Source organism: Schistocerca gregaria, chromosome 6 (assembly GCF_023897955.1).
Source record: "Schistocerca gregaria isolate iqSchGreg1 chromosome 6, iqSchGreg1.2, whole genome shotgun sequence".
In the NCBI taxonomy this organism is placed as follows: Eukaryota; Metazoa; Arthropoda; class Insecta; order Orthoptera; family Acrididae; genus Schistocerca; species Schistocerca gregaria.
In genome coordinates, this window is record NC_064925.1 from 274,449,888 (window position 1) to 274,890,205 (window position 440,318).

Consider the following 440,318-nt stretch of genomic DNA (forward strand, 5'->3'; position numbering starts at 1 on the left):
TGGGCACCAACAAAATAAATAAAAAAATTAATATCATGTCTGAGTAGTAAAGTATAAGGAAAGTGCAACTATTTTTCTAGGTGTCTCCCAAGTAAAACTACAAAAGTTAAAAGACCCTGAGTTAAAAAGCAAATAGGCTGTGTGTCACAGAAAAGAAACAATTTTAGTAGCAAAGGGGGGCATGGGAACTAATGCTATTTGTTCCACTGTTAAACAACATAGCTAGTCATAATTCTGTCACTGAAGTGATTTATAAAAACAGCATGGCTATACTTAAAAAATAACATTAACTGATCAGGTGACCTTTAAGAAAATCCTTTGAAATAAAAAAAGTTGGCAATTGAATCAATATCTACATTCTACAAACAACTGTGAAACGTATGGCAGTGAGTAATTCCCACTGTACAACAGCTTAGGGTTTCTTCCCATTCCATACGTATCTGCTTAAATTTCTCTGCCCTGTTCATACTATAATTAATCTAACCTTGTCTTTGCAGTCCCTATGTCAGTGATACATGTAAGGACCTAATGTATTCCTTACTTAATACTGATTCTTGAAAATTTATAAGTGGACATTTATGGGATGGCTGGCATCTACCTTCAAGCATTTGGCAGTCCTGTTTTTTATATATTTCTGTCATTATCTGTGGATCACACAAGCCTGAGACCATTTGTGCTGCCATTAATCTCTCTGGTATCTCTAGTTAGTCCTATCTGGTATGGGTACCACACACACTTAACAATATTCTAGGATGCATCACAGAAGTGTTTTACAATCAATCTCTCTTGCGTGCTAACTGTGTTTTCCTAGGTGAATGGTAACACGTACCAATCCAGAGTTTATTAGCTACAGTCTTTGTATAACCTCAGAGGTTTTACACATGCAATCACAGTTTTAGATAATATAAAACATATTTATTACAATTAACTATACAGCTACAACTTTACTATCTCCTTAGAGTCGCAATGTATTCTTCTTTAACTTTTTCCCTTTCTTCTGCTGGTGGTAAATAAGGGACAATCCCTTTCACTCTTCTATCTGATCTAACAGCATCCTGAAACAATAATTAGATATGATACACTGTAGGCACTGTATGCACACCATAGCATAAGTAAGATGATAAAACATGTAGTGCGACTTACTGAGATCTGTACATAATTGCAAATGGCCCTTGCCTGCTTCATCTAAATTAACAGTAATGTATAGTATACACAAGGTGGGAGCAAAGTCATGAGCATTATTCAGTTAAAAATCCTGGTTTTCAGAAAACATTTCAAAAACAGTAACACAAAATAGTGTCCATCTGACTTAATGTTTGTTGTTTGATCTCTTCAAACAACGGCATTTTTACTGAGAAGCATCATGCTACTGTTTAGGCATTTGGAAACTGTAATGCTGGTTAACTATGGTGCCTTGGGAAACAAGTTCATGGTGGATTACCTTCTTCATAAAAAAATTAAAAAAAACTAAGCCGTATTGTCCTACTTATTGGAGGGAGGGAGGGTGGGTTTAATGTTCCATCAACATCGAGGTTTGACCTGCAAATCTTTAGGCTGAATGCACTGACATGAACCCTATATCCCTGCTGAAGGGGCACAATGGTTTCTGCTGTAGATTTCCTTGACAAAAACAGATGTTTCCCAGTCAGTTCATCCAACTGAATAACTATTCTGTAATACTTTGTTCTCATCTATTCGAAGGCTGAGGGACATTTGACATGTTTAATTTTCAACAGCCATCCAACCTCTTTTTCTTTCGTTCTTTCTTTTATTAAAAAACTAACAGCAACATTTGTGGACTGTGCCTGGATGAATACTTTCTCTCTGTATCCCAGCTGAAACAGTGCAATGGTTTCTGCTGCTGACATTCCCAATAAAAAACTGCTGAGTTTAACATCAAAATGCTTTACTAGGCATGATTTTATTGGAGCCAGTATGTAATTGCTTGCCTTCAATATGTGACTTGGCACAACCAAACAGATAATACAGAACTAAATGTTTAATATGATATCTGATCGACGATGCTAGATCTGATCGGTGATACTACTTTGAATCCTCTCTCTCTCTCTCTCTCTCTCTCTCTCTCTCTCTCTCTCTCTCTCTCTCTCTCTCTCTCTCTCTCTCTTTCTCTCTCTCTCTAACACACACACACACACAAGGCTCTCTACAACTCTCAGCAATTTTAAATAACAAATTTTATTAGAGAATATATGTACTGGTAGTAGTTAGCATTCCTAGTTAGCTAAACAGGCATCTGCAGGATGTTCTTCAGTTCACACCACAAAAAAAAAAATTATTAACTGTTTCGGACTCACAAAACTTTATCTTGGCTTGATGAGTTATCCCAAAAAATGATTCCATATGACATTATGAAATGAAAGAAGTAAGGAAAGTATGCTAGCTCTTTTTATTTTTATATCACCTGTGTTTGACAACACGTGCATTCAAATAGAGATTTGTTTAGATGTTTCAGTAATTATGTGGTATGGTCCTCCTATCTGAATTTATTATCGACTTGTAATCCCAAGAAATGCAATTTAAGAGCCACAGAACATGAAAGGTAAGCAGTAGTTAGGAATGGAAAGAGACAGGTCCTGTGCAAGCTACGAAGAAGACCTTGGGAAAGGATATCAAATTACTGTGCGATACATCAGTGACACTGCAATCTGTTAAAGATGGCAGAAGAACTGAAACATCAGTTGAGTGGAATGGATGGTATCTTGAAAATTTTGTATCAGATGAACATAAACAATATAAGCAAATAAAGAGAAATGGAATGTAGTTGTATTAAATTAAGGTAATGCTCAGTGAAATAGATTGCAAGTGAGACACTGTAAGTAGTAGAGGAGTACTGCTATTGGCACAGAAAAATAACTGATTACGGCCAAAGCAGAGAAGATATAAAATGCACACTGGCAATAGCAACAAAAATATTTGTGAAAACAAGAAATTTGTAAACAATTAACATAAATTTAATTGTTAACAGGTATTTCTTGTAGTATTTCTTTGGATATAGCCTTTTACAGAAAAACAAGCAGAAGAGAATAGAATCTTTTAAATGTGGTGCAATTAGCAGTGAGAGCTGTATCAAACCAGTCTCAGGACTGAAGATAACAACAACAACAACAACAACAACAACAGGAGAATTCTGGAGAGCTGATGGGTAGATTGCATTACTAACAAGAAGGCACTGGATCAGACTGGGTAGAATATAGATTTATGGCATTAATTAACTATAAGAGACGATAATTTCATAGTACACAAGCTGTCCTACCAATGAATTATCAAATTTGCAATTAAATCAGGACTCCATTCCACTGAGACTGAAACTTTATGTAATACTTTATTTAATACTGGCTGATTTCAACTTCATAGTCATTATCAAGTATTTGCAACCATGTGGTCATGAACCAACCATTTGTAGACTATACATAAAATAAGGTAGTTCATACTTATCTTAACACTGGTCATGACTGTGTTATAAGAAGGTTCAACAAAGTTAACTGGAAAATGCCTTGGCATTCTTTCCCATATTTTAGTTTTTGCATTCATGTGTGGTCTACAAACATTAGATGTGTGGCCATTTCGTTGCAGATGCTTGATAATATTTATGAGGTTGAAATTGGCCAATTGCAAATAAAAGTGTTGCATTAAGTTATAGCCTCAGTGGAGAAATGTGCTCATTTAACCAGTACTTGGTGGCTGTGGACCCAGTTATGTAAAGAACAATTTTGTAACTGATGGACATGTGGAAGGTAACAATAGTAGAGGGAGACTGAGTGTTGACTACAGTAAGTAGGTTCAAATGTATGTGAGTGCAAAAGTTATACAGAGATGAAGAGGCTTGTCAGGACAGACTAGTGTGAAGAACTGTATCATAATTGTATTTGGACTGAAAACCACAGTGTCAGTTCCTATCAAATGCACCATTCCTATCAAGTCAACCAGTTTTGCTAAATTTTTGGTTCTTGATATTACAGATTTCTCAGATTTTTCGAATATTTGACAGTTAACAACTACTGCGAAATCTAACAGTTCTTGGCTATGCTACTTTTATGTTTTTGGGATCAAAAATATTAAAAACTGTTGTTTTCTAAACATTGTGGGTAATCAATTTGATTGTAAGGCCAAAACAATTGAAGCTACAGATTTGCAGTGGTGCCATTTTAAAACTCCTGAACTGTGTTTTAATTTGATGTGCAACACAACACTACCATGAGATTAATTCAGTCTTGCAAAAATCCATAAAGTTTGGCTTTCAAAATCTCAAAAACAACCCTTTTATTTTATTTTCTGAAAAATGTGTTTTTTATGTGTATCTATTTTCCTTTGATGAAGTTTAAAGATAGCAATTCAGAAAAGCTGGTGTTGGTTGGAAGGGTTCATAATACACAGGCTGTGAAGCAGCCATTGAAATGAAGGATATCATGTTTGGCAGCATGTTCAGCAACATGGTGGTCCCCTTGTTTCTTGAACAAATTATCTATGTTAACAACTGAAATACGGAGTACTGATGTTTCACAATAATATTTATTCTGTAGTTTTTTGTGAACAAGCTTTCAGCTTTCTAGCCCATCTTCAGACAACTAAAGACTAAACAGACACTCCACACGTCAGCAAGAGTCTACAGCTGTACAATGATTATTTAATGAGGATATTATCTTAGGGCAGAGAAAAATATTAAAAAGCTGCTGTTACTTTAGCAAGGGTGAATAATTGAACTGTATTTTTTCCTTAGGAATCACATAAGGATTCTGTGATTGGTGTTTCCTTATAGTAAGAATTTCTAGTAAAGTTAGTTTTCAGCTTTATTTGCTCTACAGAGAACATAAAATTTGAGACGATCAGAGTATAAGTAGTGTAAATCCACAAAACTTGTTTTGAAAACAGAGGCATAGTACGCTCTGAATTATGGGATATTTTCCACAGACTAGTGAATAAAGTCCCTATTTGAGCTGTGTGGTGTCAGATTTCACCACTTTACTTGGCAACTGGAAGAGCTGTTTATTATTTCAGAGGACAAGTGAAGCAAGGCCATGCAGCATGCTGTGTTTCAAAGATTTGTAGTTCCATCACAACAATTTATTGTTGCTATGGGCAGAGATCACTATTCAGAAGAAACTGATGGTAAACTAAAGCAATTCAAAATGTGTTGCGAAAAATGGGCCACATTTTTATCACTTATACCATTTGTGTACATGGTTTGACAACAACATAATCTGTTTTGAAACACTGCAAACACACAACTGTATATTCTGACAGGTGCACAGGACACAATTGGAACATAAAAATGGCACTTGCTTTGAAGCAACTATTACAAGAACTTGGAATGGAAACAGAAATCATAAACCATAAATTTCTTGTGTCAGGGCATCCATACCTACGAAATGATGTCGACTTCAGCTTGATAGAAGCAAAGAGTAGAAAAGCAGTGCATGTTTATTTGTCAGATGACTGGATAACCACTGTGAAAGAGTTCAAGAAGAAATATCTGTTTAAAATAGTTCAAATGATGCCATACAGATTTTTTTATCCCCAATGTAATCGGAAGCAGCCATTGTAAAATGGAAGAAAACAACTGACGCTCACAGCGGGAACTGGTTAGACATTCAGTGGTTGAAGTATGAAAAGAGACATGCATATTAACTAAAACAGCCTTGGTGCTAGCATACAGTTCCACAAAATTAATTTGGCAAACAAAGGTAAAGGAAGACCAGCCCATCAGCTACCAGAAGAAGACAGTCTCAACAAGCAGCGAACAACAAGTACGGATTCAAAGAAGTATTAGTATATGTTGGATATGCACACTTCTATTCCTCCCGTTTAGCACCATTTCTTCGAACATAATCCTTGTATTGCAAACACACATCAAAAATAGTTTGGTGAGTCTGAAGACAATCATGAATTGTTCTGTGTGTGAATATGTAGGCAAATGTAGTCAGTACAAGAAGGGATATAGAAATATTAAACATGGAACTGTTATACTGTGTACTACTTTGTTTGCAATTATTTTCAGGAGTTTACTGAAGCAAGTCCATATTTTCAGTTTCAAACATTGCCGCAGGCTACAATGTTTCTTCTATGTACTCTAAATTGCATGGAACTAGTGAAGCACGATTGTCTGTCTTAAAATAAAAGTACATTTTTGCTTGCCTGAAGTTTATGCTGATTGTTTTATTCCCATATGTCTTTATCCTCTGATATCTCAGAAACACTTACTCTGGACTTGCACCACTTGTATTCTGAATGCCTCACTTAATTTCATAAGAATGACATTCATGCAGAGCATGTTTAAAAAGTTTGGAATCTTTCTTTTTCAGTTTCCAACTCCTTTCCTGTTCAGTCAGTCTAGTAGTTATAGCCCTACCAGACCTTGACCCAATTATAATTTGCCACACATATTGCAAGAAATCCTATAAATTCCACTCTCTTCTAAAAGTGGAATCTTGTCATTACTGTTGAAAAGAATGTGAATAAATATTGCTAGTACAAAAAGCTGGTGTATATTTCCTGGATATTATCACATTGTGAGGAAGATAGAGAAGCGCTGTTACCTTCTGTCTTTTCTTCCTACTGAGTGCATTATAAATCAGGGCAGGATTATAGCTATTACTGTATGCAATTTCTTTAATTATTTTTAATGCATTTTCAAAATCTAATTTGGTCTGTGGTATAGAAAGCTGGTGGTGTGCCATGGAGTGGAAAGCTGTATGTTTGTTTGTTACAGGATGGTGGGAGTTGGTAGGTATTACTGTCTCTGCAGAAAGCCACTTTGCTGTATATGTTAAATAAAGAATTTTTTTGCTAATGTCAGCAGTAAGGTTTAAAAAGTTGAGTCTCCTCCCAGCTCCATTGTAAAATTAATTTTATTACAGTCGAAAAATTTGTTTAATTGTTGCCTGGTGGTACCTGTCCACAAGCACAGTACATCTAGACCTACATTCTCTGCAAGCTGCCATATGGTGTATGGCAGAAGGTATTGAGATCCTTGACTGTATGGTGTTCCAAGGTAGTGGTTGCTATGCACACATTGCAGAACCAAAGTTTGTTAATTCACAACGAACTAACTCAGTACAGCTTTAGAGGATGAAGGTCCACACATGAGTGTAACTTGAATGCCTTTCTGTGACAATGCATAGAAAGTGCCCCCTATGAAGAGGGCCACGATTGTCAAAAAAAGGCTCTGAGCAGTATGGGACTTAACATCTGAGGTCATCAGTCCCCTAGAACTTAGAACTACTTAAACCAAACCAGCCTAACAGGATTCGAACCTGTGACTGTACCGGTCATGCGGTTCCAGACTGAAGGAGCCAAACCGACCGGCGCCATGATTATCAATAGCATGGTGGTGATGCAAATGAACAGTGACAAGGTCCCACGAGAACGTGAGCTCATGGGTAGTTGAGGTGCAGGTCCAGCGAAGCAGGGCCTTCCGGAGTGGCTGACAGAAGTCCAGCAGCTGTGATCCAGGCAAAGGCAAAGTGGGGCTTTCTGGAACTGCTGATTGGTCTGCCTGGGTGACCTAAGTACACTGCAGCAGAGGAATACAGGCACGTTGTCATGTGGACATGTGACTATGAAGACACAAATAGGAGCCTGCGACTGCAGCTCTGTGTGCTGCGACCTGTGCGCCATGTATCAACACAGCAGCACAAGGCTTTGAGGTGAACAGCTCAGCAACTCTTCTGTTGAAAAAAACCTCCCTAGGTAAGGCAGGAGCTCTACCTGGCTTGCAAAACATATCTGCAAATATGGACCCAGCCCTGCATATACTAGGGGCAGGTATCATGTACCACAACTAGTCATTTCCTTTCCTGTTCCAATTGCAAATGAAGTGTGGAAAATTACTGTATAAATGACTCTGAACGACCCCTAATTTCTTGTCTTCTTGATCTTTACATGAAATGTATGTTGGTGGCAGTAGACTGTTCTGTTGTCAGCTGAGAATACCTGTCCTTTAAATTTTCTCAGCGGTTTTTTGCGAGAAGAACATTCTCTTTCCTCCAGTAGCATGCCTCTGAATTGCTTCAAGGTATTCTTTTAATACATCTTGATGGGGATCTCAAACACCCGAGCAGTACTCAAGAATGTGTTGGACAACTGTTCAATACATTGTCTCTTTTTTGAGTGAGTTACACTTTCCTACAATTCTTGCAATAAACTGAAGTTGATTATTAGCCTTCCCTACTATCATCTTAATGGACTTGTTTGCTTTGCAAAGTTACACCTCAATATTTAATCAAAGTGACGTGACACTTAGTGCAACATTAGACTATATTCAAACATTTCTGCACATTTTTTTTCCCACTCACCTGCATTAACATACATTTTAAATATTTTCGTACAATTAGAATGAGTGCTATTCATCACAACAAACAGAAATACTATCTAAGTCGACCTGTATCCTTCTATAGTCAATCAATGACAATACTTTCCCCTATGATAAAGTGTCATCAGCAAGCAGTCGCAGATTGCTGCTCATACTATCCGTCAGATTATTTATGTACACAGAGAAGAAGAGTGGTCCTATCACATTTCTTTGGAGCACTCCTGCTTAATAAGTCTTCGAGCCACTCGCATACCTTTGAATCTACTCCAACCGCTTGGACCTTCATTAACAGTGTGCACTGGTGCACTGTCTCATATGCTTTCTGGAAAACTACAAATATTGAATCTGTCTGCTGCCTTTCATCCATACTTCACAATTTGTAATGTGACAAAAGGGCAAGCTGAGTTTCACATGACAGCAGTTTTCTAAAACCATGCTGATTTCTGGACAGAAGCTTTTCTATCTCAAAGAAATGTATTATACTTAAACTTAGAAAATGTTCAGTAATTCTACAGCATACCAAAGTTAAGTCAGTAGCAACCATCCACTGTGTCGTTCAATGGGGCATGGAGAAGGATATGGTCAACCTTCTGTTCTCCAGACTGTTATCAGCTTCCCGGACCTCATAGCTGCTAATTATCACTCTAGTAGCTCCTCAACTGGCATCACAAGGCTAAGTTCTGGTTCTCCCACCACAGAAAAACTGCTGGCAGTACTGGAAATTGAACCTTGGTCCTCCGCACAGCAGTCAGATATGCTGACCAATTAGCTACATAGGCAGACCACTGTAGTAGTTTAGAACACAGCATGTCTTTATCTAAAAACCTTTGTTCAAAATTATTTATAAACTTTTCAGCTAATAAGATGCTCAGAGAAGGCCCCATTGATAATACCTATGACTGACTGTGTAGTCTGCTGAATTGGAAATAATTTTACTTCAAACATATCTCGGTTACTTATTTATATCACACATTGTTATATATTTAATCTTAGAGTATAATGCAATACAAGATTTGTTCATACTTTCTTTGAGTATTTAATTATGTTTGTATATTTTGTACAGATATGTAGTCATGAAAAGTCATCTATCTTTGGAAAAAACAATCTTTGTACAATTATAAACAATAGCTAATTTTGAGTGGACTGTCTGTGGCCTAGAAAGCTGAAAGCCAGTTCACAATGAACTATAAAATAACTATTACTGTTGAACATCAGTTCTGTGTGTTCCAGTTTTTAATACCTCTACATCCCTCCAAATACTGGTAGAATATGTATCTATACTCTGAAGCCCACTTTACAATATGTGGTGGAAGTTACTTTGTGCAACTTGATACTTAGTGTACTACTTCACTTCTCCTTTTCCTGGTCTATCTGTGAATAGTACATGGGAAGAATGATTGCTGGTACCTTTCTGTGTGTATATATAGATGTAGGTGTGAGGTCGAATCTTTCTCTATTTTTTTCTCCATAGTATTTCAGCAGAAAGAAAGATCCCTTATCATTTAGGCCTAGCTACAATATAGCAGGTCAGCAACTGGAAGCACTTAATTCCATAAATTATCTGAGAGTACGCATTAGGAGTGATTTAAAATGGAATGATCATATAACGTTGATCGTCGGTAAAGCAGATGCCAGACTGAGATTCATTGGAAGAATCCTAAGGAAATGCAATCCGAAAATAAAGGAAGTAGGTTACAGTATGCTTGTTCACCCACTGCTTGAAAACTGCTCAGCAGTGTGGGATCTGTACCAGATAGGGTTGATAGAAGAGATAGAGAAGATCCAACGGAGAGCAGCGGGCTTTGTTACAGGATCATTTAGTAATTGCGAAAGCATTACGGAGATGACAGATAAACTCCAGTGAAAGACTCTGCAGGAGAGACGCTCAGTAGCTTGGTACGGGCTTTTGTTGAAGTTTCGAGAACATACCTTCACTGAGGAGTCAAGCAGTATATTGTTCCCTCCTACATATATCTCGTGAAGAGACCATGAGGATAAAATCAGAGAGATTAGAGCCCACACAGAGGCATACCGACAATCCTTTTTTTCACGAACAATACAAGACTGGAATAGAAGGGAGAACCGATAGAGGTACCCAAGTTACCCTCCGCCACACACCGTCAGGTGGCTTGCGGAGTATGGATGTAGATATCTGGTCAGTCTTAGGATTTTTATCTGTCACTTATCATTCCTTTGACCTCTAGCAATGTTTCTTGATGTGAAAAGTGCCGAGTTACGTTGTGGTTCAGGATCCACATTAAACTCTAGGTCTCTCAGTGACAGGCTGGCTATGTCAGTTCAAAGCTCGAAGGAAATCAATGGTATAACACCTAAAAGAGGCACAGTGATGTTCAAAACAACTTTTAGATTGATGACTGCTTTACTTTCTTTACCTAGGGGGAATCGATATATTGGTTAACTCTTCTAGAAATGAATGTTTAAGAACTTTGATAGTTAACCACACCCCCAAAATACCTCTCGAGCAGTGTCTGCCACTAGTGTTGGACGAGTATCTTCGCGATGTTTTCATGCTTGCTAAATGAATCTGTAATAAAACATGCTGCTCTTCTTTGGTTCTTCTTCATTTCTTGTAACAATATTATCTGGTATGGATCCCCGACTAACCAGCCGTATGGGGGTAATCAATCATAGAAGTGTGTTGTACAGAAGCAGATAGTAAGAGTAATAAGTAGTGTTCACTCTAGAACCTCTTGTACTAGAGAGCTCTTTAAACAGGTGACCTTACTGACTACAGTCTCACAGCATGTTTACTCCCTTATGAAGTTTGTTGTCAACTATTAATCACTGATTGTAAACATTCATACACACAATGTGATAAGAAGAAATGATTATCACTGCCTATCACCTAGCCTTAGTGTGTTACTGAAGATAGAAGCGGCAGTAAAATAAAAATGAGATGTATGCGGAAAAAAATTAAGTAGACTGTTTATTGTTTCAAAAGTAATCATCATACCTCTAAATACATTGGTCCCACTGTAAGACAAGACATGAATACCTTCATGGAAAAAGTTGGCTTGTGGAACTATGATTGTACACAGGCACGCACCTTCCAAAGCAAACCGAAGGGCACGAATGTCTCTTCAGGGCTATAAAAATTGCATGGAGAGATACTGGGGTGTATGGAGGATGTGGGCCCCACCCACACTTCACCCTGGTTGTTTTGAATACATTGCAGAAGTTTTTCTGGGGAACCCTTACATATCCTCCACACAGTCCCGATCTCTCCCCATATGGTGTCCATATTTATAGAGCTCCGATGAAAGATGTATGTGGCTGTCCATTTACTTCAGATGAAGATGTGAACACCTAAGTCCACTATGGCTCCTTAGGCAACTTCACACACATTTCCATTAGGTCACTGACCATCTTGTCTCACAGTGAGGATCAATGCATTAACAATTATGATTATTACTTTTGAAATAACAAACAGTTTCCTTACTCTTTTCTGTGTCATTTTCATTTGACTGATCCTCACAGTAATGTTTTCGGCCTTAAAAATCATTGAACATCTACCGAGTTGTGTAATGAGTCAACGGAACATGCAAATAACTAAATATTCTCGGAGACGACGACATTTTCACTAAGTCATATAGCACAACTGTATGGTCTTGGGAAAAATAACAGCTGTAGGTCCTCCTGCATTCTGCCATTTGCAGTACCAACATAGCAAGGCCAGTTTGGTTAAAATTACAAAGCTAAGTCGATCTACCATCCAGACCACTGCCACTGGCTGCTGCCCCTACATGAAGCACAGGTTTATCTTGACTGTCCACAGATACCTCTCTGTTGAGGTTACACCAACGGAACTCGATCGTTGAAGCACACAAGTCATCCCACCTTGGCACAGTAGCATTTCACAGAGGGGATGTGTACACACTAGATCAAAATCTGACACGGTGAGGTTGAAATGATATTGACTTACCTTCACAAAGGCGAAGTTACCTTAAAACTTACTGTTTCTATTAATTATAATTGCAAAGCCAAATATGTACTTTCGTGTTCACTCACTGCTATTTTGGAAAACAATTGCACAATCTTTAATTCACGAGTTGCTTCTTGTTTTTACCAACAGTTCGAAAGAAAAAATTGGTTTCAGCCGCTCGACACCATTAATTTTTACAATACTTCACTTTACATTATCATGCAAAACTACTACTATGTAGTGATTTTCAAGTGACTGATACATTTGTAATAGAAACGCGTTAGATATGTACGGTGGGTGTTTTTATAGCCAACATGAAGTCATCACTCTGACAATGATATAATGAGCTGACATTATCGTGGTAAGCATTTGGGGTTTGCAACGACCCTGGGTGGAACTGCTTTTTTTCACACCCAATTCATAATAATGCTTTAAATGATCATTTGTATTTAGTCAAAGGTAACTCAATGTAAGTAACAATTACAGTTGTAGGGTATGCATATCTGTTCTCTTCGTTGTTTGACGAAATAAAAAGAAAGTAAATCTCTGCTCACCCAGAATTTCTTGCACGCATTGTAGTTGTCAAAATGCTTACTGCATGCGTCTTTGTCATAATTGTTGGCACCTAAGCATTTGAGTGACATTTCCTGCTCCTGAAACAGGAATTCTTAAATTAAGAGGGTTGTTTTATTCGTAATTAAGACGTATAGCAGATATTTCAAATGGAAATTAACCTTCAGACAAGGATTATTATCATCATTATTTAATTGGTCTCTCTTCCTGTGCGCAGCACGGCTTTGTTTTGCTTCCATTTCTGTCATCTAAACCATGCATTGCATACTCTAACGTCACTCGTGTGGATTGACGGATTGTTCCAAATGTTACTTCTGCTCCATGTTTGTTTTGGAAGTAGGCCGCTATGATATCTCTGACCAGAGATAACTTTAGTACGTCAAAATCAGCGCCACTTAAACGTATACCAGCAATGCTGGCGTCAAATTTTTCCACATGACAGCGAGAATCGGTTTCTGATATTCATTTCATTTATTCATTAGCTCACAAAACAGATATCAAACTGCATAAGGCACCCTCCATTGTTACACTTGTATATATGTTATGCGTTTTGAAATGCAGCTTGCACTGTGCGGTATTCAATTCTACAACTTTATAACACTACCTACAGAAAGTTGTTCCACTCACAGTCTAAAGACAAATAAGTGGAAGCTGTTTGGAATTAAATTAACAGATTATAATAATTTGTAAGAATAGCAGCAGTTTGTTTATAATTGCTAGACAACTTTTACACCTCTATTTACAAATTCATCAGCAGTGTTAAGAGCTTTTTATTTCAGCACAGTTTCTACAACCTTTCGGTTTTCAATTTCCTGATGAAGCACAATACAACAAATAGTTTGCTGTATACATTGTCTGCATGTATGCTCCAGTTCAATTTTGTGCCGAGGTGGATACCCAGTTATTTGATAGAGTCTTTGTCATAGCAGTCATTTCCTTCTAGGGTGAATATTATACTCTCAGTTTTGCAAATGTTTTTTTAGTTTATTTGCCTTAAACCAGCAAGACGCCTTGTCCATCCTAAGTTTATTAATTCCCTCTTTAGTATTTTTTGTCTTTATGGGAAGTAATAAATGTGGTTTCATCTGCACAAATTACTATTTTGTAAGGTCTACACAGATCATTAACAGAAACAACGAAAAGAATTGGCCTGAGCACCGATCGCTGAGGTGCTCCTCTTATGATGTTCAGAAAGCCTGACTTTTTATTGGAATCAGTTAGGGCAGTTTTGTTTCGTATTGGAGTATTATGATTTCAACAATGTTATATTCTGTCTGTTATCCTATACTGTTTCAGTTTATTCATTCGAATATTATGCAATGTTGTGTCCAAGGCCTTTGTTAGATCAACCATTGTTGTACATGTACCATGTACATTGTTGATATTCAAATCCCTTTAAGACTGACAAAACAGTATCCTGTACTGTTTTAACTATGGACTGGTGTTCACAGAACCCACATTCGACCTGATATAAGAGGCGTTTTGTCTAAAAATATTCATGTAGTTGATTTTTCATTTCATGTCAATGATTCTGGATTATATTGGAACTATGGCAATAGATCTATAATTTTGTGCTGATTCCCTATCTCCCTTTTTATGCACAGATATAATTACAGATAACTTTAAACAGCCAGGAAAGGTACTTTTATCAAACATCCATTTATCTTTTACAAACTGTATTATGTGTCACCATGGAGAGAAACAGATTTCTATTGGTCTATTTCCACAATACCATCAAATAAATTTTTCTCCATGGTAAATATAATGGTGAAACATTAGATATGATTTGAAAAAAATACATTTAACACATGTACATTTGGTCAGAAATTAATAATATGGACGAAAACTTAAGACTGTATGTAGTAGGATAAAATAAGAGAGAAGACCATTGTATTCTTTATGTATGCATGTTCTATAAATGATAATCTGGGTCTGCTCTTCTTATTTCCTTCCTAATCCAATTAATGTGTAAATCCAACCTGACAACAGATGAAAATGAGTTAAATTAATAAAAGGAACGTTGGGAAGTTGATGGTTTGTGTTTTGCTTATTGCACTTTGACCAAGACGTCAGTCAGATATGGATAAAAGCCAGTTAACCCTTGCAATACCAAGGGGGGAGGGGGGGGGGGGGTACATCGTGCTCACCTTCTGAAAAATGTCGAAATCTAGTCTGGTACATCATATTTTCAAATTTTGAAAAAAACCTATTGTCCTTAATGATATATCAGATTACACAACTGTTTTATATCTTTCAGTAAAACGTAACCCAAAGTTTTAACCCTTGGCAGTGAATGTGAGTTTTCATGAAAAATGTCATATTTATTTCTTCAAAGTCAGTAACTTTCTTACACATCTACATAAATTTAATGAGTTTATTGCAACTGAAAATCGACAACAATTAACGATATTTGAATTATTTTTTAATTTCTTGTGATGAACGTAAATTACCCCTCCACTATGTGAACATTATGAGAAAGGTGTTAGTGTTGCTAAAATTGGACTAAAAGATATTCTCATGTTCTCTAACCTCCTTATACCAGTATATCAGGAGCTATTTAAAAAGTATGTTGTTAATAAAAGATAGAAACATTTAATTTAATGAAGATCTTGTTAATAAAAGATAGAAACATTTAATTTAATGAAGATCAGTTTGGACTCCGTAGAAATGTTGGAATACATGAGGCAATACTGACCCTACGACTTCTCTTAGAAGAAAGATTAAGGAAAGCCAAACCTACGATTCTAGCATTTGTAGACTTAGAGAAAGCTTTTGACAATGTTGACTGTAATACTCTCTTTCAAATTCTAAAGGTGATAGGGGAAAAATACAGGGAGCGAAAGGCTATTTACAATTTGTACAGAAACCAGAGGGCAGTTGTAGGAGTCGAGGGGAATGAAAGGGAAGCAGTGGTTGGCAAGGGAGTAAGACAGGGCTGTAGCCTCTCCCCGATGTTTTTCAATCTGTATATTGAGCAAGCACTAAAGGAAACTTTTAGGTTCGCTGATGACATTGTAATTCTGTCAGAGACAGCAAAGGACTTGGAAGAGCAGTTGAACGGAATGGACAGTCTTGAAAGCATGATATAAGATGAACATCAACAAAAGCAAAACAAGGATAATGGAATGTAGTCGAATTAAGTCGCATTATGCTGAGGGAATTAGATTAGGAAATGAGACACTTGAAGTAGTAAAGGAGTTTTGCTATTTGGGGAGCAAAATAACTGATGATGGTCGAAGTAGAGAAGATATAACATGTAGACTGGCAATGGCAAGGAAAGTGTTTCAGAAGAGGAGAAATTTGTTAACATCGAGTATAGATTTAAGTGTCAGGAAGTCGTTTCTGAAAGTATTTATTTGGAGTGTACCCATGTGTGGAAGTGAAACATGGATGATAAATAGTCTGGACAAAAAGAGAATAGAAGCTTTCGAAATGTGGTGCTACAGAAGAATGCTGAAGATTAGATGGATAGATCACATAACTAATGAAGTATTGAACAGAATTGGGGAGAAGAGAAGTTTGCTGCACAACTTGACAAGAAGAAGGGACTCGTTGGTAGGACATGTTCTGAGGTATCAAGGGATCACAAATTTAGCATTGGAGGGCAGCATGGAGGGTGGAAATCGTAGAGGGAGACCAAGAGATGAATACACTAAGCAGATTCAGAAGGATGTAGGTTGCAGTAAGTACTGGGAGATGAAGAAGCTTGCACAGGATAGAGTAGCATGGAGAGGTGCGTCAAACCAGTCTCAGGACTGAAGACCACAACAACAACAGCAACAACAACAACCACCACCTTTTAGTTTGTCTAGTGGTAGGCACAAAGTACGCCACCCCCCTTGGTATGACATGTTATGGAAAATGCATTGCTACTGCTATGTCTAAGACTGATTTCCAGCAGTAATTTCAGTGTGAACAGAGCAGAGTCAGTTGCAGCCATGCTCGTAGTTACCTCCTTTTAATAGAATCTACATCAACAGTTTGAAACTACTCTTTACAGATGAAGAAACAATGAAGTCGGATCTTACTGAAGTAATACTTTTTTTGGACTTACAGCATGCTGCAGGTGTTGACCTGGCCATAGCACCACTTGGATCACTGCAGGGCAGTTTTTGTACGTAGGCTATCGATGCATTTGTCACACTTGTACTATGTATTGTCTGAAAATCGACACAGGTGTTCGAAACTGCTCACCTTCAATAAATAAAAAAAAAGATACAGCTCAAGGTAACTTTTGACAAAGCTATAACCATTTATTTCAATAACTGTTTATTATTCATATGAGGCAATCTAGGGACAGTTGAGTTTTACACTGAATCACACGCCTCTTCTGGAAAGGTGGTCCATTGTGCATTGTGGATAACAGAGTGCTCAATGTGTGCAGCAGAGCCACTGCCCAGTAGCGGTTCGTCATGGTCCATCCTTGGGAGTATGCACCAGGGAAGACACGTCACTGGTTAACACTGGAGACATTCCTCTTGCAGACATGATAGCTCCATGCCAGGAAAGACAGCTAATAAATTGAGAATCGTTGAAGCCCCTAGGTGACATACTGGTTCCAGTAGAAAACTGACAGTCTGCTGATTAAGTAGGAATTACACCCTCAGCAGACATACCAACATAAAAGTGTTTACCAAAACCATGGAAAGAGTTAAGGTGCTTTCGAAAAATATTCGCAAATGAACTTTTTTCATGCACCACAGGCTAACACCAAATCTAGAGCTCTCATTGGCCACTGATACGTGGCATAGTTCTTTCGTAGATTCATAATATGAGAGGAAGGGAATTGTGTAGAAAATTTTCTTTCTTCTGATATGTGAAACAACCATGAGTCCTGGTTGACTGTCATAAGCTGCTAGAAGGAATTTTCTATTACAGAGATTAATGGTTAGCAGCCGCTTCCCAGTTCTGGAAGCAAAGGAAGGCAGTTGGTCTTCATTCGCGACCTGAGGCAGCAGCCAGAATGACGAGTATTTTCTCTGTTGTGTTAGGATTTAACTAAGATCAGCATTGTGTGAAGTTTAAGTACATTGCGACCAAATTAAGAGTCGTTTCACAGCCTTAGTCATTTCAGTACTTTCTTGATTTTGGATGCAACATTTGATACAGTGAATCTGTAGTTATCATGATTTTCTCATTAACTTGCTCATTAATTCTTGTGCATGACTAACCTTTCCTTAAGCCCATGGGTAACACAATTATTTCTGCCACATTGTCTAAATTAGGTTACTTTCCAAAAATGAACAGCAAAGAGACAGAAGTGATGACACGTTCTGCAGGACCTGACCATCATTTTCCAGGGCAATGCTCGTGCACATATAGTGCAAACTGTTACTTATTTGTTTGACTGATGGGGCTGCCAATTGCTTTACCACCTACTGCACTCCCCCTCGTAAGTTCAACTCAGTTTCTAAACAGAAGGAAACACTTCACAGCATTCGCTTCAGAACTGCTACAAATTCGTGGGGCAATAGACTGTGCTGCTCGAAGTGTCAACATAACTGGCACTGCTAAGAGTATCCTACGACTTCCACTGCTAAGAGTATCTGACGACTCCCACATCGCTGGCAACGGGTTATAGGCAAGTTTGATGACTACTTTGAAGGTCAGTAAAACTTTGAAACACGTATCTATTTTTTACAATCTTTAAATAAATAATTGCCATAATTAAAGATCCAATGCAAGTATATTCCTTTATTTTGGATTAATCATTGATGCTCAGGCATCTGGTGACATTTGTATTGTGTCATAGTAGAAACAAACAGCTACAGTTTGCTTACTTTCTCCCCAAAATTCTTGGTTCAAATAACTTTCATTTGGCGGCCCTGCAGGATTTTAATTGTTAATATTAGAGTTCTTTCTTTTGATGGACCCAGTCTCGGGATTTACAAACTAGTGTGAATCTTCTGATAAGTAGTCAGATTGCACTATAAGAATAAGTGCGTTACTTAGAACTACATTATGTGATCAAAAGTATCTGGACATCTGGCTGAAAACGACTTAAAAGTTCTTGGTGCCCTCCATTGGTAATGCTGGAATTAAGTATGGTGTTGGCCCATCCTTAGCCATGATGACAGCTTCCACTCTCGTAGGCATACTTTCAGTTAGGTACTGGAAGGTTTCTTGGGGAATGGCAGCCCTTTCTTCATGGAGTGCTGCACTGAGGAATGGTATCGATGTCAGCTGGTGAAGCCTGGCACGAAGTCGGCGTTCCAAAACATCCCAAACGTGTTCTATAGGATTGAGGTGAGGACTCTGTGCAGGCCAGTCCATTAAAGGGATGTTATTGTCATGTAACTACTCCGCCACAGGTGTTGCATTGTGAACAGTGCTCAATCATGTTGAAAGGTGCAGTCACCATCCTTGAATTGATCTTCAACAGTGGGAAGCAAGAAAGTGCTTAAAACATCAATGTAAACCTGTGCTGTGATGGTGCCATGGAAAACAACAAGGAGTGCAAGCCCCCTCCATGAAAAACACGACCACACCATAACTCCACCACCTCTGAATTTTGCTCTTGGCACTACACACACTGGCAGATGACATTCACCGGGCATTCGCTATACCCACACCCTGGCATCAGATCGCCACATTGTATACCCTGATTCGTCACTCCACGTTTTTCCACTGTCTAATCGTCCAACGTTTATGCTCCTTACACCAACCGAGGCGTCGTTTGGCATTTACCAGCGTGATATGTGGGTTATGAGCAGCCACTCGACCATGAAATCCAAGTTTTCTCACCTCCCGCCTAACTGTCACAGTACTTGCTGTGGGTCCTGATGCAGTTTAGAATTCCTATGCGATGGTGTGGATAGAGGTCTACTTATCCAGATGCAGCTTGGAATTCCTGTGATGGTCTGGATATATCTCTGCCTATTACACATTACGACTCTCTTCAACTGTCGGTGGTCTCTAGTCAACAGACAAGATCGGCCTATACGCTTTTGTGCTGTATGTGTCCCTTCACATTTCCACGTCACTGTCTCATAAGAAACAGTGGGTCTAGGGATGTGTGGAAGTCTCGGGTAAAGACGTATTACACAAGTGACACCAATACCTGAGCACACATTCAAAGTCCATGAGGTCCGCAGAGTGCCCCATTCTGCTCTCCCACGATGTCTAATGACTACTGAGGTCGGAGGTCGCTGATATTGAGTACCTGGCAAGAGGTGGCAGCACAATGGTCCTAATATGAAAAAAGGTATGTTTTTGGGGGTATCCAATACTTTTGATCACATAGTGTAGATGTATAAAGATTTAATATTTTTACAACTTCAGATGGTTTTTCGGTCTTTTAGTATTGTATGATACTACGTCATTTATACATTGTTATTTTATGTGTAATGTGAATTTCGAGGGACAGCTGTGGGGAAATCGGGAGGCGTGTGCCACTGATTCTTTTGTGGGTGTTAACTTTGTAATTTTAGGTATCATGAAGCAGAACAGAATGAGAGGAGATTAAAGGGCTTGTGGAGACACTGCAGCAATATATCAAAGCAGTACCAGTGCAACACATAAGAGAGCAGGTGCAGCCAACAGTACTTGCAAGCTGGGTGTGGAGGTAAGTCACAATCCTTAAACCTAAGTACCAGTGAGAGCAACTTAACTTTGGAAGGTGAGGTAGATAAGTTAGCCGAGAGTGCTAAGGCATTAGCAGTGTGGATAAAAGCAGTGATGGTACGGCACCTATTGCGGTGGCGGAAAATCCTGAAGTTAACTCATTGTTAAAGTTTAAACAAGGGCAATGATAAATTAATTGGTGATATTGTGGTTGGATGTGTGATCTACACAATTGCATGGTACATGTTGAAAGAAGATTAAGCCATAGCCACTAAAAAGAGGAGTGAGTGGTAATTGCCAAGTGTCATGCAGTAGTTTTCGATGACTTTGGACACAAGGATAAATGGGATTGAGGACCAGAAACATATGAATCCATACTTGGGATGAAGAGTAACAGAAATGTCTAAGATTATTTTGTAAATGGGAAGATATGCATGGTTAGACTATAAAGATTTCTTGTACATACAAAAGTTCAAAGTGTTCCATAGTTCCTCAAATGATATTCATCCAAGTACTTGGTTAGAACAATTCCGTTATTCACTGATTCCCACACATCGAAAAGGGATTTAAAATTATTGATTCTGTATTTCTAGCTTTCAAGGAGGCTTTTGGCACTGTACCTCACAAGCGGCTTGTAATCAAATTGTGTGGTTATAGAATATCGTCTCAGCGTCTCAGTTATGTTACTGGGTCCTTGATTTCCCGTCAGAGAGGTTACAGTCCGTAGTAACTGACAGAAAGTCATCGAGTAAAACAGAAGTGATTTTTGATGTTCCCCAAGGTAGTGTTATAGGCCCTGTGCTGTTCCCTAGCTTTATAAACGATTGAGGAGATAATCTGTGCAGAAATCTTAGATTGTTTGCGGATGATGCTGTCGTTTATCGTCTAGTGAAGTCATCAAGTGATCAAAACCAATTGCAAAGCGATTTATGTAATATATCCCTATGTTACGAAAATCGGGCAATTGACACTAAAGAATGAAAAGTGTGAGATCATCCACATTAATGCTAAATGGAATCCATTAAACTTCCGGTTCACGATAAATCAATCAAATCAAAGGGCCATAAATTCAACTAAACACCTAGAAATTACAATTATGAACAACTTAAATTCGAAAGAACACGTAAAATACGTTGTGTGGAGGGCGAACCAAAGACTGCATATTATTGGCAGAACACTTAGAAGATGCAACAGATCTTCTAAAGCGACTGCCTGCACTGCGCTTCTCTATCCTCTTTTGGAGTGCTTCTGCAGTGTTTGAGATCCTTACTACATATTATTAATGGAATATATCGAGAAAGTACAAAGAAGGGCAGCACATTTTGTATTATCGCAAAAATGGGGAGAGACTGTCACGGGACATGATACATGATTTGAGATGGACATCATTAAAACAAAGGCATTTCTCGTTATAACAGGAACTTCTCACAAACTGTCAATCACCAACTTTCTCCTCTGAATGCGAAAATATTTTGTTGACGCCGACCTACATAGGGAGAAACGATGGTCATAATAAAATATGGAAAATCACAGTTCGCACAGAGGGATGTAGGTGTTCGATATTTCCGCACACGCTGTTCAAGAGAGGAATAATAGAGAAGAATTATTGTGAAGGTGGTTTGAGAGCCTCCTGCTAGGCACTTAAGTATGATTTGCAGAGTAACCATGTAGGTGCACAGACTCGAATTCGTGTGCAGTTATTTAGAACAAGAATCGGCCTTATGAATGAGGCCAGTTGCGTGTCGAATGTTGTAGTTACTGAGTGTTTTGGCAAGCACTCTTATCACAATACTGATCGGAGGCTGCACAAGGTCGCACTAAAAATGGCATCATAATGTTAATGAATTGTCACCGGTAGGACTCAGGAGAGATTCTTTGAGCATATGGTTCAGAAGAATCAGTTTCTCTGCAGTCCTTACAGCCCTGCTGAGCTAATTGAGGTTTGCATCACCAAATTACTGGTACATCTGAGACATATCATTTTAGCTGGGAGATGCAAAGATGATGCTGAAGCTTTTGAAAGCCTACCCCAGGAACTGGAATACAATGCAGAAGAAAATGTGATATAAAATGACCAATGTGGTCTGAACTGTTATAAGGTCACGAATGCAGGCAACAACGCACCTAATTTGTTCTGATTTGATTTTGTAAATCAATAAATAAATCAGTGATATCAATGAAATCCTAAAACTACCAAACCACTCACACTTCTGCACTGAACACTGAACGCGAGCTGAAAAAGTGAACAGTTCAGTAAAAGCCAGAACACTTGGCAGTCCAAGACCCATCAGGTACAGATTAGGCGAAATTGGTGTTCAAGACATCAATCTGAGTTCAGTCTCAAGCTCCTCAAACCGCTGTAGCACGAGTCTAACCTTCTGATACAGATAGTTATCCTACTGAAAGATGCTATCGCCTTTGGGGAAGGCATCAAGCATGAAGGGGGCAGGCGGCCCACAACAATGTTCACATAATTCACAACTGTCATGATGTCTTAGATTACTGACGCAGGTCCCACGGAAACTCCGGTGAATGTCCCCCATAGCATAATATTGTTCCCACTGGCATGCATGCATGGCACTGAGTGTGTTTCGAACAGCCCTCGCCTGGATGACGGCATATCTGTACACGACAATCGAGGTAGTAAAAGAAGAGACGTGATTCATCTGAACAGACGACACGTTTTGGCGAAAGTCGATGAGTCTATATGGGAATACGTAGGGGAGTCTGCTGAAGAGTCCTGCATGCAACAATGGAGCTGAAGTGTGTGTTCCAAAATATTTGGGCGTCAGCATTGTGCTCCGTGTCTGATCCGTTACAGATCACCGACTATCCTGCTTTACAGTGCGGACTAACCTCCGCTGTTTCAGCTCATTAGCGTGTCAAGGATGTAGCCAGGATATTGTCAAAAGGGGGTCCTGTTTGTTGCAGAAGACCTTAAAATTAGTCATGTTTTTCGTTTCTTCTTAAAATTTCCATAAAGAACGATGGACCATTTTATTCGCTACTGATCTTGGAGCTTTCTTCTAGTAGAGATATAATCCCCCCACTTGGGAGTACTGTATTGTGGCAAACCAATAAGAAACAGTCATGCTCCAATCGCACTTCACCATCCCAGGTCATTTTGCGCTCTTCCTCTTTCAGCCTGTATTTGGGCTAAGGAAGTGATCAGGAATTTATGAGCGCAAATTTTTTTGGGACAGTGTGATTATTACCGACAGCGTTTTTGGAATAAAGAGAGCTATGTTCGACAGAGAAGCTACGAGGGACATTTGAAAAGTCCGTGCAAAGTCAGAGAGATAGAATCACCAGCATGTATAGAGGTCATGTTTAGTTAGTAGCATCTTTGAACAGAATGCACACCAAATTTCAACTATATTGATCTATTTCTTTGTGTTGGGCATTCGTTTGAATCAAGGAAGTCGAGTGACCGTCAAAAAATGGACGAAGAAGAATGTCGTGTGGTGATTAAACATTACTTTATGAGAGGCAAAACGCCTCAGGAGACTAAAGAGAAGCTTGATAAACATTACAGTGACTCTGCACCTTCGATCAGAACAGCTTATAAATGGTTTCAAAATTTTCGGAGTGGCCATATGGGCACAAGTGATGCTGAACGTTCAGGACGCCCTGTGGAGGTTAAGACTCCAGAAATCATTGATCAAATCCATGATATGGTGATGGATGACGGAAGAGTTAAGGTGCGTGAGAATGCTAGTGCTGTGGGCACCTTGAACGAATGGGTACATGATATTTTGCATAAACATTTGGACATGAGAAAGCTATCCGCAAGATGGGTTCCGCGATTGCTCATGCTTGACCAAAAACGGAATCATGTGGAGTGTTGCAAGGATGGTTTGCAGCTGTTCAGGAAGAATCCGCAGGACTTAAAGCGTCGTTTCGTCACTGTGGATGAAAGATGGGTACATTACTATACTCCTGAGACCAAACAACAATCTAAACAATGGGTTACCAAGGCTGAAACTGCACCAAAGAAGGCGAAGACTAGTCCTACGGCCGGAAAGGTTTTGTCGACTGTCTTTTGGGATTTCTAAGGGATAATCCTCATCGACTATCTGGAAAAGGGTAAAACTATTATAGGTGTATGTTATTAATCGTTATTGGACCGTTTGAAAACCGAGCTGCAAGAAAAACGCCGGCGATTGGACCGCAAAAAAGTCCTTTTCCATCACGACAATGCACCAGCACACACCTCAGCAGTTGTGGAAGGAAAATTAATGGAAATAGGATTACAACCCGTTTCACATCCCCCCTATTGTCTCCCTCACACTATTATTTGTTCCCCAATTTGAAAAAATGGCTGGCAGAACAAAAATTTTATTCAAATGAGGAGGTGATTGCAGTAACTAATAGCTATTTTGTAGACTTGAACAATTCCTATTATTCGGAAGGGATCAACAAATTAGAACAGCGTTGGACGAAGTGTATAAGTCTAAAAGGAGACTATGTCGAAAAATAAAAAAAGGTTTACCCCAAACACATAAGTAGTTTTTATTTTTGTATGGACTTTTCAAACGCCCCTTGTAGAACGGTTTTTGATATCGAAAATGCAAAGGAACCGATATTATTCAACCTTAAACTTTCCAAAATTGCCTCATTTAAGTGAACGTCCCACACTCCTTACAGTATAAGTAATACCATTTCCTGCATTAGAGAATCTCCCAGAAGACTACATGAGCATAAAAGGGGAGAATTTACAGTATTATGTATTGATCATAAGGTTTTTAGTGCTGTGAGTCTTCAAAGAGATGCTCAGCTCGCCTTCGATGCAGCTCTTTTCATTTAAACACATGGTCTGCATCTTTAACGGAATTGAAATCTCTCAGGAAAGAAAGATATTCGGAAGGTATTCAACGTGACCTATAATAAGTTATCAGCATTTACCTAAACTGAAAATGGGAAACTACAGAAAACCATTTTCAAGGTCGCCAGCGGATGGTTTCAAACCACCTCGCCTCCCAAATCCAGGGATTGCTAGCTTAGCAGCCCGACATGCAGAGCTATCCCACCTCGCTAAAGAATTTGGAAAAAGTTTTAAAATAAAATATGATGCATTACAACAAACAAAAAAGATTTCTGACATTGAATGTTTTTCCTTTAATTCTGCATGTTTAGTCATTTGATAGTGCCTCAAATATGAATATTTTAAGATTTAATTGTGCATGTAGTTGCTGGCTTCAGTTTTTATGGTATTACAACAGCGTACAAGGTTTTAGATGAAAGGGGAGGGAGGGATGCAGACGGCAACCGGCTCCGACGAATTCAAGCAATCCACTGAAAAAAGCTGTTAGACACGAATTGACTATAGAATGTCCTGTCATTCCATACTCCTTCCGCTCTCCACAAACCGCTCCCCATCGTTACGTATCAAACATGGTTTTCATAATTGAGGACCAGGTGACGAGATTGAGCGATATTTTGCCATTTGGGGTGCTAATAGAACACTGAGCAATTTTTTTAAAGAACTGCAACCCTCGCCGTTTGGGCAATATTTCTGCCCATAAACTCTATTTTTGGGTGACACAGACAAATCCAAGCGCATTTTTATGCACTGATTTTAATTTAATGTTATTTGTAAGGATACTTACCGCTCAGCTCCTTTGTGAAATACTGAAACATCGTAGCCCCATAGTTCCTCCACTCTCCAAATAACGAATTTCGTGCTAGCATTAAACTGTTACAGATAGGTAATTAGGCTATTACAGCAATGTGTAAATATTTTTAACTTATCATAACTCTAGCGGATGAATCAGAAGCGGTTTACCTCTTCTTTCTTGTTACGAACTCATCCATAATTGAAACTACCACAACAGCACACAGCACAAAAACAATAAACGGTTGTACTAACATTAAATTAAACTGCAAGTTAGAACAAAATTGACTAAGAAAATTACAGCTGAGCTCAAGCAAGACCAACAATTGATATTGACTAAAACAGATGGGCTACAGCTGACAGTACTATGTAAGTATAGATGGTTTAAATCTATTGTTGACCTTGCTGATTATCGATAGTGCGCATCTTTTTCATCGTATGATTAAAAATCGAAATATCTTTCAGTTTCACAACACGGCATGTAGATCGTGTGTAATTTCATTTAGGTGATAGTGGGTCCGGAACCCCTTGGATCCCTCCCCGCTTTGAGTGTGTGTGTGTGTTTATGAATTACATGGAAAATAGCTTCAGCTCCTGTGAAAAACGTCGCTGTCCACCTGCTACAACTTGTAGTGACAGACGTGTGTAACTGACAAGTGGATGATGCAGTAGGAGATGACTGCTGGTTGCACCATGGAATTATTACTATGACGAACCTTTTGTCCTTGTTATTCTTTGTTTTATCTTTGTTGTGCGTTGGTTGTTTATATGAATAAACTACGAATGTATTACATATCTCTTTCCTTCGTTCGCTACTATTATTCTCGCTAAAATCTTAGCTGCTGCTCCTGATTAATACTTCCATCAAATCATTTATGTAACAGTTCACAGAGCACTGTCAGCTATCTGTGTGTTGGAAGCATGGTTAAAATCTCTTCAATATAAACATTAGACCCATATGGAATATACAACCCTGAGTCCAAATCCATACTAATGTTATGAATGCGAAAGTAACTCTGCTTATTACGTTTCTACGACTAACCTGATGAGTGGATTTCGATGAAATTTGGTATAGAGATTGCTTGAACCTTGAGGAAGACCACAGGCTTCTTTAGGAAGTGTGTAGTGCAAGATACTTTTTGACCTGAAGAATATTACGCGAATTAGGAAAACATACTTACTCTTTGAAAAAGCTATTTACTCTTGTACTTCTGATATTCATCATATTTATGAAAAAGCTTTTATTGGTTGATATGTGTTACGATTCAAAGTAATGAATACAATGCTTAAACAATCTTCAATATGCTTAATCCATACTTCCACACTGTTTGTTGCATAAAGTACACATTTCATAAAGCATAACTACTAGCACGATGCATAGAACTGCACTCCGGCCCGTGCTCCTCTGTACGCATGCTGTGCATGCCAATGTCTTGTGCGTTGGAAGGGAGGAAAGAAGAGCGCACATCACGAGCTACAGTTATCCGAATAGGCAGACACGTGAGGGCAGCTGATGTTATTGCATGTACAGTAGTCAACTTACTCACCATCACCCATCACATGCGAACGCAGCTGCGAATAACAGCTAGTATTCTGATAAATTGTCAGTTTCCTGTCTGATTTACATCGTAACCTTATATAAATTTTTGCACCAGAATATAAAACTTCATTCCGAAACTTACAGAAGGCAGCTGAGTCTGTAAGGAAATTATTTTTAGTACCAACACTGTCACTGTAAATTGCATAGCTCCTGTTACATTCGCATTCATTTTATTAACAGTAACTATTATTAGGGAGCATTTGACTCGAACGGTACAGGAAAAACGAGCAATACTAAAATCAGGACAGGAACGTGAATTATCGCTGCTCCCCAGTGTGTCCAGTGTCATAGCAACTGCCCGTTACGTTCTTTGGCAGGAGATTGGTCGTATCGATAGTTGAAACACCTGTTTCTCGTCCTGTCCTCAAAGCAGCTAGTCTCAACAACATGAGTCTGCACTGAGGTTTTCTGTTGAGTCCAACAAGCGCTGGAGTAATTGTCCCATGTCAACTTACTGTAAGTCGAAGGGAACCGTGTAGTGTTTCTGTGAATCAATAGCATCTTTCGTGAAATCGACGACAATTAAAGCTTCCTTAAAGCAAAAACACACCGAAGAAGAAGTGACAAGTAAGAAAAATACAGTTAATACTTAAATTAAGGTAGCTCTTTCGTGAAATCGACGACATAGATTCTATACAATTCAAGAACGGATATATTGCGTTGTATCAACACCGACTCAAAGGAAGGCCTCGGCGCTTGTTGGTGTCGTCACGTCAGCTAGGCACGGCGAACGCCAGGTCTGTTGCAGGCAGAAACGCCTGGGCGTGCTTATCACTATAAATCTCTTATTTTTGTACAAAATGTTTGGTATTGTTTTGGATTCTGCAGTTTTATTTAGATAAAAGATTTTCTTACTATCGTAAAGCTACAAATGAAGATCATAGTTCTGTATTACTGAATCCTGTCGAAACAAACGTAAATCAATATGAGAAGATGCTTTGCCCATTGCAAGCTTCGGAAATATTACATTCAAGTAACTATATTTACTTGATCCATTTTGTTATCGAAACTTACCCCAACCCCCTTACAATTAACTCGTTTCTTTTAATCATTTTTAATTTCGACTGAAAACGTGAACTAATTTACATGTGTAAATGTCCTTTCAACGAAAGGAATTCTAAACAGGAAACAAAATAGCTTCATACATTTAAAATACTGCTGAGCTTAAACTCTTTGTAAACATGCACATTAGAAAAGATAAATATTCCCCTCTTGCAACTGAAATGAGAAACTTTATAAGACAAAAAATTTTATTTGATAAAACAAATATCTCTCTTTTGCCTCTTCTTCTGTCCCCCACCCCCTCCCCCAACGTGTACAATCGCAAGATATTTCATTAACATTCAGTGCTCCTCACCTCATAGTCAACCAAGATACCTAAAGAAGAGCACCAATATGTTCACAGCTTCTTGTAAGAGCAACCCAGTACAAACGTAACTTCCTCAGATTTACAAATAAGGTAAAGAAGCACGAATTCTGTTGCTGCTGGACCATGAAGTTGTTTTTGTATGTCAATCCTTAAAACAGGTGGAAATTAAAGTTCAGCAGTACACTATTTAAGAAGTGTAATGAATTGCACAATTAATTGATTGCAGAAATCTCTCAGATCAACGTGTGTTGCTCAACCACCGCCAATAGTTTCACATTTTCCTGTGTCAGAGAGGGAGACACTACCGTTATGTGTATGCCTGCAACAGATCTGGAGTTCGCCGTGCCCAGCTGACGTGACGTCACCAACAAGCGCCGAGGCCTTCCTTTGAGTCGGTGTTGGTTGTATGCGGTATGTGATGTAAGGCGTCATTGTTTCTCTGTTGAGGAGCAGTAGAGCAGCGGCATTCTATGAACGTGTATGGTACCCCCATGCATATAATACGAAAGTATATATGCAGGTCGTTGTGGAGCATACCTTTAACCGCAGCAAGTCTTTACCTTTCCTTTTTCAAACAGTGCATACAAATACAGGGGTTGGGCAGAAATATGAAAACATCAAGGGAAATGCGTGCTTGAACATAAAGGCAAGCGGTAGCCAAGCCTGCGGGTAGTACTGTTGTATTTGACCACGAACAGCACCTGTGCAATGTTCTTAATACGTTGCAATTATCAGTTGTGGTCGGAACAGTGTTCTGTGTAGTTGTGAATGCATTATGTCGGATGTAAGTCACTTCGAACCTGGACAAATTGTTGGTGTTCGTATGGTGGGTGCTTCTGTAACCACGGTAGTCGAGGTGTTTGGTGTTGGAAGGGACTCTGTATCGAAGATTTATGCAGCATACGAGGGAAAGGAAAACATCATCCGCAAAGTCACAATGCGGACGAAAGTGTGTGTTGCCTGGTCATCACAGCCTGCCACTGAAGAGGATTGTGATGAAAAATGAAGTGGACGATAACTGCAAAAGTCGTTGCTGAGCTTAGTGTCACACTCTCGGAGCCTATCAGCAGCAAAACAACATAGAGAACTCCATAAGCAGGGAATTGCAGGGAATACTGGAATTCCAAATCCATTCATCAGTGATGCAAAAACCTTTAGCAGTAAAACGTGGATCCGAAGCTATAAAACCTGGACAATGGGGCAATGAAGTACAATAGCGTCCCGTTTTTCCGAACTAATTGGGACCGGACCTAATTCGGATTCCCGATTGCCGAGCGGTTCTAGGCGCCTCAGTCCGGAACCGCGCGACTGCTACGATCGCAGGTTCGAATCCTGCCTCGGACATGGATGTGTGTGATGTTCTTGGGTTAGTTAGGTTTAAGTAGTTCTAAGTTCTAGGGGACTGATGACCTCAGGTGTTAAGACCCATAGTGCTCAGAGCCGATTGAACCATTTTTTGATTACCGATTTGTTCGAATTAGCCGGAATTACGGTGACGAGTTTCTAGTATGAAGTATACCAAGCAGATAAGTAGGTACACCATGGTAACAAATGGGAACAAGTGTGGGTACATTGGCTCACTCTCACTCCCTGCCCTTGTAGTTGTGAATTGAGACCTTCGTAGTGTCTGAGGTCAGTGCACTGCCAGTTGGCTCGCAAAGCGCTTGGTTATGTTAGTTATCAATCGCTGGCACGTGTAACAGTTGTATTGTATTCGTTCAGTTGCAGTGGTGTACTATTTTCGTCATGACTAAACGGAAACATGCAATGTTAACTGTCAAAGAAAAACTGAATGCTTTAAAGCGGATAGACAATAGTAAAAATGTATCTAAATTGGCAAAGGAATTGGCTGTTGGTAAAGCAACCATTTGTGACTCGAAGAAGAACAGAGTGAAGCTTGAACAGTCCTGTGCAACATCTTCGGGAAAAAACACTCGAAATTCGGCAGGCTTTGAAACAGTTCCAGTTCGATAAATTGAATGGAGCTCTTTTCCTTTGGTGTAGGCAGGAAAGAGAAAGGGGAACTCCTTTGAGTGGAGCACTTGTTCAGGAGAAGGCTATTTACCTGAACAAATTAATGACTGGTGATGAGTCTTTTAATGCGAGTACGGGTTGGTTGGACAGATTCAAAAAACGTCATGGAATACGTCAGCTAACAATTTCTGGAGAGAAGCTTTCTTCTAACCGTGATGCAGCGAAGGGATACTTGAGCGAGTTTGAAAAAATGGTAAGAGAGGGGAAGTATTTTCCCCAACAAATTTATGACGCTGACGAGACTGGCCTTAATTTTAGGGCATGCCAACAAAAAGCCTGGCATCAAAAGCAGAAGACCATGCTCCTGGTTTTAAAATGTGCAAAGATAGTGTGATTGTATTAGCGTGCAGTAGCGCTGCTTGTAACCACAAGCTGCCTTTAATGATGATCGGCAAATCTGCTAGGCCCAAAGCTTTTAAAAACTGCAACATGACGTCCCTGTCCATATATTATCGTAAGCAGAAAAAAGCATGGATGGATGGTAAGCTGTTCAAAGAATGTTTTCACCGCCAGTTGGTTCCCTCTGTTCGACGGTTTTCTAATGAAAAGCAATTGTCTCCCAGTGCAGTCCTTTTGATTGATAACGCGCTATCTCACCCCAGCACTGAGGATTTATGTGATGGAGAAAATATGGCGAAGTTTTTGCCTCCGAATTTTACACCTCTGCTACAGCCGATGGACCAGGAGTATTGCAAACATTAAAACTGATTTACAGAAAACAATTTTTAAGAATGCTGATCCAAGATGATAGAATTTCTATAGTGGACAAAATAAAAAAAGATCAATGTGAAGGATGTTGTTTACTGGGCCGCTGAGGAATGGCAGAATATTTCAGAAAATACTTTGAGAAAATCGTGGAGAAAACTGTGGACATATTTTGAATTTCCGGACAACTTAGTTGAAAATGAAGAGGAAAATCTACTACAAATGACAGACAATCCCTGGTTGTGAAGAAGCTAGTGAAAGAGACGTAGATGAGTGGATGGCAGCGGATGGGGCATGTGTGGGGAACCATACCGACGCTGATTTAGTTGCTGCTGTGACTCAAGAACAGGAAGAAGTGGACTTTCGTGAGGAAGTGACGATGAGCCTGAAAGCGACAAAGGAGAGCTGGTGTCACACAGTGACGCAGCAGAAGCCCTTCTTGACCTCGCGCTGCGTTATTTGGACCAACAGCCCACTGCAACACCTGCTGAATTGATGTTTATGAGACGATGGAGCAACTATGCGTCATATAACAGACATTTCGCCAAAAAACAGTGACTGACTTTTTTCATCTAAAAAGTAGGGGTAAAATGTGCGCTGTATTTTAGTAAGTTTGACAGCTTTTCTTTCACTGTTATGCATTGTTTAAACCTAAAGTTTTCTTGTCGGTTTTTCTAATACATGTTTACTATGCTGTGTAAATTAAAATAGTGTGTATGTACAGCAGTTTACCGCACAATTTTCCATACTTAGACTAACAATTTTCATGTTCGGATTAACCGAACGTTCGGATTACTTGGACTCTGCTGTAAGTCATTTGGTCGGGTGAGTCTTGTTTCAAGCTTTTACCACCTTCTGACCGAGTTTATGCCACAAGAATGAAGCATGGCGGTGGTTTTGTGGTGATTTGGGCATCCATATCGTGGTATTCCATGGATGCCAAGGGCACTCTGCAAGGTGGCATTACCGCTAAGGGATATGTGACTGTTTTGTCCGATCAGGCCCATACTATTGTGTAATGTTTGTACGCCGATGCTGATTCTGCGTTCTAAGACAACAGAGCCTCCGTTGGCATTGCTCGCATCGTCCGTGAATAATTTTGTGAGGACGAAGACGATTTGTCTCTTCACCCCTGGCCACGGCAATCACCAGATTTCAATGTTACTGAGCTTTTGTGGTCTACTTCGGAGAGAAGGGTGAGTGATTGCTATGCACCTCCATCATTCTTACCTGAATTAGCCACTATTTTAAAGGAAGAATTGTATGAGATTCTCCTGAAAACCATACAAGATCTGTATTTATCCATTTCGAAACAACTGGAAGCTTTTTAGCATGCAAACAGTCTTCCTACACCATATTAGGCACGGTAATGTATTGTTTTTGCTATTTTCATATTTTTGTTCACCCTGTGTACATTTTTGTATTTCTTCCATGTTTTCTATTTGCTTTTATCTCGTCTTTATGCTTCTTACGCGAAATATTCGATGGAAACAGAGTACTTGTGTTACAGTTTGTAGTAAATACTCGTTCTTCACTCTATAGAAATATGCTTAGTGAGAAGAACGTCTTCCATAGTTGCAAGACCCTCATTTAAGTAACTTGATGACTTGATGGCATGATTGGACAGGTTAAACAACAGACTGACAACCAGTGTTGAAAGCATTGCATTTCTGGGACCATAGTTTGCCAGCCACTTTGATTGATGACCTCTGGCACAGAGTTGGAGCATGACATCTGTCACTTAAGCTCAGTATGACTTGATGCTCAGCCCGATTAGAGCCATTGTTGGTGTCAGAGGTGGTTCTTCTGAGAATTGTAATTCGTATCCGATCTAGCCAAAATACTTACAAATTTAATCTTGTATTCTTCCTGATATACCTTAGAAGTATTATAAGTAAAATTTCGTTATTTGCTCGCTTTTCAGGGGAGGGGAATGGTATGCAGTTTTATGGAGAGCGGTTTTATTGGTTTAAGTTGTTACGTTTCTATTTATTTTAGATCACACTTAAATATTCCAATCACTCTGAGACGTAGCCTGTTCTTCTTTAAATGATAATATTACGCGAATTTATTGCAGTAAGTAGCTCGATAAAATAAAAACAGTTTGTGTGGGAGTTGTAAATCAGTGATGTGGAATACTTAACCTGAGATCTACTCGTTGTCCTAGAGATCTCGCCGAGATTTGCATTCACATTTTAGGTGTAATTAGCGTGTAATGTGAAATGAGGAACAGGTACTCCTTTATACTTCTCATTGCAGATTTATTGCACCCTGTGAAATACGAGGCATGTTCAATATGTAATGCAACACTTTTTTTATGAAAGCAGGTTGGTTGTATTTAGAATTCCAATACACCATATTATTCCGCAGTCTTTTGGCTAAGAAACACTATTTTTCAACATATTCATCATTCAATGCGAAGGCTTTATACCACCTATTAGGGGGAGCCTGTATGCCCGCATTGTACCACTTTGACGGTCGACGTTATGCCAACGTGTTGCTGCATCGACAACCTCTCCATCATCCACAGAGTGCGTCCGTCATTGGCTCAAACAGACGGGGGTTGGAAGGTGTGACATGCTGGCTGTAGGGTGGACGAGGAAGAACTGTTCAGTGAAGTTGTGTGAGCTCCTCTCGTTTATGTGGGAAATTTGATTTTTGTGGCGACGAACACGCTGAAGCTAGTATCAAATTTGAACTCTGCGGCGGAGTGTGCGCTGGTATGAAACTTCCTAGCAGGCTAAAACTGTGTGCAGGACCGAGACTCGAACTCGGGACCTTTGCCTTTCGCGGGCAAGTGCTCTACCATCTGAGCTACCCAAGCACGATCCACGATCCGTCCTCAAAGCTTCAATTCTGCCAGTACCTCGTCTCATATCTTCCAAACTTCACAGAAACTCTTCTGCGAATCTTGCAGGAGACGAGGAACTGGCAGAATTCAACCTGTGGGGACGGGTCGTGAGTTGGTGCTTGGGTAGCTCAGATGGTAGAGCACTTGCCCGCGAAAGGCAAAGGTCCCGAGTTCGGGTCGCGGTCCTGCACACAGTTTTAGTCTGTCAGGAAGTTTCACGACCCTGGGTAGCGTCGTTTTTGGTGTTCGCTCGTGTTGCCTCTCTAGTGTCTCGCATCAAGCGTCATGTCGTTTACATGCAAATAAACAGAAAGAAACCTGTGTTAGGTTCGTGCTATAATCTAGACTTACAGGTAAAGGTTTTATAGGATTCTGGACAGGATTGATAACCTTCCCTTCCAGTTAACGTTTCAGTGCTCAGTAATGCCTTGTCTTTATTTAATTATCTATCGCAAAATATCCGACGTGACTGATTAAATGGAAATTAATTTGAAGCTAAGACTTCTCTTTTTACAGAATAAATAAAGTTCATAATTAAGTTTCACTGTGATAGCTTTAGCAATGTCTCTTGCGTAGTTGTGAGACGGAAAACATTCTAAGGTCAATGACACGCCTCCACAGCGCTCGCGTCGGTTGTGTTTCAAATGTTAATTGTTGAGTCCAACTGCAAGCAGCTCCGCGCTGTTGCCGATTACTAGTCCAGTGCAACACGCGCTCGAGTATGTTCGTATGAAGTTTAACGTGTGTCACTCGCGCTCTGCTAAGATGAGAACACGCGGAAAACACACGTCTAGTGTCCTTTCTCCATCGTCGATCGGCGTATCGAAAACTTGGGTAGAAAATACCACCGTCTGTTTCGAGGATTTCACACGACAGTCCCTGCGACCTGCCATGCTGCTTACACACAGGTAAGTGAAGCCAACGTTTTACATATAGTTTGCAAAATGTTTTGCTGTGATCGCTGTCACTACCTGCACTTGCGTGTACACACGTCACTGCACACGTATTTTGTACACTTTATCACTCGCATTTTGTTTAGAACGTCTTAGGGTGTCTGCAAATTCACATCTCCCCTCTCACATTGCGATTTCAAAGTTCACAGTTAAAGTTGCTCACAGGTAAATACATGACAAGGTTAAACAATGTCCATAAGTTACATACATACATACATACATACATTTCTTAAGTTTGCTTACAGTCACAAAATTCTGTTAACCTTTTCAGTCACGCCACGCCGGATTAGCGTATTGAATACCACTAGTTGTGCATCAGGGCACGATTATTTCGGTTATTCTCTCTCCCTTTTACAAACGTAAAATTTTTCTTAAAACCAATCTTCTAAGCAGCTTGTTATTTCGTTTCTCTTCAAAATTTAGTGTCACTGTTTATGTAGAGCACAGATTGAACAAATTCTGTCTCTACTGGTCGAGCATACTCATGCATTTCTCTCCGGAAGATTCATGCTTCATAAAGTTACTGGCTGCAAGTACTACTCGCGGAATGTATTATAATCTCTCAACATTGCTACTCGCGATACGCGATTAGAACAAAACTTTCGCTAACGGATCTCTCCCACAAATTTCGTTTCCACTTCAACCGTCTAAAGAGCACTCAGATGAGCCTGTCAAATTCTAATCCTCCCTTTTTTTTAATGGGATAGGATGGGGAAGTGGAAGAGGAGAGGATCAAATATGAACATAAATACACTATATACATATACAAATTCTAGCACAACTACACTAGGATATTTTTGTGACCTTAGATGCATGACATGCGTCACGTGTGCCTTCAAGTGGCTATTCTTTAATCTAATATCAGATCTTAGTTTTATTATTATAATGTGAGTCATATCTGGTGACAGCTTTCTAGTTTCTCACGCTTCCTTCTGGGCGATTGTCGGGCTTGGCTGTGAAATAGCTAATTACTTTAGTGCATCTTACATGTTTAAAGAAAAAACGTTTACCATCAGGAATACTTCAGACTTGTCAGTACGACGTATGTTTTCATGTAGTGGCACTCTCGACTACATGACCTAACAGCTGTTGTAAAACAGAATAAAGGAAATGCTTTGTTGCTTAGCTATTAAATCTTTATGAGGCTTTCTGTTCGTAGATGATACTTTGAATCTGAGATTGAATCTCCTGAAAACTATCAAATACTACGTGATACTCTCTCTCTCTCTGTTATTTACTGCTTTTGACAGTTCAAACACTTGGCTACACAAATCTGTTTAATTCTGAAGATCGTGCTAACAAAAGGTATAGTTCATGGCGGTGTTACAATAACGCATAGTTTACACGCAATAGGCTGTACTCTGTACACTTAGACTAACATTCCATCTTGAGGGCTGAAAAAGAAATTGCTTAACCTAATATTTCACATACATATATATTCATTGGAGTTGGAAGGTTGCAATCTGCTACTTCCTTCCGTATCTCCTTTCACCAATAACGGCATTCCTCAATGCCAACAGCCAACTTGGACTGCTTACACCTATGACTAACTTAAAACTAACTGAGAATCTGTCCTCTCAAATGGAATGTGCTTTCTTTTTCGTACGCCATAATAAATCAATTCTTCAATTACCTCCATAGTTTTTCGCCAAAGTGTGAGTACTCGTATTGGTGTGTTTGAATACCGAAGTGTTTCATAGGTTAAACCTTAAGCTAATGTTCCTTTGCTTGTTACTTTGCCTCGTTATACTTCTTGAGATCCTGGTGGTGATACAATCCTTTAATTCTGCCAGATGCTGGATCCGCTATTAGATAACATCCTGTATGTGGTTTTCTAATTACTACAAATGGTCCGTCGTACAATAGCCTCCATTTCCGATTTCTTTTCAACAACTTCGATGGCTTAAAATGTGTCCGTAAAAGTACCTTTTCATTAATATCACATGTAAGAGCCTTAGATACCTTCTTGTCATAAGACTTCTTGCGTAGATTCGCCTGTACAGCTAAGGATACCAATGCTTGCCTAAGTTTTGCATCTAAATCTAATTCTAGTTCTACAATTTTAGGTATGGGATCTAACCATTCATTTCTTTCCCGATGACTCGTCATTAATTTTGCAGGTGTAAATCCAGTTGAGAAGTGTGGAAGATTGTTGACAATCTGCTCGAATGAAGATACAAAGTCAATCCAACGGGTTTGTCGATTAGGTATGTAGGTTCGAATGAATCTATTGAACTCTTTGAAGATACGTTCGGTGGGATTAGATTGCGGTCTGAAACGAGATATAAGTATTTGTTTGAGGCCATGTCTGGCAAGAAAATTGCGCCATTGTCTGCCAGTGAAATTCGATGCATTATCTGATAGAATGGCCTCCGGCTTGCCAAATCGAGGAAAATAATCTTGTTCGATTCGACGGATTATCGGAAGTGCGCTGGATGATTTCACTGCATAAAGTCTCACATGTTTTGTGAAAAGATCCAACAATGCGACTAGGTATTTCACCCCTCCCCTCCCTTGCGGCAGTGGGCCGGCGAGATCAAGGGCCAGAACTTGATTTGGTCTCTCAGTAATAATTGGATTCAGAGGAATTAGGTTCGAATGGTTGAAGGGTTTTGCCTTCTGGCAGATAAGACATGTACTTAACAACTTGTGGATTCGATGGTGCAAGTTTGGTACATAGCAATACGCAGAAATCTTTCGTTTGCATTTTTCAGGTCCATAATGACCCCAGGAAAGATGTGTGTACCAGATAAGGTGTTCAACGTATGCGTGTGGTATACACACACACCATCTACCAGAGAGGAGAGAAGTTCGATGGAATAAAACATCGTTGTGTAGTTTATAAAATTTGGACAAGTGGTGATCGGATTTTGTTAGAAGAAGTTGTTTGACCCCTACGCCATTTGGGATCTGTTTCTTGGAGTATACGCATCTGCTTGCAGAGCTGAAGGAAATACTTTCTATGTAGTGGGTCTTTCATTAGAAGAATTCGGTAGTTAGACATCTGCTCGATAAGTTCACTGGACTCGGGAAGTCGTTGCGGCATGCGTGACAAAGCATCCGCGATAATGTTGTTTTTACCCTTGCAAGAAGAGACTCCATCGTGTAAGACGAGGATGAAGAAGTTTACACGAGAGCAAGAAACTAAGAGCTTGGCGATCAGAAAAGATCAGAAAAAAATTTTCCGACCGTGGGTGTAGTAACGGCCAGAGCCTCCAACTCTGTCACAGAGTATAACCTCTCACATTCTGTAAGAACCCTACTTGCAAAGCTGATAACTCTTATCTCTTCTTTTCCATCAATTACTTCTATTTGAAACAAACAAGAACCAAGCCCCTGAAATAAAGTATCTGACGAAATACAGAATTCTTTGTCCATGTCTGGATGGAACAAAATATTGCTGTTAAGAAGTGCTTGTTTAATGCGATCAAAATCTGCCTGACACTCTGGCGTCCAATGCCAGTGAGTATTTTTCTTTAGAAGATCATGCAATGCTTGACTGTTCATCGACTGGTCCGAAATAAACTTTCTGAAAAAGGAAGTCATTCCGAGGAAGCCTTTCAACTGGCGTTTAGAAGAGGGCACAGGGAAGTTTTTAATAGCTGCTAGTTTGTCTGGATCTGGGGTAATTCCCTGTGATGATACAAGATGTCCTAAAAATTTAATCTCGCTTTTACCAAATTTAGACTTATGTAGATTAGCTGTGACTCCATAGTCAACAAACCTCTGGAAAACTTTGCTTATTATGTCTAAATGTTCTTCCCAAGATTTCGTAGCAATCAGTAAGTCATCAACATACACTGTTACTCGATCCAACAGTTAAGGTCCTAATACATGATCAAGTGCAGCCATGAATACGCCTGAACTCACATTCAAACCAAATGGAACTACTTTGAATTGGTACGATCTACCTGCAAATATAAACGCTGTATATTTTCGAGACTGTGATGTCATCTTGACCTGCCAGTAGCTCGATCTGAAGTCTACCGATGTGAGGAATTTTACTCCATGAAACCTTTGTAATTGTTCATCCATAGCCTCAGGTAGAGTTCTTACTGGAATAATTATTTTATTTGTGTTTCTTGCATCCAAAACTATACGTACACTACCATCCTGCTTCAAAACTGACAATAACGGACTACTGTAAGGTGAGTCTGACGGTTCAATGATCTCCCACTTAAGCATTTTACGTATTTCATTTTTCACAGCCTCGCGCCTAGCATACGGGACAGAGTACGTTGTCTTGCAAAAAGTAGAATGGGGAGCGACCTTCGTGTCATATTCGTAGTCACGTATTACTCTAGGTTTCGAAGAAAAGACATGAAGATACCTCATAAGTGCAGTAAATCTTGCCTTTGTATGTAATCAAGTTCACTTGATTCGCTTACTTTATTCAAAATCTCTTCCCTAGTCGGAAGTCCGTCAAAAAAAAAAAATGGCTCTGAGCACTATGGGACTCAACTGCTGTGGTCATTAGTCCCCTAGAACTTAGAACTACTTAAACCTATCTAACCTAAGGACATCACACACATCCATGCCCGAGGCAGGATTCGAACCTGCGACCGTAGCAGTCGCACGGTTCCGGACTGCGCGCCTAGAACCGCGAGACCACCGCGGCCGGCGGAAGTCCGTCATCAGTATCAAAATCCGTCCGACTGTTACCCTGTCTTGTCATGTGTGCTTGGTTCAAAAACATTCGCTGTAACAGTTTGCGTACCTTAACTTTGTGCTCAGTGTTGACTCTTTTGACCTTGCCGCGCAACGACTGCAGCGTTACCTCCTGTTCACCTACTCGGATTGTACAGATACCCTTTTCTATATCAATCACTGCCATATTCTTCCTCAGGAACTCCATTCCTAATAAGCATGACACTGACAAATTCTTAACTACTAGAAATACACACATGAAAGAAGTAGAATTAATCCTTATCGGTACCTGAGCTTGCAAATTGACTCGCTGTGATAAAGATCCTACCGCTCCTGTTACTGAACAACCTTGTACTGGTAACGTTAAAATTTTCATCCCTGCAGAAACTTTCAGAAACATACATAGTGATAAAGCATTTACGTTTGCACCAGTATCAATAATAGCATCTATTGGTGTATTGGCTATGTAAATTTTAGTCATTGCTTGTACTTCGTCTTCCCATACGTCATTCAAGTCTGTCTCAATATTTTCCTGCAACAAATCGTCTCTCAAGTCAGTGTCGCGATCATAACGTATTACGTTAAGTCGTTCAAGGTCGAGTTTGCCCCCATTATGTTCCGCAGCATCCCCAAGGAGGCGAAAAGGTGCTGCCTTTAGTTTTCCGCTTTCTTGTGATGCGACTGATTTGATTCTTCTGTCACATCACTTGACCATTCTCGCTGGTTTTTTACCCATTGTGTGTGTTGATTTGTATCAAACCCTTGTTGGTACTGCACTTGGTTACCAGGCTGAAAAATCGGTACATTACTTGCCTGCGTAAAATATACCGGTGGATTGTATTGTTTTCTTGGTTTATTGTGATTGTATCTAAAGTCCTGTTGTGGTGGCGTGTACTGTTGTTGTTGCATGAAGGGTTGTTGCTGAGGCGTGTATTGCTGTTGTTGCCGGTGTTGTGGCTGCCCATAGGGTTGTGGTGGAGGTAGCTGACCTCCGCGATTTTGATCGTTGCAGCGTTTACCCTTGTATTTGTTCCCATTCTGGTAGAAGTTACTACCGTTATTGTTTGATTGGTATGGGGTATTCCCGTAATACTGTTGTTGCGTGTTGTATATTGGATTGTACCGTTGGTTGCCGTAATGCTTGTTTTTGTGTTTACCATTACGGTAACCATTGTTTCGGCCTCTATTGCGGTTATTGTACTGTTTGTTTCCGTATTGTGTTTCGTGTGAACCATTTCCATTACTACCGTTTCCATTCGAATACGTGCCTGCTTTGTTGTTCTTACTGTTAGCATTCGCACGCGCGTTTTCTTGTATAAGATCGAGCGAATCTAGGACGGATAAAAATACGTCCTGATCTTCCTCTGACACGTTCACTAATTTTTCGCGCATGGAAATGGGTAATTTTGACTTAAGAATCATAACCTCTTTTGTTGTTATGGGAGTGTCCCAATATTGTATCTTTCTCAAGTACTTTTCAAAGTACCGGCGAAGTCCGCCACTGTTCGAATGGAATGGTTCGGCGTTGTAGACCTCTTTGCGTAGGCGTTGCTGAACACCTGCGTTCCAAAATTTGCTTAAAAAGTTCTTCTCAAACTCGCTAAATGTTTTGCACTTATCAACCATCTCGGTTCCCCATATAGCACTTTCTCACTGTATGTATCCGGTAATGAATTGTATTCTCTGTTTGTCATTCCAGGCAGCTGGAAAGACTCCTGAAAAGTTCTTTAGGAAAACGACTGGATAAATATTTCGCTTTTCCGGTTGGAATGGTTGAAAAACTCTGTGTTTCAATACACTCTCCTCTTTCATGAGGGTTGTAAGTGTCAACTGTTCAGTGTTGTTGTGTGAATCGTTAAATTCATTTTTCGGTCGCGGAATGTACTGTGGTGTGTTGTGTTGTCTGGTATTGATGTTCATCTGGCTCAGAAGGTAGTGAGTGTTTCCCGTCACTCTGGTTATCATACTGTAGTGTTTGAATTTGCTGTTTCAGGTCGGATATCTCATCTGTTACTTGCTTCCGCCATTCCGGCAAATCCCGGGTAAACACTCGTCTAATTTCGCCTAGTTCGGTACAAACAGTGTCTCCTGAACTGCCGGGTGCAGATAATATGTCTAAGCTTGCGGATTTAACAACATATTTCAAGTCACGTGTAACCTTCTCCTCAACAAGCTTCTCTTGTACATCAATCCATGCTTTGTAATGTTCGGTAAGTGCTTTAGTGTGCGAAGCAACACTACCGTCAACTCTTTCCTCAATAGTTCGGTCCGAAATGTCATTCGCCATTGCACTTACTTTTGATTCTACAGTGGCTACCGCTGTCGCTAACTCGTCTACCTGTCGTGCAACTGTTTTATACGCAAGTTTTACCGAATCGGTTTCTTTGCGACACGCTTCGATTTGAGTTGTGAGATTCTGACCAATGTTATCAATTTTGTTATTCAGAGTGCTTATCTGTGTTGTCAAAGTGGTTACTTGCGCCGTGACGTCACCCTTAACCGAATCTATCTGTGCTGTGAGAGAGCCTACTTTCGCATCAATGGTGGTATTTACGTCATTCCTAACTGAGTCAATCTGTGTTGTCATATCCGTTTTCAACTCTGATGAAAACTTGTCTCTGTCTTTCTCACGTTGTTCGCGATCACGTTCGCGCTGTTCCCTCTCCTGTCTGTCTAGTATCAATTCCTGTAACATTTTGACAATGTCAATTGATACCGTTATCGGGGAGGCGGGTGTTTCCTGCTGAGTGTCGTTCACGTTAGCTACCTCTTGTCTGTCCTCTGTCCTGGCCGTCGTTCCGCGTGAGCGGAGTCGGTAATGTTTGTTAAGAGTGCCGCCGCTTTCGTCTGCGCTAGATTGTCCGTCCGCCATAATGAAATTCAACTATTGCCAACTTAAAATGGATACCGCCAACTGAAATTCGGATTGTCAATTATTCTTACCGCGCAAATTAAAGTCGCGGCGCGTCCGTCAAATGTCTAATGTTACGTGGGTAATAACTGACACAAGTCTGTAGCAAAAAGAAAAGATGGAGTCAACGCCGTTGAAACAATTGATTGCCAACGCTGTTCCACAGAAAAGACTGAAATGGCATCCATCTTGAACTTACACGAGAATACTAACTACAGTATAAAACAAATAGTCCAAGCAAAAGGTTACAGAAAATGTTCAAATATTTAAATAGAAAAAAGTGTTTTTTTTTACGTTAAGCTACAGAAAGGTTGAAGGTCAAATAAGCTACTCTTTAGACAGAACTATGGCAAACGAAAATTTGGTACTCACTCGACGTTATCTTCAAAACTGCAAATCTGCGTCTTATTAAATCCCAAGATATTTGTGTAAATACCGCGTCCTTCAATATTGCGTATATTTATTGCTCATCCGTAATTTTATGCAGCATCGGGTTCCAAAGAGCGATACATGAAATAAGACAATCATATATTAGTACCGTGACACTTTCAATATTTTAGTCAGGTCCCCGTTCGGGGCGCCAGATCTGGTATGATTTTTTTTTTTAGTAATTTAATTGAAAGCTTTGTTGCTTTGATAAAAGTAAAATTGGTTCCTTTTGTCGTGACAGAATAAATTACTATTAATCACACCAGATTTGTCGGAGAACGGCAGCAACATGTGTAATTGATCCAGCTTTAAGAAATTCTATTACCTTTTAGCGGAAAATTCGTGCGGTACTCTCCGACGTTAGAAAAGTCTTGGTGTTCCGTTCGGAGCAGGAGGCGGCTTTTTCTCATTCGCGATATCGAAAATTACTAAAAAATGAACAGAAACTTTTTTTCGGAGGAAGATCGAGCGGAGAAAACAGACAGAAGTTACATGAAAGAAACCTAAGGGACCAACTAATTGGATTTGTACGAACATATAAACGGAACTGAAAGAACTTGGAATAAATACTGTAACGATGTCGTCACGACAGTCTCCTGTTCCGACAGAACACACGCTGGATCATAAGCTGCATAAATCTTTTAAACAGAAAAGATTATCACAAGTATAATTAATGAAAATAAGGTTGAGAGATTTTCTTTGAAATTAAATAAACTTCAAGGCTTCAAGTATTATATTATGAAACGGAAACTTACATTAATATAGCCACCCATTGTGGCGGTGGAGCGAATTTTCATGATACACATTCTCGCTTGTTTGTGGCTACATATATTTTTAATCACTTAAACTCTTAAATTTACAATAAAGTGATTATATCAGTATGGAGCACAATACTTTTGCGTCCGACTCGCAACACATTCACAGAAGAACATAGAGAGCGGCGCGGCTGCAGAAGTAAAAATTGGCAATTGTTATTTTGAAACATAGGTGCGTCGTTTTTTTACTGATCGATAGCACCGTATAACAGTTTATAGCTATCGTGATATTCTGCGCTTTTCAGAAGCGCGGCAAAGATATCTGGTTACAACATTCATTGGTATATGTTAAAAGTTCGCACATACTGACGCGAATACAGAAAAAAAAAACTTTTACATGTTAAAAATCGCAGTGATAAAGGCTGTAATGTCACATGCTTTACGGTCATATTTCGTAAAGGACTCACAATATGGAAAACGTGGCCGTAGGGCATTAAATTCCGCATTGAATGAGAGCAAGCGCATATTTTTTGGGCCACCTGTTCTCATACTAGTTCTCATCAATGATGGACAAATTTTATACATTTATGAAAAATTTTCATTTCAGCTTCTACTCTTTGGTAATATCGTCTAAATTAACCCATCGAAGTTGGACCATTCCTCCTCCTCCTCATCATCACCATCTGCAGTTCTTGAATAAATGTTATTTAGACTTCGCAATCATAGTACTATAACACTCAATTGTACTAGACTTGCATTTAGTAAATATAATAATACAATATCACCATTGTATAACATAAAAAGATAACATTAAAAAAATTGTTTCGTATAGAGTATGATGATATCCATTCAAGTGATATGAAGATGGAGGCAGGATAAAAACACAAATCTTGGAATAAATTAGTGATGATCATAATAACAAAAATTGTAGTTACTGGTGTGAAGACGAAAAGGGGAAAAAGGCTTGTACACAAATTTTACAAACATCGACGTTTGCCTGTCGCTGGGCCACTCGGTTCCTCAAAGTCTGCAGTTTTAGTCGTCCCATATATGCAGTCCAAGTCTTAGTCAACATCTGGTTCGTCAGTTACATGTGGTCGGAGGTATTTAGCACAACTTCCCCTTGCAGCTGGCACCAATAAACGAGCACTTGATCCCAGCCTTCCGACACCCACTTGCTGCATTTGCAGAAAACTGTGGGGAGAAGAGGTTGTGGAGCTCTTTCCTTGGATGTAGAAACTGGGTCAAGATCAAACTTCGAAGCCTGCCATCCCCAAAGGAACTGATCCATCTAGTGTTCTAACCCCATTTCTACTTGCAGGTAAGTTCTCAAGCAGTGTTGCAGGGCTGCTTTGGATGTTGGTGGTAGGTATGCCAGGTTAAATTTGGATTTCACGAGGGGTTTGGGAAACAGGTCGAATCGCAATTTATCTAATGTATCTCCTGCCCCCTACTTCTACATCTACATCTACATTTATACTCCGCAAGCCACCCAACGGTGTGTGGCGGGGGGCACTTTACGTGCCACTGTCATTACCTCACTTTTCTGTTCCAGTCGCGTATGGTTCGCGGGAAGAACGACTGTCTGAAAGCCTTCGTGCGCGCTCGAATCTCTCTAATTTTACATTTGTGATCTGCTCGGGAGGGGGAAGCAATATATTCGATACCTCATCCAGAAACGCACCCTCTTGAAACCTTGCGAGCAAGCTACACCGCGATGCAGAGCGCCTCTCTACTTCCGTAGAGGCTTCTTAAAAATTGTAGACCACCTTCATCAGTTGCTTCTGATTGAGTATTATGCTCGAAGAAAGGTTTCATTTCTTCCAGAAGACATTTATTTTTCGACCAACAGCTTGCTCACCTTTTTCTTGCCCTGCTTGAAGAGTGCTGAAATTGCGTCGCATCCATTTACAGCGTGGAGAAATGTGAGTAGCCTTCTGATGTAATCTTCCATTTTGAAGTTGTTGGGATCAAATACTTTTGATGAAGTTGTTCCTCTTCCAGGTTTTGAGAAATGTATGCGGGCCGCGGTGGTCTCGCGATTCTAGGCGCGCAGTACGGAACCGTGCGACTGCTACGGTCGCAGGTTCGAATCCTGACTCGGGCATGGATGTGTGTGATGTCCTTAGGTTAGTTAGGTTTAAGTAGTTCTAAGTTCTAGGGGATTGATGACCGCAGCAGTTGAGTTCCATAGTGCTCAGAGCCATTTGAACCTTTTTTTTTTTTTTTTTTTGAGAAATGTATGTTTGCTGGTGGTATGGCTAGGCAATGAGCATGGTCCTGACCAACTACCACAAGTCTCATGCTCCTGTGATACCCCAAGAGCCGTGGCAACAATCAGGTCATGTGCGTCTTCATTAGCTTGCTTTGCTGAGAAGCCTTCACCTTCAAGACTCTCAGTAAGTAAGCTAACGACGACAGAAATAAAGCGATCCGCTATATTTCTGTCGTTGGAAAGGAATTGCTCCCGAGTCTTGGTCACCACTGTTAACTCGGTAAAGATGACTTGAGGAGTAGTACTTTTTTGCTTTGACGGAAGCGCTCAGCATATTTGATGCTGTCGGTGGGCGGGTCTTCTGGGTAGCCATCAAACACCACACTCGTCGCACTTAAATTGTAGTGTCTTCTTAGACAGTGAACATACACTACTGGCCATGGTATTGTTTCACCAGTGGAGAAGAAAGGTTACGGTACTGACACTACCCTCCGATAGACCTCCAGTCTTAGCCGTTCGGAAATGAAATCTGCATAGGCATATGTGTTACAAAAAAGCATGCTGTTTTAAAACTGAACGCTGGCTGGCGTGATCGGACTCTACGTGCATTTCCACTTCCACTATCTGTCCCTGCGGCAGCCACATTTCTCTCCCTGGTTTAAGATTTACGACACAAGACACGAAGTTTTACGGTGGCACATGTCTTAGAAAGAGCACCCTTTCCATCATGTTACTTCTTACTGCACTCCAACAAAGTTCTCTCACTGCCTCATTCTCCTCTATTGTCTTTTCGCACACAGAGGACGGTTCCGTATTTTTACATCAGCTTGTCTCCAACATGTAGCAAAATTAACTGTCAATTTCAAGTTTTCGTAAATAACATATTAATACATTTACTAGGTACAAGACTAGTACTATGGTGTGCTGTAGTACTATGTTTTACGCTTAACCCAACTTCAGTACGAAACAGTCTGAAAAAAAGTTCCTACTCTTCCTCACAGCCTACCCAATCAACGTGAGTTGGTTCAAATTTAAGATGGACCTGTACGCAAACGGGTAGTCCAAAAAATTCACTTTCGGTCTGAACGAACGTAGGATTTACTCCTCTCCAACTTTTGTATGGACACTTTAGTTATAGACTTGTTAGCTTAAATGATATTATCAAAAAGTATAAGTAAAAACGAAAATTTTTGATAAATACGTAAAATTTGTCTATCTTTGATGAGTACTAGTATGGGAATGGATGGTCCAAAAAACATGCATCTGGTCTCGTTCAAAGCAGAATGTGATGCACTACAACTTTTAATAGGACCATGTTTTTGATCTTGTGAGCACTTTATGAGATATAATCGTAAAACCGCAAAAATACCCCATTTGGGGTACATTTTTACCCTCCATCAATTAAGCACTACTCTGCCGAGAAGGAAAACCTAGGATAGTCATATTGGGCCATAAATGAAGCCATTAAAACAATAATATCTTTCGTAACAATTATTTCCAATTTGGATTCTAATTCTGCTGGCCTATAAGGGCTATGGGACACCCTACTGAGACCTTAAATAAAAATGTCTGGGATATATACACGACGTTTTGCTGTTTGGAGCCGTAAATGACAACCAGGCAATTGATGTCCTCAGTTCATAAATACGAAGGGACGCGCGATTCTCCAGCAGCCATTGCCGTAGAGTAGTTGATGCTTGTCAAATGAGGTCTGCATTGTAACCGCTGGATACTACGCGCCGGTCTCATAACAGTGCTTTGAGCGCCAGCCACGCGTATCGTAGCTCATTATGCAGAATAGGCCGAAATGACTGCTTCCGCAAGGCGGGTGGACCCTGCTACCTGCACTGGAATTCAACTGCGTCGCCGCGCCCACATTCACCGCTCTGCAGTGAATGCTGCGGCGGTGTTGACGGCCAGTGGACTGTTTTTCATAGACCAAGGAGTTCGCCTCCGTAGCTGGGTGGTCAGCGCGCCTGACTGCAATTGGAAAGGCCCGAGATACACTGTTCATTTTTTTCTAAAAAAAGAAAGGAAGTTCGGTTCCTGGCGGTGTCGGAGATTTTGTCCACTCAGGGAATTGGGTGTTGTGTTGTCCTCAGCATCATTTCATCTTTGTAGACGCAAAAATCTGAGTGGCGTCAAGTAAAGAGAGCTGCACTAGCTGCCGGACAACCAGATGGGGTCTTCCGGCCAATAATGCCACACGAACATTTCATTTCATATACGGGGTGTTCAAAAAGTCTCTCCGCAGTGCCGTATGATTGTTAGCAGCGCGTGCCGTAGGCCGCAGTGAATATACCGAAATGAAACTCAGTGAAATACAAGTTATTAATTTATTGAATATTCATTTTTGCTTTTGCTTACAAATTTTCACATTAAATGTTGAAAGTGTCTCCCCTGTTGTTGAATACACAATTCAATTCATCTAATCACGTTTCCACGCACAAGCTGTAACATTTCTTCTGTAACAGAAGCGGTGAAAGTGAATATTGCAGTTCTCACTTCATCGATGGATTTTGGACGGTTTTTATAGACAGTTGCTTTCGCTGCACCCCAGAAGAGAAAGTCAGGTGGTGTTAGGTCAGGCGATCGTGGAGGCCAAAGTCCCTGTGAAATTATAAGATCACCAAAAATATCAGCAAGCAGTGACACTGAAACGCGAGTTGTATGCGCGGTTGCACCATCTTGTTGAAAATAATAGTTCAGTATTTCACTTAACACAAGTTCTCCTATGAATGGGTACCGAATATCACTGCAGTATCGTTTTGCGTTTATTGTTTCTTTGAAAAATATTGGACCCACAATCTGACATCTATAAATTGGAATCCAAACTCTTATTTTCACAGAATGAAGTGGTTCCTCATGAACACGCAATGGATTTGCAGTATTCCACATACGAGAATTTTGCGAGTTCATGTACCCGGATAAATGAAATCACGCCTAACCAGTGAAAAACGTTTCATTAAGAATATCCCTTCCATTTTGTTGAATGAAATGTTTTAACCATTGACAATGGAGTCTCTTGCCATGATCAGTATTTTTCAGTTCTTGCACGGCTGTCACTTTGTATGGGAAAAGATCTAATTATTTCGTTACAGCTGTTTGGGCCGTTCCGACACTAACATCGATTTTCTGGGCGAGTTTCCTCACTGACTTGTTCAAACTCATGAACATTTTATCGGAAATATCGAGTAGGTTATCCTCAGACAAAACGCTAGGACGACCACTTCTCGGTACATCTGTCACTGAACCAGTACTTAGAAATTTGTTAATCAAATCTCGCACAGTATCGCGATGTGGGAGTGTTGTCTCCGATAAAACTGAATTAAATGTTTGACGAACTCAAACTGTGTATTTACCGCCAGCTTTGAACACTTGTTCGATTAAAAACACAGGTTCTTCAATAGTTAGCATTTTAACAGTGACAAAAGCGAAACAAACGAACAAAGGAACTAAACTTAAACGTTCACTTCAACACGTAACGACACACATCAACGATACTGCTGACGCTGGCTGAGATAAACGAAACAGATGAATGTTGGGAGAGACCACTTAAAGGGAAGTAATCCAGGCAGGCGAACAATCATACGGCACTGCGGAGAGAGACTTTTTGAACACCCAATGACAGGGACTTACCTTTAAGGGCTTCTCCATTCTTCAGCAGTTGCCCTGATTCACATTCGCCAGTTTTCACGATCACGGCAGTCTTGCTCTTTCGGATCTCTCTTTCTCGTCATTCCAATTACTCCCACTCTTCATGTTAATCTTGGCTGTCCGCGCTTCCTTCTTCCTGGTGGCGACCATTTCAGTACTACTTTTGGCCATTGTCCTCACTCCATTCGTCATAATGGCCACTGAGGAGCTCTGTTCTCAATTCATTGCAGGACTGGTTATTCCATATCCATTATTTGCCGCGCGGTTTGAATCTCAGTGTCACGGATTGCGCGACCCCTTCCGCCGGAGGTTCGAGTCTTCCCTCGGGCACAGGTGTGTGTGTGTGTGTTGTTCTTAGCATTAGTTAGCTTAAGTAGTGTGTACGTCTAGGGACCGATGACCTCAGAAGTTTGATCCCTTATGAATTCGTACACACACATCCATTATCTCCTTAATTTCCTCATTTCTCTTCCTTTCTGTCTTGGATATCCTCGCTGCTCTCCTTACCCCATTCATTTCCATTGCATGCATTCTGCTTTTCTGCCGCTCCTCCAGGTCCATCTTTGTGCACCGTATGTTAGTATGCTTTCCACTGCCGATTGAAGAATCCTCTTCTTTGTTTTTGATATTGCCCAGCTCCACAGAACTACATTTAGCATTTTAATTGCTCCTCTTTCCTGTGATCCACATCTGCTTCACAGCTTCCTGTGGAATGGGTAATCGATCCTAAGTATTTAAACTGCTTTATAGCTTTAATAGTTCCTTGCGGCAGTACTATACACGTTCCATCTCCTCCCACTGCAAGATATTCGGTTTTCCTCGTGTTTATTCTAAGCCTGCGTTATTAAAATGCTTCCATTAAATCTTTATCATATTCTTGACACTTTCTACTTTGTGCTATAAGTACTTGATCATCAGCAAGTAATAATGAGTAGGCAGTACCATATTGGAAAGCAAATCCCATACCCCGACATGACTGATTCCACCGTTCCAACATGTTGTTGTTGTTGTTGTCTTCAGTCCTGAGACTGGTTTGATGCAGCTCTCCATGCTACCCTATCCTGTGCAAGCTTCTTCATCTCCCAGTACCTACTGCAACCTACATCCTTCTGAATCTGCTTAGTGTACTCATCTCTCGGTCTCCCTCTACGATTTTTACCCTCCACGCTGCCCTCCAATGCTAAATTTGTGATCCCTTGATGCCTCAAAACATGTCCTACCAACCGATCCCTTCTTCTAGTCAAGTTGTGCCACAAACTTCTCTTCTCCCCAATCCTATTCAATACCTCCTCATTAGTTACGTGATCTATCCACCTTATCTTCAGTATTCTTCTGTAGCACCACATTTCGAAAGCTTCTATTCTCTTCTTGTCCAAACTAGTTATCGCCCATGTTTCACTTCCATACATGGCTACACTCCAAACAAATACTTTCAGAAACGACTTCCTGTACATAAATCTATATTCGATGTTAACAAATTTCTCTTCTTCAGAAACGCTTTCCTTGCCATTGCCAGTCTACATTTTATATCCTCTCTACTTCGACCATCATCAGTTATTTTACTTCCTAAATAGCAAAACTCCTTTACTACTTTAAGTGTCTCATTTCCTAATCTAATTCCCTCAGCATCACCCGATTTAATTTGACTACATTCCATTATCCTCGTTTTGCTTTTGTTAATGTTCTGCTGCATATAATTGTTAAACGTGGTCGTCAACATACTCAGCCCTAAGTGCCGGCCGCTGTGGCCGAGAGGTTCTAGGTGCTTCAGTCCGGAACCACGCGGCTGCTACGGACGCAGGTTCGAATCCTACCTCGGGCATGGATGTGTGTGATGTTGAAACGTCCCCTTAGAACAATTTTACATGACTGTGCTTAAACTGACACACAATATTTTTAGCGCAACACAATCTGACTTTCAAAAATCCCTACAAAAGAATGGCCCTGACTAACATTAACCTATACTTTTCACATATCACTTACCTCACAAAAATCTTGGTTACTCGAACTACTGCAATGCAGCGAGCGCCACTACTGCCAGCTAAATAAGATTCAAACTACGGAAGGCACTAACTACTGATAGGCATAGTTAGCGAATGAAAGATTTTAATAGAGAACAAACAATGTATTTACCTTAATAGTCATAATATATATAGCAGTTCATGACATCCATTCTTACAAATTTCAAAACTCCGCCATCTCTCTCCCCACATCCACCACTGCTGGCGGCTCACCTCCAACTGCGCAACACTACGCGCTGTTAACATCCAGCTGCCCAACACTACAATGGCGAGTATTACAACAATGCCAACCAGCCACTGACTGCTCACAGCACAGCCAGTGATTTTCATCAGAGCGCTACGTGGCGTTACCAACATAAAAACCTAAACAGCCTACTTACAATGTCCTTAGGTTAGTTAGTTTTAAGTAGTTCAAAGTCTAGGGGACTGATGACCTCAGTGCTTAGAGCCATTTTAAACCTAAGTTCTTTTGACATTTGAAATGTATCACTCAACTTTCTCCCTAATTTAATTGCTGTGTACGATTGGTGATATATTCTTTTAATTAGGGATATCTGTTGCGCTTCTACATCTATATACTCCATCGCTTCCCATAGTCCGTTGATGGGTACAAAATCATACATTATTTCTAAAAGCAGAACAAAAATCTATGTTCCTGATGTGATGATAACCTCATCGAACAATATGTTAGCACCCGCCCCCTTAAAAAAATCAGTCTGGTTTCATTTGAGCGCTGAATATATTTTAAAACTGGTACCAGATCATTATCAGGGAACTGAAGTGGTGTGTGCGTGCGTGTGCGCCAGTAGGTTGTATCGAATCAGCAAAGGAAGAAGACTCGGCATGGAGAAGTGACACGATGGTAGAAAGTTGCTCTCGGTGTTTCGAGGTGGCCATGACAGCAGAGCGAATAAAGCTGCACGATTTGTTGGTACAAGGGCTGGAAAAAAAACTACATTGAAATACCGGGTGAAACTGATGCTTGATCACAAATGCTGTGTCTGATGATGAACGGCGCCTGTGCAGTGTCCTCAACATGTAGCAAGTTTCACTCGTGCTCACAACAGTACGTTACACTGAGGTACGTGAGCCACTTGACACCTTCTAATATCGTGTCGGACCTCTTTGCACCCAGTGTAGTGCAGCAGTTCGACGTGCCATGGACTCAAGCCGTTGGAAGCCCCATGCAGAAATACTGTGCCATGCTGCCTCTATACCCGACCGTAACTGCGGTACAGGATTTTGTGCACGAACTGACCTCTCGATTATGTTCCATAAAAGTACTTGGTATTCATATCGGGCGATGTGGATGGGTTGTCCAGAACGTCCTTCAAACCAGCCGCGAACAATTGTGGCCTAGCGACATGGCGCATTGTCTGCCAGAGAAATTCCATCGTTGTTTGGGAACCTGAAGTCGATGATAGCTGCAAATGGTACTAAGTAGACGAACATAACAATTTCCAGTCAATGATCAGTTCAGTTGGACCAGAGGGCCGTGCCATTCCATGTAAACACAGTCCACACCGTTATGCACCTGCCACAGCCTTGCACAGTGTGTTGTTGACAACTTGGGCCCATGGCTTAACGGGGGCTGCGCCACAATCGAACCCTACCGTCAGCTCTTACCAATTGGAATCGTGACTTATCTGACCAGGTCATGGTTTTCCAGTCGTCTACTGTCCAACCAATGTGGTCACTAGTCCAGGAGGGGCGCTGCAGGCCCATTAAATGCCAAATTTCGCCACATTGTCCTAGTGGATACGTTCGTCGTACGTTCCATATTGCTTTCTGCGGTTATTTCACGCAGTGTTGCTTGTGTTTTTGCACTGACAAGTCTCCGCAAACACCGCTGCTCTCGGTTGTTGAGTGAAGGCTATCAGTTACTTCGATGTCCATGGTGGGAGGTAACGCATGAAATTTGGTATTCTCGGCGCTCTACTCACACTGTGGATCTCGGAATATTGAATTCCCAAACGATTTCCGAATTAGACTGCCCCTGGGTCTAGCTCCAAATACTATTCCGCATTCAAAGTCTGTTAATTCCCGTCGTGCGGCAGTAATCACGTCGGAATCCTTTTCACAAGAATCACCTGAGTACAAATGACACCTCCGTCAATATTCTGCCCTTTTACACCTTGTGTACGCGATACAACGGCCATCTGTATATGCCCATATCGCTATCCCATGACTTGTCACCTTAGTGTACAGGGTGGTCCATTGATCACGACCGGGCCAAATATCTCACGAAATAAGTGTCAAGCGAAAATACTACAAAGAACGAAACTTGTCTAGGGTGAAGGGGGAAACCAGATGGCGCTATGGTTGGCCCGCTACATGGCGATGCCATAGGTCAAACGGATATCAACTGCGTTTTTTAAAATAGGAACCCCCATTTTCTATTACATATTCGTGTAGTATGTAAAGAAATACGAATGTTTCAGTTGCAGCATTTGTTTCGCTTTGTGATAGAGGGCGCTGTAATAGTCACAAGCGTATAAGTACGTGCTATCGCGTAACATTCCGCCTGTGTGGACGGTATTTGCTTCGTGATACATTACCCGTGTTCAAATGGACCGTCTACCAATTGCCGTAAAGGTCGATATCGTGTTGACGTATGGATATTGTGATCAAAATGGCCAACGGGCGTGTGCTATGTATGCTGCTCGGTATCCTGGACGACATCATCCAAGTGTCCGGATCGTTCGCCCGATAGTTACGTTATTCAAGGAAGCAGGAAGTGTTCAGCCACACGTGAAACGTCAACTATGACCTGCAACAAATGATGATGCCCAAGTAGGTGTTCTAGCTCTTGTAGCGGCTAATCCGCACATCAGTAGCAGACGAAATGCGCGAGAATCGGGAATCTCAAAAACATTGGTGTTGAGAATGCTACATCAACATCGATTGCACACGTACCATATTTCTATGCACCATGAATTGCATGGCGACGACTTTCAACATCGTGTACAGTTCTGCCACTGGGTACAAAAGAAATTACGGGACGATGATTTGATTTTTTGCAAGCGTTCTATTTAGCGACGAAGCGTCATTCACCAACAGCGGTAACGTAAACCGGCATAATGTGCACTACTGGGCAACGGAAAATCCACGATGGCTGCGACAAGTGGAACATCAGCGACCTTGGCGGGTTAATGTATGGTGCGGCATTATGGGAGGAAGGATAATTGGCCCCCATTTTATCGCTGGCAATCTAAATGATGCAATGTATGCTGATTTCCTAGGTAATGCTCTACCGATGTTACTACAAGATGTTTCACTGCATGACAGAATGGCGATGTACTTCCAACATCATGGATGTCCGGCACATAGCTCGCGTTTGATTGAAGCGGTATTGAATAGCATATTTCATGAGAGGTGCATTGATCGTCGAAGCACCATACCATGGCCCACACGTTCACCGGATCTGACGTCCCTGGATTTCTTTCTGTGTGGAAAGTTGAAGGATATTTGCCATCGTGATCCACCGACAACGCCTGCCAATATGCGTCAGCGCATTGTCAATGCATGTGCGAACATTACGGAAGGCGAACTACTCGCTGTTGAGAGGAATGTCGTTACACGTATTGCCAAATGCATTGAGGTTGACGGGCATCATTTTGAGCATTTATTGCAGTAATGTGGTATTTACAGGTAATCACGCTTAACAGCATACGTTCTCAGAAATGATAAGTTCATAAAGGTACATGTATCACAGTAGAACAACCGAAATAAAATGTTCAAAGGTATCTACGTTCTGTATTTTAATTTAAGAAACCTACCTGTTACCAACTGTTCGCCTAACATTGTGAGCCATATGTTTGTGACTATTACAGCCCCATCTATCACAAAGAGAAAAAATGGGTCCAACTAAAACATTCATATTTCTTTACGTACTACACGAATAGGTAATAGAAAATGGGGGTACCTATTTAAAAAAAAAAGTTCATGTCCGTTTGACGTATGGCAGCGCCATCTAGCCGGCCAGCCATAGCGCCATCTGGTGTCCCCCTTCAAGCTAAACAAGTTTTATTCTTTGTAGTTTTTTCGTTTGACGCTTATTTCGTGAGATATTTGGCCCGGTCACGATCAATGGGCCACCCTGTATATTGTAGTTCAGAGCATTCGAACATGCTCAAGTTGTTGGTGCCCTTATGGTGAGTGCTTCCGTAGCCAAAGCAGCCGAAGTATTCGGTGTTTCAAGACGCACCATATCGGCGATATGTGTATACAGGTGGTTGACTGTTTGGGGAAGGAGACCAGACAGCGTGGTCATCGGTCTCATCGGTGTACAGAAGGATGGGGAAGGAAGTCGGCCGTGCCCTTACAGAGGAACCATCCCGGCATTTGCCTGCAGTGATTTAGGGAAATCACGGAAAACCTAAATCAGGATGGCCGTACGCAGGATTGAACCGACGTCCTCCCGAATGTGAGCCCAGTGCCTTACCACTGCGCCACCTCGCTCGGTCTGTGTATACAGGTAAAGCGGAGAAACAACATCTGCAAAGTGATGACGCGGATGAAAGTGTGTGTTGAGTGATATTGACAGACAGTCAATGAAGAGGACTATAACAAAAAATAAAGAAACAACAGCTGCAAAAGTCACTGCACACAGCACGTCACACTTGTGAACCCTTCCAGCACCAAAACAACGCGAAGAGTGCTCCATAAGTTGGGAACTGCAAGATGAGATGGACTCCCAAAACCAATCATCGTTGACGCAAATGCCTGTAACAGGTTCTGGTCGCGTTTATGCCACAAGAGTGAAATATGGAGGAGTTCGGTGGTGATTTGGACAGCCGTATCGTGGTGTTGTGGGATGCTCTGCAAGGTCGGATTACTGCCAAGAATCATGTGACTATTTTAGCTGATCAGGTGCGTTTCGTGGTATAATGCAGTACGATTTTGCGACATATACTATGTTTAAACATTATGAACTTGCAGGGTGGCAACAGCCTTGCACCTTACATGAGTCCATTTAACGTGACACTTGAGGTTTTGTTAGAGTAATGCTCTAAATTATGGCGTAGGAGATCTACGTGGAAACGCTTCCTCACGCTGACTAGGCAATACAGCGAGAGTCCTGCGTTTTTGTAAGTAGAAGATTTTGCAGGAGGCAGTATGTGAGACAGAGCTCGGCCACGTCCCCGGCTAGCCGCCGAAGGCCACAGCCTGACGGTATGAATGGTGAACTGGGGGATTTCTGTAATCCGTTTAGAGAGGCCAGCGGCTGCAGGTGTTCAAGTGTTTACCAAAACAGAGCAGTGGATAGCTGGACGGGCTTTCCTGTGCGTGCTCTCGCCTATGTCCCACTAATTTTACGCATTTGAGTAACTCAAGTGGGGCAGGCCAGGTGTTCCGAATAACAAAACTTTCAATGCAGGAGTCTGTTCGCTACGACGGGGAATCTTGCTGGGAAAATCCGAGTGGTCTCTTGGGAGCAAAACTTCCAGTAAACGTGTTATTGCCCACAGCTGTGATTCTTCCCAGCCGGCGTCGGCGGACTTTACTCCTGAAATTTTGTAGCAAGGGAAGAATTGTGGAAAAGAGTTCTATTCCCAGGCCGTACATTGGTCAGGACTGGCAAACTGGGTCGTTTGACAGCTTCTAGTGATGCGATTCGCTCGGTAACATTTGAGGTGGGAAAACAGAAGTGAAGAGCGATCTTCCTCGACTCTCTGGAGTGGGCTTCCGTTCTGGGCTGAGGACGTTAGCCAAGTCGTCTCCTGTCTTGGTCTTCCGTTCTGAGAGGACGTTAGCCGCCCAAGCTCTTTGCTGCTGGGAAGATCGTTGCAAATAGAGAAGTTTACGGACAGCGGTCTGTTGTCCGAGTAGTGTAGGAGTGTACTTTCCGAGACGCCACACGCCAACCGCACAGCCGCGCCGTCGCCGTCGGAGACCGCCGCTGCAACAGGAATATTACGGTGAAATCGCTCCCGCTTCGGCCTGTGTTAGGAGTAACGTTAAATAGTTGGATCACGAGCAATTGCTGTTTCCACAGAGGTTTCGCGATACTTTGGGTTGTAGTGGTTCTTCGTATTTTACGTTTTGTGTCGATGTCAGTCGGTCAGCCAAGTTATAAGAGGTCGCGTTTTGGACCGATTTTAACACAGTTCACTGCCAATGACAGTTAGGAGGATAATTTGTAAATTATTCAGTGTGTTTTATTCAACGTTGAGCTGAAGGTTATAATAAAATTATTGTGAGTCAGTAGAATGTTTACTTTCAGTAGTTGATCCTGAATTCACCCTTATGCTTATTTTTTTTTAATTTTTGTGTATGTGTTCCAAGTCATTGAACACTCTAAGTGCTCGTGATGTTTGGAAGGAAAAATAGGTGTGATATATCTTCAACAATACCACCGCAGATTAATTAGGCGTGATACAGGACCACATTTAAATCTACCGTTATCCATTTTGCATACAGTTCCACTCACAGTTTCTCTGTAAGTTGTTTGTCACATGCAAAATCGGACAAACAACGGGTGGGACGTTACAAACTACATCAAAGAAAAGGATTTATTGACAAATAGCCCACACGGATTTAGAAAAATCATTCTTGTGAAACACAACTAGCTCTTTATTCTCACGAAGTAATGAGTGTTATTAACAGGGATGACAAATGATTCCATATTTTTAGGTTTCCAGAAGGCTTATGACACAATTTCTCATCGAGCGAGGTGGTGCAGTGTTTGGCACACTGGACTCGCATTCAGGAGGACGACGATTCAATCCCACGTCCAGTCATCCTGATTTAGATTTTCCATGATTTCCCTAAATCGCTCCAGGCAAATGCCGGGATGGTTCCTTCGAAAGAGTACGGCCGACTTCCTTCTCCATCCTTCCCCAATCCAGTGGCACCGATGACCTCGCTGTTTGGTCTCCTCCCCCAAACAATCCAAACCCACAATTCCTCACAAGTGGCAAGTAATCAAATTGCGTGCCTACGGAGTATCGTCTCAGTTGTGCGACTGGATTCGTGATTTTCTGTCAGAAAAGTCACACTTCATAGTAACTGATGGAAAGTCATCGAATAAAACAGAAGTAATATCTGGTGTTCCCCAAGGAAGTGTTATAGACCATCTGCAGTTCCTGATCTACGAGGTGCATTCAAGTTCTAAGGCCTCCGATTTTTTTTCTCCGGACTCGAAAGAGATAGAAACATGCGCATTGTTTTAAAATGAGGCCGCGTTCATGATCAATACGTTCCAGAGATGGCAGCACCGCACGTCAGATGGAATTTTACTGCCAGCGGCGAGAATGAGAACTGTTTTAAATACTTAAAATGGCGACGTTTTCCTTACTTGAACAGCATGCAATCATTCGTTTTCTGAATTTGCGTGGTGTGAAACCAATTGAAATTCATCGACAGTTGAAGGAGACATGTGGTGATGGAGTTATGGATGTGACGAAAGTGCGTTCGTGGGTGCGACAGTTTAATGAAGGCAGAACATCGTGTGACGACAAACCGAAACAACCTTGGGCTCGCACAAGCCGGTCTGACGACATGATCGAGAAAGTGGAGAGAATTGTTTTGGGGGATCGCCGAATGACTGTTGAACAGATCGCCTCCAGAGTTGGCATTTCTGTGGGTTCTGTGCACACAATCCTGCATGACGACCTGAAAATGCGATAAGTTTCAACCAGGTGGGTGCCACGAATGCTGACGGATGACCACATGGCTGCCTGTGTGGCATGTTGCCACGCAATGTTGACGCGCAACGACAGCATGAATGGAACTTTCTTTTCGTCGGTTGTGACAAAGGATGAGACGTGGATGCCATTTTTCAATCCAGAAACAAAGCGCCAGTCAGCTCAATGAAAGCACACAGATTCACCGCCACCAAACAAATTTTGGGTAACCGCCAATGCTGAAAAAATGGTGTCCATGTTCTGGGACAGCGAGGGAGTAATCCTTGTCCATTGCGTTCCAAAGGGCACTACGGTAACAGGTGCATCCTATGAAAATGTTTTGAAGAACAAATTCCAGCCTGCACTGCAACAAAAACGTCCGGGAAAGGCTGCTCGTGTGCTGTTTCACCAAGACAACGCACCCGCGCATCGAGCTAACGTTACGCAACAGTTTCTTCGTGATAACAACTTTGGAAGTGATTCCTCATGCTCCCTACTCACCTGACCTGGCTCCTAGTGACTTTTGACTTTTTCCAACAATGAAAGACACTCTCCGTGGCCGCACATTCACCAGCCGTGCTGCTATTGCCTCAGCGATTTTCCAGTGGTAAAACAGACTCCTAAAGAAGCCTTCGCCGCTGCCATGGAATCATGGCGTCAGCATTGTGAAAAATGTGTACGTATGCAGGGCGATTACGTCGAGAAGTAACGCCAGTTTCATCGATTTCGGGTGAGTAGTTAATTAGAAAATAAATCGGAGGCCTTAGAACTTGAATGCACCTCATATATAAACGATTTAGGAGGCAATATGAGCAACTCTCTAAAACTGTTTGCAGATGATGCTGTCACTTAGCGCCTTATGAAGTCATTAGGTGATCAATACCAACTGCAAAATGATTTAGTCAAGACATCTGTATGCTGCGAAAAGTGGCTATTTACTCTAAATGATGAAATGTGTGATGTCATCCACATGAGTACTAAATGGAATACGGTAAATTTCGGTTACATGATAACTCACACACATCTAAAGGCTGTGAATTAAACTAAGGTACTTAGGGATTACAAGCACGAATAACTTAGGTGGCAACGATCACATACAGGACAGAAAAAAATTGCAGCCAAGAAGGAGATGTCTCAGACAAACAAAAGTTGGCAGATTTGTTTCTACATTGGAAAGATGATATGTCTACTAATTTGCTGCCAGTCGGATTAGAGTGGTGCTAGTGGCGCCAGTAATGGGGCAAGACCGATTATGGCCCACTCTGCATTGATGCCAGATGTATTCAAGATGATAGCGATGATATCATCCAAGATGACAGTGTGTAGACTTGGCAACAGAGCATGACATCATCCAAGATGGAGGCCATGACGTCATCCAATATGGTGGCCATGATATCAGCTGATGATGCAAGTGCCATTAACCAAAATGGCAAGAAAGTGCCACGCCCCCCTTGCAACGAAACCCTGCCATGCCCCCCTGGAGGGAAGTCTAAATTCCATCAGGACAATGCAACCTCTACTAACCTGAGGAAATGGCGGGAAAGAAAGGTCACTTGGGTTACCTCCACTACCCTAAGTCATCCGACCGCCATCTCCTTGAAAGAATTGGACGAAATTTGAATTTTGGCGGTACAGAAAGGTCACTTTGGCTATCTCTACTAACCTAAGAAAATGCCAGGAAAAAAAGTGCGCTTGGGCTACCTCCACTAACTTAAGTCACTCGACCACCACCTCTTCCTAGTGATTGGTGGGAAAAGACTTGGCCTGTGCTGGACATATGACTTTATTATTTTGCATGCAACAGTCTTTATTTAAACAATTAGAGGCGGTACCACCATCCAATGTGTTTGCTATGACGTCCAGACTCCAACTGACCGAGTACACAGTACCAGCACCAGAGGGCGCTCTCATCCATAACATAATCCAAGATTGCAGTCATGACGTCAGCGGATTTTGCAAGTACCACTATGCAAGATGGCGCGAAACAATGTTTTCACCATGAGGTGTGGACCTAGTACACAGTACCACAACCAGAAAGCAGTGCCTTCTATTTCGTGATGTAATTCAAGATGGTGGGGGGAAATAGCAGGAAACAGTGTGTTCGTGATGGGGTTCAGAGTTCAATAGACCTAGTACACAGTACCACCACCAGAGAGTGCTGTCATCCGTTCCGTGACGTAATCCAAGGTGGTGGTGGGAAATGGTAGGAAACAGTGTGGTCGCCATGGGGTCCAGAGTCCAATTGACCTAGTACACAGTACTGCCACCGGAGGGTGCGGTTGTCCATTCTGTGACACAACCCAAGATGGTGGTCTAGCGTGGGGGAAACTGGCAGGAAAACGACTCTGCCTGTGCTGGACATAACTCTTTATTTTGCAGGCAGTGTCTCCACCATGAGATCTAGAGTCCAACTGACCAAGTACACAGTACCGCCACCAGAGGGTGCTCTGATCTGTCCTGTGACGTAATCCAACGTGGTAGTCTGGAGGGGGAAATGGCCCGAAAATGACAGCCTGTGCTGGGCTGCTGGAAAGAATAAGGAAGGATTGTACTTTATTTATTTTGGAACAATTTCTTTAGCGATGGATATTGAGAGGTAGTACAGTTATCGCACTGATACAAAACACATGCTCTGACGTGCTGGTGGTCTTGGCACACAGCCCACACACCTGTAGAATACTCCTAAATAACACTCTGCAGGCTTGCAAACAACTGCTAAATGACCAAAATAATTTCAGCACAGACATGCAAACTACTCCTAAATAATGCAGTACACTGATGTGCAGACACGAAATCAACTTGTACACTGTCCAAATAATGCATAGCACAGCCTGCAGATCTGCTAACAAAATAATGCAACAGTCATGCGATCAATGTGCTCAAGCACCGCCCGCCACCCCCCTGTTGACTAGACTACACAGGAGGCTACCGGCAGCCCCTGCGAAGCGACCCTGCCATCAGCTGTCAAACCATGCACAGGTGCCCTCAAGCATGAGGTGGCAAAATTCCTTTCTTACTTGACACATGAGAAATTCCTCTCGAAAATACGTGATCCCCATGCACTGTTGCTGACACGACCAGACAGGAGTGAAGACCTATTTGCAGAGCACAGATGCTCCAAGGGTGCACACACATCGAGACCACCGCTGGACCAAAGCCAGTGCAAGCCATCCCTCTCACGCCGCTGCTGCCTGCAGTAAGCAGGGAAAGTTGCTTCTATTTTTGGGTATACAGTTAGACTTCTACGAGTGTTATACTGACGTCACAGAACACCAATGCGTGCTCAGGCTGCTCCAATATGCATGACACATCTGGGCAACATGTGTGTTTTACCACTGCTGTCGCGATACCAGGGGATACTGTCGTCACCGAATAGCACGGGGTGCATTGTTCCTGGCGCAACATGGGAGACGCGTCCAGCCGTGCTTACCTGCACTAGTATGACTGACACCTCGCCGTGTTTTGTCCGTGTGGCGACTCACCATCTAAAAGGTTCTCAACGTTATACTGACGTCACATGGCTATGTAAAATAAGAACCGAGTCGGCCTCTCGGAAATTGTATAGTGTCCCAGAAATAGTTAATGCTCGATTTGCTGATGTCACAGCTTGTATGCCCGGAAATTCGTGTCCTAACAGAACCTGATTAAGAAAGTAGCTCAGAATAACCTCGAATGCATTCTTCCTTGCAGTCCTAATGTGGCACCATGTCCATCACGCATTACACTTCCTAATTTCAACATACACAAATGGTCTCACGCAACGTCGAGACTCCAGTATCCCAGCTCAAAGGATATTGTGTGAAAGAATGGGGGATAATGATTGGCTCTTATCGAATTTACATGCTGAATTACTGATTCAGCCAATGTTGAAGCACCATCAGCATTTTCGTTTTCTTTTTGCAGACAAAACTTTCAGCAGGAAAAAACCAATTTTACACTGATCACCATATTGACAATTAAATCCTGCTATATGCCCCTACATATTGTCAAATAAGGAAAGACTCTTACTCAATAACACTGCTCTCCCACTGAGGACAGTAGCTTTAATATTAGAGCACAAAACCTATATCCAACTCAGCAATATAGCACCACGTACCATGTCGATGTAGTAAACATACATTTCCTATCCTGCGCCATACAAAATCACCCCTTTTACATCATTCACCTCGGATACAGAGTGCATTTTATGTATTCCTCGCAGCACTAGATATTTCCATGCAAGGGTGGTGATCATCCACCCCCTCCACCCCGCCCCCTGATGGGTGACCAGAGCACCCTCAGCGAACCGAAGTCACTCTCAGAACTGTTCTACAAATTCGGGCTCGCTTCCCCTCGGCACAAACGAGTTACTGTTTCTGGTCTGGACCTGCTTGCTTGCTTGATTTTCTGTACCCATCTCCAGATTTGGGGATTACAAGAACACATGCATTTTTGCATTGTGCCATAATATTATACCATTTTCGAGGTACTTCTCTATTTCAAGCACACGACAGCATCCTACCGATCACTCGGGCAACATAATTCCCAAGATATAGACTGGAAATTAGTTCTCTAGGAACCCCAAACTATAGCGAGGTGGAGCGTGCTCTAAACCACTGAGTAACTAGAAACTTGTCCCGTCTGCGAAGACCTTTATGTGAGAACGCGAAACAAATAGATGAAAATAATACTTCCACTCGTGAATACCGATTCCAAATCATCCCTACAAATTTACAAAGTCAACTAAGGTGTCTTTCATGTCTAGAGATCTAGCAAACGTCTTTTTCACCTGCTTGATGCACACTCAACAATCAATATTCCCTCAACTAAATAAAGGCGCGAACGCGAATTTTTCACCTGCTAGATGCACACACCACATTCCATGTTCTCTCAACTAAATGAAAGTGCGAAATGTGCAGAAGCAATCAACTGAACAATTTACATCAGAGGGAAAAACGGTCTAGCGCAAACACACCTCCATACTCAATCTTCTCAAATTCCCACGCGATCATCAAAGCTTTCCAACACATACTAATGATTAGTATGCTATTCGGTTGTCTCATTTGAAATGGCCTCTGTCATTAGGTGGAAACGTGAATCATTCCCACCACACGCCATGCATAGACGGAATCATCCTACGAAATCACATATATATTTGATATCTGTACTTTGAATTACATCAACAAAAGCAAAACGAGGATAATGAAATGTAGTCAAATTAAATCGGGTGATGCTGAGGGAACTAGATTAGGAAATGAGACACTTAAAGTAGTAAAGGAGTTTGGCTATTTAGGAAGTAAAATAACTGATGATGGTCGAAGTAGAGAGGATATAAAATGTAGACTGGCAACGGCAAGGAAAGCGTTTCTGAAGAAGAGAAATTTGTTAACATCGAATATAGATTTATGTATGAGGAAGTCGTTTCTGAAAGTATTTGTTTGGAGTGTAGCCATCTATGGAAGTGAAACATGAATGATAACTAGTTTGGACAAGAAGAGAATAGAAGCTTTCGAAATGTGGTACTACAGAAGAATGCTGAAGATAAGGTGGATAGATCATGTAACTAATGAGGAGGTATTGAATAGGATTGGGGAGAAGAGAAGTTTGTGGCACAACTTGACTACAAGAAGGGATCGGTTGGTAGGACATGTTTTGAGGCATCAAGGGATCACAAATTTAGCATTGGAGGGCAGCGTGGAGGGTAAAAATCGTAGAGGGAGACCAAGAGATGAATACACTAAGCAGATTCAGAAGGATGTAGGTTGCAGTAGGTACTGGGAGATGAAGAAGCTTGCACAGGATAGAGTAACATGGAGAGCTGCATCAAACCAGTCTCAGGAGTGAAGACGACGACAACAACAACAACAACAACAACACTTTCAATTAAATGTTATGATTGCGGTTTTAGTTGAATGACATTTGATAATGAGCGAAATATCGGACATACATCCTGATGACGACTGTGGCAATGGAAATACAAATATCTGTACCATTCTTATGACTTGACATACTCTTCCCTCTGCTATCACAGTATTGCACTGTCATCTCCTTTGCACATGTCAGAAGACAAACACATATGTTATAAGCCTGATGCCCAAGGTGAACCTATCACACATCCCCTACTACTAAGTATAATACTTCATCAGTAACTGGTTGCCTACAATACGAAATAATACTGAGAGAAAATAAGCGATGGGTGGAAATGTCTCATAAGAATTTATTGTGATACCAATGTGTCTTAGAAAGATAGGCGTAGCTGTCTTATATGCTAATAAACCCGATCGCAACAACTACTGTATGTTACTGTCACAAGCGGTCTTGATTCTACAAGTACACACAAGTATCCTTGTTAAAAGCTATACTGGCTTTACAAATCGGGGCACGACATTACCTCTGAATCAGATGGTTCTTTTGCCTGGACAGATACCGAGATGGAGATCGTTGGAGTGTGTATTATCAGAAAAGCAGTCCGCTTACACGTAGCCCATGGTGCAACCTCATGATAAAATCGCAGAATTTTGAAAGTGATTTGGCTAAGGAACGTGGTATGTAAGCAGTATTTGTGACTCCTTCACGCCGCCCAATCTGGATATTTCTCCAGTATGTGTAACGTAGTCTGTCTCAATACCATGTCGGAGGTTCTGCCATATATCTACTGAGTTATAGGCGATGACTGATTCAGAAGGATCATGAACAGTAGTAGTAGATGGTGTGCTGATTGAGGTAAGAAAATGTACACTAGCTTTTCAGATCTCTAGTGTTATGCTATCCACTAGAAATGGTGTCTATGATTTGGAATCAGGTCTTTCCGTTCAAGAACATATCTGCATTGGATCCTATTGACAAGTCCTATAATGATTACAACCACTACTCAATCATATTTCTGGCAGTTTCGTATTTCGAAACAAGTCACTGTTCTTGAATCTATCTGCTACAGTAAAATTCCTGCCTCGTTGTAGTTAGCCACTATGCATCTTGCAACTGCCGCCCCCTCAGACACTACGCTACAATTCCTGCAGCTTTGCTAACGTGATAGTTCCAATGTAAATCGACACTGAGCAGAAGTCGGAGAGAGGTAGATCCAACACCTTCTGCAACCGGTGTAGAAACAGAACGATGTGAGTTAGTGCAACAGGACCGTGTTTTGACCATTCGGTGGAAATGCGCGCATTGTGATGCACTCCAAACTACATACAAGTACTACAGATCCACGTCCATTCACATCTATCTCCCCAGCACGCTACCTTCGTTACTCCGTACCATCTGTCAGAGAAAAATTACGAACTATAAAAGTTTAAGTAACTTCATCCAATAGATAATTAGATAAGATTTTTACCGCATCTCCCTCCTCCCATACATCGAAAACAAATACTGCATCCATGCAGACATCGAGCACATGTGACGATCCTACACTCCTGGAAATGGAAAAAAGAACACATTGACACCGGTGTGTCAGACCCACCATACTTGCTCCGGACACTGCGAGAGGGCTGTACAAACAATGATCACACGCACGGCACAGCGGACACACCAGGAACCGCGGTGTTGGCCGTCGAATGGCGCTAGCTGCGCAGCATTTTTGCACCGCCGCCGTCAGTGTCAGCCAGTTTGCCGTCGCATACGGAGCTCCATCGCAGTCTTTAACACTGGTAGCATGCTGCGACAGCGTGGACGTGAACCGTATGTGCAGTTGACGGACTTTGAGCGAGGGCGTATAGTGGGCATGCGGGAGGCCGGGTGGACGTACCGCCGAATTGCTCAACACATGGGGCGTGAGGTCTCCACAGTACATCGATGTTGTCGCCAGTGGTCGGCGGAAGGTGCACGTGCCCGTTGACCTGGGACCGGACCGCAGCGACGCTCGGCTGTACTCCAAGACCGTAGGATGCTACGCAGTGCCGTAGGGGACCGCACCGCCACTTCCCAGCAAATTAGGGACACTGTTGCTCCTGGGGTATCGGCGAGGACCATTCGCAACCGTCTCCATGAAGCTGGGCTACGGTCCCGCACACCGTTAGGCCGTCTTCCGCTCACGCCCCAACATCGTGCAGCCCCCTCCAGTGGTGTCGCGACAGGCGTGAATGGAGGGACGAATGGAGACGTGTCGTCTTCAGCGATGAGAGTCGCTTCTGCTTTGGTGCCAATGATGGTCGTATGCGTGTTTGGCGCCGTGCAGGTGAGCGCCACAATCAGGACTGCATACGACCGAGGCACACAGGGCCAACACCCGGCATCATGGTGTGGGGAGCGATCTCCTACACTGGCCGTACACCTCTGGTGATCGTCGAGGGGACACTGAATAGTGCACGGTACATCCAAACCGTCATCGAACCCATCGTTCTACCATTCCTAGACCGGCAAGGGAACTTGCTGTTCCAACAGGACACTGCACGTCCGCATGTATCCCGTGCCACCCAACGTGCTCTAGAAGGTGTAAGTCAACTTCCCTGGCCAGCAAGATCTCCGGATCTGTCCCCCATTGAGCATGTTTGGGACTGGATGAAGCGTCGTCTCACGCGGTCTGCACGTCCAGCACGAACGCTGGTCCAACTGAGGCGCCAGGTGGAAATGGCATGGCAAGCCGTTCCACAGGATTACATCCAGCATCTCTACGATCGTCTCCATGGGAGAATAGCAGCCTGCATTGCTGCGAAAGGTGGATATACACTGTACTAGTGCCGACATTGTGCATGCTCTGTTGCCTGTGTCTATGTGCCTGTGGTTCTGTCAGTGTGATCATGTGATGTATCTGACCCAAGGAATGCGTCAATAAAGTTTCCTCTTCCTGGGACAATGAATTCACGGTGTTCTTATTTCAATTTCCAGGAGTGTATAAAATATAGAGGTTTTTAACAACTGCACAGTCCAGTTTAAAGTTTCATCACCTGTACAGTAGGAGGATGATTGTAACCTGTGGACTATACTGTAAGTCGCAAGAGATGCCCCCTGTGGCCCTCTCTCGTTGTTTGAAAAATTATTTTTTTCTGCTCTAACACGCTTTATACACTGCCAAACACTTTGTTTTTCTGCCACGACTTTGAGGTATGTGTCAGGTTCTAAACTGACTTTAAGACGTTCTGATCCACTGCCTCTCACATACAACAAGGACATGACCCCAAAGTACCATTATCCAAGACGTCGCACTGTGACGCGATTGACGTTATTCAAGATGGCTGTCGTGACGTCAGCTGATGACGGGAGTACCCAAGGTGGCTGGAAAGTGCCACACAACGCTGCCAAGCCCCCCTGGCGGGAAGTTTGAATTTTGGAGGGAAGATAGGTCAATTGGGCTAACTCTAGATGTCGCACTGTGTATATCATATTCCTACTGCTGTTACCATAACACACCGCACACACTGGATGATTTTAAGTCATATACAACATAAGGAAATTGGAAGAGTTTTATGGCGTTGGCATGGGTTTACAAAATACATTTAAGCTCGTCTGTCACACTGGCCGAACAGCCAAACAATCACATGCACAAGGCTGCAGGGATTGTAGCATAGTGTCTGAGGGGGGCAGTTGCAGAATGCATAGGGGCTATCTAAAAGGAGGAGAGAATTTTACTGTAGCAGATAGGTTCAAGAAAGGTGACATGTTTCGAGAAATGAGAGTGCCAGAAATATGACTGAGTAGTGGTTGTAATCTTTAATGGACTTGTCAATGGAATCCAATGCAGGAATGTGGTTGAATGGAAAGACCTGATTCCAAATTATAGAGATCATTTCTAGTGGATAGCGTAGCACTAGAGATCTGGAAAGCTAGTGTACATTTTCTTATATGGCCTCAATCAACACGCCATCTACTACTACTGTTGGTGATTCAGTCATCACCTACAACTCAGTGGATATATCGCAGAACCTCTGACGTGGTATTGAGACAGACTACATTACACATACTGGAGAAATATCTAGATGGGGCGGTGTGAGGGAGTCGCAAATACCGCTTACATACCACGTTCCTTAGCCAAATCACTTTCAAAAGGACTCAACATGTGCACGCCCTTGAAGCGTCTGCACTCTGCAATTAGGTCATCATTACCATCTGGTTATGCCAGCAATGGTGCCTAGGTGATCACATATTTTCGAGAGGAATTTCTCATGTGTCAAGTATGAAAGGGATGTCGCCACCTCACACTTGAAGGCACCTGTGTGTGGTTTGACAGCTGCATCACTTTGTGGGGGCTGCAGGTAGCCTCTGTGTGGTCTTGTCGACAGGGGGTGGCGGGTGGTGATAGTGGACATTGATTGCATGACTGTTGCGTTATTTTGCTAGCAGGTGTGCAGACTGTACTATGCATTATTTGAACAGTGTACGAGCTGATTTCGCGTCTGCACATCAATGTACTGCATTATTTAGTAGTTTGCATGTATGTACTGAAATTATTTTGATCATTTAGGAGATGTTTGCGTGTCTGCTGAGTGTTATTTAAGAGTAGTTTACAGGTCTGTGGGCTGTGTGCCATGACCCCCAGCATGTTAGAGTGTGTGTTTTGTATCAGTGTGATAAATATACTATCTCTTAATATCCATCCCTAAATAAATTGTTCAAAAATAAATAAAGTACACTCCTTCCTTACTCTGTCCAGCAGTCCAGCGCAGGCTCAGTATTTATCGCTCCATTTTCCCTCTCCAGACCACCATCTTGGGTTATGTGACAGGAGGGATGACAGCACCCTCTGGTTGCAGTACTGTGTACTTGATCAGTTGGTCTCTAGATCTCATGGTGGAGACACTGCCTGCAAAACAAACACTTATGTTCAGCACAGGAAGAGTCGTTTTCCTGCCCTTTTGCACCACCCCAGACCGCCATCTCGATTTACATCATAGAATGAACGTCAGCGCCCTTTGGTGGCAGTACTGTGTAGTAGGTCAGTTGGACTCTGGACCCCATGGCAACCACACTGTTTCCCGCCATTTCCCCCCACCATCTTGGATTACATTACGGAATGGACGACAGCACTCTCTGGTGGCGGTACTGTCTACTAGGTCAGTTGCACTGGGGACCACATGCCGACTGCACTGTTTCCCGCCATCCCCCCTCCTCTCACCACCTTGGATTACGTCAGGGTACGGACGCCAATGCTCTCTCGTGGTGGTACTGTGTGCTAGGTCCAGACCTTGTGGTGAACACACTGTTCCCCGCTATCTTGGATAATGGTACTTGCATCATCAGGTGGTATCATGACCGCCATCTTGGATAACCCCACGGATGAGAGCATCAGTATGAGTCTGGACCTCATGGCGAACACACTGGATGGTGGTACTGCCTCTAATTGTTTAAATAAAGACTGATGCATGTAAAATATTAAAGACTTATGTCCAGCACCATGCTGAGACCTTTTCCTGCCAATCACTAGGAAGAGGTGGCGGTCGGGTGACTGAAGTTACTGGAGGTAGCCCAAGCGCCCTTTCTTTCCTGGCATTTTCTTAGGTTAGTAGAGATAGCCAAAGTGATCTTTCATTACTGTCAAAATTCAAGCTTCACACAATCCCTTGGAAGAGGTGGCGGTCAGATGACTTAGGTTAGTGGAGAAAACCCAAGTGACCTTTCTTTCGCGCCATTTTCTTAGGTTAGTAGAGGTTGCATTGTCCTCATGGAATTTGAACTTCCCGCCAAGGGGGTCGTGGCAGTGGGGTGTGGTGGGGGGGACATGGCACTTTCCTGCCATCTCTGATAATGGTGCTTTCACCATCAGCTGATATCACAGCTGCCATATTGGATGATATCATGGCCACCTTCTTGGATGTCGTCATTTGCTGTTGCCAAGTCTACAAGCCGCCATCTTGGATACATCTGGCAACAATGCAGAGTGGGCCAGAAGTGGCCTTGCCCAAATACTGACGCCACTATGAGTATGTAAGTCAGGTTGGCTTTAAATATGCTTTGAAATGGTCATGAGCATTTGTTACCTTTGAAATCGGACATAGTGAATTGATGTTAGTGAAGAATGTATTTAAGATAATGACGGTGTCCCTATCATCATACCACTGAGTCTGAATGAGGTCGGGTAACAGGTAACAACTGGATGTTCCTTCCGCGATACTTCAGGGAGTTTCAGCATACATGATTGCTAGCAACGGTGGTCATGGGAAGATGCAGTAGCAAATATACCGGTCTCTGGACAGTCACGTGGCACTGCCGAGAGGGAAGACAATAGTGAACGGTGCATGGCTGTTGTGCATCGTACTGGGTCTCCAGCAGCAATTTGAGGAGCAGTTTGCACCACAGTGACACTATGAAATGTTACAAATCCGTTACTTCAAGGACTGATCCGAGCCAGATATCCTCTAGCATGCATTCCAGTGATACAAAACCACCACCATTTGCTACTCCAGTGGTGACAACAGCTCTTGTTGGAGGGCAGGATGGAGGTCTGTCGTGTTTTTTAATAAAAGCCAGTTCTGCCTCGTTGCCACTGATGGCTTAGTATTAGTAAGGAAGAGGCCAGGTTAGGCCCTGTAACCAACCTATCTGTGACCTAGACACACTGGACCTAGATTTGGGGTTATAGTCTAGACAGCAGGAGCACTCTCATGGTTACCCCACGCACCCTGACTGAAAATCCGTATGTCAGTCTGGCAATTCGATCAGTTTTGCTGCCACTTACGAACAGCATTAAATGGGTGTTTTCTAACAGGATAACGATCGCCCACATACCGATATTGTAATAAAATATGTTCTACAAAGTGTCATTATGTTGCATTGGCCAGTTTGGTTACCAGATGTTTCCAATCAAGTACTCGTATGTATGCAACATAATTGGATCCACAACTAGCATTAACCCTTCCTGTACTGACCGACCAAGTGCAACATGCACAGAACTCTATCCCACGAACTGACATTTAGCACCTGTACGACACAATGCATGCACGTTTGCATTCAATATTTTGACAGTTGCACCAGTTATTAATGTACCTGTATTTGCAATGGCGTTTTTCACCCTTACATTAATCTTGACCTTGCAACGCTTATCACTTAAATATGTTACCCAGAGAAAATATTCACGAAATTTCATTACTCTACATTACTTGTTTCTAGATGTTGCGATTTCGTTTCCGTCACTGTACATGATGTTGTGTAAAGGCGAACCAAAGACTTTGTTTCATTGGCAGAACACTTTCGAAGATGCGACAAATCTGCTAAAGAGACTGCCTACATTAAGCTTGTCCGACCTCTGCGATCCTTACGAGATAGTACTGATGATCGACATCGCAAAAGCTCCGTTTTCCATTATCGCGAAACAGCTGATATGATACGCGAGTTGGGGCGGCAGTCATTAACAGAAAGGCGTTTTTCGTTGCCGCTAGAGCTTTTAAGGAAATTCCACTCACCAGCTTTCTCCTCCGAATGTGAAAATATTCTGTTGACATCCACCTACATAGCAGGAAATAGTGATCGTAATAAAATAAGTGGATCAGAGCTCGCACGGAAGATTTGATTTTCTGTTCTTCCAGAGTTTTGACCGAGAATGGAACGGTAGAGAAATAGCTTGATGGTGGTTCGATGAACCCTCAGCCAGGCTCTGAATTGTGAACTGCAGAGTAATCATGCAGAAGTAGATGCAGCATGTTTGCTCTCCAGTAATGATGCTGTGTTCCCACACGACTGGACCCCTGTTCACACAGCTCGCCTCGTCCAAGACCGGTTCTGCGAGCAGGAGGATGAATTGTCGCACCTCTCCTGAAAACCACAGTCACCAGACCTCAATATTATTATTTGGGGTGTACTTTGGAGAAAATGGCACATGGTCGCAGTCTGCCTCTATCATAGTTACCTGCACCTGCCACTCTTGTAGGAAGAGTGGTATGGGGTGCTCTTGAAAACCATACAGAAGCTGTATTAATCTATTCTGGGACGAATGGAAGCTGTTTTGAATGGCAGCTGTTTCCTATCCCGTATTAGGCATTGTAATATGTTGCGTTTTTGGTGTTTCCATATTTTTGTCCACCCTCTGTATCTCAGACTGTACAACGTCTCTACAAGGAATGGTGTGCCAGACGCAGCCGTAAAACTATTTTATAAAGATCACCGTATTGCACAGACAGCTAAACCCTGCAAAAGTGACCTACAGATCGTCAAATACAGAGAGACACTTGCCCATTTACGCTGCTCTGCCACTGAGAACGGAATCTTGAATACTTGAGCAAACACTTAGCAATGTCACTTGTATAGCAGTATCGCTGACACAACATAATTCCAAAGACATAGACTGGAAATTATTTCTGTAGAAACCCAGAAACTTTAGCGAGGTGGAGCGTGCTGTAAACCAGTAAGTGACTATAAACTTACCCCGTCTGCAAAGACCTTTACGTGAAAAATCGAAAAAAAATAGAGGAAACTGATATTTCCACTTATGAATACGAATGGTGGTGATGTAACATATTCCAAATCATCCCTATAATTTGCAAAGTCAACTAAGGTGTTTCTCATGTCTAGAGAACCATCAAACGTGTCTTCCACCTGTTTATCACCTGCTAGATGCACACACCACAATCGACGTTGCCTCGACTAAATTAAGAACCGAAATGTGCAGAAGCAGTCAACTGGACAATTTACATGGGAGGGAATAATGGTCCAGCGCAAACACACGTCCATATTGAATCTTCTCAAATTTCAACGCGATCGCGAAAGTTGTCCAACACGTTCTAAGTATTAGTTCACTATCGACCGTCTAGAGGTCGACACGGCTAAATAGGCTACATTCCTGCATCCTAAGAGCCATTCGGACGGCTCCTGCAGTTAGCGGGAATCGTAACTCATTCCCGCCACGCATCCCCAGATCGGATGTGAAGAGTGGACGCCATACATCTCTGGAAATCTCTATTGTGCATGCATCACACAGAGCCACTGTTTTAAGGAAGTAGTTCTTTCGTTATACAGTTTGTTACCATAGTTTATCGTAGAGAAGCATTCAAGAAGGATGTATGTTTTACATTCTACAATTCCATACAACTAACAGGTCGGAAACTGGAGCGATCTACATTATAGCCTGTTTTAAATGTAGAACCTTGTAGCCTTAGGAGTGCATGTATTTATGCTCTCTCTTATCAATACCTTCCAGGTACTGATCCTAGACTCTAGAACAATACTTTAGAGTTGATAGCGTGGTTGGTTTATGTAAAAATGCTTCGAACTCCATCCGTCTGGAGCTCCAACATGAAAAAAAACAGCTGTTTCTTGTTCTTCTTAACCATCTGATATTACATCACGCCAGTTTCACATATGCTACTATACACTGATAAGGGGTGCTAACTTCCTTGACATGGGTGCATCTGGATAAATCTTGTGTACTTGGATGGGCTAGGACTCGGCTAGCTCCATCCATTCACGAGAGGTCTACTTCTGGTCAGCTGCAGATTAAATTGGTAACAGTGCTGCGGGGTGGCTGGTCAAAGACAGTTCGAAGGGGTCTTTCAGTCTCTAATTTTATGCTAAGACAGCGAGAGTTCTCCGTGACTCCCATCCACACAGAGATAGATTGTAAATTATGCACTATGCTCGAGGTGCTACAAATATGCAGAGCACTGCCTGGTATACTTTGATGATGTATGTGTTCGAGAATTAACAATCAATGGTTATACTGCACAGTCATGTATCTACAGTCGCAATGATACTCGCAAAGTAGAGAAGGGGTGGTTTAGCTATGATACTGAAATTGGGAAACATGCTGTCGCATCACTGGTCATTGTTGAAATTACTGTAAAATTGATAAAATTGTTCGCACTGTCAACTATGATGCTTATTATTACAGCAAATCGACGGTGTCTTTTTCATCCTATCTGTCCACTGATATGCTGTTGGTTGCCACATAATGATTGACTGACATCACTTGTTTGAGTTGGAGAAAGAGTTTTGGTGGAGGGGCAAAACCTTATGGGCATGGCTAGCACCGAAACAGTGATCGCATACATGAGTGCAATATGAGGAATCAGTCGAAACGGAATGCAGAGCCATCAGCTATTCCGTCACTGTGACAGATGAGTTTAAATGTAGAGGTCGTCAGTCATCTTCAGACAGCAGTTTGGAAAATCTCCGCAACGCTGCCAAACTCTTCCAGTTTCCTTATGTATTAATTGTCTTTTATTTAAAATTATCCAGTGAATGTGGTGTGTTATGGTAGCAGCAGTAACAACAAGATTTATACCATGTGACGTCTAGTTTTCTGTGAGAACCAATAGATCAGATTGTGTTAATGTCAGTTTAGAACCTGACACAAACCTTGAAGTGGTGGAGGAAGAAACAAAATCTAAGGCAGTGTACAAAGCTTGTTACAGCAGAAAAAAACAGTGTTTCAAACAACGACACAGGGTCACAGGGGAGGTCACTTCAACTTATAGTATAGTTTGTGGGATACGGTCATCCTCCTACAGACAAGGCGACGCAACTGATAGCTGTATATTTAACAGGATCGTCACATGTGCTCGATGTCGGCATGCAAGCGGTATTTATTTTCGATATATGGGAGGAGAGAGATGCGGTAAAAATCTTATTGAGTTCTCTATCGGATGGGGCATGGGAGTGTGTGTTTGTCTTTAGGATAATTTAGGTTAAGTAGTGTGTAAGCTTAGGGACTGATGACCTTAGCTGTTAAGTCCCATAAGATTTCACACACATTTGAAGATTTCTCTATTGGATGAAGCTAGAGGAGCTTTTATAGTTCGTAATTTTTCTCTGTTGGATGGCATAGAATAACGAAGATAGCATGTTGCGGTGGTAGACGTGAATGGGTTCTGAGGGATGCAGATCTGCTTCAGACAGCAGTCCTTGTATATAGTTCGGGGATGCGCCACAATGCAGTAGCAAAATCCTCGACCTTCCCCCAGTTGCCATACTGTCTTTTATACCTCATGTTTCAGGAGCAAACTTCGTTTGGCGTTGACCTTACACATCTACACTCTTCGCAGAGCTATGACAACGTGTCTCCATTTCCATCGAATGTTCAAAACACGATCCTGTTGCAGTAACTCAGGTCACTCTGTTTCTACACGGGTTGCAGAAGGTGGTAGATACAGCTCTCTCCAACGTCTGCTCAGTTCCTATTTAAATTGATATGATCACATGTGTAGAAATGGAAGCAGTTGCAAGACGCATTGGGACTATCTAAAATGTTACTGTTGTTGATAGGTTCGAAAAAGGTGATTCGTTTCAGGATATGAGAGTGCCAGAAACATGATTCACTAGTGGCTGTAATCATTAAAGGACTTCTCCATAGGATCAAATGCAGGTATGTGGTTGAATGGAAAGACTTGATTCCAAATCCCAGACAGCATTTCTAGCGGATAGCGTAGCATTAGGATCTGAAAAGTCAGTCTACAGTTCTTATGCCCTCAATCAGCACACCATCTGCTACTGATTGTGATCCTTCTCAATCAACCTTCACCTATCACCCAGTGCATATATTGCAGAACGTTTGACATCGCATCGAGACAGAATGCATTACAAATACTGGAGAAATATTTAGTGGTGGCATGAAGGACTTACAAATACCAGTTTTAAACCATGTTCCTTAGATTAACCACTTTCAAAATTCAGTGATTTTATCATGAGATAGCATCATGGACTACGTGTAACCGCACTGCAGGTCTGATAATGTACACTCCTACGATCACCGTCTACATTCAGTGTCACAGTATTTGTCTGGAAAAACTAGTTCATTCGGAGGTAATGCGATACATCGATTTATAAAGCCAGAATAGCTTTTAACGTGAATAGTTGAGTGCACCTGTACAACCAAGACCGCTTGTGGTAATTATACGGTCGTGTTTTTTAACTTCTGATGGTTTGTAAGACGAATATGTCTCTGTTTCTAAGACACAGTGGTACCACTCACAAGAAAAACTTACGACATGTGTCCTACCATCGCTGATTTTTGGTCAATAAGAGCATGTCAAGTCATAAGAATGGTACAGATATTTCTATTTCCAGAGCCACAGCTGACAGCAGATTGTATTTCCGATACTTCGCTCATTGTCGAATGTCTTTCAGTTGAAACCGCGATCGTAATATTTAATTGTTAAGTACAGTGATAAAAAATATATGTGGCCAGTTTCGTAGGATGATTCTGCCTCTGTGTGCTTGGCGTGCAACACAGGTGACCTTAGCGGGAATGATTCATATTTCCGGATAGTGCTAGGAGCTGTCCGAATGGAGAGGCCTGTTGGGGTGCAGGAATGTAGTTGACTTAGCCATGTCGTCCTCTAGACGGCCGAATAGCAAACTAACACTTCATATGTGTTGGGCAGCTTTCGTGATCGCGTGGAAATTTGACGTCGACGTGTGTTTGCGCTGTACCATTATTCCCTCCCATGTACAGGTAAATTGTCCCGTTGACTGCTTCTGCACATTTCACCCCTTTATTTAGTTGAGGTAACATCGATTGTGGTGTGTGCATCTAGCAGGTGAAAGACAGGTGGAAGACACGTTTGCTGGCTCTATAGACATGAGAAACACCGTAGGTGACTTTGTAAATTATAGGGATGATTTGGAATCTGTTACATTACCAACATTAGTATTCATGAGTGGAAATATCAGTTTTCCCTTTTTTGGAGTTTTCATGTAAAGGTCTTTGTAGACAGGATAAGTTTCTAGTTACTCAGTGATTTACAGCATGCTCCACCATGCTAAAGTTTCTGGGTTTCTAGAGAAAAAATGTCCAGTCTATATCGTTGGAATTATGTTGCGCCAGCTATACTGCTATGCAGGAGATATTGCTATGTGCTTGATTACGAGAAATATCGCGTAAATGGTATAATATTCTGGCAAATCATGTGGAAATACATATGTTCTTGTAATCCCATAGTCTGGAGATTAGTGTAGAAGGCAAGTAAGGAGGTTTGGATCAGAAACGGTGACGCCTTTGTGCCGAGGGGTACAGCCCCAGTCTTTGTACAACAGGCTTCATGGTATATGTACGAGTGCCTCGCGAAAGTAGCATGATATTCTGGCAAACCATGTAAAATTACATATGTTCTTGTAATCCCAGAGTCTGGAGATGGGTGTAAAAAGCAAGCAAGCAGGTAGGCTGGGGCCAGAAACAGTAACGCCTTTGTGCCAAGTGGAGCTGAACCCGAATTTGTACAATAGTTCTGAGAGTGACTTTGGTCCATTGAGGGCGCTCTGGTCATGCACCGGGAGTGGAAATATCTAGTGCAGCGAGGAGTATACCTACAGTGCATGTGCTTATGCTGTCTGTGTTCATCGTATATGTACGAGTGTCTGGCGGTCGATAGCTATATGCATGATGCAAAAGGGGCGTTTTTGCATGACGCAGGATACGAATTGTATGTTTACTACATTAAAACAATACAAGGTGATATATTGCCAAGTTGGAGATCGGTTTCACACTCTAGTATTCTAGCTTTCGTTCTCAGTGGCAGAGCAGCGTAATTGAGCAAGTGTCTTTCTGTATTTGAAAATCGGTAGGTCACTTTTGGAGGACTTGGCTGTCTGTGCAATATGGTGATCTTTACAAAATAGTTCTACCGATGAAAGTTTTCCTGCAGAAAGAAAGAAAAAGGTGGACAGCGCTGCCTCACTGGGAGCACCAGTAATTTGGCGGGTAAATTCAATAAGATCCGATCAGAATGCTCCATTCATTCACAGTACATCCTTTGTGCTGGCATGTAGGAGCCTCTACACAGCAACGAGAACTTTTACTGTTTCTGAGATATATAGTGAAAGCAGGATTTCTCGATTTCCAGGAAGGGTAACATGTGACGGACTGGGTGCCTCATTAGGACAATCAGGAAAAATGCAGTCGGTGTTATTCTGGGCTATTTTCGTGATCAGCTCCTGTTAGGACAAGAATTTCCGTACAGGCAAGCTGAGACATCACAAAAGCTCCTACAAAAGCGAAAATGTTTTTACGTGCACTGAGTCCTTGTGCACTAAATTATTTTCAGCTGTTTAAGTGTTGTGAGTGTGTTGTCAGAGCATTATATATGCATTAATTCGGCCATTTACGAGTAGTTTGCAGGTCTGTAAGCTGTGTACTGCATTATTTCGGTAATTTAAGAGTTGTTTTCGATTCTGTACATCATTTTGGTAATTTACTAGTTGTTTGCGTGTCTGTACATCAGTGTACTGCATTATTTAGATAATTTACGAGTAGTTTGCACGTCAGTAGGCTGTGTGTTGTGACCCCAAGCACGTCAGAGCGAGTGTTTTGTATCAGTGTGATAAATAAACTATGTGAAATCCATCGCTAAATAAATTGTTGGAAAATTAATAAAGTACACTCCTTCCTCTTTCCAGCAGTTGGACACAGACTGATTACTTTTGTCGCCATTTTTCCCCAGACCGTGTGGCGGCAGTGCTGTGTAGTAGGTCAGTTGGACTTCAGACCTCATGGTGGACACACTATACGAAGCTACTTCCTCAGATTGTTCAAATAAAAACTGCGTGCAGAATAAAGACTTGGGTCCATTCTATCCAGCAGCCCAGAAGAGGATGAGTCCATTCCCTGCCAATTCCTAGGAAGAGGTGGCTGTAGGATGACTTATGTTAGTGGAGGTAGCACATGTGACCTATTTTCCCGCCATTTTCTTGGCTTACTGGAGGTAGCCACAGTGGGTTGCATTGTCCTGCTGGATCCAAAGAAGAGGGGCGCGTTTCGTCACAGGGTTATTTGGTAACCGTGATAGCGTTATGGAGATGTTTAGCAAACTCAAATGGCAGACTCTGCAAGAGAGGCGCTTTGCATCGCGGTGGAGCTTGCTGTCCAGGTATCAAGAGGGTGCGTCTCTGGATGACGTATCGAATATATTGCTTCCCCCTACTTATACCTCCTGAGGAGATCACGAATGTAAAATTAGAGAGATTCGAGCACGCATGGAGGTGTTCAGACAGTCGTTTTTCCCGCGAACCATACGTGACTGGAACAGAAAAGGGAGGTAATGACAGTGGCAAGTAAAGTGCCCTCCTCCACACACCGTTGAGTGGCTCGCGGAGTATAAATGTAGATGTAGAATTTGAGCTTCATACCATTTTGTGGGGGAGGGGAGGGGGTTCGGTTAGAGGAGATAGCCAATTGACCCATCTGCCACCACCATGAATCTGAGATCTTGAATAAATCTGGCAACATTGCAGAGTGGTGTGACGTCCTTGTTGCCTTACTACTGGCGTTTTCACATAAACAGGTTTCTGGATTGAGCAATCATCAGACGTCTTTCTAAATACTCACTCTCAGTAAACGAGTTGAGCCATCTGTGACCGAAATGTATTACTTCCTTATTTTTACTCAGTTTAGAAGAAGGTTATGCTGGACATGTTTCGCTCCAGATATTGTGGTGCTTGTTGCCTTTGGAGAATTGCAGTAAGTCTATGTTTTTAGGATGCTGACTGCTTTGAAGAAGTACGGTGCATGTTCAAAAAGCAAGTGTACTAGACATTTGTGTTTTTTTTTTAATGTAGAAAAGGTCTATTTGAGCTGTGCTCCAAACTTCTTTATGCCCTCCTCGATGAACTCACCTTCTATCCCCTTCCCCAACTTCAGAACCTCTTTTTGCACGTTCCCATCGGCAGAAAATATAATTCTACTCGTGTGTCTTCAGGGAGTTGGAAAGATGATAATCTGAATTCTCCAAGTTATGGAAACAGGGGGTGTGGCTAGGTTCTGGGGGGTGGCTCAAACATCCCAACCAAATGAGTCCAAGAGTGCCTTCGTGCCTAAGACTGTGTGTGGATGGATGTTGTCATTCAACAAGCACACTCCTCTCAAGAGCATACCCTTTCTATTGTTTGAAATGCTCTTTTTGATTCTTTTTTTGTACATTCATGGGCTCCCCTTAGGGAATTCGATCAAAATTATGCCTTTTTGGTCCAAAAACACTAAGTCTATAATTTTTTGCCTGAAATTGTGGTTTTGTTATTGGCAGATGTGGAATTGATTTGACGCTACTATGACGTCTGTTTTTTGCCTCTGTTGTGGGAAATCCTCACCTTCCATTTCAAGTAACTCACGAAAGTCGTGGGAGCTATTGCCTGCTTTTTGTTGAGCTGCTCTGTCAGCTGTTTGGGGGCCCATCTTGCACACAATTTCCGATAGTCCAGCATTTCCATGACTGTCTCGTATAAAAGTATTCTGGGGAATTGTGTGAACATTGCTGAAATTTCTCCACTGTCAGTCTGCACTCTTCACAGTGACTTTCCTCGATTTTTTGCACCAACTCATCCCTCAAAATGGGAGGCCTTCTACTCCTCTGTATTCGTCATGGACTTTTGTTCTGCCTACTCTTTGCTACCTATCCCACTTAAACACGCTCGTTCTGTTCGTAACACGTTCGCCAGTGTGTGATTGACAAAAATATTTCGGTAGGTGTTATTCCTTCTACAAGTAGTTAGCAGGTCACAGCCCGTGGCTCGCACTTGAAGGTATTTCTAACCAACATCTTTCATACAACTAGACACTAAAGCATGAGTTTACTGTATTCCTGTGATGCTCATACTGGTCAGGAGATCTCCCTCTAACACTCAGTGTAGCCAACCCTTGAAAAACAAAAAAAGCACTGCCGATTGTGGTTTCAGAACACTTACTTTCTGAACATTTCTCATAGAGGGGACCAACCACTTTATGCCTCCTGTCTCCTGGCTTGCTCCTTTCACATCTACAAACAGGCCGTAACATGAACCAGATAACTACGGTTCAGCCTGTCTAATTTTGGCAGGTACGGAATTGTGATGGGGAATGACATGCCTTCAAAGTTATAAAATTTGATGTGTGTATCCATAATATATGCATGATTGGAATAATTTCTATCCAAGCCAGCAGCGGCCATGCAAAGCAAAATTCATCCTTCTCATCTAGATTCTGGGCATTAATATGTGCCATTTTAGAGGCATTATCTAGAGAAAGAGGTATGAAATTGGTCCCCACCCCCATTAACTGGATCAAAAACATGTGAATACACATTGGGATGAAGTTCATGGCTGAGCCAATTCCTAGGAAGGGGTGGCAGTTGGATGACTTGGGTTAGCAGAGTTAGCCCAAGTGATGTATTTTCATACCATTTTCTTAGGTTAGTGGAGGTAGCCATAGTGTGTTGCATTGTCCTGCTGGAATTTGAACTTCCCGCCATTTTCTGGGGAGGTGAGGGGAGGGGAGCAGGTTAGGTTAGTGGGGGTAGCCCGATTGACCTATCTTCTTGCCAAAATTTGAACTTTCTGCTATGATGTCATTGAGATGTTGCCTCTTCTATCTCTGCCATCTTGGAGCCGCCATCTTGAATAAATTTGACAACAATGCAGAGTGGGGTGATGTTGTTGCCCTACTACTAATGCCCTCTGAGGATAAAAAGTTCTTAAAGTTTAAGAAAGCCATCTACTGGGAATGCTGTCCCTTTATTGTGTATGCTGATTTGGAGCACATATTAGTTCGCATGGCACTCAGTCAGCATATTATGATCCCACTGCACCTCACATCATTTTCACAAATTATGCATACCATATGCGACAGTGATCAAATTGTATGCTCATAAGGTTTGAGTCACAAGTTTGACTCACGTGCTGGAGATAATCCTGTAAAGTAGTTGCTCTCTGAGCACATAAAAATTGCGTGAGATGTTGATTTTTTTACAGCAAAAAAATTCGAATTATGAAATCACAGAAGAATGATTTATTATATAAAAAGGTGATTAAAGTCATATTTGTGGGCTGCCTATGTATAGAAAAATGAAAATTCGACATAGAGGCCACTGTCGTCGAATGGGGACGTTCTGCAGTGGAGCTCACAGTGCATGCAACTTGAAGTACAAACTGGCAAAACGCATAAGTGTCTTCTTCCATAATTTTAATAGGCATGATACTCCCTTCCTGTTGAGCTCTTAGAGGCTGTGGGTTGGACAATGCTAAAGTTAGGATCATACCTGACCATGTAGAAAACACATTTCATTTTCCTAGCAAATCATGGCAAAAATATTGCGCCACTTCCTGGATTCTTTACGGTTCATGCAGGCATCTCTTCATAAGTTTGCTGAGACAATATGACAGTAGGACATGTTTATCCCTCAAGTTGCATTTTCTGATTATGCAAAGTTTCAGCTTCCATCTAAGAAGGAGGTCTTACCGTCGAAGACCTAGGTCAGTGGAGAGACTGAACAAAATCATGTTGCCTAACATATCTACTTTTTAAAAATGAATATCCCTCCATTTGACTGTATTGTTGTTTATTTAATTACAAGCCAGGTTTCGGTTTTTTTATGCCATTTTCAAGTGATTGAGTTTATGCCATTAACACATATTGCAGGACATAAACTCAATTACTTGAAAATGGCATAAAAGGCCGAAAACATGTCGTAATTAAATAAACAACAATATAGTCAAATGGCGGTGCGTTCACTTAAAAATTATTGTATGACTGTTGCTCAGCAACATCAAAAACAGTTTAACCACGTTCCCTTGCAAACTCACTGGCAGTGCCATAATGGATGCGGAGTGAATGCTTGCCAGGAGTTCAATATCTCTGATTTAGATGGATGTGCTAAATTGTACATGGAGACGTAAAGAGAACCTGCCCACAGTCGTTACTGAGAAATTCTGGAGTGTACGACACGGAATATACACTCTGGATACAGCCTTCTATTAAATGTGGCAGAGCTTGTGTGGGATGCAGTGTTAGACATTTATCAACATCAAGCCGTTGACTGATGATGTGTTGCTTTCCTTTGGACGCCGGATTCCCAGAGGGGTTTGCCAGGGTGTCCACTGGTATGCCTAGGCATATAACCTGCGAATGTGTGTGATGTCCTTAGGTTAGTTAGATTTAAGTAGTTCTTAGTCTAGATGACTGATGACCTCAGATGTTAAGTCCCATGGTGCTTAGAGTCATTTTTTCTTTCATTGGCGATACCAAGAGGAGCATACTGTGCGGTAATTGAAAGTTGGTCTGTCGTGTTATGATGACAAATGCTTCATCTGTGCAGATGGGATCAGGGCCATCCATTCTCACACAATTCACTTGAGTGATTGTGTGTGTGTGTGTGTGTGTGTGTGTGTGTGTGTGTGTGTGTGTGCGCGCGTGCGTGTGATGCTGTAAATATAGTATAGATGATCAGCTGCTGTTATGCACATAACATAAATTGATCTACATTTATGCAATCTATTTTTGAAAACAAAAATAAAGTGTACTGTTTCTAATAATAAACCACAAGTTAATTCCCTCTATTTGTGTTACTATTGTTTGGTCCTTTCACCAATCAAGTTATTGTCAGATGATTGTAATTATGAGCACCATTTTGCAGAAACTTTTTATTTAAACATATATGCACCCAATCACTGTTTTATAGTAATGTCCAAATAATTGTTTTCTATATGCTTTGTAATTGGTGTGAACTGTATTCCGGCCAATAGGCGTAATTTCATACACAGGCAGTCCTCCATTATCTTCAGTCTGCACAGATTGTATAGTTATAGGCTCAAAACTTGTACACTTTGGTTCAGAGGGTACACTGTTGGAAACATTCATATTTTAATCTTTGATGTGTTATATGTATGGTAGTTTGTTTTCTCCTTCTCTTCGTTTATGTACCTCGCTGAATAAATGGTCTCTAAAAAATGGCAATATGGTGTATTGCGTATTTGATTAAAAGGTCAACTTTATAATCTCACAGAGGACTAATCAGAGTCAATATCTAATTGGTAATGGGCCCAGGAGACATTAGTGAACTTTCCATACCAAAGAACTAAACTGATAAATCAAGGTTACATAATTTTCGCGTGTGTTTAACGTGTTGCGATCGTATTTTTTCTTTTTGCACAGAGAAACTTTCAAGATTTATTTGTTTAACTATCTGAACGTATTCAAGATGGCTTTTGGGCGAACAATCACTGTTTAAGTTTGAAAAGTTGACTGGTATGACACTCTACAACGACTGTAAATTCACGATGGAAATGTACCTGAAACATGAGGGACTATGGGACAAAATCGCTGGCACTGATGAAGATGAGAAGAATGCACAGACAGCATTATCGAAATTGTTTATCTGTAAATTCATCTGTATATCCAAAACTTCACAATCTGCATTTGAAGATAAGAGTTTATCTAGTTATATTGGGCTGTTGCAATGGTTAATGAATGTACGATTGGCTTCTGAGAAAAATATGGAGGCGTATTTGTTGAAAATTATTTCACTTGCTCAACAAATTCGAAGCATTGCTAAGAACATGGACGATGATTTCTTAGCTGCAAATATGCTAAGTGGACTTCCAGCAGATTTCCAACCCCTGATTACGGCAATTAAGAATTCAGGTGTCAAGATTACTAGTGGTTTAGTAAGTCAGCGATTAAACCAAGAATCGACGAAACGTCAGTTTGCATCCACAAATGAGACCACAGATTCGTCAAGAGAAGCTAGTAAGCAGGACAGTAAACACCAGAAGACGAATATCCGACGTGATGTGCGAAATATCAAGCCTTTTAAATGTTATAAATGTCAGAAATCTGGTCACAAGGTAGAACAAAGAAGAAACCAAATAAATTTTCAAATTCTGCGAATGCAGAGAGAACTGAAAACGAAACTGTGTTGATGGCTCTAACTGCATCTTCGCATCATAGTGATGGCTGGTATGTGGATTCCGGGTGTTCACGACACATGACGAATCAAAGAGACTCGTTAAACACTTTCCAATCGACCACAGCTGCTAAAGTGACAGTGGCAGATAATAGCAATCTTCAGGCTATTGGAGAAGGCAATGTTCATCTTCGAGTTACTGCTAATGATGTTGACTGCTAACGATGTTGCGTATGTTCCAAGTCTTGCTAACAACCTACTGTCGGCTAGTCAGATGACAAGACATGGATTGTGTGTATTGTTTGACAATGTGCAGTGCGGTGTATACAATACAAATGATGTAATTGTTTTTGGAACACCAGTAGCAACTGCAACTCAAATAAATGATGTGTATCGATTAGATAAAGTGCATCATTAGGCAAATGTTGTAGAAATTGACAGTTATGAATTGTGGCATCAAAGATTGGGACATTTGAATCGTGTAAGCATGAATTTATTAAAAGAAAAAATGACTGATGGACTGAACTGGAAGAACGTCAATTTTGATCCTTGTATTCCCTGCATAAAAGGTAAAGAGTCTCGACAACCTTTTCCTAAGACATGAAGTAGAAGAGCAAAAGATCTACTTGACATTGTGCATTCTGATGTTTGTGGACCAATGAGCATGGCTTCATGGGGAGGATTACGATATCTTCTCACTTTTACGGATGATCTGTCAAGAAAATGTTTTGGTTATATGCTAAAATCAACAACAGAAGTCTGTGACACATTCATCGAATTCAAAGTACGATTAGAAAATGAAACTGGTCGAAAAATCAAAATACTTCGAACAGACAATGGAAAGGAGTTCGTCAATCGGCGCATGAAATTATTTTTAAAGACGAATGGAATTCAACATGAAACAACAACTTCTTACACGCTAGAACAGAATGGTGTTGCAGAACGCTTAAATCGGACAACCATTGAAAAAGCAAGATCAATGTTAACAGATGCAGGTCCAAGTAGAAAAGTTTGGGCTGAAGCTGTAAACACAGCAATTTACTTGAAGAATCGATCTCCAACAAAAGCTGTTAAGAACGTCACTCCTGAGGAATTATGGAGTGGTCGTCGGATAAATCTGAGTCATTTACGAATCTTTGGATGTCGAGTATTTGTACATACACCAAAAGAAAAAAGGACGAAATTAGAAGACAAATCTAAGGAACTTATCTTTGTTGGATATTGCGAAGAATCTAAAGCATATCATCTGATTGATCCAAATTCACCAAAGACAATTGTGAAAGCCCGTGATGTGCAATTCATCTAAAACTCAAAGTGCACTTGTGGAAACAGTATTCCAAACATTAACCCAACTGACGATAACCGGATAGACAGTCATCAACTAGCGCCAGCACCTAACATCATTCAAGAGGCAACTGAACTGACACAACCGGCTGAAGTTGACAGAAATCCAGTTTATCTTGAATTAGCATAAAGTGACACTGAGAAAACAGTAAATAGCAACGTACATAGTCACACGGAAGTTGCGCAGCCACAAATGCAACCGGAAACTAGAAAATCAACACGTGAAAGAAAACCAAATACTAAATATTTTAATGATGATTTTGTTTGTCTTGCTTGTATTTCTGAACCAAATTCGTATGAAGAAGCAATGAATTGTGATGACTGTGAAAAATGGAAGGAAGCCTTAGATAATGAATACAAATCTTTAATGAAAATGAAACATTGATTTTGACTGATTTACCACCAGGCAGGAAGGTAAATAGTTCGAAATGGGTGTTCAAGGTAAAAGAAGCGACAAATGGCGAAATTGAACGTTACAAGGCTCGTTTTTTAGCGAAAGGTTATTCCCAAACACCAGAAATAGACTTTGATGAAACGTTCTCGCCTGTTGTTCGTCATTCTTCACTTCGCATCCTGTTAGCTTTATCAGCTGAATTTGCTCTTGACATTGAACATATGGATGTTCAAACTGCATTCCTTTATGGTAGTCTCGATGAAGAAGTTTACATTCGTCAACCTCAAGGCTACTGGAAAAAGGGGGAGGAGATAAAGGTTTGCAAGCTGAAGAAGGCAATTTATGGTCAAAAACAGGCGTCACGCGTATGGAATATGAAATCAGATGTGACATTACATAAAATGAACCTAAAGAAGTCAGAATATGATTCTTGCATTTACTTCAGAATTGAGAAACAAAATATACTCATTATAACTGTTTATGTAGACGAATGATCATTTCCTCCAATAGAATTAATAGGTGGAAGAAAGAATTGAAGAAAGGATTAATGAATCAGTTTAAGATGAGAGATCTTGGTCAACTTAGTTGGTGTCTTGGTATGAGAATAAAACGAAACAGGAAACAAGGGACGATTAATATTGATCAAAGCAAATATGCAGCAAACATACTCAAGAAATTTGGTATGGAACATTGTAATCCGGTTGAAAATCCATTTGAACCTGGTTCAAAGCTGCAAAAATGCGAAAATAAATTGACAGACGAGGAAAACCTTGTGTTACATCGCATTCCTTATCAGCAAGCCGTAGGATCACTACTGCATTTAGCTCAAAGCACAAGACCGGACATTGCATATGCCGTGGGGGTTCTAAGCAGATTCAATTCTAATTATCGTAAAATCCACTGGGAAGCGGTCAAACGAATTATGCGATACATTAAAGGCACAGTCAATGTAGGACTAACAATCCGAAAAAGGGGAACAACTGAAATCGAAGGTTTCTGTGATGCTGACTATGCATCTTACCTTCATCAGCGGGTATCAACGACCGGCTATATCTTCAAGTTAGCTGGGACAGCAGTTTCCTGGACTTCAAAACGAAAACAAATCGTCGCTCTATCAGCTACAGAAGCTGAGTATATGGCTCTATAAACAGCAGCGCAAGGAGCGGTATACCTTCAAGGATTGCTTCGTGAATTGTGTGTTACGCATAGTGAAAAACCAGTAGTGTATTCTGTGATAAAACAGAGGTGCCATTGCACTGAGTCGCAATGCTGTGCATCACGCTCGAACAAAACACATTGACGTGGGTCACCATTAATTCGTGATCTAATTAAAAGAGGAAAATTCAGTGTGAAACCTGTAAATACCGATAAGCAGCAAGCTGATTTTTTGTCAAAGGCACTGCTTAAAGGTAAACATCAGTAGTGCTGTCAAGCTGTGGGACTTTCAGAGTTCGCGAATTGATATCTCGAGAACTTGTGGGAGTGTTGGGAACATTCCTATTTTACTCTTTGATGTGTTATATGTCTGGTAGTTTAGGTTTTCTCTTTGATCTTCGTTATGTACACCATTGGATAAATGGTCTCTAAAGATGTGTGTTCCTGGCAATATGGTGTATTACGTATTTGATTTAAAGGTCAACTTTATAATCTCACAGAGAACTAATTAGAATCAGTATCTAATGTATACAGGCATTGATGCATTGCTCCACTAGCTCTGTGTTTAAACTTTTGTTGCGCAAATGTTTAAAAAATTCATAGTATGCTCTTCTTACATATGTATGTCTATGGCACAGTCTATCTGTGACAACTGATAATGCCTGATACAGGTCTTTCAATTTAACAATACTTGAATATTTTAAAAATATATTCATGTCCCACAAGGTTAATTCTAGCAATGCCTCCCCAAACAAAATCGCCGGCCGGTGTGGCCGTGCGGTTCTAGGCGCTTCAGTCTGGAGTCACTTGACCGCTACGGTCGCAGGTCGAATCCTGCCTCGGGCATGGATGTCTGTGATGTCCTTAGGTTAGTTAGGTTAAAGTAGTTCTAAGTTCTAGGGGACTGATGACCACAGATGTTAAGTCACGTAGTGCTCAGAGCCATTTGAACCAAACATAATCTGGCCAAACAGATGTGAATGTCAATAGGAGTACAAGATACGCAATACTCATCTGTCATTTTCCTCTCATTATATTGCACTATATTGCATAAATAGTCCCAATCATGTCATGATACTGCACTTTAGCACTGACATGTTGTGCATTGTGATCTTCTATAACCACTTCAAAGTCATTGTCAGGTGCCAGGCCTACATTTACATGTTTAGAACCACTGGCAGTAACAGTTTCTGTTTTGGCAAATAATTGTACTCTTGCGGCAGTTGGCCGCTGTGGTTGTGCTGCAGCATGGTCAAATGACACCAGGATGGCTGGTCAAGAAGACAGCTTGTGCACTGGGTCTGTGGTTCAGGCAGGGACATTTGCATGCCTTACTCCACACTATCATTCACAACTGACAGTATTATCCAAATTATTCTTTTCTGGATTCCTTGGGTTCAGCTTGAATCGTATTCGTGCCTTCCTTCAGCAAATCCAGCCTCCTCAGATTTTATGCTTATAGGGTTTTTAAATGCATACCTTAGTGTTGTACGAACATAGTCATTCATCCATTGTTCTAATTGATTTACTTACATTGTGAATATGGAAACAGTCAATAAGGTCACAATATGCAGCCCTAATATGAGAAAGTCACCGACTAAGTCTGTCTGCTGCAATCAGTAATACTTTGTACAGGCTGTTTAAATTCACCACACTTACATGTTTAATGTATAATGACTGCACCTTCAGATTTCAGCTCAAGCACTGCATGTTCATATGTATTGATTATTAACGCCTTACCCTCTACTTTGCTAATATTAATAGGAGTATGTAATGGCTTGTACTCTGCGGTAGTCTTTCTCAATAAACTCCATACACTGCACAGATAATCCTATTCGCACCATGAGTACTGCACTCTAGTACCAAGACTTTCAACATTCTCTATCTCAACCATCACATCAAAGTCCCCGTGAGGTGCTGTGCCTACAGTCTCATTCGTAGATCCACTTGCAGTCAATTGTACATATTGGTGATTAGTAGATTTCTGCTTGTGCTTAGCTAAGACTCAAGTTCTGTTAGCTGTGAGTGTTCGACAGCATAATCGAATGACACTGGGCTCTGATAGTCAGGAAGATGTTCTATGGGCAGTGACTGTTTGCTGAAGGTGTGGTTTGTGTGGGAACATCTGCGTGACCTCAAATGTAACAATGACATAATAATAATAAAAATAATACTAATTATAAATGGATGAATACTTACTGACAGTCTTTTCTTTCCAGCTCATCACTGCAGCTGCTGGCAGCATTTCATACTGGATGGCAGTACAGACGATAAATGACACTGAGCAAGCAATTAAACTAAAAAAAATTAAAATTGCTCGAAGGAAGGGGGTCGAGTTTGCACACCGTTGGCCACTTCGCGTTGTCGCTGAAACGCGTAGTGCCATTGGTCTCAGGGGGAAGGGGAAAGGAGGAATTCTGGGAATAATGTAATTGTCTGAGCACCAGATGCCAGCTTCAGAGAATCCGGGATATGAGCTGATGATGATGTCATGAATTCCAGGAATGCTGACGCTGTTGTCATCAATTCCAGGAATGCTGATGCTCATTTCAGCGAAATTACTGCAAAAGTTTCACTGATCCTCTGCTATATACCCCCAGTACCTTTATGGTCATGATGGGAATGTCGCATGTGGCATGTAAAATAAACAAAATCAGCTGTATTAGTGCCGAGCCCATAGATTTTATGGCCGCTGGGATGATTGGTGACAGTTCTGATGATATATATCCCCTAGACGAGTAGGTGGTGGGAAGAGATGATGTGTAAAACATAACTCTTGACTGCCTGGATCCCTTTCGAATAAACTTAGTACACATACGACTTACTATATGGAAAAGAAAATGCTGTGGTGCTAGGCAAGTACAGGGATGCAAGAAGAGTTAGGGGAGGAAGGAGGTAGCATGAAAATGTAATTGTGGAACACCTAGGGAAATTCAATTTTAGTTGGTGATATATAGTTCTCCTACTTGAAAAATACACTCCTGGAAATGGAAAAAAGAACACATTGACACCGGTGTGTCAGACCCACCATACTTGCTCCGGACACTGCGAGAGGGCTGTAGAAGCAATGATCACACGCACGGCACAGCGGACACACCAGGAACCGCGGTGTTGGCCGTCGAATGGCGCTAGCTGCGCAGCATTTGTGCACCGCCGCCGTCAGTGTCAGCCAGTTTGCCGTGGCATACGGAGCTCCATCGCAGTCTTTAACACTGGTAGCATGCCGCGACAGCGTGGACGTGAACCGTAAGTGCAGTTGACGGACTTTGAGCGAGGGCGTATAGTGGGCATGCGGGAGGCCGGGTGGACGTACCGCCGAATCGCTCAACACGTGGGGCGTGAGGTGTCCACAGTACATCGATGTTGTCGCCAGTGGTCGGCGGAAGGTGCACGTGCCCGTCGACCTGGGACCGGACCGCAGCGACGCTCGGATGTACTCCAAGACCGTAGGATCCTACGCAGTGCCGTAGGGGACCGGACCGCACCGCCACTTCCCAGCAAATTAGGGACACTGTTGCTCCTGGGGTATCGGCGAGGACCATTCGCAACCGTCTCCATGAAGCTGGGCTACGGTCCCGTACACCGTTAAGCCGTCTTCCGCTCACTCCCCAACATCGTGCAGCCCGCCTCCAGTGGTGTCGCGACAGGCGTGAATGGAGGGACGAATGGAGACGTGTCGTCTTCAGCGATGAGAGTCGCTTCTGCATTGGTGCCAATGATGGTCGTATGCGTGTTTGGCGCCGTGCAGGTGAGCGCCACAATCAGGACTGCATACGACCGATGCACACAGGGCCAACACCCGGCATCATGGTGTGGGGAGCGATCTCCTACACTGTCCGTACACCTCTGGTGATCGTCGAGGGGACACTGAATAGTGCACGGTACATCCAAACCGTCATCGAACCCATCGCTCTACCATTCCTAGACCGGCAAGGGAACTTGCTGTTCCAACAGGACAATGCACGTCCGCATGTATCCCGTGCCACCCAACGTGCTCTAGAGGGTGTAAGTCAACTCCCCTGGCCAGCAAGATCTCCGGATCTGTCCCCCATTGAGCATGTTTGGGACTGGATGAAGCGTCGTCTCACGCGGTCTGCACGTCCAGCACGAACGCTGGTCCAACTGAGGCGCCAGGTGGAAATGGCATGGCAAGCCGTTCCACAGGACTACATCCAGCATCTCTACGATCGTCTCCATGGGAGAATAGCAGCCTGCATTGCTGCGAAAGGTGGATATACGCTGTACTAGTGCCGATATTGTGCATGCTCTGTTGCCTGTGTCTATGTGCCTGTGGTTCTGTCAGTGTGATCATGTGATGTATCTGACCCCAGGAATGTGTCAATAAAGTTTCCCCTTCCTGGGACAATGAATTCACGGTGTTCTTATTTCAATTTCCAGGAGTGTACACTACTGACCATTAAAATTGCTACACCACGAAGATGACGTGCTACAGACGCGAAATTTAACCGACAAGAAGAAGATTCTGTGATATGCAAATGATTAGCTTTTCAGAGCATTCACACAAGGTTGGCGCCGGTGGCGACACCTACAACGTGCTGACATGAGGAAAGTTTCCAACCGATTTCTCATACCCAAACAGCAGTTGACCGGCTTAGCCTGGTGAAACGTTGTTGTGATGCCTCGTGTAAGAAGAGGAAATGCGTACCATCACGTTTCCGACTCTGATAAAGATAGGATTGTAGCCTATCGCGATTGAGGTTTATCGTATCGCGATTTTGCTGCTCGCGTTGGTGTAAATCCAAGGACTGTTAGCAGAATATGGAATCAGTGAGTTCAGGAGGGTAATACGGAACGCCGTGCTGGATCCCGACGGCCTCGTATCACTAGCAGTCGAGATGACAGGCATCTTATCCGCATGGCTGTAACGGGTCGTGCAGCCACGTCTCGATCCCTGAGTCAACAGATGGGGACGTTTGCAAGACTACAATCATCTGCACGAACAGTTCGACGACGTTTGCAGCAGCACGGACTATCAGCTCGGAGACCATGGCTGCGGTTACTCTTGACGCTGCATCATAGACAGGAGCGCCTGCAATGGTGTACTCAACGACGAACCTGGGTGCACGAATGGCAAAACGCCATGTTTTCGGATGAATCCAGGTTCTGTTTACAGCATCATGATGGTAGCATCCGTGTTTGGCGACACAGCGGTGAACGCACATTGGAAGCGTATATTCGTCATCACCATACTAGCGTATCACCCAGAGTGATGGTATGAGGTGCCATTGGTTACACGTCTCGGTCTCCTCTTGTTCGTATTGACGGCACTTGGAACAGTGGACGTTATATTTCAGATGTGTTGTGATCCCTATCTCTACCCTTCATTCGATCCCTGCGAAACCCTACAGTTCAGCAGAATAATGCACGACCGAATGTTGCAGGTCCCGTACGGACCTTTCTGGATACAGAAAATGTTCGACTGCTGCCCTGACCAGCAGATTCTCCAGATCTCTCACCAATTGAAAACGTTTGGTCAATGGTGGCCGATCAACTGGCTCGTAACAGTATGCCAGTCACTACTCTTGATGAACTGTGTTATCGCGTTGAAGCTGCATGGGCAGCTGTACCTGTACACGCTATCCAAGCTCTGTTTGATTCAATGCCCAGGCGTATCAAGGCCGTTATTACGGCCAGAGGTGGTTGTTCCGGGTTGTGATTTCTCAGGATCTATGCACCCAAATTGCGTGAAAATGTAATCACATGTCAGTTCTAGTATAATGTATTTGTCCAATGAATACCCGTTTTAATCATCTGCATTTCTTCTTGGTGTAGCAATTTTAATTGCCAGTAGTGTATACTGTAGACATAACACATTCATAGCTCCCATGTCTTCACAATGGTGGATGCAGGAATTATGGGGATGACACACGTAAAAATGAATGAAAACGAATTGTATTAGAGTCGAATCCATAGTCTTCTGGTTTGCTTGGCTCATTGATGACAGTTTCAATGACATTTAACTCTTAGGGTTGGAGGTGGCGGTAAGGAGGACCGAAACGCAAGGAAAACTGAGAGTACTTACTGCTTATGGTACCCGTATGAATTACTGTCTGGAAAAGAATACTGTGGGACTAGGAGACTCCTAGTACTAGTGAGCGGGGTAGCGGTAGGGCAGGGAAATGGGTGGCATGTAATCATAACTCTGGAACAATTGGGGCAATTTCAACCAAACTTGGTACACAAATGAGTAACTATCTGAAAAAAAACTATGGAAGTAGCAAAATTTTTGATATTTTCTGTTTCACGATTTGAATACCGTAATCATACTTTTAAAATCATCTCAGTATACCTTATTTTTGCTCTACAGACAGTTTCCCGTCCTGTTCTTATCTAAAATAACACTGTGATAAATAAGTAACCAGGCCATGTCACCAGTCAGCTAGTTTTCAATAATGTATGATTTGAAACTCAACTGCATATAATATTTTGATGACGATTATAATGATGAGTTCTGCCAATTAGGTAGGGACATCACTGCAAATTTAGCATTCTACACTCCTCTCGGTTTTCCGCCAATTATTTCGTAGGTGCGTATGATGCATTTATCTTGATGTCGTTAACAAACTGATAAGCCTATTTGCTTCTTTCTTTGATCCTTATCGCAGCATCCATTTCTTCCGAGAATACAACAGTTCAGCGACTGCTAACAGTGCCTGTCAATTCAGTTCGGAAACGCAGGCACTCTGCCGGCCACTGTGGCCTAGCGGTTCTAGGCGCTTCAGTCCGGAACCTCGCTGCTGCTACGGTAGCAGGTTCGAATCCTGCCTCGGGAATGGGTGTGTGTGTGACGTCCTTAGGTTAGTTAGGTTTAAGTAGATCTAAGTCTAGGGGACTGATGACCTCATTTGTTAAGTTCCGTAGTGCTTAGAGCCATTTGAACCATTTTTTTAGGCACTCTAAGCACAATATCGTCCACATGGCGACTGAAGATCTCTGAAAGCCATAGCTGCGTAATACACACGAAGCATGGTAATGAAAATCGCACCAGGCGACTGGTGGCAGCATATGATCCAAGCAGCCGCCCCAGGCCCAACTTAACTTGCAGTGTTCGCCTCTGCAGTACGCTCTATAGCCACAGTTGCCAGCGACCAGAAAGCATACAGCACTGCCCGACGTCATTCGATTCTGGAACTTGTAACTTTTCTGAATAAAAATCTTTATTTGTTTTAAATTAAACCTAGATAAGTTTCTTATCTTAAACTTCGTTTGTGACTGCGTTATAATCTTGAACAATACAAATGGTGTAATTAAAAAAAAAACGCTGTCTGAAAAAAAATGAGTCGCCAAAAGTATCTGAAACTAATAACTGTATACCTCTATTGCAATTAGCTGATTGCAAATTAACTAGAAAACCAAAAGTGTAAACAGTTATTCCATATTATGTAGTTCAGTGAACAGTGCTACAATGAAATCAAACAAAGAAAAGTAGTAAATGGTTGAACACTCGAAAAAAATCAGCAATTTTTTCGTACTGATTCCAATGTTTTGAAGCTCTGCTAAAAATTATGTTGTAATCAGGGATTACGAATAGTCAGTGCTAAAGGGTAAAAACTGAAGCTGAAGAAATCTGTTTCCCGTGTTAATTTGTTTATAAGTGCTACAGGCAGATAAAGACATATTATGTAGACATCTGCAGCGAATCAGCTACTTTGTATTTTTATGGTGCAAAATGAATGAATAGTTTTCAACTTTTTTGTTTATTACTGTTACTATTATCTCCTTCCTCTTTTATTATTTCATAGAAATGGAAGACAAATATTTAACCTTTCAAAGCAAATGAAGCATTGCAACTCATTGTAACATCACTTTTCGAAAGTATTTCTAGACGAGCACTGTTGATATTTTTAAAAATATCGCTCATTCGATATATCGATACTTAAGAAAAATCATTATCAGCCCTCGACATATCGTACAAAAATTATGGATTCATTGATATATCGGCGGAAAAAAATATCGACTTACCAGCCACAGTAGAAATTACCGGTTGGACATTGTAAACATACTGCCAGTTTTAGAGCTGTTTATTTAAATATTGATTTATTGTTAGATATTCCGTACATGAACAAGATAGCAGCCTGTTTATCCCACTTAGAGCAAGAATTGAAAGGAAACCGATGCACGTTCACGCTTGGCGATAACCACTATGCTAAACAATGATAGATGCAGGTAAGTGGCACAATAAAAGGTATCAGATGGGTCCGTCGTTCAGTTTCGTCACATATCGGATGTGTGGAACACTTCACGTCGACTTCCCTGTTTTTTCACTTCTGCAAACTCCAGCGAGCTAGCAGCAGTAGTGTCAAAATTGCGTGGTGAAGTTAAACGTTGCGGTTTCTGTTAGTAGCGCCGAGCGCCGATTGCGTCAGCATTTCCCCTCACAGGTCTCCGCCCACCATAAAGACCAATCTTGTCATTTAGATTTTTGTTCATGAGTTTCAGCAACTGCTTCTGAAGAACGCCGATGTGAAGAAATAGCACACTAGTTGCGTTAAAAATTATTTTTAGCGCAATTGGTGTGTTATTTCTTCACATCAGATGTCTTGTACCATTCACACCGCTACCACGCCTCCAGTGGAATCGGACTTCTTCTTTGTATCATCTATACTTGCTTCACACAGTCAAAGTTCCAGACATGACGAAAGCTCAAAAAGTAGTAAGTTTCCGTCACACAGTGAAAGTAAAATTATGTTCTGCTGCAATTTCAGAACAACTTCAAATATTTAACGAAAATTGTGAAAAAATGTAATATAAAATAAAAGTATCTTCAATCGATGCTGCCATTTCAAAATCGATATATCAGCGAAATAAATATCGCCTACATATATCGATGTCTTTTGGATATAAGAAGATTTTTTATTTTATTTGAGACAATGTCGATGTATCGATATTTTAACCACAGCCCTGTTCCAGACTAGGATTGGTGCCTCTCGGCAATGCAACAGATGTTCGGGATGACAGTAAGCAACTACATATAGACCAGTTAGGGGCAAGTCTTGCACACACTGCACGTACATGCATAACTTAAGCAACGACACACGCCAAAGAGGGGGTTATTGTCTCAGCAATGCTGTAGAAATTTATAAGGCATATGTGTTTTGGTCGTTTCTGTCAGCATCGTTATTAAAATAACACTGCTCGGTTTTCTTGTTTTCTGTAATAACAGAATATTTCAAAATAATTCGAATTTCGTGTAAAAAATTAATTACGTTTTAAGAATAGTTTATTTAAGAACGAAAAATTGGAGCCCTGTTCTATGATTGACTGACGTTTCGGTGTTTTTAAACGGTTATTAGTAAAAAGTAAAATGGCTCTGAGCACTATGGGACTAAACTTCTGAGGTCATCAGTCCCCTAGAACTTAGAACTACTTAAACCTAACTAACCTAAGGACACCACACACATCCATGCCCGAGGCAGGATTCGAACCTGCGACATTAATCACTGGTTCCTAGCCAATTCTTTGTCACTAAACTTTGAAAAAGCACACTACATGCAGTTCAGAACTTGTAAGGGGTGATTTGTTAATACGCTTCAGCAATTCTGTGGTGTGCAACTGGGAGGAGCACACCACAGAATTGCTGAAGCGTCTTAACAAATCTCTGTTTGCAATGCGAATTTTGTCAGACATAGGGGATATAAAAATGAAAAAGCTGGCATACTATGCTTACTTTCATTCCATAATGTTTCATGGGATTATGTTTTGGGGCAATTCATCAAGCCAAGCTAAAGTTTTCCGGGCACAAAAACGTGCAGCAAGAGTTATATGTGGTGTGAACTCAAGAACATCCTGCAGAAGCCTGTTTAGGGAACTAGGGATACTAACTAATGCTTCCCAATATATTTATTCCATAATGAAATTTGTCATTAAAAATATATCACTTTTTCAAACCAACAGCTCAATTCATGGAATCAATACTAGAAATAAGAATAATTTTCACAAGGCTTCAAAGTCACTTAGTCTTGACCAAAAAGGTGTGCATTATTCAGGAACACACATTTTCAATAACTTGCCAGCAGCCATAAAAGATTAACAACCAGTGAAATTCAGTTTAAGAGAAGCCTAAAGGATTTATTGGTGGCCAACTCCTTCTACTCCATTGATGAATTTCTCAGTAAAACCAACTGATATATATATACGTCTGCAAAATTTCAGTGCAGTAAGGTGTCCATTGGAAATTTGTGTGTGTGTGTGTGTGTGTGTGTGTGTGTGTGTGTGTGTGTGTGTGTGTGTAAGTGTACAATCTAACTTCTGCAGCGTTTCAATGCAGTAATGTGTTCATTGTAAATAAGTACTATAGTAGTTGTATTGCATGTTTATTACCTTATAAATAAATAAAAAACTTTATTTTAAATTCAGTGCATTAGTATTTGTAAAATGCCTCTTTCATATAGTGTTCATTAAAAAAAATGACGATCATTCCATTTGGGATCTGTGGAATGGTATATTAGCTTATTTGTTTTAGTTGCAAATATTTGTCATGTATTGTTGTTTCTCTGACATGTTCCTCATCCTGGAGGACCTCCTCACTACGGATCAATTGGAATGAAAGTAAATCTGATCTAAAACCGCAGCGGTCTCGCGGTTCCAGAATGAAGCGCCTAGAAGCGCTCGGCCACACCGGCCAGCAGTAAACAGTAAAAAGTAAAAAAAATACTTGTTACAACCGTGGCCAAGCAAATATCAAACCATACCGGTTATTCGGACCGAAAATAGCGGTTCTAGATTTAATCGGTCGGTTTTTCCAATCCCTACTGTGGCCCTGGGTCGCGTGGCACAAATATTGATGCGGAGTGTTCAGCTGACGCACCGGCGCGGCGAAGGGAGCGTGATGCCTGGTGACGTCACTGGCAGTGTAAAACCGCGGAGCCCGCCGCGAGCGCGCCAGTCTGTTCCGCCAGCATGCCGCTGCTGCCGCCACCGCTGCTGGCGCTGGCGGTGTCAACTCTGCTGGCGGGTTGCTTCGCCGCTGCGCCGCCAGGCAACGACAGCGAAATCGACCCCCTGCTTTTGCTCACCACGGTTAGTGTGCTTCACCTCTGTACTAACCCTCCAATCTATATCACGCATTAACTTTTGATTTAGGATAGGGAAAACCAACCCTTAAAGCTGATACCGGTATTTCAGTTCTGAATAGTCCGCCCCCAGTAGCTGAGTGACAGCCGGCACGGTAACTCAGCGTGTTCGGTCAGAGGGTTAGCTGCCCTCTATAATAAAGAAACTGAGTTAATGGGTCAATGACAAACTAAAACGGGTGTATTGCGACGTCCGCCCCAAGCAGATACGACGAACAAAATGAGATTTTTTTTTAAAAAAAAGAAAGAAAAAATAAGTGGTCAGCGCGACAGACTATCAATCGTAAGGGCAAGGGTTCTATTCCTGGCTGGGTCGGAGATTTTCTCCGTTCAGGGACTGGGTGTTGTGTTGTTCTCATCATCATCATTTCATCCCCATCGACGCGCCCAGTGGCGTCAAATCGAAAGACTTGCACCAGGCGAGTGGTCTACCCGACGGGAGGCCCTCGTCACACGACAGTATTTGTTCTGAATAACCAATATTTATCGGCATTTGTTTAGTCTCGGCTACGTTATACACTCGGTTATAGGTAAAAAAAAAATTGTTGTGTGAGTTTGGCATATCAGTGGCCCGAAAATTGTTGGTTTTTAAACAAAACATTTTTAAAACGAGTAATGCAGATTCCTAAAATTTCCATTTCTTTGAAATATTGGGTTATTATAGCAAATGAGGAAAGCGATTAATAACAACGCCGACAGTTAGAAAGGAGCAACACGCATATATATATATATATATATATATATATATATATATATATATATATATATATATATATATATATAAAAGTGCAGTGCAATGGCGGAGCTGCCATTTGTACTCTGGTGACTCATATGAAAAGGTTTACTATGAGATAATGGCCACAAAACGGAAATTAACATGGCCATCGGCCTTCACTTAACGATACACAACCAGCACGCATTCAGAAAATATTGTTCCTGTGCAATGCAGCTATCTCTTTATTCCCATGAAGTAATGAGTGCTATCGACAAGAGATCTCAGATCGATTCCATATTCCTAGATTTCCAGAAGGTTTTCGATACCGTTCCTCACAAGCGACTATTAATCAAATTGCGCGCCTGTGGAGTATCGTTTCAGTTATGTGACTGGATTCGTGATTTCCTCTCAGAGAGGTGACAGTTCGTAGTGACAGACGGTAAATCATCGAGTAGAACAGAAGTGATATCTGGCGTTCCGCAAGGTAGTGTCATAGGCCCTCTGCTGTTCCTGATTTACATATGTGATCTAGGTGATAATCTGAGCAGCCCCGTTAGATTGTTTGCAGATGACGCTGTAATTTACCGTCTAGTAAAATCATCAGACGATCAATTCCAATTACAAAATGATCTAGAGAGAATTTCTGTATGGTGCGAAAAGTGGCAATTGGTACTAAACATAGAAATGTGCGAGGTCTTCTACATGGGTGCCCAAATAAATCCGATAAGTTTTGGGTATACGATAAATCCACAAATCTGAGGGCTGTCAATTCGACTAAATACCTAGGAATTACAATTACGAGCAACTTAAATTGAAAAGACCATATAGATAATATTGTCGGGAAGGCGAAACAAAGACTGCACTTTGTTGGCAGAACACTTAGAAGATGCAACAAACCCACTAAAGAGACAGTCTACATTACACTTGTCTGTCCTCTGCTCGAATATTGCTGCGCGGTGTGAGAACCTTACCAGGTAAGATTCACGGAGGACATCGAAAACGTACAAGGAAGGGCAGCTCGTTTCGTGTTATCGCGCAATCGGGGTGAGAGTGTCACTGATATGATCCACGAGTTAGGGTGGCAGTCACTGAAACAAAGGCGGTTTTCTTTGCGGCGAGATCTATTTATGAAATTTCAATCACTAACTTTCTCTTCCGAATGCGAAAGTATTTTGTTGACAACAACCTTCGTAGAGAGAAATGATCATCATAATAAAATAAGAGAAATCAGAGCTCGAACGGAAAGATTTAGGTGTTCCTTTATCCCACACGCCATTCGAAAGTGGAATGGAAGAGAAGTAGTATGAAAATGGTTCGATGAACCCTCTGCCAGCCACTTAAGTTTGAATTGCAGAGTAACCATGTAGATGATGATGTAGATGTAGACAGAAAGCAGCGGCGTTTCCGTAAAGGTGTTAGTGCTAACAGGCAAGCAGCACTGCGTGAAATAACAGCAGAAATCAATGTAGGACGTACGACGAATGTATCAGTGAGGACAGTGCAGTGAAATTTGGCGTTAATGGGCTATGGCAGCAGATAAGACGCGAGTGCCTTTGCTAACAGCACGACATCGCCTACAACGCCTCTTCTAGGCTCGTGGCCATATCGTTTGGATCATAGAAGACTGGAAGACCGTGGTCTTGTCAGATGAGTCCCGATTTCAGTTGGGTGGAGCTCATGATACGGTTCGAGTGTGACACAGACCTCATGAAACCCTGGATCCAAGTTGTCAACAAGGCACTGTGTAAGCTGCTGGTAGCTCCATAATGGTTTGGGTTGCGTTTACATGGAGTAGACTGGGTCCCCTGGTCCAATTGAAATTGTGATTGACTGAAAATGGTTATGTTTGGCTACATGGAGACAATTTGCAGCCAAACAACGATGCAGTTTCTACGGATGACAATACGCCATTGCATCGGGCCACAATTGTTTGCGGTTAGTTTGAAGGAGATTCTGTACAGTTCGAGCGAAGTTTTGGCCACCTAGATGAATCCCATTCAACATTTCTGAGACATAATCTAGAGCTCTATTCGTGTACAGATTCCTGCACCGGCAATACTTTCGCAACTATTCACAGCTCTCGAGGCAGCATAGCTCAATCTTTCTGCCGGGGACTTCTAACGACTCGCTGAGTCCATGCGACGTGTCGGGAAAAGGAGGTCCGACCCGACACTGATTTGGGAGGTATTCCCTGACTTTTGTTAACTCAGAGTATTAGAATCAATGCAGTATTCGCAAGACAATAATGCACCTGTTGTCCTTTAACACCCAGAAGCAGAGATTTTTTCGTTTATTGGGAGCAAAGTAAGAGTTATAAGCCAAGTTTGTCATTTATAATCCAAAAATATTTATTGTTGGTAGGAAATTCTGTGACTCCTGAAAGATTGATATCGTGGTGGTATTGTTTCTGATGAAAGGAGATGCCTTATATATCAACACGTAGTAGAAGGATTATTTATAAACAGATTGGACAATAAATATTGGCCTGTGGGTTAATAATTTACTGTATTTTTAACTACTGTTATGTAATTGCTGCCAATGGCCTTACCGCAGGGGTAACACCGGTTCCCGTCAGATCACCAAAGTTCTACATCTACAAATATACTCCGCTAGCCACCAGGCGGGGTGTGGCGGAGGGCACAATTCGTGCCAAAGTCATATCCCCCCTACCCACTCTTCCACTCGCGGATCGCACGAGGGAAAAACGACTGTGTGAACGCCTCAGTACGAGTTCTAATTTCCCTTATCTTTGAGTAGTGATCATTGCGCTATTCATAAGTTGGTGGTAATAATATATGCTCTACATCCTCGGCGAAGATCGGATTTCGGAATTTAGTGAGCAGCCTCTTCCGTTTAGCGCGTCGTCTATCCGTAAGTGTATCCCACTTCAAACTTTCTATGAGATTTGTAACGCTCTCGCGATAGCTAAATGTACCAGTCACGAATCTTGCTGCTCTTCTTTGAACCTTCTCAATCTCTTGAATCAGACCCAACAGGTAAGGGTCCCATACATACGAACAATACTGACTGGACGAACTAACGTGTTGTAAGTAATTTTCTTTGCTGAAGGACTGCATCGCTTCAGGATACTACCAATATAGTGCAATCTAGAGTTCGCCTCGCCTTGTGTAACCTGATCATTACATTTGAGATCATTTCGAGCAGTCACACCTAGATATTCGACGGGTGTTACCGCTTCCAAAGACTGGGTCTTTATTTTGTACTCGAACATTAATGGGAATTTTCTCCTTGTTATACGCAGTAGGTTACACTTATTAATATTGAGAGATAACTGCCAGTCATTACACCACACATTTATTTTCTGCAAATTCTCATTGATTTTTTCACCACTTTCGTGTGATACTACTTCCCTGTAGACTACAGCATCATCGACAAACCGTCTAATGCCGCTGCCAATACCATCAACCAGATCGTTTATGTAAAGCGTAAAAAGCAGCGGACCTATTACGCTGCCCTGGGGCACGCCTGAAGCTACGCTTGTTTCTGTTGAAGTCACCCCGTTCAGGACGACATATTGCACCCTGTCTGTTAGAAAACTTTCAATCCAACAGAATATGTCATCGGATAGACCGTAAGCGCGCACTTTTTGGAGCAAGCTGCAGTGCGGAACTGAGTCGAACGCCTTCCGAAAGTCAAGAACTATGGCAACAACCTGGGAGCTGGTATCTAGAGCCTGTTGGATATCATGCACAAAGAGGGCCAGCTGTGTCTCGCATGACCGCTGTTTACTAAAAACGTGCTGGTTTCTGCAGTTGTGCTTCTCAGAGTCTAGAAAGGTCATTATGTCTGAACACAAAATATGTTCCATGATTCTACAACAAATCGATATCAGTGAAATTGGCAGATAATCATGTGCATCCGATTTTCTACCCTTTTTATAGATTGCTATGATCTGGGACTTCTTCCAGTCCCGTGGAACTTTCCGCTGTTCCAATGATCTCTGATAGATGATGGATATGAGTGGTGATTTGTAGCATAGTCAAGATATAATCTTACGGAGGATATCTTTGGGGCCAGATGACTTCCTGGCGTTTGTTCTATAATTGAAAGGGGGAATGGTGCTGCAGTCCCCTACCGTAAACGAGTCTTTGAAAGCTAGGTTTAGAATTTCGGTCTTCTGTTTATCATCATCAGTTACATTACCCGTACTGTCAGCAAAATAAGGTATTGAATTATTTGTAGCGTTCATAGATTTTACGCACGACCAAAAATTTTTGGGGTTATTTTTAGAATCTGCAGATAAAATATTGCTTTCAAATTCATTAAAAGAATCTCTCATTGACCTTTTGAGAGCTGCTTTCATTTCGCATAATTTCTGTTTGTCAGCGGGGCAGTGACTACGTTTAAAACGACTGTGCAATATTCTCTGCTTTCTCAGCAACTTCCTAATATTTTTGCTAGGCACATACTTCTCTAGCGCGTGGTGGAAAATACCTTTAAATTCCAACCAAAGATGCTCAATATCTTTGTGTCCCTAGGTGAATGTTTGGAGCTGACTATGAAGATATCCATTAATGACTCTTCCACTTACAGAGAAGCCAAAACAACATTATGGTCGCTAATACCTCCTTCTAGATTAACTTCATCAAAAAGATCAGGTCTGTCACCAAGATATCTAATCTGTTTCCATCTCGAGTTGTTTTTCTAACCAATTGCTCAAGATTGTTGAGAGCGCTCCCTAAATAAGAGCTGTCGGGCTGGGCTAACCCTTGGATGGGATCATCCGGTCTGGCGAGGGCTGTTGGCAAGTGAGGTGCACTCAGCCCTTGTGGGACAAACTGAGGATCTACTTGATTGAGAAGTAGCGGCTCCGGTCTCGTGCACTGACATACGGCCGGGAGAGCGGTGAGCTAATCACAAAAAAAGAGCACTATGGGACTTAACTGCAGAGGTCATAAGTCCCCTAGAACTTAGAACCACTTAAACCTAACTAACCTACGGACATCACACACATCCATGCCCGAGGCAGGAATCGAACCTGCGACCGAAGCGGTCGCGCGGTTCCAGACTGTAGCGCCTAGAACCGCTCAGCCACCGCGGCCGGCCGTATTCAACCCCTCATTACTTTTCGAAGAAAGCAGCGAGCGGTAGATGTGCTCTAGTTTGCTTTTTTTAAAACTATTTTCTTTGATATCGTGTTTCCGCATATCTTGAAATGTATAATTTATCAAAAGTCTGAGAGACTCTTAGAATTTTACAGCCTTTGTCAACGTTTATTACTGGAAATAATAGCAGTAAAAATGGAAAAGCAGTTATTTCATAAACCGGTTATTTTGAGCGGTTTTAACAGTCAAGTTAAACTGGAGATGAAGAAAACGATATATCCGAAAACCAGTTGTTTCAGTGATAATCGCTATTCCTACTTATAATCTGTGAGCCTTTTCATGGTCATCCATATCAAGTATTGATCACTAGTAATTACGAGTATACTTTTGGGTTATGCCTAATGTGGCTCCACTTTGGGCGCTATGTGCTGATGGAGTCGTTATGTTAATCAGATTTATTAATTACTGCAACTCCATTTGACTGCAGTATTTGCAGTTAATAATGAATAATAAATTGCGTGCTTCAAGGGCACACTAAGAGTTTTTTTCACGAAATATATCTGATTTGGACCACAACCAGATTGATAGCGATTACCCCTAAAAAACCTGTTATGAAACAGTCAATATCTTTCCACCATTCTACCACAGGAAATGAAACAATAATATTCCTGTTGTGTTCACTAATGATTACCTTAAAGTCAGGGGATTTCAGGGTGTTACTAATTACTTTCGGACAAACAGAACGTCGTCAGGTGGAGTTATAAGTGAATGATTTAATGCAGTCATTACCAGACAAACATTTCCCAGGTTGTATGATAGTATATTGTGATACGTCATGCTGTATTGTGTTGACAGACACACTGCTCACTAGGTGTATATACACTACTGGCCAATAAAATTGCTACACCACGAAGATGACGTGCTACAGATGCGAAATTTAACCGACAGGAAGAAGATGCTGTAATATGCAAATGATTAGCTTTTCAGAGCATTCACACAAGGCTGGCGCCGGTGGCGACACCTACAACATGCTGACATGAGGAAAGCTCGCAACCTATTTCTCATACACAAACAGCAGTCGACCGGCGTTGCCTGGTGAAAAGTTGTTGTGATGCCTCGTGTAAGGAGGAGAAATGCGTACCATCACGTTTCAGACTTTGATAAAGGTCGGATTGTAGCCTATCGCGATTGCGGTTTATCGTATCGCGACATTGCTGCTCGCCTTGGTCGAGATCCAGTGACTGTTAGCAGAATATGGAATCGGTGGGTTCAGGAGGATAATACGGAATGCCGTGCTGGATCCCAACGACCTCGTATCACTAGCAGTCGAGATGACAGGCATCTTATCCGAATGGCTGTAACGGATCGTGCAGCCACGTCTCCATCCCTGAGTCAACAGATGTGGACGTTCGCTAGACAACAACCATCTACACGAACAGTTCTACGACGTTTGCAGCAACATGGACTATCAGCTCGGATACCATGACTGCGGTTACCCTTGACGCTGCAGCACGGACAGGAGCGCCTGCGATGGTGTACTCAACGACGAACCTGGGTGCACGAATGACAAAACGTCATTTTTTGGATACTCCAGGTTCTGTTTACAGCATCATGATGGTCGCATCCGTGTTTGGCGACATTGCGGGTAACGGACATTGGAAGCGTGTATTCGTCATCACCATACTGGTGTATCACCCAGCATGGTGGTATGGGGTGCCATTTGTTACACGTCTCGGTCACCTCCTGTTAGCATTGACGGCATTTTGAACAGTGGACGTTACATTTCAGATGTGTTACGACCCGTGGCTCTACCCTTCATTCGATCCCTGCGAAACCCTACATTTCAGCAGGATAATGCACGACCGCATGTACAGGTCCTTTCTGGATACAGAAAGTGTTCGAGTGCTGCCCTGGCCAGCACAATCTCCAGGTATCTCAGCAATTGAAAACGTCTGGTCAATGGCGGCCGAGCAACTGGCTCGTCACAATACGCCAGTCACTACTCTTGATGAACTGTTGTATCGTGTTGAAACTGCATGGGCAGTTGTACCTGTACACGCCATCCAAGCTCTGTTTGACTCAATGCCCAGGTGTCTCAAGACCGTTATTACGGCCAGAGGTGGTTGTTCTGGGTAGTGATTTCTCGGGATCTATGCACCGAAATTGTTTGAAAATGTAATCACATGTCACTTCTTGTATAATATATTTGTCCAATGAATACCCGTTTTAATCATCTGCATTTCTTCTTGGTGTAGCAATTTTAATGGCCAGTAGTGTATTTTTATATTGTAGATCTGAGGATGTTCATTACTGACTGAATCGTCAAAAGAATTGATATTGTGATCAAAGACTGGAATAAAAAACATTTGAGACAAAGATTAGTTTGTAGGCAACGTTGGCTAGTGAGTGCTGCGCAGTATTGTACCCCATAGAAAATCAGCGGGTACAGTGGTTCTGTGTGGCGCTCCATTCAAGGTGGACAGGGCCAGGTGTCCGCTGGCAATAAGTAAATGATGGTCATCACTTCGTGCACAGTCAGTCGTGCATGACCTCCCAACAGCTGATGAGGTGCTTAGTATTGAAATGTCGCACACTATAATGATCCATTTACTGATGTTCTATAAAATTTGTTCTGGGCATGTCCTTACATTTGACTGGCCGCACTGCGTGCTTTGTCTCGCCAATATTGTTATTTTTGAACAACTTTGGTTTCTGGTATCTAATACATTTTTTCTAGAGAAGAAATATTCTTGTCAAGGATGTTCCTTTCCAAAAACACTGTGCGTCTGCACTCACAATCTGCCAGTTCCACATGCACGGTGCAGCATGTACCACCACAATTTTCTCTCTCCCTCTCTTCTCCTCTTCTATTCCATTTGCTGTTCACGATAGCCTACATCGAAGTTTAAGTGGAAGGCGATGCCGTTTATTAAGCAAGATTACGCACACCATTTTTTCGAAGCGAGATGAGTTTTGTTCGCAAACGATAGTCATTCGATCATTTCTCGAACGAAACCAAGTAAGTCAGAGCGTTTCGAGTAGCGAAATTCGATAGCGGCTTCTACAGCAAGGCCGTTACTAGTCTCAGGGCCGGTTGAAGGCCCAAGCGACGCAAGCCACCACGTGGACGCTGAGCTGGGAGGGGTGCCAGAGGCACAACAACTGCAATAGTTCTTTTAATTCTTTACAGGACGTGTTACAATATTAGCAGCAGCCGCTTGGGCGACGTCTGCAGGACTTGTATACACGATGTCTGTTTCTACTGAAGACAACTAAGTGTCTTGAAAGCGACGCATCGCATGAAAAAATGTTCTAGTTGTAAAGGTAATATTAGTAAAGCGGACATCCTGTAAGTAGGCTGTTTAGGTTTTTTTTGTTGGTAACGCCACGTAGCGCTGTGTATGAAAATCACTGACTGTGCTGTGTGCAGTCTGTGGCTGGTTTGCATTGTTGGAATTTGTTATTGTAGTGTTTGGCAGTTGGCTGTTAACAGCGCGTAGCGTTGCGCAGTTGGAGGTAAGCCGCCAGCAGTGGTGGATGTAGGGAGAGAGATGGCGGAGTTTTGAGAGCGGATGATCTGGACGTGTGTCCATCAGAGACAGTAAATTTGTAAGACTGGATGTCATATTATGACTTTTGAACACTATTAAGGTAAATACATTGTTTGTTCTCTACCAAAATCTTTCATCTGCTAACTATGCCTATCAGTAGTTAGTGCCTTCAGTAGTTAGAATCTTTTATTCAGCTGGCACTATTTGTGCATGCTGTATTGCAGTAGTTGGAGTAACCAAGATTTTTGTGAGGTAAGTGATTCATGAAAGGTATAGATTATTGTTAGTCAGGGCCATTCTTTTATAGGAATTTTTGAACGTCAGATTGCGTTGCGCCAAAAATAATGTGTGTCAGTTTAAACACACTCATTAATGATTTTGCTAAGGGGACTTTTCAGTCCGTCTGTGCTGCAACTCGCCTCCTCCTAACCGCCTCTCTTGCGTCGGCGGAATCACCTTTCTGTTTACCCTCCCGCATATATATATTGCATTTTTGGATTCTACGCCCAAAATGCGTACGGTTTGCTTAAACCATTGATTTCCTTTTCTCTCACTCTCTCTCTCTCTCTCTCTCTCTCTCTCTCTCTCTCTCACACACACACACACACACACAAAAGAAAAAAAATCACAGAGACCTCTGAAAGATTTAGAACAACCGCCACGAACACCTTCAACTGTTCCACTGTCAGCCATCTCGTTTTTACACCTTCAATTGTTCCACTGCCCGCCATGTTTGTTTTCACACTTGGTAAAGCTGTGCGGGCCGCGGTGGTCTCGCGGTTCTAGGCGCGCAGTCCGGAACCGTGCGACTGCTACAGTCGCAGGTTCGAATCCTGCCTCGGGCATGGATGTGTGTGATGTCGTTACGTTTAAGTAGTTCTAAGTTATAGGGGACTAATGACCACAGCAGTTGAGTCCCATAGTGCTCAGAGCCATTTGAGCCATTTTTTTTTTTGGCAAAGCTGTGAAACAATTACAGTGACACGTGGCAACTAAATATATAGTGTTTGACAGTAATGAAGATGATTAAAAGGAAAATGTAAGTGAAACATTATGTAAACAGACTCACACAAAGAATTAAATAACTTCAGGCATAGAAATAACAAGTTTTCAAATCTTAATTCTGGCTAAAACAATTTGTCTGCTTTACGGTATAAATCATAAAAAACCTCATCATGTGGTAAAAAGGTATGAATTCGTAATTTATGTGTTTTTCAAATATCTGTAATTACGATTTAAAAACTAATAGCTACATGTACACAAACAGCAAAGAACACTCTTTATCTTTAACAGATGAGAAATAAAAGATCACTGAAGAATCTGCAACTGCACTGAAACATGTTTGGGTTTAAAAACAAAACTGCGTTGTGCTAAAGGCGGACCCCATCCAAAAACATTGACATATCTGGGAAATAAGCTACTTGCGTGGTAGTGTAGTTTTCTGTTCCCTGCGGGGTTGATTGTGGTGTGTCCCCAAACCATCGACATGCTTGATTTCGGTGGTTGCCCTCGAACCTCGCCGTGAGGGTGATTGATTTCGGTGTGTGTTTCCATCGAAGCGCCGTAACTCTAGCGCTGGTCCCTACGTAACTACCGGCGGAATAACAACCACAACCACCATAATAAGGTTAAATTTCCATCAGGTGACAGTGGCAGGCGACCTGCCATTGATACTCACTGAGATCAATCAAAATGTTCAAATGTGTGTGAAATCTTATGGGACTTAACTGCTAAGGTTATCAGTCCCTAAGCTTACACACTACGTAACCTAAATTATCTTAAGGACAAACACACACACCCATGCCCGAGGGAGGATTCTTACCTGCGCCGGGAGCAGACTCACAGTCCATGACTGCAGTGCCCTAGACCGCTCGGCTAACCACGCGCGGCCGAGATCAATCACCTCAATGGTAAGAAGCGAGGGGTCTCACCGACACCAATTACCCCGATAGGAACAGAAAACTATTACATCCACGTCGTTCTTCTTGGATTACGCTAAACGTAGTTTCAAAAATGGTTCAAATGGCTCTGAGCACTATGGGACTTAACATCTGAGGTCATCAGTCCCCTAGAACTTAGAACTACTTAAACCTAACTATCCTAAGGACGTCACACACATCCATGCCTGAGGCAGGATTCGAACCTGCGACCGTAGCGGTCGTGCGTTTCCAGACAAGCGCCTAGAACCGCTCCGCCACTCCGGCCGGCTAACGTAGTTTCTAACCACACACTGAAACGACTAATGTACAGTCAAATTTGCAACACTAAAGTAGATTTCGAACATAAATATCAACTGTTAGAACACAAAGCCTTACATCTACTAAGTAAATGAAATGTAGAATCAGATGAGTCGGTTGTTGATTGCAAGAACAGGTACACTTGACACTTGTCGATTATATCACCATCTACCACTAATAGTAAGCAATGATTTGAGTAAACTGTGCGTATTTTTTGGCGTAGTATCCAAACGCAGGTTAGGAGGTGGTCAGTGGTAGTGCACACAGATGTCCCCTTTGCTAATATTAAATTTTCAACTATAACATTTTTTCCTGCGATGCGGCGTTTCGAGGTAGGCCTATCTACATGCCTTAAGTTAAAACAACCACTCTGTGTAAGATTGTATCAGTTAGCAGCGAAAGGGACACAGATGAAAGTGTACAGAGAAAATGGGGGAGGATAGGAGATACCAAATCTTGCTTGTGCGGGAAAATGTTCTCGAATTGGCCCTAACTAAACAACTGGTTCGTTCTTGTTGTGTTGCTTTATTTCTGACCTCCAGTTGTGCCTAGGTGTGATCTCGATTTATCTATTGTGCCAAGAGAGCGGACTGTTAGAGTTCTGCTCCATCAAGAAGCCTAGTTCTTATGTGAACTGGCTTGCGGAATACTCGATGACATTTCAGGAATGCAGCCGTTTGTCAGTTACTGCCAAGAAAGATATTTCTTGTGGAAAGCTACCGAATATGACGGGAGCAGTCGAAGTCTGGGTTAGCTGATGTCACTCTTCGCCGTCTCGTCGGAAGATGTCTGGTAGGTGACCAGAAGGCATGTCGTGCATGGTAATAAACGACGAACGGCTGCACTCCCGAAACGTCATCGAGAACGCCTTTCTTTTCAGACAAATGCCTCGCGTGCAGGTAATGAGGCAGTCTCATACTGAGAAACCTTGATCAGAACCGAGGGACTGGAGCTAATTTTATTCCTGCGAAAATACAAGCTATCACAAAAATATGTAGATGTAGTGTGTGCTTGTGTACGTGTCTATGTGCGCAACGCTATCTCGAGGCATTTTATCGTCTGGGTGGGAATCTGACGTAGCTCTTCTCGAATCCGAGTCATGTATCGTAAACACCACTTCGTACATAATGGTACAACATTGTATTTAGAACAAGTGACAAAACACAGTTTAGTTTTGAAATATACATTGATAAAATAGAAGGCGAAAGAAGAAATAATAGATGTGGTACGCCCTCTGTGGAGCTAGAATATGCGACTGCTACTCTTAACGCGACTGTTTTTAGGCGTTACATCGTGTTACTCGTACAACGAGCACTAACAGTTCGATAGTCTAATGTTTGATAAATCAGTGCAGTTCTAAATCAACTGTCATGTTTCCTTAAACTGAAACACAACATAACATTTCAAGTTTCGAAGAACACCTGTAGCGCCAAAGAATTCTGAATGCGTTATTATCTACGTTACCGGCATGTGGAGAAAGTTATTCCAATGTTTACAATGTCTACAGATCGGAGATAATAATGATACTGCAGTGATATCTAGCTATGCTTAAACTGAATGTCCACCTGCAGTTGTCTAAGGGTGTCAAAGAAGATGTGGCCTCGATGCTCTAGTTAGAAAAGAAAAAGATGTGTCACTTGAAGGCAGTAGAAAATACTTTCCGACTTCGCGCACACACGAATACATTACACGGACGTGCCACATTTCTGGAGCAGAATGGAAAGAACTGTTTCAAAATTAATGTAAAAGAACCACGACTATAGATGAAGGTAGTATCTGTTCCTGAAAGAAGTATTATGGAATAATCCTATCAGCGTAATAGGATCTGGTTTTTAACGAATTATTGTACATGTGTTATTAACATGACCAAACCTAACGCGGACGACTATCGTACACCGTGTGAAAATGTGTGTGAAATCTTATGGGGCTTAACTGCTAAGGTCATCAGTCCCTAAGCTTACACACTACTTAACCTAAATTATCCTAAGGACAAACACACACACCCATGCCCGAGGGAGGACTCGAACCCGGGACCTCTTGCTTACATGGTAGACGGCTTATCCATCTTTTTTTTTTTTTTAATCTCATTTTGTTCGTTGCATCTGCTCGGGGCGGATGTCGCAAGACACCCGTTTCATTTCGTCGTTGATCCATTAACTCAGTTTTTTTTTTTTTTTATTTATTTCAGAGGGCAGCTACCTCTCCGACCGATCACGCTGAGCTACCGTGCAGGCAAAATGAGATGGAGCTAACAGCACCCGTCTGAGCCACCGAGGGCACAGAGGATAGTGCGCCTGCAGAGATTTATCCCTTGCATGCAACACTTGAGACCCACATTCCCAACATGTCCACAACACTAGATTCGTAGTGCGCCTATTAGATGTTTGCCCATCACACTCATTACTCGTGGCAGATTAATCTACCAAGTCCCGTACGAGTTGGAGCATTCTAGAGAAGCTGCACGGTTCTCAGTGGTATCTGTTCTTTCGGGAACAGATACTACCTTCATATGTAGTTAAAATATGGCTACCCGGCCATTGACCTTCTTGTGCGAACGCACACGCTATGCCCCAACTCGTACGAGACTTGGTAGATTAATCTGCCACGAGTAATGAGTGTGATGGGCAAACATCTATTAGGCGCACTACGAATCTAGTGGTGTGGACATGTTGGGAATGTGGGTCTCACGGGGAGCTTGCAAAGGATAAGTCTCTGCAGTCGTACTGTCCTCTGTGTTCTCGGTGGCTAAAGTGGATGCCGGCACGGTAGCTAAGCGTGTTCGGTCAGAGGGCTGCTGGCCCTCTGTGATAGTAAATGGATCAACGTGAATGGATGTCTTGTGACGTCCGCGCAGACCAAACGCAACGAACAATCCCGAACAAAGAAAAAAGAAAAAAAAAAGAGATGGATAGTGCGTCTGACATGTAAGCAGGAGATCCCGGATTCGAGTCCCGGTCGGGGCACACATTTTGAACATGTTCTCAATTATGTATATCAACGCCTGTTTGCAACTAGGGTGTCGATTTAATTATCAAAACCACGACTGTTCTGCTGTATCATTTCAAAACTGGAGTGTGATCTGGATATTGCCAGACTGACCAGTAAACAGGTACTGCTTTCATTTTCACTTACGCCTAAGTCATTGATTCCGCTCTCGTGTAAACATCAATGTCATAAAATGCAGTAGAAATCGATAAATTAAATATTACATTAGTGTAATAAGACCAGTAACATCCCGCCCCTTTTCCTTTAGCAGTTATATCGACAGTCTCAGTCAGACGGTGTACCTGCGCGGTATTAGTCGAGCGGTCTGGGGGCGCTGCAGTCATGGACTGTGCGGCTGGTCCCGGCGGAGGTTCGAGTCCTCCCTCGGGCATGGGTGTGTGTGTTTGTCCTTAGGATAATTTAGGTTAAGTAGTGTGTAAGCTTAGGGACTGATGACCTTAGCAGTTAAGTCCCATAAGAGTTCACACACATTTTCACACGGTGTACGATAGTTGTCCGTGTTAGGTTTGGTCATGTTAATAACATATGTACGATAATTCATTAAAAACCAGATCCTATTACGCTAATCGGATTATTCCATTCTACTTGTATCCAGCAGCTTTAGTAACCTCTCACGGTCGTTCTGTATTTATTACATCTGCGAGGAATAATAGTAAAACTTTCAGTCTTGTTAGATTATTTTACCATTCTACTCCTAGACGCAATATCTGTCGTCTTTCCGGAGATATTTGTAATGTTGCACTTCTGCTCTTCTACGGATCTGGGGCACAAACTGTTCTAAAATGAGAAATATTTAAGCCAAATCTAATTAGATTGGCGTAATCTAGATTCAGTATTCTTTCATTGTTATGATTCCCAGAGATCACACCCTCCATACCAGACAGCAAAGTGCGCAACTTCACAGCAATGTCTCTGCTTTTACGTAATGTCAAATAATTTCAAGAACATTCTCTCCTGATCTGATAATATTTTAAGCTATTATGATTTAATCTTTCATCATAATTCTCAGTCAAAATATTCTCGCTTCTGTCTAACACAAATTTTCATTCTCGTAAGTAGTACTTTTCAAAGATTTACGACGCGGTAGTTTCCTATAGTCAAAACAGCAGTCAATTCTTCAGTTTAAATCCTCTCTTTTCAGTGGGAAAGGTTAACACTTTCTTCAGAGTAAGTACTTTGGCAATAAAATTCACAGATCAGACATATATATTTCCAGTAACAAATCCGTCGCAATGTTTCATTTCACTACAGTTGTGTACTATTACGCACTACCCGCGTCGGGATCTCCACCGCTCTAGTCTGCTTCCTCGTGAGCACGAAACAAACAAACCAGGCAGTATCTGCGACAGAAGATATCCCATATATTGGTAGCATCGCTTACTATACCTCATAGTGCACTTGTGAGTCAGGGCGCACAAATCATCTGTATAAACATCAGCACAGACCCCGATTCTTTAAAGCATCGAGCTACCATGTGTAAAACTTCCTTCATTATTTTTTGGGGTTGTGAGAATGGAAAAGTTTAAAGAATGTTTGAAATTACCTTCACAGTCTGTTCAAAGTCGCTAAGTGTTCTCATCATCAAACACAAAGTTGATGTAGTATGTGTAAGTTTCGCTCCGTTTTACGAAAAGGTAGTTTTCCGTGCATCTCAATGTTTATGACTTCATATCTGTTGAACTATGTGTCATACGATGCTATAATTTTGCTGCTATGTTTATTGATATATGTGGATACCGTTCGCATTTTTTTCGTATGCTGTACATTTTCGAGATATTTATTTTTTCCAAGTTATAATACACACACACAAACACAAATTATGTATACAAAAGTGCGCTAAATTTTTCTAAATATTTGCATAGTGAGAATCTGAGGCGGAATATGGGTGTCAGCCCGATATTCACCTGATTGTAACTGGGAAACCACCTAAAAACCACATCCAGTCTGGGATGGCACACCAGCCTTCGCCTGAAACCGCGAGGCGGATTGCAGCCGGGGCTGGTTCGCGTCCCCGTATCCCGGAAGCACTTTTGGAAATCCGGGCTGGTAAATTCCTAGTTTACGCGAAGGGAGGAATTCTTCTTCTGCGAGGTTCAACTACTCAAGTATTGCAATCTTGAGCTGATATGGTGACTTCCTTCTTCATATACTGTGTTAAACACTTAATGATTATGATCATAAATATACACACAATCCTTCATCGCACACAGACGGATCGAAAATTTCTGCCTAATTTCAATACGACGGACGAAGCAGAGGACAGGAATCAGCTGACAATTGGGCGTCCAAGAGTTTTCTATCCAGTGAAGATACCACTAAGACATCATAGATCACGACTGAGTTGGTGATTCACTGTAAAGGAGTAAAACGGTATACATACGACTGACGTTCGGTTGCGGAGGAAGCAGAGGTGGTGTGTGTGTAATAACATTGTCTCAGTCTCCTACGCAGTAAAATTGTGTCCTTCGGCTGTGTGGCTGTGTGGCCTCTGAAAAAGGCCATTTATGCGATCGCCGTCCGAGCAATTGTGGCCACGTGGCTAAGTAAAGGCTGCGCGGGACGTGAAGGAAATGCTAACCCGTCCCATCAGTGTTCACGGTCACAGGGGCGTATCATGACCCACGCAGTTAACCACACCTCGGAGCTGACGAAGAAATACTACCACATGTATTAACCGCCATTACATGTAATGGTAATAATAATTAATAATAGCCTTAATTAATAATGACGGTATTAACTAGGTACGTTGTGGAACTCTACAAAATATGAGATGAAGTTGAAAACTGAACAAACGCGAGTAGAACTCGCATTTTGATGGTTCTGTACAAACTTAATTATGTATATAATAATAATAATAATAATAATTTCGTGTGGCTCAGTGGCCTGGTACAAGTCTTTCTATTGGACGCCACTTCATCGACTTGCACATTCCTAACCTGTCTCAGTTATTCAACCGTAGAAAGAGGACCAATAGCTTAACGTTGATTCCGAGCCACGTTTTGTTTCTGACCACTTATCATCGCTGAAAGGTGGAGGCTAGCTTAAAACGAACACTGAAAAAGTCTGCGGTCGGATCGAGATTTAATACCACGGCCTCTCCATTTTGAAGCACGCGATTTACCTGCAGACCACATTTACATAGTTCATCTGTAGGTTTTGATTAGTGAGTCACATTAATGTGAGCACCTGAAAAAGCTTTTGCAGCGGGGACTGCTGCGAGACGTGCAGAAAGAGAGACACTGAGGTTCTGGAAGGTGCCGACAGGAATGTGGTCCGGCCGCTGTGATCGAGCCGTTCCAGGCGCTTAAGACCGGAACCACGCGGCTGCTACGGTCGTAGGTTCGAATCCTGCCTCGTGCATGGTCGTGTGTGATGTCCTTAGGTTAGTTAGGTTTAAGTAGTTCTAAGTTCTAGGCGACTGATGACCTCAGAAGTTAAGTCGCATAGTGCTCAGAGCCATTTGAACCATTTTTTGCCATCCGCAGTATGCTTTAACCACGGTGGCACGCCAACTTAGCTGTTTTGGAAATGTTTCCCCTTAACCCTAAAGCCAAAAATCAGGCCCTTCTATATGTCAGATAAATCGCTCCCTTTCCGCATTACGACGACGACTGCAGTGTTTTCCGCGTCCCCCCGACACGTTTTCTGTACACTCCACTGCTACTGCTGCCACCGGCCGCCTGTGAGTGGTTATTGCACGTTGACGTCGAACACAGGCGGTGGTCAGAGACTGGACCTTGTATATGGCCGTATCTTTTGATTTCATTGACTTACACCGCCAAGAGAGCGTAGACCTTAGTGTTTAACATAAATTTCAACCTTGATACTACTCGTCTTACAGACGGCTGTATATTTTGGTTGTATTGACTAAGAAGCTTGAAGTTCGTACAGTGACAAAGGACCGTAGACCTTAGTACCTGACATGAATTTCATTTGATACATCTTTACCTGTTCGTGGGAAGAGGGTGTCCTAGCAGACGGACAGACAGGCTGACATACGGACAACGAAGTGCTCCTATGAAGGGTCCGTTTTTACTTGTTAAGATACGGAACCCTAAAAATGAAACAATAAAAAGGATAGATGCAGTAATAGAACAGTTGAAGGAAGCAGGAGTAAAACAAATTGATATACCAAACAGAAAAATTTTATTCAGAAAATTCACGACTGAACAGTTGGCCTACCAGAGAATCCCAAGAAGACTGGAACAATTTGATCTGACAACAGGGAAAGAGCCCATTCTTAAGAGAATGACAGATTTATGAGCACATAAAAATCGGAAAAAAGCTCTTAAAATTCCCTTTGTTGCACATCGCGTATCCGGTAAGGTCCGAACGTGAGTAATAATAATGATAATAATAATAAGACAAGAGAAGAGAGAATATGTAATCCAGCAACTAGAATCAAGAGAAACAATTTTAAAACTTATAATACACATGGATTCTACAAGACCTTCCCAAAGCAAATTAAAGGTCTCATCATCATCATCATCATTAGTAATCAAAACGTTCTCGGTCCCGGGTTTGAACTTCATCGCTGCTCAAATTTTGAATAAAAATCACCAACAATGTCGGCCGATGACTTAAGACCTAAGAAGCTAGGTCGTTCTGCCAACGGCCTTGACAAAGAGAACGTAGTAACGGATAGAGGTTCAGGCCACTCTCTTGCACTTGTATGCGAAACTTCCCCTTAAAGGCGAAAGTATGAGTAACGATCAACGACATGAGGATACAGAAGCCAAGTGCATTAAAGATCCATAAAGTGTATCCACAGGACATGTGTTCTGTAATTGAAAAAAAGTGTCGTGATGATCTCTCCATTGGCAAGGGATCCAAGACTAGACCCCAATCGGATCTCTATGAAAGGACTGCCAAGGGGGAAGTGATCGTGAGGCAGAGATTAAATAGCGAAAGAGTAACGTTCTAGGAATTGGGGCATAGAATCCAAGAACTTTCAGCGTGATAGGGAAGCTAGAAAATCTAGAAAGGGAAATTCTAAGGTCAATCTACATAGATCACTGAACTAACATCAGATACCCTCTCAATCCTTGGACTTTCATTTGGTTTCCTTCTCCTCGTATGGGTTCTTTGTTTTTCAGAAGGCGTCTGTTCGCTGCAATAAACCAAGCAGGAACTTGGTTAACTGATCGCAGGAGCTGGAGAAAACGAGTAGGTCAGTCCTCCAAATACTGAGCGCAAAAATGAAATTGTCCCGTGTACGGCACACCGTCTATTCAATACGCCGGGTGTTGTTTTGTTGTCGGTGGTAGTGATGTTAACGTTACATGTGGTAAGGACGATAAGTACAAATGGCTCTGAGCACTATAGGACTTAACTTCTGAGGACATCAGTCCCCTAGAACTTAGAACTACTTAAACCTAACTAACCTAAGGACATCACACACATCCATGCCTGAGGCAGGATTCGAACCTGCGACCGTAGCGGTCGCGCGGTTCCAGACTGTAGTGCCTAGAACCGCTCGTCTACTCCGGCCGACGACGATAAGTACAGAAATGACAGAAGTACAGTACGGTAAAATGCAGTTTTTTGATTTATATTGCATAAAGCTGAGATATTACGGAGTAAGCATTTCGATAGCTAGTAGCCAATGCATTGGTGACAAAATATGTTAAGAATTAAACGTTGAGAAAAAGTACTATAAAATGACAGACGCTTATCGTCCTGGTTAATGAATGACTTGAAAGAAAAAGTTCTTAAGTAAATCTTGAAAGACACAGAAGTTTTGCTATGCAGTTTTTCCTAAACATAGCGTTGTCGCTGGGGTATGTGCCGCAGCAATAGTTTACACGGAGAGTATCACGTTCATTTTTTCAGGTTCTTTAGGTAAACAACAATCACTAGAACCATTCTGGGCCATGGCTTGCGTACTCAGTGTAAGTTGTTGTACACCATCTGATCAAAAGTATCCAGACAGACATTAGTGGACATTAATACAGGACTGTCCATCCACTGCATTTATAACCGTTTGAACTCTGCTGAGGACACTTGCAATGGTGTCTAAATGTCTGTGAAGGAATGGCAGCCCAATCTACCTCAAGAGCAGAAGCCAGAGAAGGTAGTGATGATGGACGCTGTGGATCCGTAAAGAAATCGAAGTCTACTGGGTTCAGGGCAAGACGCTGGGTAAGCAGTCCATTTCAGAAATGTTATTGTCCCCAAACCATTGCCTCACGGACAGCGTGCATTGTCATGCTGATTCAGTCTGTCATCGCCTTCGAACTGTTCCTCTACTTACACAGCACACGATGGTGTAAAATGAATTCGTACCCTTCCGCACGAATAACATCCCACGCCGTAACACCATCTCCTCTGTACTTCACTATTGACACTCCGCATGATTGCAGGTCACGTTCTCCAGGCATTTCTCCAGGTATTTGACAAGCCCAAATCCTTTCACCGGGCTGTCACAGGGTATAGCGTGATTTATCACTCCAAATCTCTCGTTTCCAGGCATCCAATGTCTAGTGGTGTTGTTCTTTACACCACCTCTAGGGTCGCTTAGCACTGACCACTGAAATGAATTGCATATGAGAGGCTGCTCGCTCATTGAAACCCATTCTTTTTTAACTCCACACCCACAGTCATTGCGCTAGCAGGACTGCTCGTAGCACTTGGGAACTCATGAGTATTTCCGTTCACTGATTTAACTCTTTTTTTACAACCACCTTCAGCAATTATCGATGGTCCCTGCCCATGATGTCTGCCTGGTTTTGGTTCATCTGTGACTGTTCCTTCGAGTTTCCACTTCATAATCACGTAACTAACAGTCGCTTGGACAGCTTTACAAAGGTTGATATATGCCAGAATGATTTGTTACTCATGTGAAATCCAATGTATAGTCCGTGTTCGAAGTCACAGACCTCTCCCGACCTATAAATTCTGCCGCTATTTCTTCTGTACTGATAACACAACACTGTCTGCCTCCTTTTACACTTTTGGATCCGCCTCTCGTAACGTACAAGGTTTGGCTATAAATCGACGGGACTGATGCTGTCACAGAGTACGCCAGAGTACGAATGTGCCAATCAGAAACCATCGATAGCTGTGAAGCGTGAACTCTTCTCAGTCGAGTGTGACATCTGTAGTATCTGAAGACAAAACAGTGTGGCCGTGGTCTTCTTTTGTGTAAGAGCTATTATTTTGTGTGGACGGAAAAACGATAAGTGTACTTATAGGGCAAAGACTTGTCGTTATGTTTCGACTGAAACTTGAAAAAACTGCTATTCTAAAATGTAAATGTCGTGTGACTAGGGCCTTCCGTCGGGTAGACCGTTCGCTGGGTGCAATTCTTTCGATTTGACGCCACTTCGGCGACTTGCGCGTCAATGGGAATGAAATGATGATGAGCGGAAAAAAATCTCCAACCGAGCCGGGAATCGAACCATTTTTTTGTAACCATGTGTTGTTGTTGTGGTCTTCAGTCATGAGACTGGTTTGATGTAGCTCTCCATGCTACTCTGTCCTGTGCAAACTTCTTCATCTCCCAGTACCTACTGCAGCCTACATCTTTCTGAATCTGCTTAGTATATTCATCTCTTGGTCTCCCTCTAGGATTTTTACTCTCCACGCTGCCCTCCAATGCTAAAATGGTGATCCCTTGATGCCTCAGAACGTGTCCTACCAACCGATTCCTCCTTCTAGTCAAGTTGTGCCACAAACTCCTCTTCCCCCCCATTCTGTTCAATACCTCCTCATTAGTTATGTGATCCACCCATCTAATCTTCAGCATTCTTCTGTAGCACCACATTTCAAAAGGTTCTATTCTCTTCTTGTCTAAACTATTTATCGTCCTTGTTTCACTTCCATACATGGCTACACTCCATACAAATACTTTCGGAAACGACTTCCTGACAGTTAAATCAATATCCGATGTTAACAAATTTCTCTTCTTCAGAAATGCTTTCCTTGCCATTGCCAGTCTACATTTTATATCCTCTCTACTTCGACCATCATCAGTTATTTTGCTACCCCCAAATAGCAAAGCTCCTTCCTAATCTAATTCCCTCAGCATAACCGACTTAATTTGACTACATTCCATTATCCTCGTTTTGCTTTTGTTGATGTTCATCTTATATCCTCCTTTCAAGACACTGCTCTTCTAAGTCCTTTGCTGTATCTGACAGAATTACAATGTCATCGGCGAACCTCAAAGTTTTTATTTCTTCTCCATGGATATTAATACCTACTCTGAACTTTTCTTTTGTTTCCTTTACTGCTTGCTCAATATACAGATTGAATAACATCGGGGATAGGCTACAACCCTGTCTAACTCCCCAACCACTGCTTCTCTTTCATGCCCCTCGACTCTTATAACTGCCATCTGGTTTCTGTACAAATAGTAAATAGCTTTTCACTCCTTGTATTTTACCCCTGCCACCTTTAGAATTTGAAAGAGAGTATTCCAGTCAACATTGTCGAAAGCTTTCTGATAGTCTACACATGCTAGGAACGTAGGTTTGCCTTTCTTTAATCTATCTTCTAAGATAAGTCGTAGGATCAGTATTGCCTCACGTGTTCCGCTCTTTCTACGGAATCCAAACTGATGTTCCCCGAGGTCGGCTTCTACTAGTTTTTCCATTCGTCTGTAAAGAATTCACGTTAGTATTTTGCAGCTGTGACTTATTAAACTGATAGTTCGGTAATTTTCACATTTGTCAACACCTGCTTTCTTTGGGATTGGAATTATTATATTCTTCTTGAAGTCTGAGGGTATTTCGCCTGTCTCATACATCTTGCTCACCAGATGGTAGAGTTTTGTCAGGACTGGCTCTCCCAAGGCTGTCAGTAGTTCTAATGGAATGTTGTCTACTCCCGGAGCTTTGTTTCGACTCAGGTCTTTCAGTGCTCTGTCCAACTCTTCACGCAGTATCATATCTCCCATTTCATCTTCGTCTACATCCTCCTCCATTTCCATAACATTGTCCTCAAGTACATCGCCCTTGTATAGACCCGCTATATGCTCCTTCCACCTTTTCGGCTTTCCCTTCTTTCCTTAGAACTGCGTTTCCATCTGAGCTCTTGGTATTCATACTAGTGGTTCTCTTTTCTCCAAAGGTCTCTTTAATTTCCCTATAGGCAGTATCTATCTTACCCCTCGTGAGATAATCCTCTACATCCTTACATTTGTCCTCTAGCCATCCCTGCTTAGCCATTTTGCACTTCTGTCAATCTCATTTTTGAGAGGTTTGTAATCCTTTTAGCCTGCTTCACTTACTGCATTTTTGTATTTTCTCCTTTCGTCAATTAAATTCAGTATCTCTTCTGTTACCCAAGGATTTCTACTACCCCTATTCTATGTAACCATATATAATTATTCAACTATATTAACAACGATACACTTAATAAAACACATTTTATTCTATTAACCTTTTATATTCCTAGTGTTGGTTAACATTTCTGTCATTTTATCGGTTTTCGTTTTTATGTTCTTTCCTTTTTCGTTTTTCTCTTATTGTTGTTCCTTGAACCCTTTTGCATGGCCATTTGTCATCTTTTTTTTGGGTAAAACATTGCAGGACAGGCATAACAGTTTATATGTAGCATCGACACATTGATTTTGAGTTCAGGTTTCTGAATGTCATGCACTTGTGGTGCCACAGGCACATTGTGCATTCTGGTTTGATCTCTTCCTTTAGTTTGCACTGTTAGGTGGGACAGTATGAGGGAAATATGAGCATGATAGATGGAGCAGAAGTGGAAGAAGCTTTTTTACATCTACTACTGATTATACATAAATTGAAGAAGAGAGAAAATTTTGTCACATTATATAAGAGAAGCAGAAAGGAAAGTGTGAGTAAACAATATAAATTTTATGGGGCACATAGTAAAGGGAAGAACCCGGGCCCTTAGAATTGACATTCTGTCGCGCTGACCACTCAACTACCGGACGCGGACTATTCTAAAACATCTTTTACTCAAACAAATATATGACGAAAGCTGTTAATATTCGCGAAAATTTGAGTCGGCCAAGCGTTTCCAAGATGGCCGAGAAAAGGCTGAAGATGGCTCACGCCCGAGACGCCCTTCAGCATAAAAAAGCACGAAAGTGTCGAAAACGTAGGTAATCTAATTTGATCTGACCGTCTGTTAAGAATCCGATCGATTGCTGGAACTGTAGAAATTGACAAAAAAGTGGGATAAGGGTAATATTACATAAACAGTTTAACACGAGGAAAGCGTGAGCGGAACTGGTGCCGGAAACCCTCACGATAGAACAAAAATAAGCTCTTGAAAGAGTTTGTATTGACACTTACAATACCACTGTAGACGATCCTAATTTCTTGCAAAGAGTGATAACGTGTGACGAATCCTGATTTTTCTCTTGTGATATAGAAACTAAGCGCCAGTTCATGCATCGAAAGGATCAAATCTCACCAGGGCGAAAAATCTCGAACGAGCAAATCAAGATTCAAGCCGATGATGACTTGTTTTGATACTCATAAAATTGTGTGTCTTCACTGGGTTCCTGAAGATCAGACTGTTTATCAACACTAGAAACTTGAGATTCTTGTTTACTTCGTGAGAAAATAAAAAAAAACAACGAACTGGGTTGTAGAACAACAAGTGGTGCAATCTTCATCAAGACAACGCACCGACTAATACTGCCTTGTCTGTTAACAAGTTTCTAGCGAAATACAGCATCCCAGTGCTAGACCACCTATCTTTTTCGCATGACCTAGCTCCATGTGACTTTCATCTATTCCTCAAGGTCATATCTGCATTAAAATGAACAAGAGTTCAGTCCGTTGAAGCAATGAAAGAAAAGGCAACATGAGTTTTCAAGGAGCTCTCAGAGGAAGACTCTCAGCACTGTTTCGATCAATGGAAAATACACATAGAGCATTGCAGAGATAAGAGGGGGGAAGTATGAGGGTGTCAATACCTAAACATGTATGTTTCTATAGTAAAGTCTTTTACTGCAATAGTCCTATTTTTTTTTATAGCTACACACCGTATAGGGCTCAATTCCGGATTACCTGGGGATGTCCGGATACTTTCGATTACATAAGGTGTACGTATATCCGTGCACCCCTCTAACACGAACGGTACACCCAGTAGCTCCTAGGCCGGCTACGATGACCCCATGACGCTGGACCTGTTGCTCGTAGAACGTACAAGGTGACGTGTCAGTTTTAACCGATACCAAACTAGACGCGCCAGGAACAAAGCCTTGCAAAGTCGACGTCCGTACTACAATTATCCATTGTCACTGCTTCAGTAACAATATTATGAGGTGTTTTAATGAGACGAATTGTGGTGTTGGAGGAAACTTCTTAGAGTACCATGGACTGCAAAGAGAACCAACAGATCAATATTGGAGCAAATAAAACCAGACTGGAAGGTCTAATGTTAAACAAAAGCTGACCTACTTTGGACACACAATGCGAAGGCATGCCTCGCTGGAAAAAACCCTAATGCTGGGGAAGATTTAAGGAACTAGAAGAAGAGGACGTCAGAGGATGAGATGGGTCGATGGCATCACAGAAACAATGTGTTCCAGCCTGGAAGGTCTACGGGAGAAAGTGCAAGACAGGAAAAAGTGGCGTGATTTGGTTCATGGGGTCACGAAGAGTCGGAACCGACTAAACGAATACAGAGAGAGAGAGAGAGAGAGAGAGAGAGAGAGAATGAAACGAACCATCCAATCATTACACCCATTCGTAATACTGCCATGCACGCATTGGTGGTGCGAGCCCTTGGGTCTTGTGGCATTAAATAACTGTAGGTCTTTTCGTTAGTTGTTAGTTCTCAGAAAGCCGCAGTATATTGTCCACATACCCATCAGAAGCTATGGGTTCATGGAAAAAGATTGGTCGAAGAATTCGTGTTGCAACTAATTACACACCACACTTCAGTTTTCACATCATGGAGAGACTCTTGATGTAGCTGATGGGAATTTTCATAACTCCAACGTTGATTCTCCCACGAGTTGACGCACCCCGATATGTGCAGCCACGTTTCATTAGAAGATAATAACATCGGAGGATCAACCTATCCAACCTGCAAAGATTTCAATTGCCAGTTACAGTACTCACGACGAGGAACAGTATCTGAACTGGTTAGTCGATCCACTGCTGTTTCTCTGAAAGGTTTCAATTTCAGTTCATGTGCAGCCGTGTGACCAGATGCAACTCATAGTCCAGTCTGCACGACGATTCTGTCGGGTTTCTTTCTAATGTCACTCCTAGCTCGTATAGTTTATACTCAAATCTATAAGCCACCTGGCTTCTGTTTGGACGACGGGCCGGGAAGTCATTAAGGTCCCGCTCAACTCCAGAGACAGCTCTTGAGTCGTCCTTGAAGCATCCTGTACAACAATTTAGCGTCTAAAGTAAGAGCTAGGCGCTACGGAAGTTGGTGTCTTGAAAAGTGTCACTCAGTGATAAATTTGAAACTGCTTGTGATAAAGGGACGAAAACGTCCACAACATACGTTGTCTTACGACAAGAAACATGCAGGACAAATAATGAAAATTTCATTCAAATACTGTTATAATTTCTACGAAATGTCACATTTATAACCCACACCTACGCCCAAGATGGCAGCTGAATCCTCGACTTCGGTACTATAAATATAGTGTCGACTGACGTACGTTTCTCTCATCTCTGATTTTTATCTAATTAACGGAGAAAGATGTTTTTCTGTACCTGATTTGATAATGATACAAAAAAATGCAACAATATTTTGTACTTGAGCATACACCACGAAGGCGTAATAGGACTAATTCAAACCATGACACTGCTAAATTTCTTATCCTCACACGCTGTTACCAAGATACACTATTAATAAAATATTTCACGATATTATGCTGTGTCGGATGGATTTTCCAGTCAAACCCTACGTACGTATCGTCCCAATCTGTGGAGGAAATTTTCAAGGTCGATTGTAGCTTCTTTGAATGATCGATTCAAACGATTCAAAGATGCTACGATTACCCTCGGAAACGTCTTCCGCAGTTTGGGACGGAATGTTGGGTTTAAGTGAAAAATCCATCCGATCACGGCTTAATAATCCGGAATATTTTATTAATTGTGACATTTCTGGCCATGAAAGTGTACATTTTACAACAAGATACACTGCCTGACAAAAATGTTGAAGCGCACAAAACAGCAAAACAGACGTTATCGGATGTCAATGCAACTTTGTATACGTACGCTAGAGGAAGGTGTCGAAGATTAGTGACTGTAGGATGATACAAGATGACCAAGAAAAAAATTGTAATTCGACCGAAATTTTATGGAACAATCCGTACTTTGAGAAAGTTTTAAATATCAGGACAACGCCCATCCGCTGACGTCATGCGTCTCAATGAATTGTATGTGTAATATTGAAGTATTCCTGTGGCCAGAAAGATCCCCATTTCTGTCCCCGAAAGAACATGTATGGGGCCACCTTGGACGTGGACTCCGTCCCAGTGCTAGTATCCAGTATTTCATGGATTTGATTACTCAATTGTGGGCCAGCTTGACTCAGGAGAGGATATGACGGCCTTGACTCAGGAGAGGATATGACGGCCCAACCCAGTCAGTGCGTGAATCTTGGGTAAAAGGCGTGGGACGTCATCTTGATAAGTGGGCGTATACTGCTAAGTTCTTTGTAAATTTAAATCAATTTTGTAATCACTGTGATAGCATGATATATTTTGTCTACGTGTGGAAGTTCATTTCGTTTCCTCCTTCTCTCCTGGGTGCTTCACTTTCTTCAGACAGAGTATTTGTCTTATTATGAAAGCCAGTACTGATGCACAGATACTGTAGAAGAAGGCTACAAATTTTTTGGATTTACTTGTGAGCGCATGTTCTCAGTTTTCTACATTTAGCGCCGGTTACCTCTTCCTTCATTATGTGTTTCTCCTAACCGTTTTGAGTAGTTAATTTTAAGTATTCTTTGAATAATAGTTATTCTTTTGTTAATATCAACCATGTTACAGAACTTTGTGAATCTTTCTCGCTAGGGTAAGGTTCAAATATTTCTTAAGTCAGCGTAGATAACCAGATAAATTAACGATGACAAAATGATAGTTTTGTTACGCTTGTGAACCGCCATGACACACAACTACGAGCGAGACACAGATGTTCAGAGTTCAGACATTAGAGCGAGGAAGGAAAGGCAGTCAACGTTAGCACGTGCCTCTGGCAGGAAATATTACTGCAGTAGAAACAAAAAAGATTACAAGGTTCGTAAAGTTTGAGGGCGTAAAAAAGAGGTGAGATGACTAAGCAGTAATTATAAGCGTTTCTAGCTGGTCGTTATGCAACAAGTTAGCTGACGCACAACAATATGCTATACTCCTAAGTGCAAGGACATCGCTAAAGAACAGTATCTTACAGCAGTTTAAACTCAGAACAGCTTTTAAGTCATACTGCTTCATTTACACTTCGTTCTTCCTCTAAAACATGGACCATTTCCTATCTGATAGCCGGCCGCTCTGACCGAGACGTTCTAGGCGCTTCAGTCCGGAACTGCGCACCTGCTACGGTTCGAATCCTGTCTCCGGCATGGATGTGTGTGATATCCTTAGGTTAGTTAGGTTTAAGTAGTTTCTAAGTCTAGGGGACCGATGACCTCAGATGTTAAGTCAAATAGTTCTTAGAGCCATTTTGAACCTGTCTGACAGATTTGGAGTCTTATTAACTGTTTCATTCCCAGGGCAAATAAGAAACGACACTGATATTTTAAAATCTCACAGTCCTTTCGTGCTGGCTGTGGGAGTCGAGATATCTAAAGACGTCGCTTCATGGCGACACTACCTGAGAATAATATACTCGAGTGCTAGATATGGGGAAAATGTTATCGCCAGCAATATGTCACTACTAGAGGAAGAGGAGTGTCAACGGCTTCGCCGCAGCGGTCACCCTGGTTTCCATCAGATCAACAAAGTTAAGCACTTTCGGGCTTGGTTAGCACTTGCATACACTTAGACCTTGTGAGGCCGATTGAGGAGCTACTTGACTGAGAAGTAGCGGCTCCGGTCATGAAAACTGACGATGGCCGGGAGACTGCTGTGCTGCCCACATGCCCCTCCATCTCCGCATCCCCTGAAGCCTATGGGGTAAGGATGACACGGCGGTCGGTGAGCCTTCAAGGCCTATTCGGACAGAGGGGAAGAGCTTTGGTAAAGTATGACGCTCGACCACCACAATCTGAGTTCATAGCTACCCACGGTGCTCGCAATCATTCATTCATTGTCATACATCAGCTCATCGGACAAAACATTCGTCATCCTTCGGGGATACCACGCACACACTGAGTGACATTGCCTGGCGTTATAATGGCAAGGAAGATAGTCCACAATTTTCTTTCCATATGTCATATCTGGCTGAACCAACTCATTGCTGATTAGGCTCCATCGAACTGGCAAATTACGGGGATGTTGATTACTGCCTGTTCAAAATACACTGCTTAACAATTTGATAAGGAACAACCGGCACTTGCTAATGCACGACTCTCAATTGCTACGAAACAACCGACCAATGATAGTAAAATGAATGTAGATGCGGCACGCTCTGAATGCATTCGACAGTTCATGCAGTAGAGTTTCAACAAGGTGATTGTGGAATTGGTTAGTGCGAAATTTCATGTAGTACGGCAACATGTCTGCAACACATAATTTGAGTGGTAACGTTCATGGACTAGCAGCTGGACGGCTTGAAGCCGATTGAAGTGTCGCTACTGTAGCCACAGTAATGGGTGTGTCAAAAAGTGTCATCTCGCAATTAAAAAGGGTCACTGAAGGTCGAAATTCTATGCGAAAGCATGTCTGTGGTAATAGATTGACCACTACATTGCAAGAGGGTTGATACGTAGCCCTAGTGGCGAAAAGGGACTGACTTTTCATTCCTAGCTAGATCACTGCAGACCTCGCAACCAATACTTTTATAAGTATCTCTGCCAGAACCATTTCGCGGCTATTAGACCAGGCTCGTTCGTATGCTCGGAAGACTGTTAAAATGATCCCACTTCAACCACGTCATCATCGAGGAAGTGTTCGTTGGGGTAGGGAGCATGTTGATTGGGGTCAGCAAGAGTGGTCCAGAGTATGTTCTTCGACGAATCCCGCTTCACTGTGGTAAGTGATTCTCGACGCAGATTAATGAGGAGAGAGAGGAGAACATGTTAAACACCACAGAATGTTAATGAATGTCAATGGTGTGGCCTAAGTTTTATGGTGTGGGCAACCACTATGTACAATTGCCGAAAAGTGAAGGTATTGATTGTATAGAACGGCTTGTATATTCCCTGGATCTAAACTCTATAGGGCATGCTTGGGATGCTCTTGCCAGATGTTTTTCCCAACGAACACCTCACCTCCGAACCGTGCAAGAACGGAAAACCGCTTTGAAAGCGTAGTGGGACAATATCCCCCAAGACTTCTCTACAGTTTGGTAGCCGGCAAGAATAAGATGCACAAAATGTGCATTAGGCCCGAGGAGGACATACTCCTTATTACTGAGCGCCTATGTCGACCATTATTTTGGGTGACTGACCTGTGTCAAACCTGAACGCTATTTATGTCTGTTATCCTGCTTCCCCATACGGTGAAATCTGTACCATTTTACATTATAAATATACGACTCCACCCCTGTTATGTCTCTGTTGTGTTGCATGTCGTCCATCATTGTATGTGATTATTCCTGTGCAACAATGTCCCTGTTCCTTAGCAACTGTCACACACTGTAGTCGCAGACCTTTTTTTTCACTGGATTGTGATCGGATGATTTATCAGGCCAGTCGCGGTAGGATGTGGTGCCCCCAGGTTCGTCAAACCGAGAACGTGCGCGTGCCGCCCTGTGAACTCGGCTGTTGTCATCTTGGAAGATAGGAATGTCCACAACAAACTCATTATTAAGATGTAGAAAAGAAGGCAACATTTAAACAACAAGAGCTAGACACATTATATTCCGGGCAACCGAAAGTGTAAGAATGCATTATTGTTAAACAAAACCGCATCAGCTGTTGAATAAACCTTTACAAGTGTAACCAGTTTCGCAACACTAAAATTGCATCGTCAGGCACAGATGAACAGAAAAATAGAGTTTAGAGGAAAAATTTTAAAAAAATGACAAGACGTCCAGTGAAATCATTCTACATCTACATCTACATCCATACTCCGCAAGCCACCTGACGGTGTGTGGCGGAGGGTACCCTGAGTACCTCTATCGGTTCTCCCTTCTATTCCAGTCTCGTATTGTACGTGGAAAGAAGGATTGTCGGTATGCTTCTGTGTGGGCTCTAATCTCTCTGATTTGATCCTCATGGTCTCTTCGCGAGATATACGTAGGAGGGAGCAATATACTGCTTGACTCTTCGGTGAAGGTATGTTCTCGGAACTTTAACAAAAGCCCGTACCGAGCTACTGAGCGTCTCTCCTGCAGAGTCTTCCACTGGAGTTTATCTATCATCTCCGTAACGCTTTCGCGATTACTAAATGATCCTGTAACGAAGCGCGCTGCTCTCCGTTGGATCTTCTCTATCTCTTCTATCAACCCTACCTGGTGCGGATCCCACACTGCTGAGCAGTATTCAAGCATTGGGCGAACAAGCGTACTGTAACCTACTTCCTTTGTTGTCGGATTGCATTTCCTTAGGATTCTTCCAATGAATCTCAGTCTGGCATCTGCTTTACCGACGATCAACTTTATATGATCATTCCATTTTAAATCACTCCTAATGCGTACTCCCAGATAATTTATGGAATTAACTGCTTCCAGTTGCTGACCTGCTATTTTGTAGCTAAATGATAAGGGACCTATCTTTCTATGTATTCGCATCTCATTACACTTGTCTACATTGAGATTCAATTGCCATTCCGTGCACCATGCGTCAATTCGCTGCAGATCCTCCTGCATTTCAGTACAATTTTTCATTGTTGCAACCTCTCGATACACCACAGCATCATCTGCAAAAAGCCTCAGTGAACTTCCGATGTCATCCACCAGGTCATTTATGTATATACAATTGATCTGATAGTCCGTATGATCTTACTTTGTTCTTTAAACGACTGTGAGGAACTGTGTCAAATGTCTTGCGGAAGTCAAGAAACATGGTATCTACCTGTGAACCCGTGTCTAAGGCCCTCTGAGTCTCGTGGACGAATAGCGCGAGCTGGGTTTCACACGACCGTCTTTTTCGAAACCCATGCTGATTCCTACAGAGTAGATTTCTAGTCTCCAGAAAAGACATTATACTCGAACATAATACGTGTTCCAAAATTCTACAACTGATCGACGTTAGAGATATAGTTCTGCACATCTGTTTGACGTCCCTTCTTGGAAACGGGGATGACCTGTGCCCTTTTCCAATCCTTTGGAAAGCTTCGCTCTTCTAGAGACCTACGGTACACCACTGCAAGAAGGGGGGCAAGTTCCTTCGCGTACTCTGTGTAAAATCGAACTGGTATCCCATCAGGACCAGCGGCCTTTCCCCCATCAGGACCAGCGGCCTTTCCTCTTTTGAGCGATTTTAATTGTTTCTCTCTATCCCTCTGTCGTCTATTTCGATATCTACCATTTTGTCAACTGTGCGACAATATAGAGAAGGAAGCACAGTGCAGTCTTCCTCTGTGAAACAGCTTTGGCAGAAGACATTTAGTATTTCGGCCTTTAGTCTGTCATCCTCTGTTACAGTACCATTTTGGTCACAGCGTGTCTGGACATTTTGTTTTGATCCACCTACCACTTTGACATAGGACCAAAATTTCTTAGGATTTTCTGCCAAGTCAGTACATAGAACTTTACTTTCGAATTCATTGAAAGCCTCTCGCATAGCCCTCCTCACACTACATTTCGCTTCGCGTAATTTTTGTTTGTCTGCAAGGCTTTGGCAATGTTTATGTTTGCTGTGAAGTTCCCTTTGCTTCCGTAACAGTTTTCTAACTCGGGTGTTGTACCACGGTGGCTCTTTTCCATCTCTTACGATCTTGCTTGGCACATACTCATCTAACGCATATTATTCGATGGTTTTGAACTTTGTCCACTGATCCTCAACACTATCTGTACTTGAGACAAAACTTTTGTGTTGAGCCGTCACTCTGTAATCTGCTTTTTGTCACTGTTGCTAAACAGAAAAATCTTCCTACCTTTTTTAATATTTCTATTTACGGATGAAATCATCGATGCAGTAACCACTTTATGATCGCTGATTCCCTGTTCTGCATTAACTGATTCAAATAGTTCTGGTCTGTTTGTCACCAGAAGGTCTAATATGTTATCGCCACGAGTCGGTTCTCTGTTTAACTGCTCAAGGTAGTTTTCAGATAAAGCACTTAAAAATATTTCACTGGATTCTTTGTCCCTGCCACCCGTTATGAACGTTTGAGTCTACGATATGGACAAGAACACTTAAGAGAATCGGGAACTCAATAAGCAGAACCCCAGAAATTATTGGACACCCCCCACCACTCTGTCATGCTGTATTGAAACGCTCTTAAAGGGAACAGTAGTCATACTAAGAGTGCCGGAATGAAGGTCATAGCCTTGGTAAAATCCTCAAGTTCTCAGAAAACACATGGAGAATAATATAATCTTGGTCTCGCCGTGATACGTCGGGTGCATACGGTAAGACCCATGATTTTAATTCATCTACTTAATTTTCCCCCCCATGAACCATGGACCTTGCCGTTGGTGGGGAGGCTTGCGTGCCTCAGCGATACAGATGGCCGTACCGTAGGTGCAACCACAACGGAGGGGTATCTGTTGAGAGGCCAGACAAACATGTGGTTCCTGAAGAGGGGCAGCAGCCTTTTCAGTAGTTGCAGGGGCAACAGTCTGGATGATTGACTGATCTGGCCTTGCAACATTAACCAAAACGGCCTAGCTGTGCTGGTACTGCGAACGGCTGAAAGCAAGGGGAAACTACAGCCGTAATTTATCCCGAGGACATGCAGCTTTACTGTATGATTAAATGATGATGACGTCCTCTTGGGTAAAATATTCCGGAGGTAAAGTAGTCCCCCATTCGGATCTCCGGGCGGGGACTACTCAGGAGGACGTCGTTATCAGGAGAAAGAAAACTGGCATTCTACGGATCAGAGCGTGGAATGTCAGATCCCTTAATCGGGCAGGTAGGTCAGAAAATTTAAAAAGGGAAATGGATAGGTTAAAGTTAGATATAGTGGGAATTAGTGAAGTTCGGTGGCAGGAGGAACAAGACTTTTGGTCAGGTGAATTCAGGGTTATAAATACAAAATCAAATAGGGGTAATGCAGGAGTAGGTTTAATAATGAATAGGAAAATAGGAATGCGGGTAAGCTACTACAAACAGCATAGTGAACGCATTATTGTGGCCAAGATAGACACAAAGCCCATGCCTACGACAGTAGTACAAGTTTATATGCCAACTAGCTCTGCAGATGATGAAGAAATTGATGAAATGTATGATGAGATAAAAGAAATTATTCAGGTAGTGAAGGGAGACGAAAATTTAATAGTCATGGGTGACTAGAATTCGTCAGTAGGACAAGGGAGAGAAGGAAACATAGTAGGTGATTATGGATTGGGGCTAAGAAATGAAAAAGGAAGTCGTCTGGTAGAATTTTGCACGGAGCATAACTTAATCATAGCTAACAATTGGTTCAAGAATCATAAAAGAAGGTTGTATACATGGAAGAACCCTGGAGATACTAAAAGGTATCAGATAGATTATATAATGGTAAGACAGAGATTTAGGAATCAGGTTTTAAATTGTAGGACATTTCCAGGGGCAGATGTGGACTCTGACCACAATCTATTGGTTATGACCTGTAGGTTAAAACTGAAGAAACTGCAAAAAGGTGGGAATTTAAGGACATGGGATCTGGATAAGCTGAAAGAACCAGAGGTTGTACAGAGTTTCAAGGAGAGCATAAGGGAACAATTGGCAGCCATGGGGAAAAGAAACACAGTTGAAGAAGAATGGGTAGCTCTGAGGGATGAAGTAGTGAAGGCAGCAGAGGATAAAGTAGGTAAAAAGACGAGGGTTGCTAGAAATCCTTGGGTAACAGAAGAAATATTGAATTTAATTGATGAAAGGAGAAAATATAAAAATGCAGTAAATGAAGCAGGCAAAAAGGAATACAAACATCTCAAAAATGAGATCGACAGGAAGTGCAAAATGGCTAAGCAGGGATGGCTAGAGGACAAATGTAAGGATGTAGAAGCTTATCTCACTAGGGGTAAGATAGATACTGCCTACAGAAAATTAAAGAGACCTTTGGAGAGAAGAGAACCACGTGTATAAATATCAAGAGCTCAGATGGCAATCCAGTTCTAAGCAAAGAAGGGAAGGCAGAAAGGTGGAAGGAGTATATAGAAGGTTTATACAAGGGCGATATACTTGAGGACAATATTATGGAAATGGAAGAGGATGTAGATGAAGACGAAATGGGAGGTAAGATACTGCGTGAAGAGTTTGACAGAGCACTGAAAGACCTGAGTCGAAACAAGGCCCCCGGAGTAGACAACATTCCATTAGAACTACTGACGGCCTTGGGAGAGCCAGTCATGACAAAACTCTACCAGCTGTTGAGCAAGATGTATGAGACAGGTGAAATACCCTCAGACTTCAAGAAGAATATAATAATTCCAATCCCAAAGAAAGCAGGTGCTGACAGATGTGAAAATTACCGAACTATCAGTTTAATAAGTCACAGCTGCAAAATACTAACGCGAACTCTTTACAGACGAATGGAAAAACTAGTAGATGCGGACCTCGGGGAGGATCAGTTTGGATTCCGTCGAAATGTTGGGACACGTGAGGCAATACTGACCTTACGACTTATCTTAGAAGAAAGATTAAGAAAAGGCAAACCTACGTTTCTAGCATTTGTAGACTTAGAGAAAGCTTTTGACAATGTTGACTGGAATACTCTCTTTTAAATTCTGAAGGTGGCAGGGGTAAAATACAGGGAGCGAAAGGCTATTTACAATTTGTACAGAAACCAGATGGCAGTCGTAAGAGTCGAGGGGCATGAAAGGGAAGCAGTGGTTGGGAAAGGAATGAGACAGGGTTGTAGCCTCTCCCCGATGTTGTTCAATCTGTATATTGAGCAAGCAGTAAAGGAAACAAAAGAAAAATTTGGAGTAGGTATTAAAATTCATGGAGAAGAAATAAAAACTTTGAGGTTCGCCGATGATATTGTAATTCTGTCAGAGACGGCAAAGGACTTGGAAGAGCATTTGAACGGAATGGACAGTGTCTTGAAAGGAGGATATAAGATGAACATCAACAAAAGCAAAACGAGGATAATGGAATGTAGTCAAATTAAATCGGGTGATGCTGAGGGAATTAGATTAGGAAATGAGACACTTAAAGTAGTAAAGGAGTTTTGCTATTTAGGAAGTAAAATAACTGATGATGGTCGAAGTAGAGAGGATATAAAATGTAGGCTGGCAATGGCAAGGAAAGCGTTTCTGAAGAAGAGAAATTTGTTAACATCGAATATAGATTTATGTATCAGGAAGTCGTTTATGAAAGTATTTGTTTGGAGTGTAGCCATGTATGGAAGTGAAACATGGACGATAACTAGTTTGGACAAGAAGAGAATAGAAGCTTTCGAAATGTGGTGCTACAGAAGAATGCTGAAGATTAGATGGGTAGATCACGTAACTAATGAGGAGGTATTGAATAGGATTGGGGAGAAGAGAAGTTTGTGGCACAACTTGACTAGAAGAAGGGATCGGTTGGTAGGACATGTTTTGAGGCATCAAGGGATCACAAATTTAGCATTGGAGGGCAGCGTGGAGGGTAAAAATCGTAGAGGGAGACCAAGAGATGAATACACTAAGCAGATTCAGAAGGATGTAGGTTGCAGTAGGTACTGGGAGATGAAGCAGATTGCACAGGATAGAGTAGCATGGAGAGCTGCATCAAACCAGTCTCAGGACTGAAGACAACAACAACAACTTAATTTTCTTGCCATTCGTTTTATCTTAAGGGCGTCTTACTTTCGTTATGGGTTCCTGTGTTTCACTACAGTTTGTATGATTTTAGTGCTTTTATAGTACTGTACCTTTTGCGGCCCTACACGATAATATGGGTATCTTCCTCCAGGTGAGCATGATACATCAGACTGATACGGGTTTTGTCCGGCCCTTTATTCGGCTAATATATTTTTTATTATATTATTCTTCTCATCCCAACTGCTTATACCTAGCTATTACTGTAATTTTGTCTTCATGGTTCCAACAGAAGCGATTCGTAGGAAGCTGAACGATATCCCTACATGTTTAACATATGCTGGTTATTGAAATGTTGTAAGCAGGCTTCCTCTTTGTCATTTGCTTCTGTCTTCAACGTCTTTCAATTCAGGTTCATCGACATTTCCGTGACATTCTCCCGAGAGTCAAACGAACGTGTGACGATTCGTGTCGCCCTTATTTGTATACTTTCAATATCCTCTGTTAGTCCTGTCTGGTGTTGGTCCCTCATGCTTGAGCAATAGTCAAATGTGGGACGCGTAAGCGGCTTGTAGACTAAGTTAACTCCTTTGTAGGCTGCATTTTCCTAGTATCCTGGCAATGAAGCAAAGTCTGCCACCTGCCTCACCTATGACCGAGCGTATGCGACATTCTGATGTACATAAATCCTAAAAAACAAAAAAGAACAAGTAAATGATCACAATTTCAGAAAAAAATGAATGATTTATTCAAAAGAAACAGCTTCACTAACTGGGCCAGCCAATAACGCGTTGGTCCATCTCTTGGTCCTTACGCAAGCCGTTATTCGCCTTGGCATTGAGTGACAGAATTGTTGGATGTTCTGAGGAATATCGTGCCAAATTCTGTACATTTGACGCGTTGGATCGTCAGATTCCAGAGCTGGTTGGAGGGTCCTGCCAATAATGTTCGAAAAGTGCTTAACTGGGAAGAGATCCAACGCCCCTGCTGGCCAAGATAAGGTTTGACAAGCACGGAGACACGCAGTAAAAACTCTCGCCGTATGCGGGCGGGCATTATCTTGCTGAAATGTAAGCCCAGGATAGCTTGCCATGAAGGGCAACAAAACGGAGCGTACAACATCGTCGACGTACAACTGTGCTGTGCGTAAGAGTGCTGCAAATAACCACCAAAGTGGTCCTGCCTCGTAAAGAAAGGCACCCCAGACTATGACTCCTGGCTGTCGGACCGTATGCGGGCGAGAACCAGTTTGGTATGCCACTACTTTCGGGGGCATCTCCAGACAAGTTTTCGTCCTGGAATCTAAATGACTGGAGTAGAATTGTTTTCAGTGGTGAATTCTGCTTCGAACTGAGCCCCAATGACCAGCAGATAATTCTTTCGTGGTGCGTCGCTTTTTTTCGTCTTAGAGTGTGTGGTGTCCCAAGGCTTAGGCCTGTTCCACCCCTCATTAAATCGACCAAGACTTATACGAATAATTGTAAGAACAGTTATTATTATTATGTTCTTTAAGTTTGTTTTTGGGTTTTCAGAAATACTGTGGGAAGAAAGTTTATTTATGTTGCAGATAACGAAAGTTCGACGTAGCGGCAAGTGGGCAAGGAATAAAACGAATACTGCAAACTACCGCGACCCATGGAAGAGCCTGTACCGCGAGGGCGTCGAGCTTCCTAGGTCGCTGTTAGACAACGTCAAAGGAAGGGATATTCTGCTTTCTCTTTGTAAACAGATCGATCGAATCTTGAAAGGTTCGTGTAAAACGTATAGGCGGGTGACACATTAGGTGGGACCCGATGCCTGTAATACTTCCACAGTTATTAAATAGTTGTTAAACGGCAAAACCAATAGTTCATAATTTATATACATAAAAAGTAGTAAAGATATAGGAAAGCAAGAGTTGCGGCGTCAGAACGAAAAGTGATACATCGCTCAGCAACGAAGAAGGACGTAAACAGCGGGTGTTACGTGGTGAAAACTAATCAACTGATAAAATAGTGTCTGTAATTGAGCATAAAGCCACGTAAGACTGCAGTTAGTGTCTACACCTCCATCAATACATCACACTCCGCAAGCCACCTAACGGTGTGTGGCGGAGGGTACTTCTGGTACCATTAACTGGTCCCCCGTTCCCTGTTCCACACGCGATTGCCTCTAATTTCTCGAATTTTCCCTACTATTTGTTTTATGTGGTCATTCCACTTAAGGTCGCTCTGGATTGTCACTCCTAGTTACGGCAAGTGCTGTTTCCAGCAACTTGTCATAAGTTGTGCAGTTGTTGATTTCTTTTCCTGTGTTTGCGCAATATGTTACATTTTCTTACGTTCAGTCTCAACTGCCAGAGCCTGCACCATTCATCTATCTTCTTGCTGTCATTCTGCAAATCGATACTGTCTTCTGTCTTTCTGATAGCCAACCGCATCCTCTACGAACCTTCTTAAAGAGCTTTCGGCGCTTTTTACTAGATCATTTATATACATTGTAAACAGTAACGGTTCATCACACTTTCTTGAGGCACTTCGGAAATTACCTTCACATGTGTCGATTTTGTTCGATTAAGAGTGACGTGTTGAGTTCTGCCTGCAACGAAGTCTTGAATCCAGTCGCAAATCTGGTCCGAAGCTCTGTAAGCTCGTATTTTTTCCCACTAAACGACATGGCTTGTTCGAAAACAAAATGCGAAAGTACAAAATTCCTATTCTTTTTTAACACACCGCGTGTTGTTGTGGTTGTGTTGTTAAGGATGAGTATAGAATGAAAAAAATAATGTGAAACCCAGTGCCGGCAAGTAGTCTACTACTATACAACAGAACCAAGGCGGCAGACGAACATTCCATCCGGTAGATAGATCGCCATAAATAGTTTGTGAAACACCGCTGGAAAGTATTTAAAAGTAATTCAGGCCGCTGATGCACTTCACGAACTTAACATTACCTCCTCTCGTCCCCTCATCGGGTAAATGCTAGCGATGCGCCTTGCTTCGAAACGTAAACCTCTGCCTTGAGCGCAATAGCATAACGAGTGTTGTCGACCTCCATATGGAGGCCACTTTTCTTCACTATCACCTCCTGTATTCTTTTTATGTTGATGCTAGTACATCTCCATTTACAGAACTCCGCGTAGTTTACTTCGCATCAATGTTTTTCTTGTCTGGCTTTCATGACATGGCCTCGAACAGCGGAAACTAGTTATTTTCTTGGTTTTATGATGGGGATTATTACAGTCTATTGTCGAATTGTAAGTAGTGCGTGATCATTATTGTAGCTTACAGTGCTGTTCCACTTTTTTACTGTTATGTGAGTGCATTGCGAGACATTAAATTTGCCGAAGTCATTCCAGGTTGTGAACACGTCATTGCTAGTTCAATCCGGATTTCGGTATTACATAAAATGACCAGTCCTAATCACGCGATAATGGATTCAGGGAATCAGAAATTTGACAGATGTAGAAAGGAAAGAATGCTGCAAAATTTATCCGTTGTGAGGTTCCATATCAGGCGATCACGTCACAAACTTCCTCGGCATATTTAAACCATACATACGCAGTAAACATGAGATCGAGGTCTTCCTATTGACATAGCCATAGGAATAGTGTCAGTATTCGGTTGCAAGAGCTTTTTCTATGTTCAATTTCATCAATATTTACTACCATTGTCGACAACGTTCATATCAGTCAAAAAGTCACAGAAAGACAGCTTATAATCATAAGTGGAAATAGGGCAACATTGTTGGTAAATATTATCAATGAAACTGTTGTTGTTGTTTTTGTTGCTGTGGTCTTCAGTCCTGAGACTGGTTTGATGTAGCTCTCCATGCTACTCTATCCTGTGCAAGCTTCTTCATCTACCAGTACCTACTGCAACCTACATCCTTCTGAATCTGCTTAGTGTATTCATCTTTTGGCCTCCCTCTATAATTTTTACCCCCCACGCTGCCCTCCAATACTAAATTAATAATCCCTTGATGCCTCAGAACATGTCCTACCAACTGACTCCTTATTCTTGTCAAGTTGTGCCACAAACTCCTCTTTACTCCGATTCTATTCAACACCACCTCATTAGTTATGTGATCTACCCATCTAATCTTCAGCATTCTTCTGTAGCACCACATTTCGAAAGATTCTATTCTCTTCTCGTCCAAACTATTTATTGCCCATGTTTCACTTCCATACATGGCTAAACTCCATACGAATACTTCAGAAACGACATCCTGACACTTAAATCTATACTCGATGTTAACAAATTTCTCTTCTTCAGAAACTCTTTCCTTGCCATTGTGAGTGATTTGATCACTCGTCTTAATTCGACTATATTCCATTATCCTCGTTTTAATTTTGTTGATGTTCATCTTATATCCTCCTTCTTCACAACTGCCATTACATGCTTGTCCCACTTCATACCGCTCTGCAATGTTACGCCCAAATATTTAATTGACGTGGCTGTGTCAAGCGCTACATTACTTATGGAGTATTCAAACATTACGGGATTCTTCTTCCTATTCATCTGCATTAATTAACATTTATCTGTATGTAGAGTTAGCTGCCACTCTTTACACCAATCACAAATCCTGTCCAAGTCATATTGTATCTTCCACTCAACGATGACACCTTCCAGTACACCACAGCATCATCACCAAACAGCCGCACATTGCTATCCACCCTATCCAAAAGATGATTTATGTAGATAGAAAACAACAGCGGACCTACCACACTTTCCTGGGACACTCCAGATTATACCCTCACCTCCGATGAACACTCACCATCAAGGACAACGTACTGGGCTCTATTACGTAAGAAGTCAGTACGATGCGCCAGAGCCATACGCCGAGCACGGCTGTCTTCCGTCTCGATAGTGCCACATGGCTGTCTGGACCTGGTCTTCTTGCGACAACACGTTCTCGTGACCACCTCTGCGAACAGTCATGTGGAGAGGCTAGATTCCTGCCCAAACTTTCTGTAATATCGCAGAAGGAACATCCAGCCTCTCGTAGACCTATAACACAGTGGCCTTTCTCACTAACATCAACTTACCACGTCCAATCTGAAACGCGTGTTTTAAAGCAAACTTGATTTGCAATCTCGGGGTGGTGTAACTTCAAGTGGTTCAAATGTTTCTGAGCACTACGGGACTTAACATCTAAGGTCATCAGTCCCCTAGGACTTAGAACTACTTAAATCTAACTAACCTAAGGACATCACACACATCCATGCCCGAGGCAGGATTCGAACCTGCGACCGTAGATGTCGCGTGGTTCCAGACTGAAGCGCCTAGAACCGCGGCCACAACGGCCGGCACGTGGTGTTACAAGCACCGCTCTTATGCGACTGGCGCGAAATTGGAATAGAAACCATCTTTCAGATGTAGAAATACGCCTGCCAACTGTCGTTTATGTGGCACTCCTCCTTCTTGGTGTTCAGGTATTTTTCCGTAGGTGTACCTTTCATATACTTATCTACGAGATGACATCAGAGAAAAACTTTATTTTCCGTGGTTTGGCCACTTCATCCAGCTTTCCCTTTCGTAGTTATGTCGTGGGAGCAGAACGTTGAATACAGTAACACACCGAGCAATATTCATAAAAGAGCACAGTAGTTTTCAAAATCATCAGCAAATATTTGAAGTTCTAAATTGCAGATTTCTACATGTAGTCGCTACGTGAACTAAAATTTGTTATTGTCGATAACCCCAAAAATGTCCATCAGACGCATATTCCGCAGCAAATAATCAACGCTCAGCTGCCCCAAATTCCGCAAACGATTTTTTTGAGTTCGGACAGCCGCGCAAAAACAAAGAAATAAAATAAAAATAAAAAAAATCGCCGAAACACAGTCAAAATTTACTAAATCCCGAGAAATTTTAAAGTATTTAACTTACGAACTGGCAAGAATTTTTCGGAGTCCATACAGATGTTAATTTATAAGGGGCGATCAAACAGTTTACGTCTGAGAGCCAGGCTGCAACGTATATACAATACAGCACGACTCCGATGTGAGTTTATAAGCACCGACGTGTAGACAACGGATTAGGATAGCATTCCCGTCTTCCCGACGTGCGTACAGTAAACTTTTTGATTGCCCCTTATAAATAACTAGCGGCTGCTTGGCTGCACAACCTCTTTGACAAACCAACACTCCACAAAATATCGCGACTGGAGATCACTGCTGATAGGCCGCTCACGGAAGACCATTTGCTTGTTCTTCATTTTGTGGAATAACAACTGCTGAATCCAAGTTAAGTATTTAAAGAATGACCACCATTCAGTCTGAATAAATTATGTATTTACTGGTCGTCATAAAAGGAACCGCACCAATAAGAACAAGGCCGACTGTAATCATTCGCAGGCAGGTATATGGTTACACTTTCAACTGTGAAGCATCAACATTTACTGCGCTACACGGCTAGAGAATGAACGTGTTCAATATGACGATGGGCACCCATGGTTTTTAATACAAGGTCCTGACATTGTGCCTTGCAGTTGTACAGATCTCGGATGTAGTCCTGTGACACTCCACTTCCTGCCTATTGAACGAGAGTGCACAGTCCCCACAGATTGGCGGGTGTAGATGGAGTCCTGGTGACACGCTCCATGACACCCCATACATTCTCGATCGGGATGAGATCGGGTGAAGCGGCTGTTCATGACAGAATATCGATAGCTACAATGGAGGTGACAGCGGTATGAGGAAGAGTGTTGTCCCGTTAAAAAGGGGCATGGCAGTGAGCGTTCGGAAAGGGCAGAGTCACCTGCTGCAGGGCCTCCTCCACGTACAGTGAGGCTATCACAGAGCCCATTAGGAACACTGACGGTGAATGAGCACCATAGGTATCGCTCCCCACGCCATAGCACCAGACTGGAGGGATCTGTGATGGGAGACTACAAATTGCTTGTCCTGGCGCTCTTCACCGCCCCTCCAGACACAGAACCAGTGGTTGTCGTCTCCAAGGCACAAGCGGGACTCGTCATTAAAGATGCCCTGTCACCAGTCCGCAGGACCGTACCTACGTCCGCCGTTGCCGACACAAGGCAAGTCAGGCGCAACGCTGTAGGGGTGTGGGTGGAGGGTATAACGGTAGGTGTGCGGCGAGGCCTGCGTCATGCAACCACCGGCCAATGGTACTAGCACGTCCTGGAGGTTGCATAGAAGGCAGGACAGCTTGCCGAATGGCCCCTATCATCAGTTTGTGTATGGTGAGCAATCTGTCAGTCCTCCCTGTTTGTGTTATATGTCCCGAGTCCACATCCTACATGTCATGCATCCGTGCCTTCCTGTATCCGTTGCGGCCAAAAGCCAATGGTGGTGTCTCAGCATTTTTGGGCGTTTTGACTGTATGGCGTGTCACAGTTTCTGTGAACAGCATCATGAATTTGGCTGTGCACTGATTGTGGTTTCATGATCAAGGAAACTGACGAACAAAGGGCCTCTGCAGTCGAAGGAGAAGGTCATCATGACATTACCGGAACTTGCGCGAACAGTTCTGGATTTCTTTGGCGGTGAAGATTCTAGGTATGACCAATGTTGGCTTTGCCATTTGCCCTTGGGCTGTCGGATGGGATCATCCTATTGCGCGAGAATGCCCATCCCCACCCTGCCAATGGGCCGAAGGCTACACTACAGCAATTTGGTTGGAAAACACTGCAACATCCTCTGTACAGCCCAGCTCCTTCACGGAGTGATTGTCACATGTTTGGTACTGTGAAGAAACACGTGTATGGATTTCAGTTTCAGTGGTTCAAGGAAGTGCAAGAGTGGGTGCGGTTGTGGCTCCGTCAGTGGCCAGCTGCATTCTACAAAACAGAGTCTGATTGTCTCGTTCCTTATGGGATAAATGTCTTAATGTATGTGGCGATTGCTTTTGCATGGGACCATCCTATGATCCATTGGGACGGGTGTTCCGTATTCATTTGACTGCCCGTCATAGCTGATCATCATGTCGTTGAATGTCGTCTTGGAGTAGAACATCCTGAGGTGATGCTCCGGTGATACTGTTGTAATGGCCGGCATGTTCGTTTGGTGCCATCTTATATCAACCAAAGAGCACAACGTCACTGCTCTACCCATGCTTCGTGGCTTCCTGAGTGCTCAGCTGACCGTGTAAAAATAATCATTGGTATAGCTATGGTGCGCAAGTTACCCACATAGCTTGCAGTAGATTAGTTGGGTCCTTCTTGGAGCAGCTCTTTTTATGACAGTCAGTGTACAACACAGAGAACATCATCGACACTTGGCAACTTCTCATTAGAATATCGACATAGTGTTAACCAAGTTATTCATAAACTACGCGAATAGATGCCCACGTCTGGCCTTCCGCCACATTCAAACTTGACTTCAAATTACAAATACTTATCAAAGAACATACTGTAGCTCCTCACCCACTATGAATATGATGTAAGGATCTGGAACACCCATACTGTATTTGTATCATGTGTGTGAGTGGGGAATTTATGGCGTTGGAACAATTTGTATGTTAGTTTAATAAACTTGCCTGTAGTTGTTTACAAACATGTCTGATTTTAAAAGTAGCATGTTGTTGTGATTAATGACTTCAGTCCTTGTACATATGTACATACAGCTTCATGAGTTATTAACTTTATGAAATACAAAAGATTCAAAGAAATGGGAAATTTTGAAAATTAAATAATTTCATGAAAACAATTTTAAAAAAAAGTGGATTTATGTCATTTAATAGCTAACATGATGCTATTTTAGAATACATACTGTATAGTTTATTTAGATGGCATCTTGGAGGTAAGCTCTTTCTCTATGCAAACATTCCTGCAGTCTCTTCGTTACATTGTTCATTGTTTGACGTAAAATCTCAGCCGGAATTTCGGCAATTCTTCTTGGATCTTGGGTTTCAATTCCTCCGTTGTCGCAGGTGGACTAAGAAACGCCTTGCTCTTAAGATGACCCAACAAAAAGAAATCACAGGCTGACAGATCAGGGAATCTGGGAAGCCATCGAAAGACCCCATCTCTCGAAATTATATGTTCCCCAAACAACTGGCGTAGAGCAGCCACCGATATTCGTGCTGTGTTTAACGTTGATCCATCTTATTGAAAGTAGGCTGTGTGAATAACATGTGGAAATCTCGGCAGTTGTTGCACAACAACGACTTCAGGCATGGTAACATTTCCATTCTCATTCTCAAAAACATAAGGACATGTCACACAGTATGGTAACATAGCATCCCGCAATGCTACTTTGTTGCTGTGCAGTGGACGCTGGGGTAACTCCTTAGGATTGTCTTGTGCACAATATGTAAAATTTTGTTTGTTAACAAATCCACTGGGAGGAGATGGGCTTCGTGTGACATCCGCAGTTTGTTAGTAAATTTCTGGTCCACGTTTATCTCTTAAAGCATTATTTCACAGAATTGTCATTGCAAAACATGATGTTGGATTTCACTTCCTGCGCGATGTGCAACGTGTGTGGATGGCACTGAAAGTGCTGCACTAACATTCTTTGAACACTTGAACTGCGCAACAGTGAAGATACTGAGCGACTGTGGGTTGACTGATATGGACTTCTTATGACAGCATCCCAAACAGCTTGGATACTGTCTGGTGTACCAACGATTCGTATACGGACTGGAGGTTTCTTTTTCACTTACGAATCAGTTTACCCGAAGTTACGTATCTATGTCTTAATGGCATGTGCTCATGAAACACGATCGTGGCGTCCTAAATTAAAATGACGGCGGAATTCTCTACGAGCCCCCTCCACTTTGTCAATGTTCTTGTAGAACACTTCCATTGCAAATGAAGATTGCACACCACTACAAGCACCCATGACAAATAAATGGCAAGGTGTCCTTGACAGGCTGTCGCACGTTGTTCAGTGATACTAATCGCCCATGTCTGCCAACGCAACTTTCAAAATTTCTCGTTTCTTGGAATCACACTGTATATGGTCTAAAACTGATCTTAGAGTCGCAAATGAGCTCGTCTCATCGTCGCAATTTCTCTGGGTATTTAGTTTTTATGTAGCATGTTTGTATGGTAGTTTATGTATTTTTCGCAGTAGTATTACATTCCTCTTCGAATTTCAACCATCAGTAGTCTCCATACTGGCGCTAGGTGTAGTCACCTCGTGTGTACGCTGCAGCCCCGTGGAAACCCACCATCCTGTCGCTGAACGGTCAGCGTTACTTGAATTCCTAGCTGACCGTGATCACCCACGCCCGTTCTGCTTGCTAACCTCGGCCGCCTGTGCCATGTATCTAGTTTTTCATTTTTCTGTCATATTCGTTCTTCAATCACAAGTTGCTTCTCCAATCTCTACAACTGTAACATAATGTCCATGTACACTCAATACTGCTGCGTGAAAAGTTGATGCCTGATTATGTAGAAACATAAGAAGGACTTCACAAACCGGATTTTCAAAAAGTCTTTAATATTGTCAGGAATTTTTTTTCACTAAAAAAATATGATTTCACTGAACCACAGAGCTGCAAAATTTTCTCAGTGGCTGGCATCAAGGCCAAGCACATAGTATTGCAGCATCTACATGGTTACTCTGCAATTAACACTCAAGTGCTTGGCAGAGGGTTCATCGAATCATTTTTATACTGAATGAGATTTTCACTATGCAGCGGAGTGTGTGCTTACATGAAACTTCCTGGCAGATTAAAGCTGTGTGCCGGACCGAGACGCGCACTCGGCCATGTGCTTGGGTAGCTCAGATGGTAGAGCACTTGCCCGTGAAAGGCAAAGGTCACGAGTTCGAGTTTCGGTCCGGTACACAGTTTTAATCTGTCAGGAAGTTGCATTTCGTACTACTTCTCGACCATTCCACTCTCGAATGGCGCGCGGAGAAAAGGAACACCTAAATCTTTCCGTTCGAGTTCTGATTTCTCTTATTTTATTATGATGATCATTTTTCCCTGCGTAGGTGGGTGCCAACAAAATATTTTCGCATTTGGAAGAGAAAGTTGATGATTGGAATCTGGTAAATAGATGTCTCCGCAAAGAAAACAGTTTACGAGCAGCAGAACACGAACGCTATGTACGATTACAACAACATAATAAATCGGCGATAGCGGAACACCACTGTGACTGTGGACAACCTATCAGGTTCCAGGAAGCCCGAGTACTGGCAAAAGAATCGTCGATGCGAGAACGCAAAATACGGGAGGCGATCGAAATTGTTAAGCAACCTGACAACATCAACAGAGAAGATGGCTACAAACTCCCGGCGTCCTGGCTGCCGGCCATCCCAGTCCAACTTGGCAGAAGCTACACGGGACACGGGCGTATCTGCACAAACAGCTGTCAGTCCACTTCCGCGCACACCAGGAGGAAAACTTGCCGATCAGAAGCCGAACGCTGATTGGCGGACAGCTACCAATCGTTGACGACATGGACATCCACGAATAGCCTGTTTCCTTCCATCTTCCCTTACGTCATGACTAGCCAATCATATTAGAGGGCCAATCAAAGGTTTTACAACAGTGACGTCAGACATCGATAGTCTGTAATAAACGGAAGCACCTATCCCCATGCAAATCCAATCGTGGCCTGAGGAAGGCCGTTCCAATTCGGCCGAAACGTCGGTTTTAGTTTCTTATTGTTGTTAGTTTGTAGTAATGACGTGGATTAATACGCAGAAGAATTTCAATCACTATGACAACACAACTCGCGTATCATATCAGTGACACTCTCACCCCTATTGCGAGATAACACGAAACGAGCCGCCTTTCTTTGCACTTTTTCGACGTCTTCCGTCAATCCTACCTGGTAAGGCAGGTTCCAGCAGAGGACGGACGAGTGTAATTTAGGCTGTCTCTTTAGTGGGTTTGTCGTATCTTCTATGTGTTCTGCCAACAAACCTTCCCCACAATATTATCTATGTGGTCTTTTCAATTTAAGTCGCTCGTAATTGTAATTCCGAGGTATTTAGTCGAACTGACAACCCTTAGATTTGTGCGATTTGTCGTATATCCAAAATTTATCGGATTTCTTTTAGTACCCATGTTGACGACTACGCACTTTTCTTTGTTTAGTGCCAATTGCCACTTTTCGCATCATACAGAAATTCTCTCTAGATAATTTTGTAATTGGGATTGATCGTCTGATGATTTTACTAGACGGTAAATTACAGCGTCATCTGCAAACAACCTAAGACGGCTGCTCAGATTATCACCTAGATCACATATGTAAATCAGGAACAGCAGAGGGCCTATGACACTATCTTGCGGAACGTCAGATATCACTTATGTTCTGCTTGATGATTTGCCGTCTATCACTACGAACTGTGACCTCTCTGAGAGGAAATCACGAATGCAGTCACACAACTGAGACGATACTCCATATGCACGCAATTTGATTAATAATCGCTTGTGCGGAACGGTATCAAAAGCCTTCTGGAAATCGAAGAATATGGAATCGATCTGAGATTCCTTGTCGACAGCACTCATTACTTCATGAGAATAAAGAGCTAGCTAAGTTGCACAAGAACGATATTTTCTGAATCCGTGTTGGTTATGTATCAATAAGTCATTTTTTTCGAGGTGATTCATAATGTTCGAGTACAGTATATGCTCCAAAATCCTACTGCAAATAGAGGTCAGTGACATGGGTCTGTAATTCAATGGGTTGCTCCTAATTACTTTCTTGAGCAAGCAATTGTTTCTACTCTATTTCTAAAAGGGTACAGAATTCTTTTAGATTTTCCACACAGACAAAATACATGTTGAAGTATAATAAAGCTTCTGTATGATACTCTCTACGTCAACTGGTAAACAATCTGCAGCTCTCTTTATACCATTAGGCACTGGTTCGCTGCATATCCTGCACCAAAGATGTCATATCGACGTCAGCCCTTTAATTTGTGGGAAATATTGTTGTCCCTGTTCGAGACTGTTCTCCAAACTTTATGTTGGCATTGTCCCTCCAGAATTGTACATCCTTTCTGTGATGGTATCACACAGACAGTTTCCAAGAGTAAAATCAGGGTTATGTCACATTGTTTATGACACTGGATTACAAATACGTTACTTTCCTTTCCTGAAGTTCCAAAATGAAAATGCAGTGCCATTTGGGCATTGCTGAATTGGGTACACAATGAATAAAGAACTAGTGGAGCTCCGGTACACGGTGATAGTAAATGATAGACGACACAGAGGTATGGAGTACACAACACATTTTATTTCATAGACACTCAGTACATACAAGGATACACGACGTAACGCACTCAAGTCACAGAGCGAGCGGCACTGTCAGAGCTAAAACAGCAGACAGCAAGTCATTTTCTCTAGCATAGTATGGAGGCGATGACCGAAAGGGTGGTCTGGTGCAGGGTGTAGAGATGGTAGTCACAGAAATGGGCAGCTGAGAGGGTGGCGAAGCCCACACGGGTGAGCGTGGGAGGAGGAGATGGGGAAGATGTATTCCAGGCCATGGCCTGTTTCTCACAAAGATATTGGATATAAGCCAACAGGTTGAGAAGTCATGACTGTGACACAGGTGGCGGATGGGGTGCACTTCAGTGTAGTTGGCATCTGTTGAGAGAGAGGACTGATTGAAACCAACATATTGTATGCCACGACTTGGTCAAACAGCTGTTGCAGTCGTTCAGGGGGGAACGAGTTCGTGCAGACAGTTTGTTGTATGTACACTACTGGTCATTGAAATTGCTACACCACGAAGATGACGTGCTACAGACGCGGAATTTAACCGACAGGAAGAAGATACTGTGATATGCAAATGATTAGCTTTTCAGAGCATTCACAGAAGGTTGGCGACACCTACAACGTGCAGACATGAGGAAAGTTTCTAACCGGTTTCTCATACCCAAACAGCAGTTGACCGGCGTAGCCTGGTGAAACGTTGTGATGCCTCGTGTAAGAAGAAGAAATGCGTACCATCACGTTTCCGACTCTGATAAAGGTCGGATTGTAGCCTATCGCGATTGAGGTTTCCCGTATCGCGATTTAGCTGCTCGCGTTGGTGTAAACCCAAGGAATGCTAGCAGAATATGGAATCAGTGAGTTCAGGAGGGTAATACGGAACGCCGTGCTGGATCCCAACGGCCTCGTATCACTAGCAGTCGAGATGACAGGCATCTTATCTGCATGGCTGTATCGGATCGTGCAGCCACGTCTCGATCCCTGAGTCAACAGATGGGGACGTTTGCAAGACAACAACCATTTGCACGAACAGTTCGACATCGTTTGCAGCAGCATGGACTATCAGCTCGGAGACCATGGCTGTGGTTACCCTTGACGCTGCATCACAGTGCGATAGTATACTCAACGACGAACCTGGGTGCACGAATGACAAAACGTCATTTTTTCGGATGAATCCAGGTTCTGTTTACAGCATCATGATGGTCGCATCCGTGTTTGGCGACATCGCGGTGACCGCACATTGGAAGCGTGCATTCGTCATCGCCATACTGGTGTATCACCCGGCGTGATGGTATGGGGTGCCATTGGTTACACGTCTCGGTCACCACTTGTTTGCATTGACGGCACTTTGATCAGTGGACGTTACATTTCAGATGTGTTTCGACCCGTGGCTCTACCCTTCATTCAATCCCTGCGAAACCCTACATTTCAGCAGGATAATTCACGACCGCGTGTTGCATTTCCTGTACGGGCCTTTCTGGATAAGAAAATGTTCGACTGCTGCCCTAGCCAGCACATTCTCCAGGTCTCTCACCAATTGAAAACATCTGGTCAATGGTGGCTGAGCAACTGGTTCGTCACAATACGCCAGTCACTACTCTTGATGATTGTGGTATCGCGTTGAAGCTGCATGGGCAGCTGTACCTGTACACGCCATCCAAGCTCTGTTTGACTCAATGCCCAGGCGTATCAAGGCCGTTATTACGGCCAGAGGTGGTTGTTCTGGGTACTGTTTTCTCAGGATCTATGCACTGTAACGACACTTCGAAACTGAATTTAAGTCCCTTGGAGACTGTTGCGGGCACCAAACATGTCATTTATATATTCCATGTCCAAACGAGCCATCTCTTGCGCGCTGAACACCGTAGATGCTCTGGACAGTCGGTACACCACACAGCTGTGTCGATGTTTCAGGTTCGATCACAGTTTGATGGAGTGCACACAAATGTTCTATGTCTAACGTGGTACGTAAAACAACGATGCAGGAAAAGTACTGTCGGTTCGCACGAAATGCGTAGCGCCGGAGTGCAATAATGACTACATTATCGCTGCGCGGTAACCGGTTCGGTAGTAAATTGAGAAAATACGGCGTGGCGTGGTAGTCAGTAATATGGAAGCCCGGTACGTAGCGATAGCGAGTGATAGACGACACAGCGGTACGGAGTACACAACACACCTTACAAGGGTAGCCACTCGAGTCACAGAGCGAACTGCACTGCTACCGTCAATCATCAGGGATAAGACTGCGAACCGTTTTCTCTGGCCTGTGATGCTAACATTTCCACAAACGTATTAATTATGCTGTACGTCCTACAATATTCACGCAAAATAAATACACATGAAAGCAATAGTGTGACCGCTAAGCAGATCCAGCTCAGTAGTACCAACGTCTGCGCAGTTATTACTGAAGTCCTCGAACTTGAACGCGTCTAGTAGGCCGTATTAACGCCTTTGATAATACGACGCATCATGGTATGTTAGATTTGGGATACTGTACTGAAATAAACTGTAGATAGTCTTACAGTGCTAGAAATATAAAAAGTTATATGTCCAAACTTCTCACGACCGAGAATTTGACTTGATTTCTAACTATTGGAACATAGGCGTCCTGGCAGAACACGATGCGGACAAGGTATGCCCGCACACCCATCGTCGTCGACTGCAAGTATACCGTTTCGCCGCCCCCCCCCCCTCTCTCTCCCACTCTCCGGCAGCGGATCTGATCTCAAAAGTTTGTGTATATATTGCCCCGGCTAGTTAAGAACAGTTCCCTGCCGTGTGGGTCGGACATAAAACATCTCTGAATCACGTTGTAAATCTAATCGTGTGAACTAGCAGTAGAAAATTCATCGCGTTTTTCCAGAGAGATTCCATACACCTTCAACCACGACGGATCCAAAGACAGTGTTGTATTTTTTTTTTATACTCTGGAGTAAGAAATCAATTGAGTTCCAGTCTATTTTTACTAATTTGTTTCCCTGAGTAATTTGATTTAGTTAGTTCAGCAGTTTATATGCATTCGTTGAATCCTATTAAATCTGTTTGTAAAAAGGTTTATCAGCTTCCTTCAATAACCCTTGAATGTTCACAGATATTATTGTCTATGTACTAGCTGATTATGGAATTTAGTAAATACTGGGAATGTCTTGTATATTTCTGTTTTATTGACACAATTAAGTTCTTAAATTAATGAGAGATGGCACTGGGGGATTAATGAAACGACAGTTGATCCTAGTGTGTATTGTTTCAGTATGATAACAGTCAGTCAGTACCACAGTCCTTGCCGGCCGCGGTGGTCGAGCGGTTCTAGGCGCTTCAGTCTGGAACCGCGCGACTGCTACGGTCGCAGGTTCGAATCCTGCCTCGGGCATGGATGTGTGTGGTGTCCTTAGGTTAGTTAGGTTTAAGTAGTTCTAAGTTCTAGGGGACTGATGACCTTAGAAGTTAAGTCCCATAGTGCTCAGAGCCACTACAGTCCTTCGTGTACCTATCACCAAAGATATGCTTTCCGATGAAACTGTCCTTTGGCATAAATATCCGATAAATCATAAATATGTTCTGGGCCTTACAATTTCTAAGCTTCTCAGTTCTCACGACTCGATGTTAATTATCGGTTCGAATCCTTTCAATGTCTGTTCAACACAAGTTTAGTCTTTTAACGGGCACTATTTTTCACTTCTCGTTTATTAGAGGAATCACCTTGACAACGAGCGGCAAAGATACTAGTGTGATAAGGTCCAAACTATTTTCGGTCCCAATACTCTTTAATAATTCGCATACAGGGAATGAAGTCCTAATTCAACATAAAAATTTCCGTATTGTCAATAAATCTCTTCACAACCGTAAGTATACGATCGCAGCGTTTCGTTTAACACGTACAATCACCATTCACTTGAATATCAATGGTTGTCCACCCAATCACCTCTAATTGACTCCCTCTCTGAATTTATTCCAAAATAATATATTCTCCACCACTCCAATGTCTAATCCAGTTCCAAGAATGCAATTTAATTAGGCTCCTATTACGAAAATTGCGACTACCACGGGAGAACTGCGAACACACTCGCCACCACTGAAAACAAAATCGCAAGAGACCTAACAATGCTGCGCATTGTTTATATATTACATGCAAAACATAACGCATCTCCGGTACGTCTTCCTTGGATTCCCTTTTTACTACTTAGCGTTACTTTATTTCGAACATCTACTCTTCTTAAAAATTTAACTATTACCTCGAAATATTACTACCGTTTTTTGGCTCTTAGGCCATTTCGTATTACAGAATTTAATCTAATACTCGTTTCTGTAAAACCACTCTCTAAAGAGCGGTTACAAAGGGAATTGGACTCCAAAAATTCGGAACTGTCCCCGCCGTATCGGGACGTCAGATCACTTTACTTGACCCAGATACAACTAAGAATTAAAGTCTGCTGGAACTGCTCTGGATGACGATTGGCACGTTTGGTACATGTAAACTTCTCCACAGGTCCCCCAGTAGTTAAACATTGGTTTTATGTTGTGCAGAGACTGTGGCAACAATTTGCAGCACCAGATTCGACATCGATGTCGTTCCGCCAACAATAGCCACAGTCGATGGCGCACATTGTTGACCAGTATTTACCGTCATGCTCTCAAAGGATTTCTGCTGACAGTGAGGCTACAGCCCAGCTGCAGTATGCAACTGCTACAACTTCAATGGGGATGCTATAGACCGCCTGAACACAGTGTTCCGTAAAGGTGGCGTGTGTGTACAAGAACACCAGTTACGTGCATTTCCCTAACCACTCGTTACTGGCGACTGGGATTATAATGATCACACCAACCTTGCGAAAATTCCGTTCCATGGAAGGCATTATTTTTCACGAATGAGTCGCAGGCAGCTTGCAAAGTGATAGCTGATATGTTACTCTTTTGCGACGGACTGGAACCAGTTTTTATCCTTTCACCATCTGTGAACGGAATTTCTTCGGGAACGGCATTGACTGCTTGTGGGTAATACACACGTACAAGCAATTTAATTGGAGACTCTTACCTAAGACGAAACTATTTCCTCTGCTGTGCAAGACGTAATTATGAGACAAGAGAAATACTCTCAGCGTCCAACAAGAATGAAATAATGCCAATTAGAAACATGGCAAGTGCTGACAGATATGAATATCACAGAAATATCTTTTTAGTAAGACAGAGTTGCAATATACTAACACGAGTTATTTACCCGAAGAATGGGAAGACTGAAAGATGGCAATCTCGGGGAAGGACAGTTTAAGTTCTGGATAAATGCAAAAAGATGCAAATCATACTCACACTAGAATTATTTTAGAAGATAGGTGGGTGAGCCTCATCTCACGCCCTCTAGTTGTTAGGTTTACGTTTTCAGAAGACCTACGTAATTCTTTAAATCTCAGTTTCTCCTTCAAAGATCTACTGGAAAATGACCTCTTTAGTATATTACCTACAGAGATCACATTCATATGAAATTTCCTCATAAACTCGCTTTTTTACTACCATCCATAGTCTTTAGGCTAAATAAAAATGTCGCGTGACTAGGGCCTACCGTCGGGTAGACCGTTCGCTGGGTGCAAGTCTTTCGATTTGACGCCACGTCGGCGACTTGCGAGTCGATGTGGATGAAATGACGATGATGGTGATTAGGACAACACAACACCCAGTCCCTGAGCGGAGAAAATCTCTGGCCCAGCCAGAGATCGAACCCGGGCCTTCAGGATTGACATTCTGTCGCGCTGACCTCTTTTTATCCGTTTAAGTTCGTTGTTGATCGAATAACTCAGTTTTTTTTCATTACAGAGGGCAGCTAACCCTCTGACCGAACACGCTGAGCTACCGTGCCGGCCCACTCAGCTACCGGGGGCCGACAGTCTTTAGGCTTACAATGAGGGAATCGTAACTAAATTGAATATATTGATTTTACATACTTGTATGAACATCAAGAGCTCTGATGGAAACCCAGTTCTAAGCAAAGAGGGGAAAGCAGAAAGATGGAAGGAGTATATATAGGGTCTATACAAGGGCGATGTACTTGAGGACAATATTATGGAAATGGATGAGGATGAAATGGGAGATGCGATACTGCGTGAAGAGTTTGACAGAGCACTGAAAGACCTGAGTCGAAACAAGGCCCCCGGAGTAGACAACATTCCATTGGAACTACTGACGGCCTTGGGAGAGCCAGTCCTGACAAAACTCTACCATCTGGTGAGCAAGATGTATGAGACAGGCAAAATACCCTCAGACTTCAAGAAGAATATAATAATTCCAATCCCAAAGAATGCAGGTGTTGACAGATGTGAAAATTACCGAACTATCAGTTTAATAAGTCACAGCTGCAAAATACTAACGCGAATTCTCTACAGACGAATGGAAAAACTAGTAGAAGCCGACTTCGGGTAAGATCAGTTTGGATTCCGTAGAAATGTTGGAACACGTGAGGCAATACTGTCCCTACGACTTACCTTAGCAGCTAGATTAAGGAAGGGCAAACCTACGTTTCTAGCATTTATAGACATACAGAAAGCTTTTCACAATGTTGATTGGAATACTCTCTTTCAAATTCTGAAGGTAGCAGGGGTAAAATACAAGGAGCGAAAAGCTATTTACAATTTGTACAGAAACCAGATGGCAGTTATAAGAGTCGAGGGACATGAAAGGGAAGCAGTGGTTGGGAAGGGAGTAAGACAGGGTTGTAGCCTCTCCCCGATGTTATTCAATCTGTATATTGAGCAAACAGTAAAGGAAACAAAAGAAAAATTCGGATTAGTACCTGTCTGTCTGTTTTATTTACGTACCTACCTACCTATCTATTTATCTATCTATTGACGAACTCACAACCCTGTCGACAATGTGTACGAAAGGACAAGGCGACTCGTTAGTCTACGCAACTTCCTCCGTGTTTGTAGCGTCCATTTACTGTGTCCCCGTCTCTGTGTCGTTTGTCGTGCAGTGAACATAGTTATACTTGGGGGTTGGTGTTTTCCGTAGCACATAGTGAGGAGATGGTTTTGGTGTTAAGTGAAACCCTCAGTGCCTTCACGACTTCTGAAAAAGAGCATGCTTGGCGTATGGCATCAATCAGTTGGATGCAATCAAATGAGCTGCTATCACAAAGGGTGTGGCGTCCCTGTCGTGATGCGAGCCAATGTGCAGTCTACATCTACACTACATCTACATGGATATTCTGCAAATCACAGTTAAGTGCCTGGCAGAGGGTTCATCGAACCACCTTCACAATGCTCTATTATTCCAATCTCATTTAGCACCCGGAAAGAACGAACACCACAGTCCAGATCTATTCAAACACTAGGCAAAAAGGTTGTAGCTTAGAGAGAATTTTGACTATTTGGGATGGGACTTCTGCTTCCATTATTTGCCTTATAACTAAGTGAAACCTTCCCAAAAACTTGGACAGAACTGAGAGATGGAACTATCTTTGATTTATTTCTGTGACAAAATGCCTCAGGCAAAAATATGATGAGTGTTTTAATATTTATTACGGTACATCAGAGCTACAGCCGCCTATAGACACTGAAGTTAATCAGTGGTCAAGGTCGAAAATTTGGGCGGGACCGTGACTCTTAGCCGAGTGCCCCATTTCTCTAGAATGGGCGCCTTAATCGCCTCGGCCATTGAGATATGCTTCCTGTCCAACCCAATTCTCAGCCTATTTTATACAAATGGCTCCCCCCTTCCATTAGCCCCTCTGCTCGCAGCATTCACTAAGTCTTGCAGGAGTTCGAAGGATACCGTGCATCCGGACTGAAAATACCTACAGCCGACCTCGCTGATACATGGTGACAGTTACTGAACTATATCAAAATAAAATAGTCATAGCTTCTGAACGGTTTGCGTCAGGACTTAAGCTTCACAGTTGACCGCAGGACATGATCATAACTAGTATGGACATGTATGCTTTGGTCGATGAAGCCCACTTTCATTTGGATGGGTTCGTCAATAAGCAAAATTGGAGCATTGGGGATTGAAAATCCGCATTTTGCGGTCGAGAGGTCTCTTCAACCTCAATGGGTGACTATGTGGTGTGCAATGTCCAGTCACGGGATAGTAGGTGCGACAGTCCTTGATGATACGATGACTACCGAACGGTACGTGAAGGTTTTGTAAGATGATTTCATCCTTATTATCCAAAGTGGCACTTATTTCGCCAAGATGTGGTTCATGAAAGACGGAGCTCGACCCCATCGAGGCAGGAGAGTTTTCGATGTCGTGGAAGAGCATTTGAGCGACCGCGTTGTGACGCTGGGGTACCCAGAGGCACTGGCATTGGCCTCGATTGGTCGTCATATTCTCCGGATCTGAACACATGCGACTCGTTTTTGTAGAGCTATATTAAATGCAAGATGTACAGAAATAATCCTTAAATCATTGCTGAGCTGAAAACAGCCATTCAGGAGGTCATCGGCAGCGTCGATGGTCCGAGACTTTAGCGGATCATGCAGAATTTCGCTACTTGTCTACGTCACATCATCGCCAATGATGGCAGGCATATCGAAATAACCTAAATCCGAATATCTGTAGTGAGTTTTACACGCTGAATAAAGTGTATGCACGCTTTAGTTTGTAACAAATTTTTGTTTTTTTTTTCATATAGTCCAATAATGGTCACCTTGTATATACCCAAGTATGCAAAATAGATATGTGGAGTCCGTTCTGTCGGACATACTGCCACCCCCCCCCCCCCCTACCACTATTCGTCCTCTCCTTATGATGCATTATTGTTCACAATCGCCAATGGTTTTTTCTGAGAAGGTGCTGCAAAGGAATTCTACTTCTGGCGTGTGGAGCTCATAGGACTGCTGTCCACTACATCAAACATCATTATGGGAACCGTCCCGGCATTTGCCTAAAGTGATTTAGGCAGACAATGGTCCGAATGCGAATCTAGTGTCCTACCACAACACCACCTCATTCAGTTTGGAGTAATTTGTTATGTAGATTATTTATGCAGCAGTAACATGACACGTACACTGTTTTAATTTCTGACATAAAATTTTTGGTTTAGAGCTCTATTTTTTTCATTATTTATGCCGACATATGTTTTCTACACATCGCTACATTAGTTACATTTGACACAATTTTTTCTGACCGTCCTTCGATTAAGAACATTAGTGCAACATGGAGCGATTTAGGTCAATAACGCGTTGGTCCACATTTAAACCTTCCCGTCTCTTCTATACCTCTTTTGTTATTGATAATCTTCCCTTTTACAATAAACTATGAAACCTTTCCTTAGGACTTCTATCTCTTGCTTAATAATAACAAATGAAATCTTCCTTTTGAAATTTATTCTCTTAATCTTCGCATACAAATTTAATTGCTGCTTATTAAAAGTGATTTTCTGATTATTTCGACGAAACATAGAATGTGTCGTCGTCGTGGCCCTCAGTCGTTATCTGCAATAACCCAAAACTGTTCCTTACCTTTTTTACTGTTACTGGATCGCCATCTGACTGCTACATCGAACTGCGACATAAATATACTTACTCTAGTTTACTATACTCTATTAGCTGCTGGTGGACTTTCATAATAAGTGGCTGTATTTATTACCGAAGCTGATGTTATTCTTTAATAGAAAAGCTGACGTTATTCTTTAATTAATTTGACTGAATTTACGTGATTCATAGTTAAACTTTTTCTTGACAACAATAAAATTTTTGCAAAGTTTTATGTTGATGGTTTTTGGGATGGATTATAATCAGTAATGCAACATTGCTGGCAAAAATTAATTATATTCTGAAAACGCTTCAAATATTTACTGTTGGTATTGAAATGATTTCACAAACGTTCAAATGGGACTTACTTTTACAATAATCTTACAACTAGCAATGCGCAAACATACCTTCAGTAGTCTGGAGTTTCTCAAAAATTTAATTCACTAATATTAGTTCCTCTTATGATCATAGTTAGCTGATGTCTCTGTACATCCGTTTATAATCTGTTGTAAATCATAGCTAGTGGCTGGCAGGCACACCGCTCCTCTCAACCTCACTTCATACCTGCTACCGACTCGCTTCACTTCTCGCTTGCAACTGACTTCCTACGAACGCTTAAGTGCCGTTTCTCCTGCCAACAATGCTCTCTGGTGCAGGCAATCCCTGGTACCATTACAAAATGTATCAATGCGCGGTCCTTCCCGCTCTTTTCTTAAAATGTATCCGTAAGAGGTTTCTCCCGCCCTTTTCAAAATTATATCAACAATACTTTGGTGCAGACATTCCCTGCTACCACAATTATTTCCAACATGACAAATATTAATTATTCCTACTTAATCCTATTAATAAAATATAAACATCTTTCATAAATTGTGGTTTGAAAATAGACAACAGAAATATACACGTCTTACAACATCTGGCCCTCGTGCATACAGTTATTCGGTAAGCCATTGGTTCAAATGGCTCTGAGCACCATGGGACTTAACTGCTGTGGTCATCAGTCCCCTAGAACTTAGAACTACTTAAACTTAACTAACCTAAGGACAACACACCCATCCATGCCCGAGGCAGTATTCGAACCTGCGACCGTAGCGGTCGCGCGGCTCCAGACGTAAGCCATTGATTGATAGAGTTGTTGGATGTCTTCCTGGGGGATATCCCGCTAAATTCTGTCCTATAGCCGGCCGCTTCAGTCCGACACCGCGCTGCTGCTACGGTCGCAGGTTCGAATCATGCCTCGGGTATGGATGTGTGTGATGCCCTTAGGTTAGTTAGGTTTAAGTAGTTCCACGTCTATGGGACTGATGACCTCAGATGTTAAGTCCCACAGTGCTTAGAGCCATTTGAACCATTTTTCTGTCCTATAGGAACATTAGAGTGACAATATCCGAAGCTCGTTGAGAGCCCTGCCCATAACGCTCCAGACGTTCTTAAATGGGGAGTTGTCCGACGACCTTGCTGGTCAAAGTAGGGTTTGGTAAGCACGAAGAGGAGCAGTAGGAAGTCGCCATGTGTGGGCGGGCATTATCTTGTTGAATTGTTAGCTCAGGATGGCTTGCCATGAAGGGCACCAAAATATGACGTAGAATACCGCCGATGTACTGCTGTCCTTTAAGTGCGCCTCGGATGACAACCAAAGGAGTCCAGCTATGAAATGAAATAGCACCCCAACCCATCACTCCTGGTTGCAGGCCTATGGTAGGTGACAGTCAGGCTGGTATCCCACCATTGTCTGGGACATCTCCAGACACGTCCTCGCTGTTCAACAACACCTGGAATACCATTGATTGTAGTGGAATTTTCTTTAGTGATGAGTCCCACTTCGAAATGAGCTCCTATGACCGGCGAAGACGTCTGGAAACACCTCGGGCAGCGATGGTATACCAATCTGACTGTCATCCACCATACGGCCTGACAACCAGGAGTAATGGTCAGGGGTGCCATTTCATGTCATAGGAGGACCCCTTTGGTTGTCATCCACGGCACCCTTACAGCACAATAGTACGTCGACGATATTATTCGTCCTGCTCTGTCGCCCTTCATGGCAAGCCGCCTGGGCTTACATTTCAGGAGAACAATATTCCCTCGATCACGGCGAGGGTTTCTAACGGTTGTCTTTGTGCTCGCCAAAAGCCACCGTGGCCAAAAAAGTCGCCAGATCTCTTCCCATTTGAGAACGTCTGGTAAATTATGCGCTGGCTCCCCCAACCAGCTCGGGATTTTGGGGCTCTAACGCACCAACAGGATAGAATTTGGCACGATATCCCTCAGGAGGACATCAAAAAGTGCTCTGCTGAACAGCTGCTTCAATAAGGGCCAGAGGTGAGCCAGTTCCATTTGTGAAGCTCTTTCTTTTGAATAAATGTCGTCCATCATAGCTGACAATGAGTGGTAAAAATGGAAACGAGCGTTTGGCGTCAGTGGCCGGGAGGCCCCTTACGGGGCAGGTCCGGCCGCCTTGGTGCAGGTCTTATTACATTTGACGCCACATTGGGCGACCTGCGCGCCTGATGGGGATGAAATGATGATGAAGACAACACACCACACAGTCCCTGAGCGGGGAAAATCCCCGACCTAGCCGGGAATCGAACCCGGCCCCTTATGACAGCAGTCTGTCACGCTGACCATTCAGCTATCTTTTTTTTAATTCCACAAAAACAGTAACAAAATGGGTACAATTAAATGACACAAATAAGATGACAGACAATTGAAGTCATTAATTACAGCATTCAAAGAATGAGTCTTTAGCAATAGCACAATTTAGCACCTTCACTGTCACCTTCAACTGGTGACAGTTCAGCAGCACATTTTCTTCTTCTGCAGCCTGAGGTTCTTCATCCTCATTTCCCAGACCCAAATTAATCATCCAGTAAATCCCTGATGTGTGTTCCTTCCAGGGTAAATTACGTGGACAGAAGAGCAGTCCCGAACAGCGACATCGTAAAATCCTTCACTGCATTGTTATTTTTGTCAGTTCCAGCCTTCTAAACGCATTCATAGGGAGTTCAAGATCTTTCTTTATATCAGACACAAGATGTTTGTCGCCATACTCTTGTATCTGCTGTATTACCTTTTTTTTTTTTTTTTTTTTTTTTTTTTTTTTTTTTTTTTTTTTTTTTTTTGCATGGGTGACTTGCAGGTGAGGTTAGGGTCGGGAACGTGCGTGATCCAACCCATTCCCTCTCTACAAGAAATCCAGTTCCTGACCTATACCCATTCTGTTGAAGACAATTCGGAGCGTGTTACCATATTTCTTATTGTGATTATGATATTTAAGTATTTTCTCGAATTCATTTTCCGTATACATCTTGTATTCAATATGTTCATCGCTCCCAATATTGTTAAAAACGTAACTTGTATATTTGCCCATTAACCAAATCACTGCGTTACTTTTTTTTGCCTGGGGGTAGTAACTTTCCTCTGGTCTGAAGAAAATACTAGTTGGTACATTGTTTGCTGAAGTGCTTGTTATTTGAGCAATTTTCTCCCTGGTCCTCCAGTTAATAATCCGAACTACACATGTGTAACGATGAGGCACACTATCAACGAGGTTGCATTTGCTGCAGAGGTTAGTGTCACTTAAACCGATGGCAAAGAGACGCTCATTAGTGCTGATTATGTTACTGACTACCTTGTACCACGCTGTTCTCACGTCAGACGAAGGAGACGAAGGAATGTCACTACTGATGTTTTTCCAGACCGCATTCCATGCTATTCCAGCATATTTAGTATCAATGTTATTTTTCCTTTCATATTTCCGTCTTTCAGCTAAAATCGCCTTTGCTGTAACATTTTTGGAGTTTAAAAGTTTTTCCCTTGGATAACTTAGTTCAAGATATTACTCCCTAATGTGTTTTAGCTCAAAACTTATTTTTTGTATGTTTATCGGCTGCTCTACACTTTCTGGCCTGACGATATCGTACAGTTTAGCTGTAATGCTATCGGGGCGCAGACAATGAGTGGTGAACGCGTCTGACTGCCATGCAGTCGGGCCGAGGCTCGACTCCCGGTCAGGCCGGAGATTTCCTCCACACGATTATTTCATTTTTTTTCTTGAATAATCCATCCAATTTTTCTGAAACTGTAATCATTTGTTCTTCTGCACATGTGCGACTCACCTCCCGATTTCCGTCCCATTCGGATAATGCCCTCGAGGTGCGCCGTATGTGACAGTCTTGCAACCCGCCATAACCATCGCTTTTCCATTTGTTTTTAAGTCGTAGCAAGTACACCACTGTTACTACTTGCAGTATGGGCTGGATCCTCTAACCAGCTCGGGATTTTGACGATCTAACGCACCAACGAGACGGAATTTATCACAATATCCCTCAGGAGGACATCAATCAGTGCTCTGCTGAATAGCTGCTCGCTCCATTTGTGGAGCGCTTTCTCTTGAATAAATGTCGGCTTTCTTAGCTGACAATGAGTCAGCGTCTCTGAAGAAATCATCAGTACCAAGATCGCTTGTGAGCGAATGGAACATGGAAAGCTACTGTTGATGGAGAATCGTTGCCCTCAGCTCATCCCCGTAATACTTCCCGAGCAGTTAAACGATTCTTCATCAGAAGCAGCTGATCACGTCTCCAGGAAGAGTGCAGTAGGAAAGCCTAAGTGACTCTGCAAATACTCGACCCGTCGGCCTTGGCTTCAAGTTCGTACTTTGCGAAGGGCACTGATTCTGCTGAATCACGTGTTTGCGTCGGAGAAAGGCAATGACTATGAATTTCAACCAGTCTATAGCTACCACAAACGTCATTGAAAATAATTTTTCCACTGTAGACCTATAGTAAGATTGCAACGTGAAATGTTTACGGTCTGTGAGTGAAAGACTTTTGCTTTTAGTTCAAAATGCACTTACCTTTTGCGTAGTGCCTTTAAGGTTAATGCAGTTTGTCCACCGTTTTTATAGCGAGTAGATAATATCATTGACGGGCGATTCTGGAAGGAAGTACCTATCTATAGCTGTAATAACTTCTTCTTAAGCGGGAGTAGAAGGACGAAATATTTGATACATATCGTGCTTATCCCAACAAATCACATTTCAAATTCTTCTCTTTTCCCATCCCCAAATCACCTTTGCGGATAAACGCATTAACGTGATGGAGCATAGTTCTGTTTTTCCTTTTCCATCCAAGCACCTTCTTACGTAAAATGATTCAAATGGCTCTGAGCACTACGCTACTTAACTTCTGAGGTCATCAGTCGCCTAGAACTTAGAACTACTTAAACCTAACTAACCTGAGGACGTCACATACATCCATGCCCGAGGCAGGATTAGTAACTGCGACCGTAGCGGTCGCGCGGCTCCAGACTGTAGCGCCTAGAACCGCACGGCCACTCCGGCAGGCCTTTTTACGTATTTCTCCATCCTATTGATCCAGAAGACTTGCGTAAAATTAACCAATTATTGTTGCACTACATGCAAGATAAACAGTAAAAGGGATCCCATAAACATCCGCAGAACACTTGCGGGGATAAAACCAACTTGGTCTTTCCTGGTGTGTGGACAACAGCTTGTGTTCCTTGCTTTGATCACTGTTTCGTTTCAGGAGTGATTTGGTGGACCCGTGTCTTACCCACAGTATCAATCAGACGCACATGGCCAGCATTCTCATTGGTGAGATATTCCTTTTGCTTTCTGCTGGCGTTCAAAAAATGCGTCTCCAAACTCTCAGAAAGGTTTCTCACACAGTAACAGTCACCAGCTACAATGTCTTGGAAAACTGTCGGAATTTTAATGGCAAAATATTTTTCGAAGTGTAGTTTTCGGCTTCAGGCTACCATGTCTGAAACATTAAGCCGAGGTATAGTGTGATTTTTACAGTAGTATAAATTAGTTGTCGTGCGCTGTGGAATATCTGAGGAGAAAAAACAGTCACTCACTGTATTGTCCGCTATCATTGCAGGTGAGTACCTCTAGGCTCTGGCCTTTCTTCTATCCTTTCTGTCCTCTACGCCGCCGATATTCTTAAAGCAGCTCCTCCTCTTCACGTCCTTCTGTGTGCCCGATGACATCAGTGTCCTAGCCGTCCACACTGCACTCTACAAGACCTAACGATCCCTTCAGCTCTATCATAACAAGTTTATCTCCTGGTGTATCCAACGGCCCTTCCGGATGAGAAAATTTTTTGTTGGTGCCTACCTACGTAGTGATCATTGTAGTAAAATAAGAGAAATCAGAGCTCGCACGGAAAGATTTTAATATTCGTTTTCTCCACCCTGTTCGAGAGCGGAACGGTAGAGAGATAACTTGAACGTCGTTCGATGGACCCTCAGTTAGGTACTACATTGACGATTTATTTCGTCATAAAATACGCCTAGAGAAATTAAAGAATCACAGGTACTACACTGTAAATTGCAGAGTTGTCACGTAGATGTAGATGTAGAAAACAAACCCTTCCGAAGTCCAGGCAATAATTATAGGATGACCCACCTGTAACACCCAACCTCATGGCTTCCACCTAATTGCACTGGTACGCAAAACTTAAGGACGAAAGTAACTTTCGCGTGATGTGTCACTGCCAAATAACATAGCTCGATCGAACATGGACCGTGCACGGAAAGAACTGAACAGTGTAGTACAGAAGGTAACTGAAAGAAATGCGCAATGAGACGAGCAGAAATGACGCTTTTATTCAAAGACAATAATTCACTGAGGTTACTGTGATTTATGATGGCGGGACATGGTTCTTAATAGAGTGTGGGATCACCACGGACGGCAGTGCGTGCTCCCACGCTGGCCACAACACTGCTAAGGAGTTCTTGTTGTGGGGTGTCTCATTCCTCCACCACACGCTTGACAACCGACGGACAGTCGTTTGAGCATGTGGACGTGCTGGAATACGTCTCCCACCGCTCTCCACACGCGCTCCAGGGGATTTAATCATACTGTAGTACCATTGACGTTAATACGACACCAACTTTAACTGTTTGCGTCTTTCTTGAATGTAATATTTATGAAAACAGAATGATAACTGTTAAAGTGAATAGCCGTTATACACCTGGCCGCGCGGGGTAACCGCGCGGTCTTAGGCGCCTTGCCACGGAGCGCGCGGCTCCCCCCCCCCCCCCCCTCTCTCGGGGGTTCCACTCCTCTCTCGAGCACTGGTGTGTGTGTTGTCCTTAGCGTAAATTAGTTTAAGTTAGATTAAGTAGTATGTAAGCCTAGGGACCGATGACCTCAGCAGTTTGGTCCCATAGAAACTTACCACAAATTTCCAAAACACTTGCAACAATGAAAATATTCTCACAAGCTGCGACATTGTCGCGAAAAACCAGTGACCCGTATATGTAATAAGTTTCCTTTAACTTACGTCTATGATCGCAAACTTTTTGTTAACAGATTACCGGTTTCGGTCTATAATGACCATCATCAGATCTGCAGCAAAAAAGGGAAAAACATAAATACACTCGCAGATTGTCTACAGCTTAAAAATAATAAATAGACGATAATGAAAAGTACTACTGACATACATATGCGTTTGTGCGCTTTAAGTATGAAAAGGCATACCTGCTTTATAAATACAAAGTCCCAATGTACTGCAGCCATAGTGACATCGTCAAATGCAAAATGAGCACCAGAATCGTCAAATACATATAAATAACATCATATGCACGAGTCATGTTGTCAACAGCACTACTGTTCAAAAAAGCTGCCATACAGTAGTTTCAGCACTTTCATTGTGGCTTCTTTAGCGATTTGTTTTATAGTTTTTTAATATTATTCCGCGCACAATCAAAGGTGTTTATTACTTGTGTCATTATCTAGAATATTGGCACGTGAGCTTATGCCAACTACTGTCTCTTAACTCTACCTCTTTTTAACAATCTGACTTTTGTCGTATTCTATTTCACCGCTTTTTATTACTGTATTGCCTTTTATACGTTATAAACTCATTACAGATTTCAACTATTACATCCCCCTTTATTTTCGCTGTTTCAATTAATTATTGACAACTAGTGTATGCCAGCATTAGCGACATCTGGTGAACTTACAACACAAACATCTTGTGGCTACTGTACGGCAGCCTGTTTTAAACAGTGGTGCTACTGACAACAAGACTCGTGCATGTGATGTTATTTATATGTATTTGACGATGCTAGTGCTGATCCCGTATTTAACATTTGACGATGCCACTATGACTGCAGTACACTAGGACTTTGTTTTTATGAAACAGGTATGCCTCTTCATACTTGCTGTTGTGGTCTTCAGTCCTGAGACTGGTTTGATGCAGCTCTCCATGCTACTCTATCCTGCGCAAGCTTCTTCATCTCCCAGTACTTACTGCAGCCTACATCCTTCTGAATCTGCTTAGTGTATTCATCTCTTAGTCTCCCTCTACGGTTTTTACCCTCCACGCTGCCCTCCAATACTAAATTGGTGATCCCTTTATGCCTCAGAACATGTCCTACCAATCGATCCCTTCTTCTAGTAAAGTTGTGCCACAGACTTCTCTTCTCTCCAATCCTATTCAATACCTCCTCGTGAGTTATATGATCTACCCACCTAATCTTCAGCATTCTTCTGTAGCACCACATTTCGAAAGCTTCTATTCTCTTCTTGTCCAAACTATTTTGCGTCCACGTTTCACTTCCATACATGGCTACGCTCCCTTCTAATACATTCAGAAACGACTTCCTGACACTTAAATCTATACTCGATGTTAACAAATTTCTCTTCTTCAAAAACGCTTTCCTTGCCATTGCCAGTCTACATTTTATATCCTCTCTACTTCGACCATCATCAGTTATTTTGCTCTCCAAATAGCAAAACTCCTTTACAACTTAAAGTGTCTCATTACCTAATCTAATTCCCTCAGCATCACCCGACTTAATTCGACTACATTCCATTATCCTCGTTTTGCTTTTGATGATGTTCATCTTATATCCTCCTTTCAAGACACTACCCATTCCGTTCAACTGCTCTTCCAAGTCCTTTGCTGTCTCTGACAGAATTACAATGTCATCGGCGAACCTCAAAGTTTTTATTTCTTCTCCATGGATTCTAATACCTACTCCGAATTTATCTTCTGTTTCCTTCACTGCTTGCTCAATATACAGATTGAATAACATCGGGGAGAGGCTACAACCCCGTCTCACTCCCTTCCCAACCACTGCTTCCCTTTCATGTCCCTCGACTCTTATAACTGCCATCTGCAAATTGTAAAATAGCATTTTGCTCCCTGTATTTTACCCCTGCCACCTTTAGAATTTGAAAGAGAGTATTCCAGTCAACATTGTCAAAAGCTTTCTCTAAGTCTACAATGCTAGAAATGTAGGTTTGCCTTTCCTTAATCTTTCTTCTAAAATAAGTCAGAAGGTCAGTATTGCCTCACGTGTTCCAATATTTCTACGGAATCCAAACTGATCTTCTCCGAGCTCAGCTTCTACCCGTTTTTCCATTCGTCTGTAAAGAATTCGTGTTAGTATTTTGCATCCGTGACTTATTAAACTGATAGTTCTGTAATTTTTACACCTGTCAGCGCCTGCTTTCTTTGGGATTGGAGTTATTATATTCTTCTTGAAGTCTGAGGGTATTTCGCCTGTCTCATACATCTTGCTCACCAGATGGTAGAATTTGGCAGGACTGGCTCTCCCAAGGCCATCAGTAGTTCTAATGGGATGGTGTCTACTCCGGGGGCCTTGTTTCGACTCAGGTCTTTCAGTGCTCTGTCAAACTCTTCATACAGCATCGTATCTCCCATTTCATCTTCATCTACATCCTCTTCCATTTCCATAATTTTGTCCTCAAGTACATCGCCCTTTTGTAGACCCTCTAAATACTCCTTCCACCTTTCTGCTTTCCCTTCTTTGCTTTGAACTGGGTTTCCATCTGAGCTCTTGATGTTCATACAAGTGGTTCTCTTTTCTCCAAAAGTCTCTTTAATTTTCCTGTCGACAGTATCTATCTTACCCCTAATGAGATAAGCCTCTACATCCTTACATTTGTCCTCTAGCCATCCCTGCTTAGCCGTTTTGCACTTTCTGTCGATCTCATATTTGAGATGTTTGTATTCCATTTTGCCTGCTTCATTTACTGCATTTTTATATTTTCTTTCATCAATTAAATTCAATATTTCTTCTGTTAGCCAAGGATTTCTACTAGCCCTCGTCTTTTAACCTACTAGATCCTCTGCTTTCTTCACTACTTCATCTCTTAAAGCTACATATTCTTCTTCTACTGTATTTTTTTGTCTCAAATCGCTGGCTGAGCTGTTGAGTGGTGTTATTTAATTCTGTCATCTGTTTTGTCGTTCGTTCAAAATTTCCGGTCGTAGTATGATTTAATATGTCAATTTTGTGACTAACGTCTCGTTTCCTGCTGCAAATAACTCTAATAGTCGGTCCAATTTGTCAGTTTCCTGTGTCCGATTTGTATCACATTGTTGAATGTGTCTCATATTCGGTTGTGAATTGATGTTAACAAAGGCGCTGACGGTCTAATCTAACGTCCATTCCACATTTCATCATTTAAAGTCGTCATCTGTGTATTGTCACAAATGTTGCGAGTTTGAGGCAAAATCATTGCATTGACCTGTGAACTCGGCCATGGAGAGGGAAACGCGGACTTTCTTGTTGGTTGAAAGATGAATCTACTTCACCTAACTCATCTGCCGAAACTATCTCTACCTAACCGCGTTCCATTGTAATATGATGTATAATCGTAAGTCAAAAAGGGAATAATATAAGTCTGATTAATAAAGATTTGACTCAAATTTACGATGAAGTATTTTCTCGTCAATGTAAATGATTGCTCTATTGCAAACAATGGTTGAGAAAGATGCAGGAGGGCGGACAAAATTTTTCGTAACAAATGACTGTTTCGGTCAAATTCACGATCTTCATATGCTACAACAATACTATAATTACCACAAACTACAATAGAGATAGATAATTTTGGAAAATCTGGAAGAGAACTACAGGATGCGTGGAAAGAGAAAAATGGATTCTGCAGTTGGCTATTGAATGTTTGAATGAAACATACTTGTGTGACTCACCATTAAATTTTCTGTCCTGCAGCGGCTGGTCAAACTTCTGCGTAAATCGCATTCGTCAAAATATGGATTTTCTTAATACATCTCCATCGGGTAATCACCAAAAGGTCTCAAAATAACAGTTTTGCATCAATATATGCCATGAAAAGAAAACAAATTGAATTAGTTACAAAAATTCTTTACAATATTGTTGTATAATAATTTGCGTAGGTACAATAAAGTTGGTATTTTAGTTACCTTTTAAACTTCAGGATTTTTGGTTACTCTCTGTTGGGAAAAATACAAATTAAAGTTTCAAAGTTGCTCAGAAACGACACATCCGAAAATTGCGTCCTGTCGCGGGAGTCAGTTGTAGTGGTTAATTAAAAAGAAAAAGAGAGGAGAAAAGAAATGATTCAGAAAAGGTTGAAAATATGGGAAGAAAAGGTGAATAAAGAGGGGTTTTTAAAATCGTAAATGACCGTAAAAAAGGGAAAGAATGAAAAGCAAATCGGACTTCGTATTATAGAAAAGCTATCGGACTTCGTAATTCGGAAAAGCTATTGTTGGGGTGGTCCTTGTGGCGTTTTTGAGCAAAAGTTAAACCAATTTCCAATACAAAAAGTATTGAAAAAGAACAGAGAATAACAAAATGTAACTGACAGGGGGAAATGGCGTAGATAAGAGTTCATCCTTTACCAGGTTAACATATCTTCTTTCGCGCGGCGTCCAGGTCTTCAAAAATCTCCTACTTCATTTCTGGGTGAAAAGTCTGCTCCGAAATCTTGCAATCGTCCAGGAATCACCAATTTATACAAATTAAAATCATCTTGATACTGAATGCAATTTAATTTACTTTGCTACTTCCATCCTCCGAATTTCATAACTTCCACAATATGTCTACACATTAAAATCAGATCAAGACTAGCTAATAAGTTTTTTACCTCTTCATCAGATCACGTCTGCATTAAGCTTCCGCTCTCGAGAGACAAAAACGAAACGGATAGAAAACAAAAAAGAGTTACTTTCTGCCGTCGAGCGCTGCGACGGTATAATTTTTATCTGAGGGAACGAGTGTAGCGCGGCGAAATTCAAAGTCCCGCTACACTGTCGATCTCATATTTGAGACGTTTGTATTCCATTTTGCCTGCTTCATTTACTGCATTTTTATATTTTCTCCTTTCATCAGTTAAATTCAATATTTCTTCTGTTGCCCAAGGATTTCTAGTAGCCCTCGTCCTTCTACCTATTAGATCCTTTGCTTTCTTCACTACTTCATCTGTTAAAGCTACCCATTCTTCTTCTACTGTATTTCTTTCCCCCATTCCTGTCAATTGTTCCCTTATGCTCTCCCTGAAACTCTGTACAACATCTGCTTTAATCAGTTTATCCAGGTCCCATCTCCATAAATTCCCACCTTCTTCAGTTTTAAACTATACTTAAAGCAGACAAATGTATATATTGTCAGTACTACTTTTCATTACGGTCTATGTATTGTTTTTAAGCTGTAGACAATCTGAAAGTGTATTTATGTTTTTCCCATCTTTGCTACAGACCTGATGATGGTCATTAAAGACCGAAACCGATAATCAGTTAACAAAAAGTTTGTGACCATAGACGTAAATTAAAGAAAACTTAAATAAAATATTACTTCCCATTTTTCTACCCATTGTTAGGGTTTCTTGCCTCAGCTTTTGTTGTGCCTTTCCTAGCACCACTAGTATCAATTTGACACCATAAGCACATCGGAAATATATATCTCCCTTGTTTTCAAAGCTATTATTTTTTAAACATGTGACTGTCTCTCTAAGAGCCAGTTGTATCAAGTGACGTTCCGTTCAGTTTGAAATTTGCAAGACGTTATATTTTATTCATGGTTTTTTTGCACTGACTATTAGTACCACTGAAGTCAATATGATCCCAATTCTAGAATGTAACAGTTATGAAAAGAGAGTGATGACGCTTACTTTGAGCAGCTGTAATGTATGTTGTTTCTTTTGTTAGTTCATTAAAGTATTGCCAATATATCCATCGTAAATTACTTGACGTATTTATGACCCAAGTGGTACTCAGTGAAACAAAAATATCCTGCTAGTAACAGGGTTAAGTTGAGGGAACGGGTGGGGCACCCATTCGCCGAATATTCTCTCGTTCATAGGGCTCCTCCACGTGGGCTACTCCATGTGGTATCGCAAAGTCACCTATAAAAATGAAGTCAGCGGTGAATGCGCAAGAGGAAGGAGCACAGTAAGACAATGACCCAACTGATGAGTATTCCGTGTTCGAAGATTTAGAGGCTCGTACACCCGTGCAACATTATGTCACCCCACACCATAACACCTGGACCAGCAAAACGACCATGTTCGACAATGCTGGGCGTACCCTGATATAACGAGAGGTGGGAACACGTAACCCACCAAGGAACATTGTCGAATGTGATCGCATTGGTGGTCCAATAGTTATGGTGTGGGAGGCATAATGTTGCATTACCATACTGACCTCCAGATCTCTGAACACAGAACACTCACTGTACAACGTTATTGTGACACTGAACTTCATCCCCTCGTTAGTATTTTCAGGAGTGCACTCGGCTCTGATTTCATTTTCATGGATGACAATGAGTGACCACATTGAACAGCGAGGGTAGTGGAGCTCTTGGGACAAGAGGACATTCGGCTAGTGGACTGCCCTGTCCGTTCTCCTGACTTAGATCCTATCGAGCACATGTGGCTTGTGTTGGAGAGACGTACTGCAACACTCCTACATGCACCACAGACCATCTGGCAGTTGTCAGCTGTGAGGGTAAAGGAATGGAACGCCCTGCCACAAGAACTCCTTACCAACCTTGTGGCCAGCATGGAAACAATCTGCAGAGCATGCAATACCGTCCATGGTGAGTGCCCACAATAATAACAACCGTGTTCCACTTTTTGTAATGTAAAGGAGACGATCACAAATCCCTGTGACTTAAGTGTAATCGCTGTCTTTTAATAAAACTGCCATTTCTGTTCGTCTCATTGAGTATTTCTCTCAGTTATCTTCAGTACTATGCAGCAGCAGTTCTTTCTGTATATGGTCCAAGTTCCCTCGAGGTATTTTCCTTTTGCTGTGATACAATGTGGAAAATTACTTTCATCCTTACGTTCTGCACACAAGTGTATTTATGACTGCCTTAGTAGGGGGACAGCTATGTTCTGGAGAATTTTGTTAGTGTGGTTTGCCTACATCAAAGGGTGGTATGCACTCAGGGCAGACCTATTGTTCTCCTTTGATTGACAGGTCCTCAATCAATTGTTCTGCTAAGTGGTTTTCCATGTCACTGCACTTAACCTATTATCACCCTCACTCTACTCCCCCAACCACCCCTCCCTTCGCTGCTACAGGTACACTTTCAGGTCTGAGTTAACCTATTGTTCTGTTAAGTACTTTTCCATGTCACCCCCATTTACTTTTGATTGACAGGCACTTAACCCATTGTCCCTCACCCCACCCCCCTCTGCCCTCCCCCTCTCCCTTGCTGCTACAGATACACTTTCAGGTCGGAGTTATTGGAATAGGTCCCCCTCTCACTCTTATCAATTTGATTGACTACTTAATTAAACTGATAAATTAATCTACCTCTCTGGTGGGAAAGTGCCACACCCACTTGAACTTGGACTGAAATAGTTAGTCTCCACCACGACCCTCAACCGACTGCCACACCCACTTACCAACCCATGTTGGTGGGCTAACGTGTACTAACATGTACTAATGTGTACTATCATGTACTGATGTGCACAGCTCACGACCTAATCCAAGATGGCGGCCGTGACGTCAGTTGATGGCTCTCGCATCAATAGGTCAAGTGCCTGTCAATCAATAGGAAAAGTGGATGACATGGTAAAGCACTTAACAGAACAATATGTTAACTCAGACCTGAAAGTGTACCTGTAGCAGCGAAGGGGGGAGGGGGTTGGGGGAGGGGGTGTGGGGGTAGGAGCTAATAGGTTAAGTGCAGCAATATGAAAAACCACTTAGCAGAACAATAGGTTAAGTACCTGTCAATCAAACGAGAACAATAGGTCTACCCCTGAGTGCATACCTGCCCCTGATGTAGGCAAATCGCACTAACAAAATTAGCCAGAACATAGTTTGTCCCCTTACTTACCCTGTCAAATGAAACAACAATAATTACCTTGGACTGTGGTTGTAAACTAACATGGAAACTCGACCTATTAAACATCAAACAGATAGCTCACAATAGACAAAAAGGACTAAAACTACAAATTGACTGGACGTGGGGATTTCATCCTTTTACTATTCTCCACATCTACATGGTCTTGCTTTGATCCGTCCACTTCAACGCCGATGTGGTCTGGAGGTCTGCTCTACTCAGTTTCTGGCATTCCCTCAAAATCCTTGAATGCTATGCGCTTTATCATGCTTACTCGTCTATTTATCTAGCCTCTCTCGAATTCTTTAGCACTCGTCGAATTCTCGACGCTCTTCATCCACAATGAACGTATTTATACATGTGGACTGAGAAAGGGGAAGAGGGGCCAGAAGGAGATCGGGAGAGAACAGGGGAGGAGAAGATGGACAGAGAGATGGTGAGAAGGTGATGGTCAGAGAGAGGGGGCAAAGAGGAGGAGATGGACAAAGAAAGGGATCGAGGTAAATGGACAAAGACAGGGGAGGAAAGGACATGAGGACGTTTATCCAATTCCCATATGTATTAGAGATGTGTCCTTTCTCTTTCCCTTGTTTCCCATTTAAGCAGACTGACCCACAGCAAAGCGTGGCTGAGTATTGATATTTTCACGTTCAGGACTTTGCTTACACATTCATATCTCTTTAAAAAGTTTTTTGGAAGTAAACGCCATTAACAATTGTCGGAACTTAATTTTTTTGGGTGGTCATAAAGCACACATTACTGAAAATACTCTGATGTTGCTAAGAGTGTGCTGAAAGATATTTTAATGTTCTGGATCCTACTAACAATCATTACGTTTTAGAAAAGTGTTGTTAATATAAGTCATCAAAAATTAAAGAATTTAGTACTTGTTAATTTTTTTAGGGTGGGCACAAAGTCCCCCCGCTCCACCTTGGTAATACGCGTTATGAAAAATACGTTGGTCTCGTTAGGGTTAAAGTTGCGTTTGTGGTAATAAGATAGAACTAGTGAGAAGAAAATTTACAGGAAGGAGCTAAGATAGTCAAAACGAAAATCTAATGAATCCTTAGGCTTCAACCCACTGTGCCAAGTACTTTATTTGTTATTGAAACTCGAAGTGGACTTCAGTATTGGCTTTGTAACGTAAGATTATCAGCCTCGAAAGTTGTTGATCACACATTATGGGTTTTGCTCTCGTTTGTGCCTCCTCATTGTAACTTATTTATAGGAAGAAAGTCATGCGATGCATAACGATGCTGCCATGAACTAAGCTGTCAGATAGCTTTTAAAATAGCGAAAGTAGCGCGTCTTTTCAGTGACTCTCTCATCAATATCAAGTCCAGCGTAAATTCCTCTTTTTGAAACAATTGGTGTTTCAAGGAGAACGGTTTGCAGACATACTGAAGAAATGGCGAACGCCGTGAAAGCGCAGTCGTTTCTCTTCTAAAAATGGTTCCCAGCTTTACGAATGTGTACTGGAAGTCAAAATCAGCTCTTGTTGGGAGTGGCATAAAAGATTTTGTGCAGGATAGCTTCTATGAACGAAACGCACCTGTGGTGCTCATCTTAATTTTGACACTTTTTTTGACAAGCCTTTTGAGACAGCTGAGGAATTTCATTGGATATGCTAGGCCAGTATTAATTAAAACATCGATAAAGACACATCGATAATTCTTGTAATACTTTATTTGCATAAAATCAAGCTGCAGCTCCATGAACTTCTGTACATCACAATAACATTTTGTTTGACTTTTAATTTTTGTCATTTTTATAGAGATTTTAGTTTTTGCATATTTTGAACCCTTCTAGCCCCTTTTCAGCTCTCTTCAGTCAATAAATTACAAACATGACTTGCGTGCAAACAGAACCAGCTGTTTGTCATGGACTCCTAATGTAATTTGGATGCACTGCATCATCCGTATATAAGGGGTAGTCAATTGAAAACCAAACACTCGTTACAACGAGACCATGGTATAGTTCCATTCAAAAGTAACCGCCACGCATGTTAATACATCGCACTGAGAGACGAGACGATCAATTCCTATTTCGTAGAATGCCGTCGGCCGCTGATGGATCCGAAATCACATTCACTCTTGCACCCCCTCGTCCGGCTACAACCGACGTCCATGCACGTCTTTCTCTCGGTCGCCAAAGATATGAAAACCACGTGGCGAGAGATCCAGACTATATGGAGGACGCTGTACTATTTCCCAAAATAAACCGCTTTAGGGCAGCCTTCATCCAATTGGCAGTGTGAGGGCGGGCTTTATTGTGCAACAGCATGATTCCATCCCACAGCGTTCCTGGCAGTTTTCACTTTATGGAGCGTCGCAGTGTCTGCAAAGAGTCTTCATAGCGCTGCACACTGATTGTAGTTCCACGCTCGAGGAACAGAGGGACCTGCAGTCGAGAAAGGTCATCGTGTTCTTACCGGAACTTCTGTGAATGCCTTTGGATTTCCTTGGCAAGGGAGATGTTGGATGTTTCCAGTGTTGTCTTTGCCGTTTTCCCTCGGGCTGTCGGAATGCTGTCGGACAGAATCATCCTGTTGCACTATAACGTTCGCCTCTATCTTGTCAACAGGACGAAGGCTACACGTTAGGTTGGTAAACATTGCATCATCCTCCGTACAGCGTTTATCTTTCACCACATGGTTTTCACATCTTTGACAACCTGAAGAAAGACATACATGGAAATCAGTTTTAACCGGACGAGGAAGTCCAAGAATAGGTGTGTTTGTGGATCCATCAGCGGACGACCGCGTACTACGGAACACAAATTGGTAATCTCGTCTCCCAGTGGGATAAAAATCTTAACAGGTGTGGTGATTACTTTTGAATGGAACCGTTCCACGGACCGTTGTGGCGGTTGTTCGGTTTTCCTTTGACTGCCCCTCGTAATTCTCTACCAGCATAACTTAAAAATATGCGAACTTAATTTCACTCATCAGACGTGTCGTTATTCTGATGTAGGGCTTGTTTGACGTCATGTGAATAACGTCACATGCCTCTGGAATAAAAATATCATTTTCAGCTGAAGGTGGATGGTTGTGAAACGTCTTGGCACAACACAGACGGCAGTAGCAAGCAGACGCATTATTAGTTTGTAACTGGTCATATTTTCAATGTGGCGCTGAAGTGTTTCGGCGTAATGTGAAGGTGGTAACACTTACGCAGCAAATTAGTTGAGTAGATCTCACTTATATTGTAGTTTAGGCGTGGGAGCTAAATAAACAAACATTCTGCAAAGTGAAACTTCCTGGCAGATTACAACTGTGTGTCGGACCGAGACTCGAACTCGGGACCTTTGCCTTTCGCGGGCAAGTGCTCTACCATCTGAGCTACTCAAGCACGACTCACGCCCCCTCCTCACAGCTTTACTTCTGCCAGTATCTCGTCTCCTACGTTCCAAACTTCACAGAAGTTCTCCTGCAAACCTAGCAGAACTAGCACTACTGGAAGAAAGGATATTGCGGAGACATGGCTTAGCCACAGCCTGGGGGATGTTTCCAGAATGAAATTTTCACTGTGCAGCAGTGTGTGCACTGATATGAAACTTCCTAGCAGATTAAAACTGTGTGCCGGACCGAGACTCGAAACTCGGCACCTTTGCCTTTCGCGGGCAAGTGCTCTACCCTCTGAGCTACCCAAGCACGACTCACGCCCCGTCTTCACAGCTTTACTTCTGCCAGTATCTCGTCACCTACAGTTTTAATCTGCCAGGAAGTTTCATATGAGCGCACACTCCGCTGCAGAGTGAAAATCTAATTCTGGATTCAGCAAAGTCTTTGTTCGTTATTTATAAACCTGAAAGCGTTATAAACCTGAAATGAAGCTGTAGACATGCACCCTTGAAGGAAAACGCAATCAACCAAGGTAAGTGAGCTAATAGGAGTTGTAGTTTTGGGATTCTACGTTACTGATGTGGATCATAAGCTCACCGAAAAAAAAAGTCACTTTCAGAGAAATAATGACAATCATTATTAAATACTCTGTAATTCCGCCCCTGGACTTGATAACCGCTTGGATTCGGTTAGGAGGTCATTCCACCATGTTGTGCAGGTACGTAACATCCAGGTTAAACCATTCGCTGAGGATTTGATCGCGCAATTCGACCAAATTGAAGTAATGCAGTTTTCGGCGGTTTACCAGCTGTTCCAATATGTCCCACAGGTTTTCTGTCTGGTCCATGTCACGTGATGTTGCAAGCTAGTCGAGATAAAATAGGATGGGAGAATTCTCAGAAAACCAGCCACATTTTTCTCTAGCCTGATGAACCTCTGCTAGTGTCGTCTTTATGTGCCTATGTCAGCAATGGCCTCTTGTGAGGTGACGAAGCCCAAATGTTCATTGCATGCAGTTTCCGTCGCAACGTTCTCTCGCTAACATGTTGGGATGGACCTGCCTGCAGCAGTTCCTGTTGGGTTTGGAAGCGATTTTGTTTGAAAAGTAGTGAAACGAATCTCCGATCTCTCTCTGTCAATATCTTTTTTCTGACAAAAATTCTGACGTCGTACTTCGTGGGCGCGTGAGTTAAACCTTTTATCGTAGACATGTTGAACGGTCCACCCCGATACACCAACAAATCCAGCAACTTTACACATCATATAGCTATGGGCACGGCCAAACACCATTACCCCTTGATTACCACTCTATCACTTCGTTATATTTACCCATGTTTACGTACAATGTCCGTTTGAAACATAAATGTCTCACTGATTGCTACATTCTGAAGCTCACGTAGATCTACATCTACATACATACTCCGCGATGTACCATACGGTGCGTGGCGGAGGGTACCTCGTACCACAACTAGCATCTTCTCTCCCTGTTCCACTCCCAAACAGAACGAGGGAAAATGACTGCCTATATGCCTCTGCACGAGCCCTAATCTCTCTTATCTTTGTGGTCTTTCCGCGAAATGTAAGTTGGCGGCAGTAAGATTGTACTGCAGTCAGCCTCAAATGCTGGTTCTCTAAATTTCCTCAGTAGCCTCCTTTCCTCTAGAGACTCCCACCCGAGTTCCTGAAGCATTTCCGTTATACTCGCTTGATGATCAAACCTACCAATAACAAATCTAGCAGCCCTCTTCTGAATTGCTTCCATGTCCTCCCTCAATCCGACCTGATAGGGATCCCAAACGATCGAGCAGTACTCAAAAACAGGTCGTATTAGTGTTTTATAAGCGATCTCCTTTACAGATGAAGCATGTCTTCCCAAAATTCTACCAATGAACCGAAGACGACTATCCGCCTTCCTCACAACTGCCATTACATGCTTGTCCCACTTCATATCGCTCTGCAATGTTACGCTCAAATATTTAATCGACGTGACTGTGTCAAGCGCAACACTACTAATGGAGTATTCAAACATTACAGGATTCTTTTTCCTATTCATCTGCATTAATTTACATTTATCTATATTTAGAGTTAGCTGCCATTCTTTACACCAATCACAAATCCTGCCCAAGTCATCTTGTATCCTTCTACAGCCACTCAACGACGACACCTTCCCGTACACCTCAGCATCATCAGCAAACAGCCGCACATTGCTATCCACCCTATCCAAAAGATCATTTATGTGTACAGAAAACAACAGCGGATCTACCACACTCCCCTGGGGCACTCCAGATAATACCCTCACCTCCGATGAACACTCACCACCGAGGACAACGTACTGGGTTCTATTACTTAAGAAGTCTTCGAGCCACTCACATACTTGGGAACCAATCCCATATGCTCGTACCTTAGTTAGGAGTCCGCAGTGGGGCACCGAGTCAAATGCTTTCCAGAAGTCAAGGAATATGGCATCCGTCTGATACTCTTCATCCATGGTTCGCAAGATATCATGTGAAAAAAGGGCGAGTTACGTTGCGCAGGAGCGATGCTTTCTAAAGCCGTGCTGCTCCAACAAGGTGATGAGGAGCGTCCAGTATATTCTGTAATGGGCTGATTTGTATGGTTGTTTTCAGTGGTTTGCCCATACATGTTAGGGATGCTACTGTCTGTAAAACTTGAATGTGTGACTGTTTACAGGACGAGATAGCACGCATGGACGGGTACGACTCGGAGAAGCACCTGGTCAAGACTAGGGACGGCTACCTGCTGACGTTACACCGTGTGAGGAGTCGCGAGGGCCCCGCCAAGAGGCCCCCTCTGCTCTTGCTGCACGGACTGTTATCTGGCTCCGACGGGTTTGTCCTCGGGGGCCCCGGCCGCTCTGCAGGTACGTCTCCTTCCTAACATAGCGAATCAAGATCAAAGCTGCACCTCCTCTTGAATCTTAGAGCTGCCTCGGCGGTCGTTCATAATTATTCCCTACCATCTACATCTACATGGATACTCTGCAAATCACATTCAACTGACTGGCAGAGGGTTTCTTTGAACCACCTTCACAGTTCTCTATTATTCCAATCTCTATGCTAGCTGGTTGGCATATATACCTGTATTAACACCGAATCTTTTGAATAACCCTTCAGTCGTATCATCATCAGTCTTCCATCAATATATTGTACCATCATTGGCTTATTTTTCAGCTTTTGCCTTATCAATATTCCTACTGTTTTCACCACTCTTGATTCCCCCTGAGTAAAAGAGCTTATAATCTCCACTTTCTATCTCTCCACGTCTCATTTCACACAAGCCAAGGGCATCTAGTCTGTTCCTTTTCATCTCCTGTTTTGCATTCTCTAGCTTTCCTACTTGCAGTAGTGTCCTCACATTTCATATTCCAATTCTTATCTTTCCTTCCTTCATTGTCTCTTTCTTTCTTTCAGATATGTCTACTCTCAATGTGTTCCCCTCCCGGAGATCCGAATGAGGGGAAGTTTTAACTCCGGAATCTTTCACATGAACAGACATACCATGTACTACTTGGGAATGTAATGTGGTAGTTTCCGGTTACTGTCCACATAGGCAGTAGGTTGCCCAGCCTAAAATCAGCCGCTCGCTATTAGTCAGAGGCTGTCTCTATCCGCCCGTCTGGGGCACAGTCGCTACTTGTACTCTTTTTGAACCCAAAGAGAAAAGGTGCCTCTTCCGCCAGCTTCACCGTTTAGAAAGGGTCTTTTTCCGCTGTCGCACTGCCTCTCGTACACGTTGTAAAATTCGTTTCACAGTGTTCAGTCTCGTCTCATTATTCATACACTCCATCCCAATTTTTTTTTCTATTCCTTTAAGAAGCGGTCTCGGAAATTGGATGATGTAGATCTCTCCAAACGGCTAATAGTGATTCAGAATTGAATGTTACCTCTCACTTCCTTTTCTCACTGCAAACGGACTGCTCATGTGCTAGGAGTCTCTGCGTATTTGCACCTGAGATTACCATCAGGTTCAGTGTCCCTGTGAGCACTTAATCATGGACACTGGTTCACCAAGGCCGATGTGTTATGAGCAGTTTTCATTTAAAGCCAGCAGAGATCAGAACACCAAATTAAACCGAAAATCTGGAGATACATTGGTCATTGATATGATACTTGAGTTGGGGTGGCAGTCACTGAAACAAAGGCGGTCTTCTTTGCGGCGAGATCTATTTACGAAATTTTAATCACCAACTTTGTCTTCCGAATGCGAAAATATTTTGTTGACACCCACCTACGTAGGGAGTAATGATCATCATAAGATAAATCAGAACTCGAACAGAAAGATTTAAATGTTGCTTTTTCCCACCAGCCATTCGAGAGTGGAATGGTAGAGAAATAGTATGAAAATGGTTCGATGAACCCTCTGCCAGGCACTTAAGTGTGAATTGCAGAGTAATTATGTAGATGTAGTCGTATAGCGCGCGGAAAGAACGAACACCTATACCTTTCCGTACGAGCTCTGATTTCTCTTATTTTATCGTAGTAATCGTTTCTCCCTATGTAGGTCGGTGTCAACAAAATATTTTCGTATTCGGAGGAGAAAGTTTTTTATTGGAATTTCGTGAGAAGATACCGTCGCAACGAAAAACGCCTTTCTTTTAAGGATGTCGAGCCCAGATTCTGTATCATTTGTGACTCTCTCCCATATTTCGTGATAACACAAAACGTGCTGCCCTTCTTTGATCTTTTTCGACTCCGTCAGCCCTATCTGGTAATGATCAATCTGCGCAGCAGTATTCTAAAAGAGGACGGAGAAGCGTAGTGTAGGCAGTCTCCTTAGTAGGTCTGTTACATTTTCTAAGTGTCCTGCCAATAAAACGCAGTCTTTGGTTAGCCTTCCTCGCAACGTTTTCTGTGTGTTCCTTCCAATTTAAGTTGTTCGTAATTGTAATACCTAGGTATTTAGTTGATTTACGGCTTTTAGATTAGACTGATTTATCGTGTAACCGAAGTTTGACGAATTCCTTTTAGCGCTCATGTGGATGACCTCACATTTTTCGTTATTTAGGGTCAACTGCCAATTTTCGCAGCATTCAGATGTCTTTTTTAAATCGTTTTGCAGTTTGTTTTGATCTTCTGATGTCTTCATTAGTCGATAAACGACAGTGTCATCTGAAGACGGCTGCTCAGATTGTCTCCAAAATCGTTTCTATAGACAAGGAACAGCAAAGGGCCTATAACGCTACCTTGGGGAACGCCAGAAATCACTTTTGTTTTACTCGATGGCTTTCCGTCAATTACTACGAACTGTGACCTCTCTGACAGAAAATCGCAAATACAGTCACATAATTGAGACGATATTCCAGTCTGGATGCCAGGGCAGCGATAATGGTTGAAGAGATAATTAGACGGCCGCCGGAAACGCAGCAATATACAACACTGAAGGGCTTTTTAATAAGCCGGCTTACTAAACCGCTAGATCAAAGAACCTGCCAGGTGTTGCGAGGTGAACGTAGAGAGACAGAATTCCCTCCGAATAATGGAGGCATTTGAATGGAATCGTGACGGAAAATGAATTTTCGAACACTACACTTCATTCCGTTTGGGGGGCATAGCTTCCGTCAGCAGTAAGAGCAGCTGTGGCAGTGAATGACGGATACGATATACAAGCACTACGCCAACTCACCGACAGGGTTCATGCGACGGTTGAACCAACAAATTCTCTCACAAGGTAGCCTCCCCATCGCGCACCCCCCCCCCCCCCCCCCCCCCCCACAGATTTAGTTATAAGTTGGCACAGGGGATAGGCCTTGAAAAACTGATCACAGATCAATCGAGAAAACAGGAAGAAATTGTGTGGAACTATGAAAAAAATAAGCAAAATATACAAACTGAGTAGTCCATGCCTAAGATATGCAACATAAAGGAGAGTGTGAGTTTAGGAGCGCCGTGGTCCTGTGGTTAGCGTGAGCAGCTGCGGAACAAGAGGTTCTAGGTTAAAGTCTTCCCTCGTGAATGAAGTTTACTATTTTATTTTCAGACAATTATTATCTGTCCGTCCGTCCGATGGATTTGACGGTCTACACACGGAAAATTTTGAAAACGTTAAAAACATATGTTTTGACAGAGCACAGGGAAAACTGTGCGATTGTGAAACTGTTGCATTCATTTGTTGCAGTTTATGTGACAAACTCTTATGTTTTCACCGCTTTCTTGGGAGTGATTATCACATTCACAAGAAAACCTAAATCGGGCAAGGTAGAAGAATCTTTTTACCCATTCGCCAAGTGTACACGTTAGGTGGATCGACAACATATTCCTGTCATGTGACGCACATGCCGTCACCAGTGTCGTATAGACTATATCAGACGTGTTTTTCTGTAGAGGAATCGGTTGACCTATGACCTTGCAATCAAATGTTTTCGGTTCCCATTGGAGAGGCACATCCTTTCGTCTACTAATCGCACGGTTTCGCAGTGCGGTCGCGAAACACAGACACTAAATTTATTACAGTGAAAAGAGACGTCAATGAACTAACGGACAGATCATAACTTGGCGAAAATAAAGGAAGTAAACTTTTCACTCGAGGGAAGACGTGAACCAACGACCTCTTGTTCCGCAGCTGCTCACGCTAACCACGGGACCACGGCGCTCCTCAGCTCACACTAACCTTGATGTTGCCTATCTTGCATATGGACTACTCAGTTTGTATATTTTGTTTATTTTTTTCATAGTTCCACACAACTTCTTCCTGTTTTCTCGATTGATCTGTTTTCAGTTTTTCAAGGCCAACTTATAACTAAATCTGAGGGGGATGCGATGGGGAGGTTCCCTTGAAAGTATAGCAAAGGTGGAGGCGACGACGGAAGAATACGAAGCGGTGGCGATTAATAAGCAGCGGCGCGCTGTTACTGGTACACAACTTCAAAAACTCAAGGAGCAGCTAGACGGGCTGCAGAGGCAGATGGAGGTGCTGAGAGCTACCAGTTCGGAGGTCCTGCCGACACATACGGACAGCGGAGATGCAGGGAAGGAGTAGTTGTGTTGGTATCATCGACGATTCGGGGAGCGAGCCTCAAAGTGCATTTTGCCGTGCATGGAGACTGTAAGTACAGATGTTTCTTTATTAACGGTATCTCGGTGACTTTATGTTCGGGATGTGACGGCTTCGTGTTATTACTTGATAGATACGGGGTCTGATGTCAGTACGTGGCCAAAGGGAAAATGTACTTCCCTCAGTGACAGCACATCGTTTTGCCTCAAGGCTGCAAATAAACAGTCCATAATGACGTATGACAGTTGTATCAAAGAAGTGAATTTAGGACCTAATATTATTTGTCATTGGACTTTTGTCATTGCAGATGTGGCAGAGTGCATATTAGGAGCAGATTTTCTGTATGCATTCGGTATTGTGGTGGACATTCAAGTTATCACAGCTTAGAAGGGGCAAAGAGGTGGTGCAGGGTCATGTAGGAATAATCGCAGAAGGTACACGGTTCGACTGGAGTGACAGAAGTATGCCGACTTAGAGAACCGTCTGCGCAGCCGATAGCTATGGTGGCCCATCATACAGTTCACCACATAAACAGTGCCCGGGCCTCCGGTCTCCCTCAAACCGAGAAGTTTGGCCGCAGACAGATTTGCAGACACAAAAGCTGAGTTCGAAGAGATGTTGGAAATGGGAGTCATACGAAGATCTGATAGTGCATGGGCCTCGCCTTTAGTGCAGAAGGAAGACGGAAGTTGGAGACCTTGTGGTAATTATAGGTTGTTGAATGCCCATACGATACGAGATCGGGTGACTTACCTGGGTCACACAGTCTCAGCAGCTGGCATCCGTCCTTTGGAGAAGAAGGTCAAGGTTATACAGCAGATGCCTCGCCCGTTAGATTTGCAACAGTTGCGGAGGTTCCTAGGTGTTTTTAATTTTTACCGCAGACATCTGGCAGGATATGCGGCTTTAGAAGCGCCACTCATGGAGGCTTTGGCGGGCACGAACACCGGGAAAAATCAGAAGCTACAATGGACATCAAGCATGCAGCACGCGTTAGAGCGGATCAAGGAAAGCCTAAAGCAAGCGGTTTTACTAGCTCACCCAGAGAAAGATGCGAAGCTAGCTATCGTTGTTGACGCAAGTCAGGTGACGATTGGGGCAGCGTTGCATCAGTGGACTGCTGGTCACTGGTAGCCTTTAGGGTTCTTCTCCAAGAAACTCAGAGCCACAGCGGAATTGGAGTGCGTATGATAGAGAGCTGCTGGGTGCTTACGAAGCCATAAGGTATCTCTGGCGTTACGTGGAATCCAGACCATTTATATTGTTTACATATCACAAACTGCTCACTTTCGCATTCTGCAAGCACACGGATACTTTGTCACCTAAACAATTCAGGCAACTGGAATATATAAGCCAGTTTACTACTGATTTACGACATATTAATGGGGTAGAGAATATGGTGGCAGATTACTTCTCACGAGTTGCGGCAATAGAGTATTCAGTGAACTATGCTACAATGGCGAGAGAGCAGAAGGATGATGCACAACTACAACTTTTTCGGCAGAGCATGCCCACCAGGTTGAAGTTAAGAAAACTGTGTCTGGAAGGTGAGGCAATACAGTTATGGTGCGATACCTCACAGGGGCAGCCTAGACCTTTTGTGACGGAGAGTTTGCACTGGAAAGCATTCGAAGGGTTACGTGGTTTGTCTCATCCGGGACCCTGAGCGAGTGTAAAATTAATGACAGTGTTTGCGTGGCCAGGAATTAAGAGAGACTGTCGGAAGTGGTGCAGACGGGTCTGGATTGTCAGTTATGTAGAGTGGGACGCCATGTGAAGAAGCCAGTGGGTAAAGTTGACGGGCCAACTGGTCGTTTCGAACATGTGGATCTGGATGTTGTTGGACCATTGCCAATGTCTGAAGGGTATCGGTATCTAGTGATGACAATTGACAGATTTACGAGATGGGCAGAAGCAGTCCCCATTTCAGACATATCAGTAGAGACAGTCAGCCGGGTGTTCTTGACGATGTGGATAGCACGGTTCGGATGTCCAGCACATGTCACGACGGACAAAGGATGTCAGTTCGAATCCTCCTTGTTCCTGGAGCTGGCAAACATGTGTGGGTTCCGCCGTCACTGTACCACAAGCTATCACCCGGAAAGCAACAGCATGGTAGATCGGTGGCACCAAACACTTAAGGCCATGTTAATGTACCATGGCGAGAATTGGTCAGCAGCATTGCCACTAATGTTACTAGGCTTACACACTGTTTTAAAACCTGACCTCTACAGCGGAATTAGTATATGGGGAAACCTTACGCCTACCCGGAGAGCTTTTTCGGAAGGGTACAGGTGAGATGGACCTACCGTACTTATTAACAAGAGTAAGAGCTCAACTGGCCGAGCTTAGCCACAACCAGTGATGCGGCATGGCATTAGGCCATTGTTCGTACATCGAGAATTAAGCAAATGTTGCGAACCAACGCAGTCAGAACTCCATTACAGCCACCATACACGGGACCTTATAAAGTACTACACCGTATGGATCAGGTCACGACTATCCTAGTTTGCGATAAGAGTGTTACTGTGTCAATAGACTGGGTGAAGCCAGCTCACTTACTGCTAGAAGATGTAAGACAAGAAGAGGAGACAGGCCTGCAGCAAGACGAGGGGCCCCTACAGGGTGCAACGGATGGTAGGACAGCGAGCCGGGTGAAGCCGCGAGAAGATACAATGATGGAGGAAGTACAGCCGGAAATTGGCACAAGAGCCAGGCGAAGAGTCCGGTACAAGTTTCCGCACATTCCTGGAGCTCTGCTCTTCAGGGAGGGGGCTGTGTGGGAGCACACAGATGAATAGTTGCGTGTGCACAGTACAGGGGCAGTGGCAAAGACTCTAGTATGCACATAATCATTTACTCTTTGCTTTGTGTTTGCTTTTGTCTTAGATGTTCTATGTTAATGTCTGGCTCATTGCTTCACAATAAAGTTGAAATTAAGAATACGAATGAGTCTATCATTAATAGAATGGAGCTACATAGTGGCTACAGTAGCATATACTCAAAAATAAAATGAAAGCTAACTCATTGGTCACTCCTATAATTTACTACAAAATCTGGAATTCAAAACACACGTAATAGTGTGAAAATGTTATTTGTAACTTTTCATAATTGATACGTTTCATAACAGATATTTTACTAGCCTTCATGAAAAACATCCTAAATCTTCGTAACTTCTTCCTGTTGCCAGGAATCACAATGTTGCTATCAGCTGTTCATGTGAAGAAATTACTCTTCTCATTCAAGTATTTTGCTATATTGTGTAAGGAGTTATGAGTCTCAGTAAATATTTTTAGGTGTCCATGTCTATTCAAAGTAATTTTGCCGATCATCATGATTGCTTTCTAACCCTCAAAATAAATTAACATGTGAAAATTACCATCTCTTAAGGAGCTACTGTCTTTACCATTTATATGGTTCTTTCTGCCTCTGACACTTCATTAACATGTTTTTGCTGTAACTGACTCCAGCAGCAACGTGGAGCTATCACAGCTCTTAGAAACTGACCACTACTTGCATCCCTCACGAAGTGTGGCACCGCAAACAGTCTCCACATGCTGTGTTATCGAAAGAAGTCACACTTCAGAGTGCACATCATGCCACCTGACAGGATTCCTTGCCTACAACTTGCCTATAAATGTGCTCCGGGAGCTCAGTGTGACCATTCTCTCCTTTGACTGCTTAGATGAAACACTCAATTTTACCAGCTGCTATGCATTGACAACTTTGATTTTGACTCTGGACACTGTACAGACACTGTTTCCAGCTGGCTGCATTCTATTTACAAGTGTTTTTATTAACTGTGTGTTCTGCTGTGTTCCATATGTTTTGCCCTATAAATTGTGCTCATAACTGCAGACTTCAATATTTTTAAGGCTTGCTGTGAACACAGACCACAACAGAATTTTCAGCATTAGCAGCTAGTTTCCTGAACTAAAATATCTTTCCCAAGAGATTAGCAGCTTGCTGCTGAAAGTTCTATCATAGACCAACAAATGGCTGGACAGCAGTACTGTGTTGTACAAATGCCTAAGATTTGTGGTAATTTATTGTGTGCACAGACATTTGTGCAGATACCTATGCAGACAGATTGTTGCATTTGGACCAGTCTTACGGACCCCGCATTACATTAAACCATCCCTGGTTATGTGCAGCTGGCAGCAGTGTGGAGTGAGGACTGTGAGTAATAAACTATCTCACTGTTTAACATTCAAGATGGAGCAGAACAAGCATCTCATTTTCGTTATCATAAAAATGTTCTACAACACACAATGATAGTTTAGAATACATGCAGAGGGAATTGTATTTTTCCATTTTTGGTGTCTCCTGTCCATAAAGTCCTGTCAACCACACCTACCCTCTCCACACTTGTATAGATGTGTCACAAGATAAATTCCTCTCTGCAACACCATGTTTTTAGATTTATTCGAACTGAATTTTTCAGAGTTCTCATTCATTTGTGGCACACTGTACTACCATGTTCTTGCATTGTGTGCTGATAGGCTAAGTGTACTTTTAAAGCAATTTCCTCATCTTAATGAAGAACTTACTGCTGTGTGTGTCTGCACAGCATATGTGTTTGCAGATGCAGGCTATGATGTGTGGCTGGGCAATTTTCGTGGCAACTTCTATTCCCGGAGGCACGTGTCCCTCTCTCCAGCTGAAAGGGCCTTCTGGATGTTCAGGTAATCAAGTGCAAACTTAGCTGAAACTGATCTACAAAACTTGTGTGTAAAAGAATGTGTAATACTTTACATACAGTACTAGTAACACATTAAAGGTGCCATTGTGTGCCTGTCACATTACACTTTGTTAATCAAATTGATGTCAAATGATTTGGGTTTGTACTGAATGTTCTATGCTGATGTGAAAATCTATCAGGGATTCTCTGGAGAGAAAAAGAAAGATCAGTTCAAGAAGATTAATTATTTATGGTAGAGGAGAGTCTTGCACTTTGGAATACATTTCAGACTGTTGCCTCTAGCCAGCCTTGTAATAGATGTTTAATGTGTTCTCATTAATATATTATCTTATTCCTACCTGAAATGATAGCATTTACTTTGTGTGCTGCAGTCATTTTCTTCAAGTATAAAAATTACTGTGGTAAAGTAAGGTTTCTCTAAATGTCAAAAAAAAATATTCGATGTACCACAGGGTCATGTACTTAGGAACAGATACTGCTTTCAAATTTAAAGGTGTTGAAATTAAGAAAGTCTTGTTGGTATTTAATAGTCTGTGTTAAGTTATTATTCTACTGTGTACAGGTAAGGAAACCAGTTGAAAGTTGAAAACATTTTGAAACAGAAGTTATTGAGTAATAGCACAAATTTCCTTTCTCAAGACAAAGGAAAATTGATAAGAAACTCACTGTCAGTTCATTTGAAAATATAATGTGTTCCATGATGCCCCAGACCATCCACTTTATGGTAAAAGATGGATGAAGTCCAGTTTAACCACCCACAAGGTTATGTAACTAATTTTAAAAATGTACTGAATTTTGCTCAGCCTAAATCCCTTTAGCCTAACTGAATAATTAACAGTATACCCCAAATAGCTTTAATATAATTGACAGCTCTTCAACATATAGATATCATAATACTTTCAACAGTCACACAAAACATTACCACATGTCTCACAACATAAACAGTACAAAATGCTGAAACAGCTTATGGCAGTCTCCACTGAGTGTTTCTTCATATGATTCTAAAATTGATCACTGTTTAAAACACTGACCTGGAAACATCACGTGTTTCTAGTTACACTATACATTTATTTATTAGCAGAGAAACCTGGCATTTCCCAAATATTTATTTATAACTGTGCATCCATGCCCATGCCATGCACTGTCTGGCCTCGTGCTTAATGTCTATGACATCATATCTCCTGAACTATGTGTTGTACAATGATATAATTTTATAGGTACATTCAGTGGCGTATGTGGATACTGTTTCAAAATGTGTTGCAAATGGAGTTAGAACAATGAAGTAATAAATTTAAACATCATGCATGATGCAGCTTTTATTAAAGTTCAGGGGGCATAATGTTGCTCAATACAGTCATTAGATGGAGGTTGATCTTAGTGTACCACCAATAATTCTGTGTTGTTCAGCATGCAACAGCAGCTCGCCTCTGCGTGGTGTGCTGTGGGTAACACTAAAGAGCTGACAACACTGGTTGCCTGACGATCTTCTACATCTACATCTAAATGGATAGTCTGCAAATCACACTTAAGTGTCTGGCAGAGGGTTCATTGAACCACCTTCATATTAATTTTGTGTTATTCCACTTCTAACGTTATGACGACATAAGTGTGGGTGTGGGTTATACTGATTTATTTCCCCAAACCACATTCCGCCTCTTTATGATGTGAGTTACTTGGAATTTTGCAGCCCCTCTTTACAGGATAGTCAGATGCTGGAAAATCTCTTGACTTCTTCTCCATTGAATAGTGCTAGGTACAGGAAATTTTAAGCCTCTTTCTACTTATAAAATGAGTAGACATGCAAACTTTCCTTTTCATCAGTTAACGATGTATTTGACTTTAATGCACAACATAATTCACACTTTCAACATACATATGCAACTTTCTGTAAGTACCTCATACTGTCGAACATTAGAAACAAAATGAGTTACAGTTAAAAGAAAGTTGGCTTGACTACCATGACTTTCTTAAAATGAATCAAAAAATACATCTTGTCTCTATCAAGGCTGAGTCAAGAGTTTACAAGAGCACTTTTTCAGCTGTTATTGTTTCACACTAACAATAGACAATGACAAAATAAACACAGAGCAGCATAAAAATTCAATGGCTCTTCCTTACAAGTGCACTAAAACCACTATGGATTTCCCAACAGGTACTTGTCGGTGCCATTCGACCGCTACATCTACTTTCTTCCCGCGAATGATTTTAAACCTGCATACACAAACATGTGATGCACAGTAGGTAGGATTCTACCATCCCACACTCATATCTAGAACATCGTGTGTTTGAGACAGTAGAAGGCTGAGGGGTTCTAGAATTTACACAGAAATTCTCAAACCACTACACATTCTCTAGTGGACGATGGATAAAACAAACACCTACATCTTTCTGTGCAAGATCTGATTGCCATTATTTTATTATGTTGATCATTTCTCTCTATGTAGGTCTGCATCAACAAAATATTTTCACATTCAGGGGAGAAAGTTGGTGACCAAAATTTTGTGAGAAGGTCCCACTGCAATCAAAGATGCCTTTGTGTTAATGATTTCCATCCCACATCCTGTATCATATCTGTGACTCTCTCACTCCTATTTCTCAATAATACAAAATGTGCTGCCCTTGTTTGAACTTTTTCTCTGTTAATCCTAAATGGTAAGGATCCCACACCATGCAGCAGTACTCCAAAAGAGATCTCCTTGCTTAAGCACACAATCTCTGTACACTATCCTAGAGGTACAACAGTCTTCCCTACTGGACAAGTCTCAGTCGAAAATCATCTAACAAAACTAGATTTTCCAAATGATTTTGCACATGGTGACTGTAAATTGCTAAACAGCATGGAATTAGAAGCTAGGGAAAGTCCATCTTAGCAGGAAGAACAGTTTCATCTCATGGCAATACTACAAAAGTTTTGGCTTTGGCTTAAAGACGTTTGTCAGGGTGGAGTGTGCACAAAATAAGTCGGCTCATATCTGACCATACGGCACTGTAGGGGAAGGACAATGGTGGGGTAGAGGCTCCTTCCTGAATGACCGTCGTGTGGTAGCAGAGACGCAGTTTGACAGCAGAACCCTAAGCATTTATGGAAACATGTAGAGTTTGCAAAATATATATACAGGTTGTGTCAGTATGGTCAGTAGTTCATAAAATACAGATGTTCAAAGCCAATAGTTTCTCACTAGGCAAATGAAAAAGAAATAGTTGTATAACAAAGGATCAACCACAGTAAACAAGTCCAACCCTGCACTGCCATAAGGAAAACATAAAAGCGGGAAAAATGTATAGCAGAAGACCTCACTTACTGCAATACTGACAATGTAAAATAAAGAACAGGGATCATACAGAAATTACATGTCATACCCTGAGAATCTGATTAGCAATATTGCCTAAAAATAAAATTTGCATCCTCTTCTTTGGCATCTTTCAGAAGTAGTGAATCATTGTGAAGTATTTGCATGTTTTTCCCTTCAAACTAGTGGTTCATGCAATACTCTCAAGCACAACTTTTACCAAAATTTCTCCTTCCTCATTTTCCTCTTCACAGATACTCTGCAAATTGTACCTTGTCACTCTTGTAAGTAAGAATATTTTCCTACCTTTCTTAACAGTCATTATAACTTCCATCATCATTGATGCTGTTACAACCTTGTGACCACTAATGCCCTCCCCTGTGTTAACTAATTTGAAAAGTTTGTCTGTTTGTTGATAGCAGGTTAAGGTGTTACTCATGAATTGGTTCTCTATCTGCTTGAAATAATTTTCAGACAAGAGATTCAAAATACTATCACACAAATTCCCATAACTGGGATCACTTTCAATCACACAACTCTCTTTTTCTGTAGCTGGCATGTTGTAGTGTTCCCTACTACAGTGGTATGATCAGGAAACTTATTCACAAAATTCTGCAAGTTCTTTGTCAAGTGCCCTCCCACTACAGCTCCTGGCATAGACAATCTATAAAAGGATCCAGTTATCATTTTTTACCCACATTTGATGCTTCAATTCACCCAGGTTATTTCACATCCAGAATATGTGATAACCTTGCTAGATGTTATAGACTTCTGTTCTGAAATCCAGATCTGCCTGAGTATGGGTCACTGTTCTCTGATGTGTGGCTATCTTTGAATTGGTTGTACCATTCCGTAAGCTGTGAATTGTTCATGGCATTGTCACAAAATCCATCAGATATTTTGACTGCTTTTCACTTCAGTATTATTGAGCTTTTTGGTGAAATTTGATGCAATATTATTGCTCAATTTGTTCTCTCTTTTTACAAGCAACTGGAATCTGATGAATGCTCACTACGTGTCCTCACTTATAGTCCAACTGCCAGTGACTGATGCTCTCTGCTGACAGGGACAAAATCATGACTGCTCGTTGACATCACCTACCACATTTCCACTGACTAAAATCTCCTGCATTTCACTGGTGTAAGTGGGAAAACAAGGGTTGTTACTTTTTGAGCACACCTTATATACACTCTTAGACAATAAAAACAGCGCATCCCAAAGTAATCATCCAAATGGGACACAAATTGAGCAAGTCAATAGCAGATTGGTCCATCCCTGGTCTTTATGAAAGCAGTTATTTTGCTTGCCACTGATAGAATTGATAGATGTTCTCCTGAGAAATATCATGCCAAATTCTGTCTAATTGGCATGTTAAACTGTCAAAATCATGAGGTGATTGGAGGACCCCATAATGCTCCAAGAGTTCTGAATTTGGGAGATATTTGGTGACCTTGCTGGCTGAGGAAGGATTTGATGCCGGCCGGAGTCGTCGGCGGTTCTAGGCGCTACAGTCTGGAACCGAGCGACCGCTACGGTCGCAGGTTCGAATCCTGCCTTGGGCGTGGATGTGTGTTATGTCTTTAGGTTAGTTAGGTTTAATTAGTTCTAAGTTCTAGGCAACTGATGACCTCAGAAGTTAAGTTGCATAGTACTCAGAGCCATTTGAACAATTTTTTATGGATTTGATAAGCATGAAGACAAGCAGTACAAACTCTCAGCATGTGCAGGTAGGCTTTATATTACTGAAATGTAAGCCCAGGATGGCTTGCCATGAAGGGCAACAAAACAGGCCATAGAATATCATCAACATACTAATTTTCTGTGAGAGTGCTGCAGATGATAACAAAAGGGGTCTTGTTATGAAAAGAAGTGGCACCCAAGGCCATCACTCCTGGCTGTCGAGCCATAAGGTGGGCAACAGTCAAGTTGACGTCCCATCACTATCCAGGCATTTCCAGACATGTCTTTGCTGGTCATAGGAGCCCAGTTCAAAGTGGGACTCATCACTAAAGACAACTCTACTATATTCAAAGAGATCCCAGGCTGAAGGCATGTCTGGAGACACTCTAAACAGTGGTGGGATACCAATCTGATTCTCGAGCATTATACTGTGTCTTCATCACCAACAAGCAAGTTACCAAAATGGTTTCAAATAAAAAACACTTGCACTAGACAGTCAAACAACTCCAACCATGACATAACAGTCAGTGTGAATTGCCTTTAAAGGTATTGTGAATTTGGAAAGACATCTTAGCACAGAAAAACATAAAAGGATGACACCGGTTGCAACCACCTACACATCTGGCTCATGCTCAGTTTTATGACTGATAAACATAGGGCTGTAATTAGAAATGTTCAAACCACAGAAGCCACACTGGCAAATCATACCACTTGGTTCTTCATGACTTCTTCTTTTTCTTTTGCCTTCACCCTGTACCTACACAGGTTCAACATGATTTGATAACCAGAACAGATTTGGCATTGGCGACATTGGAGGGTAGCTGGATCCTGATGCCATTCCTGCCACCACACAGTTTTCTAAAATCATTCATACAAATTGATTGATTATGCCAGCAAATTAAATAAAAAGCTATTTGTAGGATCTCAAAGGTTGGCGAATGGATGCTAATACAGATATGCTGTTTTCCTGAAGGCTTCTTATTTTTGCCAGTTTCTACAAACTGAGGACTGGAGTAAAACTGATTGCCCCATAGTGTTTTAAATTGTTTCATAGAATAATAAGTGAAATGGAAAACATATTTCACCTGTGTCATGCTATTTCATGTGACTTTAATTAATTGTCAGGAAAAGTTTTAAATGAAAGCTATATGTCTTATCTTGAAAAATGACAGCTGATTTTTGTACAAAATATAACAGATATTGAATGTTCTTTTCTTTATTTTTTTCTGAAGAAGAGGTTAGGAGATGGTTCTCCAAATATCAAAACAGCTTTCATGAAATTTAAAAAAATGCCAGGATATTGTGAATGCAATTTCATCAACTTGAAGATGATAAAAATCTGCTTAAGGTTGACAGTGTGTGAAAGCCAACTATGAAATTGAGCTATATTCACCCCAATGACATAATCAATGAGTTTACTCCACTCACAGAAAGGAAATGCAAAGCACAATTATAATAGAAACAAAATTTCAGTAAAGGGGTATTTTCTTACCTCTTAGTAATAGTGCCTGTTTATTTCTAATTAGAAATTTATTCATCACTAATAGTTTATGAGGAGCAAATGAAGTCTATTCTTTATTATATGTTGTACTGAAACAGTGTGCAATTGTTGCCACAAACAATATTTTATATCGATGTAGTTAATTTAAGTAGCATGTTTCAATAATGCTTCATTTTTATTAAAAGATTATAAAATTTGTGAATAAAAAATTACAAACAGATAATTTTATGGGTGGGCAACATCGGCTGTCCTGCCAGGGGCATAGGATCACTTCAGCAAGGCTCTAATTAGCATTTACTTTGTGAGATGTAATTAATGTATATCACTTGGAATTACTTTCATTTTCCTGTGAGGAATTATCAAAATGTGTCTTCTGTATGTTTCACATTGTAAGGTCATCCCAGTATCCAATGCACTGTCAACTCAATGCACATTTTCCACAGAAGTCATATCTTTAAAAAGAAATGGGAATCATTATCTGTATCCAATGCATTATTTTAATAGAATCATTATCTGTATCCAATGCATTATTTTAATAGAATCATCACTATTAATTTTCCCACAAAATGTTATAATATTTTTACATACCTTTGACTCAATAACTAATGTGTGTGATCATGTCTACTCACATATGCTATTTTAGTAAATACATACATGTCTGTCTTGCAAAGAATCCAGGAAAATATGAGTGAGCAGTTTTCTTCCATCACACCCTTGAGAAATGGTGACCGATTGAACAAGATTTGAAACAGAGTGAAATCTTTCCAGAACTGACCAACATGCAGCCACATCACTGATCTCCAGTTGCTCCAGCTTTCTAAGCAGAGTAACAACCCCATGCCACCCTATGTGATCAAAAGTATCCAGAAACCCCCAAAAACATATGTTCTTCATATTAGGTGCATGGTGCTGCCACCTACTGCCAGATACTCAATATTAGCAACCTCAGTATTTATTACACATCGTTAGAGAGCAGAATGGGGAGCTCCACAGTACTCAAGAACTTCAAATGTGATCAGGTGATTGGGTGTCACTTGTGTCATACATCTGTACACAAGATTTCCACATTCCTAAACATCCCTAGGTCCACTGTTTCTGATATGATAGTGAAGTGGAAACATGAAGGGACACACACAGCACAAAAACGTGATCCGATGGCAGGGTGTGGGTATGGCGAATGACCAGTGAATGTCATCTGCCAGCATGTGTAGTGCCAAAAGCACAATTTGGAGGTGGTGCGGTTATGGTGTGGTCATGATTTTCATGGAGGGGGTTTGCATCCCTTGTTGTTTTGCATGGAACTATCACAGTACATGCTTACAGTGATGTTTCAAGCACCTTCTTGCTTCCCATTGTTGAAGAGCAATTCGTGTATGGTGACTGCATCTTTCAACATCATCAAGCACCTGCTGATAATGCACAGTCTGTGGCAAGTGGTCACATGACAATAACATCCCTGCAATGGACTGGCTCCTACAGAAAACCTTTGGGGTGTTTTGGAACGCCAACTTTGTCCCAGGCCTCATCAACAGACATCGATACCTCTCCTCAGTGCTGCAATCCCTGAAGAATGGGCTGCCATTTCCCAAGAGACCTTCCAGCACCTGATTCAAAGTAGGCCTATGAGAGTAGAAACTTTCATCAAGGCTAAGGGTGGGCCAACACCATATTGAATTCCAGCATTACCGATGGAGGGTGCCATGAGCTTTAAGTCTTTTCAGCCAGGTGTCCTGATACTTTTCATCACATAGTGTATGCTCTTGGATTTTGGCTAACATCTACAGCAAATGCAGAAAGAGCTGCTGCTATTGCTGCTCAAGAGTATCATAGAGCATGGCAGGATTCATGAGGATGATAATGACGTTTGGTTAGTGGGGCGCTCAACTGCGCAGTCATCAACACCCATACAAAGTCCCAATTTTTTCACAGTTCAATTTTCTTCATAGTTCAATCTAGCTACTGTCATGGCTGATGAGGATGATGATGAAATGATGAGGACAACACAAACACCCAGTCCCCAGGTAGAGAAAAACCCCAACCCAACTGGGAATCGAACCTGGGCCTTGTGATCCAGAGGTAGCAACGCTAGCCACTAGACTATGAGCTGTGGACAGATTCATGAGGAGCAGACCATCTCACTGCCAATGGTGGCTGGTCGAATCTGAAGGTGTATGTTATACCAAAATTTCAGTGGTGCTTTTTTATATGAGACTCTTACAAGGAAGAAAATTTTTCATTTCAGCAGTTGCCTTCCTGACATTCATTATGATGCAAACACCCCTTGTATGAACGGAACAGAATTCAATTTTTTAAATCCAGTTTACAGTCCTGCAAAAAGTTAGATATATCGATGACAGAAAAAATATCTATTGCAAAAAGCACGCTATGATTGACTATCTAAAAAACTGAAAAACTGTTAATGTTATCTAATGACCTACATTCCTCATAGAACCAAAATACCATACATTTGTCATTCACAGACTGGAAACAGAGAGAAACTATGCATTATAAGTACACTTATTCTTAGTTTACTTGTATTGAAAATTGGACTCCTGTCTTCTGTTGATGCAAACTTTCAGTCACCCCTACTGAGGTCTGCAATCTCCTGCACAAGATTTCTTTCAGTGGGAAACATTGACAAGGCTGACAGAGTTGTATGACAATAATTTTATTCTTTTTCAAAGTTGAAAAGCGCCTTTGTGCTACAGCTGACATAATGGAAATTGTATGGGTGAGCTTCAGCAGTTTAGAGCACTCAGTAAATATTTTCCATAGGTTATTGGTTGTTATAAACTCCAATAGACTAGCAGCCCCAGACAGTGATCTAAATTCCTGCACTAAGTAGATAGAAGATCGTTCATCATGTACTTTCAGCTTAGCCAAAAATGTATACACTGAACACACTTCCTCTAAGATATCTTTAGGTAATCTAGAACAGCATAGGGAAAAATTTTTTTGGAGGAAACAGTGATGATGCTAATCGATGACCTGAGCAACTAAAGCCTTCTTTACCTTCAGAAATTATCAGATCATACACTTCCTTTGCTTCTCTTTTGCACTCAGTCTTGTCCAAGTTTCTTTTCTTCACTGAGTAAACAGTAGATCAATTGCATTGTTGACATCAATTTCTTCTTGGATCCTGATAACACGCTAATAGAAAGCACAGAAGCTGATATCGTTATAGGTACAGAAAGCTGGCTAAAGCCTGAAATAAGTTCTGCAGAAATTTTTACGAAGTCTCAGACGGTGTTCAGGAAAGATAGATTAGGCAGAATTGGTGGTGGAGTGTTTGTGTCTGTCAGTAGTGGTTTATCTTGTAGTGAAGTCGAAGTAGATACTCCGTGCGAATTGGTGTGGGTGGAGGTTATACTTAACAGCCGAATTAAGTTAATAATTGGCTCCTTCTACCGACCCCCAGACTCCGATGATACAGTTGCGGAACAGTTCAGAGAAAGTTTGAGTCTCGTAACAAATAAATACCCCACTCATATGGTTATAGTTGGTGGGGACTTCAACCTACCCTCGGTATGTTGGCAAAAATACTTGTTCAAAACCGGTGGTAGGCACAAAACGTCTTCCGAGATTGTCCTAAATGCATTCTCCGAAAATTATTTAGAGCAGTTAGTCCACGAACCCACGCGAATTGTAAATGGTTGTGAAAACACACTTGACCTCTTGGCCACAAACAATCCAGAGCTGATAGAGAGCATCATGACTGATACAGGGATTAGTGATCACAAGGTCATTGTAGCTAGGCTCAATACCATTTCTTCCAAATCCATCAGAAACAAACGCAAAATAATTTTATTTAAAAAAGCGGATAAAGTGCCACTAGAAGCCTTCCTTCCGAACTGACTATGCGAATGTAGACGAGATGTGGCTCAAATTCAAAGATATAGTAGCAACAGCAATTGAGATATTCATACCTCATAAATTGGTAAGAGATGGAACGGATCCCCCGTGGTACACAAAAAAGGTCCGAACGCTGTTGCAGAGGCAACGGAAAAAGCATGCGAAGTTCAGAAGAACGCGAAATCCCGAAGATGGGCTAAAATTTACAGACGCACGAAATTTGGCACGTACTTCGATGCGAGATGCCTTTAATAGGTTCCACAACGAAACATTGTCTCGAAATTTGGTAGAAAATCCGAAGAAATTCTGGTCGTATGTAAAATACACAAGCGGCAAGACGCAGTCAATACCTTCGCTGCGCAGTGCCGATGGTACTGTTATCGACGACTGTGCCGCTAAAGCGGAGTTATTGAATGCAGTTTTCCGAAATTCCTTCACCAGGGAAGACGAATGGAATATTCCAGAATTTGAAACACGAACATCTGCTAGCATGAGTTTCTTAGAAGTAGATACCTTAGGGGTTGCGAAGCAACTCAAATCGCTTGATACGGGCAAGTCTTCAGGTCCAGATTGTATACCGATTAGGTTCCTTTCAGATTACGCTGATACTATAGCTCCCTACTTAGCACTCATATACAACCGCTCGCTCACCGATAGATCTGTACCTACAGATTGGAAAATTGCGCAGGTCGCACCAGTGTTTAAGAAGGGTAGTAGGAGTAATCCATTTAACTACAGACCTATATCATTGACGTCGGTTTGCAGTAGGGTTTTGGAGCATATACTGTATTCAAACATTATGAACCACCTCGAAGGGAACGATCTATTGACACGTAATCAGCATGGCTTCAGAAAACATCGCTCTTGTGCAACGCAGCTAGCTCTTTATTCGCACGAAGTAATTGCCGCTATCAACAGGGGATCTCAAGTTGATTCCGTATTTCTAGATTTCCGGAAAGCTTTTGACACCGTCCCTCACAAGCGACTTCTAATCAAGCTGCGGAGCTGTGGGGTATCGTCTCAGTTGTGCGACTGGATTCGTGATTTCCTGTCAGGAAGGTCGCAGTTCGTAGTAATAGACGGCAAATCATCGAGTAAAACTGAAGTGATATCAGGTGTTCCCCAGGGAAGCGTCCTGGGACCTCTACTGTTCCTGATCTATATAAATGACCTGGGTGACAATCTGAGCAGTTCTCTTAGACTGTTCGCAGATGATGCTGTAATTTACCGTCTAGTAAGGTCATCCGAAGACCAGTATCAGCTGCAAAGCGATTTAGAAAAGATTGCTGTATGGTGTGTCAGGTGGCAGTTGACGCTAAATAACGAAAAGTGTGAGATGATCCACATGAGTTCCAAAAGAAATCCGTTGGAATTCGATTACTCGATAAATAGTACAATTCTCAAGGCTGTCAATTCAACTAAGTACCTGGGTGTTAAAATTACGAACAACTTCAGTTGGAAGGACCACATAGATAATATTGTCGGGAAGGCGAGCCAAAGGTCGCGTTTCATTGGCAGGGCACTTAGCAGATGCAACAAGTCCACTAAAGAGACAGCTTACTCTACATTCGTTCGTCCTCTGTTAGAATATTGCTGCGCGGTGTGGGATCCTTACCAGGTGGGATTGACGGAGGACATCGAAAGGGTGCAAAAAAGGGCAGCTCGTTTTGTATTATCGCGTTATAGGGGAGAGAGTGTGGCAGATATGGTAAGCGAGTTGGGATGGAAGTCATTACAGCATAGACGTTTTTCGTCGCGGCGAGACCTTCTTACGAAATTTCAGTCACCAACTTTCTCTTCCGAATGCGAAAATATTTTGTTGAGCCCAACCTACATAGGTAGGAATGATCATCAAAATAAAATAAGAGAAATCAGAGCTCTAACAGAAAGGTTTAGGTGTTCGTTTTTCCCGCTCGCTGTTCGGGAGTGGAATAATAGAGAGATAGTATGATTGTGGTTCGATGAACCCTCTGCCAAGCACTTAAATGTGAATTGCAGAGTAGTCATGTAGATGTAGATGTAGATGTAGATGTTTTTCAAATGCTGAAATGGCCTTATGAGCAGAGCACACATTAGTGTCTCTATGCTATAGCTGACTGAAGAGAAATTTGACTAATGGCATAACTTAACTGAGGAATCCCAACCAATAATTAAAGCTACAGCTTGGATGAACTTTTTTCATGACCAAGACACTGGAGAGTTGTAATTTCACTCATTACAGAGACACTTTTCAAAATGTAATTCATACATGAATCAATTACTGTGTTTATGGACTGAGATTGAAAGTTCCATCGAGCAGGAAAGATCAAGGAAAATGTTTTGTCACCACTTCATCAAGGACTGCAGTCCACTGTGGGCTGTTTTAGAAGAATGCACATATTCCCAGTAAACCAAAAAAAATTGTGATTGATTGATGCCACCATGCTCATTATAAGATTAACTTGATGAGTGTAGCAGTGTATATCTTCTGCATTAGGATACCTTTTTTTTTTTTTCTCCGTAGCTTGTACCCCACTAGAGAAACAAGCCATAAAGGGTGTCCCATAATAAGTCTGTGCAGTTGATTTTTAGGAAGTCTCATTTACTATTTGCTTGTCTTACTTTTCTATCAAACTCACAGCTAACATCTGCATGTCTTGTTTAGAACATGACAGGGGACTCCAGAACCTTTCTATTGCTTTACCTCTTAATACATAATGGCATGCAATACCCATCTGAAATACATTTTATATATCTCTATTTTTATCTGCTGTTATGGCTGAAAGTTGTGTTTTTATTATTTGCTTTGAAATTTCTTCTTGGCATATCTCCAACATAATTAGGAGAAGTTTATTTTGAATTGTTTTGGATGTTTCTTTGAAAACAGTTGCCTGATTCAAATGATTTTTCAGTGCTGCATCCAATTAGCACTAAAATTAATCAGTCCTCTGAAAACACCAGGGTTTGACAGTGATACAGTTTCATGATTATCCCTTAAGGCCAACTCAACATAACCTGAGAAATGAATACAATTCGTCAAAATATTTCGCAATTTTCCTTCTGTACTCACTGCCCTGGGTTTTTCAGCTTTGTTTAAAGTTCCAAAATGTGTTGGTCTTAAACAATTTTGTATATAAAAGCTGAAGATTCATGCTTCTTCCCTTTGGTACTCAGATGATTTATCCATAACTTCCACTTTCATCCAGGATTGTTCCCCACCAAACAACAGGCATGGGAAGGAGAATAACACATTTGTAACTTCACAGTCACATAACCAATCACTGTTTTTATAAATATTCATTTTGAATACTTTCTTAAACTGTCAATTTCCAGTATTAATATTTTGCACGGTACTGAAAACTGGTAAAAGTCATCCTAGTCTCTTTACAGCAAGCTTCTCCTCACCATAAAGGTGGAGAAAGTCTGTAACTTGTAAATTATTTTCACTATTCACTTTCACTCACACTCCACAACCTAGAAGCTAAGTGATGAACTAGTTGTCAGTGTCCAAAATGTATCCAATACAACAATGCATAAAAACTGTCATATCAAGAACCAAAACTCTGTCACCTTGTAACACCACCACATCTAAACACAAGGATCTCAGAAATAATATTCATACTCATGATAAACATAAACACTCTGGCTGCAATAACACCAACATTTGCCGTATTCTAGCCACTTTCCCAAATATCACAATGTTAGCATCAAATCTGAGGTCTATTTACAATTGACAGAAAATATAAAATACTGTCATGCTGATGAGAAAATATTTCCTTTAAATTTCTACCCTCAAATTGTATCTGTGAATGAAACAAAATTATTATGACTGCTGTTGAAATATCAATATTGGTGTATCTTGTTTAGTGGAATGGTGTACCCTAGTACCTTGGATAACAAATTAATGTTGTGAAAGGTGGGAGAAATTTCCTCAGTAGAATGGTGCTACCTAAAATTAATGTTGTGAAAGGTGGGAGAAGTGTCCTCCATAGAATTGTGCTACCTAACTGGAACTGTTTTTGTCAGGAAGTTTGCTCACCAATTGTAACACCATGAGATATCACAGATGAGCACACTACCTGGTGTTATGAGCAGGGCTTGACTTCCATGCTCGTAGTCCAATGGGCTGTACTGTCTGCCAGAAAGCTGCCATATTAGTACAAGCTGCCTGAGTTTGCTTTGAGCCTGGCATTATTTTCAGTTTCATTACAAGGCAGGACATTGGACAACCATATTTAATGGTATATATTAGATGTCCTAAACAAGCTAACAAATTTTTGATGATAGCATTTTTTTTGGTCCTTTTCCTTGTTCAAACTTTCCTTCGCATATTTCCACTATTCATAACTTTCAGAAAAAAGGGTTAGAGTACTTGGAGGAAACCAAAAACCAAATCTGTCTCAAAACAAATCCACAAAATGAAGCTAAGTGACATTACTAAGAAGTTGTAAACTGAATTTAAAAATAAAAGAAATGTATTGGTAAACAAACCTGTTCATAGGATTCTAGCCAATAACATTTAGTAAATGTCTGTAACATGACATCCAATCAGCCAAAGGACTGATTCTCTTAACTGTTCACTTGCTTTCCTGTGTAGTTTCTTGACACATTAAATGCACTGTCAAATGACTGTCTTCAACAAGACCAAATGACAGTTGCTGCACAGTTCTCAGTTCTGGTGAAAGTAGCTGTAGGATTGGCAATTTGTGACAGTAATGGCTGTCTCTAATGGAATATCTTCTCATGCTGATAAGTGAATATTTATTTTCACTACTGTGTAGTTTTGCTGAATGCTGCTTTTCCTTATGAGCTGATGATCCACAGCTAATTCCATCCACATAGTCCCTTGTTCCCTCTTCTGCAGCTTGCAACTCTTCTATTTTTCTTCACCACCCATAGCACAAGAGTTGATGGAATCTGGCTTCCTTGGTGTGATTAGCTGTCAGAAATGGCTCATTTTAGGTCAGCATACTGCCCAAGCAGAATTACAGCGTGATGACATGTACAGTCATAGCTGTCTGGCTAATTTCTTCCTACTTGTCTGCTACACCTGACAAGAAAACAGTCCTCCTTCTTCTATTGTTGAGCAACCTGAAATCCCTAGATTCATTCCCAGCCACAGTATTGGTGTTTTTAATTTATAAAATCTCAGTACTTGATGTGTCACATGTGAGAACTTGTATTACTGCAGCTTCCAGGAGATGGGCGAGCAAGATATACCCGCCATGTTGGATGTGATGTTCGCAACTACTGCTGCACGGCGCACCTCTGTTGTCTGCCACTCTGCCGGCTGCACTGCGCTGCTGGTCATGTTGGCACTGCCGGCAAGCCGCCACTCCCGTGCCATCCGAATGGCAGCAATGCTAGCACCCGCATACATACCTCATCCTTCGATTTTCTCCAACATCTTGACACCAGGGTTAGTGGTATGTAGAGGTTTTTACTTTGATTCCTTCTCCTAATTACCCTATGATTACTTTGTTCTGCAGGAACTTTTTACATATATGACTGTTAGAGAAGATAAATGACAAATAAATGGCACACTCATTCACAGGAATGCACTTTTACTGTTGAACAGTCCTTTCCAAAGTCTGTGGTCAATTCTCCAAAATGTTTTTACAGCATATTACAAGGGGCATTCAATAAAAAATGCAACACATATTACACCATATTATTCCTCACTCTCCTGGATACAAAAACCCTATTTTTAACATAATCTCTTTTCAATGCAGTGTCTTTACATCACCTTACTGGGAGGGTATTTGTGCCTGCAATGTTTGACATTGTAGTCAAACCTTCCTGCATCAATAACCTCCCAATTATCCATGTACTTCTGTGTAATGCATCCTTAATTGGACCAAAGAGATGGAAGTTGGAAGGTGCAAGATCCAGGCTGCAGAGCGGATGAGAATGACAGTCCAATGGCGTTTTGTGAGCTCCTCTTGAGAGTGCAGGCTTGTGTGAGGCCTTGCATCATTTATGGAGAAGGAGAAGTTTTTTTGCATTTTTGTGGTGACTAACAAACTGAAGTCATTACCTCAATTTCCTGAGGGTAGCATAATGCATGTCAGAGTTGATTATTGTACCATGAGGAAGGGCATTGTCATGATTTTACCAGCTGAGGGTATGGCATTGAACTTTTTCTTCGAAAGAAAGGTGGTGTCGCACCACTCTATGAATTACCTATTTGTTTCTGGTTTGAAGTGATGAAGCTATGTTCCATTTCTTACGATATTTGACAAAAAATTATGAACAGCCTCATAATGTGCAAGCAATTCCACACAGGTGGTTCCTTGCTGCTCTTTATGGTTTTCTGTTAGACAACAAGGAATCCAGAGGGCACACACCTTTGAGTACCCCATCTAGTGAACAAATGTGTCAGTACTAATGATAGCAACATCCAGTTGTGCAGAGAAGTGTTTAATTTTGTTCTGATGATCACCTCAAATGAGAGTATCAGCATATTCAAACATTACGGGAGTCACAGGCATGTGTGGCTCACCAGCACACAGTAGATCAGACAGGTTTGCATAACCTTGTGGTCATGATGACTGACACCTCGCCCAGTGACTCACCATGCTTTTGTTCACTGTCAGGTTTCTGTAGACATGAGTATCTGTGTTGCTCTGGTTTTCCTCCAAAAGAAACTCATGGACAGCTCTCTGCCTGAAACTCACCTCTGTTGCAGGCACCATTCTGAAGACTACACACAGCACTGCCACCTGCCAGAACTTAATGAAACTATAGGGGTTGAAGTGGGAATATTACACAATATCACAAGAAAAATTCCATTTTTTCAGCCAAAACTGGCCAAGAAAACAAACGTGTTGCAAAAAAATGGCTCTGAGCACTATGGGACTTAACTGCTGAAGGTCATCAGTCCCCTAGAACTTAAAACTACTTAAACCTAACTAACCTAAGGACATCACACTCATCCATGCCCGAGGCAGGATTCAAACGTGCAATGGTAGTGATTGCACAGTTCCGGACTGTAGCGCCTAGAACTGCTCAGCCACCCCAGCCGGCAAACGTGTTGCATTACTTACTGAATACCCCTCCCTGATTTTATCAAATCTTTACTGCAAATTATTGGAAGAGTCAAAGTAACAGTGATGATGAAATACTGGAAGTGGGAGTGAATTTATGAATAATGTGTTTACATTAAATTTGGAAAAAATTCATTTTTGTTGTTGTTGTTGTTGGTATCTACCCCATCTTGGAATCTGAGACAAACCTTTTTTATTCTTTGCCAAATTCTTATTCAGATCTAGAAAATATTGTCTGTGGTTCTGCTAACACACTAGTGTAATCTGTTCTGACATTATGTTGCCTAGTATGATCAGAAATACTGTGACCTTCACAATCACTACTTAACTTCTTTGCTTCTCATGCTGTTTTTGCGGTAAATGTTACACTGTTACCTAGGGCTTGGTGGTAGTTTTGCAACCTTCCTACAATGAAGTCTGATGCATCTCTTTCAGAACAGTACAAATTAGTCTCTAATCTTTATTGGTTGTTTTCTATTAAATGCCATTGCTGAGGTGTAGGAAATGATTTGTTCCACTCTATAGCACATGTAGTCAATAGCCACATTCCTGGACGTACCTCTTTCCTCGCCAGCATGGTGTAAATATGGCTGTAGTGCAATTGGCCAACATCTAATGCCACTTCCCAGGAAGGGGATCAATTTTGCTTCTACACTACTTAACCACCACTGTAATATACCTTTTTACAGTGCTGCGGCTTGGTGAGATTACATGCATTTTTACATGGCAGAGTGATTATAGCAGATGCTGAAATATATGGCCATTTCATACAGTAGGTTTTGTTTTGCTATACTTCACTATGGACCTAAGTGTAATAGTCAAAAATAAGAGATGTGATATCCTACATTAGATGTGAAGAACAGAAACAACATGAAATGTTCCTCAGTTCTCTTATTTGACATCAGGTAGTACTACTCTACATACAGAGATGGAACAACAAAATTCTGAAACATGTTGGCAGAGACATTCAGCAAATGTCATGTTGGTAACTTGATTATTTTCTTGCTGAATTATTTTTGTGTGTGTGTGTGTGTGTGTGTGTGTGTGTGTGTGTGTGTGTGTGTGTGAAAATTGACTATTCCATGTCTTCCAAATGTTGCTTCATGTGTATACAAACAATGGATTGGCAGTTTATGCAATAAGTCACTGGCAAAAATTCTCACATGACCAGGCATAGGCAGGTAAAGGGCCCTGAACACATTGAAGATGATACAAATGCATGAACTTCCTGCACAGGGCTGGTCTTTGCTGAGTTCACGGTGACTGGTGCTGTATATCCACTTAGCCATACAGTCGGGAAGCAGCTATGAGAGTTGCCATCATCGCTGGTACGCAACAGACAGTTTTAAGATAAGCACTTTCTGCCATTGGAAAAAGACTAAAAAAATTCTATTGGTATATTTTTTGACCTTCAAAAATTCTTGAATAGTGTGGATCACAAAATTCTACTCGGCAAACTAAAGTGTTACGGCAACTCTCTTGCATGGATAGTCTTACCTCCATAACAGAAAAAGAATCTTTTAATAGACTGTGTCAAAGACATGAGGTTAACCTCAGAATGGAGAAACATAACATGTGGGGACCCACAAGGACCAATACTTGGTCCACTCTCATTCCTAACCTACATTAATGATACTCCAGTGACTTTAGAAGGCAGTAAAATGTGTAATATTTTCTGATAACATAAAGATACCAATCAAGTATCCAAACTCAACCTTAGTAGACACATCCCACATGATAACTGAACAGGTTCGCATCTGGTTCACAGTTTACAGTTTGTCTTAATCTCACACTCAAATTATTAGACTACAAAAAGGCAGAAACAACATGTTTAGGACTAAAAGTAGATATTGTTATACACTAAGTGAAACACCCTTTATACAATCCATTAGGGTCCTGTTGTGTAACAAGTTAAAATGGAGTCAAAACACAGATAAACTAATCAAGAAGTTCAGCATATCTTTCCCTCTAGAAGCATCTACCATCATGTTGGTCTAAAGACAAGTGTGTTGGCATAAAATGTATATTTTCAACCTCTGTTGTTTTATGGAATTATCTTCTGGGACAACACACCTAAAGTAAGTAAAACTGTGGTTTTTATGCACTGCTTTCAGTGCAGAGTAGACTGAATCCACACTTAAAATTGAAGTACACTTTTATTACACATAACTCAGAACAAAGTAACAGGAAGCACATACAGGTGAATATCATGGCCAATGACTTAGAGTCAAAAAAAGGTATCTCAAATAATGAGTGGCTATCAATGGTGTAGCTGTTGACAGTCACCACAGAGACCCACCTACCCCAGGAAGCTTTCTCATGGAAAGCAATGACTCATTGCCGATGAATGAGATGATATAGTCTTGTACCCAGCATGGTGGGTGAAGTGGGCAACCCATGTGGGACAAGGGAATCAGTTGATCCTGAGGCACAGAGTGTTGATGGTTGAGTGGAATGGATGCTTGTAGCAGCTGATGACGACAACATCTATGCATCCATCAACACCAGAGAGAAGCTGGTAGGAACTGGGGGGGGGGGGGGGGGGGGGGGGTCATTGAGTCGAGTCATTGAGGGAGCATGGCAGTGTGTGAAGCATTAATAGTGCTATATTGTAGCTGTAGGGAGAGATACTCAATGTAACATGGTGAAATGTTGACACAGAAAGTGACAATGCTGGAAGGGGTGGTGGCAGTGACGTAATAGAAGGCACTAGAGGAGTAAGTACTTCACTTGTAGCGCTTGTACTAGAGGGCACACACAAAGTTTGGAGCTGTAGAAACGTCAACACTTGGAGGTGAGGTTAAGAGAGCACTGAGAAAGGGAGGGGAGGGGGAGGGGGGAGGCACATGCAGCACTTGAGTTTGAGGAAGCAGTAGGACGCTGCAGACTAGGCACTCAGAGGAGGAGCTGGCACTTGTAGGAAGCTCATATAGGGGTTCCAAGTACAGGGGCTGCAAGCCACATGAACAGAGTTGTCATGAAGCATAACACATAGCAAACTTGCACTGGTCAAGGTGTTTGTTAGGCATATAAAAGGCTCGGAGTGGGGGTGAGGAGGGGGGGGGGGGTGCATATATGCAGCTGAGCAAAGTAAGAGAGGAGATATATGGAGATTGGACAGTGCAAGAGCAGTGCAATCCTTGACACATTCAGCCAGAAGTACCAAGAGCTTGTCATAAAGGAGCTCAGCCAATGAGTTGTTGAGATTGGCTTTGCACTCAAGGTAGCATTTCAGCGCAGGACCCAGCGAGGCACATCAGGGAAGCCTTCAGAGTGTGATGGCAATGCTTGTTCAACCTGCTACTTTGTGGTGATGGGCTGTGGTGTGAAATTTGTTGGCACTGCAGGAAGTGCACAGCATGAAAAAGAGTAGAGACTCAAACTGTCTCTCCAGATTGGTTGTGGATGGACAGGTGAAACAAGAGAGGTATTGATGAAGACTTGCATGATGAACTGGCTGAAATGTTCATAAGGGGTACAGCTTTCACCTATATACTAGCATGTTTAATCAAGGAGTGGATTTACTTAAATCCAACATGGGGGGATGTGGGAGGGGGGGGGGGGGGCAGAGGACCAATGAGGTTGAGGTGGATGTGGTGAAACCTGCATTTTAGGATCTCAAAATGTCTTAGAAGGGTTGGATATGACAACTAACTTTGCTGTGTTGGGAGGGTGAACATGCACAATCCCAAGCACGGCAGTCTCTTTGAATTCTGGGTCGGACAAAACACTCAGATATCAGGCAAGTGGTAGCTTGATACTGGGGTGTGACAGCTCATGTAAGACTGAAAAAAACCTTAAGTCACGGAGATGTAGAGCCCACCTGATGGGGTGAACCTGCAAATGTGTTACACAAAACCAGTAAAGTAGAACTCTGGGAGACAAACTGATTCAACAGTCAAACAGCAAGAGGTATCATGTAATAAGTCTTGGATGTCAGGGACCTGCACTTGCAGGTGAACAAGTTCATTTAGTTTCTGTGGGGGGAAATAGCGTGCACAGACAACAGATAGTCAGCCACAATGTTGTCGACACCTCTAATGTCGCAAATGTCAGTGGTATAGGGCGGCGGGGGGGTCATCAGCTGCAGGGTTACAGATGGTTGGTAAAAACTGTGTCCTCTGACCCCTCTACATCCTCATGGAAGCAATGGACAGCCTTATAGATCACTAACAGTTCTCTATCAAAGACCAACCATTTGTGTTGTGAGGAAGAACATTTTTTGGAAACGAAACAGAGGCTGTGAGCTGTCACCAACACATTGTAGAACAGCACCAAACAAAGACTCGCTAGCATCTGTAGTGATGGAGATGTGAAAGTACTCAATTAGGAGAGTGACAGCATGAGTAAGAGGGGTTTTGAGGTCACTGAATACATGCATCATGCTCTCAGGCCATTTTACCTTGCATGTGCTAGATGTATTTTTACCTGGAGAAGGAATTTCCGGTGTTCCAGAGATTGACTTCCTTGGAGTATCTTCCTCCCACCCCTGCCCACTGAATTAGAAGGTGTAGACTGTAACCAAATTTTTGCACTCTGCAGGTTCCTTGGGTGGCACTTTTTTTCTGTTGCCACCTTAAAAATATTGCAAATGCGCATGCACCACTCACTGCCACACTCCAGTGCGACCACACTAAAGACAGCAGGCCCATTCCCTAAGTGATGTAAACAACTGGAGTTTCAAACAAATGAAATGTGACCTCTTCCATGCTTCCCTCCAGGCACACCCCCACCTAACTGCTCCCTGCTCCTCTCATGATAGTAACGGACACCAGCCGGTCCACCTTAAGTGACATCCATGATGGTTCCTGGCAGCCAGTAGCATTCTTTTTCAAATGGTTCAAATGGCTCTGAGCACTATGGGACTTAACATCTGAGGTCATTAGTCCCCTAGACTTAGAACTACTTAAACCTAATGTAGCTAAGGACATCACACACATCCATGCCCGAGGCAGGATTTGAACCTGCGACCGTAGCAGCAGCACAGTTCTGACTGAAATACCTAGAACCGCTCCGCCACATGGAGCTCTCTGTGGCACATAAGAGTTGTCCTGCATACAGTAGTGAGCTCCTCTCCATATATGAGGCAGTCAAATACTTCTGCCTACACCAACCATTGCCTCCTTACGATAGGTTTTTGTCAAAAGGAAATTGCACAGAATTCACCTAGGCAGTTCTGTCAGCAGGAATGCATAGCACACTTTGTGGCCACCATGTGGCACGTGACAGGTATTGATAATATCATCACAGGCTGCCTCAGCTGCTCTTGCACCCTCACTGCCCCTCTCAACTATATTGCTCTTGGTGCCACTGCGGCAGCCATTCCCAAACTGTTAAGCTTCCACAACAACTCAAACACCAGCCTTAACCTCAAACCACACTCAGTTCACAGAACAGATTTAGACATGTGGTGTGATTCTCATGTAAGTTTCAAACCTTCAGGAAACTATTCAGTGCATCACCCCCTGTCTTCCCCTGCTTTCTGTATAGTGGCTTTTGAACACCTCCACAGCCTAGCACACTGTGGTGACTGAGCACCCACACCCCTTGTGCAGCAGGAGCATTTTGTCTGGCCTGGTATCCAGTAAGACTGCACCAGTTAGGTCTGCACCTGCCTCCCATGCCAGAGTGCTAAGGTAGTCCATCATGTACAAACTCCACTGCTTCTTTTTTCTTGGTAGACTATCCTTTTCCCCATGTCCACATAGACATTGTTGGCTCTCATCCAACATCAAATGGCCACCGTTGTATCCTTACCATCCTTAAATATTCATTTTGTGGCTGGAGGCCATACCAATGGCTCTCATCAGGGTTTAGTACATTAGCCGAGTATTTTAAAGACACTTGGGTCACCTATTTTGTGTGACCCTGCCACATGATTACAGGCTGTGAATGACAATTCACATCTTGCATGTTTAAGACACTCACCAAAATTTGTGGTAATCTTATCCATTTTATAACTATTTACCACCCAGCTGCTAACAGCATGGTGAAGAGATTCCACAGGAGCTTAAAAGCTGCCCTTACCCATCAATCCACAACTTGGGCTGCTGCCATGCCACTATTTCTCCTAGGCTTGCATGTTGCCCACAGAATCAACTTGGGTATACCCGGCACCAAGGCTGTGTAGAAGCAGCGTCTCACCATTCCAGGTGACTTCGTCAAGCTGCAGCCCCTGCCAGCTACCACCTGCATGTGATCTTTATACAACAGCTGTACAGCTGCATGATGTGCTTGACCTAGTGTCCCTCAGTGCCAGAGTGAGCACAAGTCCTTTGTGCATCGGGACCTCCTCACATGCGTGCATCTCACTTTCTGGGTGGATGCCAGCCAACTGCCACTCTGCTCACAGTATTCAGGCCCACAAATTGTAATCAAGAGTGGGGTTAAATCGAGGTGGCACCAGGCAGCAAAAATGGTACATTGGCTAGATTCAGCCCTGCTGCTTTTGCCCTCACCTGCACCAGCAGAGAAACCCACATCACCTGCAACTTTACCTCTGCTACCAGACCTGTCCTCTGGTGTCATTGAGACACCTGTCACTACCCGGCAATCCTAGTACATATCCCAGCCACAATGTGTGACTCAGTCTATGAGCAAGACGGTGGCAGCAGCAGATGCTTATAGCACCTGTCCAAGCACCAGCATGCCACCACATCTTTCTCCTGGCCCTACCACCACACAATGGCATGCCTGACTATACTTGCCAACTGTGGTGCATTGCTGTCTGGTGGTGGAACAGTAGAGAACTGCCACTGCACCCGGTTCACAACATGACATCACATAGGCCGACCCATACCACACCGTCACCTCCATCATCGCTAGTAGACCTGGCCCCACAGGCACCACACTCGTGCCTAAGAGCATCCAATGTGTCCGTCAACTTCCCTTACCTTCATGTTGGGGAGAACTGTGTGGCAACTAACTACTATGTGTTTGTGCTCACCACCCATCTTCCCAAGCAGCCGACGGCATCATCTAGCATGACCCACATCGCAAGCTTTAAACATTGTAGCACAAGAGTTTTCTTTGCCACATGCCCCTTTACAGCAGCACCTGAATTTTACCCAAACAGCATGTTAAAGGAAGTGCTCCCAATGCCTAGCACTTCTCACGCTGACACTAAGCTGTCCACATGATGAGTGAAATGATTAAATGTTTCTTAAGTGTTAAAGTTATTAATTTATCAGAACTTAAGGGGAGTCGGATGGTTGTTTGGTGCAAAATTTTTTATTTTTATTTTTTGCACTTTTTTGTTACGCATATATTTGGGTTTAAATTGATATGAAACTTATTAATTTATGTTGAGTGGTTTCCGTTAAACAAGCATTTTACTAAAACCCTGCAACGCACACTTTTCAAGAACTCAGCCTTCTTTTTACTCGCTAGTGACTACTTGTTAAAGTACAGCTGTTTGAAAGCTTAGTTGGTAACACTGATAAAATACTGTTGGCAACAATGATGAAAATAGCTGCCAGTTTACTTTGTTGTTTTCAGTTCTTTGTTTGTGGTGATTGAAAGTAAAGTTTGTTTACAATATTCGTATTTCAGTGTTTAGATCTCAGCAAATAAGTTTATATAATGTAAAAAATGCCGCAAATACAAAACAAGAAAAGAAAATGTGAGTTCAGTGGGAGGAGATGTAACCAAAAACAGTCTTTGCATAGTGGTGGATGGAAGTTCATTGTGAAGGTGAGCCTAGGCCTAGTACCAGTACTGAAGCTGCTTGTGCCTCTAAAACAAGCTCTTCTTCTAAGAAGCTTACCCGTAACTTGGCTAAATATGAGATATATGGAAATGAAGAAGGTTGCTGTGATATTGTTCATATCAACAGTTTAGGTAGTCTAGTTTGCCAAATTGCAGTGTGCATAAAATGTAAAGGATCCCTTACCGACTCTATTGGAACCAGGCTAGGCTTACAGTGTACTGATAGTAATAAAGTGCAGTGACTGTTCTTTTGAAGTGTCCACTACTAATTCTCCAAGCTTACCAGAGTCTAAACAATTAGAAGTGAATGTTTGATTAGCCTATGCATTCTGATGTATTAGAAAAGGTGAAGAAGCGACAAAAACTTTCTGCAGTGTAATGAACTTGCCAACTCCACAAGCTTTCAAATATTACCATAAGATGCTTCGACATGCTGAAAAAGAGGTCTGTGAAGAGAGTATGAAGGCTGCTGTGGAAGAAAGTGTTGGTGAAAATGGTGGTAATAGACTTGACAGCAATATTTGACGGATCGTGGCAACGTAGGGGCCACACTTCTCTCAGTGGAATCGTAACTGCAACAGTAGAAAACACAAGCAAGGTAACTGATATTAAAATTTTATCCTAGTATTGCAAATGCGAAAATAGAATGACCAACAATCATGATGCTGATTGCCTAGCTAACTACTCTTGAGCAATTGGAGGAATGGGGGTAAATGGAGTTGTGGAAATGTTCCAAGAATCACTGCCGAAATACAGAGTGCGGTACAAGTATTATTTAGGAGACGGGGACAGTACTTCTTACCCTAAGGTTTGTGAGGCCAAACAATATGGTCCTGACTTCTCAATTGAGAAATTGGAATGTTGCGGTCACATCCAGTAATGGATGGGTAGTCGCCTCAGGAAATTGAAACAGAAACTTGGGAAAACAAAACTTTCCAACGCAAAACCATTGGGGGGTGTGGCTATAAATCAAATACAACTATATTATGGCCTATCTATAAGCAGGAATGCTACAAAAACTGTAGAGGACATGAAGGCAGTTGCCTGGGCAGAATTTTTTCATTTGACGGCTACCAATGAAGACACATCTGGACACAGATTATGCCCCAAAGGTGAGACAAGCTGGGGCAAATTCTGAAAAGACCAAGAGAAAAATGAGCCTTATGACCACAATTACCACACTCATCTCCCTTTCGCTGTCATGGAACAAATAAAATGCATATTTAGAGACTTGGCTTGTCCTGACCTTGTGCATAAGTGCCTACATGGCGGAACGCAAAATCCGTCAGAGTCATTCAACAATGTTGTATGGTCGTGGCTACCAAAAACAACTTTTATTTTGATGACTATATTTCAGTTCGGAATGTGTGAAGTTATTACAAGTTTCAGTAAAGGCAATTTAGCAAAGTGTAAAATTTTGAGCCATCTAGGTGTATCTCCAGGCAAAAACTGTGTCAAGTTTTTGGAAAAGTATGATGCACTTCAGATTAAAAAAGTGGACAAAGCTGTCACAGTAATTGAGAAAAAATGTCACTAGGCCACACACCAAGCAAGAAGAAAGAGTGAGGACAAGTTTGAAGAACTATAAGATCCAGGTAGACCTGTTTAATAGTCTTATCTTTATTTGTGTTTCCCCAACAACTGTGTTTTCAATGGTTAGGAACATTTTTCTTGGCTACTATCAATGTTAGAAACATGATTTTTAAAAATTGTTCCTTATTTCTTAGTTGTTGATTTAAATTGAGGAAATATGAACATCATTTAAAGAACAATGGTATAAATTTAGTTAAAGTAAAAAAATTGCAGTTTTATGGCTACTTTAAAAAATATTTTTTTAATGTAAGTTTTTATTTAAAGAATTATGAGTTTAAAATGAAGATGGGTCAGTGACTGTGGCAGTTGTGACTGCATGTGCTGTCAATGGAAAATCCAACAGGATTTGTTTCAATAAGTTACCCAGTGGAAACACGAGAGCCTCTGAAATACTGATTAAGCAACCAACATAGTACATCAAAGGAGAGTTCCTCAGGCTGAGTGGAAGGCTTTAAATTTTGGACAAATTCATATGAACCATGCTTCTGGATAACAACAAGGCAATCTTATCAACTGGCTCAATGATATGCCTTACCTGGCAAAGCAGCAAGAAATGGTGCAAGTAATTGTCTCACCTTTCCTTTGACTCACTGAAACTGGCAAATGGCACCCATGATGGTAGGGGCTCTGAAGAAAAATACACAGTGAGTGCCTGGTCCTCCCCACACTGCAAGGCAAGGACATGAAGCAACTCCGAATACTGATTTATCAACTCCTGCACTCCTTCCTGTTGTTGTTACTGATGATGCTGAAGTTGTTGCTGCTCCGTGTGTTGGTGCAATCATTTCTGCCAGTACTGCAGAAATGCTGGATCCATGGTGGTCAAAGTCAACACTAGGAGAAGGGGGCGAAAAAAATAGATGTATCATGGACATAAAAGTGTCCCATTCTCATGACCACATTAGAAACTGCACAGGTATGATAACTTCGCTACACTATACGGTTAGTGTAGGTATTTCACATGCTGATGGTGGCTTAATAATAGCTGGGAAACAGAAACCCATGAGAGGAAAATTATCTGCCATGTAGGTCAATCTGCAGGAAGCAGAGAGACCAAACCCATGTCAAGACAGCCACGGGGATGATTTAGGCATGGCAGGAACAGATGGCTAACAGGTAAGCACTTGGCATCAACTTACAGCATGAAGTACAAGGTGAGGCCTGTGATGGTTCAATCTGGCACTGGCCCACCTGACCTACTGAAACCCACTAGGAGGTCTGACCATACTATGCACTATTGTGTCGTGTTCCCAATGGCAGCTTATCTGCCTCCACCATGGTGTCTGCTGATGAGGACACTAAATGCACTTTATGCAGAGATTTCAATAGTTTACATATATAAGAAACTGCTTGAAGTTACTTTTCTGCCCTATCCATCTCTTTTACTGACTGATCACTAAATCACTCATTGAAAAAGTATTAACTCTAAGCATAACATCACAACCATTAAGAAAAGTTTTGTATAAGACATAATGTGAGTATTTTTATTTATTTATTTATTTGTTATAAAAATTTACTGAAAGAAAACATGTTGTTGTTGTTGTTGTTGTCTTCAGTCCTGAGACTGGTTTGATGCAGCTCTCCATGCTACTCTATCCTGTGCAAGCTGCTTCATCTCCCAGTACCTACTGCAACCTACATCCTTCTGAATCTGCTTAGTGTACTCATCTCTCGGTCTCCCTCTACGATTTTTACCCTCCACGCTGCCCTCCAATGCTAAATTTGTGATCCCTTGATGCCTCAAAACATGTCCTACCAACCGATCCCTTCTTCTAGTCAAGTTGTGCCACAAACTTCTCTTCTCCCCAATCCTATTCAATACCTCCTCATTATTTACGTGATCTATCCACCTTATCTTCAGTATTCTTCTGTAGCACCACATTTCGAAAGCTTCTATTCTCTTCTTGTCCAAACTAGTTATCGTCCATGTTTCACTTCCATACATGGCTACACTCCAAACAAATACTTTCAGAAAGGACTTCCTGATACATAAATCTATATTCGATGTTAACAAATTTCTCTTCTTCAGAAACGCTTTCCTTGCCATTGCCAGTCTACATTTTATATCCTCTCTACTTCGACCATCATCAGTTATTTTACTTCCTAAATAGCAAAACTCCTTTACTACTTTAAGTGTCTCATTTCCTAATCTAATTCCCTCAGCATCACCCGATTTAATTTGACTACATTCCATTATCCTCGTTTTGCTTTTGTTAATGTTCATCTTATATCCTCCTTTCAAGACACTGTCCATTCCGTTCAACTGCTCTTCCAAGTCCTTTGCCGTCTCTGACAGAATTACAATGTCATCGGCGAACCTCAAAGTTTTTACTTCGTCTCCATGAATTTTAATACCTACTCCAAATTTTTCTTTTGTTTCCTTCACTGCTTGCTCAATATACAGATTGAATAACATCGGGGAGAGGCTACAACCCTGTCTCACTCCTTTCCCAACCACTGCTTCCCTTTCATGCCCCTTGACTCTTATTACTGCCATCTGGTTTCTGTACAAATTATAAATAGCCTTTCGCTCCCTGTATTTTACCCCTGCCACCTTTAGAATTTGAAAAAGAGTATTCCAGTCAACATTGTCAAAAGCTTTCTCTAAGTCTACAAATGCTAGAAACGTAGGTTTGCCTTTTCTTAATCTTTCTTCTAAGATAAGTCGTAAGGTCAGTATTGCCTCACGTGTTCCAACATTTCTACGGAATCCAAACTGATCTTCCCCGAGGTCTGCATCTACCAGTTTTTCCATTCGTCTGTAAAGAATTCGCGTTAGTATTTTGCAGCCGTGGCTTATTAAACTGATAGTTCGGTAATTTTCACATCTGTCAGCACCTGCTTTCTTTGGGATTGGAATTATTATATTCTTCTTGAAGTCTGAGGGTATTTCGCCTGTCTCATACATCTTGCTCACCAGCTGGTAGAGTTTTGTCATTACTGGCTCTCCCAAGGCCGTCAGTAGTTCTAATGGAATGTTGTCTACTCCGGGGGCCTTGTTTTGACTCAGGTCTTTCAGTGCTCTGTCAAACTCTTCACGCAGTATCGTATCTCCCATTTCGTCTTCATCTACATCCTCTTCTATTTCCATAATATTGTCCTCAAGTACATCGCCCTTGTATAAACCTTCTATATACTCCTTCCACCTTTCTGCCTTCCCTTCTTTGCTTAGAACTGGGCTGCCATCTGAGCTCTTGATATTCATACACGTGGTTCTCTTCTCTCCAAAGGTCTCTTTAATTTTCCTGTAGGCAGTATCTATCTTACCCCTAGTGAGATAAGCTTCTACATCCTTACATTTGTCCTCTAGCCATCCCTGTTTAGCCATTTTGCACTTCCTGTCGATCTCATTTTTGAGACGTTTGTATTCCTTTTTGTCTGCTTCATTTACTGCATTTTTATATTTTCTCCTTTCATCAATTAAATTCAATATTTCTTCTGTTACCCAAGGATTTCTAGCAGCCCTCGTCTTTGTACCTACTTTATCCTCTGCTGCCTTCACTACTACATCCCTCAGAGCTACCCATTCTTCTTCTACTGTATTTCTTTCCCCTATTCCTGTCAATTGTTCCCTTATGCTCTCTCTGAAACTCTGTACAACCTCTGGTTCTTTCAGTTTATCCAGGTCCCATCTCCTTAATTTCCCACATTTTTGCAGTTTCTTCAGTTTTAATCTACAGGTCATAACCAATAGATTGTGGTCAGAGTCCACATCTGCCCCTGGAAATGTCTTACAACTTAAAACCTGGTTCCTAAATCTCTGCCTTACCATTATATAATCTATCTGATACCTTTTAGTATCTCCAGGGTTCTTCCACGTATACAACCTTCTTTCGTGATTCTTAAACCAAGTGTTAGCTATGATTAAGTTGTGCTCTGTGCAAAATTCTACTAGGCGGCTTCCTCTTTCATTTCTTAGCCCCAATCCATATTCACCTACTATGTTTCCTTCTCTCCCTTTTCCTACACTCGAATTCCAGTCACCCATTACTATTAAATTTTCATCTCCCTTCACTATCTGAATAATTTCTTTTATTTCCTCGTACATTTCTTCAATTTCTTCATCATCTGCAGAGCTAGTTGGCATATAAACTTGTACTACTGTAGTAGGTGTGGGCTTCGTATCTATCTTGGCCACAATAATGCGTTCACTATGCCGTTTGTAGTAGCTTACCCGCATTCCTATTTTCCTATTCATTATTAAACCTACTCCTGCATTACCCCTATTTGATTTTGTGTTTATAACCCTGTAGTCACCTGACCAGAAGTCTTGTTCCTCCTGCCACCGAACTTCACTAATTCCCACTATATCTAACTTTAACCTATCCATTTCCCTTTTTAAATTTTCTAACCTACCTGCCCGATTAAGGGATCTGACATTCCACGCTCCGATCCGTAGAACGCCAGTTTTCTTTCTCCTGATAAAGACATCCTCCTGAGTAGTCCCCGACCGGAGATCCGAATGGGGGACTATTTTACCTCCGGAATATTTTACCCAAGAGGATGCCATCATCATTTAATCATACAGTAAAGCTGCATGTCCTCGGGAAAAATTACGGCTGTAGTTTCCCCTTGCCTTCAGCCGTTCGCAGTACCAGCACAGCAAAGCCGTTTTGGTTAATGTTGCAAGGCCAGATCAGTCAATCATCCAGACTGTTGCCCCTGCAACTACTGAAAAGGCTGCTGCCCCTCTTCAGGAACCACACGTTTGTCTGGCCTCTCAACAGATACCCCTCCGTTGTGGTTGCACCTACGGTACGGCCATCTGTATCGCTGAGGCACGCAAGCCTCCCCACCAACGGCAAGGTCCATGGTTCATGGGGGGAGGCGCATAATGTGAGTATTTTTATTTATTTATTTATTTGTTATAAAATTTACTGAAAGAAAACATATGATGACATGTAAATAACATTTTGCATTTCTTCTTAACATGATATTGGACTTTTGATCATCTTAAACAAGCTCTCAACATTTTAAACAACAAAATCACATCACAAACACTCTCATGTATCATCATGCCACTGTGAAGATGCCCTATTAGCCAAGTGCTACGTTGACAGTCCTTGCCAGCTGTCCAGGTCCACTGGTTCATTTTTCCACTGTTTCCAGCCTTGGACTCCTCCTCTGCACATGCAAAATAGGTCGACCTCGAGTATTATTTATTTATTTATTTATTTATTAATTTCATGTTCCGTAGATCCAGTTAGTGAGTCAATCACAAGGATATGGAACGTGTCAAATTGTACAGGTTTCAATTTAAACTTACAATAAATACAAGGGCAATTCAATGCCAAATTGTACATAGTCTAAGTAAGACATACTATAAATACAGTAATATATACAATGTCAGCTAAATAACATAACAACTATTTAACAGAAAAAAAAGTTTCAAATAAAGGTTACAAATAAGAGCACAAGGTTAAATCAGACATTAGGTCTACATGAGTAAATACAGGTACAGCCAATTTGTTGTTGCAAAAACTGTGATTATACTCAAATGCTCAATAAAATCAATTGAACTAGTTCTAGACACATTAAGTTTAGTAATGATGTACACTTTCTTTCAAATATTCATCCACAGTATAAAAAGATCTCTCTGTCAGGTAATCTTTGAGGACTTGTTTAAATTTTGGCAGTTCTGTATGAACACATTTGATATGTAGTGGGAGAGCATTGAACAGCTTAATGCTGGAGTAGTAAACTCCTTTTTGTACCAGAGTGAGACGTTTCATTTCGACATGTAGATTGTTTTTGTTTCTGGTGTTATAGCCATGGAATTTACTGTTGTCTTGGTAGATAGAATAATTTTTGCACACAAAGGTCAGCAAGGAAAAAATATACTGTGAGGCAGTTGTTAGGATACCTATCTTTCGAAACAAGTGCCTGCAAGTGTGTCTTTGATGGACCCGACACATTATTCTGATTGCTTTTTTTTGGACGCTGAAAACTTTTTTTGCAAGTGGTTGGTTCCCCCAGAACATGATAGCATATGACATCAATGAGCGGAAGTAGCCAAAGTAGGCAACCTTAATGGCGTCAACTTCAGCCACTGAAGAAATTACCCGTAATGCAAATGTTGCCGAGCTAAGTTTCTTACATAGATGTAGAATGTGAACTGACCAATTACATTTACTGTCTATATAAGCACCTAGGAATTTTGTATCTTCAACTTTCTGTATTGGTTGATCTCTACATTTTATGTTAATTTCATTGAGATTACTTTGTGATGTATGGAACCTCATATAATGAGTTTTATTTGCATTGAGTGAGAGACCATTTGAGGAGAACCAATTTAAGATGCCATTAAAGACAGTATTTGTAGTTTGTTCAAGATTGTGATCTATCCAATCATCAATTAGAATTGTGGTATCATCAGCGAACAGGGTAAATTTGCTGTTTGTCTCAGAACAAAGAGGAAGATCATTGATGAAGATGAGGAACAGCAATGGGCCCAAAACAGAGCCTTGAGGCACCCCACATGTTATTGTGCCCCAGCTGCTGGGTGCCCGCTGCACGTCATTTATGTCTGTCACCATTGTAGCCCCAACATCTTCACTCAACCAATGTCTTGGTGTTCATTGCCACATATCCAACAATCATGATGGGTTCAGCAATATTTTTCATGAAGCATCTCAAACAGCACACACAAATGATATTCAGCTATTCCGGTACACACATATTTACAGTGTTGCATTGAGGCCACGGACTGCTCCCAAAGAGCCTGGAAAACAAAGATGTTGACATGTGACTTGGATGATGGTCACCATACACTTTTCAAGCTTCTGTCTTGTTTTATTTATTTCTGTAGATAAACTGGTGTGTTTGTTACCTTGTTCTTTAATACTCACAACACCTTGCGCAAATAGACCAGCAGAATGTTCTGACAGTCTAGTATCTTTTGCTGTAATTTATTAATTAACTATTTCTGATACTGAACAAAAGTGACCTCTCTTCTCTGAACTTCTTAGCTGTACTACTCTGCATTCCTTTCAGTTGTCTATTTGTACATTTTACATTTCTTCAGATTTAATCAGCAAAGTCTTTAGCAAAGTTAGCTTCGCACTATTATTATCATTATTATTATTATTATTATTATTATTACTTTCTTTTCTCAGACGTTATGTCTGGTTAAAAATGGAAAGTGACGCGGACCTTGATCAAGCGTGACTTCCTTTTAACTGTACGGTGTATGTTATATTGCATTTAGAAACTTTCGGGTAATTGAACATGTATCAATAATTACGGATTTCTGTAGTTGTATATATAAGTTTGGATGTAGCTGTATTGCGTTGATGTACTGGTGGATATTGTGTGGTATGACTCCTGTACTTTATAGTATAATTGGTATAATGTCAACTTTATCCTGATGCCCCATGTCCTTGACTTCCTCAGCCAGTTGGATGTATTTTTCAATTTTTGGTCCTGTTTTCTTTTGTATATTTGTTGTATTGGGTATGGATATTTTGATTAGTTGTGTTAATTTCTTCTTTTTATTGGTGAGTATGACGTCAGGTTTGTTATGTGGTGTTGTTTTATCTGTTATAATGGTTCTGTTCCAGTATAATTTGTATTCATCATTCTCCAGTACATTTTGTGGTGCATACTTGTACGTGGGAACGTGTTGTTTTATAAGTTTATGTTGTAAGGCAAGCTGTTGATGTATTATTTTTGCTACATTGTCATGTCTTCTGGGGTATTCTGTATTTGCTAGTATTGTACATCCGCTTGTGATGTGATCTACTGTTTCTATTTGTTGTTTGCAAAGTCTGCATTTATCTGTTGAAGTATTGGGATCTTTAATAATATGCTTGCTGTAATATCTGGTGTTTATTGTTTGATCCTGTATTGCAGTCATGAATCGTTCCGTCTCGCTGTTCCAAAAGCCATATTTATATCATTGCTGAATACTTCTGTTATCTTTAGTAATTGGTTGAGTTGTTGATTTGTTGCTGCCAGTAGTTTTAGATCATCCATGTATTATTATTATTATTATTATTATTATTATTATTATTTTACAGCAGAATGCTTAGCAAGATTAGCCTGCACTTTCCTAAGGTTGTCTAGATATTCTTTCTGTCAGCTGTTCATATTCTGCAAAAGTAACTGCGTCAGATTAGAAAGATCTTCATCCTCTGTATTGTCTACATCTATTTCCTGAAAGCGCCGGTAGATAGGCATAATGAATAAAACACACAAACACACACACAGAATTTCAAGCTTTCGCAACCGGCGGCTGCTTCATCAGGAAAGAGGGAAGGAAAAGGAAAGATGAAAGGATGTGGGTTTTAAGGGAGAGGGTAAGGAGTCATTCCAATCCTGGGAGCGGAAAGACTTACCTTAGGGGGAAAAAAGGATAGGTATATACTCTCGCGCGCGCGCCCACACACACACACACACACACACACACACACACACACACACACACACACACACACACACACACACATATCCATCCATACATACACAGACACAAGCAGACATATTTAAAGGCAAAGAGTATGGGCAGAGATGTAAGTCAAGGCGGAAGTGTGGAGGCAAAGATGATGCTGAATGAAAGGTGAGGTACGAGTGGCGGCAACTTGAAATTAGCGGAGATTGAGGCCTGGTGGATAACGAGAAGAGAGGATATATTGAAGGGTAAGTTCCCATCTCCGGATTTCGGATAGGTTGGTGTTGGTGGGAAGTATCCAGATAACTCGGATGGTGTAACACTGTGCCAAGATGTGCTGGCCGTGCACCAAGGCATGTTTAGCCACAGGGTGATCCTCATTACCAACAAACACTGTCTGCCTGTGTCCATTCATGTGAATGGACAGTTTGTTGCTGGTCATTCCCACATAGAAAGCGTCACAGTGTAGGCAGGTCAGTTGGTAAATCACGTGGGTGCTTTCACACGTGGCTCTGCCTTTCATCGTGTACACCTTCTGGGTTACAGGACTGGATAGGTGGTGGTGGGAGGGTGCATAGGACAGGTTTTACACCGGGGGCGGTTGCAAGGGTAGGAGCCAGAGGGTAGGGAAGGTGGTTTGGGGATTTCATAGGGATGAACCAAGAGATTACGAAGGTTAGGTGGACGGCGGAAAGACACTCTTGGTGGAGTGGGGAGGATTTCATGAAGGATGGATCTCATTTCGGGGCAGGATTTTAGGAAGTCATATCCCTGCTGGAGAGCCACATTCAGAGTCTGATCCAGTCCCGGGAAGTATCCTGTCACAAGTGGGACACTTTTGGGGTTCTTCTGTGAGAGGTTCTGGGTTTGAGGGGATGAGGAAGTGGCTCTGGTTATCTGCTTCTGTACCAGGTCGGGAGGGTAGTTGCGGGATGCGAAAGCTGTTTTCAGGTTGTTGGTGTAATGGTCCAGGGATTCAGGACTGGAGCAGATTCATTTGCCATGGAGGCCTAGGCTGTAGGGAAGCGACCGTTTGATATGGAATGGGTGGCAGCTGTCATAATGGAACTACTGTTGCTTGTTGGTGGGTTTGATGTGGACGGATGTGTGAAGCTGGCCATTGGACAGATGGAGGTCAACGTCAAGGAAAGTGGCATGGCATTTGGAGTAGAACCAGGTGAATCTGATGGAACCAAAGAAGTTGAGGTTGGAGAGGAAATTCTGGAGTTGTTCTTCACTGTGAGTCCATATCATGAAGATGTCATCAATAAATCTGTACCAAACTTTGGGTTGGCAGGCTTGGGTAACCAAGAAGACTTCCTCTAAGCGACCCATAAATAGGTTGGCATACGAGGGGGCCATCCTGGTACCCACGGCTGTTCCCTTTAATTGTTGGTATCTCTGGCCTTCAAAAGTGAAGAAATTGTGGGTCAGGATGAAGCTGGCTAAGGTGACGAGGTGAGAGGTTTTAGGTAAGGTGGCAGGTGATCGGCATGAAAGGAAGTGCTCCATTGCAGCGAGGCCCTGGACGTGCGGGATATTTGTGTGTAGGGAAGTGGCATCAATGGTTACAAGGATGGTTTCTGGGTGTAACAGACTGGGTACGGATTCCAGGCATTCGAGAAAGTGGTTGGTGTCTTTGATGAAGGATGGGAGACTGCATGTAATGGGTTGAAGGTGTTGATCTATGTAGGCAGAGATACGTTCTGTGGGGGCTTGGTAACCAGCTACAATGGGGCGGCCAGGATGTTTGGGATTGTGAATTTTAGGAAGTAGGTAGAAGGTAGGAGTGCGAGGTGTCGGTGGGGTCAGGAGTTTGATGGAGTCAGGTGAAAGGTTTTGTAGGGGGCCTAAGGTTCTGATGATTCCTTGAAGCTCCGCCTGGACATCAGGAATGGGATTACCTTGGCAAACTTTGTATGTAGAGTTGTCTGAAAGCTGACGCAGTCCCTCAGCCACATACTCCCAACGATCAAGTACCACGGTCGTGGAACCCTTGTCAGCCGGATGAATGATGATGGATCGGTCAGCTTTCAGATCACGGATAGCCTGGGCTTCGGCTGTGGTGATGTTGGGAGTAGGATTAAGGTTTTTCAAGAAAGACTGAGAGGCAAGGCTGGAAGTGAGAAATTCCTGGAAGGTTTGGAGAGGGTGATTTTGAGGAAGAGGAGGTGGGTCCCGCTGTGATGGAGGACGGAACTGTTCCAGGCAGGGTTCACTTTGGATAGTGTCTTGGGGAGTTGGATCATTAGGAGTGGGATCAGGATTATTTTTCTTTGTGGCAAAGTGATATTTCCAGCAGAGACTACGAGTGTAGGACAGTAAATCTTTGACAAGGGCAGTTTGGTTGAACCTGGGTGTGGGGCTGAAGGTGAGGCCTTTGGATAGGACAGAGGTTTCGGATTGGGAGAGAGGTTTGGAGGAAAGGTTAACTACTGAATGGGGATGTTGTGGTTCCAGATTGTGTTGACTAGAATTTTGAGGTGTTGGAGGGAGTGGAGCTGGAAGTGGGAGATTGAGTAGATGGGAGAGACTGGGTCTGTGTGCAATGAGAGGAGGTTGAGGTTTGTTGGAAAGGCTGTGGAGGGTGAGTGAGTTCCCTTTCCGGAGGTGGGAAACCAGGAGATTGGATAGTTTTTTGAGGTGGAGGGTGGCATGCTGTTCTAATTTGCGGTTGGCCTGTAGGAGGATGCTATGAACAGCTGGTGTGGATGTGGGAGAGGAAAGATTGAGGACTTTGATTTGGGATAGGAGTTGACGGGTGTGTTCATTGGCCGAGTCGATGTATAGGTGAAGGATTAGGCGGGTGAGGGCTATGGATTGTGCTGTTTGGAACTGGTATAAGGATTGATGGAAAGAAGGATTGCAGCCAGAGATGGGAACTTTAAGTGTGAGGCCTTTGGGGGTAATGCCAAATGTCAGACAAGCCTGAGTAAATAAAATATGGGAGCGTAATCTGGCTAGGGTGAAGGCATGTTTGCGGAGGGAATGTAAATAAAATTTAATGGGGTTGTTGTGAGGTTGACATGGTATTAGAAAGTGGAAAGGGTAATATGAGGTTAAAGTGAAAATAAATAGAAATATATATAGGGAGAGATAAGGTGTGAAAAAAGTCGAAAAAGTGTTGGTTTGAGATGAGCTATGTTGATCCTGTGCTGAACTTAGGTTGGTGAACAACAATGGGTGCAAAGTTTAGGTAGTTGTGTTGTCTCCAAAACACGTTAAAGGGTGGGGAAATTCAGGAAAATTTCGAAAAAAAATTCTCGAAAAAAGTTTCGAAAAAAAAAAATTTTTTTTTGAAAAAAGTTTGTTGGTTATTCTTTGACAGCACTGTGGAGGCACTCTGATTCACAACCTCTAGTCTACTATTTGTATCAATACCACCCACTTTTTGGCATGGAATGTTCCTCTCTGGGACCTTCCAGAAGGCTAATGATATGGTACCAACCAGAAGAGGGAGTATAATTGATTATTTAGTAAGGGTATCAACAACAGGCCCTTTACAAGAGTACTGTAACTGTTTTTTCCCCTTTACTGCAGATGTTCATCCCATGTTAAAAACTCTTGAAGAACACAAAATAGGAATGTTCAATTGTTTGCATTATTCTTGCTCCTCTAAAAATCTCCCTTCCTTCTATTCCTTGTTTTATTTGTGCCCTCCTGCATTATTAAATATTTTTTTCTCTGTAGTCTCCTCCGAGTACCTAAAATGATACAACATTTGTAATTTTTGTTACAGAAATATGTAGATCAACATGGCCCATATGAGATACTCCCCCGTTCCAAGAGTTTGCTGATGTTACTTGATAGGCTGTGCAGTGTCCACTCTCGTTACCTCAATGTCTGCAAACTTATCATCAGCATCTCCACACAGAAAGAACCACAAGACATGAATAACGTAAGTTCTCATTCTTTAAAACTCATTATTACCATAAATTCCTGGTTTGTTTGATTGTCCAGCATCACTTTCACTTTCCACACTTTTAATTATGTCACTTTCATGTAATCCACTGCCTATGTTACTGTTAATGAGGAAAGCAAGCTTCAGCAAAAAAGGTAGTACAAAATGCCACATTTTTAAATACAATCAGCAAGTGAATCTCAAATTACAACACCAGATAATGAATAATGAACTTTGTGGAGGAATTGTTCCACATAAATTAAATTTTGTTCAAGTGTACACACTTTAAACACTGTGTATCATCAAAGGAAAATCCAGTCACCAAAACTAAAAAATAATGTGATAGAACTGCCTGCCAGTACTTTTAGGAGGAAAAATGTGTATTGCTGGTGATGTATATACACAAAAATAAGTGATAAATTTCCTAGCTTTCAGAACTAAAAGTTGCTTTGGTGGGGAGGGGAGAGGTATGGACTGGGGAAGATTAAAATGGGACAGTTCACACTATCAGTGGAAAGTCTCAAATAGCACATCTGGTACCTCTACAGGAAGGAGATGGTCATCAGAATACATGAGTTTTAATCTCTGTAGCAAGAGAAACAGACAGTTGTGCTCCCTCGCATTTTTATTGAGATATTGGGACCAGCAGGATTTACTGACATTCACCAAGTTTACTTATTATATAGCCTCTGTGTCCACCAAGAGTATTAAACAATGACCCAGCATGGCATTGCTGAGAGAAAGAATCCATTACGCAAGGCAAGAAGAAGATAGTCTTCACCAGCTTGTTTCCACTTCACCTGAAACCTCGTCACATCTGTCAGCAGATTCCTGAGAATTTATGGACAGTGTTGCATGGTTGGTTTCTTTCAGGCTGGATGTGGCAGCAGACCATAATGTGTCAAACTTCAAAGTGCCATCATCTTACACAAAAATAATCATGAAAAGATAAACTGTGCAGAGGCACTGTATTTAATTTCACAGACAAGTCACTGAGTAACACTGTGATATCTGCATTGGAAAAGTGACTATATTTTAGCCCACTCTGAAGACTTTGCTCATAATGGATTTTATCTTGAAAAAAGTTGTCTTGGAATGAGGGAGTATCACATATGGGCCATGCTGATCTTCGTATTTCTGTAACAAAAATTACAAATGTGTTATCATTATGTGCTCTGAGGAGACTGCTGACTAAATAAGCAGGAGCCTTGCTGGTCTTTAACTAGGATGCCCACACCCACACAGGACATCAACACTGAAGAAAGAAAAGCATTCTGTTCCTTAAGAGAAGGCACATAAATAATAATTGTACCTATTGACAAGGTAAACATTACCGCCATTTGGTATAAAAATGGGAACACTATATTCAAAGTTCAGAAGATTTGTGTCTCAAACCAAAAGATATATTAGTGAGTTTCAATATGGTTTATTTGTTTAAACAAGTACCACAGATGGATTCACTATAACTAGTAGGAGCTAGGAAGGAGCTGGATGTCTTTCAACTTTACAAACATGTGCTTACCTCAACTTACTTTTTATTTAATGACCAATGTTTTGTGCAAACTAGCAGTGTTGCTATGTGTAGCCCTTTGTCTCCCACAGTAGCTAAGCTTTTTATGGACAACTTCAGGGACAAAACACTTCAGTTGGTGGTTTTGAAGCTAAATTTTTCTGAAGATATATGTGTATCATGTGGGACAGGAATGCTTCCTTCATTTCTGGAAAACCTTAACTCCCTCTGTCTGAGAATTTGCTTCACCACGGAAGTTTTTGGATCTCTTTGTAAGTAGAAAAGAAGAGAGTTCCTTGGGTCACAGTGTGTTCCATGAATCAGATTATACTGACCTATATCTACGAGCTCTGTACTGCCATCATTCATCTCAAGGCAATTGTGTATTGCAAACCCTCATTCATAGGGCGAAAGTTATCTCAGCTTGAGAGAGCTTATCAGCAGAGCTCAGTCATCTTCAAATGTGTTTTCCCCAAATGGGTACTCTGATAAGTAGATTTGAAATGTATAGCCAGAAGAAATGGAGAAGTCCACAAAGATGATTTTTCTATCTTATGTTGGTGGCATGTTCTTTAAGATCAGCAGGATATTCAAGAAACATCATATTAAATGTGTCTTCTACCTCTAGCATGAGTGCAAGCAATGCTAGTACATGTTAAAAACATCCTATGACTCTGGAGACCAGAGATATGTGAAATTCTGTGCCAGCGTGATGAACCATACATTGACCAGATGTGCTCCACTGTTAAAGTTGGATGCAAGGAACAATATTAGGAAAAGGACAGATTCCCACTCACAACCTATAGAGTTTCAGAAATGCACGATGAAAAGACTACTACACATAATAGCTTTTGGCCAACAGACTTTTCTTTGTGCCTGTCTGCAACTCAACTTTTTGTCTTAATGTTGAGTAGCAGTCCATCCTTTTCCTAAAATTGATGATATTTCAACCTGAAGTTTCCATTGTTTGACACACACTATTAACATAGACATCACACCAGATTAGGAGCCAGAAAAGTTGCAGTTGCTGAACACTATCTTGACATGAGACATAGGTTGGACTACGTGCTATGTACTGAGACACCATCATTAAAGAAGCAGTTGAAGTACATATAATTAATGATCTGATTAGTAAAGACATGGGATTTCAACTTAGCAATGCATGGGAACCAGCACTGGTGATACAATAGCGTCGCTGGCTGCAGATGAGTGAATTCAAGGGCTACAATTTGTGGCCACACTTTTCCCCCATAACGCATGCCTCTATCTCTGGCAGGGAGCTCTAGATGCTGAAGTCATCTGTGATTCACCTACAGTGATGTTATAAGCCCATCCCTTTACACTTGTGCTTTTCTAGCAAGCCAGTGCATATGTTAATGAGCAACTGCAGCAATACGTCAGTAAGCTCCTGAAGATGAGAAGCTGCTATCTCATTGAAATATTGTATAGCTTTCACAACATTATCTGACATGATGCCAAGAAACCACTGAAGCAGTGAATGGATTGTTTGAATTTTTGTTTACAGTGATGAAATATACTAAATCAAACCAGAACCTGAATAATGAATGAACATCCAAAAAATTATATGTCATTGTTCTATGTAATATTAATGTCATAATTGGATATTTTATAGTTTAGCTAGAAGACCAATCTTTATATTGTTATTTGTTCAAATATTTTCTGATTTACCTAAATCTTTGTATCAGAGCAAAATATTAGAAATGCATGAAATAGAAAGTAGTAGCTTGTTTTAACTATGTAATATTAATTTGCTTTATTTAATAATTAGATCATTTTCTTGCCTCAAGACAGACAGAATGCAACAGCAGGGACTTGTATGTTTCACCAATCATTGAGTGGTCTGAACACTCACTCCCACCTCTCCCCTGTCCACAACAGTGACTGCCATACAGGGACAGCTTTCTGAAAACAGCCAACAGGCTGTTGGGAAGCTCTTCTCCACTATAACCTTTCCCCAAACGGTACTTGTCCAGTGTGGTATGCAGGATACTTATTTGGAAAGGTGTCACAAAAAGAAAATTTAAGTTAGTTCATGAGACTTGATTTGTTGAATCAGTTGGTAGAAGCATGGCCAGAGAATGTTTCAGTCTGGCACCCCATTTCAGTTTGCCTAAAAGATTTTTTCTAGTGTATACTTTACTGCAGAGTGAATAATTTTTTATTTATTTATCTACTATTGATCTTTAGGCAATAAAAAATGCAATCAATCTTCTCTTTTGTGTACATACACACCTACATACAAATTTACAAAAATAACAGTTGTGGTGTTAAAGATATTTTAGATCATTATTGTCCATCGTACATATTTTAGATAATTATTGCCTATAAAGATACAAAATTGTGCACCATAATGCACATGATATATTTAATATTTTAACATATGTAAATTTAATCTAAATGAAACTATGTTAGTACTTACGATCATCTTTAGGGCACATTTTGAACTCTTCTACTGCATACAGTGCTTTTTCTCTAGCTCATTTCTGTGTGGTGCTGTTAAACACAGTCAGTGACACATTGTGTGCTGGTACTGGCAATATTTTAAATAGCTTTACCCCCAGGTACTTGTAACTATCTTGAGTCTAGAAACTGTGATGTCAGACAGCTGTTTTAGGCATTTGTTATGTTAATGAACAGATTGTTATGGTCTGTGACTGTATTGGTTTACTTTCGTATGTATTAGACAACTGAGCATAAAGAGGGATGTAACTGTTGGTACTTTAAGTTTTTTAAAATATGTTCTACTCGTTTTGTAAATAAAAGCCAACTTTTCTTGCTGCACTGTATTTTTTTCTCCCAGATGTGTTTCATCTTTTTACTGTAAAGCACCTTCAGAGGGATCTAGAATGACACAGTTTTATTTTGATATGTGCTAAAACAGTTTACATCTAGTTTTTTGTGTAAGTAAGAGATTACTTACAGTTCTCCATGATTTTAATTGGCATTTGCATTTCCGCTCATTGGTCACATGCTGGAGATCACACTACAACTTCATATATCAAACATATGCACGTTTTTATGTTCTGAACTTTTTCTTTGCCCTTTTTGTCTTGAAACTTCCAGGCAGGTGAAAACAGGTGCCGGACTGAAACTCGATACCTTTGCCTTTTGTGGGCAAGTACTCTACCATCTGAGCTACCCAAACATGACTCACAACCCATCCTCACAGCTTCAGTTCTGCCAGTACCTCGTCTCCTGCCTTCCAAACTTCACAGAAGCTCTTCTGCGAACCTTGCAGAACTAGCACTCCTGGAAGCAAGGATATTATGAATACATGGCTTAGCCACAACCTGGGGGGGAGGGGGGGGGGGGCGTATTTCCAGAATGATATTTTCACTCTGCAGCAGAGTGCGCACTGATACGAAACTTATGGCAGATTAAAACTGTGTGCTGGACAAAGACTCTAACTCAGGACCTTTGCCTTTTACGGGCAAGTGCTCTACCATCTGAGATAACCAAGCACGACTCACGACCCATCCTCACAGCTTCAATTCTGCCAGTATCTTATCTCCTACCTTCCAAACTTCACAGAAGCTCTCTGCACAGAAGAGCTTCTGTGAAGTTTGGAAGGTAGGAGACAAGGATCTGGCAGAATTGAAGCTGTGAGGATGGGTCGTGAGTCGTACATGGGTAGCTCAGATGGTAGAGCACTTCCCCACAAAGGCCAAGGGTCCTGAGTTCAACTCTCGGTCCGGTACACAGTTTTAATCTGCCAGGAAGTTTCATATCAGTGAACACTCCACTGCAGAGTGAAAATGTCATTCTGGAAACTTTTAATCTTGTTTGCCCTTATTGTTGTGTGTGTGTGGTGTGTGTGTGTGTGTGTGTGTGTGTGTGTGTGTGTGTGTGTGTGTGTGTGTGTGTATATGTATGGATTGGTATTTTGTATGTGTTTTAAGAGAGAGAAAGAGAGTATATGTATAGTTTATTCTGCGAGGAGGGGGAAGGGGGGAGAAGGTATTGTTGGTTACTCAGTTCAAGATGTAGAATGTTGAATATGGATGTAACAGCTGTCAAAGAGTGGTTGAAAGTTTTGTTCAGCTGATTTGAGTTTTGGTTTATATTTTTGTGGAAGGGTTCATGGACAAGTGAGTGGAAAGGGGTTGGGTGGTATTATTATTATTATGATATTAATCCTCTTTTAGAGTATTACTTTATTAGTTTACATATTAGTGTAAACAATGAGTTGTTTGGCATGTGTACTTGATCATTCAACAGGGTTTTCTTTTCTGCTTTGGTTTTCTGTGTCTGGTGATTTTTTTGAATGGTAAGAAGGTGTTTTTCTATTGTTGATTCTAATTATTTTCCTGTTTCCTTCTCTAGCTTTTGGTTTGTGATTGTGTTCTCTTAGGTGTTCTACGAATGTAGAGTGGTTTGTCCCATACTTCCAGGCTTTCATGTCTTCTTTGTAACTGACATCAAATGTTGTGCCTGTTTATCCTATGTATCTATCATCACAATTGTTATACTGCTTTGTAGTATATGTCTCAGTTTTTTAAATCAATGTTAAGGTGTATTTTTGAATAGAACTGTCTGTTGTGTACACTATGTTTATTTCCTGTCCTTTGAAAAAGTTGGTGATTTTATGTGTGAGTTTGTGTTTGTGTGTCATTGTGTACTAGCTTGCATTTTCTCTTATATTTTCCTGATTATTCTGTATAGTCTGGGAGAAATAAAATACAATGCAGCAAGAAAAGGTGGTTTTTCTTCACAAAACAAATATTTCTGTGTTTGCTGAGGAGGATAACCATGGAAACAAAATTACATATGTCAAATAGATGTGGAAAAGGGCAGAGTATGCACTGAGCAACAACTTATCGATAACACAAGTTCTTAGTCCACCCAACAAATAAGTCACTGGTCCCATCTTACGAGGTTTGTCTGGAAAATACGTATAAAAGTTGAATAATGTCTTTATGTTACAAGTTACCGTCACTGCCAGGTTGGACTACTGCTATAATCAATCCCATCAATGCTCAGTTCGAGTCAGAGCACTCTGCATGAAGGTGGGAGTGAATGTGCGGCAGCTTGTTGACATTTACCCTTTTTCACCTGCCATCGGCATGGAGCTCTCTCTGATTGAGGAACAGCCTGTCAACATCAAGTTTCTTGCAAAGCTAGGCAAGAATGGCCGTGAGATTTTTGAGTGTTTGAAACAGGTTTACGGAGACAATTCTATGAAGGAACCAACCGTGAACAAGTGGTTAAAAAGGTTCCGGGATGGCCGAGAAGAAGTGAAGGATGACCCTCGCCCAGGACGCCTGTCAACATAGAGTTCCGATGCAAATGTTGAACGAATTCGGGCTTGTGTTCTTAAAGATTGTGGGTTGACAGTCAGAATGATTGCTGACAAGCTGTCAATCCCCAAAACAATCATTCACAAAATCCTGACACAAAAACTTGAAATGAAGAAATTGTGTGCAAAAATCGTACCGAAGCTCTTGACGCCAGAACAGAAAGCAAAGGGGGTTGAGTGCTGTGAGGATTGGTTGGAAGCAGAGGAACGAGGGGACTTTCTCAACCAAGTCATTACTGGAGACAAGTCCTGGTTTTACAAATTCGATGTGGAGCTCAACTCTCAAAGCAAGGAATGGAAACTAGCAGGAGAACCGAGAACAAAAAAGTCATGAAAATCAAGGTACAATGTGAAGACAATGTTGATTGTTTTCTTTGATTCTAGGGGCATTGTTCACAAGGAATTTGTCCCTCGCGGCCAGAGAGTGAACGGAAATTTTTACATCTCAGAGCTCGTGTGGCTCGAGTTCGACCAGAGTTGCCAAAAGGGGGCAGGTGGATCCTTCATCATGACAAAGTGCCCACTCACACATTGCTCATTGTGCACGAATTTTTGGCCCGAAGCTCAATCACCGTGACAGACCACCCAACTTAATCATCCGATTTAGCCCCGTGTGACTTCTTCATGTTACCAAAATGCAAAATGGTGCTTCGGGGGTGGCACTTGGGAGATGTGGAAGCCATCAAGGTGGAAACGACACGGCAACTGAACAACATCACAACTTTCATCAATGTTATCAACAGTGGAAATGGCATTGGCAGAAGTGTATCATGTCTCAGGGTGAATACTTTGAAGGAGACCATATTGTAATACCTGAATAATTGTAAAATAAAGTTACTATTCAACTTTTATATGTATTTTCTGGACAAACCTTGTAATACAGATATAATCAGATGATTCTTCTGTGTTAATTTTGAGTCAATTTGGTCCAAGTAGTTTAGCTGAAGCACAGTCATTGCCATCATCTTTAATACATAAACTAAAGAGAATATTTACAGTTTTTTTCATGATTATATGCAGTTCATTGATTCTGAACTACTTACTGGTTCTGTGAGATGAGTCCTGCTTTAAAGTTCCTAAGTGTTTCCCAGCTGTAGTAAAAGTGGTATCATCTGTGTAGGGTGTGGATTTACACAACATAGTGCAGGGTAAGTCTTTTACATATATTATGAAGAGTAAAGGTCCAAACAGAGAACCTTGTGGTGTTCCCTGTGTGATATCCAAGAAATCTGACTTCATATTGTTGAACTGCACAGATTGTTTTCCTTTCACTCAGGGAGGACCTGATGAGAGATAGTTCTGAGCCTCCAAAATCATAGCAGTAGAGATTTTCTAGCAATATTCTATGACTAACAGTGACAAATACCTTGCTGAGATCCATGAGGATAGTATTAATAGGTAACATTGATTCAAATGATGATAGCAGAAATGAAACAATATTTTAATCTGCTTTCATGTTGACAAGCTGGACCTGAAGCCAAGTTGACAGTCACTAAGAATATTATTCACAGACAGATGTTGGCCTATTTGAAGGCGTATGCAATAAAATGATTATTACACTACTTTCAAAATGGTGGATACAAGAGAAATTGGATGGCAGTTATTAGGACAAGACTTGTCACCTTTTTTGTGCAGAGGAACAGTAATGGTCATTTTTAAGCACGAAGGGAAACAGATATATCATAGTGGAGAGACCATAAATTCTTCTGATTAACTGATTCTATAACTCCTAAGCCATTTCTTCATGAAGGTAAGTAGACGAATGAAAAAAATATGGATTTTTAGTGTGTGTTTCTGTGTTTCCACTCTATAGTTTTTCTCTACCTTGCTTGAAGATACTATAGACAAACAGAAATATGTTATTTCCATTTGTCGTCACAATTTCATATTCATAAATAAATACCTTGAACATAGGTGTAGTGTGTATTAAGGTGTTAAAAGTTAACATCACATATTAAACATGCATGAAAATTGTTTTGCAGTCAAGACTGTCATTTGATATTGCACACCTGGTTGCTGGAGCATCAGTATATTCAACAATACATTTCAGACAGCTAATAAAATCAGGTGAGCATGAAATATTGCCTCATAAACATAATATTTAAAGTACAATATTCTAATTTTTATGCCAGTGATAATAACCACAGAATTTGTAATTATTATGGTTCCCTGCATATTTCTGGTTTTGTCTGGTTTGTAGTGGAGTTATTTCTGATCAGCCAGATGATGTTTCTTTTATATAATTAATTATCATAAACAATTAAAAGATATAGAGACAAAGAACTCCAGAGCAAATGAGCAGGATAGGTAGGTATCATATGATACAAGATGTAACAATATATTTTAAATATATAACACTTGCATGCACCATGAATGATCTATACTACAGATACCATTAGAAGTTCAATAAGTATCTTCTCTCACTACTAAATAACTAAAGGTGAATAATGATTTAAACAAAATAACAAATATGGTACAACCTAGTCTGTGTAATATTAATGGATTTTTTTGCTGTTCATATTGGCATTTTGGAGGTTTTAAGGAGCCTGATATGTAACATTCTGATAAAAGGCATCGGGTTTCATGGTTCTTCTAAAATCCATCACAACAGAAAATAAACAATTTTAGTACAGTAAAATTAACTACTGAATTTTGCCTAATGCACATTATTTTCCCAATTCTCATATTTTTTGACGAAGAGAAATACAATATGGCACATAACACTCTGGAAGCTATTATGTTTGTGTCTAACAAAGGTCAGGTAATTCTCACAGTAATCTTCAGTAGTTTCTGCCATAATGGAGTATCCAGAATTAAGTCTCTTTCTTTCCCATTGTCAACTAATTTTGAGACTTGGACAGAATGGAAATTCTACAAACTTACAGCATTCTAAATAGAGAAGAATTTTGTAATAAACAGTTCAAAAAGCTACACATCTCACTCAAGTAAAGAAATTTTATGTAAGAAGAATGGCAAGGGAATTATACACACATCAAGTGTTATGAATGCATATAGATGAAGCTATGAATTGGAAACACCATGTAAAATTTCTTACACACAGACTTAACTCAGCCTGCTTTGCACTGAGAGTTATTGCAAATGTTTGCACTCTAGAAGGCATCAGAGTAGCATACTTTGGACACTTTCATTCTGTTGCCTCATTTGGAATAGTGTTCTGGGCCAGCTCAAAATCTAATTTGAAAGACATTTTTATTTTACAAAAACGGGTTGTTCGAATAATTACCCACAGTCCGACACAAGCTCACTGCCGACCTCTTTTCAAAAAGTTAGGAATACTTACTCTGCCATCAGTCTATATACTTAAATGTGTACTCTTAACCAAAGCTAATCTAAGCAATCTCCACACAAATGCAGACTGTCACAACTATAACACAAGGAACAAGAATGATCTCCACATAGGACGAGTAAGAAGAACACGAACTCAGAAGCATGTAAGCCATATGGGCATTAAGCTCTATAATGCACTGCCTCAGTACATTAAAGATTTAAAGGACAATACAAATTTTTAATTGATAAATGTTGCTACTCAATAAATGAATATCTTGAAGACCAAGAAAGTGACTTTACAAACTAACCTCCAAAATTTTCTATTTTTGTTTGTTTCAGCTTTTTTTATACTTTACCATCTATAGAACTATATTGTTACTGAGAAACAAATTACTATAAACCGTTTATGTGGAAAGAAACTGTAAGTTTGTTGTCATTTACTATAGACAATTTCATTTTGTACATTCTATATTTTAATTTCTGTGTATGACAAATCCAATTGTAGGCAATTTCATTTTTTATATTCTATATTGTTAATTTCTATGTATGAGAAGTCCAATATCATTTGTATGATGACATAGATGCTAAATAAGTAAATAAATAAAATAAATAAATAAAATCAAAAAAATATTGCATCACCTGAAGACAGGTGTTGACTGTGGATATTGTATCACAGACACAGTCCCTTTGAATGTTCAGAGATGTCTCTAAACCACCCAAAGATGTAAACAACCATAGCATGAGCAGCACCTATTAGACAGAGGGGGTCAGAGAGCTGATCAGTTGCAGTCATTCCACCAGGAAGGAGGTACATGGCTCTTGTTTTCTGTAGTTCAACCATGCCTACACAGCCAACAGCACAGTTTGATCACATCTGCATTGTTACTTTGTGCCAGGAAGGGCTCTCAACAAGGGAAGTGTCCAGGCGTCTCAGAGTGAACCAAAGCAATGTTGTTTGGACAAGGAGGAGGTACAGATGGACAGAAACTGTGGATGACATGTCTTGCTCAGGCCACCCAAGGGCTGCTACTGCAGTGGATGACCACTGCCTATGGATTATGGCTCAGAGGAACCCTGACAGCAGCACCACCATGTTGAATAATGCTTTTCGTGCAGTGACAGGACATTGTGTTACAACTCAAACTGTGCACAGTAGGCTGCATAATGCGCAACTTCACTCCCGACATCCATTGCGAGGTCCATCTTTGCAACCATGACACCATGCAGCATGGTACAGATGGGTCCAATAACATGCTGAATGGGCTGTTCAGGATTGGCATCATGTTCTCTTCACTGACAAGTATAGAATATGCCTTCAGCCAGACAATCGTCGGAGACATGTTTGGAAACAACCCGGTCAGGCTGAACACCTTAGACACACTGTCCAGCAAGTGCAGCAAGGTGGACGTTCACTGCTGTTTTGGGGTGGCATTACGTGGGGCCAACGTATGCCACTGGTGGCCATGGAGGGCACCGTAACGGCTACGTGAATGCCATCCTCCAACTGATAGTGCAACCATATTGGCAGCATATTAACGAGGCATTCATCTCCATAGACGACAATCTGCGCCCCCATCATGCACATCTTGTGAATGACTTCCTCCAGGATAATGACAGTGCTCGACTAGAGGGGCCAGCATGTTCTCTAGGCATGCATCAATGCAAAAGGATGTGCTACTGGGTATTAGAGGTACTGATGAGTACAGCAATCTGGACCACCACCTCTGAAGGTACAACATGTAATGTGTGGTCTTCATGAGCAATAAAAAGTCAGAAATGATGTTTATTTTGATCTCTATTCCAGTTTTCTGTACAGGTTCCAGAACTCTCAGAACCGAGATGATGCACAACTTTTTTTTTATGTGTGTAGATATTTGGATCTTTTCAGAGAAAAATGGTTTTATTAGCAATCTGTGCAATGGTTAAGATACTGGACTCAGTTTGAAAGGAGTCAGATTCAAATTGTCATTCAATGATCGAAATGTAAGTTTTCCATGGTTTACTCAAATTATTCATACAAATGCTTTTATGGTTACTTGAAAATACCATGGGCAGTTCCTGCTTTCATCGTGTTCCAGCTGAACTATTGCACCACAATAATATGCCTTACACATAGCAACTAATTTTATAGCAACTACTTTTACTTTTCCCAAAAGTTGCTTGTTTTCTAATGTGACCGACTGTAGAACCATGAAACCATTGATTTTTATCAGAATGTTGCAGATCTGATGCCATATCTCTGAAACAAAAACAAAAAAATCAGTAAGTATTAATCAAATTAAGTGGTATATGTTTGCAATGACTTTGGTTAAATCATTATTCATCTTTTGTTATTTGATAGTGATAGAAGGTACAGGGTGTTTCAAAATGAATATATGGGTTTTAAAGCTTTGTAGCATTTATTTCATTCAAACTATAATTATAAATAGTATATCAAATGACACAGCAACCCAAACAGTTTTTTGTTCAAGGGAACATCATTCATCATACCTCGAATTGATAGGCAATTTCTTCCCAAACCTTGATCACTGTGTGTGGAGCAATTGTCCCAAAAATGCTGTTTATAAAGTCAGGTAGATCAGACAATAACAGAGGCACTTACACATGATCCATATGAACCCCTAAATGCAAAAACTGCATGGCATTAGATTGTGTGCGAATGTGGAGGCCATGCAAAATGAGATCTGTCATCCTGCCTCTTGTAGCCAATACAGCAGTCAGGTACAACATCAATTAATCAGTCACATATTGAATTAAACCAGTGAGTTGGCATACCATCTTGTTGCCAAATAAAGATCTGTGGTTCAGCTTCTTCCAATTGAAGAAGGACCCATAGTTCTGGCACATCAAGATAAGATACACCAGTTACAGTTGCTTCACTGAAAAAGAAAGACCTGCCAACTTCCCGCCAGGTTATGGTGCAAGACACATTCATTCAGGAGAGTCTCATTGCAACTGTATTATCTCATGGGTATTTGCCGACCCCCCAAACGTGTATATTGTGTGCGTTTATATTTCCACTTAGTTGAAATATTGATTCATCACTGAAGACAACACAATCCAGAAAGTCTTCAGAGTCAAGCTGCAACATTTTGATAGCTTAGTTGGCCCACGAATGATAATCTGTATGCTTTTAGCCTGTAACATCTTCAAATGACAAGGACATAGTTGTAAGTGTCTCCTCAAAAGTTTCCACACAGGCACAACTGGAATTGCTAATCCACAACTAGACTGCCAAACTGATTTCTTGGGGCTATGTGTGAAAGACTTTCACTCATTTGACACATACTTGGTTGATCCATATTCTTCCCTTTGCACACAGATATACAAGCAAAACTATTTGAGGTACTCTGTCATTTAATGTATTATTTAGAATTGTAAGTTCAATGTAATAAATGCCACAAAGCATTAAAACCCCTATATTCATTTTGAAACACCCTGAATTTAATGAGTTTTTAGCAATACCTGTAAGATAAAATGTTTATTGTCCTTGCACATTGGTGAGATATTAAGCTCAAATTTTCTTTGATATTCAGAGACTAAGCTGCCAAATCAGCATCATAAGCAAAAAATATAAATTTATGAATGTAATTTGTGACATTTATGTTTCATTTACTCCTCTGCCCATACTCAGAGGTATTAATAGAAACACAGATCAATGTTCCAGACATATATAACATTTTGAAAGAGAAAATCTTGAGTGTATTGTCCATATATCTACAAAATAAAATGTATTATGAAAAGGATAGATTGCTACCCCAATATAGAGAATATGCTGTGTCAGAGAGCCACAACAAAAAGTCTGTTGTATGGTTAACCTTTGTCCAAAAGGCTTTCTTTCAAAATACTTTATTGTGCCTGTCTGCAACTCTTCTATCTACATCTACATTTATATCTATACTCAGCAAAACACCGTGGGGTGCATGGCTGTGGGTTTTGTACTAGTTATTAGAGTTTCTTTCTGTTCTGTTCACATATGGAGATAGGAAGAATGTTTGAATGCCTTTGTGTATGCAGTAATTATTCTAATCTTACCCTCACAATCCCAATGTGGGCAATATGTAGGGGGTTGTAGTATATCCCTAGAGTAATCATTTAATGCTGGTTCTTGAAATTTCATTAATAGACTTTCTCAGGATAGTTTACATCTGTCTTCAAGAGTCTGCCGGTTCAGTTCCTTCAGTATCTCTGTGACACTCTCCCACAGATTAAAAGACCTGTAACCATTCATGGTACCCTTATCTATATATGTTTAATAGCCCCTCTTAGACCCATCTGGTACACAGTTGAACAATATTCTAGAACTGGTCACATGAGTGATTTGTAAGCAATCTCCTTTGTAGACTGATTGCACTTCCCCAGTACTCCAACAATAAACTGAAATCTACCTCCTGCTTTACCTGTGACTGAATCTATATGATCATTCCATTTCATATCCCTACAAAGTGTTAGACCCAGATGTTTGTATGAGTTGGGTGATTCCAACAGTGACTCATCAATTTACAGATAGGATACTACATTTTTTTCATTTTGTGAACTGCAAAATTTTACATTTCTGAACATTTAGAGCAAATTGCCAATCTCTACACAAAGTTGAAATCTTATCAAAATCTGACTGAATATTAATGCGACCTCTCTCAAATAGTACTTCAATATAGATAAGTGCATAATGATTTGCAAAAAGCCTGATTTTACTATTAATATTGTCTGCAAAGTCATTCATATACAACATGAACAGCAAAGGTCCTAATACACTTCCCTGGGGCAAACCAGAAGTTACCTCTACATCTGACAATGATTCTCCAACCAAGATAGCACACTGTGTTCTCCCTACCAAAAGCTGTTCCTCAACACCACTGACACTAATACTTATTTCATTCATCTTTTCAGTGGTACGAGGTTTAAATTGAGTTAGTTCTTCTGTTTTTTTCTCCTTTGTAAAGGAATATTTGAAAATAGAGTTAAGCATTTCAGCTTTTGCTTCGTTACCCTCAATTTCAATTCCTGGCTTGTTCACTGTGGACTGGACACTAACTTTGGCGCCTCTAGCAGCCTTTTCATATGACTAGAATTTCTTTGGGTTCTGAGAAATATCACTTAACAATATTCTGCTACAGTAGTCATCCACTCTTGACAGCCAAACACATTTTATCCAGCATCTCTCTATCAATAGCCCTACAGTTTGTTCTACATCTGTTATGCATCTGTTTGTTATGAAGTTTCTTTACAGTGACTGTATATCATCGAGGTTTCCTCTCATTATCAACTGTCCTACTAGGTACATATCTGTCCAGTGCAGGTCAACTATTCCTTTGATCTTGAGCCAGAGATCCTCACATTCTCCTGCCCTGTGCTGAAAGTTTCAAGTTCCTACTGAAATATGTCTTTACTGATTTTTTTGTCTAGTTTACTGAACATATATATCTTTCTGCTTGTTTTAGTTGTCCCCTGATACTAATTTCAATATGGCCATATTCAAAGAGGTCAGGTCTATTTGTTGCCATTAGATCCAATATATTTCCATCATTGAGTGGGGTTCCTAATTGTCTTGTTTTAAGTGGTTTTCAGATAAGGCATTTAATAAAGTTTCAGAGGGTGTCCTATCATGCCCACCTCTAACAAAACTTTAATTTTCCCATTTAATTGTTGCATGATTAATGTCTCCACTGATGATTGCGATATGATTGGGGAACTTACATACAAGTGAACTGAGGTTTTCTCTAAAGTTCATGGTTACACCAGGAGATGTATCTGGTGGACAATAGAAGGTTCCAATTATCATTTTATGCCCACTGCTGATACTGATCTCACATGCAGCTTCAATTTCTATCTCAGAGTTTCTTGTCTACTGCGACAAATACACTACCTCCATTTCCTATTTGCCTATATTTTCAATATACACTTATATGGTGAGAGGTAGTCTATCATATTCATAATACTGTTGTTATTCCATCCTGGATTTTCATTGTTTAAAAAATGTATTGTCTGTTGAAAATTTAACATCTTGATCATAAATACCTTGGTTGGTGATTCAAAGTAATTGATCACACATACAAAACACTTGTATGACTTTCAGCATGAGTTCTGATATTTTGTCTCTAGTTTTAGTCAAGGTATTGGTAAGTGATCTGTTCAGTGAAACAGGGACTGATTTCAGGAAACTAGCAGGGTCTTGTGTTTAAAATTAATGAGTATTCAAATTATGTCAAACATATTCCCACATGCTACCAAACTTGTAATTGTAGTTTATAGTTATCAATTGTTTCAATTTTTTAATTTGCTATTTCCAACAAGTAATTTTTATAGGTGTAAATGTGCACAATTTTCCAGTAACTTTATTCCCATACAAAACTTCAGTCTACACTAACGGTTGATGTGACATGGAGAGCATAAAAACAACAACAAATGCCAATTCATTCTACTGGGAATATAATTTCCTCTAAGAAGGGGAGGGAGGCTACTGCCTCTGAGTATGTAGCTCATTACACGTGCATCATTTTGAATGGGTGTCACTTTGGAGGCTTGAGTGTTCAGCTTATCTTATGTGTAACTTTGTAGTGTTGCTGAATGTGATAAGTATGTGCACAGTGTAAGGTTGTGCTTGTTGTTGTTGTTGTTGTTGTGGTCTTCAGTCCTGAGACTGGTTTGATGCAGCTCTCCATGCTAATCTATCTGTGCAAGCTTCTTCATCTCCCAGTACCAACTGCAACCTACATCCTTCTGAATCTGCTTGGTGTATTCATCTCTTGGTCTCCCTCTACGATTTTTACCCTCCACGCTGCCCCCCAATACTAAATTGGTGATCCCTTGATGCCTCAGAACATGTCCTACCAACTGATCCCTTCTTCTAGTCAAGTTGTGCCACAAACTTCTCTTCTCCCCAATCCTATTCAACACCTCCTCATTAGTTATGTGATCTACCCATCTAATCTTCAGCATTCTTCTGTAGCACCACATTTCGAAAGCTTCTATTCTCTTTTTGTCTAAACTATTTATCGTCCATGTTTTACCTCCATTCATGGCTACACTCCATACAAATACTTTCAGAAACGACTTCCTAACACTTAAATCAATACTCGATGTTAACAAATTTCTCTTCTTCAGAAACGCTTTCCTTCCCATTGCCAGTCTACATTTTATATCCTCTCTACTCTGACCATCATCAGTTACTTTGCTCCCCAAATAGCAAATCTCCTTTACTACTTTAAGTGTCTCATTTCCTAATCTAATACCCTTAACATCACCCGACTTAATTCAACTACATTCCATTATCCTCGTTTTGCTTTTGTTGACGTTCATCTTATATCCTCCCTTCAAGACATCATCCATTCCGTTCAACTGCTCTTCCAAGTCCTTTGCTGTCTCTGACGGAATTACAATGTCATCTGCGAACCTCAAAGTTTTTATTTCTTCTCCATGGATTTTAATACCTACACTGAATTTTTCTTTTGTTTCCTTCACTGCTTGCTCAATATACAGATTGAATAACATCAGGGAGAGGCTACAACCCTGCCTCGCTACCTTCCCAACCACTGCTTCCATTTCATGCCCCTCAACTCTTATAACTGCCATTTGGTTTCTATACAAATTGTAAATAGCCTTTTGTTCCCTCTATTTTACTCCTGCCACCTTTAGAATTCCAGTCAACATTGTCAAAAGCTTTCTCTAAGTCTACAAATGTTAGAAACACAGGTTTGCCCTTCCTTAATCTAGCTTCTAAGATAAGCCGTAGGGTCAGTATTGCCTCACGTGTTCCAATATTTCTGCGGAATCCAAACTGATCTTACCCAAAGTCGGCTTCTACTAGGTCTTCCATTCACCTGTAAAGAATTCACATTAGTATGACTTATTTAACTGATAGTTCGGCAATTTTCACATCTGTCAACACCTGCTTTCTTTGGGATTGGGATTATTATATTCTTCTTGAAGTCTGAGGGTATTTCGCCTGTCTCATACATCTTGTTCACCAGATGGTAGAGTTTTGTCAGGACTGGCTCTCCCAAGGCTGTCAGTAGTTCTAATGGAATGCTGTCTACTCCGGGGGCCTTGTTTTGACTCAGGTCTTTCAGTGCTCTGTCGAACTTTTCACGCAGTATCATATCTCCCATTTCATCTTCATCTACATCCTCTTCCATTTCCATAATATTGTCCTCAAGTACATCGCCCTTGTATAGACCCTCTATATACTCCTTCCAGCTTTCTGCTTTCCCTTCTTTGCTTAGAACTGGGTTTCCATCTGAGCTCCTGATATTCATACAAGTGGTTCCCTTTTCTCTAAAGGTCTCCTTAATTTTCCTGTAGGTAGTATCTATCTTACCCCTAGTGAGATAAGCCTCTGCAACCTTACATTTATCCTCTAGCCATCCCTGCTTAGCCATTTTGCACTTCCTGTCGATCTCATTTTTGAGACGTTTGTATTCATTTTTGCCTGCTTCATTTACTGCATTTTTATATGTTCTCTTTTCATCAATTAAATTCAATATTTCTTCTGCTACCCAAGGATTTCTACTAGCCCTAGTCTTTTTACCTACTTGATCCTCTGCTCGCTTCACTACTTCATCCCTCAAAGCTACCCATTCTTCTTCTACTGTATTTCTTTCCCCCATTCCTGCCATTTGTTCCCTTACGCTCTCCCTGAAACTCTGTACAACCTCTGGTTTAGTCAGTTTATCCAGGTCCTATCTCCTTAAATTCCCACCTTTTTGCAGTTTCCTCAGTTTTAATCTACAGTTCATAACCAATAGATTGTGGTCAGAGTCCACATCTGCCCCTGGAAATGTCTTACAATTTAAAACCTGGTTCCTAAATCTCTGTCTTACCATTATATAATCTATCTGATACCTTTTAGTATCTCCAGGGTTCTTCCATGTATACATCCTTCTTTCATTATTCTTGAACCAAGTGTTAGCTATGATTAAGTTATGCTCTGCACAAAATTCTACCAGGCGGCTTCCTCTTTCATTTCTTACCCCCAATCCATATTCATCTACTATGTTTCCTTCTCTCCCTTTTCCTACTACTGAATTTGAGTCACCCATGACTATTAAAATTTCATCTCCCTTCACTATCTGAATAATTTCTTTCATTTCATCATACATTTCTTCAATTTCTTCGTCATCTGCAGAGCTAGTTGGCATATAAACTTGTACAACTGTAGTAGGCGTGGGCTTTGTGTCTATCTTGGGCATAATAATGCATTCACTATGCTGTTTGTAGTAGTTTACCCGCATTCCTATTTTTTTTATTCATTATTAAACCTACTCCTGCATTACCCCTATTTGACTATGTATTTATAGCCCTGTATTCACCTGACAAAAAGTCTTGTTCCTCCTGCCACCGAACTTCACTAATTCCCACTATATCTAACTTTAACCTATCCATTTCCCTTTTTAAATTTTCTATCCTACCTGCCCGATTAAGGGACCTGACATTCCACGCTCTGATCCGTAGAACGCCAGTTTTCTTTCTCCTGATAATGACGTCCTCTTGAGTAGTCTCTGCCTGAAGATCCGAATGGGGGACTATTTTACCCCCAGAATATTTTACCCAAGAGAACGCCATCATCATTAACCATACAGTAAAGCTGCATGCCCTTGGGAAAAATTACAGCTGTAGTTTCCCCTTGCTTTCAACCGTTCACAGTACCTACGGTATGGCTATCTGTATTGCTGAGGCACGCAAGCCTCCCCACCAACGGCAAGGTCCATGGTTCATGGGGGGAGGTTGTGCTTACATTTTGATAATAAGTAGTTATAAGTGAATGAATGGAACCTGTTTCTGGGCCACAGACTGCTCCATTCAAACAATGCCACAAAGGAGCCACTGAGCTTAATACGCCATAACAATACCACATGCCCTCATAGTCTGCTGTGAGTGTGTAAATTAACCATGAGTATTGACACTATGTCTAATTAATTAGCTACTTTATGCCACATTCTCACCTACTACTGACAGGCAGGTATTGGTGATAAAATTTTCAGCAGGATTAACACTGGTTATCACTGAGCATCTCACACTAAGTTTTCATTTTCCTTCACATGGTGTATAGAAATTTAAATTGCTGTAGGACCTTGGCCACTCTATATGTCTGGTATGAAAGAGTTTAATCTTTAATAGAAATGTTAATGTGCTATGGTTGCTGTGTACTATTGTTTGATGTTCAACTAATAAATATTTAAATTTTTTTAAATGCCCACGCAATGGCTAGTATCTTTTTTCAGTGATTCTATAGTTTCTTTATGTTGTATTAGCATTCAGCTTCTGAATGAAAGGATTAATGTTCTATTCCCTGGCATATATATTTTTGTTGATACAAATGAGCTCCTAGACCATAGTCTGATGTGTCTGTTATCAAATGGAAATATAGGTCAAAATCTGGGGTTATTAACAATGGTGTTGAAGGTATATGGCATTTCAGGTTTAAGAATTCAGTACTACAGGCTGGTGTTCATTTCCAAGGTGTTATGTTTTTTGAGTAGGCCCATCTTACATGTGGCATTTAATTACTAGATAGAAATTGCCTGTATCATCCTATTATTCCAAGAAATAACTTGTATTACATCTTATTCATCAATTTGGGGCAATGCGTTATTGCATCTAACCAATGTGGATATTGTGTGTCTCCATCTGCACTCTATATATGACTCAAAAATTTGACTTTGCTCCTAACAATCTCTGATTTTGAAAGTTTTATCATTATTCCCTGATCTAATATCTGATTGATTGATTGATTGAAGGTGTTCATCCTAGTTATAGATATGACTACTATATCTCCAAAATAGATTAAAGCCAAGTCTTGTAAGTTAAACCCTATCATGTTGTCTAAGGCTCTGATGAACACTGGAACAGAAACAGTTTGAAATACATGATTTGTCTTCAGACAGGACTGGAGCATATTTTCTAGAATCTATGTGTAGTGGTATTTGCCAATAACCAATTGAAAAGTCCATTGTACTGATATATTTTGTCCTTGTAAATTTTGTCAATAACTCCTCAATGACTGGGGTTAATATATTTTTTTAACAAATGCCAATTGACTGTTGGAAAGGATTTTAGAATTTTCTATAACATTCCATGCAATCATCCTTTTTTAATCCCTGTCTTGTTGACTCTTTTGTTGCTACCAGTATTGGGTAAAGTTTCACAAAAAATAATTTGTGAGATTCTACCTTTAGCATTAACATACAATCTTTCGTGAGTTCTGGTCTCGTGGAGAAACTGTCTTTGTGCTTAATTAGCAGGGCTAAGGAAAGGTAAGCAAAATGTAACTGTAATAACAATGGTGTTGACGCTACATGGCTTCTGAATTTTAATAATTCTGCACTACAGTCTGGTGTCTACTTCCAAAGTGTTTTGTTTTTGAGGAGGGCCATTTTATGCGTTGCATTTAATACATTACTAGATAGAAATTTCCTGTATAATCCTTTCATTGCAAGAAATGACTTCTGTTTGATTCCAAGTCCTGAGAATTTGATAATATTAGCTTCAATGTCCTTTTTATTTATCTGTTTATTATAAATAGTATATGGCCTTTTCTTATAGTTGTCTAAAGTCATTTCTGCTATGAGTGCTATTTTATATTTCTGCAACATAACTGATTCAAAGAGAGTGTCATTAATTCTGTGCCTTTCCCATAAGTGAATGTTAAAATCCTTTTCCTGAAATCTAATACAATGCCTTGCTCAGACAACTGATCAATACCTAGAATTGTAGTGACATTTAATCCTACAATAAGTAAAATTGGGTATTAAATGTACATTTATCAACACTAAATCTCACTAATACCTCTGTTTGTGTTAGTTCGCCATTGGTCCCTGCGACTCCTATTATCTTGTTATCTTGTATCCACATACTCAAAATGCTGGAAAACACTGCAGTATGTTATTCTGTTCTAGAAGGTTTTTGTCTATTACACTCACGCCACTACCTGAATCTCAAATTATGTTTACTGGAACATTTTCTGTTGTGACTTTTAGTTTTGGTCAAATACATCCTTTAATTTGTTGTTTAGTTTCCTGTAATAAGTCACTTGCAATAATCTCATTGTTGTATCTTAAAAGGTGTGAGTTATTTGATGTGGCTCATTTTCATTTGCTTCTGGGGAGTCCATCCACAGAAGCTAACTAGTTTTCCCTCTCTGTAGTATTGGTATTATTGCCAAAAATCCTACTGAACTGGGCTCTATTGTTTCCACTACCCCTCCACTTTTTCTTAGAGGCTACTGCATTTTCTGTGATCTGTCAAAAACCTTTGACTCTGTGAATCACAGCATTCTCTTAAGTGCTGAAAAATGGTTAAAGTGGTATCCAACTAATGCCACTGGTCTTTCCACACTCGTAACACTGGTTCCCATCAGATCACCGAAGTTAAGCACTGCTGGGCTGGGCAAGAGTTAGCATGGGTAACCATCTGGTCTGTCAAGCACTGTTGACAAGCGGGGTGCACTCATACCTTGTGAAGCAAAATTGATTGAGGAGCTACTTAACTGAGAAATAGTGGCTCTGGTCTGGAAACTGACATACGGCCAAGAGAATAGTCTGCAGTCCACATGCCCCTCCATATCTGCATCCTGTGACACCTGTGGGTTGAGGATTACACAGCAGCCAGGGAATCCCATTGGGCCTTCATGGCCTGCTGGGGCAAAGTTACTTAACTAACAAAAAATAAAGGGTGTCATTGTAAAATACCTGAGGAGTAAGCAATCAGTCTTCATCTGATTGGGAATTAATTACAAGTGATGTTCCTCAAGATTCCACCTTGTGATCATTGCTTTTTCTTGTGTACATTAATGAGGAGGAGGAAGACATTAGCTTTTAATGTCCTGTCAACAACAAGATCATTAGAAACAGAGCACAAGTACAGATTGGGAAGAATGGGGAAAGAATGCGGTCATGCCCTTTCAAAGGGACCATTCCAGCATTTGTCTTAAGTGATTTACAGAAACCATGGAAAACTTAAGTCAGGATGGTCGGACGCAGGTTTGAACCATTGTCCTCCCAAATGCAAGTCCTACATCGATGACCTCTCACCTGTTACATTGCCGGATACTAAGTTTGTTTTGTATGCAGATGATACAAACAGTGCAAAAAATAGCAAGTCATGTATGGATTTAGAAATGACTGCTAATCAAAATGTGACTGACATTATAAATGGTTTAAAGCTAATTCACTGTCACTAATCTTTGAAAAGACTCGCTATAAGCAGTTCGGAAGCTGTAAGAGATGTCCACCCTCATGTGTGTAACTTATGAAGACATGCAGATAGAAGATGTTGACAGTGTTAAATTTCTGTGATTACAACTCAATAATAAATTCAGTTGGGAAGGCTAAATCACAGAATTGCTGAAGCACCCAAAAAAGTTTGTATTTACCATACAAATGTCAGATGTAGGAGATATAAATACAAAAAACTTTCATACTTTGCTTACTTTCATTCTATTACGCATGTGGGATCATATTCTTTGGTAACTCATCAAACTGAGTAAATGCTTTTAAGAGAGCACAAGCATATAATAAGATGCACTTAAGGTGTAAATTCAATGTACAAAGCTGTTCAAGGAACTGGGTATTCTAGTCACTGCTTCTCAGTATATTTATTCCTTAATGAATTTTGTTGGAAATAATATGACTCTATTTCCAACCAACAACTCAGTACATAGTATCTATACTAGGGATAGTAACAATCTACATAGAGACTTAAAATCATTCAGTTTCATCCAAAAGGGGTTCTATATTCAGCAACATACATTTTCAATAAATTGCCAGAAACCACTAAAAACTTGGTTTCAGATAAAGTACAATTTGAAAGCCTTTTTCTAGGCAACTCCTTCTCTGTAGAAGAATATCTTAACAGGGACAGTTAGACCAGCTAAGTAAAAACATCTATTAGATTTCAGTTTTAATAGCAGTTGCTCATAACAGTCAAGTTAGGTATCTTGTGTATTATAAATTTACTTAAAGTGAATGTTTCATGTTAACAGTGTATTAATTCTGTAAATACCAGTAGTTCTGGTTTACTGCAATGTATGCACATATCTCACAATCTCCTGACAAATGCTCAGGAAAGTGAATATTATAATCGAATGCTCTACATTTTTTATGTTACGCTTTCTGACATGTCCCACACCAATAAGAATCATCTCATTTTTGGGTCTGTAGAATGAAAACTGAAACTAATCAAATCTAATCTTACCTATTACTTGGCGTTCATTGTTATGACTTTTGGTATTCATTGGTCCTGTATTTCCCTTACTGTTATTTCTACATGCGTTGTTATTGTACATTAAATTATAGTTGCTATTCCACCTATCCAACTGGTGATATGTTAGGTCTATCAGATCAAGGTATTCAAAGAGCTTATTTATCTTCGCCACTCTTTTCTTACTCATTTATATCATACTCTCAATTGTAGATGACTTGTAATTACCAATAAATACCACTAAGAGATGTTACTCTTGAAATGGGTTGTCTAAGTACTTAGCTGTGTTCAGCTGTTACTCGAGCGATTCCCTACAGACTTTCCAGTCATTGTTGTTGTAAGGTTTTGCTCCCAATAACTCTAAACAAAGTTTTTTTCTGGGATCCCTTGCTCCAGTATCTTGATTTAAATATGGCCTTAGAACTGTGCTGCTTCTCCTGTTAGGTGATTTATTACAAATCTAATTTTATGATAGTCAGCCCAGTTGTCTTGTTAAATGCTTTCAAGAGCAAAACAGAGTGTAAGTCACCAGATGGTGTTAATTTAAGGAATTCATGATTTATACCTTTGTCAAACATGGCTGTAAAATCTTCATATGAATTATAATTTAATCTAATTTTAGTTGACTCTTCCTGATGTCTGTCTCTTTCATTATGATCTGTGCAGCCTAAAATTAGTGCACTGTTTCTTATGGGCTTACTTGTATATTATTGATAAAAGTATGTTCCATATTGCTTGACATTGAAGTCATTGCTAATGGTACTGTAGTGAATGATGAAATGGGACTGTCTTTCAGTGAACACTTATTATGAGCCTGTACCTTGTTCTCCCTTGATTTTTTTTATATTTTATAACCTTTGTATTCCGGGCTCTAGCTCATTGAAATCACATCTATATTTACCATTTTTATAAACTAGTTTTTGTTTCTAAAAACTCCCTTTCTAAAATGTTAATTCTTTTAAGCAACTCGTCATGCATTGATTTATGAATATGCGTGTGTTCCAGTTTCATGTCTAGTTTGTCTTCTACTTTTTCTAGTAGAGAATCCATTTCTTCAACATTTTTGAATATCATATCTAATCTTGTGTTCTAATATATCGATCTTTCCCCTAATTTGAGACAATATTTCATCTACTTGGTTGAATCTGCTTTCTATATTAGAATTTAATTGATGAAATTGTTGTATCATGCTTTACAATAATATTTTGAGCGTTAACTGATTATCCATAACAGCTGTGTTTGCTATACATACTGCTACTAATCAATAATCATCAAAATATCCACTTAATTTTATGTAATATCTGGAAATAGATGTATATTGTTTCTCTTATTAGTAATCTCTGCACCAAATATGGTGAACTGTTTTACAAAGTGTGCATATTGTGCATTATTAATTAACATGAATACCAAAACATCTATGCAATATTCCTTAAAGTCACTACTTGGATACGTATACACTTCATGATAGGCTTCAGCGCAAGTTACACTTAACTTATTGATAGGAAATTTAAATAATGTTCACAGCTGTTCACAATATAACTGTTTGTGACCTATTAGATAGTCAGCCATGTTCAGTGGTGGCTGCTGCTACTGTATGCAGCTAAGTCCCAGTTGTTGGAGTAGTGCAGTGCAGTGTAGGCCTAAGTACAGAGGGATGGCTCTTGATGAGTTCTGCTAACCATGGCTGAAGTAAGTGGGTGTGATGGCGGTGAGTGGTCATACCTGTAGTCGCCAGCTCTTCTCAACAGAAGTCACTCTTGCTGCTAACTTGAAAATGTGTGTTGTAATTGGTAAATGACCTTCTGAAACATGTCTTGGCATCATTGAGGTAGTTATTTTTCATGAAATCTCCTTGATATGTTGTTATGAAGGTTTCCTTATACCTGTTTATTTGCCTATACTGCTTGTTTATTATAATTGGCAAACCAATTTTTTCGTATTTGGTGTTAAATTACTTTCACACAGTCAACTTGAATTCACTGATTTTGTTAATAATTTATTAGATTCAGCCATCTTTAATTTGGAAGGTTTATATTGCACAGTTGTTAATGATACACCACAATTCTCACTGCACCGGTGTTGTATTTGTCCATGTGTTCATATATTCTCCTCGTAATTTTGTTTATTTTCATCATCATTATCTCTGCTTTTTTTCACTAATGTCATCACCTCTTTGATGGCTGCCACTGTATGATTCTCTTTTGCTTTCTTCTCATTTTCTTTCATCTCCGTATGTTGTCAGGGTGGGAACTTTATTTCAGTATTTAGAGTTTTTTCATACATTGTTTTGCAGTTTTCAAAAACACAGTCACTACATGTAAGGATGTGTTCCATTTCAAAGTATGTTTTTATACAGTAGCAGGCAGAACCTCCACTTCCTCCACCTCCTCTTCCTGGAAAGCTACTTTTACTATGAGGAATAACAGGGTATGTACTCTGGACACAATCCGGTTTATTGGCCAGACTACAGCTCAAACTCCATGTACAACTCAGATTACAACTTAGTCACGTCACAAAAACATCTTGTCTGACAAATTTGTCTTCAGGCTACTCTCTTCTTCACTATGCATTCTTAGATCTGTGTTGACTAAAACCAAGGACTTTGACATGTAGTCGCTGAGTGACTCATTGTGATGACTGTAACTTATCAAATGGACATGTTTCACTTATGTGTGATTCCCCGGGAGTATCTCAAACATAAAAGTCCAACCCCAGAAAACATAGAATCACCCCAGTAGCTTAACTAGCAATAATAATGCTGCTTAAACTTAGCTGAATGCCAGTTATGAATGATGATTACTGAATTTTATGAACTGCTAAGGATACAGTTGTTTCAGAAAACCCCCAAAATGTTAACCAACACATCTGTGCCCTTACAATAGTTCATGGGCATTGCAACATGGTTATGTGTAAACTGCAAAATAATTCCACGAGACAGGTGAGGGTCATCTTCAGGTGCTACTGGCACATTGGTGTTGTGGTGTGCTTGTCCACTAGAAAAGTGCAGGCACTGAGGGATGGGGCTATAACATCATCACAGATGAAGTCGACATCCAGAACCCCCTGCTGGGGAAATGGGTCTTAGCAAGCACAGTGTGGGAAAATTGGGGTTGCAAGCCATGGAACTGGCATGTGGACAAGGGATAGTAGCTGGTGCCCAGCTTAACTGTCCTGGCTTAGATACCCCATCTATGTTGACTCACTGGATTCATTTGTCTGCACCTGACGATGCCATAGTGCTGCATATCCCAATTCCCTTCTATTGCTGAGTTGAAATCCTGTGTGTCTGTTAATTAAGTCATTAGTTACACATATTTCAATTGTTTATTTCATGATGGAGTCCCAGTAAATGGAGGCAGATGAGAAGATCTTGGTCTCCCCATAGCCCATGGCATGCCCCATGTCAAGAAAAGTTCAGCAACAGTAGATTTTTCTGGGTGATCCAAAACTGGTGTGACTTCACACCAGACTGGGTAACAGAAAATCTGCTGTTGCTGAACACTGTCTTGACATAGGGCATGACATGAACTATGGATTGACCAAGATCCTCTCAGCTGCCTCTCTGTACTGGGACTTCGTCTTTAATGAAGCAACTGAAATACATACACATATTGGACAAAAATATGGAAATACCATGAAAAATGCATGCTTGAACATAAATGCAGATGCTAGTCGAGCCTGCAGATTGTGCTGTTGTATTTGACCATGAGTCCTCAATGCATTGTAAGTGTCAGTTTTGGTCAGAAAAATGTTCTGTGTTGTTGAGAATGCATTATGTTGGCACTATATGAATTCGAATGTAATTATTGGTACTCGTATGGTGAGTGCTTCCATAACCAACATAGCTGAAGTGTTGGTGTTTCGAGAGTGATCGTATTAAAGATTCATGTAAAATACAGTAGAGAAATATCATTCGCTAGGTCACAATGTGGATGAAAGTGTGTGTTGAATCATCATGACTGATATATATATTAGAAAGTAACTTCCACATGGGAAAAATATATTAAAAACAAAGATTCCAAGACTTACCAAGCGGGAAAGCGCCGGTAGACAGACACAATAAAATAACACACAAACACACACACAAAATTACTAGCTTTCGCAACCAACAGTTGCTTCTTCAGGAAAGAGGGAAGGAGAGGGAAAGATGAAAGGATGTGGGTTTTAAGGGAGAGAGTAAGGGGTCATTCCAATCCCGGGAGCGGAAAGACTTACCTTAGAGGGAAAAAATGATAGGTATATAATCGCGTGCGCGCACACACCCACACACACACACACACACACATACACACACACACACACACACACACATATCCATCCATACATATACAGACACAAGCAGACATATTTAAAGGCACACACACACACACACACACACACACACACACACACACACACACACACAAATACAGACACAAGCAGACATATTTAAAGGCAAACTCTTTGCCTTTAAATATGTCTGCTTGTGTCTGTATTTGTGTGTGTGTGTGTGTGTGTGTGTGTGTGTGTGTGTGTGCGCGCGCGCGCGCGCGCGTGCGAGTATATACCTATCCTTTTTTCCCCCTAAGGTAAGTTTTTGCCTTTAAATATGTCTGCTTGTGTCTGTATTTGTATGGATGGATGTGTGTGTGTGTGTGTGTGTGTGTGTGTGTGTGTGTGTGTGTGTGTGTGTGTATACCTATCCTTTTTTCCCCATAAGGTAAGTCTTTCCGCTCTAAAAACAAAGATGATGTGACTTACCAAACACAAGCGCTGGCAGGTTGATAGACACACAAACAAACACAAACATACACACAAAATTCAAGCTTTCGCAACCCATGGTTACTTCGTCAGGAAAGAGGGAAGGAGAGGGAAAGATAAAAGGATGTGAGTTTTAAGGGAGAGGGTAAGGAGTCATTCCAATTCCTGGAGCGGCCTTTACAAATGCTTGCTTGTGTCTGTGTATGTGCGGATGGATATGTGTGTGTGTGTGTGTGTGTGTGTGTGTGTGCGAGTGTATACCTGTCCTTTTTTTCCCCTTAAGGTAAGTCTTTCCGCTCCCGGGATTGGAATGACTCCTTACCCTCTCCCTTAAAACCCACATCCTTTCGTCTTTCCCTCTCCTTCCCTCTTTCCTGAAGAAGCAACCGTTGGTTGCGAAAGCTTGAACTTTGTGTGTATGTTTGTGTATCTATCGACCTGCCAGCGCTTTTGTTTGGTAAGTCATATCAACTTTATTTTTAGATATATTTTTCCCACTTGGAATGTTGGAACTTGTCCTTCAATATATTCTCTCTTCCTGTTACCCACCAGGCCTCAACCTCAGCTAATTTTAAGTTGCCGCCGCACGTACCTCACCTGTCATTCAACATCATCTTTGCCTCTGTACTTCCGCCTCGATTGACATCTCTGCCCAACCTCTTTGCATTTACATATGTCTGCCTATGTGTGTTTATGTGCGGATGGATATGTGTGTGTGTGCGAGTGTATACATATCCTTTTCTCCCCCAAAGGTAAGTCTTTCCGCTCCTGGGATCGGAATGACTCCTTAACCTCTCCCTTAAAACCCACATCCTTCCGTCTTTCCCTCTCCTTCCCTCTTTCCTGATGGAGCAACCTTGGGTTCTGAAACCTTGAAATTTGTGTATGAGTTTGTGTTTGTTATTGTTTCTATCAACGTACCAATGCTTTCGTTTGGTAAGTTACTGAAACTTTGAAGTGACAAATGAAACTTTGTACCAAGACCAGGATTTTAACCCGAGTCTCCTGTTCACTAGGCAGATGCATTAACCACTACACCAACCCGGCACAGTGGTTTTGCATAAATGCAGGGACTACCCTAACATACTTTCCATCTCAATCCAAAAAAGGCACTGTACTAGGTTGGTGTAGTGGTTAACAGGAGACCCAGGCTTGAATCCTGGCTTTGGTACACATTTTCATTTTCATTTCAGTCTGCAGTTATATACCATAGGTCTTTGAGACTTGAATAGGCCTCTGGACCCATATAGTTTCAAGTGAAGCAAACTCCTGTTACAGGGCAACAAGGTGCTGAAGCTATGAAACCAGCACTTTGTAGCAGTAGGAGAAACATTTAGTCGGATGAGTCTTGCGTCACACTGTTTCCAATCTCTGGCTGAGATTATGTCCCAAGAATGAAACATGGCAGGAATTCAGTGATGATTTAGGCAGCCATATCATGGTATTTCATGGGCCCTGTGGTTCCTCTGCAAGACTTCATTACTGCCAAGGATTATGCGACCATTTTGGTTGGTCATGTCCATCTTTTGGTACAGTGTTTGTTCCCCAATAGTGATGCCGTGTTCCAAGACAACAGGCCTCTGTCCACACAGCTCGCATCATCCAGAACAGGTTTTGTGAATTGTTGCATCCCCCCTGGCCGTCATAGTCACCAGGTCCCTACATTATTGAGCCTTAGTTGTCTTCTTTGGAGAGAAGGGTGAATGATTGTTATCCATGTCCATCATTGTTACCTTGAAATTGTCCGTATTTTGCAGGAAGAATGGTATGCGATTCCACTGAAAACTGTGCAGGTCTTGTATTTATCCAATTTGGGATGAGTAGAAGCTATTTTGAATGCCAAAAACTTTCCTAAACCATATTGTGCATGGTAAGATTTTGTGTTTTTGATGTTTCCATATTTTTGTCAACCCCCTTATAACTAATGACTTAATTAACAAACACTGGATTTTAACTCAGCGAAGCATGGAAACCAGCACTGGTGGCATAACAGCATTATCAGCCACAGACAAATGAACTGAGTCAACACAAATGGAGAATCTAAGCTGGGACAGTTCAGCGGGGCATAAACTACTTGCCTGCATGCATTCACTAGGTCTGTGGCTTGCAGTGGCACTTTTCCCATGCTGTGCTTATGAAGACCATGGCCCAATTCTCTGGCAAGAAGCTCTGGATTTGATGTCTTTGGTGATTCATCTACAAAGACATTGAAGTCCCACCCCTTGGCACCTGTGCTTTTCTATTGACCCAGTGAATAAACTGGCAAACCACCTCATCAATGTGTCAGTAGTACCTAAAGATGAAGAGCAGCAGACACCATCCAGCAAAATTCCCATGAACCATTCAATCTATTATGAGCTGGTTTGCTTGTCGTGTTAACAACTAACTAATATTAAGTGACTAGTAAATTTCAGAATAAAAATTAGATCATATACTTTTAAATATTATTCTCTTTCTCGTAGGCCAGTTTAGAATGTATGATTATGGAGAAGAGGACAACATGAAACAATATGGTCAGCCAGAACCACCTCTGTTTGATCTCAGCCAGATAACAGCACCCATTTCGATCCATTATGGCCACAAAGATACAACAGTAACCCGTAAGGTAAGCTATCTGGATCTGTTACACATTAGTTTTAATGTCTAAGCTGTCATTAGATTACTATATATTTGTTTCTCTGTATCATTATAATTTTACTATAATGTTGTGTTACTAAGTACAGGTACTTACTTCACATTACTGAAGATTTAATAATAAATTGCAACATTTCATTTATTTGCTCTGAATAAAGATTTAGTGACAATTTTTTATTAACAGATTGTGCATTTATCATTGCCAAACATTTATATTAGAGAGAAAATTAACATTTAACTGGACATCTAATTCCAGGTTATAGGAAAGATGATGCTTTGTTCTAGACGAATGGAGATAATGCTCACAGTTTTTATTATCAGTGATATATTATGTCTCTTTTGATGTATATTACATAGGAATGATGATGCATGTCATACTTGACTCAAATGAGATGAAAGACAGCCTGATAACATGGTTTAACAAGTACAGCATACAAAAAATTAAATCTTGATCTTTCATGTTCTCTTTATGTGACAATAACATGTTAATTTCACATGTACACATCACATATTTAACTGTCATAAAAACTGTTACTAAGTATCATACAATTTTTAGCTGTTACCAAATATGGCATCTGGTGCTTATGTGTAGTGCAGCTGACTGGTTGAGAGCTGTTCACATTCACTGAGTAGTGTGAGAGTTCAACACTTGTGTTCTTCATTGATAGGTAAGGATATTCAGTAGGGAGTGAAAATCTTGGAAGATAGATGTTCCACAGCTTTAAGATATTTATTAAAGTACATTTCCAGTGCAGGCTATGTTTAGAAGATGTCCTTTAATCAGAAGTGTGAGCCATTATGCTGTTTGTTATGAAGCTGTTAATAATGGATTTATTGTACATCATTATTTGACTTCAGGTTCAAAACCAAATTAATGTGCAGAGAGGCTGTTGAGTATTGTTGGGAACCTGTTGCTTCAAGAGCCAAAGTAAGCAATTAGAATAAAAAATTAAGACCTTCAAGTTCAATATTGGCACTATAGTGACTCTTTAGAATACTGAGCATGAAAAGCAGCTCTCAATATTGGGATGGTAGCAGTACAGGCAAGTATTCATGCATATTTGCTACTCATAAAGATAATTTCTGACTGAGTCCTGCTTCCGTCCACTGAATGGGAAAGTAGTATGTATCTGGCAGTAAAAATTCGACAGAGGTTGATTTGACAGTGTGTATGAAGTTGTCATACTTGATGAAACTTTGATTGGCCACTACGGCCTGTTAAAAGTGTAGAAGTGTAGCATCCCAGAGTGATACTTTAAAACAAAAGTGAAGAATCAGCATACTAATATCAAATAAAAGTGCTACTCAAGCGATTCTCTATTTCTACTGTGAAACATCAATTGTTGCGCATGAGCAAAAAAAAAAAAGAAAAAAAAAGTGGATGATACAATGGCAGTTGCAACACATAGACATAAATTTACACAAAGAAATTTGCAGATATATGGGTTTAATGAACTTCCATAAAATATTTAAATAAATACAAACTGTATACCTATCTGAATCCTCTTCATAGTATTCAAAGTACTGACAAAAATTATCACCAGGTACATGGAAAAAAGTTAGATTCTAACCAAGCCTAAAATGAGCTGCCTTTAGAAGTGGATACACCACACTGGACCATTTGTAAATTGTGAACAAAGTAATACAATAGAAAAATGTGTATCAAAAAACCATTTGCCTAGGATTCAGAAAGTTTGAGCAGGCTTTTGACTCAGTTTTGACAATGCTAAGAAACTATGTATTGCTTCAGCCAATGTTAGTATACTGAAGAATAAATACATCCAATGCTACAGCTTCCATTAGACTATATCAGGATAATGAGAAATTCAAAACTGAAAGAAGTATCAGATAAGGAAATTTTATGCCACTAATACTATTCTCAGAAGATCTAGAGAAAGTTTTCGTATCATTAAACTGGTAAGAAAAATAAGGAATACATGTTAATAGAAGATATTTGAAGTGCACAGTACTGCTGGTACTGTACTGTTTCTCTCTCAAGCAAATAACCTTCAACAATGAATGGAAGAACCTACTAAAGTAAGTTTGAAAGTAGGCCTGAAAATCAATCACTATGCTTCTAAAATGATATGTAATCAATATCATAAAGCAAAAATAGTACAAATTATCTATGAAGTCAAAATTTGGGGCTGTTAAAGATAGTGACTGGACTGATAGGAAAAGAAATGAGACTTTTAATGGAAAACCGGTTTTAAAAACTGTGGGGTTCCCAGTGAGTAATGGAGAAATACATGGTAGGAACAACCAGAAGAGACATGAAAACTAAACAGATTGATTTGGAAACACACTGGAAAAGAATACCTAAAAATGACTAACAGATATGAGTAGATGTAAAGGGATATAGCCAAGCAAATGGATGCTAGACAGACAAGGGAGCTCTTTGCTGGACTCCAGTAGACAAGAAAATACTTGACAACATAAAGGAAGGTGGGTAGATGACATTATGAAATGAGCAGGCACAATGATGATGCTTATAGTTGTTGACTGTATGCATGATAAGTCAAGATTGGGCCTTTATTCAGCATTGAGTATCAAATGGTTGATGATGATGCTTGTCTTTATATACATGAACTCATGTACATTGATGTAAGCTACCGAGTAAGGCTTACTTTCATTTATTTATTGCCTGACTGGTATCATGTGCATGCCCATCACCAGTGGCATTTGAATTTCAGAGGACAAACTATGTTCCAAAATACATTTATCTCTATAGTGTATCGTATTATTGCATATGATAGCTATTTTTTCACATAATTTAAATTTCATTACATACTGATTTCTTAGCACATGCCAAAGACATTTGCCAATAACAGTAATATAATTATCTAATTATATGGCAGTTTTAATCAGCACATTAACTTTGGATGTTATGTAATTGTCAGTTATATGTTATCTCCACCAACTTATTTTTCATCCAGTTCTCATTCCTCCATTTTTTCCTTTCTGTTCTTTTGAGTCAAATATTCCATAATCATGGCCACACTATTTGTCATTGTCACAGACATCATGGTTTTCCATTCTTTGGAAGTCATCAGTTTGTGAAGAGACTAGTCATCAGCAACGTTAGCCCACAGATAGCTCAGATAAGGAACATTGCATACAAATTTTCTATGAACAGCTTGTCTCACCAGTGTGCATGAAGCCTTCAGTAATAAACATATGAAAGAAGAGAATCACATGTACTTATTGTTGGCTGTTGAAACCAATGACGTGAATACCAATGAATGTTAATTTGAAGAGAAGTGGCAAAATGTTTCCCTTAAAGTGGTGAGAATTGTCATTCACCTACCTGTTGGCTGCTGTCCCAATCTTGGCTGGTACTGAAACTAATTTTCTTTTAGCATGGGTTCAGTTGATAGTTAGTTAACATAATAGCAAGAAAATAAAGGGAACCTATAGACAAGAGAAAATGTGTCTATTGTGGTAAGATCTACTGTATAGTTCCTCCAATAACACATAATGAATTGGTGAGGTACCTAATACACGAGTAGAATCATAAAATTATGAAAGCCAGGTCATATGGCTTCTTGCTTCAGGACACGAATATAAAATATACACTCCTGGAAATTGAAATAAGAACACCGTGAATTCATTGTCCCAGGAAGGGGAAACTTTATTCACACATTCCTGGGGTCAGATACATCACATGATCACACTGACAGAACCACAGGCACATAGACACAGGCAACAGATCATGCACAATGTCGGCACTAGTACAGTGTATATCCACCTTTCGCAGCAATGCAGGCTGCTATTCTCCCATGGAGACGATCGTAGAGATGCTGGATGTAGTCCTGTGGAACGGCTTGCCATGCCATTTCCACCTGGCGCCTCAGTTGGACCAGCGTTCGTGCTGGACGTGCAGACCGCGTGAAACGACGCTTCATCCAGTCCCAAACATGCTCAATGGGGGACAGATCCGGAGATCTTGCTGGCCAGGGTAGTTGACTTACACCTTCTAGAGCACGTTGGGTGGCACGGGATACATGCGGACGTGCATTGTCCTGTTGGAACAGCAAGTTCCCTTGCCGGTCTAGGAATGGTAGAACGATGGGTTCGATGACGGTTTGGATGTACCGTGCACTATTCAGTGTCCCCTCGACGATCACCAGAGGTGTACGGCCAGTGTAGGAGATCGCTCCCCACACCATGATGCCGGGTGTTGGCCCTGTGTGCCTCGGTCGTATGCAGTCCTGATTGTGGCGCTCACCTGCACGGCGCCAAACACGCATACGACCATCATTGGCACCAAGGCAGTAGCGACTCTCATCGCTGAAGACGACACGTCTCCATTCGTCCCTCCATTCACGCCTGTCGGGACACCACTGGAGGCGGACTGCACGATGTTGCGGCGTGAGCGGAAGACGGCCTAACGGTGTGCGGGACCGTAGCCCAGCTTCATGGAGACGGTTGCGAATGGTCCTCGCCGATACCTCAGGAGCAACAGTGTCCCTAATTTGCTGGGAAGTGGCGGTGCGCTCCCCTACGGCACTGCGTAGGATCCTACGGTCTTGGCGTGCATCCGTGCATCGCTGCGGTCCGGTCCCAGGTCGACGGGCACGTGCACCTTCCGCCGACCACTGGCGACAACATCGATGTACTGTGGAGACCTCACGCCCCACGTGTTGAGCAATTCGGCGGTACGTCCACCCGGCCTCCCGCATGCCCACTATACGCCCTCGCTCAAAGTCCGTCAACTGCACATACGGTTCACGTCCACGCTGTCGCGGCATGCTACCAGTGTTAAAGACTGCGATGGAGCTCCGTATGCCACGGCAAACTGGCTGACACTGACGGCGGCAGTGCACAAATGCTGCGCAGCTAGCGCCATTCGACGGCCAACACCGCGGTTCCTGGTGTGTCCGCTGTGCCATGCGTGTGATCATTGCTTGTACAGCCCTCTCGCAGTGTGTACAGCCCTCTCGCAGTGTCCGGAGCAAGTATGGTGGGTCTGACACACCGGTGTCAATGTGTTCTTTTTTCCATTTCCAGGAGTGTAGATAGGGAACTTTGTTCTGTAGCATGAAAGGAAGTGGAAGCCCAGGAAGGCAGCTTCAAACAACTATTCTGATATAATCTTAAATAGTGCCCGGTTTACTGCATACTGAGTCATTACCTTTATAACTATAGCAGTATATGTGAATTTTGAGATGAATTTAGTACCTGCTATCTCGCAAGCAGAACAGTCCATGGCAGCATACGGTGCACCAAGCATACTCGCTGATACAAGGAGGACGGCTGGTCCTGAGCTCATGACTGTCATAACTGCTCATGTTCACTCAACTTGATCAATTAATCACAACTGGGTGATCATCACTTTTGTGGCTGAGCAGTGTTCAACACAACACAGTAAGCTTCCACCATTAAGATAATTGCCATACAGCCAACCTAACTGTCCCTCTGGTTACCACAGCTTAGAGGTTGAGATTGCTGCTGAAGTGGAAACTTCTGCAAAAACAGGTGGCAGTCTCGAGACTTTCTGAGGCAAGTAGCCATGGGCTGAATTTGAAACTAATGTCTGGCTAGCCTCTGCCAGTATTTGTCATCTTGTGGTATTGTAGAATTAATCAAAGTAGGACCCAGAAAATTCATCCATCCCCCATAAGCCCATAGTCAGCTGGTTAAGCAAGCTGACAGTGATCGCAAATTGTGGGGGAAAATGAGTCTCATAGCATATAATTAAATTAATTATGATGACTTTCAAAAGAATAATTTAATCAACTTGACATGTGTATCAAAAGAAAAATAATTTTCTGAATAACTCATATCTAATGTTAAATTATTTAGTGCAATCTTTCTTCATCACTGAGCTAGACCACACTGCAGTAGAGGCAGGTGGCAGGCTTTGCGGCCAGTCCACAAAAAGTCTTCTCTCTACATTATCACAGTCATCTTTTCCTCTTCTAGCAGCACTAGGTCTCCAAAGAACATCAGTGCTGTGGTTGAGTCACTCCAAGTCTTCACAATGCTTATGATCTTGCAACATTCTTGCAGACCAAGGGAAAGTGAGCAGTGTCATTATTAATAAAATAAGGTTATTTGAAAAAAATTTGTCATCACTACTAGCATCATATAATACCGCATAATTACATCCATTGACTTGAAAACTGCCTGGATTTTGTTAGAAAGTGAGTCCATTAGGTTGTGCAGGTACGTCATATTCAGGTTAAGCCACTCGAAGATTTTATTGCGTAACTCTACAAAATGTAAGGATGTTTATGTTGGCATTTTACCCCCTGTTCCAACACGTCCCACAGTTTTTCTGTATAGTTCATGTCAGCTGATTTTGCAAGCCAGTCAAGATTTATAGGGTGGTGAAGTGTTCAGAAAACCAGTCACATATTCTTCCAGTCTGATGAACTTTGCTGCTGTCATTTCTATGTGCCTGTGTGAGCAATAGCATCTTGCGAGGTGACCAATGCCAAATGTTCATTGCAAGCAGTTCTTGTCACAATGTTCTTTCATTATCAGACTTCCTGCAGCTATTCTTGTTTGGTTTGGAAGCAATTCTGATTCATAAACCATGAAACTTGTCTCTGGTTCCTCTGTAGGATCTTTTTCCAACCACAATTCTGACATCACATTTCGTGACCTAGTGTGTTACAGCTCTGCTTGTATACACATTGAACTGTTTACCACAAAACATCAATAATTATTGAGAAGCGTCACATACCATATTGCCTTAGGCATGGCCAAATATAACTGTCCCTTTTTGTCACTCCATCATGTCCTCACATTACCCACAAAAAAAAAAAAAAACTTCTAAGGTCATCAGTCCCCTAGAACTTAGAACTATTTAAACATAACCAACCTAAGAACATCACACACATCCATGCCCGAGGCAGGATTCGAACCTGCGACCGTAGCGGTCGTGCGGTTCCAGACTGTAGCGCCTAGAACCGCTTGGCCACTCACATTACCCACATTTAAGTGCAATATGCATTTGAAAAATAAATGTCTCACTGATTGCTTCTTCCTTATGCTCACTTAGAGGCAGTGCACAAGCAGTTGACCATATGAGTTAATCATTGCACTATCTGTAAAGGCTTAACAATGTGCCAGAGCACTGTGATGACAAATTTTTTGTCTGGTGAGCTTATTGTATCGTATCTCTGACCCATGGTGGCCAGAGACTTACTATTGACGGTATGAATATTTGCAAAAATAAAGCTGAGTCCCACTGAAAGTAGTCAGGCTAGTAAATGGAGAAATGATTAAGACTTTAAAATCATACCTCGATTATGCAAATTGGAGACAGTATACAGGGTGGTCCATTGATACTGACTGAACCAAATATCTCATGAAACAAGCATCAAACGAAAAAACTACAAAGAACAAAACTTGTCTAGCTTGAAGGGGAAAACCAGACGGCGCTATGGTTGGCCTGCTAGATGGTGCTGCCATAGGTCAAACAGATATCAACTGTGTCTTTTAAAAATAGGAACCCCCATTTTTTATTACATATTCGTGTAGTACGTAAAGAAATATGAATGTTTTAGTTGGACCACTTTTTTCGCTTTGTGATAGATGACACTGTAATAGTCACAAACATATAAATACGTGGTATCACGTAACATTTCACATGTGTGGACGGTATTTGCTTCGTGATACATTACCTGTGTTAAAATGCACCGTTTACCAATTACGGAAAAGGTCAATATCATGTTGATGTATGGCTATTGTGATCAAAATGCCCAATGGGCGTGTGCTATGTATGCTGCTCGGTATCCTGGACAACATCATGGTGTCAGGATCATTTGCCAGATAGTTACGTTATTTAAGGAAACAGGAAGTGTTCAGCCTCATGCGAAACATCAACCACGACCTGCAGCAAACGATGATGCCCAAGTAGGTGTTTTAGCTGCTGTCATGGCTAATCCGCACATCAGTAGCAGAGAAATTGCATGAGAATCAGGAATCTCAAAAACATCGGTGTTGAGAATGCTACATAACATCGATTGCACCCGTACCATATTTCTATGCACCAGGAATTGCATGGCGATGACTTTGAACGTCGTGTACAGTTCTGCCACTGGGCACAAGAGATATTACGGGACAATGACAGATTTTTTGCACGCATTCTATTTAGTGACGAAGCATCATTCACCAACAGTGATAATGTAAACCGGCATAAAATGCACTATTCAGCAACGGAAAATCCATGATTGCTGCGACAAATGGAACATCAGTGACCTCGGTGGGTTAATGTATGGTGTGGCATTATGCGTGGACAGATAATTGGCCCCCATTTTATCAGTGGCAATCTAAATGGTGCAATGTATGCTGATTTCCTAGGTAATGTTCTACCGATGTTACTACAAGATGTTTCACTGCATGACAGAATGGCGATGTACTTCCAACATGATGATGTGTGGCACATAGCTCGCGTGCGGTTGAAGTGGTACTGAATAGCATATTTCATGACAGGTGGATTGGTTTTCGAAGCACAATACCATGGTCCGCACGTTCACCAGATCTGACATCTGCGGATTTCTTTCTGTGGAGAAAGTTGAAGGATATTTGCTATCATGAGCCACCGACAATGCCTGACAACATGCATCAGCGCATTGTCAATGCATATGCGAACATTGTGCTGTAACAGCATGCGTTCTCAGAAATGATAAGTTCACAAGGTACAGTATCACATTGGAACAACCAAAATAAAATGTTCAAACGTACCTACGTTCAGTATTTTAATTTAAAAAACCTACCTGTTACCAACTGTTCATCTAAAATTGTGAGCCATATGTTTGTGACTATTACAGTGCCATCTATCACAAAGCGAAAAAAGTGGTCCAACTAAAACATTCATATTTCTTTACGTACTACACGAATATGTAATAAAAAATGGGGGTTCCTATTTTTAAAAGACGCAGTTGATATCTGTTTGACCTATGGCAGCACCATCTAGCAGGCCAACCATAGCGCCATCTGGTTTCCCCCTTCAAGCTAGACAAGTTTCATTCTTTGTAGTTTTTTCGTTTGATACTTATTTCGTGAGATATTTCGCCCAGTCACAGTCAATGAACTACCCTGTATGCTGCAGAAGAGATGTCAATTCCAAGTACAATCAGATTATCAACTGTATTTGAAGGTTTCTTTCCAAAAAGAATTCACAAGAATCAGCCCAAAGATACCACAGAAGAAGTATGGACCACAAAAGAGAAAGCATATCTTGCAAACAAAAACAAGAATTGTACATTACAATCATTACAAAAAGTATTGTAAAATAGTGATCAAACTAAACAAAAAGTTCATATTTTAGCTCCAAAACCAAAACAATCTGGAACCTAATAAGGAGTGAGACAGGCCCAAAATGTGCCAGTAAAACCAAAGACAGTGTCTTAAATACTGCTGATAAACATATAAGCAACCAAGAGATAATAGCATAATCCTGTAATGCTTATTTTGCAAGTGGTGCTGAGCAAATGGGCTGAAAAGGCTACTTAGAAAGTGCTTCGGGAATACTAAAACATTCTCCTAATCCTATAAGTGAGATAAATATATCCACCACAAAAATATCCACCATAACTGGAAATGAAATAAAGAAAACCACTGGCTCTTTAAAAGGTAATGGATTATCAGGTGTAGATAGTATTTCCAGTAAACTTCGACCAGTCTGTTCAGATCAGGGTGTCTTGACACTTCCAGTGGTAAAGCCTCTCGACAAAAAGGTAGACACATTATGTCACAAACTATCAACCTCTCTCCGTCTTGACCACATTTGCAAAAATCCTTGAAAATGTACTGTATTCTGAAACTGTCATCATCAGTGGAAGTCAACGTTTTGGAATCCCTATGCACAAAAATTAAGCCAGTTGGTGCATTTTGTGAAGTATCTAGTCCTTTGTCTGTGTGGATTACAAAATACTTCTCAATAGAGTGTGCATCTATGCCATCAGAGGAGAAATGAGGAGCTGACTAAAATTATACCTCCAAGAGTTAGTTAATTTTCCAGTTAGTTTCTCATTCCAAGGGTCATTTTACATGATAAATGGTAATGATGTGGAATGAGTCATTTTCCATTCAAATCACAAATTAATTTGTAAACATGGTGACATGCTGAACATGTATAAGTATTTTTTTAGTTTCGGGAGCGGAAAGACTTCCCTTAGGGGAAAAAAAAGGACAGGTGTACACTCGCACACACACACACACACACACACACACACACACATATCCATCCGCACATACACCTGTGTGTATGTGTGTATGTGCGGATGGATACGTGTGTGTGTGTGTGTGTGTGTGTGTGTGTGTGTGTGTGTGTGTGTGTGTGTGTGAGTGTACACCTGTCCTTTTTTTCCCCTAAGGGAAGTCTTTCCGCTCCCGGGATTGGAATGACTCCTTACCCTCTCCCTTAAAACCCACATCCTTTCGTCTTTCCCTCTCCTTCCTGAAGAAGCAACCATCGGTTGCGAAAGCTAGTAATTCTGTGTGTGTGTTTGTGTGTTTTGTTCATGTGCCTGTCTGCCGGCGCTTTCCCGCTTGGTAAGTCTTGGAATCTTTGTTTTTAATATATTTTTCCCATGTGGAAGTTTCTTTCTATTTTATTTTTTTAGTTTATTTTATTTATTTATTTTTCAATATACAGATTAGTGATTCCTAACCACCAATTTTTACACACTACAATAATAGCAGTTCTTCTACAGAATAGAAGGAGTTGTCAAGCAGAAACTTCTTCAGTTTGTTTATAAATATTACTTTGCTGCCTGTTGGAAATTTTATGTCACTGATTACATGATCATAAATTTTTGTTGCCACATTGTGCACCATTTTTTGCTTTAAAAACAACATTAACATGGTTTACAGAATGTCAGTTTTTTCTTTTGGTCTTATAATTACATACATCTTTACAGGGAGCTGAAGACTAACAACAAACATTTCACCAATCTAGAGTTGATGCCAACAAATTAATTTCAGATATCCTAAGCTGACTCAAAGTAAACTTACTTTCAATAAAACTGACCAAAGCTAATTATATACAGTTCAGTTCTGATCACAAAATCCCACAAGAGACATCTATTGTACATCACAGACAGGAAATACCACATTCTTAGGCCTTCACATAGATAGCAGTCTTCAGCTACTTTTGCCATTAGGACAATCTTACATACTGGAGACGTCAGCGTCACAAAGTCCACTTCCTTTGGATGCCTCCACTCTGGCGCAATGCTCTCACACCAAAGAAAACTTTCTTTCTGCAGGAAGGAGTTGTCCCCTGATAACTTCCTGCACTGTTCTTTTTAAAATACTGAAGATACGTACCACAACTATCCAATATGTTTATTCCATTATGAGCTTCATTTTTTACAATCCTGTGCACAAGGAAACCAGTGAAATATACCAAAGTTCAAGTATTACAATATTTAATTCACTGTCAAATAATGTCAAAAGTATGCATAGTAGCAGTGAATTATTAAAACAATAAAATAAAGATGTGTTTACATGATAAAACTTTTTATTAATTCGATGAATTTTTTATCAGAGACATATATATCTGTAATGTATATATTTTTCTTGTTTATCGCTTTTCTTCACTTTGCTTCTTGTTTTTGTTCTAGTTGTGTATTTTTATTTTTCTTGCTATTGCTTTTTGTAAACTAACTGTATGTTTCCTTGTTACATGTTCTATGTGATTTTCATTTATGTATTCTTTGATGCATTCCATATCCTAGTGCTTCACATGGATAAAATGATCCCCAAAATATTTATATACATAAATAAAATAAACATATACTAACTTCCAACTGTGAGCAAAGGAACTGTAATGGTAAGACCAGGACAACTCTCGACACTAATACACTTGACTTAGTGAAATAATTTTCGATAAGAGTCACTTATCTCACTTTGATTCAAGAGACAAGAATAGAAAGTCACAACTCCAACAAAACTAATCACTACTCTGCAGCAATTTCATTTCTCTCAGAGGAATTTCCTGGTTTTGTCATTTGATTCAAAACATAAGATGTTAGCAGCATCCCTTACATGCAAACCAGCTTCTTCCACTAACTGTTGAAATCTTAAAAAAAAACTCGGTATGTGAGTTAAAAGTGATTAAGGTCAGTAAGTCACACTAAAATGAAACATTCCTGTCTTTATGGAAACAATACAGTTTATTTATACTTAAATAAACTTCGCCATGCCAGTTTCTTTGCCCAGTGCATCCTCCAGTTAACTATTACCTCCAAGATCCAATACAAAACTGCTACTGAGTATCAATACAAGCTTGCACTAAATCACCTTACCCTATATACTGGAAGTTACAACTGCCAATGTGCTATTGCTGCAGCAAAGCTGTCCCACAAAATCAAGCAGGCCTACACTAAAATACTTTAACTATGATAACACTGTGCATCATGGATCCACTGGGTCAACCTTTGTCATATCTCAAAGGATCATTAATGACTCCACAATTTTACAAGTTCTGAGCAACTCTCAAAATTTGTTTAACATTTAGGCATCTCAGCCAATCAGTGTTGTGGCTCCAAAGTGAGTGGCTTGTTACATACTAATGGGGACTCTCATTAGTTCAGCTCCCTGTATGGCTAACAATCATTTTCTAGCTGGTGCTGCCACTTGGCAGAATCACTTGTTACTGAATTTTGCTGAACTTACAAACAGAAAAGTTTCCATTGCATCATGGTAAACTCTTTGCATATGGTGTAGTGGAAGCTTTCCAGAGTGCCACACTGTGTTTGGATTTGGGAGAAACTCCTCCATCTCCCTGAAGCTACTGAGAATGGGAGTATCCTACCTCCCATGCAGTTAAGATTGTATTCTGAATATCACATCAAATGCTTGTTGTTACCTCAACAATTATGGTGGCCCCTATCCTCAATTAGAGCACATAAAATTAAACTCTGGATTTAAATCTGAATTATATGATTACACTTCTAACAAGCTGTCCATGTTGGCAATGAAAAAATACATTGCAAACTAAGGCCCAAGTGAAAGTGTCACAATACTATGCTCGCAGTGATACTGCCAAGTGAGCCTGTACATGGATTCTTTTATGCACTACAGTATCTCGAAGGACATGGTGCCCCTTTTTTGTCACAGGTGTAGCTAATTGCAACAGAGATGTGCCAATAATGTCACATCACTTCAATGTCTGGATGTCTGCTATTGCAACATGACAATGTGTCTACTTACAATGCTGAAAACACAATATTTTAAACCAATTTCATCTTATTTTATTAAACGGTTGTAGTGTGACATCCCTGAGTTCATAACACAAATAACAGTTGAGTGGATTTCATTCCCCATCAAGTTATTCCACTGATGCAGGATTATTGAATACTGTAAAAGGGGATGAGGAAAATGAACTACTTTTCTAAGTTCTGCGAGATGGAAAAGTTTATAATTGTTCCTGTATTTTGAGGAATACAGGCTACTAAAATTCAGAATGGAGTTGTATGCTTTGCTGTAAAGTTATTCAACAACCTCTCATCTAACATAACACAATAAATTAAGCAGCAGACATGCACATTTCAAATCAGAGTGTTGGATAAGTGAGACAAAGTTCTTCATGAGTTAATGAAAACACACACACACACACAAATGGCTGTGTGTGTACGTATCTCTGTAGGGGTGGGGGTGGGAAGGGGGGGCATCCCATTGTTTGATAAAGCAAGAAATTGTGAATCCCTACCAACCCAACCTAAATTAAAAGCATACTTCATCAGCCACCCTACGCAAAATTATCTGAGTGTGAAACAATGGAAAGTACAGCATGGAATATCAACAACTATGAAAAATATAGACTGCTATTCACCATAAAGATGACACATTAAGTTGGGGACAGGCACAACAAAAAGGCTATTACACAATAGGCTCTTGAGCAAAGTCTTCTTCAGAAAAAAAGAAAAACACATACACATTCACACAAGCAGCCACATGTCATGCACACCTGACGACTATCTCCTGATGTTCTAGCCAGACTGCAACTGTTCCATTGAATGGAAGCAGGCATGAAGTGGGGTGGGGAAGGGGGAAGGCTAACAGAGTATTGGTGGTAGGACAGACGTGAGCTGTCTTGTGGAAAGTGCAAGGACTTGAAGGCAGCAAGACAAGGCTGCCAGACGCAATACTGGAAGGCTGTGGGGGAGGGAGGGGCTGGGAAAATGGGAGTGGAAAAGGAGAATAGCAGAGAGAGGAAAAGACTGGCAGGTGCATTGGCAGAGAGTGGCACATAATGAGGGTGAGGCTACATGAACTGAGAGGAGGTTATAGGATAGATGAGGGCAGAAACTGTTGGGAGGAGGTTGTGGGTACAGTATGTTATTGTAGGTTGAGGCCAGGATAATTTTGTATGCGGAGAATGTGTTCTAATGATAACTTTCACCTGTGCAGTTCAGAAAAGATGTTGGTGGAGGAAAGGCTCAAGATGCATGCATTTTGAAGCAGCCATTGAAATCAAGCACGTTATGTTCAGCTACATGTTGTGCCACAGGGTGGTCCACTTAACTCTTGGCCACTAGTTTGGCAGTGGCCAGTCACCCTGGTAGACAGCTGGTTGGTAGTCATACCACTATAAAAACTGTGCAATGGTTGCAGCAGAGCTTATGTGTGACATGCTGATTTCACAGTCCCAGCCTCTGATGAGGTAGGAAAAGACTGTGACAGGATTGCAATAAGAAGTGCTGGGTGGGTGGACTGGGCAGGTTTTGCAATTGGATCTTCTGCAAAGATGTGATTCCTTTGGCTTTGGGATGGTATTGGGAGTGATATAGAGATGGACTAGGATGTTGTGGAGTGGAGTGAGCGATGGAACACCACTCTGGAAGGGTTGGGAAGGATCTTGGGTAGGGTGTCCTTCATTTCAGGGCATGATGATGTATAATTATGGGAAGGCTCTTGGGTTGGATGTCTCTCATTTCAGGGAATGATGATATACAATTAAAGCCCTGATGAAGGTTGTGGTTCAACTATTCTAGCCCGAGGTGTTACTGGGTGACGAAGGGGGACAGACACTCTTTTTAGCTTGTTCCGGGAGGTTGGTGGGAGAATTGGGAGTGTGTAGAGATATGGCATAGGAAATCTTTTTGTGGACCAGGTCTGGGAGATAGTTCCTGTCTGTGAAGGCCATTGTGATACCTTCAGCATATGGGGCAAGGAAGTTCTTGTCACTGCAGATATGCTGTCTCGGGTGGCCAGCTGTATGGGAAGGATTTTTTGGTGTGGAAAGGATGGCACCTTCGAAATGCATCTACTGTTGGTGGTTGGTGCATTTAATTTGGACAGAGGTGTGGATGAAGCCATCAGAGAGGGGTAAGTCAATATGCAGGAAAGTGGCATGCTGGGTTGAGAAGAACAAGGTGAAGTGGATGGGAGAGTTGTTGAGGTTGTGAAGGAATGAGGAAAGGTTGTCTTGACCCTGAGTCTAGCTAGTGGATTTGAAGTCTGGTTACTACATAATTACTCATACAGCTTACAAGCTTTATCTTAACACACAACTACTTGTCCTTTGAAGGGAACATATACATACAAAATCTGTGGCATAGCCATGGGCACTTCCGTGGACCCTCCTATACCAGTCTGATGATATCTTCATGATATGGACTCAGTGCCAAGACAAGCTTTCCTCATTCCTTCACAATCTCAACACCTCCTCTCTCCCATCTGCTTCACCTAGTTGTCCTCAACAGGTGTCTCACTTTCTTGGACATTGATCTCATCCTCTCTGATGGCTCCAACCACACCTCTGTCCACATTAAATGCATCACCACCAACAGCACCTGCATTTTGACAGCTGCCACCCCTTTGACACCAAAAAATCTCTCCCATTCAGCCTGGCTACCGAGGACAGTGGATCTCCAGTCTCAAGAACTCCCTTGCCTAGTATGTTGGAAGTCTCACACACCTCAAATCCTCCCACCACTCCCAAGAATCAGCTACTAAGACATGCCTCCTTCGTCACCGAATACGCCACGGGACTGAAACAACTGAACCACATCCTTCATCAGGGCTTTGATTATCTATCATCATGCCCTGAACTGAGGGACAGCTCACCTAAGATCCTTCCCTGTGGAAGATCCTTCCCTGTGGAAGATCCAGATGCAAGACCTGCCCAATCCACCTACCCAGCACTTCATATTCCAGCCTAATCACAGGCTCATCCTAACCCATCAGAGGCCGAGACACCTGTGCAAACATCCATGTCATGCAGCAGCTCTGCTGCAATCACTGCACAGTTTTCTTATATTGGTATTGTTGTGTACATAATGGTAAGTAGAGGTGGGCTACAGAGTGGCACATTAGCTGCCGTTGTTGTTGGAAAGCTGGACAGGAGCGTAAATGATTAGTGAACAAGCACATACAGTAAACAGAAGCTTTATGTGAAATGATAATTAAACAAGACCCTAAGCTGTCAACAGGCACTGATATACATCAACAGGGACAGTTGAAAATGTGTGCCCCGACCGGGACTCGAACCCGGGATCTCCTGCTTACATGGCAGATGCTCTATCCATCTGAGCCACCAAGGGCAGAGAGGATAGTGCGACTGCAGGGATTTATACCTTGCACACTCCCAGTGAGATCTACATTCTCAACTGAATGTCCACACACTACATTCGTAGTGTCCCTGCCCGTTACACTCATTACTCGCAGCAGACAATCTTACTTAGTCCCGTAAGAGTTCGGGCAATGCGTGTGCATCCAGCATTCAATTTTCAACTCTGTGAAAAACGTTTTCACCAGTATTGGTTCCTTTTAATGGCTCTAATGCTAATCATTCTTTCATTTTTTTGAAATCCACATCTACACCATGAACAAAAATCACTAGCAAGACTTTCACTGGTCTTTCACTGGTCTGAATCATGAGCTGCAAATGTGCGCCAAGCTTAGCCAAGCATTGTCAGTAATACCCAAAAATGTGTCTCAGGTGGAATAGAGTGTGAGCAGCTTGTCCTCTCCTGCGAATGTTATCCACGGGCGGGATTGAAATCAATCATGGATTGGATCCAGCCTGCGGGCTGCCGGTTGCCCACCTGTGGTCTAAAACAATACATAAAGAAAGGAGAATCAGCAGTCAATCACAGTGCAACATTACATTAGTGCATAACCTTGCCTGGAGAAACACACCATATGAGAGCAGCAGTAGTGCATGTATAAATAGGATTGTACCATACTGTCTGCCAAAGCGGTCTGTAGGGCCTGCCCCAAAGTACAGTAATTCCAGCCTGGCCACAGTCCGTGGAGATCACAGTCACATTACAGTATTGTCACACAGGGCTGAGGGGCGGTTAGAGTGAGTTCATAGGGAGTGTTAGTAATGTACGTGATAACTGTTGCCCATGTCTGACATCTCAATAAATATCCGTTTCTCGACCCACGTTCATATGACATTTTTTTTATCTGCTCAATGTGCTGAACCTCACTCTGAAATATTGCCATGTATTTTGGAACCCCCTGAATAATAGACAGAAACATACTCAGTATGAAATTAGATCTTTTAAACAGAATGCTACCTGAAATTTTGTGAGATAAATGCTAATATTCAGTAGAAAACCCATCTAGAAGGAGTTGAACAAGATGTTAAATTAGTATCATACTCATCAATTAACTGTTTTCCATAACAGACTCCATTACTGTTGCTAGTATTTACTTACTTTGATAGTAATAAACTTTTATCACAAATTTTTGATCTGACTCAAATCAAGTGATACATAAATGTACATCATGAGACTAATACTACCACAGTTCATAATGACTGTGCTAACTAATTCAGTGAGGCCTGTGTAACAGACTTAGACCTCAGTTTCGTTTTAAGAATCTGCACAGAACTTGAAACATTTTCTGTCTCCATGATCTCATTACACTGAACATTAAATTTTTGAAGATTCTATTTCTGGAGAATTTCAATAATATGTGTCAGAGAATTTCAATAATATGTGTCAAAATTTATTATTGTATTTGAATAATAATATTGTTAATATTATTGTTAATAATCTGCACTTTTGTTGTCCTATAGGAGGCCGAGAGGTTATTTGGTGCACTTCCTCTGCGCATTGGATTATTTGAAGTGCCAGATAAAAAGTTCACTCATATTGACTTCCTTATTTCTGACAATGCCAAAGAAGTATTGTATGATAATTTAACTAAGATAATAAAAAGTTATTGACAAAATGGGTTATGTTAATCAAAACATTATTTAGTAACATATTACTGAAATGCTGGAAAATTACAAGGAAAAAGTCTGAGTAGTGCAGTAGAATATAACCAGAGTAGTTACAGGAACATATGAAACCTTTCCATACATGATTCTTTCACTCACAGACCCTCATGACCAGTATAAAACGTATAACAGTCTGAAAAAAAAAGATTCTACTAAAAGCTTAATGGAAGTCATCCAAAGAGAAGATATTCAAATACATACTAAATTATGCTGGAATAAAACCATTTTTAGAGCAAATGGAATAAAGAAATGTATGACAGTGAATTTCATATTTCTTATTATTGAAACAGCGATGTTCAACTTTCCATGCCTTACATAAATTGAATCAGGCTGTGCACATGAACAGAAAACATATTCATTACTCCCAGTCATATGTTTCTGTGGCTCAGTCTGGTTAAATGGAAAAGAAAGAAAACTGTTAGAACACATTTATAAAATGCATGGTAATTGCGTATACATCCTAATCTCCTTCTCCCCTCCTCCCAATTCCATCAATCTCCTCTTTCCCCCTTTCTGTTTCCATCTTCTCCTCTCGTACTTTCTTTGTCCCCTTCTCCCCCTCTCTCTGTCCATCACCTTCTTTCCACTTTCTATCCTCCCACCCCTGCATCCATCTCCTTCTTGCCTCCTCTCTCTGGCCTTGGGCCTTGTTCATTGTTTTTGCATATTCAGATTAAGCAAAATATAAACCAGTAACCCATAAATACAACTTTCCTGGTTGACAACAATGTTTCACTAATACCTACGTCCATCTGAATGTTCATTAGAGTATTATGTAAAAATGTATTTAAAATAAATTGGTCAAGAGCTTTCTGAGAGCTTCGGTAACAACATCTTCTCTCTGCATATTACATATTTATTTACATATAACAAATATTTCAAAAAATAGGTATATAAAACCATCTGCATATTAGAATCCAACATTGTGTCATAATTTTTGAGCAATCAGTGAAGAACTTTCAGATTTTGAACACATGAACATCTACATTTTTATTTATGTGGGTGTAAATGTTCATCTGTACAAAATTGTAAATCTGCAAAAGTTTTTAACCAAGTGCTTTGAAATTTTCAAACAACGTTGCATTTGAATACACACATGTTTTTATATGCCTACTGAAGCACGATCTCATATTCTTTGTTCAAATCTTAAATCCTCAATACTTCTTCATCAATTCTTTTGAAATTTTGACACAATGTTGCATTCAAATAGGAGTGTGTTTCTATACATCTACTGGTATATATGAATTAAATTTTTATTTCTTAAATAATAATATATGAATTTATATACCATACGGCCCTCCAGCAGGTGTTTTTATATACCTACTGGAGTGCCATAGTTTATATAAAAACATGCGCGTATTCAAATACAATGTTGTTTCAAAATTTCAAAGTAATCGGTGAATAACTTTTGGGGATTTATGGTTTTGTACATAAGAACATTTACATTTTTATTGGTTTGCCATACAATTATTACATATATACAAGGGCTATCCACAAAGTACATTACATTTTCATTTGTGTCCGTTAGGGGTGGGGCTAGCGCGGCCACCTTGGTGTCATGGCATTCAGCCGCTCAGTCAGCATCCTGCCGAGCTAGTGAGAGGTTCGTGCTGTACCCCGTTGAGTTACTGTGACAGTTTAAAATGTCAGCGTTAAATGAAAATGCCGCGAAGTGTGAAGTGCATGCTGTAATAAGGTTTCTTACTGCAAAAAACTGTACACTGATAGAAATCTATCGGCAGCTTTGTGAAGTGTATGGGGACAACATAATCACTGAATGTGGAGTGCGTCAATGGGTCATAAAATTTAAAAATGGCCGAACTAATGTTCACGACAAAGAGCGAAGTGGAAGACTCAGTATAGTGACTGCCGAACTTGTCGAAAAAGTCGATGCCGCGGTCCGTGAAAACCGTAATTTCACAATAACGGAACACTCTATGAGTTTTCCACAAATTTCATGAAGTTTGTTGCATGAAATCATTACCGAAAAGCTTGGTTACCACAAGTTTTGTGCAAGATGGATACCAAAAATCTTGACAGAGATTCACAAACATCAGCAAATGGCTGCAGCGTTAAGGTTTTTGGACGCTTACAAGAAAGATGGCGACTCATTACTCGATCGCATCTTTACTGGTGACGAAACATGGGTTAAGCATGTGAACTGCGAGACAAAATTGCAGTCAATGCAGTGGGGGCACACAAATTCCCCCCAAAAACCCAAGAAATACATACAGACAATGTCGGCCAGGTAGGTGATGGCGACTTTTGGGACAGAAAAGATGTGATTTTTGTGGATTTCCTGGCAAAAGGCACTACAATAAACTCTCAAAGGTGTTGCCAAACTCTGCACAACCTCAGAAGAGAAATATGAAACAAGCGCAGGGGAAAGTTGGGCTCAAAGATCTTGCTGATTCACGACAACGCCCGGGCCCACACGGCAAATGCCACTCGTGAAGTTCTCAAATCTTTTAAGTGGGAGTTGTTTCCTCATCCGCCGTACAGTCCCGACCTGGCACTGAGCGACTTCCACTTATTCCCAGCAATGAAGAAGTGGTTGGCTATGCAGCGTTTTGATGACGACGCACAGCTTCAAGAAGAGGTAACCACGTGGTTGAAGGCGCAAGCAGCCGAATTTTACAATGAAGGAATTTCCAAGTTCGTCTATCACTACGATAAGTGCCTTAATTTAAATGCCAACTATGTAGAAAAGTAGTATTTAAGTGTGGCTTTCATCCACACATAATAAAAAAAATCCAATACTTTATTTATTTTTAATTCCAAAGCGTAATGTAATAGCCTTCGTATTTAAACACTGAAGCACCAAAGAAACTGGTATAGGCATGAGTATTCAAATACACAGATATGTAAACAGGCAGAATACGGTGCCATGGTCAGCAATGCGTATAGAAGACAACAAGTATCTGGTATGTTTGTTAGATCGGTTACTGCTGCTACAATGGCAAGTTACTAAGTTTAAGTGAGTCTGAACCTGGTGTATTAGTCGGTGCATGAGCGATGTGACAAAACATCTCCAAGGTAATGATCAAGTGGGGATGTTTCTGTATGACCATTTCATGAATGTACCGTGAATGTCAGGAATCTGGTAAAACATCAAATCTCTTACATTGTTGTGCCAGAAAAAGATCCTGCAAGAATATGACCAACAACAACTGAAGAGAATTGTTCAACATGACAGAAGGGCAACCCTTCCACAAATTGCTACAGATTTCAATGCAGGGCCATCAATAAGTGTCAGCATGTGAACCATTCAATGAAACATTATCAATATGGGCTTTCGGACCCAAAGGCCCACTTGTGTACCCTTGATGACCACATGACACAAAGCTTTACACCTCGCCTGGGCCCATCAACACCGACATTGGACTGTTGATGACTGGAAACATGTTGACTGGTCAGACAAGTCTATTTCAAATTGTATCGAGGGGATAGACGTGTACGGGTATGGAGACAACCTTATGAATCCATGGACCCTGCATGTCCATCAGGGAACTGTTCAACTGATGGAGGCTCTGTAATGGTGTGGTGCATGTGCAGTTGAAGTAATATGGGATCCCTGATATGTGTAGATACACATCTGACTGGTATCCTGTCTGATCACCTGCATCCATTCATGTCCATTGTGCTTTCCTACAGACATGGGCAATTCCAGCAAGCCAATGCAGCACCTCACACATCCATAACCGCTACAGAGTAGCTCCACGAACACTCTTCTGAGTTTAAACACTTCTGCTGCCCACCAAACTCCCCAGACACGAACATTATTGAGCATATGTGGAACACCTTGCCTTGCAACAAGCTGTTCAGAAGAGATTTCCATTCCCTCGGACTCTTATGGATTTATGGACAGCCCTGCAGGATTCATGGTCTCAGTTCCCTCCAGCACTACTTCAGACATTAGTCGAGTACATGCTGTGTTATGCTGCAGCACTTCTGCATGCTCGTGGTGGCCTACACAATATTAGGCAGCAGTACCAGTTTCTTTGGTTCTTCAGTAGATATTATTTGTGGCACTTTAATACATGTATAAAACAGGCACATATTTTAATTCAATGCTGTGTAAAAATTTTAAAGCAATCAATGAAGAACTTACTTAGATTTATGATTTTGTAAAAATGAACACTTACACTTTTCATTTGTGTAGATAGATTAGCTTTATGTTCAGTAGCTTATGTTGATGGTCAAGCTCATGATATGAAATGTACCATACAAAAATTAGTTACACACATTTATTACAAAATATGCACTAGGAGAAAATGAATGCCCTGAAGGAATGGTTCTTGATATTCTACAATTACTACACAATAGTTTATTGTAAAAAAAAAAAAAAAAAAGTTCATATACAAGAGGGAAGGTTGTGTTGGACAATTTCAGTACAATATAGTTTCAATACACAACTCATATTCTCTATAAATTTGTGAGAGGTTTTAAATACTATTCTTGTACCTTCAGTATTATTTAGTAATTAAATTTTACACATTATCAGACATCCTAAAACAGTTTGCATTTATAGCTTTCAATGACTTTCACTTTCTACACTAGTGTCCAAACTCAGAACAATTCATCTTCTTTACCAGCCACTTACATTATCATAAAATTATCTGGGTGTCTTTATGTAACACTGTGGCCTGACAAGTCATTAAAAGTTCCTCTAATATCATATACCAAATCCACTAAAGCACTGATCAGTACCATATGATACTAACTTTCATGAATATGATAGTGCCTAGTGTTAACCTGAACCATGTTGTTTTCTGTTAATTCCACAATGTGCAACATCCAAAGGAGTGAACTGTTAGCAGCGTTTGTGATCCATTTTCCTAGTTTACATATCAAGTATACTTACCTGTGGTCTAAACAACTGTTCACTAATTCATACACTGCATAATCAGGGCTCTAACATTGGCGCTAATTTTTAGTCAAAGAAATCTGCATATAGTTCCCTGAGGATGGAGGTAAGGTTTCATCCACATAACTTCTGCAAATATCAGGTGTATCTCTTTTTAATTACTCACCACGCTTTACTTCTGTGCAACCACTTACTGCATGTGATACAAGTCACCTATAATCCCCAACTGCTGATTACTTCGACCTCATTACCCACCTTTTCATTTACAATTAGAAAAATTGTTTAGTTGGCATACTGTTGTGCAGTTTAAATCTGCTACTTCTGCAGATTCATTTTTATTTTATTTTATTTTCCTTTTTTTAGTTTAATAATTTGGAACTAAAATACTTCCGTACAGCACTTTAGTTCATGAACCATTTGTATTCTGAATGTGTAACTGTTTACTGTGATTACAAATATAAATAATTTCCTAGCATAAAATCTTGTTTTTTTCCTTGAAATTGGCAGATTAACAAGTTTGGATGTTTAAAAAAGATTCTAGATGTGGAACTTGTTCTATTTTACAAGTCAGGGACAGTTGCAGTGGAGACAAAATAAAGAGAAGAAAAAAAAGATTGCTGACTTCTGGGACCACATTATCTTTGTCAGAAGACCACCTTTATTTAGTGCACCAAGTACTATTTTAAAGTTCTTCACTAGTCTTTAAAGACTAAAAACCATGAACTACAAACAAAAAAATCAAAATACCCAGAACAAAGCAAATGAAGCTTGGAGCATTATTAGGCATGAAATAAATAAACTTATTAATGCAAATGATATTTAACACTCACATGACAGTAGGCTGAGAGACATATGATGGTAGATTCAGATCATTGGCCACTAAGAAAATTGAGTTCTTCCCGACAGCAGTTGGAAGTCAAGGTCAAAAATGAGTCAACAAAAGCAGATTGATTAGATTTAACAGGCATTACATACTCCCAATGCAGGCATCATTATTGTCAAATGTACTGTTAAAGAGGTAACAAAATTCATTAGATTACTGAGAAACAGCAACTCTTTTGATTATAAAGGTGTTCCAATGGAAATATTAAAATCTTTAGCTGACCTGTAGCACCCTCCCTTGAGATAAATCAGTAATCAATAGGGGGTGGGAAAAAATCATTTTACTTTTCAGTGTTATTTTTGGCAGATTCGTTGTTATTGCTGCAAATTAGTTAATACATTTTGCTCAATTTTTTATTATTTATTTGTCACATTAGATGTATTTTTTACCAGATTTAGTATTTTTTATTTTTTTCCCAGACTGGTGTCTTTTTTGCTTTTTGCCACAACTGATGTCATTCTCTGCAGTGTTGTTTTTTCCAAAACAGTATACTTTTTTGCCAAACGTGGTAACTTTTTTGCCAAATTCAGTGGTTTTTTTTGCCAGGTTCAGTTTTTTCTTTTTTCCCACATTCGATATCACTTTCTGCAAAAGTTGCTGTTGTTTCTACCAAATAAAGCATAAGCTTTTGCTAAATTTGGTGACCTTTTGCCACATTTGTGACAGTATTTTTGTCAAATTTCATGTTACTTTTTTATCAAATTTCATATTATGGTATTTTTTAATAGAATACGGTGTTTTTAATGTAAAGTTCAGTGTTATAATTTTACCAAATTCAATGTTACTTTTTGCCTAATTTGTTGTTATAGTATTTTTAATCAAATTTGGTGTTGATAATTTTGCCAAATTTGGTTTTCTTGTCAAATTCGGTTTTCTTGTCAAATTCAGTGTTTTTTGGACAAATTCAATATTTTTTGCCAAATTTGGCCCTTTTTGGCCGAATTCTGAGCTATTTTTGTAATTGTGGTGCTATTTTCTTCATCACATCAGAGTTCATTCTGAGTGAAAGAAACCATCAGTTTAGGATTATGCAATGAAGTGGCAAAAGTCATGAGATGCCTTGTAATATAATGTCAACCCTCATTTTGGCAGGTATAGTGCAGCGATTCACATGGCATGGACTCGACACATTGTTGGACATCTCCTGCAGAAATACTAAACCATGCTTCCTCCATAGCCATCCATAATTGCAAAAGTGTTGCTGGTGCACGATTTTGTGCCAAACAGGCCTCTCGATTATGACCCAGAAATGTTCAATTGGATTCTTGTTGGGTGGCCAAACCATTTGCTCTAATTGTCCACAATGTTCTTCAAACCAGTTGTGAAAAATTGTAGCCTGGTGATGTGTTTCATTGTCATTTGTAAAAATTCCATTGTTATTTGGGAACATGAAGTCCATGAATGGCTGCATATTGTCTCCAAGTAGCTGAACATAACCATTGTTTTAGCTGGACCAGAGGACCCAGTCTATTCCATGTAAACTCAGCCAACACCATTAAGGAGCCATCACTAGCTTGCATAGTTACTTGGGTCCATGACTTCAAGGGGTCTGTGCCACACTCAAACCCTACCATCAACTCTTATCTACTGACTCATTTGACCAGGCCATGGTCTTCCAGTCATCTAGGGCACAACCGATACAGTCATGAGCCCAGGAGAGACACTGCAGGTGATGTCATGCTGTTCACATCTGCTGCCATAGCCCATTAACTCCAAATTCTGCTGCACTGTCATTACGGATATATTCGTCGTATATCTCACATTGATTTCTGTGGTTATTTCATGCAGTGTTGGTTGTCGATTAACACTGGCAACTCTACACAACAGCCAATGCTCTTGGTCATTAATGAAGACCATCTGCCACTGCGTTGTCCATGGTGAGAAGTAATGCCTGAAATTTTGTGTTCTTGACACACTATTGACACCATAGATCTTGGAATATTGAATTCCCTAACAATTTCCAAAATGGTCTGTTAATTCCCGTCATGAGGCAATAATCACATCAGAAACCTTTCCACATGAATCGTGTGAGTACAAATGAAAGCTGTGCCAATGCACTGCCCTTTCGTACGTTGTTTTTGTGATACTACTGCCATTTGTATTTGTTCATAGTACTATCCTCTGCCTTTGTCACTTCAGTGTACATAAATCTCAGCCTTGAGGAGTTAGAAGTTAAAATGACGTTTAACATTCAGTAACTATTAGTTACAAAAACTAGTAAACTGTGATCCTAAGATTTTTAACACTTTTGTACAGAAAAATTATAAATTTTGTGATATCTCATAAAAATTGCCAATTTTACTGAAAACTAACTTTGTGTTACTGTTTTCATGAAATTTTCCAGTCTCTAGTAATCAGTCAATGAGTAAATGAGTAATTGCTGAAAGTTTGATATACTTAATAGTAACTGTTATAACGTCAAGTTGAACACTTATATTTCAAAAGACAACACAATACATGTAAGTCACAGAGCGAGTAGACCACGTAAGGCATGTGTACACGATAATGGTCAAATCTGCACTAAGTCTAAGTCTAGCGGACGGTGGCCAGCTGGCCACTTAGGTGGTGCAGCTGCTCTGCTGCATGGCTGGCAGACAGTGCAGCCTGTAGAGGACACGCTTAATTGCATGGCAGCACTTCGAATGATTGGCACGTCGCAACAGTAACATCTGTTCATACAAATGGGGGTGGGGGCATCTCATTACCTTGCTCTGTTCTGAAAATTTTTTGAGAGACAATAGCATTTCAACAACTGGTCATTTTGGCTTTCCTAAAGCCTTCTCTAGTAAGAAGGCAATGTGTTATTTCATGCGCTTAGTTCTGGCAGAAGTAAACAAGACAAATTACCCTGTCATCAATTTCTGCGATTTTACTTTGGAAGTGTACAGCATAAAATTCTACTACAGAAAATGTTGTGGATTAATAGCATTCCCCTGGAATAGATGAAGTCATGTCTTAGCAAACAAAAACCAGTGTGTCACATTAACAAATGGTATGACAGAGATAAGACTGAATTTGGTGTGGGGGAACATTAAATATGGTGTCACATGTGGTTTGATACTTGGCACACTATTAACCTTGATCCACATAAATGATTTATCAGGAACAATGGAGGACTCTTCAAATACTCTGATGTTTAGTGACAACACAAGTATACTGACAAAGGTCTCAACCACATCTACACTAGATGGAGTCAGGTGAATAATGGAACAGGTTTACAATTGGCTCACAATAAAACTGCTTAATCATTACTCTTACAAAGACTCATATTAAGCAATTCCAAATAAATAAAACTCACAAATAGATACCAGAAACAGATATCAATGGATACATACTAAATGGGGCTCCATGTGTCAGGTTCTTAGGCATCCAGGCAAATAATAAACTGGGCAGGCACCAGTAAATCATTTAAGTCAACCAAAAAGATCAGTTCTTCCTACTTTACACATAGAAATCTATTTCATTGTGTTGACATGCAGATGAGGTTGCTAGTGTGCTTTTACTCAGTACTACTATATTGTAGCAATGAACCTTTAGCCAAAGGAAGCATTTATTTTACACAAGCATGGGAATAAGTATATTATGTAAAGTTGATAACCAAACACCTTCCAAAGGCTCTTCCAGATCATATTGAATCTTATGCATCAATATATAAACACCCCAATGGTAATTGTAGTATAGAAAAGCAGTAAATTTAGGATTAACTGTGAAATTCACAGCTACAATACTAGAAGTAAAAATGATTTCCATACAGGTTATGTATCACTCATGAAGGTAAAAAATAGAGTTGTACATTCTGTTGCAAAAAAGCCTGTAACAGATTGCTGGCAGACAACAGACATGTGTGTTAGATACAAGTAAACTGCATCGTAACCTGCACACCAAGTGTGGAATGCACATAAACTATGAAAAGAATAGGTTTGTGTCCGATTGCATCAATGAAATAATTAAAGAAAGACTTTTAAGGACTAAAACTATCTATCAGCTTCTTGAACAACCTACTGACAACAGTGAGGAAAGTAAACTGAACAAAAAAGAAGAAACAGAATGCAACATTACTGATAATCTGAATTTAAACTAAATATATGTGATGTTGTAAATATGACACTTAACTACCAAGTCATGAATAAACCACATCTAAAACTTTATCACTATCAGATGATAGAGGATATAGGTTCACTTTGCAAAGACTTCACAAAAGAAGACACGGTGGTAATAATGGGTGGGGCAGGCAACAAGATGTACAGAGACCCTAACTATTCAATCGAGGGCGTCTTGTTAAAGACAGAATCAGTAACAAGACATGATGGTGTTGGGCTTGCATCTGTTCTGAGGTACTGTGATTGGCCTCATTTAAAGCTTTCTGTTAGGAGACTAATTTAGCATTGAACGGCTGCTTGGATCAGGTATGGGGCCTCATATCAGAGTGGTTCATGTTGACTCTATCAGAAGGTGGGACTATACTAGGCACAGACTTCAGCTCAACAGGAAGAGGAAGAGAAAACTGCCTGGGCTAATAGCAAATACCTTAATGAAGGGGGCATGAGGACGGAGGGGGGGGGGGGGGGGGGAGCAGCACATCACATATGCTGAAGTACCAGTGGGTACAAGTGACAGAATAGCAGTATTTTTTCAAGATAGGGAGGGCAGAAATAGAAGATGTTCAAAAACAAGTTGAAAATGACATTCACATTGGTAAAACAAGCAATCAGAAAGCAAATTTTAATATACACAATTCATGCAAACAACCCCTAAATGAAACCAGTTGTAATTCCAAACATAATGAGTTGCTTATTTGTGAAATGTTACAGGATTTAAGTTAGCCACTTACCTCTGTAGAGAAAATGTGGAGAAAGGAGTTGCCACTTTTGTCAAAAATTGATTTAATTTCAAAAACATTGATATTAATGAATTTTGCTCAGATCAGCATGTGGAAGTTTGTGCAACAGAAGTAATGTTTCATAAGACGTCCTTTATAATAGTGAACATATACAGAACACCTTCAAGAAACTTTAACCTCTTCATAAAAAAATCTGGACACTGCTTCCCATCTCATGAGCTTTGCAACTAGGATATGTAAATGCTCTGAGAATGCTTGTGATCATATCTTCATAGACAAATCTGGGGAAAATGTCATCTCACAAACTATGGGTGCTCTGACCACGAAATGGAGCATCTTATGTTTACTGTTGAAACTTTGCATGACATAAAATCTATTAAATTTGAGAAGAGAATAATAAATCAGTTAAAAATTGAGAATTTTAGGAGATTGCTCAAAGACTTGAACTGGATAGATGTTTACAATACTTCAGATTCAAATGGAAAATACAAAGTATCCATTAATAAAGTTATTTCCTGATCTGAAATTTGTTTTGCCCAAATGGTACCTCCAATCAGAAAGAAATCTAAAAATAAAAATGTATTACACAAGGAATAAAGGTGAGGGAGAAGTTCGGGTTGGTTACACCAAACAACATCCATTTAGCAGTGGTTCATTTATTCACCTAAACACATGCAAGGCTCACAAAGAACTGAACATGGCAGGACAGCCAAATGACAATGCTCAGAGTCCAAAGACAATGCTCAGAGTCCAAAGACAAACGCATATCGATACTGGTGTCGACCTCATTGGCGCCCCCCCCCCCCCACTCCCCCCCACCCCCGCCCCCAGTACGGAGTACTCTTGAGAGAATTTACTACCCACTCTTGAGAATTTACTACCCCACCTGGCTTAACTGGAACAAATGTCGAAAAGGCCTACGAAATAGCAGCCATAAAAATTGCTGCAGTTTACCAATAACCATTTGGAAATTTTGGACTTTTCTTAAATAAATAGGAGTCATTGCTAAACAAAGTAAATAAAAGGATTGCGGTTTCAGAATCTGTGGTGATGTCAACACTGATTTTCTCAAAAAAGTAGAAACAGAGAGGACCTTTTGAACCATGCTGCATCCTATAATTTAACCCAAGAGCGGGCATGCTCTTTAATGTTACACGAGCAGGCATGCAGTGTATTATGTACACATACTTGTAGATGACAAGTGGTGATTTTTTGCTAGTGTTTTATCTTTTGTTGCAGTACTTTACATCATACAGTGATTACAACAAACATTTTTAAGCTGGTGCTTAACAATAGTTACATACACATTATAAATGCTAATTTGTTACACAGAATCCTTACAGGAGCTACTTCTAATTGCTGTAGAGCTATTCTTTGTTGTTACACAAATTCCACATCTAACTTTTTTATTGGTTTCTCTTCTATATGTGTCTCTTGAACCTTGCAATGACTTATATTAGCTGGTAAACTTGATATTGCAAGTCTTTCGATAAGATGTGGTTTCATTTGTTGAAAACAAAGGTCCTTTACAAAAACTCGACATGAATGTTTCTCATTCTTTTCATTTGCCTGAAACAATGACTGCTCACTGATTCCAGCCACATTCAACAGTGGGTAGCAATTGTCCATCTTCTTGTCATTCACGTTGCTGAGTATTTATTGCACATCTGGTCAACAGTATCAACCCCATCCTTTGTCTTATTACAATCTAGTGTAATGTGAGGTTACTTAGTTGGCCTTATCTACTGTTCCTTGATTGTACGTTCTGGACATGAGTACAACTTTCCTATGTTTAGGTACAAAAAATACCATACTAAGGTCCTTATGGTATTAAAAAACTGCTAAACCAATTTCTCTGTTCTTCATATGCAGAAACTCAGGTGGGATTTCTATTTATCCTTTTCAGGGTTCCTATGCAAGTGATTTTGTTTTGCAGCAGAGAGAGAGAGAGAGAGAGAGAGAGAGAGAGAGAGAGAGAGAGAGAGAGAGGATAGCTACTATACCAATTACCTATTGTCACATTTCTATTTGTGCATTTTATCAGCTCAGTTGATCTACACACAAATTGAATGATTTATTAGACACTGTAGTGCTTCAAGAATTTACACGTAAATTCTGGAGCCACTCGACTTTCTGCCACCTCAGATATGACATATTTTAAATATAAGTGTGAGAGAGAGCCTATTTACTGCGCAACAAATATCTGTGTGTGCAGGATGGATGTTGGGCCTGGGAGGACAGGAGCTGCGTCAGATGAGCGATGCCGCTCACACCATAGAAGCTGTACGTGGCGTACAAGGAGCGAGCATGCGTTTTTCTTTGATGGTGTAATGATTGTAATTATTACGAACAATTGAAACATGTTTTGTTTAGAGACTTTTTCTTAATCTTGGTGTTAGACCTGCAAGAAGCAAGACCTGTTTTTGAATTTCTGGAAATGGAAATACACTATAATTTAACTGAAAGTGTTATGAGAGTACCTAGTTATTTCAAGAACAGAGAAGGAGAACGAGAGGTTTTTTTCTTTTTCAATCCCTCTAACCAGCATTATTTCTTCGGAGAAGAAGTTGTGGAGATCAAGGCAGCTGCATATCCAGAGAAGAGGATTGTCTGAACATTTAAAGTAAGTCAATTGTAATGAGAAAAAGAAAAGGGTGCAATACAGTTTTGCACCGCTTCTCTTGCCACCGAAAGCATTAGAACACATGAAATGGTCCTTCCGGCTGTTTGCCACAATACATTTCCAACAAACCAGAGCAGAATGACTTACGATTATACAGAGCAAATATTTTGATGCCATATTTAGCTGCTTTGTTGGGAGTGTATTGTATGAACCTGCGACAACCTCTAAATGCTTCTACTTTCTCATCAAGTGACAAATTTTCCAAGATTTTTTTCACAAATGCATCCAGGAAGCTCCTAATAGCTGCTAACCTGTCTGTTTTATGTTTCATATCCCTAATTTCTTTATCATTGAAGCTAATACATATGAGAAGCAATAAAAATCTCTTGTAACTCATGCACGATCTCAAAACAGACATTCCTGTTCTGTCAGTTGATCAAATGCATTTGTGTGATTTCCATACAAAAAATAAAAGCTCTGCTGGGTGGGATGGGATATCCACTAAAATGATTAAAACTGTGTGACAAAATAGCACCTTTCCTAACTAAAATATTGAACCAATCTTTCGAACAGGGATGCTTTCCTGATGTTTTGAAATATGCCAAAGTCAGACCTCCATTCAACAAAGTGTCAAAGGAAGACATGGGAAACAATTGCCCTATTAGTCAAAATATCCACGGGTGTACTGCCGGTCTATAGTGTCCAACGGGCACAATATTTCGGCGATCAAACATGTCGCCATCATCAGGTGAACTGACGGACTGAGCTCCTGTGAACGTGCCGGCACGGAGATCCGTACGCTATGGCTGCTCAGGGGGAACTGGGTTCGGTCGCGGCGGCGGCCGATTTAAATACCCTCCGCCCGCGGCGCGCTCCCTCCGCCGTCCGCGCCCCGCGCCACGGTAGCGCGGTGGAACAGATTGCGACGGCGTCTGAGATGACGTCGGTGTGATGGCTCTGTCCGCCGTGGTCGTCACAACTATGCGTTTGCTCGATTTACTCTTGATTAACCCAATCGCTGGTTCCCAAGCCTTGCTAAGATTATAGCCACAGTCACGGTTTATGAGGTCGTCATTGGTGCGAATTTCGATGGCCTCTCTAACAACGCTGTCCCAGTATCTCGACGTCTGTACCAGAATCCTCGTGCGGTCATACTCCATAGCGTGATTTTCCGACAAACAATGTTCAGCGACCGCCGACTTGCTCGGATACATCAGTCGAGTGTGCCTCTGGTGTTCACGGCATCGATCCTCGACTGTACGCATCGTCTGACCAATATACGACTTGCCACATTGACACGGAATCTGGTACACGCCGGCCTTCCTCAAACCGAGGTCATCTTTGGCGCTCCCCACCAGTGCACGAGTTTTATTCGGAGGACAAAACACAGTTCCGACCCGGTGTTTCTTCAGAATGCGGGCGATTTTCCCCGAGAGTGCGCCTGTGTATGGAATAAATGCAGTGCCTACCTCCTCCCTCGTGACTTCATCCATCTCAACAGGTTGTGCTGCAGTGGTTGGGCGGAGAGCACGTTGGATCTGCCATTCTGAGTACCCATTTTTTCGAAACACAGTTCTCAGATGTTCCAATTCCTGGGGTAGACTCTCTGTGTCAGAGATAGTGCGCGCCCTATGTACTAGAGTTTTAAGTACCCCATTCCTCTGTGAAGGGTGGTGGCAGCTGTCTGCGTGCAAATACAGATCAGTGTGTGTTGTCTTTCGATACACCCCATGACCTAGGGTGCCGTCAGCCCTTCTCCTGACCAAGACGTCAAGGAAAGGTAATTTACCCTCCGTTTCAGTCTCCATAGTGAATTTGATGTTGGGGTGTATGGAGTTTAGATGTGTAAGGAAGTCAAGGAGTTTATCCATACCATGTGGCCAGATGACGAATGTGTCGTCCACGTAACGGAAAAAGCAAGTAGGTTTCCATTCGGATGATGACAGGGCTTCCTCCTCGAAGTTCTCCATGTACAAATTCGCTACCACCGGTGAGAGTGGGCTACCCATGGCGACTCCCTCCGTTTGTTCGTAGTATTCGCCATTAAAAAGAAAATACGTGGAAGTCAAGACATGCCTAAAAAGTTCAGTGGTATTCTCGTCAAACCTCTGACCAATCAACTCTAGCGACTCTCGCAGGGGTACCCTCGTAAACAAGGAAACGACGTCAAAACTCACCATGATATCTGACTCATCCAACCTGAAGCTATCAAGGCGTTTAACAAAATCCACGGAATTGCGGATGTGATGAGGGCATTTACCCACATAAGGACTTAATATTCCCGTCAGGTATTTGGCCAACAAATATGTAGGTGCCCTGATGTTGCTGACAATGGGGCGTAATGGTACCCCCTCTTTGTGAACCTTCGGGAGTCCATATAGTCTAGGCGGTGCCGGACCTTGGGGTAACAATTTCTTAGCGTCACCCTCCGGCAACCCTGCGTCCTTGAGAAGAACCCTCGTCTTGTTCTCCACCTTCTTTGTAGGGTCAACGCTGATCTTCCGGTAGGAATCGTCATTTAGCAGGCTCTGCATCTTATCAGTGTAGTCCTTATGGGAGACAACAACTGTAGCATTGCCTTTGTCAGCCGGTAAGACAACAATTTCAGAGCGTTCCCTCAGATCACGAATGGCCGCCCTCTCTTTACTGCTGATATTTGACTTCATCGGCTTGGATTTCGTCAACGCACAACAAGTTTCACGACGTATTTCCTCGGCTGATTCTGGCGGAAGTCGAGCTGCAACCTGTTCAACAGCACTAACAATTTCTGCGACCGGAGTGAACTTGGGGGTGGGAGCGAAGTTGAGACCTTTCTGCAAAACCGAGACCGCATCATCACTCAACACCATGCCACTCAAATTGATGACAGTCTTGCACGGAACCTGCAGAGATGGTTTGTCAAGGAGACGTGAGAACTTAGCTGTTTGACGTCCCGTAGCCTTCTTATGGGCGGAATCAGCTGACACCCAGGTGACACCATCAATCCAATCGATGTGCAGCAGCAGCTAGGAGAATCAAGAAACGAGCCAGCCTTGCATTGGTACGTGAGAGGGTGCAATTCACCTGCCGGAGCCTTGAGTTTATCTCACAGGAATTACTCAAATTACATTTGCAGCTGGCTACTAAGTTCACTTCCTTTTCCTGGGATTGGATTGATGGTGTCACCTGGGTGTCAGCTGATTCCGCCCATAAGAAGGCTACGGGACGTCAAACAGCTAAGTTCTCACGTCTCCTTGACAAACCATCTCTGCAGGTTCCGTGCAAGACTGTCATCAATTTGAGTGGCATGGTGTTGAGTGATGATGCGGTCTCGGTTTTGCAGAAAGGTCTCAACTTCGCTCCCACCCCCAAGTTCACTCCGGTCGCAGAAATTGTTAGTGCTGTTGAACAGGTTGCAGCTCGACTTCCGCCAGAATCAGCCGAGGAAATACGTCGTGAAACTTGTTGTGCGTTGACGAAATCCAAGCCGATGAAGTCAAATATCAGCAGTAAAGAGAGGGCGGCCATTCGTGATCTGAGGGAACGCTCTGAAATTGTTGTCTTACCGGCTGACAAAGGCAATGCTACAGTTGTTGTCTCCCATAAGGATTACACTGATAAGATGCAGAGCCTGCTAAATGACGATTCCTACCGGAAGATCAGCGTTGACCCTACAAAGAAGGTGGAGAACAAGACGAGGGTTCTTCTCAAGGACGCAGGGTTGCCGGAGGGTGACGCTAAGAAATTGTTACCCCAAGGTCCGGCACCGCCTAGACTATATGGACTCCCGAAGGTTCACAAAGAGGGGGTACCATTACGCCCCATTGTCAGCAACATCAGGGCACCTACATATTTGTTGGCCAAATACCTGACGGGAATATTAAGTCCTTATGTGGGTAAATGCCCTCATCACATCCGCAATTCCGTGGATTTTGTTAAACGCCTTGATAGCTTCAGGTTGGATGAGTCAGATATCATGGTGAGTTTTGACGTCGTTTCCTTGTTTACGAGGGTACCCCTGCGAGAGTCGCTAGAGTTGATTGGTCAGAGGTTTGACGAGAATACCACTGAACTTTTTAGGCATGTCTTGACTTCCACGTATTTTCTTTTTAATGGCGAATACTACGAACAAACGGAGGGAGTCGCCATGGGTAGCCCACTCTCACCGGAGGTAGCGAATTTGTACATGGAGAACTTCGAGGAGGAAGCCCTGTCATCATCCGAATGGAAACCTACTTGCTTTTTCCGTTACGTGGACGACACATTCGTCATCTGGCCACATGGTATGGATAAACTCCTTGACTTCCTTACACATCTAAACTCCATACACCCCAACATCAAATTCACTATGGAGACTGAAACGGAGGGTAAATTACCTTTCCTTGACGTCTTGGTCAGGAGAAGGGCTGACGGCACCCTAGGTCATGGGGTGTATCGAAAGACAACACACACTGATCTGTATTTGCACGCAGACAGCTGCCACCACTCTTCACAGAGGAATGGGGTACTTAAAACTCTAGTACATAGGGCGCGCACTATCTCTGACACAGAGAGTCTACCCCAGGAATTGGAACATCTGAGAATTGTGTTTCGAAAAAATGGGTACTCAGAATGGCAGATCCAACGTGCTCTCCGCCCAACCACTGCAGCACAACCTGTTGAGATGGATGAAGTCACGAGGGAGGAGGTAGGCACTGCATTTATTCCATACACAGGCGCACTCTCGGGGAAAATCGCCCGCATTCTGAAGAAACACCGGGTCGGAACTGTGTTTTGTCCTCCGAATAAAACTCGTGCACTGGTGGGGAGCGCCAAAGATGACCTCGGTTTGAGGAAGGCCGGCGTGTACCAGATTCCGTGTCAATGTGGCAAGTCGTATATTGGTCAGACGATGCGTACAGTCGAGGATCGATGCCGTGAACACCAGAGGCACACTCGACTGATGTATCCGAGCAAGTCGGCGGTCGCTGAACATTGTTTGTCGGAAAATCACGCTATGGAGTATGACCGCACGAGGATTCTGGTACAGACGTCGAGATACTGGGACAGCGTTGTTAGAGAGGCCATCGAAATTCGCACCAATGACGACCTCATAAACCGTGACTGTGGCTATAATCTTAGCAAGGCTTGGGAACCAGCGATTGGGTTAATCAAGAGTAAATCGAGCAAACGCATAGTTGTGACAACCACGGCGGACAGAGCCATCACACCGACGTCATCTCAGACGCCGTCGCAATCTGTTCCACCGCGCTACCGTGGCGCGGGGCGCGGACGGCGGAGGGAGCGCGCCGCGGGCGGAGGGTATTTAAATCGGCCGCCGCCGCGACCGAACCCAGTTCCCCCTGAGCAGCCATAGCGTACGGATCTCCGTGCCGGCACGTTCACAGGAGCTCAGTCCGTCAGTTCAACTGATGATGGCGACATGTTTGATCGCCGAAATATTGTGCCCGTTGGACACTATAGACCGGCAGTACACCCGTGGATATTTTGACTATCAAATACGCCGGGAGAAACTCAAGAATCACAATTGCCCTATTTCTATTCTTCTAGTCCTATCAAAAATGTTACAGAAAGTAGCAGCGAACCAGATCAAAAATTTTATTGTAAACAATGATATTTTTGTAAGTAACCAATTCTTATTCCAACCAGGAACAAACATTCTGGATGCTGTGAATAACATTATTGAAAAGACATGCAAATCATTGCATTAGAGGAGTAAAGTTGCACATATCTTCTGTAATGTCACAAAATCATTTGATTTGTGAACCATGATTTGCTTATCTGCAAATCAGACAAATATGGGATTAAGGGCAATGCTCTAAATTGGCCCACATCATATTTATATAGCAGAAAACAAAGGGGAACTATCACATTAGATTCAGCATATTGTTATTCTAAATGGAGTACAGTAGCACAAGGTGTGGCTCAAGGCTCCATTTTAGAGCCAGTCTTGTTTCTATTCTATGTAAATGATTCACCCATAAATATGAATTTCCCATCAGTTCTGTTTGCAGATGGTATTTCTATTTTGATCGAAGACAATGATGCAGGAAAAAATTGTGAGCTCCATAGTAAGCACACTGGATATCTTAGAAAACTAGTTCGAGTTAAATGGGTTTAAACTGATCACTGAAAATACCTCTGCGGTTCATTTCAAAACCAAACATTCAAAACATATGGAACTTAAAATACAACATAACAATCAGATTAAGGAAGAAGTTGACATGGTCAAATTCCTAGGAGTAAATGTGGACAAGAACTCAAGCTGGAATACGCATATTGACGTCCTATCAAATAAACGACGCAGTTTTGCATTTTCAATGCAAATACTAGCAAATTTCACTACTTGAGTGCATGAAAAATTGCATATTATAGTTATCTGGAACCTGTCATTAGATATGGTATAATTTTCTGGGGATGTTCAAGTAGTATATCTCGAATACTGAAACTGCAAAAGAAAATTGTCAGGTATATGTGTACTGCAAAGCAAACATAGTCTGTTACCCATTATTTTGGAAACTACAAATATTAACTGTCCCTTCCATACACATTCATAAAATTATAATTTTCCTTCACAGCAGACAAAAGTTATTAGAAGAGAATCATTTTAACCACACATACAACACGAGAAATAAAAATAATTTTATGCTACCCACACAGTAGTTGAAATTATATGCACATACTTTAGAGTATATGTGGGTGACAATATATAACAAGTTAATGGGCAAAAACATATTTAATATGAAGCCAGAAATTTTAAAAATGAGACTATAGCAGATTCTGTGGTAGAATTGCTACTATTCAATAGAAGAATTTGTAGAGGATGAAATGCTTATTTGAGCAAGGTAATTAAGAGTTAGGTTTTGTTGTATGTATATATAACGAAATTGTATTGTTATTATCATGCTGTTTGTTAACATCAGCTGTTTCATGTTTGTGGCGAAATTTTACCGAAATTTTGGCGTGTCTCCTATACCTGAACCAAATGATTTAGATTATGACACTAATAAAACACAATTAACACCTAACCTACATTTAATGATGGACCACACTGCCATTGTCTTATTTTTATGATTTAACATTATACTGTTATATGCCAATTGTTTGTTGCCTTTGCATCCCTTTTAAATACAATTTTAGAGTGTCTACAAGTCAAGAAATCAGTATCTTTATTATATTTTAATTCTCTGTGCAGTTGTCTTTTCCTTACACTGGAGATTTTTATGCCTTAGGTGATCCACTTTAACTTATTTGTCAATTTATTGCTGCAGAGTATAAATGGAAATGTTTCATTAAAGATACTGAGAAAACATTTGGGAAGTTTTCAAAGTTTCCTCCGCTTGAATTACAATGATCAAAAAGACTTTTTTTTTCTTTTAACTTATTACACAATATTAGCAGGTTTTCTTTGCTGAATTTCCTTCTCATGTGGGTTTTCACACTTGACATGTCCTGTCTGTCTGTGACAGCTCAATGAGCAATGTACAGTGATCTGAAATACCTAAATCTGGACAAAATTTACACACCCCTTCATATGTATAATCAATTAAAACATTGTCAATACAGGTTGGTGATTGGCCATTGTCACTGGCAGATTTAAATAACTTCAGTTTGAAACCATGTTTCTTTACAAAGTCAGTGAATCTTGAAGCATAGCTACTATCACATGTGGTATCAATGTTACAGAGGTATTCTAACCATAATTTGAAACTCAGATAAGAATATTCTGTAGTTTATCTCCCATGGATTCTATACATTGAGATTACTGTAACATTTCTTGGTAAGTCTATTAGTTCTTAAGCACACATTCTTCATTTACATAATTAAAACAGTTTCTGGATTCATAATTAATATCGGTATGCAGAAGTATACATGAGCCTCCACAGAACTTCCTCATTCTGCAAAAGCTACTTGCTAATCTGAAATTCCCCATTTTATTTAAAATTTTAACCAGTGAACCAGTGCTCATTCAAACAAACAACACTAGTATCTGCACATTCTGACAGAATCATTTCCTATTTTTACAGTTTGGAGCTATTGCTGTTTGAAGCATCAGTGTTCAAACCATTTATATTCTAGTGCATAACATATTTACTTTGACTGTTACTTATAGGCCTTAGCACATTTCTTGCCAGATAATGGTTTGGTTTTGTCTTTCTTATTTATACACAAGTTTTTTCATCTCTATTCCTAAGAATCAGTTTCCTTTATTTTTTATAACCTGGAAAGTATCTTGAACATCTCAGGGAATATTTTTGGGCCTAACCTGGTTAGATGTAGACCATCATAGCCAAGAGACTTTGCATTTAGAAATTTATTTGGATAAATGAAAACGACTTCTAGTTTACTGCACTGTTCTTTAATATTGCCATTCATTCTCTGCACATAGCTGTCAATTACCAATCTCCAGTACACAATACAACTGATTATTATCCTGAAAGCCATGTAGAGGCTTACAAAATGGTACCTTCCCTATTTGAATTAAACTTCCCAAACACATAAAGGCAATTATTGAGGTCAAAACATGACATCACTGATGTCATGTTCACAGTATCACTGTTTTTACTCAAATGAACAACATTTCAGTTTATGAAGTGTGCAATATAAATACTTAATGTATGAATTTTTTTAAACTGTTTTCTTAGAAGATGACTTGCCCAATGTCTTATGCTTAAGGTGCTTTGCAGACAATAGTACCAATAAAATACAATATACAAAGAAAAACAGTGTCCTATTACCAATCTCTCCTTTAATTTATCACAACATTTGTGCTCAAATAAGTATATTTCAGTTAACATTGACACGTAAATAATTTTATAAGTTTTCCTGTAAGATGAGGAGCAGTGGCTTTCAGTAGCTGCTTTTTTACTAATATACCTAATATATTGGTTTAAACAATGGACACTCTAGGACGGAATATCATCAATATTAAGGAAGGCATAGATTGTTAACCACTATAAAGATGACACGTTGAGTTGCAAACAGCCACGTTGAAGACTGTTACACATTTGAGCTTTTGACCGAAGCCTTCTTCAGAAAGAAACACACACACACACACACACACACACAAAAGCACATCCCACACACACAACTGCTATCTCTAGTTGCTCATGTGTGCTTAGTTGTATGAATGGGTTTTCCTTTCTCATGAAAGCTTTGCCAAAAGCTCGAATGTGTACAGTCTTGTTGAGTTCTGTGCCAGTAGTATCAGTTATACTTACGGAATCATTCACACTCTTCAGGATTTTCAATAAGCTGACTGCTCTAGTTCACAGGCCTCTCACCCCGGTATAAGTGGCATCTAGCTGTTCTGCTTGTCATAATGGTGGGTTCCTTGAACAGAGTCTATTTCATCGTAAACTTGGTATGACTTCCTGTATGGGTAATTCCAGGTTCTCCTGTAACTTGTGGTATTTCTTAAGCAAGGCCTCACTTCTGCGGATTGCAGGTGGGTAGATATTGCTCAGCAGAGGAGGCCAATACATTGGTGCTGGTCAGATTGACCCAGTTATTAACCACATAGTGTGGTTCAAGTGGACTTGCTCAAGTTGGTGCGGCAGCTTTTTAGCCACATTGGTGCACAATACTCGGCTGCTGAGAAGACCAGCACAATGGATGATGTGCGCAAAGTGTCCGCTGAAGCACCCAATGTCATTTCACACAGTTTTTGAATAGTATTGCTACGAGTTTTTATCTCGGCAGCAGTATTTTCGAGATATTTTCTATATGGAGGGGTGCAGCGAGGGTGACGCTGAGATACTTAGGGTATATGTTATGGCAAAGGCTGTTTCCATTAAGTTTTACTCTGAGCTCTGCATTAGCTTGTTTGTTTGTCAGGTGGTATGCATACTTCTGTTTTATTTGCACTGCAGTGGCACATTTGCCACTTTCTAAAATAGGCGCTCATAACTGCTAGATCTGTAAAAATTGTCTCCCCTCATCCAAGACCCATGATTTTACAACCAAGAGCAATATCGTCCGCGAAGCAGAATTTTGTTGACCTGGTATTGGAGAGATCATAGATATATAGGTTGAATAATAGGGAGGCTAAGATGGAGCACTGTAGTAGACCATTGCTTAATTTCCTCTTCTTGCTCGCATTTTCTGCCAAGTAAACAAGGAAATATCTATTGTTTATCATGGTGTTGATGAGAGTTGCAGTTTTTCGGCATCGGATTGTTTTTATTAATTTGTATATCATCTCTTCTCTCCAGACTGTGTCTTATGCCACAGTTAGGTCTACGAAAGCAACAGATGTCTTCACGTTTTCTTGGAAAGCAATCTCTATGAAAGTTGTTAGGGCCAATACCTCGCCTCAGCAACTTCTCTGTGGCCTGAAGCCCGCTTGCTGAGCTATGTTCCTGAATGAAGCCGCTAATTCTACTATAGATGAGCCTCTCAAAGAATTTATAAGCATAGATCAAAAGGGAAATTGGTCTGAAACTTTGAGGGTTGTCAGCTGGTTTACGTGATTTCAAAACTGCCACTATTTTTGGTCTCTTTAGCTCACTGTACGGTGATCCACTATCTAGGATGTTGGAGAAGAAGTGGACTAGCCATTTTTTCCACCATTATCCATGTTTATATTATCCAGACCAGGTTCTTTATCATGTATAGTTTGTTTCAAGCCCTCATCCAATTCAGTCGGTGTAAATGGTGAAGAGAAATTGGACTCGTTTGGACAGTGAGCTTTTAGAGATGTGAGTCCTTATTTTATATTGGAAGTATATTGTTTGTTATGGGATGATCTAGAAGTTTCAACCATATCATTAGCGATTTGGTTACCTGAAATACCAGATTTCTGCCCGGGTCTATTGGAGGCTCCACCATGCTTTCTACTTAAGTGTCTGAAATTTACATTTTCCACTATCTCACACAATCATACTATTCTAGCAGCACCAACACTTTGGGGGAGTTCGTTTGCAATATGGCTGTTGCCAGTTTCGCTATACTGATCATAAAGTTGTTTGCGATGTTCATTCCAGCCTGGTATATATTTCTTTCTGAACCCATGAGGGATAAACATTTTAGCAGCAGTAAGAACAGCCCTGATGAATTGAGGGTAGTTTTTAAGTTCTGGTGGAATAAAACATATATTTATCTAGGTGTTCAGTAAAATTCCGCCAACCAACCCTGTGGAATTTTCATCTGGGTCACGATAAAAATTCTAGCTATTGGGACAGAGAGCCCCGTATCGAGGATTACTGGCCTGTGCTGGCTGTGTGAGAAATTAGGCATGACTTCTCTGGATATAGGCACTCGGTGCTCCCTGCAGTCCCGGGACACAAAGCATAGATTCGGGTTGTAATCTCTTCATCAAGCAGCCAATCTGAAAGTTCCCAAATCCTTGGCATCATAAACCAGGTATAGATTTTCATTTTCACCCTAGTCATTGAGTGCAATACCACAATCATTGTCATGTGCGTAGTTCCAGAGACTGTTGTGACTCTTAAAATATCTAGTAAATCGATCAGTGGGCAGTAATTGGCAGAACATCCAGTGGTCACAGCACATTTGGTAGCTTGTAAATATTATTTATAATGGTCTCCTCCACTTGTGTAGAGACATAATGGATCTCATTTTCTGTATTTGTCGAAATGAGATGAGCCTGCTCGATATTGCTCCTTACATAGGTGGCAACACCATACACACTGTGATATGTAGCACCCATAAGATCGTAGCAGTGGATACCTCTTTTACGCAGGTCTTCCATAGTTCGAGCTCGTGTTCCCTGGTTTGGAACTACACCAATGTCATTATCTACAAGTAGTTTAGATTGGTACTCACTTTTAGCATGGCTAATACCTTCTAAGTTTAAATGGTACACCTAGACTGATAAGCCAAGACTTTTAATCAGTTGGTCCTGAAATGGTCCATTTTTTTAAAGTTGTTTGATTTTTATTTGTCTTCATGTTTATAATCAGGAAATCCAATCTCTGGTCTGAATGCCTATTCATTCTAGCTCATTTAGTGTTACCCGTGGGGGCACGTGTAGTATTCCACTACAGACATGAGCTAGTTTACAACCCTATAAAGTATACTAATAACAAATTGTAAGTAATGCTAATCTTCTCATAGTGATAATTATAGGAATTACTTCTAAATTACTTTATATGTGTTAATGTGGGTTAGGAGAGAGATATTTAGGACAAAGTGACTACTCCTCCTATTATACTACTCAACTACTTCTTTATTTAATATGTCATACAAAGCATTTATGTAACTTCAAACTGACCAACAGCTGTCTGTATATTGATAAAAGTCAAGATCTTGTTAATATAAAAATTTTATACGAGTTTACATCTCTGAGTTCAAAAATTCCAATAAATTGTAAGTGTGGCTATTGAGATATTCTTGTACTTTATTTTTGAATATCTGGGGATTTTCAGTTTCGTGCCTGATGTTTGATTCTACCTGTTATACACTTCTGCAAGTATAACAAGTTCAGTAAAGGTTTTAAATTATCCTTAAAGTTTGTTGGAAGTCACTAAGTGCAGCCATTCTCAAATATTCGATGAATAAAATCCATGACTTCGTATGCCATCAGTTATGCTGCCTCGTGACATACACACAGTTTCTACATGTAATACTTGTCTCACTGTGTTAAGCTTTTAATGTATGAACTCTCAATGTGTAGCTTATGAAAACATTTTAAATTTCTTCAGTAATAACATGAAACATTAAAATCAAATTTTTGTTGCTCTAGAAGCTGTTAGGTACACCACCTGCAACTGGTAGCATGTATATACTTGACACTGAACCTCAGACAGGGATGTGTAGTCTATGAGGACAGCAGCCATCCATTCCTTAACAAGAAGTTCTTTCCATACAGCCTAGGTACCTGCTCCCATCACATCTGCAGTGGCGAGCAGTCTCTCTCAAAATATACTGATGGTCTCACTGAGGCCTTTACTGACCATAATCACCCTCCCAACCTTGTACAAAAACATATCTCCCATGTCTTATCTTTCCAGTCACCCACCACCTCCTAAAGTCCCGTCATCCAGCCACAGAGGAGCATTCCGCTTGTGGCTCAGTGCCACCTAGGACTGGAGCATCTGAATTACATTCTCCGCCTATCCTTCCCATCCCAAACCCCAATGGTATTCTGCCGCCCACCATACCTACACAATATCCTTGTCCATCCCTACACAACCCTTGGTCCGAACCAGTTGCCTCATGGTTCATATCCCTGTAATAGATCTCGATGCAAGACCTGTTCCATAACCCCCCCCCCCCACACACACACACACACACACACATATACACACACACACACCAACTAGTCCAGTTCAGTCACAAACATAACCTACCACATCAAAGGCAAGGCTACCCGTGAAACCAGTCCTGTGATCTACAAGCTAAGCTGTAACCACTGTGCTGCATTCTATGTGGACATGACAACCAAGAAGTTCTCTGTCCAAATGAAAGGCCACTGACAAACTGTGGCCAAGAAGCAACCGGAGCACCCAATTGCTGGGCACACCACCCAATACAATATTCTTCATTCGAATGACTGCTTGACAATCTGTGCTGCCTGGATGGTTCCCATCAACACTAGCTTTCCTGAATTGCTCAGGTGAGAACTCTCTCTGCAATATATACTATGTTCCCACAATCCTCCTGGCCTCAACCTTTGTTAGTCATTGTCCTTACCCATCTGCCCCTTCCCTGTTCCCTTTCCAGCACTACACAGCCCCCTTCCAGCAATTCACCCAGTCTTTTTACTTCTCTCCTTTTCTGCAACCCCCCCCCCCCACCCCCACTCTCCTCTCGACTGCACCTAGCTGTCCTACCCTCTCTCCACCTCGTTCCTGAATGCTCCCACTAGCAGCACTTTACTGCCCCCCCCCCCCCTCCCCCAGACTCCTCCTTACCCCCAACCTGTTGCCTCTCCCACAAAGGTCTTCTTGGCCGAAAGCTCATTTTGTGACAGTCTTTTTGTTGTGCCAATCTGCAAGTCAGCATCTCCTCTATATGGTGAGTAGCGGCTATCCTTTTCATAATATTTCTAATTCCATCCTGAATTCTCCATTATAATTATTTTTAGTGGGTGTTGATGGCAGATCTGATGACAGAGTTCCACGATGGTGCAATCACAAGCATTTCATAGCACACATTGTTGAACATAGGGATACTGCAGTGGGTGACCCCTACACATTCCCAGACACCCAAAAACATCAATTATGATCGCTGCAGGCACGCGATAATTAAGATTGGACCATGAATCACTATAAGTCTGTTGGCTGGTCAGATGAATTATGCTTCTTGTTATACCAGGTCGCATGTTTTGTGTCTGGATACACTGTCATCCAGGCAAATGGCTGTTTTAAATACGCAGCACACCACGGACACAGGTTGGTGTGAGCAGTATTATGCGATTGTGGACATTCACCTGAGCTTCCATGAGGCTTGTTGTAGTAATTATTGCACGATTTGTGCAGATTCTTGGGTCACATATCTCCAGAACATGTTGGGTTAATGCCATGAAGAATCGTTGCTGCACTGCTTTCCAAATGTGGATCAACACGCTACTAAAGAGGTGGTCATAACTTGTATAGGTCATCAGTGTAACTGTATGAAGGACTAAATCCATGAAGGGGCTTTTGTACTTCTACAGAGGAAACACTTTTTTGACCTTTGGTGTATTGCTTAGGAAGATTATGCCAGCAATCCTTTCATGGTGGAAACACAGCTTTCTAAGAGCAAAGCACTTAGAACAGTGTTTTGGTTATCTTATCCATGTACCAGTGCCACCTCATTTTATTATGTGTCTGGATCCCCAGGGAGTTCAAAGTGGAGTCAGCCAAATGGGACACCATTTGTAATGTTTCTCTATTGCAAATTTTGTCAATTGCTAACATAATCCTTCCTCTATTGTGAAGGTATGATTCCATTCTTACAGAAGAAATGTTTTTAATGCAACATTTTAGTTTGCATACCACAATTTATGATGTACACAATATTGAAAGGTCTGGCAAGATCACAGAATGTGTCAGTAGGGTACTTTTCTTGCTTAGTTCAAGCAGAACTTAGTTTGTGAGATCATACACCGTTTTCTTAGTTGAGAAGTTTTTACAGAGGCCGTTAAATTGTTATTCTCAGAGAGGCAGTTCAATATTTTGTTCTAAGTTACCTCCTCAAAAAATTTTGAGGCTTCAGTCTTTCAGGAAATATGTCTGCACTGACTACAAAGGTAACGTAAGTGGTAGAAATTCCAAGTCAGCACCATTTTTTTGTACTTTGATTGAAATACTATCATAGCCAGAGGAGTTTCAGGGACCTAATGAGCTATGTTGTCTTTCAAATAGATGATTTGGCAAAACTGGTGTCTGCTGTTGACAGTATGCAACACCTTCCAAACAAGTCTAATTGATCTACTTTTGAGGGTACATTTTTGTCCAGTGTTTTGTCAATCCTTTTAATTTAATGTCACCAGTCTATCTACTGCTATAATCAGAGAGTTACATATCATTTATTTAAGAGTTCATTTGTTTTGTGCGTACCATTTTTTTGGACTATAAGACAGAGGAGTTTTGTTCCATAGTCACTATTTGGCTTAGTTCCACACTTACGCCGAAAAAATAGTGATGGAAAAATATTTTCTCTTCATACTATTATGGTATTTTCTGAGATGTTTTCATTTCGGTTCACATGCAAAGAACATGATACTCTATAAACCTGTAGTTTCAACCAACTTCACCCTTAAAATCTGTTAAGTTCCATCATAGTGCTTAGCTTACAAGCATGTATTTGAATCATTTTTGTATTAATCTCAATGCCATTTTGACAGTGTTGTTGAATTCATTTCAATATGTCATCTTTTAGTTTTGGTCGTTTTGCATTCAGTCCTCTATTTGCACATTTAGTCTTCATCATCCCCCCCACCCCCAGTTCTTCTTAACTAGCCCACAATGTGAATGGTTTTTTCTGTAGGTGGAGGGCCGAAATGTTGCTCAGCTGCTCTGTTTCCATGTTCTGCATATGGTGGTAACGCGCTTGCCTCCCATGCAGCGGGCCCGGGTTGGAGATTTTCTCCACTCGTGGACTGGGTGTTGTATTCTCCTCCTCATCATTTCGTCCTCATGCAACAGCACACAAGTCACCCAATGTGGCATCAACTGCAATAAGACTTGCACTTGACGGCCGAACTTCCCTGGATGGGAACTACCAGCAAACAACGCTGTACGCTCATTTCATTGCATATGCTATTACTTTCAATTTATAGTCCGCATCATTAGAATATCTTTCATTTTTTTTTCCATTACATAACTAGCTACTAACAAAAATATTGTACTGTTACAACATAAATCACTTTCAATTAAAGTTTGCTGGCACTGTAGACTACAATGACGCATCACACACTAGACAGTGTTTGGGGTTTGCGATGGCGGGGCAGGATGGAGACAGTGTCCGCAAGCTTGTGAATCCCTTCATCTCATGTTCATTGTATCGGTGCACTGCTGCTGCCAGTTGAATCCAATGTTGTCAGACAGAGATAGGTTTCCCACGGCACTGAATATAAGGCCATTTTTAAGACTGGCAATAATTTTAAATCAAACACTGGGCATTTTTGTATTAATTTTGAATACAAGGTACTCCTGAATTTTGGACGTAATTTTTCAAATAAAGAAGTGCATCTTATATTCCGTAAAATACGGTAATAATTATCCAAATTGCATTTCCTCTGGTACTGGTGTTCTGAATTTTTTGTGCACAGTATATTGTTTTTGCCTCTTTGATATCACAATAAGGAATTTTGCAATATTAGTTGTTATGCCCCTTTAAATCTCCATTACATAAAGCTCTCATTTTCTTGGCATTGAATAATCTGATACAAAATGTTATCTCCACCCTTTCTCTTGGCTTCCACTTTAACTGTTTCTGACACATCGTACGGAAAATGGATTTTCATTTCATTTCATGGCAACAGTTCTTTTATTCGGCACACCAAATGTCATAGGAGTTTTGTTCCATAGTCACTATTTGGCTTAGTTCACAGTGTTGTAAGGAATTTTTAGAACAGCTGATTTTGCACCTATTGTTTGTGTCCCCTTGGGAACACTTTTGCCATTGTTAATTTTTTACAGTATCTCTGAAAAATGTAATTGAATCACCATTTATGATTCTGTGATAATGTGTGTTTCACTTCTTAGTTAAGCTTCGTTTCTGCCATTTAATCATCCTGAGCTGATAAACTACTTATTATTGGGCTCACAACTACTTCATGTGAGACGAATGGATTTAGAATTATACCATGTCTCCTGCTCTTGTTTATAAGGTTACTGTGGGAAACAAATTAAAGGCATACATCTGCAATTCTTAACACTTTTGACCAGAACAGTCAAAGATAAAATCACTATTGAAATCCCCACGTATAGTTATTTTCGAATTATTTCTACTACCTGATGCTATGTATCGAAATAGAAGAAGAAGAAGAATTTTCTGTATTTTATGGAGGAAAGGACTTCAAGAAAGAATTGTGTATATTTAATTTTAAAAAATGTATAAAAAGAACAAAATGAAAATTATCCAATACTTCAGAGGGCACTGCACAGTTACACAGGAATGTGACCCTAAAACAATGACTTAAAGCCGTTAATCAGTTCATACACAAATTTAATAACTTCATGTACAATAATAATTTACATAACTGATCAAAGAAAGTGCTAAAAGGCTTTAAAATTAATAACCTCAATATACTAGATACTATGTACTGCACATTACATGCTGCCAATGATTGACATTCAAAGACAATTTACACAGTGTACATAAGCTGTGTTTCCTGTCTTCCTAGAGATCAAAGATAAAAGGCAATAAGTTATACAAAATATAATATTTGCAAAACACAAAATTCTCAGAAGCAATCGGTTTATAAATAGAAACACATAAAACAGCATAAATGAAAAGACATATCACCTCTCAGATAAAAAAATATGGGTCAAAATCTTAACATTTATAGCAATACATTATGACATATACATTTATTTATACACATATACAGTAAAGCCATATATTTATAGAATTCTATGTACGTGATTGAAAAATAGAACAGTGATGTTTAGGAGACTAGATTCTATGAGATATGCAACTTCATAATTTCTTAAAGCAAAGAACAGTACAAAACAATAAATTTTATTTTGGAGAGAAGAAGCACGTAGCAGCAGTACAGCCACACAAGGTACAGCTGTTAATACTATAGGTTATATAAACGGGCACGACAAACATCAAATTAACACTAAGATACATGCTTATTTGAACTACTGCTACTACAGGGGTTACTTGGAACTAACACACTAAACAGTAAATGCATATAATTTCTGCATTTTAATGTGCATCATTTAACAGCTCCCACATAAACAAGCCATATGCACTGACTATCAGCAGCTAGACCATTTTCTGCACATAAAGGTCTGCAAGCTCATTAAAGACGAGATGTCACAACAAAGCAATAACTTAAAACAGAAGGATCAAATACACTGATCCTCAACCCAAGATCAATTACTGAAGATTCATTATCTAATTTCATGCCACTGGCATTAATTAACCATATAAGAACACATAAATGTCACAAAAATATCAGTTATATCTCTAAATACATTAATTAATTTTTAAGTGCATCATTTGGCACCACTGAATACTATCATACAAATTAGTATCTCACACTGTGCAGAATATTAAATTCTTTCATACTGATAGCTGCTGGTACTTTTTTGCCTTTGTATATACATTTACATACTTACAAAGATTGTCCTACAGCTTAAAACACATTAAAAAATAGTCTGTTTTGACTGAAAACAACTCAACAAAGAGTACAGCCAAAACTGTGTCTGTGTTGCGAATATAGTTCCTAATACTTAGGCAGTTAAAAAATTAACAAAATGTTAATACTGTGGGTAGTGTTTTCTAAGCCCACAAGAAAAACCAAGAGGAAGCTATTAATTAGATGAAAAGGAGGAAGAAAGGTTAATTTTAACACCCTGTTGACAATGAGGTCATTAGAAATGGAAAGAAAGAACTCAGCTGCATCCCTTTCAAAGGAACCATACCAGCATTTGTCTTTAGTGATTCATGGCAACCACAAAAACTCTAAATCTGGATGGACAGATGAGGAGTTGAAGCCCTGTCTTCCAGAATATGAGTCCATTGTCTTATCATTGCGTCACTTCACTTATTTCGATTACGTGAGTAGGAAACTTAATAGGTAGAGCTGATGTACAGATAAAATGTTAATACTGGAAGCCAAACTGGGCAACACTTCTTTTGTGTGAACGCAGTACAGATTGAGATATTCCTATTACAAAGTATGTGCCTCTTGGAATTTGTGCTATAGGTTTCTCTCTTTCTTATATTTGAACAAAGGAATAATAGCAGTTCAAGCTAGATATTTACTATTTATTTTGTGACATGTAGTTTTGTTTATTTTATTCCATTTTTATGTTTACTGCATGCCACAGCAGACAATTTCAATTTTTAATTGTTTGTATGTTTATTGGTTGACAGCACAATAATGTGGAATTCTGAGTGAAACATGAAGGAGTTCTACTTCTAGCTTACATGCTTATCTATTTAATGTCCAGTAATTTCTCTGCATGGTGTGCTGTTGCCTAGCCTTACACTATTCTTTGTATTCTACACAAAATGTTCTATTAGCATGTTTTCCATGGCTGTTGACTGAACACACATTAAAAATAAGAAAACAGGGTGTGTGTGGCTGTCTTTTTCTCTTTTTCTTATATCATAACTACTGTTAAGTATACTAACAAAAAGTATTGGCAAGTTCAAATCATTAAAAAAATTTAAATAAATAAAATTAAATAAAAAAGGAGAACAAAAGGAACTGAATTATGTGCTAGAATGAGCAGTAAAATAACAGCAGATCAAAGGAGGGAATTGTGACAAAATAATTTTAGTTTTAAGTCAAAAAGTTTCCATACAAAAGAATGTGGAAACTTCTCTCTTTAAGCCAAAGCCTCTTTTGTTCTATTTATTGAAACATCTAGTTACAATCAATAAAACATTGTATTTTGCTCCCACAAATGCAGGTGTGTGTGTGTTTGTGTAACTATTAAAAATCAAAGTCACAATAACAAAAAGTTTGATTTAAAATGCCAGCCCAGTAAAACAGAAAGCATCACAAACAAGTGTTGGGGGTCTTTTGAAATTTCAGATGAGGAAGAAGAAATCCTAAGTGGACTGATATAAACAGCTAAAGTGGAAGAAATGTACAATAAAATCCAAGTGTTTCAATGAAAGAACAGTTCAATTTCAAAACAGAAACAACATGTAAATCCTTAAGAAGTCATATGTGTAAATTCCATACACATCAAGGCATCCACTCCATATTTCACTACATTTAAGTCACTAAGCCTCTTACTAAGCCCACTGCAAAAAATCATCACAACAGAAATATGATGTGAGAAACCAGTGTTGCAGTTAAGTATCCTCAGTGCAGATTCACGATTGTTAACAAGAGTCATATTAATTATCTGGTGCACTGAGTGATGTGACACTGTGGTTAAGACAATGCACTCATCTTCGAGAAAAGGTCAGTTTAAATCTGCATCTGTCCATTCTTCAAAGTCACTGAGATAATAATATCAATCTTTTCTTGTTCTCTAACGTCCATGTGAGAAACAGCTACTATTTTTTTTAAGTGTGTACAAACTCATTAGTTATTAAAAATATACCAGTGCCATACTACTGTGCAGCAAACCGCTTTAGTATTGTCATTCACTCTCTGTCATAGATCCCACAGTTCCACATTGCTGTTTAAGACTCCCACCTATGCTTTAGGATATGATAAATCATTACAGATGCTCCGAGATGTGGAAGATTAATTTCACTTTATGATCAGGAATATACATTTCATTACTAAGCCCTCCTAAGATATGGGCTGGGTAAGGAAAAACAGTGCCACACAATATATACTGTGAGGGTGGACTCACAACATTAAACTTTCTTATTTTACATAGCTTGTAACAAGCACAATTCTACATAAGTTTCAGATTACATTGGTACTACCAGGGAAACAAAGGGCTTCATTTGCCTAGTATTTGACAGGGAGAGGAAAACATTTTTTCTAAGTGTGCTTAATCTCTAAATAGCTTCATGCATTTCCCTTCATAGCACAATTACTATTATAAATAACACTGCAATTCCTGCTGAAAAAAATTACTGGGTTAGCAACAGCTACCCATCAGCAGTGGTATCTATCCTTTGCATTTTATGCTTGTGAAATCTCATAAAGTCTCTCTAATTTGTATACTTAAAATAAATTACACAGAACTGGCTACAGCCTAACATCAATAAAATTTTCCATCCATGATTACAGGACAATTGTTTGCCACAGTTTCATACTAGGAAACAATTTACATTGAGACTTAATGTATTTAACAAGTTCATAGATGGTTTACATATAAAATCTGATAAATGTGCTATCTCTTACAATGTGTTCAGAAATTCTGAAAAACTCAAATGCTCTACAACATGTCAGTTGCAGCTCAAATTATCGCACACTTCTATTAACATCCATTTATACACATAATCTCTCTCTGTCACACACACACATACACACAAAAGCAGAATCAGACATCACTAGATAGATGTTCCTCACAAGCCAAACATCGTATACGAAGTGTCTTTGCTGCATGCTGTTCACACAACTCTCTCCAAAATAGAACACTACAGTGTCACATTCCATTGAAAAAAATTTTAAAACTTGCTTTCTTTTACATTATTATTATTATAATAAATACGATTATTAATATAACAGCTCCCCACCGACTTGCCACACGCGAGCATGAGCGCGCGCGCACACACACACACACACACACACACACACACAACTTTAGAATAATACATAATGTCAGGAAAAAAATCAAGTTGTTTCTGTAACAAATGTCACTATAGTCAATTATTCATAAGTGACTACTGCACATTATAAAAATACTGACTTTTGTGTGATGTGTTTTTAGTCACTCATGAAATCACAGTCTCATTACAACCATTCCTATAATGCAACGAAACAGCAAAACTGCAGTTTTTAACACTCTGTTAACTAGAAATTTTTAGAATAGATATTTGTAAAAATAATCAATCATAGTTTGGAAATTTCCTTTAACAAAACCATTTTTTTTTTAAATTTTGCAGTTCAATTTCCCAACATTCAATTTAACAATGAACATGAAACTGTAAATATAAATAAATTATTGTTTCATAACTATAAATTATGACCACATTAGTTTGTGGAATAGTTTGACTTAAAACAGTGGTCCAATTTATTAGATCAATTACTTTTCTTACATATTAACATTTTTTTTATTTCCATACAAATCACTTTAACTTGGGAAATTTTTCCTGAGAGAGATTCATTATAAAACATGTTAATTCATGAAATTATTTGTAAATAAGTACACTATATCAATTCTCACTTTCCATTGTGCTCCACTAGGAAATGTAAAACACTGATGCAGGCCCGTAAGTAAATGATCTACCCAACAGCACATTACACAGCTCATAATTTCATAAGTGACAGTCAAAAATCGAAACCTGCTGGTACTTATTAATAATAATAATAATAATAATAATAATAACAAGAACTACATAGCTTATATTCATATAACTCAAAGTACACATATTTATTAAAGACCAGCAAACATTAATACATCACTGTGGATATTTAACTGTATCACAGTTTGGCTTGTGTGGTTGTCACAGTACGCAGTTTCTAATATTAGCTGCAGTTACATATCTATGTTCTATAACATTATAAACTAACAGATATTGTTACCTGACAAAAAACAACAAGTAAAATACTACTCCTGCTGCATTACATTTTGTATTTTCAGGCAATTTTTATGAAATGCTTCACAGATTCTATGTAACTAATTAATCACATAATAAAATAAAGGCTAAGCCCATAAAGGAAATTAAGGAAAGTATTAATGTCATGGAGGTTAATAGAAACAAAAAAATCTTAACAGGTCTGTGCTTGGTTTCTTCTTCTTATTTCACAATGCACGTCTCTTGTCATTTTTACTTCTCTTTGGTCAGAAATAACAACACTAAACAGGTTGCAGAGGGACAACAATCAGTCTTGACAAGCTTAATTTTGTTAGAGTTGACAAAAAATATTATAATTATTTCACCAAAATGAGTATGCAGCATTAATGGTGCAGTTACTTAATGGTGATGCAGCTGTCACAGCTTTGTGTATAATCAAAAACATCTTTTTGGTTTCGTATTTTTTAACATTCTCTCATTATATGGAGTGTTAAACTAGAATTAAGGACTTATGTGGCCTGTCTGTAATTACTCCCATCATTTAAATAAATAAAAAATATTACCTATTACGCTTCATAAAATAATTTCCTAGAAAGAAGTGTGTTCATTTACCTGAAAAGCCTTTGTGATAATTACATTATCTTTTTCAGAATCTACTGAATCTGTGATGCCTGACTGCAAGAAATCCACATATTTTTAAGAAAATCCTTGGATCCTCATGACAATAGTCTCATAATTTTCCTCTCTATAGCTATGACAACAACACCAACAATGCCATTAACAATCATTTGAAAATCCAACTATCATGAGCATAACCAGTTGCTTTCTTCATTACTTTTAGTGCATCCATAGCACATATTCAACTTCAGTTGCTTTTGTCAAATGCTGGAGTCACAAAATTTGCAAGAAAAAACATGCGCACTCCCATGCACCTGCCCGATCGTACGCGCGCACACGCACGCACGCAAATCTAACAAAACCAAACAATTACTGAAAGAAAAAAGGGGAAAAAGAAAAAGCAGAAAAATGAACAATGGATTCAACTGCTTGTTATGACTTCCTTAAAAACCACAATAAATTTTCAGAAGGACCACTAATGCAATTCCTTGATTGTTACAGTGTTACCATGCTAAGAATTAATTTTCATCACATGTGAACTTCTGTAAGCAGTTCCGTATTTTCTCCTGTTCTGTTGAGTGGATGAAAAAATTTTAATGATTCACATGTGGTTTTTTGGTGAAATACTGTATACTTTATTAACTAGACGAAACATTCTTTTGGCCTTGTTTTGCTGTGAAACAAGACTAAAAATTGTTTCATTTAGTTAATCACTTGACCTTTCAGCAAACTGAGTTCAACAAAGTTCAGTTGCATTTGAGGTGTTCTACTCAAACCTAATTGGCTAAAACCTATAGTCGACCTACAAATAATTCATTAGATATTCACAAAATGTCAATGTGTGAATATAAACATAATCGTCTACTAGATGTCACAAAAGTTGGTAAGAGGACACAGTAATGCACTTGGCAACCAAGTTGCCTTTAGCAAGTAAAAGTAAAATCACATAGGAAAGCACGCTTCATCAAAACAATGCTACTGCAATTGAAAGAAGCTCTACAGTTGAATAACTGATGGAAAGGGAACTCAGTCAAATACATGACAAAAGTAACAGATGACAAGAGTTTAACAGACTCACTGTAATAATAGCTCAGCTGTAATAATAATAATAATAAGAAGAAGAAGAAGAAGAAGAAGAAGAAGAAGAAGCAAGTTAGTCAAACAAGAGAACTTCTGAGAAGTGAGCTAAGAGGATAAGAATACTCTTTAAAATGAAAATGAAGGTACGAACTTCTTTAAAGTGCCAAAACTAAAGAATATGTACTGCATTGAAACGACATATAAGAGAAATTCTACAGTATCAGGAAGAAGTATTTAATTTGCATGAGACAGGAGAACTTTTGGAAGGTTACAGATGATTGAGAAAAGTTACAAGTAATGTTAAACAAAATATTTGATGTGAAAACTGTGTTTTATGCAAGGATGCTTAGTGAGAAACTCTGCATACATAAAATAAAGATCAATTTGATTAACAGGTCAACTGGCAGGTGATATAAGTAACTTACCGCACCATAATAATCCTTTCTACTTTTCCTGTCTTAGGTTCCACAGAAACAATTTTGGCCCAAAAGCCTTGAAATTCATTTATTTTATTTTTCACATGCAAATTTCAACGAATGTCCTTCTGTTATATTTCTTGCTCCAGATCATCATCTAGATCACCACAGAGATTGAGTAAATGGACACACATAAATATTACAGCATAAGTGCAAAGTATGATGACACAATGCTCAGAATATGAGGACACAACTAAATTTACAGCACAAATGAGAATGCATGATAAGAAGTCCTGACACGCAATTATTGTACGTCTAACAGGAAGGTAATTACATCAAACAACATTGAAAAAAAATCATTCCAGCTGTATTTCGGGGGGGGGGGGGGGGGGGGGGGGAATTTACACACACACACACACACACACACACACACACACACACACACACACACACAAGTACATGTATTACGTTGATTTTTGGTATGCACAAATAAGGGATACATATTGAATTTGGAAAATTGATCTGAAATTAAGTGGCAAATTTAGACAGGCCAAATTTTAAATAATAATGGCCCACATGATTGGCAAGTGACTTAATATCATCAGAAGTTAGATTGACTACAAAAATGCTTGAAATTGGAGAATTGGAGCAACATAAACCAAACTAGAATACAATCTGCATGTACAGAGCTGTGCAACAGACAGAACTTAATGAAGATACTTGTACATTTAACAAGAGAACACAGCTATTGACAGGAAGTATAATTTCACACAAGTGCTGATGAACTGTTGGTAGACAAAGTTTTACCGGACTTCTACAGTAATATAGTGTACATACTAATAAAGACATTATAGTCATTTCCCTGTAGAATGATAGCCTACTGAAACATTGGTAGACGAAAGTTGTTGAAGTGAAATATTGCTTAACAAATTTTGGACTATTAGTACTACTATTCACACTTAAAGAGAAAGACAACACAGGACTATTCTTCGCAAACTGCAATGGTGCAATGGTACATAACAATGTATTAGAAAACTCGGTGCCAAATAAAATGATATCCATGAATGAAAATTCAGCATAAAGTGATCCAAGTAAATCTGAAGCAAAGTATTCATTTTAGAGAAAGGCATCAGAATTTTTTTCATAATTTTTATGTTTGTGTGAATCCTTTCAACAAAAAAGAGATTCAAAAAGTGATAGCTTCAGTTGGATCAATCTCTGTGCAATAACCTGCGAACATTCATTAATAATATGTCACCCAACCATGTCCTTCTTACTGGTGTCCCAACATCCACGCACATTCACAGCACAGAATCTAACATGTAGATTTTGTAAGGGAGGAAAGTGAGACGAGCCATTAATAGGGTAAAACTCTTTTCTGTAAGAACTATTATCAGAGATTCATAAAAGCTATTTAACTGATATTTGGAACTTAATTAGGCACTAAAACTATTGAGTATTTTCAACAGAACTGTGTACATGCAGTTGAGACAGTGTAGAAATAATTTAAAACTGGATGTCGAATGTATCTTGAATACTTACAACAGTCTTTAGTTGCCTCTGATAAATATTAAAATTCAGCTGATCATAGCCAATAACATATTTCTAACTTTACATTTCTTCTGCTTCCATCACTACACTGTTTTAGTCCAATCAAAGATTGAGAAAAATCTTCTCAATCATAAACCTTGACTTTCAAAAAAGTTGATAATTGTTCTGTGCTCGCTCACACTTCCTAGCATTATCCCTCCATTAGTACTTCACCAAAAAAATAACAAATCTTCATTCAACATGTTTCATTCTGCCACCTCTTACTCTTATGTTCCTTAAAATTGTTTCTTTAATGTAGAAAAACTGTCCAATGTGCTCTATTTTTTACCCCCTCTCCTTGTTTCACTGCATTTCAGAAGTATTTCAAGTGCATTTTTTATTCATCCATATCATTAAGAACCCCATTCCATATAGCAGTCGAATTTTAACCTTTTTCTTCTTACTCTCAATCTATTTGCAGCTGTATTTTCCCTCTCTTCCATTTCTGTAGAGCACCACAGAGTGTTACAAAACAAAGTTAACTGTTTTGGCCTTATAAATCCATATAGGTCCAATTCATAACTCCAGTGAAAAACTGACTTCTATGAAAGCCTACTCATTGCCACTGTGTTATAAAGCAATTTTTACAAAATTAATGCGCAACACTGATTTAGAAGTGAAACTGTCAAACGTCGATGACAGTGAATGTTAAATCAAGGGGCTACTCTACTACATAAAACTGTTGTCTTATTGGCAAAAAAGGCAACTAATATTCATTACGGCTATGCTTTTGTATATATAAAGGGGAGAGCATGTGCGTTTGTCCAGGATCCCTTACCAAACCCATAGATCGATTTCAACCAAATTTGATACACAGAAAAAGCAGGCATCATGGGGTTTATAACCTCCTAGCTCAAGGAGGGACAAGGTGTTCCAGCCCTTAGCATGTAAGCTGTCCTGTGGTGTCATCTCCTGACACCTAATTTCCTGTCACCAATTCCGACCACGCACTCGCATGGTATGCACACCTGGATACAGTGTGGTCAACGGCCATAATGGTCCCAGCAGCTCAGCCGTGACCCCAGAAACCAGCCAACCACATACTGTTGTGTGCGCTAACCAATGTTTGAAACGGGTGCTCTTCAAAATACCTGTAGTCTTCTGTGCATCACAGCTAGTGAACAGCTCAAGTGTTCTACGCAACATCTGACACTAAGATGAACAGTGCAAATGTTATTTGGTTTTCTCTCTGAATCACAACTTGGATTGTCTGCATTCAAATGTTATACGACCTGAAAAGTATACAGCTTATGATTGTTATTTATATTTCTGTCTATGGTGTTGTGTACTGAAATACACCTGGTTCACTATGACCAGCTTCTTGACTGTTGATCCTTGTTTATTGATCCCTTGTGAAGTGTGGGCTGGTGTACCTCAGAAACAGCATCAGCTTGCCAAATCAACCTGCTTTGTAGTGGAGCTGCATGTCAGGGGCCATAACCTGTTTTCCGGCCCCGACATGTAGACTGCCCTGCACAAGAGGAATCTTGCATTATAGTAGTATCTGCATGCTTTATCGAGCTGCTTCGGTTGGCAGACTGTATGTCAAGGGCAAATACATGACTATCAACCATCGATGTGTAGCCTGCCCTACAGACAGGCATGTTATTGGAGTAGTAACGGCCTGCTTGTTTTAACTGTACTGCAGGGGCTACACGTGCCAATGAGCATAGCTGGGGACACATTGAGATGGACAGAGGAGGGGATGGACAGAGCGAGGGGGAGGAGGAAATGGGCACAGAGAGGAGATGAGGGAAAGATGCATTATGCAGGTGAGGAGTGTAAAGTTGGACTGGTGGAAAAGGAAGGGGGGGACAGAGATGGAAAGAAGGGGGCGAGGGTATATCAGGGGGAAGGGGAGTGAGGTATGGTCAGAGAGAGGTTGGATGAAATGGACAAAGAGAGGGGGTGGAAGAAATTAAGAGAGAGAGAGAGAGAGAGAGAGAGAGAGAGAGAGAGAGAGAGAGAGAGAATAGGCAGGAAGAGATCGATAGAGGTGGGAGAATAAGATTGACAGACAGAGGGAGGAGGATCTGTGTTCAACAAATGTGTCAAACATATACACAGGCGAAGCTACAGGGAAAAGGCTAGTTCTCAATAAGCTGCAAGCCAATTAAAATGTCAAAACTTTCACACATTGCAAATTTATCATCTCATGCATACAAAATGTTTACATTTTAAGGAAGATAGATAGTTTTGGTATGTGCCTAAATGATCGGGGTGATTTCTAAACAAGAATACAATACAAAATTGTAGTTTAGAACAGTTCACTGAAACAGACAGTTCCACTGATTTTCTTTGAGGATACTGTTCAAATGAAAGAAATAAAAAAGTACAAACAAACTTTATCATTCTCACAAGACAGTGTATTCTGCTGTTGACATAAAAAGCCAAGCAACAAAGAAGACCACCGAAGAGGGTTTTTGCCTTAATCATTGCAAGTCTGCAGCTTCTTGGAAGTTCACTTTCTGGAGTTTGGCCACATGAGTGAAAGTCTTCATGTGAAAAAAGCAGCAGAACACAAACCAAGACAGGATGAGACTATAACAAAAATATTAAGTAAGGGTACAGCAAGTGTTAACAATACAAGTCAGTTTTAAAATCAGCACAATCCTACTGCAGTTACTTTCTTTATCCACTGCCAACCTTAAAAGAACTGCCAACCCCCCCCCCCCCCCCCCCCCCCCCCGTTTGTTGTTACTCTGTTTCATTAGAAATTAGTAATAATGCAACAGTAGGACCACTGCAGGAATTGTCGAAAATTTCTTCAAGAAGCATTTGCTACTTCTGTGTATTATTTTTACTTCTGTGCTGACATGCAGCAGGAGGCTCAAAGCACATGCTGTAGTGTATCTTTCCCATGCTAATAAGTATGGGTTGTTAATCACTGATACAGGTGCATGCCTCAATTTGATTTTTGGAGAGCATTCCAAACCCTCTGTCAGTGGCTTCCAATCATAATGCAGTCCCTTAGAATGCTTTCCTGTCACATCACAAGTGTGGTGATGGTTTGTTAACTGTAGAGGAAGCTGAACAAATGAGAACGCCAGAGAGCAAGAAACAAACTAAAATTTCTGTAGCTAGAGCACAGTTCAGTTAATAAACCTAGAAGTTTCAACAAATTTTGAGACTTGCTTTGAACTCTCAACATATGGAGTAAGTTGCAGATCTCTGTTTGAGGGCAAAATGCATGACCAAGGGAACCAGGATGTGAAACAATATCATCAGTTCTGAGTTTCATTCATGGGCTTTATTATTATTATTCTTATTTTTAGTGTTGACCTAATTTATTGTACACCAGCAACCTTGCTGTAGTCACAGCTGATGGGCAAAATAAAGATAAAAGAAACTGACTTGGTGAGAAGACTAAACTCTATAGTTTCAAAGGATGTTACACTGATTTTTGTGTGATTATTTCATCTTCACTTATCTGAAACGTTACCCTGAGATTTTGTCAAGGATATGACAAAAACCTAGTTGGCAATTAATGGAGATTGTTAGTGTCATGTGTTATGCAGTCCAGTAGTTGGATCTTTCTGTTACTTTTATGTATTTACAGTCCAATAGTTGGATCTTACAGTTTACCTGACTGCAATCAGATTGCTCCTGGCAGTAGCCAGTTGTGTCACAGTATTAACTGTTTAACTCTGTCTCACACATCAATGAAAGGCTATTTGATCTTTCCAAAAATTATTTAACTAATACAGGGTGGAGAATTCACCTGTATCAACTGATTAATAGGTACTTAGCCAACAGCAGTCCAATTGTGTCACACAGCCAAGATCAAGTGGGTCGCAAAGTCCTAGAGCACACACACGTGGCACTGACAGACTTTTTGTGATATCAAACTGTTAAGAAGAGGAATTAGATTGTTACAATGTGCAATACTGACACTGCCTGTTGATGGCAAAGGTTGCTTCCTAATCCCTTCCCCAATATTTTCTGTTAGTAAACAAGAAAATCTTAACAAGATTACATAACTCCTGATTATTAATTGCCTATCATAGGATAAATGAAGCAGTTTCTAACAGGCATGAGGTAGAACGAAAAACCGTTCCAAATTAAATGGTGAGTCGTAAATACGATCACTGTCAGAAGTACACTCTCATTTACATACTGCCTACATCCATTTCCATTGTATTCACCTCAGGTAAAATAAACATCTTATGAGCTTACTATAACGCAGTGTAGCTGCGAATACATCCCATTCTATATACAAACTTGACTCCTTGGCAACTCATCCCACTACAATTTTTTGGTGCATTCATTTCCTGCCATCAGATCACTTCAAATCATTTCCAGATAACAGCAAATCTCACTCTCACCAGCTGTGGAGGACAATATGCTGAACTCTCACTACCCAGCTAAAATCTATAACACAGTGTCATGTATGAATCAGATCTGAGGATGCCTAATTGTGCCAAGTTTATTCACTGTTCATAGAAGAGAAAAAACTAAAGGGATATAATGACACTGCTGAGAGTCACAGGAGCACACCACTGTCTACTGATCAGCAGATGCTGTGGGATAAACAATTTACACTTGGATATTAAAGTACAGCTTATACTAAACTACTGTCTCTTCACTTATTATGAGTGTTTCACACTATTTTAATGCAGACAATTTTTAGGAAATTCCTAGAGTGAGAACAGAGGTAACAGAAGGCAAAAAACAGAACCGTTCCTTCTTATAAGCAGAGTAACAGACAATGGGAAAAGCTGGTCTTGCGACAGTATCAAATAGGAAACTTAACCTTTCATGTAATAAGCTAACAGACAAGTATATGGAAAACTTCTTAAAATACAGACATTTTAGTCATGCAGCACCAGTTCAATGAAGAGTTATTATGTGCAAATGTGTCTAACACATATACAAAATAAGCTAGATAACATCAGCACAGAAATGCTTCAATGCTTCCATGCGTGAGGAACCTTACTGTCTTTCTTTTGGCACACAGCTCAGCAATTTTAATTAAAATGACTCTATTGGCTGAAAATGTGTAATATTAACATTATTATAAAAAACAACTCACATTGACCAACAGATTACCAACAATTTCACAACTTAGGCCACATAACATTCAACTATAAATATAAAGACATGGGACAGCTCAAAAAAGTTATAATGGAAAGAATATATCAATACTGCTATAACATTTGTAAAGACATACAAACACACAAACATACTCTCATTTCTTTAAAAGTGTCTCTCTTTCTCAAAAATAGATAAGTACTACCAAAATGATTTGTACTTCATATTCAGTACAGGTCTTACTCTGGTGAGAAAAAAATGTACATTAATTCCCAAGTAAAAGTGGGCACTATAGAAAATAGCAAGGACACACTTGAAAAAGTAGAAAGGAGCAGAGGCATACTACTTTAAAAGGTTAAACTAGCAAATGGTCTTAAAGAAAAGTATTTCTTGCTGCACAACTATTGCAGGTACGATTTCTAACTTTTTTTGTTGGACGAGGAAGCAAATCTTAAAGTAAAAGCGATTACATGTATGCCACACCAATATACAAATTACTAGACAAATTGGAATGCAAAATAACAAATCATGGAATGTACAAAACAAACGAAAGAAAAAAAACTGTTGTGTCAGTAATTACGCTGGAATCTAGTATATCATTCAAACAACTGCTACTTTCTTTTTGAAGCAGTTGCATAAAGGAATAACTTTTACAATTATCAATATTTTACAATACTGGACATATTCTTTATACAACAGCAATTTCACATTACTTTTCTAAGAAAATCATCAAACAAGAGTACGTCAGTAGTTGGAGGGGGGGGGGTGGGGGGGGGGGGGGGGGGGCAGACGAAGAAATATGAATTATTTGGACTGCTACACACCACACTCAGGAGACATTGAACAGTAGATAAGAACATTTAAAAGTAAACTGTAGAATACATTTTAGCTTTCAAACATTCATTCATCAGAAGAATGAACACACACATACTTTCATACATGCAGAAGTCCGCATGTATGACTGTGTGTTTGTTAGTGTGCTTCTTCATCTGATAACAATTTTCTCCAAATGCTAAAAAATATTAAATGCTCTAGTTTTAAAGGTGTGTGTTTGTGATTCAACATCTCCTCTATGCAGTGAGTAGCAATCTATCCTAATTCACATTATTATCCCATACTGGAGTTTTCATTGTTTGAAAGCAGAAGTGCATATAAAATTAATACATTTCATAAAATGGCAAGACAGCAAGCTACTACAAAACATAAAAGTTTCTATCAATATTAAAAAGACGATCACTCTGGAAATTAAGTTCTGAATGATGCTTTTCTTTTTTTCTCTTCATATTTTACTTTTAAAATACAAAATTTCTAGAAAGAACATTCTTAAATTGGTTATTTAAATATGTATGACATTTCAGAGCTGGCCATTGTAAATGTATCAGCTGATGAGGCTCAAACAACATAAACAAATATCCATTTATGTAGAATGCTGAGACTTAATTATAAACCTTTCCAGTGCTTTCTTGAAGAAAAGTACCTCCAGTTAACTGCATCATGTTTACCGTTACATATTCGCTTAAGCTCATAGTCAATCCTCAGACCACAAACTAGTTTACAGCCTTTTCTGGACTCGGCTGATTGCACTTTATACAACACTTCTTTTGTACACTTAGAATATCTGACAATCAATAACTCTTTTATATTTGGACCAATTTGGTGCAGTAATTTACATCAATTGTAGTTAAATAACGTGCTTACAGTATTTCACCTTAAATTCTCAATATTCTATTAAGTTAGAGAATCTGACTAAACACTGGGGGGGAAGATCACAACTGTCGGTCAGACCTGACAGTATATCACATTTCTATGATTGACTGGGTTGTACCCTGAACAAATAAATAGTGTGGGCAAAGCTATTATTATGACTTTAGTCAAATATACTTATACTACATAGAGACTATAAGATTTTGGTTAAACTGCCTGTGCTTCTATTTTCAAAATGGAACTACAGAAGACATATCTCAAGAATAGACAACCACTTTTCTTTTTTAATGGAGATGGATTTGTACTCGAGTTCAGCAATCACTGTGTTATTTCTTAAAATTACACAGCAAATGTGGGACAACGAAGTAAAGTGGGATTATAACTTAGGACTGCCTCAGCTACTCTCTCCTGGCACGTTTATAAGAGTTGCGAATACCAAAGCCATCCATTGAATCATGATCAGATGCACGTACTTTACGCCCTACCTGTACTTGTGACTGTGCTGTAAGTTGCAAAGAGATGGCATGAGTATTCAGTTTTTCTGCCAGAAGCAAATCCTTCAACCCACGCATCTTTTGAGAGTGCAGTATCACCTGTGGTCGTCCCTCCTCAGTAGGTCCGAGGGGCAATTCCTCCACTACCGGCAATGGTGGAGGTAATGATGGTACAGATGGAGTCGGCTCTGGTATGTCACTTGATGGACCTGGCGATTCGCGTCCTTCCGAAGCAAATGGCGGTCCCCCTCCTGCTAGTAAATAATCTCGATTGAGAATCTTCTCACCGCAAGCAGCAGTAAGAGCAGCAATGCTGGGATGAGCTCCGGCAGAAGTTCCTACAGGTCCGACACGTGATTCCAGACTCCGAACAATGTCTGTTTCACGGTAATTGTTGTTATTGAGATGACCACTTGCACTTCCTGTCCCTCCTCCATTGTCCCCGCCGCCTTCACCTCCATTTTCCGGTGTAGCTCCTCGGCATATAATGTCGACACGTGCACGTACAGCTGCATCAAATTTTGAGATGGTATTGACTAATGGTTTTGCCCAACCTATATGCAATACTGGTGTGGCACTGCCTTCTTCCCACTGGCAAATTCCATCATAGAAACGTAAGAGGTGCGCAAAGCACTCTGGGTCCTTGAGTAGAGAACGTGCACTGTGCCCTGATCCCACCACACGTATCACTTGAGGGATCAGCTCATTTGCTATTTCCAGGAATTCTTTGTACACTTCTTCGTCATCTCTGGAGTAATTGTAGCTGTGACAAAAAGAACAATGGATAGATGCTTTATACTTTCAAGGAAGCTGCAAATAATATATGTATTGTTTATTCACTACACACAGCAAGCTCCCAATAACCTGGGTGTGGATTATCTAGATGGTGGATTATAGACACAACTATTACCGTATTTTGGAATAATAAAAAACAAAGCCTGCAGTACTGCATTTTTAACAAAACGAATGTTTTTATTTAGAATACCAATTTCTGATTATTAAGACGTAGATGATGGAAACAAATGTGAGCGGTTAAATAGCAATGCCTATGAACTGCGATCTGAGTAACTTAGTCATGCGGATATAGTGAAACGAGTTTGGCAGATGAAAAGTGCAAAGATGATGTTATTGAAGGATCTGTTATCCAGCACAATAGCACTGAAATGCTGCTGAGCAGTTATTAGAGAATACAGGACAAAATTCATTTGACTATACTTATGTTTTGACATTCCAGAAAATGAAAGCTGTTATCAGGAAAAAGGGAAAGGAAAAACAGAAACAAAAAAAAAATTAAGTGATTATGTCACAAAAGTGAACTGAATGCAAATGATATGAAATAGTGTGTTTTAAGTTAATTTTGTAAGTAACTTATCAAATTCTGGGAAGCAATACGTAAGTAATGCAATGGGTTTTCAAACCCAACACGGGAGCATCTGTAAAAATGTGTATGTTGGATTATGCATGTTTTTCAGTTAACCGTGGTTTCTCAGGTCTGCATTAACCCAGAAAATTTGCGAGCTTGCTGTACTCTACAATCTCTATTTACAGAAAGTGTCAAAAACTTAAAACTTGGTCATCGCCGTCTAAGAGAATCTACTGCAAAAGCGTGGGACACAAATTAATAATCATAATGATCAGTGGTGATTCAGATATCTTGATGTGAAAGTGTGTTTACTGCTGTACTATTTCACCATTTTCACATATGAGGAAGAATGTGTTTTATTGCATATTTTTCCCCCTATTGTCAATGATACATTGTTTGAAAGAATTTTGAATAGTTTGACCACCCACAGTCTCAATGCAGGCCATTGTTTCAGAGTCTCAACACACAGTTCTTAAAGTGTACCACAGGCAATGTTAAGTCAAAAGGGCTACACTATAATGTGAATCCGACTTCTCTTTAAAATAAAACTGGCTTTTTACTATGGTCTCCATTCAACAGTTATAAACCACAGAAAACAGAAAAAGATATTTTATGAAATTGCAAATCATTGTGGAGTGTGGTCGAATGTGGCAACAGTGAGGTAACAACTGAAATAAAAAATATTAAGTCAAGCAAGATAATGAAGACATAATTTTCTTGTAACATTATCTGTCACACCTGTCTTCTTCCTCTTTTCTTCTTAAGTAACTTTCCCATTTCACATCCATGTGCGAATACCTATGTTTTGAAGAGTGTTTCACATGTAGTCAGAATTTCATTTCTTCCAATAAATAAAGATTGGAAAATGCTACATACAAGGTAGCAGTAGACTGACATGTTTTCAGAGAGAAACATCAGCTCTGCAGACAAGGAATACTTTTAGATTGGAAGACAGAATAAATGACTGGAGGAAATAAGACTAATCAAGTATTAAGCAGGAAAGTCACACAGTATACTGAATGGAAGGAAGCATGAGAAATAAATCACTACTGGAATTCTACCACATCATTTTGCAAATCTGAAAAGCTGGAAGTGGACCACAAGGGCAATCAGTGTGTCAAGAAAAAGTGAAGGAGGGAGAGGGACAGATGTATAGATGAAACACAAATGGGCAATGACACACAAAATGAAGTGGGGTAAGAAGACAGCAAACACTGTAGATAAGAAATGACAATACAAGTTACAAAATATAAAACAGTGACAATAAAGCAAAAACAAAACACTGAGTATGAAGAAAAGCTTAGTATTCCTGCCATGCAAAGATTGAGAAACAGGAGCACTAACATACACACCAGACAGTGGGACGAAAATAGAGGCCGTATACTGTATTAGTGAGGTGTGGCATGCCACATGTAATCCAAGTAGCAGCAAAGGTCACCAGAGTAAATAGCTGTGATTGACAGAATCCTTGGTGAACAAGTCCCTACAAAGCCATAAGTGTCACTGACCACCAACCGGTGGTGGTGGTGGTGGTGGTGGTGGTGGTGGTGGTTGTTGTTAGTGTTTAACATTCCGTCGACAACGTGGTCATTAGAGACGGAGCACAAGCTCGGGTTAGAGAAGGATTGGAAAGGAAATTAGCCGTGCCCTTTCAAAGGAACCATCCTGGCATTTGCCTGAAACGATTTAGGGAAATCACGGGAAACCTAAATGGCCGGAGACGGGATTGAACCGTCGTCCTCCCAAATGCGAGTCCAGTGTGCTAACCACTGCGCCACCTTGCTCAGTCCCACCAACAGTTTGTATACATCTATGAAGCCTACAGTTATGTACCATAGTAGTATTACATTGATGGCTGACAACGGCTTTGGTTTCAGATTTTGACTTGTACAATCCGTACTGCCAGCACTTCACTCAAGATGACCTTGGCTTCATACAATCCATACTCCCAGCACCTCACTCAAGATGACCTTGGCTTCCAACTTCCCACGTCAAGTAACTTGCCCCCTATCCAGACTTCTCCTAATTTTGTACATTATAGCAACTTTGGTGCGCTCAGCATTCTTCAACACACACAGAGTAGGTATACTGTAATCCTTTTATCATACATTTCATCATTAGATCACACATTTTTTTTCCACTTTGAGCTATTTGTTTCCGATTGTTGTCACCATTACGTCTTAAAAGATACTACTTCGCTGCAGGGACTGTTTGTTGATCACTAGTTCCAGAGCTACTTGCATCAGTTCGAGTTTTAGAAATATCTCACAGAATCTTACACTTGCACATAAATTTGCAGAACTAATGTCACTTTGCAGAGCTAACAAACAATTCATGGAAAATATCTTGAGATACTGAAAAGGGGAAAGCCAATACCAGATATCCGTATGTAAGGCGCAATGCACACACGAGCAATGTGGCATAGACATCTGGAGAAGTTGTGGTGTACCTGTGGTGCAGTTATGTGTCACCCATGTGTGCAGCAATACACACAGATGTGGCATGTACCAACAATTTCCTCTGTAGACTGCACTGTGACCACTTGCAGTCATGAGTGGCACTCCAGAGCCACACATGGCGGAGTCATTTAAGTGGTGCACTGATGTTTTTGTTCATAGGTCAAACACAGCATAACAAAATCTGACAAATAACTAAACTGAACTTAATAATAGCTACCACTTGCGTAAGTTCACAAGTTTCAGGCTTAGTTAAATGCATTAAACAGTTTCATATCATAAAATCAATTCCTATCAGGAACAGTTTGTTTCATCATTAGTCATAAGCAAATCACATAAACAATCATCTTTGAACATCATTGCAAATTATAAATTTTAGGGATCAGTTTGTTGGTCCTACTTGTTAAGAGTGTTCAGAAAATGTCAAATCTACCCTGAAATGAAGTGAAAAAATGTTCTAGGAAGTATATGTTTTAACGTATCGTGAAGATGTTTGCTGTAGCTATAATTCAACATTTGTTTGATTTCCTATTAAGGTACTGAGAATCTTCTGTCACAATTTGTGATAAAGTTATGTAATATGCAAACACGCTGATTGTTACAACAGTCAATCAAACTACAACACTGACAATTAATTTACAACTTTTCAATTCAATATCCATTTCCACAATTTCTGCCAATCTTTTAAAAATGGTGTGTATTGCAGTGTGGGAAAACACACAGTTCTACTTCCACATATACTGACACTCAGTTTTCATGGCTTCATCATCAAAGTGAATCCCACAATGACCTTCTTTTAGCGTGCAAAACAGGTGGAAACTTGATGGTGCCAGGTCAAGGCTGTATAAGGGATGTGGCAAGAGTTCACATCCAGTTTTCACAATATTTTCAGCGGTGTGACGATTGGTGTGTGGTCTTGCATTGTCACACAAAACAGGATCATCCACCACAGTTTTTGTTGGATGAACTTGCTGACAATGTGCTTTAATCTGTTTGAGGGTACTGATGTATTTTACAAAATTTATTGTGATCCTTGCTCCAAAAAATCAACCATAATCACACCATCATCCAAGAATACTGCAGCCCTAACTTCCCTTGCCAACTGCCCAGTTTTGAACTTTTTCTTCTTCTATGAGTTTCTGTGATCCATTCCACCGACTATGTCTTTGATTCTGGTACAAAAAAATAAACCCATGTTTTATCCCCAGTCATAATTTTTTCCAGAAACTCCTCTCCCTCCAAATGGAAGCACACCCAGAGTTGGGGAATTGTTTTTCTTTTCTCTTTCTTTTGGTTAGCTAACTTTCGTGGTTCACAATTTGTACACAAACCAGATGGCAGTTATAAGAGTCGAGGGACACGAAAGGGAAGCAATGGTTGGGAAGGGAGTGAGACAGGGTTGTAGCCTCTCCCCAATGTTATTCATTCTGTACATTGAGCAAGCAGTGAAGGAAACAAAAGAAAACTTCAGAGTAGGTATTAAAATCCATAGAGAAGAAATAAAAACTTTGAGGTTCGCCGATGACATTGTAATTCTTTCAGAGACAGCAAAGGACTTGGAAGAGCAGTTGAACAGAATGGATAGTGTCCTGAAAAGAGGATATAAGATGAACATCAACAGAAGCAAAACGAGGATAATGGAATGTAGTCGAATTAAGTCGGGTGATGCTGAAGGAATTAGATTAGGAAATGAGACACTTAAAGTAGTAAAGGAGTTTTGCTATTTGGGGAGCAAAATAACTGATGATAGTCGAAGTAAAGAGGATATAAAATGTAGACTGGCAATGGCAAGGAAAGCGTTTCTGAAGAAGAGAAATTTGTTAACATCGAGTATAGGTTTAAGTGTCAGGAAGTCGTTTCTGAAAGTATTTGTATGGAGTGTAGCCATGTATGGAAGTGGTGCTACAGAAGAATGCTGAAGATTAGATGGGTAGATCAGATAACTAATGAGGAAGTATTGAATAGGATTGGGGAGAAGAAAAGTTTGTGGCACAATTTGACCAAAAGAAGGGATCGGTTGGTAGAACATGTTCTGAGGCATCAAGGGATCACCAATTTAGTATTGGAGGGCAGCGTGGAGGGTAAAAATCGTAGAGGGAGACCAAGAGATGAATACACTAAACAGATTCAGAAGGATGTAGGTTGCCGTAGGTACTGGGAGATGAAGAAGCTTACACAGGATAGAGTAGCATGGAGAGCTGCATCAAACCAGTCTCAGGACTGAAGACCACACCAACAACTTTCTTGGTACCAAAGTTGCACAAACCCTTGAGCACCCCAGTTATTGAATAACAACTGCTTTTACTGAGAGAGGTTATGTGACACAAATCATTTGGAGTCACCAGGCAGTTACCACAAACAATGTCCAGGCAGTTACCAAAAACAATGTCACAACTCACTGAAATGTTGTGTAGAGTCACTGTAGTCACTGGCCTGCCACTCTGCATTTCATCAGCCAACAGTGTTTGTCATGCAGCTTTATTACAGTGACAAGGCCATCGTCTATCGGTGTTGATTTCCACTGTTGCATCATTGTACACATTTTTCAGTCTTTCAGGAATGAGAATGGGTGTTTCACCTTCTGCATTCAAGAATTCTATCACATACTGCTGTCTAATATGAACATCGACGTTTGCCATTTTGCAAGCGACTGTAGTAATGGAATCTGTTGAGGCAGGAACTTACTATTGCAGTGGATTGGAGAAGGACCTTTATACAACAGCGCCAAATTTAAATATTTTACTTAACAGACTTTATTTGAGGAGAAAAAAAAAAGGCATTACTTTTGGATTAACCCTCAGAACATCAAGTTTGGCTGGTTTGCAACACAGTAGCATATTTATAGTTCTGAATTTCATGTGAATGTATCAAATGTGCATTCTACTGCTTTTCTTCGCCGACAATCTGCTGTTGAATATTTTTTGATCGTTTGTCAACTGATTCCATGAGAATGGTTTCATTATTTTTTGTGATGGGCAAATTACACATCTGTCACAAAAACAAAACAGAGACAACTCTGAATGGTAATACACTTGTCCCAATCACCCATATAATTTTTGTTTATTGTCTCATTGTGTTTGTTTCCATAGCAGAGTGGTCAACGCGACAGATCCTCATACGGGGGGATCCAGGTTAGATTCTCATTACTGCCAGGGATTTTTCCTTGGTGGGAGGACTGGACTGGGCTGCACACAATCTTGTGATGCCAACTGAGGAGAAATCTGATTGAGAGGTAGGAGATTCAAGGTCAAAATATCAAGAGTGGCCAGAAGTGTTTGGCACTGACGCCATGTCCTTCCACACTGCATCCAATGACGAATAGCAAGGATGACTATCGCGTGGACTTCAGTGTCTGATCACAGGGTTTACTTTCCATCTCATCACACATTTGGGTATAACACCATCATCAAATCTGTTGAAATCAATACATAATACCCTGTAACTTCCCACTCAATTCTGCAACTGATCTGATGATAGCAATGCTTTGATTTGACTGATCAGATGATAGGACTATCCCTAAATGCAGAATGAGATGGTAAACACAAATTATATTAGTGACCAAGACAAAAGTGTCACCATTCAGTGCTAAAGGTGGTTGCAGATACCTGAGAGACTTCTTGTCTAAAGAGATAAAGAAAGGAATCTTACGTGTTTCACCTGGTAATGGAGTTGATTCTCATAAATTCATGTATTCTTGATGCAAAGTAAATCCAAAATTACTGTTCTGAAATGCTTGTGTATCAGTTGCTTGTATATTCACCAAGTTAATGTTCAGAAATGCTTGTGTATCAGTTGCTTGTATATTCACCCATGTCCACCATTACAAATAAACTTTGTGCACTTGCAAATCCAAACAGCACATATCTAAAAAAATTCCTTATAGTTCACTATGGCATCCCGAATGTACTCTTGCTTTATTCCAATGTATTTAATGCTCAAACTGCCAACACTGTTGGGCAGGTTACACAGTGTGTAGAAAATCATTTTGCTCCACTTTCTTGCTTTTTCTTGTACGCTGTCCTTCACTTTACCTACCGCAATACAGAAACCCTTCCAAGACAGTCTGTTAACTTTCCGGAAATGACAAAAATAGATGGTGGGATCTTTCACATGTTGAATATGTTATATTCAGCGGTACTTTCACAACTGTAATGATTATAATCAATATCTTCTTTGCTCCTGGACATATATGAGTTGCAAGAGAGGGTGGCGTGAAAAAGCACAGCCATCTTGTGTCTCCTTGTAGCACTAATTCAGTGTGTTCACCTATGCCCTGTCCACACACACCTTTGCCAGATGGCCGAGACACACCATAGTGTGCGCTATGCCTAAATGAAGTTACTTGTAAATTGTGAGGGAAAGGGATTCATAGAATGCAGTTAAGCAAAGACCAACGATATGACTATTGTGTAATAGCACTGTGAGTTTGTTCGTCTTCAGAGTCAGTTTGGCATGCACTGTAACATGTTAACTGGTTCATAACATGGGTTGTCTTACCCCTGGTTTTCCTTTAAATGTATATGTCTTGCAAGTGTTCAGGCTACCGCTGATACATTTAGGTTTGTGAACAGAAGATTTGCAGTAGGTATAGTTATCTACCTGTTCTAACCTGTGGTAAACTCCCCTGCAATCTACCAGAGGAGGAGGCCATTTGTCAGAGGGGTTTGACCTATTCACAATTGTGCTGAAGCATTATGAAGCACATGACTTTCACACTGCTAGAAACCAATGATTCAAGCTGACATTGTTTGTTATTCTGTGACTTCAGACAGCCACTCTCTCACCAACAAATGATTTCTCAGCTCACTGAATTACTAGGAACTTAAACAGAGGGATGTGAAAAGAGAGGGAATTAGCTTTGGCATGAAAGAAGAGGGGGAGGGGGGGTTAGTTGGTTCAGGAATAACAACCAACTTTATGATATACGGGAAAACTAAGAAAAAAAAAAAACTAAGTTTTATTTTTGCCTGGAGAAGCTTTTCAACTCACAACTAGTTTGCAGTGATAAATAAAGACAAACAGATAACATGATAATGCCACTTAGGATACTAGTTTGACATCAATTTGTTTATTCTCAAAGCTAAGAAAATCCGAAGTGTTTACACTGTTTGTCCAAACAAATCCAATTTCTGCCTATTCTGAATTAAGGGGCTAAGAAATAAATGTAATGTGAACAAAAGTATACCTATTGCATGGAAAAAGAGTCCTTTAGAAGAAAAGCAGATAAAGAAGAACAGATGAATAAATTCTTACATTGATCCCACATCATCAGTTCCAGTGCCTTTAAGCCTGTATTTAGCTCTGCATCGAAGGATGCAAACTCACTTGTAAACTGGACCCTAAGCAAGCTATTAATGAACACCAAATTGAATCAAATATTGTCATCATGCTAGGAATCATCTGTTGCCATGTAGTAAGCGTTGCTTCACGCAGTGGAGAATGGCAAAACAAAGGCACACCGGCGACCGAGGCATTGCGAAGTAGGCAGGCACAGATAGCTTTGCTGACAGCAGCAGTCTACCAACAGACTGACGCAAGGACGCACATGGACCGAGCGAAGTGTGGAGAGTGCTTAGTAAGGGGAAGTGAGGCCAGCACGCTAAGTTACACTGCAATATACAGCGGGAGTAATAACAAAAAGCTACCACTGAGGGTACAAAACGTCCTCCTGCCGGATGTAAATAGTGGAGCGCAGGCAGCAACAGACAGAAGCCATTAGGAAGCAGTTCAGATCTGAGGACGGATGTGGTCCGTGTCCGAATGTTCAATCTTCATAGGTGACAATTCCGGAAGTCTGTTCCAGCTCGCAGGAGTCATCCGTTCGCCGCCAGATGTCAACTTCAGCTCTGGAGGTCGGCCAGAGTTTGGTCGGCACCATGACTGACTAACTACAGCGAGAACTTCCAGCAGGACCGGCTGCAGCGCTGTCTTGGTCACAAGCACCGCTGCGGACTGACACCCGGACTTCACGGCGACCCGGCCCCACAGTGTGTATCTGTCCATGACAGGACCTCACGGACATCGCGACTGACGGCTTCCCAGCCGCCGGTGCAGCAGGCATCGGCAGCTGACTTCACAGCGATATGGCTCCGTGGGCGTGCCGTACTGGGGCGCCGAGCACTGACGAGTTCATCTCAACCACAGGGCATCCTGGCTTCAGCGGAGCAGTGGTGGCCTAAACTCTCGAGTGCGATCAGCGGAGAGCGATGCGCGCATTGCCGGAGAATCTACACAGCAGCAGCCAGGCGGAGGGATCCGCAGGGCTGGGCAGCAACGACGAGGGAGAAATTGTAAAGAAAGTTCAATAAATAATTGTAATACTCCACACCGTCTCAGTCTTTGGCGCAGTCACTGTGTCTGCTGCTAACAAGTGGTGCAGGAGTCGTAACAAGTGGTGTCAGGCGCACACACACGCCATGACTTTGACTAGCACCGTGCGGAGCAACCGAGAAACACTGAATAGTGTGAGCCCAGCAACTGCCTTCTCTCTATGTTTTCTGTGTAGCTAGACTGTCGAGGGTAATGTTAAGGGATGTGAGAGTGTCATTTGAAAGGCCTATCACCCCTGTAGACTTATCGCAGTTTCGTGGAAATGATAGTCATGTTAACTTAGTGCCATATAAATGTGTAGTGTGTGGATTAACAGGTCACGTCACTCCTTGCAATAAACTTGTACCAAGCACTTGTGATGTGTGTGGCTTATATTGTCATGTAACGGGGCAATGTGGTAAGTCTAGATGGCTTGCCATTAGACATGCTAGGAATTAACTTGCTTCTGGGTAATACAATTTTATTTTTGTGGGACGAAGTATACCACACTGAAAATGCCAGACACACGTGCAACCGGGACAAGTGACGCCATAGTTGCATTGACAGAGCAAGTTAAGAAACTGACTGAAGAAAATAAGCTGCAAAAGCAGCTCATGCAGAGGATGGAGCAACAACGGTTGCAAAATACTCAATCAAGCTCGGGAAGCTGTAGTGTACAATGCAAGGGTAGTGTCTTTTCCGGTGTGTCAGATTGTTCAGCGGCTAATTTGATACCTTCCTTCCTGGGTAAAACATCAGAGAATGTTGATGTTTTCATTGGTGACGTACATAGTATGGCTAGACTGTGTGGCTGGTCGGATGAATGTGTTTGCAAATGGCGAGGTTATGGTTAGTAGATGGCATAACACGAAGGGTTAAAGGATGCTACTACATTCACAGAATTGGCTAAGGGATTATTATAAAGGTTCAGGAAACAAAACAGTGCCAGATTTTTTAGAGAAAAATTGGGGAGGATGATGCAAAAACGGGTGAAACGGTAAAGAATATTCAGACAGAATTAGGAGAACGAATGAGCACACATATGAGTTAACGCAAGATGCGAGTGCAAACGAAGTTCTATTGAAAGAAGCAGAGATTAGAGCTTTAGATGGATTTTTGTGAGGGGTCTCGCCGGATTTTTCACGCCGGATACAGACGGAAAATCCAAGTGACTTAGCAGCAGCATTGCGCGTAGCTACACATTTGCAGGAAGTGGATAGCGCCACTGTAAGTCGCAATGACAAGAAAATTTTTTCGTCTTCCAAAGAGTGTTACCGTTGTGGGAAGCACGGTCATTTTAAGGAACCATGTCGGGAACCGCAGTGTTTCAACTGTCAGAAAATAGGGCATAAGGCACGGCAGTGTAAAGCCAAGAAACGGGTTAATGGTACAGCAGGTAAAAAAACTGTTAAACGAAAAAGGGAGGTTTCCTGCCGTCGAGAGGCATTCTCAGTAGAAAGAGGTACTCAGAGAGTGCACAAAGAGGCAGGCTGTAGTTTGACGATTTGGATAAAAGATAAGTGGTGAAGAGTTTTAGCGGATACTGGAGCGCATGTATCAGTTGTCAGAGTGGACGTCTTGGGCAAGAAAGAATTGGAAGCTCCGAGATACAGATTGCGCACAGTAGGTGATAAAAAATTAGATGCACTAGGGACAGCACAGCTCAAGTTTAAGATAGGGAACGTGTGGTTCCGGGAGCAAATGGAAGTGTTATCGACTGTGGGACAGGGATCTTCAGCGATACTTGGGTTGGACTTTCTGATTAAACGTCACGCCAAAATTGACCTTTCGCAACATACGCTGGAACAAGATGGGAACTTGTTCTCAATGGGTACAGTCGTTGCAAATGTTTCAGAGTCGCAAGGTGTATCGATAGCTAAGGTGATACCAACTAAACTGCGTACAAGTGCATTAAAGCTGATTTCGGGTGACAAAGTTCGAACAGGTACAGGGAAGTTGATCTGGGTGCCGGTGGATGTCTTTGTGCCACAGCAGGGATTATTCTCGGTAGAGCCACTACCGAGTAACGAGGTTTTAGACGAAAAGCATTGCTTTATTCGTAGGAGTGTATCATGGGTAACAGACATAAATGAGCAGTTTATGGTTCCAGGTGAGTTTAGATAACTTAGGGAGGGATGATGTCAGTCTGCCGAAGGGATTAGTAATAGCCACAGTAAAGTTAATGGAGGAAGAGGACATCGATAGTTCAAGGCTAGACTATGACGTAAAGCAAACAGTCAGCACGTCTGTACTTCGTGACAAGGTAAATCATTTGAGAGGAATTGATCGTTCGGGTATGGAAGAATTATTACAAAGCATTATTTGAAGAACAGGGTACGTTACCTGCTACACCGATAACACAGCATAGTATTCCGACAGGGAATCACGCTCCAGTGTATCGTAAGCCATACAGACTACCAAAAAAATTACAACCAGTAGTAGGGCAATTATTAGAGCAACAACTGGAAGATGGGATAGTCCAGCAAAGTAATAGTCCTTTGTCCAGTAGCATGGTCCTAGTTCCGAAGAAGACACCGGACGGGTCAAAAAAATTTCGCTTTTAGAATGATATTTTCACTCTGCAGCAGAGTGTGTGCTGATATGAAACTTCCTGGCAGATTAAAACTGTGTGCCAGATCGAGATTCGAACTCGGGACCTTTGCCTTTTGCAGGAAAGTGCTCTACTGACTGAGCTACCCAGGCACGACTCACGCCCTGTCCTCACAGCTTTACTTCTGCCAGTATCTCGTCTCCTACCTTCCAAACTTTACAGAAGCTCTCCTGCGAACCTTGCAGAACTAGCACTCCTACCTTGGAAGGTAGGAGACGAGGTACTGGCAGAAGTAAAGCTGTGAGGACGGGGCTTGAGTCGTGCTTGGGTAGCTCAGTCGGTAGAGCACTTGCCCGCGAAAGGCAAAGTTCCTGAGTTCGAGTCTCGGTCCAGCACACAGTTTTAATCTGCCAGGAAGTTTCAAATTTCGCTTTTGTTGCGATTACAGACATTTGAATGTACGGACAGTGGCGGACATATATCTGATTCCGAATATCACAGAAAAGTTATTTAGGGCAGTGTAAATTTTTCTCCACTATGGATTTGCGAAACGGTTATCACCAGAATGAAGTATGTCCGGAGGACAGGCCAAAAACAGCATTTACGCCGCATTGTGGTCATTTGAATAAAAAAGAATGCCATTTGGACTAAAGAACACGCCAGCAACATTTCAGAGGGTGTTGGATGGATTCCTTCGCGGGTTGAAACCGAAAAAATGCATGGTGTATCTGAATGACATAGTTTTTTCAAGAGATATAGAGCAGCATGTGGAACGGTTAGAAGAGGTGTTTAAAAGATTAGAGGCAGCACGGCTAACATTAAGTTTGGACAAATGGCATTTTGCACAAGCACAAGTAAATTATCTCGGGCATGTTATCAGTCAGGACGGGGTATTGACAGATCCTCGTCTCACTTTTGCAGTACAAGATTTTCCGGTTCCGCAAACGGTTAAGCAACTGCAATCATATATTGGTCTTGCGAGCTATTATCGAAAATTTGTACAGGGGTTCACAGAAATATCGAGGCCACTTACTAAGTTGCTAAGAAAAGGTGTTACCTTCCAGTGGACGTCAGAGTGCGAGAAAGCATTTCGAGAGTTGAAACAGATACTGACATCAGATCCAGTTTTGAAGTTTCCAGACTTTTCGAAGGAGGTTATACTACAATGTGACGCGTCTAATCACGTTCTTGCGGTTGTACTTGGGTAACATCTGATTGCGTTCGTGTCTCCTCAACTTAACAAGACGGAACAAAATTACTCCACGATGGAGAAGGAATTGTTAGCGGTAATATAACGGGATTTTGTACTTTCAATGTTACTTGTACAGTAGAAGGTTTAAGGTTGTGACGTATCATTCAGCTCTGAAATGGTTATTAGGTCTGAAAGACCCAGCGAGTAGGCTAAAGAGATGGGCGCTGAAACTCAGTGAGTTCGATTATGAGGTAATACACAAGCCAGGTGTGAAACATGCCAATGCTGACGCATTGAGCAGGAAAGTGGCAGCATTACAAGTAACAGGGGTGACTTAAGATGAGTGGAAAAGGGCACAAGACATGGATAGTTATCCCAAATGTTCAGAAAGCAACCAAAGTTCCTAGTACAGGATGGGTTACTTTGCAGGTCAACAAAATGCGGCCCACTGGTCATCGTACCAGCAGTGTTAAGATCTTAAGTTTTGCAACAGGTGCATGACCATTTTCTTTCAGGGCATGGCAGGAGAAGAGCTACGTATAGGCGAATAGCACAGAAGTTTTGGTGGAGGGCACGACGTCAAGACGCGGATGAGTGCGTCAGGAATTGTGCGCCATGCGCACTGCGTGCAGACTTGAGCCACCAAAAGATTCAGCTTCAAAGATTACCAGAGGTAGACAGACCTTTCCAACAAATCAGAATTGATGTATTAGGCTCATTTAATAGGAGTGCAGCAGGGAATAAGTACATGTTAACAGTGACTGACCACTTTTCTAGGTATTTAGTCATGGTCGCATTACCAGAACAGAATGCAAGTACAGTGGCACAAGCTTTAGTTAATAATTGGTTACTCAGGTATGGGATACCTCAGTCCTTAATCTCGGATCAAGGTAATAATTTCACGTCTGATCTGATGAAGCAACGGTTTAAGTTACTGAAGGTAAAGAAACTACGGACTAGTCAATTCCACCCGCAAGCAAACGGATGAACGGAGAAAGTGTATAGCACGATCGCTAAGATGTTGAGCCACTATGTAAATAGCCAACACACCAACTGGGATGTGTACTTGCAATTTGTAACCAGTGCATATAATAGTAAGGTACATATGTCGACAGAATTGTCGCCATACGAAGTGGTGTACGGGCGGAAGATGTAATCGCCTTTTGACATGCTTCGTCCAAGGCTGGGAGCGGAGGGCGAGCATGTAAGGCAATTTGCGAAACACGTTAAGGAAGGATGGCAGAGAGCTAGATGAGCTAACACGAAAGCGTTGCAACGACAAGAATGGATGGGAGGTACAATGAGGAAGTTGCCACCGTACAGATAAGGCCAATGGGTGCTACTAGCTAATCCATATGTTCCAAAAGGGAGAACCAAGAAGTTCACAAACAAGTTCCAGGGACCGTACCAGGTAGTGGAAATGGCATCACCTGTCAATGCAAAATTACAATTGCCTACCAATACAACGGTGGTTCATGTTAGTAGAGTTAAGCCGTTCCAGGGGGTAGTAGATCCGTGTATATGTACTACTTCTTCTGGCAGAAAGCGAAGTCACTTTTTTAATCATATGTCTAGGATTAAGGTAACAATGGATCTAGTTAAGATGTATATAGAGATTAGATTTCCAGTAACTAGTGTGGAGAGACAGTATCACTGTTACACAGTGCATCCTTATCCAGTCAGATGGGAGTGCATGGGGAAGGGGGTACAGCTCCGGACAGAGGAGGTTTCATTAATTTCTAAGGAGGGGGATACTCATGCTACTATGTCGAGTTTAGAGTTGAGTAGATGTCTAATGGAGTAAGTTTCCGTTTGTCCATCACAGGTTGTTGTCACGGGCAAGGGGTCGTGTGGGATACAGTTATTTAGGGCAGAAGCAGAAGCTTCGGAGTGTCGGAGAATAATAGTGAAGCCTACGCCACATTTTCAGCAAGTTGGGAGGCATTGGTTGTATTCAGTATTCGCTATGGAGAGGATATCAGCCAAGTGTTATGACAATGGGAATTGGACAGCAAACACAGAGATGGAATTACGGGACAGTGGTTTGCTAATCAACGGGACAAATTGTGAAATAATAGGGGATCGTTTCGGCTTACCAGCAACAGTCACGGGGTCACCAAGGTTACAGGTACTCATCTGACGCTGTACTGGCCAGATGCATCATTCAGCATCACTCCAGGAGAAAATCTGATGTATTTTAACACCGCCTTGGATGATACACTATTGCAAATGATAGATAAACTAGTAGATTCGGAGAAAGGTCAAATTTCAATGCAGCAATTATTAAGGCATGTGGAGGAGTACGATACCAGGCGAAAACATAGCATAGTGACCATGAAAATTTCAACCAGTACTATTACCGTGTTGACTGTATTTATCAGTGTGGTATATGTCTTATTAAAACGGAGGATTCGGCATGTTATTGCAAGACCTGTAGAATGGATTGCCAGTAGGGCACGAGTCAGGGCAACATGGATGTATATGGGGAAGAAGTAGAATATAAGATAGAACTAGAGTTAATGTAGGGGGTAAATTCGGGGATGAATTTAATTTTTAGGACGAGGCAGTGTTGCGGGCACATGTAGTAAGCGTTGCTTCACGCAGTGGAGAATGGCAAAACAAAGGCACACCGGCGACCGAGGCATTGCGAAGTAGGCAGGCACAGATAGACTTGCTGACAGCAGCATTCTACCAACAGACTGACGCAAGGACGCACACAGACCGAGCGAAGTGTGGAGAGTGCTGAGTAAGGGGAAGTGAGGCCAGCACACTAAGTTACGCTGCAATATACAGCGGGAGTAATAACAAAAAGCTACCACCAAGGGTACAAAACGTCCTCCTGCCGGATATAAATAGTGGAGCGCAAGCAGCAACAGACAGAACCCATTAGGAAGCAGTTCAAATCTGAGGATGGACGTGGTCCGTGTCTGAATGTTCAATCTTCTTAGGTGCCAATTCCGAAAGTCTGTTCCAGCTCACAGGAGTCATCCGTTCACCGCCAGATGTCAACTTCAGCTCTGTAGGTCGGCTCGAGTTCGGTCGGCAGCATGGCTGACTAACTACAGCGAGTACTTCCAGCAGGACCGGCTGCAGTGTGGTCTTGGTCACAGGCGCCGCCACGGACTGACACACGGCCATCCGGTCCCATGGCGCGTGGTCTGTTCACGACGGGACCTCGCGGACATCGCGACTAACAGGTTCCCAGCTGCCGGTGCAGCAGGTGTCGGCAGCTGACCTCACAGAGACGTGGCTCTGTGGGAGTGCCGTACTGGGGCGCCGAGCACCAACGGATTCATCTCAATCACATGGCATCCTCGGTTCAGTGGAGCAGTGGTGGCCTGAGGCTCCCAAGTACAATCAGCGGCGCGCGATGCGCACATTGTCGGGGAATCAGCACTGCAGCAGCAGCCAGGCAGAGGGATCCGCAGGGCTGGGCAGCAACGACGAGGGAGAAATTGTAAAGTAAGTTCAATAAATAATTGTAAAACTCCACGCCGTCTCATTCTTTGGCACAGCCACTGTGTCTGCTGCTAACAAGTGGTGCAGAAGTCGTAACACATCAATGTGTACAGTTGTAAAATTTATCTTTGCATCCATTATAAACAAATTTCAAGAAACTGGAAATGAGAAGACTAAAATACACCAACAAAAAAGAACAGCAGCCAATGACTGAAATTCAACTAACATTTTAGCAGCAGTAACAAACCATCCGCATGTTACTATGAGGCAGATTGGATGGGTCAATGAGATCAAAAAAGGAGTGTTCTGCAAATAACATGTTCCAATGCATTCCGTCCTTCCAAACTTCACTCCATCAATGACTTCATGTCAAAATGACCTTCATAATGTGTTTCAGTTCTCCGAATTGTGTCAATGAAAACAGCAAAGGGATGTGGCAGTTCTATGCAAGATTATGTTTATAGATAAAGCACTGTGTACAAACCATGGGCACTTCTTCAGCCCTGGAGAGAAACAAGCAATAATCTTGCTTTGTCAGGGTGTGATGTAGGCTTTTCGAGAATCACATCACTGACCTTCATTTTAATAACACGTCTCTATATGGCCACAAGTTTCTTTACCTCCTCACAGATACGCTGCCACATTTATTGGAAGGCATTCCACTGGACATTAGGCAATCCAATTGGTACCAACAAGACAGATACTCCCCTCAACTGGCACAATTAATTACTGGCCTTCTTAACACAACACCGTATTTATGTGAATCTAATGCACCATTAAATGTAATGTGCACCATAATTTTAAAAATTAAAATTGCAAACAAGCTTGTTGGCGCATCACTGACATGCTAATTTTTTTTAAACAACAATGGGGGTATGCATGAACTATCAAAATAACAACAATTTGTCACGTGACACAGTTCTTAATTAAAAATAGTGCCTGCCTTAATTACCTGCACAACATACAAACAAACATACTATAAATTACAGGCATTACTCACCATTATTCACTAATGTTATTATTACTGGTACCCTCGGAGAGATCTACATCAGAAACAGATTCCTTTCCTCTTTCCTCATCATCCTCAATGTCATTCTAGAACATCATCATCTTCACTGTCATCCAGAATATTTGAAATACGGCATTTCCTTAATGATTTTATGGTCAATGGTGCTTCGATGCTTTTCCGGGTAGCACAAGCACAGTGTGCAGTAATGTTGAGTGCAGAATGCATAATTTTCTCTGTTGGAATCGGTTCAGGCAGTGCTGGTTCGCAATACCATTTTTGTACTGTTCCAGAACATAGCCTAAAAGGTTTATGTATACTAACGTTCATGGCTTATAACACAGAAGTCATTCTTGGAGGAATAATAACAAGATCCCTGGCTAGGCTGTGGATCTTCTTTTTTAAGTAATCAGTGAGATGACCATGAAATGCTTCAAGACAAAGCATTGGTGGTAGTTTGGAAAGCCCACAAAGATGGACTTCCCATACATTTTGGAGATACTCAAGCATTAAAGTTGCAGTCATAGATCCCTTCCCTTGACTTTGAACAATAATGTCATCAGGGAACAACAATTCATTCTTAAGGGTCTTGGGGCTTGTTCTTTGCTTAAAGATTAAGAAAGGGTGACGATTCCACCCATCCACTACAAGAGCCAGCATTATCCTTTTGCACTGTTTTTCATATCCTGATGTTTCAATGGTAAATTCTTTGGTCCCCTTCCCGTCAAACGTGTAATTACATGTCACATCAAAACAAACTGAAAACTTATCAGCATTGGATATTTGGCCCACTGAAAAATTCTTCTCTGTCCAAAGTGGTGTGACATACCACAAAAATTCTTTAAGTTTTTCTCAGTATCCTGTGGAAGCTTTTGGCATACTGTTGTAAGGTGTTGTAGAGATAAACCCACCTATTTAATAAAGCACTCAGTCCACCCACAGCTAGCCTCAAACTCTTGCCTTGGTATACTAAGAACTGCAGCCACCCCCTTTGCTTTGTGTCGCAAGTCACAGGTTGCCTATTTGTCCTCCTTTCACAGACGGATTCAAGTTTGTCTTCGGATGTAATGTGCATCCGAATCTTATGGGCACCCTAATTTTGAATGTAGCATATGGTAAAAATAAGTGCACATTAGATTTACGTAAATACGGTATTTAGAAATTGTTAGGTCATTTGGAAACCCAAACTAGTCTGCACACTCGCCATATTCAACATCTTTGCGTTTTCACCTGCAGAGAAAACAAGAGGTCAACGCGTAAAAACTGACTCCCAAAGTCATGAAATGGGCCTATGCTGTGATAAATTGAAATGAAATCCAGTGTGCAGTGTTGTCTGCCTGGAATGCATTAACACTCAGGGTCAACATTCTGAACACTTATGTGATAATAATAATAATAATAATAATAATAATAATAATAAACAAACAAACAAACAAACAAACTGTCCCAGAGTTACTACATTTGGTACAGTGGGGCAGACATTTGTGAGACCACGTCTCCTGACAACAAGAACAGCGATTTCTGGTGTTGATATCTTGTTACTGGTTGACAAATTCCAGTGTTTGTTGTGTCACTGAAATCCATGGGAAAAATCACTGTCAAAGTTCAGCAGCTATAAATGAAGACATCCATCAAAGAAGGTTGCTTATCACAATTTCATAATTGTTCAGGAAGTAAAAATAATTGCTGTTTTCTTTTAGTACTATTAATTTATATGTTTTATTATGTACGAACACGTGATACAGTATGTATTATAGGAAAGTGACATGTATTTAGCATAATTTACAATATTTAGAAAGTTATCTTAATTTTCATCTACCTTTCTGTGTAAGAATGTTGCATATTCTGTAAAAGTACTTTATGTAATAACAATGTATATCAAAACAAAACTATTTTCTTTTACAGTGACAAAAATAATAGAGAGCATTAACAGAATATATTATCTGACATGATGAAATTATACAATGTATTTATTTAATTAATCACCAAACTAAAGAAAATTAGTTCTATACAGACCAAGAAACAACATCAAAGAAAAAACTATTATTGAAACTGAATTTCACAGTGCAGAAGCATGCTTGTAAAGATGTAGCAATATAACAAAGATCATTATATCGTAAGTTATTCAGCAAGTGTCACATTTCCAGAGTTTTGTGTGATTTTACAAGCTCATTTCTAGGATGACTAGTCAGTCAGGTTCTCTCCCTGAGAGTCTTGTTTAGTGAGATTTTATAGATTAATACAACAGTTTAGGGTTGAGGATGACAATGCAGATCAAGTCCTGCTTACCTGTACAAGTCTGTCATTTCTCCATAAGTTGTCTACTACAACTACAATACCTCAACAATCCTGAATCTTAAGTAAATCTTTTGTTTACATAAAGCACAACTTGTGTCCAATGACAAAGAAAAGTCTAATCAACAGCACTCAGATGTGATGAAATTAATTTTGGAAAAAAAGCACCTGACTTTGTACTTTTGAGTTGAAAAAGGAGGAATATACAAATGCAGAAGAAATGAATTATTGTTTAGAACACAGCTAGCTTCCCATCATTCTGTATTGTTCCACTGGGCGGCTCAGGACAGACTTGCATATGCTCGCTACAGGCACCTTTTCCTCAGCCACAATAGAAACACATGCATCTGATGTCCTGCACAGAGCACTGAAGCTGCGTAAGCCATAAGCTGAATGGAGGTACTCCAGCCAACAACTGAAGTGCCAACATTAATTTGGAAGGATAACCAAAAACCAGAAACAAGCCCAACTAGTTGCAAGAAATGTCCGCAGTACCAAGAGAGAAGCCTGTCAGCTTAACCACAAATAATAATACCAAGTAACTTTACCAGAACTGTAATGGCTTGTGACCAAAATATTCATGTACAGACAGTATGCCCAGTTTACCTGCTGACATGGAGGCAGTGACTTGGATATCATTAACTCTTCTACCTTCGAATCAATACTGTTATTATAAGATACAAAACTTCTCAGCTCGGTATTTAGTTTCGAGTTGACTTGCAACATTCATCTAGTTGATAGACATTTTTTTTAATTGTATAAAAGACAAGGATGTTTGTTTTCTACATTTTTATATTCTACTACAATATGTGTAATGCTCCATTTGTAGCGTTAATGTTGACTGTTGATATAGCCTGAATGAGTGCGCTGTCTCTCACATTTTATGATTGATGATGTAATATGATTGACAATGTATTTATATTACAATGTGACAACAGTGACAAATTCATGGATTTTATTATCAGACGCCATTGAGCCTAATCGTGTTGCAAATGCTTTTACGAACCTGATGATGGCCCATGGCCAAAGCTGGTTGTAAAGAAATTTTATTAGCAGCTCTTGGTGGTAAATAATGGTGTTCTTCACATAAAGATTCTATGACGAGTCTCCCTGACACAAAATTTGTATGTTATGAGATAATAAAATTCCGATTCTGATAGAAAAATATTACAGGAGGTCGAAGAAGTTTGCTTATAATCAAAATGTTGGGATGGTTACAGCTTTAGTGTGGGAACACTAACAAAGCTGGTAGTCTACATACTGACTCACCGCATTGTCTAGCACTGTTATATGCACCTACGGGTACAAATAGAGCACTGGTCAGCCTGCTTGTCAAGGCGTGGGAGTGCCACTACAAGCAAAAAGTTGCATGTGCTCCAGTTGCTCTACAATCTTTCTCACACGATTTTAAAGAAACTAGTCAACAAAAAAGTTTCACTCTTTCTCATCTTATAGATTCATTCATCATATTCACAATTATATGAGCAATTACATTTCATTAATAGCCAAGGTTATTGTGACAGAGTGCAACAATAAATAGGAATCGCTGCAAGTTGACATTTGGAGCATGTTAAGTCACACATTTCAGTGTATGAAATGTAGCTAACATGTTACATTTTTCTTTAAACTTGGCAGGGGATCTATACCTACCTCCTGTCTCAAGAAAATGGATTGTACATAACGCAATTACTTTCACTTTCAGGTGCTAATGAGATCGCAAGAATGAACTATTCATAAGATTTGTTGTATCTTTAACAGTTCAAAATATCAAAACAAGTTTTTGGCAAATTTGGAAAAAGCATATTTGTGCCATCTATTGTACAATTTTATGTTTATTCTCTACTGGTTTCAATTGTTACAATCATCTTCAAGTGCAAAAACAATGTACAACATTGGATCAACAACACATTTCGGCTATATATGAACTACACAACTGCAGAACTGTCATACCAGTCTGTCTTAACAAAGTCCATATAAACACGCTTTGCCTTGGCACAATTACAAAAATGCACATTTTATGATAACTCCACACATAATAATTAATAACTATTTGGCAAGTGACAGCACACAAAGAGGAGAGTATCTTGCCATATGGTTAACATGGTGAGCATTCTTATCTACCACACTATATGAGCAACTGCAGATTTTTCAGTAGAATAATGTGATTTTTTAAGGGTCATCAATAACTGGTGAAATGAGACTGAGTTTGCAACAACGTAAATAAATAACTTAATATGTTTATTTTTATACTGAGAATATACCTTTTGAAAAGCTTTTCACCTGACTAAATTCCTAGCTTAATAAACATGTTTGAGGATTTTGTCACAACTTCAACTTACCCTTTTTCCACTTCACAAAATCATCGTCAGTGATGAATTTAGGGTGACATCTACATTTATCTTGTGGCCATTTTAAAATTTGCTTCTTTTACAAAAAAAGTGGTGACGCTGTGTAAACTCTCACTGTGTTTTGGCAAAAGAAGCATTGCTACTCAAAATTAGCCACCGATAGTGCTTTTCAAAAAGTGTAAAAAGAAAAGAGGTTAAGAAATTGGTGGGGGAAAGGGGAGGGGGGGGAGAGAAATGACTACTTCTGTTGCACTTTCAATGGAATCCTGTGACCCAGTGTGTACTTAGTAATGTATGGCTGGTACTGAAATTTACAGAAGTAGTCTCTTTCACTACTTCAATAACCTGAGAAGTTTGGGAAAAAAAAATCACAACAGAAAGCACACCATCTTTTTGATCCTATACATGAAGGACTACACTTGTTCATCTCAAATATCATTTGGTTCATCAAAGATTTTGATAATCTATTTTCCCCTAGACAAAAGTTGACAGGATTCTGCAAGTCGCCACAACGATCGAAACTACAGAGTTACGAAGTATATTTTCTCCAGAAGAACTACAATTACAGAGCCAAAAGGAGTGTAGTTCTATTCATTAAACACTATTACTTCCTTTTCTGTGTTGCTTAACTACTCATCAAGATTCATTCTTAATGGGGAGAGGAACAATCAACTGCACTGTGAGCTGTGGATTGTTTTAATATTTCTCAGATCTTTGAGGTAGAGACACAAAATCCTTTGGCAAGTTTCAATGCCCACTGTTCAGCGGGAAAGTGCCTGTAGATAGGCATAAGGAATAAAACAGATAAACACACGCACACAGAATTTCGAGCTTTCGCAACCGACGGCTGCTTCGTCAGGAAAGAGGGAAGGAAAAGGAAAGATGAAAGGATGTGGGTTTTAAGGGAGAGGGTAAGGAGTCATTCCAATCCCGGGAGCGGAAAGACTTACCTTAGGGGGAAAAAAGGATAGGTATATACTCGCGCACACACACATATACAGTTCTGGAAATGGAAAAAAGAACACATTGACACCGGTGTGTCAGACCCACCATACTTGCTCCGGACACTGCGAGAGGGCTGTACAAGCAATGATCACACGCACGGCACAGCAGACACACCAGGAACCGCGGTGTTGGCCGTCGAATGGCGCTAGCTGCGCAGTATTTGTGCACCGCTGCCGTCAGTGTCAGCCAGTTTGCCGTGGCATACGGAGCTCCATCGCAGTCTTTAACACTGGTAGCATGCCGCGACAGCGTGGACGTGAACCGTATGTGCAGTTGACGGACTTTGAGCGAGGGCGTATAGTGGGCATGCGGGAGGCCGGGTGGACGTACCGCCGAATTGCTCAACACGTGGGGCATGTGGTCTCCACAGTACATCGATGTTGTCGCCAGTGGTCGGCGGAAGGTGCACGTGCCCGTCGACCTGGGACCGGACCGCAGCGACGCACGGATGCACGCCAAGACCGTAGGATACTACGCAGTGCCGTAGGGGACCGCACCGCCACTTCCCAGAAAATTAGGGACACTGTTGCTCCTGGAGTATCGGCGAGGACCATTCGGAACCGTCTCCATGAAGCTGGGCTACGGTCCCGCACACCGTTAGGCCGTCTTCCGCTCACGCCCCAACATCGTGCAGCCCGCCTCCAGTGGTGTCGCGACAGGCGTGAATGGAGGGACGAATGGAGACGTGTCGTCTTCAGCGATGAGTCGCTTCTGCCTTGGTGCAATGATGGTCGTATGGGTGTTTGGCGCCGTGCAGGTGAGCGCCACAATCAGGACTGCATACGACCGAGGCACACAGGGCCAACACCCGGCATCATGGTGTGGGGAGCGATCTCCTACACTGGCAGTACACCTCTGGTGATCATCGAGGGGACACTGAATAGTGCACGGTACATCCAAACCGTCATCGAACCCATCGTTCTACCATTCCTAGACCGGCAAGGGAACTTGCTGTTCCAACAGGTGTATCCCGTGCCACCCAACGTGCACTAGAAGGTGTAAGTCAACTACCCTGGCCAGCAAGATCTCCAGATCTGTCCCCCATTGAGCATGTTTGGGACTGGATGAAGCGTCGTCTCACGCGGTCTGTACGTCCAGCACGAACGCTGGTCCAACTGAGGCGCCAGGTGGAAATGGCATGGCAAGCCGTTCCACAAGACTACATCCAGCGTCTCTACGATCGTCTCGATGGGAGAATAGCAGCCTGCATTGCTGCGAAAGGTGGATATACACTGTACTAGTGCCGACATTGTGCATGCTCTGTTGCCTGTGTCTATGTGCCTGTGGTTCTGTCAGTGTGATCATGTGATGTATCTGACCCCAGGAATGTGTCAATAAAGTTTCCCCTTACTGGGACAATGAATTCACAATGTTCTTATTTCAATTTCCAGGAGTGTATGTATGGATGGATATGCGTGCGTGTGTGTGTGTGTGTGTGTGTGTGTGTGTGTGTGTGTGTGTGTGTGTGCGCGTGCGTGCGTGCGCGAGTATATACCTATCCTTTTTTCCCCCTATGGTAAGTCTTTCTGCTCCCGGGATTGGAATGACTCCTTACCCTCTCCCTTAAAACCCACATCCTTTCATCTTTCCTTTTCCTTCCCTCTTTCCTGACGAAGCAGCCGCCGGTTGCGAAAGCTCGAAATTCTGTGTGTGTGTTTTATTCATTGTGCCTATCTACCGGCGCTTTCCCACTTGGTAAGTCTTGGAATCTATAGAAAGAAACTTCCACATGGGAAAAATATATTAAAAACAAAGATTCCAAGACTTACCAAGTGGGAAAGTGCCGGTAGATAGGCACAATAAATAAAACACACAAACACACACACAGAATTTCTAGCTTTCGCAACCGACGGTTGCTTCTTCAGGAAAGAGAGGAGGAGAGGAAAAGACGAAAGGATGTGGGTTTTAAGGGAGAGGGTAAGGAGTCATTCCAATCCCGGGAGCGGAAAGACTTACCTTAGGGGGTCATTAGAACGAAAGGAGTAATTATTTGCCCCAGGCTACTTAACCTTTTTCTACTTCACAAAAGCATCATCAGTGACGAATTTAGGGTAACATCCACATCTTCTTGCCATGCTAAAATGTGCTTCTTTTACAGAAAACAGTGAAGTGCTAATACAGTTGCAATTGTGGCAGATTCCTGAGAACAAGTAAGTCAATAACATATGAGAAAAAATACAGTATTGGGACAGAAATTAACGTATAATTTCTTCACTATTTTGTGGCAAAGCCAAACTAATCCTCATTTCAACAGCTATCAATGACCCACAAAAAAATTACATTATTCAACTGAAAAAGTCTGTAGTTACTCATACATCACAGTAGACTAGAAACTATTGCACGTTAACCATATGGAAGAAATATTCTCCTAACTGATACTCCTATTTGGAGGGGTGGGGGTGGGAATGACAACTTGTTTTGATATCTCAAAGCTTTTAGAAAATACAACTTATGTTACGAATACTTCATTCTTGCTGCATCTTTAGCATACACGAGTGGAAGTGAACACACTATATACAATCCATTTTCTCAAGACTGGATGTAGGTATAGAGCCCCTCCCAAGTTTAAAGAAATATTTCGTACACAGAAATGTATGATCTAATATATGCCAAATGTAAATTCATAGCATCTCCCGTTTTTCATTGTCCACTATTTGAATTCTGTGTGCCAAAGTACGTAATTCCTAAATAAATCTAATCTTCAATGAAAAAATAGGCAGTTGATCATGACGCTGATATACAGGCTCTGTCCCAAAAGTTTCCTGAGTAATGTTTTTCTAAATCTTTATAAACACCAGCTTTCAATCTTTTCACAACATTTCAAAGGATTCTCCCCCTGCTTCGATGAACCATTGCCAACCCTTTACCCAATCACTGAAGGCACTCTGGAAGTCATCAACAGGAATCACCTTCAGTGTTGCCATCAAAGCTGTTTTTACCACCTCCAGCATCCCATGCCGACTTAATTTCAGGGTTCTTTTGATCCTAAGGAATGAAAATAAGTCATCTGGCGCCAGACTGGGGTTGCACGGTGGCTGGGGCAGCATTGCCACACCTATTTGGCCAGCAACTCCGAGAATGAATGCGGTGTGGCTTGACATGTTGTCCCGGCATGCGATCCAACAGACGCAAACTTCTTTTCGGAAGCGGCGTCAAATCCTATTGTGCAACCATTTGAGCAATTCACAGAAAACTCTTTGCTGACTGTTTGTCCTCGTGAACCACACCTTTTTTGTCAACAAACACAATGAGCATTGCCTTGATTTGCGATTTCCTCATCCTTGCTTTTTCAGGCAAGGAGACTCCTCGGTGTGCCAATTCCTGCTTTGATGCTTTGTTTCGAGATTGTATTCAAAAAGGCTCAATCTAGATATAGTGGAGGTCAGTGAAGTGAAATGGAGGGAAGACTAGGATTTCTGGTCAGACGAGTATAGAGTAATATCAACAGCCACAGAAAATCGTATGAGAGAAGTAGCATTCAATACGAATAGGAAGGTAGGGCAGAGAGAGGGAGTTACTGTGAACAGTTCAGTGATAGGGTTATTCTCATCAGAATAGATAGCAAACCAACACCAACAACAATTGTTCAGGTATACATGCTGACGTCACAAGCAGATGATGGCAAGACACAGAAAGTTTATGAAGATATTGAATGGATAACTCAGTACGTAAAGATGAAAATCTAATAATCATGTGTGACTGGTATGCAGTTACAACGGAGGAAATAGAAGAGAGAGTTACGAGAAGATATGGGCTTGCTAGTACGAACAACTGAGGACAAAGACTAATTGAGTTCTGCCATAAACATCAGCAACAGCAAATACTCTGTTCAGTAATCACAAGAGGGGGAGGTATACTCGGAAATAGCAGATATCGACTCAGATCATGATGCAAGTTTTCTGAAGCCGTCACGGAAGAAGTCGACACACTCTTTCCGCAACCACAGTCTCATAGTTCCCTCAACATCTTCATCAGAAGCACAATGATGTCCTCGCAGATCATCTTTCATTATTGGGAACAGATGGAAGACAGAGGTGATAAATCTGGACTGTATGGAGGATGCCATACAGTAATGAGATTCAGTCTCTGGTCTTTCAATAGCCAAGCAAAGCAATAATGTGACCCACAAGTTCTTGTGAAATGCCGATTGTGCTTGCAATTTCTCTGAGTGATATAACGATTGTCTAAATCTGTCAACATTTTGCTTCCGAAACTCAGTTATTGCTGTCACAGGACGTCCAACTCTGTTTGTCACGCAGGTCAGATGTTCCCGCCTCAACATCTTTAAACTTACTCACCCAACGATGCACAGTACTCACATCAACACAATCACCATAAACTGCTTTCATTCTCTGACGAATCTCTTTTGGGGTTACACCTTATGACGTCAGGAATGCATGAGACTGCACGTTGCTTAAATCGCATTGACCGGCCGTCTGCGCAGGGTTCTCTATTTTACACTGTAACAAAACAACCGTTCAATGCTCAGGCTTCCCGCCAACAGAAGCTGTAGAGAAGAGGCTATGGAACAAGCAAGTACCTTCCACATACCAATGCTGCCAACTGTTGAAGAGTTATGAAGGTGGAGGCATTACTTTTCAGTCAACCCTCGTACAATACGTACAAGACAGAACAGTAAGAATGGAAGACTGACAACAAAGTGCTCACATTAAAAAGGGTGTAAGAAAGGGATGTAGTCTTTCTCCCCTAATGTTCAATCTGTACATTAAAGGAGCAATGAGGAAAACTAAAAAAAAAAAAAAGTTTCAAGAGTGGGATTAAAATTAAGAGAGAAATAATTTATCAATGATAAATTTATCAATGACACAGCTATCCTCAATGAAAGTGAAGAAGAATTGCAGACTGTGTTGAATGGAATGAACAGTCGAATAAGTACAGAATATGGATTGACAGTAAAACAATGAAAGGCCAAAGTAATGAGAAGTAGCAGAATGAGAACAGCGAGAAACTTTAAGTTACAACTGGGGATCACAAAGTAGATGAAGTTAAGGAATTCTGCTACCAAGGCTACAAAATAAGCCATGACGGATGGATCAAGGAGGACATAAAAAACAGGCTAGCACTGGCAAAACAGAAATTCCTGAACAAAAGAATTCTGCTGGTATCCAACACTGGTCTTAACATGAGAAAGAAATTTCTGAGAATGTACATTTGGAGCACAGCACTGTATAGTAGTGAGACATGGATTATGGGAAAACCAGAATAGACCAAAGTCAACGCTTTTGAGACATGGTGCTAGAGAAGAATGTTGGAAAGTTAGATGGACTGATATGCTAAGGAAGCAAAGGAACATAAGGAAAACACTGAGAAGAAGAAGGGATGAATAACAGGACATCTGTTAACGCATCGGGGAATAACTTCCATGGTACCATAGAGAGCTGCAGGTGGTAAAAACTGTAGAGGACAAGAGAGACTGGAATATGTCCAGCAAATATTTGATGACTTAGAGTGGAACTGCTACTTTGGGATGAAAAGGTTGGCATAGGAGAGGAAGTCATTGTGGACTGCATCAAACCAGTCAGAAGACTGATTACTCAAAAAACTCAAAGAGCCACATCTCATCCCCTGTGCTCACCCTGTCCAAAAACTTTTGATCTGTTTCGCAGTGCTCGTGCAATTCCTTTTCAGTACAATTTTCGCACACTTTCCTCATTTGAAATTCCTCAGTTGAAATGTGGTGAATGATTGTTCCGGGTATTCAACATTCCTCTGCAATCATCCGAACAATTAATCGTTTGTCCTTGTCCACTACTTGATGCACTTGTTGCACCGAGTCATCAGTTTGTGATGTCGATGGGCATTCTGAGCGGGCGTCATCGCTGGTAGACTACTGACCTTCCCAGAACATCTTGTGGCACATGAAAATTGGACTTTATTTCATTGTCCCGTCACCATAGGCTTTCTGAAGCATTTCAAGTGTCTCCGCCCCATTTTTGGCAAGATTCACAAACTTTACTGCATAATGCTGCTCCAAAAACTGCTCCATTTTTTTGCTCAACGAGTTTGCAGTAGATATCTGTCCATCAAGCACGCTTTTGCTTCAACTGCCTGCAGGGGACTGACACTGGTCTCGTTTCAACTCAGTTCCCCCACCAACTTCTCCAGCTGACCTCCACCCCACCAGCCAGCATTGGTATCTACCAAAAATTATTCCTTCCAGGAACTTTTGGGCAGACCTGTTATAAGTAACCAAAAAATCAAAACTTTCCAGTGAATAGTTTCTGTAATACTGTTTTGAGAGTGCCCGATGTCAGAGCACCGCCATTCTGTCGAAGTACATCAGTCACCTGTAACTCCTAAACAGGCAATGAACATATTATTCATACCAGCTATCAGGCAAGGACGTACCCATTGCCATCAGTACAGCCACTGTGTGCGGTCCAATTAGATAATATGGGGATATTCTTGACACTGGTTCAAGTGGCATCACACTGGCCTCCATTACAGGTAACCTCCATTCTTTGTGTGCACACCCTTATGACAGCAACAAAAATATCAACAGCAAAAATAGTTAAAAATTTTAACTGGCAATACCTTTCTTATGACGAAAGTTAGCTGTAACTGGAAACACCAAAGAAAATGTGTACGGTAGCTCTTTCTTTTTTCTCTGCCTCTTCAGTCTTACAAATGAACTCCCCACTCTGAAAGCTCAAGATTTCTCTAATTTGATTTCTATTTGTGTGTGTTTTTGGGTAGGACTTTCTCATTCCCATTTCAAGGCTTGGCAAGTAATTGTTGTACTTGTGTCATACACGGTATTTACATAAAATTTTTTACTCTTTATAGTCTGAATTTATTTCTTTATAAAAATAACTATAAATGATGAAGTATTATTATAATTTCTGTATACGCCACCAAAAGCATTTTATAAGAAAATTTAATTCAAAAGGATTGAAGCAGACGAATTGAATTAAAATTAGTGCTGCAGCCGGGACTCGAACCCGTGTCTTCTTGCTTGCTAGGTATAAATGCTAACCATTACACCACCGCAGTAAAATGGTAAACATTGCTGCACGAACTAACTAAGCTGAGTGCCCTCTCCAACACAAACTCAATTCATTTTTCCCCTACATATTGTCACTACTACCAGGGCTCTACAATACCAGCAAGCACACTAGCAATGGACGTAATGGGATGCCCTTGTACCATTGGTGATCTTATAATTAAATGTTTCCCTGAGACATTTAAGTCTCTTTTTATTATCTACGATAATGATCGAAGCAGACGGTTGTGTAATGGTAGCATTTCTGCCTAGCAAACAAAGAAGACCCGGGTTTGAGTCCCGGCCGCAGCACAAATTTTAATTCATTTTGTTTGTTTCAATCATTATCGTAGATAATAAAAAGATACTTAAATGTCTCAGGGAAATGTTTAATTATAAGATCTGTTAATTCATAATGATACACAGCACTTACAGGTTATGAAGAGTAATAAGAATATACTTCCCCAGAAATATAGTGGAGGCTTGAAAAATACCTGGCCATACACACACACACACACACACACACACACACACACACACACCTGAGGCTTGATACAGACAGATAGATCAGTTCTGATGTTGATAATATTTGAATACTTTTGCAGGGTCAACAAAATCTATTCAGATTGAAAGCATGTTCAATAGAACCACTTGTACTATGACAAATAAGCAATCTACAACTGGTGCCAGTTTCTTTCAAACTGGTATTATCTTTTAGAAATATTTTTCAGTACCTGGCCCCATTCAGTCACGTAAGATGTCCCCAATTTAGATCCTACTGATAACTGTAGATTTAGATTCCTCTTTGTTTATTTTTTATTGCTCTTATTAAAACTCTAATTAAAATGTATACATATATACTATTGAAAGAATAAGAAAGAAAAAGAGACATTTTAGTATATAATAATGTACAACTACTTACTGCCTTATAACATCACTGGCATTAGCCCAACTTTCAAATGCCTGTTTGTACATTTTGTGCCTGTAGAAATAACCACCTTGGTAAGTGTATGGATAAACATGTTGGTTTGCATAATATGTTCGAGCTGAGAGAACAGCTTCCTGGAAGAGGGCATTGCAAGGAGGTCGTCCTGGTGTTGGACTTACTTCCTCCAAGTCACTCAGATTCCCTGTAATAAAAACAAAACAATATAAAACATCTTGCACTGGAACTCAACCATTTTTAAACTTACAAACATAGAAAATTATAATATTATGAAACAAAACTGCTGGCCAGTACTTATCTTCAAGAAAAATATCAATACTGTCAACAAGGGGAAAAAAAACAACATAAAAGTTAGCTTTTGGAGCTGACAGGTCCTTCCTCCATAAGGAGAGAGGGGTATATTGGGGAAGGTTAAAAAGGATGGGCAGATCATTCAGACACAAAGACGAGAGAAACTCTGCTGTTGTGACAAAGGGAAATAAAAGATTTACTCCTTAATGTTTTTTCTCCAGTAAATGTCAGTGTGAGCGCAGCTGTGCTATACACAATCACAATACAAAACACAAAAATTGTTTCTGTGTAGTCTTTGCTTCCTTGTCCACAGCTCAGAAACAAGTTAAAAGCTTTGGTGCACAAACATTCAACAAGCCTCCATTTAACATAAAGCAAGAAATTGGGAATCGTTACCAGTTCAAAGGAAAATTAAAATCACACCTCATTAGCCATCTTCCCACAAATATCTAGATTCACGGCCTGTTTTTTTTAACCCCTCCAAACTAGCAGCTCAGCACCTGATTTAATTGATTAAACTTGGCTGGCATAAGTGTGAACAGCATTATGCAGTATCTTAAAGACAGACAGAAAGAGAGGAGGGGGAGAGGGAGAGGAATGGGGGAGGGAGGGATGAAGGGAGAAGAAGTAGTGTACTCCAAATTAAAGGCAAAGAGGTATATTGGTAGCATCATTTAAAACATACAACTGTCTATGATTGGGTATATTGTGAATGCACCAAGTATTCAAGAATTAAAGATACTGGAGCAAGGACTATGCAATACATATTTGATGTCACTGTACTGTCACTTATTTCAACTTGAGAATATGTGTAGTGTTGCAGTCTGTAGCTGACCATAATGTTAAGAAAATTCACCAGAACCAATCAATGAAAGCACCATGAAATATTAAGGTAGAATTGATATGCTAGGTTGTGAAGACGGAAGACCAAATCTTTCATGGAGCAGATGATCTGCATTAAAAAATATACATAAAATGATGTGATTCTAGCATTGAGATATGCATGGTGTTCAAGCATACAGACTGCATGACATCATCAGCACCATCTGACAACAGCTTCCAAATAGGTTGGCAGTACATCAAGGCATCTACATAAAACAGAAACCATAGAAAGAGTTGTGGTTTCTGGGATAAAATACGTAGACTGGCATATTTTAATGACTGCAATTGAAGACTTGTGAACATGAAGCTGGAGAGAACAAAGTACAAGATTTTATATTTTTAGGGGAAAAATATTTGACTGCAAAGAAATTCTTCAGGCAGAATGAAGTGTACTGTATGCAAACTGTCACAAAAAGTTTGACAAAATGTTTAACTGCATTTAGTGAGCATTCAAGGTACAGCCTTTGAAGCAATACGTTTGAAGTTGATACAGAACATAAAACACATCAAATGACAATCAGACTACATCAAAGGACACATGTAACTCAAAAGATTTGTAGAATCTTTTCACATATATTCAGGCTATTTGACAGATCAAAAATAAGCAGTTCCTTAAGTGCCATAGTGGGTTACAGTAAGAATTTCACACACACACACACACACACACACACACACACACACACACACACACACACACCACTGCAACAAGACAGTTATGAGGATGCATCTCAGCTGGGGTGGATGGGAGGAGGAAGGATACTGGGAGGGGGGGAGGGGGGGAGGGGGAGGGGGGAGGGGGGGGAGGAAAATGGGGGAATGGAAGGATGGCTGGCATGGAGTGGCAGGATGCACACAGGATAGGACTGTGGCACTGATGAACTCTGTTGCATACGTTGAGAGTTGCATGTGGCACATGATGACATGAAGGAGTGGAGTGGTAGGGGTAAAGAGAACAATGAAAGAGAGAAAGAGAGAGACTGTGGAAAGTACAAGTATTTAAGTGCTAAAATGAGGTAATCTCATAGTTAAATCCTGTTAAACTAAAATCTAGTGGTCAGTCATACAGATGGATAATGTGGAATGCATTTGAAGTGGCCACAACCAATGCTTTGGTACCACAAGTCCAGTGCAGTCTTGGTAATAAAGGGGGTGGGGTGTGGGGGTGTTGTTTGTGTGTGTGTGTGTGTGTGTGTGTGTGTGTGTGTGTGTGTGTGTGTGTGTAAGATAAGTGAGAAGGAAAATATAAGGAGGGATATTGGATAGATAATATGAGGGGGGAAAACAGATTTAGTAACAAATGGTGGACAGACAGGAGCCACATGTACACTGAGGCGACAAAAATCAGGGGGTACCTCCTAATATCATGCGGACCTCTGTTTGCCCAGTGTAGTGCAACAACTGAACGTGGCATGGACTCAAAAAGTTGTTGGGTGTCTCCTGCAGAAAGGCTGACCTATGCTGCCTCTACTGTCATACATAATTGCGAAAGTGTTGCCAGTGCACAAACTGAGCTCTTGATTACATTCTGTAAATGTTTGACTGTGATCATATTGGATGATCTGGGTGGCCAAATCATTTGCTCAAACTGTCTAAAATGCTCCTCATACCAATTGCAAACAATTGTGGCCTGGTGACATGGTGCATTGTGATCCATAAAAAATCCACCATTTTGGGAACATGAAGTCCATAAGAGGCTACAAATGGTCTACAAGTATCCAAAAAGCCAATGATCGGTTCAGTTGGACCAGAGGACCCATGTCAACACAGTCTGCACCATTAGGGGGCCACCAACACTTGCACAGCAGCCTGTTGACAACTTGGGTCCATGACTTTGAGGGTTCTGCGCCACACTCAAACTCTACTATCAGTTCTTACCAACTAAAATCAGGACTCATCTGACCATGCCACAATTTCCATTTCTCTAGGGTCCAACTGATATGGTCACAGGCCTACAAGAGGTGCTGCAGGTGACATTGCACTGTCAGAAAGGCACTTGTGTCAGTAATCTGCTGCCATAGCGCATTAACCCCAAATTCTGCACATTGCCCTAACAGATATGTTCGTCGTACTCCCCATATTCATTTCCACTGTGTTCCTTGTCTGTTAGCAATGACAACTCTACAAAAACACCACTGCTCTTGGTTGTTAAGAGAAGGCCATCGGCCAGTGTTGCCCGTGGTGAGAGGTAATGCCTAAATTTTGTATTCTCAGCACACTCTTGACACTGTGGATCTCAGGATATTAAATCCCTTAACAATTTATAAAATGGGATGTCCCATGCATCTAGCTCCAACTACCATTCTGCATTCAAAGTTTGTCAATTCCTGTCATGAGGATAAAATCACATCGGACACCTTTTCACATGGATCACCTTAGTATAAATGACAGTGCCACCAATACAATTCCCTTTTATACCTTGTATATGCAATACTACAGCCATCTGTATATGTGCTTCTCACTATCCCATAACTTTTGTCACCTAAGTTTATAGTAAACGAAAATTTTAGACAGAATACAAATAACAAGAGGAGTAAATATGGAAACCTCACTCAAGACATGATACAGTGCCAGTACAATTTCGTCAGCTAAGACGATGTAGCCATGCAGGTGCATGCATAATGTGCAATTAGCTCTGAAAAAGGACATCATTCGATTCATTGTTTAACGTTCAATCTTGTTTATATGCCTAATGACCACTCACCAACTTACATTGCACCAAGGACTTTTCATTACCATAATAATATACTGACATGACTAACTTCTGTCCTATTATCTCATATTATGTTTCCTTCAATGTTGCATCAATGTTCTCTCTCTATCAATCTTCCTGCACTCCATATGTGTATGAAACACGGAAAAAACCATAAAAACTGGTACAATGGGACAATCCTCTGCCACACACTTCACAATGGTTTACAGAGTATACCTATAGATGTCTCTGGGACAAGACAGGTAGAAGCCAGTAAGATACCAAGACTCATTCAAACTTAACGGTAATGAGAGAGCAAGATGGTACACACAGGAGTTTCGATGGTACACACAGGAGTTTCCAGGACAATGGCAGCCATGATGATAGTAATTGTGTTACATTGAAAACAGAGTACTGGAACATCACCAATATCCAGAATTTGTATGAGTAATACCTCTCACTACCAGTACCAGTCAACCTAAGAGAAAACAAATAATAACACTGGAAACAAATACAGTCCAGAACTTCTAATGTAAAGGTGTAATTAATATAAAAAAGAATTTAGGAACATTCTTGTTTTAAGACAAATGATTGTGTACTCAATTAAAAAATTAGCATCTGCTAGACAAAAATTGGTACACTGACCTCTAAGAAGTTAATGAATGGTGCTTCTCACATGCCACAAAATGGCAGAGATGAAAATTTCTGGCATATTAAAACTGCACCTGATTGGAACTCAAGCCCAACAACTTCGCCTCTTGTGGACACTTGCTCTACTGACTGAGCTATGCAGGTATGACATGCACCCTGCTTCTGCAGCTTTACTTCCACTAGCACCTATCTCCTATCTTCCAACCTTCAGCCATCTCCTACCTTCCTAACTTCAGCTATAACCTAGGGGATTGTTTCCAGAATGAATTATCATTCTGCAGCAGCTATGTCCTTTCTACAAACAACCCTGCTGGAGGAACATCTGAAACTGAGCGACTGAAAATACTTATTTAGTTGTAAGGTTTTTTTCCAATGCTTAGACCATGTCTACTAAGGCAGTTTTCTGAAATATCCTTTATTCCAGGAATGCTAGTCTTGGAAAGTATACAGAAGAAGTTCTGTTATGTTTCGAAGGTAACAGAAAGGTACTGGTGCAAGTAAAGTTATGAGGGCAGGTTTTGAGTTATGCCTGCTTAGCTGTCAGTAGAGCAATTGTCACGTTTAGGCAGCATAGGATCTGGGTTCAAGTCACAGTCTGGCATAGTTTTAATCTGACAAAAAGTTTCAAATCAGTGCACACTCTGCTGCAGAATGAAAATATATCTTGATGTAGAGATACCGCAATACACTAATTTAATTGACAATGCATTTGCAAGTAATTAAAACACACACACGCATGCACGTACACAATATGTGGCAGATGCAATACGTAATGACACTACCATAACTTTACATACTCTGGAAACTTTACGAAAATTATCATGTGCAAACAGTGCTAAATGAGTAATGAAAATTTATTTCAGAACAATGTATTGTAGGTCTGTCTACTGTCAGTTAAAAACTAGTTTCTTTTATTGTACAAAATCACACTAAGTGAAAACTTGTAATTTAGTGTTTACTACAATAGCAGATGATGTATACATCATATTTTTGGTACTATTTTGATTTGATCTTAATCATGATTATTTTCATGGGTTACATTCAATATCCCCAGACAGTCCTATCTGAAATGGGTCAAACATACTTATGTAGTATTCTATGATGGATAGCATACGTGTTTTGTAAACAATCTCCTTAGTAGATTTGACTGCATTTTCCTAGTACCCTACCAATGAACCAGTTTGCCACCTGTTTTACCTACAACTGAGCTTATGGGATTTTTCTATGTCCTATCTCCAGAAACTGTTACACCCAGGCATTTGTATTCCAATTCCAACTGTGAGTTGTTGATACTGCAGTACTAAGATGACAATTTTTTCATTATGTGATGTGCACAATTTTACCTCCTTCGTATACTCACTGTAGAAAAAGTTCTCAAGAAACAGAGATTACTGGATGTAAAACAAAGTGTAGGCTATAGAGAGTTGCTGAATGAAATGATTTTGGCTGTGAAGATAGTAATGTGTGATGACTTCACTGACTACCACAGCAGAATATTGTCAAATGATATTTCATAACATCCAAAGACAATCTGATGGCATGTAAAGGCTGTTCGTGGCACCAAAGTTAGTGTTCAGTCTCTAGCAAATAAGAGAGGAACTGAAATTGAGGGTAACAAGCAAAAGCCAAAATGCTCAACTCCGTTTTCAAATGTTCCTTTACAAAGGAAGCCCCAAGAGAATAACCCCAATTTCATACTCCTACCACTCTGCAAAGATGAATGAAATAAGTATTAGTGTCAGAGATGTTGAAAAACAGCCGAATACATTAAAACTGAACACAGATCCAGAGCCCAATGGAATCCCTGTCAGTTTCTATACTGAAATTGCAGCTGAGTTAGCCCCCTTTTCTGACTACGATTATCGTAGATTCCTTTAACAAAAAACCATGCCCAGTTCTTGGCAAAAAGCACATACCACCTCCATCTACAAGAAGGGTAGTAGAAGTGATCCACAAAACTACCATCCAATATCCTTAACATCAATTTGTTGTAGAAACTTAGAACATTTTCTGAGCTCAAACATGATGAGGTAACTTGAACAGAATGACCTCCTCAATGTCAACCAGCATGGATTCCGAAACCATAGATCATGTGAAACCGAACTCGCATTTTTCTCACGTGACATACTGAAAGCTTAGGACCTAGGCAGTCAGTTATATGCTGTATTTCTTGATTTCGAGAAGCATTTGTATCTGTACCACATCTATGCTTATTGTCAAAAGTACAGTCACATGGGGCATCAAGGGAAATTCGTGATTGGATTGAGGACTTTTTGGCAGAAAGGTCACAGCAATTTATCTTGTATGACGAGTCATTAACAGACGTAGAAGTAACTTCAGGTGAGCCCCATGGAATTGTATTTAGACCCTTGCTATATATGTTTTATATTAATGACTTTGAAGACAATATAAATAGCAACCTCAGAATTTTTGCAGATTATGCAGTTATCTATAATGAAGTACAACCTGAAAGAAGTTGCATTAATATTTAGTCAGGTCTTGATAAAATTTCGAAGTGGTGCAGAGATTGGCAACTTGCTCTAAATGTTCAGAAATGTAAAATTTTGCACTTCACAAAACAAAAAACAAAATGTAGTGACCTATGACTATAATATCAATGAGTACAGTTGGAATCAGAAAACTAATACAAATACCTAGGTGTAGTGATATGAAATGGAATGGCTCAGTCGTGGGTAAAGCAGATGGTAGACTACGGTTTACTAGGAAAGCACAATCAATCTACAAATTAGCCTGCTTAAAAATCACTTGTGTGACTAGTCCTAGTGTAGTGCTCAAACGTGTGGGTCCTGTACCAAATAGGACTAACAGAGGATATTGAGCATATACAGAGAAGGTCAGCACAAATAGTCACACACTATCCCAAGGAAGTTTCAAGAACCGGCTTTAAATGATTATTTTAAAAATATACTACAATTTCCTACATATTACTCACTTAGGTATTGTGAGTATAAGACAAGAATAATGATTGCACACATAGGCATTCAAACTATCATTCTTCCCACATTCCACAAGTGAATGGAGCAGGAAGAAGCCTAATAACTGTTACAATGGGACGTACCCTCTTCCATGCATCTTACTGTGGTTTGCAGAGTACAGGTTGGTTGATTCGATGAAGGGAACCAAAAGCAAGGTCTTCAGTCCCATCGGATTAGGGAAGGAAATTAGTCATACCCTTTCAAAGGAACTATCCCAGCATTTGCCTGATGCGATGAGGAAAATCACGGAAAACCTAAATCAGAATGGCCTGACGCTGGTTTGAACAACCATCCTCCCTAATGCAAGTCCAGTGTGCTAACCACTGCGCCACCTGACTCGTTTTGCAGAATACACATGTATATTTAAAGCAATTTTCTGGTCTCAGTGCCACTTTGAAATCTTATCAAAATATAACTGAATAATTTTGCAATTTCTTTTTTTTCAGTTAGTACTTCATCATAAACAACTGCAGCATCTGCAAAAATTTTGAGGTTACTGTTAATATTGTCTGTCATGACATTAACGTGCAATATAAACAACATGGGACCCCCAGCACACTTGCTTGCAGCACATCTGAAGTTACTTCTACATCTGTTGATAACTCGACATCCAGGACAACATTCTGCGTACTCCACATCAATGAATAGATCCTTAATTTAGTCACAAATTTCACTTGACGCATCATACAGTTCTGTACTTTAGATACCGTGGTACTGAGTCAAATGCTTTTAGCAAGTCAAGAAATACTGGACTTACTTGACTGTCTTAAGTCATTGTTTTCAGTATGTCAAATGAGAAAAGCTTGAGTTGTTATTTTACGAGATCTATGTTTTCACAGTCCATGTCGGTTGTCACAAAGGCAGTCATTCTGTTTGAGATACCTCATTATATGCTAGGATTTTACAACAGAGGGATGTCAATGAGATTGGACTGTACCTCTGTGGATCGCTATCCTTGTTGTAGATGTGTGAGATCTGCACTTTCTTCTTCCAACTACTGAGCACAGATGTCCCCCTCCCCCCTTGGGAAGGGGACCTTATTACTGCTGAAAAACGGGAGTTTCAACTGCAAAGTCTATACAGATTCTGGTAGGAATTCCATTGGACTCTGGAGTTCTATCCAGTTTCAGTGACTTCAATTGTTTCTCCACACTATGGACATTAATATCTACAGCACTCATTTTGAAGTAGTACAAAATTAAATTGGGGTAATATTCTTAGATTTTCCTTTATAGAGGAACATAACTATGATGTCAATGGCAACCTTCATCTTTGATCAGAATTTCTTCGGGTTGTGTGAGAGATCTTCCAATAATATTCTTCTACAATAGTCAATGAAGGAGTCACTCATTGTCTTCTTGACAATAAAATGTGTTTCATTAGGATATCTCCCTCTATTGCCTTATGCATTGTTTTACACCTATTATGCTGTAGTCTCTGTTCCTTTACTAGTTTCTTTACAGTGAATGTATACTATGGAGAGTCCCTCGCACCTGAACTTTTCTACTAGATATCTGTCTAACCAGTGCAAGGTCAATCACCCTTTTCAAATCGAGTCATGGTCCAGTACCGAGCTAAATGTTCATAGTTCTTCACTCTGATTAAAACATTACAACCTCTTTAACTAATTTGCTGAACATATAATTCCTTCTACTTGTCTTAGTTGTCCTGCGTACTTTGGTAAACACTATTACAACAACTGCCACTTACTGTTTGATACCAGCTTCAACATGGGACATCCTTAAATATGTTAGGTCTATCATTTTCAAGAATGTTAGGTCTATTAGTTGCCATCAGATCAAGTATGTTTCCATCATGACTGGTCTTCTAAGTTACAGAACACATTTAATATTGCTTCACAAGATGTCTTGCAACCTCACCACTTCTACCAACTGACTCCTGGATGATTACAGTCTTCTCCAATGATGACAGTATGACTGGGGAACTTACATACAATGAAATGAGGTTTTCTCTAAGGTTTCTGGCTACATCTGGGTATTGGTCTGGTGGTCAACAGCAAGATAAAATTGCAAGTTCAGCTTCAATTTCTTCCAATTTCTATCTCAATGGATTTGAAATCCTTGTCAGCTGCAACAAATACCTCCATTTCCAATTTACTTACACTTCTGATACACATTTTATATGTCCACAAAATTCACACTGTTTTCAATTTCGGCTTTTAACCAGCTTTCTGTACCTAAAAATATTAGCTCCACTGCTTTTCAGAAGCACTTCATTCTGAAATCTTTGGCAGTTGAACAACAGGATATTAATACTATCACCTATGGTGGCCATATCTTTGGCCCTTACTTCAGTGTTTACTGTAGCTATCATTATTTGGACTGACGGAGAATCAGTTACTCAAAAAAAGGCCTTGTTTGCAGCCCACACATTGTAAGCTATCTGCAGCCTCCAATGTATGGTTCACCACTGGCGTATTTTGGGAGGGCCCTACAGTTCCTATGGCACAAACATAAGTAGTTGCAGCCAAGCTCGGCACAGAACCTTCTAAATTGCTGGTTCAAACCTTAAACTTGATTTAGAACCAGTTGGCCACAATCAGTTCTGAGGAAAATGTTGTAGGTTTTGAATTTCTTCCTAAGACCATGAGCAATGCTGCTCTTCTCAAACCTCTCTGTCAGTCACTCGAATGGCCCCTGTATGTCCTCAGTGCCAAGACAATGGGCATGTGCACCACAATCTGCAGCTGTATGCACCCTGTTCACTCAACGGCTGATGGAACAGTCTCTTCAACATGTTGAATGAGCTCTCTAGGCATAGATACTGAGGGCACATGATGATCCATCACAAACTTTGCTGCTAATAAGGGGTACCACCATTCACTATATATTTGAACTGCCAGTAATTAACACACCCCTCCTCTTTTTTAGTTTGCCTTTCTGTGACAGAGGGCATAGCAAGTATTTTAACAGGTGAACACAAAGTGTTATACTTACGGGTTCATTCAATTTCAAGGGGATGATACAATGATTTGTGCATCACCATTTCTCTTGCAGGCACCATAGTATACCAAGATTATTTTTCGGACCAAAATGGGACCAGTGAAGCATATAAGACACCATTATAATAGCCCATATAACCATCACATGCCAGGGGACTCTTGCGATATGTGACCTCCATTATTTGTGGGTACATTGAATCATGTTGCACAAGTATATATGTGTATTCTGGTATCAAGTTGTTACCTTTCGCTCTCCATAATTTATTTCCCATCATGGACTTACCATTAACAGATTCACGTGAAGATACAGAATGTTAAATAAATTTAACTTTTCCATAACAAACATGTAAGTCTACATTTTTCCTGGTGTTAATTTTGTTACTGAAATCTTAATGTATACTACTGATTACTACCTGTGCTTCACCCACAAGCTATTAAATAATAGTGTATGCGCATTAACAAAAAACAATGTGAAGTGTTCAAGACAAAATGTCAATCAAGGCGGAATAGGTATTTTCTAGTAGGCCTATAAATAATCCCAAATAGTAGAAGTGTGGCATCACTGGCAGGTACAAACAGAAGAGAAAGGAAAAAAAAAAAAAAACACACACACACACACACACACACACACACACACACACACACACACACAGAGAGAGAGAGAGAGAGAGAGAGAGAGAGAGAGAGAGAGAGAGAGAGAGAGAGAGAGAGAGAGAGAGAGAGAGAGAGAGAGAGAGAGAGAGCTACCAAGTTTTCTTTTCTTTCTGTGTGTGCCCATCAACAGATCAACACTTTGATTCCACTATTTGGCCTGTGGTCTTGTTTGCTCCTAAGTGATTTACATTCTGAAAGAACTACAACGTTCTTGTATAAGCAGAGACCATGATTTGAGGTTTACGATATTGCTACACGGAGCTAAGACAGTGACCTCTAATAGCAATACAAGTCTGCAGCCTCACAGAAATGCTTTTGAAAGCTTTTGTTTTTGGTGCCTTAGTTTTATTTGTAAAACAATGGTAATACATCTTGTTTACAGCTTTTAAACTTAGTATGAAGTTTCAAAAAATTTACACATCTGACACAGATTAAACAATCAATCACTGGAATGTATCACAGCAGTGATAGCTACTCTGCTGAAAATATTAGGCTAACTTAAATAAATGTATATGTAGCTTTATGGAGATGAGCATAATTTCCCACAAAAATAATAACCTTCACAAAGCATTGGGGGCTCATTGCAATTTTCCCCAATAACAATGAAATAAAATCTGCAACGAGAAAAGGAAAGAATCATGCATTAGCACCACACTAGGAGCTTCCTCGGCATTCATACTACTGATTCACAAGTATCTAAATCTAGATGGCCGGCTGGGGATTTCAACTCAACTCCTCCTGGTTTTAAGCCAATACTTTAACCATTGCATGATCACATGAAATAACCTAGACCATGTTACTATCTTGTTTTGTCCATGTTGGCCAGTGACCATGAAACACTGGAAAGGACAAAGTGAAGTAATTACCTGCTTGTCATTTTTTATTTGAAAGATGACTGACAAAAATAACTGATTCCATCTCTCTTCTGTAGAATTTATTGATGGGTTGATTACATATTTGAAGTAATTACCTAATGCTTTCCAGTCCCTTAAGAGGCAGTCTCACTCATTAACATAAATCGCAATTTAGGTTTACCGTACATCAATCATTCCTAAAAATGTGTTTCTTCTCACAAGAAGGTTTTAACCAGTACTGGCAAATCACATTTACATAATCACTTACAGTGGATCATATTAGAAAACCAGGGACCCCTTTTACTTCACCAACTACATCTACAAATATGTTATGAAACAGTGCAAGACACATCACTGAGCATTGTACATAACACACTGTTTTTCATAATTCATAGATACAAAAGAATTAAACATTCACTCACCAAGAGCCATTGGATAATGGGACAAATGTCCCAGATCATACAATAACCACAGTAGTTCTTGTTGCAACAAAGCTATTTCCATTGCCTCTGTGGTTGGACTAAGGCTAGGATTTATTGCTGAGACTAAAGCTGCAACTTCCATTGGCCTAGTACATATCACAGGGCGTCCATTTACATATAGCCAAGACTTTGATCCAATACCAGGTCCAACTGGTTGCCCTCGCTTGTCTTCATTCCCCTTACCTACAACAATTAATTAAAATGACAACTCTAGCCTCACACAGAATTCTACAATTCTCCGTCAATTGGTAACACGCCATTTAGTGTGAATTGACAGGTTACTAGAAGAAAATCGTCGGAAAACGTTACTGCACGAGATGTCACAATTCATCTACTCAATGCGGAATTTTGATTAGTTTATAGTATGTGCGAAGGTAAACACTTACCATGCCACGTAACTTCGGCTGTTTCTTTTCCTCCTTCTCCAAACACAACCCAAGCATGATCTTCTGACAGAGCTAAGTGGACGTCACGAAATCCAAGAACTTGACAACCGGCAACCACGGCGAACGCCACTCCAAAACAATCCAGTTTGTTTCCTGTAAGTAATAATGTAAACATCTAACACATTTCGCAGTGAAATGTCACACAAACAGAAACGTTCACCAGTAACTCACCCGTCAAATAACTATACAAGCTCTGCAAGTGCGCCCTATCCTTATAATAGCTTCGTGTCAGAGAATTCCAAATGACATCAGACACTTTCTTAACTAGATCCCGTGTAGCAAATTTTGTGAGTCCATATAGTGAAAGATCGACTGCGCCTTTTATTATAGCGTGAAACTTTGAATACAATGCTTCTACAATGTGATATTCGACAGGGGGCAACTTGAATTCTGTAAAATTTTCGGTCTCTTTCTGCGCCGATAATGCTCGATTCCATGTCAATGAATTTTCAACAGCTCCAACAATTATGGATAACAGTGCTAAATCAGGCTCGTAAGAACTTTCTAATTGTTGTTTAAATAAACCGACAATTGAAGAAATATCTTGCAGCGGGAACTGTTGCCGATCAACTTCTCGAAACCCCGCCATGTCGCAGTTACGCGGCATTATAAACTAACGCCGTGTCATTCATAAATGTATTCACACCTCATTGTTTACTGACAGTATGTGTATCTTATACTCAGTACATTCATTACACACAACAAATATTTTTTTTAAAGTTTATTTCGGATATTGCAGATTTTCAAAAGCCAGTGACTAGCGTAGTCCCTTACGCACGTTCGAGGTCAAGGTTAAAGTTAGTACATTCGTCTGTTGTCAAACATGCATGAGCAGAGATGAATCACTTCTGTCATCCGTAGACTTCTAGGCGCTCACATATGATATCAGTTTTTGGTTCAGTAACTACGCTATAAAACTTTCCTTGGGCCTCATGGAAAATTTGAATACGTACATTTAATTTGTGTAGATCAACAATTGCGTCTAATACAGTCAAAAGATCGTCGACCCATATATTTACCAACGAACGGAATAATATCTAATTCTCGATGTATTAAAAAAGATATCGCGCAGCAGCTTTTTGAGCATGTGCAAAAACGTAAACTGATGTCATCAGATCAGCATACAAAGAAACCTCTTCTTCATAGCTGCCGGAAGGCCGATTAACACTAGACAGAATGGAAGTAGCGTCAAAACATTCTACTATGACCCATCAACGAAAACTAAAAGAAATGATTGCAAAGCCGAAAAAAACACGTAGTCACAAATTTTTGTGCTCTTACAGAAGGCAGTGCTGTGAAGAACATACTGAACATCCTGATTCCTTGAATGTGTAGGTGGAGATGGGAAATGGGAGGGTTTACAGGACAATTCACACTGGCCGTCATGTTACATTACGTCCTGTCCGGTTAAGCTACTCTGCATTGCATTTAAAATCGCGACATCCAGACTGTCCATACTATTACGGCACCGTCATGGTATCTCAGGAAGAAAGTTTTGATGGCTGATCCTTTGTTGATCAGGGACTCCAAAGCACATTTCCTTCTGCTACACAGCCATGCGCACATCTCCATATTTCCTTTACTCGTGATTTTCGTGTTTGATATAATTTGTGTGTTGTTCGTTATTTTTGTCATTTCTTATAAATTTTTTCGTTATTTCTTTCGTTAATATTTATAATGTAATAATTAATGACGAAAGATTAACCGAATCTGTGAGACAGCAGTTCGAATTGTACGACTCGAGTCTACTAAATTACTTGTCTTCTGCTACACTTATGAAGTGGAGTTTTATTCACACCGGTACAGTATTTAATATTTTACAGTGAAATGGATTGCAATGTAGCTGTAACTTACAGTGAAAAAGTGCCTACGGTAGGATCAGATCGATTAGTAAGTGGAATTTATTCTTATCTTGAGGCATTTGTAATGTTTCATAAAGAAATGGACTGAAACCTTAAGATATTACAACAGTGATAAAATGAGTTTTTTCTGATGTATATATCAAATAATGTATTAGAGTTGTTTTCTTAAATATGTGTCAGTGGGAGGCTTATTAATTTTTAAGTAGCACTGTGGATTGTTTGTGAAAATGTTTTACAATCATCAATAGTCGATACTTACGTGGTTTCACTACCTAACCCCAGTACAAATAAGGCACTTGTAGTATTAAAAGCTAAATACAAGCCATAAAGATAACCTATAAAGCTTTAAGGGAAAGATATTAAGGGAGATAAGGTTACTGCACAAAAATTTGCACTAGATTAGCAATTAAACTTAAACAAACCAATTTTTCACAGGAAATGATGGCAGCTCATTACGCTGTGTTCCTTTGAATAATTCATGGTACAATTTGACGTAACAAATAAAAAAACTGGTGCTTCAGCTTTAGAAAGTACTTATAAAAAGCAGTTTCCCCTTCCTTGAGCTCTTTGTATAGTGCGTGAAACTCCCATTCTGTACCACGTAATGCTTTTTCCGAACCCACATTTTTTTCTGCGTTCTTTTGCACTTCAGCCTTCCCTCTCTACTATACAAAATAACACTGCAATCTGCAAACCGTTTGAGTCCAATAAATGTCATTTTCATGCAAATGTGGACTCCAGCATCCACTTATATAAGCTACCATTGTGCATGTGCACTTGGCATGCTCAGACACATGAAAATCATCATGTGAAGACCGTAATACCAGTGGAAAAAAAGGCTGAGGACAGAGATCACTTACCCTAAAATGACTTGATATGCCCTAATGTGATGGGCAATGACTGTACACCCTAATGTGACGGTACCATGACGTGAGGGTGCCGTGAATCCGGTGTCGCTTGGCTTTTTAGGTCAATTTTTTATGTTTTTCTCGAATAACTCGAGAACTACGTCTTCTAGTGAAAATTTTTACAGTACAGAATTAAACTATATTAAATTACCAACAGAAAAGGTCATATATATTTCTTTCTTTAGTTTTAATAGTTTCCACTTTGCAGAGAATGGGAAAATCGCATATTACTAAAATAGTGTTTTAATGGTATAAAATTAATATTTATTCTTAAGTACATTGGGGCAAGAATAAATATTAAATATGTGTACCACATGTATGTGCTGTAGAGCTGCATTAAGGGATAAATTATGTTCTTTTGGTATGACAAGCAGAAGAGGAGCGGTGGAAGTGGATTTGTGGGCAAAGGCAGTTTACTGGAATGTGGTCATGCTCTTCCTTCTTTCATAATATGTCAACTGAAGAGCGAGCAGGCGATTCCCTATTCTCTCTAACACCCCTTTGCCGAAGGAAGCAGCTATAACGTGTTCTTCTGCAGTGTGCTGTGCCAGCCGGAGTAGCCGATAGCTGGCACGGTAGCTCAGCATGTTCAGTCAGAGGGTTAGCAGCCCACTGTAATAAAACAAACTGAGCTAATCGATCAACAACGAACTTAAAAACGGATGTCTTGCGACGTCCGCCCCGAGCAGATGGAAAAATAAAAATTAAAAAAGCGGATCTAGGCGCTACAGTCTGGAACCGCGCGACCGCTGTGGTCGCAGGTTCGAATCCTGCCTCGGGCATGGTATTGTGTGATGTCGCTTGGTTAGTTAGGTTTAAGTAGTTCTGAGTCCTAGGGGACTGATGACCTCTGAAGTTAAGTCCCATAGTGCTCAGAGCCATTTTTTTGCAGTGTGCTGTGGCAATGCACAGACATACCTGTGCAGTGTTGATTTTCCACAAAGTCAATTACATCAACAAAAGATATGAGCTACTGTTAACACTAATATAAGAAACACCTAAATCTTTGCACACTGTTCTACAGTGCTAGAAAACAAATTGATTTACCTCGTCCTGTATGATAAGTGTAATGTAACATTTATGTGAATAAACAAAATAACTTCACTGATCTTCTGCTCACATTGTGGAGTTTGTAACGAGACAAGTATCATTACCACCCTGTATAAACTGTTCCATTCCAATTATATAGATATATATTAGTTTTTTTAACTTCTTATTACAAATAATAGCCGTGCATAGATGGACAACAATATATAAAAGACAGTTACGTTTCAGAGCAAGCACAGTACACTTCTGCCATCTAGTGGCAAAAGTGATAAACTTAGCTCAACCAAAATTGTACAGTGCTGCCGCCAGGCAGATAAATGAGCAATTTTAACTAGTAGACAAGTTTATAAACTTTACTGTTTAAATAATGACATGTGTATTGTTATATATATTTTGTAAAACTGTGTTTATCATTTTAATTAACATGGACTTAAGGCATAATCTGTTGGGACTTCCCTACAGAAGGGTTTCGGCGGCAAAATTACTGCCTTTTTACTCACTAGAACATTCTCTAAGTGGATTACGATCTCGAGGTCCGTGTGAAATGGTGAACACGTGTGTTACACTGTGGCGGCAAAACTGAGTATAATTGTTATAAAACCCTCGGATTCATGAGATAAACTTCCTACTATTCATTCTGCAAAGTTTTTCAACAGCTCTTATCCAAGGAAGAAGATGTGGCTATATATTTTGTGAGCCGTTTGAATTTGTTGTATGCTATCTTACAGCACGCATTACGTTGCAGCAAGATCTATTGTGCTGACCAAGTATGATGATGGAAAGTACTACGACGTCTAAGCCATAATTAAAAGCAGCAAATTCATCATACTGTAGCAATTCTCTTAAGAGGCTATAAGCAGGGTGCTCACCTACCATGAAAAGACTACAGCATATTTTTTATTGGTGTACCAAAGTGTATAATAGTTTTCAGTATAGAACGACATATTGTAAAAGTAATGACCTTCTTCTTTTTGTGGGGATATCTGAGCTGGTTATAAATATAACATGTTCTAAATTCCAATAATTTGCGTAATTGAGTAAAATGTCGTAGTGTTACCAAAGAATCTTTACCAGCTGTTTTGCTATAAATATTACTACAAATTGGAAGCAATGTTGCAGAAGAAGACATCGAAAGGTACTGTGTAGATTTGGCCACTGTTTCTATGTTTCAATACAGTGTACCGATACGTGGAACTGTGTCAATGTTTCCAATCTGCTATGTTTCTCTGTTTCGAAAGAAGCGGCCACTCCTGTACAAAGGGATGGCCCGCCGCTGCAGATACAGCTCCCGGAACATTTGATAGCCCAAATTCGTCATAAGAACAGAGTGGCAAAAGAGTGGAAGATCACCAGAAATCAGGTCACTAGGAGGTTGCTCAATCGTCTGCAGAGAGAGCTGAAGGCAGCGCTCAATGAGCACAGAAACCAGCAATGGCAAAACCGCCTCACAGCCCTCAAAGTAGACGATCATACACTATGGCAAGCAACCAAACAATTCACCAAAAGACGCGCTAGGATGCCGCCACTGCAAGGAGAAAGGGGTCTGGCCTACAGCAACGCTGAAAAGGCCAACGCCCTCGCCGACTCCTTCGAGAAGCAGTTTCAGGCGGCAGAACCCGAGGATGATGAACACGAAGAGGTGGTCCGTCGCCAACTGACTGTCTTCCTCAATGCTGAGGAGGACCCAGAGGACGAACCCACAATATTTGCCCCCGAAGACGTGGCAAAAGTAATCAGGTCCCTCCCCTTGAAAAAGGCGCCAGGACACGACAGTGTCACCAACCAGTTAGTTAAAAACCTCCCACCCACGGCAATCACACACCTCGCGAACGTCTTCAACGAGATTACTCGTTCCCGCGAGTTCCCAGCTTGCTGGAAACATGCGGAAGTGGTCGCGATACACAAACCAGGGAAAGACCCTCTATTCCCGCAGCACTACAGGCCGATTAGCCTCTTGCCGACACTCAGCAAGATCTATGAGCGCCTCCTGCTAAGACCTATACAGGAACACATTACCAGAGAGCAACTTCTGCCGGATTTCCAATTTGGTTTCCGGCAGAACCACTCTGCCCCACAACAGATCATGAGAGTGGTTGAAGCAGCCACAGAGGGTTTCAACCACAGAGGCTACTGCGGGATAGTGCTACTAGATGTAGCCAAAGCCTTCGACTCAGTATGGCATAGAGGGCTTCTCTACAAGTTATACACACAAGGGTTCCCCGGGAGCATAGTCAAGCAGATCAAAAGCTACCTCACGGATAGAACTTTCTCTGTCAAAGTAGAAACTGCCACCTCCACCAAAAGGCATATTCGTGCTGGGGTGCCACAGGGATCGGTCCTGGGGCCCGTTTTGTACAGTCTGTACACTGCGGACACGCCGGCCGCCCCCCTGGTGCACACCGCACAGTATGCAGACGACACAGCCTTCTACACTAGAAATGCGAACAAGGACCTGGTCATCCGTAGGCTACAAAGGGTTTTAGATGACACAGAAACTTGGGCCCGACGCTGGCGCATTACCATCAACTCGGAAAAGACGCAGGCTATGCTGATTACCCGTAGGCTCGGAAGCCGCGAACCTCCTCAACACCCCCCCCTCCACCTTCACCTAAACGGATCCCAACTCCCCTGGCGCAGAACCGCCAAGTAACTTGGCGTAACCTTGGACTCTCGTCTTACGTGGAAACCCCACATAGACGAGATCCACAGGAAGGTCTGCGCCAGAATGTCCATCCTGTACCCAATCCTTAACACAACCAGCTCCCTCCCCTGCACAATAGGAGTAAACGTTTACCAGGCCCTGATCCGGCCAGTAATGGAATATGCGTGCCCTGTCTGGGGATACACGGCGAAGGAGCACCTGGACAAACTCCAGAGGCTGCAGAACCGCGCCCTCAGGAGGGCACTGCACCTACCCATGGGATTCCCCACAGACGATCTGCACGCCGCTGCTGAAATACCACTCCTCAAAGAAAGATTCCAGGATCTGGCAAGGGCTTTCTACGAGAGCTCTTCCAGATCCGAGAATAACCTTATCCACTCCTTAGGTCGGTATGACATGTCCCGCGATAAACACAAACGCCCCATGACGATCTTTGACGATTAAGTCGAAGATTAAATCCCAATATCCAATCCTCAATCCTGCTCCTTCCCAAGGAACACCAATATTCTCGCCAACCTCAGGCAAGTACCAGACACACACAGAACATTCATCACATATCACAGACAACCAAAAAGCTACAGCTAAAAATCACACACACAAGTACACAGGGGAGTAAAAGCCAAAAGGCTACAAACTCCCACACACACTTCCCCAAAGAGGGGAAAGTATAAGATGAAGCGAGAGAGTCTGTTTCGAAACAGTGGTGTTTCGGATAACTGGACCAATTCGATCTTGAGCCATCCAAAGAAACTGTATCGTTGTTTCAAAGAACGACTAATTGTATCGAAACAGTGATGTTCCGCTCTGTCTTGGAAGAGATTCGCCCACAGTACACATACTAAGACACATTTAACATGTCACTTCATAAACCACATACAAGAGTGTCGAAACTTTTTTGACATTCAACAGCATGAAGCTTAAGATTGGCGAAAATAAAGTTTCGTTTTTAATTGACTGCCCTGTTCCGAAATGGCGTAGTATCTGCCCTACAAACACTAACAAACAATAAAATAACACACACAATTCACATTCAAAATAATAAAAGTGTGACAAACATTCAGTTAAATTACACATCTCTTATTACAAACGCTTCTCTGTAAACAACAACAGCTGTGCACTGTAAATTTTTCGCGCGTCGCATCCTAAACAAAGAAATGTGATTAAAAAAATAGTCGACTGGCCTCAAGTGTGCAAAAAAGAACAATAAGTATTGATTTTTGCCGATAATCATGGACGTCACATAGCAGAAAAGGTGGCAGATACACAAACTAACGAAAGTGTCCAAGCCTTTATCAAACCAGGAGCAGGCATTGCAGAAATGACGAAAACAGTGGTAAAATCGTGTAAAACCTTAACTCAAAAGACTGTGTCGTAATTTGTACAGGTGCGAATGATGTTGCCAGAGATAAAGGTAGTGAACTCATCACTCTTCTTGAAAGTGTGCTACCAAAATTAGGCAACACAAATGTAATTTTGTAAATCAACCACATAGATACTACCTACCTCCTTGCTCAAGAGTAAATAAATTAATAGAAACACTAAACAAAGAGATAGATGCTGTATGCAAAAAGTTTCTGTATGTGAACTTAATAAATGTTAGCATGTTAGACAGGTCCGTGGACACCAGCCATGGCCTTCATTGAAATCACAGTGGGAAACAATTTTTGGTTGAAGAAATCTGTCGTCTAGCAAATTTGAGTCACAGTAGGCATAATATAGAAGCAGTCCACAGTACTTTGGACAAATGGTTCATAAAGAAAGATGTGATGTCTTATAAAAAGGGCGAAAGACATTTCTTTGGGAAGTAGACTGTATAACAAAAAAAATGTGATGCAGAATTAAATTGCAAATATAGACTGAAGATTGTACACCAGAATGTACAGTCATTAACAAACAAAGTTGATGAAATAAATATACTCCTCAATAGTGAATGGAAAGATGTTTCAGTGTTATGTTTTTGTGAGCATTGGTTACAAAATGAATTTTTTTCAGTACTTAAAAATATTGCATTTTAATCTTGCAAACTGCTTTTGTAGAATGGAATCAAAACATGGGGGAACTTGTATATATGTAAAAGAAAATGTAGATTATAAGAGTATAGCATCTGTTTGCAAACTTGGTTGTGAAAGAGACTTTGAAATCTCAGCTTTTGAGTTAATGTCTGAAAAAACTATTCTTTTATATGTGTACAGCTCTCCTGTTAGCAACATTAGTGTTTTTTCAAAAAATTGGACCTTGCTTTAGGCAAACATAAGACAATTGGGAAAACAGTGGTAATATGTGGTAATTTTAATACCGACTTTTTGAGCCATAGGCCTCTCAGGGAAACGTTTTTGAATATTATAAAAGCTTACAATCTTTGTCTGTCTGTTAGCTCTCACCAACACATGTAACAAAAACTAGTGTCACTCTCCTTGATCAGGTAGTGTAAACATGGACAAGTGTACATCAGAAAACTTTGATACTGGCTATAGTGATCACCTTTTGCAATTACTGACCATACCTGTATATCACATTTCGATCAGTATAGAAAATGTTATCCATAAAAGGATTTACAGTAGGAAAAATATTGAATACTTCCAATACCCAATCAGTGAACAACCTTGCAGAGAGGTATAAGATACCTCTAATACTAATGAAAGGATGGAACATTTTTTTAACATTTTCAAGCATAATTTTGACATAGCTTTTCCACAAGGGAAAGTGATTTCCAAAAGCACAGATAGATTCAAAAACTGGATTACACCAGGCTTCAGAGTATCTTGTTAAAGGAAGCAGGAACTTTTCTGCAGGCAGAAACTTACAGTAGTCCATAATTTATTAATTATTTCAAAAAATACAAGCTAGTTTTGAAATGTGTCATAAAACAGACAAAAATTAAGGAAAATGACAAATATTATGAAGTCATCCAATAAAACTAAGTCCATGTGGAAAGTTGTGCAGGATCTTATGGCGAAGAAGACAACTCACAAAAATATTGTGATATCACATGATGGTAAGAATATTACTGACCCTAGGGCAGTTGCAAACAGTTTCAATTCTTACTATGTAACTGTTGCTGGAAAATTAGTGAATGAAAAATTTGGAAATCCACCTAATACAAAATGGAATGAACTTTCATCTATTGAAATAAATATCCCTGTTCCTCATTCCAGTAAGCCCAACAGAGCTCCCAAATACCATTAATTCACTGAAGAGTAAGTATTCAACTGGTATTGATGATATTCCAGATTACATTATAAAAATAACAGCAAGACAAATACTTTCACCTTTATTGGACATACGCAATTCAACCTTATCATGTGGTGCCTCCCTCAGCAACTGAAAATGGCAAAAGTAATACCCCTATATAAAAAAAGGTGATCATCAATGTATAGGTAAATATAGGCCTATGTCTGTATTGGCAGGGTTTTCGAAAATTATTGAAAAATGATCCATTCAAAACTAATTACATTCTTCGACAAGAATAATATTATTTCTGGATGTCAACATGGCTTCAGACCACAAAGATCAATTGTAATTGCCACTTTCAATCTGGTAAACCATGTCTTAAATGAGGTGGACAACCACAGGAATATCTCAGGTTTATTCTTGTACCTAACAAAAGCTATTGATGTGATTCATCTTTCTATACTCCTTAGGAAGCTTGAATGGTATGGTGTAAGAGGTGTGCCAAATCAGTGGGTTAATGCATATTTGGAATATCGCTCTCAGGTAACTGAAATTAAGTACATGCAAGGAAATGAACTCCAGGTACACCTTTCAGAACCATATGGACTTAGGCATGGTGTTCCACAGGGCTCCATTTTAGGTCCCTTTCTTTTTTGGTCTACATTGATTTCCCATCACACGTAAGTGACTTTTAACCAGTACTGTTTGCAGATGACACCAGTCTTTTGATTGAAGGGAATAAAAAAGAAAATCTTACGGCATCTGCAAAAGATATTACAAAAGGAGTGTCTGAATGGTCTACCAGAAACAGGCTAATAGTTAATCCCCAAAAAACGGTACTCATGAATTTAAACACTGATCAAAATAAAAATCCGGCACAATCTATGATATGTATCGATAACCAAAACATTAATGCTGTCAATGAAACTAAATTTCTTGGGATTCATATCCAGGAAAATCTTAAATTGAGCACTCATATCACAGCCCTTAATTCAAAACTAGCAAAAATGAGCTACTTAGTAATAATTCTCTGCAACAGTACTAGTTCAGAAACAGTTAGCGCTGTATACTTCTCTTGTGTGCATTCAATACTGAAGTACGGTATCATTTTCTGGGGAAATGTACACTCTTTGACAGAGAACTTGACCGGCAGCCGGCCGCTGTAGAGGCTAAGTCCGCGCCGATCGCGACATGGGACAAATAAACTGACCAACTCGCTAATTCTCCAAGTCCGTCTATCTGCACAATCTGTCAACACTGTAGACTGTGGCACTTCCACAAGGAAGTCTTGTGCCATGCTAGAGAGAGCATACGCTGTACACGCCCGTGGTCTAGCGGTAGCATGTGGTTCTTTTTGTCTACAATATCTGTGGATCGAGACCAGCTGGCGCAAAAGATTTTTATAGTTTCTTCTGTCTGAGTGCCGAAGACGTGAATGTAATGGTAGCGCAGATTGAACCTATTTCACTTTCTGACACACCGATAGCAAACTTTTATCCAGTAGCCATTTTGCGGCAGATTTCTCGCAGACTGTCCGCCGGACGCCATATGCGCCTTGCTGGCTACCCGCAGCGGCAACGCCACCTAGGTGGCGTTGGCAGCGGCCGCGGCGACAGGAGCGGCGCTGCACTCCCCCGTTCTTTATCGAAAGCGCTTGCTACCGCTCATCGCTTTTGATAATTTAAAACGCTTTATTATTATTAAATGTTGCTGCACAGAAAATGTCTACGATTTCCATTCACACTCGAAAGCAACAGAGATTAAAGTATTACATTAATCGGCAAGAGCTCAGTTTGGCCCGAAATTGATTTTATAGACTGGGATGAAGTTAAACCACCTTACTACATTCGATGAATTTACAAATGCTTCATACCTCGGTTCTTTTTCTTTCAAAGTCAATTATTTCCGCAACTTTAGGCCAATATTCGAATGTTTTTGTCAAGGCAGATTGAGTGTCTATGGTGTAAAGTGTATTACAGTTTTTTTTTCATTCCTTGTGGTAAGTCTATGCGATAAGCTGTGTGAATACCTTGCAATGCATGCTCTGTAGCAGAGCAGGAACACTGCACATTTGGAGTTCCATGTATGGTTTCATGAAGTATTTTTACATTGATAGGAAGTGATAGTTAAGGTCATGAGATCTAAATCAGGAAAAGTTATCGTATTTGACGTTTCAGAGAAGGGAAAGGAATTGCTAACGCCGGTGTCAGAAAACCTCTACAGTTAAATGCTATTGCAAAAATTTACAGGAGAGCAATTATATTAATCAACATGCTCACTTCATAAACAACCTCCATGACATATTAGACTTATATGACGAACAATGCTCAAATTCGTATCGTTGACAGTTGGTTTGAATCTTTTCAGAAACTAGTTTACAGTGAAACACTTTGGCAGTTGCAAAGCAGTCATCCGTGACACTAACATAATTTACTAATTCAAAATTACACGAAGATTTGTGTGTAAAGGCATTCTTCAGCTTTCGTATAAGGAACTTTTACTATCTGTTTGCAACGCCATTAATTAAAATGGAAAATTAAAGGTCGTGTTCTGCAGCTTTCACCGAGATTGAAACTGCCACCCCATATAGTACTAGCATCGCAACACATAAGGGAACCACTGAGTTAACATCACACTGGCTGCAAAATGCGGCCTATAGTCATTGAGATATTGACTGAGCCTCAAAACGCATAATTAAAAACACAAGCAGGTGTTACTTATGTGAAGAACGCCGTTCTTGGAGTCCAGAAATTAAATATACCTTCTAAGTGTTTCATCTAACAGTGGATTATATCGTATGAGTCTTCAGTGTGAAAAACGAATGCCAAGTGAATTTAGCTAGGTAATGCCGGGCTACACCCGGAAGTAGATGCACTATCACAGTGTTGACAAATGCTTGCTACGACGCTGCCAATTCTTAGTTCTCTTACGAGGCCGCTCTTCAGCGAAATGCTTGCCATGATTCTTCGATACGGTTCTTTAGACGGGAGACGCGCGCGAACGTTTGGTTTTTATGCGGCGTTCTCTCCTCATAGTTTCTGACGTCGCCTTGTGGGCTATGTATACATTTGACTAACTGAATAATCATTAATCCAGAATGATACAAATTTCAGCTTCCGGGGGGTGGGGGGGGGGGGGGGAAGAAGGTTGTTGACGCCGACATTATATCATTTCAAAGTAGGGAAATCAAAACGGATGATTCAGTGTTTCTCATTCAGCATTAACCATGTGAAATAATTTTCCGTAACGTTCATAATCTCTCAAAATACAGACGAAGTAAAAATACATCAAAAGTTTATTTGAATTGAATATAATGTAAGATATCAAACACTTTGCACCTCGATGTCGAATGTGTCCATGCGCAATCTTCTGCAGAAAACATATAGAATGCCACGATTACCATGAGAATGAAGAAATACGTTGGTAGGGAGGGAAGCAAGAAGAGACATAGTCAACAAATATTTGATTCCTCATGCAATTAATTTCATTTGTGATTGAAGAGATATGCCGCACATATGGATAACGAAGAAGTCTGCGTCTTCATACGTTTAATCGTTGAAATCTGTATGTTCTATTATATACTAAGTAACCTGATCATTGTTTCTGTAATGTTATTCTCTTGTTTGGCCCGTACACGATCAATACATTCCAAATGCATGTCTCTGAATAAAAGCAGTTGTTCGAACCCTTCCTGCGTTGTTCTTTATGCTTTTTTCCTTGGAATTCATGAGGCAGACCCTCCCCCCCCCCCCTCTCTCGAGGGTTAGGTTCAAAACTAAACCGTTTTTTATCCACTGGCATAATTTATTCAGACGGAATCAGCACAAGACTATCAAACAAAGCCTTCCATTTACAGTTGCATCACTCTGACCAGCAGCTGACCCAAGGATAATGCACAGACATGGTCAGAAATTAGCAACTCTCTGCTACTGTGGCGACGTCCATACTACATTTTCGATCTCACAGCACCAGTATATCTGGTAACACTGTGTTAAATCATTATATTACAGAAAAATGATAGTCATAACATGAATTCGTTATGTTGCATTCTTTGTTTGTATGAACCAGCTTTTTCTATAGTAGAGTTTATGCTCTCATTTGTTTCATTGACTTCCATAATAGTAATAAGATTTTCCCTGTTTTCAAAAATGTGTTTTACTACTTGTGTATGGTAATTCCATCTCTTGATGTACACATGAGGCAAGCAAGTGTTTTTGAATAATGGTGTGCAACAGTTTTGGTCTCTGTGACAAGTTAGAAAAGAAAGAAGAAATACCTGAAAGATGTGCAAAAAGATGCAGGCTTTGCGAATAACAGAGGCTGCTGTAGATATAACAATGATGAACTGATGGGCATAACAATGGATATAGCTTGCATTTAGGTATTTGACTTTAATTAATTTCTTAACCCCATTCGACTTGTCACTCATAACTTTTGCACTGTTGTAACTCTGAATTATTAGTTTTGCTCAGTCACTGCCAATTAATGGTTCAATTTTTTTTCAGGGTACTCTAATCTATGGTACAATTATTCTGACGTTCTGGATTGACAAAGTTCCAAAATCTTTTAACAGGCTTTTCCCTCAACGACAAAATGCAAAAGAATAACCAATTGCAGATCTGTGGTTTCATCCATGATTATTGAAACACATTTGGCACGTTTTATTTCTTTACAAACCTCATAATGCAGTGCAGCAGATCATCTGAACAGTCTTGAACACTAATGCTTGACTGAGATGAAGTTTAAGATCTTTATACTGCCCCATGCTGAATTGAATTAGCTTACGAAAAAACCCCTTATTTCGAGAGGCATCAGGTTCATCATTGTCCCTGCGAGCCAGTTCCAAAACGCCACAAAATCAAATAAAATTTACAATTAAACTCAATATATATCTATTCTTCCCTACATGTTTGATGTAGTTGTCAATTGTTTGTCTATATTGCGAATCTAATTTCTGCAGATTGTTGGTTTTGCCTAGAAATGAATGACTAAGCATATTATTCGTGTGTCACTTTGGCATTTCATTTACTTTCAGTTTCGGCCATATGTGCCCAATATCAGTTATTCTGGTCTTACACCAATGATCTTCTCTCCCAAATAACACACAAGGGAAACAAAAAAAACATCGTTGCTTTCTTCACAGCCACAAATCCATTTATTCTTTTGGTAAATTTCGGGATTGAACTTACTGCATCGACTTTTTATTGGTTCGATTTGGGAGTTTCAAACATAGTGTTTTTTACCTAAATTTTTTCACTGGAAATCGTATGGGTAAATGCCATTTTTGATAACTCATTAATTTTGTTCATGGTAGCTATTTTCAGTCAACTGAATTTTCCCTTACAGATAACCATTGCACAAAGCTATATAAAGTCAGTTACCTGACCTCACAACTACTGCAACAAATTTGTACAGAACTGTGTAACATGAATGTTACAAGTATACATAGAACTACTACACTGTTTGTTGGAAAATAGATGCTCGACAGGTGATGGATACATCAGTTTTTTTGTTTTGTAGCAGTAGCCCTGCTGTTGCGAAATATACCAATAGTGAAATAATGCCTCTTAGTATCAAAAAGTAAAGGAATAATTATATTAAAATTATATACAGCTATTTGTAACGGTATTTAGGTGTATTATTTCTGTATTTGATTTAATTAAGCGTTAATATCAGTTTAGGAATGCATTAGCATTAACTTGCAGAAATATTGTAAAACTGGATTACAAGAAATATGCGCCCTGATGTAGTCTTACACAATTGTTAGAAGGCAGATCTTGCTTCTATAGGTACTGCACTTTATTGCCCTCTGGTGGAAGGAACGTAAGACTCCGAGTCAAGCCAGCTACAGCTCCACCTCCGCCACAAACAGCACATAGAAACTGATGGCAGAGCCTTTCATACATTGTTTGAGGGCAGAAGGTGCCAATCTGCAGTTGGCTCCAAGCTTCAGAAAACTACTGTGAGAGCATGCACGGCGAAATGCGCCTCTTCAAATCAAAAAATACGTACACCAAAACAATGTCTTATGTGCAATTTGCATAGATTTCTGTTTCTTTCTATTTCATACAAGTGGTGTCACAGCACAGTTGCACTACCTCAGAAGCTGCCCCTGCTGTGAAGGCTTGTGTAGGAAGGTAGAACATGTAAAGGGATTTGTAACTGAGGAGCATTTATTGCATGACTTGCATAGGAAGTTACCTAGGAATGTACAGTCTATGAAACCATGACCGAGCCACATTATCAAGAAGTGTAGGTGAACTTGACATGTGGAACTGATATGAGAATAGATCTCACAACAACTAAAGCATGTCTAATAAAAATAATTTCAGTAAAAATAGTAACCAAAATGATATTAGGGAATACGCTTTGAGAGCAGTAAGAACAGACAGATGTAGGAGAGCTGGAAGAGGTCTTGGAAATAGAGGCCAGTAAGTACTAGGACATAATACCCAACTGATAATGAGGGGAACAAAAGACCGCAACAGTGAAGGGCCAAACTGGAGTGGATAGGGAGGACAGGCCCCAACAACACAGCCACATCAACGCCAAAGTCAGAACAATAAAAGAATGTGCATTGTAAATACATCTTATGATAATTGGCAGATTAGTAAGACAAAAAGAAACTGTGGGTTTAAAGAAATAAATAAACAATAATATGCTTGGTGTGATAAAGACATGAAGTACCAAAGAAGGAAAGAGTGGGACTCAAAATTATAATGAGTGCAGGGTTTACCTGAGACGATTAGAGGTCAGGAAATTCAGAGATATAATAAAATAAGAAAAGCTTATTAGGTAGATACAGGTGATATTTTACCTGCAGACGTGTATGAAACTAAATAAATCGTATTATAAAAGGTAGATAGTGTTCCCAATACAAGATGTGGTTATAAAAACCGGAGATAATGCTGGGAATGTAAAAAACAGAAGAATATGATCACTGGGTACGTGCATTATGCAATTTAGGAGCAAATGTAATTGAGCATAGAAAGGAGAAGGGAGAAGAGGTAAAGAATAGGCAGGAGAAAATAAAGGAAAGGTGTAGTTTAAGTGTGGAGGACAATATTGAGAGTAATACTGGGCATGAGAATTATATTGAAGGATCAGAAGAGAATGATAGTCCCAGTGATCAGTGTGAAGAAAACGATAGTGATAGGGAGGTAATTGATGATGAGGTTATTAGTGTAGTACTACTGTTGATGAACTTCAAGCATGTAATGCAAATATAAATGATAATAGGGAACTACTGTGTGATGGATTACAGGAAGATATGTGTACTCGAGGAGAATAAATAAATATATCAGGAAGTACTGGCATATGAACAATTAGAAGTAGTCAGGCAAGATATACTACGTGCAGGCAGTAGTTAAGGGATAACAGAATGTCTATTAGATACATCATGTGTTATAAGCAATATATTAAGTGAGCTTCTATTTGCTGTTGTTAAGAGTGCTATTCTGTAAGAAAGCTCAACTGCTGGAGAAAGTCAACTGTTTATCACACTGAGGAGCCTGCCCCAAGTATAACATGCTATCAATATGTATTTGACAATACCAATGTCAGTGTTTCCATTATCAATAGCTCGAATATTTTTCACAATATCAGAGCTATCAAATGCATCACGCCAGCCTCAACTCTCCCAACATCCGTGGAGACCTGTTTCTGTTCCAGAGGGTGCAAATTTAAGAGACCCAGTGGCTTATATTGCTTCCATCTCCAACAGAAGAACGCCACCTAAGGGTTCTAGAACTTCAGATATTTCAATATATGCATTAGAGCAGATTATGTTCTTGACCTGAACATGATCAAACTTATTATATTAGCAATATTCACATGTGTATTGTAAAGTGTATTATGGATTTGTGGTAAGTGGCTCTACTCAGTACAGTGCACTCTACAAGTACCAGCAGTACCTGAATCGAACAGATCTACGCAGTCTACCAGTAAGAAAATTAAAGGTGAGAGAAGTGTAATATCATTCTAGTCATTCATTAATTTACCACCATGTGCTACAGCTTAGTCACACAGCTTTACAAAGTATACAGCAACAGGGTAACACATTTACCATTCCAATCCCTCTCCTACTAACACTACATAGGTCACTTACAAAATAAATACTTCACAGCGATTGTTGATTGAAACATATTTTGTTCACTTAATGAATTTAATTAAGAGAACTTGACAGGAGAAGGTGGGGTGGTATATTCTGTTTCTGAGGTAAACTGAAAAGCGAGTAGCACTCATAGAGACAGAAGTTGCCTTTTCTGGAAGAATGCTAAAGCAGTGGTACAGGAGAACTAGGAATCAGTTTCTCTTCTAGCACGGTAGGGCAGTGTGCAGAGATTTATGTAGATTCCTTACAAGTGTTTCTTACATTGGAACTATAAGTAACCCATATCTGCATTGCATGTAGTATTAACGCACTTTATGGAAAATAAACAATTTCTAGGTATGTCTGTGCACTGCATGGTCAGTGATTCACACAGCACACTGCAGGAGGGACAGTTAAGCTGTGTGAAACACTTTGTAGTTGGTTATTGTGACGTAGAGGCGTTAGAGAGAGTGGGAAATGGTCTGCATTCTTCACTTAACAGACTACGAAGCAGGGAAGTGCCTGACCACAATCTGGTGACTTACCTTCTCTTATGTGTCTTCCTCTCATCCACTCCCTTCCACATATCACTCGACCAGAACACTATTTATTCTTTAATACTGTTTTACTGCACTTACATGTGATATCCATATTTTATATTTATTCTTACCCAACTCCATTTAACAACAAATATTAATTTTATACCACGAAAGACTATTTTTAATAATCTGGCAATCTTCCATCCCCTACAGTTAGGAAACTATAAGCCCTTGAGAAAAAATGAATGGGGCATTCTTTGTAGGAAATTCAATGTAGTTTAATTTGTATCAAAAACTTTCTTGCTAGAAGACATGTATTATTGAGCTATTCAAGAAAAACATAATCAATATTTTTAGTATGTTGTCATGGCATTCCCTACTACCACTGTGAAAAAATTTACAACTACACGGATTTTTGCCCTAATACTTCTTCCACAACTACACTACAAGACACATCAAAGAGGACAATCACATATACCCCCCACGGCATGGCATGGGATGGAACAGAACAGAACAGGATGGAGTGGGATGGGATGTCGCCGTCGAGGTTGCTGGACGGAGAATTTTGACGTTGATGCTCGTAGGGATAACTGTGTCATCATGGTCTAAAATAGGAATTAATGTATTCTCCCAGCGTTCAGTCATTCTTTGCTAGTAGAATTCGTGCTTTTGCGGTTTCTCCGTCTTTATTTTTATTCATTTGCTTTGTTTTCATGAGAAATAGCGGATTTTTCATGTCGACTTTGATATTTTTTCGTTGCTTGTTCTTCCATAAGAAAGGATAGATATCTGAAAGCGAGTAGTGGTTTTGGTCATTAAGAACTGAACAATGTTGATACTTATACTGTGTATAAATAAAACACAAATTGATGAAGCAGTTTTTTTATAAAATAAACTTTTATCAAGTGAAAAAGTTTGTTGTATTGAGAGAGAAAGTGTAGATGATTATAATGTTATTTACTACAAAGGGGAAAAGCATAATCGATCGTGTAAACATACCTTTTAAGGCACATACAGTGCTTCTTTTTTGGGTGATATTGCAGGTGCACATGAAAAAAGTGCATGCACAAAAATTAGTTGAAAGCACGCACATACACGTGCATTTTTATCTGTACACACGATACATAATTGTTTAAGCAGTTTGCTGTACATGGATTTAATTGCTTAGCAATTTGTGCTGCATTTATTGTGATGAAACACGACAGAAAATGAAAACATTAAGGCTACCCTGGATAAAACAGTATATAAATAACAGATATACAAGAAATACAGTGCAGTAGTGACATCTTGTTAGCAAATTGCAGAAGGAGGTAACAATGAGGTTTTAAATTTTTTCTTGGGACACAGCAGCTATAAGATTGGCAATAACATTTCGTTACCTGAAAACCAGCGACTTATATACCAGTCTGAGCTATTTATTTCGCATTTCAGAACGAGACATTTCAATGTTTATTCCTGAAACTGAGATATACTTAAGAGAGGTTCTTAGTCATTATAATAAAGTAATTATAATTTTGGTATGTCATTTGTATTTTATTGTATGAACGTCTGTTTACACAACTTCGATCAAAAAACATCACATATAGTTTAAGGTCTGTGGTTTCAACAACCCCTTCAATGGCGGTAGTATGTCCCAAATTTATATTTTCTATTCATCATCAATGCCCTTCATTTCAATTTCTTTTAGTCTGAAGAGGAGCTCCATCTACCCCATATTTCCCTTTGTTTAAATGTCATATTCCTCAATTCTTGTGCTATTAATTCGCCATAATGTGAATACTCGTCTACGGTTTTCATAAGCACTTTTCATAAATTTGTAGGATTTTCCTTCACTGTTTGCCTACTTTGTGACTTATTTGTTTGCAGTAATATGATCAGAGTTTCTCTACCTAATACTTGATGCTCAGGGCATTTTTATTCAAGTAATCTTTAGAAGCAACCTTCCATAGGATTTCTCTTTGTCTATAATCATCTATAAATTTCAGTATGCTCTCTTAAGAGTTATTGCGCAAACTTTCTCAAACGACTTTAAAAAAACTATTCGGTAAAAAATTTGATTCATCTTATAACTTCATTCGTCGGCTTCGTGATTAACTGCCTATCATTTCGTTAACAGCGTAATTTACGTGATATTTAAGGATTAAGTAAATTGCTGCAAGAATTTCAGAAAGTTTGCAGTGAAAAAAAAAGAGGTTGCCATGAATTTGCGTTTGGCGCATTTTACGTCGTATGTTGCTGTGTATGAAATGTAGCTAACCCATTGAATTTTTCTTTAAACTTTGAAAGAGGTCGCGCGGCAGCGAAAAAGCCAGAATGAAATATTCACAAAATTCCTCGGATCTCGTAAACAGTGTCAGACATCGAAACAGGATCTTGGCAAACGATAGTACGATAGAGGAAAGTATTTCGGCATACAATTAACATTCGAAACTCGTATATCAGTCGCGCTATTCAAGCGACTAAAGATTTCTTCAGTGAAATTATGTAATATTTCAGCACTGTAGATAGCTAGTGAAACGACAATTACTGTGGATTTGGAAACGCACATGTGAGGAAATTCCACTTTATTTTTGCACTGAGAATGGCCATTTTCATAAACCGTTGACTTGTATTTCTATCAGTTGCTGTTTTATGACTCTGTTGCAATTTCAACTGCTCTAGAATGTTATTGACATAGGATAAATACGAGGATAAGTCAATTATTATCCGCAAAGTAGTTATAAAACTTTATTGTAATCAAATAGGAAACTTACAAGAACATCATTTTTCGACATAGTCCCCTTGCGTTTCAAGGCACTTGGTCCATCGTTGTACAAGCTTTCTGATGCCCTGATAAAAGAAGGTTCTCGGTTGAGCTGCGAGCCAGGAATGCACCTCCTCTTTCGCTGCTTCATCCGAGGCAAATCGACGGCCCCTTGATGCTTGTGGATCGGGACTATATGGAGGAGATCCAGTACTTCAGATTTGCGTTTCTGGAGCGTTTCAGCAGTGAGGGCAGCAGTGTGCGGACGGGCATTGTCGTGCAACTACACAACACCTTTTGACAGCAATCCTCGGCGTTTGCCTCAAATTGCAGGCTTTAGCCTGGCAGTAAGCATCTCACTGCAACGTACACTGCTTATTGCTGTGCCCCTTTCCCCATAATGTTCCAGTACTGGACCTTGTGCGTCCCAGAAAACCGTAAGCATCCTTTTTCATGCAGACTGTGGGGTCTTGAATTTTTTCTTGCACGGCGAATGTTTCCATTCCATATTCTGCCATTTACTCTCCTGCTCGTAATGATGGATCCATGTTTCGTCACCAGTACTGATGCTGTCTAAGAAGTTGTCCCCTTCGTTACCATAGCGATACAAATTTTTTTGCAGATGTCCAAGGGCGTTTGTTTATGCAACTATGTGAGTTGTTTTGGGACCCAACTTGCACAAACTTTATGAAACCTAAGTCTGTTGTGGATGATTTCGTAGACAGAACCGTGACTGCCTTGCAGATGCTGTGTCACATCGTCAATAGTTAATCGTCTGCCTAAGAGAATCATTTCACGCGATCGCTCAATGGTTTCTTCATTTGTGGCGGTAAACGGTTTCCGGCTCCTTCATTGTGCACAACACTTGTGCGACCATTTCGGAATTTTTCAATCGATGCGTTGACACTCCGTTGTGGCAAACACTGTTCTCGTACTGTTCCGAAAGTCTTCGATGAATTCCGGTCACTGATACGCCTTCCTCCCAAGTGTTCCGACCACCTAGAGGTGGTGATACACTTCATACATTAGTCATAGATAGTAATGCCTTCACTTCGAGGTATAGATAATAAAACAGTTCTGTGTTCCGGTTAAGCGCTGTCATTGTACATTAAAATAATTATTCGTAATGATATTAAGATAATTTGGAGTATTTGTTTGTTATTGTAGAACAATTTTTAGTGTCTTATTTTCGTTTATAGGAATGGATTTGTCTGTTTGTGGGTATGTAATTTTCGTTACTGTCTGTCTAGGCGAGCTTCGGTTATTCCTCGATATTTCCGTGTGGTAAGTTCACTTTTCCATTTGCTTCTTTCTCGGTATTTCACTATTTTGATATTTCACTGTTTTATTCCACCAATGTGTATTTTCGTGTTGTGAAGTACGTAATAGAAATTTCTCATCTGTCGATCTTCTTTCGTTTCCCAGCATTAATATCAGTACGACATTTTCGAATGTGTACTTGCTATATGACAGGTGAAACCCCCAACACAACTAAAATTTGACCCCGTCCTTCACTTCACCTTTACACTGATGCCACAACTAAAATTTGTATCCCGTCCTTCACTTCTCCTTTACACTGACGCTATATATGTCAATTGGCGAGCAAGATACAAATGTTGCGAACAGCTATGTAGCTCAAGTAACGATTGGGATACTATTAGCGTCCAAGGCAACAAGAAAACTGTAACCCATTGTGAAGTACGGGATACAAATGTAACGTACGTCTATTTCCACCTTTTCATTATCAGTGTACATATATAGAGGTCAACGGAAGTCTGGTATACATATATTACATACGTAGGTCCTTCTGTCATCAGTAGTACTGATATGTACGTAAGAAAAGATTGTTAGTAATAGCGGAGACGAAATAAACAACACATCTATAATTTGTATCCCGTTTTCCAATTAGAGTTCACTGAAGAGGAGGATACATCGTTCAAGTGAAGAACAGGACAGTAATGCTAGTGAAAACGAAGAAATCGACTTAAGACAAACTCTTATTCCGTACTGTACTTTCGCAACACGCTTCGAATGAGCTTTTCATTCGTATCCGATGTTTCAATTACGGTTTAGTGGAGCACGGGATACATAGTTCAAGTGAACAACAGGACAGCAATGCTAGTTAAAACCAAGAAATCGACGTACGCTAAACTCGTATCCCGTACTGCACTTGAGCAATACAGTTCGAAAGAGTTTCGAGATACAACAGACATACATGTAACGTGATGTATTCTTTGCTACTGATATATTTTACTCATTTATTTCCATTGTATTTTGCGGAGAAATACTAAGATACAAAAACGCGATATAGTAGTTAACGTGAAAATACTACTCGCCCTTATATATGTGATGTACAGTTTTTCTCTCTTGCATTCCTTTGTTTCTGAACATTCTTCTCAGCTCTTTCATCTTTGTAATACATGCTTTCTGGCCAATTCTGACGCCATTGGTCAAAGTCGACGGGTTGTATCCCCTGCTAAACTAGACCCCGCACATCAGCAGCCTGGAAAACCCAATCGATTTTGCGGCACTAGCAGAAGCACAGAAGCAGGATGATGAACTCCGAACCTCCATTGACGACGATACTGCATCACTACACTTGAAACTTGTTGGCGTTTTTAGATCAGATTCAAAACTGTATTGCGACGTCTCCAGAGAAAGCCCCCACCCTTTTTCCAATCGCTTTTCTGCAAGCACACGTTCGACACCATCTGTCACCAGGGGTTGTTGTTGTTGTGGTCTTCAGTCCTGAGACTGGTTTGATGCAGCTCTCCATGCTACCCTATCCTGTGCAAGCTTCTTCATCTCCCAGTACTTACTGCAACCTACATCCTTCTGAATCTGCTTAGTGTATTCATCTCTTGGTCTCCCTCTACGCGTTCACACTCCATGCTGCCCTCCAATGCTAAATTTGTGATCCCTTTATGCCTCAGAACATGTCCTACCAACCGATCCCTTCTTCTGGTCAAGTTGTGCCACAAACTCCACTTCTCCCCAATTCTGTTCAATACTTCATCATTAGTTGTGTGACCTACCCATCTAATCTTCAGCATTCTTCTTTAGCACCACATTTCGAAAGCTTCTATTCTCTTCTTGTCCAAACTATTTATCGTCCATGTTTCACTGCCATACATGGCTACACTCCATACAAATACTTTCAGAAAAGACTTCCTGACACTTAAATCTATCGCTCCCTGCCACCTTTAGAATTTGAAAGAGAATATTCCAGTCAAATTGGTCAAAAGCTTTCTCTAAGTCCAAAAATGCTAGAAATGTAGGTTTGCCTTTTGTCTCTTGTAGAAACGTTACATGTGGCCTGGGATAGAGAAAGACTGTCATCAATGGGCACGAGCCTGCCTGCATTGGCAATGGAGTGAGATATCCCATCACGTTCATGCTTCGAACGGAAAGTTTCAGGATGTGACTGAGCGTTTCGAATATGTGCATCTGGACGTCGTGGGTTCACTGCACACTTCAAATGCTAACCGTTGTTTGTTTACCATGATCGACCAGTTCACTCCCTGGCCAGAGGCAGTACTAGTGGATAACATTACAGGCGAAACACTAGTCCCTGCATTCGTATTGGTTGGTTAGGGAGGTTCATTTGTCACTAACACACCACCACCGATTGGAGGTGATAATTTGAATCAGAACTCGCCACGTTCTGAGGCTATAAAAACCATAATACAATGCGCTGGAACGCCGTTCACTGAAAGCGGCACTGGTGTGCCATGATGTCACTTGGTTGACTGCCTCGCCCATAGTACTTCTGGATAGAGGACTACATACAAACCATACATCGATTCCTCGTCCGCAGAACTAGTTTACAGACAGACAGTACTCATTCCAGGCAAATTCCTCGACACAAACTCGATGTTTAAAGTTATGCCTGATCACCACAGCTCTAACTCCAACTACATGTTGTCAAATCAATCCGTCAAAAAGGTCCTCGTCATGGCACTTCCCAGTGTTATGTGCACAACGATTTAGAGAGATGCTCTCATATCATGCTCCACGCTGAAGGAGTGAAGCCACATTTATAGACAAGGTAAGCAAGCCCATACTGCGTGTTACTATGGGGTGCGCAAACTTTTTATGGAACGACAAGGAGTGGACTTGTTGATTTATAGAACCAAGCCTGTGTACATGTTCCGGGAAGCACCACCATCCACCGCCATTCAAGGACAGTCATTGTCTCCAGAATCTGCAGCCTGCCCTTTGGCGCAAGTGGAGCTCTGTCTGGTCATCTCACAACCACCAGCGCAAACGAGTCGTTCATGATGTAGGGTACATTTCCCCACTCGCTTCCTCAACACTGACAATCCCTTTCCCACTGACAGGCTGATAATAGAATCTGCCACAATGTCGTTTGCAGTTGTCACAGACAACAGTTTCACGGTGCCACCGCACAATGATGTGATTCAGTGATGACTGTTGTAGTAGAGTCCATGGGGGATATGGTGGCCGATATGCATGGACCAATTTCCGTCCAAGCGCTGGGCGAGTTCATTTGTTTGTTCGGAAGTGGATGTCGACAGTGTTTTTCCCCATTTTTGGCCGGTCGTCAATGATAGAATGAAGATGCACTCACTGCAATCTATCTCAAATAATGTTATAGAAACTATTCGGTAAAAGAAGTTCATTTTTGCATTATTTGTATCTGTATAAGTCATCTTCATTGTGATGTACTGCCGCGCGGGATTAGCCGAGCGGTCTTAGGCGCTGCAGTCATAGACTGTGCGCCTGGTCCCAGCGGAGGTTCGAGTCCTCCCTCGGGCTTGGGTTTGTGTCTTTGTCCTTAGGATAATTTAGGTTAATTATTGTGTAGGCTTAGGGACTGATAACCTTAGCAGTTAAGTCCCATAAGATTTCACACACTTTTGAAAATGGCTCTGAGCCCTATGGGACTTAACTGCTGAGGCCATCAGTCCCCTAGAACTTAGAACAACTTAAACCTAACTAACCTAAGGACATCACACACATCCATGCTCGAGGCAGGATTCGAACCTGCGACCGTAGCGGTTGCGCGGTTCCAGACTGTAGCGCCTAGAACCACTCAGCCATTCCGGCCAGCAACACATTTGAACATTTTGTGATATACTGCGTGAAATTCGAAAAGTTTGCAATGAAAAATAGGTGTCGCTATAATTTTGATTTTGGTGCATGTTACATAGTATGTTGCTGAGTGTGAAGTTGAGCTAATATACTGAATTTTTCTTTAGACCTGGGTGATGATCTCTACCTGTCACCAAACTCGAGAAAATTGATGTAATGCAGCACACTCATTTTTCGATCACGCGCTGCAGCGTTAATGCCATAGTGAAATATCCATAATATTGTTCATAATTCATAAAGTGTTTGCAATATCGAAATTAGATTTTGGTAAATGATAGCGTGCAAAGAGGAGAGTATTTCGCTATGGATATTATGAAAAACGTCATTATGCACCTTGTTATTCCACTACCTATAGACTTTTTCGATGAAAGAATGTAATTTTTAAGGGCTGTCGATAACTGGTGAAATGAGAGTAATAGCGCAAGGTGTCTGTAACTGCGGGTTGCACACATCAAGGGACAAGCATATGTTCAGGGCCAAGTTTGATTGATTTATGGTCCGTTCCCCATCCACTTAACCTATTGTCCTGTTGGTTGATTTATGACCCCCTGTGCATAATCCATCCTTCTGAGAAAGCCTCCATCCCTCTATCCCTCCACCTCCACCATCCCTCTGGGAAATCTCTGATACAGACACACCTTTGATACCAATTTGATTGCCTAATTAATGAAATCAATAAATTAATTAACCTTGTAAGGTGTCAGGCAAATCCAACACCTTCTATGAAAACCCTGACATGATAAGCAAATCCAGTTGTATGTCACATAGCTCCAAATAAATCGTGACATTAAATTAACCAAAGTAATACGAGTAACGAGTGAGCAAATGGAATACCACAGACTAACACAAGAATGCCTAAATGCATGTCGTACCTTCCCACCGTGAGGCAGACGCAGTTCCGAGGGGAGAAACGAGGACAGAAGCCGAGAGCAGAACCGTGTTAAGCTAGAAGGCCCTACGATAAGGAACGGTCTGGACACCCACGCCGCCAGCCTTCCTGTACGACTACCACCCGCATGTTTTAGCGTGAGACTTTTTCGCGTCTCAGATACGTCAAGGACCACCCCCCAGCCCATGTTAAAAGCTAGAGCCTTCCAGAAAAACGGTATAGATCTTACGATAACACAAAAAGGGCCACTACCATCTGCAAGTTTTAGCGTGAGACTTTTTCGCGTCTCAGGTACGTCAAGGACCACCCCCCAGCCTATGTTAAAAGATAGAGCCCTCCAGAAGAACAGTATAGATCTTACGATAACGCTAAAAGGACTACACCAGCTGCAGGTTTTAGCGTGAGACTTTTTAGCGTCTCTGTTACGTTGCAAACTTTAAAAACATTGCCCCACCACGAAAAGTATAACGCTTCTCATTGGATAGACAGAATTTTTGTAGGCGGAGCTTAAGGTTAACATTGAGACCCTGATTGGTCAGATGAAAACACAGCCAGATTATTTTTTTAAACCAACTTCGGTAAATTGTAGTAAGGAGAAGTTAGAAGAGAGTTAGTTCCGAGACGGCGAGCTGGATGGCTGGTGCGCCGGCCGCTGTCGCCCTGACGCTGCCTAAACACCGACAAGGTAATGAACGCACGCGATGCCGCATTTTTGAGCGCAAAAGGTTTCACTCAGAACTGCAGAAGACTCATCCGTTACACCCCTTTTTGCGTAATACTAGTGTCGATCGTTAATTAAAACTCATGGTGTTCACATTTGCCACTTGAAGAGCCACTGTAATTTACGACAAGTTAAATAAGTAATTAAAGATAATTGAGGGTCACTGTATATCATTTTGATAGTTTTCTCTTTTGTGAAGCTTAAATTAAACCTAGATTATAGATGTGATACGGCATAGGTCATCCTTCGATCGATTGTAGAACTTGGAAACTCATTCAGGGAATATTCGTTCACAATTTTGTTGAACGCTTTTGATTTTTACCATCCTGTATTAAAACATTTCCTTTTATCAATAGTGCAATTTATAAACGATGTTTTGTGAGTAGAATAAAATTTCCAATGGTAAACTTAACTGATTTTTCGACGTTATTTTACCAACTAACTAAAAATAGGGAAGCCTTGAACCCTTTCCACTAAATTTAGTTAGTATTAAGATTCTTTTACAGGGAGTGCAGTGGAGCTGACGCTGAGATCATTTAGTATTTGGTTATATCATCGCTAGTCTCACTGAACTCTTCTGAATTCTACATGTCATGTGTGGTCTGGCGTCCCCTTACCAGCAACAGGTCCCAGGTTCAAACTAGTTAATTCCGTAAAAAACACGCTCAGAGCGTCGTTGGGCGAAAGTGGTAGGGAGACACGATATAGAACAAACAGACACCACCATGAATGTTTAGAACCTCTCCCCTCTGGTAAATCCTCCAGCCTCTCCTATCCCACCTGGAAATTGGTGGGAAAAACATTCAGCCTGTGCTGCAGAGGAAGGAGCTTACAACGCAAAATTCAGATCAATATCAATCACATAGCAAAGGATATATGATTTATTTATAAAATTAAAGTCGCATGGGTTGCACCTCTCTTTTAACCGACAAGCAAAAGCTCAATATTCTTCGCTGTTTTGGATGCTGGAGGTCTTGTAAACTACACTGAAAATAAGTAGATCGCTTTTTTTCTCAATCATGCAAAGAAAACCGTCATGAAATAGGGGCCAACATGACTCACCACAGGTAATTACACTGTTAAAGATCTTCCTGTCACATCTTTGCACTGATCGCAGGGCAGACGTACTGGCCGTTACTTTGCGTCACACATCCATGCTCCAGCCACTATGCTGGTCTGAATTATGCGCCAGCCGCTGGAAGCCATGGCAACTCCAGGCCATGTCACCACACCGCAAGGGGTGCCAGTCATCTACCATTAAGTCCATGTCTCCTTGTATTAGCACAACGACCATACAGCAACTATTGATCAATACTGAAATTATACGATGGATACTCAGCGCCCAGAGAGCTCCGCTGCCTGTGACACAAGCTACATTTTTTCTGATTTCTGGCAACCAGGTCACCCCATAGCCATGGTCCCCTTTGTCCCCAGCAGAGTCGGATTTTGCACCTCAAGTGGCTACTTCCAGTTGCAGCACCCGCACAATCTGCTCCCAAACACACACCTTCCACAAGTCAGTGGAAGCAGCTGCTCTATGTTCTCTCCCTGCTGAGCAATACTGACTGAGTTAGTTCACAGTACCACAGGCAGAAGAAACTGGAGAAGCAACGCCTCCACCACTTTTCCCTCCAATCACCTCCCTCTCTTCCTCGCCCTCTGGGTACTTCCTGTTGAACAAAGCATCCAGTGGCGGCAGCTCGTTGACATTGATACCTGAGAAATTCCTGTCAAAACACATGATCTCTCTCTCTCTCTCTCTCTCTCTCTCTCTCTCTCTCTCTCTCTCTCTCTGTGTGTCTCTCTCTTTTTCTCTCAAATGGCTACTGCCCACTCAGCGATTGTCTGTCGTCGGCCTTGTCGCAGTGGTAACACCGGTTCCCATCAGATCACTGAAGTTAAGCACTGGCTGCCTGGGCCCGCACTTCGATGGGTGATCATCCAGTCTGCCGAGCGCCGTTGGAATGTGGGGTGCACTCAGCCCTTGTGCAGCAAACTGAGGAGCTACTTGATTGAAAAGCAGCTGCTCCATCCTCGTAAACCGACGTAAGGCCGGGAGAGCGGTGCTGACCACATGCCCCTCCGTATCCGCATCCAGTGACGCCTGTGTGCCGAGGATGGCATGGCGTCAGATCGGTACCGTTAGACCTTCATGACCTGTTCGGGGGAAATTAAGTTTTTAAAGCGTCTGTCATACAGCACACTAACCTCTATTTTGTCCTGAACAAAGAAGTGCATACCTGTCAAATCCTCAGCTGCGGACGTCTTGGAAATATTCCCTCACTCTGTCAGATTGATTGACTAATTACTTAAATCGATACCCTTTGTGTGCAGGCAGTTTTTCCTTCTATCCTACTGGGTGATACTAGGACTGGTGTATTTGAAGGAAATTCTGGGATTCGATCCCGCTACTGCCGGTTTCCAAACCCTGCTCTTCCCCCTTCCAGATTTTTTCCCTATTTCCTATTGGAGGATACTGACAGAGTTATGTCGTTTGGTAGGAAGTCAATTGCGTTTGAGGTAGCTCAGAATTTAAAATTTAAGCTCAACTGCGCCATGCACTTAAACCGTTTGTGGGAGGGGATGGAGAGATGTGTGCTCGCAATGTCACTATCGGAAACACTAAATGAATCAATCGGGAATTTGACGTTGCGATTGGGTTTTTAAAAGTACTGTTTTCCCTGGTGTGCCAGGACGAAGAAGGAGGAGAAAAATGCCTACCGCGTGATAGGGCAATAACAACAGCAAATACCAGTGCAAGGTAAAGTGTAGTGCAATGTATTGAGAAGCACTAAATCATGATCCTAGTAGTTGTCACAGCTAGATGTCAGAGATCGCTGAAACACTTGTACATACAGCCCACTCACCTCCCAGATGTTCACATGTAGCGCGCCCATTCAGTTGTGCACTGCAGCATCAGTGCTTAGAGGCCAGAGGAAACTGCCACTGTGATTGCAGTTGCGGTCGTGGAAGTGCGATCTTCCAGAGTGAACCACCCTGGCCATGGAAGGCTTCTGGGAATGATTGTAATGATAGGAATTCAGATATTACCAATACCTCGTGCGCCAACACGAGGTATTGATCTTCTCAAATGTTGTTGTTGTTGTTGTTGTTGTTGAGGTCTTCAGTCCTGAGACTGGTTTGATGTAGCTCTCCATTCTACTCTATCCTGAGCAAGCTTCTTCATCTCCCAGTACCTACTGCAACCTACATCCTTCTGAATCTGACATCTTGGGTTGTCGGGTGTTCTGCCGGATATCAGCGTCGTACTTGCACGATATTTAGGTGACGTAGGTCGTTACCGTCATCAGGTGCGACCTGAGACTACTACTCGAGTGGAACTGGTCCAGTATTAATGCCTGTGTTAGTACTTTGCAGCCGTGACTTATTAAACTGATAGTTCGACAATTTGCACATCTGTCAACACGTGCTTTCTTTGGGATTGGAATTATTACATTCTTCTTGAAGTCTCGGGGTATTTCGCCTGTCTCATACATCTTGCTCACCAGATGGTAGAGTTTTGTCAGGACTGGCTTTCCCGAGGCCGTCAGTAGTTCCAATGGAATGTTGTCTACTCCGGGGGCCTTGTTTCGACTCAGGTCTTTCAGTGCTCTGTCAAAGTCTACACGCAGTATTGTATCTCCCATTTCATCTTCATCTACATCCTCTTCCAATTCCATAATATAGTCCTCAAGAACATCGCCCCTGTATAGGCCCTCTATATACTCCTTCCACCTTTCTGCTTTCCCTTCTTTGCTTAGAACTACGTTTCCATCCGAGATCTTGATATTCATGCGAGTGGTTCTCTTTTCTCCAAAGGTCTCTTTAATTTTCCTGTAGGCAAAATCTATCTTACCCCTACCCTCTACAACCTTACATTTGTCCTCTAGCCATCCCTGCTTAGCCATTTTGCACTTCGTGTCGATCTCATTTTTGAGACGTTTGTATTCCTTTTTGCCTGCTTCATTTACTGCATTTTTGTATTTTCTCCTTTCATCAATTAAATTCAGTATTTCGTCTGTTACCCATGGATTTCTACTAGCCCTCGTCTTTTTACCTACTTGATCGTCTGCTGCCTTCACTACTTCATCCCTCAAAGCTACCCATTCTTCTTCTACTGTATTTCTTTCCCCCATTCCTGTCAATTGTTGCCTTATGCTCTCCCTGAAACTCTGTACAACCTCCGGTTTAGTCAGTTTATCCAGGTCCCATTTTCTTAAATTCCCACCTTTTTGCAGTTTCTTCATTTTAATCCACAGTTCATAACCAATAGATTTTGGTCGGAGTCCACATCTGCCTCTCGAAATATCTTACAATTTAAAACCTGGTTCCTAAATCTCTGTCTTATCAATATATAATCTATCTGATACCTTCTAGTATCTCTCCAGGCTTCTTCCACGTATACAACCTTCTTTCATGATTCTTCTCAAATATCCACCTAAAAATCAGAGAATATTCACGCACACATGATCACGAAGGCTGCCCAACACATACTGAATATTAGTTCGCTGTTCACCTGCCTAGAGGGCGGCACAGATGTACCTCATCTGACCGGTTTGTGAGACTTAGTGATGGCTCACACAGTAAGCCAGAAACGTCCATTCGTTCCGACCACTGACTACCTCAGCCACGCACATGGATGGCAAGTAGAGTCGTCCTAGGAAACCAGTCACATCTTTATTAGTGTAATTACAATTAAATTGCAGCCCCAATCTGGTGACAATCGACGTGAGTGAATTACTGGAAATATCTCCTCCTGATGCTGCGGCTCTGGGATGAATCTCACGTAGAAATATCAATATCTATATCCTCCTTAATATCCTCATAATTTTCCACGTAAAACCTCTCATACCATTATACACTGAAGCGCCAAAGAAACTGGTCTAGGCATGTGTATTCAAATACAGAGATATGTAGACAGGCAGAATACAACGCTGCGGTCGGCAATGACTATGTAAGACAACAAGTGTCTGGGACAGTTGTTAGATCGATTACTGCTTCTACTATGGCAGGTAATCAAGATTTAAGTGAGTTTGAGCGTGGTGTTACAGTCGGCGCACGAGCGATGGGACACAACATCTCAGAGGTAGCAATAAAGTGGGGATTTCCCCGTACGACCATTTCACAAGTGTACTGTAAATATCAGCAATCCGGTAAAACATCAAATTTCCTACATTGCTGCGGCCAGAAAAAATCCAGCAAGAATGGGACCAACAATGACTGAAGAGGATCGTTCAGCATGACAATTGCTGCAGATTTCAATGACAGGCCATCAACAAGTGTCAGCATGCGAACCATTCAACGAAACATCATCGATATGGGCTTTTAGAAGTCCACTCGTGTACCCTTAATGACTACGCGTCACAAAGCTTTACACCTTGCCTAGGCCCATCCATCACTGACATTAGACCATTGATGACTGGAAACATGTTGCCTGGTCAGAGGAGTCTCGTTTCAAATTGTATCGAGAGGATGGACGTGTACGGGTATGGAAATAATGTCATGAATCCATAGACCCTGTATGTCAGCAGGGGGCTGTTCATACTGGTGGAGGCTCTGTAATGGCGTGGGGTAAGTGCAGTTAAAGTGATATCTGACCCCTGGTATCCCTAGTACGACTATGATAGGTGACACATATATGAGCCTTGTGTCTGGTGACCTGCATCCATTCGTGTTCATTGTGCATTCCGACGGACTTGTTCAATTCCAACAGGACAATGCGACGCCCACACGTCCAGAATTGCTACAGAGTGTCTCCAGGAACAATCTTCTGAGTTTAAACACTTTCGCTGGACACCAAACTCCGCAGACATGAACATTATTGAGAGATCTCCACCCCCTCGTACTCTTACGGATTTATGGACAGCCCTGCAGGATTCATGGTGTTAATTCCCTCCAGCACTACTTCACACATTAGTCGAGTCCATGCCACGTCGTGTTGCGGCACTTCAGCGTGTTTGCGGGGGCCCTACACGATATTGGGCAGGTGTACCAGTTTCTTTGGTTCTTCAGTATATGTATCAATTCACTGAAATTCACAATGTCCCACGTCAGATCCATAACTGCCCTCGACTGGACACAGTAAACATGTCAGAACATAAGCCACAGTAACTTTACACCCCAACACATACTTAATAGAAGACTGCTGATCACAGAGAACCTGTCACACACCCCTTACTACGTGTAATACTTCGCTAATAACTGAATGCTATTGGCATCAAACAATATTGAGCGAAAATTTTGGGATGAATGGACACTCTCCATGTACTTTTCTTGTGAGCGGCACCAGTGTGACTTAGGAAGAGAGACGTGTAATCGTCTTACAAGCTATCAGCTATGAAAAACACGAAAACAACTACTACGTTACGTCACCCTGCATAAAAAGCGGTCTTGGCTCTACAGGCACACACAAGTATCGCCAACGATATCCATGTTAAAAGCTGTACATGCTAAGTCGAGTTATGGTATTGCTTCTGCATACATTGGTGTTCCACAGAAATACTTATGTTATATATAGAGGGTTATCGCTGGTGTGTGTATTAACAGAACGAAAACGCTTTCTGGTAGAAATGCTGTCTGCGATTTGAAATCAAGTCTCTCATTTCAACCGAACACTTACGTTGGATCCTGTAGAGATGTCTTTTAATTATTACAGGCATATTCGTGGCATTCTCATAGATAGAAACGAGTCACTTTGTCGAATCTTTTTGTCAAGGATCCTATACAGCAAAACTCCAGGGTGGTTTTAGACAGTTTCTCTGCATTTTGAAACTGTTAAATCGGAACTGAGCGGAAGTCAGAGGGCCCTGTATCTACGACCTTATGCGTCCTATGAAGAAACGGGCCGAACTGAGTTAATTTGACAGATTCATGCTTCGACCATTCGGTGGAAATTGAACCATATTGTCATAGATCCGGCCACTGTTCACAATGTGTAAGGCAAGTGCCAAACGAAGCTTTCTTCTACAACCTGACGTAGTAGAAAAGAGAGTATGAGCAGTCACTATGGTGTTTCTTAACGGGAACATTAAGAAGACTTCACATCAAATGGAGAACTGGAACAAAGATGAGGGTTTCACTACTGCAATGCGGTTCGTTTCCAAACTTCGTACAGGTACAGCAATCTGAACGAGACCTGCGTCTCTCAGGGTGAACTCATGTCTGTCATCCAAATATCTATCTCCCCTAGTTGTTTTGTACTATCCAACAGAGTAGAACTATGAACTATATGCAGCCAAATTTTAAACTCCATACCATTCACTGTAATAGGCTTCGCTGATGTTGCCTGGTAGAGAACTCGTTAGTTTGCTGCTTGTTTCATTGATCAGTCTCAAGGTAACCGTTATGATGTGGAATGTGTCAAGTGCATACGAAATGCACTTTACCTACCCCATTCTCTTAAATGGTACAAAATGCATGTATTGCATCTACAGATTTGTTTGTTCCTATTCAAGAATTCATCAGTGGCACCGAAGGAGTTGTTAAGAAGATATGATTTCAGTTTATTTTTGAAACTAATACTGCTGTCTGTCAGACATTTTATTTCACATGGTAATTTATCGAAAAGTTTTACAGCAGCATATTTTACCTTTTTCTGTGCCAAAGGTAGGTTAAGTAGAGGATAGTGTAAGTCTTTCTTTCTTCTGGTATTATACTCATGAATGTCACTGTTGTTTTTAAACTGACCCATATTGTTGAGAACAAATTTAATTACTGAGTAAGTATACTGTGAGGCTGTTGTAATAATATGTATCCTATTAAACAGATGCCTGTAAGATGTGCAACTATAATCCCCACATATTATTCTAACCAATTTCTTTTGAGCAGCGAATACTTTCTGCCTAAGTGTTGAGTTACCCCAAATATTATCCCACATGACATCATAGAGTGAAAGTATGTAAAGTATATTAGCTTACTAATTTCTACATAGTCAAAATTGGCAGTTATTCTGATTTCAAAAGTTACTGAACCTAGTCATTTTAGGAGATCCAAAATATGAATTTTCCAGTTACAATTCTCATCTATATATACACCAAAAACTTTGTATGCTCTATCCTGGCTACTGACTTCTGTTGATGTGTTATATTTATTGAAGGAAGTGTACTCCTTGCAGTAGAAAATTGGGTGTATTGTTTTTTTTTCATAGTTCAGAGAAAGCCCATTCGCAAAAAACCAATTAATAACTTTTGGAAAGACATTATCTGTATCATTTTCTTTTGGAGTTTCTTTTATTGGATTAGTAATGGTGCTTGTATCATCAGCAAATAGTGTCAGTTTAGCTTCTTGTTTCAGATAAGAAGAGAGGCCATTCACATATATCAAGAACAGAAGGGCATCCATGATTGAACCCTGTGGAACACCTAATGTAATTTCAACCCAGTTAGATGAAGTGGAAAACTTTTTTAACTCACTTAACCCATATAAAGAAACTTCTTGCTTCCTGTTCTGTAGTTATGACTTAAACCTCTCATATGCTGTTCCTTTTATACCATTGAATTGTAATTCATGTAACATATATCATACTTTCCCAACAATTTTTGAAAATGCTGTAAGCAAGGATACTGGCCAGTAATTACTGACATTTTTGTAGAGAGGCTTGACAATGACATAAGTCAATCTGTCTGGGAATTACCTTGACTTAGTGATGAATTACATATGTGACTCAGAACATCAGCTGTACCTGCTCCACATTGTTTTAATATCTTGTTAGAGATGTCTTCTAGTCAAACAGGACATTTATTTTTTAAAGATTTAATGATTTTCCTTATTTCATAAGATGTTGTTAGGTGTAAATTAATGTGACTGGAATTTCTCATGACTGACTTCCATGTACTGCTTGGCTTGTTCTTTTGAACTATTCTCACTAATTTTTTCACACACACTTAAGAAATGGTTCTTAAATACATTAGCTACTTGTGTACTGTTGGTTAAGATGGTCTCATTCTCTTCAATAGTAATACTACCTACCCCAGTGGTTACTTTTCCTGTCTCCCTTCTAGCGACATTCCATAATGATTTGATTTTATTGCCCAAGTTGTTAATTTCATCTCTAATACACATAAGTCTTGATTATCTGATAACTTTTCTCCTTATGTTACAGTAATTTTTATAGTGTAAAATTATTTCTGGACCTTTACTAATTGCTATCTCATGCAATTTTCTTTTTCTTTCTGAAGACACTTTAAAACCTGTAGTAGTCCAAGGTTTCTTTGAAAACTGTTTGGTGTTACATTTAGTAATTTTTTTGACAACAATGTTCAAAGATAGATATAAATTTATCAAGAAATATGTTACATTTATCATTAGTATTTGGCTCATTATATACATCTCCCCAATTAACATTTCTTAAACTTCCTCGGAAGTTCTCTATTGACACTGGGTTGAGCAACCTTTCACTTTTACTTAACGGTTTCTGAACTGTACACCTTGCTAGGTTTTGTAAATTAATCAGTTGTGCATCATGGTCTGACAATCCATTTATCACAGGAAAAGCATGTGTTAGTTTTACTTCCTCTTCCTGTACAATACACTGTCTATTAGAGTGCCACTGCCTTGAGCTATACATATAAGGAAACTGATCATTGAATCTAAGCTATATGCCATTAATACAACTTCTAATTCAGTTTTCCTATCAGAATTGCTTAGAAAGTTTACATTGAAATCACCACAGATTAATAACTTCTTCTTTTGTCTGACAGACAGCGTAACAACAAGTCAAACTTTTTTATGAATAGCTCCCAATCTCCTGATAGGGACCTGTACACTACCACTAATATCAACACTACGTTTTTTAGCTGTGATTCACATGCACAACTTCAAAGTGCTAATTGACACAGAAATTGCTTACTTCTACAGATTTATATTTATATTGTTGTTTTGTGTAAATGGCAACTCCTCCTTTTTCCATGCTAGATCTGCAAATGTAATATGCTAAATTATACCCATTTACACTTACACTTTCCATCCCCACATTTACATGGTGTTCAGACAAAAAAAGTATATCAGCCTCATTCTTGTTTTTGAAATCATATAAACACTAACAGCTCATCTACTTTATTTTTTATTCCCCTGATAATTTGATGACGTTAATTGCTACTATCCTAGGCTTTATCCCTATTTACTGTACATGAAGCTTTTTTACTCTATTTTTTCTAGAGTGTTGTCTTTGGCTTTAACCTAAGAAACCTGTCTGCCTGGTCCCATTAACCACAGGGATCAACCCTTGTGTGACAGTGGCCCTCCTTACAGTATCTGCTAATAGAGAAGCTAACTTATCTTTTCCTTTCCAGTTTAGGTGCAGGCCATGTGTTATGTATCCCCACCTACCAGTAGCATCATCTGGAACAACACTTATGTGAGATTTTGCCTGTGCAGCTCATTATTAACATGCCTTACAGCAGTATATACCCAGGGTCGATCATGGCGTTGAAAGACCTCCACAAACCCCACATTTGTGTGCCCATTTTCTGGTCCTATTTTATCCAGGTCACTCCTAAACTATATCTTGGGTTCATAGCCAGGCTGTTTCCTGCTCCCCCAGTTATAACCATCTAATCTTCCTTCTCAAAGTCGATGCATAGCTGACCTAAGTTTTCTGTCACCTGGTTAAGGCTAGCACTCAGTTTCACAAAAACCCCTCAGTAAGATATTACTTGTTGTGTACATAGTTCCGTGTAGTCAGCACGTACACAATTTTCCCACTAGAGCGCGCCCCGCTAAGGCATAACAGCGCAGGTGCAGCGTTCGTCCATCTCCGCACTACGAGATGGCGGTGTCTTAGAGATGGACCAAATTCTGCTTCCGATGATCTGCGTATTAATATGTCATGCAGCCAATGAGATTGCTGCTAACGTAGAACCTTTTCTCCTCGTGGATCACACTCGTGCGGTGATACCTGAACGCTCGAGGTATTATAACGAGTGTACAGACCTCTGATGAGTCAGTCTGCATTTGTCTGCACCAGGCTGTACCAGTCTGCATTAGTCTGTACCAGTCTATAGTCGAATTTCAGTCTGCGCCTAGTAAGATTACCATATTCCGGTACATAGCCATGAAGAGAAATGTATAGATATCTTGTCAAGTATCAGAGATATGTGAGAATAAGATTAACGTACCAACACCAAAGGAACTTCAGATTGTCAATTGAAAATAGCACCCAGAACCAAGTTAAGTTATTTTTATGCTTGTTATTATTTTAATAAATGTGTTTGAAAATTAAACAAGTTCCGTTTAATATTGGTCACCGTCAATCTGCTACTCTAAGTATGCAAATGGCTTTCGTTTGGCTATCGTTTGACCTACCGGCAGAAGATAAACACGCCACGATAAGACCACGAGACATATTGCAGACACTCGCCTACTTCGTTAGAGCGACAAGTCAACAATCTGATGGTGTGTGTACCGAAGGTCTTACAGTACGCACACCACATTACTGCATCCCTCTCTTATGACATATCAAAAAACAAATACCGTCTGCACATTGACATTGAACATATGAGGTGTTCGTATTAGATAGACAAATATTGGTCTATTGGAGCAGGTGGGCAGTGATAAAAGGTGCTTGCACAGACATGTGCAAAGTTCTGTCGCGTGTACTGTAGGAGGATCATGTCCCACAGATTATCAATCACAAGAGAGGTTTCCTGTGTTGTTCTTTCATGAAAAGTTTGATACATCGTTTTTCTGCTGTTACTCATCCAAACAGCGTATGACAATAGCTTTGTACACTGCCATACGTTCTGTTTTCCCACCATGACTTTGAAGTCTGTGTCAGCATTAACACCTTTCAGTCCATCGGCTCTCACAGAATGCTGGACATCAAATGGTGTAAACTATAGTGCTCTCACGACATGCAAGAAGGTTGAAATAAAAGAAACAGGCGGTGTTTCTTGTTCACAAAAATGTGGAAGACATCGCAACATGTGGAAACTGGAAGAGCTTGCATTTTTTTATTTTTTTTATTTTTATTTATTTATTTATTTTTTGAGGACCTCCAAAGAGCTCTCTATATTTAAACTCACGTTCCAAAACGACAGGGTAGCAGATGGAAAATTATCCATGGTTGATATTCTTCTAACTGTCGGGCAGTGAACTGTTGCAAAACGTCTAAGTAAATGTTAGCGGTAATGGATTTTTCCGCGAAGAAAAAGGGTCCAAAAACCTTGTTATGCATGAGGCCGCACCAAACGTTTACTTTTTCACTGTGTAGCCGTAACTGTACAGTAGTATGTGGAGACTCTGATCCCCATATACGGACATTATGCCTATTTACCATTCCACTGACATGAAAGGTAGATTCATCGGTAAAGCATATGCGATTTAAGTAATCGTTAGCGCCATCAATCCTGTTCAAAATCTCAGTTGCAAATTCAGCACGTGTCAGCAAATCATTCAATTGCAAGGCCTGCACGATTTGCACTTGGTAAGCAAGCAACCTAAGCCTTTCATGAAGAATCTTCACCACAATTGCTTGTGGTATTTGAAGTTCACGTGAAAATTGACGAGTTGATTTAGACGGACTCCGGTGAAACGATTGCCGAACACGATCAACAGTTGCCATTTCGAGGACGATCTTCAACGCGGCCTGTTTCGTTAAACTTTACATACCATCGCTTTACTGATTTAATGTCAGGCGGGCTGCGTCCATAAGACGCAAAAAATTTAAGCTGAACACTGATGGGCGATTTTGTTTCGTGAAACCAAAGCAAACATTGCGCTTTCTCCTTCTTCGACGCCATTTTGCTAGCAACTAACGTGACCTAACAGACAGCGTCGGTGTTGTGGAGCACTAGTGCCATCTATTGGTCACAACAACTAGTAACACTAACCTATATAACGGCATCAAATGTAACTTATTATGTCAAACGGTTCTTCTGTTACAATTTTTTATAATCAGGGCAAGACGTTGTGCTCACCCTGTATTAATTAAATAGTTAATTACGGCGTTTAAACAATTTGCTTCATACAGTTTAAAACTAGTCGAAATAAAAAAATCGACATTTATCAGTAGTTTGCGAGCGTAAACAACTGCTATTTTTTCCACAAGAAATTTTATTAATTAATCCAAACTATTATTATTTGACGACATGATTGGAAACGTGTTGTATGAAATGATAGAACTTCAAACTTCGACAAGACATTTTACGGTCAGGGTTATGGAATTTCCGACCACTACAGGTCTGCTAAGTATGTTTTCTTTTTTTAGAGTGCTGCAGAATTTCTAAATTGGTCATCACCGCCACATCATGATGAAGAACGAGGGAGGAAAGGGGCTACTGCATGATAGGATAGAGACAATAGCATATACCACTGCAAGACAGAGTCCACTGCAATGTACTGAGTAGCACTGAACACGACATACTTAAACCACTATCCAGTCAGTAGAGGTGGCTGACATCGCTAGGTGTCGGTGTTCTTGAAACTCTCACACATCCTGCACGCTCATGTCCCAAACTCCACAAGTGCATATACTTTCATACGCTGCCTGTGCCAACACATAGAGGTAAGTGAAAATCACCGTTCAGGCCAAGGCCACAGTCGTAGTCACGTGTGTATGCCAGAGTGCACCACCCCTATCAACAGACGGCATCCAGGTAGGATTGGAGTGCTAGGAATTCGGATGTTATCAATACGTCCAGCGCAAACACCCGTCATTTGAATCTTCTCTCTGTCGCCACCCACCCAGGGCATTGGTCACTTTGCTAGCCTCTGCTACTGCAGACAAAATCAGTCAGGCCGGCGCATTCTTTGTACCTAACACCACGTCAAAAAAAATGGTTCAAATGGCTCTGAGCACTATGGGACTCAACATCTTAGGTCATGAGTCCCCTAGAACTTAGAACTACTTAAACCTAACTAACCTAAGGACAGCACACACACCCATGCTCGAGGCAGGATTCGAAGCTGCGACCGTAGCAGCCCCGCGGTTCCGGACTGCAGCGCCAGAACCGCACGGCCACCGCGGCCGGCAACACCACGTCAGAGGCTGAGCTAATCCATTGCTTCAGGTTGCTGACTCCTCGTGACTGCCCCCTCAACCAGCCGCGGTGCACTGCGAAACAAGCGGCTGCAGCTTGAACGTATACAGTAGTTCTAAAAAGTTCCACCCACACATAGCTCCCCACCCATTAAGATATCAACTTTACCCTGACGAGACAGAGATGTTGTTGACCATACACCTCGAACTTCTGTCTTTTATATAAGTTATTTTTGGAGACGGAAGAAAGCAGGGCATACAGTATGTGGGGTGGGATTTTGTAGAATTACTGTACAGTCAAAGCTGCAGCTGCTTGTTTCACGTGCACTGCGGCTGGCTGCAAGTGTGGTCACGAGAAGTCAGTAACTGGAAGTAGCGGATTAGCTCAGCCTATGGGGGGGAATTAGGTACAAGGAATGCGCCGACCTGCATCATCTTGTATGCTGTAGCAGGGGCTAGCGAAGTGACCAATATACTGGGTGAGCGGTAACAGCAGCGGACTTGGGTTTTGCGTGAGAGAAGATTCAAATGACGGGCTTTTGCGCCTGGATATATTCATAACAGCGGAATTCTCACCTCACCTATCTTCCTCGGGCGCCCTCTGCTGATGGGGTTGGTGCACTCTGTAATGGTTCTTTATTTACGTGACCATTACGGCACTCCAACCCCAGTTCTCGATACCAGTAGTATCGTACTGCTATTCTGCGAAGCAACAGACATATTTTTGTGAAAATATTCACAAATGGTTCAAATGGCTCTGGCACTATGGGACTTAACATCTGTGATCATCAGTCCCCTAGAACTTAGAACTACTTAAACCTAACTAACCTAAGGACATCACACACATCCATGCCCGAGGCAGGATTCGAACCTGCGACCGCAGCAGTCGCGCGGTTCCGGACTGCAGCGCCTAGAACCGCGTGGCCACCGCGGTCGCAGGTTTTATTAATGTATAGGTACTCCGATGTATGGATATATTACAGTGATATGGTTCTTGTGTGTATTCAGTTCTGTGGGACTGTCATAATCTTTGACTTACTTGTAACCGTTTTGGCGCGATTGCGCGCAGAACAGTCTTTGTTTCACTTTGCAGAAGTTAAGTTGTTATTTCGCTTTGTGAAAGAACAGTCAAGTTTTGTGTTTGGTTAAAGTGGAAATTAAACAGCCTATATGAAGATTGATACAAAACTGTTTTCTTGATGATGTGACAATTAAGAAGAAGTATATGTGAATTTACAAGAAGTTTAACAAAAATGTGGAACATGAAGTCAAAAATTTTTTCTACCATACCATTGTTCTGATCTGGGATTGTTTCATCATTAAGAATTTCCTTAAAAACGCATTTGTTAGGTCTTCAAATAATGCTAAAATACAGATCTGGACCTTCTAGCAGTCAAAGTGGAATCACCCTAGAGTCAACTAGATGAGCCATAACAACTTCGACGAAATCTACGCGGGAATCCATTCAAGATAAGTGCCAAATTAATGACTTTTTTACAGTGACCTCATTATTTCTATTCTGACGATACCATCCACAGTCAATAACTTTGTTGTTGCCCGATAAAGTGAACATATGCTGCGTGAGCAACATTATTAATCTGATTCCTAACCTACTTTGCAAGTGGTGGTATTGTTAGAACTCGTACACACGAGCCTCCACGTCTGCGGCTGCGACCGCGGCGGTAGGTTGCACCGACCTCTGAACCTTGGGACCAGCAGCGTATGAGAGGATTGGCGTGCTGCTTGTGCACCTCGGGACATGAGCATGCGGGATGTGCGAACGTTTCAATGATCTCCAACGTCTAGCCTTGTCACCTACTGCCACGGATTGGATCGTGGTTTAAGTGTGTCGTGTTTAGTGCTTCTCAATACATCGCAGTGAAGTCTGTCTTGCAGCGGAATTTGCTGTTGTCTCTTTCCTGTCAACGCAGTAGACCCTTTCCTCCCTCGGTCCCTCGTTCCTCGTCCTGGTGTAGCGGAGAGAACGAGTTTAGGAATTTTACAGCGCTTTAAAAAGGAAAATACACTTAGTAGAGCTGTAGTGGTTGGAAATGCAGTAACCGTGGCGGTATAATTTCATGCCGAAATTTGAAATTCCAGCTATGATTTCATATATCACCGCTTGCAATCGTGACTCCGATACTAGTATGTCTGGATTATTTAATGAAATTTCTCGTCAAAAACGTAGTACTGTTGTTTATGCCTGTAAACTATCGTGACTCCGATACTAGTATGTCTGGATTATTTAATGAAATTTCTCGTCAAAAACGTAGTACTGTTGTTTATGCCTGTAAACTAATGTGCAGTGTCAGTCTTTTTTTATGTCGAGTAGTGTCCAACTGTGTGAAGCAAATTGTCTGAATGCCTATATTAACGATTTAATTAATATTTCCTGTGGCACATCTTCTGAAGCAACATTTGTGACATCTTTAAGATGAGATATTCCGCACCAGATTTAATAACTTCAGACGCAGTTGGTGAAGTGTACCACAAGAAAGAGCACCAGGAAGACTGGGACAGTTTAGAGTTCATTGTTGTTGTTGTTGTCTTCAGTCCTAAGACTGGTTTGATGCAGCTCTCCATGCTACTCTATCCTGTGCAAGCTGCTTCATCTCCCAGTACCTACTGCAACCTACATCCTTCTGAATCTGCTTAGTGTACTCATCTCTCGGTCTCCCTCTACGATTTTTACCCTCCACGCTGCCCTCCAAGACTAAATTGGTGATCCCTTGATGTCTCAGAACATGTCCTACCAACCGATCCCTTCTTCTAGTCAAGTTGTGCCACAAACTTCTCTTCTCCCCAGTCCTATTCAATACCTCCTCATTAGTTACGTGATCTATCCACCTTATCTTCAGTATTCTTCTGTAGCACCACATTTCGAAAGCTTCTATTCTCTTCTTGTCCAAACTAGTTATCGTCCATGTTTCACTTCCATACATGGCTACACTCCAAACAAATACTTTGAGAAACGACTTCCTGATACATAAATCTGTATTCGATGTTAACAAATTTCTCTTCTTCAGAAACGCTTTCGTTGCCATTGCCAGTCTACATTTTATATCCTGTCTACTTCGACCATCATCAGTTATTTTACTTCCTAAATAGCAAAACTCCTTTACTACTTTAAGTGTCTCATTTCCTAATCTATTTCCCTCAGCATCACCCGATTTAATTTGACTACATTCCATTATCCTCGTTTTGCTTTTGTTAATGTTCATCTTATATCCTCCTTTCAAGACACTGTCCATTCCGTTCAACTGCTCTTCCAAGTCCTTTGCTGTCTCTGACAGAATTACAATGTCATCGGCGAACCTCAAAGTTTTTACTTCGTCTCCATGAATTTTAATACCTACTCCAAATTTTTCTTTTGTTTCTTTTACTGCTTGCTCAATATACAGATTGAATAACATCGGGGAGAGGCTACAACCCTGTCTCACTCCTTTCCCAACCACTGCTTCCCTTTCATGCCCCTCGACTCTTATGACTGCCATCTGGTTTCTGTACAAATTATAAATAGCCTTTCGCTCCCTGTATTTTACCCCTGCCACCTTTAGAATTTGAAAAAGAGTATTCCAGTCAACATTGTCAAAAGCTTTCTCTAAGTCTACAAATGCTAGAAACGTAGGTTTGCCTTTTTTTAATCTTTCTTCTAAGATAAGTCGTAAGGTCAGTATTGCCTCACGTGTTCATGGCGGAATGAAATATCCCATGCTAATTCCCATGTCATCCGAAAAGCAAACTACAGCTCTTTCTTTCTTTGTATGCGGCGATCTTTTTTTTAAGTGTATTTCGAGTCAGCCGGCTACTAGTTTTGTGACATCACCAATTTGTATGTGTGTGTGTGAAATAGCGACCGCTTACGCCTTATATTTTCTACATCACGAACATATGAAAGGAAATTAATTATTTATTAACTGCTGCAGTATTTCAGGATAGATTCCAGTCAGGTATTTGCTCTGGAAGTAAGTCATCTCTCACGAGCGCTGGTATCCGACAGGTTAATTCATGTCTGCAGAAACAGGACGTGCCACTTGAGATGGCAGCCGACAACCGACAGCCGTGAGGAGAGCTCGATTGTGCTTCTAAGTCGCTCCGGAACATCCTGGCTCGGGCAGCCTGCACAGGCGACGATACGCGAGAAAGTTTTTTAGATGTGTTTAAGGGATCTGAGACGTGTAACTTTGTGCTTCCCTAATTGTTTAAATATTTTATACACTACCTTGCATCCCAAAATGGTTTAAATAATATTCCACACACTGTCCATATTGTTTGAACAATATTCCATACACTGCAGTCGATTCCCAGACAAATTCTTCAAATAAATAATAAACTACACTGAAGAGCCAAAGAAACTGGTCCCCCACCCCCTCCCGAGCACGTAAATGTGCCACATCGCAACGTGACATGGACTCGACTAATGTCTGAAGTAGTGCTGGAGGGAATTGACACCATGAATCCTGCAGGGCTGTCCATAAATCTGGAAGAGTACGAGGAGTGGAGATCTCATCTGAACAGCACGTTGCAAGGCAGCCCAGATACGCTCAATAATGTTCATGTCTGGGGAGTTTGTCTCCCTGGAGCCCTCAGTGGCAATTCTGGACGTGCAGGCTGTCGCATTATCCTGCTGGAAGCAGCACGTCGCAATGCGCAATGGACGTGATGGATGCAGGTCATCAGACAGGATGCTTACGTATGTATGTGTCACCTGTCAGAGTCGTATATAGATGTATCAGGGGCCCCATACCACTCCAACTGCACACGTCCCACACCTTTACAGAGCCTCCACCAGCTTGAACATGATCTATCTGCTGACAGATGGTGGGTCGTGGATTCATGAGGTTGTCACCATACCCATACACATAATTCCACTCAATGCATTTTGATACGAGACTCCTCCGACATGTTTCCAGTTACCAACAGTCCAATGTCTGTGTTGATGGGCCCAGTCGCGGCGTAAAGCTTTGTGTCGTGCAGACATTAAGGGTACACGAGTAGGCCTTCAGCTCCAGAAGCCGTTATTGAAGATGTTTCGTTGAATGGTTCACATGCTGACACTTGTTGATGGCCCAACATTGAAATCTGCAGCTATTTGCGGAAAGGCTGCACTTCTGTCACATTAAACGATTCTTTTCAGTCGTCGTTGGTCCCGTTCTTGCAGGACCTTTTTCGGGCAGCAGCGATGTCGGAGATTTGATGTTTTACCGGATTCCTGATATTCACGGTACACTCGTGAAATGGTCGCACGCGGAAATCGCCGTTTCATCTCTACCTCAGAGATGCAGCGCCCCATCGCTCTTGCGGCGACTATAACACCAAGTTAAGACTCACTTAAATCTCGATAACCTGCTACTGTAAAGGCAGTAACCGATCTAACAATTGCGCCAGACATTTGTTTCCTGGCCGGCCGTGGTGGCCGTGCGGTTCTAGGCGCTTCAGTCCGGAACCGCGGGACTGCTACGGTCGCAGGTTCGAACCCTGCCTTGGGCATGGAGGTATGTGATGTCCTTAGGTTAGTTAGGTTTAAGTAGTTCTAGGGGACTGATGACCTAAGATGTTAAGTCCCATAGTGCTCAGAGCCATTTTTGAACTTGTTCTCTTATATGGGCGTTGCCTACTGCAGCGCCGTATTCTGCCTGTTTACATATCCCTGTATTTGAATACATATATCTGTAGCAGTTTCTTTGGACTCCATTGTATATTCCTTACACTGCCTCGTATCCCACAAATTGTTTAAAAAAATGTTTTACACATTGTCTAAATTATTTAAACAATATTCCTTATATTGCAATCGTTTTTCCACCAAGTTCTTTAAATAAATGAATCATCTGTATTCCATGGACCGCCCCATACTTTATAAATTGTTTAAATAAACAATATTCCATACATTGTCTAAATTATTTAAACAATATTCCATACACTGTAATCGAGTTCCCGCCAAATGGCCCATCAACTGAGCCATTTTTTCTCAAATTTCCAGGTGGGAGAGGGGAGGGGAAGGGCTGGGGATTTCCCACACGATGAGGTGTTAACGAATTGGTCGTTTTAATTAATTAGTCAATCAAATTGATATAAAACGTGTGCTTTTATCGGCAAAGGGAGTTCCTAGAGGTGTGGGGGAGGTTGAGGTGGAGGGTTGGATGTTTCATGGAAAACTGAACAATAGGGACCTGTCAATCAAAAAGGACAGATTATCCCAAGAGGGTCATAATCTTACTAGCAGAACAATAGGTTAAGGACCTGTCAATCAAAACAGAACTATGGGTTTACTCTGAATGTGTACTTGCCCCTGATATAGGCAACCCGCAACGTAGGGACATACCCCCTTACCCTACCATTCACGGCCCCGTATAAGTAGCCGCCCACTTGGATGAGCGACCGCCGATAAGGTCCCATAATGTCACGCTCACCATTCGTGACATGTTTCTCTCTCTCACTGCCCCACCACCAGTCAACAACCTGCCTCTAACCCCTTCTAACCAAAGAGTCAACTACCAGGCAACCAAAGTGGAAAACAGATTGAGTCAGTAAGAACAGATATAACAGCTCGGAATACGAGCCAACACAGCTCAATACCAAAGTATAATAGCTCTCTAAAGATACCAAAATGTCTGTATTATTTATCAAAATATGTAAAGGTTTGGTCTATAACGGTACAAAAGACACACAGTATTAGTAATTCTGCTCTAACAGGTTAAGGTACACTAGAGAACAATACCAGTTCAGTCTTTCTACCCACTTGGGGCAAGGCACAATGGACCACAGAATTAAATGTACAGTTTCATTCCAATATTCAAGCTGTCTGTATTCTGTAATAGTACTCATCCCAAGTGCCTCATACAGATGCAAAATGTAGGTTCCTATGCTTGCAACAACCCACTTACAACTTCTTTTCAAGGCCATCCAAGTATCCACTTTTAACTACTATTAAAAATACACAAATCGAAAGCAAAGAAAAAATATTTTCTGCATGTAATTCATGTGCAAAAATTAATAACGGTTTTGTACAAGAATATTTTTCTTTTTCGTTATCCTGCCAAAAATCCTAAACAAAGTCTCGTACTTGTGATCATCTGTCTGTGTTTTTTGGATGGTTATTCTGAACATTAATTGAAAGTAGATACTTGAGTGACCAACTCTAGTTTTCTCCAAGTTTCCAGAGAGTTAGAACGGGCCCCTACATGAATCTCTATTTGTTGGTACAGTTGCAACCACGATGTACTGTTCACTTGATCAAACATGCTAGTACGAAATACAAATTGGCGCAGAACTTTGGAAATCCGCTGTCAAAACGTGTCCATTGAATCAGCGCTCATGGAGAATAGAGTGTATGTCAAAACTGCGAGTGTTTCGATGGCAGAAGGCGTATTGGAAGGCTGGGATGCCGGTGACGGCAAAGCTTGCTTTGGACGCCCTTCAGCATCATGAATGAAGGTAGTGTGACTTGTGTACATGTACTTTGGAACACAGACCGTAGAATGAATTTACAACTCAAAATCCACTGTCCACAAGGCTGTAACCAACAACTGCAGAAAAAAAAAAGCGCTGTTAGCAGAACTGGACCGAAAATTATGACTGACGACCACAAATCCGACCAAATTCTGGTTTGTGAACAACTACTGAAACTGCGTAGAAGCGATGCTACTTTTTTGATGAATGTTGTAACAGGAGATGAGTCGTAGGGTTTTGAATTTGGACCTGAAATGATGAGACAAAGCTTCAGATGGCACACCTCAAAGTCACTTTACCTCAAGAAGGCACATATGAGCAAATCCAAAGTGAAGGCAATACCCATTGCCGTTTTCGATGCTAGTGGTATCGCCCATAATTGAGTTTGTACCTACTGAACAGACTGTCAATGGCGAATTTTAAGTGGAAATGGTGAAAAGGCTGGAAAAAAGGGTTGCACACTTTTAGGTCAGACAGTGCCAGCTCCTAGAAGCTCCACCAAAACATTAGTCCAGCAACAGCATATTATAAAAGATAACTTGGCAATGCTGCCCTAAGCCATCTCCTCCCCTTCCCCTCCCCCACCGCCCTCCACAGTCTCGACCTTTTCGCAGCAAATATCTGTTTTTGTTCCACTACTTGGAACATCCTTAAAACCATCGATAGTGTGAAATATACTGTTACACGTGGTCTAATGGACTTCCTAAAGCTTCAGGACGCAATCAACATTTGGAAACCCAGCTGACAAAAAAATATATTGCCTTTCAGGAGGGTCCTATCCTGCAGAATTTTGATGTATTATACCGTTCTGACCAGTAAATAATTTTTCTGGACTTACTGACATCACTTTCTGGACCAGCTTCGTACAAACTATAGAGTTATTATTGGAGAATGTAATGTTGCTAGATATTAGAGAAGCCTGTGAGATCCAGGCGATCCATAGCACAAGGTCAGAATAACTCGACGTTACAACTACAAAACTGAGGAAAAAGAGAAGTTAAGTTACTTACTGCCTTCAGGCGGGAATGGACTAAGGAAGACACAGGCTCATTTATATGGTCGAAATAGGTAACAATTATTTAAGACCAGAGTAACTGACTCCAGTTACCAAGAATCATAGTGTAAGTGCTAGCTTTTCATCAGCTGATACTGCTCTAGTTAGTATCTCGCTTTTCACTTATTTTCTCAGTTGTAGTGAGCATCCAGAGAAAATTGTGTGCATACATTTTTGTTAGTTACCTAGTTTCATATACTATGAATCATTTGTGTGACTAATCGTAACGATATGGAACAAGTCATTTCACAACTACATCAAAACATTTTTTTTTTAAATACAGATGCGAGTTAGTAATTGATATCCACCACCTTTACAGCTTACAAAAACAGAAATACTTCTATAGAACAGAAGGAGTTGTTAAGATGGAACTGTTTCAGTTTGTTTTCAAATTTTACCTTTCTGTCTGTCAGTCATTTTATATCACAGGGATCCAAAATTTTGGTAGCAGCAGTATGCACCACTTCTATGCTAAAGATCCAAATGTGGAGTCATTTTCTTTGTATAGTAATTACGCTGTCAGAAAAAAGCAGCACCAAAAACTAATTAACCTAGAGTAATCAAATTTTGGGAATATATTTATCTAGGTAACACATTTAAGTCATTAACATAGCAAGATCATAGATTAATGTAAGTGCGAGATATGCCATTACAAATGTGAAATGCTGGCACACTGATAACCGTCGTAACCGTCAAAAGTTGAATGCAATCGTTTTTGCATTGTGTTGTACAGGTGCCAGATGTCAGTTTGTGGGAGAGAGTTCCATGCCTGTTCCACTTGTTAGGTCAATACAGGGACGGTGAACACTGTAGATGATGTTCGAATTATCTTCCGATAATGTCACACATGTGCTCTATTGGAGAGAGATCTGGTGATCGAATAGGCCAAGGCAACATGTCGGCACTTTGTAAGTATTGGGACAACCCAATTTGTACCCCCAAAGTACCGTTATCCAAGATGGCGGCGATGACGTAATCAACTGACGTTAGTTGATGACATCATCCAAGATGGTGTCTGTCACATCAGTTGATGATGTCATCCAATATGGCAGAGATGACGTCAACTGACGACGCACTACACCCCACTGGCGGGAAGTTAGAATTTTGGCGGGAACATAGGTCAGCTGGCCTACCTCCTCTAACCTAAGTCATCTGATGCCACCTCTTCCTTGGAACTGGCGCCAAGTTTGAATTTAGGCGGTAAAGAAACTTCACTTGGGGTTTCTCTACTAAGCTAAGAAAATGGCACGAAAGAAGGGACACTTGGACTACCTCCACTAAACTAAGTCACCCGACCGCCACCTCTTGTTAGGGATTGGTGAGAAAAGGACTCAGCCTGCACTGTACTTTATATATTTTCGAAAAAATTATTTAGGGGTGGAGTATATTTATTACACTGATACAAAACACACACTTTAACATGCTTTGGATCACATCACACAGCCTGCAGACATGTTGTTGTTGTTGTGGTCTTCAGTCCTGAAACTGGTTTGATGGAGCTCTCCATGCTACTCTATCCTCTGCAAGCTTCTTCATCTCCCAGTACCTACTGCAACCTACATCCTTCTAAATCTGCTTAGTGTAGTCATCTCTTGGTCTCCCTCTACGATTTTTACCCTCCGCACTGCCCTCCAATACTAAATTGGTGATCCCTTGATGCCTCAGAACATGTCCTACCAACCGATCCCTTCTTCCAGTCAAGTTGTGCCTCAAACTTCTCTTCTCCCCAATCCGATTCAATACTTCCTCATTAGTTATGTGATCTACCCATCTAATCTTCAGCATTCTTCTGTAGCACCACATTTCGAAAGCTTCTATTCTCTTCTTGTCCAAACTATTTATCGTCCATGATTCACTTCCATACATGGCTACACTCCATACAAATACTTTCAGAAATGACTTCCTGACACTTAAATCTATACTCGATGTTAACAAACTTCTCTTCTTCAGAAACGTTTTCCTTGCCATTGCCAGTCTACATTTTATATCCTCTCTTCTTCGACCATCATCAGTTATATTGCTCCCCAAATAGCAAAACTCCTTTACTACTTTAAGTGTCTCACTTCCTAATCTAATTCCCTCAGCATCACCCAACTTAATTCGACTACATTCCATTATCCTCGTTTTGCTTTTGTTGATGTATGAACCACTAAAAGACTCTGCAAACATACTAGCTAATCCTAAACTTTCGAAATCATGCACTAGTCTTCATTTAAGCAAACTGAGCCACTACTGCCATCCGGTGTGTTCGCCACAAGGTCCAGAGACCAACTGAAACAGTACACAGTACCATCACCAGAGGGCACCCTCGTCCGTGACCTTATCCAAGATGGTTCAAATGGCTCTGAGGACTATGGGACTTAACTTCTGAGGTCATCAGTCCCCTAGAACTTAGAACTACTTAAACCTAACTAATCTAAGGACTTCACACACATCCATGCCCGAGTCAGGATTCGAACATGCGACCGTAGCAGCAGTGTGGTTCTGGACTGAAGCATCTAGAACCACTCGGCCACAAAGGCCGGCTCCAAGATGGTGGACATGACATCATCTGATGATGCAAGTACCATTATCCAAGATGGTGTCAAACAGTATGTTCGCCACAAGGTCCAGCACTGGTATAGAGTACCACCACCAGAGAGCACTGTCCTCTGTGGGGGGGAGGGGGGGAAGATAGCGGGAAAACTATTTTGCTTGTGCTGGACATGACTTTTTATTTTGCAGGCAGTGTCTCCTCCTCGAGATCTAGAGTCCAACTGACCTAGTACTGAATACTGTCACCAGAGGGTGCTGTCATCCCTCCTATGATGTAATCCAAGATGGTGGTCTGGAGGGGGAAATGGCGCGAAAATGACTCAGCCTGCGCTGGGCTGCTGGGGGGAGTGAAGAAGGAGTGTACTCTATTTATTTTGGAACATTTTCTTTAGGAATCGAGCATATTTATCACATTGATGCTAAACACTAGCCCTGATGTGCTTGGGGTCACAATACACAGTCCGCAGTCCTGTAAACTACTTCAAAATAACGCTCTCCAGACACGCAAACAACTTCTCATTTTCCAAAATAATTTCATCACAGACCTGCAAACTGCTCCTAAATGATGCAGTACAGTGATGTGCAGGCACAAAACCGTACACTGTCCAAATAACACACAGCACAGTCTACAGACCTGCATGCAAAGTAATGCAGCAGACACACAATCAACAGGCGTAAGCACCAACCCCCACACCCTGTCGACTGGAACGCACAGGAGGTCAGCGGCAGCCCCCGCGGCCGTCAGCTGTCAAACAACACACAGACGCCCATTAGGGTCCCACGCGCACGAGGCAGCCGCATCCCTTTCATACTTGACACCAGGGAGATTCCTCTTGAAATACGAGTTAACCTAGGCACTGTTGCTGACGCGACTGGGCAGCGGCGCACACGCTCCAGGGGCCTGCGAACCATCACAGCCTCGAGCCTCTGCCGGATGCAGGTGAAAGTTGCTTCTATATTCGAGTATACAGTCACTGTTATACTGATGTCACAGAACTCCAAGGCATGCTCTTGCCATTCCCAGACGCAAGATGCCTTTGGGCAGCATGTGTCTTTACCATCGGTGACAGAGTAGCGCAGGGCGCATTGTTCCTAGCGCAGCATGAGTGACATGTCTAACCATGCTTAACTGCACAGTGTCACTGATGCAACACTGTAAAGTGGACGCACGTAGCTACAAACCTTCTCAAGCACATCTAAAAGGTTATCAATCTTATTCTGATGTCACATGAGTTTGTATAAAATAAGAACCGAGTCGACCTCGCAGAAATTGTTTAGTGTGCCGGAAATAGTTAACGCTCGCTTTCTTGATGTCTCAGCTTGTATGCACGGAAATTCTTGCCCTAACAGAACCTGTTTACGAAAATAACACAGAATAACGTCGCATGCAGTCTTCCTCACGGATCTAACCTGTTACCCAGTTCATCACGTGTTACCCTTCCTGCTTTCAGCACACTCAAACGTTCCCTCCGCTATGTAGAGGCCCCTATATCCCAGCACAAAGGACGTGAATGAATCGAGCATTATGATTGGCTCTTATCGAATTTACCCGCCGAATTACTGTTGCTCTCAGTATCAAAGCACTGTCCGTCTTTTTTCCTTCTGCAGACGAGACTTTCGGCGGTTATTTTGCACAGATCGCCATATTGCACTAACAATTAAATCTTACAAACTACCATACATATCATCAAATACAGAAAGGCTCTGACTCATATACGTTGTTCTCCCACAGAGGACAGGAGCTTGAATATTAGTGTGCAAAACCGATCTCCAACCCAGCAATATATCACTGTGTACTGTGTAGATGTAGTAAACATACAATTCGTATCCTGCGCCAAACAAAATGATCCCTTTTACATCATGCATACATATACCACGAAGACTAACAGTACCGTATATAGTCCTCACAACACTATTTTCTTGCAGCTGATGATCACAAATCATCCACACCCAACGTGCGACCGGAGCACCGTCAGCGGAACGAAATCGCTCTTAGAACTGTTCTACAAATTCCAGCTATTTTTCCCTCGACACAAAAACGTTACTGTTTTTCTGTGAACCTGCTTCCTTGCTTGTTCACTTTTCTACACACTTCTCCAGACTCTGCGATTACAAGATCACGTTTTCGCATGGTTCACCATAATATTATACCATTTTCGCGGTACTTCTAGATATCAAGCACTCGGCAGCATCCTGCTGATCGCTAACGCAACATAATTCCCAAGATATAGACTCGAAATTATTTCTTTACAAACCCAAAACTTTAGCTAGGTGGGGCATGCTGTAAACCGCTGACTACCTAGAAATTTGTCTCATCAGTGAAGACATTTCCTTGGTAACTCCAAACATATAGAGGACACTGATATTTCCACTCTCGAATAGCGATGTCGGTTATGTAGTAGATTCCAAATCATCTCTATAATTTACAAGGTCAACTAAAGTGTTTCTGATGTCTAGAGGACCGGCAAACGTGTCTTCCACACACTAGATGCACACACCACAATTGATACTCCCTCAACTAAATAAAGGCGCTAAATGTGTAGGAGCAAACAACCGAACTACACTCCTGGAAATGGAAAAAAGAACACATTGACACCGGTGTGTCAGACCCACCATACATACTCCGGACACTGCGAGAGGGCTGTACAAGCAATGATAACACACACGGCACAGCGGACACACCAGGAACCGCGGTGTTGGCCGTCGAATGGCGCCAGCTGCGCAGCATTTGTGCACCGCCGCCGTCAGTGTCAGCCAGTTTGCCGTGGCATACGGAGCTCCATCGCAGTCTTTAACACTGGTAGCATGCCGCGACAGCGTGGACGTGAACCGTATGTGCAGTTGACGGACTTTGAGCGAGGGCGTATAGTGGGCATGCGGGAGGCCGGGTGGACGTACCGCCGAATTGCTCAACACGTGGGGCGTGAGGTCTCCACAGTACATCGATGTTGTCGCCAGTGGTCGGCGGAAGGTGCACGTGCCCGTCGACCTGGGACCGGACCGCAGCGACGCACGGATGCACGCCAAGACCGTAGGATCCTACGCAGTGCCGTAGGGGACCGCACCGCCACTTCCCAGAAAATTAGGGACACTGTTGCTCCTGGGGTATCGGCGAGGACCATTCGCAACCGTCTCCATGAAGCTGGGCTACGCTCCCGCACACCGTTAGGCCGTCTTCCGCTCACGCACCAACATCGTGCAGCCCGCCTCCAGTGGTGTCGCGACAGGCGTGAATGGAGGGACGAATGGAGACGTGTCGTCTTCAGCGATGAGAGTCGCTTCTGCCTTGGTTCCAATGATGGTCGTATGCGTGTTTGGCGCCGTGCAGGTGAGCGCCACAATCAGGACTGCATACGACCGAGGCACACAGGGCCAACACCCGGCATCATGGTGTGGGGAGCGATCTCCTACACTGGCCGTACACCTCTGGTGATCGTCGAGGGGACACTGAATAGTGCACGGTACATCCAAACCGTCATCGAACCCATCGTTCTACCATTCCTAGACCGGCAAGGGAACTTGCTGTTCCAACAGGACAATGCACGTCCGCATGTATTCCGTGCCACCCAATGTGCTCTAGAAGGTGTAAGTCAACTACCCTGGCCAGCAAGATCTCCGGATCTGTCCCCCATTTAGCATGTTTGGGACTGGATGAAGCGTCGTCTCACGCGGTCTGCACGTCCAGCACGAACGCTGGTCCAACTGAGGCGCCAGGTGGAAATGGCATGGCAAGCCGTTCCACAAGACTACATCCAGCGTCTCTACGATCGTCTCGATGGGAGAATAGCAGCCTGCATTGCTGCGAAAGGTGGATATACACTGTACTAGTGCCGACATTGTGCATGCTCTGTTGCCTGTGTCTATGTGCCTGTGGTTCTGTCAGTGTGATCATGTGATGTATCTGACCCCAGGAATGTGTCAATAAAGTTTCCCCTTCCTGGGACAATGAATTCACGGTGTTCTTATTTCAATTTCCAGGAGTGTATTTACATGGGACAGAGTAACGATCCAGCGCAAACGCACCTCCATATTAAATCTTCTCAAATTTCCACGCAATCACGAAAGCTATCCAACACATATTAAGTATTGGTTCGCTATTCGGTCGTTTAGAGGACAACACGGTTAATTCATCCACATTCATAAACTCCGAGAAGCATCTCCAGTCTGACAGCTCCTATCGTTAACGGGAAACGCGAATCACCCCCACACGGGTCACCGGAGCTGCAGGCCGAGCACGCACAGCTAGAATGTTTATCCTAAGAAATCAGTCACATATATATTTTATCCCTGTACTTACAACTAAATGTTACAATCGCGGTCTCAGTTGAACGACATTCGACAGTGAGCGAAGTATCGGAAATACACTTTGTTGACGGCTGTGGCTCTGGAAATAGAAATATCAGTACTATTCCTATGACTTGACATACTTTTCCCATGTCAAATACATACGTTTCTTACGACTGGACATAATCATTTCCTTTCCACATGTCGGAACACAAACACATACTTTATAACCCTGATGCTCAACGCAAACATATCACACAGCCCCTACTACTAAGTATAAAACCTCGTCAATAACTGATCGCTAGCGATACAAAACAATACTGAGACAAAATCTACCATGGATGGACATCTCTCATAAGCTTTTCGTGCGTGTCCTAGAAAGAGAGACATAATCGGCCAGATGTTAAAAAAACTCGATCCCAACTACTACTGTATGTTACTGTCACTAGCAGTCATGGTTCTAGAGGTGCACTTTTCTATTCGGACAGATACCGAGATGGTGCTGACTGGAGTGTATATTATCAGACCAGCAGCACTTACACGTAGCCCACGACGCAACCTCGTGATAAAATCGCTGACTTTTGAATGTTATTCAGCTAAGGAACATCGTATGAAATAGATATTTGCGACGACCTCACGCCGCTAGATATTTATCCAGTATGTGTAACGTATTCTGTCTCGATATCATATCAGAGGTTCTTTATTTTTCCACTGAGTTATAGGTGATGACTGATTGAGAAGGACCACACCCGGTAGTTAATCGTATGTTTATTGAGGTCGTAAGAAATGTACACTAGCGTCTCAGATCTCTAGTGTTACGCTATCCACTAGAAATGACATCCATGAGTTGGAATCGTGTCTTTCCATTCAAGTACATGCCTGCTTTGGCTCCTATTGACAATTCCTTTAATGATTACAATCACTACTCAATCGTTTTTCTGACACTCCCATATCTCGAAACAAACCTAGCTGCTATAGTAAAATTCCACCGTGGTTTTAGTCACCCGCTACGCATCTTGCAACTGCATCTGATCATTCCAATCTAGGCCGGAACTGAGCAGAAGTCAGAGGGAGCCATATCTACTACCTTCTGCAACCCGTGTAGAAACAGAACGACCTGAGTTAGTACAACAGGAAAGTGTTTTGACCATTCGCTGGAAATGCGCACAATGTGGAACATCTCCCAACTAGATCCAGATACTACAGTCCGAAGCAGATCCGCGTCCATTCAATTCAATTAGCCCAACATACTATCATCGTTATTCTCTACCCCGAAACAGAGAAAAATTAACGAACTGTAAAAGCTAAACTAACTAAGATTTGGGAAAGGTGACTCGTGTCGAGATATGGGGGTGCCAGAAATATGATTGAGTAGTGGTTGTAACCATTAAAGGAACTGTCAATAGGATCCAGCGCAAATATGTGCTTGTATGAAAACACCCGATTACAAATCATGGATGTCATTTCTAGTGGATAGCGTAACACTAGAGATCTGAGACGCTAGTGTACATTTCTTACGACCTCAATAAGCATACGATTTATTACCGTTTGTGATCCTTCTCAAACAGTCATCGCCTATAACTCAGTGGAAAACTACAGAACCTCTGACATGATATCGAGACAGAATACGTCACACATAGTGGATAAATGTCTAACGGCGTGAGGACGTCGCAAATATCTATTTCATACGATGTTCCTTAGCTGAATAACATTCAAAAGTCAGCGATTTTATCACGAGGTTGCGTCGTGGGCTACGTGTAATTATATATGAACATCCTCGACGTTTACAGATGAACATGCTGCATCTTTTATTTCAGAAACGTAAAAGTATTCTGAGATAAAAAATAAAATATTATAAGAGGTGTGAAAAGCTCCGACTGTGTAGCGAAAAATGTAGTCGATGATGAATTTTCGTTCTGTAGCACTGTGAAGAAACTTCCCGCGTGAAGGTTGTTAAGACAATTAGAAAATTATTTTTGGTAACATTTCGGACATCATTATTGTATCGTATCAGGTACTGAGGCAAATTACTTCCGCGATATTCCGTACGCAGCCGTGCGCAAGTCGTTGTAGGCGGTCGCCAAGAGTTTTGTTCGGAAGGCTCGCTTTAATATAAGCGAGAATATATCCTACTTCAAGAAAATATGTTACTGGCTTCTAATACATATCCTTCGTCATTGCATCCATCACTCAAAACGCCAATATACGCTACGCAAAAGTAATCGTAGTTATTTTGAAGCCAATAGTTTCGCTGAATTCGAACAAAATATATGCTCGAAAGATTTTGTGAAACATAAGTTTTATCTAACTTTGCTGTAATCCTATTATTCTCAGCAAGGAATACTTGCTTGGTACACAAAAACCCGTTTTTACTACTGCAATGTCTCTGTCTTGTGTTACAAATTTCGTCCATCATTACAGTTTCTGAATTAAAAACCAAGTGGGGGGAGAAGACAGTGAATTGAAGTGACTGGCCAGGATAATCAATTTTGTCGCGGAATTACCCTGTATTTCTCTAGCCATCGGATATTATCCTCTGTCATAGTAAAGTAATACAATTCTGCGTTTTAGTTTTTTGTAAAAGTCGTCAGATATATTTCTATGCTCTTCTCGGAGAATCAGAATAGGTGCTGGGACATTTCTGATGTTACTGCACTGTTTCTAAATACAGTCGATACAGAAGCACCACAACGTTTTGTCATTTCATGAACTGCATTACTCTTAGTGCGAAACAGGCAGTAAATCCTTCCATGAAAAAAGGAGTTACATTCCGATACAGGTTTTTAGGAAAAACAGTTGCTAATTAATGCAGTATTGACAATATTACATTTTAATGCTGGCAGCAGGCAGCGGCCTTGACTTTGAGGACTCTACTTTCGTGCCGACCACTCTAGTCACAGAAAAAACAAACATCACACATAACAATGTAACACAGTCACACAGAAACGTTATATCGACGACAGAAACAACACAGGAACACTCAGCCATACAAAACAAAACCGACAAAGGTCTGCTCGTAGACGCCCTGTGAGAAACAATTAACATAATCCCTGCCCTCGGGCAGCACTTAACTGCAGTCTCAACAATACTGAAAACAGTAAGTGCTCTCTATCAAACGTCGGATAAGACGGAAAAAGCACAAACCATATTACAGGGTCTGCTCAGTGCGTTCACGTAAAGATGGTGCAACAAGGCAGAAAAATCACTGACACAACTCTTTGCATAAGGAATGTAAATGGTATAAAAAACATGAAAGCGGAATTACAAACTTTCCTATCAGACGACAATGTGGACATTCTGTTAGTTTCCAAAAGACACCCCAGCCCTGTAATACTTTCAAACTGCTGAACATGACAGCATACGGAACCGATAGGCAAAATCAAGGTGGAGGTGGTACAGGCGTGTTCCTAAAGCAAACCATACCGTATGGTTGCGCCTGCACTGCAGGACATTGAACACTGAAAGAGGCAAACTGACGGTGGGGGCAGCATACCTAGTCCCAAACCGGCGGCTGTTGGAGGGAGACCTGAGAGGAATCTTCGAAAGGGCTGCCTGCCCTCGGCGGGGATTTAAACGCGGAAAATCGCGTGTGAAATTCCCTCACGACGAATTAAAAGGCACAAAGCTGCTGCAGTTGTAGCACACCTACATCGTCCATGGCCTGACGACGAGACAAACATTCCGATCGCGGCAGCGCACAGACCACATGTCCTGCACAAATGATGCTGATCAAAAACATCTGAGATGACGTCACACTAGACACGAACGAGGACGTAACATATGATTACAAACCTGTACTTTTCAGGTTCTGCAGGATAAAATCCCTCCCAAAATTTCCGATGAAAGACATCCAGATGGATGGGAACAATACCGCAGAGTCCTCAGACACAACTAACCCTACACTGGACCTTTTGTCAGAGGAGAAGCTGGACGATGCTGTCGAATACCTCACAACAAAGATACAGGCGGCTATTAAACGCAACAAAATAATGACGGTACTGCCGAAGCGACGTGAATCAGAACTCCCCCCGCTACTTCGGGAACTCCAATGCTACAAAAACAGGCACAGAAGGCTGTGGCAGAGAAGTAGAGATCCGCATCCGTCGAGGGAGATGAACTTATTCTCTCGTAAACTCAAGAAACGGTTAGAGGAATGGCACCTGGAGACATGGGAAGACAAGATGGAGACCTGCTGCCTCCAATCCCAGGATGAATGGCAACTAATCAAAACCATTCGACAGCAGCGTCCAGCAGAAAGAGCGATGCGTGTTTGATGCCTTGTTAAAAGCCACACTGCTTGTGGACATACACGAGGAGCAAAATACACTACAACAAATCGACCTTGGAGCTGCAGAGCAGCTTGAGAAAGAAAACATCACACAACCAGTACAAAACCTCCAAAACACACATACACAAACAGTACCAGAACTTACAACGCCATCACAAATAAAGAAAATATTAGCCTGCAGAGAGGGTAGATCTGCACCAGGACTAGACAAAATTTCAAACATACACTTGAGAAATCTCTCTCGGAAACCAACAGTCATTTTAACATCATTTATCAATAGTTGCATGCTGTGGCCTGGAAGGCACCAAAGGTTATTACGATCCCAAAGGCAGGGAAAGATCCAAAACTACCAGAAAACCATCACCCGATCAGGCTACTCTCCACAATAGGGAAAACGCTCGAAAGAGTACTTTTGAACAGAATCAATAAATGTCTCACAAACGACGAAACTATTAGACAGGTACAATTTGGGTTCCAGAAGATCTCTGCAGAGTTACAAATCCTACAACTCATTGAACACACAACACACAACTTCAACTTCATACACTCAACAGCAGCAGTATTCCTCGAATAGGAAATGGCTAATGACAAGGTATGACATGAGAACTTAGTTTTCAAAATCAAACACCACACCACTAACCCCGATGTGTACAAAAAACTGACTGACAGTTTTCTAACAGATTGGACATTCCTCATTGAGGTAGATGGAAAACGCTCCTCAATAAAGCCCCTGAGGGCTGGCATCCCCCAAGGGTCTATTTTATAACCCATCTTGTTCAACATTTACACAAATGACATTCCCTGTTGCCGCATGCTAGAATTGTCCAATTTACGGACGACACAGCATTCTACATAAGTGCAGTGTAAATGCACTGTATAAAAAACTAGAAATCATACGAAATAACTGTAGACAGTTAAGAGACATAAGTATAGTAACACCTAGGACATGGCATAGACAAAGGGTGCCACGCCTCTTTATTCAAAATCCAATAGATTAAGTTATTAAAGAACCATAAAGCAACAGATAGTTGTATAATATATAAAAGCAAAAACAGTCCAGCAACAAATTCCATCCTGCAAGTCTAAATAAACCAAAGTGTGCAAAAGCAAAGTTTTCCCATGACTGTATATCTGCTTTTTCCCAAAAGGGTACATCAACCATGAGTGAAAGTGTCACCTGATGTTGATTTAGGGTAAATTCAGTTGTACCATGCACACCAGTGCGTCAAAAGTAATGTTAAGGCTCTGTGTTAGTCTAGAGCACTAGCGTAGTTAGTTAAGCCCTCCCCTGCCCCCTCTGTTGGCTGTTCAGTCACCCTAAACCAGATAGAGTGAGATCTATAAATCTTAGAAAACTGCAAGAAACTAAACAGCAATGAAAAATTAGAGAAAAGGTGCAGACCAGCTCCATGCCTATGCTCGTATGACGCCCATCACCAGCAGTGTGCCTCTCCCAGGTGGGACACACAGCGCCCTGCCGACAGCTGTCAGTACGACCACAATGGCCGCCCAGACAGCAGTAAGCAAAACGCATGCCTGGCTGCCGACTGGTGCAACAAAGTGAAATGAAGCACTGGGGAACGGCATCCACAGCACCCACAGCACAGTACCTCACATCCCTTTCCCACGTCTCGTCAGTTGAGGATGGTTTGGAGCCGAAAGGCCTGATTGCTCCTACCACGGCCTCAAATTCCAAGGATTTGTAAATAAAAACGAATCCCAGATCAAAACAAATACAAACCACACACAAATACACTTGGATTCGTCAAAGCTACACACCACGACATGACAAAAAAATGTTATTATCTGTGGTGTTTCAAAGCCAATGTGTAATGTCCGGTGCTCTGTCACATGGCTGTTTACTAGGTCTCTACTTCTGTTTCTTGCTTGGCCTTCCGTACATGGTACGCTTCGGGTTTTCTGTCCGCTGTCCGCGCCCCCAGGAGAGGTTCCAAAGGTCCTCTCTGGCCGCTGGTGTTCAACAGCCGTCTGCTCCCAGCTCGGCCATCCTCTGGGGTTGTGGTCGTCATGTGAGGTGTGTCAAATCAGAACTGTAATGTTTGGTGCTCTGTCTCATGGCTGTTTGCTCGGTCTGCATTTCCGTTTCTTTCCAAAATCTCGAAGTGTGCTACATTGAGTTTTCAGACGTCAAGCTCAGAGCTGAGCTGGTATCCAGTGCCAAAGTTGATGAGTTTCTCCGTGACCTTTATCTCGATGGATTCGTTAATGACTCTGTCCCAGTATCTTGGGGTCTGTTTGGTAATCTTGGTCTCACTGTAGTTAATCGAGTCATCAAGTTCTAGACCGGGCTCCGCTATGGCTGATTTTGTTGCCTGTCTGCGTCTGGTGTGCCTGTGGTGTTCTTTAAACCTGATGTGCACAGCCCTGGTGATCTGGCTGATGTTTGACATCCCACACTGGCCTGGGCTTGCATAGCCCCAGGTCATTCTTTACATTCCCCAGCAATGTCCCAATTTTAGTGGGTCGGCAGAATACGCTCTCCATGACACGTTTCATGAGAATTCTGCTGATCATGGCAGAGACTGGTCCAGCATAGGGCAGGTATGCCATCTTCGTCACTGCTTCTGGTTCTTCTTCAGGATCCTGTGGCTGACTGGCAGGTTGAAGAGCCTTCTGGATGTCTCTAGAGGAAAACCCATTTTTGCTGAACACCGATTATAAGTGTTCTATTTCTGTAGCCAAACTAGAGTTTTGAGCATTCCGTTCTTCTGTGCCCAATGGTGGCAGCTATTAGCTTGCAGGTATAAGTCAGTGTAAGTAGGTTTGTGATACACACTGTGCTCAAATGTGCCATCTGCCTTCCTCTTGACTAGTACATCCAGGATTGGGAGTTGTCCATCCTTCTCCAGTTCCATCATGAATTTTATAATGAGATGGCTTGAATTCAGATGTTCCAGAAAATCATCTAGCTTCTCCCTACCATGTAGCCAGATGATAAAGGTACCATAAACATACCTGAAAAAGCACTTGGGTGGCTGATACGTGATGATGTAAGTGCCTCCTCTTCAATCCTTTTCATAAACAGGTTAGCCACAACTGGTGATACAGGGGTGCCCATTGCTCCCACCCCCTCTCCCCCACCCCTACCTTTCCGTTTGCACATAAAATTGGCCTCCATGTAGGAAGTAGGTCGAGGTTAGTAGATGTCTGAAGAAGTCGAGGAAAGCCCCACTCAACTTCTCTCCCACAAGATGAAGTGAGTCATGTGGATGATACCTTTGTTATCTGGCCTGGGGCTATGCAGGCCAGGTATTTACAACATCACATACCAATGTGGGATATCATACATCGGCCAGACCATCAGGACTGTGGACATCAGATGTAAAGCACACCAGAGGCACACCAGACTCAGACAGACAACAAAATCAGCCATCTTGGAGCACTGTCTAGAACTTGGTCACTCGATTAACTGCAGTGACACCAAGATTATTGCACAGACCCCAAGATACTGGGACAGTGACATAAACCAATCCACCGAGATAAAGATCAAAGGAAATCTCATCATCTGTGACACTGGATACCAGCTCAGCACCGCCTGGGATCCAGTTCTTGAGCTTCTGAAAACTCAACGTAGGACACTTCGAGATTTTGAAAGAAACAGAAGTGCAGGCCGAGGAAACAGACATGAGACAGAGCACCAGACATTACAGGTCGGATTTGACACACCTCAGATAACAAGCATGACTGCAGAGGGCATCCGAGCCGGAAGAGGGCGGAAGTCGGAACACAGGCGACCAGAGAGGACTGTTTGGAGTCGTGCTTGGCGGGCGCAGACCGCGGAAAGAGCAATTGACACAGCGCGGACCGATTACGGAGCATCCAGGCATAAACACTGGACTCTCGCCATCCAAGAACTATTCTTGGGTAGCACCTGAAGAAGACAGCGAGTTATGCCGTCGAAATATCGTGCGAGAATGACACGAACACCCGGCACAGATCCCGATTATTCAACATGCCAACAGATCGCTGAAAAATCCTGAAGAATCACATGAATACTGTAGTTTATATCGATTTGTAACATCGTTATTACAATAAATAGCATAGGCAGTGCCGTAAAAATCGACGATAACTAAACAAAACGCACCACATTTGTTATTCTCTAATTCCTTAATGACTTTTGGAGGTATAAAACGGTACCTTACAAGTCACTTTATTTTTGATTCTGTTTTAGCGTATTGATATTTTCCTTTAATAGCTAAAATTAGCTAGTAGGAACCAGAAGACCTGACTCTTTGCAGAAAGATATCATATATCTACCCAACAATGTGATGCTTTGTTCTCTACACTTTCTGCCAAATCTGTGAAAGCGGAACAGGAAACCTGTATGGAATGTAATATCTGCACTGTCCATCGTGCCAAATCTGCCAAAACACCTGTAACTGAATTGAAAACTACAGAGGCGTGATGAAAAAGTGCCAAAGGAGTAAAATTTTTCCCAATACAGATGAAACCCAAGTTCACAATTTTAATAAAACGGAATACCTGCAGCCATCCTTTATATAGCTAACAGTTACAGTGATTCAATACAGCATCTTGAGGCCATAAATGATGCTGGGGGAGTTAACGCCAATCGTACACAAGATTCCATCAGTTCCCAATATCTGTGACCTGGTTTCCATAGACTACTATACAAAAAACGTTGTGTCTGCAGCCATCAACTTGATGTTGCAAATACAACATCATTGTTACAGTAGTCTACATAAACCAGTTCATAAATAACTGTATAGATCACACAGCCAAGCTAAAAAAAACTTGTAAATAATGTGAAGAACAAAGAAACAATTTAAAATCAGATATGGTAAATTAGGCTAAATTAAAACTGAGTGAAACCTGGAGATATATCTTCAGGCCATATAAAACTAATATTTCATGTGCCATAAACCCCCTCCCCCCCTACCCAGTCCACCTCCTTCAGTATGCTGATGACACTGCTTTCCTCACTTTCTTCCCTTCGTTCCTGAAATCCCAACGATCCCTCCAAACCCACCTCAACAGTTTACCTCCAGGGTTAACCAGTGGCGCCTCAAAATCAACCCCTCCAAAACCCAGGCAATAATTGTAGAGTGAAGCACCATCTCCTTCTTCTTCAATAACTTCTAGCATCCCATTTATGACCATCCTATCCAGCTAACCAACACACTAAAGTATCTTGTACTAACCTCACCTACTAACTATCCAACAACAGACTAAAACTACTAACAGACCAAATTTGGGGATTATACCCCTCCACTGTTCTCCACACCTAAAAATTCCTGATACGGCCCATCTTCTGCTATGCAAATATTGCATGCATTTCTGTGCAAACTAGACTTCAATCACCCCATTGTCTCCCCTCTCATCACCAAACCTAATATGCTGTCACACCATCACGAACATATCCCTATATCCCTACTCCTACCAACACTCCACATCATACCCAATGTAACTTTAACCAACTTCCTTACCCAGACAATGAGATTCACCACAATATGTATCCATCCTACCAATTTTAGCTGTTCACCATCTATCCCACTCCACATCAGGGCTCCCCACCCCCATCTATCCCCATTCCTTTCCTACTGAAATTAATGCCCTAAGTACACAACACACTACTCCTCACCCTCTGCCTTTGCCACCAACTGTATTTCTCACTATACACCTCAATTCCTACCTCTCATCTCCAATCTTTTTTCCTACCTATCAGAACCCTATCTTTCTACCCACACCCCTCAAACGTATGGAACTCGCTCTCTCCTCCAGTAATACCTATACTCCCTTGTACAGGTCCTTCAGATATTCAGTGAATGTGCAGTGCTTCAGTATTTTATCAGAATACTTTTACCTTCCTGTGATATGTTTTCAAAATGTATATATTTCCGTTTTTTAACTATTCATCTTTGATTTTTACTTGAAAATAGAAAACAGGCACACATTTTGTTTGTATGTTCTCATTATAATTTTTGTAGCTCGCTTGGCTGAAGAGCACAGCATTGAACCACTGACAGCCCACCTCCCACCCTTATGGGGTGAGGGCGTTGAAATAGAAAAAAAAATAAAAAAATAAAAAAGGTTGTGCTGGTAGCTATACCTACAGTGTAATCTGAATTTTCGTGAAGTATTTAAACACACTTATCATAAAAAAAACTAAAGCTGCAGATAATTTCAGTATACACTGGGTAATGGGCAAGGCTCCAATGAGTATTTTGATGCATATTACCAATTATCGTACATGAACTACTAAAAATGCAATCTGGGATCTACTATGTAATTTTTAGCAAATGTTTAATAACTGTATTCACAAGACAGGTTTTTTTCTGACAGTACAGTACACTGTTAAACTTTTGTGTATATTTTAAAATATTGCATTAAAACTATTCCTGATGTCAAATTTTAACTGTAATGTCAGTACTGTCAATAACGTTTTCACATGCACACTGTCAACCTTATAACATGCGACTTTCAACCTAACCAAGATCTTGAGTTATGCTACAGGTTAGTCTGTCATCACAACCAATGTTTCAGGGGGGGGGGGAGGAACAGATAGACAAATATCACATTCTAGCAAATATTTGTCAATAACTACATGGCTGAAGATGTTGTGGTATGGAATGGCTTAAAAAGGGGGAGAATGAGATTTTCATTATTCACTTACAGCGTATTTCACATTTACTTATCATCCCTTTCAAATCATGTAATGTCTTCAATGAAACACTGCTCCAGTACTCATTTTGCACACATTTTTTATCAGTTATTGCTCTTTTAAGCTGTGAGTTCTTCAAGAGTTGTCTTGAATCTTCATGATTATCTCTTCTAGATTTGGATAGATACATAGAGCAGCCATTAATCGAAATGGGAAATCATTTGGAAAATCAATGAGGATTATTAAACTTTTTTGTTCCTGTTAATTTCTAGCAATTTTATTCAAGTTCTATAATTGCTAATATTTCCAGTAATGAAAACATCTGAGTGGGGGGGGGGGGGGGGGGAGATTTCACATTTTGCATAAACGATCTTACTTAGAAAATAAGCTCACTTCTGATGAAGATGGTCTAAAGACTGTGTGGCATCTTCTCCAGTTCTGCTCTCTATGATATTTTGAATTACCACTATACTGAGTGACTGAAAATGTGGTTCAGATACCTGTCAATATTATAATGTGGTGAGAATGTGTATTCTAACCATTAACTCTTATTGTGTGATAACTTGTGTTATGTCTCAGCACACAGTTTTAATATTTTCTCACTTGTTCCTTAATACAAAATTAAAGCCAAAGGGAGAACAAATATAAAACATTCTTACTATTGACTGTTTTGCTGAGACGAAATTTTTTCTGTGATCAAGCATAACTTTCGTATATTATGTGGCAGCCGAGGAAGAATCGACGCAAATATTAACAATACCATCTTACATAAATTTTTGTCACTTGGGATACTGAAAGATTAACCTTAGGTCCTGACAAGTAATCACCTTTACAAGCGACAACATATTTCGTGGTTGTATTGACACAGTTCACTTCTTACGTGCGACTAATAACAATGTAACATCTACATCATCTACGTTGATAAATCTCAAAAATCATAGAAGTCGCAGAAATAGCATTGGCGGAGAACAGAGAGATTCAAGTTGTTAATTCCTTATCGAAAAGTAGCATTCACAGAAACCAGTGATATCGCAAAATCGCAGTTTAAGCCCATCCCTATTCTGCACTGACACTGTGACATGCCATTCACACAGAATGCTACAAATTCTATGTAGCAACACAGCGTTGCTATGGAGTTAACTGAAATTATAATCCGGACCCACACACGTATCTAACGTGGGCTACCCCTTGTGGCTTTCTCTGGTGGCATCGTGAGCTTCCGTTCACACAGGACGCCACAAATTCTATGTTGTTGCACAGCTTTCAATAT

General features: G+C 41.0%; 3 protein-coding genes and 1 non-coding gene across 8 annotated transcripts; 1 reads left to right on the plus strand and 3 right to left on the minus strand.

The window, feature by feature from the left end:
* Nucleotides 1-893: 893 nt before the first annotated feature.
* On the minus strand, nucleotides 894-13,178 carry LOC126278610 (coiled-coil-helix-coiled-coil-helix domain-containing protein 7). Its single transcript, XM_049978851.1, has 3 exons — nucleotides 13,007-13,178; nucleotides 12,827-12,925; nucleotides 894-1,055 (listed from the first exon to the last, which is right to left on the minus strand). The coding sequence occupies exons 1-3, from the start codon at nucleotides 13,091-13,093 to the stop codon at nucleotides 948-950; spliced, it is 294 nt and encodes a 97-aa protein (XP_049834808.1). The 5' UTR covers nucleotides 13,094-13,178; the 3' UTR covers nucleotides 894-947.
* A 14,948-nt stretch (nucleotides 13,179-28,126) lies between these two features.
* LOC126277965 (lipase 1-like) lies at nucleotides 28,127-279,944 on the plus strand. Of its 5 annotated transcripts, XM_049977612.1 has the most exons (9): nucleotides 100,085-100,216; nucleotides 181,481-181,670; nucleotides 190,371-190,485; nucleotides 205,996-206,230; nucleotides 229,279-229,437; nucleotides 238,250-238,334; nucleotides 260,954-261,096; nucleotides 261,984-262,053; nucleotides 279,121-279,202. In XM_049977612.1, exons 1-8 carry the CDS (start codon nucleotides 100,097-100,099, stop codon nucleotides 262,017-262,019), a joined length of 1,083 nt encoding a protein of 360 aa, XP_049833569.1. In that variant the 5' UTR covers nucleotides 100,085-100,096; the 3' UTR covers nucleotides 262,020-262,053; nucleotides 279,121-279,202. The 5 variants fall into 5 exon arrangements, with proteins under 5 accessions (XP_049833570.1, XP_049833569.1, XP_049833567.1 ...); XM_049977613.1 differs by lacking the exons at nucleotides 100,085-100,216; nucleotides 261,984-262,053 and adding an exon at nucleotides 28,127-28,189 and having other exon boundaries at nucleotides 279,121-279,937; XM_049977610.1 differs by lacking the exon at nucleotides 261,984-262,053 and having other exon boundaries at nucleotides 279,121-279,937.
* Trnat-ugu (transfer RNA threonine (anticodon UGU)) lies at nucleotides 277,560-277,634 on the minus strand. The gene has a single exon. It is a non-coding gene; the product is annotated as a tRNA-Thr (tRNA).
* A 44,848-nt stretch (nucleotides 279,945-324,792) lies between the features above and the next one.
* On the minus strand, nucleotides 324,793-371,924 carry LOC126277964 (menin). Its single transcript, XM_049977608.1, has 5 exons — nucleotides 371,246-371,924; nucleotides 371,015-371,167; nucleotides 370,569-370,811; nucleotides 358,144-358,351; nucleotides 324,793-326,997 (listed from the first exon to the last, which is right to left on the minus strand). Exons 1-5 carry the CDS (start codon nucleotides 371,679-371,681, stop codon nucleotides 326,139-326,141), a joined length of 1,899 nt encoding a protein of 632 aa, XP_049833565.1. The 5' UTR covers nucleotides 371,682-371,924; the 3' UTR covers nucleotides 324,793-326,138.
* Nucleotides 371,925-440,318: the final 68,394 nt, after the last annotated feature.

Bases quoted from the DNA above. Each gene is read 5' to 3' on its own strand.
- LOC126278610 (XM_049978851.1), bottom strand. From the start codon at position 13,093: ATGACAGAAATGGAAGCAAAACAAAGCCGTGCTGCGCACAGGAAGAGA. The intron at 12,926-13,006 runs GTTAATTTCCAT...TTCCTGTTTCAG, and splicing joins ATAATAATCCTTGTCTGAAG to GAGCAGGAAATGTCACTCAA. The intron at 1,056-12,826 runs GTGAGCAGAGAT...TTATTGTTTCAG, and splicing joins ATGCGTGCAAGAAATTCTGG to GATGCTGTTAGATCAGATAG.
- LOC126277965 (XM_049977610.1), top strand. From the start codon at position 100,097: ATGCCGCTGCTGCCGCCACCGCTGCTGGCGCTGGCGGTGTCAACTCTG. The intron at 206,231-229,278 runs GTATGTAGAGGT...TTTTTGTTACAG, and splicing joins TCTTGACACCAGGGTTAGTG to AAATATGTAGATCAACATGG. The intron at 261,097-279,120 runs GTAAGCTATCTG...GTTGTCCTATAG, and splicing joins ATACAACAGTAACCCGTAAG to GAGGCCGAGAGGTTATTTGG.
- LOC126277964 (XM_049977608.1), bottom strand. From the start codon at position 371,681: ATGCCGCGTAACTGCGACATGGCGGGGTTTCGAGAAGTTGATCGGCAA. The intron at 358,352-370,568 runs GTGAGTGAATGT...TTTTTATTACAG, and splicing joins CCATTATCCAATGGCTCTTG to GGAATCTGAGTGACTTGGAG. The intron at 326,998-358,143 runs GTAAGTAGTTGT...TTTTTGTCACAG, and splicing joins GCCAGTGATGTTATAAGGCA to CTACAATTACTCCAGAGATG.